The sequence below is a fragment of the Mustela putorius genome, unplaced genomic scaffold (assembly GCF_011764305.1).
Source record: "Mustela putorius furo isolate JIRA1106 unplaced genomic scaffold, ASM1176430v1.1 tig00000174_pilon_pilon_pilon, whole genome shotgun sequence".
Classification (NCBI taxonomy): Eukaryota; Metazoa; Chordata; class Mammalia; order Carnivora; family Mustelidae; genus Mustela; species Mustela putorius.
Window position 1 is genome coordinate 40806488 of NW_025421304.1, and position 555020 is coordinate 41361507.

The 555020-nt window shown below is 60.0% G+C and overlaps 5 protein-coding genes and 6 long non-coding RNA genes across 15 annotated transcripts; 4 read left to right on the plus strand and 7 right to left on the minus strand.

Annotated features, from left to right (window-relative positions):
* Positions 1-906: 906 nt before the first annotated feature.
* On the minus strand, positions 907-6798 carry LOC123391004. The gene is made up of 5 exons (XR_006605637.1): positions 6127-6798; positions 4265-5294; positions 3307-3429; positions 2895-3001; positions 907-1324 (listed from the first exon to the last, which is right to left on the minus strand). It is a non-coding gene; the product is annotated as an uncharacterized LOC123391004 (long non-coding RNA).
* Positions 6799-46288: 39490 nt separating this feature from the next.
* Positions 46289-433771, plus strand: GSE1 (Gse1 coiled-coil protein). 5 transcript variants are annotated; one of them, XM_004753868.3, is made up of 17 exons: positions 46289-48460; positions 186968-187148; positions 399656-399874; positions 410246-410445; positions 415068-415243; positions 415576-415776; positions 416239-416430; positions 416757-417061; positions 417386-417710; positions 419950-420563; positions 421621-421733; positions 422025-422295; positions 423659-423772; positions 424626-424997; positions 426529-426801; positions 429458-429561; positions 430222-433771. In XM_004753868.3, the coding sequence occupies exons 1-17, from the start codon at positions 46592-46594 to the stop codon at positions 430354-430356; spliced, it is 5664 nt and encodes a 1887-aa protein (XP_004753925.1). In that variant the 5' UTR covers positions 46289-46591; the 3' UTR covers positions 430357-433771. The 5 variants fall into 5 exon arrangements, with proteins under 5 accessions (XP_004753925.1, XP_012912407.1, XP_004753926.1 ...); XM_013056953.2 differs by having other exon boundaries at positions 422067-422295; XM_004753869.3 differs by having other exon boundaries at positions 415071-415243.
* LOC123391037 lies at positions 48467-62263 on the plus strand. Its single transcript, XR_006605680.1, has 2 exons — positions 48467-58525; positions 58730-62263. It is a non-coding gene; the product is annotated as an uncharacterized LOC123391037 (long non-coding RNA).
* LOC123391036 lies at positions 103532-108983 on the minus strand. Its single transcript, XR_006605679.1, has 3 exons — positions 108641-108983; positions 107918-108075; positions 103532-103720 (listed from the first exon to the last, which is right to left on the minus strand). It is a non-coding gene; the product is annotated as an uncharacterized LOC123391036 (long non-coding RNA).
* On the plus strand, positions 164590-172525 carry LOC123391035. Its single transcript, XR_006605678.1, has 3 exons — positions 164590-169255; positions 169373-171981; positions 172482-172525. It is a non-coding gene; the product is annotated as an uncharacterized LOC123391035 (long non-coding RNA).
* On the minus strand, positions 249141-256799 carry LOC123391038. The gene is made up of 2 exons (XR_006605681.1): positions 249905-256799; positions 249141-249498 (listed from the first exon to the last, which is right to left on the minus strand). It is a non-coding gene; the product is annotated as an uncharacterized LOC123391038 (long non-coding RNA).
* LOC123391034 lies at positions 330182-334469 on the minus strand. Its single transcript, XR_006605676.1, has 3 exons — positions 333596-334469; positions 333217-333353; positions 330182-332499 (listed from the first exon to the last, which is right to left on the minus strand). It is a non-coding gene; the product is annotated as an uncharacterized LOC123391034 (long non-coding RNA).
* Positions 433772-435564: 1793 nt separating the features above from the next.
* GINS2 (GINS complex subunit 2) lies at positions 435565-447762 on the minus strand. Its single transcript, XM_045076576.1, has 5 exons — positions 447566-447762; positions 446975-447089; positions 439365-439464; positions 436342-436468; positions 435565-435879 (listed from the first exon to the last, which is right to left on the minus strand). The coding sequence occupies exons 1-5, from the start codon at positions 447653-447655 to the stop codon at positions 435754-435756; spliced, it is 558 nt and encodes a 185-aa protein (XP_044932511.1). The 5' UTR covers positions 447656-447762; the 3' UTR covers positions 435565-435753.
* A 12519-nt stretch (positions 447763-460281) lies between these two features.
* CUNH16orf74 (chromosome unknown C16orf74 homolog) lies at positions 460282-489888 on the minus strand. The gene is made up of 4 exons (XM_045076579.1): positions 489683-489888; positions 481731-481776; positions 462937-463080; positions 460282-460805 (listed from the first exon to the last, which is right to left on the minus strand). The coding sequence occupies exons 2-4, from the start codon at positions 481756-481758 to the stop codon at positions 460747-460749; spliced, it is 231 nt and encodes a 76-aa protein (XP_044932514.1). The 5' UTR covers positions 481759-481776; positions 489683-489888; the 3' UTR covers positions 460282-460746.
* Positions 489889-513576: 23688 nt separating this feature from the next.
* On the minus strand, positions 513577-530917 carry EMC8 (ER membrane protein complex subunit 8). Its single transcript, XM_004753864.3, has 5 exons — positions 530480-530917; positions 523149-523225; positions 515292-515361; positions 514513-514607; positions 513577-514033 (listed from the first exon to the last, which is right to left on the minus strand). The coding sequence occupies exons 1-5, from the start codon at positions 530708-530710 to the stop codon at positions 513874-513876; spliced, it is 633 nt and encodes a 210-aa protein (XP_004753921.1). The 5' UTR covers positions 530711-530917; the 3' UTR covers positions 513577-513873.
* A 116-nt stretch (positions 530918-531033) lies between these two features.
* On the plus strand, positions 531034-538580 carry LOC101680163. Its single transcript, XM_045076577.1, has 5 exons — positions 531034-531179; positions 532322-532395; positions 536649-536816; positions 537375-537506; positions 538326-538580. The coding sequence occupies exons 2-5, from the start codon at positions 532323-532325 to the stop codon at positions 538460-538462; spliced, it is 510 nt and encodes a 169-aa protein (XP_044932512.1). The 5' UTR covers positions 531034-531179; position 532322; the 3' UTR covers positions 538463-538580.
* The last annotated feature ends 16440 nt before the right edge of the window (positions 538581-555020 follow it).

The following is a 555020-nucleotide window of genomic DNA, read 5'->3' on the forward strand; positions in this document are numbered from 1 at the left end:
TCGTCCCTCTGGAGACCCCAGCTCTTGTAGGGTGAAGAGAAGCTACAGAGGTCTGCAGGCTTCTGCCCTCCTGGAAGGGCGTCTGTGTAGTCGGTGATGGCCACAGGAGGGCAGCAGAGACCCCCTTATGAGGGCCTCTGGGGCACAGGACAGTGTGGTGGGGGACCTGGAAACCCAGCACGGGGAGCACCGCCTTAACACCGATGGCAGAAAGAGCAGTTTGTGGGGGTGGTTGTCAGCGAGAAAGGGCGACGTTTTAGTTCACGTCTTAGAAACTTAAAGGAACTTCGAAAAATGAAAACCACCTTCCCATAGGGCCACATAGGGACCTCTTGCGGCCGGAGAGGGAATAGCTGGAGGACCGGGAGCTGCAGGGCTGCAGGTGCCCCCTCCCGCCGCCTCCCGCTGCTTCTCCACCCCACCCCCCTTCTCAGGGTCAGGCTGCTCTGAATCCTCGAGAAAAATTGAACACAGCCGCTGGAACGGGGCGGGGGGTGTGTAGAGCCCGTGGGCTCGGTCTCTCTTTCGTATAAACAAACACGTTTCTGCCGAACCCTACAAGGGAGGCAGACCTCCTGACCCTCTGCCCAGACCCCAGCGTCTGCAGGCTTCTGTCCTGACCCTACAAAGAGCAAGGACATTCTCCTATGAGCCCTCATGGGGCTGTCACACCCAAGAAATTAACCAGAACGCAATACCCACTCTGGAAATTCCCGTGTCCCCCACCATCCCATGCGTGTCCCTGAGTGCTGGCTTTCCTGCTAATTCAAGAGGAGTTGCAATTCCTGCCTGAGTCTATCCGGTCTCCTTAAATTGGGAACTGCTCCTCAACCTTGTAGATACTGACTTTTCTATTTTGTAACTTTTCATTTTGAAATCACTTCAGTTGTACAGAAATCATGCAAAACGCTTTCACCCGAATTCCCCAGTTGGGAACATTTTACTGATTTTATTTTGTCTTACCATTCTCTTTCTCTTTCTGTGTGTGGGTGGCGTTCTCTGATCTACTCGAGAGCCAGCTGCAGACCCGATGGCCCTTTACCCAGACACTTCACGGGTGTTTCCTAAGAGCAGGATGGACCTCGTGCAGCCACAGTACAAATGGCGAAATCAGGAAACTAACATGTTTTTTTTTCCTATTATCTCATGGCCTGACTTTGTTCAGAATTCACATTTGTTGTCCCAATAATGTCATTTTGGTCAAGAAGCAAACATCGTTTTTGGGCTCACCTGCTGTCTCTAGCTGGCCTGATCCTGGCGTGTGTGTATACTCTGGGCCAGTTGTTTTAGAGAACATTGCTCCATTCGGGGTCACTGATGTTTCCTGAAACATTGCGTTGTACACTTGGGAGGAGTGCTCAGAGCTGGTCCTTGGTCTGGGCTCAGTCGCTCCTCTTGTCTGGGATCAGGTGCTGCTGATGGTCCCCTCCACTCCGGCTCTGGGCTCCTGGTAGGGACACAGCCCTACACGAGCACACAGGTCCTTGCCTCATGGAACTTGCTGTCTAGGGGGCCAAGTCTGGGTTCCTGGCTGGGACCCAGGACAGGCCAGGACTCCTCCCTGAGCCTCGGTGAAGTAGGGATAATAATCATCCGCTCTCATCGTGTCACTTCGGGGTGATACTGGGAAGGATCCTCGGTGTCTGGTTATAGTAACCCAGGGCAGGACGGAAGTGGCAGGTCCAGGTGGGCAGAGGGCCTACCAGGGCCCGCGGAGGCCCCGTCCCCACATGGAGTCCGACCTCACTGGCTCAGGGAGCTCTTCCCTCCCAGGATCCAAGCCTCAGACATTGTCAGTGCAGCCAAAGATTGAATTAGTTGTTTTTTTTCCAGCAGCCACATTACACTGTGCTGACATTTCACAGACTGTGCAAAGCCAGCAGGCTAATGCACAGACTCAGGGTGGGGGCTCAGTTTGGGGCCTCTGCAGACCTCACAATGGGCAGTGGTTTTGTGATCCTGCCAAGCCCCAGCATTTCTTCCGATTCTGAGTCTGGTTTGGGGGATGTGTGCATGGATCTTGGGGGTCGTGCTAAGAGGCAGGGGGGATGGAGTTGGGTGAGGCCCCTCTCCGGGTCCTGGTTGGTGAAGGCAGTGGGATAGACCAGATCCCCTGGGAAATGGCTCCATCCCAAATGGGGAGGCACTGGGGGACATGAGGTCCGCCCAGGAGGGGTATGGCCGAAAGGGGCATTAGAGAAGCCGATGCCAGAGTATTGTTCCCTGGGTGCCGGGCCTTGAATTGGCAGAGGGCAATAAGGAATGGGGCAGAGTGTCTCAGTTCCATGTGCTGGGCAGTCTCTGGAAGGGGTGGGGGTGGGGCTCTCATCCAGACTCTGCCTCCTGCTCTGCCTCCTGACCTCCAGGACATGAGAAAATAAATATGTGTTGTATTAAGCCCCAAGTTTGTGGCCATTTGCTACCACAGCCACAGGAAACCCCCTCTAAATTCCAAGCTTGGTCATCTATCCCTTCTCTGGGTCTGGCCACAGAGAACACAGAGAAACCCTGAAGGGCTGGAGAACTAGTGGGGGCACCTGTCCAGCAGGCACTGATTGTGGCGCCCCCATTGCCCTCATGGGCTTTAACAAGCTCCCCACTCCTGGATGTGAGCCCTAAGCTCCAGACCAGACCCCTGGCACTTTGCTCCTGTTCTTCCTGTTGCCTGAGCCCTGATCCTCAGCCTGCAGAGCCACAGGAGGAGGACTGTGGAGCCAGAGTGCCCAAGTCCAAATCCAGCCCTGCTGAGTGCTGTGGGGTAATACTCACTCCCTCTGAGCCGCAGTTCCCTGCCCAGTATAATAAGGACGCGTCTGTTCTGCTGGGTTCCCAGGGCATCATGTGACATAATATCCATGAAGCTCTTTGTCACCATGCCTGAGTATGTCACTTACTCTTCCCATCTTTAAGGCCATGTTCAAATGCCTCCTGCTCCTGGGCTCTTCCCTCTGACTGCAGACAGCCCTTTGCATCCCATGTACCAGGATATAGGTTTAGTCACCTGTAATGACAATACAGTTGCTAAAATTTGAGGGGCTCTTACCCTGAGCCAGGCACTAAGCTAAATAGTTTACATTTGCATATTGATACATGCCACAATTACTATTATGCATAATAATTATCAGTTTCATCTCAGAGTGTGCCCCAGCCTCTCACACAGAGTAGGTCCCCTTCAGCCCCTGTGCACTTGACTGCAGTTCCACCCCCCAACCAAAATATGGTACGTCATTTAGAAATAGCATTGCCACAAGTAAAAGGAAACCCCAAATAATCATAGCTTTAGGAACATGGACATTTATTTCTCACTTGTGTGATGTCAGGATGTCAGAATTTAGATTTCTTGCATCTAATTCTTCTGTTGGATTCTATTCCTAGAGTTGCCTCATGGTCCAAAGTGGCTGCTGGAACTCCAGCCATCACATCCACCATCTATCTAGTAAGAAAGAAGAGAGGGTCAAAGAAGACCATGCTGCTTTCTTTACTTAAGTTGTACATATCACTTTGTGTTCATATCTCATTGGCCAGAACCACACCACAAGTCATAACCACACCTAGCTGCAAAGGAGGCTAGGGAATGCAGTCTAGGCTGTAGGTCCCCACTTTTGGCAGGGCCCACATCTACCAACTCCCCATGGATTCCATTGGCACGCACATCCACAAAAGCCCCAGCTTCAGGAAGCTTGATGGAGACTCCTTCGGTCTTTCTGAATGGGAACCCAAAGTCAGGGATCTGGGGAAGTTGGCTGACACCCTGTACTCTCTAGAACTCAGAGCTCATGTGCTGACCAAGCACCAGTGACAGGCCTGATGTCCTGTCTTTCTCCAGGCCAGTGGGTTCCCTGGGCTCAAGATCATATTTGTGGCTTGCCTCACTGACTGTCTGCAGTCTTGACCAAACAATTAGAAGGGACTCTCAGATTTCTTCAAATGAGCAGAAGAAAAGAAAGAAAACCCAAAATATGTTTCCCTTGGAAAACCTGGGGATGATTCCAAAACCTGATGATGCTCAAGTCGGGAAAGGGTTGGAGTTGCTGCTATCTGGGTCCACCAGATAGAAAAGTGCGGAATGCTGTAGGGGAAGGGCCCTGGAGGGGAGGGCTCAGGAGTGGTCAACTTGCCCTGGGGAGACCATGCTGTGTGACCTGGACAGGTCACTTTCCCTCTCTGAATCTCATGTTCTGGTCTGTATGAGGGACCACGTGTCCTCCCATCTTTGCCACCCTGGAGATCTGTCCCACATCCCACAGCCCCCCCCCACTCTGACCCCCAAACAGCTTGCTGATGGGCAGAAAGCCCTCGTCTCCTCGCTCAGCACCATCCTGGAACGCGAGGCTCCTGAAGCTGGGCTCCATTTCCTCTCCTTCCTTCCTTCTGCTGGACTTCTGGACGCACAGACATTTCTGTAGAGCAGGACAGCCTTACCCTCCCAGGCAAAGGGAGCATGTAGGAGCAGTTAGCTCCCTGCCAGGGAAGAGAGGGAAGGGTGACGCAGAGCAGGAAACCCCAAGACACAGCTTACTCATATTTTTTTTACAAAGCACTTCCCCCTAATTATAGAAGATCCAGAAATATAGGTAGAGAGAGAACAATCATACTCCCCCATCCAGAGGTATCCATCAGAACCATGTGGAAACATTTCTTTACCATCTCTTCGGTGAATACAGTCTCCTACTCTTTGCATATCGTAGGCATTTCTGGGTTCTGCACAAACTCTGCATTGGCGTGATTTTTGTTATTTTCCACCTTTTTGTTAAGAAAGATTTCGAGTATATAGATCAATGGGAAACAGGATGCCGCAATCTGTCAACCCACCATAGAGGTTTGGGAAAGGTCAGGTTTCTAACAGTGCAAAAGCCAGCCCAACAGCCTTGCTGGGCGCTCTGGGCCCCTAAGGATGGGGGAAGGTCTCCAGGAGCCTGTGTCCCATGAGTTCGGGACCCTTTCCCTCAGTAGGAGGGAATCACCAGGGCGTCCCCCTGCCCCCCACCAGTGGGGATCCAGTGCCAAGCGCTCCCAAGTTTTCTCCAGCCACATCTCCACAACAGCTACTGGTGGGATACCACCACCGACTGGGGGGGGGGGGGCACCTGTAGCCCCCATGGCTGGCCACATGCCCAAGCTGGCCTGGTTGACATTTCCATAGTCCAAAGCAAACAAATGGGGAAGATCATGGGAAATGCTACAATACACTCACCAAGTGCGGCTGATCCCAGTTAAAAAAAATTCCCGAACTGCTGATCTCCTTTGCCTTGGCCAGGGTCATGTGTCTCCTCTAGGGTGCAAAGTGGCAGTGGCTGAAAGTGGTATTTTGAAAAATGTCCTCGTTTGGCAAAACACAAAGTTGGCAACCCTATGTTGGTCCCCCAAACTGAAGGAAAGAACGAATCACTAACGTGCGGCGTTCAGAGCCGTACTGGGGACTGCCATCTGGTGTATCTCCTTGGTCTCTCGCTTACCGCCTGGCCTGTCCCAGGGCCCACCGGTCCAGGGCCTCCAGAAGGTGGGGGGACAGGACCACCTGGGACGCAGGTCAGCCTCGGAGGTCTGTAAGGGGGAGGGGGAAACCCCACCCGGTGGCAGGGATCCGGCTGTGTGGGATGACGATGTGGCACATTGATGCCTGTTTTCCAAATGAGGAAACTGAGTGGGAAATGGTCTGTCCTGTGCCTGAGAAGACCGGAGCCAGCGCCAAAGCCCAAGCCTCACCTCCCCACTATGTCTTGATCCCACCAGTCAGGAAAATGCAAAATAATAATCCAGGGGAAGCCCATGCAGACTCGACAGCTCACTCTTGGGCCAAGTCAGGATATTTTTTTAAAAGTTCCCCAAATGGAGGTCTTCCTACCACAGCATTTTATTCAAAAAAGGATTCTGTAACACACACACACACACACAGCTATGAGCTCAAAAGACAGCTGTCCCTTCCAGCTGATGTGTTCTAAGCATGTGGGGTCCTTCGTGCCTCTGTTTTGAGCTCCTGGTAACTTCAACCTGTTCCTCACCGACCCCCAGCCCACCTTTTGGGGACCGCCACAGCCAAAGTGCTTGTTTCGAATCCTAGCTCTTCTGCCTCCCAGTCAGGCGACTGGACCAGTTCTGACCTGCTCCAGGCCTCAGTGTCCTCACCTGTAGAATGGGAATAGGAAGACAACCTTCTTCCTTGTCGAGGGTCAAAACCACCACCGCAGTCTGACAGCGTCTGGCGCAGATTAAAGGCTCCTAAGTGTCCCTGAGCAGGGGGATGAGCAGGGCCTTGGGTAGAAGCTTCCTGGTGGAGCTGGGAGCGCAGTGGATGTGAGCCAGTAAAGTGGGAAGGCACCCAAGAGCAACTCTGCTGACTTCAGGTTCCACTGAAGCCCGCGGCCACCGTCCAAGCGGCCTCTGTCAGAGGGAACGAGAGTGACCTTCCTGCCTGCTCCCCGATCCCATGGGGACGACTCCGCGCTGCTGGACAGAACTTCTTTCTTGAAACAGTAAGTGCTGAGCGCTTGCGTTTCCTCTCTCACAGGGCGGCCTCAGCACATCCGCCTCGATGAATTGATGTCCCGCCACATTTGGCTGAGATGACCGCCTCCGAGGCCAAGTCGCAGGGGCTGGGCCCCAGCCAGGCCAGGGCACCATCCAGGAGCAAAACTGCAGCGCTGGGGCCTGGCCATCACCCCCACCCCGAAACCAAGGCCCTCCCTGGGCGGTCACTGTGAGGATGGGGTCCGCCTGGGCCAGGCTGAAGCCGCAAGTTGTCAGAGCAGAGCTCTCAAGGACTTGGAAATTTCCACATGATGCCAACGTCGCTGTGGCTTTCAGACATCTCACTGATAAAAAAAAAATCTTTAGATCAAAGCAGCACGCAGTCAGGATTCATTCGACACTATTTTTGTCAGGAGCAGCAGCTGCTCCGGGCTGGGCCCCTGGGACCGCGGGGGACAGGACAGGTGCGCTCCCCGACTTGCTGGAATCTCAGGCTGCGGGAGCTCCCCTAGCTGGAGCACCACAGAAGGACTACATTCTACGTTCATAAGAGCAGGGAGGGAGGGAGCTCAGAGCCAAGAGGAGTCACCCCAACTGCCATGGTTGGAATCAGACAGACAGTAACCTGGGGGGTGGGTTTGCAGGGAGACCAGAACCCAAGTGCACTGCCCGCGGGCGTAGAAATGGGGGCAGCCGCCCTGGCCCTTCCTCCAGAGGCTAAACACACGCTAGCCGCGTGACCCTCCTAGCTATCTGTCCAAGACCGGTGACAGCGGCCACAGAAATGCGTTTGTGAACATTCACAGCAGAACTGTCCACAATAGCCAGAAAGTGCCAACAGCCCACGTGTCCACCCGCGGGTGAACGGATAAGCGAGTGTGACCTGACCTCGCCATGGGATGTTGTCCAGCTCTCGCGAGGAGCGGAGCTCTGACACAGATGGCCGGGCCCGAAAAACACCCGACTAAGTGAAAGAAGCCAGTTTTGAAAGACCTACGTATGGTGTGATTCCATTTATGTGAAATGTCAAGACTAAGGACATCAGACAGAGTCAACTAATGCTTGCCAGGGCCGGGGGAGGGAGAGAGGGGTGACCCTGAAGGACACGAGGTTTCTTTAGGAGGGTGAAGAAAATGCTCTCGGCTGCACAGCAGTGACGGGTGCGCACCCCTGTGAATACATGGCGGACTGCTGGGGGCACTCGGTGGGTCAGGCATCTGACTCTAGATTCCAGCTCAGGTTATGATCTCAGAGTCGGGCCAGGCGCTCGGTGTAGAGCCCACTTGAAAGAGTCTCTCTCCCCCTCGCCCCTCCCCGCCACATGTGCACACATTCTCTAGCAAATAAAATCTTTTTTAAAAACTGCTGAATGCTACCCTTTAAAATGGAGAATTTTCTCATATGTGAATGATACCTTAATACTAAAAACAAGGCGGAGGAAAGAGCTGGGAAATGGGGCTTTCAACCTCTCACGGCTTTCTCGGCTCATGAGTCCTGGAAAGTACACACAGTATTCGTGCCTTTGAAACTTCCCAGGCCTTCAAAGCCAGAGACTCCAACGTCTTCTTCAAGGTCTTTTTGCTAGAGGTTATATCTATGGCCTGGACTGTCCAGAGAAGGGGCCGGTACATTTTGAGCACAGTTAAGTGGCCCACAAAGACATGTGAGGAACAGCAGGGAAATCTGAGATGGCCACCTCTTTGTTTCTCTCTGGAAGTCTGAACGCCAGCCAAAGCCTTTTGCCCTTCAAAGCCAGCCCTTGCTGGCTCCTCTCAGTTTCAATGTGTAGCCTTTTCATGAAAAAGAATAGAGAGACTACTGCCAGGTACTGTTGGGCAGGTTGTCTACTGCGTAACATTTATTGAACATTGGTATATATGAGAAACTGTACCGAGCACTTTACCTAGGATGAACTTTGCTTAATCCTCCCGTTCACCCTTCAGTGAGAGTTATCCTCAGTTTATGAAGACAGGAATCTTGGGAAGGTTCATCAGTCCCCAGATTCATCCTCCTCTCACAGTGGCTTTGGGAGGGATGCAACTCTGGCAGGAGCCTGACCTTCCTGCAGAGCAGGTCCTGCCTGACCCCCTAGGTCACCCAAGGAGCCTGCGGCCTGCCTGTAGCTGGAAAGGGCAGTGGTGAAGCACGCAGGCCAGGCATCAACAGAACAGCAGGACTTGGTCCAGTCTTGCTGGCTCTGTTCTTATGGAAGCTCTTTAATCTCTCTGGACCTTGATTTCCTCATCTGTACAGTAGGCAGTGATAATATCTTTCTAGAGCTGGTGTAAGGATTGAACAATTTAACACAGGCAGAGAAACCCCAGTCCACAGTAGTGTTCAGAGTCATGTCTTGGCTGCTTTTTCCCATCAGTCCCGGAGGACAGGAGGCTCAGCTGTCCCGTTCATAGGGATACCCAGTGTCCTATGCAGTTCCCGGCACATAGGAAGCCTGGAATTAATAGTGTTTGAACAAATGAATGAGTGAGTTCTCCTTAGTGCAGAGTCAGGGCTGAGATCTCAGGATGGGCCTCTGGAAGTCACCAGACCCTGGTCGAAGAGGCCACAGCCCCCAGATGCCCCCGCCTGGGCAGAGGTCGGGCTCTTCGTGGGTGGTCCTGCCCTGGAGTTTGATCAGCACAAAGCATAGAGAATGTGGCTGGAGGGGCCACCGCGCAGTGGGGGAGCTGGAGGGGGAGCCCTGGCCTCTCCCGTTCCGGCCTTGCCAGCGCCATGACCTTCCCCACCTGGCCCTGTCTGTCTCACTGGCTGCCCTGGCCACCAGGGACTCCGCGGGGCAGCCGGCTTGCCTTTCACATGGAAGGGGCACCTTCCCCATCTGTACCACCTCTCTGGGACGTGCCTCTCTGGCTCTCAAATTACATTCCATTCACAAAAAACAATCTTGATCTTAAAACGGGTGAGCACATTATGGGGGAAAAAAGTGAGGTGGAAAAACGTGGTCAGAGAGCGAGCAAGCTGGGGTTGGGGCGCAGGAAATCGCTACGCCCTCCCCCTTCCACCCACCCACACACATGCCAGCTGGGGAGTCTTTCCATCTGCTGCGTAGGCTTCTGGTCTCTGAGCTGCCCGCTGTTTGGAGGGGGTTGTGGGGGCTGAGCCAGGGAGGCCAAGAAATTCAGAGGTGGAGCCCCTAATCAACCATCACCCTGTCCTTTCTTCTTGGCCAGGGTTGCCAAGTACAGTTGAGCAGGTTGTTCACTCTGTGAGAGTACCTGGCTCGCTCCAACAAGTCATGTGCCCTGGTATGGAGCTCTGTTACTCCACTGGAGCATCTTTCCCTCCCATACAAAGGTAGTGCATGGACTAGTGATCCTGGCTCCTGTTTCTTTCCTTCTAATATGCCTAAAACAGAACTTGACTAAGGGTGACCCCTCACTCTAATACTCCCCATGGTTCTCACTGACCTACAGGATGATAATAAATAATACATTTCCTGACCGCTCACTATGTGCCAGACTGTGCTAAGGGAGTTTGCATGCAGTGTTCCTTCCTTACCATCACATACAGTCTTCACATTACAAAGCATAATACGTATAGAGAAAACAATATAAAATATGTACATCATGTTTAACAAACTATAAACACTTTAAAACCTCACACAGCCCTGTGATGTCACCATTGCTACCATCCTATTTTCCAGATGTGGAGACTGAGACCTAGAGAGGGTAAATTGCAGGCCTGAGATCATCTAGTTGGTGGTAGGGGCAGGATTAGAACCCAGGCATCTGGCTGCATAATGCTATAGGAATCTCGTGCTGCTTTTTCTCAGGGAGGCCTCGCAACAACCCACCAGGGACTTCTCTCATTGTGTTCATTTTCCAGATGGGACCCTGAGGTCAGAGGCATCAAGCGTTTGTCCAGAGCTCCAGGCCCAGTGTGGAGGAGGCCATACTTATGCTGTTGTACTGTCCCCATGCATGTAGTAGGTGCCGAATAAATGTCTACTTGAGGGTGGCAGGTGTAGGAAAGCACACCAGCAGTCAGGCACCTCTCCAGACAGAACTGAGCCTGCTGGGGGCCCTTCCTCTCCTCTCGGCTCCTCCCAGTGCTCCTTGTGCCCAGGGGAGGCTTGTTCCAGGGCAGAGTCCCCCTGGGTGGCCATGCGTAGGAGTGGGGACTTTGCTTTCTAGTTCCTTTCCCCCACTGAGCCCCGCACATAGTAGGACCTAGATGCACACAGTAGGACCTAAATGGAGTGGAATCCGGGTAGCTTCAAGAGCCAGTGTTCCAGTTCCCACTGCCTGGTCATGCCACCTTGGGGAGGGTACTTCTCTGCCTGAGATCTTGGTCCCTTCACCTGCACGATGGGGTGAACAGCTTGCCCTCTGCTCTGTTGTGTGACTTCCACGGCCTATGCCCTGTCCTGAGCCTGGGAATGGGCCAGCGCACAGTAGGCATGCAATCACTGCTTTCTTTCCTGGGCTGAGACTCCAGCAGTGGCAGAACTGGGGTGCAGACAGATCCGGCGGCCTGCACAGAACCGGAGACTGCTTTTCACATTGAATCCTTATCCACGTGGCCCCACAGGCTTATTCCTGCTCTGGGATTTTTTTTCCCCTGTTGCATCTGTCAGTATCATAAATACTTGCAAGGGGAAGAAAAAATTCCCCCAGACTTTACGTCAACACAAACAGCCGTAATTGGTCCTGGAGCCTCATAATTCTCCGATTGTCTTGACCGTGTGTATCTGGGAAATTCACAGCAGTAAAGGTGAAGGGTGTTTTCATTCGTAAATTGAAGTGGAGGCTTTGTCTTCAACTGAAATTTGGCTCCAGCCCCTCGCCTTGGGGCACTTTTTCTATGTGTGTGCAGAAATCTGACTTATCACTTTCTTAGGGGAAGGAGAAAATGCATGAATATTTAATTATTCTGCTGCCAAGAGGGGAGGGTTAGAAGCTAAATGAATAAAGAACTGGATTTTTCATTTCAAAGGCCAAGGCAGGATCCAATCGAGCTCTTTGCATTTTCCCTCGTCCTCCCCCCGCTTCGTCATGTTGGGGGCCACAAGCTGTCATGTTTCTGCTACCCCGGCGTCTCTAGTTTTGGAAAGGACCAGCTGTGGGCGAGTTTGGGTAATTTCCGGTTGGTTCTTCTGGGCTCCTTGGCATATTTTGTTTTGGTTGCAACAAACATAGGAGAAGGGGTGGCGGAGGCGGGCGGGGGTGGAAGAGGGGAGGTAAGGGCCAAGCATGTCTTTGGCCAAAGAATTGCCAGCCCAGAGGGAAGAGGTGGAGGGGGGGTGCCTGTGGCTGACCTGTGGCTGACAAGGCTAGAACATTCTGCAACGTGGAAGCCAAAAAATTCCGAAAGAAACATTCTGTAGCTTCCAGCCTGTAAGAGGAGGAAGAGGATTTCCTCTTTGGGCAGCTTCTGGGGGATCCAGGGGAGGGCCCCCATCAATGGCGGCCCCTCTGGCGTCCAGCACTAGAGGGGCGGGGAGTGGGGGCGGGGGACAGGAAACCGGGTCAAGAGTCTGGGCAGGACCAAATTTGGAGATACTCAGGGGCAAGAATTTCAGCCCAGGCAAAACAGGATTGTGTAGGAGCAGGCCATCCTCCAGCAACCGTGATCCTGGGAGGAGCTGTGTCTGCCTCTTGGGACGGTAAACTGAGGCACAAAGAAGCTCCATGTTGCAGAGTACATTTCCAGCAGAGATGCGTATCCAAGGAGCCTAAACACCAATACCACTTGCTGAGCACCAACTGTGCACCATAGACTTCCAGTACATTCCCTGAATCTTTAGCATGCCCTGGAAGGGATAGGCCCTGAGGCATATAAGACAGACAGGGAAACTGAGGCTCAGAGAGGTGAACAGTGTGGCCTAGACTCCTTGGAAAGAGTTTAAAGTGTACTATTATAGTCTCAACAACAGCAGTATACCAAACATAAAGGCATGCAGTATAAACTGTTGAACATAAAATAATGGGGCATTCAAAATTTCCATAACAACCATTAGGAATAATTAAGACAACTGCATTACTTGGATTTTGTTAGGTCATGTCCCTCTGTTGCCATATGACAGAAAACTGACATGCTTGATGTGCAGTCAGCCTAAATGTCACATCAATCAAGCTATAATAAAAACACAAAAAGATTTTTTTTAATGAATAAAGATGTCCACAATGCCAACAGCATCCCCTTAGACATAGCACCTTGTGCAGTGAACAACCTAAAGAACTGTCCACAGCGCCCCTGATGCATAAACAGATTTGAACTTGGGGCGGCCTTCCAGAGCCTCGGTACCACCCAGGCTCATTCCATGATTTAACTGGCTTAGGATGTGGCCGCACCCCAGCTCCTAACCACGAAGACAAAAAGCACTGATGGGTCAGAAAGGAACAGAAGGAACAGAGGGTGCCAGGATTATACAGCTGGTCATTGAACAACACATGGGTCCACTTACTTGTGGATTTTTTTTCGGCAAGTACAGTACGGCACCATAAGCATCTTATGATTTTCTTCTCTCTAGCTGACTTTATTGTAAGAAAACAGTGCATGAAGCATATAATATCCAAAATATGTGTTAATTGACTGTTCCTGATATCAGTGAGGCTTCTGGTCAACAATAGGCTATTAGGGGTAAAGTTACACATGGATTTTCTGCTGTGGGGAGAGTGGTTGGCGCCCTTGACCCACCGTCCCCCACGTATACAGCTGGTATCCCTCTCTCCCCGGGCGAAGACAGGGCTTGTCACACAGTGGGTACTCATGAGTGCGGTCGGAATGAACAACTGTACCTGGGAACGGAAGCTAAGTCCACGTGCCCTCCCCCGCCTTCATCCGCAGCCCCTGAAGCACTGAGCCTGGGCGTGGTGGCAGATGGAGGGCTGCAGTCTGAGACCCCACTGAGTCGGGGGAACGGGAGCCAGTGCCCACAGGCCCCGGGACACAGTGAACCGTGTGAAAGCCACCAGCCAGAACCTCTTGTAACCAGGGACAATGCTTGGCCCTCGGTCCCGAAGGACATCCCGGGGTCTCCGGAGACGAGAGCCGTCCTGCCAAGCGCCCTGGCCTTCTGCCCGCCCGGCACTGCTTTCCGAGGGTGGGACCCACCTGGCGACTCCTTCCTTCCAGCTGCTGGCTCCGGGGGTTCCGGCCACACCTTTCCTGTGGCCGCCCCTTCTCTTCCCGGCCCCCACCCTGCTGGCCAGGCAGCTCCATTTTCTGCCCGCCACCACCCTCAGCCCTTCGGGGCTGCTCCCCTGAAAGGAGGTGAGAGCAGGGGTGGTGCTGGCTGGGACCTGTGTGCCTGACTGGCTTGTCACGCTCTGGGGGGCACGGCGAGGGGGGTTCTGAGTTGGGGCACCCGTCTGTGTGATGACCAGCACATGGGCACCCTCCACACAGACTCCCTGGGGCTTCGCTCACTGGTCCATAGGCAGGTGTCACCCTCCCTTGAGAGATGGGGAAACTGAAGCTTCAGGGCTTGAGTGACCTGACGAGGCAACATCAGCTGAGGCTCCCAGCAGTGGGCAAGCCTTAAGCTCAGGCCCATCTACCTCCAAACTGGGAGTGACTGACCGCTGCACTGTCCTGCCCTCCAGAGGTGAACCCAGGACTCAGCCGCACACTCAGGCTGTATCTGTGCTTCTCATGCCTGGTAGAGATGCCGGGGCCATGTTAGAGTCAGAGAGAATGCCCCAGACCCACCCTGCCAACTTCTGGCTCTGGTAACATTCAACAAAACCCCGAATGGGCCAGAAAGTCAAGTGGCCTTTGCCCAAAGAGCAGTTCTTAGGGGGAGGCCAGAGGGATGGAATATTCTGGAAGACAGGCCCTGGGTGTGGGTGTGTTACCACATACACCTGATGGGCAGATGTCTCCCAGGAGCCGGGCTGTCCGGGAGAAGAGGGAAAAGAGGGCAGGGCGGGCGAAAGCAGCAAAGGGAAGGGAGGCAAGGACCCAAGTCAGCCTCAAGACCAGGCAGCTGTATGTTCCCCGAGGGAAGGGCAAGGAAGAGAAGAATGGGCAGCTCCTGGGGGAGTGGACCCCCGGGGCCTGGAGGTGTGTCTGCCCTTCAACCCCCCAGCAAAGCCTTACCAGTAGGAACCACCCTGCTGCCGGGGAAAGAGCCCTGGTCTGGGGGTCAGGAGAGCTGCATCCTGACCCAGTCCCATCACTTCGTAGCAGCTGTTTTCCAGGGCGGCTACATCGCCACTCTGACCCTCAGTATCTTCATCTGGAAAGTGAGCAAAGCATAGTGCCTCCCTCACTGGTGGGGAGGTCTGGTGGTTGTGAAGAACAGACAAACCATCATGATGAAAGCCAAGTGTTTCTTGGTGTTCCCACAAGTTGGAAAGAGAGGAAGAAGGTTTAGGCCATCCCAGGAGGTCAGTTTGAGGGTTGAGGGAAAGAATCCTCCATTTCCTCCGGGGCTTGGCCTTCGTTTGGCCCACTTCCTGCTTGGAAATGCCGCTCCTTTAACTCCTCCATTGTTCCGCGGCTTCCCCAGGGCCCAGTCTGGCCAGGGTAGTTTAACTGTCCTCAGCCTGAGTCTTAAGGCAAAAAGAGGCCACCCCTTGCAAGACCCTACAGAAACGGTCCCCATCCTCACCCCAGCATGGGCTACAGCCGCCTGTGCACCCCCTGCCGGTTGCTCTAACACTCAGGGTCAGTGGGTCACGCAGTGTGGTTCCTGTGCCCATGAGCCCGGCTAAGGAACCAGCACGGTGGCCGCCAGCACCAGGGCCACAAGCAACCCTGGCCAGGCCCGTTGGGGCTCGGCCTGGCTGGCCAGCACGCTCTCCCGCCCTCTCGCCGTGTGGGCTCTGGACCCCAGTCTCCTGGCGCACGGGGCGACTAAGGGGATTGGGAGCGTTCTGCCAGCTGCGCAGTCCCCAAGGTGTGAGCTCTCCGGGGGACTTTCCTTCACCTCCCTCCGCCTAGAAAAGTCTCAGGGAAGAGCTTCTGATTGGCTCTGTTTGACTCACAAACCCATCCGTGCACCAATCGCAGTGGCTGGAAGAATGGCAAATTGTGATTGGCCAGCACTGGGTCACACGCTCTTCCCTGTTGTCTAGGGGCAAGGGCCAACCACTATGATTGGCACCTGCCCCCAGAACCTCAGGGTAGGGCCAGGAGAGCCCCATTCCCCAAGGGCAGGGCACAGTGCCATGGGCAAGGAGTAGGGGTTCAGGGCAGACCCAACCAGATGTCCACCACCAGCTAAGTTCACAGTGATGTGACTTGTGGGTTCAGGCAGTGGGACCCCACCCCTTCTGCCGTGTGTCCAAAGAGAAGGAGCATGGCGACACCTCTTGTGCGGATCCTGACCGGTGGCCAGGCTGTCCTGGTGCCCTGGGCCTCCCCTCCCTGCCGCTAGAGCACATGTTGCAAACATCTGCCCGGCAGGGCGGCTGCTGGGGGTCGCCTCCTGGAGTTCCCCGCTGCTGACAGGAACCAGCTCGCCTTTTTATTACCCGCAGCGCACATCTGGGAACACTCTGGATCAGTCTGGTCGAGCCAGTGGGCTGAAGAGCTGACTCCTGGCCAAGCTAACGGGGCGGGGAGGGGGGCGGGGGCGGCGGCAGTGGCGACAGCCTGGGTCTGGGAAGCGCCACCCCCCCCACCCCTCCCGCAAAGCTGCCCTGTGTGACCGCTGCTGGCCGGCTGCCACCGGGGCGGTTGTGTAACCAGCCTTGTCCAGGAGGGAGGGGATGGCTTGGGCCCAGGGCGGGGTCCCACCAGCCAGCCTGGCCTGCCAAGTCTAGAGAGGGGCCTGTAGGGGTGGTTTCGGGGTAGGGGCGTGATGGGGGCCGGTGCTGGGGCTTCTCGGATTAGGGCTCAGGAGTGCTCACCCCTCCTTTCCTTCCCTTCTTCCTGACCCTCGTTCCCCCTCTCTCCTTGTCTCCCCTGTCCCCCCGAAAACTTTGCAGCTTCTCATTGGAAGAGCACATCCTTAAAGATTTGCCTTTAAAACCGAGTAGGAGGCAAGATCCCGAACAAATATTTTTTGTCTTAATTTTTATTTTATTTACGTATTTTTAAAAGTAGGCTCCACACCAGCGCGGAGCCCAACGTGGGGCTTGAACCCACCACCCTGAGATCAAGACCTGAGCTGGGATCAAGCGTGCGTTGCCCAGCTGACTGGGCCACCCAGGAGCCCCTGAACAAACATTATTTTTAGATAAACCTAGTCTTTCCGCTTCGAAGGATGACTGGATGGTCATCTCTTCTGCAAATGCAGAACCCCCACCCCCCCAGAGAAGCTGGGTCGGACCCCAGGGAGGCAGGGCAGGGGTGCTAATCCCTGGTCTCCTCAAAGCCAGAACAGCAGGGAAGCCCTCAGGTGCTGCTGAGGCCCTCTGCACCTCCCGCCACAGCCAGAATCTCCCCCTGAGGTCTCTTCACCGCTTTCTTGGGAGAGTGACCCCACCGTCTGGGCTTAAGGCACATGCTGGTGACCTGGGTGGTAACAGCATGAAAGACAGAATGTTAGGAATAAGACAAATCCAGTAAGTCGATGCGGGTGCTTAAAATGAGAGCGGGTCTGTAAGTGGAGTAAACCCATGAGGCCAAGGTCAACCTGTTTCAGAAGGGCGAGGCTCCTTCAGCCTGGGCGGGGCAGGGGGAGGTCCCGTCTGGTGAGGCGTGGAAAGGATCCCCCAGGCAGTCAGAAGACAAGGTGCAAAGGCCCTGAGGTGGGAAGAGCTTGGTGGGTTCCAGGATCTGAACAGAAGCCGGGGGCTTTTATGGACGGAGCAAGGAAAGAGGAAGGAGAGGTGGTTGGGGGCAGGAGAGGGCCTGATTACAGGGGTCCCAGGGGCCTTGGCTTGAACTTTGTTCTAAGAACAATGGGGAAATCACTCCCTGAGCTTAAGCAAGGGAGCATCGTGACATGGCTTACATTTTAGGAAGACTACTCACCAGATGGCAGGAGAACATAAGGGGAGACAGATCAGAGAGGTGGGGAGGAGTCAATTATAATCATTTCAGCAGAAGTGATGGTGGCCTGGGCAGGTAGGGCACTGGAAGTAGGACAGCAGGTTAAATCAGAATTAGTGTCTCCCCCCTCACTAGGGCCTAGTTAGCAAGGGGAACAGTGAAAGAGGTATTTAAATACCAAAGACAGGGGCAACTCTGGGGGCTGCTGGAGTCCTTAATGAGGGGAAACTAACCCACTCTTGGAATGATCAGGAGGACTTCCTGGAAGAGGAGACATCTAAACTGAAAATGGGAAGATATGGAAGAGTCAGGAGAAAGGGGATTGGTGCAGCAAGAGAATGGGTTTCCAGACAGTGGGAACAACCCATGCCGGGCTGAGACGAGAAGCAGCATACACGCCTGAGGGCTACAGAAAGTCAGCATGCCCAGGGCATGAGGAAGAGGAGAGGAAGTGAGGCCAGGGACACGAGTCTAGTCAGGTTTTGTCTTGGCAGCTTCTTGCTGATCCATGGGTCATTAGCCACCAGGCAGCTGGGCCTCGCCTGAGGGGCGGCAGGCGATGTAGGGCAGTGGGCTCCTGGGTTAGGAAGCCAGGCGTTCCCGTGCCAGCACTGCCCCGGTCTGTGGCTCTGAGACAGACAGGCACGGGGGAGAGAGGCAAGGCTTCAGGCCACGTGTTTCCATCTTGTGGGGGCCTGGAGCCCTAGGCCTCGCTGTCTCCTCCTGGATCTGGGGCTTCCTGCTGGCCTGGGGCCGGTCCCTGCATCTAACTGGCAGACCCTGCTCAGACCTCAGGAGGTCCCTGAGGTCCCTGAGATCAGGTGCTGGCACCTTTTTCTGTTTGGGCTGTATAGGACTTCTGTGAATTAAGAGAAGAAAATGTGTAATGTATTTGACTATGGAAGCTATTGCACGGGGATGCCTGGGTGGCTCCATCAGGGAAGCGACTGCCTTTGGCTCAGGTCATGATCTCGGGGTCCTGAGCTATAAAATTTTTTTAAAAAATTAGAAAAAGAAATAAATGAAGCTACTGCATGAATAGCCTAGCTTTCAAAATACTTCAGAATATTTTCGGCAATCCGGAACCTCCCTTCAAGGTGCTCTTGGGCGGCTGCAGAGGCTGGTGGTGACGTGGCTGCTCAGCCACAAGAAGGGGTATTTGGAGAAGTGACCAAATGGAGGGAGAAACACAGAATACGGGAATGAAGTCCACAGATATTTATGGACTCGTCGCTGATACCCCATAACTGTAACTTAAGCATTACTGAGCCCATTTAACTCAGCCTTGGCTTGTTGTCCGCTGTGGGCCTTGCCCGGGGAAAGCGAGATCTATGGAGGTTCTACAGAGACTCTCCATTCGGGGAACCGAGACTACACACCACTCACCTCCCTCTTAGCCCTGCCCCCCACCACTGTCCCAACCCCAGGGTTGGTTTGAACCAGGATCCAAATAAGGGCCACACTTGTAAAGGTTGATTTCCTATCTGAGCTCAGTACGGAGACCCTTTAATAGGTAGGCATCGCCTTCATGCTTTTCTGTCTCTTCCTCTGGTCCTCTCTCCCAGTCCGTCCCGTCTGTTTCTCTCTCCATCTCCCTCTTCCTCTGTCTCTGTCTCCCCCTCCCTCTGTCCTTACAATGTATTTATTGATGGAACGGGGTTGTTTGTCTTGGAGAGATTCCCACAGTCCTGGGAATCTATTTTAACATGGTCCCTAAGTAGTAATTCATAGATGTGCGTGTGCATGCATGTGAGTGTGTACATGTGTGTGTTTGTGTGTGTTTGAAAACCAGTGCACTATGTCACAGCTCTCAAGCTCGGTGCCACGGACATGGAGACCGTGTCATCCCTTGTGCTGGGGCCGTCCTGTGCCCTGCGGGACACTGAGCAGCGCCCCTGACCTCCCTCCTCACCAGATGCCTGTGGCACTCAGAAGCTGACTCTGGGGGGAGCAGATGTGCAGTCATTTGTTGGGGTGCCTGGGATCAGCGCCGTGGGGGGAAGGGGAACTGGTGGGGCAGGGGACCTAGAACTGCTGACTGGCCTTGGCCAGCGCCCTGGGAGCTGAGAGGTCGGGGTGGCCCCGGGAGTTGTCCCCAGCTGGGCCGAGGCAGCCAGACCTTTAGGCACCAGAGTCCACGGGTCACCGAGCGCGGGCTGTGTGGGAAGGGCCTGACCTTGGGTGCGGCTGACCTTCAGGGGTAACAGCTGAGCGCCATCTACAGACAGCTCCACCAGTGGTTGGGACAACACGTTCCCATGGAGGGGGTTGGGGCAGCCCACTGTGTCACCAGTGTGTGAATGGGGGTGTCTGAAGCACAGGGGGGGCAGACTGCTGGGCCCTGAGCTCTGCCTGCAGGAGGAGCATGTGGAGAGAATTCCAGGTCCCTTTCTCTGAGCACCTCCCACGGCCAGTGTCGAGAAGTTCCTGATGATGGAGCCAGCTGGAAGTCGGTCTGTGTAACGGTGTCACTGAGACAATTCAAAGGCCGCACTCCATCCCAGTATACAGTTCAGTGTTTTCTAGAATTTTCACAGAACGTGCAACGACGGAATCCACCACCTGATTCCAGAACATTTTCGTCAACCTGAAAAGAAACTCTAGATTCCGTTCTTGCACTGTTCTCCCATGTCACTCCAGCTCCTAGCCCTGAGCCACCAGGAAGCTGCTTTCCATCCCTAGGGACCTAGCTTGGATATTTCGCACAGACAGAGTCATACCCCGTGTGGTCTTTCGTGACTAGATCCTTTAACACTGCGTGCTGTTGTCAAGGGTCACTGTGTTGGGCTTTACTCCTTTTTGGGGGCTGAATTATATTCCAGTGCAGGGCGGGACAATACATTTGTGTGGCTTCCACTTGGGGCAGTGATGGACACTACCGCGGGGCCATTTGTGTACAGGACTTTCCATGGAAGCATGCTCCCAGCTCTCTTGGGCATAGACCTTAAAGCAGAATGGCAGGGTCCTATGGCACTTATGTTTAACCTTTGAGGAACTGCCTGAATCATCTCCAGAGCAGCTGCCCATGTTACATTCTTCTCAGCCACGGGTGAGGGCTCTGCTGTCCTACGTCCTCACCAGCCCTTGCTCCTGTCTGTCTTTTTGACAATAGCCGTCCTAGGGGATGGGAAGTGTATCTCACTGTGGTTTTGATTTGCATTCCCCTAATGACTCACGACACCAAACTGCTTTTCATGTTCTTATTGGCCATTTGGGTGTCTTCTCTGGAGAGCTGTCCATTTATGCTGTTTGCTCTAGATCAATTAGGTTATTCGTCTCTTCGCTGTTGAGTTGTGAGTATTCTGTGTTCTGAATAGAGGCCCCTTATCAGATACATGATTTGCACATATTTTCTTCCATTCTGTGGGTTGTCTTTTCACTCTCTTGACAGTCTCCTTTGGTTATTAATTTTGATGAAGTTCTGATATCCCCGTTTTTTCTTTTGTAGTTGGTCCTTTCGGTGTCACTTCTAAATGCCATCGGCTAACCAAGGTTATGAAGATTTCCCCCTAAGTTTTCTTCTAAGGGTTTTATCATTTTAGCTCTTGCATGTACGTCTTCGGTACATTTCTAAGTTTAAGTATATGGTGTGCGGAAGGGGTCCATCTTCATTCATTTGCCTGTGCCTGTCTAGTTGTCCCAGCCCCACTTATTGAAAAGACTGTTCATGGGGCACCTGGGTGGTACAGTCCGTTGAACATCCAACTCTTCATTTCCGCTCATGTTTTGATCTCAGGGTTGTGAGAGCGAGCCCTGTGCTTCTGTGCTTAGCATGGAGTCTGCTTGAGATTCTCTCTCCCTCCTCCCCCCTCCTGCTTGTGCTCTCTCCCTCTCCCTCTCTCTCAAATAAATAAATAAATCTTTAAAAAAAAAAAAAGGAGAAGACTATTTTTTCTCCACTAAGTGGTCCTGGAACCCTTGTTCAAATCAGCAGACTATAAAGGTGAGGATTTATTTCTGGGCTCTCCGTTCTCTTCCATTGATCTACCTGTCTGCCTTCATGCTGGAAGCACACAGTCTTAATGACTATTAAGTTTTGAAATCAGGAAAACTGTTCCTCTTTCAGTTCTATTCTTCTTTTTCAGATTGTTGTAGAATTTTCCAGATGGAGAGTTTTGTATGTCCATATGAGTTTTAGGATCAGCTTTTTCAGGCTGTTTTTTTTTTTTTAAGATTTTATGTATTTATTTGACAGACAGAGATCACAAGCAGGCAGAGGCAGGCAGAGAGAGAGAGGAGGAAGCAGACTCCCCGCTGAACAGAGAGCCCGATGCGGGGCTCGATCCCAGGACCCTGAGACCATGACCTGAGCCGAAGGCAGAGGCTTAACCCACTGAGCCACCCAGGTGCCCCTTCAGGCTGTATTTTATTCTAAATAATATCAGGGTGACTGAGTGGCTCATTTGGTTAAGCATCTGTCTCTTGATGTTGATTCAGGTGTTGGTATCAGGGTCGTGAGTTTGAGCCCTGTGTTGGGCTCCATGTTGGGTGTGGAATCTACTTTAAAAGAAAAAAAAATGTGGGACTGAGGACCCTAAGTCTCAGAGTTTGCTGTCCTTGGTCCTACTACTTACTAGCTGTGTGACCTTGAGCAAGTTAATGGGCCTCTCTGAGTCTCATCCATCTCAGGTGTGGAATGGGAATAATGAGCATATCTACTTCGCGGGGTTGTCCTGAAGATGAAATAAGCCAGTATGGGGGGAGGACTTCATTGCCCAGAACTCCCTGCAAGAACGCAAGATGTCCCTTCGGGAGCTTAAAATGTACACTCTCCAGGGGCCTGTCCCCCAAAGTGCTGATTTGATAGGTTCAGGTTGCAGCCTGGGAAAAGCGTTGTTTTTTGGATTTTGTTCTTTTTTAAAATTTTTATTTTTTTGTGAGCGAGAGTCAGAGACAGAGAGAGCATGAGCAGGGGGAGGGACAGAGGGAGAGGGAGAAGCAGACTCCCCGCTGAGTAGGGAGCCCCATGCAGGAATCGATCCCGGGATGGTGGGATCGTGACCTGAGCCGAAGGCAGTTGCTTCTCTGACTGAGCCCCCCAGCTGCCTCTTGGTTTTCGTTCTTTAACTCCTGGGTGGCCTCACAGGAAAGCACGCTCAGGATGTTACTATATTCTCCACATGATGAGGCACCGGGGCACCCACACCATGGCCACGGCCATGGATCTGGGAGGGGGGGCACGTCCCCGGACCTCAAAGAGCTGACAGCTCAGCGGGCGGGCAAAGAGGCCAGCAAAGAAGTCAGGCGTGCTTAAATGGCAAGTTACTGGCACAATACAAAGCATAACGATGTGAGAGGAGATGCAGTCTCCTTTAGGAAATGTTCGGGAGCACGGTGAGCCCCCAGGGGCTGGACAGCGCGCTGAGGCCCCCAGATCTGGAGTCCAGCCTGGCGGGCTGGTGTCATGTGGCCACCCCCGCACCTCTCTCACAGATCGCCGAGGGCGATGCAGGGACATCAGTGTGGGTGCGGTTGCCATCACGGATGGCCACAAATGTTATGGCCTGTAACCACGCCAACTGGTTACAGCCAGTTCTGGATGTCAGAGGCCCTAACACAGAGGTGTTGGCAGGACTGTGTTCCTCCTGGAGGCTCTAGGGGAGACTGTTTTTCTGCCTTTCTGACTTTCTCTGGGCCGCCTGTGTTCCTTGGCACGCAGCCTCTTCCCCCTTCCTCGAAGCCGGCACCGAGGCTCCTGCCTGTCTTCCTCTCTGACTCTGCTCCCGCCACGCACCCGCTCTGACTCAGGCTCTCCCGCCTCCCTCTTAACAAGGACCTTTCGGATGACTTTGCCCCCGCCCCAGCCCAGGCCAGGACGACCTCTCCATCTCGAGATCCTGACTGGGCTCCCATCTGCCGAGTCCCCTTGCCACATAAGGTCCCATATTCACAGGTTCCAGGGATGAGGGTGTGGGTATCTTGGAGCCGGAATTCTGCCAACCACAGCGATCACGGTGAACGGTTCCCGGTCCCTTCTGACCTCCCAGGCGCTGCGCCCTGTGGACCAACCTGCAAGGCCCTTCTGGGGGAGCTGGAGTTCCCATCTGATCAGTGGGGCCCCGAGGCCCTGGGTCATAACACCAGGGCAGGACCCGGACCAAGGCAGGCCTGGCTCTCTTGACCGAGTCGTACACGTCGTCCTTGTGGGAACAGCAAGGGCAGGAACTCAACTTTTGAGCTGTCAGAATCGATCATGATTAGCATGAAATGAGTTAGGCCGCTCCTCGGGGCTGAGATAGCCAGAGGGATCATGGCCTTCCAGGTAGGCGAGACGGTGGGGGTGGGGGCAAGGCCTCAGTCAGGCCTGGGACATTTCGAGTCAGAGAGGGGCCTGGCTGGAGAGATGACCCCCACTGGTGGGGAGGCTTGAGAAAGCTTGAATGCCAAGCCTCGCTGTCTAGACTTGATCCCACAGGCAATGTGGAGCTACGGAAAGTGTGAGCAGAGGAGTAGCATGAGAAAGGGGGATGTTAGGAAGGTTCCCCCTCCCGGGCTCAACTGCCCATCCCCTTCCCCAGTGCAGCCCTCTGTCCCTGTGGTCAGGGCCCTTGGCGTTCCTGGGGGCCACCTGCCTAGACCCTTTAGAAAACACCAGGGCCACTGGCACCTCGTGGGCCTGGGGACCACTCAGCCACCGGAAGCAATGCATTGTAATGCTGGCCTCCAGGATTTCCTGCAACAGCCCAGCGGCTGGACGGGTCTTTGTGGACACCCTTCCCAGAGAGCCCTGTGCTGCCTGGCCAGGGTCAGGCCCAGGAGGCGACAGGAGGGGGATTTGCTTAAAGCCAAGGGGACCTTGAGGAGAGGGGCCTTGCGGGAAGTGGCTGCTCTCTGCTCATCGGGCCCAGGACCTCCGGCCTCCAAGCTCTGGGTGTGGGTCACCTCCCAGCATCCTTTGCAGTGGATGCTGTTGGCTCTGACCCCAAGGCAGCCCAGCGTCTCCTGATCCCAGCTAGCTGTTGGCTCCTCTGCTCTTCGCATCCAGCAGGAATGACATCTGGGACACCAGGGAGCTTAGGATATGTTCCTTTCCTCATCAAGAGGGCCCTTTGGACTTCTTCCCCCTTCCTGCCTCACACAGGCTGGAGGAATGACCCCCCCACCCCCGCACTGAGAATGTGCGCGGCTTGTCGCTCCTGGCCTCCAGCCACTCTCGGCCAAGGGCAGGAACACACATGGCCCAAACAGAGTTGTATTTATTCAGACATCGTCCACCCAGCGCCTGGCAGCCAGAAGGGGCTTGACACATGGGTGTCAGAGGACCCCGGGAGGACAGTGGGGGCGGGAAGACATCTGCGCTGCCCTCCCATGCCAGGGAGGAGGGGGCTTCTACACACCCCGGCCACGACCTGCCACCACCCCGACAGGCTCTGGGGCTCAAGGCTACGATTCCCAGGGGCACAGCCTGCCTCACTGCCGTCTCCAGAAACCAGCCAAGGCCACAGAACATTTCCTGTCACCAAACCGCTGAGGTCTGTGCGTTCCTGTGGCCTGGACCCAGGTCATTGTTGCAGGTAGAAGCTCACCAAGGAGTTAGGGCAAGGTCAGGAGCTGAGGTGGGTGTCGGCAGCCTGAATTTTGCCCCAGAGTGACTGGAGGAAACACCTTCTCAGCCCCCAAACCCCCCGCCACCGGGGACGTCTTGTCCCCCATCCTGCCCACACACACCCCGGTAGCCTGGGAAACTCTGACATGAGCTGCTCACCCCCTTCCCTTTCCTCCGGAGCCGAGGACAGACTGGGGTGATTCCATCCACCTACAAAGGGCTTCTGAGTCTTGCTTGCCTCCCCCGTGACCCACAGTGAAATGCCCTAGGGGAAATCAGAGCAGGTTGGAAAGCGGGCTGTGTGACCTTGAACAAGGCCCTTCCCTGCTCGGGAGCTCCCTCGCCTCTCCTGGAGAGAGCCCCCCTCCCCAGGGGTGGGGTCAGATCGCTCCGGGTCTCCCTTCACCTATGGCCCGGCTGGAGGGATGATAGGACGCCCGCAGGCCGTGTTCTCCGTGGCTGGGGACGGCAGCCACCCGCTGGCCCCTGGGCCAGGGGTCATCCTGCTGGAAGCAAGAGCAGCTGCTGACTGAGCACTATGCAGGACTATGCCAGCCAGCAGCCTGGGCATCCTGTTTGGCCCTCACCATCCTGGCAGAAATGTCACAAATGAAACATCTGGACTCAGGGAGGGATCACCGCTCTCAACTCCATGTCCCCCAAAGGTCAGCCCTGAGAGGGGTCTGTGGATTTCCCCTCCCTGGCATAGGCACAATGCTGCCCTCAGGAAGATTCTAGAAAATAAAGCTAAGCTGTACATGGAATGATTTCCAGTGGTGAGTACGCCACGTGGGGCGTCTCCAATAGACAATTAGAGAGTCCCCCTCGGAAGAGGTGACGTTCTCACATGTGCTGTGTTGAGCTTGGAGAGTAAGAGCTTTGCGTCCAGAGGGGACGAGTGCTGCAGGAGCTGTGTGGGCAGAGGCTCTGCCCGGAGGCCGATCCAGGCTGATCCTGCCTGCTCCCCCCTGGAGCCAGTGAGGCCAGGCTGACCCCCAGGACTGAGGGGGTGGGAAGGCCGCCTGTGCTTCCGGAAGCCCACACTGCTCTGGGTGCTGTGGGAGAGCCCTAAATCAGGCTTCCTGCCTTTAAGGAAATTCCAATTAAATGTGAGATGAGATGCAGGGACGTGATAAGTGGCTAACAATGGCAGGCCGGGAAGAAGGTGAGCAGGACAGGAGCCCAGAGGCAGCCGTCAGAGGCCTTGCAGGGGCGGTGAGGGCCTGAACCTCCTCAGGTCTCAGGTCTGGGCAGGATGGGGTGGGGAAGGGAAGGAAGGCGTGGCCGAGACCCCAGCAATAGGACAGCATGTCCACGCAGTATACGGGCGTCCTGTGGCTGCCGTGACAAACGACCACAGCCATGGCTGAGAACATCACCGATCGTGTCCCTTACAGTGCTACAGGCCGGGCACCAGACACGGGTCTCACTGGCCAGATCATGCTGTCCACAGAGCTGGCTCCTGCTGGGGCCTCGGGGGAAAATCTGGTTCCCTACTTCTTCCAGCTTCTAGAGGCAGCTGCCTTCTTTGGCTTGTGACCCCTCCCTCCGTCCTTAAAGCCAGCATCTCAGCACCCTCCTTCTCTCTGTCTGGGTCTGACTCTGCAGCCTCGCTCTTCCAAGCAGCTTGTGATTATGTGGTGGCCACCCAGAGAACCAGGCTAGATCATGTCACACTCAGGGTGAGATGTTCCATCTCAGGACCGTCTCAAAAGGTGAGCAAATGAAGGATGTCCCAAGAACACCTGTGATAACAGCAGAGACCAGAGACCTCACTCTGGCACACAGTAGGTGCTTAATGGGTGTATGGAGAATGAATGAACAAGTTGGGGAAGGGGTGTGGCTGGGAGAGCAGAAGGCTCTGGGTCTTGCATAAGGGAGAAGTAGGGACAGCCGAGCCGTGCCCAGGGACAGAGCTGCTGGCCAGGGTTGGGGGTGGAGAGAGGCCTCCCCTTTCCCAGAGGTGCCCCTTCCTCTGTAAAGGTGCTTTAATCTGGCCAGTGACCTCTGAGCTGGCTATGCACCAGCCTGGGTCTGTTCTGAGGAGGGCTGGCCGCGGAGCCCACTGGCCAGGAGAGTGTCTCCTTCTCAGAGGCCACTATCCGAGAGATGGCTCAGGGTGGCTGGCCACCGGCCCAGGGCCACAGAGGCCCCAAAGCCCCAGGAGATGTGTGACTGAGTGCAGAGGCTGTGGATGCTGCGAGGGAGGCATGCTGAGGGGGCCTGCCCTTCTGCTTGGGGCCTCTGGAGCCCCCGGCCCCCAGACAAAGCCCCCTCCCCCACAGGGAGGCTCAGCAGCCATCTAGAGCGGCCCCAGGACCGGCTCTCGCCACGTGCAGCGTGGGCCTGGATAAACCAGGACATGCAGCTGAGCGGGACCCTGCTGGCTCTTCACCCACGGGAGAGGTCGTGCCCTCAGCGGCAGAGGCAAGGGTTCGCTGAGCCTGTCCTCCCCCTGCCTCCCGGTCTGCTGACTTGGCGCCTGCCATCGGACCTGTGCCTCTTTGGTCGGGACGCCCAGAACTGGGTGACGGGAGGGATGCAGAGGCCATAAGACATGACCTTGGCCTCAGAGTGTGTTCGGAGAGGATGGACTGCCGCACAATCTCAGGCCACCCTGCGCCCCCACCCCAGCCCACTGAGTCAGAAGCTGAGTTTGAACAAGGTTTCCAAGGGATCCGTGTGCAGGTGCCCGTCTGGGAAGGAGGTCTAGACCGTGGAAGCAGGAGGTGAAGCGGGGTGACCCAGCGGGCCAGGGGTGTGGGCACTGAGCTGCAGAAGGCAGTGCGTCTCTGCAGGAGCAGAAGGCGGGGAGGCAGACATCACAGTGATGGGGCAGCAGCAGGGACAGCCTGGATGGACCCAGGACACCATGGCCTGGGCCAGAACAAGATGGGCTGCTTCTGTCCGCAACATGTGTAATACTTAGAGCGATCAGCTGCTCTGTTCTTAACACTTGGCACGTATCAGCTCATTTGGGACAATAACATGGTGTCGGAGGGGCAATCATTAGTCCCTTTTACAGATAGATAAAGTGAGGGGCAGGAAGGCAGAGAGACTTGCCTGATGTCTCTTAACTTATACATGGTTTAGCCAGGATTCAAATGCAGAAATCTTGGTGGAAGCCCTTTGAGCCCATCTCTAGACGCTCCTCTGCAGCACTAGGGAGCCATGGAATGTTGGAGGGTGGGGGAGCAATGTGAGCAAAATGGAGTTTTGGAAGGCTGGGTGCGGGTTGGCAGGGGGAAGCCTGTGTCTGTGAGGGCAGCGAAGCGAGAGACCGGGTCTTGAGGGAGCGGAGGTGGGGGCCTCTACTGGACAGCGTCCTCCGTCCTCAGTTCCAAGCAGCACGTGGTGGACCACATGGGGGAGGGGACCGCAAGGCTGAGACACAGCCAAGAGCAAGGTTTCTGGAGAACGGCAAGGAGGAGATTTGTGTCCAGCCTCGGGCAGGGCGCAAGCCGATGGCTGAGTCCGTGGGAGAGGTTTGGCCAGTGGGCTATAGAGGCCCACCCCGGCGGCTTCGAGCGGCCTACCTTCTTTTTTGCTGTTTTCCATACCTCCTCTTTCCCTATGGCCCAGAACAGACTCCGAGTCCCTGGGAACTCCCTGCTAGCCAGGCCTCTTCCAGGCCCTTCCTCCTGGCTCAGCTGGGGGGGTTCCCAGTCAGGCCATATCCTGCCACCCGCTGGGGGCCGAGGCTTTCAGGGCAAGCTCAGGGGGACACAGCTTGGTGTTCCCTCCTCTCAGATCTATTAAATTCCCGAGGGAGAGGACATTGCCCCGCAAAGATGGCCCAGGGCATATCTGCCATTGCAGGGAGCCCCGCCATGTGTATCCTGGGGGGGCACAGGGCTGGCTGACCTCGCGGGGGACCGGGGCCAGCTCGCCTCGCCCGACAGGCTCAGCAGTCTGCCAGCCTGGGCTGGTGGCTGACCTTGGGCGGGTTCCTTCACCTCTCTTGGTTTCCTTCTCAGTAAACACGGGGAGATTAGTAATAATCAATGTTATAAGAGCCCCATCTGATGGGACTGTTTTGAAGATTTCTTGGAGATAATAAACGTGAAGTCAGAACAGCATCGCAGATAAGCTCGGCACCGGTTTTCCTGGCAGGGTTTGGCCTCAGGGTCTGGGGAGATCGCAGTCATAAAGCTAGCTATTCGGGCTTAACAAGCATTTGTTGAGCACCTACTATGTGCCCGCCGGTGCCCAGGCATGGGGAAGGAGCAGACAAAACCCCTGAACGTCTCAAACCTTCATTGTGGGGACTTGTTGCCCTTCCCCAGCGGTGCTTCGAAGAAGGCATAATTCCCACCAGATTACCCCCCTTCAAAATTGGGGCAAAATTCACATCACATAAAACTCACCATTTGAGGGGCGCCTGGGTGGCTCAGTGGGTTAAGCCTCTGCCTTCGGCTCAGGTCATGATCTCAGGGTCCTGGGATCGAGCCCCACATCGTGCTCTCTGCTCAGCAGGGAGCCTGCTTCCTCCTCTCTCTCTCTCTCTCTCTCCCTGCCTCTCTGCCTACTTGTGATCTCTGTCAAATAAATAAAACCTTAAAAAAAAAAAAAACCTCACCATTTGAACCATTTTAACGTGCATCATTCTACGGCGTGTCATTCATTTAAAGGGTTGTGCGACCACCTGCTCCTAATTCCAGAACATTTCGTCACCGGGAAGGGGGACCCTGTGCCGACAAGCGCTCCCTCCGCATGCCCTCCCCTGTTCCTAGCTACCAGGCATCTGCTGTCTGTCTCCAAGGATTTGCCTGTTCTGGACCCTTCATGGCAGCGGCATCCCTCACTATGGGCCCTTTGTGTCTGGCTCCTGTCACTTAGCATGGTGTGTTCGTGGTTCATGATCTCGGGGTCAAGAGACAGAGCCCTGTGTGGGCTCCGTGCAGAGTGGGGTGTCCACTTGAAGGTTCTCTCTCTCTCCCTCTCCCTCCGCCCCTCCTGCCTTCCCCTGCTGCTTGCGCCTGTGCTCTCGCTTTCTCAAAAAAAAAAAAAAAAAAAAAGGACTCCACGTCTTTCTGCAGGCAAGTAATGTGCTGTTGTGTGGGTAGGCCCCATTTCGCGTATCCATTCATCTGTTGATGGACGTCTGAGTTATTTCCACTTTGCTGTCCCCATTTTAAAAAGACAGGAACACCAGAGCCCAATCAGCTACCAGCTCAAGGTCAGCACCTGCCTACGACCCAGAAATTCCACTTGGAGGCATTTACCCAAGAGAATGAGAACCCCCGACCCCACCTGGGGCTGCGCGGGAATGCCCACAGCGGCTTTATTTACAGTAACTCGCCTCGGGAACAGCCCAGATAGCCCCCAGCAGCGGGGGATAGGCACGCTGCGGTCCCCATGTCCTGAACACTGAGCTCTGTGGGCTCCCTCTGGTTGTGCCCTGGATGGAGGGCAGAGCCCAGGTCGGGAAGACTCTCTCTATTTTTTTAAGATTATTTGTTTATTTATTGGACACAGAGAGAAAGCATGCATAAGCAGGGGGAGCAGCAGGCAGAGGGAGAGGGAGAAGCAGGCTCCTGGCTCAGCCCCCACGCAGGGTTCCATCCCAGGATGCTGGGATCATGACCTGAGCCAAAGGCAGATGCTTAACCGACTGAGCCCCCCAGGTGCCCCTGGAAGGACTTCCCCTTGGAACCCAGGCCCAAGGCCACACTGCTCAGTCCCAGGGAGGACTGGAGCCCAGGCCTCCATCCGGACCCTGGGCTTCTGACCACTGGCATTCTTCACCCGGGGGGTGTGGACACGTGGATGCGGCGGGGCAGTCAGCCTGGTGGGACGTGCTGGGGTTCATCCCTCCCCTCTGGCCACCCCCTCTCTCCCTGGGAGATGAGGAAACAGACGCAGGGAGGGGCCGACCCTTGCCCCATGTGGGCGCCGGGTGACAGATCCAGGATTCCAACGCAGGCCACGGGCAGCCGCCCTGAGTGTGTGTCTACCCCACGGGCTCCCACCGGGCACAAAGCGCCAGTGCCGGGGAGTCTAGGGTGGGAGACACAAGGCATCGGGGGGCGGAAGCAGCAGCGGCTCGGAGCCGCCGTCCTCGGGCCGGCCCAGGGTCGGCTCCAGCTGCTCCCTCGAGAGGCCGCTGTTTGGGGTTGATGAGGGCGGCAGGCGTGGAAGGGTCTTGTGTCTAGAGGGTCTCTGTGTGGGTGACACTCTACACCAGGCAAGTCTGTGTGTGTGTCTCTCTGTCTCTGACTCTGTGTGTCTGTGTTTATGCATAGTGTATGTCTGTACATACGTACCCATGTCTCTCTCGGGGTGTTTCTGTATTTCTATCCATCTCTGTCTCTCTGTCTCTCTTGTCTCTGCGTCTCCTACTGTCTCTTATCTCTGCTTCTGTTCTTTCTCTGCCTCTGTCTTTCTGAGTATCTGTATTTCCCTGACTCTCTCTCTCTCTGGTGTCTACCTCTGTCTCTCTGTATCTGTAGTATTCTCTGACTCTCATGTCTCTCTGTCTCTCTCTGGTGTCTCTGTCACTCTGTATTTCTGTCTCTCTCCATTTGTCTCTCTGTATCTCTGTCCCTATATCTCTGTCTCTCTCAGGATCTCTCTGTCCCTGTCTCTGGTGTCTCTGTCTCTCTGTATCTCTGTCGTTGTCTCTCTGTCTCTGTCTCTCTTAGGATATCTCATCCTTGTCTCTCTCTGGTGTCTCTGGCACTCCGTATCTCTGGGTCTGTCTCTTACGTCTCTGTCTGCTTCCAGTGCTGGTGGGAAGAAAACCCTTCTCAGGGCGGGGACCCAAGGAGGGGACAGGCCTGCTCTGACCTGGCGCGACTCCTTCCCAGGCCAGCTCTGGCGCCTCTGGGCCGGTGGGAAGAGGCAGTCAGCCCGGGGAGGCCAGGGCCTGGCAGGCAGGCCTTTCCTGGGACAGGCTCTCCCGCTCCCGCCCCCTGCAGCTGGCTGGCTTTCTGCCTTAGGCCTTTAGGATAAACTCCCTCTCCCTGGCTCTCCAGGGCCCTGAGTACTGGGGGGAAGGCCCTGCCCCCTCTCAAGGGCCCCCACTCCGCACATCCTGGGATCCTATGGGGAGAGTGTCGTGGACTGGGCCCCACCCCTTGGTGCTGCCTCTGGCCTCGGTGGCCCCTCCTGGGGCCCTCCCGGTCACTCTCCTCCCCCACTGTGATCTGCACTTTTTGGCCCCCATTTGGATGAGTTGCTGGGGAGCCCCCCCACAGCTTTGAGTGTTGAAGCCATTGGCAGGACCCCAGAGATCAGAGGCCCCCTGAAGTTTGGCCGAGCCGGACTCCAGAGCCCCCAGCCTGCCCATAATAGCTATCTGTTCAAAAAGACAGAGCCCAGTGGGGTGTGCGTGGCTTTGGAATTGACCAATCTGAGTTCACGGCCCGGCTCCCCTGTGTCAGTGACTGCCGTGTCTCCAGGTTCAAGGCCATCACCTCCCAGGAAGGCTGAGACCACAGGCCGGGGCCATGGCCCCACTGACGTCTGCAGTAAACATCAGCCCTCTGTCACCCAGTGACCACCCTGCCTGGCCCAGGCCGTGCTGCCCGGAGCATTTGCCCTTTGGGGACAGGACAAGCACGTGCTGAAGGCTTTTAGTGGTTCTTCACGGTGTGTTCTTCCAACGGATGCCTGGGAGAGCCCACATGTCCTGATGAGGGGCTGGGCATTCTGGGTTCCTGAGATGCCCTCGGGGTGGGCTGTTCCCATCCCAGAGCCCCCATCCCCAGAAAGGCCTCTCCACCAGCGCCTTAGGCCGGTATGGGCGTGGGGGGCAGGTGTGCGAGGTCCCTGGCCCGGAAGGAAGAAAGGGGTCGGGCAGGGCTGGCTGCCTGGAGGAAGGGGCCTGTTAGGGGCCAGAAGGAAGCACAGGGTAGAACACACTTGAACTGCAGCCCCTGCCCAGCCCCCCTCCTGGCCCCTGATGGCTCAGAAGCTGTACGTAGCTCCCGGCCGCAGTGGGCCGGCTGGCACCGGATGCCACACACCCGGGTCCCGGCAGCTGGGAGGGTGACAGCTGAGCTCTGCCCCAGGAACAGGCTCCAACATGTCCCCTTTGAGAGTGGACACAGATTCAGAGAGGAGGGAGGAGGGCAGCCATGGCAGGGACGGGCAGCCGGGGTCCTAGTGACTTGGGTCCGCGTCTGGGCTTGCCCCGTGTGTGCCTGCCAAACCCTTACATGTCCCTCCCCTCATCTGCCGAGGGCCGGATTGACCGCATGACGTGGTTCTAAGAATAAAATAAAAGTATGCGACGCGAGGCTGAAGAAAAGGATCAGCCCGTAGCATGTTGTGCTGTGACCTTTGACACCGCAGCTCCAAGAGGCTTGGACAGATGACACGGGGCGCAGAGACTTGGACAGATGACACGGGGGCGCAGAGAGCGTCCTTTTCTGAGGCGGGCAGCAACAGGGTTAAGAAGCTCTCGCACTATTGGATTTCGGTGTCTATATGGCGTCTCCTCCCTGGATGTACAGGCTCCCTAAGGCCTTGTATCTGCAGCTGGCAGAGAGCCCGGTGATAAACAGGGAATTCGGGCCTGAGTCAGTGCATGTTAAGCTGTGTGACCCCACGCAGGCCCCTTCACCTCTCTGGGCCGGCCTTTCAAAATCCATCAGGTAAAAGGGTGGGTGCTCCCAGCTCGGAAAAGCTTTTAGGCCAAACTCCAGGAACGCAGCAGAAAGAACCGCAGATCAAGGCCGGAGCATGGGGACTTTCCAAGGTCCCTGGTCATTTTTAGCCTCACTCCTAGGGGACAAGCGACCCGCGATCTGTCCTCGGCCCGGCCCGCTCTCAGCGAGTTCTTTTTCTGGCTGTATGAACTCAGGCCGCGTGCACAGCCAAAGTTAAACTCAAGAGGGCTGGACACGTGGCTTGGGTGGGGAGCCGGAGCAGATGGCAGGCCACCTGTTGAAGGGGGACTCGCGGATCAGCAGCTCCCACCCAGCCACCCCGCTGCCCGCTGCCCGCTTCCCCCCGCCCGCCTTTGACTCTGCCTCCCGCCTCCTCTGCCAGCCAGTGTGGCCCTGATCGCGGTGGGGATTCCAGGCCCAGGACTCTCATAGTGAGGGGGACCCGCCGAGGCTGAGGGGGGCGGGTGTTTCCTTAGAGCCCATTCCTCCTCAGAGCTGGGGGAAAGGCAAGAACCTGAGTGGACAAAGGCAACAGGGCTTTGTTCTGCCCTTAAAGGTGCATAGATCTGCCCCCCGTGTCTCCCCATTACTGCCCACTGCCCAGAGGGGTCATCAAACCAAGTCTTTGGGCATTTACAGATTCGAAGCACCTATTAATAATAAAAAAAAATCACAAAGCAATATGTATGCACGGTGCTCAGGCAGAACGTTTGAAAATACGGAACACCAATAAACAGAAAGGAGGAAATCACAGGCAGTCCTGCCTGGCCGCAAGACCCAGGGTCATTGTTCTTGTCCGCGGACATGGAGCGAAGGTTCTCTGACCTCCTGCTTTCACGATGTAGGACTGATGTCCTCCCTCAACGCTGGTGTGATCTTTTCTGTAGCATCATTAGGGATGCCCGCATCCTTGTGCAGAGCTCAGTCCTTTATCTGAAAATCCAAAATTGCAGAAGCTCAAAAATCCAAGTTTGTGTGCGACTCCTGTGGTCCCAGAAATCTGTCCTGGGCTGACACAATGAGGCTACTTATAGCCTCCATTCCCCCGCCTCAATGTGAAGATTCGTTTGTTTTGCTGTAGGAATATCAACAAATGTGGCTAGAGGTGCTGCGTCAGACCCCACGGAGGGGTACGGTAGTACTGTGCCCAGAACGTCCTCAATGTTTCTCAGAGTCTCAGAATTCTGAATTCCGGAACTCCTCTGGTGTCGCGGGGTTGTGCTAGATTTTAAAGGAGTGGATGCCTCAGGAGCTTACGTTTGCTGGTTGTGCAATCTCTGTTGGTCTTTCCTATTTCGTACTCAACGCCAACACTGGGGGTGTGGGGGTGGGCCTTGCATCCCGTTCACAGGTGGAAACTTGGAGACTCAGGGGGCCCGGATGGACCCCAGATCCTTGGCTGCTGAGTTCAAGAGCCTACTGCTGCCTGCACCCCTCCCTGCTCTTCCCTGATATGACTTGAGACACCATCAAGATCAGTGTTTTTCAAACTGTGGTCCGTGTCCCCTGGATCTTTGTAAGAACAGTACAGATCTCCAGGTCCTGCTCCTGCTCCAGACCCAGGCGTCAGCTTGCCAAGTGGGCTCTTGGCAGTTCTGGGGCCCACTGAGTTTGCAACCGCCCGGCCCGGGCCCTGGAGACTTGGGGTTGAAGGAAACGCTGCCCAAATCCCATTATTTAGACGATTGTAACATGGGCTTTGGAGTTCCAGGGTCTCCGTTTTGTCTCAGGTTTTGCCTCTGCACCCTGCTGCCAGAGGGTCAGCTCTGCCAGTTCGGGAGCCCTGCGTCTCTGGAACAGCCCGGGGACAACCGGTCACACCCTGTTGGCCTCCAAGCCACGGGCCCGGAATGGGCTCTCCAAACCCAAGCGGTTAATTTTGGTTAACGCAGGGAACGGCAGCTCGGTTCACAAACTACCTGCCCTACCCGCTCCCTTCTCAGAGCCTGACCTTCTTGCGTGTCTCAGGGACCCAGAGCCAAGTGCCCATGTGAGCACTGTCCTGCCTCCTCCCTGTGCTTCTCCTCAAAATAATAGCTGTCTTTTATCTTAATGCAGCCGCCTATCTCCACCACCAACTCGTCTCTCCATCACCCCTCCTCTGCCCTCTCATCCGTCCACTGCCCGTTCTTCCTCTCCGTTCGTCTAGCCCCCCGTCCGCCAGCCAGCCCTCCACTCACCCATCCATCATGCCTCCTCTCTCCTTCCTTCCTTCCATCCGTCCATCCACCCACGCACCCATCCGTTCATTCATCCTGACACCCAGTAGGGGCTCAGTAAATTGCAGTTGAATGAATGATGAGTTTCTCCAAGCAATCTATCTAGAACCTTCTGAGAAAGGAGGGAAGAAAGATCTACCTAGAATAGGTAATTGGGACTGGAATGAGTGGCTCACATCTCTCCTGTTTATCCATTCTTCAGCGGATGCTTACTGAGTGGCCCCTGAGTGCCGGACGTTAGGCTAGGCTCTCGAGCTGGGACACAGTGTTGAACACAGACAGATGTCTGTCTGGCCCTTACCTTCATGGACCTTGCAAATTTGGGGGGGACACAGATGTTACTCAAATAACCACGCTCACAAATTCATAATTGCAAACAGCAGTTAAGTGCCCAGAAGGAAAAGAAATCACCCAGCATATCCCTGAGGTTCCTGAGCCAGGCCTGGGGACCAGCAAGGGCACCAGTGAGGTCTGGACCCTCCCTTAGGAGCCCAAAGATGAACCATGTGCCAACGAGGAACTCTGCCTCGGGTGGCTCAAGAGAGGGAATTAAATAAAGGGACCTGGTTACAGGAGTGATAACACAGTTCCCAGAACTGTGTAAAGCTACTGTCACCAACCCCCCCGCCCCACCCCAGGCCAGAGGGATCAAGAAGAGTGTTACTAGAGCTGTTGCTGCGGCCGTGAAGGAGTCAGGGCCCTTTCTGGGCCAACAGACATGGCCTGAAGCAGAAAGGAGAGACAGGGGAGAGAGAAGAGAAGAGGAGAAAGGAAGAAATACCCCGGCTTCTCCCTCTGCCTGCCCTTCCGACTCCCTTCAGTCTTCTAGTGGCTGAACTTAGGGGTGGTCACAATGCAAGGGAGGCTGGGACATGGAGTGTGTAGGGCCTGCCTACAGAGTGGAAGGGGGAGGAATAGCTTATGGCTGGCACAGGCAGAAATTCATGGGCACAGCGGGGAGGGAGGCAAGTTCCAGGCTGTTGAGAAGCACGTGCAAAGGCCCTGGGAAGCAAACACAGTGCCTGGTGCCTCTTAGGCCAAAGCACCTGGAGGGCTCAACAGACCAAGCGGAGTTCTGAGGGCTCCCACAGATGTGGGCAGTTCCCCGCCAACAGTGGGGTTTGATCTTTTCCCCCTGAGAGTTACAAAACTCGAGGAGGATTTCAAATAGGAGGGAGGCCGCAACCAGATTCGCACTTTTGAAAAGACCACGTGAGCTCCTGCGTGGAGAGCAGCTGGGCGGCGTCCCAGGGAGGAAGCAGCAGGAGGCCCCTGCCGCCCTGCCGCACCCAGGCCCCTGCCATGGCTTGCGCCCCAAACCACGGGCCCGCACCCAAGCCCCTGCCATGGCTTGCGCCCCAAACCACGGGCCCTCAGACCCGCCCCCACCCTCCGGCCTCACACACCCACGGCAGCAGGAAAGCTCCAGGTTCCTAGAATGATGTGTCCGCTTCCTTGATCATGCGCCTGCCGTCCTTTGAGATCTTGGCCCCCGGAAAGGGCCTCCTGCTCAGCCGGCCTCGTCCGCCCCCTCACCCTCCATGAAGCACCCCCCAGCTGCCCACAGCCCTGGCTGGGTTGCCAGCCACCACGGCACCTGTTTACGGCTGCTCTCCCTTCTCCAGGGGATCGGCTTTCAGCTCTGATAAATATTAATGGTCGTGTAGGGTCGCGGGGGGGCCCTGCCGGGAGATAGTCTTTCTGGAAGGCGCCTCAGGGCGCCTAGCTGGAGTTGCAGTGGGACACCCCGGCCTGACTCCCAGTCTCTCGCCGGCTCCACCCCACGGCCCTTGGGGGCGAGCCCGGAGCCCCGGGAGAGCACCCAGAGACCAGCTCTGTCTGCTTCTCTCTAACGGCAGAGCTGGTCACCCTGGAAGCCAAGCCTCGGGGTCCTGTAGAAGACACACAGTCAGGAAGGCGTACTTGAATGACAGGACGAGGGCACCTGGGCCCCAAAGCCAGGAGCCCCCATCTCCCGAGGGAGCAGGAGCACCATCGGCGGGGAGTTGCCCTCACAACTGTGCATGCCCAGGACCTGGGACTAGCTGAGCTGGGGCTTCCCTGGGGCCTTGGCCCCTCCACCTGTTAAGTAAAAGGGATGGGCTGGAGAAGGTCCAAAGTCTCAACTTTCCAAAAACGCACTTTAGAAGGCATCCACTTCTTCAAGGCGGAAGCCATTTCAGGGAGTGCGGGGGAGGCACAGACGCTGGTGTAATGGCTACCACGGGGCGGAGGGCACTCTTGTCATCAGTGGGGTCCGCATTGCTCCATGGCAATGCAGGGAGGCAGGCTCGGTTATTCCCTACATGCAGATGTGCTCAGGAAATGCGGCTCGGGAGTTCAGCCACCTACCCCGGGCCACATGGAAAGTATGTGGCAGGGCCGCGCTTTCCATCCAGATGTTGAAATCCCCTGGCAATGTCACGCCATGCTTGAGAGGGCGGGCTCTGGAGCCAGCCAGCCTGGCTTCGAATTTGGGAGCTGTGTGATCTTGGGTAAGTTGCTTAGCCTCTCTGTGCACTACGCTCCTCATCTACGAAGTGGAAATGGCACTTGTGTCCCTACCTCATGGAGTCCATTGAAAGGATTTAATGGGATTACGGCCACAGATTTGGAACGGAGGGTGGCTGGTTTAGGATCTGAGAGCTCCTCACCCCAAGTGCCTGCGGGTCCTGCGTGTACCGTCCCACAGTCTGTAGGCTTGGACCCCTCACAGTGTTGGACCCGGCCCCCACACCCCCCAGAAATATGCTTTGAATCCAGGAGGGAGTGGAGTCAGAACTCAAAGTAGGAACCGGGGACTGTAAGTCACTGTTCCTGGTGAGCGCCGTCCTTTCGACAGCTGGAATGTTCTAAATCATTCTAAGACCTGGGCAGATTGGAATTTTAAAATGTGTTTCCCCTTTTAGAGCAAGCCATGCCTAAGTATTTCTGGCCCGTGAAAGGAATACAGTTTCAGACCCGGCGCAGAGAAACCACGCGTGCTCGCACAACCCAAGGAAAACACCCACCACTGGGCTCTTTTCCTCTGCGGCTCCTGTGGGCTTCATGGGAACTGCTGGGCAGGGAGGCAGGCCCTGCAGGGAGACGGCACCCAGGGCCAGGCTGGAGAGCTGGCAGCCGAGAGCAGGGGTCGGGAACCAGCGAGTCCTGGGTATTCCACAAGCCCCCACAAATGTGGTTTCTGACATCTCACTACATAGGGACGTCAACCCTACGCCTACCCTGGGACCAGCAATTCCACTCCTCATATTTGCCCAACAGAAACTCATTATGTGTTTCTAACAAAAGACGTGGACTAGAATGTTCAGAGAAATGCCGTTCGTGTCAGCCTGAAATATGGCCTACCCCAAACTCATCAACAGTGGACGGGATGAATAAGTTATAGCATAGTCACTGGCGGTATACTATATAGCAAAAAAAAAAAAAAAAAAAAGAAGAAGAAGAATGGAGTATTCCTATGGGGGAGAAGCACGGAAGAACTTTACAGACATAATATAGAACCAAAAGCCAGACTCAAAGAAGACATATGACATACTTCTATTTATATAAAGTACAAAGACAGCGTGTACTGACACACGCCACCACCTGGGTGAACCCTGAAAACCTGAGGCCAAGGGAAAGAAACCAGGCACAAAGGGCCCATAGTCTCTCAGTCCATTTCCACAGAACGCTCAGAACCGGCCAATCCCCAGAGACCTAATAGACAAGGGGTTGTCGGGGGCTGGGGGCTGGGGGCAGGGGGTGGGCGGTGACAGATAAAGGGTCCAGAGTTTCTTTTAGGGGTGGAGATGTACAGCTGCCCCTGAATGTCCACCACGAATCGGGCGATGATGTGGCACATAAATGACCTCTCGACAGAGTTGCTGAAAAATAAACTACCAGTCTGGTCTTCAAAGCTGGGAAGCCCAGAGCTCTGGCTATTAGGCATTACCATTGGTGGGAGGCAGTGCCTGGAAGGGACCCCAGAAGGGAGGCTTCTGGGAGGCTGGACATGCTTATTTCTGATGTGCTCAATTTGTAAAAGTCCCGCAGACTGTCCCCCCATGGGGAGGCCCACTTTCCAGCATGGGGATCACCCTCCAAGGAGAGGTTCTGAAAAACAACACCCCAGTTTAGTCCTAGACACACGTTTCGGCCCCCATTTTTTGGTCCCCGTCATGAGTCCGGCAGCAAGCAACTGCAGAAGTGAAAGACCAGGGCAGGCCGGCTGGTGGGCTGGCACGCAGGCTTGGACTATCCTTCTATGACCCAGAGGAACAGCAGGAAAGAATCCGTTGCTGCTGGCTGCCAGCCCCCGCCCCCTGTTAGCCAGCGCCGGGGACCTGCCGCAGCCCCCTGAGTGTTCCAGGGCCTGAGGCTGAGGGAGCTGGGGCTGGGGTGGGGCCACTGGCAGAGCCATAGGCAGGACTCGAAGGCGTCCAGCAAGCCCTGGCCAGTAGCCTCCCTGGCAGGACCCCGTGAGGGACAAGGGTGCCTTTATTGTAGAGGCTGGGGGAGGCTGGCGGACGGGCCAGGCGCTGAGCACACAGCAGGCTGGATTAGAGCGGGACTCTCAGGACAGACGGCCTGATTTTGAATCCAGCTTTGCCACTCCCAGCTCCGTGTGACCTGGGGGACGTGCAGTCCCCGTTCCTGAGTGTCCGCAAAATTGGGTAACAGTGGCGCCTGTTTTCTAGGCAGTCACGAAATCTAAACTCGAGCATGCCGTCAGCTCAGCACAGAGCACCTGGCACCTCGTCAGCCTCCAGCCAACCCTAGCTTCCTACCACTGCGTGCCAGAGGACGCGAGCTGGGTCATCTATTGAGCGCCTGCTGCATGCCAGGCACCATTAAGGCAGCTACTATCTACCTTGGTTTCCAACCTCCCGCTCCCACCTCCTCCCCCCCCCCCCCCCACTGCCCTGCCTTCTCAGGAAACCTCCCTGGCTCGGAAGCCTGGCGGCTCACCACGTAAATGATTGCTGTGATTCCATGCCGCAGATCAGGCTCTGTCGAGAAACCAGCAGCCTGGGAGCCTTTGAGTTCACTCAAGATTTATGTGGAGTGTTTGTCCCCTCATCCCCAGTGGCAGGTCCGCCCTGGCGATCGTTCATCAAAGGGGTTTTACGAGGCCCCTGAAGTTGCTGGCAGTAGCCTCGGGTCTCCAGGCAGGGGAGGTCGGGGGGAATGGCGTCACCCGAGGGGAGGCTGGGCTGTTCGCTTCTGGAGTCTTTTCCCAGGTTCCTGGGAGCCAGGCTGAGGGGCACCTGACCCTGCTCTTAGGACCTGTACCCCGCTGTCTGATCCTTAAATGTGTGATGCAAGCACTGTTTCGTTTTTAACGAAGCCCTTTGCCGCTCACAGAATGCTTCTGCATCAGGGTCTCAGGACCCCCAAGATGGAAGGTGTGCCCTCCTCCCGTGTCCACTCTCTGAAGCTCCTATATTAAAAAAAGAAGGGGTGCTAAGATAAGGTCAGCCAACACGCTATTCATTTTTCATATTTACACTGAACAGATTAGCCTGGTTCACAGCAAGAAAATGCAAGGAAATTTCAGCAACCTTGGCAGCCGGGAGCTTTTCCCAGTCTCGGGAGCTGTGCCTCGGTTTCCCTGTCTCTCAAATGGAGCCGATGATTCCTGCTTTGCCCCCCTGGACTGCTCTGTCGTGCAGGCTAACGGGTGTGAAACAGCTCATAAGCCCGAGGCCCCCATAAATCCCAAGTGTTAGGGATTTTTTTGTTTTTTTTTTTTAATTGTTAACGATTGCACTCCTTCCCTCTGAGAAGGAGGACATATTTTTGCCGGTGGCCTGCCATGGTTAAAGCTCTTTCTGAGGATGGCAGAGAAGTGCTTGCTTCATTCTTAGGGGGGAAAAAAAAAAAAGGAAAGAAAGTAAGAAAAAAAAAATAGGGCAGTCAGATGATAAATTTTGTTTTCCTGGTCCTCAGTGAGCCAGAGGCCAAATACACAGCACACCCAGCCTCTGCAAGGGGAAGGACAGACCAGCCTGCAGAGGGAACCCTCCTGGAAGGGACGCTCCAACCCACGTGCCGTTTCGAGGGAGGAGGGACAGAGCAAAGACCCGCTGGGAAGGGAGGAGGCTGGGGGCACCAGGATGGACTTGGCCTCCATCGCCGGCCGTCGGCGGGGAGCGGGAGACTGGAAGCCGGCCGGAGTAGCTGGGCAGTTGTGGAACTTGGAAGGCCTGGTACGGTGTTGGCATCCCAAGTTCAAACACAGACTGAGCCCCATCCATGTCCCTGGCCTTGTGACACCGTGGGACAGCACAGGGGACGCCAGTCAGGCTCTGTCCCAAGGGGAGAGGCAGGCCCAGGGGCAGATGCACAAAATAACGTGTGATAAGTGCTCGGAGCCTGGAAACCAGCCTCCGTAGCAGGGTAAGGGCAGATTCCTGCGGTTTCTGGGCCAAGGCAGCCCCACAGGAAGCCGCGAATCTGAGATGTGCCCAGATGTTCCAGGCTGACGGGCCTTCTGGTCTCCTGCAGAATGGAGGTGGGGCACTTTCTCTCCATCCGTCCATTCGCCCTCAGCGCCGGGTCTGCCCCTGAGCACCTGTTGCTCCTTGGGAGGCCCCCCACTCCCAATCTGAGGAAGGAAGATGGGGTGAGCAGGCAGGGGCCCTGAGGGGAAACTAGTACCCTCTCTCCAGCAGCAAGGGGGGCCCTGCTCTCAAAGGGACATGGGGAGCCAGCTCTGGGAGGTATGGGGGGGGCGCACTTCCCAAGTGAAGTTAATACAATCCAACCTCACCGTCTGGAGTGTGCACCGTCTGTTCTCTGTCCCCCAGGACCCCCGCAGGGGCTCAGAGCACATGTGAGAGGCAGGAAGTGGAGGCACTGGAGGCCATCCCTGCCCTAACGCATGGGCATCTCAGGCCCCAGGGCCAACCAGGGAGGGTATCACAGGACACACTGCCCCAGTTCCGGCTCAGATTCACCTAGCTGCACCACCTGGGGCCTTTATTTACGCCCCCGCCCCGTGCCTCTGCCTCCTCCGTTGCAGGCTGGGGGTATATGAGAACCTCCCTCGCAGGCTTGTGGCAGAAACCGGGTCCGTTGCCATCTGTAAGGCACAGGTCCTTGCGTGTAATTAACATTCAACCAATGTACGCAAACGCTCCTGTTATTTCTGGGTCCAGAGCGTGCAGCTCTTGGAGACCGTCTCAGCTCACCCTCCTCCTAGCCCTCTGGGATGGGTCGTTGCGTTATCCCTGCTTTGTAGGTGGGGAGACCGAGGCTCAGAGAGGTGAAGGACAGACCGGGACCACGCAGCTCCTAACTGTCACACGTTTACAATGCCAAGAGCCCCAGCCCCGTGGGCCCACCCACAGAGGACAACCAGCATCCCCTGCCTTCTTCCTGCTCTTAGCAGTGATCCCTTGCTGCCTGGTTCCTGAGATGTGTGCGGGGGGACTTTCTGGAGCCCTGGTCGTGGAGGGAAACAAAAACATCCAGGTGGATGCTTCTCTTCTCCCACCCTGGGTCCACTTTATACACACATGCAAACACACACACACACACACACACAGGCGAGCTCATGAACACACACATCCATGTGCTCCTGTATGCACGCACGCATGTACACATCAGGACACAGATACACCTGCTAACAGGTGCAGACACACATGCCCACACGAACATAAACATATGCACACACCCACACGGGCACATCCACACATCCACACCCACAGCACATGCTCAGGAAGCTCTGCTCCAAGATCAGCTTAGTCTAGAAAATCCCACCTCCCTCATCTTGTCCCACTGACCCTGGGGCCCTCCTCTGTCACACAATGCCCCCCACCCCCACATTGAAGTACAAACAGGCAGGAGCAGAACCTCATCAACCACCAGGTAGAGTCAGAAATACACACTGTCACCTACGATGTGCCAGGCCTCTCTACCCAGGGCCTCAGGTGACACAGAAAAATCTGGTGAGGATCACCACCCCATTGGGCAGAGCAGGAAACTGAGGCCTGAGGAGCTAAGAGGTTTGCCCAAGACTTCCACAGATAGACAGGGATGGGGTAAGATGGGGCCCCAAGTGCACAGGACCCAGGCCCTGAGATGGGCTCTGGATATCCACAGTGAGCAAGACAGACCTGGTTCTTGTTGGGGGCAGGAGTCCCCAGGCTTCTGGTCAGCCAGACAAGGAACAGCTGAAGAAAAACAAATAAAATCAACAGCAAATTCCTAAGCCAACGAGCTGAGACAGAATGGCAGGGGGGACCTACCTGAGGCAGAGAAGTCAGAGAAGCCTTTCTGGGAGGGCGCTGTAGCCAAGACCCTAGAGAGGGACTGGAGTCCGTTTGCAAAGAAAGCCCACATTAGAGGTGGGAGGAAGCACATGCCAGGCCTCCAGGGGTTCAAGAGGAACCCCCCTACCCCCCAGGAACCTGCATTTCTTAAGCCAGCATTGTTCTGTGTGGGGTTTGAGGATTATGCTAGGGCACCATGAACAGGACCCCAGCCCTTTAAGTTGCCTGATCAGGCCCCTCCTGCCACCAGATACGAAAAATGCCAGAAGCAGGGGAGCCACAATAACCCGCCCCCCCCCCCAGCATTCCTCCCGGACAGTTTTGCTGACCTAGCTTTTTTCCTGGGCCTGGATAAGAACCTGCAGTACTGAATTCCTGGTGGTAGTGGTAATGATGATGGTGACTTTTTTTAAGTCCTAGACTGTGACGCCCAGATTATGCACCAAAGGTTCCCAAGAGGTGGTCCTTTCCTCTTGTTGCATTTATTAATAATGCATGGCCCTCCTCTGTGCCCAGGGGAAGCTGAGTACTATTTACATGTCAGTGCCCCAGAGGGCAGAGGGGCCCACCTGGCACCTTTGTCTCCAGGCTCACTCTGGGTTCCAGCTGACAGGCTGGGGGTAGCTAGCTGTCAACTTCTTAGGAGTCAGAGACTCATAGACTTTCGAAGCTGGAAGAGGTGTCCTTTCACAGATGGGAAATGGAGGCTCAGGAAGGCCCGAATTTGCACAAGGCCTCCCAGCCTGAGCCAGAGCAGGGGGGAGGACTGAGGGGTCCTGGCCATGTCCCCTGCCATGGACAGTTTCCATCAGCAGATGGGTGACATGGACCGGATATCTGCCTAGTCAGGGGCTTGAGGGCAGGGTCTTTTGGAGTCCACTGTCTGGGTGCCTGGAGCTGAATCCCAGCCCACTGTGCCTGAAAAGTAAGTTGACCCTCATGACCCTCGTGAACACATTCTCAGTGGGTCTTCTTTCTCATCTGTAAAATGGTCTGATGACAGCACTCAACCCAGAGTCACTGGGAGCAGGAACCGAGCTGATGTACATAAAGTGCTTAGACTAGCGCCTGGCACAGTTCATCTCCTGCCAGAGCTCCTGTTTATTAAGAGGAGGAAAGGGCCCAGAGTTGTCGAGTCACTTGCTCCGGAACACACAGCCCAGAGACACACGGGACCCTTCCTGTGCTGCTGGTGAGGGCGCGTTGGCAGCTGGCCAGCGGTGGGGAAGGCGTGGCAGGTTGGGGACCCCTGTCCTCCTGATGGTGCCTTCACTAATGTGTTCCAGGAGGCAGGAGACATCTCCTCTCCCGTCTGTCTCCAAAATTAGCACACTGGGCCCTGAAAGGTGCCTCAACCCGGGGCTGCTCAGGGCCGTAAATGACCCTCACGTGGTCCCTCCTTTCAAAGGAGGAGGGGGTCGGGGAGCCCGGGGTCGAATCGGCGGGGCGCTGCCCCTCCCGAGGGTCCCTCTGGGGCTCCTCGGTCTCTCTCTCTCTCTCTCTCTCTCTCTCTCTCTCTCGGGCGCCGGCCGCGTCCTGCTTGCCCTTTACTTAAAGAGCAGCTCCTGCGGCTGATGGGTCTCCGCGGGTCCCCGAGGAGACCCTTCAGACGGCCCGAGCCGGGCGCGCTGGAGAGAGCCCCTAATTGGGGCCATGAATCACGGCGCGCGGCTCCCGGCCGGACACAAAATAGATAGGAGCCGGCGAGCCATTGTGCGCAGTTGGGGCCGCGGGGGAGGGAGGGCCGAGGGGGCGGGGCGCCGGGCGCCGGGCGGGAGCGCGAGGGAGGGATTCCCCGCCCGCCGCGCGCCCGCCCTCCGCCCCCTCCCCCGCCTCCCTCCGCGCCGCCCGCCGCCCCGCCCCCCTCCTCCCCAATTAAATGACCCCACGCTTTGGCAGGCGCCGGAGCTCGCACATGCGGCCGCCGCTCCAGCCGCCCGGGGCCCGCCGCCGCCGCCGCCGCCGCCGCCGCCGCTGCGTTCCGGGCGCGCTCGCCGCGGCGCCGCCGGGGGCTCGGCAGGCCCGGGGGGCGCCCCTGCGAGCGGCCGTGCGCCCGCGCCCGCGCCGGCCGCCCGCCGCCAAACTTCGCGGCGCGCTCATGCCCCAAGTTGGGCGCGGCGGCGGCGGCGGCGGGCGCTGAGGGCGGCCCGGGGGGCCCGGGGCGCGGGGCCGGGCGGACGCGGCGCGGCCATGAGCGGGCGGCCGGCGCCGCTCTCCCGCAAGCAGCGGCTCATGGCAGCCGTGGGCGAGCGGGCGGCGGCGGGCGGCGGCGGCGGCGGCGGGGGCGGCGGGGGCGGCGGGGGCGGCGGGGGCGGCGCGCCGCTCTCCTGCTTCATCTGCGGCGGCGGCATCCGACGCGGCAAGGAGCTGAAGCTGCAGGTGAAGCAGCCGGCGGCGGCGGCGGGCGCGGGGGCCGCGGCGCAGCCCTTCTTCCCGTTCCTGCAGCAGCAGGAGCCGGCGCCCGGCGCGCGCGAGCTGTGCCCGGCCGACGGCTGCGTGCTGGTGTGCGCCGTGTGCCGCTGCTTCCTGGGCGAGCAGTGGGCCGCGTTCGAGCGCGCCCGCACGCCGGTGGACAAGCGCATGTACTGGCTCAAGCGGCCGCACCAGTGCGACGCGGGCGCGGGCGGGCGCCGCGGGGCTGCCGGGGCCCCCCGGGAGTGGAACGTCGCCTACGCGCTGGGCGGCGCGGCGGGCGACGAGACGCGGGACTCCGAGCTGTCGGAGCTGTCGGACACCGACCCCCTCTCCGAGACCGAGCCGGCCGTGCGCGACGCCGCCAGCCCCCGCCCGGGGCCCGGGCCTCGCGGGGGCCGCTGCCAGGAGTGGAGGCCGACGCCGGGACCCCCTCCGGGACAGGGCGACGTGGAGGAGGAGGAGGGGGGGGCCCCCTCGAAGCAGCGCGGGGACGGCGAGCCCAAGACCGGCGGGAGGCGCAGGCGGAAGGCCGCCGGGAGGCACTGGGCGCCCGAGGCCCGGGCCAGCGTCCTGAGGGGCATTCAGGATCCTTGGCAAGGCCCTCCAGTCCAGGTGGCCCCCGCGGACGGCATGAAGGGAGTCCCTTCGGGCAGGGCCGCTAAGACCCCCGAGAGCAGGCCGCGGGGGGAGACCCGCGGGAGCTATTGCATGTCCGAGGACAGTGACATCAACATCACCAGCGAGGAAGAGGACCGCAAGGAGCAGCCTCCGCCTGGCCTGCCGGAGAAGGAGAGCGCAGGCCGTGTCCCCTGGGCTTCCCTGGAGAGCAGGGCTGCGCCACCAGAGGGCCTTTGCTGCTACATTTGTGGGTCGGCACTGGCGCCAGCCTCGCAGCACCAGATCCACGTGCAGAAGCAGGAAAAGCTGGCCCAGGCGCCCTTCTTCCCTTTCTTGTGGCTGCACAGCCCCCCTCCAGGGGCACAGCCCATCAGCGAGGGGGGCAGCACCCTGGTGTGCCCCTGCTGCTTCTCCTCGCTCATGCAGCAGTGGCAGAGCTTTGAGCTGGCCAGCGTGCCTGTCCTGCAGCGGCTCTACGTGGTGCCCCTGAACAGCCATGCCCCCGGCATGGCCTCCAAGGGCAGGAGGCTCCCCAGGGAAGATGGCCCGCCAGCTGGGACCCTGCCGGAGGCCTGCTACCTCTGCGGGGAAGACTGTACCCAGGATGCCCGGGCAGTGGCCTCCCGGCTCCTCAATGGCAGTGCCAGGGGCTCCATGCATTTCCCCTTCCTCAGCCTCCTGCCCTGTCCGCCCAATGCCCGGGGCCCCAACAAGCGCTGCGAGGTCCGAAGCTGCCCCAAGTGCTTCAGTGTCCTGGAGGACGTCTGGGCCCTGTACCGGGCCTGCCAGAACGAGGAGCTTATCACTTCTGTGCAGGGTTTCCTGGGCAGGTACCACCAGGCTTTCTCAGCCTCAGACCCTGCTGTCTCCGAACCACCTGCTCCGGCCCGCGGCAGCCCCGCGTCCATCTGCTACACCTGCGGGGCCGAGCTGGGCCCTGGGAGGGAGTTCCAGCTCAACGTGAACCCCTCCGGCCGCCTGGGCGAGAAGGAGCCGTTCTTTCCGTGCCTCGCTGTTTACCCGCCTGCCCCGCGCGCCCGGCCTGCTGACTCCACAGGCCTGGTGGCCACCTGCGTCCTCTGCTACCACGACCTCCTGGGCCAGTGGCTGCAGCACGAGGCCCGCAGCGCCCACCACACCGTCAGCCCCTGGTCACGGCAGTACCAAGTGGACACGTTCGTGTGCTTCTTTTGCCAGCAGGAGAAAAAGCGGTGTCTCGGGCTCAAGGCTGTGCGGGTGGCCCGGCTGCCCTTGTTTCTCTACACCCTCCGAGCCGGCCACAGCTTGCTGGTGGACGACGGGCGGCAGTTGATCATTGGCGCCTGCGTGGAGTGCGGGACCCTGGTGTGTGCAGGCCCGGGGCTCACCCGCCAGGGGCCTGCAGGTTGGAGCTCCCCAGTGACAGCAGGGATGAAGGTAAGCGGTGGTTTTCTTTTTCAGCCTCTGGGGTTCCAGCAGGGAAGAAAGACCTGTTATTTTCTGTTCCTCTGCAGGGGAGGAGGTCATGTTGACTCTGTGTGATATGTTTCAGCAGGAGGTGCCCTCCCGGGGGTCCCCCCGGGCTGGCGCGTGGGGACTGTGTGGGCCTGGCTGAGCCAGAGACACATGGAGTTGGTGGGGGGACCAGGGCAGGAGTGGTCTTGTGGAAGAATAGGTCAGTGCTGCAAACAGCAGGCTCAGGCCTGAACTTGAGTGTGTTTGCAGTGGAGTCCATCAAACAGAGGAAGTTCGGGGCACGTCTGTCATCCGCCTGATAACATTGGTAATTAGTCCGGCCGTGCAGGTCACCCGGAGGTCCCTGCGCTTACCCACCGAGCTGGAAAGGCAGCAGAGGTGGCGGCTCCTCTCCACTCTAGAGCGCCTGCCCCTCTTAGCTCCTGCAGCTTTTCCCCCAAGTTCACACTTGTTCTTTGAGACTCTCAGGTTGCTTCACAGCAGATGGAAACAGATTTTCAGACGTGGGGGTTTGGGACCTGGGGGACAGTGGCCTAAACAGACGTGCCCCCCCCCCCGGTGGAAAGAGAGTCTTTCTTCTCTGCAAGCGAGCTGTGTAGGAGGAGGAGGGAGGGGTCGTGGGGGGCTTCGTTCACCCCGTTTATAAGGTGCCTGCCTTCATGCTGCCTGCCTGGGAGGAGCCAGATTGGGGCTCAGTTCACTGTGGATCTGGCTTTCCAAAGGCCAAAGCAGGGCCTGCCCCCAGCGGGTCAGGGGGAGTAGGTGATGGTGTGTTGTGATCACTGTGATGGCCGTGGGGGGCCCTGAATGGGCATCTCTGCTAGAGATGGTGGAACTGGTTTGTTTTCATGAGATGCCTGTAGTGGGAGCCACTGGCGAGGGGCCAGCCAAGGGCCCTGTGCACAGGGAAGGGTGTCTCTGACTTGTTCAGGAATGATCGTTTCATGCATTCGAGAGGCTTCTGGTCTTGCCTGCCCCTTGTCTGTGTGTGTGCCCACGTGCGGAGATTCCTGGGTCATGGGTTCGTTCACGGTGGTTGCGTCTATAAAGTGGATGCATTCTCCTGCTTCTCTCCAGTGCTTGCCCTGGGCCTTTGTGCTCTGCCCAGGCTTCCTTCTCTGCCAGTGTTCCTTTTGGACCGCAGAAATGTACCTAGGGGCTTTGGTGGGCTCGTCACTCCAAATGGATGCGCTGATTGCTCCCCACTGCAGATGCTGAACTTGTCATTGGCAGCCTGTGGCCGTCTGTCCTGTGGGTCTCTTCCTGGGTATCTGAAGTGTGCACTTTCCGGCAGGGCCAGAACTGGGAGGTGAACCTGGCTTTGCAGCAGGATAGACCCGGCTTCCAGGCCTGCCCTCTCTCTTGGTCGCTGAGCGCCTGAGTGATCCTGTCTTCCCCTCCCTGGGCTGGTCTCCTTGGCTGGGGAGTGGGGGTCGGGATGGCCTGCCCCTGGAGGGCCAAGTATGTGAACAGACTGGACATCTAGCTGCCTCCAGAAAGCCAAGTCTCTGGCACACGGTGGGACCCTCCCGTCCACCCCATGTGTTGGGCAGGGTGTTCTGGGATACGGGTCAGTCCTCTGTACAGCTCTGGGTGTGCAGAATGGCTGGGTTCTCTGGCCTGGTGATGGGGGCGTCCGGGGTCGTCAGAGCACTTCCTCTGAGGTTTGCCAGAGTGCTTTTCTGCTGAACATCCCCTCTGGGGTGAGTTTTCCTGTGTTGATTCGCTCAGTCATCAGGACTTGATGAGCTGCCAGGTGTGGGCTTCACGGGTAGGAGGAGCTGGAGGGAAGCGTCCAGCTGGGAAGGTGGCGGTGGACGGTAGCCCCCTGGGGGTGAAAATGCAAGCTGGTGTCTGCCCAGAAGAGGTCAGCATGCCGTTCGGGAAGGCTGACTGGCGTCCTCACTTGTGCACCGTTTCTAAAGCAAGTTACTTCCTTTGCTCCTATGAGGTCCTGTCATTCCCATCTTACGAACGAGTCTACTGAGACTCCGAGGAGTCTGATGGCATGGGCGACGGTCACAGACCCAGCAGAGGTGGCTGGGGTGGGCTTTCCACCCAGGCCTTCCACCCCCGAGCCCCATTCCATCCACCCCCTGAGAAGTGTAGCCTTGGGAGGTAAGTGGAGTGTGGCAGGGTGGGTAGAGTCCAGCAGAAGAGGCGCGGAGGCCGGGGGAGGCAGGAGAGCTCATGGGGATGAGGGGGAATGAGGTTGCAGTGACCTCGAGGCCTTGGAGTTAAAGGCACAGGGGAGAGAGAAAAAGTCCTTGAAAGAAGGGTTGGAACGCACTGGGAAGAGACCCACCCAGGGCTGGGCGGTGGCAGAGATCCAGGTGGGTGGTGAGGCCATCGGCCTGGGGTGGGGGTGGGGAGCAGGGAAGGCAGCAGCGCGGCTCCCAGCGCCGGCAGCCAGAGGAGGGAGAAGCGTCCACTCCTGCCTGGAGGAGAGCTGACGGACGATCGGTAGAAAGCCGGAAATGCAGCCTCCTGCCCTTCCTTCCTCCGCCCATTCATTTAACAAATGTTTATGGAGCGCCTGCTCTGAGCCAGGCACTGTTCCAGACGCTGGGGATCTGGTGGCAAGTGCTGTGCCTTCAGTGTCAGTGGGAGGGGCACAGCGGCAGCAGAGAACACGACTTCCCGCAGATCGGGCCGGGGGGGGCTGCCCCGCTCGCCCGCACCAGGGTGGGCACAAGGGGTGAGTGCTGGTGGGGGGACTCCCAGTCCCAGTGGGACTCCCAGCTCCGGGGTCCTGCCTGTCTCTTGTGTGTGGTTTGAGGATTTAGGGGGTGGGGGATGGGGAGTGGCTTAGGGGCCTTGGCAGGTGGCCACCGGGAAACCACCGAGCCAGAACGGCATGTTCCGGAACCTCCTCTCTGCCACCTCCTGGGATGCCTCAGTTGTTCCTGGTACACGTTCATTCATTAGTGAATCAGCCTCAAACAGTATGAAAGAACACGGGGAAAGAAGGAGAGAAAGGTGTCTCTGACACCCTCCATTGGGATCGTGTTTGCAGCTTTTCTCTGGAGCCGGACTCCATGCTTCCTGGGGCGGGGGGGGGGGTGTGTGTGTGTGCCCTGTCCCGTAGCCCCCACATCTCCGAGCTGGCACCTGGCACAGGGCTGTGTTGGTGCTGGGCAGGGCAGGCTGCAGCCCACACTCTCGGGGGCCTGGCACCCCTTCCCTGAGGAGGAATGCGAGGGCACGGCCTTCTGCTGGAGCTGGCCGGGTGACCTTGGCTCAGACTTGTCCTTCTCGCCGCACCTGAGAGGTAGAGGTGATCTTTCCTCGGGAAGGTTTGCAGCGGGAGCGGCTGGTGCAGTCGGAATGCGGGGCACGTTCATTCCTCTCTCTCTCCCTGAGGGGCAGGTAACTTGGGGTCGCCTCTCTGGTCGGCTCCCACCTGCTGTGCTGTTGCAGCCTCTGCCCCCCACCTTTCTGCTGGGGGAGGGGGCTGGGTTTCCCTCCCTTCAGAGCATGGGGGCACAGTGAGCCAGGCTGTCCGAGACAGCGTCTGGGGACATAGTGATGATGATGGCGTCACAGAGTCCGTGCCCCGTGCCTCCCTGGTATCGCTCTTCCTGGATCCTCCCAGCGGCCCTGTGCAGGGTGGTGACACCGTCTCCATTCCTTAGCAGAAAAGCAAGTCCAGAGAGGGCAAGCCATTTGCCCAAGTTCACATAGCTAGTAACAGCAGGACTGGCACTGGACCCAGGAATCCGGCTCTGGCGTCTGGTCTCCAACCTCTTCTCTCTCTTGCCTTTCTGTCCCCTCTGGGACTCCCACTGTAAAGGTGGCAGTGCCTTGGGGAGGGGATGGGGAATGGTCCTAATTTCCCCCATGTGCCTCTGCAACCCCCTCCCCTGCCTCCGGAGCAGCTGAGAGGCTGGAGTTAGCTTGAAAAGCTCCCCCGCACCCCACCCCCCACCCCCACAGCCGGCTCTGCTCTCCAGTCCCTGCCCCCCCCCCCCACGGCCGCTGCCCTGCTGCTAACTGGTGCTCTTTGTCTCTGCTCCCCGCAGCATTGCGTTCAGATTTCAGCCTGCACCTCCTGCTGCGGGTCGCCCCCGATGGGTCTGCGGCATGATCGATGGGCTTTCCTTGCGTGCGGGTTGGGCTGGCCGCCCGGTCCTCTTGCAGTGATCTGTCCGGGGAGCGCTCCGGGTAATGGAGCGTGCAGCTGTTTCCCTAGCCGCACCCGGCCCCTCGCTGCGGGGACACCCGGCCCAGCCCCTGGAGCGTGGCCTTGGAGCCCAGAACAGGTGTTGCTGCTGAGGCCCCTTTCTTTTCTCCACGCTGACATCTGAGGCCTGCCGAGAGCGTCTGTCATCACTCGCCTGTCAGGGCCGGCCCGCACATCTGTTTCCCGTGTTCCCCTGCTCTCTGCGCCCACACGGCTCCCTGCTCTTCCGGGCGGGCCTGGCAGCCCTCCTCCCCAGGGCCAGGCTCAGGGGACATCTAAGCGAGGTGAATGGAGGGGGGACACTTCCAGAAGGTGCTGGAGGGGGCCGCCTGGCTGGGCCGACACCAACATCCTCTCCCAGCCACCGGTGGGAAGTGACTGGGCCTTGGGACTTTCTCAAGCTCCCACCACCTCCTCCTCCAAGGGGAGGGCTGGGCTTTTCTTGGCCAATTGGGAGCCATCTGCTCAGAGGAGTAAGCTCTCCAGACGGGCCTTGTCCTAAACCTGCAGGCGATTGGGGACACCTGGGAGAGAGGAAGTGGAGGCAGCAGGTTTCCAGAACTCAAGCCTTCCCTGGAAGCAGGGAGGGGCAGGGCCTCAGGGAGGCCAAGGCCAGAACACTACAGGTCTACCCGCCCCGTCCCCGCTTAGGTCTCTGGGGATCTTACCCTTGGAAGGTTAACTCCCTGGGACTGTCTTTGGAGGGTTTGTAAGCCGTGGGCAGGCGTGCCAGTGTCGCTGGCACGTTTTCTGGGCCCGGGAAGCGCCTGCATCTGGAGTTCGGGTTCATCATTTCTGCCTCCATAGCCTGGTTGGGATGGTGGAAAGGGGTGACACTTGGGCCCTCCAGGAAGAGCACCTGGGAACTCGGCTTCCGGTGGGCACGTGGCCCCAGGTGGGACATCTCATGGGCTGTCGTGGAAGGAGCTTTTGCTCGCCACATGACCTTCGCACAGTTTCCCCGTCTGCCCAAGTGAAAAGTCTGGTCTTCGGGGGTCACAGGCGGCTTGCATCCCACCGGTGAGGTCTGGTGGGTGGCTGGAACCGACGAGAAGGATGCAGAGCGTGTCCAGACTTGGTGCTAAAACCTCCAGCCACGGGCTGGCGGTCTCTTCTGTGGGGTTGGGAAGGCGAGAGCGCCTTCCGGGGGTCTAGGTTTTCTTGATTTTCTTTTCTTTTCTTCTGGCTGCATTGAGATAACGGTGGACACATAACACTGTGGGAGTTTAAGACACAACATGTCGGTTTGATACATAAGTACGTCTGTTACCGTCTTACTGTGTCGCTCCTTTTCTTTTGTGGGGAGAACATTTAAGATCGCCTCCCTTAGCCCCAGTGAAGCGTGGATGCGGTGTCCGGAGTGGCCGCGGCCAGCTGTGGGGTCCTCCCCACACCCGTGAATCCTGTCCCTGGATGTTCGCAGATTTGTTCAGTATCTCCCCCTTTCATAGGGTCTAGGTTTTAAATTCAGGGTGAAATGCAGGGGGCCCCCCGAATACCATGATATTCCGCCCCATGTTAGGGTCAGAAAAATCTTCATGGGTCACCGTTCTGGGGGCAGCACTACACCTGGAGCACCAAGACCATAAGCTAATGCCGCCTTATGCCAGTTATTTTTTCAGTAATATGAGCTAATTAGATGTAGAGGTTTTGAAAGAAATTCTGGCAGTCCCGTGACGGGGGCACAGCTGTAGTTCTGCCTCTCCTCCCTGCTCATGGCTTCTGCCCTTGTCCAGAGCTGCCCTGGGGAAACACACCTGGAGAGCCACACATTCTACCCATGAGCTCAGCACATGTTTGCGTGCCAGTGGTGTGGCACTGAGAGGCCCCGCCCTTGGGTGCTCATGTAGGAGGGGGTGGTGAAAAGCTCCAGGCATGATTGTGCAGTGTGTTGGGTTCTGCGCTGGGGTCTGCAGGGAGCTCACAGGAGGTTGGGAAACTGGTACGTTCAGGGAAGGCTTCCTGGAGGAGGTCACATCTAAGCTATGTCCTGAAGGCTGAGAAGGGCTCTCAGCCAGGTCCACATAGGAGTCCTGTGCTCCTGGTGGGGAGAGTATGTGCAAAGGCCTGGATGTGGGGAGTGGGGTTTGCTGGAGACCCTTAAATAGGTTTTTGAAGTGGGAGGAGGCTGATGTTGTAGGAGTGGTCGGCAGTGACGGGATGTGAGTTTGAATCAATGTGGATGTCATAATACCAGTGACCAGACTTTTAAACCAGAATCTCTGAGGGGTGGCCCTGGTGGCCCTGGTATTTGAAAGCTTCTAGAAGACTCTTGCACTGGGGTAAGAGCTGCCGATAGAAGCCATTGTAAGCATAGCCCGGGAGTTCGGGACTTTTATCTTGGAAGCTGTGATGGTCACGAAAAGGATTCCATTCCTTCGCTCTGTCTATCTTTACTCAGCACTTGCTTTGTCCTAGGCACCGTTCTGGGCCTCGGGGTCCCACCCTTGAGTAAACCCGATGGTGTGCAGGGAGGGGCTGAAACAGGGGTCGGAGTGGCCAGGGGGAGGCGGGCGGCTGGGGGCGGTCCCCTGAGCCAGGAGGACGGTCTGGGCAGGGGCCTGAGGTGCAGCCCTTGGGATGAGGAAGCTGAGGTGTCGGGGCAGGGAGGGGCCCGTCAGGCAGGCCTCCTGCCCCAATCTTGACAAGACACTGTGTTTGTTTACCGTGGTTTTCAGTGCAGATGTCATTCACACACCATGGAATCCATCGTTCTCGAGTACCGATTCTGTGAGGTTTGGTGCGTTGACCGAGTTGTGCCGCCCTGAGCCCTGTCTGCTCCAGAGCGTCTCTGTCCCCACCGAAGGAAGCCTCATGCCTGGCGTGGTCACTGCCCGTCCCTCCCCACCAGCAACCACGAATTTCCTTTCTGTTTCTGTGCATTTCTCCCGAGTGGATACCCGGGAGCGGAATTGCGGGGTCATCCGGAAATTCTGTTTAACCCTTTGGGTTCTGTTTTCCCCTGGGGGTTTTAAGGACATGGCAGGGCTTAGGTGGTTTCGTCTGCTCACTGACCAAAGCCGCACCTCCCAGCCTGGGTCTCCAGATGTCGAATTGGTGTTGGAAGATGAGGGTCGGTCTTCTCTCTAGGAGAAAGGGGTGTCTTGTAAGGATCGGGAAGGGGGTGCCCTTGCTTCTGGGGCCTTAGACTCACTATGCCTCCAGCCCGGGAAAACAGAAGCCCCGATTCTGGTGCCTACACTCACAGTGGGCTCAGGCAAGACTCTCCCCTGTCTGGGTCTCAGTTTTCTGTTGTAAGATGGGAGCGGACTGTGGATGAGTGGCCAGGCCCCTTGCCTTCTACACACCTGCCAAGCTGTAGCCATCTCCTCTTTCTGGCCCGTCCCGCGTGGGCTGGAGCAGGATTAAGGAGCTGCACGGAGGAGGCCCCGATGGCGAGGTCTGGCTTGGCTGAGTCCAGGGGCTCTCAGGTTCCTTGCCCAGCACTGGCCGCCCCAGCCCTGGGTTGCCGCTCTCTGCCACCAGCCGGGTTGGTGTGGAACCCGGCCTGGAAACCTTTGTAGGGCTGGGTTTCCTTCAGGGGATGCTGGCAGCCTCAGATGGAAGGCGCAACGGTCCCCATCAGAACTGAGCTCAGGTCAACCAGGGCAGGCTTGCTGGGACCCTGGGTGGGAGCAGGAGCATCTGGGGGCACCTGTTCCCCCCTGGAGGTCTGTTTGGTGAGAGTCAAGAGAGGAGAGTTTAGCTGCTATGCTGCACCCTGCCAGGGTGCTGGGCGGGGGGGAGCATGAGATGCCCGGGTACCGCCCCGTGGGGTGGGGGAACCGTGGGTGGACGTGGTGCGTATGGTTCGGTACTGGGAGGGCTGAGGCTCAGCCAGGACCTGGCCTGGAGGGGAATGGGAGTCCGGGAAGGCTGTCGGGGGGCGGGGGCGGTCACTGATGGAGGTCCTACAAATGGGTAGGGTTTAAGTAAACATTGACTACAGAGAAATCTTCATCCTTGGGGATTTATATGGCGGTAATGCCATTTTCAAAATGTCCACATTTTCTCCTCCTCATGTGTTATATGGATGACCGTGAAGGGTAGGGTGAATGGCCCTGTGGGGAGGTGGCAGGAGCCCCATTCTTCAGATGAAGAGGCCTCGGCTTGTAAACCTGGGCGTTGGGATCAAATTACTAACGGCAAATGGTGGGACTGGGCCGACACGTGAGAACAGGGTGGTCTGGCTCTACGGGGCCTGTCCCTGTCCCCTGGCCCGGGGTGAAGCGGCCCTTCCTGGAGAGGGTGCAGGGCTGCCAGGGACCTGGCCTTTATCCAGCCCCGTCCTGCTTTAGCCACACAGGAGGCTGCCGTGGGTGTCCCAGACCAGCTTCCTTCAAGGGCCTTGGAGGACCGGGGAGCGATCAGACGCACGGCAGCGGCGTGTTATAGGCCGTCCTCGCCCTGTAAACCTCGGCTCTGGCTTCCCGACGAGGGCTCGCAGATGGGGATTAAGAGGCTTGTGTGGCTGCTGATGGGCTGGCCACAGGCAGGTGGGAGGCAGGCGTGGACCTAGCAGGACAGGGGCCCTGGGGACTGCAGCCCAGGGGTCACTGAGACCAGGGAGGCCGGGAGGCGCCTTCAGGCAGCAGAGGCTCTGAGGGCCTGAGAGCCTGGGTTGCCCCTGGCTGCAGCCCCGGCTCCTTTAATCTGACTCCTTTGAGTGGCTGCGGTTCTCCGGGATTGCAGTCCTCCTTCCAGAGGGCCTGTCTCACAGTCCTGTGCTGTTCTTTCTTTTGTGTGATTGTGCGACATCCAGGGGCCGCTGCACGAGGGAGGCCTGCAGGGTTCAGAGCCCAGCCTTCTGCTCCTTTCATAGAGCTGCTTGCCCCAGGGGCCGAGGGGCCGCCATCCCAGCCGAACGCAGCTCGGCCCTGGGGCCCCCCGGGGGGATGGGGTGAAGGGGGCTGGGTGTCCCCGGGCCATCGGCCCTGCAGATGCTCAGTCTGTTCCTCAGGCCGAGAAGGGCATGCATTTCCCCTCTTGTGCACGAGCTGAGGGTTTGCCCGCGGACCTGCCCATCCCCAGCCAGGTACAAAAGCTGGCCACTGTCCCCTCGGTCCTCGGTCCGGCCGTAGAAAAAACAGGCCCTGGGACGGGGGTGGCGGGGTGTCAGACTGTCCCCCAGCAGCCTCTTTCCCCACCTTCTTGCGCTCTGTGTGTGAGCAGGAGGCTTGGTTGGTAGCAGGACCCTCCTTCCCTTCTTGAGGCAGCAAGAGCTTTTCTTGTCTTTTCAAAACCGGGTAGGGCGGTCGCGAGCCTGGTGTCGTGCGCTCCCGCGCTGCATGATTGCTGACCGCCTCCGTTAACAGGCGACCCGGACCCTGGCTTGCCTGTTAACTTGTCACTTGTCAGATGACTGGACAAGCCCGACCTCTCTCCGGGGGTTTTAAAGACTGGCTTTAGGGTGGGCCCCCAGGATGGCAGGTGGAGGAGATGGGTGTGGCTGGAGGCCGGCTGAACCGGAAGGCAGCGGGTCCCCAAGGATGGCATGAGCGCCGGGGCGGTCAGGGGGGCGCCCTTCTTCCTCTGACATCCCCCAGCCCGCACCGGTGTTCGTGCTCCTGGCCGTGTGCGTGCTCGCCCCACCACGCTCTCTCGGGGGAGGGGGTTAGTAGCTACTATGGTTTGGATTTGTGCCTCCTCCCTCTTAACTTGGTCAGCTTTTATTACTTCGTGAATTTGGGGGGCTTCTGCATGTTTATGAAGGTCTTGCTGGCAGACTGGCCCTGTCGTCGCAGGGAGGTGCGCCCCTCTGTCTGTGGCGAACTCCGGAAGTCTGTCCTACCTGGGGTACCCCCCATCTGAAGATCAAGGCTCCTGAGGCTCACCGGCTGGAAGTGAGTTCCCCAGAGCCACACGCCTGGTGGGGTGGGGCTGGGCCAAGGGCAGGGGCAGGGGCAGGGGCTGCTCTTTCTGCCCCAGCAGCTGCTTTGGGGCACTGCGTCTGAGAGGAGCCCCTTCCCGGTAACTTTCTGGGTGCCTGCATTTTGATGTCATCCTTGTCGGAGGGCCAGAGCCGTGTCCCCGCCCGCCCTCCGCAGAGGACCCCCCAGGAGCCCGGCATCTGGCCTGCAGCCTACGGGAGCTCAGCTGAGCATGCTTGGAACACACTCTGGAAACTTCTCGCCAGACTCTGCTCCGGAGTTCCTAACCCTCCCCACCCTGTTTGGTGAGATTGTTCCGAGTGTGCTGGGCAGACTTTCTGAGTCCTCCCATGGAGAAAGCGTTTCTCTGGGTGGCAGGAGAAATGTTCCCTGCTCCCTGGCTTTCTTGGTCTATGGGGGCCTTTTGGAACTTGGGCCCAATCCACCTCCTGGTGGCTTGACCCCAGCCAGGCCCTTGGGGACTCTGCGCTGGGGGCCTGCCAGCTCCCCGGTTCCGGGGAAGAGCTGCCTTTGCCTTTGCGGGGCATTCTGGGAAACTCTGGGGCCCTGCAGGGAGCCTGGGGGGGGGCGTTGCCTAGGAGATGTGTGTATGGGGCATTGACACGGAAGGGGGCGCCTTTGCTGCGGGTGTATATGGGGGGCATCAGCCAGGGTGGTGGTGGGGGGGGTTCTACCCAGCAGGGTTTCCCGGAGCCCCTACTGTGTGCCAGACGCTGCAGAGCCAGGGAAGCAGAGCGCGCGGCGGGCAGGACCACAAGCAGCAAGCTTCCCGAGTGGAGCCGAGTCCGGGCCTTGGGTTCCGTGAGACGCAGAGACACGTGTGTGATGGTAATGGCAGTCAGTAGCAGCAGTGACAGTGGCCACACATTCAATGCTGGCAAGACGTTATCTTCCCGACCCTGTGAGTGAGGGAAGTCGGCACTTGTCTCTCCTGCTGGGTCCCTTGGTGACCTTGCAGGGACTCTACAAGGTTGGTCCCCTTGCATGGGGCTGGACCCTAGTTGGGTCCAGTGCAGCGACCCAGCCACACCCAGGGCCGGGAGGGAACCGTGCCCCTTGAGATAGATGGCTGTCACCTCTGTCCCCTCTGGGTCTGGGGCTGGGATGCAGGGAGCAGTCTCGCTGACACGCTGGCTCTGGGCCCCAGGGGGCATGACGGAATCGCGCGTGATTCTGGCTGCAGTGGCCCCAGGGCCGGAATCCGGCGGAACACGGTGTCAGCAGAAGCTGCCAGCCATGCAGCTCCGAGGCCCTGGCTGCGGGGAGGGCTGGGAGCAGGTCCAGGCTCCGCACCCCCGCCTTCCAGGGAGGGTCTGGGCACCCGCCCACCGGGCTGAGAGCCCTGCAGGCCTAGGGGCCTTTCTGCTCTGGAGAGAGAGACAAGGACATCGGACACCTGCCTCCCAGATTTCTCCCCTTCAGAAGGGCTGCTCCACTCTGCCCCGTGTGCCCCTCCCAGCCACCCATCCGAAAGCTGTAGTAAGCACTGTGCCACTCCTCTGAGACCGATGGGGAGACCAAGGCTGCAGCCGCTCTCTGTGAGCAGGTGGTGGGGTTCGGCTACCGGCGATCTGGAGTCACATCTTGTAGGCACCTCGCTCCCTGTGTGGTCCTCAGCACGTCACTCTGCCTCTCTGAGCCTCACGCCCCTCACCCATATACCAGGACAATCTCAGGACCTCCCTCCTGGGGATGTCACCGGGCAGAGTCCCTCGTGGAGGGCCTAGTGAGCTGGCAAGACTCCGGAAGTGGTGACCAGTCAGTGGGAGCAGAGGAAGGATGGGAGGGAGGAATCTACGGCCCCACTCACAGCCTCCAGGTCCCCTGGAATGAACATGCTGTGCGCCCTCGCCTGGACCTGTGAGCCTCAACTGGGGCTATGCATAGCCCATAGCAGAAGCCCCTGGTTAATCTCCCATGAGCCTTGGCGCCACTGCAGAGAATCCAGACCCCGTTCAAAATGACCATCACCACCCACTGTGGCCTCCGTTGTCTAAGAGGAGGCAGTGTGGGGGATGGGAAACCCGGAAGCAGAGCCCAGAGCACCTGGGACCCCAGCTCCCATCATTCCTTCTCTGGGCTCCCCGCGTTCATCTGAGAGGTGAGTGGTAGATGGTCCTTCCCGGGACTCCGGGCCCTGAGAACACCCATGTTGGCCTTTGGTGGCATTAGCAGACACATGCCACCTGACTGCTTGTCTGTCTGTCTGGGGTGTTACGCGAGAATCACAGTAGCGGATGTGTCCCAGGGCTTGGCCCAGAGCACCGGCTCCGTAAATGTTGACTCGTAACTGTTTTTGTGATTTGTCATTCACTTACCTCCCCAGTCCTCTGTGTTACAGAGAGCTGAGCCGTGGACCTCAAACACACAGGGGTCTGGACCCTGTTAGTGGAACGGGGTGAACCAGGAGGGGCCCTGGGGGAGACAGGTCCCAGGAAGGGGGACATTATAGAGTCGAGTTAGGAGAATTTACAAAGACCCACTATTCTCGGTACTATATCCCCATTCTCATGTGCACATTTCTTAACCCTCAAAACTCCATGCAAAGTCAGATGCATGGATGCATTTTTCTGGGGGAGAAGATCAGTAACTCTCACCGGGTTGTGTGTCCTCCCAAAAGTAAAAAGCCACTGTTACAGGTGCACTTACCTGTACACAGACTTGTAAACTGTGCGCGTGAGCCGGCCCCTCATTATTCCTTGAGAACGCCACACTTGTTCCCATCATTCTGTCTTGACACCTGTTCTTTCTTCCACTTTTCTGCCTGTTTCCTGCTCTAGGAGGCCTTCTCTGCTAACTGCTGCCAGCCGAAGGTTCACTTCACTCCTGGCTGCTCTAGGCACTTCTCTATATGCAGCTGTTTCACACTTGCTAGTAAATTATCACTCTCTTATATGTGGTCCCATGTGGTCTTTGGAGCGCCTCACATGGGTGTGCCCTGTCTCTCCCACTAGATAGAGAAAGTAGCTGAAATTGGAATTTGGAATCCTTTGACCCTCCCCTGGTTTTTCTTTTATGTATTGATTACTTGCCTGTCCATGGCTGTGGCATTCCTGAGGAGCACCACAGCTGGCGGAAGCACTGTTGGCAAGATCAGAGTCTCAGAGAAGATAAGAGCAGGGGGCTGGGGGGCAGTGAGAGAAACAACGAAGATGGCATTAAGTATAAGTTTTCAAAAACCACCATAAATAAAAGTTCTAGGAGACATCTCTGCCAACACAAACCAGCTTTGTCCACGTCTAAAAACCAGCTCCAGTCAGTAACCTTTCCCTGAATTACGCTCTTCGATGGATAAGAGACTTGGCCACTGTCTTGATGTGCCGAGGGAGAATTCTCCTGTGAGGTTTCTTCTAGAGTCGGTTCTGGTTATTAATGTTTTTCAAAGACCTTATCATTTTCATCCTGATAGTCAAGTTAATGGGCATCACTTCTTTATAATACTCTCTTAGTGTTTTTCTAATGTCTGTGAGGTCTGTAGTGATGTCCCCTCTTTGGTGCTACTGGTCGTTGGTGCCTTCCCGTTTTCTTCTGAGTCTACCTAGCTAGGGGTTTATCAGTTTGACTGATCTCCTAAAAGGTTTTATATTTAAGAGACTGTGCCTTTTACAAGTTTTTTAGCCAGCCCATTTGCCCTTGCAATGTAATGTCTTTTGCGCCTGAACCCTCTCTTGCTTTTTTTTTTTTTTTTTTGGTAAGACAAGATGAAATGTTCATGAGACCACTAGGCTTTTTCCAGCTTATTAATGCTTACAGGAACATTTTCCATGCCCGATCTCCTCTCTCTGTGTTGTCAGTGGAAATGAGAGCGATTTCTGTCTATCGCCTGCCCTGTGACCTCTGTGGTAGTCAAGGTGGTGTGTCCTTGCACCCGGGGAGGCTTTATCCAGCCTTGCATAAGTAAGACAGATACTAGACTTAAACGTTTGTTAATGCCGTTGAGAAAACTGCATTATGTTAGAACCACAGACTGTAGAGAATTGACAGCTCTCTCTATTATATTGGTGGCTCTCTTATTTGGAACATAAGCACCTAGGAATGTCATGTTTCATTTCTTATTACACAAAGTATTCACTGTTAAGAAGGTTTGTGTCCCTCCCAGGCTATGATGTATATTTTATCTGTCACACAGATAGAATTTGCGATGAAGTATACTTTATAACCATGATTGAAACTTCTGTTTCTTTTGTCTTTGCATTTAAGGCAAATCTCAAGAGTGTCCCTTCAGAATCCTAGAACTGGGAGGAAGCACAGAGATTCTTGAGCACAAAAGCCCTCACTTTGTCAAAGACTCTGAGGCCTGGGAGGGAAAGGGACTCACCCTTGAACTTGGGGCACTGTTCAGACACTGAGGCAGGATGCTGGTGTCCTGGGACCTCTCCGCTTCATCAGCCAAGGCTGTCCCTCTGGCTGCAGGTATCTTGATCTGTTTGCATTCACGATTTGAGGGGCCATGAGATCCCCAGACCCGGGTACAAAGAAGGCACTTAGGGGGGTGAGGCCAGATGGCAGACAGCATCCTTCTATGAGCCTACCGCCCCTCCACCTCTGGTGCTACCCCTCCGAGCCATGGGAGGTTTTTTCCTGTAGGAGTTGGCATTCTGTTTATTTATTTATCTGTCTTTGGGGATGGGTGCAGAGGAGGGGAGAGGAAGAGAGAGAATCTTAAGCAGACTACGTGCCCAGTACAGAGCCTGACGTGGGACTTGATCTCACCACCCTGAGATCGTGACCTGAGCCGAAATCAAGAGTTGGGCACTTACCCGACTGAGCCACCCAGGTGCCCCCTTCTTTAAAGGAATTGTTTTAACTGCAGTTTTATTGGGATATAATTTGCTCTAAAATGTGCCCTTCTGAAGAGTACAATTCAGAGGTCGTATTATACTCAGAGAATGGGACAGCCATCACCACCGTCTAATCTTAGTAGAACATTCTGCATCACCCCTGAAAGACACCCCGTCCTCCCCTCCCGGCAAGTCCCTGACGACTCTGTCTCTCTGGATGGGCCTGTTCTAGACACTTGTTGTAGATGGAACGTGCGACACGTAGGCTTCTCTAGCTTCGCCAACTGTCGTCCAGGTCCAGCCGCGGTATAGCGGGTGTGGGCGCCTCTGCCTCCGTTGCGACTGAGTGGTGTTCTGGCGTGTGGATTTGCTGCGTTTGGGCCCTGCATCTGCAAGTGGGCATTTGAACTGTCTCTGCCCCTTTTTGGCTTTTGCCATGAATGCCGCTGTGAACACCCACGCCCAGGTTTTTGCATCGAAGTATTTCTTTTCTCTCAGGTGTTTACCTAGGACCGGCATGGCTGGGTCCGGTCCTAACCCTGTTCAGCCATCCAGGGACCCGACAGGCTGTTTCCAGCACAGAGTCTCCGCCTCCCACCAGCCGCGCGGGGGGATTCTTACGTGTGACTTGCTTTTCAACGGGGAGCAGGGTGGGTGGGCACGTTTCTATATCTGGACACATTCAGTAAATATTAAAGTTCTTTTCCACTCTTGAGCCCCTGTATCAAAATAGGATTTTAACACACACACACATACACCGGTTTTTTTGTTGTTTTTTTGTTTTCAATTTGGAAGGGACGGATCCCGGCTCCAGCACTTACTGTGTGGTCTTGAGCAAGTATCTTTCCTTCTCGGTGCCTTAGTTTCTTCATCTGTAAAACACTTGTGATCGGATCAGCCTCCAAGATGGGTTGGGGGTGGTTCGTGCGTGTGAAGCATTTGGCATAGTCCCTGGCAGGAAGGGTTGTTAAGTTTACATTACGACTGTGTGACTGTTGGAGAGCTTGTGGACGTCCAGAGGAGGAACAAAGGAGACGTTTTTGCCCAGCGTCAGCTCAGAGACAGCTCCTGTCCCCACCGTCATAGTTTCCCCCCACGCATGGTCCGCGCCTTCTTTCTCCCAAGTCCAGGCGAAGCGCTCCGTACAGCTGTTCGTCTTGCTCTTGCTTCACGTCCCAGCATTAACATTTCCCAAAGTTGTTACGAGCACCGTTTTAATATCTTCCCAGGGTAAAGGGCCTTGCCTCCCCCCGTGGCCCCCGCGCCACTGGGCGCCGAGGAGACCTTGCAGCAGAACAGAGCTGTGAGTCCTGCCCTAGAACTACAGACACGTGTTAGCCAGAGAAGATGCCCTCGAGCTCTCGACGGGCTCCCGGCGTGGGTATGATAGGGTGGCCTGGAAGGCCTGAGCCCCTGAAGTTTCCAGAGTGTGTGTGGGTGTTGGGGGGAACATGCCTGGGGAGAGGGGGGAGGCGGCACCAAGGGTATCAGGGCGGCTTACCTGACGGTCCTTAGTCTTTGCTTGAAGTCTAACTTGTTCTGTGCTGGAAACTCTGAAGATAGAGCCAGAAAGGAAGTGAGAAAAGTCTCCCGCCGTTGCGAAAGCCGGAGCTTCCAGCCGTGGTCTCTGTGCCCGGGCGTGTGCGTGCACACACTACTGTGGGTGCGGCCACACCATGTACCGTTTCCAGGTGGGGTGTTGTGCCTGTCTCCTAGTGGGACTAAGACTGGGGACGGTGGAGCAAGATGCTTGGGTTCAAATCTGGGCTGTACCCCTCCCTAGCTGTGTGTTCTTGAGCTCGTCACATCACCTCTCTGTGCTGTAATTTCCCGATCTGGAAAGTGGCCTAGTAACGGCGTTCATCGGGAAGCGTGGGCAGGTCAGAGCACCAGCCGTTTGACCCAGACTCCTCCTGCACTCTCCATCCTTGGAGAAAAAGGAGTTTTATTGGCTACATAGCGACCCCTGGTCACCTGCTGCCCCACACCAAGGTTGTTTCTGGATTTTCTCAGGTAGGGACAGCTCTGCACTAAGCCTTCTTGAACCTCATTTGCCTCTGGGAAGCCTCCACCCTGGGCCTGTCCCCCGCCCCGGCTCCCATGCTTTGCTTCCTACCGAGTGACCTCCTGGACTGCTCTGGCCTTGCCTCGTGAGGCTGCGGGGAGCCCGGGGGGCGGGGGGGGGGCAGTGGATCTCCGAGCCTCCCTGCTCCCCGTGCAGTAAGTGGCCCAAGGGGTGTGAGACCAGGAGGGAGAAACTGTCTTTGGCAGTCTCTGAGCGGCTTGCCTGGACCGGCCGTCTGTCGCAAAGGACGGGGACAGGAGGCGGCAGGCAGGGGTGGGAGCAGCCCAGCTCGCACCTGGGCTGGGGCTGGAAGCCACCTCCGCCCTTCTGGGAAGGAGATGGGACCTGAATAAATGCTTTCCCAAACGAGAGTGCTTCTGCCTGCCTGCTGCCTGCTCGCCACCCGGCTCCAGCTGCTGTGGGGCCACGGGAGCCCCCCAGGGATGGTGTCCCCAGCAAACCAGCCTCAAGGAGTGCATTTCTCCGGGCTCTCAAGGCTTTATCCAAAGAATGGGGAAAACTCTTGAGCACCCACGACATGCTCTGTGTTCTCTTCCGCCCACTCCATTCTTCAAGGTTTGTTTGCTGAACACCCACTGGGCAGGGAGGCAGCCCAGAGGGAGTGATAAACGCACCCCCTTGTTGAGTATCTGTGCTGGCCCCATGCTGTAGGTGTGAGTCTGTTTCCTTTAAAAAAAAAAAACCTCATTTTGAGGTCGTCATAGATTTACGTACAGCTGTGAGAAAGAGCAGACAGAGAGCTTGTACAGCCTTTGCCTCCTTAGCCCGGTGGTGACATCTTGCGTAACCATAGGACAGTGTCCCCAGCAGCATACTGACCTTGACACAATCCCCGGTGTTATACGTACTTGTATGTGTGTGCCTGTGTGTGTCTCTGTGTAAGTATGTCTCTGAGTGTGTGTGTCTGGGTATCTTTGTGTGTCTCTGTGTGTGCTCTCTCTGTGAGTGTTTGTGTCTGTGTGGCCTGTTTCATTTTACAGGGAGGAAGTGAGGCTCAGGGTCAAGGCCTTGGCCAGGACCAGCCCGCCAGGGCGCAGCAGAGCTGGGCTTCATGTCCAGGCATTCTGACCCCACATCCCTGAATTACTCTGGGGAAAAAAAAGTCACGTTTACTCTTCGATGCTGTTCTTAGACTTGTAATCCCTCTGGTCTCTGCGGCAGCTGTGAGCTGAAAACCCGGACCGGCTAGAACCGGAACATGTTGGTGCTGGGCTGTGGGCTTCTGTTTCACAGACCAGAACACTGAGGCTCAGAAGTGAACAGTTTGCCTAACGTCCCCCAACTAGCTGGACTGGGGCTGGTCTGAGTCTCTCCCCTCATGGTCTACATGTGACAGGGACCACAATGAACTTCTTCTTCCAAGAGGTGAAAGGACAGAAGACACTTTTGATTACAAGTACCAGGCTCAGGATTACGAGGATTACGAGGAAGATAGCAGGGGGCATTTGGGAACATTTCTGGGTAGGAGGTGACCTCGGACACTTAGCATGCCCCAAATGTGTGCCAAGGAACACTAATGACTCAGGTTTTGAGGTGACTCTTCTTTCCTTGCTTACATACGTTTGGGAACTGTGGGTTAAAGAAATCAATACAGGGTTGGGTGCTGCAGGACTTATCAGTGCCTTTAAATATTTTTTTTAAAGATTTTATTTATTTATTTGAGAGAGAGAGCACGTGAGCATGAGAGGAGAGAGATCAGTGGGAGAAGCAGACTCCCTGCCGAGCAGGGAGTCCGATGTGGGACTCGATCCCAGGACTCCAGGATCATGACCTGAGCCAAAGGCAATCGCTTAACCAACTGAGCCACCTAGGCGCCCCTTATCAGTGCCTTTAATGCTCTGACGTACACTAATGGCCTTCTAAAGAGAGGACAGATTGCCATTCTGCACAGTATATTTCAGGAACTGCTTGGTAAGACGCATTGTGGTGTGAGAGTCTGAGGGCTGAGGACATCGATTGCTCTGATGTGTCTGGCCGTGGGGCCAGCAGCCCTCCGATGAATGTGGAGGCTCTTGCCCAGCATGGGAAAGGCTGCGGAGTGACATGACATGTGGGAAGTGGGATGCAGATCTGTCTACCCGCCGTGATCACAGCCATGTGCCTCTGCGTGTGTGCCTTGTGGACAAGGAGGGGAAGTCAGCTGTCTTAGGTTGACAACATTTCAGGTGATTTATTATTTTTAATATAAGATTTTTCTTTCTGAAACCAACAAAGGAGGTTGGGCTCCATTCACTGGGGCAATAAAAAGCCATTGTGTATTTGAAGCAAGGGCTGAAGGCAACCTAACAAAAGCGGTTTTAAGAGCATTTTTCTGTGTGGCGTTGGGGAGGCCAAGCTGGAAGGAGGAGGGGGCCCGGCAGAGAGCACTGGGAGCCGGCGGCGGTGGCCCTGGCCTCGGCCCGAGTGGTGGCTGAGAAGGGAGAGCTGGGCGTGACGACCTCACAGCTCTGTGCTTTCCTGGGGACCAGAGAGGTTATGTCACTTGCCTTGAGTCACACAGTGGACAGTCTGCAGACCTGGGACCTGGCTGTAGCTCCGAGTTCAGAGTCTTGGAACGTTGCGCTGTGGCACGTATCTGTCTTCGTCTGCATCACAGTTTTGCCAGCTTTCTGGGTATGTACTGCTTATCTACGCTCTAAGGAAGTAAGACTCATGTGTGTGTGTGGGGGGGGGTGTGCATGTGTGTATGAGTATGTGCATGTGAGAAGGGGAGCAGAGAATCCGGACGTCTGCTGCAGCGTGACCCCACGACTGTCTCCCCGACAGAGAACATTCAGGAAGCCCCAGGCCCCTGCAGCACCCCGACCACCGCGGGAAGGACGCAGACAATGAGAGCCTCTGCCCTGTTTTAATAAGCGTGAGCAGCTGCTTTTCAGTCACTTCTGGTCTGTAGGTCCTCGTTGGATGCTTTTGGGGCCAGGAGCGCTTCTGGATTTTTCAGCCCCATAGACAGGGGCTTCCGTGCAGAGGCTGTATTTTCTGGAACACCCAGTGGGGCCCCCTCTCGTCAGCCGCCGTGGTGCTTGTGTACGGAACATGTGAACGTTCACACCGGGCGGGGACGGAGCTGAGGTAGAGCAGCTGGCAGGCTAGGCGGGCCTCACTGCAGAAGGAGTGGGGGAGACTCCAGGTCTCCAGGACTTCTGGCCTTGGGGCCTGGGGAAGGGCTGGGCGTCTGTGTTGACGCACAGGCATTGCGGCGTCCTGAGTAGGGGCGACTCTCAGTTTCGGTGACCAGGAGAGAATGTCCCTGTCTTGGATTTTTCCACGATTGAGAAGCCTGGGGAGGGTGCAGGTCGGACTGTACACTTGGGTGGAAGGCGGGGTCAGGTAGCCCAGAGCAAGGGAAGCGCTGGACGTTACCCCCAGACCCCCGCCCTGGGGGACTGCAGTGCCTGTGTGTGCCAGGGGGCACTGGGGTGTCTTGGTTTGCTCCGCCCTGTCCCCCCCCACCCAAGCTGCTGGAAGCTAGGCCTGCCCGGACCTTGAGCAGCCACATCAGCTCTCCTAGCAGTGGGTCACCGTCCTGCACAAATGCTCCCCAGTGGCCCTGGGAGGGAGTCCTGGAGGCCGCATGTGCGTGTTTAGACGGGGTGGGACCTGCTGGAATTTGCATTCCCTCATTCAGAAGCTAAATGGATCTTTTATTAAGATCAGCAAGATCCATTTTTAACTGAATTTGAAGGTCACTCCGTGCTGCGGTTCCTTCCCAGAACGCTGAGGGCGACTATGTATCCACAGCGCTTGAGGACCGGCCATCAGCCTTATAGTGGGCCACCCTGTGTCAGGGGTCCCAGGACCCCAGTACAGGACCCTGGGCCAGCAGCTTCCTTCCTGTGGGGTCAGGTGAGGGACCAGATATGATTTGTTCATTGGTCTACCATCTACTGGCCACCTCCCATGTGCCAGACACGGGGGAGGACCAGTCCTGGTTCCCAAAGAGTACGGAGCCCGGTGGGAAAGCTGAACGGATGGACAGAGGATTCCAGGACAGGGGGATGAGGGCTGGGCTGGGGTCAGCATTCTGGGGAAGGATTGTAGGAACACACTGAGGCCCCCCGTTCACTTGCGGAGGGGCAGGCCAGGCTTTGTAGCTTTCAAAAACCACATCCATATCCTAGTTTAGGGCCGAAAACCCCAGAGAAGCCAGCACGTCAGACTGTGGTTCTAGAAGATGAGACCTACGGGAGCTAGCTGTGTTCTTTCCAGCTGCCGGTGGTCGTGAGAGCGCCAGCCCCTTGGCCGGGCTAAAGTAAACACCTCTGTATGCCGGGTTGTTTGGCACTTTTCTCTCTGGATCAAGGCCACATGTCACACGAGTCAGGAACCTGGTCCCAGTGTCCCTGTTTCGTGTCCTCTCGGAGCGAGCCCCTTAATCGAGTGCCTCCATCTCCTGGTTGGACAGCGGGAAAATTCTCAGGGCCCCTACCCCGTTCCGGCTGAGAGGCCAAGGCCCACAGGACGGCGGTGTGTGCGCTCTGCGGCCATGTAAGCCAAGTCGGTCTGAGCAGAGCACAAGGCAGGCATGATTGTCTTCAAGTGTGTCTCTACTGTGCCTTTGACGTGTGGTGAGCGGATAGGGTACTTTCCAGATGCAGTCAGTGATCTACGGAACGTGCTTTCTCCAAGCCTCCTGCCAACAGCGCCTGTGTGATTGGGGAACCCTCCCGTCCTGGGACGCTGAGCCAGGGCCCACCGGTTCCCCACTCCCGGGGCGTGGGTCTTCCTGTGGAGAGGTCCCACCTCCCGGGAAGGCAGCCCTGATGGTCTGGGCCTGTAGCCTCCCGCCCGCTCCGTCCCTCCTCTCTGCTGTAACCCTCAGGCCCACAGAATGTCCGGGAAAGGAGCCCGCATGTCCCTTGATGGGAAAGAAAAGCGGGCTTTCCTTCTGTGGCCGCGTGAGTGGGTGGGTGCGTGGCGGTCGAAGGGCACACAGTCCGCTCTCAGCCAACTGTTCCCAGGTGCCGCCTGGGGGCAGGCGCTGCCGCGGGGCTGGGTGAGGGGGCCCTTGGCTGTGGACAGCATAGACAGGAGCCTCCGCCGGCTAGGAGCTGACCTCGCAGCCAAGGAAAGAGACAAAAAAGAAGTGAATGAACAGAGCCTAGGGCAGGCGTGTCTGCTGGTGGCCTGGGGAAGAGGTGGTGGCCAATGGGGGGGTTGGGAAGGAGGTGGCCGTGAGTCCCCCTGGCCAAAAGCTTGGCCTGAGGAGGAGCGCCAACTCCTCCCCCTGTACTGTAGGAGGACCCGGTGGCTTTAGAGGTGCTGTGCGCTTACCCCCAGATGACCCTGGATGCCACTGTTTGATTCTGAAGAGCCCTGCAGAGGACCCCCCCACACACATACACCACCTCTTGGCACCCCCATGCCCAGCTCCCTGCTCTCTGGGCTTGGGTCCTGGCACTGGCCTTCTGGCCAGGCTGCCTCTGAGTGGGCAAAGTATGAGCTGGGGTATGGGGTTCCTTCTGTCCCCTGGTGGGGCACGGAGAGTACATAACAGAGGGGCCTGCTGTGTGTTCTGTCAAGGCATCCTGGCTTAACCTGCCAAAGAGGCAAGTTTGTTCACCAAGACTCCACTCCTTCATTTCTATGTAAATAGACACTTGGTTTCCTTGTCTGTCAAAAAGCATTTCAGGTGGGAACTTGGAGTTTGCGCCTCTTTACTTTTTCTCTCTGCCATCTAAGTTTGGGAGCTCAGGATCCAAAAAGGATGAAACAGGGCATTCCGTCCAGACGGCAGACTTTGCTCTCTTAGCCACGGGCAGCAGGGAGGGGGTTTTGAGCAGGAGCACAGTGTAACAAGAGGAGAGGCTGAGCCCCTTGTGACGGTCCAGGCAGTATCTGGAGGGTGGTAGCTGGGCAAGCGGGCCAGAGGCTACTGCACTGGTCCGAGCACAGATGTGGGGGCAGCACGGACAGCCACCATGGGATGGAACAAGCTGGGCTTGGAGACAGGCTCCTGGGCCGGGAGCCCTAAGCACCTGCTCTGACTCTGCCGTGCTCTCTTTTCTCCTAAACAAAAATAGCTAGGACTGTCACCCTTCCTTCTGCCGCTTGAGGACAATCCCACGTGCTCCCTGCCTGCTCCCTGACACCTTGTCACTCTCTTCCTCCCCTTTCCTTCCACCTGCAGATATACTTGGGTCTCATTTTTGTCACTAGCAGGTGCTTGTCCTTGTGGGCCAATTTTATCTTCCCCTGTGAGGCTCCAGGTCCCTCAGGGCAGGGACCTCTTGAAAGAACCCTCGGGTGTCCTCCCTTGCCCAGCATCAGGCAGCCAGGCCAAGGCGACAGTGATTTACTCTCATCCTGCTGTAATGGGAGTAATTGTCTGTGGCGCGTTCTCCCGAGGGCTTCCGTCCCATTGTCCCGAGGCTGCCCGTCCTCTCCGTATCAGGAGCAGGGAAACAAGGAAACTGCTCAGAGGGGTCACTGGACTGGCCCCACGTCACACAGCTGTCCGTGGTGGAAGCTAGACGTGAACGCCGAGCCCTGGTCTCTGGGCCCCGGGTGGGTGTTTCCCAGCTGTGGGCTGGCGCTGTCACACGGGGTGACTTCCTTTCAGGGACCTGCAGATGCGGCCCTAACTGACAGTGAAATCACACAGAGAGAAATTTGTGGTTTTTTTGACCCTTTCTTTAGCCCTACTGCAAGGAGATGGCTCAGGGCTGGTTTCTCATCCAACGTCAGAATTTTTTTTTTAATTGTGCTAAAATGGATGTAATATAGAATTTGCCATAAGCCCATGGCATTGCTTTTTAGTTTTCAGACCCTTTTGGATTTCAGAATTGAGGATAAAGAAGGTAGTGCTTTAGTGTGAAATCCCTGTAGATAGGTTTAGTTAACGTCTGTGGCTGGTGACCGATACTGGCTTTTTAAAAAATCTTTAAAAGGTTGTTTTGTTTTGTTTTTTAAGATTTTATTTATTTATTTGACAGAGAGAGATCACAGTAGGCAGAGAGGCAGGCAGAGAGAGAGAGAAGGAAGCAGGCTCCCTGCCGAGCAGAGAGTCTGACGCGGGGCTCCATCCCAGGACCCTGGGATCATGACCTGAGCCGAAGGCAGCAGCTTAACCCACTGAGCCACCCAGGCGCCCCTAAAAAGTTTTTAAAAAGCAAGTTGATGAGGGAATGCTTGGCTGGTTCAGTCGGTAGCGTATGCAACTCTTGATCTCTGGGTTGTGAGTTCAAGCCCCACATTGGGCTTAGCCATTACTTAAAAATAAAATCTTTTTTTTTTTTAAATATGAGTTGATGGGAAGGAATGTTTCAGGGAAATGGTGGTCCCGGTGGGTGTTAGGGGAGCTGCCCTCCAGGGCTCCCTCCCGGGCCCTGGTGACCGTCAGCTCCCCTATATGTGATGTGTGGAAAGCTGGATTCCAGAACCGACCCGCCTACCCACGCAGGTGTCAGGGCCTGGACAGGAAAGGGCCCGGCAGCTGCCCGCCCCAGTCCCCACCGCCTTCCAGAATCTGGAATCTGGAGAAAGGGGCCTGAGTGCTGGGGTCCCCAGGATCATGGGACTTCCCGTCAAGGGCCTGGAAGTGCTGCAGGATGCTGAGGCCCAAGTGGCTATGAGGGGCCTGCTGAGGCCTTGGCCTAGCTTGTGGGGTCAGGGAGCCGCTGCTAGGCTGTGGGAAGCTGGAGGCCCCCAGAGCAGAGCGCGGCACAGGTGAGCGGGAGTTGCTGCTGCGGGGAAGGAGGCAGGTGCTTCCCCCGAGGCTCCCGGCCAGGTCGAGCGTCCCCACCCCGCTGTAAATATGTGGGGCCCTTTTAGGTGCCCCGTGTCACATGCTGTGTGGGGGTGCCCACATCCCCGGGTCCCTGCCGTCCTCAGAAGGACCCACGAGAAGGGATTGCCACCCTCCCCCCACCACCCCGAGAACCCAGAGCGCCCTCTCCAGAGAAGCTGTGTGTCCCTTGGAAGGTACCCGTGGTCCTGGAGGGGACTCGGGACCACACCAGGAACCCCTCTGTGGAGCCTCACAGAAATCACACCAGTTCCCTTGTCTGTTTTCACCTGGGTGCCCTCCTTGGGAGCCCACATGTGGTCTACCCAGGCCCAGAGTGGAGCCAGGCCCGGCCGGGGGTGGGGTGGGGGGCAGAGGCCTGGGGTGAGGCCTCGTCCCGCTGTCACCCTGGTGACAAGCTGCAGGCTCCTGGCTGTGCCCCAGCTCCTGGGGAGGCAGCCCTGGGCTCCCTCTCACACCAGCTCCTCCCCCCCACCCTCGGCCAGAACATCTGTGTGCCGCTGGGGAATGTGGCTCCCAGCCCTGGTCCACCCCAGAGAGGATTTCTTTGGCCTCCGGCCTTTCTTCTAGGAGCAGGTCCTGAGGAGCATCTGAGCTCTGAATTCACATCTGGCTCTGCGATCTCTCCCGGGGCCCCCACCTCTTACCCTGACACCCCCCGAGCCTCTCCCCCCCCGCCCCGCTGTCCCTCCCAGTGCTCCATTCAAGACGGCCACCCAGACAGAGCCTCTTGCAGGCCAGGCCTTGACCTGTGGGCCTTCTGGGCCTAGAGCGGGGCAAGGAGGAACATCCCGTCTGCCCAGATGGGGGTCCTGACCGCAGCAGGGGCATGCGTGTGTGCAGAGCCCGGGGAGTTGAGTGAAGGGCCACTGTGGCTGGGCAGGGGCAGGGCCAGGAGAGCGCAGGGGGAGGTGAGGGCAGCAAGCTGGCAGCGTGGGAGGCCTGGGATGGGAGGGGGGAGATGCCCGAGATCTGGGAAGTCGGGGGGGGGGCTGTGGGCCTGATCTGGGGCCGGGGGGGGCGCAGCTGACCCACGTGGCAGGGTGATGATCTGCTGCGTGCCCCCAGGAGGGCTGGCGGTCGCTGTGCCCGGCACCCCGATTTGCCTTGCGGGACACCGTGGGGAGAGAGGAGGGTGGACCGCAAGTCTGTTTCCCTGGAAGGAAACGGAGGCCAGGGAGTGGGCTTGTCTCTTCTGTAAGAGCTTTGTCGGGCTCGGATTCCCATACCGTGCCACTTACTCACCTGACCCGTGTAATTCGGTGGCTTTTGGGACGCATGGCCACCACCGCGGTCTGTTTTAGGACCTTGCTGCCCCCCGGAGGGAAGCCCCGTCAGCCGTCACTCTGTAACCCCGCCCCCAGCCCTGAAGGGACCACTGGGCTCCTCTCCGTCGCTCTGGGTGTTTCCCTTCTGGACATTTGACGTGGACAAAGGCCCCTCACCTGTCGTTTGAGCCCAGCGTCTTTCACTGCCAGGCGCATCCGTGTTGGGGCCCGCGTCGGTCTTCGTCCTGTTTCGTGGCTGAGTGATGTTTTGTCGTGCGGCTCTGTTGCCATCCGTTTCCACGTTGGTCCCGCGACAGGCATCCGCTGGCCGTGCACGGTGCGTGTGTAGACCCGTGTTTTCCTGCTCTCGGGCCGGTCGTGGGAGCGGACCTGCGGGGCCCCGCGAGGCCTGCCACACCGTCTTTCCCCGGCGCTGCCCCATCTCGCGTTCCCACCCACAGCGTACGAAGGTTCCAGTCGCTCCGGGTCCTCCCTGGCTCTGGTGGCTGCCTGTCTTCGTGCTTCTTGCCAAACTAGTGGGTGTGACATGGTCTCTCCCTGTGTTAAGAGGTGAGGTTTGAACTGTGGTCTTTCTGCCTCTAGAGGCCATGCCCTTCTACCCCAAGGGCTTAGCTGGATGTGGCTGTCCTTCCTGAGACTCCATTGCCCTCGGCAGCAGGCCAGCCCCTGGAGGGCAGGGTTGCTCAGCCTGTGAGCCCCCACGACGCCAGGCCGGACCTCTTGCACCCCACCCCCAGCCAGCCGGGGCTGCTCTGCTCTTACAGCTCCTTTCTGGGTCTTCAGTCGAGGACCTAGGTGGGTGGTAGACCACAGGCCCAAAGTTCTGGAGTCCAGACTGTCAAAACCTCAGCTGGGGTGTTCTGGAGAAAAGCCCCTGAACACCCCAGAATGTTCTGGACAGATAGCTTGCCCAAATCATGAGTCATGAGAGTTCTCATCTGTTGGACATGTGCACGTGTCTTCGCTCACTTGATCCTTCCCACGGCCCTTGAAGAGATGAGTGCAGCAAATGCCCAGAGAGGTCAGACCACTGGCCCAAGGCTGCACAGCAGAGCCAAGATTCAAACCCAAGATTCGACTGTCCACGATCAGTCCACACTCAGGCCTCATAGTCTTACCTTTTTTTTTTTTTTTTTCCATTTTCTTCGGTTTCCTCTAGCCTGCTGGTCCCCACAGTCCTGACATTGTGTGGTGGGGGTGGATGGCCACCATGAAGGTCCCCGCCCACTGCCCCCCTGCTTGGGCAGCCCATCGTGTCCTCTTGTTAGCACTGGGGGTGTCCCTGTGAGCCAGGAGCCGTGGGGAGCTCTATGGAGTGGAACACAGGGACCCGCCTACAGAGGCCTCGCAGCCCGTGAAGGGTTTGGAACTGAACTCCAGGTGACCGTTCTAGGTCATTCTTTCATCCACCAATTTGTCCATTCTGCAAGGATCTGTCGAGTGCAGGACGTCTGGGAACGAAGACACAGGGTTTCACCTCATGGGTTTCACCTCACCCCAACCCCTCCCTCATGGGGCTTCTAGTCTGGAGGTAGAGAGACAGTGCGAGTCACCAAGTCCCACACACAAGTGCGCCTTTGTAGTTGCGGGGTGGGCTCAGAAAGAGGGGGTCATAGTACGAGTGATGTAGGTGATGGGGGCCTTTAACTTCGTGGAGACATCTGGGAGGCTTCCTGGGGGAAGTGACTGCTGATTCAAGGTCTGAACAATAAGGGGGAGTGGACCAGGAATAAGAAAGGAGGGAAGAACTCCACGTGCAACGGCCCTGAGGCAGGAGAAAGGCCCAAGGTGGGGAGGCTGTGTCTGGAGAGGAGGCAGAGGAGGCAGGCAGGGCTGGGAGCACCGCCACGTGAAGGACCGGGGGCGGGAGGGTTCTCATTGAAGGCTTTCAGCTGGGAGTGACATGGCGAGATTTGCCATGTGAGGAGCCTCGTGGTTCTGGAAGGTACAAGCAAAATGAAGGCCACAGGTTTTCAGCCTGATTTGTGGCAGCGGCGGAGGCTGTCCCCGGGGCAGAGACAGTGGCTGTTCCCTAGGGCTTGTGTGACCTGCTGGAAGCCGCAGGGGGACTCTGGGCAAGCTGTGGAAAGCATCTACCTCCCTTGGCCAAGGCCAGGGACCCTGGAGAAAAAAAGAGTCGCCCCTCCCCCGCGCCTCCGCCTGCCTTTCCTGCTGCTGCCGCACCTCTGCCTCAGCTGGGCCTCCGCGTCCTTACCATGCTCATTCATTCACAATCTCCAACTGCCTCCTCCAGAAAGGGGGAAGCTTCCAGGCCTCGAGGATGGAGGTGCTGGCCCTGAGCCAGCCCAGCTTGCCTGCCCACCACCCCCTCCCCAAACGCCTCCACCCTGGCCTGCCCTTTCTCTATGGCAGGCAAAGTGCTAATTCCCAGCGCAGAGAGGTGGGCCAGGGGCTGCGGCCAAGAGAGGAGAGACTGTTTACAGCCTCTGGCGGCTCTTGGCTCCAGCGGTCCGGCGGGCTGGCCTCGCGGTGACATGTTTATTCTCCAGGCCCCGCTGCTGGCCCCGGCTCCTGGCAGGGCCCGGCACAGGGTTCTTGGTGCTGGGGACGGGCTGGCGGCTGGGGGCTGTTTGCGTCTCTAGGCTGCTCCTTTCCTCCCGTTTCCTTCATGTTGAGGCGAAATGTGGGGCTGAGGCCAGGGGGCCGCTCCTCTTTCTGCAGGCACCGGCCCACCACAGCCCCTCCCGGCCCCTTTAGCCACAAGCCACACCCGGGCCGCTCACAGGACACCCCCAGCTGGCACGGCTCGGGAGTCCCACCAGACAGGTCTCCGGGGCCCAGGGTTCGGGTCAGGCCTTCAGGGCATCCGGTACCCGCGGGCCAGGCCAGCCCCAGTCACTCATGCCCTTGGCCGACTCCTGCTGAGCACCGCGCATGGGCCAGGCCCGGGGAAATGGCAGCGAGCAAGACCGATGAGGCCCTGTCCTCTGGGACGGGCAGCCCAGCGGGGAGGGGCCGGTGTCCCTGGCAGCAGGACCGGAGGACCTGAGGATCGTTCACAGGTTCCCCTCCCTGCCGCCGAGCTGGGAAGCACCGTCCCGTTCACGGCTTCTGGCCGGCAGGAACCGAGGAGCCAGCCAGCCGTGGAGCCAGACTGGGCCGGGTGGGATCCCAGCCCTGCCGCTGACGGGGGGAGGGGACCGCAGCTGCCTCCCTGTCCCGCTCCCAGCCTCTGCTTTCTCATCTGTAGAATGGGAGGCGTGGGCCATGTGACAGCCGCCCTAATGGAGCGAGCGTGCCCCCACACAGGATCGCCGCAGGCCCTGCTCTGCTGGGTACACAGCGATGAACCAAGATGGAGGCCTTTCTGGGCAGCGTGGGAAGTAGGGGCGGCTCTCCAGAGCGGGAGCACAGGCGTGATTCTGCTGTGTGTAACAGGGACAGGGCTAGGATCCCTGGGGCCTCATTCTGGGGCCTCGCTGAAGGAACACCCTGTCCAGGCTGGAGTGTCCCCATGAGAAGGGGTCTGACGAGGGTTGTTGGGGACACAGAATGTTCAGGAAGCTTCCGGCTCGCCACCACCGCAAGGACCCACCCCAGAGTCCATGTGCGGCATAGGGTGTCAGCTGGGGAGTCAGGACCCCGGGTTCTCATCCTTGACTGGCCAGACACTTCAGGTGAATTGTGCTGCCTTGCCTCAGTTTCCCTGGGGTCCAGCCTCACCGCATGTCCGTGTTCCCGCAGATCTGGGTTCCTGAGCTCCAGTGGCAAGGAGCCACGCCCTGTGGCTGGGGCCTCATCCGCGGCCTCTCGGCCTCTCGGCAGAGGCTCCTTTGCACACAGCAGGGGGCCAGCAGCACCTTCCTCTAGCCGCTTCCGCCCCGCCGTGCAGACCCAAGCAGGTGCCTGCTCCTGGGCCCGTCCCCTCCTCTGAGCACACAGTCCCTTAAAGGCTGTCCTTCACGTGCACGCTGGCTTCTTGCTGTGTTTTCTACTCACTCCTTTGAGTCCGTGCCCCCACACACCACCTGTCGCCTTCCAAGCGATTCCACGTGCAACTTTAGGGCCTCCAGACCGGAAGTTGGCAAGCAACTTCTTAAAAGACCAGATGGTACACACTTCCGGCTCTGTGGGCCAGTCTCTGGGTTTCTGCCCCTTATTCCTCTTCCCTTCTTTCTTTCCTCACTCACCTGTATAACAAACACTCCTCTAAAGATGTTGAGACGGATCCCGGCTCAGCTTGGGGCTGGGTCCCCGTTGACCATAGCCGGCTGAGGACCGGCCGGGTCGGCGGTGAGCACGGACCGTGGCCCCGGGCCTGCTGGGCTGCACCCCGATTGGCCCCATGACTTCCAACGACCACCCTGCATGATGGGCACTGTGATCCATTTACAGAGAAGGGAACTCCTACCCGAGGGGATGAGGGCATCGGCTGTCAGTATTGGAGCCAGGCAGGGCAGCGTCAGGTTTTGAGCCGAGACCACCGGTGTCCTTGTTTTGAACTGCCCATGGCTTGCCGCGTGGCTGCTGCTGCCTGGGCCTGGCTTTTCTGCCTTCTGCCCCCTCCCAGTGACTCGGAGTGTAACAGAAGTCCGGGTTCTATATGCCGTTCCTGGCTGTCTGCCTTTCTCCTGCGCTCCAGCTCGCCGGCATGCCCCTTGGACTTGGCCCCTCCCATCCGCTCCCCCAGCACTGTCACCTGCCCCCAGTTCAGAAGACGGCCTTCAGAGCAGCCCAGAGACCCAGAAACAGCTTTGGCTACACCTGCTCCTCTATGGCCAGCCCATGGGTCACACAAGGAAAAGCTCTGTCCCTTTGGCTGCTTGGCCCACATTCTGCAACCCTATATCTGAGCCACATGGGTGCGGCCAGAGCACGTGACCTGAGGCGGGGACGAGGAGCCCCAGGCAGGCGGCCCAGACGTGGCCCATGGGGCCTGCCCCAGTGGCAGAGGCAGCATAGGCTGGGAATTCCCCAGGGAGAGAGCCTATCCCTTGAGGTGGGTCGGGCACCAGGCACAAAAAGTGACCCCTTGGTGTGCTGAACCAGTCGGACACTGGAGACTCGTTCAGAACTTTGTCACTTCCAGTTGGCAGGGGCCAGAGTGGGGGGTAGTTCAGACAAGTAGTTCAGATAAGAACACGAGTGAAAAAAAAAGAGCATGAGTAATACGTATATATGGGAATAGGTACACGAGAACGATTAAAACCCCAGGAGAGCGATAAGGCCCCGTGCTGATGTCGTCGTTCAACGAAGGCTCATTCCTGTCCCTGGCGGCAGCGCAAATCTGATTCATACCTCCGTCCCCCAAACCGCTGGTCAGTATGTATCAAGGACCTCACACACATGCCTCCATGGGACACCCCCCATCCTGTTTCTGAAAATGCGTCCTAAGGAGGTAACTTATACGGATGGAGGCACAAGGACACTCTTTGCACTGTTGATCATCGTGGCAAAAATTCTAAACGTTCAACAGCCCAGGAGGGTGAAGAAGACTGCTGTGTGTCCCTCGAGTGGACGGTGATGTGGCCCGGACTGACCGCCGTGGAGCTCACTTGAGGACAGGGCAGCGGATCACAAAGCCACACACGTATCTCGGTACCTCCACGAGGAAGCGTGTGCGCGTACCGGGGCTCAATCTCACGACCCTGAGATCACGACCTGAGCCGGAACCAAGAGTCAGACGCTCCGCTGACTGAGACCCCCAGGCGGCCCCCAGCTTGTGTTACTAGATATGAGGGATGCACTTCTCCCTTTTCTGAGCTGCATGACCTTCAAGCTGCAGGCTGCGTCTTGCTGCATCATCTGGGAAATGGGGTTGCACCCCTGCAGCCTCTGGGGGGGGGCTGTTTTGCACGCCCTCTCTGGGTGACCCTTTGTGACCCCGCATGGAGCTGGTGTTACCATCGAGCTTGGTGAGGCCAGCGGTGGTGTAGGGCAGCAAGGATGAAAGGGTCTGGAGTAGGGGCCCGGCTTCTGGTGTCGGGGACCCACAAGGCAGCCGTGGGATGGGCTGGCCAAGGCCTCACTGCTCTCGCGAATTGGAAGCTGGGTGCTGGCCCAGGCCCTTCATCTAGCGTCCATGCTGTCCCTTGGGGCAGAGCTTCTCAGGCTGGGCCCCTTCCCAGCAGCTAATGAGACCTTCCAACTCTCAGGTCCCACGGCAACAGGGAGCCAAAGGCTTTTGTGCCCCCTCGATGCCAGGGTCGCTTGAAACACGACCCGTTGCGTGGCTTCCATCAGCCTGACGTGGGCTGAACTATATCCCCCACATTTCCCTGGTGACTTTCTAACCCTCAGCACCTCCAGATGAGACCCTATTTGGAAATAGGGCCTTTGAAGAGGCAATGGAGTTAAAATGAGGCCATCGGGGTGGGCCCTGATCATCATGACCGGTGTCCCTCTAAGTGGTTGGGACATATACAGAGGGAGGGCCGTGTGAGGACACGGCGAGAAGGTGGCGCCTGCCGGCCCAGGAGAAAGGCCTCAGGGGACAGCAGCCGGACCCACAGTGAGGGCGCGGACTTCCAGCCCCCCAGCAGGGCAAGAAAGACGCATGTCGGCTGTTGAAGCCCCGGCCTGGGGCGCAGTGCTGGCCGCCCCAGCGAGCTAGGCAGCTGCCCCACGGACGGCCAGGAGGGGACGGCCCTCGTCACGGGTGACAGCTGGTGGTTCTCAGTGGCACATGAACAGGGTGTGTCTGGATGTTGATACCTTACTGTTGCACATTTAGAATCACCCCCCCCCAATTATAAAAGTGCAGGGGGGGTGCCTGTGTGGCCCCGTCGGTTCGGCATCCGACTCTGGGTTTCGGCTCAGAGTATGATCTCGGGGTGGTGACCCTGAGCCCCGTGCTGGGCTCCACGCTCAGAGCAAAGTGTGCTCACCATTCTTTCCCCTGCTCGCTCCTACCGTCCCGCCCCTGCGCGCGCTCTCTGAAATGGATCGCGGTGTGCAGAACGTCTTTGTGTGCTCACCCATTTCGTCCTTGAACAGCTGCTTTTTGGAAGCGTCCAGGTGGCTCCCGAGTGCCCCAGGCTGCCAGGCCGGCCCTGCCGCATGCAGGGTGAGGACCCTGCCCCCCCCCCACCGTCCCCCCTGCCCGGGAGAGCCCACAGGCTGAGCTCCCAGCCGCAGCAGCACCCTTCGGGGGACTCTGTGACCTCGAAGGCCGTCCCCTGGGCTCAGGCTCAGCCCCGGCGTTCTCACGGGAGCTGGGAGTGTCGGAGGGGCCCCTCTGCCTGGGGTGGGGGGTGGGGGGCCGGTGCCTGCAGGCAGCCCAGGCTCACAGGCCCCGAGGGCGGAGGTCAGAGGGCTGCTGACAGCTGCGCTGAGTCAGTTGTGTGGGAACAGAGGCCTTGGTCGTCCCCACAAAGATTTTCTGTGACTGGTTCCATGAGAGAGAGAGAGAGAGCGAGTGAGGGAGCAGTGCTGAGCGAGGCGGAGGCCATCCCAGGGCGTCTCTTGCCAGGCTGGGAGCTGGCACCGGCGCCCTTCCTCCGGGTACATAATATCCCATAATAGGGGCTGGCTGTTTGGAGCCCAGAGACAGAAAAAAAAGATTGACATCATGCGAGTATTGGGTTCAGTGAGAGGAATGCCTGCTGGCCCCGTGTCCTCAGAGACGGCGTCTCTCCTTCCGGAGAGGTGTGCTCAGGGGGCTGCCCCATGGGGAAGCAGACTGTCCTGGGGGGAAGGGTCCCTCCACAGTCACGGCCACTGAACCCAGGAGCATGGCCTTATTTAGGCAGGTCTTTGCGGACGCGGTCAAGTAGACATGAAGCCACACTGGCTTAGGGTGACCGAGTCCCCCAGCCGCTGTCCCTGCAGGACACGTGTGTGAGCGCACACACACCCAGGGCCACGTGAGGACGCCTCAGGGCCGGTGCTGAGACCGCTGCCAGCCAGGGAGTGCCAGGAGCTGGGAGAGGCCAGGAGGATCCTCCCTTGGAGCCCGTGGGAGGAGTGTGGCCCCGCAGGCAGCATGATTTCAGACCTCTCCAAACCGAGGGAACGGACTTCTGTCCCTGTATGCCGCCCAGCGTGTGGGGCAGCAGTGCACACTCCCACTGGACCTCGCCGGTGCCCTCCGTCCATGGCGCGGGCACGCTGCCTCTTCCCGCGTCTGCTGCGGGAGACGAGAGCGCCTTTCCCGCGGCCGTGGGCCCTCGGTGGGGCTGCCAGTCGGGCGGCACACAGTAGGAGCACAGCTTTATTGAGTGGATGAGTGGGGACCACAGGAAGGGCAGGAGTGCGGCGGAGGAGGAGGTGACTCTGGCAGCAGCCCTCGTGGGCCCTTCCCTCCCCGCAGGCACGCTCCCCTCCTGGCCCAGTCCTGGCTTCTGGGGGCAGGGGGCGGGGACAGGTGCTGCGCCAGGCCCAGCTCAGGCCGGAGTGCCCACTGCTCACGTCCCTGCCCTGCCTCTCGCTGCCCGTCTTGCTCTGGGCCACGTACAGGACTCTAGTGGTCCCAGCTGTGAAGTGGGTTTGCAGCAGCCCTTCCTTGCGTGTTCTTGGGGTGTGAGCGGGGTGGCCTGTGGGACGCCGGACCTTTGTGTGCATCTCAACAAAGGCTGCTGGGGTTGATGAGCCGTTGGGGCCGGCCTGGGGGGTGGGGCAGGGACAGGACCACCCACCCTGGGAGAAGGTGGGGCGAGCACGATGGCTGACAGCATGTCATTGGGGGGCTGGGTCTGCACCGTTGTTATCCTGGGGTACCCTTGAGCAATTGACTCAACCCCTCTTTGCCTCACTTTTCCCATTTGGAAAATGGGGAAGAAGAGGCCCTGACCTCACAGGTGGCCAGGAGGGTGTGAAGTGTGGCAGGACCCTTGCACAGGCTGTCCACAGAGCCTGTGCCTGGAGGTGATGGGGTGGGAGAGGTGGGAAGCCGGGAGTGTGGCTGGGAAGGGGAGATGTGCTGTGCCTGTTGGAACCCACTTGTCTTCATTTCGGGGCTGCCCTGGGGGATGAGGAGTAGGCGCATTGGCAAGACAATCTAGACGAAGCTTCCAGCTGCAAAAGCCTGGTCATACCTCGGAAGGGCTGTGGTCCCCAAGCCATCCGCGCCGGCGCCCCTTGTACTGGATTGGAGGCGAGGGGACGGGGGAGTCCTGGGCTCAGGAGGAGTGTGACTTGCCCAAAGCCCCAAGCTGTGGGAGAGGTGGCCCTGGGTCTAGACCCGAGGACTCTGCCCCCTGGCCTGCCATGGTTCATGTCTTGAGGAGCAAGATCGGGGTCCCTTGTCATCCACACAAGGGAGTGGATGCACCCGGGGGCCTCTGGCACGATCAGAGAGCAGTCTGCGCTGTGGAACGGGGGCATCTGGCTGCCTCCAACCCCACCCCACTTAGCTCGTAGCCAGGGCCCCGTGCACCATCTCGGATCCCGTCCTTCCAAGTAGGGTGGGGGACCCCCAGGGAGCCTCTTTTCCTGTGGTCATTTCTTTCCTTCCTGTTTCCTAAAATCGTGTATGAAGGCCCCGTGTGCCAGCTGCAGCCCCAGGATCGTGGGCCCCCATCTTTGCTCCCCCGAGACCACCAAGAGGGCTGCTTTATGCCCGTCACATGCATGGGGATCACTGAAGCCTGCTGGGCCGCTGTTGTCCTCGGTTTCCAGCCCGGGCCAGGGAAGGCAGGCTCCTCTGGTCTCCCGGCCCTGCAGCTCACAGGAACGGACTTCGGGACAGGTGGGCCACGCTTCTCAGGGTGACCCCAGCCTGATTGGGGGGGGGGGATCCCTGCTGCTATTTTTGGCTGCTCCGGGGGGGCCCCGGGGCAAGCCGCAGCTGCCCGGACCCGGTGACCCGCATGTTCTCCCATGACACGGGAGCATGATCGTACCCCTGGGTGGGCGGGGGAGCCCCCTGTGGGCTGCAGCCGCGCGGCAGAGCCCCGTGCCCGGGAGTCGAGAGCGCTCTCGGTGCCCCTCTGCGGGGAGTGGCTGTAGAAATAGCACTTGGTTTCGGTTAGGCCTGGGCGGGCGGGGGTCCGGTTTCCCCTGCTCCTGGAGGAATTACCGGCCCACATGTTGCCAGGAGGCTTGGCTGGGAGAGGCAAGCGCGGCTCCAAGCCGGCGAGCGGGCGGCGGCACAGATGGAAACTCGATCGCCGGCTCAGCCGACTGTTTGATTTATTTTAAAATCAAGCAGATGGCTGCTCCAGGGGTTTGTTTAAGTTCAGCGCGGAGCCGGGCCCGTGGCCAGGAGCCTCGGGGCAGCTGTGCCAAAAATTTTTCAATGACTTTGGTCGTCAAACCACCTCTTCCCTCCTTTTTGAACTTCAGCCTCACCACACACATGTCGGCCTTCTAGCGCCTTCTCCTGCGGCCGCGCCGAGCGCCTGCCCCTCCCCTCTGTCTCTGCCTCCCGGACTGAGGCTCGGTCTTTCTGTTTCTCTCTCCCTTCTGTTTCTCTCGCCATGTGTGTCTCTGTCTCCGTCTCTCCGCGCTTCCGTATCTCTGTATGTCTCTCCCTGCTCCCCGGCTCCCTCCAGCTTCCTCCCACCGCGCCCCCACGCCGCCTGTGCCCCCACAGTACCCCCCCCCCGTCCCTCCTTCCCAGCCCAGTGAGGCACATGGGAGAACAGCCAAGCCTTTGTGGCCACCCCGCGTCCTCTGGGCTGTCCTCTCTCTGAGACACCATGGCTGGGAAAACCAGGCCCCCAACCGTAAAATCCTAGAGTAGACCAGCCCTCCAAGGTCAAGTGGCTCAGCCCCCGCTCGAGGCAGGGAGACCAAGGGCGGCCTGCAGCTGTCCCTGTGGGGGGGAGGGGAGGAACCCACCGTGGGGCTAGTTTGCTGGGGAGGTCAGCGGCAGGCTGCTGGTGTGGCTTCCGCTCCCCCTAAGACACACACACACACACACACACACGCACGCACACGCACACACACTCTGCTTCTGTCCAGGGCAAGCCACATCCCCCATGCCCCCACAGGGATTGACTGGTCCCCTGTTGGAATGGCAGCAGCCCCAGACCCCCAGCCGGGGCTGCCCCCTAGCCCACATCCCCTCCGGGGCTCAGCTCACTGAACCCCCCTGCCAAAGCTTTCTCAATAAGCCAAGGATTTAAAATAGCAGCCAGCTCTGTAAATAGCCCCAGTCCAGGGAAGAGCACTCTGCAGGCGGCTGGGGCGCGGCCCCCAGCCTCCCCGGCACCGCGGAGGGGGGCGCTGGTGGCACTCTGGCTCCTTGCCTGGGCTGGGCAGGTCCTGGTTGGAGACGGGCGTTTTCCCGCCTCTGGGTGGAGAGGTCAGCTCTCTGGTTGACCTGGTGGATTCAACTGCTAGCCCAGCCCTTCTCCCCCAGGGTCACCCCTCTCCAGCTGAGCCAGCCTTGGGGAGGGCGGGGGAGGCCCACACCCACCTGGCCACGGGGCAGCCAATGGTCTGCTGGGGGTGCTGGGAGAGAGGGACAGGACAAGAAGCTGGTTCTGCATCTCCCTTCCTCAAGGCTTTGCCGCTGCTGACAGGTACCTGCCCTGCCCTCCCGTGCCTTTCTCTGAGCTCCCACCCCTGGGGGAGGGCAGCAGCCTCACATGCTTCGGAGTGGAGGCCCCAGCCTCTTCCTCCATCAGATGCTCTCCTGAGCCGGCCAAGCAAGACCTCAGGACCAGACTGGTCCACAGTGTCCATCGGCCATGCCCAGTCCCTGTGGGGGCCCAAACAGGAGCCCGGTCCCGTCTTCCATCTTCCAGGATCCCATGTGAGGCTGGGGGTGGTGGCCTTGGTCACACAGTAGCTCCTCCTTCCTGGACGTGCTCATGTCCCAACTAGGTGGGGCTCGAGGCTCTCCAAGACACCCTCAGTGGTTGAAACCGGCCGCCACCGGCAGCTTTAGGTCTAGGAAACACACTGCTGGGGACGGGGGTGAATTAGACCTGTTTTTCCAAATAGCCAGATCCCCCTTCCAGTAGCCGCGAGCCAGAGGCTCTGTTGGGTCAGGCAGCTTGGAGACTGCGACCAAGTCGAGCACCTCTTCGAACACCTCTTCAAACACACGTGTCCCCCGGGAATCTGGAAACTGTGGCTCAATGCAGAATACATCTGAGGCTCGCCACGTGGCCTGCCGACACAGAAGACCATCGGCGCACAAACCCTCTGTCCGAGGCTTGGAAGCTTCTGTTTATTTATTTTCTGTCTCACTGGTCTCCATCGTGGGGGCGGCCCCCACGGCTCAGTGAGCCTTCCCCGCCCGGGGTCTAGACTCACTGGGTTCACTGCCGGGCCCCGTGCCCACAGTGACGTTTCTTCTCCTATATTTTAATTTTGCATCCGAAAGAGAACAATAAAAAATGTTAAGCCGTCTACTGTCCACCCCAGAAGCACGCCTTTGAGATGTTTCCGTGGGCCGTGCTACCAGGTTGATTTTGGTTGTTTTCTGAGTCACTGTAGGAAGGCGAAGCCGGTGTGCTGCCCAGGCAGGAACCAGAGCGGTCTGTTCTAGCTCAGAGAAATGCGGAAAAATGTCTTCCAACCCAGTATCACTGTCCGTTTGAAGTTCTTTGGACGCCTCACCTTGGTGATGTGGAATGCAGCCAGCATCAACTTTTTTTTAACACTTTTTCATTGTGTAAAAATGGAGGTTCAACAAATGCAATGTAAAATTGATCACTGTCGCCATTTTCAGGGGTGCAGCCTAGTGGTGTTAAGTACCCCCACCCCCCACCGTTGGGCCACCCTCAGGGCCAGGCCCATCTCACTCTAAAACCTTCTCTTCATCCCTGGTGGACTTCCTGTATCTATTCTCAGGACCCTCGTTAAGAGTTTCTGGAGCAGAGACACTTACTCCATCAGCTGCCCGGGGCAGCGCTTGGCCCCTCTCATAGGCCGGCGGTGGAGGGACCCCACCGAGGAGGTTCCTACGTCGGGGTGGGGAGGCCCCCCTCCAATGCTACGGGGAGAACCAAGGAGCAGAGAGCCCCGGGAGGAATCGCCGCGCTGTGACAGCGGCGAGCATGGAGCCCCGGGAGAAGGGGAGAAGCAAGGGAAGATGCAGTTTAGGAACACAGAGGAGAGATTCCCGGAGCCAAACTCATTAAAAAAAAAAAAAAATCCTCGGTCTGGTTGGCAACCGGGAAGCATTTTTATATTTGGGTTTCGCTCGAGGCTCTACAAATTAGCGTGGTCTGTTCCAGTCGAGTTATAAACTCGTTCAGTTCACGTCTGACTCCTCGGTTTCCTGGATGCCACGCTCTAGGCAGGACGGGGAGACTTTAACATTCATTCCGCAGGGGCTCACTGAGCACCTACTGTGTGCGGGCAGGGGAGGGCTCGGCGTCGGGGAGGGGGAACCGCAAGCCGCACGGACCCCGCCTGGGCCCAGTCGAGACTCCCTCCTGCGGGGCAGCAGACAGGGACAAGGCAGTAAGTGTGCACCGTGGTATCCCGTGGAGGTCAGTGCCGTGCGCATCAGCGAAGCCAGTGAGGGTCGGAAGCAGTCAGGGAAGGGGCTCGTGGGGACTGACCAGGAGATCCTGTGCTCCGGGGCTTCCGAGCAAAGTGCCGAACGGAGCAAGGGCAGACCAGGGAGGAATGGTCCTGGCAGAGGGACCAGACAAGCAGTCGGGACAGAAGCCCAGAAGCGGGAACGAGCCTGGTTTTGTGGGGAAAGTGGGCTGCTGGTGTGGCTGGAATGGATGAGCAGGGAAGAGAGAGAGAGCGGGGCGCAGCTGGTGGGATCTGAGCGGTCAGCAGCAGCAGCCGGAGGACGCGGAGCGCCGGGAGTTCACTCTGAGCGGGAAGGGTGTCTGTTGGGGTTGTTCCCCAGGAAGACGGGAGCTGAGTCATGCAGCCCTCTCCATCCGGCTGCTCGGTGGGGGCAGACGGGAGCTGCCCCATAACTAGTGACATTCACAATCATGAAGAGTACATGGAGTCCCATCGGGGTCCACGTCTCCCCTCCAGGTGCTCGCTGATCCTCCCGACTACTCGGAAGAAAGCCTCGGTTTGGACTTGCCTGTCTCGAATGCCTCCCTCACACGGGCTGTGTGACTTATCTGTCGAGCTGGGAACAAACATCCCGAGAAGCTTAAAACAACGACGTATTATCTCACAGTCTATGGGAGCAGCTCAGCCAGCGGGAACCCAGTCCCAGGTGTCCAGTGACTGTGTACTCAGTAAAGTACCCGGGGCTGTGGTCTCAGCCGAAGGCTCCCCCGTGGCTGGAGGCCTCAGTCCGGTGCTCGCTGGCGGCAGGAGGGCTCGGTCCCTTGCCATGTGGGGCTCTCTGCAGAGCAGCTGGCCCTGCAGAGCGAGTGATCTAGGACAGAACCAGGAGGAAGCTCTTTGCCCATCATGATGTAGTCCCAGAAGCCAAACGCTGTGACTTCCGCCCTCTTCTCCTGGTTGGTAGTGAGTCACTGAGTCTGGCCCATACTCAGGGGCTCCACCTCTTCATGGGAAGCGTGTCGAAGCATCTGGGGATGTATTTTTAAAACTACCACACTCGCGGATCTCTCTCTCTCTCTCTCTTTTTTTTTTTTTTTTTTAATAAGAATAGGCCTCGGGCCCAGAGCTTTCCTTGGGATTAGTTTCTGGCTAAAATTGAACACTATTGCTTCATTTTCATGGTATGGGTTTTTAAGGTTATCTTCGATTTCTGTTGCTTAACACCAATTTTCCTTTTGTGGTAGTCATATACATTCCAAGTTTATTTGAGCTGAGAAAGTGAGTTGATTTAAGGGAAATCATGAGGTAAGAAATCCTATGTAGGATTAAGATGAGGAACGAGGAGAGTGGAAATGCCAGGGAGTGGGCAGGTGGAACATGGCGATCAAGCCTGGGGCCTGCTGGCGGCTGAGGGGCCTTGGAGTACGGGCCCTGGAGCCATACTGCCTGGGTTCGAATCCTGGCCCAACCTCCTCCTCCTGGTCGCCCACTAGCCTCTTTGGGCCTCAGTTTCCCTTTTGATAGAGTGAGGGCACGGTCTGCTGCCTGGCACTGTCTTTTTGGAGCTCAGGCTGTGTGGAGTCTCCATGGAGGGGTCTCTGTATGTTAGCAAGGACTCCGTGAGTGTCCCCCGCTAGGAGATGACTCAGTACTCAGCCTCACCACAGTGTCCGTGGGGCTATTCCTGATGACCACAATGGGTGGGACGTGTGTGTTTGTGTAGATGGAGTGCTAAGGAGATGCCACCCCTGCCCTCTGCTTAGAGCAGAGGCAGCCCTTGCCAGTGAGGTGGGGGAGACTCCTCTGGGGGGCTCTTCATCTGATTGGAAAGCTGAGGACGGGGGGAACCCGTGAAGGAGTAAGGAACACAGGCAGTGCTCATTCTCTGTACCCATTTGCCTGCCTGCCTGCTCGTCTACCCTTCCCTCCTCCCTTCCTCCCTCCCTCCATTCTTCACCCACCCATCCATCCATCCATTTCTTCCTCCATTATCCGTCACCCACGCTTGCCTGCATCTGTCATCCATCTGTCTGCCTGTCCTTCCTTCCAGCCATTCTTAGATCTGTCTTACCTGAATCCTTGTTCCCATGCATCCGTCCATTCATCTCTTCTTTTTTATTTCTGGGTGTCCATCCACCAGTTCATCCATCCATCCATCCATCCATCCATCTGTCTGTCCATCCATCCATCCAACCATCCATCCGTCTATCCAACCATCCATCCATCCATCCAACCATCCATCCATCTGTCTATCCATCCATCCATCCGTCCGTCCATCCATCCAACCATTCATTCATCCATCCAACCATCCATCCAACCATCCATCCATCCGTCCGTCCGTCCATCCATCCATCCATCCATCCATCCGTCTGTCCGTCCATCCAGCCAGCCATCCATCCATCCATCTATCTAACCATCCATCCATCCATCCATCCATCCATCCATCTGTCCGTCTATCCAACCATTCATCCATCCATCCATATTCCCTCCCTTTTTATTCATCCACCTACCTGCGCATCCAGCTGTCTGTTGGTCCATCCATCCAGCCAGCAGGCATTAGAGCTGCCCCCCTGAGGACTAACCTGTGAATGACATCAGCACTCTGGTCTGGGAGGGGAGACCCACGCACCAGGAAGGAACGCAGAGGAGGTGGCTCTCCTGTAGCGATATGGAGAGCACCTGCTGGAGGCAGGCCCCACAGTCGGTGAAGATAAGCCCATTGGGCCTCACAGCAGGTGTGTCTGCGCCATGAGGTGTCAGACGGGGAGTGATCGGCTCTGCCTGGTAAAGGAGGCAATACTCGCAGGGGTACTTGAGAGATGTGCAGGAGTTGGCCAGGCAGGCAGGGGCATGGGGGCGATTCCAGCAGCACGAGTGTGCAGGCACAGCGGGTCTGGGAGGGTAGTGGGCAGGATCTGAGAGCTTGGGGCCAGGGGAGGTTCCTTTTCGGCCAGCCAGGGCTCAGGATCTATGCTGGTCCCGCGTGAACCCCGGGAGATGGGGACATGTTCATGCATAGACGCTCATTCACTTCACTCAGCGGTCCCCAAACTCCGGCCACGAGCTGGCATGGGGGGGTGCAGCTGTAAACAGGACAGGCGTGGCCCTGCCCTCGCAGGCGCACTGGTGGGTCAGCGCCTCAAACATTCCACAGAACTTGGTGCCAAGAAAGGGTCACGCGGGACAGTGAGGCACGAGGGAGAAGTCCATGTGCGAGAGGGTGCGGTGGGGGTGCTGCCGTGGGGGAGGGGTGCGGGAGAGGAGGTGGCAGGTAGGCAGAGGGGCCATGGAGAGAGGGGGGCACTGCACGATGGCCCCGCATCAGGTTGGGACTGGCCTGCTGCAGGAGACAGTGTGCCGGCCAGGCTCTCCGGAGCCCTCCAGTTGGCCCTAGTGAAGGGTCAGTGGGTACCGGGGCTGATTTCAGGAATCAGGGATGGGGAGGGCTCTGGAAAGGGTTTTCCTATGGGTGCTGGGGAGCCATGCAAAGCTGCTGAGCAGGGGAGGGTTGTCAACACTGTTCTTATGCAGCAGTGTGCCGGTGGGGAGGGCAAAGCCCTGAGGCCCGGAAGCTGCGGGGAGTGCTGAGTCAGGGCAGTGAGTGCCCTGGCTTTGAGGTCAGCCAAGCCTCAGTCTGAATTCCTGCCCTTCCACGAACTTGCTGTGTGACTTGGGGGAGGCGCTCACGCGCTCAGCCTCCGTGCGCTTGCCTGTAAGATGAGGATAGTGACGGTGCCCGCGTCTGGGGTTGTCGTGGAGAGGCCAGGAGGCATCACGTGTGAACAGCCAAGTCCCTACCTGCGGGCTGTGCCTGGCATCGAGCCTCACGGCGCCCCGGCCCTGAGAGAACCCAGGCCGAGCCAGGGGCGGGCGGGAAGCTCAGTCATGTCTGATCCACTCTGGGGAGGCGAGGGCGGTCGGCAGCGACACGTTCTCGGGCCCAGCAGACCAGAAGGCAAGAGAGGAGACAGTGCAGAAAGGTGTGAGCCTTCTTCTCTCTCAGTTTACCCTGCTGCAAAGCACCCTGGTGTCGTCCCCCCACCGCACACACACACACACACCCTGAGCCTGGGGCGTTCAGCCCTCACTGGAGAGAACATGCCCGAGAGAGTTCCATGGCCCCCAGCCCAGCAGCCTGCTCTGAGCCGTGCAGGGCCCAGGCATCCAACAAGCCAGACAACTGTTTTTGACTCACTGTTGCGAGGCTGCCAAGTGGAATTGCTTTCACACTCGGCTCTGGCGGGAGGGGCAGAGAGACACCGCTTCCCCCGCCGAAGGTGAAATGCACTGGCAGAGAGTCAGGGAGAGCTGCCTGCGGGGAGCTGGGGGGCCCCCTCTGGAGCAGGGGCCGGGGTCCCCCTGGGCTGAGAGGACGCCCACCGTGCGGGCCGCCAGCCCGGCTCTCCATGGGCAAGGGCGGCCCAGCCAGTGGGTGGAGGGCGAGGCGGACGGGCTGCGTCATCGGCAGCCTGGAGCCAGCTGCTCCGGCCTTGGCAGGGGGAACACAGAGCAAGTCAGTGCAGCCTCGGCAGTGCCAAGGCCGGGAGCAGACTCACGGCTCCTGTTCAGCTCCCGCGGGCCGGGCCTCTGTGCCTGCCCGGCTTCCCCCGGTCCCAGCCAGGCCCCCGCCAACCCCCATGTTTCCTGCCTGTGAGGGCTCATTCCACCTAATGTCTGTGGGGCGCTCTCTGTGCACCGAGCACCGTGCTGGACGGTTTCAAGCTGTCCTCAATTACCGAGCACTCCTTGGTACCATTCCCATTTTGTAGGGAAGAAAATGGAAGCACAGAGAAGTTAGGTAACTTGCCTGAAGTAACACAGCCAGCAAGTAGTGGAGCTTGGATTTGAACCCAAAAAGATGGCTTCCAGAGATCACTGCTTTCACCAGCGTCATGAGAGCACTTCCCACAGCCAGTTCTGAGAGTGTAAACCCCGGCTCCCGCTGCCAGTGTACAGGAGATGAGCTTTTCCTCCAAGCAAAGGTTCTCTTGACCCTTTCCTCATGGTTGCATGCTGGCTGCTGTGGCTCCAGGCATCATGTTCTCACACAGTAATCTCCAGAAGCGGGAACAGGGAGAGGGCTCTCTTGCCCTTTTCTCCTTTGGGGAAGAGTGTTTCCCGGGAGATTTCAGCAAACTCGAGTCCACTTCTCCGGGGCTGGCCATCTCCCCAGTTGTAATCACAGAGGGGCTGGGAATACCAGTCTCTGACCTTTTCGGACTTTATGGAGGGCAGGCTGTCCCATCGAAGAAGAAGGGGGTAGGAATGGCTGGTGGGTGGGCAGCTGAGATAGCTTAGTCCATCAGTGATCTTCCAGCAGCCCTGCACGATAAGGGTGCTGGCTCCATTTAATAGACAGGGAAACTGAGGCTTAGTGATAGGGGCCTTCTCTGTCCCCTTTTGATCCCATGCTGGCCTCGAGTGTCTGAGCCGTGTGGCTTTCCTCATTGTTGTAGAACTACCTGTCCAGCTTGCGGGGTCAGCCTCTGGCAGGCAAGGACAAGACCTGTTTGTCTTTAGGGTATGTTTTGCTGACTCAGGGATGAACATCTAGAAGATTCTAAGTCACCAGATATGGTATTAGAAGGGCTTGTGTGACTCACGCCGCTTTCTGTCCATAAGTGACACAAGCCCAACTCCAGGGCACGCTAGCAAGAAGGGGCGTGACTGAACAGACCGAGGGTGACCCTGGCTTCAGGCACCGTGGGTCCCAGGCTCGACGGGTGCCTCCAGGCTTCTGCCTTTCTCCTGGGTGGGATTCAGTCGTTGGCAGGTTCTCTCCACGTGCTGTCAGAGACCAGCCCAGAGCGAGGCAGGGAGCAGTTTTCCAGCCGGTGTCCCAGGGAAGATCCTGATTGGACCAGCCGGGGGCTCCTGCCCCGCCCCCAGGGAGGGAAAAGAGGTGTGCTGATGGACAGCGAGCCCGGCAGGGGAGGGACAGATGCTGGTGAGGCGAAGTGGAAAAGGTGCTCACTACAGATGGGTGGGTGGAAGGACAGAAAGACGGAAAGAGAACGGACAGACGGATGGATACGTCGGACGGATGGCAGTTTAGATGGATGGACGGGCCGGTAGCCGGATGCACGGGTGGCACAGAGGGGCTCCCGGCTGGATGTCGCCCCTTTTTCTGCCTTCCTCAGCAGCCGTCCCTGCAGAGCTGTGTTTGTGAGCCGCGCGATGGCTATGTGGGGTGCCACAGCCCAACCAAACCTTGACAGTTCAGCTTCTGTATCAGGGCCACTTCTCTTCCTTCCTCCTGGGTCGTTTGCAACACTCACTGCTCCCCCAGCACAAAATGCTGCCTGAAAACTTAGAAGAGCTAGAAAAACTTGGCAAAAGCAAATGGAGAGTCCCCGTGGTCCTGGCCTCCATGGACCGCCGGGGCCGCAGCAGCTGGTGGGTGTCGCTCCACGCCTCTTCCCGGACTGCTGCCGGAGCCCGCGCTCGGCAGCCCCCCACCCTGGTTTCAGGGGTGTCAGGCTCCTGGGGCCCAGGGCCTTGGCCAGATTTTCTTCCCTGCAGTTGGGCCTGGGAGACGGAACGCAGCGAGGCTTTCTGGCAGATGGGCCACACACGCTTGTCACCAGAAGGCCACACTGAGCCAAGCACTTTCCCGACTTCTTCCCTAGGAGCTGCCTTCAGGTGGCTGAAGAACAGGCAACACCGAGTGAGGGGCCCCAGCCACCAGGTGCTCCCCGGGGGCACGCTTTGAGAAAGCCAGGCCTCCTGTCTGAGTAGAAATGTTGTACATGTTCTGCTCCCCTTGGGCCTTCAGCTTCAGCGTGGGATGCGAGGGGGAAGGACTCAGGCCACCCCAGCGGACGCCCTCAGGTGGATGACTGGATGGGGCTCAGGGGGTGGCCAGAACCGGGAGCCACGAGGGACAGGACACCAGCTGCTGCGGGCAGTGGGTCAATGAATGAGCGCCTCCGGGGTTCCCATGTGTAAGATGCATGAACCCAGGCCGGGATCACACAGCTGGGCTTCTGGGTCCAAGAGGCCCGTGGGCGGACAGGGGCGGGGATCCCTGCACTGTGGTCCTGGGTCTCTGGGGGCAGCTGGCTCTGGATGTGTCCCCTACCCCGCCCTTATTCTCATTAGCAAAATGCATGGGGAAGGACGGTCCCACCCAGCCTTCCTGCCCCAAAGAAGTCCCATTGTGACAGCCCTCCCTGCTGCCAAAGGCAAGGTGTCTGCCTACCCGTGTTTATCAACCCATCAGTAATTCATTTCCTCATTTTTTATTAATCTCTCCGTCCACCAGCCGAAGCTTCGGATGGGGATGGGAAGCCGGAGAGGTACCAGGCAGACAGCCTGGCCACCACCCTGAGCAAAGGACCGGGCTGCTGGGAACCCGGCAGGGGCCCCAGAGTGGAGGCTGCCTGCGGTGGTTTGGCCTTTGGGGGATATTTGTGGCACCTCCAGGTCCCTGTTTGTCTCCCCTGACAGCTCAGGAACAGCCCTGACCGCCCCGTGCATATGAGCATGTGTGCATGTGCTCATTTGGGTGTGAACACACCTCATGGCGTGTGGGATCGGTATGTGGGGTCTGAAATCTGTGCTGATGCGTGTGTGCGTACATGCGGAGTCTGCGCGCCCTGGGTGTGTGACTCATACGTGCACAGCCCGGGGCCGTGTGTGCCGAGCTCTGCCGTGCGTAGTGGAGGCCAGCAGGGCTGCAGTGCACATCTGCTGCACGAGGGGCGTGTGTGCACGTGTGTGCACGTGTGCATGTTCTGTGTATCTGCGCGTGGGGGGTGTGCAGGGGCAGAAGCAGCAGGAACGGAGGGACTGACGGGGATTTGCTCCGGATGATTAATGGCCTCTGGAAGGAGGCGCCGCTTCCATCAGACCCTCCTGGCAGGTTCTGAGCTTGGCCTCCTGCCCACCTTCTGGCTGGACCAGCCCAGGTGAGGCGGTGCTCCCAGCAGGGGTGGCCTGGGGCTGTAGGGTGGGCCCGGGAGGGGACAGAGAGCGCCCTTCAGAGTTGCCTGTGGCTCAGCCTGCCCCTGGCTTCTTACCCCCAGCCCCCCACTCACGGAGGACGCAGACCACCTGGGCAGCAGCATCGCAGTTGCTGAGTGACTGGGACCGTCTCTCTACTTTCCCGATAATCCTGTCTCTTACTAGCTTTGGGAACTCTCCGGGCCTCAGCTTCTTTCTCTGGGCGGTAGGATCTGTACTAGCCCCAACCTCCTTGGGTTCCCTGGTTCTTGGAAGGAATGAGGCGCCCGCAGAGTTCTGTAGGCGTTTCCATGTCTGTCACCGCTGCTCTGTGTCCCCGAGATGGGGTGTGTGGTGAGGTGGGGCACTGTGGCTCTTAGCAGGGGGTCAGGGAGGTGAACACCGTTCCAGGTCCTCATGAAAGTAGCTGAGCGCTAGGACCTGTGGGTTTGGTCCTCCTCGGTCCCAGCTTACAGACCGAGTCACGGGATTCCCCCAAGGTCATTGGGCCTCAGGAGGACAGGATCCCAGAGTCAGGACCCTCGTCCTGTCCTTGGCCCTCAGGTGGGAGAAGAGTGAGGTTGAGGTGGCCAGCATCCCCAAATCCCAGCCCCAGCAGCCCTGAAAGCGCCAGCCGGGCAGGCGGGGCTGGAGGGCTTGGGAGGCTCTAGAGCCAAAGCCGCCAGCAAATCCAGCCCAGCTGGGGGATTAGACCGCATCTGGCTCGGTTTACACCCGAGAAACAAAGGCGGCTGCCGGGCGCCTTTATCTAGGGAGGAGGGGGCAGGAGGGGGGCTGCCCTTGGCCCTGTGGGGGACCTGGATGGAAGGGAGGAGTGGAATCTGGGCTCCCTTTCTCCCCTGCCCCCCACGACCCCAGGCTGTGACCTCACATCTCCCAGTGGAGGACAGGGTGTTCCCCGGGTGGGGCGAGATGGGGCGGCGAGGCTGCCCGGGAGAGGGGGTGTGTTCCCCCGGGGCCAGAGCAGGGAATCCTAGGAGCCCCGGTTCCCCATAGCTGTGCTTTCCACAGCAGCAGGCCCAGCCCACGCTGGGGATCCCAACCTAGGGGCCCCTGCAGTGCCTGTGCTTTCCCTCAGGCCAGGACCCCAAATGCAGCGCAGGGTCTCTGGTCAGTACCTGAAGGGAAACAGCCAGCACAAGGAAAGTTAGGGCAAGCCCGGCCCCCATGCCCATCCCCACAGGTCCTCCAGCAGCAAGGGCCTGGGCTTCCGACCTCTCCCACCTCGGGGTCCCAGGCCTTGCAGGGAGGGGTTGGCTTGGCGGGGGAGAGTGCTGGGTGTTTTTGCTCCCCGCGAAGCGGTGGGTCGGCTCCTTCCCCTGGGGTGGGAGGGGGTGCCGACCTCTCCTGGCCTAGCCTTGCGGCCCATCCCAGTCCCCAGGGAGGGCTCAGGCCCTCCCCAGTGGCTGAGGGGCCTCCCTCCCACCCCAGGAAGCGCGGGGGCGGGTGCCGGCCAGGCGGAGGCGGCCCGTGTGTGCGCGGCTCGCTGGAGCCAGGAGCTGACCTTATTAGCCGGGGGCAGCTGTGCGCCGTGCACATCTGGCGGCGGGCTGAGCCCCCGCCCCTCCCTCCGGCTTGGCGTTACCTTCCAGGAATGCTGGCAGCGCAGCGCGCATCTGGAGCGTGTTTCTGGGGGCAGCCGGCGCCCCCTCCGGCGCCTGGCCCCGGGGCTGGGGGTGGGCCCCGCCCTGCCCGGATTTCCTGGCTCCTCCCTCTGCTTGCTGCCTGGGTTGCCCCGGGGCAGGCCTGGGGCAGCACCACGACTGGAAAGGGTGACAAGACCTGGCCTTCTCCTGGTGGTGCCCGGTGGTGCCCGGAGACCTCAGGGGCCATCTGCCCAACCGCCGTCCCCCACCGCAAAGATGAGGGAAGGGGCCTGGAGTGCTCAGGCACCTTGTCCAGGGTCATGCGGCTGTCCCCTGTGGTGTGGCAAAGGCCGCCGCAGATACTGATTTCAGTGTTCTACTTCCAAAGGTCTGTGTCTGCTAAAGCCCAGAGAGGTTCACGGTCGATGGCATCCCACGTGTGGTATCGTCCGGGCTGGGGCTTCATCTCCAGTCTGCCGGGCTAGAAGCTCTGGGGTCACCGGCGCCGCTAGGGCCTGATAGGGGATGCAGGGCTCCCACTGAAGGATATCGTGACCGGTCCAGGCTGTGTAAGGTGCTCCAGAGTGCGGCCCTGTCCCCAGCCCAGCCGCTCCCTTCAGAGCTCTGTGGCCTGGGCGTGGGACCTAACCGTTCTGTGCACCAGCCTCATCTGTAAAATGGGCAGGGTGCCTACCTCAAGGGAGGAATACCGAGGTGACACACATGTCCCCAGGCCTGGAAGACTGCAGAGGGACAGGGTCCAGGCTGCTTGGGGTGGTGGGGCGATGCCCCCGAGAGGACAAGGAGGCTGAGAGTCGGGGTCAGGTAGAGGAGAGACGGAGGGCGTTTGGGAGCGAGCCAGAAGGGCAGGCACCTTCGGGCGACGGAGGGAGCATCAGGACTGAGGAAGGAGGTGGGTGGGCCAGCATGAGGCCCGTGCGGGGCCCACTCGGGGGGCCCGGCATCTCTTAGACTCTGCGGCTGGGCCCTGGGGAGCTCTTGAAGGTTCATGGGCCGGAGAATGGCCCGTGGACCCCGGGCAACAGTTCTCTCTCCAGCTGTGAGCGGGGAGCCCCACCGTTGTCAGCGCACGGTTCCTGCCACCTGCAGAGCCTCCAGACTGTGACCTTCCTGCCGCCTTCAGGCAGGCCACCGCCCCAGGACCTCTCCCTGCTCCCCTGCCACCCCTCCCTCAGCCCCACACCCTTCTCCCTCCTGCAAGATCTCCTGTGACTCCCATACACCCACGTCTCACACCAGGGGTCTTCAGTTCAAAGCTTACATCTGGGGGAGGGGAGGAGGGAGGCGTCCCAAAAGGGCAGCGAGAACGGGTCAGGCGCCGAGGGGGACAGGGATGCACCTGTCCCTGGTGGAGGGACCGGTGTGGGCAAAGGGTTGGAGGGAGTCATGAAGGTGGCACCGTGCACCCCGTGGGGGGCCTGTCCAGATGACTGGAGGGCTGGGGCGGGGGGCGGGGCCCGTGAAGGGGAGGCTGGACTCCAGAAGGTGGGCTCCCCTGTTGTTAGCTTTGAATGTGCGTGGGGGGAGTTGCCCCATCATGAAGGTAGTAGGAGCCATTGAAGGTAAGTGAACAGAAGCTCCACCAGGCAAGACAGGTCTGTCCCCGGCCGTAACCCCAGTGCCTTGAGTGCGGTCTCGGAGTTCCGGAAAGGCTAGTTGAGTGCACAGATGAGGGGTGCTGGGGGAGGACGGCCGAGGGCTTGCTCACAGGCAGGAGCCGTGGAGAGCAGTGAGCCGGAAGGGACTGAGGCCCAGGGTCCCGGGCTGGGCCACCCAGCCACTAGTGCTGTCAGACCCAAGACGGCCGGGAATGTTGGCCGTGGGTGCAGGAGGACCCCTGGGTGGTGGCTTCCTGCCAGAGACACTTTCTATGCCCAAGCTCCCCGCCGGGCCCACCCGGATGAGCCTGGGGGCCCGACCCTGGCCTGGCGCCACAGGGCACCTGGGGGGCCACCCTCGAGCCCTGCCGCCCGCCAGCCCGCCCTGACCTCCTCCAGACACTGTGTCTCGCCTGCCAGCATCTGCCGCCTGCTTCCTCCCTCCCCCCAAGTGCGTGTTTGTTTTTCTTCCTGAACCATGCCTCCCATGGAGGCACTCGTCCAAAGGAGGTGGTGTTCTGGAGACATCCCTCTGCCCTCTGCAGCCCGACCGTGCCTTGCAGCCCTGGAGGGGAGGCCGTGGGAGGCCGTGGGAGGCCGGGGCCCTGGGCAGGCGTGCGGGCAGGCAGGCGGCATCCTCCGATAGGTGGGATTTCGTCAGCCGCTGGCTCCTGGTTCTGCTGGTGGGATCCAGACCATGTGGGAGAGCGTCCCCTTGCCTCCGCGCGTCCTGGGAAGGGGCTCTGGAAGGCTCTCTGCTCGTCTTCGCCCTTCTTGCTCCTGTCTCATACCCCCTTGGAGGAATCAGGCAGGGTTTGTGTCAGAGCTCCATCAGGGGAGGGCCCCAACCTCTGGCTGCCGGCTCTCCCTGATGGCCCCAGGACCCTGGGTGCGGTAGGGGCCAGCCCTTGGCCCAGACCTGGTCAGGGCAGGGGCGTCTGCGGGGTGCTGACGCCTGTTCCTCGCCCCCCACTCTGGCTGCCCGCGTCCTTCCCAGTTTCTACTCTCCCTCAGTCAGTTCATCCAGCAGACACCTAACACGGGCCCGGCAGGCGAGACCCTTCCTGCAGGGCACGCCCGGGCAAGGCAGGGTGGCCCTTGTGTCTCCATCAGGGGAAGCCACTGGAGGGCAGCCACGAGGGTGTCACGGCCAGAGCTGTAAAAGACCACCGTGATGCCTACGGAGAAAGGGAACAAGGCGGCTGCCTCCATGGGGACAGGTGGACACCGAGCAAGGCAAGGGGTGTGAGCAAAGCAGGTAGGCATGCCCGCTCGGACAGCTTGGACGAGGAGGGGTGCAGGACGGGCAGGTAAGGGGATGCTGGAGTTGCTGCGGGAAGGGACATGTGTGCACGCTGAGATGTCCCACCAGCCCTTCCCCCTCCCTTGAGCCTCTCTGAGCTGGGGCTCAGCTTCCCAGCAGCCCCTGTTTCTTCAGGGCCAGACACTTGGCCCTTGAACCCTGCCTGCAGCTCTCAGGGAGGTTGTGACCTCTGTGCAAGAGAAGCAGGAGGGAAAGAGCCAGGAGGGCTCCTTCTGGATAGCTCCATTCCCCTCCAGACACTGTTGGGGCTGGAGGGTCAGCCGGGGTCTGTGATTTTTCCATTTGTTGTGGACCAGCAGATAGCTATTCTTCCCTGTGGGTACCCTGTGCCAGGTCCTGAAATCCCACATCAGAATCCTGAGGATCCCACGTCCCAAAGTGAGGGGCCTCCAGGCTGGAAAGCAGTGGGGTCAAGAGTGCGTGCACTGGAATGTGTCCCATGGGCTGCCAGGACAAGCAGCCCCGCCACTTGGACCAGCCGTGAGACCTGGTGATTGGGAAGGGACACAAGGAGCCCCGGAAGGCTGGAAGTGGTCCGCGTCTCCCACTGCTGGTGACCGCGTGCCTCCCCCGGCACCGAAGCACCCGGCAGGGCGTTGAGCTATGTGCAGGAGGCTGTGATAGGGGGCGGGGGGTACAGGCTGGAGGGCCCAGGAAGATTAGTTCTGCGTGCCCGCCGCATCTCTAGTCAGTTAGCCACGTGGCTTTTTGCAAACCATCGAATCTCTCCGAGCCTCAACAGTCTCATCTGTAAAGTGGGGACGCCGGTGTTGCCCTCACAGGGTCCTGGGAAGATGGGTATATCATCAGACGCGCAGGGCTCGGCGGTGGTCACTGTCCTGCCACAATGCGGCCTCCGAGGTGTTTCCTGCACTCCCCCACCCCTGCCCTGCTGCAGCAGAAACAGGTCCGGTGGTGAGAGAGAGAGAGAGGACAAAGCAGGCTTCCTGCTGAGCAGAGAGCCCAATGCGGGGCTTGATCCCAGGACCCTGGGATCATGACCTGAGCTGAAGGCAGAGGCTTTAACCCACTGAGCCACCCAGGCACCCCTGAAAACTGCTTTTTAAAAAAAATTCTTATTTAAATTTTTCGAGAGAGAGAGAACGCGTGCACATGCGCATGTGAGCCGGGGGGAGAGGCAGAGAGGGACAGAATCGCAAGCCGCCTCCGTGCTGAGTTTGGAGCCTGGCCTCAGGCTCCATCCCACAACCCTGGGATCATGACCTGAGCCGAAAGCGAGTCAGACGCGACGAGGGAGCCACCCCCCAGGTGCCCAGGCCAGTGCCTGCGGGATAGAAAGCATCACCTGTCGGCCCTCCGTCCAGCCCTGGACGCATGAGGAGGCAGGTTCCCGTCCTCCCCTGGCGCCTGTCATCGGCCTCGCTCTCTGCTTTGGAGGCAGACCAGGCCAGGAACTTGGCGCTGATACTGTCCAGCCGTGGCCCTGGGGCTCGTGGCCTCCCCCTCTCTGAGCCTGGTCTGCATCAGTCAGGCGGGGCTCACGGCCTCCCGGTCAGGGGCCCCAGGCCGGCTGCCGGTCTGCCTGCACAGATGGCATCTGGCTTGTGGGCCCCCGAGCTTTCCCTGGGGCACTCCTGTTGTGCTGGGGAGCAAGCGTGCACACCTTTTCCTGACTCCACACTGAGGGACGTCCCGTCGGGAGCCTGAAACCAGCCGCCCTGGGAGTATTTCTACCGTGGAAAGAAGCAGATGCTACACATCACAGTTGTTTTGGGGTTTTGCCTTGGTGGCTTCAGGAAGCTGGTTGCTCGGCACTTGCCACATTCCACTAGGGAGGGCTTGTCAGTTGGTCTCGGAAAGAAGCGTGTCTCTGACCTGATGGGTGCCCGTGCACCCTGCTCCTCCCCCCCCACCCCCCCGCCCAGTGCCCCCATTGAGGAATATGCCAGAACAAGGGTTCAAGCTGAGGTCCGCAAGAATCCAGAACTCTTTAAGTGTGGAGCCCTGGGAAGATAGGCAGGGAGGGCTTCCTGGCGGTGGTGGGGCTCACAGCCAGGTCCCCAAAGATTCTCTCCGTGAGGTCTAGCCCCCACCTTTGCTTTAGGAGTCAGGATGGCCCAGACCCTCCTTATGGTGTCCTCCCCAGGCGCCTCCTGGCCTGGCCCGGGCAGCCTGCCCATCCTTTGCGGCAGCTGCCGGGGAGGGAGCCAGCCCCTGGAAGGCCGCTCGCCTCTCCCAGCTGCTTTCTGCAGCCCCAGGTCAGGCAGGTCCCCTTCCGCCGCCCACACCCTTCCCCCCCAGCATAGCCCTCACCCTGGCCGGCCTAGCATGCCCCCAGCCCGCCGCTCCTGAGGCCACCCTGCCGCCTGCCTCTCAGAGCTGCATGCTGCTAAGTGCCCACAGATTTCCTGGCACCAAGGACGAGTTGAGTGCCTTCTCTTGCCCAGATGCGCTCGCCCTCCTCTCCCTGGCTGCCCTCCAGGCCCTCCCCTCCCTCCAGGATCCTGCAGCTCTCAGTGGTGCCCCCTGCTGGATGTGGCTCTGCATACAGGCCTTGGCCGCCTGTCCGGCTACCAGCATCCGAAGGAACCGGCGGGGCAGGGCAGCCAGACCTTCTGTGGTCACAGCCCACACGTGTTGTGTTCAGCATTCAGCACCGGTGGCAGCTGGGCTGGGGGGCATTCACGGGGCGGGAGCAGGTGGTGCCTTGGGCCGAGCAGGGACCAGGGCTGTGCTGGTCTGACTGCGCTCCGCAGTGTGGTACCATGTCCTCTCTGGGGCGAAGGTGACAGCAGGCTGACCTCAGCACCACCATCGGGACGGCAAGCCCTGTGCCAACCTCTACACAGACTCCTTGTTCGAAGCCTACAGCAGCCTCGGAAGGAGGTTGCCATCCCCGGCGTTTCACAGATGGCGAAATAGGCCCGGAGAGGTCCACGGGGGCCTGCCGGTCGGGGGAGTGGGGCTGTGGCCGTGGGGTGTCAAGTGTGGGGAGACCTGCGCCCAGAGCCCCAGCCAGTGCTCTGGGAGGAGGCTCCGGGAGTGGGAGGTCTCAGGCAGTGTCCCCCACCGTGGCTGCTCCCTAAAAAACTTTCTGGGCTTCTGACTTGACTGGTCTGGGGTGAAACCTGGGGCCAGCTTGTGACTTGGAACATTCCCCAGGCGACGGTGACATGCAGCCCACCAGGGGCCGCACCCACGAATCAGTCTCTTGCCGCTGCTGTAACAAATGCAGACAAACTTAAAGGGCTTAAAAACCACACGTTTATGATCTTAGTCAGCATCGTGCCTGGGTAGCATCTGAAGAGGAGTATCGGGAAGCCGGGAAGTGCCCCGTCAGTCTCATGGGAGTCAGGTCACGGCGCTGGCCCGGCTGGTGCCTTCTGGGGGCTCCGGGAAGAAGCTGGCCCTCCCTTCTACCAGCTTGCAGAAGCTGCCTGCCCTGAAGGAGGGAGACATGGGAAGTGAGCAAGGATCCCACCCAGTGGGGATGTGCAGGCCTTGGACCTAACGGTTCTGCTGCTAGGGCTCTGTCCCCCGCTGTTGCTTTCCCCGGCGGGGCCCCAGAACAGCCTGACAGGTGGCCGGAGGGGGGCACCCAGCCTCCTGCCCAGCAGCGCACCCAGCAGGACTCCAGCCGAGAGGTAAAGCGAGCACCTGCGTGCGGCTGGCAGGCGGGGCCGGAAGAGACCCAGAGGGATTGCGGGTCCGCGCGTCTGCCATGCTTGGACTTGTGTTTCGACAAACGAGAATACGTCCATGCCTGTGCACGCACACACACACACACACACACGCACGCATGCACGCACGTATACGCGTGTGCCTGGTGGATTTCAGGGAGATGCACAGCAAGGTGTGGACAGTGGCCACTCCCGCAAGTCCGAGAGACCCTCCCTTTCGCTGTGCAACACGCTGCTCTGTCGGACCGTTTGAAATCCTGCATCTCCGTGTTTAACGCAGAAACGTTCCCAGGGGCTAAGGGACTGTTTGTGATTGGCTCAAAGACCAGAAACGCAAAGGATGGCTCTCTCTGGCTTGGTTTCCCCTTGAGGCGGCACATCTGTGCGACCCTGGTTGGCGGAGGAGGGAGGAAGTCTCTGGGGGCACGCACATGGGGGCTGTTTGCTGCCCTGGGTCCTGTTGCTACCGGGTCACCTGTGCCCACTGTCTGCTGGATAGAGCTTGTGAGGGGCCGAGGGCAGCTCAGCCTGGAGAGGGGAGGGCTAAGGGGTCAGGGGTGAAAGGGGCTACAGTGCACGTGAAAACTAAACTGAGGCAGGGGGCACACGGAGGGCGTGGATCACCTGACGACGGTCAGCCGAGAGGAGGGGGCACCTCTCAGACCCCAGTGCTCCGCCGAAGCAAGAGGGGAAAGTAGGACTGAGGTGGGGGGGACAATTTTGTGTCAAAGTGCATGGACTTTGGGGGCCCCCTGGGTGGCTCAGTCAGTTAAGAGTCTGCCTTCAGCCCAGGTCATCATCTCAGAGTCCTGGGATCGAGCCCCGCGCCGGGCTCCCTGCTCAGCGGGAATGTGACTTCTCCCTCTGCCCTTCCCCACACCGCTCATGCTCACTGGTACGCGCGCGCGCTCTCTCTCTCTCTCATAAATAAATAAAAATCTTTTTTAGAAGTGCATTTTTAGAGCGGAAACTTCCCATCAGAGCCGTGATGGGCAGCCCACCCTGTTACTGTTGGGAAAGGGGCTTCAAAACTGATCCCCTTTTGGATGCTCTTGGCGGGATTTATTGAGATAAAGTTACATGTCTTAATCTTGATTTTAAACCAGTTCATGTTACATTTTTTAAATATTTAATTCTTAAAACACCCCTTACCACTCCCTCCCACTGCCGGTGACTTTGCTTTTTATATGGGTGTGTGCCAGACCTGGTACGGATTGGGGTCTTTAGTAGGGAAAAGTTCCTTCCTCTGGTTAGGGTGGGAGGTGGGGGCATGGCGGGGAGCCTGTGGGCCTTGGGGGTCAGCCTGGTCCCCTCTGGCAGTTCCAGGAGATGGACCCTAGGTGGCGCCAAACCCCCAACCTGCAGTTTCCCAGTCCTCACCCAGGGGGATGGGTGTGGGGATGTGTGTGTCTGGGGTGGATGTGAGTGCCTGTGTGTCGGGGGAGGGGGGCAGGGGGGCCTTGGAGCCCACCCCCACTGGGAGCATGATGGCCCTGGGGAGCGTGGCCCCCCTTGCAGGGTGCCCCCCCCCACCCATCCTCAGATGTGATTAGCAGATGTACAGGCCAGGCTGTGATTTATGTTCCTGGTCACCTAATTATTCCCAGCCCCAGAGGAGGAAAAATAAAATGCTTTGCAGGGCCAGGGAGCTTGAAATCCTGGCGGGGGCTCTGGGGCGCCAGGCCCACCCCGCCAGACCTCCCCAGGCCTGGAGGGGAAGTGGGGGCGGAGGGGGGGCAGCCAGGAAGTGATGAAAAAGCCCTCTCTGTGGAGCAGACCTGGGGTGGCCGGCATCCACTTGGGAATGCTGAAGGGGGTCAGCCCTCCTTCCCAGGGCTGTGACTGCTGTGCCCGCACATGCACACGCAGCCCCGGGCAGCTTTGTAGAAGGGCCCGGTTGGGTTGCCCCCTGAGAGGGCCCTGGGGGGCCCTGAGGCAGTTTCTCGGTGCCCTGGGAAGGAAGGAAATTCCAGAGCGTCCCCTCACAGCCCTGGGGCTGTCCCCAGAGATGAGGAGCACCTTCCCGGCAGCCCCAGGCACCACCAGCTTCCCCCCCCCCACCTCTGTCTGCGCGCTTTCCCTCCCCCCTGCCAGAATGCTGTTCCTTCCCAAGGCCTGCCTCATCACGCGGTTTCTGGCACTCCTCTCTGACCACAGGTGTCCTTGGCTCTGGGTGGGCGGGTCTGTGTCTGCCGTTCACACTGTCCCCAGAGCCCCGGAGAGCACATGGTGGGTAGCTCATGCTCAGGAAATATTTGCAGTTTGGTTGAATGTACAGACAGATGGACGTTGGAGGGTGAGCTCGCAGCCGTTCTGAGAGGCCCGGGTTTGGGGCAGATGGGACCTCACCTCAGAAGCAGTGGGATTCCCCCCGGGGTTGACATGTCCTCGTCCCCAGAGGGCTCCCGGTCTTGGCTGACCACACGGGGGCTTCTCTGCCCTCCTCCTCCTCTGGGAACCTGGCTCAGGCCCTCACCCCCAGGGGACTGTGTCCCTGCCCCTCCAGCAGAGGACTTCCTGCTCCTAGAGGCCATCTACCCCGGTTCAGGAGCGGGCCCGACCTTGGGTCCCTGCCTTGAGCCCCAGTGTGGGAATCCCTGGCCGGGTGGTCTCCGGCGGGCTGGTCACTCAGCCTCTGCTTGGAGCCCATCATTGCTGCCCCGTGAGGCTGTCCATAGGACTCAGAGATGGGAGGCGGGGAGGGGCTGGGCCGTACCTGCCCTGGAGATAGCGGCCCCCCACCCCTCAGCTTTCGATTCTGAGTCGTGCTGGGCACGCACCGTGTGCCTGGACGCCATTCGGCAGAAAGGTCCTGGGCTCCTCTGGGTGGCAGTGCTCGTATTGCTACTGTGGGAATCCCCGGGGGACAGGTCACTCCGTGCTGCAGGGGTGCAGTCTGGTGGGAGCAGCTCCACTCCTAGATGGGCTTTCCCGTGGCCCGCCTGGTGCCCTCCCATCCTGCCCTGCCTGCCTGCCTGCCTCCGGGGGGAGGGCATGACGGGCTGAGCACAGCTGCGGGGGCAGGGGGACCCAGGGGGGGCTCTGGCCGCCTGACCAAGGGGGACCAGCCTCGGAGCAGATGGGCCAACCTGCATGGTGCCTCACAGAGCTCACAGCTGCCTCCTTCTCTCTCTCTCCCCTCCCTCCATTTTCACCCGCCCCCTCCCCCCCCCCCCCCCCCCCCCCCCTCCCCCCCTCCCCCTCCCCCCCCTTCCCCCCTCCCTCCCCCTCCCCCCCCCCCCTTCCCTCCCCCTCCCCCCCCCCCCCCCCCCCCCCCCCCCCCCTCCCCCCCTCCCCCCCCCCCCCCCCCTCCCCCTCCCCCCCCCCTCCCCCCCCCCCCCCTCCCTCCCCTCCCCCCCCCCTTTTCCGTCCCTCCCCCCCCTTCCTCTTTCTCTCCCCTTTCTTCCCCTTCCTCCTTCTCGCTCTCGCTCTCTCTCTCTCTCTCACTCTCCAAGCAGCTGTTACCTAATAGGCTGTTAATGATGATACAGTAAGTAGAAGGCAGAGTCCTGGGGAAACCACCATGATCTGTGTAACTGGTCTCGAAGGAGACAGAAGTATCTAATATTTACACACCAGCAGTAGTCCTTTGGGAGCCTTATCTCAGCTGGAACCAAGCAGGGAGACGCAGCTCTGGCTGGTTCCGTCTCCCTCATCGAGCCTGCTCTGAAGGTGTCTGGTCCATGGGAACCTCTCCCGTGGGGAGAGTAAGCCAGGCTCTGGATCGAGGTTCTAGAAGGCACAGGCTAAATGCTGGGGGTGGTTGGATTGGACCAGCCTGGTGGGCACTGGGCATTTAGCATGCCTTCTGGTTAGTGCTTAAGGGGGTATTGCATGGCCAGGAGCAAGGGCAATGCTCAGGGCTGTGGGGGTGGGGAGAAACAGACAAAGACGCAGGGGATGCATTTGAGCCCCTGGATCCAGCCATGCCTGAAGTCCTTCATGCCCCAGACTCTTACCTTTCCAAATCAACAAAATCCCTGTGTGGCCCAGCCAGCTGGGGACCCAGTGAGCAGTCCTCTCTTCACCAGGTGTGATGGCTTCAGAAGCGATAGTGATGCTTGTTTAGAGTCGTTGTACCCAGCAGCCCAGTATCCAACGGAAAGGAGCAAAGCTGCTGCAGAGGGAAGATAGGGGCCTGAGCCCACCCTCACAGGCCCCTCCTGTAGGCCCCACAGGGCATCAGGGAATCCCTCTCTTTAGAGCCTTTCTGGGGCCCAGTGACATGAGGTCACCGGGGGTCTGACATAGCTCCTGCCAGGTGCTGTGCCCAGCTCAGGGTCCAGCCGTGATGGGCCTTACAGGTGGAACAGCCCCCAGCGGAGGACAGCATTGGCCTGCTCTTGGGACCAGGAGACTGGGACACAGAGCTGGGAGCAAACAGCGGAAGCCACTCAGCTGGGCTCTCTGCCACCGTGTGGGACAGGCGGGCGTCCAGGCCGGCTCTCAGGGCCCAGGGCTGAGCGGGGCTCCCGCTTGCCCAGCTGTCTGCCCAGCAGGACTCTGAGTCTTCCGTGTGGCCGTCCCTGAGTTGTACTCCAGACAAGAAACCAATACCAGTAAGTCTTGTTCCCCGGGTTCCGTGAGCCACGTTAGCAAAGTGGCGAATCCGAGGTGGGGCCGTGGGAACCCCCAGTTTCCAGTGTCCGGTCAGTCAGAGGCACAGGGGACCAGACACTCACCTGGGCGTCTGAAGTGGAGGGGCTCACGTGGGACTGAGCCGCCCCTTGGAGGCTCTGGGCGGACTCTGGGCATCGCCGTCAGCGCTGAGTGGAACCACAGGGCACCCCAGTCCATGTCCTGTTTGCACCGTGGGTGGTTGGTATGGAAAAGCCACACGTTTGGTGTCAGAAGTGTTGTCCTGGAGATAGAAGCGATCATAGCTGTGGGGACAGTATTTTTCTGAAAGCCTGATGGCCTGGCTTTGAATGAGGTCGGCTTCCCACAGCTCTGTGCCCAGAGGCGGGTGCCGGGTAGCCTATGAGGCTCCCCCGGGCAGGAGGGCAGACAGAAGGCCCCCCACAGCCCAGCACCCTGACCGCCTCCGTGCGGATGGCCGGGGTCATGGGTACCGCAGCCGCTGAGGCCTGGACCGCTGAGGCCCCTGGACCTGTATCTCTTGCCCTGCCTGTTTCTTCATCTGCGCAGTGGGGATAGTACCAATCCTCTCCGAAGGAGCTCAGAGCCCTCGCTGTAGGTCCCTGCCCAGGGGTGCCACACAGTCCTTGGCAGAAGTCCCTGGGGAGTCCCGCCCACCTCCAGACGTGTGCCCCCGTCTCGGTGCGGCCCCCGAAGGACCCACTGATGGTTTATAGATGAGCAGCCTTGGAGCATCTCTGTGTGGTCTTGTTCCGCACCAGCTGACTGTCTCCAGGACTTTTAATAACGGTTTACCCCCTTAAAGCGTGGAGTTCAGTGGGTGTTAGCATAGGCGCAGGTACGTGCAGTGTCTGAATCAAGAATGTTCTGTCACCCCCCTCAAAATCCCTGGCCCTGAGCAGTTACTCCCCACGTCTCCTTGGCCACGGCCACGGCATCCCCGAATCGGCTTTCGGTCCCTGTGGGTTTGCCTGTTCCGGATGTCACGGATAAAGGGGGCCACACAGCGCGTGTCCTTTCATCCCGGCTTCTGTGACTGGGGAGGCTAGCTTCACGGCTTACGCACGCCACGACCTGTCAGTTCTTCCTGCCTCGTTGGGCTGAATAGCACCTCACGGATGGATTTGCTGCCGTGGTTTGTCTGCTTGCCGTCGACGGCATCCAGGCTGCGTCTGCTTTGGGTTGTTATGAATTAGAGCTGCTGGGACCCAGGTGTGTGCGGGTCTCGCGTGGACATGGGTCCACGTCTCTCTCGGATGCCCTGCCGGGAGCAGAGTTGCCAGGTAGCGTGATGACTCTAGGCCTCAGGGCTCCTTCGGGACAGAATCTCCTCCAGCTCTTCCTGGCCCTGCCCCTGGGCTCTGTCTCATTCTCTGCTGGAGGCCCCTGAGGGTCACGTGGCCTGTTCCTACAGTCCCAGTCCTGTCTGCAGTGGCAGGTGCTCCTGAGAGGCTGGTGGGTGACTGCGCCCGCGACCTGGCCCTCCGCCAGCCAGCCTTGGGGCCCCTCTGCACAGGGGATCAGCTTCCCTCTGGTGCCTGGCTCCAGACCCAGCCCACGTCAGCGGTCAGGCAGACCCTGCCTTTCTCCCTGTTTTGCTGGGCTCAGCCCGTGTCAGGGGCCGAGATCACCAATCCCTGGTCTGCCTGACTCAGAAGCCAGACAGGGCTAGCGGAGAAGTGGGGTAACCTTGAAGGAGGTCTGGTGACCTTCCTGGGGACCATGGAGATGCCCACTGGGCTTTGCTGAGGTATCTGAACTGTAGGCGGGACCTCAGCTTCCTGCAGGGCATACGAAACAGTTTCTAAACCTGAAAACCCTTTCCTCTCACCTGGAAAATTCTCCATCCAGAGGCCAGAGGGATGCAGGGGCTGCCCCGCGGCCTGGCACCCCGCTCCTTCCTCAGCCACATCAGAGGTAGCTGGTCCCCTGCCTCCTGTCTGCATTAGAGCCTTGTTCTCATTCTGCTCTGTCCTCGGGGTAACCAGGCCCTGCCGCATGCCAACCTCAGAGATAGTCTCTGTTCCCCCCTGCACCTCCCTGGCAGGCCCGGCTAGGCACGGGCCAGAAATGGCCTGACTGGGGGCCTCACCTTGTCTGGGGACACCTTCCCCTGTCTGGCGCAGAGGGGGTCACTGCTTGTTAGATAGGTGGGAACACCGCAGTCAGGTTGAGCTCCCTGCCCCTTGCTCCAGCAGTGGACACGGGGATAACCCCGCTGTGTTCCTTGTAGCTAGTGAAGGCAGAAATGCGCAGCTCCTGGGGCGGCACCCTCCGTGAGGCCACGCCCTCCCTCCAGGCCACGCCCCCTCCATGACACCTGTCTCAGGTGTTGCGTGAGGATCAGCACCCCCATGTTCACGGGAGCCCTTCTGCGTGCCAAGCTGTCCCTGAGGATGTCTGCAGGGGCTGGAGAGGGTCCCCCCCAGAGGCACGTTCACCCGGAACCTGAGAGAATGTGACCTTCCTGGGGAGGAGGGTCTTTGCAGATGTAACTCGTTAGAACGAGGTCCCGCTGGTCTGGGGTGGCGGTCAGTGCAGTGGCTGGTGTCCTTGTAAGAAGAGGGGAGTTTGGACACGGAGCGGCGCCTGAAGAGCCGCACACGGGAGGAGGCCACGTGCAGACGGGGGCAGAGACGGGAACATGTGGCCACAAGCCACGGAGGGCCGGCCCCGTCAGAAGCAGGAGGAGCTGGGGCAGGGTCCTCCCCTCGAAACCCCAAAGGGAGCGTGGCCCCCGCGCCCACCTGCACTTCAGACCTCTGTCCTCGGGCTGTGTGGGAATCCACGCTGTTGCTCTAAGCCCGTCTGGGCTGTGGAAGTTCGTCGTAAACCCTGGAAGAGTTACCACGGTCTGTTCACTCGTTGACCCCTCATCGCCGTTCCCAGAGAGGCGCTGTCCTCGGCTCCACTTAGAGATGAGGAAACGGAGCCACAGGCAGGGGGATCCCTCACCTGGGCCCCAGGAGCTGACAGGCGGCAGAGGCCAGATCGCTACCCAGGGATTCTGATTCCGGGTCCCTGACTTAACCCCGTGCCGTGTTGATCGGCGACCGCGCCCAGGACCTTGTAGATCCTCGGGGAACGTCTGTGGCCTATGACTGATCCCCGTGAAGTTGCCTCAGCCCAGCTCCTGCAGGGGCTAAGCCTGCTTTTCCTCAGTCTTCCCTCCTGTGTGGTGCAAAGCTCTGGAAACTTCCGCCCCTCCCCCCATCACGTAGGACTTATGTCCCCATGTGCTTACTAAGGAAGTCAGCTCTAGACACTGTGTGGCTTAAGGGGACAAGCCGCCGCCCCCCTTCCCGAGGCTCCTCCCCACCCCCAGCTCCGCATACAGACGCCAGGCCTGTCTGCAGAGCACCAGAGCTCTGGGGAACCCAGTTTGAGAAGCAGAGTCACTTTGAGGCTTCAGGCCAGGAAGATTTCCCTGCTGGGGCTGGGACAGGAGGAGACCAGCAGGACATGGTCTCGGAGGAGGAAGCGGAGTGTCTCTTCCAGAGGGGACTCAGGCCTTGAATACGCCGAGTGTCCAGCAGGGGCCATTGTCCCCCCACAGCCCCGCTTCCAGACGCCTATCTGCCCTGCAGGCTGCGTGGCCTCGAGCAAGTTGCTCAGCCGCTCGGACCCTCTTGGCTTGTGCGACGGGAGGTCGTGGGCCTGCCTCCCCCCCGCCTCCCAGGGGTGCTGGCGTGCCTCCTGGCAGCTCCCTGAGCGGCTTGCTTGCTGTAGCAGTTGGGGCGAGCTCCAGCTCACAGGCACCCCACCCCCGCCAGCAGGCTGCTTGCGGCCCGCTGAGGATGCTGTGACAGGGAGAGCATATGGCGGGCATATGCCCTGCAGGAACACGGCTGCCCACGGAAGAGGCAGGAGGAGTTCGAGGAGGGAGGGAGCCGAGCCCTGTCGGTCGGTGCCTGCGATGCGCTGCGCCTGCCTGGCCTTCGTGGTGCCCCCTCTGCCCTGGGTCTGCCCTGGAGGGTGAGCCTCTGCTCCCTTGGGCACTTGGGGTGCTCTGTGGGTGGGGGGCCTCCTGGGGAGATAGGGCGATGTGTCCTCTGCCCACTAGATGTCGCTCTGCTCTGCAAGATCCTGCGGAACCACAGCCTCACAAGTGCTGGAAGGGGTGGGGTCTCCCTCGGGGGGCTGGTCCCCCTGGGACACCCACACGGCCCCTTTGCAGACCTGGAGGAAGAGTGTGAGTCAGCCACACGGCAAAGGAGGGCAGGCCGGGGTGTGTCCAGGAGAGGGCCCAGCGTGTACAAAGGCCAGAAGGTGGGGCGGGGCCGGATCCCCGTGGGCTGGGTGGAGGGGGACCGCGACGGAGCTTCGGAGGCTGGAGCTGGACCTAGTCATTGTCCCCCTGCCTGGCCAAGGTTGAGCTGGGCATTACTGGCGAACTTTGCAATCCCCCCAGAAGGGGGCACTGTTCTTGTCCCGGGGGACTTGGCGCCCAGAAAGGCCGGGTCACTAGCCTGTTGTCTCACTGCCAGGAAGTGGTGGAGCCAGCACAGAGCCCTGTCACGGGGCACTGTCAGAGGTGGGGGGCAGGGGCTGGCCCTGGGTGCTGTTGAGCCCTCTGCAGCGCTCAGAACCCATCTTTTGTCCCTGTGGAGCCTTGCCTGCCATCTCCCGTGCAGCCCTCGGCCCAGGTGCCCCACAGCCTTGTCCTCTTGCCTGTCCAGGCTAGGACATGAGCAGACCCTTCGAGATGACCCCCGCCTCTTCCACAGTGCCCTGCACACAGCAGGCATCCGCCATGTGCTCTGCTATCTCTCAGGTAGCCCCTCAGCATGGCTGCACCACAGGGAGGGGCCCCCTGAACTCCCAGGAGGTTGGGCAGTGGGTGTCACAATTGAGACAGCTGATCCTAGGCCCTCCGTGTTTAAGGGACCTCTGCCACCAACCAGAAGACCTCTCCCAAGTGCCTCCCCGCCCCGCCCCCGCCTTGCTTGCTGTGAGTCCAGATCAGGCCACATGACAGGTGACAAGGCGAACTTTCTGGAACAGCAGGAAACATTTGCAGTGGGAGGCTCACAGAAGCCCAGGTCCTGTGGTCAGAAAACCCCAGGGCAGGAGGACATGGGAAGGGGGCTCTGGCTGTGGGCAGGAGCTGGTTCAGGGACTCCAACCACATCCATGGCTGCTGCTGCTTCTGTTACACACGCAACACGGAGGGGAGGGGACATCGGACCTGCTGCCCACACTACCGTGCCCCCTGGGGACGCCCGGCTGGGGGGAAGGGGCCAGGCGGGCACAGCCCCCACAGAGGCAGCAGCAGGCGGGCTAGGCTGGGGCCTGACGCCCACCCCGATCCCGGCACAGGAGCAGATGGGCAGGGAGAGGGGAGGCGGCGGCAACCGTTGGTGCTGCCAGCTTCCGGCTCCCCCGAGGCGGCGGGCGTGAGAGGCGGGGACGGGGGCGGGTGGCAGAAGCCCAGCCTGCTGCGGTGCCTCCCTTCCCACCCTGCCTCCTTGGCCCTTCCAGAGGCTTCTCCTCCAAGCCCTTTGCCTACAGCCTCACTGGGAGGCCCAAGAGTCCCGGAGGCAGCGGTTGGGCTCCGATGCCAGCCCAGCTCAGCCTTGTCCTGACTGTGTCCCTGGGACCACGAAGGACCCCCTCTTAACCCAGCTCACCTCAGTTTCCCTGTCTGTAGAATGGGGTGATGTCAGGGACGATTGAATCCTGGCTCTACCGTGTGGAACTGTGTGGCCTTTGATGGGTCCTTACCCTCTCTGTGTTCCCCGTCTGTGTCTTCTCATCTGTTAAACGGGGGGGTCCTCGTTATCTCTGGTCGTGTAGTGGGTTGAAAGGAGTCGATTCTGGTAGATGCCTGGAGCGGGAGCGGAGGCCAGGAGGCCTGGGCCGTGGGCTCCGGGACAGCACGTGCAGTTACGGTCATAGCCAACATTCCAGCGTGTTCTGTGTAGCCCGCAATGTGCCAGGTGCTCTGCACGGGTGAACTCGCCCCAGCTTACAGCGGCTAGAGGTGTGGTACCTCTGGGGTTGCGGTCTTACAGATGGGGAAACCGAGGCACGGGGCCATAGAGACGCTTGCTTGGGGCTCATGCTCTGTGAGTCTTCGCAAGGCCTTTCTCCGCTCCAGCCTGACATTCACTCCCACGGGGCTTCTATCCTGGGTCCTGGACCTCGCCGCCTCTCTTCCCTCCACCTGATGACCCCCAGCAGCCCAGACCACCCCGCCTCACCACACTCTCAGCCCTGGGGGCCCGCCCCTCGCTTGTTTACCCTCTGACCTCAGGACTGACTGGTACTGAACAGCGAATGACATTTGCCGGCCTGGTCTGCGGGGCAGGTGAGAACGTGCTGCGTCCACTCTGCAAACTCAGCCTGTGTGTTTGATCAAACCTCACACCGGAGCACATGGTCTGAGAAGGGGGTGCTCCTGTACATCCGTGCCATGATTTGTGGAAGTCTTAGATAGGAGAAAACAAATCCTATTTGGTTGAATGTTTTGAGGACTGCTTTACGAAGAAGACAAAAGAAACTAAAGTCACAAGTCTCTCTGAACATCTAGGATATTCGTTTTCGTTCCTCCAGGCCTCAGTGTACACAGCTGCGTGAGTGCGATCTCCCAGGCCCCCAGCTCAGAGATTCCGGGAGGCCAGGCTTAGCTGTGGGGAGCACAGGGTGTGGAATGTTCCTTGCTTTGCCCAGTGGCCTTGGGCAACTTGGTTGGCTTCTGGGCCTCAGTTTCTTCATCCCTACAATGGGTAGAATAACCATTGCAGAGCATCCAATCAGGGAGTGGTTGTGCAGCACCTGGGGGAGCCCAGCAGGAGCCAAGGCCTTTGACTGCCACAGAGGTGCCACCTGAGTTAGGCTCCTTCCCTGTAGGTCCATCACGGAGCCTGGAAGAGCCTGGGACACCTTCTCTGCCGTGGGATAGAGGGAGGGAAGAGGACCCGGGGCTCCCTGACACAGTTTCCTGGCATTCTGTCTGCAGCGCGGGACTCCAGGTTCTTCCAGGGGTGTCAGTCAGAGCAAGAAGTGTCCAGAAGGCCGTGGGTGCTTCCTCCCGCATCCACAGGACTGACTGATCTCAGAGGATCCTTGTCCCAGCCCTGGCCCTGGCCGCCTGCCCAAGCCTTGGTCGCAGATGGTTAGGGAGCTGCCCATGTCTTCTTTCTGCCATTTGGCCCATTTTCCCCAAGTGCCTACTACGCGCCACAGAGACGGGACGCACGGCCAGTGCAGCTCAGCCGCCGGGAGCCTGCAGCCTTGCCGCCCGTCCTGGCTAGGCTCCAGGGCTCCGAAGGCAGCAGAGAATTCCAGCAAGAGCCCTCCGCCCCCACCTGCTGTGTGAGAGGCAGGAGGCAGGCTTCCCCAGGGCCCAGCCCCACTCACTGACTGACCTGCAGGGTCGCCACACCCTCCTCCGAAAAGGACAGAGCCCGGCAGTGTGGGCGCTACTCAGCCCCCCCGCACCCCCCATGTGGCCCCTGCGCCCCAGCCCACTCCCTGGTGGGAAGCCAGCCCCACCGCTCTGCTCTGCCGGGCTCTGCCAGACTCCGCTCCTGCCAGCTGGCCTGGCCCCCCACGGTTACCATGGCAACCCTTCAGCAAGTCCGTGGGGCCTGCTGCTCCCCCTTTATCTCTCTCTGGGGCCAGAGCCACTTCTGGGAGGCCCTGGGGGCCTCCGGGCTGCAGAGAGGTTCTCAGAGGCCCCGTGGGGTCCTGGATCCAGGCCAGGCCCTGACTCCAGTGGAGGGATGGGGGTGCTCCAGATTGAGGGTTCTGCCGGGTGGCCAGGGAGAATGTGGGAAGAGGGGGACAGAGGGAAGCAGAGTAAAATAAGCCCAGGCAGGCACTGCGCCCCTGGGTCTGCACCTTCAGCGCGTCATCTAGTGCACCCAGAGCTGTTTACAAAGTGCCCGTGACCTTGTGCGCCCTGCCCTACCGCGTGCCTTTCCCACTGTGTGCCCCACCCCCGCTGCCCTCCACTCTCACCCTGTGCCTCAGCGCAGCCCTACTGTGTGCTCCACCCCCCCACTCTGTGCCGCACCCCGCCCTACTGTGCGCTCATCCCCTGCCCCCCGCCGTGTGCTCCATGCTGCACTGTGCATTTCACTCCCACGGTGCCCTCCAATCCCCTCTGCGTGCTCCCCCCCCCCCCCGCCTCCGCACTCCATCCCCCACTGCGCACCAGACGCCAGAAGACTCCTTTGTGAGGATCCTGAAGGTCTAAAAGCAGCCCCACAGGGATGTCAAAATAGAGACCCAGTCACACTGTCTCGGAAAGTTGGGGACCCCCCTGGACGCCTAGCGGGGCGAAGCAGTGAGCCAGAGCCGCACGGGGCTGTAGCCGGACCGCCGTGGGGTGGGGGGGGTTGCCGTCACTATGGAAACATCAAGGCCAGAGGTGGAGAGCCCGGGAGAAGGGAGAACAGGAGGGGGGTGTGGACGCGGGATCAGGCCAGTCCAGTGGAGCGCTTTGCGGTGGGGGGGGCACTGGAACAGCTCAGAGGCAGTGGGGCCCCAGATGCTGGTTTCCTGAAGGGAGACCCCCCAACACACGCACAGTGTGGAGCTGAGAGGAGCAGAGCGGGGGGGGGCAAAGGGAGGCGGCTCTAGTAGGGCATGGGACAGGCCACACTCCTCCCAGCACAGCTCCTGGAAGGACCCTGGGGGGAGGTCCCAGGCCTGGGAGGCAGCCCCCCTCCCCTTCTAGCAACATGGGAGTAGGGGATATGGAGGGGTCGAGGCGGGGGCTCTGGCCCCTCCCCTTCTAGCAGGTCCTCCTAGCCACCTGGCTTCACCCCCCACTCTAATCTGGGAGGTCACACCAAGGCTTTAATTCCAGTGACCTTGACGCTTGTCAGGTCAAATATTTCAATTCCTGGACTCGTCTCGCAGGGAGCGGGTTTCCACAGCAACCGATGACCCCCAGGAGCCTCCCGGGTCTACTGAAGCCCCCCCCACACACACACCACCACCATCACCAGGACGCTGCCTCTCTGCTCCTGCCTGTGCGCCCACGGTCCTAGCACTTTCCACAGCAAGTGATTCCTGCTCTGTGCCTACCCGTCCCCCGCGGACAGTGCTGTGCAGAGACCAGGAGACCAGGACTGTGTCTGAGGGGTCCCGTGCCCCTGGCACTGAGCACGTGTCGTGTGGTCCTGGGGTGGGGTGGGGTTTGCTGTAGTCCGGGGAATCCATCTGTGGCTGCAGAGATGGGGAGAAGCAGCCTGTGGCCCGGTTCTGCATTTGGGATGGATTCGCCCAGGACAACCTATGGCTCTTGTCCGCCGAGGAGCCCGGGTGCCCTAGGAGGAGGCCTGCCCTGTGACAGTTGGGTGTTCAGACAGTATTTTAAGCTACCGGCCCTCACGTCCTCCGTGTAGAGCCTGGAGTACCAAGGCCACCCCCATCATCCAGGCGCAGGCCTTCTGCCCCAGCACGGCCTGTCTGCTCGCGAGGAGGAAGCCACGATGTGCGTGACCTGATCCTCCAAGCACCCCGCCCCCGGGGGCCCGGGAGTCCTGGGGCCACCACTCACTGGGGCGTGACTCTCGGGAAGTGAGGGAAGTGCTACAGGGGGCCTCAGCCTTCCCGTCTGCAGTGGGCTGCTGCGGGGCCTCCACAAGTGAATTTATGTACTGTTTAGAATCGTGGCTGACTTTGTGGAGGGCCCAGCAGGAACCAGCAGCCCTGCGGGCGGAGAAGGAGGGGCCCAGAAAAGGCTCTCACATCTGCGCGGAGGCACAGCAGGTTCTGACCACCAGGCGGCACGTCCAGCCGGTTCCGTGGGGGGCCCCTTGGGAGAAGTAAGAACGAACCAGGGGCAAGAGATTGGCCCCATGGCAGGAAGGATATGACGGCCGGCAGGGGAGGGCTTAGCATTTATCGGGTCCCTTATCCTGAAGCTGTCCCCCTTCCGCTGTGTTCGCTGGACCCAGCAAACATCCATCCAGGTGGGCGCTAAGCAGCTTACGCCTCATCCCTTCGTGGAGTTGTGGTATCGCCGAGGTTATTGTCATCCCCGCTCTGCGCACAGGAGGCTGAGGCCCGCTCCAGGTTGGGCCACGTGCGCACGGACCAGCAGCAGCGTGGGTGAGACGCACCTGGGACTTCCTGCGTGCTCGGGATGTGCTGGTGAAGCCGAGCACCTCCAGCACGTTCCCATAGGGTGTCCCCCCAGAGCTTATGATCACCCCCACTCTACAGATGGGCAGACCGAGGCCCAGGAGCCACCCGCCCTGGGTCACATGGGTAGCGAGAGGCAGAACCCCTTCTGAACCCGGAGCCCAGGCCCTCCACCCCTGTACTGCCTCCTCCCAGATGACGCTCGGAACGCCCTGCCCTTCTAGAATAACTTCTCTCTGGAAAGTGACGATGACAAATTATTTTTTTAATGGTTTTAATTTATCCCCCTTTCCTTGGAGAGTGTCAGAGGCAATCTGCTTCTCTCTGCCTCTGCGAGCTTCTCTGTCTCTTGTTAGTGGTTCGGCTTTGAACATGCTTCCTTTTATCATGTGGTGACACACGGTGGCAGAGGGCGATTCCGGGAGAGATTGTCGGGGAGGGGCCGGGCTAGAGTTTGCTTCGCTCCTGACAGCTAATTAGCTGTGTGTCTTTGCACCGGGGGGCCTCGCGTATGGCAGGCATCATCGGCTCGGTCCCGACGCTGCACGCCAGGGCCACCCTCCTGCATGCCCCGGAGATTTTCCAGGCTCACGGTTTCCATTTCAGTAATGCCGCTGGACTTTGGGGGGCCTGGGTGTCGGCAGGGGTGGGAGGGCAGGGCCGCAGAGGCTCATGATCCCTGGGGACCGGATTGGCCAACAGTTAGCAGGGCTCCCTGGCTCAGGACCCCGAGCAGAGGGGGAGTCCAAGGCTCTGTGTGACCTCTGGTGGCTCTGCTGTCCCCAAGGCTCACATCTGCAAGTCGGTTCCAAGAGTGACACTTTTTCTGGCTCCCTGAGCCTTTGAGACCATCCCGTAGGGAAATGGGCCACAGCTGACGGAACAACCGGTTCCTTCTCACATCTATTTATTGAGCGCCTGCTGTATGCCCGGGTAGAGCAGGGCACCGAATGGCTGCTGACCTTCCAGGAGCGAAGGAGACTGGGGAGAAGGCTCACCAGCATCATGGGTGCTGGGCTGTCTGGGAGGGGCCGGCCTCGCCTCCTGACAGCCGGTTAGAGGTGATTAGTGGCCTGCAGAGAAGGGCGGGTGGGGGACCCCAGAGTTGCAGGCTGGGCAGGGGTTACGCTCTCCAGCAGCATGGCCAGGAAAGGTCTCATTGACGTCATCATCGTAATCGATCAGAGTCACGGTCGTGTTTACTTACAGGATCGAATACAAAGATCGTTGTTCCCCCTTTCATAAAAAAATTAACTACCCCCCTTTTTTTGGCCGGTTAGAGAAACAGTCTATTACTTCATATCTCTTAAGGAGCAGCCTGAGGGACCCATGGAGACCTTGCCAGACACAGATAGCTGGGCCACCCCTACAGTTCCCTTCTCCTCCCCAGTCTGCATTTCTGACAAGCTCTTGGGGCTGTGGGTGCCGCTGGCCCCGGGGACCGCAGTTTGAGAATCCCTCGTCCAGGCCAGGAATAGACTTGGCTCCTGCATTAAAGCTTGAATTTCTGCTACCTACAGGATGTGGCCAAGAGCCACTGATTGCCGCGACAGACACTTCACAGGCACCTAAGATCAGATCAAACAGTGTGAAATCACCACTTTTTCCATTTCCTATGGTCTAGCTTCATTTCTGTTGGGGCTGAACAGGCTTCTTGACCTCATAGAGCTGCTGGCCAGCAGGAAGGAGAGATAGCCAGATGCTGGTGTGTTGGAACGAAGCTCCACCCAGGGCCCCCAGGCAGCCTGGCCATCAAGGAGGGCTTCCAGGAGGAGGGGACACCTGAATGACATTCCCATAGACTATCAGTCCCTCCAGGTGGGGAAGGTGGGATGGCTGTCAGACTGGCCCAGGACAGCCGAGTGAGTCCTCATGTCTGGGAGCAGCAGGAGGCCCTGGGCTCCTCTGGGCTTTATAAACCTCCTCTCTGGGGAGTGGGGGGAGCACATAGGCAGCCTTGGCCTTGGGGGCTGGAGACCGGGGTGCTGGGGCTAAGCCATTGCATCTTGAGATCAGACATCCTGGGTCCTTACTTGGGTTGCTCTGGGATGCCCGGCTGGTGGCTTGGTCACTCTGTGCCTGTACGTTTGCCTCTGAGAAGTGGGCAGGACCCGCGTGACAGCAAGGGGAGCTGTGGTTTGAGAGGGAGCAGGATGCCTCGTGAGCTGGTCCGAGTGTTGTTGCTGGCTTGGAACGTGCAGGAAGCATTCTCTGTCTTCACCGTGGAACTGCTGGGGGGGCGGGAGCTGCCTCCCTCAGTGCAGACTGGGAGAGGTTTGAAGGGGATCGCTATCACCTTGGTACCCTCTAGCCGGCCCCGGCACCGGAAACACATGAACAAGGGCCTTTGCGTGGATGCAGGGAGTATCACCGGGGGCTGGAACCCAATTCTTGGGGTCTTCTCCTGGGTATGCCCAGCCTGTCTCCTGTCACTGGGACCCCTCCCACCCTCCTCCTTTGTCCTTGGGCGAACTCCTCATCTCAGGCATCACCTCCTCTGGGAAGTCTCCCCTGATTGCCCTCTCCATGTTGGCTTTCTGGTACCTGGTTTCACATCTGTCTCCCCCACCACTAGCCCCTCTCCATAGCTCGCCTTCCCTTGCCCCCTGCCTGGGTCACCTTCTCTCTTTACCACTTATCTCATTCCAAGGCGGTCTCATTTCTCCTCCTCCAAGAAGCCCTCCCTGAGTTCCCTAGTCTGTGGGATGCCTTTATTTCTCCGCCTTGAGGTTGCAACCAGGGCCCTGTGCCTTTCCTGGTGGCTGCCCCAGAGGGTCAAGGCCCTTGGTCCTGAAGCACAGATCCCCAGCGGCCCATGTGGGGAGTCACAGTCCACCAGGGGCCACAGACCCCACCCCTGAGGCCCTGTGCCTTCCACATGCAGGAAGCTGCCGAGGAACCTGCAGTGAAGGGACCGGCCGCCTGCTGTCCTGGGGCACACAGCGGCGATGGGGCAGACACTGGGCCACGGTCTGGCTCCCTTGCCACAGCCAGGGCAGCCCCCAAAAGGCTCCAGAAACGTTCATGTTTTCCCCAGAGAGGAGTGTTCCGATCAGGCCGTGGGGGCTCTTTGCTCTTCACAGGACGTGGCGCACCCGACTCCTACCCACCCCCTGCAGGCTCGAGGCTTGTGTGGCCCACGAGAGCATTTTTCCAATGAGCATCCCAGGGTTGGGAGGTGAGGTTCCAAGTCCATGGTCATGGGGCAGTCGTGGGTCCAGGTCGAGGGCCCCACTCAGCCTTGATGTTCTCTGGGCACCATGTTCCCTGTACTGCCCGAGCATATTTGCCACACACACACACACACACACGCCCCCCGTGAGACTGGCTTGGTGGCCCGCAGAGCCCTACACAGATGACATGGAATGATGGATTCCAGGCCTTGGCGCCAGGCTCCAGAGGGAGGAAGGGAATCATTCATGCTGTCAGGGGAAGGCCATTCCAAGGAGGCTGTGGCTCCCTGGGGAGGTGGAGGGGCACCCCACCCCACTTGGCCCAAAAGGGGCCTCCTCCTCGGGCGACAGGGCACCTTGGGGGCCGTGGTGACCCGTTTCTGCTCCAGGGCCGGGGGCTGGTTCGTGCATCTTTTCTCTCTAGGGTGCCTCCAGCCAGGACAGAGTGACTTGGATGACAGGGCAGGGATGATCTTCTCACTGCTCAGTTAGCTAACCCGAGGCCTACGGAGCAAGTTAGGAAATCTCAGGGCCCATCAGGACCCTGGCCCCTTCACTCTTGCTTCTGTTTAGCCAAACCAAGGGCTGCCGATGGCGCGTCTCCGAGCCGCCCCGGGGCTACCCTCTTAAGTGGGCGGGGATGGCCATGTCTCCCAGGAAAGGAGCCCAGCGGTGGGAGCTGAGCCTGCCCTTCCAATGCTTAGCACTGGCCCCTGCAGCAGCTCTGTATCTGTCGCAGGGGTGGGCCGGCCTGTGGTGAGAGCCTCCTGCAGGTGGACTAGTTTTTTCCCAACATGGAGGTCGTGTCTGTTGTCATGCCCACTTTACAGATGGCAACACTGAGGCCCGCGCGTCTGTGTTGCTGTCACACAGCAGGCAGGAGTTGGAGCCGGTGCCCAGCCCCCCTCCCACCCCAGGATGGGAAGGGCACGTTCGAGGGCCTGGGAGAAGGAGGGGGAGCAGCAGGGCGGCGTGCTCATGGGCTGTGTGCCGGGAGTATGCATGGCCTCGGAGGGCTGGAGGCAGAGACGGGGTTCTCGTGGACACGGATTCCATCTGGGAAAACCGCACTCGAACCTCACCTTTAGAGTCTGAGAACCTACCATGTGACCCGAAGTCGCAGAGTCCGCAGCTGGGGAGCCGAGCCTGGAACCCAGCTCGGCGTGACCGCAGGCACGCTCCCCCCACCATCCTGCGCCTTCCCACCTTACCCCCTAGCAGCCCCCCCACCGCGGTGCCCACAGACTCGGGCAGGAGGGGAGGGAGCGGGTGGCGGCTCTGCCCTCAGCCACGGGCCCGCAGGCCCTGGAGCAGCCCGCTCCTTCCTGCCGCAGAGCAGGAGCCGTGGCTCCCGCTCAGCTAATTATGTGGAAAATTGGAAGAAATTGCACGAGCCGTGGTGGGAAATGAGGTCAGGGCTGAAGGTTATCGGAGCAGCGGTGTGGCTGCCTGGCCGGCCTCCCCCGAGGCTCCCGGCCCCCTCGCCTGAGGCGGAGCGCGGCCCAGGCCCCCTCCCCACCCCAGAGCCAAGGTTCCCAGGAAATGGGGGTGCCGGAGGCAGCCCTCCTCCCCCAACCCCAGAGGATCACCCAGTCCTTGGAAATCCAGAAGCAAAGTAGACCAGCCTCCCCTCCCCTTACGCTCCCCCACCGAGTCCCCTCAGTGCTCCTCAGGGATGCCCGCCACTGTGGAGGGGGCGCTGGGGCACTGGGCCGCAGAGGGCTTGCCCTGGGTGATCAGGGACACTGCTGGGGCAGGCAGAGGGGATGGGGAGGTGCACGTGTGTGGGCAGGTGTGCGCACAGGATCAAGCCAGACTCCTCGGCCCTGTCCTCCAGGCTTGTGTCTTCTGCTCTCCTGCCCCCAGCACCCAGGTCAGCGGATGTTTACTGAGCACCCCCCACGGGCCAGGCAGAGACTTGCCTTCCTCCGCGGTGACGTTTCTTCCGCTTCTTCCGTTCGCCCGCACACATCCACGCTTTCCTGGATCCCAGAGTCATTCCCACTGTTGACCCTTAAGAACCATCTGGGAGGGGCCACCCCTCCGCTCTAGGGCACAAGAGGCCACCCCTACGCTCTAGGGCACAAGAGGCAGCCCCGTGGGCTGGTTACCCCAGGCCGGTGGAGCCAGATGCCTGGGTCCAACCCTGCTCTGCCACAGACTAGCCGGGGACCTTGGCTGAATTGCCTGTCCGAGCCTCGGTTTCTCCCTCTGTGTAATGGGGATGCTGGAGGTGCCCACCTCAAGGTTAAATGAGCAATTCATAGATGGAGCTTGCTTCGCTGCCAGGCCTGTTCAGGGTCTGGTTGTGTTGTCTGCTTTCTGTTGCTGGTGAGGAGGGGATGGTCTTTCTTTGCCGCCCCAGCCCCCGGCCCCCAAACAACCCTGCCTCCAGCTGTGGTGCTGGCCCAGCGCTGGTGGGTTGTCCACGCCGGGGCCCAGGACCAGCTGTTCTCTGGGGACGGATGAGTCATCCCTCCTCTTGTCCCTGAGCCTCTGGTGCCAGCACAGACATGGCCGGGAGGGGCATGGAAGCCATAGGTGCGGAACGTTCCACTAACTGTGCCCCAGGCCCCCCTGACGGTCAGGATGGTAATAACAAGCATCCTGGCATGACCACCATACAGAACCGCAGAGTCCTGCCCTACCCACGCGTGGGGCCGTGTTGGGGAGCAGGTGTGGGCAGGGGGGCTCACTGTTCCAGGGGGAGTCATTTCGGGAGCTTCAAACCTCTTCGAACAAAGGACAGGCTTTATAGGCATCCAGGGTCCAGGATCAGAGTGAGTCCCTGGCGCTGGCTGAGGCCCTGCTGCCATTAGGGTCTTGGGGTGCAGCTGTCGCCGGAGCCCCCCAGGTCATGGACAGTTCACCCACCCATGCAGCTTCCGCGGGGGGGGGGGGGGTCCCAGCGGTCCCAGTCTGTGTCCGTCTTGGGGGACCAGGGCGTTTCCCCTTCCAGAAGGACCGCGACTGCCCCTGTGTCCGCATTCCTGGGTGAGGACCCATGAGCCACCGCTCTTTGGGGTACGCTCTGGGCCCCCCTACTCTGACTGCACACTCAGAGCCGCCCAGACTCAGGGTCTAAGAGACAGGACCCACGTGTACCCCGGGTGGGTGAGAAGGGTCTGATGTTATTTTATTTTATGTGTTCTTTTGAGCGAGCGAGCGAGGGCGGGCGGGAGCTGGCATTGAGGGGGACATGGGGAGCGACTCGCAGACTGCGCTAGCTCGGAGTTCCGCCTGGGGCTCGAGCTCCCCACCCTGAGAGCAGGACCCGAGGTGAAACTCAGAGTCAGACGCTTAACCCGCTGTGCCACGCAGACGCCCCAACGGGAGGGATCTGATTTTAACAGCCCAGGCACAGGAGGGTCAGGAGAAGAGCGGGTGGCAGGAAGTACAACAAGAGGGAAAAGCAGACCTTGATGTCCTCTGCACCAAGGGCTTCCTGTATGGTGACCCCGGGGGTGGGGCACGAGCCCCATTTTGCGGGTTGCAAAACCGAGGGCGAGGGGGTTCCGAAACTTGCCCCAGGCCATTCACCACCTTGCTATTTAATGTGGAGGTTGAGGGCTGAACACCAATGAGCTGCCCCCACCTCCAGTTTCCTCCTGTTTGAGAGGTGGAGGCCTCCCAAGCGGCGGCGGTTCCCCGCCCCCCCCCCCCGCTCCCCGACCTTTCCCCCAGGAGCATCCCACGTCGTTCCTCCGTGTCCCGACACGGTGAGACGCTTGCCCCCAGCGGCGTCAGAGGCTGGCTGGGAGGTGGGCGTAATTGACTTGTAACATGCAGACCGTGACAGGCTGTCATCTGTGTCGGGCTCCGGGTGGGCGTGCACCTGCTGGTGTGTGTGCGTGTGTGTGCGTGCGCACCGGTGTGTGTTCTCTCGCTCATGTTTTATGGAGAGATCCGTCTTCCCTGATGAGGGAGGGCCTCACAGACTCCATACAGGTGGCAGGCGGGGCGGGGGAGCCTGGACAGAGCAAGGCATTGCTGACGCCCCAGCTCCTCCCGGCCCCTCCCCTGCTCACCTGCTCACCCCAGCCCTGAGGAAAGGCTCCCGGTGCCCCCCGAGAAGCAGCCAGAGTGCCCTGTGCTGTGCTCTCAGCAGCAGGTTTTTCCCCTGGGGTCTTAGGGCAGGAAGTGGCACTGTGGTCCGGCCGGGGACCCATGCTTCGGTCACACACACTGCGCCCCTGACCAAGCAGCGCCTGGGGCAGCGCCACCCAGAGCTGCATTTCAAGGACCCAGCTGAGGGCTTTTGGAATTGCCAGCCCCTTTTGCAGGTGTGAAGACCGAGGCCCAGAGAAGGCAAGTGACTTGCCCCAGGCTGCACAACTCCAGCCCTGCGTCCAGGGGACCCCAGCCCCACGCTCTCCTGTGATGCTGCCTGCGGCCTTCTACTCAGGGTGGGGCTTCCTTCTCTGGAGCCACGGTGGCCACCATGGACCGGACAGGAGCTTGGGAGTGACCTTCCTGGGCCACCAGCACCCGAGCAGACTCCGGGGACTCCAGACCCTTGCCCTGCCTGTGGCCGCATAGTTGCATGGTGTGTGCAGGTGACAGAGTCTGACCCAGGGCCTCCTCCCTCCGGGGCTGTCCCAGCCAGGGCAGCGACCAGCTGCTCCCCGACAGGCGTCATTCAGAAACCCCGGGCCGATGGATCCTTTCCTCCCGGTGCTTCCCAGAGCACCCTGCCCGGTGAGCAGAGCTGGGGGCGGGGGGCCCTTCTCAACCTGGCTCTCTCTCCTTTCCCTCCTGGGCTGTTGGTCTCGGCGACATCAGGGTTTTGCCCCCTCGGCACAGGTGACGCTCTGAGGACACAGCTCACGTGGACGCCGAGCACAGCGAGCTCCAGACGCGATGGTAGCCAGAGGTGGATTTTTCCATTTGCATCTTCTTTTCAGATATTTTCAGAATCTGGAAACAATTAAAGCAGCCCAGTGGGGGCCGATTTTATTAAATCAAAGCTCGCAGGCTGTTGTGTTTGTTGGATTGAGGCTGCCCTGGGCCAGCTGCTTTGTTAATGCTCCGTCCTGGGTGAGGCCTCGAAGGGAACTCCAGCCAGAGGGAGGAAAAATCCATTTAATAATCCTCGGAAGCCCGGCTCCCGCGAGCTGCGGGGAACGTCGCCCTGGGTGTTTCTGGGTGAGGTCCCGTCACCAGCTTCAGAAGGAGCAGTTTCTAAACGGGCCTGTCCGCAGCCCATGACAGCCCATCCGTCCAGGCTCTCCGGGCAGGAGGGGACGAATCAGGCAGCGCGCTGTGCCGGCAGACATGCCTGGCCTCGGGGTCCCCCCCACCTTGTGGCCACCCTCCCGGCTTCCGATTCTTTGTTTCTTAGCCGGAGCCCTTCCTGGGTCCCATCCCCCGTACCAGTGCTTCCCGCAGGCCCCCCCTTCCCACAGCCTGTCCCTGAACGGATGTCTCTTCTCCGTGCCTCTGGGGTCTCCCAGGAGCACACGGGGTCTGTCACAGGGGCAGGACAGCTGGAATTGGTGTAGAGAACCGTTGAGCCTGTCTTCACGGTGCTTCCCAGAGCACCCTGCCCGGTGAGCAGAGCTGGGGGTGGGGGACCCTTCTCAACCTGGCTCTCTCTATGGCTGTCCTCTCTCTGCCTCCTTCCCGCCATCCGTGTGACAGCTCTGTCACAAAGGGTTTGCCGGGGTCCTGGTTTCTGGGTGCTCCTGGAGTCCAGTGGGATGCAGAGCCTGCCCTGGGGACCCAGGGTCGTAGGAGCTGGTGGCCGAGTAGCGCTGTCATTACTGGCATTGGTGATCTCTAGGAGTGAAAAGGAGAGGCATCCACCCCTAAAGCCTGGGAACTCTGCCCGGGGAAGGGAGTAGCCGTCATGACGAGCCCTTTACAGTGTAGAGATGGCTAACCTGTCGCCGTGGGTCTCGGGACCCCATCTTTGCACCTGCCCCAAGAGGCAGGTGGGGCTGGGAGAACCAGGCCGAGCCTGAAGCTGGAAACAGGAGCTCAGAGAGGCTGGAGGTCCTGCAGGGTCTTCTGACCCCGGACCCCCCCTTCCCACTGTCTTGGCTGCCTGGGACAGAGACCATGTGGGGAAGCAGCCTTGCCTGGAGGGAGAGGAGCGGGGCCTGGGGGCTGAGGGGCCATTTCTGGGTCACATTCTGGTGAAGATGGACCTCAGTCTAGGGAAGCAGGTGGAGGCCTCCAGGGCTGGGGAGGGGGACCTCGGGAATCCCTGTGGTGCCCTGGTGGCCGTGTCTGCAGGATGCCTTCTTGTAAGGACACCCCCCACCTCACCCCTCCCCTCTGAAGGCGGCTGCTCCCGGAGCTCTGTTGGAGGCTGGCCTGTGGGGTGGGCCGCCACCAGCCCGCACGGGTGTCCAGGTGGCTGGGGAGTAGCCAGGCTCTCCTTTCCTGCGTGGCTGGGCCGCCGGGTGGGAGGGTGGGCTCTGGGAGCTCCAGGGGAACACTTGGCACTGGCTTCCAGCAGGGGCCCATCTGTGGGGTTCACCTGTGACAGCTTCTGTTTCTTCCCGGGTTGAGCTCTACTGTTCCTGCTGCGTCTTGGATGGGCTTGGCCACTTTCCTCTTGCCTAGAAAACTGTCCATTTTCAGTGAGGTCTTGCTCCAGGCCGCCGCTGTGTGGTGCGTGGTGTTCGGTAAACCCTCTGGGCACTTGCCAGGTCGGGGCCTGCCACCCCCTTTCCTGTCCCCCGACCCCGTGGCCCCGGGCACCTGGCACCTTCCTTGAGAAGCCGCGCAGGCTGAGAGCGGGCGTTGGGGGAGGGCCTCGCAGAGGAGCGGGAAGAGAACCTGGCGCCATCCGTGCTGCGGGGTCCCCACTCCCATTCGGGCTGGAATGCAAGCCAGGCTTGGCCGGGGGTTGGCACTAGGACAGCCCAGACATGAAAGGTGCCTGCTGCAGGGCCCTGCGGTCCTCAGAGCCGGGGAGGGCCACAGGCTGGGCCCCAGTGTCATTGTTTCCAACGTAGGGTGACCACCGCCCTGGGCCCTTCTCTCTAACCTTGCGTGATGGTCACCAGCTGCACAGAGCGGATGAAGGGAAAGGGGCCATCACAGCTCAGTGAGGTGGGAAGGGTGACTTTTCCTCTGTGTAATTGACCGGTATACACACGTTCACAGCAGCAGGCATCCCAGTAGCCAAAAGGTAGCCTCAGCCCCAGTGTCCGCCCTCGAGCATTAGAATGTGGCCAGGCCATCCTTTGGAGTAGTCCTCAGCCATAAAAACAAAGTGGAGTGTTGGCACAGGCTCCGGTATGGATGGACACTGGAAACATGGTGTGAGTGATGGAAGCCAGTCCTCAAAGGCCACATGTGTGAGACCCCATGCATAGAAACGTCCAGGATAGGCAACTCCATGGAGACAGAGCAGGTTAGCGGTTTCTGGGGGCCGAGGGGAGGACAGGGAGCGAGTGCTGATGGGAACGAGGCCTCTGTTTGGGGTGGCAGAGATCACAACCCGCAGGATGTAGTAAATCCTACCGAGTCGTTTAAACTGCGTACCATGTTCAGATTGGTCTCGTGCGTGTGTGGAGTGGTGACTTCAGTGACATATGTCTGTGATGACCGCGGGGGCGCTCCGTGGCTCAGCCCTGTAAGTTTGCGACCCGGGGTCCCAGTACTGTGTACTTGGCCCTGTACGGGGCTTCAGAAGTGCCCCACAGGTGCTCACAGCATCTCTGTCCTCTGCGCACCCGGGGATGGTAGGTGGCTGAGGGTCAGCCGTGCCAACAGGACTCGGTACCCACACCCTCTCTTGCCCGCAGAGGGTACTGAACCTGGAGCTGGTCCGGACTGATCCCGTGCCTGGCACCTGCCCCCAGGAGCACGTCACCTGCCTCTTCTGGAGTTCACGGGGGAGATGAGGCTTTCCCCCCAGCTTCCCCATCAGCGGCCTCCAGATGCAAGTGTCCCTAATGATAGCCTGTTGGCACCATGTTGGGAGGCTGTCAGGAGCAAGAGGCCACACGTGGTCCTGCCGGGCTGGCCACAGACCCCGGCGTGGACATACCAGCCAGCCGCCGATGCTGATCCGGGCCTGGTCTGGTTCCGCCTACAGGCACAGGAAGATTCCAGAGGGCACCACCTCGGGAATGGGGAGGAGCGTAGGCAGCTCCGTGGCAGCGCAGCCGGCCGGAGCCACGCCGTCCGGCTCTTCAGCCCTGAAGGAGAGCCAGACGGGAAAGCCGTGTGGAAGGCGGGCAGGGGGAAGGCCCGGGGCCCACGGCCTAGAGAGAGCGAAGGCCTGGAACAGGGAGTGTGACCTCTGGGTGCTTAGGGGCATGTCCCCCCCCACCCCCAGGCACTGGCAGGGGCCATCTGGAGGGAAGGACATTGGCGTGAGTCCAGGCCTGGCTCACCAGACTCACAGTAAACATCTCATGAGTGTGAGACCCACCAACGAAAGGAAAGAAGGTTCCGGAGCCACACCTAGCGTTCTACCCTCAGAGCCACAGGGGACAAGGGTGGATCCTTCGGGTCTGTCCTGGGGTCGGAGCCAATCAGCCACAGGGACCCCAGAAGTCCAGCGTGGGTACCTTAATTAAGGTCATGCCCCCGGCCCAGGCCCCAGACCCAGGTGGCCACCAAGCCCAGGTCACGCCGCGGTGCCTGGCCACACGCCCCCAGCAGATGGCGCCCTTGGCCAGGGCAGGGAAGGGCCTCGCAGGGACCAGATGCATGCTGAGCTGCCCTGCCTGCCTGCCAGCCGCCCTCTGGTCCCAGTTTGTACCTGCACTGATGTGGGCAAGGCCTCTCAAAGGCCCTCCCCCGGCTCCTGCACGGCTGTGGGCAAAGCCAGACGGGGCACTTCCTAAGTCCCTGGCCCTCAGGGACCGCGTTCCCATCACGGGCATATTTCCTGCCTCAGAGGGTGGGGAGCTGGTGGGTGATGGAGCCATCCACCAGCACAGCCCCCGACGGGTAGCCTGGGCCACAGAGGAGGTAGTCCTCACTACTGGACTGCGTGGGGACGGTTCCCCGCCTTTCAGATGAGGAAACTGAAGCCCAGAGAGGTTGAGTCACTTGCCCGAGGTCACACAGCAGGGAGGACTAAGGCAGGCCAGTTGTCTTACCTCCTACGGCAGCCGGCAGAGCCGCTGGCGTTGCGCTTGCCGTCTGAACACCTCACACGACTCTGCTCAGTTCAAAGGGAGAAACTGAGGCAGGATGAGCTAAGAAAGGTGGCTCGGGAGACTCGGAACTGCTCTGTGGTCAGGAAGTCGGAGTCAGAGCGAGGCTGGGCAGAGTCTTCATTCAGCGGACGGTCTTCTGAGCACCTGCGGGGCCGGCCCGCATGGCAGGCCTTGCAGGAGACGGTCCAGCGCCTGAAGCGCTGCTGAGCAGGCCTGGTTCAGAGAGGGTCGTAGGGCCAAGGAGGCCCCGGGGCCTGGCAGGGAGGGCTGACCAGAGGCAACTGGCCAGGAAGACGGTGGGACATGCAGGGGTGGGGTGGGGTGTGCAGCTGGGGGAGACCTCAGGTGACCCCAGGACTGCCTGCTGCTGAGCCGTGGGCTGGGGATGGCCAGTGGTTCCCTCTGGGCCTCCTCCTCCCCGTGGGACAGCAGGTCCCCAGTAGCCAGGTTCTGCACACAAGAGGGGACATTGGGTCCCGGGGGTCGTCCCTGCGTGCAGAGGGGACACGGGAAGTAAAACAGGCAGCTTGGGGGCTTGCCAGCTTGGTTGGTGGGGAGGCATGATACTGGCCCCGGTTGCTCTAATACCCCGTTTAAGCCCTCCAGCAACCCTTTGAGAAAGGTTTGCTCATCGCCCTGTCTTACAGATGACAGAACTGAGCAGAGAGGGGTCCAGGTCTCTGGGCCAAAGTGCAGGATCTGATTCCAAGCAAGTGAGGGGCCCTCCTGAGCTCGCCCTCCACAGGCAGCCGGGGAGCCCTCCCCCACCCCCAGGCTCTGCGGGTCTTGGCCCGAGACCCGCTCTTCTTGCTGGGGAGCTGAGGAAGGATGGCGGGGGCCTTGGTGGTCTTCGTCTGCCTCGCGGGCAGGGGGCCTTGCTGGCTGCTACGGAGCTGTGGTTTGGGTTTCATCTCCTTGTTCTCCAATCATTTTCTTAGATAGACGTGATACTGCCCGGAATAACACAGACTTTTTTTTAAATCCATTCATCTTGGACTGACTGATGCTTCTCCTAGGAGCGTGATGATACTGTTAGTTTATCTGTTTATATATTTTCGAATGTCTTGGGGGTGTTTTTACCCCCAGATTTTTAGAGGGCAAATGATGTGTTACATCATGGTAAACGAGAGGTGTCCAGGGCCTGGCTCACCCCTCCAGCTTGGGTGTTGAGTGCTGTGAGTAAGGGGGTGAGAAAACTGTGGGGCGGGAAGCAGGAAGCCTGCGGTCTGAGCCCCCGCGGAGGGGACCGTGCATCCCTGTTCTCAGGAATGAAACCCCTTCTGCCAGTCCGCCTGCAGACAGCCCCACAGCCTTACTTACTTTCTCATGGTCACAGGGGTCATACCATCCCTGCCACTTCCCGGGTTGTTGGGGAGCAACGGAACCCCACATCTAGATGCCTGTGAGTCTGCCAAGAACTGCGCTGGCCTTGGAGGTGGGTGTTTTCTGAGCCGCAACTTGCCTTGTGCTCACTCATGTCCCTGAGACTCTGTCCCTCGCCTGCCCACGTTAGGGAAATTTCAAGAAAAGCCCCTTTCCTGAACACCGTGTCAGTGCTAATGTCGGGGGGGGGGGTGTTCACTGGCTGGGGGATGCCTGGTGTTAAGCTCAGGTGTGGCTCTGGGAGCCATTGGATTTCTGCACCTGCAGAGTTGCGGCGGCAGCTGAGCCCACGTGGGTCCCGCGAGTCCTCTTCCCCCCAAAGGTTTGCTGAAGTCAGCGCGTCCGTTGGCAGTTTCCCCAGAGCTAGGTCCTCGCCGCTTGTCCCCAGGCCCGTGTTATTTCAGAGGCGATGGAGCCGGCCCTGGGAGGCTGGGCTTCCCTGCGGGTAGACCGTGAGGCTCAGGGCCAGGCGTCCGGGGGCTTTGGGGTGCGGACACCCAGGTCCTGCTTTGGCCTGCCTGGTGCCCTTGAGAAATCGCTCACTGGGCCAGGAGGCCTGTGTGCTCAAGATGCCCCCAGCACACGGAAACTCTCCACCAGCGAGGGGTCACCTTGCAGGCCAAGGACTCCCTTGATCTCTTTTATGTGGGGGTTTTCCCCGTGTTGTTCCGGCAAACTCTTATCATTCGTTTAGAAAACGTCCCCATGGCTTCCTTTTCCCAGTCTCAGAGCACTCCGAGGATACTGGTGTCACTCTTTCCGGCTTCTCAGAAAACCAGTGCAGGAGAAGCAGAGGGAGCCGGGGACAAGGCGAAAGGTCCCGGGGGCCACGCTGGGGCGGCCCAGTTTGGCTCCCCAGGCCCGGGTCTCCATCAAGTCCTGGGGTTGCCACAGCTCATCCCACCTGAGCCGGCACCGGCAGCCAGGCCAGGTGAGGGCTCACGTGGGGGAGGCCGGAACCAGGTGGGAAAGCCGGACCAGATGCCCTTGCTGCGCCCTTGTGGGGGATGATGCGGGGAAGTTCGGGAGGAATGACTGTCCCCGCCCTGAAATTACGTAAGTAAAGACCTAGAAAGGTGAAGAAACAGATGAGCCCACGATGCTTTCAGCACAAGCACCATTAAGCCTTCGAGACGCAGAGTATCTTAACGGGCCAGCGGTCCTGAGCCTCGTGGGGCCGGGGGGGGACCCGGAGCAGCCAGGGGACTTCTCCGAGGTCGTGAATTCCTGACAGCAGGCAGGCAAAGCTGCTGCTTCCTGGAGCAGCCCTGGGTGGCATGTTCCCGCCCCCCCCCGAGCTGGGCCACCGAGCCTCTCAAAGCCGTTCAGTTAATTAACCCTCCCAGCACCTCTCCAGAGGAGATAATTATTACTCATATCCCCTCCGTAGGTGGTTAAACCGAGGCCCACAGGGTTGAGCGAGTGGATTAAATGCCCGATGGAGAAGTTACTCTGCATCAGGGCTCCGTCTAACCTGCCTCTTAATTAGTCCGGCCTCCGGGCCTCCACACCCATTTCCCAGAGTCTGATGTTGTCCCGTTTCAAAAGCCACGCTCCCGAAAAAGAAAATCCCAGAAGAGCGTGAACCTCACGCCCCGTCCAGCCTGCGGTGAGGGTCCCGTGGGCGTGGCTGTCGGGGAGACGGTTACATCCCAAGGGCCCCCCCGACTCTGGGGGACGTCCTGGGACAGGAGGATGGAGAAGGGGGTGCATGAGGCTGACGTGCCGATGCTCTTGGGCTCTGTCTTGCTTTCAGGAGGCCTAGGAGCAGCCCTGCCCGGATTCACCCTGCCTCAGTCGGCCCCGATCACCATGACGTCCACAGGACTCTTTAGCCAAGAATCACGGGATCCCTGGGGTCAGCCACCCCACGTTCAGAGGGCCTACGTCCCTCGGGGCCTCGGGGACCGAACCAGCCCCGTAGAGGACCTTGGGCAACACAGGCATCAGGGCTCTTGGCCACGGTTTGTTTTCACTACCTCTGTATAGCCCACCTGCCTCTGTATTGCACACTTTCTCACTCCACGTTTGTGGAAGTCGCTTTTGCCAAAAGCCTGCCCCAGAGTCTTTGTGTCTTGTGGGGACCCACAGTGTGTACAGACCCGGGTTATGGCTGCAAATCCAAGACCATCGTATGTCTGAGTCAGAAAGGACTAGAGAAGTGACCAGGTAGCGAGTTGGTTTGATGACAAGGACACCAAGCCCCCAGAGGAACACGGCTTGCACAGTGCACATTGCTGGCAACTGGGCAGGAAGGGGAGGACCCTCAAGGCTCTTGTTTCCCTGAGAGAATCTTTATCATGAGTTGTGACTTCTCTTTTTCTGTTCGTAATTTTGTATGTTTTCTCTATTATTACTTCCCAGATAAGGTCTAGTTTCGTGATTAATTTGGATAACTCAACGCTATATTAATACCTAATGCCACGTAACTAATCACCCCGCCCCCAAGCTTAGTGGCTTAAAACCATGTTGACTATCTCCCATGGTTTCTGTGGGCTGGGACCAAAGAAGTGGCTCCACAGGGCCATTCAGACCCAGGGCTCTTGGGTCTGGCATCGTCTGCACGCTGGCCCGGGCGGGAGGTTGAGCTTTGGAAGTGGTACCCTCACATGGCGAGCAGGTGGGGTCCTGTCTACGTGGCAGGTCCCTCCACCGGGCTGCTTGAGTGACCTGAACATGGCCAGCAGCTCAGGAGAGCATGGCAGAAGGGGTAACACCTCTGAGAACCTAGTCTTAGATGTCACTGCTATCCCTTTGGTCCGGTTCACCGGCCACGCAGGCCCCCGCCCTTGCCTCGCTAGGCCTCCAGCGCCCCGTCCTTGCTCTGTCCCTAACCAAGTGCTGAGCTGGCAGAAGCGGAAAACCCTTCTGAGGGTGGGGAGGGCCTGAGAAGCCAGAGCTGAGTGAGTGACAGCCCCTCGATCCCGGTCCCACATGGATCCCACATAAGCCCAGACTTACAGAGCTAGAGCTGAGGATGAGGGCACACGCTCTTACTCAACGCTTGCTCCACCATGGGTAAAGGGGCCACCGAGGGCCCCAGTGAGCACCCCAGCAAGCGGGCTGGTGTCGAGTCCTGGGATGCCCTCCTTGGGGCTGAACAGCCGATCCCCGGCCAGCAGACCTTCCTGGCACTGTGCCACCTTGCCGGGCCTGGGGATCGAAGCAAGTGCAGCCTGGCGGGGGTGGTGGAAAGCCTGGGTCCTGTGTCTGCCGCACCCCCCAAGCTTATTAGCTCCTTTAATCCTCAGATGACCCCTGGGGAGTGGGTGGAGAAACTGATGCTCAGAGAAGTCAAGTCACTTGCCTGAGACCACACAGCTAGGAGAGGTGGACCTGGGATTTCGGTGCAGGCACCGTGGCTGGCTCGAGTTCCTCCTCTCACCCCCTGGGCCTTATGCCCCTGCTGCTGGGTGGCCCATCTCTGCCCCTCTGGGCCTCGGTTTCCTGTAGGAGTCAAGTGGGTCGAGGCTGGGGAGGGGGTTTGGGTAAGCCCGCAACGTCTCCGGGCCCCTCCCGGCAGCTCTGGGCTTGCTCTCGGCGGTGGCCTTCTTCCCCAGACAGCTGCCCGCCAGCCCTCAGAAGCACGCCGTTCTGCTTTGGAGATGCCCCGGCTCCGAACGCCCTGCGGGTCAGGAGGCCGGGAGCCCTGAGAGTCTGCCTGACGGGTCTTGCTTTAGCTGTAGCTGCGGGACGACTCCTGGCATGTAATCACAGCGTGCGGCACGGGGACAAAGAACATGACAGCAGAGAACGATCAGACAGGGAGGAGGCGGGAGAGGGCAGAGTGGGCGGGAGCCGGGCCAGAGCCTTCGCTCACATCCACTCGGCGCACGCAGGGAGGGTGGCGGGGAGGCCTGCCCTGTGCCCTCCCCTGTGCTCCTGCCCAGATGCCTGAGCTCCGGGCGGCACCACCTTCCAGGGCCCCAGGACTCTGTGCTGCCAGCGGCCGGCCGTGGTTGTCATGTCCACCAATTAAGGGATTTGCTGGGTTGACGATTCTCGGGAACTCGGGGCGGATAGAGCGTCGGCGCCAGCGAGGGGGAGGCGGGGGTCTGCTAAAGGGGTGTGAATGCCACCGGTCCACGGCCTGTTGGGCTCCTTCAGGTGGGAGGGACAGTTGGGAAAACTGGGGCCCACAGAACCCAGAAGAGACCCAATGCCGGCGGGGGGCTGGCACCCACAGCCACCAGGCCACCCGCCGGGCTGCGTTCCCCATGGCTGCTCACAGACCTCAGCCCGCAGGTGGGACAGGCATGACGGAGGGGCTCGCTCTGTGGGACCCGGGCTGTCTCTCTGCGTTCGCTCTGGAGTAACAGACCGGAATTGGATTGAAAACCTTCGTGAACATGGAGGGAATGGTAAAAACAGAGAGCTCTCGTGGGCAGGCAGCTCCGTAACCCCCTGATTGGGGCAGGACTCATCTGTGGGTGCCCCACTGGGTGGGCAGAAGACTGGTGGAAACGGGGTGTTCGCATCATCACAGAGCCTGTCCACAAGAGCCTTGTGGATGCCGGTGGGGGGCGGTGGTCCCTTTGGACCAGGCAGACGTCCTCTATGCCCAGTGATCAAAGTCACATCAGGCAGGTGCGACAAATGACATCACCGGCCCCCGATATTGTGTACCGAAGGACCCACTGGCCCGACATGGCCTGTTTGGTTAAACTAAGGAAGGTCGGTGCTTCTGGACATCACTGAGTCTACACCGGGAGGGGGTTTGGGCCCACCTTTTGCTGCTCAGTGCCTCTGTGCACCAGCAGGGACCGGCTCCTGACCTAGAATGGAACCCGCACTCGGAGAAGACCCCTCCTGCCCCCCACACATGAGCAGGGCTGCAGTACCCTGCCCAGAGAGCTCTAGAGCACCTTTCTGGTTCGGGTGGGCTGTGGTTTTAATCCCGCTTAGACGTCACAGGGAACCGTGCAGGGATATGGAACGGTAGGGCGTGATCCCCGGGGCAGACCAGAGGGACCAAACCAGGGAGCCAGGGCCGGTTATCTGGGAGACGGGGTGGTTCTCTGGACTGTGGGTGCAGAAAAGCTGAGTGTCTTGACTCAACCCAGAACCTCGCCCTGGGTGCCCAGGAACCGGTCAGCAGGCCCCGCCGTGAGAAACCAGCCCAGGCGGGGGGTTCCCCCACCGCCCCTGAGCTCGAGAGCAGGAGAGCACAACAGCCCCTCAATATTTTCCAGGGAAAGCGCTCAGGAGGGTCAGCCCGCGTGTTGGCATCCGTGCCTCGTCTCCTTGCCAAGTGACTCACTCGAAATGGGAACATTTATTTGAGGGAATAGTGCAACAACACAGCTCTGGAAAGTAAAACGAGGGAGTCTGTGTCCGCCTTCCTGGCCAGGACGTCATCTCCCCCGGAGTCACTGCTGGCATCCCTCCTCACGGAGCTGGGGCATCCGTGGGGGCGAGGCGGGCTTCCGAAGGGTGGTCCCGCCCCTGGACAGAGCCCCACCCCTCGCCCCCTGCCCCGTCTTGACTGTAGATCACTGTGCAGCGCCTGGCCCCCAAGGCTGAGTCCTGTTATCATAAATGAGGAGCAGGCACGTCGGAACTAGGAGACCCGTCACGAGGAGTTCTCGGGCTTGCCAGAAATTATTTGGCGCCGCGGCTCACTCGCCTATTAGTCCAAGCTCCCGACAGCGTCAGACCGCATTGTGCATGTGTCTGTGTGTGTGTGGTTTTGGAGAGATGAGAGATGGAGGGGCTATTTGAACATCTGTTCTGGTATCACTTGGGAAGTTTCAAGTCAGGCGAGTTTGTATGATCAACCGGAGTGGGATGTTTTAGTCCCTGTGTAGGGAGTTAAAAAAAAAAAAAAATAGCGTGTTTCCTTTGTCCCGTGTGTGGGGCTTGGGGTCTCTGGGGGTCGGGGGCACTGGAGCAACCAGATCCCCCAGAAGAGAAGCGACTGCAAATGTCCTTCTCCCCAGACTGGAAGGGGCAGGGGCTGTAGGCTCGGGGGGGGGAGGCCCTCCCCCTCACCTCATCTGAGCACTCGGCTCTCGACGCCTCTGGTCTCCCCCTGCATCTCAGAGGACATGGGGACAGCAGATGAGGGTTCTGCAGTGTCACTGAGAACTCTGGCTCGTGCGAGGGACCAGCTGGAGGCAAGCACTGGGGTCTGTTCGAGACAGATGGCTCTGTCAGATTTGGCTCCCGGAAACTGTGCAAGACAGGTGACACTTGGTGGGGCGGCAGAGGCCTGGGCTCCCAGGGTGGCCTTGGGGGCCGACTCAGTGGGGCCCAGAGCAAACAAGAGAGTGGGGGGCCTGCTGGCTGCCTGCACTTTACACCACCCACTCCAGGATTTTACAGGAGGACTTTGAAGCTCTGTGACCACCCAGGACATCACAGTGGCCCAGGAGACCTTTTACGATGGGCCCAGAGCTTTGGCCTACCTAATTTCCTCCTCTTACTCGCCCTATCCTAGTTCATCTGGTCTCCTTGCTGTTCCTCCAACATGTCAGCCATGCTTCTACCCCAGGGCCTTTGCACGTACATTTCTCTCTGCCTGAAATGCTCTTCCTCCTAGTGTCTTCATGGCTTGTTCCCTCACTTCCTCCGTGTCTTTCCTGTTGTTACTTTCTCTGTAGGGCCTTTCTTAACCACCCTACGTAAAGTGCCAGTCCCCTGCCCCACACGTTATTTTCTCCCTCACATGTGTTGCTGACATGCAGTTCTTACTTGTTTGGTGTCTGTCTCCCCAATTCCACCAAGACCTAAGTCGACTCCGTAAGCCCCGGGTTGGCCTGTTCTGTTCATGCATCCTGCCTGGAACAGTGCCTGGCACCCAGTAGGCAATTACTAAATATTTGTGGAAGGAAAAAATGCAGATCAGGGAGAAGTAAGTGCTACCACTCCCCCCCCCTTTGGCATTTAAAAAATGATGGAAGAGGCACTGACTCTGAATTCTCTCCAGAATGTGGTCCGCGGGCAAGGGGAGCAAGAGTGACCTCACAGATGTCAGGTGAACCGGCAGAGTGCAGGACTGACCCTCCTCGCAGCCTGTGGGGACTGTGGTAAAACCCTGAGGTGTTACACAGGGGCCCCGAGAACGTTCAGAGAGGTTTCTGATCTTAATCCTAACCCGGCCTGGGGGGAGACACCCCAGCACCACTTGGAACAGCCAAGGTCAGAATGCAGTCTGCTCCTTTGAGGAGGGATTCTAGCTGGCTTCCTGGAGGAGGTGTCCATTTGTGCTTGGGTCATTGCAGTCTGGGGCGGGAGGCATTTCAGTCCCAGCCCAGCTTGGACACTGGGAGACCAGGCAGTCAGCATCCACGCAAAGCTCCCGCCTTCGGGAAGTGGTGAGTGGGAGCCGCCGTCCCACTCCCCTCTGCCAATGAGTGTGAGCCCTGACCTGGCCAGACCAGCGGTGACTGTGGGGGTGAGGCCTGAGACTCTGCATTCCCCATCTGCCCCCGGGAAGGCTGATGAGGCCCACCCTGCTGGCCTCCATTCACCCTTGGCTGCCCTTTGGAGCTGCCTCCCCAAAACCTGATGCCCAGCCCCCTGTTTTTAACTGGTGTAGGCGCTGGAGTGGACTTCCATGAGCTCCCTGGCCATTTCCTACTGCCCAAGCATGCCTGGGCAGACAGCGGTGAAGTTGAGGGTCCCAAGGAGAGGAGCTGGGGAGGGCCTGGGGTGCTGGAGAAAGGAACACGCAGGCCTGGTGGTGCGGATCCCGCTGGGCTCAGGGAGGCAGGGAGCTGCCCCTCAGCCTGTGGAGGACGTGCCGGTGGAGGTCCTGGGGAGGAGACTCGCTTCTGGCCATTAGCCTCTTACGGGTAATACTTGGAGATCCCGGTTTCATCTCCAGCTTCATCCCAGGTGGTGTTGGGGAAACAGGATTGTGTGTGGGCACTGGGAACAGCACGGCTGATGGGAAGCAAGCTGTCTGAGTCGGGAGTCGGGAGGAGGCGGCTGCGTCCCACCACAGAATCCCTCGTTCCTGCCCCAGGGCGGACCCTCACTTTGCGCTGAACCCCATCCCTGAGATTGGCCTCGGAAGGGAGCCCTGCCCTCCCGTCTCATGGGTCAGGCCAGGGCGTTCTGGGAAGGAAGGAAACGCGCTGGGCGATTGACATAATCCCTCGGCGCTTAGAGCACCAACACTGTGGTCCCCTTCTGAGAGGGACCCTGGTCTGGTGTCCCAGCCGACCCCACAGGCCTCCTCTCCTTCCATGACCACGAGTCCTCGGAGCCCAGAAGGTGCCCCTCTCTCAGCAGGTTGGGGGATTGGATTCTAGAAACAACCAGCAGCGGTTGCCAGTGAGCTGGGAATAGACCAGGTCGTTGGTGCCACGTGCAGGAAAGCCGAGTGAGGCTCCTTCTCTGGGGTGGTCCCCAAACCAGCCCCCAAGGCAGAACCCAAAGATGAAATGCCGAAAGTGGTGGGAGAGGCCCTGGCGGGGCAGACGGTCCATGAGCCTCAAGTGGAGGGAGCTTAGCCAAGACGTGGCTGTCTGGGGCTGGGGCTGGGCCACGCGCCCAGCAGATCTTCCTCACCCTCCGGACTCCGGATCCCGAGAAGGGCTTTCTCATCCCAGGGTTGGCCTGATGAGGACCTAGGCCCAGAGAGGCTGAAAACTTGCCTGAGGTCACATAGCCAGGAGGCCCTGTACCCCAAGTCCCGCTACTGCCCCAGAGCAAGAGGTGCCCATGGATGCCGGGGACAGCAACTCTGCTGCCTTTGTCCCAGTGGTGTAGGAAAGCCTCTGTCCTCATTCTCCCTCTCAGGTTAGCTTTTGTCTGATCATAGCCACGGGGGAATTCAGGAGAGACTGTGGGTGCCTTGTGCTCTCTGAGCAGTGGCCACGGGGAAGGCAGCGTGGCTCCCAAATCTTCAGTCCCCCGGAGAGGAGAGACTAGTATGGCCCCAGGGTGTGGAAGGGGAGGTCAGAGCCTAGAGAGGTCAGGTAACTTGCCCAAGGTCACACAGCTCAGAGTTAAAAAAAGCAAATTTCAAACCTGGGTAGGCCGACCCCCCCACGGGCACATCCAACCACTGGGGCTGTAAGGTCCCCACGAGGCCTCCTGGCATCTGTTACTGTCTCTGGAACAGTGGCAGGCAGGGCGGGCTGCCCACTGTTCGGGCACACGACCTTGCCTGAACCCTGCTCCTGGTGTCTGCTTCTGACCCTCTGGAACCTCTCGGGCTCTCTGAAACCCCCATGCCCAACAAAGAGGGGTGGGAAGAAGTGCCCTGGGAGGGAGCTCAGGCCCCCACCGCTGCTTAGTCCACTCCCTGTGACAGCTCGAGGGCTCTGCGTGGGCAAGGACTGGAGAGGTTTAGGTGCCGAGAGCAGGTTCCCTTGGGGTCCCCACCCATCAGAGCCCCCCGCCACACACACACGTGCAGGAAGGCTCAGGGCCGCTCATTCCCATTTCCTAAGGGACACTTTGCAGAAAGGGCCCCGAGGCCATCCCCTGTCCATTTCTCTTCCAGCTCCAGCCCCAGCATCTCTGAACAGTCCAAACCAAAGCCTGCCTGGGCATCGGGGTCTCCCGCCAGGCGGGCCACAGACCCCCTCCCCCCACAATGGCCTCTCATGGGGGTCCAGGAGAAAGGTATAGGCAGGCTCTGGCTGAGACCCAGAGCTATGGGGAGGACGTGTCTGCCCTCCCTCTGGTGGGGCCCCAGGCCTGGAGCATAGTGGTGCCAGTGCTGGCCAAACTGGGAAGTGGGCTTCCTCAGCCTGGCCGCAACTGGCAGGTGGACTCAGGTTCAGGCTGGCCCTGGGGAGGAGAGAGACTGTTCCTCTCTCCTCCCAAAAGTGCTGTCTGGGTCTTCCTTGATAAGAAGGGGAAGTGGTTTGGATACAATGAAGCCCTTTCCCTGAAGGGGGGTAGGTCATGTTCCTCGTGCCACACCAGAGAGCATCCTTCCCGCTCCTGGCCCCAGGCCCAGCCCCCTTAGCTGGACCCGATCGTCCTGGCCCCAGCCCGTCTCCTATACTCCCCTCGTCGACCTTTGCGCGCACTGCCTTGCCCACTTCACCCCTGTGACCTAACCTGCCTTTGCCTGGCTATGCACCCAGGAGCACACTGGCCTCTGGGATCCTTCTCCGCCAAGCACCACCTCAGTGTTTGCCTTTCCATTTGGTGCTGATCACATCCTGCCTTCCACTGTTCACTGAAACCCACATGGGTCTCTTCCCTGCCCCTGAACGCTACCCCTCTAGAAAATAAGAAACATACCTTCTGCCTTCTGTCACTCAGTGGGCACTCTGTTCATGATTTCAGGGCTCCCATGTACAGTTGTGCAGGGTCCGTACTGCTCAAGGCTATCAACTGAAATCTAGCCTAAACCTTACACACCAAGCCTGGAGCAGGAGGGCACTTTTTTCTAACTTAACTTTGCTCCCCTTTCTTGTTATAATCTGTAATGTTAAGCAACTCTGCATAAAAGCTTGGTGGGGGCCAAAACAGATACAGAGAGGTGAGGATGTGGTCCATTGCAAGCTGCCCTATAGTCTGGGAGGTACTTTTTCTTTTGTCCTGCTGACCAGATGGCCAGGAAGGACCACATCCTGGACTTCTTTGCCCAGCACCAGCTTGCACTGAGGAGTGAGCGGGCCCGTGTGGGAGCCTCCGCCCAGCCTCCATGCACGCGGGCAGGCCAAGCAGTTCATGCTCAGAACTCCGGGGAGGGGAGAGCAGGGAAGCATTTCTTCGCCAGGAGAGCCAACGCTATTAAACTCAGAGCAGGGGCTGCCGGCCCTGAAGAACCATCAGGGCAAGCCCCTACTTGCCATGTGCCGTCCACACACAAGGCATCTGGGGTCTCCCTGAACCATCACGACAGCCCGGTGGGGTGGTAGTTGTCTCTGTTTTACAGAAGGACAAAGGTTCCATGTGGGTCTGTCCCGTGGCAGAGCCAGGGTCCAGACCAGGCCAGCTGGCTGCACCGTCGACACCGCTGTGACCTCGTAAACCACCCCCCACCACCCCAGCCACTTGGCAGGAGGGTGCCTTTGTGCCTGTCTGGCTTCTGCTGTATTTTCTCTCCTTCCTGAAGCAGTCAAGCGGCATTTTCTGGATTTTTCCATTCTGGAGGACCGGCTTCCAGCCCTGCGGAGGCTGCCGTGCCTCCCTGCCTCCTAGCTGGCCCATGGGCCTGCTCTACCATCGCGGGGTGCGAATAGAGGGCTGTCTGCCCTTGGAGGGCAGCTGTGCCCGCAGGGCTTGGGGCCTTGGCTTTGGCGCAGTGTGTGGCCTCTGCCCAGCAGGGAGGCCGGGCCTCCTCCCAGCCCTTCTTCCCTGAGCCGGCCCCAGCTGCTGCCGGAGCCTCTGACCCCCGGGAGACCCTCTGCATGCCGTCCTCACCCTGCAGAAGGCCGGGGGTGGAGGTCAGGGCCGGCACAGCCATCCGTTGGCAAGACCTGACGGGCCTCTCTGTGGGGTCATTAAGCTCCTGGCCGGGCTCTGCTCTCCTCCTTCCCAGCCACAGAGCACTTCCTTGTGACTCTTACCACAAAAGGCTCTTATTTTCCTCCATCTTTCATTAGTGCTGGCTTTTGCGTTGACTGGGTCGGGCTGCAGGGACTGAGACAGAAATAGGACGGGCCCACTCTCGACCCTCGGAGCCTGGTAAAGAGTCCGGGAGGCCACAGAATCACCCTCCTCGGCCTGGGGGGCGCCGTCGGCCCACCTCGGTGGCTCCCTGCTGTGGGTCTTTGGGAAAACGACTTCACGTCTCTGGGCTTTGATTTCTCGTCCGTGAAACGAGAGGAAAAGTTGGGAAGAATCACTGTGTTTGCATAGAGAAAAAATTATTTTATGTTTTGTTTTTCGATCAGCTTGATGGAGGTACGAGTCGCAACAGCAAAACCCGTGAGTTTTAACTGTCTCGTTCAGTGAGTTTGGACTCGCCAGTGTGTGCTGCTGACCCAGCGGCAACGCGGTCTTGACACGGAACATCTTCATTCCAGAACGTTCCGCCGTGCCCTCGCTCGTCCATCCCCTTTCGGCCTGAGCCCCTGTCGGTGCCAGGTTTGTCCCTTTCAGTAGGCTGTGCCTTTCCTGGTAGCTGTGGGGCCGCTTCTGGACCTGCATCGTGTCCTGGGGCGGCCATTTCGAGCGACCGCACGCTTGGCGGCTTCAAACAACAGAAACGTAGTCTCTCAAGTTCCAAAGGCCAGAAGTCTGCCACCAAGGTGTGGACAGGGTCGGCTCCTGGGGGTGGCTCAGAGGGAGAATGTGTCCACGCCTTTCTGCCGGCCCCTGGTGTAGCCTGTGTCTCCGCCCTCGGCCCGGAGACACGTCCCTCCGGTCACTCCGGCTTCCCCTCTCCCAGCACGGTAGGAAAGAGTCCAGACTCCATGGCCTAGCCAGTGTGCACCCTCCATGGCCTAGCCAGTGTGCACCCTCAGAATTGAGAACAGGACGGAAATCCAAAGGAGAGAGGATGGATGGTGAGACACGGGGAGCGGAGGGGGTCCCGGTCCTGCCTAGGACAGCAGCAGGCCACACCAGCACGGCCACGGACTGCCCTCCTGCCGGCAGCTCGGGTCACACCTGCTGGAGGCCACTCTGTTCTCCCTACGGCCCCTGCAGCGGGCACCCCCTGGGTCGTCCCCATTTCGCAGACTGGAAAACGAAGGCACAGAGAGGTTAAGGAACTAGTCCAGACGTCTGGCCAGCGACAAAGCCAGGGTGTGAGCCCGGGGGCTGTTCTCCAGGAGTGCATGGTGGCTCCACGTCCATGCCCACCCTGCTCAGCCCCGTTGGTCCCCTCAAGAGGGCAGCACCTCCCGCCCGGCCTGCCTGCCACGGACCTCTCACGGCACACACCCGGCAGACCCCAGCAGAGGCCCCGAGCCTGCTGATTGTCTTGCCTTGGTTGACTGCAGCCTGGGCTGTTTCTTGTGGGGGCAGGAATGTTTCCTTGAGGGCAGCTTCTGGTCACCGACGGGGCTCTTCCCATGGACGTCTGTGAGTTGCCTGCCAAGGGCCAGCTTGGGCATCTAAGGGCCTGGCCTCCGTGTGCTTGTCACTCTACCTGCAGACTGTACCCAGAGTGTGGATGGCGCAGCTGAGTTCCCGCTGCCCGAGAAACTGGGATAGAGCCCAGACCCAATCCCGGGGCCCTGCCTATCTCTTCCGGGACCCAGTCCCGAGCTCAGCCAATCGGCTGAGAAGAAGCCAGAGCCCAGGGACCGGTTGGTCTCTCCTACCCTGAGAAGGGGACCTGGCCTGGGGGCGAGTGAACAGCATGAGGCAAGCAACGTAAGCCAGCGACGGCCTGGGGTGGTGACACAGGAGGGCCGACCCTAGGTGAGGGTCTTTCCATAGCTCAAGGTCGGTTGGCCTAAGGAGAGTCTCTGCCCGGCTCTGCCGCCAGCCTGGGCAGTGGGACCTCTCTGTGGATGGGAGACCCGGAAATCCCAGGAAGGTGTGTCATGAAGGGGTTTCTCTCCAGGGATGCCCTTGGGGTCTGGAGCGCCCTCTTCGTTTGGTAGATGTCCTTGGTCTGTGAGAAGGGACCCCTGGGAGGAACATTCCTTTGGCCCTGATAAAAGAGACCTTGTCCTATTGTAAGACAGTTAAACAGGTTCAGGCCCCGTGGGTGGGAAGGCTGGGTCCTGGACCCTGCAAATGGTATAGAATTGGCAGGCGTGGGCTCAGAGGGACTCTGAGTATTTATGTACATGGCACCGGACAGTTTCCTGCCTGGCTGGCAAAGCCCGTCCCCCACCACCAGCCCCTATGGCTACAGGCACCCCCGCATCTCTGTCTTCCTGACATTCTACGCCACGTTTCCCCGTGCCCTGCCCACCGCTATGCCATGGGGCTTTGCCTTCTGGTCGGTGAGCTCGTTCAGCGAACCCATACTGTTGGGGTAGAGCAAGCGGATGTCACGTGATTTTATATATGCTCGTCTTTAGGGAGGAAATGCCTTTGGGGTTAGCCTACAAACTCTAGGAAATATGCTGGCTCCACAGTACCTCTTTTGTGACCAGGCTTGGTCCTGAATGTCCCAGTGACTGAGTCTGGCGGGGCTGAGTCCGTGTCCATTTGGGAATTGGCTGGTCTTCGGGGCGGAAAGCTGTGAGTGGCAGAGCTGGGGACAGAACCCGGACTCCTGGGTCCTTGGCGGCTGTCTTTGTCCCACCTGGCCTTCCTGTGTCCTGTCGTGTGTCCAGCCCTCGCCTGGCTACAGGGAAGGCCTGTGCTGTCTCCACGCCCACCTCTGCCTCAGAGAGGGCCACGTCCTAGAAGCAGGCGGCCTTGGGGCCTCCAGCAACCGTGGAGTCCAAGTGCAGCACATTCCATCCGAGAACTCTGGCCGGCCCCGTCCTCCACGGAAATGGAAGTGGCTTTCAGGGTCCTTAACCATTTTTGTTGCATTAAAATAGATACAGTATACAATTTGCCATTTTAACGGCCAGGCGTGAAGTTGGGCGGTGTCCCGTCCGCTCACAGCGTTGTACACCTGTGCCCGCGATTTCCAAGACCTTCTCCTCTTTGCGGATAAACTCTAGCGCCGGTCAGCGATAGCTCCCCGCTCCCCCGCACCCGCCACCCGTAACCTCTGCTTTCGGTCTCTGTGAAGTTGACTGTTCTCGAGATTTTGTGGGACTTGTCCTTTTGTGTCTGGCCTCTGTGTCACTGAGCGTCCCGTGTCTCAGGCTCATCCTCACGCAGCGTGGTCAGTGGCCCCTTCCTTTTCGTGGCTGAGTACTAGTCCGTTGTGCGGCTACACCCCATTTTGTTTCTCCATCATCTGTCTGCTAAGGATGGCACCTGTGAGCAGCCCCCACACGCGCGCCTAACTGACTCCGCACGGCGGCCCTGGTCGAGGTCCCAGCCTCGCCCCCCGACGGTTCCCCTGGAGGCTGGAGGGTCTGCTCGGTAAAGCATCTCGGCCTCCGGCCCCTCGGATGCTGCAGGGCTGGGACACATCTCGGGGTTTGCACTCCGCACCCTGTGCCTCGAGCCCCCAGCCAGCCTGTCCCCTGGTGTTTGGGGGCACGGTGGGCTGGCAGAGGAGGAGACGGGCTGTTGCAGGCACTGGTCGCCGTGGGGCGATGCCGCCAGCCAAGGGCTCTCCGCATCGCCATGAAACCTCCCCAGAGCCGGAGGGCTTGGCCGGGGCTGGCCTCGTCTTTCCTCTGCCTCACTCCTGGGGCGTCTTGACGCTTGGCGTCAGGAAGGTTGCCAAGTCCGTTTCAGGAATGTTTATGGTCGAACCTCCCAAGTTGAGTCCGGGCTGCATTTTACAAGCCATGTGGGCCTAGCAGAGCGGTGCCCTCGGCAAATGTTTGCTAATAAGCCAGGCAGTTGGCAGAAGCTGGCGGGGTGGGGGCGGGGGGGTAGGAATTACTGGGGGTGGCGGAAGGAGCCCCCTGAATGGGGCAGTCCCTGGGAGATGGGCTCTAGGGCTCACGAATGCTTTCCAGAAAATAGACTCATCCTAAAAATGTGCCACTGAACACAGACTTTTTCTGCCCTCATTTGTACAAGCCGCGGTTTAGCGAAAACAAGCCCAGTGGCGGTTGGGGAGGAGGGTTGCGGGGGAGGGCAGGGATAAATCCCAAGCCACCCGAAACGGGCAACAGACAGGAAATCCCACTGACGTGACCTGGTGGGGTCTTGCCCAGGACTTGTCTCCATTCTGTGATTTCTAGGTGGGAACGGTCTCCAGCCCTGTGGCTGGGTGTGTCTTATCTCTCCATGGCCTCGCAGTGGGGTCCTGTCCCCCACGCCCCGGGGTCCTCTCCCAGGGCTGAGCAGAAGGATCTCCCTGTAGGCAGGGAGGCCTCCCCGGAGGCCTGGCTGTTCTGCCACCAAAAGAGCACAGCCAGGAGCCCCCTGCTCCTGCCCCTGGCCCTCCACCTCGCCCCACACACCCCTGGGCTCTGATAGGCCCTGCCCGGGAGCCGGATGCGGCCAGAGCAGCTCCCAGGGGTGCAAGACGGAGCAAGGCTACCCGGGCCCCGTGACCCGCGCAGATGGCTCTGCCCGCCTCAGCGGATCGAAGACTCGAGAACCCACAGAGCACTCCAGGCGGGGGCCCTTCCAGACTTGCCCGCCCAGCTCAGCTGCGCGGCCGCCTCTGAACAGCTGTTAATGGCCGCCCCGGCTCCTCAAACCTTCCATTCCAATTTCCCGTCTCCGAATGTCACCTGGAGGAGGAGACGCAGCCGGGGAAGGGAGAGAGGAAATAAAAGGGAGAGAGAGTGAGCTCGAGCGCACACTCTAATCTTCGTGCAGTGGCTCAGCTTTCAGGAGCCCCAATTAATCATTATTAATTTAATCCGGGATGACTCAGAGTCGTCCTGACAAGACTCAGCCAGGATTTATCCCACCTGCTCAGGGACGACCTTATCAGAATTCAATGAATTCGTCATTGCGTTAAGCGAGGGCCCTAATGAATCTCTTGTCTGCCCAGTTTACGGAATGACCATCAGCCACAAATGGCTCGCAGCCTCCCTGCCCCCACGGTGCTGCGGGGGACCGGGGTAAGGGGGCCATTCGTGGACAGCGGGAGGGTGGCCTGCGCCCAGGCAGAGGGACCAAGCCTGGCCCCTTCTGCACCACCAAATGGTTTTCTGCACAATGGCCAGCACTTCTCCCACGCGGTCCTGCATTCGAAGGACTGGGGTGCTGATTCAAAAATGGGGTTACAGGGCCTTGCCCCTAAAGCTCGGGATTCAAGAGGCAGGGGTCGGGGCCTGGGAATCTGCATGTTTTCCAGGCACCCCTGGTAATTCGGAGGCAGGGCCCATACCTCTCAACCGTGAGCGCCGTGAGCCTCTTGAGCTCGGGGCCTCCGCCGATGTCGGGGCTCGGTGTATTAGGCGGGACAGGCGACGCTAGCCGCTCTAACAAGTGGCCCCACACCCCCAGTGGGTGACACAGTGAGTGCAGATTCTCATTTGGGCCTTGTGGTTCAACAGGATGCTGAGTGGGCCTTCTGTGAGATGGCTTCGGGGCCCCAGGCACGGCCGTCTCCTGGGGCCCCGGAGCCACCGACTGCTGGTCCAACTGGCAGATGGTGGAAGGAGGTGGTGACATCACTCCCACATCCCACTGGCTGAGTTAGTCCAACAGAAGGTGAGAGCGTGGAAAAACGTTGCTTTTAGCTGTGCGTCCAGAGAAGGGGGGCAGAATTCATGAGCAGGCTGCCAATCTCTACCCCGTCCAGGCCTGGTGGAGCGCCCAGCCTGTGCCTGGCACCCAGGAGAGGTGGCCCAGGGACTGAAGGCTGCCACATGACCCATGCATGGCGTTGCCCTTGGAGGTCATTCTGATTTGGCTTCTCTGGGGGGGCCTCCAGGACACATTCCAGTCATGGTGATGCAAAGGTTCAGGGGCCCCCTAAGAAGTAGAGGCCTGTCTGTGGGGTTCAGACCCACACTTGAAGGGCGGATCACTCCCCAGATAGTGTCAGAACAGAAGCCCGTCCTGACATCAGTGCTCACCTGCCGTCGGCGGCTGCCGGCTACTGTCATTCCCCGCCCGTCCGTCTAGTGATGCCGGACATCTCCTCCCCCTGCACGGAGACCTCCCTGTCACCAGGGGGCACTGAGAGACCCCATCGTCCACACGTCTGTCTTGCACGTGGGCAGCAGAGCCAAATCCTAGGAGCTGGGACGCTCACTGAGCGTGTGCCGTACGCCAAGGGTTCTACCCGGGTCCATTCATCTGACCTGAACGGTAGCCCTGCGTCACAGTTACTTCCATTTTACAGGCAAAGAAACTGAGCCCCAGAGAAGTGAAGTGGCCTGCCCAAGGCCACATGGGGCACCGGCTGCAGACCAGGCTACACACAGGAGAGCCCAGAGGAGGGCTGTGGGGCTGGACAGTGAGTTTGTAGCCGGCCCCACCTCTCATGCTCTGGGAGACCCAGGGAGAGGGACTTAAACCTGGCCTGCCTCAGTTTCCCTGTGAATAAAACTGGCACAGGGCAAGTGCCCAGTGAATGCAGCCACTGGCAGATCGCAGTTCCTGCTCTTACGTGGGGAGGGGGCTTGAACCCGGACTCCCTTGCAAGCTCTGAGCACAAGGGCTGTGCCCTGTGCTCTTCCAGGCACTCCCCAGAGCCAGCCAGGGCATCCTAACTGCCCGGCGACAGCTGAGTCTGCCTCCTGGCTACAGGCAGACACAGTGATGCAGACGAGGAGAACAGGACCGGGAGTCGTCCTGGGTGGGGGGGCTGGGGAAGATTCCAGAAGTGAGGAGTTGGTAGGAGGAGACAGCAGAAAGTGCTTCCGGAGGCCATGAGGGGCAACCCTCCAAGCACACGGGAAGGGTGGCTGCCGGGCGTCCTTTCTGCACCAAATGCCCCGTACCCTGCCGTGTGGGACGGAGGGACCTCAGAGACGGCCTTCCTGGTTCATGATGGGGAAACTGAGTCCCAGAGGGAGGAACGGATCGGTCACGCCATTGTTGCGTGCGGCGGGAGACGATGACCGTTGTTCCAGCCCACTCTGGGTGGGCGCACACACCAGCCCCGGGAGCAGCACGTGCTGGGATGTGCCTGCATCCAGGTGGCCTGCCCCTGCTTCTTGCAGAAGGAACACACACCCCACAGCACATACCCATCCCATCAGGGAATGGGGCTGGGCCACAAGTGGAGCGGCACCTCTCACGGGGCTTGGGCTGGGTGGCGCGGCCCTCAGGGGCCCCGAAGGAAGTGGGCACAGAAGGAAAGCCGCACATTGAGACCCCCCTGAGGGCATTTAGCAGAACGCGGACGCCCTGGTCCCACGCAGACCAGCTACCCCAGAACCCCTCACCGTGGACCTTACGCATCAGTGAAGTTCCCTGGTGATTCTGGTGGGCAGCCCTGGTTAGGACTTGCTGCTCTGGGAAAAGAGCAAAAACCTTCCTCCGACAATGCATTGGCTCTTGGTGTCCCTAAAACGCCCTGTGGTTTGGGCTTCCTTCCTGCCCAGCTCCATTTCCCAATCCTCCCCCACTGGGGCTAGGACTGGGGCTAGGGCCAGTGTCACTGCTCTGGAGTGCTGGCCTGGCCAGCAGGGCTGGAGGAGGGCGGGCGGCCCGGACGTCCAGTGCCGGAGGCCAGGTCGCTCGGAGGCCAGGTCGCTCGAGAACGGGGCGGAAGGGTTGAAGAGGCCTCATCACAGGTGGTGTGGGTGGTTCCTGCAGACGGGGGCGTGGGGGGTTGTCCAGGAGAAGATGTTGAGTCAGTAGGAAAAGCAAGTCCTGGCAGCCTGGGGCCGTCCAGACAGCCAGCTGCCTCCATCCCTGGGCAAGGCTATAGCTTTGAGGCCAGGCATTTTGGGGAGGGGAGGGTGGCCTGTCAGAGAACCGGTTCACAAGGAGAGAGAGATGGACGCAGACCTGAGCGTTGGGGTTCCCAGGGCGCCTTCCCGGGAGGCACCAGGGCACGGGCTCTGCATTGGCATAGGAGGAGGCCTAAGCCTCTCATCCCAGCTCCCAACATCAAGTATTCCAGCCCCGAGTGCTGGCGTGGGGGCCCTGGCACCCAACAGGGGAAGGGGCTCTGCGGGCTTGGGCCCCAAGCTCTGTGCTTGGGCAGACCAGCCTCCCGGCCTGGGGAGGGCTCAGGCATGGCCCACTGCTGACACAGGGCCTCTAAGGGACTTCAGGAGGAGGCAGGCGCCCCCCCCATCAGGTTCAGCCCTCTGCAAACCTGAGAGGTGGCCCATAGGACGGCCCTCCCCCACCCCCACCAGAGGTCACACTGATGCTTATTCTAGGACGGCCCTCCCCCCATCCCCACCAGAGGTCACAGTGATGCCTATGCTATGCCATGTGGCCCACGCCCCAGGTAAACAAAGACACCCTTGTTCAGGGCATCCCAAGGGCCTAGATGCCCCCCACCCACCCCCACGCCCCGGAACCCCAGGCAGGGGCCTGACCTCTCTGGGCACAGTTCATTCTCCACTACCCACCGCTACTTGGGTCTTTAGGAAGTTTGGGCCGGGCTCCGTGGAAACCGATAGCGGGTTCTGGAAACATAGGGAAGGATGTGGTGATTTCCTCCCTAGGAGCGTGCTAGCCATGCCAAGGCGTCCTCCAGCGGCAGGGGTGGGGGTGGGGGACAGAGGAGTGATTTTGCCGAGAACTTCGGGGAGACCTGAAATAAGTGTCTGAGCATCCCTGTCCTCCTGTTTGAACTAGAACTCAGAACTGCTGCCTGTCTAAATTCAGAGGAGGCATCAGCTCTAGGACCTTGTGGCCATGGCTGGTATCTCAGTGGTGAGAGCCTGCGGCGTGGCTGGTCCCCACGGTGCCATGGACCCCAAGCCCAGCCTCCAGGAGAACCCAGAAGGGACCTTTTGGGGCAGCTGGGCCAGAGGACAGCATTCACTTTTTCAGATGTTGGGGTGAGTGTCAAAACAGCAGCCTCTTGACGGCCTTGAAAGCCGTCCTCAAACGCTGGCATGCATGTGATGTCCCCAAGTTCAGTGCTGACCACAGACATGAGGATAGGGACTTAGTTTAAACTGCTCAAGAAAGGCTCCCAGGACTGTCCACAGACCTACGGCAGCCAGTCCTCAAGAGGGAATCCTTTTTTTCTGTTTTTTAGCACCTCACCGCCCCCCACAGAGGGCTCCAGGAGGGCAGCCTGGCTTTACATTGCTGTGTCCCCCCATCCCCGAAAAGAATGAAATACGTATGCTTGGCTGCCTGGCCTGTGGAAGGCTCTTGAGCAAACCATTCTCGAATTCTGCAGGCCAGAACGCCTCCTTCCGCGTAGTCTAAATCAGAGAGCTTTGGTCCAGAAACCTTTCTGGGGGAGATCAGGGCAAATTCAGCATTCTGAGATCCTATGTCATGACCCACAGGAGACATTCTGCTTCCCCTGCACCCCCCACACCCCGCTGGGGATGGCGCCGCCTCAGCTGGGTGCTGGGCATTTCTGTGGACCCGGGGCGTTGGCGTGTGCTCAGACAGATGCACGGCAGTGATTCGGTTTGGTGGCAGGTCACAGGTGAGGTGGTCAGGGGGCTCCCCCATTGGCCTGGGAATTAGGATTTGACTCTGCAGGCCCAGATGGGACCCGGGAGTCTGCGTGTCTGACCAGCCCCCAGGGGTGCTGCAGCCATGGGGCCCGGATCCCTGTGATCGGTGGGGTTCTGCACACAGGCTGCCAGATGGCAGTAGGACCCCAGCCCTGTCTGTCGTGGGCAGTTCCCGCATAGCCCCATTTTAGGTGCGCACGGGAAAACGGGAGACGGGTTTTCAGAAGACGTTTTATTTCATCTGGAATATCTGTAGTCCCGGGCGGGAGGCCGCACCCCTCCAGGGACGGGGTCGGGGGATGGGGAGCGTGTCCTCAGCTGCTGGCCGCCCGCCCACGCCGCCTTCTGCAGGCCCCATTCAGGCCCGTGATCTGCTCTCAGCTGCCGCTCGGGAGGGTCACCGTGCACGGGGCCGAGGCGTGGACGCGGCCCTCGGAGCATCCATTGTGCCCACCGCAGCTGATGGCCTTCCAGCTGGTGGAGAGGCGGGCGCCCCCTCCCCCGCCCCGGCTCGGGAACAAACATCTCTTCTTACAAAAAAATAAAAAAGGAGAAGTGACAGGGGCCGTGGCCGTGCTTTCCGCATGACCTGCCGGGGAACAGAGCGCGTCTTTGTTAATCCAGCCGTCTGTCAGTTGGCCTCCGCGCGGAGGCATAAGCCACTTAGCGCCGCCTCACCCCTGACCCCGGGGCCGGGGTGGGGGCCGCCCGCCCGCGCCTCCTGCCAGCGCCCCTGCCAGCTGCCCCCGGCGGGGCTGTCCTGACGGCGACACGAGAGGTCCCGGGGAGGGGTGCCCTTGGGGGGCCCCGAGCATCTCCCTCAGATTGGGGCCTGCAGCTTTTGCGGGCCTCAGTTTCCTTGTCCGCGAGATGGGCGTAAGCGCCGCGGGCCCCCACCGGCCGGCTGTGGCTGTGTTGATCCCCACATCGTTCCGTGAACGTTCCCCTGCTCCTGTCCTCCGTTTGCGGAGCCCCGCCCTCCTTCCTCAGGGCTCCCCTCACCCCCCTCTCAGACCCTCTCCCCTGCCCGCCCCGACCCCTCCCTTGGTCACCCTTCCCGCCTCCTCCAGGCATGGGTAATCAGCCTTCCCCGGCTGAAGCCCGCGGGGGTGGGATGGGGGCAGCTGGAGGACACCTGGCTGGGGAGGGCATTTCCAGTCGGGACACCCAGGGAGGGCCACCCCATCGGGGACATGAGGGGACCCTGCCAGGTGGGCTGTATCCGCCTGGCCCTGTCACCGTAAAGCCCTTCCCAGCCGCAGCCCCGATCCGGGGAGGCCGCCAGCAGGACCTCGCTCCTCCCACCCCCCGCTGGAACCCCCTCAGCACCTTCTCCGTCCGAATCCCCCGGGCAGGAGAATTTGGAGCTAAATAGAGCCCGGCCGGCCCCTCCGCCACGGCTGTCAGAAACGGCAGTGGCTCCGTCAAGGAGGATTAGCGCGTCTTCCTGCGGGCGGTGGGTCCGAGAGGGGCCGAGACAGCCCAGGAGGGCAGGGACCAGCCTGCTCCTGGGGGCCAGTCGCAAATCCCGAAGGCCCCCTCGGACGCATTTCTGGGGCTCTCCCCGCAGCAGATGGGTGGAAACCCGAAAGCCCCCGGACAATGAGGCAAGAAGGGGAGGGCAAAGCCCCCCCGGAGGAGGTGCCCTTTCCTCCCGCGAGGCGGCGGTCTCGCTGCCCAGCGGTCTGCGGACCCCAGGCCTTCCGGGGTTCGTGGCCACATCCCTCCAGTCTGCCTCCACTGTCACATGGCTTGTCCTCTGTGTCCCCAAATCCTCCTGTGCCTTTTTCTTGCAAAGACCTCTGTCATTGGGTTTAGGGCCCACCCCCAGTGCAGCATGCCTTGGTCTTAACTTAGTCCCCCTCCCAAGACCGTCTTTCTGATCAGGTTCCATCCGTAGGTTCCAGGAGGACGTTCGTGGGGGCGGGGGCACCGTTTACCCCCAGCACAGGCAGGAAGAGGTCTTGTCCACCCCAATGGAGGAAGGGCGATCCTGGGTCCCTCTCCCCGCGTCGTCCTGGCCTGGCGGGGCTGGAGTGGGCAAGGCCGCCCAGCAAGCAATGAGAGCCATCAGGGACAGTGAGTCCTTGGAGCGAGCAGCCTCCCTGGAACGGGCTCTGGGCAGGGAAGAGTTGCTCCTTCCAGGGAGGCTGCAGAAGCCCCGAGGACTGATACCCCTGGGCCCTTAGCCCCTAAACCCCAACAGAGACATTACCACCCCCCAGACAGGAGGGAAGCCAGTGGGGCTTCCCAGGGCTCTTTCTCAGGACAGAGCAAGCCCCGCAGCGGGCTCTTGCCCCTGAGAACACAGCTAGGAGTCCACAGAGCCAGGTGGGCCCTGGGTTCCAGTCCCATCTCTGCCCCTTCCCGGCTGAGCCCCATCTTCCCACCCAGGGAGAAGCCCCGCCAGTAACAGCTGCATGAAGGAGTGCGTTAGTCTGCAACCTTCTCCCGGGAGCGCGTGCCGTGCTGAGTCTGGGTCAGAGCACCTCGCCCTGCCTACCATCCGCTTCTCCTCTGGCTGAGCCCCTCCCCCCCCCCTGCCATGCATCTCCCCTTCCAGGCCCTCAGACACCTTGCTCAACCCTTGTCCTGGGTGGTCCCACGTTTGGGAGGCTCCCGCGACCCAGAGCCCACGCTGGTGGGTGTCCCTAAAAGTCCTGCCTGGTTGGGCCAGGGCCAGGCCATCTTGGCGCTCTCTCTGCCATGGACAACAGTGCCTTTCACATCAGCTCTGAGGAAGCCAAGCAGAATAATCCCACCCCTGCTTCAGTGCCCCCTCCCTGCCCTGTGCCCTGAGAGGATTTCCTGTCCTGTTGGTCACCACGGGACAGCTGTTGGGGCATCATATCCGGGGGGCGGGGGGATAAGGTCTCAGCCTGAAATAGGACTCCAGGGTCAGCACAGTCAGGCAACTGAGAGCTGAGGCCAGGTGGCCCCAGGCCTGGGCAGTGGATAGCTGTAGAGAAGGGAAGTGTAGCTGCTGGGGCTGTTCTCGTGTCCAGGCCTGGCCTCTGCCACCCTCCAGCCGGGGCTCAGCGGACAGTATCCACCCTGGGCCTGCTGGCCCCCGACACCTCGTTTCGGGAGGCTGGAAGGCCAGGGGACCTAAGAGAGATGTGAGCAGGTCCTAGGGTGATATGATACTGCATAGGTCCCAGCCAGGGTGCAAGGGTGCATACGTATGTGTCTGTGTGTGTACGCACGTGTGAAAGAGAGAACTGGCTCCGAGAGCTCCCCCTCCCCCCCCCTCCCCCCGTTAGTGCAGCTGGAGGGTGGAAGAGAAAGGAGACGTCCCTGTGCTTGCTGCTGTCACGGAAACAGCCCAGCCCCCGCCCCCCCCCCCGCCCCCAAGGCAAATACCTCACCAAAGCAGGGGGACACGAACCCTCTGGGGGTTCCTCCCAGGAACCCTCTGGAAAGTTCTTTAGGTTGCTCTGGGTGTTTGTTTTAAGCTCACAGCTCTGGGGTGAAAAGGGGAGGGGAAGAATACTCAGCATGCGGTGACCTGGCCAGCACGGGACAGAGGACAGCTGGGGGCCAGATGGAGGGCCGGCAGGCACAGCAGGTCGCGGGTGAAGCCGCAGGCCTCGGATACGGCCAGGCTGCTGGCCCGCTGGCCCCTCTCTGTGCACACACACGCACGCACCCACCTGGACTCCCTTCGTGCACCCCCTCTTCTGCTTCTGAGGCCTCTCCCCTCCTGCACGCTCACAGGTGCTGCCTGTGTGCCAGAGAGGGGTCCCTTCTCTGGCACAGCCAGCAGCCTGGAGCCCCTTATCCCACCCCTGGCACTAACCTTCCTCCTGCTAGCGGTTTCCTCCTGCAGTTTCCAGAGCCTTATCTCCCCAGAAGGGGTCCCCAGAGGCCAGGTGGCAGTCCCCGGAGGGCTCTGTTTCCCACCTATCTTGCAGGGCGTCTGGTAGGGGAGGCTGAGCCGTCCCGGGGACCATCCTTCCTCGCTAAGAGATGTGGGGCCTTTGCCTCTTGATGGAGATGCAAACCGGCGCTGTCCGTGCATTTGCCCTGATGGGTCAGAACACCCAGGACATTTGGATGGTTCGGGGGGGACATCTGATCACGTTTCCGGTCAGAGCCAGCTCAGAAAATGTGCCCTGACTGCGTGTCCTGGGACTGTGCAGATCCCTGCCTGGTGTCTGTGGCTTGGTTCAGAAACATCGAGAGCTCCCAGCTCTGCCCCCTCTAGACATAAGCAGCAGAGGTGTCCAGTGACCTCTGGCGTTTTCTGTTTTCCTCCAAGATTTGCAAGGACAGCTCACGCAGTTAGATCGGACTGAGGAGGAGAAGGAAGGATCAGTGGAGGGAGAGGACAGGAGGCCGGCGGCCACGTTTATCCCTAACCAGCCCCCAGAGCTGGGCATCCTCAGACCAGACCCAGACCAGCGGCTGGCGGGGCCTGCTCCCTGGAGGGCAGGCCAGGTGTGGGGCCCCAAGTGGGAGGGGAGAGGTGGAAGGCGGGGTTGGAGGGGAGGGACCACAAGCTACGGTCCATAGCCCCCACAGGGCTGTGTTCTGGCTATCTCCAGGCCACTGCTCAGGGCCGGAGAGGATCCCAGCCGGACCGACGCCAGAGGCCATCTGGTGTGTCTGCTGGTTTCCAAAGGGTCCAGTGATGTACCAGAAACTTCATGGCAGCCAGTTAGCTGCCCCAGCAGCACCCCTGCCCAGTAGAAACACCACTCCAGCCACATAGGTAATTGGACACTTCCTCATAGCCACATTAGAAATAAGTAAAAACATTCTCATCACAGGAAAGAAAACCTTGTAACCAGGCAATAGGCGTTAACGAAACTTACCGTGGTGATCGGTTTGCCGTAAATGCACCTATCTGGTGGTTGTGTTGTCCGTCTGAGGCTTATGTCCTACGTGTGCGTACGTGTCCTCGTATATGCTCCATATACAAATCCTGTGTCAATTATATCTGCATGAATCTGGACAGGAAAGTAAAAAGAGGGGGATACGCCCAAATATTATCATCCTCTGGCTCCCCAGCACGTTGGTGAAGGGTCCTGCTCGCGGCCAGGAGGGGGCAGTGGTAGGTGAGGGCCCCCGGGGCTTTCCATGGGCCAGGCCGCCGACTAGGGCCACAGAAATCACCCGTGGTCTTTGCAGCAGATTGAGAGGCTGGGAACCCCTGCTGTCCCCCTCCCCCATCCCAATCCCGTGGGGTTTGCAGGTGTCGTGGTCCATAATGGCCTGGTGGCTTGTTTCCCCAGTGTGTCTGGGGAGCTGGGAGGTGGCGTCCTCTTGGCTGGAGGACGTGTTCCCCCAACAGGGGCGTGCAGAGCAGAACCTGGGCCGGCATGAATGCCCGTCCTGCTCAGGTAACCCAGTCTGGCTTGGCTGCCACCCAGCACGGTATATGGCGAAGGCCTCGCAGAGCCTAAATATTGAATGAGCTGCCGCTTGAGTCAACAGTAATCACAGTGGGAGCCCAGAAGCGGACCCCCAACGTTTGGGGCTACCCCCCGCGGGAGAGCATCCAGACCCCTGCCCACTGGCGGCCTTCGGTTCTTCCACTGGGGCTTAAGGCAGAGGCACATTTCTCCCCTAAGGGCGTGGGAAAGTCTCCCACCCCACTTTGCGATATGTCCGTTAAACCACGAGCATTTATTGAGCACCTACTATGTGCGGCCCAGGTGCTATGCTCTGAGGATAGCAGGGGAGCAAGACCAGGCCTTTGTCAGGGAGCCTCTGAAGTTGGGACTGAGCCACAGCGTCACCAGGGCCCTTCTGGGGCTGGCAGCAGCTGTCTGCTCTGATGGGTCAGGACCTGGAGGCACCCCCCTCTCCGGGAGCCTGGCCCACCCCTAGGGCTTCTCTGCATTCTGTGGCCAGCGGGGCTGGGTCCCAGTGTACCCAGGAGCACCAGCAGCTGGCAGGAGGGGAGGGCAAACCCTCCAACCTCCTTCCACTCCAGTGTCTCAGCCCTGGTCTACACAGTTCCCCAGGTCCCCAGAGGGATTGAGTGAGTCCCCCCCCTCCCGCAGTATAGCCTGATGAGCCAGAATGCTCCCTACTAACCCATCTGATTCTTGCCTCACTTCCCACGCCTAACCCGGGCATCCAGGTTCCCTCTCCACTCCAGTCCCAGTCTCAGGCTCGGCTTCTGGGGGACCCAGACGAAGACAAGACCTCTCTCTTACCAATTACCAAGTGTCCGAATATCAGCTCAGCGCTGGGGTTCCCAGGAGATCCGGGCCTGAGTCGAACCCTCGAAAGCACTCAGAAGGTTCTAGAAAGCAGAGAAAGAGAGGGGTTGGCATGCCAGGCAGGGAGAATAGCACCTGCCAAGGTCTGACAGCGGGGCAGGACACAGTGTGTGAACAGGGCAGGGGAACAGTCCCAGAGAAATGTGGCGGGGACCTACATCCGGGTAGGCAAGAGGCCATCGCCAGGCCCCTCAGGAGAGCCAGCCCTTTGTAAGCAGTGACCACTGAGGTTCAGTGAAGGCTAAAGGGGCTCTTCTTAGACGGGGCATCTCTCTCTGAGCTTTGGCTGCCCTGGGAATATGAGTCATTAATCTGTCCTGGGCCTCAGTTTTCCCATCTGTTGAATGGAAATGACAACAGTGTGTACTCATGGGGACTGAGGGTGTGGGTGTGGACGCATGCGGAGCAGGGGCGGGCACACGAGACACGCGGGCCATCCTCGGGGTCATGGGTGGCCGGGGAGCTAGTATGGCCATCCCAAGCCTGTCAGGCAGGCTCTGGAGCCAGTGGCCGAGGAGGTTGCAGGTTCTCAGCTTCTCTCCCGCCAGAGCTGGGGCCAGGAGACACAGGGGTCCCCGACTGTCAGATCTCGGGCCGCCTGAGCTGTCGGCTCACCCCGTGATGTCGGACTGGCATGATGTGACCTTGGGCCTTGATGTTCTCACCTCTGGAATAATTTCAGCAACCGCAAATTCCCGCAGCAACGTGGCTCCTGAGCAGTGTATAAATCAGGCGTGTTCTTAAGGCACGAGCAGGGACGAGTGGGCCCCGGAGCTCACGTGGCGTGTGGCCCAGTGGCTGGTGAAAGCCGCAGTGGCAGAGCGGGTATCCCCCTGGCGGGAGACTGTGGGGCCTAGCGCTCCCCCCACATTCCTCCTCTTCCGTCCTGACTTGCGGACAGATGCCCCGGGCCTGGGCTGGGATGTCAGAGCTATCCTCCGTCAGTTGACGGAAATTTGTGAGGGAAGTGCTGGAAAAGTATGGGCGTAGGACCTGAGGCGGACGGTCAGCGCAGGCATCCGGGTGGAGCAGCGCAGCGAGAATCCCTACGGAAGCTTCCAGATCGAGTGACATCATAACCAGGCTGCAGCAGACGGGAAGTCAGCCTTGGGCCTCGTGCTTGTCCACTCGACAGCTGGGCCTCCCAGTGTGTTCCCCCTTCCCCGGGCCCGGCTGGGCTGGGCTGGGCTGGGCTGGGCTGGGGGGGTGGCGAGTGTCAGCCGGACAGAGTCACTGTGGGGAGGGCTCCTCAGGCCCCTCCCGTCTGAGCTCAGTGGCTCAGGTGCAGGGCCCTGCTGGCAGCCGTTAGCACAGTCGTCCACCCCCCAGCAGACTGAGGCTGTGCCACAAGCACAGCCTCCCAGGGCCCTCCGGTCCCAGCCCCTGTGTGACTTCACTCCGCTTTCTCCTTCTTTCCCTCTTAAAGGCCAGCCTGGGGCTTCCTGGCATGTTCAGCCCTGTCCCTGGTTATTTCCAGCTGACCTTGGGTTTTACCTGCTTTGCCCTTTCTTTGGAGGCTTTTTCACCCATTGCGCACGTGCGGTAAAATAGTGCCAAACCGACCAATGCTGCGTTTGTGGGGACCCCAGCTTGGTGCCCGGCAAACACCAGGTGCTTAATAAATGCTTGTTGGCGTCAGCAGGTGACCTTTCCGTCCATCCCTGATGCGGCTCGGCTCACCTCGTCCCCCGGCTCACGGCGGGCAGAGCACGGCTGACGCTACCCAGCCGACTCATTTCTCCTTCCGGGCTGTGTCCTTTTAAAAAAAAAATTACAGGTTCTGGGGTGGATAATGAGAGGCTCCGAGTTTTCAGAGGAGCAAATCTGTCTGGGAAACTTTAAATAAGGCAACAGGGAGAACCAGTCTGGGCCGGCAGATCCGTTCTGCAGTCGTGCCCGGGGCCCGGGGCCTCCAGAGGGGCCCGCGTGGAAAGCCAGGTGGGCGGCTGTGGCCTGCGGCGGGCAGGGCCCCGATCGGCCTCCTGCCGAGAACGTAGAGGATGGCCCGGCAGGCATGTGAGCCCCGAGGGCTCCTGAGGGAGCAGAGGCCGTGGGTGGCTTTTCCCTCTCCGCCAGGATGCCGCGTCCGTCCGTCTCCCCTCTCTGAGGCCAGGGGCCTGGCGTCATGGATGCTTGTGTTCGAGAATCGGTGGAGTGGGGGTGGACGGGGTGGGCCGTGGGATGGCACCTGGCCCGTGAGGATGCCCGTCAGATCACGCGCTCCTTTCGCGCAGCCTGCGTTGACCTCATCTCTCCCCAGTCGGGAGCAAGGTCCTTCCCTGGGTGTAGGGGTGTCCAGGGGTGGCCGTGACAGATGACCACAGACCTTGATTCTCCCTGAGCTCTGGAGAGCAGAAGTACAAAACCGTGCTCCTTCTGGAGGCCCCCGGGGAGGGACCTTCCTGCCTCTTCCAGGCCTGGAGGCAGGGGGGCGGAATCCAGGCGGGGTGGAATCCAGGCGTCCCTTGGCCTGTGGCCATGGCCCTTTGGTCTCTGCCTCCGCTTCCGCCTGGCTTCTCCTTGGTATCCTCTGCCCTTCTTATGAAGACACTGCCATTGGAGTGGGGCCTGCCCTAGCCAGGGGGGGCTCCCATCAGCTCGTCACATGCAGAGCGCCTGCTTCCAAATAAGGTCACATCCTGAAGTCCCAGGGGGGCATGACTTTTGGGGTGATGCCGTGGAGCTGCTGACGCTCAGCCCGCTGTGGTGAGAGCCGACCCCTTTGCTGGCTTCCTCGTCTCCCTTCTGCCCACTCCTCTTGGCTGCCTCAGCCACAGAGGCCTTCGTGCTGTGTCTCCTGAGCACCGAGGGGGCTTGCGCCTCAGGGCCTTTCATTCCCAGCTCCTGGAACAGTTCTGGCACTCAGTATGTGCTCAGCTAGTCTGTGGCCTGAATGAGTGCTTGTAGTTCACGATGGGGTACCGCAGGGCTCCCGACATGGTGTATTCAGCAGAGGGGACTCAGGGGGCCTCAGATCGGGGGGGGGGGGGGGGAATGGGAGGAGAAGCCAAGAGGTCAGCTCCAGCCCCACCCCCATGCTAGTCTGCTTTTATCTATTTTATGTATTTATTTGAAACAAAGTCAGAGGGGGAGGGGAGAATTCTACTGCCCACAGCTGATCAAATTCCAATCTTGATAAATAGCTCCAATTTACAGAAGAGGGTCGGGGTGGGGTGGGGGGTGTTGGGAACATGCCCAAAGTCCCTGAGCTTGTGGGGTAGAGCCAGACCCGGAATCTGGCTCCGTGACACCAGGGTGGCGTCCTTCACCAAGCCTGACTGCCGCTCCTCCCTCCTCGGGCAGGGACGAGATGCCTGTTGCTCAGGGCCCTGGGCGCGCGTGGGAAGGCACCCCGGGCTCTGCACCCAGCACCATGCCGGTCAGAAGGGCTAGGATGCGTGGACCCTCCCAGCCACGCAGAGCACAGCGTCCGTTTCCAAGTTCAACACTGCTGGCCGCCGGAGGCCAGCTCCGCGTCACGTGGGCACGCCGTTCAGGAAACACAGCATCCTCTGCTGTCCCTGGTGGCCAGTCGTGGTCTGATAGGGACCGATGGGGTCAGTCTTCTCAAAGCCAGGGGCGTGGGGCTGGATGTGGGGTTTGGGGGGCAGGGGGATCAGCCCACCCAGAGTGGCCCAGAACTCCCTGAGCTTTCTGGAAACACCACAACCGGCCACACTGTTTGCACTTCCAAACCCTGTTGCAAAGAAAAATAAATACGTGAACCTAATCAAAGGGGAATTCGCCACATTCGGTGACCAGTGGGCTGTCTGTGCTGCTGTTGTGCCAACAGCTAACCTTTATGGGGGGCGGCTGGGTCCAAGCCCTGAGGTCTGTGCTGCTCCAGGGACATCGTGCGGGGCCCCTCGAGGGCTCTGTCGGGCGAGGCCTGTTACCTGCGCCGCACATTTGGGAAACCAAGTTTCTGCCAACTCTGGGGTCACCGCTGGTGAGAGACCCCACAGAGACTGGGCCCTGGGTCGGTCAGAGGGCAGAGTTGATTCTTCTTTGACTTTGTCTCCTGCCTCCCAAAATAGCCGTTGCAAGGGAAAACAGACCAGGGCGCCGTGGGTTGTTGCCTCTAAGCATTTGTGGTTCACGGCGGAGACAGAACCTCGGGGAACAGGGGGGAGAGCCAGCTTCAGGTAGGCCAGCGCGCTGAGGGCCACGGTCTCCAAACCAAAAATGAGGTCCGACGAGGCGATTTGGTGCCTCAGACCTCCGAGGGGGGGACGCGGTCTGAGAGTCCGCGCTCTGTGCCAGACTCAGCATGCCTGGAACCTTCTGAGGGCTGCTGGAGACCAGGGGATCACGGGGTCGGATCCCCTGTCTGCTTCCACAGCCCTTAGAAGAGGTGGGAGGTCGGAGGCCCCCGAAGACCAGAGCCTCTAAGTTAGATTCTGAGAAGGCTGTCAAGTCGAGCCAGATTCTGGACACTTTAAAATGGTGCGTTTTATGAAATGTAAATTATAATCTCCGCTTAAAGAAAAGAAAAAAGCCTTTGTGGTGAGGGCATGCTTTGGGCCTGGCCTACACACTTTATGTCTTGATATCCCACGTCGCTTTGACCTCTCGGGGCTCATGGCTGTCCCTTCCAGTTCTCTCTCCATCGTGATCGTGGTTTTCAGATCAAACACTGGGTCCTGTGATTCAATAAAAGGTATTTTTTTAAAGCTGATTTTTAAAATACGCTCACGTGAAAAATTCGACAGGTGCAGAAAACTATCCGTTGGCTCCCAACACGTTTTCTACGTTTTTCTGGAAGCAGGGCCCTCCTGGCCTCTTTGGGGCCGTGGGAACGTCGCAACTCCTGGGAGGGGCAGGGGAGCCTCCTGGTTAAGGGTGAAGACTCTGGAACCCGTGGCCCAGTCGGAACCCCATCACCCCTCTTCTTGGCTGTGTGACCTCAGGCTCCTCGCTGAGCCTCTCTGGTCTCCCTTTTTCTCATCTGTGAAATTGATGAGGGAGCAGGAGGCTGGCTGAGGACAAAGCAAGAGCTGGCGCCTTGCACCCGTCTTTCTTTCTTTAGTCGTCAGCTCCGAACCTCCTCACCCCACCGAACCTGACTTAGGTTCTGGGACTTCATCAAAATGAGAACGAACATTGGTAGGATGAAATGAGTTTAAGGCTGCCAGCGATGCCTGGCACTTCACTTAGGGAGTCCTTGCCGTCCGAGTTTCAGCTCCTGCTGCGGGGCCGGCCACCAGCAAGTGTTTGTGGGGGCCTGCTGTGTGCGGAACTCTTGTGGGGTCTCAATCAGCCTGAGAGCCTGGAAACATCTCTCCCGGTCTCTGCTGCTGGGTGACCTACCACCCCCAACTCCGCTGCGTTTGCTTGCAGACCTACAATCTGGGGGAGGCTTGGCACAGAGGGCCTGTGTCTGGCCACATGGCTCCGTGTCAGCTGGGCGGCGGCAAAAGGGGCACGTCCACACAGGCCACCCCGCAGGGCCGGCCCCGCGATGCGCGTGCACGCACGCACTCACGCATGCTCGGCCCACAGCTGGCAGGTTGGAGCAGCCCGTCAGGGGAGAGCCCAGCCCCTGCTGCATCTCCACGTGGCCTGGGCTCCCGGGAAGCTCGGCCCCGAGCTCAGATGTCCTGAGACAGAGAGATGGACAGAAGCAGTCATCTGGCCACTTTGGCCACTTCCCCATCAGAGTTGGGGGGGGGGCGGAAGTGTCACAAAGCCCTCTGTCCCTTCCCAGGTTCAAGGGCAGGAGACAAAACTGAAGGTTCCGGAGTAGCATGGGGGGGTGGGAAATACCATCGTGGCCGTTTTAGGAAATATAATCTGTTCTTGCATCATGAAGGCTCCGGGCTGGATGGGTTCCGGTCACCTGGCCCTCGCCACACACCCCATTTTAAAGACGGGGAACACAGAAGTCCCCCGAGGAAGGAACTCTCAAGGTCACGGGTTTTTCCCTCGCCGCGTATTAGGTCATTGGAAGGACGGCATCTTTCCTGCTCCATTCCACATTCCTGGAGAGGAGGGCTGAGTCGTCTTTACTGGTGGCCCCGACTCTGCCCCCCCCAAATGTCTGGCACAGGTTCTGGCCACGCCTGAATCCCGCTGACTCCCCACCTCCCCCCCAGGTCATGTCCCAGAAGACCACTCAGTGCCCCATACTGCATACCATAAGTGCCTAATAAATGCTTGACAAATGCTAGAGAGCTCCGGGCCTGCCAGGCCAGGGATGTAGGACAGCAGACACCCCCTCCTCTCTCAAACCAAGCCCCCAGGGAGCAGAGGTCCCAGAGGTGCTGGCCTGGCTGGGGTCCTGCACCCCAGGAGGGACGGGAGGCCTGGAGGGCTGGGCTGGCTTCCTCTTCCCCCTCTGGGGGTGTCTCGGAGGCTGTAGGAGGCTGCAGGAAGAACCCGCGGAGCTAGATAAAGGCCCAGCGGGGGCCCTTTCCCAACAAAGGAAGCCAGTGGAGGCCTTTTCTCTCCCGCCTAAACTCTCCAAACGCCTTTCAGGCTCCCCAGCAGACTGGCGGGCTATTCAGAGGCGAGGTGGGGGGAGGTGACTACAGCACAAATGGCGTGGGAGGCGCCTCTGCCTTTCTCCAGCAACCCAGAGGCAGATCCATTTATTTTAAAAGAAAACAAACAAAAAACCCCATGATCTCGAATATTCTTTTCAGTGTGCAGGCTCCTTTCTGGGTCCTGCAGGATGTGCACCAGGGAGGGAATTGGAGGGAGAAGGTGGGCCTCTGTGCCCCCCCCACTACCCCCTCAGGCCTGTCTCCCCTCCTCCGAGTCCCTGCGCGCCTCTCCTGTGAGCGCCTCTCCTGTGATTTACGAGGCCTGCCACTGGCCGTGCAGCGACTGTTCTTTCCCGGGCCAGTCTCCTGCCTTGATTGGATGCATAGGGACCGAGGCGACTGCCCAGAGCAGCCGGCCCCTGTCTGCCCGCAGCCTTGCAGGAGAAGCTGGATCTGCAGGAGGTCACTGAAGGCCTCTAGGATTGGAACCGTCCACGGGGCCTGCATTCAGTGGTGGGCTAAGGGAGGGTCTTGGCCCCGACCCCTCTTGGGGCCAAAGGCTGGGGAGGGAGGGACCTCTGTTTTGCATCTGAACTCTGCCCTCTGCCCCTGTGCCTCCCACAACTCCCGGGCTCCCTGGACAGAGCTGCAGGCCTTGGAACCAGTGCAGCCCTCCATGGAGCCCTCCCAGTCCCAAGGGCAGGAGTCCCCACTCTGACTCCCCAGCAGTCTTCAGCTTTTCTGCGTCTTGCCCTTCCCATCTGTAGAATGGGGGCTAACGCTGCCTGTCTCCCAGCACGCATCCCTTTGTGCGATCAGTCCAGAAAATGCTTGCATATACCATACGGTCCCTGCTCCCTTGGGGGCCCTCTGGGAACAGCAGTAAGTGGGGGAGGGGGCGAGGGTGTGGACCACTTGGAGAGGTAAAGCCTCAGAACAGCCTGGGCTCCTGAGGGTGCTGGTAATTGTGAGCCCCCCCCCCCGGCCGAGGGGACACACAGTGGCCTGCAGGACGCCACCCAGTCCGGGCACCCACTGCCTGCCCCCACCCCCCCAGGCCCCAGGCCTCAGACTCTGCTGGGCTGTGGGGCGCCTCCTGGCAGGGCTGAAGCCAGCTCAGTAACGAGCCCCCAGGGCGCTGCAGGGCGCCTGGGAGAGGGCAGGAGAAGGTTCGCTGGTGCCAAGGCTCATTAAGCTCTGCCGCTCAAATGGGGATTAGGCGGGAGCCAGCCGGCCGAGTCCTTGGGTTTGGTTATTAAAGGCTCCGTGCAAGGTAAACACGAGGCGCTTCCTTTCAAAGCCACACCTGCTAATTAGAGGGCAGAGAACTCATTAAAACTGTAACTCCGGGGACTGCCTGGGAAGGAGGGCTGGAGGGGCGGGGGCAGAGAGTCCCTCCCTGGTGCAGCCCGCAGAAACCCCCCCCGCCCCCCCCCACTTGGTGGGCAGGGCCAGGCTCTAGAGGCAGGTGCAAAAGACTCCTTTCCCCTTGGAGCCTGGCGTGCTTCCTGGTTGTTGCCTTGGTGGGCTCTTGGGGTCCATGAGTTCTTCTGCAACAGGGGGTGGCGGGAAATGACAGGGGCAGAGCCGCAGTTATGAAAGCGTGGTCCCCGAGGTGTCCTTGTTCTAACCCACAGAACCTGGGCATCTGTGACCTCAGTGCTGCAGGTGTGACTCTGTTAAGGAGGGGGAGACGGAGAGGATCCTGGACCGTCCACGTGGGACCCGTGTCATCCCAGGGTCCTTATGACGGGGAGGCGGAGGGGATGCCTCAGGTTACCTAGTGTTAGGTAACTAGATGCCTAGTGTCACCATTAGGACAGGGGCTAACAAAGGGCTTGGACACAGGTCGAGGGTGGGGCATGAGCCTTAGACTCCAGAGAAAGGAGGAAGAAACTTCTGGAGCCTCTGGAAGGAACCGGCCCTGTGCCTGAGTCCGTGAGATCTGCGTGGGGCTTCAGCCCTCCTGACTGGGGGGGAGTGAACTGTGCTGTTTGAAGGCACAAACTGTGTTTTGTAATATGAAAAATATTTCATAATTTAAAATGTTTTCAGTAACATCAACCTCGTCCCAAATTCTGCACCCTCTTTCTGGCTCCTCCCATAGATCTTTGGCTAATGCCAGTGGCCACGGCGGAGGGGCATGGTGGGGGGTGTCTGTGGCCAGACCTTCCTTGGGTTCGGACCAGGCCATCGGGAGGTCCGAGGGGTTGCTTGGTGCAGGGAGACAAGGTCTCCCTGATCCAGGCACACTGTTAAGGCCTGGCTGGGGCAGGAATCAATCTAACCAACCAGACTAAGAACCCGAGAGACCGTCAGACTCCGCTGTGTGACCTTGGGCAAGACACCTAACCTTTCTGAGCTCAAGCTTCTGTGGAGAACAGGAAAGTGCTTCTGATCTTGCGGCGAGATTCAGGCTGTAGAGCCCATACGGGGCCCGGTGCGGGAAGAATGGCCATCAGGCCTCCTCCTCGGGGGGCCGCCTGAGACATTTAATGAGCCTGGGTGCCAGGCCCTGGGACCTCCGGATGAAAGGGTTGTGGACACCTGAGTCCCCTTTCTTGGAATTCTGTGCCTGCCGGGCGCTTCCTGCTTTGTCGTGGAGTAGCTGGGCGTAGGTCCCTCAGGCTGCCTCTGGGCCGGGCTCTGGCTCTCCGGCACTAATGGCCCCGAGGCAGCAGGATGCAGGATGCAGTCGGATGCAGGGTGGGGTCCCGGGTTGGGGGCCAGACTCTCAGTCGCAGGAGGCTCTGGGCAGGGACCGCCCAGCGCTGTCTTCCAGGGGCTGCCCCTGGGTCACCCCCCCCACCCCCGTCTCTCACTTCCCCAACCAGGTGCACGCTCCCCCCCACCCCCACTTCCAGCTGGGCTGTATGGAGAGCCTCCTCCGTCTGCTCTGTACCTCTTCAGTCCAGCACCCCTGCCAAATGAGGACCCCAGTGACCCCACTTTCCAGATGGGGCAGCAGCCCCCAGAGGTGAAGTGACTTCCTTGAGGTCCCGCCGTGGGATTCAGCGCCGGCTCTGCTGGGTTCGAAAGCTGGAAGTCTGGGTGAATAGGATGAAACCTCCTTTCCTGTTTGTACCTGCCCTCCGCTGCCCTCTCCTCTCTCCCCTGCCCTCCGCTGCCCTCCCCTTCTCTGCCCTCTCCTCCCCTGCCCTCCCGACCTCTGCTTCTCCAAACCAGCCACAAGGAGACCGGAGCTTTGGTGTGTCCTGACTTGGTAAGCGCAGCCCTCAGCAGGGAGGGGAGGGAGCGTTTGTTCCCACACTGTGTATTTAGTTGTTTTCCTTACACGGAAACCCCTGACCCTGCTTCCTCCTGCCTGTGCCTCTCTCAGAAACTCTCTCCCCTTCGAGAGGCCATTCGTGACTGCTAGTCACCGAGGATCCAGAGGCAAGTCTCCGTGCTGGGGCTCCCCATCTAGGCCCTTTGCAGGCTGGTCTCAGGCCTGTCAGCCTGGGGTAGGCCTCTGAGTCCCCCAGAGGGCCCGCTAAAGTTCAGGCTCTGACACAGGGCCTGGCGACCTGGGAGTCTGCATTTCTAGCTCTCTGTCGTCTCTCCCTGCAGGAGGTTTCGGCCGGCTCCCTGGCTATATTTGCTCCCAGAGGCGACTGGCCGCCTCTGGTGGCTGCTTGGGACCATGACAGCTCGTGACCAATGCCTGGTGCGTGTCCTCCCCGCCCCCATTACGTCCCAGCCGCCTTGGGCGCTTCTGTGAGTCCCCGAACCCATCAGTTCCTGCTAGAGAAGCGGAACCAGAGGGAGAGGGCTGTGACGATGCACTGCCAGGGGCTGGCTAGTGATGGCGGGGCCGGCCGGGCGAGTCCAGCACCCACGGGCCCCCCGGCCAGACCTCTCGGCACAGGCTGGAGCCCCCGTGCACAGGCAGGACTGCTCCTTCTCCGGGGAAGCCTCAGCTCTGCTCTCCCGGCCTGCGGCTGAATGAGCCAGTGCTGCGGAGAAAATCTAGAGAAGCCATCTCCTTGCTGGAAGTCACCTGCTGACATGTGCACGCCGTCCGTGCAGGACGCTGTGCCCGCGGCACCGATCCCGTGTAGGTCACGGGACATAAAACCCGCTCCCGGGCTGGTGGGCTAGAGGGAGTGCAGGCATTCAGAGAGCCGTGGGCTTCTGGGTGCCCAGGGAGGGTCTCCTCTCCCCTGCGAGCCACACCTCCAGCTGCCCTCTGCATACCTGTTCGGGGCTGTCCCGCGGGTGGGTACCACGTCCCTCGAGGGCAGGGGGGCCTTAGGCTTCTCCCCACTGCACCCTTACCTGCCTCCGCCTCTCCCTTCCTCTCCTCTTGTCCCGTTTCTCAGCCTAGACACTGCGGGCATCTGGGGTCAGATCATTCTTGGGAGGGGCGTCATCCGGGCTTGTAAGGACACTGAGCACCGTGCCAGCCCCTACCGTCTTGATGCCAGGTGCACTCCCAGAGTGACAACCGAAACGTCACGGGACATGGCTGGGGGTTGTCCCCCCTGGGAACCCCCTGCCGCGGCCTGCGCCCATCCACACGATGGGGCTCTCCTTGGGGTTCAGCACTGTCCTCCATCCTCCAGGCTCGTCCGTGGGGACAGGGCCTTGGTGGGCGGAGGGGCTGCGGAGGGGTGGCTGGTGGGACCCCACATGGCCCATGGCCCAGCTGAAGGGCCCGTTCTGCCTTCATCCTGTCGCCATCCTCCCAGGCCTGGGCTGGCGGCTCGGTGCCTGATCTCACCTGGCATCCCGACCAGAGGGTGAGGTTTGAGGCTCAGGGGTGGTAGGACCCCTTCCTGGAGCCCCCTACCCTCCCCTGAGCCCAGCCAGTCCCCCAACACTGTCCAGACACGGGGTGTGGGGGAGCCTCCCTGAGCTGGCCCAGTGCTGGCCTGCTGGCCCAGACCGCCATGGCCACAGGCCCACCAGGAAGCTGGGCAGGAGGAGGGCAGGGCCCAGAGGCAGAGGGTCTATGGTCTTAGTGCTGTTTCCAGGGAGGCAAGCAGGCAAGTTCAATCCGCTTCTTAATCAATGAGGCCTTTGATCTGGCAAAATGAGTAATCAGCAAGGACCCAGCGCTCTGGCACTTTGGCAGGTTCCCAGCTGGGCTGAGCACATGCCCACCCAGGGCCTCTGAGCTTCGGGAGGTGCAGGCCGGGCTGGGCCCCCCAAGTTACCAAAGAGACTGGACTGCCTGTCTCTCGGGGTATGGGTGGCGTCGCCAGGGACAGGGAGCTATATGCCCCAGCTTTCGTGTCTGGCTCCTGTCCCCCAACCCAGGGCTGCAGAGCCCCAGGGACTGCCTTCCCCCTGAGCCTCAGCTTTCTGTCCTGTAAAGTGGGGCTGTGAGCCCTTCGCTCTGGGGACCAGCCTGAGATGCCAGCGTGACAAGAACAGAGCGGTAAGGACACCCGGTCCCCGCGGGTGCTCTGACTCCTTCAGGACGTCCGGCAGTGCCTCCACAGGTCCATAGTGTGGCTCTGTGGCCATAGGATAAGGCCTCCGTGTGTGCATGCGCGTTCGCCAACCAGAAACTGGACTCTCTCCTGGCCTGAAGCCCCTGCTGCGGTCCCCACCCCGAGACCGCCTGCAGGCCTCCTCCTGGGGGCCTTGCCTTATTTCTGTGCACGGTCCCATCCTCAGGGCACCCCCTCTTGGTGAACCTCCGTGCCCAGGGAAGGCTCTGGGGGCTTCAGTTCCCCTTCATCTCAGCCAGCCCCACCAGGTGTCGTGAATAATCCACGTGGGAATTTAAAACACGTGCGCCTCGGGCGCGTCTCTCTGATGCCCAGGCTCCCCCACTCAGGCGTGGAGCCCCCCGCCATCCCGTGCTCTGCTCCAGCAACGGTGCCAGTCATCATAACGCCTGCTCCGGAAAGCCAGGAGAGGCCCAGGAGGAGGCACCATGCTTGCTTCAGAGCTGGAGATCCTGAGGCCCAAAGCAAGGAAGCCACGGCCCAGGAACAGGTTAGCTTTCTGCTCGCCTCCAGCCTCACAAAAACCCCTAGCATACTCTGGGCTGGGCTGGGGGGATTCTGGCAGTGGGGGGCCAGGGGCGGGAATCCCTACTTCCCGGGGCTATGAGAGAACAGCCAGGCAGTGCTCGGGGCACTGGATGAGGGGGACCCAGCATTCTGGGACCCCAGCATCTCAGAGCTGGGACAGAACAGGGCAGGGGGCCTAGCTGTGGTGTTGGTACCAGCCGGGGTCCTTCTGGAAGTCTCTGGGCTGCGCCTTGGGCTTTGGTGGTCGCCAGGGGCTCTTTGGCTACAACCACTAACCCTTCTTGTGGGACTCCATGGTTCTGGGGGGCTCATCTACTGGGTTTGGAGCTTTTTTCCCTTCCCCCCGTTATTCATTCAACAAACATTTATGAAGCCTGGCTCTGAGCCAGTGGGTTAGCAAGGGTTTGTTCTGAGCATCAGACTTTTTTTTTTTTTTTAAGATTTTATTCATTTATTTGACAGAAATCACAAGTAGGCGGAGAGGCAGGCAGAGAGAGAGGAGGAAGCAGGCTCCCCGCTGAGCAGAGAGCCGGACGGGACGCGGGGCTTGATCCCAGAACCCTGGGATCATGACCTGAGCCGAAGGCAGAGGCTTTAACCCACTGAGCCACCCAGGCGCCCCTGAGCATCAGACTTTGAAGAGTTTCTCAGATGCTAACACTAAGGGGTGATCCTTGGGCGAGGGGCAGAGCTGCCACAGGAGCTCCAGCCACCCACCCTGGTGAATGAGTCGGACAGGACGACCCTCCCTAACCCTCTAGACTGAGCTACTGGACAGGACCGAGCACCGCAGCCCAGTACGCACGAAGTGTGTGCGTGCTTGTTTGTACCTGCACACACAACTCCCGCGGAGGGCCAGCCGGCTCCCTGGGTGACTCTGGGTCTCGGGGTTGTAGATTTGGGCCCATGTTTGGTGCAGGGATTACTTAAAAATAAAATCTTTAAAAGAAAACAGTACCACGTGTGCGCATCTACGTGTGCTCCCAGGGTGCACACACACATGTCCAAACACATGTGCACACCCACAGACATGCACACTCACACAGACACTCATGTGGGCACACTCACAGACACACGTGTGTGTGCACCCACAGACATGCACGCGTGTGCACTGACACAGACACGTGCGTGCACAGCCACAGACACACACAGCCCAGGGCTGCCCTAGCATCTGAGGGGCAGGAGACAGGACAGAGACTTGGGCCTGCTGCCTTCTCTTCTTGTCTGGCCACTGTAGGGTCCCAGGGGCCCTGGCTCATGTGAACACCCAGGCTGCTTCACCCAGCCTGCCCTTTGCCCACCGCCCCCCGACCCCAGGACGGACGGGCTCTCGGGCACGACAGACCCCTCGGAGGACGGACAGGAGGGACACCTGCCCAGCTCTGGACGTGGAGTTGGGCGTACATGCAGAGAGATCTGGGGTCCTGGTGCTGAGGGCATGGCCATGGGGTGTGGCCTCCAGGCCCACAGGCTCCTCATCCTTGTCCTTGGGGACACGTGGAGAGGGGTGGAGCTGGGAGGGGGGCGACGCTTATCCAGGGCCCAGGCAGGGAGTCTGGGAGCCCCGAACTCATGCTGTGCATCAGTACTTAAAACGGTTTCAAGACCTTTCCTCCCTGCTGTGCACGCCAGTGCTTTTATCCCGTGCTGATTCCTTTTTAAAAATCGTTCTCATGTGGGACGCATCCCAGAGTTTGAGAAGCATGGGGCAGACCACCGATCAGGTTCTTCCCACCGCGGAGCTCTGGGGGCGCCGGAAGCGTCTGTGCTCTCGCTGCTCTCTGCCGGGAGACAGAGAATGCACAAAGCCCGCTCCTGGCCCCTGCCCGGCCACTGGCGCTGTCCCGGGTCACTCGGCCCTGCGGTCACTCGGCCCTCCGCCTGCACCTTTCCAGTGTTCCGTGGTGGTTTTCCTTTTTCCACGTGGTCTAAAGAAACGTATCAGAATAGAGATCTGGAAAATGGACGCAGGACCGAGGGCTCCTTCCTGCTCCTGAAGCCTCCTGCTTCCAGGCTCACGCCTCGTGCACCAGCCCCGGTCACTGGTCCCTGGGCCCTGGGAGAGCACCCACCTGCCTTATCGCCCCTCCCGCTGGATTCTCACCCACCCTCCTTCCCAGGGACTGAAACATCCGGGCTTTACCTGTCCAAGGCTCCAGACTCCCCTCCTTCTGCGTCTCTGTTCGCTTCAAAGGGGTCTGTATTAAGTCCTTCAGCCTCTTTTGTGGGATGGGGGCTGCCCAAGGCCCCTCTGGACTTTCAGGCTGTTCTGGGGGACAGTTTCGTGTGGAGGTCAGACAGTCAGACCAAGGATGACAGCATGACAACATCTGGGGGCAGAGCGTGCTGTGTGATCTGGGGTGGCTGACTCACCCCCCTCTGGGCCTCAGTCCCCTCATCCACAAAATAGGTGTGTAATGGCGGAAGCTACCCAGTGGGCGTGTGACGATCAAGCAAGTTAAGATGCATAAAGCGTTTGAACTGTGCTTGGCTCGTTTGTCAGATGATGCTGGATGCTTGTCTTAGGGGTTGCTGTAAGGAGATGTAAGATCATCTCAACTTTAGTATTTCTTTTTTTTTTTTAAGATTTTATTATTTATTTGGCAGAGAGAGACACGGTAAGAGAGGAAACACAAGCAGTGGGGGGTTGGAAAAGGGAGAAGCAGGCTCCCCTCGAGCAGGGAACCCAACGCGGGGCTCCATCCCAGGACCCTGGGATCATGACCCGAGCCAAAGGCACACGGCTAAACTGAGCCCCCCAGGCGCTCCTCATCGGGGCTTCATTGCTCAGGTCCTGAGGACCAGCCTGTGTGTCTGAGGCCGTTTGTTTTTTCCCCATGATGTGGCTACTGTCAGGACCATTTTACAAGGCAGGATGCAGGCACCTGGAGAGGCTTAGGACCTTCCCCCGGGCCGCACAGCCCATGGTGAAGGAGTCCGTGGCTGAAGCTAGGTGAGCCTGAACGGAGAGCAATGCCATTGCTGGAGAACCGGATGGGGTCGTGCCGAGCGCAGCCTGGCCCCCAGCGGCCGGAGCCAACCAGCTCATCCCGGGAGCCCGCTGGTTTGGGCAGTCGGGCAGGTGTTCGCACGGGTCGCAGCTGTGCACCTGGGTCCCGAGGTGTCCCTGGGGCCGTCATGAGCAGAACCAGCCCCTTGTGAGACCACGAGGCCCCCTCGGGCGCGCTCGCTCTCCTGGAGTCCCTCCTGTGCCCTCCCGCCTCAGGCAGGACACCTAGGGCCACCTGCGTCCCTCGGGTCTTTTCAGGGGGGACAGTGGTGAAATCATCCAGTATCGCTGGCTTCTCAGTGCCCCTTCCCGCCTCCTCCCCCGGACCTGGGTGTGTGCACCTGCCTGTGGAGAGAAAGCGACAGAATGGGAGCTTCCTCTAATCTTTCCCTTTATTCTTCCTTTTGAAGGAATAAACTTAAAAGTCCTTCGCCGGTCGGAACCTTAGAGTCCCAGATGGTGTCTTTACACCACGAGACTGTGTGTTCAGATTCATTTGCGAGGCCTGGCTTTCTTGTTTGCCTGTGGACCCCGAGCGAGCGGCTGTGCTACTGTCTGTCTTTCCGGAACCTTCCGTCTGGCTCGCCGCCCACCCCCCAGCGCCTGGAGCCATGCCTGGCACAGAGCCGGGGCTGAGAAAGAGTCTACCGTGAGTGACCGGGTCCGTCCTGGTCTTCTCCCCCTCCCCCGGCCGCGTGCATACTGGGCACGACTCAGGGCGCAGACTGGGAGCTCAGACGAACTTTCCAGTCCCGACAGGTGAGGGCGAAGCCAAAATGGAAATAAATTGTGCGAGTCCGTGTAAGCTTGCGGGCCCAGCTCTGGGCGCCGCCGTCCACACCGCCACCCGTGTTTGGACTCCGCCTCGAGCAGGGCGTGCCGTGTGGCTGCTGGCGGGTGATGGGCCTCACCCCATGTGGAGTGCAGGGGCAGGTGGGGCAGCTCTGGAGGCCCCTGAGCCCCGTTATCCCTCCACGCTGGCTCCCCAGCCCCTCTGGGCGTCCAGACTCGTCTCCTCGTCTGGAAAATGATCGTGATAATGACAATGTCTACCTCACGGGTTGTTGCAAGGATTAAGTGAATTAAAATACGTGGAAAGTACTTAAAAACAGTGCAGAGCTCCAAGCAGATGCTCCCCGTGTTTATTATTACTTTATTGCCGTTGCCTTTACAATTCGCTCGGTCGCTTCATTCAAACCTTTCTGGCCACGGAGAGGCCGGCGGCTGCCCGGTCCCGGGACCTGCAGCAGCTCCCACATTACCCGGGACCTGTCGGGATCGCGTGGGAACTGGGTTGGCCTCTGGCTTTAGCGTGCAGGGCCTCCTCTTGGAGGCTAGGCCTCTGGGTCTGCCGGCCTGTCCCAGGGCCTGCGGGGTGTCCCCTGGCTGCCTCTGTGCCTCGATGCGGGGACCAGGGCGGGGGGCAGGCGCCGTGGCATCCGCAGGCCGGCGGGCACCAGCCTCCTGCTCTTTCTGCCCCCTCCCGGGCACCGTGGGCGGGACCCGGCTGAGCTGCCGCCAAGCGGATGCGGTGTCCTGCGAGGCTGTTTGCGGCGGCTGTCACCATGTTTCCACGATCCTGTGACAGAAACCCTGCCCCGGCGTTCATTTACATTGTAGCCGGTGCACCCCGACGTGTGTTTTTAAAGGGTATAATTTCTATCAACTTCAATTAGAGCTATTTTTATTTTTGTCACCCTGAAGAATTTCCCTGCAGTTAAGCTGCCATTTTTCACTGTAATACCCCTGGCAAGGGCCGGGGAAAAAATTAATAGTCCGGTGATCACTTAGCTAATGCACTGTCAGCACTTGATAAACCAACTGCCCGGGGTGAGACGGCCCGGCTCCCTCCACGGTAATTATGCCCTGTTCACCTGCTGCGGGCAGGGCGCTCGTGGGGGCGGCACGGGGAGGAGATGAGCCCCCCCAGAGCCCAGGGCACACACACACCCCCCACCTCACTCTGTCCTCCACATCTGTCTTCGTGGTCATTTAGATGCCCCAGGGTGGGCGTCTGCCCGTCTTCTGGCTGTGTGGCGTTGGCCAGGTTGCTCACCATCTCTGATCCACATTGGAACAGGGAGCACAGCGTGGCTGATGAACCCACAGAGCGCCCCGGCTCAGGGCAAGAAAGGAGGGGGGCATGCATGGGAGCATCGCCGGGCTGGTAGATGGGGGCATGGCGGCCTTGTTCACGGATGGGGGGGTGTTTGGGAACCTGAAGGGAGTAGCAGTGAGGGCAGGCACACACGCTGAACACAGCAGGTGGGGGCCCAGGATAGGGCCGTGCTGGGCTGCCAGCCTGGTGTGGGACCACAGGGAGCGGCTGGACCTTCGGGGATTGGCCTCTCGCCTCCTGAGTCCGGCACCGTGAGAGGGAAGGACCTTGGACTCTCTAAAATGTGCCCCCTCTGCTTCCCTTGATCCTCTCTGGCCACACAGGGCCCCTGGCTGTTTGGTCCTCAGACACACTAGGCACACCTGCCTCAGGGCCCTTGCATCCCTCCCTCAGGGGTGTTCCGTGTGCCTGGAACCCTGGCCTTAGTCTCCCGCACGGCTCCTTCCATAACTCGGATGTCTCCTCCAGCTGCCGGGATGGGGACCTCGTGCCAGGGCCTGGGGTGACCGAGTGCCATCTGCAGAGAGGGCGACAGTCTGGGGCGGATGTGTGAGGCCTGTGTCTGGGCAGTAGGATGAGGACACAAATGGAAGTGGGCTGTCAGCAGGTCCCGCTCTGCCCTGGGAGGGGAGCTGGGGGCAGAGACCACAGAAGGGGGCACTCCCTTGGCCAAGGAGGAGGCAGAGGATCTGGGGGGGGCGACCTTTCAAGCCAGAGAGAGGCACAGAGCATCATAGGGTTGGAAGGGGCCTCCTGGACACCAACAGGGGCTCTTAAGCCAACCCCTATATTGCTTCCTCCTAGAACCTTGAACTGAGGGTTCTGCCCTGGGGAACCTTCACCATTTACAGATGGGGAAACCAAGGCTCAAAAAAGTAGAGTCACTTGCTTGAGGACTCGTGGCTCTTAGGCAGTGAGCTGGGATGTGAAGCGGATGAGATGGTTTCCGCAGCTGTGCTGAGCCCCTGTGGGCTGCCTGGAGGAGAGAACGGGAGGGGGTGCGGGGGGAGGGGGCTCCGTGGTGCGGGTGCACCTGGTCCGCGATGTGTGCGGAGGACGTGTTGAGTGAGAGAGCCCGCGTGTGTGCCCCGCAGCCCCACCGTCCCCGACCCTCTCTCCTCACCCCGCCTCTGCTCTGAGTCGGGGCTCAGCTCTCCTCTTCCTACAGCCCCTTCTCCTCCTCCTTTTAGAAGGAGCAGCAAATGGTACAGCCCCTTCCCCACCGATTCCAGCCCCGCAGGCCGCCTTACTGCTCCTGGAACGGAGGTCAGCGCACTCCGGCCCACGGGCCGCGTCCATCAGGCAGCCTGTTGGTTTAGGTGTAACTCGTGAAACAGAAATGCATTTTACCTTCTTTAAACTGCAAAAAACAAAAACAAAGGAAGAAAAATAGTTCATGATGTGATATGCAATTCAAATTTCAGTGTCCATAAATAGAATTTTAGTGAAACAGCCACACCCTGTTTTCACGTCGTCCAAGGCTGCTTTAGGGCCTCAATGTCAACCTCGAGTAGGTTCAACAGAGACTGTGTGGTCCTTAAAGCTGGAAATAGTCATTATCTGACCTTTTAAGAAGAGGTTTGCATACATGCTCCCTCCTCAGGGCCGTCGTGTTTACTGTTCCCTCTACCTGCAACAGCCTTCCCCCGCATATCTATCTCCATGGCTAGCTCCCTTGTTCCTTCAAGACTTTGCATTACTGTCCCCTGCCTGTAGGGCCGGCCTACAGAAAACTCTGTCTCTCGACTCACCAGCCTTCTTCCTTATTCTCTTCTCCCTTTTGCCTTCCCGGCATCTCCCACCAGCTGACATGGGAGTGTGTCCCCAACCAGAATGTCCGTCTGCTCCTTAAAGGCAGGAGTTGTTTAACTGATCGGTTTGCTGCTGTATCCCAGGCATCGTGCAGGAAGCAGGTACATAATAAATGTTTGTTGGACAGATGGATGGAGGGATGTGTGGGTGACTGATGGATGGATGGACAGATAGACAAGTGATGGAGGCATGGCTTGTTGGGTAGGCAGATGGGGTGGGTGGATAAGAGATTGGACAGATATGTGAAAAGCTAGGTTGGGCCAAATCACACAGCTCTTGGATGCCTTGTGCCGGGTCAGATCTTCGGTAAAGGGATCATACAAGCGGGATGGGTGTTTTGCAAAGATCACGCAGACCGCGGTGTGGCTGGGAATGGAGCGGACGGGGCTGTGTCCAGTGCCTGGCGGGAGGCTCGCTCCCTGGGAGGTGGGAGGAAATGCGTGAGCACAGTGGGCCTCAGCGGGCAGGGGTGACCCCCGGAGAGCTGGGGTGTCCGGCCGCAGATGGTCAGAGACAGGCGAGCTCCCCAGGCTGGCCTCTAGGGAGGGGGCCCTCCAGGTTGATACCAAGGACTCAGGGGCCTCCATGTCCCTGAGGGCTCTTGCCTGGGCCTGGGCAGGATTCACCAACAGCTCCCCCTGCTGCCTGCAAGCCGTGGGGAGGGCTCTCGGCCCCTGGAAGCAGTAAACTCTGTGCCACTTTCTGCCCTGTCCCAGGCCATGAGAGGGAGTCACCTGCCTCAGAGGCCTGCCTGAGGGAAGAGCCAGGGACGTGCCTTCTAGAATGTTCCTTTCAGCCCTAAGCGCTGCAAAAGCTGGACATGTCTGCCTCTGGCCGGGTCCCACTGCCTGCCTGCTGCCCACATATCCTGCCGCCTCGCCTATGACCCCACCCTTCCTGGCCGTACCTGCCTCACCCAGGTGGGTCTCCTGGGGCTCTGGATGCTGTTCACGGCAGACTCTGGCTTTCCAGCAAGGCTCTCAGAGACGTCTCACTCCACCTGCCATCCCACACAGTGTGGCCCAGCACCACAAGTGAGTCATCCTTTCTATGCCTTGATTTCTTCATCTGTGTCATGGGACCTCACCGCTCCTGCCCTCTCTACGCCCAGGGCTGTCTAAGGTCGACGGACTGACACCTGCAAAGCCAGCAAGAGGCCCGGCCTCCGTAGGTGCCGGGCACGTGTGGCGGCAGCCAGACCCGGCGGGCAAGCACACGCCGCCCCCCCCCCCCGCCTCCGCCCTCCCCCCCGCTCTGGGGTCACGGCCCAGGAGCTTCCACTCAGCCCTTCAGAGACACGGCCTTCCTGGCTTGGAAACCCACCCAGCCTCATCCGAACCGGGAGACTCGGCCCCAGCAGATCCGGGACTTTCTCGTTTCCATGAGAATTTGTCTTCGCGGCAGGTGGGGTTAGGATCCCTCGTCCCCCCTTCTTTCCTGCTTTAACAAGCGCATTCTTGGGCTTTCTGTGTGTCAGGACTGTGCTAGGCTGAGGGGATCTCGTGACCACTCCGGCTGTGGGGGAGTCTTGGCACTGCCCCCCCCCCCCCCTTTGCCGATGGGGAAGCTGAGCCCCTGGGATGTCCACAAGGGTGTCCAAAAAATGGCCAGGCTCCAGGCAGTGGCCCGTGCAGACTGCCCCGATCGTCCAGGTGGAGAGTCTGGACCCTTTCTCTGACCTCCTGTGGTCGCAGGAACTTGTCACCCGGCCAGACGTGAAGCCGGGGATAAAGCCTTGATTTCACTTTTCTGGGCCCTGGATCACAGGCCCCCTCGGGCTTCGGCAGTGCTCAGGGCTGGGTGAGCCCGGCGCCTCCTCCCCGCCCCTCCAGCCCCCTACGGGTTGGGAGCACCTGGGAAGACTCAGGTGGGGAAGAGTCAGATGGAGACCCCCGGCCGAGCCAGCGACCCACCCCCGGAGCCGCAGCCGAGGGCCCCTAATTGCTGTCACAGATGCGGCAGCCACCAGCCAGCCTCTCCAGTGCGATCTGCTGTGTCGCGTGAGCTTAATTAGTCCCTGATTACTCATTTACTGGGTGCTGTGTGTATTCCACATCTAATAACTTTCCAATTATGCCTGGTCTGCGCCGCACATTTAATAGCCCCCGAGCTGTCTGCTTATCGGGGACTCTGCCTTCAGCAGCCCGGTCTCCCCCTGACCCAGAGCCTTATCATTCCCTTTACTGCAGTGTTTGGAGTTCCCTGCTTTGCCATTATGGAGCTATTACCCGGAATTAAGGGGCGTAAAATACTGGGTTTTTTGGCCTCTGATGCACCAGCTTGCAGTGCGGAACAGGGAATCCCACGGTAGCTCTGTGGGTGGGCTCCGGAGGGGGCTGCAGCAGGCCAGGAAAGGGGGACCGGGCGCCCCCGTGGCAGGGCTGGGCGTGTCCCCTTATTTCCCTCCCCGGCGGTCCCGTGACCTCCACGTCCCCCAGCCGTTGGCAGACGGAGGTCTCGGGCTGGCTCAGAAGGCGCCCATGGCCCTGCTCACCGAGCCTCCTGGCCAAGGCATTTCCGGTCATCAGCGTTTGGGAAGGAAGTGACTTTTCTCCCCAGACTTGGCTTCTGGCCTGTGCCCGATCTTTCCTTGGGGGCGCAGGGAAGGCAGAGCTGCATTCTTTGGTCTCATCGGGATGCTGGAGTCTCTTCCTCTCCTGCAGCTCTGTGCCCTATGTCATCTTCCCGGCCTCGTTCCTGAAACAAATCCATCACAACCCCACGGCAGCCCTGATGGTGTTTACCCACAGCATGGACTTGCATGCTGGAGGTCGCAGCCCGGCACGGCTGCGTGGCTGCTGGGCTGCTCAGGCAGCGAGCGTAGGCATCAGGCCCTGCTAGTCCCCTGTGACCAGCTCTGTGGGGTCCAGGTGCCAGACAGAGGACTCGGCCGCTGGCCTTATTCTCCACTGGGACTATGACTGCTGGGTGACCTTGGACAGCTGTCTTGACTCCTCTGTGCCTCCGTGTTCTCCTCTACCCGGTGGGAGTTAAGGTAGGGTTGCTGGAAGGATTAAATGGTCTACCGACGTCAGGAGCTTGGTGGGTACCTGACACATAGCCGGTGCTCAGTAAATCTAGGGTAGGTGTTACTAGCCCATTTCCCAGAAGCAGCAACATATGCTTTATTCAATGCCGGCACAGCTGGCTTCTGGAAGTGCATCCTGAGCTGACGTGGAACTAAAATAAGATTCAGGGTGGTGAGGGAAAGTGGGTGTCCTGTGCCCTAGGCCCTGCCACAGTTCCTGCAGGGACCCCCTTGATTGACTCTGGGCTCCAAGCCAGCAACAGGTGAGGGGACCTGGAAGGTGGTTCTACTGGCTGCGGCCAAGACCCCCCAGAGGCCAGATGAGCCCCTCACCGAGGCCAAAGCAGTGAAACCTTCCTCGACACGTACCCCTCCAGGCTTGGCACCCCTTTGGCTCTTGCTCCTGATGCTTACGCCTCGGGGCACAAGACTAGCTACTGTTTCTTGAGCACTTACTATGTGCCGGCTACATTTAGTGTCTAATTCTCTCCACTGTCTCTTTGGGCAGTAGACATTCATTGTCATCCTGCCCCTTTTTGTGGAAGAGGGAACAGAAGCCCTGCGAGGTCCCTTTACCAAGATCTCCCAGCCGGGGAGAGTGGCCAGTACATGTGCGCACCCAACCACCGTAGGGAGGCTAAGAGCTGGGGTCTGACTAGGTCCTGGGAGGGAGGCGGCCACCGGCTCTGCCGCAGAGGGTACCTGGGGAGGAAATCCTGGTGCTGCATCTGGCCTCTGGGCCCTCCGACTGGAACATCCCTGGTTTTCAAAAATCCATGCTTGGCACCCACGACATGGATAAGACCGAGAAACGTGCTGAGTGAAAGAAGGCAGCCACCCACCCTAGGGACCGCGTGTGTGAATCACCAGGACAGGCAGATCTAGAGAGACAGCAAGGGGGTCATGGCGGCCAGGGCCGGGGAGGGACGAGGAGTGGCTGCCAGCAGGTCGGGCTCCCTTTGGGGGCAACAGAAATGTACTGAAATGGATTCTAGTGATGGTTGAATGCTTTTGTGCATGTATTCAAAGCCGTATTGTACACTTTAGATGGGTGAGCTGGAGAGGTGTGTGAATTCTATCTCAGGAAGACTGTTTTTAAAAAAAAAATTGAGCGGGGGTCCCCAGGCTTGGGGGGGAGGGTCTCATGAACCCGTAAGATTAATAAAACAAACCTGGATGCTGACAACGCCACGGCATGGCTTTCCCCTTTGGAGCAGGGAGGTGTCATCCGCTCCTCCACGGCCCCCTGAATTTGCCTGGAGTCAGTTTTCTCCAGCAATCCCTCTTTTCCCTGGAGAAAGTGTAACAATACCAGATCCCATTAGGAAATTCAGGGGTGGGCTGCAAACCCCCTTTTATTTGAAAGATCCCTGGGAATTGGCCCCCTTTTGCCTCACCCCACTAACCGCCTACCGCTTTAATCCTAGCGGCCCCGGTCCAGGGAAAGAAAGGAACGAGAACCATGGCCCCACTCCGTCTGCAGGGGGCCCCGTGGGCTGCTCTGAGACACTGCCGGCTGCCAGGCTCCGTGGGGCCGGGAACGACGTATGTCCCAGGCCTGCTCCTAAGAGTACCTTCCTTGGGGAGCTTGGAACACTCGGCGGTGGGAGAGAGGGCATGATGAATGTGTCTGCTCAGGGCCTGCTTTCTGTTAGGCAGGAGCTGTCACGTGTGGCTTTGAAGCTAGAGGAAAGGCGACTCCTAACCTCCCTGCGATGATCTGTCTGGCCGAGACGAGCTGGGTGTGAGATCCGTATTCACAGTGCCACCCGTGCTGGCAGACGGCCTTGCCCATCATGAATCCCCTGGAACCTCCCCCCCACCGCAGGATCCTGAGCAGCTGTGGGTGAACACCAGAGGAAAGGGGGCGAAATCCTTTCACTTCCAGGGATAGTCACCAGCGGAGGGAAGAGCTGGCACAGGGGAGGGACTGGCATCCAGTTCCTGTCGTGTTCCGGGTGCACAACAGTGTGCCAAGGAACGTTTATATCCGGGCCGGGCACTCTTCTAGACTTCACAGGCTGTAGTAGCTATCCACGGCTGCATAACAAACAATGACAAATTTAGCAGCTCATAGCGACCCGTTTATCGTCATGCAACTCAGGCGGGTCCTCCAATCAGGGCCTTGCAGGCGGTTCTTCAAGGCGCTGGCTGGCTGCACACGCATCTGGAGGCCCGACCGGGGAAGGACCCACCTCCAGGATCATGCGGGCTGCTGGCGCAGTTCATTTCCCTTGGGACCGAGGGCTGCTACAAACATGCACATACGGGCATTTCTGCAGACGTGGGTTTGCGGTCCCCTGGGATGTCGACCTGGGAGTGGAATTGCTGGGTCACTGGGTGACATTGCGTTTGACCTTCTGAGAAGCCGCCAGTCACTCTCCAAAGCCAGTGCCCCATGTGACGGTCCTACCAGCTGTGGGTGTGTTCGCACAGTGTTTTAACAGGTTGTGACTAGATAGTGATATTTAATAATCACGAGAGTGCAGTTTTGAAAAGTGGATTCCCAGAGCGACTGGGTTGCTCCGGCGGGAAGCGTCCAACTCTTGCTTTTGGCTTAGGTCATGATCTCACGGTTGTGAGATTGATCAGCACCAGGCTCCACACTCAGTGAGGACTCTGCTTGAGGTTCTCTCTCTCCCTCTCTTTCTGCCCTTCCTACCACATGCTCACTTCCCCCTTCCAAATAAATAATAATCTTTAAAGTTTTTTTTTTAAAGGTTTTATTTATTTATTTGACAGAGATCACAAGTAGGCAGAGAGGCAGGCAGAGAGAGAGAGAGGAGGAAGCAGGCTCCCCGCTGAGCAGAGAGCCCGATGCAGGGCTCGATCCCAGGACCCTGGGATCAACCTGAGCTGAAGGCAGAGGCTTTAACCCACTGAGCCACCCAGGCGCCCCATAAGTAATAATCTTTAAAAAATAAATAAAAATAAATGAATGAAAATAGATTCGCAGGCTGCTTTTGAAAGATCTGATCTGGCAAGGTGGAGCTCTGTTCCCTCCGTGTGACATCGGTGGCACTGAGACCGTGCCATCCCCCTATATTCTGTCCTTCCTGGTGCCTTGTTCATGGTTTACTCTTCTGGCCCCTCAGGAATGAGGGTTCAAATCTCTCTTCCCTCCCTGTCCTCCCTCCCTTTCAAAACCTGCTCCCTTCGAAGGCCTACTTCAAATTCTACCTCTTCCAGCAAGACTGCCTGGATTTCTCCAGGCCCGGAGAGATCTTCTAACTTCTACAGTGCTTTTCATCTGCACCTCTCTTGCCTAGTCCAATTCCCTTTTGCTCTCTGCTCTTCTCTACTTAATAGCCATGTCCTCCATTTGCTTTCTAACAGCTGAGTCTGCTCCCAACCGCTTGGGTTCAAATCCCAATGCCTCCAATCATAGCTGAGAGCTCAGGCCACTTTATCTCCTCTTGTCTCTGTGTTCTGGTGCGTGACATGGTGGGTGAGAGGGTCAAGCATGGCACATCGTAAGTGGGGTCCTCCTGCCCACCGTTCCCCATCCTGGAAGCCATCCCTACCTCCCAGAGGTGGCCCCCCACCACCTTCCTCCAGCAGGGCCTGGGTACCCCAGCTCCAGGAGGAGAAGCGGGAAGGGGGCCCTCCCCTCTCTCCCTTCCACCAGCCTGTGGGCAGGGGTCAGAGCCAGTCTCTCCCTCCACTGCTCTCCTCCACTCCCCCTACCCATAGCCCACCCCAGGGGGGTTACAAGAACGCTTCCTGGTTGGACCAAGTACCACCCCTCAGAGCGTCCCAGGCTGGCTGGACAAGCCGACCTGTGACCGATGGTGGACACAGCAGCCTGCGCCTGGCAGTTTCCCCAGGACGAGATTGCAAGGGCAGCTCGAGCCCGACAAGACGAGATACACGTGGGGCTCCTGGGTCCCTGCCACGCCGACGGGCCCCTGCCCCTGAGCCAGCGAGCGAGGGAATCAAGTGTGCCGGGCTGAGGTGCCGCCTCCTCCTGGCTCCAGTCTAAGCCGCCAGCACGCCTGTGGGATTTGCGGGGGCTGTGGTCTGGGCAGTGTCACCATATGGATCCCATAAATTAAAGCATTCCCGGAAACAAATGGTAAACGTATCTGCCTCTCGCAGGGAGGGCTGGCGGAGCCCCTGCTCACCGGGGAATTCTGGGCCATCCATCTCTCTTAGGGCACTTGGGTTTTATGGCACTAATCCCTAAAACAACTGGATCAACATGAAGCTGCTTTCCGACGGCCCTGGAGCTCGTCGTCAGGAGGTGGGGGTCGCCGGTCGGTGGGACTGGCCCACGGCCTCCCCCGCCGGCAGGGCAGGGCCTCTGAGGTTGGAGGTGCGAGCCCAGGAGCCGAGGCCCTGTTGACTGGTGGGGGGACTCAGCCCAGGAGTCGCGCAGTTCTGCGACCTCAGGTTCCTCCGGCGCCTCTCTGAGCCTCAGTTTGCCTATATGTGGGAAGAGGATGGGGCCTCCGGGGTAGTCCGAGTCCTAGACATAGGAAGTAGGGCAGTGAGTGTCAGGGGGTCTGGAGAAAGTTCTGGAAATGGGTTGAGGTGATGGTTGCTCCTTGTGAATGTACTTCATGCCACCCGTTGTACCCCCGTCTCACCACAGTGAAGGAACTGGAACAGGGGCTGGGGTTGGGGGGATGGGGAGGCCACCCGGTGGCGTGAACGAAAGTCCCGCTGGGCTAATCGTCGGCGTCGCGATTAACCAGCCAGAGGTTATGCCCGCTTCCGTGCAGGGCTGAGGGGCTTGGGGAGCAACAGGGCCGGCGGGTGGAGCCCCACGGCCCAGCGGCCAGCCTGGTGTCCTCGGGCAGGGGTCACCGGGCAAAGAAGACACTCACCCTGGGGTTCCTGGAGACCAGCCCTGCGCTGCCCCAAGCCAGCTCAGCCGAGTCCCTGATGGCAAAGCCAGGCCGTCGTGGGGGAGGCGTGGCACCCAGCGGCTCGGGGCGAATGGCCAAGACTCACCCTGTCCCCTCTTGTCCTTCCAGGTCACGTCTGCATCTCTCGAGGCATCGACAGCCATCCACGTCCCCGCCAGGGAGCCTGAGCCCCGGCCAGGCGCCCCAGCAGAAAGCACGCCCAGAGGCCCCCGGACGGCCCAGGAGCCGGGACCCACCCGGTGTCCGCAGAGCAGCGTGGCCGGGACCGGAGCAGACCTGCCTGGCACAGGTTAGAATCGCGCGCGCTCTGCCGTCTCTGGGTGCTGGTGCGGCTCGTGCCGTCCCCAGCAGGGAGGGGGGGCTCCCAGCACTGAGTTTGGGCATGGACCTCCACCCCATGGTCAGCACATTCTCGGGGAGAGCCTGGAGGCCGCGTCTCCCTTCCTTGAGTTTGGCTCTTACACTCCATAGGGATTAAGTCAGTTTGTGGTTCCATCAGAACCCCTGCTTCCCGGCGCCCTGTCGGCCCCTACTCGCGGACGGCCTCTGTGTGTTGTGTCTGTGAGCTGTGATTCCACCGTGTTCCCGCGTTCGCTTTAGAGCAGGTGTAAGGGACCTCTAGAACCCGCTGAGACGGGCCCTCCACCTGCTCCCGTGTGCCCCCATCCCGGAACCCGTCCGCTCACACGCCGCTCTCTCCGGCACACCTGTGTTTGCCCAAACCATGATTGTGTACTATTCCTGGGGGTCTGAGCTGCGTCTCGGCTGGCGGCCCTCCCCAGCACCCCGGGTCCGTCTATGTGGTCACCGCCCTGCGCCGTCCTGACGCCCCGCGCAATGCCGTGGGCAGCCCCTCTCCACCCGTGCTGCGGGCACCACTCTTGGGCTTCTGCATCGTGAACGCACTGGGGCCTGACCCTCAGCGCTCTCCGGGGCCAGCCTCTGCGCGCCAGAGGGAGCCCGGGCATGTGGCTGGAAGAAGATGCGGCCACCGAAGCCACTGTGTGCCTTTTGCTGCTGCCGCACCAGCCTCGGAGGCCCTGTCTGCCCATCTTGGCACTTTCCCTGATGACAGAGGGGCTGTCCCTGCCTGGGTGACATCCTGAGTCTTTCACGGCGGGGTCTGTGGAACCGGGGCGGGGGGCCGTGAGTGGGTCCTTGGCAGGCCATTTGGCCGGATGTCAGTGTGAGTGGGCACCTGCGTTCTTATCTGGGGAGGGTCCTAGAGCAACCCCTTAGGCCATATTTCTGTTCTCAAACCCCCTCCGAGGGGTCCCTGTAGATGCCCCGCGTGTTGCTGCCCAGAGGGGACTGAGTCCTAAGACCCGCGCCAGCCCCGGTTGTGAGCCCCACGGAAAGTGCTGCTTGTGAGCCTATGTGGCCCAGGAGGAGCCAGGCTGGCTGATGGGGTGGGGGGGTGGGGGGTATGGGGGGGTGAGGGAAGCTGGCCTGCCCCACCCTCAGGGCCTGGGCTGCCCTCTGGAGCATCCATGAAGTGTTCTCGGCAGGGGACTCATCCAGCTTTCTGGGGGGCCCCCCGGGCCATGCAGCCCTCCAAGGGGTTCCCAGACCCTGACAGGTGGATGTGCAGGTGGTGGGCGGGGATGCTGTTCCGGGAGCCGTCTCCCACCCCCCCAGCACACCAGAGCCCCGGACGAGTGCCTTCTTCCAGGCCATGCCTCTTCCTCCTCATCTGAGAAACGGGCGTGAAGGCTGAGAGGGCCTGGCTTACAGGGCAGGCGTGGGAATCCGTGTAACTGGGACGGAAGAGGGTCCAGTGTGGGGCTGGCCCTGACCGCTCGCAGGTGGGGGCTGCAGTAAGCGCCACTGTGACTTGTGATTCTCAGGCACCTGGTGGAGTGTCCTCGAGGATGCTGTCCTGCCCCCCCATCCCAATCATGCCTCCGTGCTGGGTAGTAGCCTGCAAATCTGACCCTGGGGGACTGCTGCCTCCCCACCCCCGACTGGCACCCACAAGGCCCAGCCTCCCAGCCCTGGGGCTGCCCGGGGCAGGGCAGGAGCCCAAGGCCCACGTCTGCCAGCTGCTCCCGTCAGGCTGCAGCCCTGCCTGGAGGGGGGTGGGCGGCTTCCCAGCCGGAGACCTGCCTGGAGAGCCATCCTGGAGTCAGGCTCCTCCCCGGGAGGCCACTGATGCTGCTCAGAAACGTGACAGAGACTAATGGTTTATTACACACCTGCCACCTCTCATCGGGCGGGCGGCCCGGGAGGCAAGCACATGCGGACACACGGCTGCAAGAGCCGGGCCACAGGGGCGCACACACAGAGCCAGCAAAGGCACCGCGCACGGAGGTGCTCATGCAGGCACACACATACAGACCCATGCGCACATACGGGTCCCAGGACTCTCTTACACATACATTTACGCACACTCGCGGGCACACATATACGGGACCTGTATCCATGTGCACACACTGCCCCCCTCAACACACACACCCGCAGTTCTGCCACTTCCTCTCTCCAGAGCTCTGAACCCCCATTTCTCCACTGACTCTCCCCACCCCTGCAATGGTGGCTCCCTCCCCAGTGCTCGCTGGGGCAGAGGCCTCTCTCAGAAGGCCCAGGGGGCTGTGAGCATTTGCTGCCTTGCAGGGTAACTACCCAGCACCGTCCATTTCTGTCCCTCAATGCCCTGCAGACATCCTGCATGTAGACACAGCAGTATTTGCTAGGGGCGGAAGCTGTCCCAGCAGGAGCCCTCGTTCCAGACCAGGGGGCTGGACGGGGTGCTCTCGGGGACACGGGGGGCCACTCTGCTGTGTTCTCTCCCAGAGGTGGTTGTTGCATGGTTCAGAGCGCCCGCCTAGGATGTGGTCACGTGCTGATTGGAGGGAGCTTGGCTCCGGGGCTGTAGGGACAGCCGAGGCTTAGACAAGCACAGACCTTAGACTGACCAGAAGTCTCTGGTTGGGGGAGAGAAGGGTGCAGCCCAAACCTGGTCGTCGGACAGCCTCCTCTTGTAGGGTGACAAGCCCCCAGGCTCAGCCCTGTCTGATATTCTTAAACCTTTAATCAAAGCAAGATCCCTTTCTCATGGGCACACTCACAGGGGGTGTCAAATCCAGCAGGAGGAAACTCCCAACTCATCACAGATGGATGGGAACAAGCATTCCAGAACAATTACTTTGTGCAGCCACAGCCTCCTTGGGAGAGAAGCAGCACCATCTGGTGATAAGCAAGGGTGTGGCTTGGTGTCCAAGACCCAGGTCCAAGTTTCCAAATCAGCACAGCACTTCCCAGACATGGAGACTTGGCAAGGTTCAGAATAATCTTCCCGAAGCTTAGCTGCTCCAGTGGCGAGTAGGTGTGGTGGCATGATGTCAGTGGGATGGACATCAAGGAGGTACTCAAGGTTGCTGTGCAAGGTTGTGCACGTTGCACACTGCACAACTCCAGGGTATGCCATTCGCCTTGTGGTTCCTGAAGGCGAATGTGCTTCTTGTGTGATCATCAGGGTTGCCATACTAACCCTAACCCCAAGTTGCGCCCCATGGGCCCTAGATGTCCTTTCTGAGCTGGAAGTAGCAAATAATGTCTCCATTAATGGCTCAGTCGGTGAAGCAACTGCCTTCAGCTCAGGTCATGATCCTGGGGTCCTGGGATCCAGTCCTGTGTTGGGCTTCCTGCTCAGTGGGGAGTCTGCTTCCCCTCTGCCCCTCCCCCTGCGCTCGCTCACTCACACTCTCTTTTCCTTTGAAATAAATCAATAAAATATTTTAATAAAAGAGAGATCCAGTGGTAGTCACAGACCCTCTAATGGGGTTGCAGTGGGGTCGCAGGAGACCAGGCCAAAATCGACTCTGCAGTCACAGCAGTGCTCCTGGGGCCCCTCCCTTTCTCAGCTGTCATGTTGGGGCACTGGGGTCGGCCACCCCATTGGGTGCCCCCCAGAGCTGGTGCTTTCCTCCCACCCAGAAAGCCACCACTCTCCTGGCTTTGGAGTGACCACAGCTCATGGGGCAGCAGAGAGGAGGAACTGGGCTAGTGGCGGTGGGGGAGGAGGCGGCCCCTCTGCACCCCATCTGCACCCCGCTGGCCTGGCCCAGCCCAGAAGCTGCCCCCGTCACTGCTCTTGTCCACCCCCGTGGCAGGGGCTTATCTCGGAAGAGGCCTGTCCTCTGGAGTTCATGCTGCTACAGGTAACAGGTGACCACTGACTCGGCAGCTTCAAACCACCCAGTTACTGTCCTACAGTTCTGGGGTCCGGGAGTCCAGCGTGGTGTCAGTGGGTTGAACGCAGCGGGGCGGGCAGGGCTGCTCCGTGTCCCGGCCTTCCCCGGCTTCTGGATGCCGCGTGTAGTCCCCGGCCGGTGGCCCCGTCCACAGAGCCCGCGGCGCCCCAGCTCTGCCCTGCTTCTCCAGTGCTTCCTCTTCTCCTTCCACGTGTATGAACTCTGTGGTGGCATGAGTGCCCCTGGGTCACCCGGGACTCTCTGTGCTCTCTGTGCCCGGTCGGCCGTCCCCTTTGCCATGGGAGGGGTGGTGTGGTCACAGCTTCCACGAAATAGGACACAGACATCTTTCAGGACCCTTGGTCTGCCCATCCCAAAGTCACTTCTGAAATCAGTTGCGGCCTGACAGGTGCTGGGACAGATAATCCTGAGGCTATCATGGTTCCTGTTGGGTGACAGGGGGTCCCAGGGTCCCCTTAGCCTGTGGCTTTGCCATCTCTTGGCTTCCAGAGTGCCCTGGTTCCATCACTAGCAGACACGGGTAGTGAACACAGGAGAGCCCCTGGATACTCACCCATCTTGGCCTTGAGGCCCGTGTCCCTTGCGCTGGCTGGAGCCAGTTCCCGCCCCACCCAGATACAGGGGGCCTGGGCAGTCCAGTGTAGGAGGGGCTGGCCACTGCGGAGGTGGGCGTTGGCTGGCCATCTCTGCCTCAGCCACACATCCCGGCGGCCAGTTCGCCCAGTGCTCTGTGAGCTCTGAGAACTGGGTCTGAGCCTGGGGCGCTCCACCTGGACACACTCCCCTGGTCCCCGTGTCCTGTAGGGGAAGGGCGGGCAGCTCTCAGCGCGGGAATGTGAAACCCGGCCCCTTGGTTTCCAGCAAAGGATGGAGCTTTCCCTCCTGGGCTCCCGCAGGGCTGAGGCTTTACCTGGAACCTGCTCTTGCTTCCCTGCTCCCTGCTCCTGTCCTCTCCCCAGGACTCCCCCCCACCCCCCACCCCGGCTGCTCAGCCTCAGACACCTCTGCATCTCCTCGTCTGCCGAGAAACCACCTGGGACAGCACATTTCCAGGGACGTTCTGCTCAGAGTTGTTGTGCCAAGAGCAGGAAAATGCGTGCACCCCTCGGCTCCCCCCAGACACAGGGTAGATTTGCAAGTAGTGCAAGTAGGTGCTGGGGCTCCCCACCCACCCACACACACACACACACACACACATACACCACCACTTCCCAGAGGAAAGGCGCCCTTCAGGGGTCAAGCCAAGGATGCAAAAGAAGGAAGCCAGTGTTGAATCAGGCAGGCTCCCCGGAGCCCAGCCCCTCAGGCCCCGGGGCTGAGATCCTGGAGGAGGGGGTCCAGGGGAACGAGGCAACATGGACTTGTCCTGGAGGTGAATGTTCGTGGGCGCCCATCCTGCGACCCCTTCCTTGTTCCGAACCCTGTTCCCTACATACGGTTCTGCCTTGGCTCTTCCCAGCTCGGTGTGAGCACGCAGTCCCTGCAGCCCAGTTCCCGCACAGTCTGTGAGGATCCAAGGGGGCTCCCCGTCCAGGGCTTAGCGGCGGGCTGGGCCCTCAGAGCCACAGAGGCCCGGCCCTGGCCTGGGCAGAGAGAACGTACCAGTGGCCACCTGAAGGCCGGGCCCCATAAAGGCTTTTGTCTCTTTTGTTGGGCAAATGGGCTCCTGGCCTTGGGCCTCCACTTGTGTCCTGGGCTCTGACCCCAAGAAGCACTTGGCAGGCCTCACTTGGAGCGGGTGCTGGTGCTGGTGCTTTGACAGAGAAACTCGGAGGGCGCCTACCCAGCTGCTCGGAGGACGTGGGGGGGGGGTCCAGGCTCGGCCTCTCCAGCCCTGCATGCCCCCTCTCCCTGGCTCTGTGGGCAGGGCTCGTCTGGCCTCCGGGGCGCCTCCCCACTCTCCACCCGCTCTCCCTTCCTGCGTGTGGCCGCATTCGCGCCGGGATCCAAAGCCTCCTTCCTCCACAACACGCTGCGGGTTCTTCTTCTTGGGAGCTCGGGTCATGCTGGGGAGCCCGGGGCCTGCAGGTCGGGGCCGCCTGGAGAGGCCCTTTGCTTGTGGGTCCTTGTCGCCCCAGGAGCGTCTCAGATGTTTAGCCGGGACTCGCTCACCCCCGCGGGCCTGAACGCCCTTCTCTCTGTCGTGCGGCTGGCCCAGGGCCCGCTCGCTCTCAGCTGGCCCCTTGGCTGGCATGTGACTCTCGGTGTCTGACTGGTATCGGTTTCATGAAATTAGGAGAAGAGAATTTCACACATACAGTTTCATAAAATGGTACATCGAGCGTTGGCTGGAATGCAGTCCATGAGGGCACGAGCTCAGAGACGCGCCTCGCCCACAGAGCTGCTGCCAACAGGGTCTGAGTGCCTGAGCCCCCATTTCTTTCCAGGATTGGGCTTTCGGGTGGGGATGAAGAGGTGACTGGGACTCGGGGGGGGGCCCGCAGGAGCGGGAGCTGGAGCCGGGCACTGATGCCCCCGTGAGGCCGCCTGTCCCCCTCCTGCCCCAGCCTCCGCTCACCCACTGCCCTGCCTTCCCCGGTTCAAGCCGGTGCTCCGGGACCTCAGCTACCCCCGTGGGGTGCCCCATGAATTCAGTTAGCTCCAAGAGCCGCATTTCCAAACCCTGCTGTGCCGCACACTGACTTCCACCTGTGACAGGACGGAGAGCAGGAACCATCTGGAAGCTGGGTACTCTCCCAGCAGACCTTTGCTTGCGTCTTTGCCGCAACTGCCTGTTCGCACATCGACACCGTCATTTATGTGTGTGCATTTTTTCATAAATATTTTTTGAGCACCTACTACTGCGTGCCAAAGACGTGTTAGGCAAAATGCATGATACCAGGTGGTGTGAAGTGCCGTGAAGAGAAATAGGGTAGGGGGACACAGAGGGGTGAGAGCTGTGACTTTAGGCAGGGTGGTCACAGAAGGCCTTGTTGAGGAGGTAGTTTTAGAGAGCTCTAGGCTATGGGAAGAGCAGTGCAAAGGCCCTGGGGTGACCTGTGCTCAGCTCACTTGCCCTCCTCATGGAGGCTGGGACCATCTCTCACTGTCCTCTTTCTCTCTCTGAACCTGACACGGTGCACGTAACAGGTAACCCATGAACAACTGTGGAGCAAACACAAGTTTTTCAGTCATCTAGTGCTGGGGAACCAGTTGGGATGGTAAAGAGAAAAAGATTCTTCTATGCACAGGGGGCAGAGATCTCCTCAGGCTTCCTGGGCCTGGGGCTGACATTCAAGGCAGGTTCCTACTGCATTCTGGAACTTTTCTTCCCTCTGAGGGTGTTGCTCCAAACTATAAAATTCTAGGGACCCCTTACTGCTTGCTTCTCCAGATGTTTGACATACTGGAGTCAAGGACACTTGAAGGTCACCTGTGAATGATTGGTTCTTTCTCTCCCTTGAACGTGGATGACTCTGAGGAGGGGCTATGAGCTCCCTGAATCAAACACATAGAGGAGAGGTGTTTTTTTTTTTAAAGATTTTGTTTATTTATTTGACAGAGAGAGACCCAGCAAGAGAGGGGATATAAGCAGGGGGACTGGGAGAGGGAGAAGCAGGCTTCCTGCCACAGGGAGCCTGATGCTGGGCTCCATCCCAGGACCCTGCGATCATGACCTGAGCTGAAGGCAGGTGCTTAATGACTGAGCCCCCCAGGCGACCCGAGGACAGCATTTATGGAGCGCCTGCTGTATGTAGGAGCGGGGAGGCGGCCCAGCTTTCTTCCTGGTTGTACTCCTTTCCTGCGACTGCTGGAAGAAATCACCGCGCACTCAGCACAGCTATATGACCTCACAGCCCAGAAATCAGAGGCGGCCGCCGGGCTGGCTCCTCCCGGAGGCTCCAGGGGAGAACCAGTTCCTTGCTTTGCCAGCTTCGAAGGCTCCCGAGGCTCGTGGCTCACGGCTCCTCGCCCCACCTCTCCAGCCTCTCCTTTCTGGCTCACGCTGGCGACCACGCAGCCCTGCCTCCCTCTTAGGAAGGTCCTTGTGATCACATTGGGCCCCTGTTTCATCCAGGGTCATCTCTGTCTCTCGAGGCTCTGAGCTTAATCACGTGTGCCGAGTCCCTTTTACCAGGTGACATGACATACTCACAGGCTCCAGGGATGAAAAGATGCCCATCTTTGCGGGACTGTTATCTGCCCCGCCGCGCTGGCCACCGTGGCTGCGCCGAGCTCGCCGTGTGCAGCCGGAGGGGCACGGGGTCCAAGCTCTCGACTAAAGCATGGGCAGCCCGGTGAGGACCCCGGGGGCATAAGGGACGCGAGTGAGTGCTGACGCGAAACTGGGCACCCTGCGGACGCTTTGCCAGGGCTAGCCCCTCAGGCTTCGTGGCCGAGTTCCTAGGGGAACCTGAGATAGCCCAGTTCACCCCTAGCAGGTGCAGTCTGGGTCATCCTGGGCCAGTCTCCACCGCTGGAACACGAGGAAGATGACAGGACCTTTGTCTCGGGACTGTTGCTGTGGAGGTGACCCAAGTTGCCAAGCCCTTGGGGGTCCCCACACCACCCTGGCCGGAAACGGAGCAGGGGCGTCCCAGAGGGGCTGATTCCTTGCCCACGCTAGGACGGTCTCGGTGCAGTTTGGTGTTTTCCCAGGAGGTGGCGCAACATAGCACTAGAAATGGGGCTTGAGTCACAGCCCTGGACCGCCCCCAGCCCCTGCTCCTACCCCTGCTGCCCATCCCAGGTTCAGGACGGGCTTCACCCCAGAGCCTTAGACAAGGCTCTGCCTCTCCCGTAGCCTCCCAGCACCTCACCCAGGAAGCAGCCTGTGGGCCCACCTTCGGGCGGGCATCCCTCCGCCTGCCCCCTACAAGCCAAGGTCTCCACCCCCAGCAAATGCCCAACCGTCCTGTCCCCGCACAGGCCGAGACAGGTTCTCACAAGGGGCAGAATGGCTGAGAGAGTGTAGTGCACCCAGGAGGGGAGCAGGGGAGGAGGGAACACCAGAACAGGGCCTGTCGATTTTTGTAGGGCAGAGAGGAGACCCTCCGGGAAGGAGACCCCGAGAGCTAAGACCCCAGTGACAGCAGGTTTCCTTCCCCCTTATGAAACCTCCTCCGTCTCCCAGGGGAGCTTCTGACCCAGGTGGCAGAGACCACAGCCCTGCAGCAGGATGGCTTCCTGCCCTGGAATTCCCCCAGAGCCTCAGGACCCCTGCCTCTGCTTCTGCACACCCCTGCCTCCCCATCAGGCCTGAGCCCTCCTCCTCCCCCATCATAGCCTTCCAGCGGGGCACCCGCCGAGGCCTCACGTCCTCGGTCTAGGGCAACGGGCCCACACCCTTTCCCTGTGCCAGAGCCGAGCCGCCCTTGGCCCATGCCTCCCCGACGTCCGCCCTTGGGGCTCCTGACCTCTGGGAAGGCGGCCAGGTGGACGGTTCCTTCGGCCTGGAGCGTGTACAAGCCCACGGCGGGGACTTGGTGCAGAGTGGGTGCTCGGAACAGACTGCCCAGTGACTCCGTGAACGGAGAAGGGGGGCTCGGATGGGTGTGGCGCCCCTGCGGGACCCGGGGTCCTCTCTGCTCCCCAGGCCAGCAGTCAATACCTCGGCCCACTGGGTCTGGCGGGGGAAGTAGGGAGCCGGCTTTGCAGGGAAAGCAGGAAGTGGCCACCGCAGTGCCTGCCGCCTGCCGCCCTCCAGCGCTCCCCGTGCAGCCCGCGGGGGTGTGCGCCCGGCTGGAGGCCGGGAGGGCAGGAGGAGGGCCTGCCGCCCGCGTGGTTGTGCCTCGGCCTGCTGGCTGGCCCCCTGCCTCTCTCCACCGTCTTCTCGGGAGTCTGCTCCTGGACCCCCACTGCAGAGCTGGGAGAACCCAGCTCGGCTCCTCCCGGCCCTGCTGCTCCGCCCCCCTCAACCCTCCCCCAGGCCTAAGGGAGCTGCTCCGTGCCCTCCAGGCCAGGCCCGGGGTGGGCGGGCCAGGGCCTGGGACTGTCTGTTCTCATGGACCAGAAGAGCCCTAAGTGGAAAGTGCTCCTGCCGGGTGAGTCCCCAGGATGGCCCTCTGTGGGGCCATGGTGGTGGTGGTGGGGGGGGGCATGGGTCCTGCAACGCTGGCCAGACTTCCAAAGACAGACGTGCGGGGGCGGTAGAGTGCTGGCCTGTGACTTGGGGAGGGGTGTGTGTCCTGGCTGCAGGGGCACCTCGGAGCATGTGTGGAGCTTGAGCGTGGCCCCGGGGGAAAGATGTGATGTCCCCGGTGGCCAGCATAGTGGCCCCAGTCGGAGCCCAGGAGGGAGCACCCCTGCCGGGGTGGGGGGGCTGCCCAGCTGCCCAGGACAGGGCAGAGTCTAGAACCCAAAGAACCTGCTCTGTAAGAAGTGAGAGGGAAAGGGCAGGAAGGGTCAGATGCGAGCCAGGGAGGTCCAGGAGCTCGGGCAGGTCAGGAGGGCTGAGACACATGGCTGGAGAACCTGAGAACCTGGGAGTGGCAGGTGTGCCTGGCCCAGGGGACGCCAAAGCCCCGGGGCTCCCGCTCCCACTCCAGATGGGGTACAAGGGCTTCCCGCCTCACCTTACCCCCCCACGGCCAGCTTTGGGGGCAGCAGAAACCACATGCAGGATGCCCAGCTGGGGAGTGGGAGGCATGGACTCTGGTCCTGACCCTGCACTCAGCAGCTGGGTTTTAATCTGATGAAGGAGGAACACACAGACCAGGGGAGCGAAGTCCACTGCCTATCTCTGGACAGGCCGGCCGGCCGTGAGGTAGTGAGCTCCCTGAGCCCGAGAGTATTCAAGCAGAGTCCACCAAACTGGTTGGACCGTCACAGAAGAGCCAAGACCAGACAGGACAGTCTTCCTTCCGCGTCTCAGATTCCAGGACCCTTCTCCTCTGTGCACCTCCTTGGTACAATAAAAAGGGCCATAGCGGCTGGCGTTTAGCTAACACCTACTGTATACCAAGGCTGTTGGCCGCACTTGTGGGCGTTAGTTCATGGATGGTCACAACACTGTGAGCACCCGTGGGGACGGGCAGTGGGACACCTCGTCCATCCCAGGGGCACTGGGCAGCACCGTCATGACACAACTGGGTGCTGGGAAGGCAGCCAGGGGCTGTGGGGGGCTGTCATCACATGGCACAGCCCCAGTGTGGCCCCTTCTTCACGCTCTGTACTTTCTGGGGCCTCCCCAGAGTACGCGGTCCTCAAACAGAGCTATAAAGCTGAGCACCGGCCTGGGTCCTGGATCCTAGATGGAGGACCTTGGTAGGTGGTGTCTCCCTACCTCCAGGCACGGCTCAAGCCCACCTCTTCCAGGAAGCCTTCCGTGATTGTGCTGTCCTGGGACCATCCCTTTTTCTCCCTGATTACATCTTTCCCTCAGCGCCAGAGTGGGAAGGGAGCTTCACTGGCTTTATCTGGGTCTAAACCAGGGCACGCTGAGAGCACAGGAGGTGCTCTCATTTATTAGATTGGGTGTTAGGTGAGAATCAGGGCTGTCCCGGACAAACCCGACAGTGGCCCAGCAGGTATCCTAAGTGCGGGTGTTGCCTTTTCTGGTTCTTTTTCTTTTGTTATTTCAGACAAAATAGAGGGACCTGGGAAGGGGAATGAGGCAAGGCGCAGGCTCTTAGGTCTTCTGTTTTCTAGTGGCGTCTCTGTTTCTTGATCTGCGATGTGGGGGCGTTGGCAGCAGCCATTGAGAGGGTCTCAGGGAGGACTCAGCAAGGCAATGCACATAGCAAAGGGTCAGTCACCACGTCCTGTGTCCACCTCCATCCCTCCAGCACCAAGCGCGTGTCTGATGTGGTTACTGACACCTAGAAGGGGGTCTGCACACAGTCGGTGCTCAGCAAACCATTCGAGGATGGGTGTGTGGCTGCTTAACTGAGGAATGGATGCGTCCTCTCTCCTCCCTCCCAGCGTAGGGTAGTGTGACTGTGCTTTTGTCCCCGCGGCCCCCGTGGTCACGCAGTTCCAAGGCTGGGCTGGACTTTCTGGCATCTCCTCGTCAGCTGTGGGCCCGGCTGCTCCCCAGGCCTCCCTCCCCTGCCTCTAGGTCCCATCAGGACAGATGAGTCAAGTGGGTGTGCAGGCCGGCAGCTCATTGTTCCGGCTGGTGTGCACGTGTGACTCTGAGTTGGGGGGGGCGGTTCTGAGTGTGTGTATGCGTGTATGCTCACCCAGCAGGCCCGGCAGGTCCTCCGTGGCTTCGGGCCAAGGGAGTGAGTGAGCAGACAGCGGCTTTGGCGGCCAGCCACACCTGCCGTCCGCGGAGGGTGTGAGGGACACGGACGTGACACGTCTGACCTGCTGGTTTGGTGGGGGCTGTGCAGGGGAGGGCCCACGAGGCCAGCTTTTGGGACCACAGACCCTCTCCTGCTGGGCAGCCCTCTGCCAGAAGAAGGCCTCTGGCCTCTGTAGGGCAGGGATGGACACACGGACAGGGCCAGCCTCTCTACCCCTTCACCTCGGTGAGGGGGGCACCATGCCCTCCCTTCCAGGGGCCGAGAGACCATCCCAGGCATCCCTCGCTCCCCAGATGTGGTTTGAAGAGGAGGGCTCTGGACCCGGCTGGCCTGAGTTTGAATCCTGGCACTCCTCCCTAGAGCTGTGTACCCCTGCACAGGCTGCCGAACCTCTCTGGGCCGTGTGAACTGTCAGCACCACTGCCATCCTTGTCTGGAAGTGTGGGGATCCCCGGACCCCAGCTGGGCCAGGCAGGACCCCACGGGACCCCCATGGGCCTGGCGTGGGAGGCAGCCATCAAGGGGAAGACACGGCCCCCTTACCTGGCGCAGAGCAGCTGCTCCAAAATTGCCGGAACACACGTCTGAGGGGCGGCTCTGGCTGCCTTTCCCCACCCCCAACATCCTGGTCCTGCCCCTCTCTCCCCCTCACCTCACCCAGCAAGGTATAGGAAGGGAAGAGCATGTATTAAGCGCCAGCTGCATGCCAGGGCTCAATTAAGCCATTCAGTTGTGCTTCATACATCAGGGAGTCGTCTCATGAGGTGGGAGCTCTGCCCCAGGCCTGTGCAAGGCCCAAGACCAGCCCAGCAGTGCCGAAGCAGGACTTTCCACCAGGAACCAACCTCCACGCTCTGGGGCGGCCTCCCTTCCTGCTCCTGGGGCCCAAGCCACTGCTCCCTGAGCCTTCGGGCTCTCCAAGGGCTGCCCCAGCCCCTGCCCAGGGATAGAGCTACAAACCTATAACCTCCCCCACGGCCCCCAGCATGGTGTCAGGGACCAGACCACGCAGGCAGACCTGTGCGCCCTGTCCAAGCCTCAGTCCTCCTATCCATCAAATGGGGATAACCCAGGATCTCCATCCTCCCTGGTGTTGGGAGGGCCGCCGGGGGCATGGTTCTTGGCACAGAATAGGCCCCGGTAACCCTGGGCCGTCGTGAGTGCTGCTGCTGTCGCCCTCCCCTTCGGCCACCGCCCTGGGCCCCCAGGGGCCAGTCTGGGCTGAGTTTGGTGACTGGGTGGGCTGGTCTGGCCGCCTCGAGTCTCTCTAATGGCAGGTTTGGGCACAGACAGAGCCTGTGGCCTGGCAGTGTGGGCTGGTGGCTTTACTCCCCCCTCTCCCCCCTCCCCGCCTGCCCGCCCGCCGTGTGGTCCCAGCGGGGACACGTGAACACAGCCTGGCTCTGTTCTCAGAGCTGTGGGAGGAGGGCTGTCACCGCGGGAGCCAGCAGCTGGACGTGAGCCCAGAAGTGGGGGACGGGCGGCGGATGTCTGCACCTTCTCCCCTCAGCACCAGGCCCTGCCAAGCCACAGGTGCCCCCACAGCACAGAGTGTGAGAGGGAGTCGCACTGGGTGCAGGACAGGGGCTGCGCAAGGGAGGAGGGCACCGTGAAGGGGCACATAGTTGAGCAAAGAGGGGGTCTTCTGTGGGAGAGCTGCTCCACGGTTCTGGGGAAAGACATGTTCAAGGCAATCTGCAAGGGATCTGCAAATCCCCCTTCACAGCCACCATCCTGGGGACGTGGGCCCTGCTGGGTTTCTGGACTGCTCCTACCGTTGGGCAGGTTGTGCACTATACAATCTCGGGGTGTGTGTGGGGGGGTGATTTGCAATGCACAGTGGCCCAGGTTCTCCTTCCCATCTTCCCCATCAGCCACATTCTGATTTTCGGTTCTGAAGTTCTGGTCGCCTTTGGTTGTAAGCCTGAAATGTTGGTGGGGGTGGCATGTGTCGGCGATCCTGTGTGACAGGCCCCCACAGCGGGCCACACGTGGCGGGCTTGGGGTGGGGGACTTACAGGAAGCCCTAACCATCTCTTGGAGCATCCCACGCACCCCGTTCTCCACCAGCCTCCGTGTAGCATCAGAATGTGGCGGATACCGGGCCTCCGTGCCCCTGCTCCGTTGCCTGGTTTGCCCCCTGGCGCTCCTTGCCGGCATATAACATCTTCACTCGAGGGCTCACGTATGGTCTGCTGGCCAAACAGAACCGAGGAAGAGAGACACCTGCTGAAATCGAACCTCTCTGTGCCTTACTTTTCTCAACTGAAACGTAATAGACGAGGTCATAGGGCAGATTAGATGAGAGCTATGGGAAGCACCTTGCGCAGAGACAGTGGGTAGAAAGCGCCCGTTGCTTCTCACTCCATGTGTCCTGGCAGAGCTTCTGGCTCTTTTTCTCTGGTACGTGGAGGTCCTGGCAAGCGGGGGGCTAGCGCAGGCTCGGCATGGGGTAAGCCCTGGATTCATAAACACCTGCGGAGTAGTGGCAGGAAGGTTTCCCCTCTCACTCTCTGGGCCCGAGTGCACAGTGTGCTAGAATGTTCCTGCTGGTGCTCTGGAAGACACGGGCTCTGTGGTAGCTGCTCAGCCCTATCTCAGGCCTTCTGCAGACACCCCAGTCGCCAGGAAAGGGGTTTATCAGCTGCTCACCTGCGCCCCAGCCATCTTGGGAACACGTGCGGTTGAGTGGATTTCCCGAGGGACAGCAACCCATCTCCTCCTTGGCAGGGTCCAGGGCATGGCCACAGAGAGGGGCTGGCCCATTGGCCTTCCTGCCCAGTCTGCAGGTGGTGCTATGACCATGCCAGATGTGCTGGGGGAAGGGGCTCCTTTCTCAAGTCCAAAGACAGGACATCAGGCATTTGGCCTTGGGAAGTCAAAGCATTATCATTTCCAGAATGTTCTGGTGGATTATAAGGACAGGTCAATAAATTCTTTTTTTTTTTTTTAAAGATTTTATTTATTTATCAGAGAGAGACAGGGGGAGAGAGCGAGCACAGGCAGACAGAATGGCAGGCAGAGGCAGAGGGAGAAGCAGGCTCCCCACTGAGCAAGGAGCCCGATGTGGGACTCGATCCCAGAACGCTGGGATCATGACCTGAGCCGAAGGCAGCTGCTTAACCAACTGAGCCACCCAGGCGTCCCAGGTCAATAAATTCTAACATAGATGGTCACCATAACTCTCAATGACAGCAGGAGGTCAGAGGTAGGGGATCTTGTCCTCAGGGATCTTAATGTCCAACTGGGCACTCCAAAGGTTAAAGGCATATAGCTGCGGCAGTCTGGGAGGGCTTCCTGGAGGAAGAGAGACAGACTTGTGAGTTGAAAGATTCCAAGATGCAGAGGTGGTTGGTGGAGTCTTAGAGGCAGAGGGAGACAATTCTGTGGATGGGGAAGGGGTAGTACCCTCGGACTTCATGCAAATTTTGGAGAAGCTGGAACCCCCCCCCCATCTCCCACTTTTGCCTCTGGATCAGCCCCACTGTTTTGCAAATGAGGAGACTGAAGCTTAGGGAGGGTCAGGGTCATAAGCAAGATAGAGGTTGGGCAAGGCGAGGTGAGGGATGCCCCTCCCCACCTCCCAGGTGCCCCCACGTCCAGCCCCTCCACTCTGGGGGCAACTGGCCGTCTCTGCGGGCCTCCGTCATGATCCGGTTAAGTGCCGTATCTTGGACACTAGGTCTTTGCTCTGTGTTACTTGGTAGCGATTTGAAATCCTGACATAAACCCAGTTAACAAATTGACTCCATTTGGTGTGGCCCCAAATCTAATTAGATCCAATTAATACTCATGAAGGGGTCTGTGTCATCGGCCCTGATCCGTCATCCAGCTCTGAAACCAGCCCTCTCCGGTTCCTCCAGCCGGGCTGCGCCGTTCGCAGGTGGGGAAGACCCCTTCTCCTTGTTCTTTGCACTTTATTGGGGACGTGGATGTTTCCGGGGGCCTGGGAACCCGCCAGTTGTCTGTTAAAGTCTTTGCAGTACATGTTCATTTAAACTTTTTGTACTGAAATACAATTTACATAACATAAAAGAAACATTTTATAGTAAACGATTCAGTAGCTTCTAGAATGTGCACAGTGTCGTGCCTGCCACCTCTGTCCAGTGCAAGAACATCTTCCTCCCCCCAGGAGGAAGCCCCCTTCCCCATCAGCTGGCACCCCCCACCCCCGCAGCCCCAGCAACCACTAACCTGCTTTCTGTCTCTGTGGCTTTGCACTTTCTGGACATCTCATGGAAATGGCATCTCTGGTGGGTGATCTGTGATGGGCCTTCTGCCCCTCGCACGTTTCCCAGGTTCATCCATGGTAACATGGACAGTAGGCCATCCTTTTTCGTGACCAAATAATGTTCCATACATGGACCGCCTCCATACTGTGTTCATTCTGCCGCTAAGGGGCACTTGGGCTATCTCTACCTTCTGGCTACTGTGAACCTCTGCGTGCAAGTTTGCCTTCTGACATCTGTTTTCAGTGCTTTGGGGTACATCCCGAGAGGAGAACCTGCAGCTCATGTCATTAACTTCGTTTTATTTCAAAAACATGTACAGAGGGACACCTGGATGCCAGTTCAATAGTCACAACATCCCTGAGCGGTAGCTACTGTTAGCCCCATTTTACAGATGAGAAAACTGAGGCTCGGCGGTTAGACGCTCAGTATGTGAATGAGGCAGCCACCCCGTGGCAGCTGCCACTGATGCGGAATGGAGGCCAGCAGCTCGGGACGGTGACCCAGTTCTCAGGGCCGAGAACACAGCCCCAGGGGGACCCGCTTGTGCCAACCACCCTTCTAGAGGCTGTTGGGTAAACCCGAGGCCAGCGTTTCTGTGTGGACTCTCCACACAGAGACATGTCTCCTCAGAACATGCTGGGGAGGGGTCCCTCTCCAGGCACCTTGCTGGCCTGGGGGCCATGCTCCGTGCAGGGCCAGCTGGGGTGCCCAGAAGTGTCCTCCGAGGCCCAGGAGTAGGTGACAACGGCATGGGCTGTCCGCCAGCTCCACTCCTGGGCTCCTGGACTTCCTCAGAGCCCCTGCTTTCTGCCGGGTGGGTGGGCGGCTTATCCCCTGGGCATCAGTTGCACAGCCTCGGCTCCGGCTGGGGCCCCCAGAATGTGGTTATCTCCTAGCCACACGCTGCCATGGGGTCGGGGGGCCCAGGCAGCTCCCTTGGCTTATCTGCCCGCTTGTTTCTCTCTCCCCGGTCACCCTGAGTCCAGCCTTATCTCTGCATCCCGGGCCCTTCCTTTACCCAGAAGCCCTGGCAGGAGTGGGACGGAGGCCAGGCCCTTGCAGTCCTGGACCTGGTGGGGCAGGGTTTACTCCTCACATGAGGCCAGTCGGCCGTGAGGCCTCGGCTGTGTGCCCTTGTGTTTGAGAGGACGCACAGTGACCCCGCAGGCTTCCGGACATTCAGATCCCGTGGGCCTTGACCACTGGCTCAGGGTGAGCAGGAAGGACAGTGGCGGCCTGGGGGTGTGTCCTGTTTGTGAGCACGGACGCAGAGCAGGTCGGAATCCCTCTGGATAAGGCCAGACATCCCCCAGGCAAGCCCTCTTTCCCCCATCCAGCCGGGGGCCGTCACTAGGTGCCTTACTGTGGGCCCGGCGCGGGCGCCCAGGGCTCCCTGCCCGAGTGCACGTCCTCCTTCGCGCGCGCACGCACAGCCCTCCGTGCACAAGCACACGCCCACATGCACACTCACAGACGTGCACCCAGTCGACCTCACATTCAGGCACGCGCGCAGGCTCCCGTGCGCGCACACGCACACACACTCACGGGCATCGCTCTCTGACACACACAGTCCTCTCCGAGGCTAGCCTGGGTGACTGCGGGTTTGCTCAGAAGCTGCCCACAATGGACTATTCATGCTTCGTGGGTGTCTGTCTGCTTGGGGAGGGGAGCAGGAGCCGAGAGGAGACAGCAGCAGGGTTTCGAGGGTTTGGCTGGACTAAGTGTCTTCCATTAAAGGGACCACACACCCCCCACCACCGCCCAGGGTAGAAAGTTGTCCTGCTGGGGATGGGAAGAGCCTGGGGCCAGAGTGGGCAGTTGGTCTCTGGGCCGCAGAACAACAGAACGTGTTGCTCTCATCAGTCCTTGGCCATTCCCTGTGGGCCTCGGCAGCCACCCTCAACTTGGGCTCAGAGTCTAATGGGTTTTCCCTTCAGAATCCAGTTAACACCGACAGTCCCTCTGGATCCGGGAGCCTGCCTTTTCCAAAGCAGCTTCACCCTCCCTAGACAGTCTCTGCTGCCTCCCCTCTGGGTGGGGTGGGGGGGCAGGCTCAGAGAGGCGTGGCCCAGTGAGGGCTGCTCCGCCCAGGCCCCCCGAACCCAGAGCCCCAGAGACCTCCTCTGAGAAGAAAGGAGTATGCCTCTCACTGGCTGAACACCCCCACCCCCTCATGAGGATGTGCTGGCGGGGCCAGGATGGCCTTGATCTCAAGAGGGCCGGGCTCAGCTCGGAGAACCTCTCTCCGGCCTCGTAATGTAGCTGAGACCCAGGGGCGCGGGCTTCTCTCCCAGCCTTGCTGTTCACTCGCTGTGGGACCTCAGACCGCTCCCTCGACCTCTCTCAACTTTCATGTCCGCACCTACAAAACAGAACCGACACTGTAGCACGCGTCCTACAGCCCGGCCAGGAAGATCACGTGAGCTCCTGTGGGTTCAGCAGTGAGCCTGCGTGGAGTAGACGTGGGACAGCCGTCTCGAACGTTACCACGAGAGGGGATTTCAGGTGCCTGTCCCTCATCCCTGGGTTTCCCTTATGCTTCTTGTACAAGCTGGGACCTGTGCAGCCCCTGACTCAGCCCACAGAAGGGCCAAGAGCTCACAGCCAGCCAGGCATGTGGGTGGAATGTTCTGGATGCATAACAGGCTTCATCTTCAGCTCTGGCTAGCGAAGCCGGGGGCCTCCCGAGGGGACCCAAGAGGGAGGAGGAGAGGGGCTTGAAACGGGTCCTGCAGGGGGAGGACCAGGGAGGGGCATAGAGCAGGCCTGTCCAGGTTTTGTTTTTCTGTGCCTGGGGGGCTCTTTGGCAAGTGACCTGGGGAGGGAGGGGGATCTGCTTTCGGAGCAGGCCTGCTGTCCTCCTGATGGCTCCAAGTGTCTGTCCAGCTAGTGTAGCCTGCTAGGCACCTGTCCCCAGCCCCGCCGGACATGCACAGCTGCCTCCAGAGCTTCTGCTTCTTGTTGAAGTCTCTCTGGCTCCCTGTCCCCTGCTCCGAGCCCTGGGGGCCTCCGCCAAATGGGAGACAAGCCCCTTCTCATCCAGGAGGCCCTCTGGCCCACACTGAACCCGGCAGGGCAGGGGTTTCAGGCGGGGGCTGTTGGCCAGTAGCGCTTGTTTGTACAGGAGGCAGCGAGCAGGGCGGGACGCACAGCAACCGTGGCTCATGGCATGGTCCCCACTGTCAAGAGTCCATGGCCCCAGTGCTCGGACAGGGACTCAGAGACATACAGAGTCAGGGCCCCGTGGGAGATGCCTGCCTGCTGTCCCCAGCCCTGGCCATGGGGTCCTTTTTGGAGGTTCTGGGGGGGCAGGAGGCAAAGCTGAGAGCTAGAGCTTACATGGGGCTCTGGCAGCGGAAGGAGGCGGGGGGGGGTTTGCAGCCCCCACGCCTGGCAAGTGGCCGCCCCCACGCCTGGCAAGTGGCCGCCCCCACCGCAGGGTCGGGCTGCCTGCTGATGGATGGTAATGAGACCCAGGGAGTCTGATGAAGTTCATTTTTCACCTGTGTGTGATTTTGCCTCCCCGCTCTCTCGAGGCAGCCGGTAATCCATCCTGGAGCCCTTCAGAGGCCTCGGCGGTAATGGGGTCATAGATCACTCCCTTGCGGAGACAGAGCCGGACAGGACAGCCGAGCCATTAAGAATGACCGCTGGTGACCCCCTGGGCCAGAATGGCTCCGGCTCCAGTCGGGGCCTGCCGTGGTCCTGAACTTGGGGGCGGGTGGGAGAGGACCAGGGGACCCTTTCAGGGTTGGTGTGCCCCCCACGAGGGCGGCCGCAGGGGAGGTTACGTCTTCCTACCCGAGGGGGGTGAACTGCGGGGCCCAGAGCGAAGCCCACCTGGGGTTCCCTGGGGCTGGGCCACAGCTACCCCTTGGTCAAGGCGTCTGTGTCAGGTCAGGGTTGACAGGTGCCTGCTCAGAGCCACCCCCACCTCTCACCTCCCCCACTGTTTGGCACAGGCGACCGCTGGCTGCGGGTGAAATTCTTCATGCGCCGCTCGCTCCCAGAGCTCAGCAGTGCGGCCCGCAGAGCAGGGCGAGGCAGGAGGTGCCCCAGGACACCCACATTTACAGCTGGTTCTGTCTCCGGCCCCAAATCCAAGAGGGGCAGCTGATGGGGGGGAGGCAGAAGCCCCGTCCTGCCTAGTTGGAATCCTGCCCCATTATCTCACTAGGTGTGCAAATGGGCAAGTCTCTTGCCTCAGTTACCCCCATGTAAAGTGGGACAGGAACTCAGGGTTTTGTGATGATAAAATAAGTTTCGCGGGGCGTGCTCCCAGCAGCGCCAGGTCCGCAGCTCTCTGGAAATGAGCTTGGTATTACTGTCATCAGAGGAAGGATCACGGGTTCACAACACAGGCTTGGATCCCTGCTGTGTGACTTTCCAGGAGATTCCTACCCTCTCTGGGCCTCAGTTTTTCAACCTGTAAAATGGTCATGAGGGGATTGAACATGATGATTCATGAAAAGCCTTAGAAGGAGACCTGATGGAGCTCGGTGCTCAGGAAGGACCACCCCATGCTACCCTCCTAGGCTGTTCCTTCCAGAATCTTCTTTTGGGGTTCTCATTAACAGATGGCACCCCAATGGTGTGTTGGGCAAGAAGAGGGGGCCAGAGCAACCACGGCTCCCCCCCCCCCCGTCGCTCCTACCCAGCTTGGTTTCCAGAAACGTGCACCCAAGAGCTGAAATGATGGCCTCTCCATCTGACTTCCTTCCAAGGCCCTCCAGCTGGGCACCACTTTGCTCCCCTCGCTGTGGGAGCCCAGAGGGCCAGCCCAGGTAGGATGACCCTGAGGGACCTCCTGCACCCACCCCGTCCTCTGGCCTCTACAGTGGGCGGGCAGTGCCCTTGACCTCCTCCAGGACCAGTTAGAGCCTGGGGTGGGTGTGCTAGGGTGAGCCAGCACAATGGGCATTTGTATCGAGCAGAAGCCCCTGGGGTGGAGGGGAGGCTCCTGGTCAGCAGGCCTAGAAGGTGGGACTTTTGGCCGGGCCTCTTTATGAGAGCCCAACACTCCTCGAGGCAGCCCTACAGTGAGAGGACATCTATGTGGGGAAACCGAGGCACAGAAGTTTCTGGAACCCACCAGGGCTGCACAGCATCACACACCAGGTACTCTTGTGCCAGTTCCTCTGTGTTCTTGCCAGTTTGAGTATAGGGCAGTCTGGAACCACCTGAAGGCCACGGAGAACAGTGCTGGGTGACAGCACTCTAACAGTCGTCTCTAGGGTCAGCGGCCTGGTCGAGGCCTGGGGAGGGCGTGAGCTCCGCCTGGCACCTGAGGGTCCGACCTTCCGGTCCCATCTGTTTCCTGTAGCAGCCAGTTTCCCAGAATTGCTCCTTCACTGTACCCTGCCTCCTCCCCCGACCCCATCCTCCACACGCTGCCCCACCCCGCCAGCACTGACCTCCCGTGGGCCACGGTCTCCTGGTCCTGCTTAGGGGCCTTTGCATGTGGAAATGGCCTGGAATTCCCTTTCCCTGGATGTTTGCCTGACTGGTTCCTTCTGCCCTTCAGGCTTTAGCTCAAATGTCCCCTCCTCCACGAGGCCCTCCTGGATTGCCTTCCTCACAGACTCATTTGCTCTCTTAGCACTTTGATTTGCTTTCTTCCTCGTGCTGTGCACTAGCATCCCCAAACGCTCATTCATTAATTTCCTTTAAAAAAAAAAAAATTTCTCCTAGCTAGAAGGTAGGTGTTGTGAGAGCTTGTCTGTCCCTTCTGTTCACTGGTGCGCCCCGGCACATGGGGCGGCACCTGGTGTGTAATAGGTACACCCGAACGCTGACTGGCTGCACACGTGGGCGACGGGAAGGAAGGGCGTTTTAAGGCCGGGGGGTGGGGTGGGGGGGGTGGAAGGCGGAGGAGAGGGGAAGGCGGGCGCCATCTGGGCTTCTTTCCTCCCCCCGACCTGGTCCTAACCATTGATGAGGGGCAGTGGGAGGTGGTTGGATCCCTGGCGGACCGTGGGTTAGACGAAACACCTCCAGGCAAGGTCACGGGTGCGTCATGAGCCCTCGGGGGTGGAGGAAAGCTGGGTCCCCTGGGGACCCTCTGAACCTCGAAGTCGCTGTTGCTGACGGGCTGGGGGAACTCAGCCCCCGAGGCCTCCCAGCCAGGTGCTGGGGAGAGGAGCCGTGGCCCCATGCCAGCCGCCAGTTGGGGCTTGTGTGATGGAGCGGAGCCTCCCTAGGAAGCGGCCAGGGTCCCCCCGGGGCGTGTGGGGGTGGGGGTCACATGTATTTGCGTGGGCCGTGCATCCCGGTGGCGTGAAACCGGGCCGGTGCATGTCCCTTCCGCGGGGCCGTGTGTCTGCTTTTGTCCCTGTACCCCACCCACTGTGAGTCACTCCCTCTCAGACCCTAAAATGGGGATGAGGCTGCCCTCTTCTGCTGGCTGAGCCTCTAGGCGCTCCTCCTCTGTAAATGAGAATAATCCTGAGCAGTCCTGGAGCTGAGGGCCCCCCACCCATGCGAACCGCTGAGTCCTCACAGCCCTCCGAGAGGTGCTCCTGCCCCCATGTCACAGAGGAGCAAACTGAGGTCCAGAGAGGGGCATTGTTTGCAAACATTCACATGGTGGGGAGGCCTGAGCTTAGCGCCCAGTGTGGACTGGGGCCTGAAGTCTCCCAAAGGCCCCACAGGGTCAGTCCCTTTGCCCATTCTACACGGGAGTAAACAGGGAGCTGAAAAGGACAGGGGACAGGGGAGAGGCACCAGCAGCTGGGCCTGGGGGTGTGCCATCCACGTCTGGGCACGGATTTCTACGTCCCTAGAAGCCAGGACCGTCACTGGCACATAGTAGGTGCTCAGGAAACACTTAGCGCCTATCGTTGGGGTGAGGCCACGGACGCGGCTCTGCTGGTCATTGAGGCCAGCGACCGGAGGTGCAGGGCAGGAGGTGGAGACAGGCTCTTCGTCTTCAGGCCGGAAGGTCAGGGTCAGCTCTGCACAAACTGGAGGCAAGCACGCCCCGGGCGGGTGGGGGCTGTAGCCTGGCCGGGGCCGCGAGCCCCCTTGGAGCCCGAATTCCAAGAGCCAGCTCTGTGTCCTGCCATATAACAAGATGATAGGTTAGGGTCAAGCTGTGGTCCCATAACTTGTTGGAAGACATTTCAGAACAATAAAGGTGTCTGGCTTTATATCTGCCCATATTTTATCCCGGCTTTAGCCTCTCCCACTTACTCGCCATGGATTTACTGTGCGTATATTTGCAACGGGTGGTGGTGGACGTGCTGCCGCCGCCCTCCCCCGCGCCCGCCCGCCACAGCGCCCACACCGGCCTCCGCCCGCTCGAGCACTGGCCTCCGGGCTCCTCTGACAGCCAGAGCCGTCTCCAGAAGCAAAGGTTATGGGCCTGGGAATGTTAGGACATTACGGTTCGTGTCTGCACTGGAGATGCGCGGCTGGCAGCAAGCCGGGCTCCAGGCGGGGCCGTGGGGGGATCGATAGCGGGGGGCGGGGGGGCGCGCGGCGGGGGGCCCTCAGTGACAGCGCCTCCCAGCCCCGCCGCCAGCACCCCGGGAGCTGACAGAACAAGGGCGCCAGCCTCCCCGGCTGTGGCTGCTGCCACGGCTTGATGCTGTCAGCGCTCGGAGGGGAGGGGGGCCCCCGGCTGTCAGGCCAGCAAGCTCCAGTGGCGGCTGCAACCCGACAAGACAGACGCGGGCAGGGCAGCCCACGGCGCGGGACCCGGCCACCTGGGCGTCGCGCCACCTGCCCGAGGTCTTGGGATGTGGTTCACCCCAGCGACCCCGTGAGACGGGCGGTAGCAGCCCTTGTCAGGGGACAATAGCAACTTGCCGTGTGGACATCCTGGGGCAGCTGCAGCTGAAGGCCACGTGCTGGGGGGCTTCAAACGCAGTCCCGGACGTGGGGGTCCGAGATTGAGGTGTGGGCAGGGCCGCGCCCCTGTGGAAGGCTCTCGGGGTGGATCATTCCTTTCCTCTTCTGGCTTTTGGTACGTCCGGCCATCCTGGCTTGTGGCCACATCCCGCTAGTGGCTGCCCCTGCCTTCACACGATATCCTCCCTGTGTGTGTCTGCGTCCAAATGCCTGTAGTGGCTCCTGGGTCCAGTATGACCAGCTCTTAATGTGCAAAGACCTTATTTCCATCCGAGGTCACACTCACAGTCTCCAGGTGGACATGAGTTTGGGGGGACACTATTCACCTTAGTACACTTGCCCCCAGTGCCTATAGCAGGTGCTTCTGGGCCCTGCCAGCATCTGCTCAGCCCGGCCCAGAGCTCCCCCTGCAGAGAGGTCTGTAGAGCCCCACGGTTTCTGGATCTCTCTGCTCCATGCTGTTAGCTAGCTATGCTCCCACTCCCGGGAGCCACTCCCACCCGAGAAGGAAAGGTGTTGGGGGATGTCATTCCCAGGGTCCCCTGCGGGCCTGCTCATGGTAGCCCTCAGGGGCTCTCCCCCCTTCCCCGTCTCACTGCTTCCTTCCCTCACTTCCTGGAGTGTCCCCTAAGACAAACTCCTAGCATCTGAATCCTTGTCTCAGGCTCTGCTTCTGGGGGAATCTAAAATATGACAATACAAGGAATAAACATAACCAAACAGCCCCCGCAGGGTAACTGAGGTTGTTAACTATTAAATGTCCACAGCAGGCCTGAGGACAGGGTTGCCAGATTTAGAAAGAAAAATCCAGAGCCCAGTTACATCTGGACCGCAGATAAATAATGGGTATATTTTTGTATAAGTATGTCCCATGTAATATTTGGGATATGCTCATACTAAAAATTTTTCTTTGCCTGGGGATGAGGAGGGGCGATGGAGAGTGATAGCTGATGGGTGTGGGGTTTCTTTCTGGGGGGACCAGTGTATCCTAGAATGGACTGCAGTGATAGTTGCCTAGCACTGTGAGTAGACCAGAACCCACGGAATGGCACAGTTTGAAGGGGTGAATTGTATGGTATGGGAATTATATCTTTCTTTTTTTTTTTTTTTTTTTAAGGTTTATTCATTTGAGAGAGAGTTAGAGAGAACACAAGCTGGAAGGGGAGGGGGCCGGAGAGGGAGAGGGAGGAAGCAGACTCCCCGCTGACCAGGGAGCCCGATGTGGGACTCGATCCCAAGACCCTGAAATCGTGACCTGAGCCGAAGGCAGACGCTTCACCAACTGAGCCCCCCAGGCACCCTGGGAATTATATTTTAATAAAATTGTCATTTTTTAAAGTGTTCATCGTTCATCTGAAACTTAAATTTCCCTGGGTACTCTGTATTTTATCTGCCAACCCTGTTAGGGTCCCCAGTTCACAGATGAGAAGACTGAGGTCCAACCAGATAGCATAGCCAGGAAGCAGTAGAAGGGACTGGGCCTCACCCAGGGGATCGGCCTCCTTAACCTTCAGGGAGCATTGCTTCTGGAAGCAGGCAGAACTCCTGGGGACAGAGCCTGAGACTGGCAGGGGCAATGGGGCCCCGGCTGGCTGAATCTGCTCTGGCTGGGGCCCTTCACAAGGATGCCTTTGCCTCCACCCAGACAAAAGCAGCTGGATCCTGGCATGGCTGGGCCAGAGCCTTAGCCTCCTCTCTTTGACAAGACTGAAGACTGGTCAGAGGGAGGAGGATCAGATACAGTCCAGCCAGACGGTGCTGCTGCAGGCTGTGCGTGGGGCTTGTGGTCACTGCTTCTGACAGGCCCAGCCGCCTCCCAGAGAGTGGGAGGTGCTTGTCCCCAAAGGGGAAGGATGCCTTTACTTCCGTTGCATCTGGGGGCCCCTGGCTGCAGAGGCCCAGAGGGGAGGCTGCGGTCTGCACCCTCCCTGGGCTCTGGGCTGAATGACCTGAGGTCTGTGAGTGACGCACCACCCCCTTGAGTCTTGCTGGCCACTACCTCTGGTGTAGCCTCAGCTCTGGCCTGCCCGGGGCCTGGCACACAGTAGGTGCTTAGTGTATGCTGCTGGAGCCGAAGGGCTGCCGAGGCTGCTGGAGGGCGTTTTGTTTACCTCACTGGGCAGAGATGCCCCCAGACGACCACCTGTGGCTGACGGAGGCAGGTCTGGAACCTTCTGGGACAGCCTGTCTTCGGGCTGTGGGTGATTTGCAGTCCCACAAAGGCTCCAGGGAAGCCACACCCATGAGATAGCCACTGACACCGGGCTCCAGTCTCTTTAGGGGCTCTCATCCAGAATAAGGCAGCCCCCCAGCCTGGTGGCCAAACCTGAGTTGGGGGGTTGCAGCCCCCCAGCCCTGCCTCCCACCCTCCCAGAGCAGGTGGACCTCATGGCCGCCAGGGGGCAGCAGGGGCTTGGCCACTTGCTCTGGGCCCCTTCACCCTGGTCCAGGCACCCCCCCACACCCCACACCCCCGTCTTGGTCTGAGTGGGGGAGGCTTGGGGGTCACAATGCAGGCAGCAGTGGAATGCGCCCCCGGCGACCTTCTTGACGCTTCTGCTTACCTACCTGGAAGCAAAGGAATTAATGAAATGCAGCCCTCCCTTGCTTCAGGCTGACGTCCTGCCTGCGGGCTGCTGACTGGGGGGTTTTGATGTTGAGTTTTGCTTCTTTCCCCGGGAGAATGACTCGTCTCCTGGCACGGGGAGCTGGCTGTCAGGTGGTCCAGAACGGACCCAGCCCCGCCCGGGGCCAGGCTCCTGCCCTGCCTGCTACCCACAGACTTCTCCGAGGGTGGGAGCCGGCCAGGGGGAGGCAGGAGAGGGAAGGAAGGAGGTCAAGGCCTGAGAAATTAAATGTGCATAAATGTAGGCGCAGCACTCACAAAGTAGGGCAAAGCCATTAGCGCTCATTAAAGTTTAATACCTGTCGGAGCCCCGGCGGCCCGGTGGGCACCGCTCTAATTTGATGGGTGTAGCGGGGAATTCCCAAATCATCATGGGGGCTGGGGCCTTGCTCATGTGAGCATGAAGGGGACATTGGGCTTTGAGCTTCACCTTCAGGCCACCCAGGGGTCCTTGGGTTCACAGGTTTGGCGGGGGGGAGGGGCCTGTCTGCCCTTGAGACTGTCGCCGGTGCCAGTCCCTCGTGGGTTCGCCGGTTTTCCGCCCCCTCCCCTCTGCGAGTTCACCTCAAAGTTCCAGGCCCGGCCAGCAGCCAGGTGCACTCTTCCCCACCCCCCGAAAGTCTTGGGGATTCGCTCTTAGCTCATCTGTCTTAGCTGGACTAGAAGCCTCCTCATCCCCGCCCTCCCCGCACCCCCCAGCCCGGCCCCAAGCATCTGTTTTCCTTCCGCAAAGTAAACTTTTCCATCTTATTTCCCATTGCCTCCAGAAAGCCAGCCTTCCCCAGGGTACCAGGAAGACCCACCAGTATATGGTTTCTGGGCTCAGTGTGGGCCCGGGGGGAATACTCCAGAAACTCAACAAAGAACAGGCTGGAAGCATCCCTGGAGGGCTTCCTGGAAGAGGTGGCACTCAAATTGGGCCTCAAAGGACTTAGCGGGGAATTAGCTGGGAGTTCTCAGTTGGAGAAGATGACATGAAGGGAAGACAGAGGCTCGGGCGCGTCAAGAAGGGGAGGCTGAAGGTTTGGGGCACGGCAGTGGCAACCAGGTGGGAAATGAGCAGGAAGGAGGGTCTGGGGCCAGCTGGGACAGGCCCTGCACGGGCTAAGAGTCTGGACATTGCCCTGGACCCCTGTTCAGAATCGAGGGCTTCAGGGCAGTGTTGGCTACAGAACATGTTAAAAAGGAAGAGAGGAAGAAGCCAAGATCGGGACATCCCCACTGTGAGCCGGGCCTTTCTGTGTGAGAAAGGCGGCAGGAGTTTCCCCCATTTCACAGATGGACAGACTGAGGCCAACCCGTGGGCCCAGTCTGCCCAGGGGTGGAGCAGGAATGCAAAGGGGTGTCTCCAAGCTGGCGGGCCCAGCCAGGCCGGACACAGGCTGGCATATGTGTCCGCCGGAGGCACCCTCCTCGTGGCCTGTGCCCAGGTCTGCGGCTCCAGCTCCTGGCCGGGCGCCATGCCCAGCCCTCACCGCAGCGGCTCCAAGCCTCCGTTCTCACCAGGGCTCCCAAGAAAACCCTTTGCATCTTTCGGCTCACCCTTAATAAATGCTCCTTCCATCTGTCACCTCCGCCCTCCCCTGCCCACACTCTCCAGGGGCCTGCCCAGAACAGCTCCTAAATCATCCACGGCCTGCCTGCTCCCGGCTGCCTCCTGGCTGCCCGCCGCCCTCCCCACCGCCCTCCCCAGGCTGCAGCCCCTTTCCCAGGCTGGCCTGGAGCAGAGCGAGCCCAGAATAGATCAGGAGAGAGAGGAGAACCGCAAACCCACGGGCCTGTCGAGGGATGTCTTGGGGAGTCCCACAGGACTTGGGGTTGCCCCAGACTAGACCCAAGACCCCTGCCTGGCGCCTGGAGCTGCTTGTGTCCACTGAGCTCTGAGGTACCCCGGGGTGTTTCCTCCTCCTTCCTCCAGAACATTCTCTACGACATGAATAGGGCCGTTGAGAGCCTCCTCTGAGAGCCTCAGCCTGTCCTGCTCACTCACAGCTCACATGCCACGTGGAAGCCCCCTGCAATCCTCTAAGAAGAGGGGGGGTGTAAACAGCCCCATCCCTTCTGCTTCCCAGGCCCCCCTCCCCGCCTCTTCTGCGCAGGCTCAGGCTGGTGGGGGGTGGGGGGAGTGGGCGGGTGTATCCTGTTTTAAGAGGCAGGAACTATTCAGCCTCAGGCCCTAGCGCAGACAGGCCCAGGCCTGAGCTCCAGACCGGAGCTGACTGCTGCCGCCGTGGTGCCCGCTCCCGTCCTGTGGCCCGCGACCCCCACTTCTAGCTGCATGCAGGAGCCGCACCCTTGCGCCCACCGCCAGGCACCAGCTGAGGACACCAGTGGGCCCAGGGTGCTAGTGGCTCCCTCTGCACCCCCCACTGGGAAACAGGGAGGCTGTGTGCAGTCCAGGGCATCCAGGCCATTTCCAGCTTCCCCTGAGAGGTCCAGAAGTCCGTCTAGGGGCTGCCCGAGGGGCACGGGGCCCTGTGGGGGGTCACAGGCCCAGTGGGGACGGGTGGTGGTGGTGGCGTCCCAGGAGGCCACACGTGGAATGCTTTAGCACTGGGGAGCCTGGCCTCGGGCTGCCGCCTGTGACCCCAGGACAGTGAACCTCAGATGATGGGGGAGGGGGGCCCCCTGGCTCAGGGGTGGAGAGAGGAATGAGCAGGTGGAGAAGGCCAGGAGCCAGCACCCCGGGACCCTCCCCTGCTCCCTGTCCCCGGAAGTCCTGTAGGGGGGAGGGAGGCGGGGGGGCTTGCTTTGACCACGCACTCAGGGGCTCCTAGTACGTTCTCTGGTCCCAAAGCAGAGGGCTTCCTGCCCTTTCTGGGATGAAGAAATAGAAGCTCAGAGAGGCAGAATGCGGGACCCAGAGCCACACAGCAAGACTTGCCAGCCCACGAGCCCCACCGCCCCGATACAGACAGACACACACACACACACACCCTCTCCTCTTTGTGCTTGTCCCCCTGCCCCGTGGAGTGTTGTGCTGTCCACACCCCACAGTCACGTGTCTGGTGTCGGTGTCCCCTTACTTCGTCCTGGCCCAGGGCACGCGGCCCGGCTGGTGGAGGGACTAATTCTGGAGACAGAGCCTTCCTCCCCGCTCCTGGAGCTGTCACGTCCAAATTCACGAGGTTCCAAAGTCACCTTCTGGGCAGGGAGCCTGGGTTTCTGACTCAGCCCCGGGACCTCCCCAGAGTTCCTGGCGGCGCGGGCGGCACCACCTGCCGGCCGCGCCGCCATCTGGCCCCGCTCAAGGACGCCCATCAGCCTCACACCCTGGGCGTCTGCGCCCCAGCTTCTCGGGGGGACCCGCCGGCCTTGTGCCACGGGGTTGAAATGACAAGGGAAGGGAGCCCTTCCCATAGGGAGGCTGTACGGTCCAGCGTTGCTCCCAGGACGCTCCCCTGAAGCCCCTATAGGTCGAGGTGTGAGGCTTCCAACGCCGAAGGAGCCCCGAGACCTGGGGCCACCCTGACAATGTCCCTTCACAGAACCCTGAGGCCCGGGCTCTGCCCCACGAACCGTCCAGCTCGGAAGCTCAGGGTGGGAGATTCCAGGCCTTGCTGTATTTTCAAAACTTACGGGGGACCCTGGGTCCTACCCACGCGAGCACCTTGCACAGATGCTCCTTGCCATTGCGGAACGAGCTGGAGCCAGGTTTCTGAGGTTTGAACCCCGATCCTGGATGTTGACTCTCCGCACCTCAGTGTCTCCCTCTGCAAAATGGGCATGACTAAGTGCTGACTCCTGTGGGGCGTGATGAGGATCACGTCGGTTCACAGCCATGGAACAAGCATGTGCCTGCGGGGAAGGGGGGAGGCGTGTTAGTAATGTCATTCCAGGTCGGGAGGCACAGGCTTGGAGGTGGCCGTCCTGGGCTCGGTCTCAGCTCCACGCTGGCTGTCTCTGGGAAAACGGTGGCTTCCCCATTCACATGTGTGCAGTGGGGATATGCCTGCCCCCTAACGCTGTGGCAAGCATCAATCAAGGTGACACGGACCTCAGCGTCCCCCGCTATAAAGTGGGAGAGTAGGCTGGGCTTGAGGGACCTAGTTCCGATTCCTGCAACTCCGGGGTCGTAGCCACAGGGCAGAACCCAATCACTGAGCCTGGTGCCCGGTTCCTCCCTTGTCACCTGGTCCTGCTCAGAGGCACGTATGTGCACACGTGTGTGGGGTTGTGTAGAAGTGTGTGGACAATGTGTGTGATGAGTGTTGTGTGTATGTGCACCTGTGGTGTGTAACGGCTCAGGGTGGTGCACGTGTGTGTGGTTTGTGTGTGATGTCTATGTAAAGACGTGGGTGTGTACACATGTGTGGCATGAGTGTGGTGCACGGGTGTGCGAGGACGTGCGTGTGTAGTGTGAGAGGGGAGCCCTCTGGAGCGGCGTCAGCCTTTTCTCTGGGCCCTCACGCTCACAGGGATCTGCCCCGTTCGCAGGCCCTGCGGGGGTCCCCCCGACCCCTGGCTCCGAGCCTGCCACCCCAGTAGGGGTCCCTGCCCCCCAGGGGTTCCGTCCCCAGAGGCTGCAGAACCTTCCCCATGGCTCCCCATGAAAGAGTGATGCATTCAGGAAGGACGTAGAATGATACCGCCACTCCCGCACCCCCACCTGGCCTCGGAGGAGGCATTGCCGCTCAGTTGGACCCACTCAGGGTTTCCTCTCCACCCCCCAGTCCCTGTAGGCCCCTGACTAAGCCTTACCAGTTTTCCCAGCTCTCCTGCCTCAGTTTCCTTACCTATAAAGTGGCCATAATTGCAGTACCAAGTCCCCTGAGCACCTTCTAGGGGCCAAGCCCTGCCCTGGGCACACGGGATACAGCCATCGGTGAGGCAGACCATGCCTCGGCCTGTGTGGGGTGTGCACATTCTAGTAAGTCTGGGGGAGGAGCGAGTAAGGAGTATGCACAAAGCTCCTAGAGGGGCCTGTGCAGGTAGCAAGTGCTCTTCCCTCCCGACCCTCCCCTTGCCGACAGCTGAGAGGTCCCTGCTGGCCAGGGGCAGACCCTGGACCCGAGGGCCCAGCTTGCAGCCAGGCTCCAAGGGCCTGGCCTGGCCCTGGAAGGCAGGAGGTCAAGCCACTGCAGGCCGGGGTCCCTCCCTGAGCAGGCCTAGAGCGACCCCAGGCGGCTTCCTGCAGGGCCTGGGGTTATGGCCATATGAGCCACTGGCAGTTAACAACAGCGTCACCAAGCCTGCACCTTGAATAATTAATGCTAATTCTTCGAAAGTCAGGAAAAAATATGGAATTATCCACCAGACATTGCTCCAACCCTCCCCCCTCTGCTGAGGTTTCAAGAACATCAAAGATATGGGAAAACATATTGTGTGCACGCGTGTGTGTGCGTGTGTGTGTGCATATCTGTCTGTGTGTCTAGGGGTCTGAGTGTGTCTGTGTGTGTCGTTATGTTTATCTGTGTGTGTGGATTACGTGATTGTATATACTTGTGCGTCTGGGTATTGACAGGGTTTTATGTCTTGTATGATCGTGGTTTGTGTTTTGTGTGTGACTTTGTTATGTATCTGTGTGTGTGATCATGTGTCTGTGTACCTGTATGATTGCATTGTATGGTTTCATATCTTATGTGGTTGGGTGTGCGTGCCCGCTTGGAAGGAGGCTCAGCCAACTCAGTTCACACCATGCAGATATCTGTTTGCAAGAGGAGGTGGCTGGGCCTGAGGCCCGGTTTGAGTCTCTGAATTAACAGGGGTGCAAATCCCAAGACCCTGTGCCCCGCCCCTCCCGGTGGCCCCAGAGACACTTTCCTCCCAAGGTCTCCACATAGATTGCAAACTGTGAAAGCATGAATGGGGAGCAGAGGGTGCTCAGGACCCAAGGAGCTGGCTTTCTGACCCCTGCCACGTGGGCCCCAGTGACGGGCAGGGGCCGGGGGGGGGGTGGGCACGGGCACCAGGGGGGCTCTGCCGGGGCAGGAGAGGGAGTGAGCCGGCTGTTGTGCATTATTCAGCAGCTCCTGATTTCTCATTATTCTTCCTGATACTTTTACAACCTGTCAGTAAATAAAAAGATTCTACATTATTTATAGAAATGGAGCAGAATTGGCCACGAGGATTTAGTATTGCTATTATTAGAGAGTCCTTGGGAACGTCCAGACGGGGTGGGGAAGGTGAGGCACTGGCCAAGGGGTGGCGGGGTGGGGTTCAGAGATTCCGCTACCCCAGCTGGCAGGGAGTGCCGTTTGGTTTGCTGACCTCAGGGGGTATATGGTGACCTTCTCCCCAAATTCAGGCCCCGGGGAAGGCCAGCTTGCCCGGAGGCAGGTGGCTATCTACCTGGCTGGCGCACAGGTCCTCCTGGGGAAGACCACAGCCCTCCCACCACCTCCGCCTCTTCCAGGGGCAGACGGCCAAGGTGCTGGTGGCCGCGGCCTCGGCCACAGGGTGCTGGGAGGGAACTCCCGCCACGGGGGCACGCGGAGGCCGCATGCTGAGTGAGCCGTTGCCGAGCGCGCCGGAGGCCCTGCTCACCAGCTGTTTATGAAGAGCCTTCTGTGTACAAGGACACACATGGGGTCGAGGGCAAGGCCCGCCTCCCGGAGCTCGATTGCATTTACAGTCCCTTTGTCCTCACACCGGCAGACCCCGGGTCCATTCGGGGTTTAGGAACAGCATCTGCAGACAGGTCAGGGGACGGGGTCCCCAGTGTGGGGTGCCCCGCTCTTCACCTTCCCAGACACCGAATCCAGCCAAGGGGCCTCCCCTGGCGCGTCCCTAACACCTCCCCAAGATGGCTGGGGTGGACCGGTGGCCGTCCTGCTGTTAGAGCTGTGTTTCTCAATCTGGGTTCCACCTGCGCTCTCCTGGAACTTTTAAATTCTGTGCTCTCCGTTCTGATGGCGGTCTACGTGGAATTAACTGGAGCATATACTGGTATTTCTGGGGCCCTCAGGGCCCGGGTCTGCAGGCAGTCCCATCCACACGGAGCTCACCTTGCGACAATGGGGAATCCCACACCCCGGGGTTCTCAGACTGGAGCCTGGACACGTCATGGGGCAACCGTATCCCCCAACCCTGCCGCCGAGTCCTCCAGTCCCCAAGCTAAGGAGCCCTGTTAGCAAGAGCTATATGCCATTGACCTGTTAAGCCCGGTGTCCAGCACGTAGGAGGTGCCTATAGGGTCTGGTGTTGAGTTGGTTATGAAGTTAGCCATCCTGGGAAGTAGGCACAGCCAGGACCGTGGTGGTTCTGAGCCCAGAGGTGCTGAGGGATCCTGGGGGGCAGGAGTTGGTTGGAGACGCTGGCCGTGGAGGGGGAGGCTGGGGTGGACCCAGAAGGAGCGAGTCTAGTTCGCAGAGCAAAAGGACGGTCTCGCAGGTGAGAAGGAGCCCATGGGGCAGCCGTGCTCGGAGCAGAGGCTGGAGACGGGAGCGGGAACCGCAAAATCCCAGGACAGCACTTTCCAGAGGAGGCGCCGCTGGGAGCGTCTGGGTGCAGCGTCTGGGAGTTGCTGCGTAACACATGAGCCCCACACTGAGTGCTCTGAGCCAGTTCGTGATGCCCTAGTCTCTGTAGGTCAGGGGTCTGGCAGCAGCTCAGCGCCGTCTCCTGCTGCCGGACCCTCCCGAGCTCGAGGCAGTGGCGGGGCTGTGGGCTCGTCTGGAGGACCCCTCTCCAGCTCACTCCTGCCCCCACTGGCAGGACCCAGTTCCTCGATGGCTGTTGGACCGAGGGGCTCAGCCCCTTGCGGGCTGTTGGCCAGAGGCCTCCCTTGGTTCCTGGCCACGTGGTCCTCTCCCATGTGGCAGCACACGACATGGCAACCTGCTTCCTGGAAGCGAGCCGGCCAGGAAGGCGGGAGAGCCGGTGCTGGTGGGAGAGGGAGTTGCGGCCTCCGTAAGCTGACCTCGGCAGCGAGGTCCCGGCTCGTTTTCTGTGCCCCGTGCGCGAGAAGTCGGACCCCTCCGTCCAGCCCCCGCTGAACCCGGCCTGAACCTGGCCTGAACCCAGGCGGGGGAGCTACCCCAACGATGGGCATTAGGAGAACAGAGGTGTGTACCTTGTGAGTGTTCAGGGAAGGGATGAACTTAGCCGTGTTCCCCCGGAGGCACCTGCCGGGGGATCCCCAGGGATCCCGGAGATGGTTCTGTGAGGCCCAGGGAGCACAGAGCGAGGTGGAAGGCCTTACCCTCGGCCTCTGCAGGCAGGGGCGGTCAGGAGCTGGCTGCGCTCGGGCTGTGTGGGGCTGGGGCTCATCCCAGTTCTCTAAGGCACCGCCCCCCTGACCCTGGGGTCTGGCCGCCATGAGACCAGAGCCCCACTAGGCAGACCCCCGTGTCCCTGCAGGTCCAGGAGGTTTCTGGGGGCTGGTCCAGGGCCACCCCACCGGCCTGCCTGGCACGCTGGTCCGCAGGGCTGGCTCGGTGCAAGATGGAGGCCCACCCTGCCTTCCCGTGGCCCTGGCCCCCAAACCACAGCAGGGGGCCACCCCCCAAGCCATCAGTCACAGTCCCAGCATATGTCCCGTGCCGGGTGGGGGTGGGCGAGAGGGACCAGCGGCGGAGGTGAGGACAGCCAGCCCACTCCCCACCCACCCGTTCTGTGCAGCCTGGCTGCTGTGCTGGGGGCCGGGCAGCCGTGAGAGGGGCCCCCGCTGGGCCAAGGCTTCAGGGCCCCTCCTGCGCAGACCATTATCCCATCCACAGGGACACTCACAAGACACCGGCTCACGAACAGGGATTAGGGTGTAAGTGAGTAGGAGGCCCCATTCGTGCTCGAGTCCGGCAGTGGCCGGCGCAAACCAGCACCAAGTCCATGGCCACATGCTGGGTGGCTGGCCTGAGACCAAAGTGTGGGCTGGCCCTGCCCCTCCGGGGCTCTGGGGCATCCGTCCCTGGCCTCTTGCAGCCTCGCGTGGGGCCGACCTCACGTGGCTCGGCTCGGGGGCGGGGGGGGGGGGGGGGCAGCCCCTGGCCTCCAAGGCCGGCATCCACTAGCCCCTGCTCCGTGCCTGCGTGGCTGTTTGCTGTGTGTGTCAAAGCTCCCCCTACCTCCCTCTTAAAAGGGGGCACACGATTGCATTTTGGACGATCCAGGCTAAGCTCCTAATTCAGAGCCTCAACTTCATCATACCTGCAGACTTATTTATTTATTTATTTATTTATTTATTTATTTTGCTATATAGGATAACATATTTACATGTCCCAGGGCGTAGGACAGGGACATCGGGGCCATGATTCAGCCCCGTGTGACTGCTCTGGCCACACACTCATGAAGCCAGTCCTGGCATTTGTTCAAGTACAGGTTACAAGGCTAAACATTTGGGGTGCCCGGGTGGCAGTGGGTTAAGGCCTCTGCCTTCGGCTCAGGGCAAGGTCGCAGGGTCCTGGGATCCAGCCCCTCATCGGGCCCTCGCTCAGCGGGGAACCTGCTTCCTCCTCTCTCTCTGCCTGCCTCTCTGCCTACTTGTGATCTCTGTCTGTCAAATAAATAAAATCTTAAAAGAAAAAAAGAAAGAAACAAAGAAACAAAGCTGAACATTTGCCCTCCTTAAGTCAGGTTTCTGCTCACAGAAGTCCCGGCTTCTGGAAGGTTCCCTGCTGATGCTGATGCTGAGAATCCACAGGGAGCACCCCTTCAAGCCCCAGTCGTTCTGCTTGCTTCCTGGCTGACCCGTGGGGTCAGAGTGCTCGTTCCTATTTGAAAGCCTTTGTGTTTCCACTCACGCTACGGACCCAGTGTGACACTTAGTGGCCATCACGCTTCCATGGGCAGCTGGATCCCTGGCCCCGAACCCAGGAGTGCAGAGCCAGGCCTGGGATCTGCATGGCAGCAAACGCCACAGGGACGCCGGCTGCTCCGGCCCAGGTGGGAGCCCCTGTTCTCCCAGCTCCCCATGGAGCGAGGTTGAAGCCCAGAGACCATGGGACTCCAGTGTCCTGAAACAGAACACAGTCCAGATGGCCGGGGTGTGGGAAACGAGGCGTCCGATGAGCACCTTCAAGGATGTCTTCCGGGGAGGAGCAGGGGCGTCCCTGCGCCTTCAGACCGGACGTTGCTGAAGACACAAAGATTCACGTCGCCACTTCCCCCGGCTGTCACTCCCAAGGACAGCAGCCCACTCTTCCAGTGGAGTTTGGAGCGCCGTCTTGAATCGTCAGCATCCGTGACATGTGACGCCAGGGCATTGGAGCGCATTGGGTCCCTGTGGTCCCCAAACTTCCTTGAGCCCATGTCCCTCCAATTGGTTTTCACACACACTTCCGGAAGCTGTGAATTTACATGCGGGGTGTAGGCCGCGGGTCTTATGAGACAGACCCCAGAAGACCCCAGAAGAGCAGTTCATAAACGATGCAGAAATTAGTTCAAAGAATGGTCCCTTCCAGACGCCACGGAAGGTGTGCGTGCTCTCTGCCTGCCCTCACCTTGGAGACTGCTGCTCCGTGGAGTGAGACATGCGGCCAGACATGGGGCAGGGAGGGGCCCATTTATGGGACTGACACAGGAAGGACACATTCTTTATTGCCGAACAACTGTGACAATCAAATGTCTCTCAAACTTTTTCTTTTTTAAGATTTTATTTATTTTATTTTAGAGAGAGAGAGTACACGTGCGTGAGCAGGGGGAAGGGCAGAGGGAGAGAGAGAGGGGGCATCTCAATGAGCAGACTCCGTGCTGAGCTCAGATCCCAACCACGGGCTCGATCCCACAACCCCAAGAGCACGACCTGAGCTGAAACCAAGAGTGGGATGCTTAAGGGGCGGAGAGCTCCCCAGGGACCCCTGTTTCTCAGACTGTCCGGTCTGTAACCCACGATGTGAGTTTTATGTTCTATATCACGACCCAGGCCTCACATGCATAGATGCTTCCTTGAAACAAGGCTTCCCGGACTCCAGTGCTTTCCACCGTGTTTTGTACCGTTCACAGAGTGGCTTCACAAACCCCACGGGCCTCAGCTTGCCGTGTGAACAGCAGAGGGGTGGGTGTGAGGGTTGGTGCCATGGGGCTCTGGCGAAGGCAGAAGTTGCTGCGAATTAGAGAGGCATAGACCCTAGCATCACTGTTACACGTGGAAATCTCGTCTCCCCAGCCATCGGGCTTCCCCACGACCCTGAGCATGGAAACTGCCGCATAGGGTAGCATCGAGGCATGAGGGTGCGGACCAGCAAATGGCTGAGTGACCCAGCCAGGATGGACGCAGCAGGTGCCCAGCATGCCTGGGGATGAGCCGGCGAGGTAGGGTCGAGAGTGACCGCGTCCCCAGCTCCAGCTCCCCAGCCCTGCCCCCACCCCACCCTGAGCCCAGGGCGACAGCCACCTCGGTCTCCCCAGCAGCCCCATCCCGAGCCAGCCTGCCCCCGCCAGGCGGCTTCCTTCCGTTGACCCCCGTAATTGGGATCTGCTGTTTGAAAGAAGATTCATTCCCTTTGCAGCTGACGACCCCGCGGAAGAGCCGGGGAGAGTGGGAGGCGAGGCCCCCCGTGGCCTCGGGAACTTAACGGCTTGTTCCCCCCTGTCCTGAAGGTGCTTGCTGCCAGCCTGGCTGTGACAGTTTTATTAGCAGCGGGCCCGCGAGAAGGATTGTGGGCTATTTACAGTGTGGAGGCCTTGGCTTTGCGAGGAGACAGTTAACATAAATTCACATGATGGATCCGTTATCACTTCATTGAACTTGTGGCAGACCCATCGAAGGCCGGGCAATAACACACTGTTTCCTGGGTTTGCACAGCCCTGGGATACATTAAATACACTTTATTTATGGCTTCGCCACCGCTAGGCTGTGGGCAGGAGAATGCAGCTTTTGCAACTACCGTCTAATTTTATGATGAGCATTAAAGCCGGGCCCATAATTTGCACCTTTTTATTCATTAGACAGTGGTGCGGCCATAAGTCAGAAAGGCCCAGGGATTTAGATGCAGATCCAGAAGATAAAGTATTGACAAGCCAGATGTATTTTTACATTAGAGCGCCTTTACAATAGTTTATGTTGAGAGTAGAATATAAATTGCGTTATTAAATATGAACCACTCCTGCAGCCGGGGCTTGCTGGCAAGGAGACGGGGGGGGGGGCCGCAGCCCCACACTGGGAGGGGCCGCCTAATTTCTCAAGGTTGAATGTGTAATTCTGCGCCGCCGGGGGTTTTCTCCTTTTCGGACCCCACGTGGGAGCCGATGGTGTGATGGCGTGGCGGGGAGCAAGGGCAGGCCGGCTCTCCGTGGAGCAGAGGGAGGGCTGGGCCCCGCTTTCTGCCCATCTCCTTCCGGGGATGCGGGTCCACCCCGATGGCTGTGCAGAGGCCTTACGGACCGACAGCGGTGATGCATGTTGCTTCGTTGGCCTGCGGGACGCTCCTCAGAATCTTACTGGACATTCCAGCAGCCGGTGGGTTTCCCTGCTGGGAGTCTGGCGGGAATGCTGGAGCTCCTGGCGCCTGCAATCTGATGGGTCCCCTGGTTTCCCGGTCGTGCGACCGGCTCGGAGCCCTGCTTCTGAGCCCTGCTGCTGTGAACCTTTGGGGCTGGGTCTCCCTCCGTGGGGGCGGCCCTGTGCGTTGGAGGATGTCACACGGCACCCCCCATCTCCACCCGCTGGGTGCTCCAAGCACTGACACCCCCAGCTGTGATAACCGGATTCTGTCTTCAGACAGTGCCGCTGTCTCCTGGGAGCAAAGCCACCCCAGTCCCAGCCACCCATCTGTCCTGTCAGGTGGTTGAGTTTAAGCTGCATCTCAACTGCGTGGCACCTCCATGCCTTCGACTTTCCCGGCCTCTGGCTGCTCTCCTTTTGTAGGGTTGGAGGCCAGGGTTTCTCCCTTGCTTGGCCCTAAGCTCCCATGGTCCTGGGAGGGCTGGCACAGGCGTGTGGGGACGGCTGCGGGGTCCCCATCTTCACTGCTGGCTCAGAGCATCTCCTCGAGTGGGTTCGCCGGCCCAGCCTGGGGAGGCCCAGCCCCACCCGTGGGGGTACATGCCGGTGGCGTTCCTAGAAGGCTGGATCCGAGTCCAGCGGGAGCAGACAGGGCCCCAGGGCCCCCATGTTCGCAGGGTTCCACAAGGCTAGATTGGCTTCTCCAACTCTGGCATCATCAGCGTCCTCTGGAGGGTGCATGAAAGTCCACAGAGCCGGGCCCCACCCCAGCCTTCCTGACTCAGTGGGTCTGGGTGGGGCAGGGTGGCTGCAACTGGCTGAGCGGGAGTCTGTTGGGCTGTGGGAAATAGGTCAGCTACTGAGACATTGAGGGGCTCTGACAGGATGGAAGCTGCAGGCTCGGGACCCCGGGGCAAGGCCAGGCCACCCCTGACCCCCGTCTCCTTCAAAAGCAGACTACACAGCTTGTGCATTGCCTCTCCTGGCACAATGGTCCCCCCACCCCCACTTCTTTGCCCACCGTGCACCGCCAGTCTCCCCCAGCAGCCCGTCCGGGTCAGCCCTTAGCACGAGCTCCACCTCCTCCAGGAAGTCCATTTGGACTGCTCGCACCTGCCAGGCAGACAAGCCACCGCCCTCTGTGGGATGTTGGGGACAGGCACTGCCAAGAGGACGTGGGGCAGAGCTGAAAGGATGGACAGCCCAGCGTCATCCCTGCCAGGGCTGACCCGGGGTCCCCTGACACTGTAGGCAGAACAGACCACGTGGGCAAGGACAGCAGCAGGGTTCTGCTGTGATAAGCAAAGGGAGACGCAGTGGTTTGGAGGACGAGGGCGGTCGCTTTGCAGAGAGGGATGCGATTTGCTCTCCATTTGGGATAGAGAGCTGTCAGAATTTGCTGGCAGGTCGCACGAGGACATGAGCGGGGGGGGGGAAGAGAAGATCTTGGAGGGTTTGACTTGAGCCACGGGAAGGACAACATTGCCAGAAGGAATGGTTTGGGGAAGAGAGTAACCCCTCTCTGGCCTCGTTCTGAGATGCTGCTAGACACCCAAGTGGGGATCCGATTGGCAGTTGGTATGTGAGTCTGGAGCTCTGCATGTGGGTGTCCTTAGCGCACAGATGGTGCGTGACGCCGGGAGCCTGGCGGAGGCACCTGGGAGCGAGTGGGAATCGGGGAGCCCTGAGCCCTGGGGTGCGCTGACACTGGGGGTGCTGGCCTGGTCACTGCAGGGACAGCAGCGAGGGTGCATGGGCCCTGCCCTGGGGATGGCTTTCACCATGGTGGGTGCCGTGGACCACATCAGGAGACCCCTCTAGAGTGCGGGTCAAGGGTTTAGGAAGGGACCATTTTTCCCTTGCCTGCAGTGCCATGCTCCTCAGCCTTGAATGCCCGTTGAAATCACCTGGGGGACACTAACCGCCCTGCCCCCGATGCCCGGGCCCCACCCCAGTAACTCTGGAAGAATCTGCATAGGGGTTGTGCAGGGGGGCTTTTGAGAGCCCCCAAGTGATGGAGGTACACAGCCAGCATGAAGAACCTCTGCTCTGGGACGGCCTGAGTCATGGGGTGGCGGCCTCAGGGAGGACAGAGGACAGAAAGGAGTGGGGTCTTCCCCAGGAAGGCACCTGAGAGCCCCAGCTGGGGCCGTTTGGTCATTCCTCCCGCGGGCAGTTGTCACAGGCCTATGAACGCTGACGTTCTGGGACTGGAACTCAGAGCTCTATGTGGAAACCGCGTCCCGGCAGACATAGTTAAGGTGTGGTTATACTGTATCACGGTGGGCCGGAAAGCCAGCACTGGGGTCCCTATAGGAAGGCCACATGAAGTGGCCAAGGTTGATGGCAGTCCTCAAAGCTGGAAGACGCAGGAAGGATCCTTCTAGAGCCTCAAGAGGGAGTAGCCCTGCCAATGCTTTGATCTTGGACCTCTGTCCCCCAGCCCGTGGGACAACACACCCCTGGTTGTGTAAGTTCACCGGGCTAATGGCGCTTGTTTAAACGACAGCTGCAGAAAACTCCTCCAGGGCCGGCAGCTTCTGGTCCCCCTTCCTTTCATCCTCCCCCTCACGTCGCCTCAAAGGAAGGCAGGGAAAGTGCACCCCCACTCCTGTGTCCCACCGCCAGGCTGCCGATGGCTGGCCCATGGGACCCACGGTGATGGGGTGCCTGCCGATGGCTCGGCCCCGCCCAGCTGGGGAGCTGCCGCTGCTTGCCCGTGTGCTGTCTGCGGCTCAGGGCAGGTGTCGTCCAGTGGCTTTGAGTGGGAGACTATGGGCCACCTCCAGGGCCCCCCAGAGAGGTTGGAGGGCACCCTAGAGCGGCAGTGCTGCGAGCCTCCACAAGGGGGAGCCACTCAGGTCCAGGGGCTGCCCCTGTGCTCCAGCTGGCTGAGCCCTGCACTGCCAGTCTCCTCTCCCAAACCTCTGGGCCTCAGTTTCCTCTTCTGTCAAGCAGGAAGAGTAACAGTCCTTACCGGAGGGTCGTCGGGAGGCGTGCACATAAGTCGTGCAGTGTTTAGAACAGCACCCAGCCGGCAGTGAGCACGCGGGACATCTGTGAAATGGAGCTGGAAGGAGAGCTGGGCGGCCTGGGGTGCAGGCAGGGCCATGGTGTCTCACGGACCACGTCTCCCCGGCGACTGGGCCCAGCACGGGCCGCGGGAGGGCTCTCTCTGGCTTTGGCCCAGACCATGGCAGGCCATGGGAGGAACGGGGCCCAGCTGCTGGCTGCCTGGTGACGGCTCCCCACAGCTCCCTCCGATTCCCTGGTCTCACCCAGCCCTGCGTGTTGCAGCCCACAAAGCAGCGCGCTGATGCCCCATCATTCAAGGAGGAGTAAGCAAGCTGAGGCCGAGAGGGGCAGAGCCTGCCTGAGGGTGCACAGCCTCCTGAGGTCCCAACTCTACCAGCCGGGCAAGGCTCCCTCTGTCACATCCCATTTAATCCTGGCCTGTAGCAGCCTGTGACCTGCGGTGACCCCGAGGTCCAAGGAGGCACCCAGGCCCAGGGCTCAGAGGTCGTGATGCAGAGCTGGGTCCCACGGTGGCCCCCTCGGCTGGCTTCTCCCGGACTCCCTCCAGGCAGCTGGGCTAGTCTGAGAAGGCGGGTTTCCTCAATTATCTGCGGGCGCAGGCTGCTACAATGTATCACTCTCTCCACCAGGGGCTGGGCTTCTGGAGAGGTTAGCTGTATCTCTGTGCTTAATAGTTCCTTTGAGAACCCCCTGCGAAGGGGGGTTACTGACTCAAGGGCTTTCTTCGTAAAAGAACCAACTGTGGTTAACGTTCACGAAGGCCTCCCTGGGCCAGGCCCTGCTCTATTCCTTCCACACTCAGGCCCCACCGCGCCCCCAAGGGGCTGGCATTCCTGTCATCCCTGCTGAGCACCTCCAGGGGCTGCCCTTCCTGGTGTGGTCCTGGTGAACACGCAGAACTGACCGCGTCTGTTTATGGGAATGCCCCCGCATGGGAAGCCGGGTCTGGACCCATCTGGGGCCCCAGGCACCCCACAGTTCGCCCCCTCGCCCCAGGCTCACCCCCCGCCACCCCCGCTGCCCCCACCCGGAGCTCTAAAGCGGCAGCAGCAGCTTCTTCTAATGGGTTAAGTGACTTTGCTCCAGACACAATCCCGTTTACATTATGGGCATGAATAAAAGATGAAATCCGCGGGGTGACTGTCAGGCCCCCCCGGCAGCACCGACAGGAAGCGACTCTGTGGGGAAGGGGCTGGGCGCCCCCACCAAGCCACTAAATGAGGGGTGTCAGCTTGCTCCTGGGGAGGCCCAGCAGGTGGGGGAGGCCTGGGGGAGCACTGACGAAGGAGAGGCAGGAGGAGCACTGTGCTGGGAGTCCACGGCACACATGTTCACGGAACATGCACTCTGTGCCCGGTGCTGCTCTGGCAAAAAAAAAACTTAAAGAAAAGGGGGCACTGATAAGGGACATTGCCCTCACAGAGAGGGGCATGAATGGGAAATAAGCATGTGTACGCAGTCACACATGATACAGGCAGGGCATGATAAGATCTTTGGAAACAGCGAAGCCAGGGGAGGGGAGGAGAGAGCCAGGGGGGGCTGATGGTGCAGGCGGTAACGTTCCAGCCTGAAGCTGCTGAGCAGGCAGAGGGCACTGTAGGTGCAACGGCCTTGAGGTGGGCAGGCTCTTGGGCGCATCCGAGGCTGGAGCCCGGCTGTGAGGGTAGGGGAGGCCGTGGAGGAGCTGGGGCAGGTCCTCCGGGGCTTTGATGGGTCATTCTGCCGCTCAGGACTTGGGACTCTTTACTGAGCAGAGCGGGAGGGGCCTCTCGGGATCCCCCGGGGATGGAGCCCGGCTGCTCCGGGGTTGGACTTGGTGGACCCTGGCAAGCCGGCCTCAGAGGAGCAGCTGCTAGAGCCCGCTGGCTGCTCATTAACCAGGCCTGGCCACTCCGGGCTCCAGCAGGAGCTGGAGGGGCAGGGCAGGGCACCCCGCTCTCCCACCCCGCTGCTTTATCTTGGCAACAGATTGCACAAACCCCAGAGCTAATATTGAACTTGCCTGGATTTTAAATAGCAGCTGTAAACACTGCTGCTCCCCGCCCCTGGCCCTCTGCTCCCTGCCTGAGGAGGGCACTCAGGTGCCGCTGGCCCCAGGCACTGGCCGGGCAAGCAGCCCAGGGGGCAAGGAGGGCAGAGTCAGTTCCCCAGGAACCAGACTCGGGATCATCCGGCCTGCCTCTGAGACGCGAAGATGTTCCCTTGGCCTGGAAAGGGCTTGAGGGTCCCTGCAGAGAGGCCAGGCGCTGAAGTCAAGCCCCCCAGGGGATGCCCAGCCAGCCCCCACCCCCGCCTGGGGTTCCAGGCCTGGGCCACTGTTCCTGGAGGATGAGCACCTCCTGTGGCTCCTTGGAACCCCAGGAAAACTTCTGAAATTCCCCCCAGGCAAAGTGCCACCTAGAGTGGCTCCCATCCCATCAGTGAGGTGGGCCAGGCCTCGCACACGCTCCTGGGGCACACCACTGCGCCCCGAACCAGCCAGGGGTTGAGAGGGCTTGTGGACAAAGGAGCAAGTAAATCAGGGCAGGGCACAGGGTGCTGGGAGGGGAGAGCAGGCTCCAGTCCGCCTGCCAAGCTCTCCCCCGGGCGCCTGCTTCCTGGCGCAGCTCACAGGGAGAAGGGATGCGCTTTGAGCCCCCCCAGGCCATGTCAGTCCTGGCCTCTGCTGCCCTTCCTGGGAGAGCTGGCCTGAGGGCACCCCAGAGATGGAGTGCCCTGCTCTAATCTTTAACCCCAGGCCGATCCCCCTATGAGGCTGGAGCCCCTCCTCCCCAGAGCTCTGCAGGCCAGACACCAGCACGCTGTTGGGAGCGGTTGCTTCTTCAGATGGAGAACATTCTGGGATCTCTCGAAGGAGCCAGAGAGGTAGCATCTCCCCGGTAACAACAATCATTTGTTCACTTAATCCGTCATTCATTCAGGGAAGACTTATGCTGCCCTGTGGGTCCCCTGTGTGTTCTCAGCACTGGGACGGGGAAAGGACCCAAGCCCCCCTCCACCCCCAGCCCCCAGCCGCGGACGGAGGCAGGGGCCAGGTGTGCCCGTCAGAAGTCGGGGTTTGGGATGCGACGTCAGGCTTGATGTTCCAGAGAGTTCACCTTTGCTACCCCTGGGCCCGCCTTCCACCGGGGAGCCAGGGTTTTCCTGGAGAGAGGCCAGGCCTCCTCAGAGCAGCTTGCTTAGGCCTGGGCCACAGGATGGGAGTGTGTCAATATTTTAACAACCAGCACAGCTGGACCGGTTCGTACAAGGCACACATCGAACCGCCGGCCGGAGGGGGGGTCCTCCGGTGTCAGGCAGTCTGGTCCTCGCCCTCCTCGGCTAACTCCAGGGGCGCTGGCCTCCGGGGTTTGTGGGGGGCCCCACCCCCCAGCCCCCATCCAACCTTCTCTCCCAGCCCTCCAGGATCTTGCTTAAATACTTTAAAACAATCTAAAAGTAATTATCACGAACAGGCTGCCTGGGAGCACCTGCTCCATCCGTCCCCCGGAATCACTAATGCGCCCGTGCTGAGCGCTGACAAGCGCTGGGCTCCCCGCGCGTCCTGAGTCGCCAGATGCTCCCGCGCCATGGCGCCCCCCTCGCCCCCCGCCACGTGCCACGGCGAGGGCCGCCCGAGCCCGTGTTCCTAGCACAGCTGTCACTTCCAGCGATCAGTAGGAAAATCATCACCCCACGAAGTCATACATATGGAACATCATATTTGCAGAATATTTATTTTAACACGTGTCAGGGCCTCCGCGGGCTGCAGGCAGAGCCTCGGCCTCCCGTGCAGGCAGCTGCCGTGGGGCTTTCATCCCAGAAGATGGCGGGGCGGGCAGGGGGCCGGGCGAGCTGCCGCTCCTGGGGGTTGGGGGGGCCGGGCTGGCGCTCCGGGCAGCCCTCTTGTGGCGCTCAGGGGCGGGGGCCTGGCAGTGCCCGTGTCCCCAGCTGCCCCCGCGCAGGAACAGCTGCTGAACAGCTGCCTGCTCTGTGCCGTCCCAGCCAGGGGCCGGAGAGGGGGACCCACGTGAGGTATTTCAACAGGGAGAACTTAATGCAGGGCATTGGGGGAACAGGTGCAGGGTTGGGGGGTACTGGAAAAGCAAAGGGAGCACACACACATAACAGACACACGCCCAGGGCCAGGAGAAGGCTGGGCTTGCTGGAAGCCGTTAGTTTGGGGGCGCCTGGGTGGCTCAGTCAGTGAAGCATCTGCCTTGGGTTCAGGTCATGATCCCGGGGCCCCGGGATCAGGTTCTTCCTTGGGCTCCCTGCTTGGTGGGGAGTCTGCTTCTCTCTCTGCCTCTGCCACTCCCCCTGCTTGTGCGCTCGCTCGCTCTCTCTCTCTCCAATAAATAAAATCTGAAAAATAAAAGTATAGAAGCCATCAGCTTGGCAGAGGAGGGACCCATGGAGCCGGGAGCCAGACCTCAGAGGAAGTGTGTTGCTGGGCTGGTGCTGGGGGCGTGGGGAGAAGACAGGCTGGCTCCCGGAACTGGTGGGGTGAGCTCAGGAGCAGATCTCCTGGTGGCAAAGGGACACAGTGTCTGCCTGGAAACCCGGGGCTGAGCTGCACACCACACAACCAGGAGACACTGCTTCCCCGTTCTGCCCTCCAAGGCTCCCCAGACCAGCCTGCCCTTCCCACTGTCCTAAACTCACAGTATTTAGCAGGGGGTGCTGCAGGGTTTTCACTCCCTGTCCTCTTATTGTTGGGTCGGAGCAGTTTTATTGCTGGACTACAGATGGAGAGATTGAGGCTGAGAGGTGACGTGGCTTCCCTCGGCCAAGACTCCATAGCAAGAGACGAGGAGGCGGTACACTGCTACCGCCTCACGCTAATATGGGTAATATCTTACAGAAACTTCTTTCTGCTCAGTAGGGAGACTAAGGCATGGAGAGACGAGGTTGCCTCCCCATAATTGCTCAGATAAGGTGGAAGGACAGCTGGGAGGGCCAGGACTCAGACTTCAGACAGTCCCCCTCTAGAATCAACACTCAGTTACGGCTCTCCAAGAATCTGTGGGAGATGGATGGATGGACGGATGGATGGATGGTTGGAAGGACGGATGGACAGATGGACAAATGGATGGGTGGATGGCTGATGGATGGATGGTTGGAAGGACGGATGGACAGATGGACGAATGGATGGGTGGATGGCTGATGGATGGATGGTTGGAAGGGCAGATGGACAGATGGACGGATGGATGGGTGGATGGCTGATGGATGGATGGTTGGAAGGGCAGATGGACAGATGGACGGATGGATGGATGGACGAACAGATGGAAGGATGAGTGGATGGATGGACTGATGGATGGTTGGATGGTTGGAAGGACAGATGGATGGATGGACAGACAGATGGTTGGAAGGACAGGTGATGGGTGGACAGCTGGGTGGATGGTTGCAAGAAGAGATGGATGGATGGATGGTTGGAAGAACAGATGGATGGATGGATGGACAGATGGATGGATGAATTATGGACAGAAGGGTGGTTGGAAGGACAGGTAATGGATGGACAGATGGCTGGATGGACGGCTGGGCGGATGGTAGATAGATGGTTGGAAGGACAGATGGATGGACAGATGGACACAGATAGATGATGGATAGATGGTTGAAGGACAGATGGATGATGGATGGGTGGGTAGAAGGACAGATGGATGATGGATGGATAGATGAATGGTTGGAAGGATAATTGGATGGATGGTTGGAAGGGTGAATGAACAACAAGAAAATATTCCCTTGGCCTGAGGCATGTGTAGTCACTGGAAGTGTACTGGATTAACCCTGCTTGGCCCACTTCTAGTGACTCAAAGACCCTCGTCTTTTAGTGAGAAGTGCTTGAAGTAGAGGCTGGGGGTGGGCAGGGCAGGACATAGGCTGTGTCCCACACATCTTGATTTGAATCCTGCCTGGACCCTCAGTCTGCTCACCTGGGAAATGGAGCCAGGAGGCGGTCTACGCCATCTCCTCCGTGCCTGCGAGCCAGGACCTCACAGGAAGAATGGGTGCAGCCATGCTGGTTCTGTGCCCCTACCTTGCACACCCACAGCCCTGAGCCCACATTCACACACAAGACACATGAAGACCCATGGACACACATACCCCTGACATACCGCCTAACTTCCGAAGGCACACAAGGGAGCGGTAGACACCTGTGGGCACCCCCTCCCTGCAACATATGCCTGCAAACAGAACACACAGAGCCATACATGTGGAGACACAGCCACAGACACACACACCTTCCCACAGTGTGCAACTCTGGCCCAGAATGTGCATCTGGGGCTCCTTCAGAGAAAGCCCCTTAGTGCCTGACGCCCACGGTCACATTCTCACACAGGTGTGTGCACAGCTCATGTGCTGGTACGTGACCCAGAGCACAGAGGACTCCCCAGATGGACCGGCAGTGCTTGGTCAGGAAAGCGCCAGACTACTGCCCAGAACTGTCTGTCCTGGAAGCTGGGACGCGTGGACACAGAGACCCTTACTTATCCCTGTGGGGCTCTGGTAGCGATGGGCCGACAGGGGGCAGCTTGTTACATATAACTAGTGTGAATCTGCTGATGAGGGACAACCTGCCCCTCCTTGCCCAGAACCTTCCCATGGCTCCCATGTCACTGTGGCAAAGCCAGGGTCCTGACTGGCCTCTAGGCCTAGTGTGATTGTCCCACATCCTCAACCCGATTGTCTCCCTGTTCTCATCTCCTCCTATACTCTGCCTTGCTGTGCCGCCAGCCACGGTGGCCTCCTTCCTGCTCCTCAGACATGCCACAGGGCCTTTGCACTTGCTGCGTCTGCTGCCCTGAACACCCTTCCCACTCACATTCGTGATCCCTAGCCTCCCTTCCTTTTACAGCGCAGCCTTGGCAAGACCTCCTCCCTCATTTGGGCTCTCTGTCGACCCTACCTCCTCTGTGTTTCTCCAGAACTCTGCATCGTAGCAGACATGTGCACAGATATATGTATTTACTTATCATCTATCTCCCCACTGGACTGTCAGCCCCGCCAGGGCAGGGGCCCGGTATGGGCTGTGGGGTGAGTGAATGTTGGCGGATCTCATTTACTGTTCTGTCTTCTCCACGACTAGATCAGGGGCTCAGCCTGAGCCCAGCTCTGTGGCGGCTGTGCGGCGGGATCCTGACAACATCGAGCACTTTCTAAGTGTTCACGAGGTACTGGTCTAAGAGCTGTACGTGTTCACTGGCTGAATCTTTAGAGCCTGGTAGAGCAGGAGGCCTATTTTGCAGATGAGAAGACAAGCAGCACAGACGTACGGTGAAGGATAAAATCTAGCCCCTTGTGGTCCTTCACGGCAGGAAGACCATGCAGATGCCAGTACAGGTCTCAACACAGGCAGTGGCTCCTGTGTGGCTGTCATCCCAGTTCAGATGAGGGGAGAAGCCCACATAGAGGGCTGTGGAACTGGGAAATCAGCAGCCAGAGGAGAAAGACACACACATATGTACACACACACACGGCAAGGACACACACACATTCCCCAGTCAGCAAGTTGACCAAGTCCACCCAGGATGCAGGCTGCCCCCTGAAGGTTCTACCTGGGCCACCCAGTAATGTGCAGCAGCAGAGCTGGAACTGGATGCTCTGGTCCAGCAATCAGGTGTCACGCCTCAGTCTAGGACAGATGAGACACAGAGAGGCCAAGCAACCCGCCTGAGGTCACCCAGCTTGGCAGGACCAAGCTCAGTGGACTCCCAGAGGGACTTGGGCGGGAGGGCGGCTGAGGCAGCCTGTGGCCTGGTGATTTGATGACGGAGTCTACCGTCGTAGACTTCTGCTGTCCCCGGAAGGCCAGGCCAGGAAGGAGGTGGGTGAGCATGGCCGGTGAGCGTGGTCCACACAGTGGATCTCAGCCTGGGCTCTAGGCAGCAGTCCCCTGGGGAGCTTTCCAGAATGCAGACGCCAGGCTGCTGCCTCTCCCTGGAGATTCTGGTGTGATCGGCCCAGGGTGCACTCGGGGCCTGGAGGTGCGGTGGCGCGGGGCCTTCCTCTGAAGGGTACGTTTGAGGAGTCTGGATGAGGGCACCTGCGGGACCGCCCCCAGGGCGAGATCCAGAACAGCGGCTCTCAAACTTGAGCACCCATCAGATCGCCCCTGGGGTGGCCTTCAGGCACGGACCGCTGTCTGTAACTCAGCCGGGCAGCCGTAGGGCCCGTTTCCCACAAGTTACCAGGGGTTGCCACCGCCACTGCCTCGAGGTCCCCCTTTGAGGTCCACTGACTGATGCAAAACTTGCCCAGAAGCCCCGAGGGCATTGGGCATGAGGATTTTTAAAAGGCCCCAAAGAGATTCCCCTGTGCAGCTGAGGCTGAAACCCACCGCCCCCACCAAGGGACAGATTCCTGATGGCCAGTGCGTGTTCAAACCCGTGAGCTTCGCTCAGAAATGCAGGGACCCCCGGGGGCTGTAATGCGCTGAGCGGAACAGGGCAGCCAAGTGAGGCAGGCACAGGAACCACCTGGGGCGGACGTGGAGGGGACAGGGGCAAGATGCAGCACTGCCCGCACCCCCCCCCCGCCTCCCGCGGCTGACTGTGGCTGCAGGGTGGCGTATGGCAAAATCGTGGTGTTTTTCAAGAGAAGCCAGAAGTCCAGATTTTTCTGTCAAATCTGATTTTTAAATGTTGGCAACTAACGTGAATATACAATTTGTATGTTACCACGGGGCAAAGCACACACGAAACCCCAGCCGCGTTTGCAGGCCGTGTTTGCAGAGCCTGCTTCTTGGATCCAAGCACCTGCTGGACCCCGATCTGGTCCTTTGGGGAATCGGAACTGGAAATTGGCCTCCGGGGACAGGTGTGGCGGCTTCCTCCTGGCATCCCCCCTGACACCTGGCCCCGACCCAGAACCCGCCTCTCGCCCTCCCTCCCCACCCTGAGCCCAGGCCACGAGCAGGTCGCCTGGCACCCTACACGCCCAGATCCCGGAGGGTGTCGAGAGCCCCCCAGTCCCCCAGCCGCCCACGCACCCTCTCCTGACAGCTTTATCAAGCCTGCAGCCTTCCCAGTCCCATTGTTCCTGACATCTGTTTCGGTAAGTGATTAATTGCAATTAGCGAACGGTTTGAAAACCCTGGAAGAACACTCAGCAGAAAACTCATGAAGATTAATGAGTGGCGGGCTCGTCAGGAGGGGCACCGCAGACACACGGCCACAGTGGAAGCCGGTGGAGTCGCTGTCGCCGGGGCAGGTGCTGGGAAGCAAATTGGAGGTGCCACCCCCCCTCCACGCCCCCTACTTGCCCCGCAACCCTCCTCCCCCATAAACTACCACTAGATGATTTCTCATCAAAATGCATGAATTACCCACTAATAGGCTATTAATAAAGCCCTTAGAGTGTCATAAGATTAGGTTCTAAGCACGCAGAATGGATTGCAGTGCTTCCAGAACCGTCTGCCATTGGCCGGCACGGGCGTGCCCAGATAGGGGAGGCAGGAGCGGGGTCGGGGGATGGCCGACGCACAGCCCTACCCGTCCCCCAACGCCGGAAGTCAGGTCTGAGTGCAGGGCAGCCTCTCCTGTGCAGGGATTTCCCGCAGCGCTCACCTCCCAGGCAGGCGGAGACCAGGTGGGAGGCAGGCAGCAACCCCTAACGGCGCCCGTCTGCCCAGGGCCCCCCACACCCACGGCTCAGAGCCCAGCAGCTCCACGCGCTCTCAGGTGTGTGCGACCCCTTTCAGGCCACGTGTGACCCGCCGTGTAATCATCGTCCACACGTGATCTTTGTCGTGGATCTTTTTGGACCACGGTGGGCACCCCTGGGGCCGTGTGGCCCGCCACCTTTGGTATTACACCTTTTTGTGGAGGTCCCTGGCCCCGCGGCCCTTCTCTGTCTGTTTCTAATGATCAGGGCTATTCATCAAGGGACACGTCTGTGGCCGGAGTTCTGAAGGCCTGCTATAGAGGGAAACTGAGGTTGGGACCTGTTAAGCAGCATGCCCCGGACACACGGTGCGGAAGCAGGGTCTGTCCGAAGTGCAGACTGAGCCTGGAGTTTCAGAGCAGTCCCACCCCGCATGGAAGGGCGTCTTTTTTTCTTTAAGCTGGCTCCATGCCCATCATGGGGTTCGAACTCATGACCCTGAGATTGAGAGTCACGTGCTGACTGGCTGAGCCAGCCAGACGCCCCTGAAGGTCCTCCTGGTTGACCTTGTGCTTTTTCAGGCCTGCTTCGGGACCCAGGCAGTGATCAATTCCTCCCCTCCCGAGACTCTTCTGGGAGAATTGGAAGGGGGCCTGGAGCTTCAGGGGGCCTCAGAGCCCAGGGAGACTCAGGCCCCGCCCTGCCCGATTCTGGTACTGGCCCTGCGCTGCAAGATGTGAGCAACCGGTCTGCCCTGCGTGGTTAAGTACATGCCCGGGCTTCGGTTCTGGGTGCCATTTTGTTTTCATTTCGTCTGCACAAACTCGAATGAGGCAGCTCGTACACATTGTGAGGGACAAAGAAAACGAGACTGTCGGGGTTAAGCTACTTGGGTCAGAACTATGATCTGATTGAGCTCAGGTGGGCCTGACCTCAGTCCTGGGGTCCCTTTTTTGTTCCTACCCCCGAGTCAGTGCCTTGCCCTCTGCCAGGCTTAGAGAAGTGAAGTGTATGCCGTTGAGTATGATAAGCTCTGGGGCTCTTCTGCTTGGCACTGATTTCTATCTCTCTGACCAGATGCAAGTTGGGTAGGTGGGCGAGTGGATGATTGGATGGATGTTGGATGGGTGGATGGAGAGACAGATGGGGGGTAGATGAACAGATGCGTGGACGGACGGACGGACGGAGGGATGGATATTGAGTGGATGGATGGATGATGGATGGATGGATATTGGGTGGATGGATACTTGCATGGAACTGGGTGGGTGGATGGATGGACAGACAGATGGGGGATGGATGGATGGATGGATATTGGTGGATAGATGGATGATGGATGGATGGACAGGCAGTTGGATGGACAGATGTACAACAGGTGGATGGGTAGGGGGATGGATAGACGGTTGGACCGGACACTGAGTGGATGGATGGCTGCATGGAAGGATCAGTGGGTACTGGGTGGATATTGGGTGATGCACGGACGGATGCGGAGATGGATGATGGTGCTTAGGTGACTAAATGGAAGGAAAGAAACCTCTGGTTCTATTTGGGAGAGGAAGAGCCCTAATTCTGCCGCATCTCCCTGACGAGAAGCGATGAGGCTGAGCAGAAAGTCTGCAGGGTCCGTTGGAAGGACTGCTGCCCAAGCCCTCCCCGTCCCAGGGAAGAAACAGACTTGCCACCGTCCTGGGTTTGTGAACAGCAGAGCTGGGAACCCCAGCCTCAACCCTGCACATAACGTGACCCTCAGTTCCCCCCACCACAGTCTTCTCCTTGGGCATCGTGTAGCAGGCAATCTAGCACTCTCTAGGAGAGAGCCAATAAGAACTACGACAAAGGTTATAATAATAAAAACGAGGGACGTGCCATCATGCCATCATGATGACTCTGTGCCAACTCTCTCCATAGGCATCTAACTCCTTGCATTCCCCCAACAGCCCCGTGAGAAAGGGCTCTGGCGATTTACAGATGAGGAAACGGCCCAGAGAGGTGGAGGCCCAGAGCCAGGACGTGAGCCTGGTGTGGGGGCTGTGCTGGCTGCCCTCTGCCCCTGGGCCCATGGGGTCACGGCACCTCCCTGCTTACCACCCCCCACCCCCACAGCAAGAAGCTTCACGGGCGCGCGACCTGTCCAGTCACCTGACGTCCCACGCTTTGTGTCATACCCTGGTGTTGTCATCCTGACATTCAGTCCTCTGAACAAGGGGCCCTGCCTTTTCATTCTGCACTAGGGCCCCACAAATGACATGGCTGCTGCTGACTCACAGCCCCTGTGCCTTGTTCAGGTCGAGGCAGGGGGTCCCCAGTTGGCTGGGAGGCTGGGATGGTGGGGATCTTGGGCCACGCCCACAGGTGGGGGGTGCGCTCTCCCCAGCAGCCCCCCGGGGGTGGATCTACTCTGGGGCCTCCCTCTGGTCATCCCTGGAGATCCTGCTCCCTGCCCCGCACCCCATCCCCCACCCCCACCCCCAAGCTGCAGTGGAAGATCTTGGAGCACTGTGTGTGCCCGGTGTGTGCCCTAGATCTGTCAAAACCCCACAGCAGGCGCTTGCTTGGCACACAGGAAGTCAGAGATGGGCACTGGGGGGAGGGGCTGGGGCTAACGAGGGGGTGAGGCCTGCTTGCTTTCCCACGGCCCCAACCCTGTGTCTCCGGCTGCAGGAGGTCTTCGGGGCAATCTGGGCGTGATGGCATAGCTCAGGGAGAGGAGAGACACGGACTGTGTAGTGTGGTCTGATAATGGGGGAACCCTAAAATTTCCCTCCTGCATGTCCCCTCGGCTCTGTGTCTTCCTGTGGGCCTCCAGGTTTCTTCTTCTGAGCAATGGGGCCATGCAACAGGTCAGCCTCCTCACTGTCAAGTGCATGCTGTGGGGCCCGGTTCCCCCACGCAGGAAGCAGAGGGCAGCGGGGTCACGGATGTGTGTGTGCTCAAACATCAGCCAGTGGGACCAGGCCACGTTCCACCCTCAGGTTGTGGGCTCCCAGGCCCAAGGCCTTGGTGTCCCCCGGCTGCCCCCAAAAGAGGCAGTGTCTGGGGCTCCTGGTCCCTGAATCTCAAAGATGTGTTTTGGGAATGTATTGAGGCTCTGTGGGCTCCCCCAGCCTCTGCAGCCTTGCCAGGAGGGGCAGGGAGCCTGGGTCAGGGTTAGCTCTGGGTTGCTGGGGGCTGTTGGATTGGCCATGTCCTTTCTACCCTCAAACTCCCTTCCCCTCCCTGCTCTGACCTTCAGAAAGCAGCCCTGGACGGTATCAGCCTAGATCGGTTCTGTAGGGTTTCCCTTATCCCGGCTTTGCAGGTAAGGGAGACTGCCCAGAGAGCTCAAGACACTTTCCCCAAGCCACACAGCTGGTAACTGGCTCCACCTGATGCCAGCCGCAAGTTCTGGCGGGTGCGTCAGCTCGTCAGGTCGGGTCATTGACACTCCAGTGCGATTGGGTCAGCCGGGCCTCACCCTGCGGCCTTCCCAGCCCCGGCCGGCTGTAGAAGGGCAGCGTCCAAGCCGGCGCTGGCGGGAGGGGTCACGGTCCGCATCACTGGGGCCATTCCTCGTCTAGGGGCAGCCGCTGGGCCTCACGCAGGAGCCCCGGGGAGATCCCAGCCCCTCTCGGACAGGGGCGAGACGAGACTCTGCACCCACAGGGTTAAGGCGCAGGCCCGGGCCGCGGGGAGCGGGAAGGCTCTGACCTCCCGGGGCGTCCCGGGCAGCCAGCTCCAGCCCCAGCCGGGCCAGCTGGGCGCGGCCCAAGCCCCGGAGGGCTCGTGGGCGCCGGCCTCCCCGCCCCGGGGGCGGGACGGCGGCCTGGAGGGAGCCCCGCTGGCCGAGCGCCCGGTTCCCGGGCTGGGACCCCACGCCGCGGCCTTCCCGGGTCGGAGCCCCCGCCCCCGCCCTCCGCGGCGGGCGGCCCGGGCCGGTGGGGGCCGGGTTGGCGGCCCCGGAGCCCATCAATAGGGGACATCTGCTTTAAGACTTGGGGACGGGGAAGGTGAGGTTAACGCCGGGGTCGGCGCCGCCAGTGGCAGCGCCCCCCTCCCCCCTCCTCTCTCCCCGGCGACTTTTGGCCTCGGAGCAGATGGCGGGGGCGGGGGGCGCGGGCGCAGACGGCCGGCCTCACGTGTTACCACACCCACGAAGTCCCAGGGGGGAGGGGAGCGAGGAAGCCGCCGCCTCCCCTCCCCCTCCCCGGCCATCTGATCTTCCTCCCGGCGGACGCCTCCGCCGGGCTCCCGGAGGAGGCGCCTGGGGTCACAGAGGCCCCCTACAAGCCCTCCAAACAATCCCCCGCCCCCAGAGGAAGTGGGGGAGGGGCAGCGAGCGCAGAGGAGACCTTTTTACATGTAAATACGAGAACCGGCCTCCTGGAAAGGCTTTTTCCCCTCGTTTTTATTTCGAGAAAGCCTGATGTTCCCAAGACCGAGGCCTCCTGCTGGACCAGGAGGCTGCCGTATGGTGCCCGGAGGGAGAAGTGAGGAAATCTTGCCATCCAGGGAGCCGGCACCCACGCCGCCCCCGGGGAGGGGGGAAGCTCTGTGTTTGCACAACCGGGTAGGCTCCACCCAGGAAGGCGGCCGGAAGAGGGCGGCCCCTGAGTCTGGCGGGAATCCTGGGGCAGCTGCGAACTGCCTGTCCCTCGGGACTGCCCCCTGCCCCCTCCGGGCCTCGGTTTTCCCACCTGTGAAGTCCCTGCGCTCTCGGCGCGCCTTCCTTCTGGCTTGGGGGGGGGGCGGGGGACACTCACAGAGTTGGGCGAGGTGTCCCTGAAGCTGGGTGCCTGCCCGAGAGCCAGCGGGATGTGTGTCTAGTGGCTGGCCTGTCTCTGGGTTGGAATCCTCCCCCAGCCCGTTAGCTGTGTGGTCTCGTGCAAGTCTCTGGACCTCCCCGACCCCCTCTTGGTAGGATTGTGTGGGTCGGAGTCAGTCGTGGGGGTACAACTGCAGTGCGCACGCAATAAATAGTCACTCTACTTCTATCACCGCCCAGTGTCTGCTTCCCCAAAGTTGTCCCAGGCTTGCGGGAGGGAGGTCTTTCTGCTGCACCTCCGCCATCAGACTGGGCCTGCGCTCGCAGTCTGTACTCCCTACAAGGCGTCTAACACCTAGTGGGCACTCTGCGGAATTTGTGGAATGAGTGAGGGAAGAAATGAATGCGTGAATCGAGACACCTGACGGGGCGGGGGTGGGGGGGCTTTGAGCCCAACCTGAGGGACCCCGCGGGGCCTCATGTTTGGGTTCTTTCTGGACCTTCGCTCCTCTTGCGCAAAGTGGTGAGGGGGTGGTCTCCGGGGTGGCAGAGCAAAGAGGAAGGACTGTGCCCTTGCCTGGTCCTGTGGGAAGCCCCAGGGCCTGCCCCCCACAACCTGAGGGAATAAGGAATGGCAGGTGATCTGGGAGGGGTACAGGGCGGGGGGGGGGCGGGGAGGACCCAGGACGGTCCTGTTCCAGGCACTGCCTCATGTCACGTTCATGGGACGCGAGGAGGTGGGTGCTAGCATCCCCTTCTCTGGATGGGGAAACAGAGGCCCCAAGAAGCCACGTCACTCCCAAGCCTCACAGCTCGAAAGCGAGACGAGCAAATGGACACTGAGCGCTTCCATAGCTTCCCCGCCCTCCGGCCTCTGCAGCCTCTGCTGGTTGAATGGTGACCCGTGTACGCTTGGTGCAAAGACTCAGAGGGCTGAGGTCACTCAGCCACACGCCGGTCCCTGGGCATGGATGTTGTGTGCAGAGATGAAGACCAGGAATTGGCTGGTGCAGGCGGCGGTGGCTTGGGGCCACCTGGTGTGGTCTCCTGCCTGCCTTCCACGTGGGCCACCTGGACACATGTCGGCCTGTTCCCCTGAGCCAGGCCCTCCCCATGCGGTGGGGCCAGTCGAGATCCCTGTGAAGCCCAGACAACATTGTACCTTGCCGACCTCCTAGCTGGCCCTGGAGGCCCCTGGCCTCCGCCGTCAGGGGTCACTGGCAGCCACTCTGTCTGCGGGCCCCGGGGGCCGTGCCCTCCCTGGCTCAGCTCCCTCACCCTGTCCTGACCTGGACGGTGATTTATGTGGTGGCTGCAAAAGGCCATGTGAGGTGGGGCCTGAGGACAGGGGTCAGGACAGCCTGGAGGCACCAAGGCTGAGGGTGGAGGCCTGTCCTGGGGACGCCCCCCCCTCCGGGCACCAGGAGGCCTAGACTCCCGCCATCTGGCTCTCTCAGTGCCCCTCACCCCCGGCTCAAATGGCCCAGTGGCAGGAGGGGAAAGACAGATGGTGGTGGGCCTGGAGAGGTGGAGGGGGGGGACTTGCCAGGGGGAGAGCGTCCCCCCAGCACGTACACACACACAGAGACACACGCACCCCATGCGCCAAGCTGAGGCACTTGGTAATTCTGGGTCTGTGTCGTGGTGGCGGAGCTTCTGATGAGCCTTTGGGTCCCGAGATGCCCGCTGCTCCACACACCAACACGGACATGCGTGGGCACACACACGTGCGTGCACAGCCATGTACACGTAGCTCTCTGCAGCGGCTCAGACCCACATTTGTATGTGCACACTCACACGTGTAGACCCACAGACACACACATGACACACATGTGCTCACGCCCAGATGGCACTGGCCCTCGGGGCTCCCCAGCCTGTGTGGAGCAGATCACCCCCTCTCTGGACTTCAGAGCTAATTCCCCCCACCCCCTCTCCCACCTGCCACCACCTCCCTTCCCACCCCGTAACCCTTTCTCCTCCCAGCACAGAGGTTTACTTTTAGAACATCAGGAGCCTATTTCACTCAGACAAAACCAGCTAGCTCCCCATGCAGGTGAAATAAAATCCCAGCTCCTTAGGCCACTCTAAATGCCTCCTGTACTCTGAACGCTCTGTCCCATGCCCCACACTGCCCCCAAGGGGGAACCTCTGCTGCAACCCCACTCTCTGCCTTCCCCCACCCCCAAACGCTAGATCTTGTTTCTGCCGCTGGGCCTTTGCACTTGCTCTTCTACTAGCCTGGTATTCTGTTCTGCCTGATACTGGCAGGACTTGGTACCGCCCTTGTTTAAGGCCTCAGTTCAAATATAACCTCCCCACAGAGGCCTTTTGCTAACCACCCTCCCTAAAACACCCCTTCCAGCTTCGTTTCCCCTAGAGCCTTTGGTTGCCAAAATGGTATTCCTTGATGGTCTGATGTTCACCATCTGGCTTCCCCATCTCAGCATCAATGCCGTATGGGCCGAACTTTTATGATATTTCCTGGGGGTTCCCCGGCACCTGGCAGAGGGCAGGTGTTTTGTAGCTGGTCAGTAGGCGTTTGTTGCATGAATGCATGACGGACATTGTGATGGACTCATTAGTCAGTTCAGAGTGGCTCGTGAGTCAGGAAGCAGGAAGCTGAACCCAACTGCAGAGGTAAACTGAGGCTGGTGGTGTGCAGCCTCTGGTGCCAAGGATTCGTCTAGGATTTCCTAGTCAGGAGAGGGGTGTGACGTATCTGTTCTCCAGATTTCATACCTGCCTTGAACCCAGAGGGCACCCCGGGGAGGGGGGTACCCGTCTGGAGGCCTGTCCGGTAGGGTGTGGACCCTGCAGTGCTCTGCCCCCACTTTGGGCAGTGGCCACCCTGACAGCCCCCCAGCGGAGTGTCCCCGGGCTGCTGTAACATGTTATCACAAACGTGCTGCTTAACATAAGAAATCTCTTCTCTGTGTCGTTATTTGGCTCTGGAGGCCTGAAGTCCAAAACCAAGGGGTCGGCAGGGTTGGCTTCTTCTCAGCATTCTAGGGAAGGGTCCTTCCTGTCTCCCAGCTTCTGGTGGCTCCAGGTGTCCCCCGGTTGTGGCTGCACCAACTCTGCCTTTGTTCTCACGAGGCCACTCCCGGCAGGTGTCTGTGTCTTTCTGTCCTCTCCTGTCCTGAGGATACCAGTCATTGGATTCAGGGCTCATCCTAAAACCAGGGTGATCGCATCTCAACATCCTGAACGGATACATGTGTAAAGACCCTGTTTCTAAGCAAAGTCCCGTTCTGGGCTTCCATGTGGATGGAACTGGGGGGGACACTCTTCAGTCCTGTGTACCCCCATTCTCTTCTCAGTGTGCTGCTGCCTACCACAGGGTGGGGGGCGGCCCTCAGGGTGGCCACCCTGCCCGCTGAGAAGACGGGACGTCTGTTTTGGGGGTGGGGGGAGAAGGTGCAGCTTCCATCGCTGGGGACCAAGGCCAAGTCACCTTGAACTCTGAGGGGACAAGTGGCTTGATATTACCTGTTCCCCCTCCACCCTGGGAAGGTTGCAGGGGGCGGGTAGCCGTGGCCTAGGGCACTTGATTCCCAGTTCCAGTCCTGATTCCAGCTGTGTGACCTGGGGCCAGTGTCCTCACCTCTCTCTGCTGCTTCCTCGTCTGTGAAATAAAGATAGCCATTCCTTCCTTCCTCCTGGTCTTGTTGGGAGGACTGACCAAGGAAATATTAGGTAAAGTACTTAGATCTGCATCTGGCCCCAGGGAACCTTTCTGTGTGCTACGCATTATTATGGGCAGAAACTTAAGTGTAATGACAAAGAGAAAAACCTAGAAGCGAAGGCACTGAGTGATGATGAGGTTGGGGTTTGTAGTCTAGCCGGGCACACAGGAGTTGGACCAGGCTACCCTCGAGGCCCCACAGCTTTCCTCACCACAGGAGAGGCTGGGGCAGGGGGAGCCCTTGTGTCTGGAAGACTGAAGAGCCAGGGGGAAAGGGAAAGCATCATGCTGGGTGACCTTGCCCCGGTTCCCCTACCTCTCTGAGCTTTGGCTTCCTCTCCTGCTGAGGAGGTGATCATGCTGGCATACAATGTAGCAACCAGAAATAACCCTTAGGAGGCTCAGAGCTCCTCCCCCGAAAAGGGACAGGCAGGGTCTGGGGGACTGGGAGGGGTTCTCCAGGCAAGGGGAGGGGCATACATCCACGGAGCTGAAAAGGACTTGGTCTGGGATTGCCTGAGCCCTGGAGGGGAGACCAGAGAAACATCTGGAAGGTTGCTCGCTGCCTTTTTCAGATCAGCAGCCCCTCGGCCAGCTGGATCCCTTAGGCCCATGATGCAGAAGGCTATTCGTTTTTACAGCTGCTGGGTCTGGCTTATTTGGAGAGCAAACACCCGGAACAGCCAGCAAACCTGGGCTGGGGGAGTCCGGGGATGTTCTGGTGGGGGTTCTCTTTCCTGGGCTCTAACCCAAAGGGCAAAGGTCATGGCTCACAGGACCCCGGTCCCCCATGTCTCCTGGATGTCTGCAGGCTGGTGGGTTGGGGTTGGGGAGCTAATCCTCCAACCCGTGTAAGTACATGCAGACAGGTGTGCACAGGCACATGCACACACAGAGACGTGTGTGCATTCACACATGCACACACGCTACGGCTAGGGCTCTGTGTTGATGGAAGAGCTGCCTTCTCTGGACGTCCCTGTGTGGCAGCTGGGAGGGAGGGGAAGGGGACCTGGCACCAGGCCTGAGCTCCTGTCCAGCCAGGTGGGGGAGGCCTCCCCCCTCCCGCCCCCCCCACCCCAGGTCCCCCCTACTCTGGTGTAGGAATGGAGGCTCAGATGGATTCAAGGCTACCCCCCCCACCACCCAGGTCCCACCTGTGCCCCTCCTGTCTGCTTTCTTTCTAGAACCTACGCTCAGGAGGCCCGGCCAGTGGTCAGTATGGTGAGGTCGGAACAGCTTGTGATTCCGTGGGCTCCCCCCCCACCCCGCTACGTGCGTGCCCCGGGGGGCTGCTCGCTGGGTGGCTTTACTGCATACCTGGCCCTCGATCTGCCCAGGCTTCCTCTCCCCTCCACCCCCATCGCCGGTGGTGCCCCACAGGGCCCCCGCCTTATTCTGAGCTGCCTAGCACCAGGCATGGGGTGCCGAGTGTTCACCCATGGTCCTCAGCCACCCCTTCTGCTCCCCGCGGGGGCTCCTTGCTGCTTTCTCTTCGGGGAGCACCTGCCTCCTCCACATTGTTAGGGGGTCCACACCAGGCAGGGCCAGCCTGGCTGCTAGCGTGGCGCAGGGGGCTCCCACTACCTGCGGACGTGGTGGGGGGGTGGCTGGTGCAGAGCACGGGTCCTGGGCAGGAGGGGGACGGAGGACCCCACGTGCCCGGGTGGCCGAGGCTCACGGCCCGGCACAGGTGCAGGCCCAGATTCTGTTGAGCTAAGCTTTGCGTGGCGGGCGGCTGGCAGCGAGCGGCTGAGCCTTCCGAAGGTAGCAGCCATCTGCACCGCGATAAAAAGCCCCGAGGATGATAAATAGACAAGTCTCGCTTTTATTGGATTGCCGTTTGGGAGCAGCCACTTTGGGTTTGGCACCGTGTTAACGACAGATTTCTGCTTCCCTTGCAAGGCCTGGCCTCGCGGGGAGCGCGCCAGCAGCGGTCCCCTCCTGGCAGGAGGGACCGCTCCCCCCACCCCACCCCGCCCCCGCCCTGGAGGCCTGGACAGCTACCCCCGCCACGCTACCCCCACCCTGTGGGGTTTCTCCGGGGCTGGGGGGCCCCTCTCCCAGCTTCCCCGGGGTCAGGCCCGCGGGTTCCCCTCCTAGCGCTGACCTCCGATGGCTGTGTGTCTCCGGCGGGCCCGCGAACCTCTCTGTGCTGCGAGAGCCCCATCTGTGAAATGGGCAAATACTGGTGCTCAGCGGGCGGGCTTGGGAGGTTCTGCGAGGAATGGCTGTGTGCGTAGCGTTTGGAAGAGCGCCTGGCGTGCATACGGTGCGCGTTATGTAAATATCAGCTGCTGGCGTCTGTGCCACCGTCACAGCACTATCGCGAGGGGCGCCGCTTCCAGAGAGCCTCGCCTGGCCCTGGCATCCTGCCGCAGGGAGCTGCTTGGGGTCAGCTCAGGGAAGAGGAGGCTCCCCCCCAGAAGGACCCCGACTCTCCCAGGAAGCCAGCACCCCGTCTTCAACCCACCACTCCCGGGGTAGAGGCTCTGGCCAACTGTGAGACCCTGGGCAGCGGTTGCCATGCTCTGTGCCTCAGTTTCCCCAGCTGTCAAAAGGGGATGATATCAGACCTTCCCTCGAGGCGCTGTTGAGAGGTTCCAGGGACACGGGCTGCTTTAAGCTCTGGGGCTGACAGCCGGCGCCCAGCAGGCACACGTACATGGTGGCTGGTGGCCTTGGCGGTGGTTCTTCATTTCGACGCTCAGGTGCTAGGGCCACGGGGACAGGAGTGAGAAGAGCAGCGGTGCTTGGGGGGGGGCTAGGCCCAGGGCAAGGTGCCTCCACAGACGGCCCACCACCTATGGCGTGCCCCGCCTTGGTGGCCTGAAGTTCAGCCTGGGAGACATGTGGACAGGACAGAGGGGAGGGGTGACGGGGACGCTGTGCGCGGCAGCTCACCTCTCCGAGCCTGGGTGTCCTCGCCTGTGCCCCCTGGAGGGCTGCCAGGCCCGTCCTGCTTCTCCCCCTCCTGGGCCTCTGCTGGGCCCACCTGACCTTTTCTCTCTGCTGACAGCCAGCTTGCTCTAGCGCACCCTCTTCCCTCCGCCAGCAGCCCCTCCCAGAGCCTCCCCGAAGCATCAGGTGCTCCGTGTGCCCCAGACTGGGCCTCTGTCTCCAGCCCGACATGAGTTGTCCACTCCCAGGGCCTGGCCCTGCGTGGGCTGCTCACCCTGGGTCCTCAACTCTGCCTCTCTCTGGGACCCCACGTCCTTGGCCTCTCTCTGTCCTCACAAAAGCAAGGCAGGCTCATCTTGCCTGCTCTGAGCCCAGACGTCGGTGGAGCACACCGGTGGCCATGTGCAGTTCCCTCCATCCCCTCGGTGGCCCAGGGTCCCGGGAGTGCCCTGTTCCCCAGAGGACTCTTCCTTCACCCTCTGCAGCCTGGCCACACCAGGGTCTGTGGCAGGAGAGTGTGGGGTGAGAGAAGCCACCGGAACGAGGCCCCCAGGAGCGTGTAGTGGCCAAGAGCGCGGGCTCACGAGTTCAGAGTTCAGGTCACTCCTTGACCTTGGGCAAGCAGCTTCTACAGACCTTGGCTTTCCAATCCAGAAAATGGGTTGCTGCGGGAACCAGCTGCACAGGTGTGCAAAACTCAGGACAGCACGCGGGGGTGCTTGGGGTCCACCGGCTGCCCCCAGTGCCTGTTTCCCCATTTCAGCTTCACGGTGAGCCCAGGGCCTTGGCTGTCCTCCTGCTTCCCCGAGGAGGCAGCTGAAGCTCTGTGGGGCTTCGAGCTTTTACAGCGTCTTGTAGATAGTGCAAACGGCAGAGTGGCTTGCCATGCCGTCCCCCCCCGTCCCGACCCTAAGGAGCTCGCCAGTACACATGAGATGCAGTGAGACAGGACTTTAGGTGTGAGGCCCGACCGTGGAGGAGGGGGAGGGGACGCAGCTTCCCCGGTACAGCTCAGAAACGGTCTGCACTCAGCATGGTCAGCAAAGTTCCAGAGAAGGGACTTGCGTGCTGTCACACCTCTTCTCACGGCCAGGCTGACGTGCTCTCTCCCGCTGGGGCACACTTGGGGAGCAGAGCCCAGTACCCTGAGGCCGGCACGTCCCAGCGCTGGGGACCTGAGTGCAAGTCCTCGAGGCAGAGGGAGGAGCACAGCTGGGAGGCAAGGCCAGGGCCGCTCCACGGTTGGAGAGGTTGGCTCCGAAGCCCGGCGCTCCTTCCGCAGCCGGCTCTGGGCTCCTTTGCCCCTGCCTTGGCCGCGGCCTTCTTTAGAAAGGGATGTTCAGACGTCAAAATTCAGGTCAGAATGATTCAAGTCTGAGCGTCTCAGCCCCACCGTGCTTTCGGGAGTTTTGGAAACGTACCTGGGCTCGACCTCAGGGGTCCTGCAGCAAGCTTCTGGGTCTTTCCGCAAGCTCCACAGATGGGATTCTCATGTGCAGCCGGAGTAGAGAGCCCCTGGTCCTCTGGAGCCTGTGCCCTTTCCGTGACTGTCAGATGCTGCACGGTGGCATCTCAGAAGCACAGAGAGGCCAGCAGCACGGGAGGAAGGAAGAGAGCACTTACTGAGCACTTACTGTATACCCAGAGATGCTCTAGGTGCCCGCCGTGCTCATGTTCGCCCAGCGATGCGTGCAAGAGACCGGAGAAATGAGGTGGGACCCCAGAGGGAACATGCACCCCTTGCCTTCTGGTGCCTTCTAAAGAGCGTGAGACCCAGACCTGCGGCCATTTCTTCCCCCTCCTACTCGCTGATCTGGTGCCTCTTTCTCCCTCCACCGCGGCGTTCATGCAAACTGGAGGGGGAGGGGGGCTTTGGGGGCACCGCTGGCAGCCTGCCCCGTGCTGCCCAGGGCAGGAAACCACCAACGTGCTCGTGCGAGAGGCAGGCACAGCTGCTGCTAACAGGTGAGCCCTTCCCGAGCCGCATCTCTCCCAGGGCCGCCTGGAGGAGTCCGTAATGAAGTGCAGCTGTGAACTCCGGTTTTAGGTCAGAAAGGCAATTTCTCATCTCTCCTCGCAGCAATTGAGTCGAAAATCTGGGAGCTGTTCGCGTCTCCCGGTGCCCTTCCCCCGCTCCCTGCCCCCCCCAAAGCGGGCGCCTGGCGGGGGGCGGGGGGGCATCAATATTGACGCTGTCAGGGGCAGGTGGCCCGGGTGCGGAGGGAGCAGGCTGGAAACCACGCCCGGAGCAGCCTCGTGGGGCCGGCGAGGTAGGAGTGGGAGCAGCTGGCCCGGTGCTCTGGGAGATGGGGAGGCTGTTTTCCCTCTCGTTTTAATTGGTCTTTGTGACTCTAATGGCAGGCCCGATTCACCTAGTGGCAGCATGTTGGCTCGGGGCTCCCGCCGCGGACCACATCTGAGGCATTCAGGGGGCGCCAGGCAGCTGTTGTGGCGTAACCGTAACCGACGTTTCTGGATGCTGCTGGGCCTAGAAGGGCCTGGAACAACAAAGCCGGGGTGGCTGGGAGAGCTTGGGCCCAGGGCCGGAAGAGGCCTGGCTTCCAGATCTAGGCCCTGCCACGCCACCCTTGGCACAGGGTCCCCTGAGAAGTCGGTTTCTGTAAAGCCCACACAGTAAGCGTTGACAGCAGTGGGAGTGAGCGCGACACCTCCCAGCTCCTCCGGAGCAAAGCTCAGAACACCCAACTGCCCTGTGTTCTGCCCAGCGGAGAGTTGCTCAGCAAACACAGCTCCTCTGCGGACATGGCCCCAGGGTGCTTGCGGATGGGAGCTCTGGGCCTGGCTCTGCCTCCCTGTGTGACCTGAGCACCACGGCTTGACCCCGCTGATCCTGCTTCCCGTGAAATGCAGGGCTTGGGTGAGAAGAGTCCCTTGCCAGATCTGATGATGACAGTTCTGTCCTGTTCCCTTGCTGCCACTCCCCTGTCCCCACTCTCCCCCGTTCCTGGAAGCACAGATCTGTTTTCGGTCCCCATAGCTTTACCAGTATGTCATGGAGTATGTCATGTAGTCAGAAGCACCGGGTAGAAGGACTTCCGCAGCTGCTTCCCTTGTTGCTGAGACTGCCACACACACACACCCCCAGCTGCTGGGAGTGTCCCGCGGGCTGAGGGGTGGTCTGTGGTGGCCCGTGGTGTGGGCGCACAGCTGCGGACTAGTCCCTTTGCTGCCCATCGGCGGACATCAGGGCATTTTCTTTCGGCCCCTTCACCACTCGGGCTGATGTGACGGAAGGCCACAAACCAGGCAGGCCCGGGCACAGTTGCTTGCAGAGGTGGGGAGGCCCGGATCAAGGCCCCGGGCAGGGATCAAGGGCAGGATCAAGGCCCCGGGCAGACGCAGCCCCCGGTGATGGTCCAGTTCGTGCCTGCAGGCAGGGGGTCTGCCTGTGACTTGTGTCTCCCTCCCTCTGTCCATAAGGACCCCGAACCCTAGGGGGCCCCACCCCCATGACCTCATCCAGCCGACTCCCCTCCCCAAGGCCCCACCTCCACACAGTGTGGCACCAGGGGCCACCGAGAGTTCAGCAGGGAGATGTGCGGGCTCACAAGTGTTCCGTCCACAGCAGCAGCCCACAGGCCTCCTAGAACGTCTGTGGCATTCGTTCCTCCCGTCCCGCCGACAGACGGTGCCCAGGTTCACAGCGCCAGCCTCCTCCCCGCGTGCCGCGCCGCGGGAGAGGCCGTGGAATGGGCCCTTTCCTGCCAGCCCCCTCCCCGCATCTGGTTCCCGGAGATCCCGGGGCCCCGCATGCCCTGAGCCAGGGGTGTCTGTCCCCCACGACCCAGCCTCTCCCGGCACTGGGTCTGACCCTGGCTGAAGCTGCCTCTTTGTCCCTGCTGGATACTCGCGGCCAGCGCATGTCATTGGAACTTAATAAAACGGATGGGAGTGCGGGAGCAGTTCGCCACCCCGGCCCGCGCCAAGGCCTCGCAATTAAACTGATGATGTCTTGAGAGTCAAGCTGTCTGACTCGACATCCCTAATTTGGTGGAGCTTGACGGCCCTGCCCGTGTGGCGGTTGCTTTATTTCCCCAACTTTCACGAGCGGGGACATGCGAGAAGGGCCGGGGTGGTGAGCCTGGCCGGGCCCTGCGTGTTCCTGCTCCGGCCACCCACCTCTCCCCTGCCTCCAGAGCTCCCAGCCCTGGCCTCAAGGCTCAGGAGGGCATCACCACAAGATGGTGAGGAGGCTGCCGCCAGGCCCTCTCGTGTGAGGCTTCAGAGCAGCCAATCTGGGACTGTTGCCAGGCCCCTGGGATCTTTCACAGCTCCCCCAGGTGAGTGTGACTGACAGCCCCTGGCCTAGAGCACAGGGATCCTTCTAGAATCCCAGATCTGGGGCTGCCATCCTCTTTGGACTCCCCCGGCTCCTATGGGCACAGTCTGTTCCCACGCGAGAGCTTGTGGTTGTCTCAGTTGTCTCCCCCTTACAGCTCCCAGAATCCTGGAGAAGGATCCAAGCCCAGGGACCCTCAGTGGAGACATTGCCAGAGAAAACATCTGGTTGGGCGGGACTCTGGGTGTCTTTTCTAGGCAGGCTGTTGGCGTTTTCTCTCCCCGTTTACTGTGTTAACAAACATTGATTGAGCACCTCTTTTCTGCCAGACGTCCTGCTCAGAGGGGGGCCCCTGCCTAGGGGCTTGGGGACTGCTCTTTCCTCCACCCCCTCCCTGGGAGCACCAAGAGTCTGGGCCGGGGAGCTTGCCTGCCCTGGGAGTGTGTTTTGGCAGGAGTGACCCCCTCCCCCCGGCCTATGTGCTCCCCACCCAAGAGGTGCCCGGTCCCTGGCGGCTCCGTCCTGGGCAGACCGGCACAGACACAGACCCCAGCGCAGGCCCTTGGATGAGGCACAGATCTCCTCTGTTAAACAGGGGATAGTGGGTTACCAACCCCAAAGCACACTTCCTGTTCCCACGCTGGGTAAGGCGTCTAGATTTTTGTGTCAGCACAGCTGATGGGGTTGTGAAGGGAGCCGCTCTGGGGAGCTCTACGGTGAAGATACCAGGGGCCAGGGGATCCCAGGCCAGCTGGCCAAGCCCCCGGCGCCCCCTTTCCCACCACGCCTTATTGGAGGCTGTGCAGGGCTCCATGTGATCGGGTACACTCTAGAAGGCTGGACACTGGGTGCGACAGGTGTTTGAGAAGTGTGGTTCATCGGGAACAGAGAGGCCACAGGGCAGCCCAGCATCAGCCATGCATGCGATGGTAGGGGCCCTGGGGCTGCTTGCTGAGGGCTGGACCCCCTTAATAAGGGGGAAATCCGTGGGTGGGGGTGGGGCAGGTCCCATCAGGTGGTGACCCAGGGGTGACATCAGATGCTGCTGAGGGCTGGGGTGGTCCTGTGTCCCTCAGCCCAGGAGGCAGCCCCCAAGGCCGGGCTCAGTGCCTAGTCTGAGGTCCAGAGCCCAGGAGGCTGGGTAAGGGGCGGCCCTCCCCTTTCCTGGGAGTGGCCCCGCCCATGCGCTTTGCCCTCCCAGCCTCAGTTTCCCCATCTTCAGGGGAAGGTTGCATTCCACCCCAGTCTGGAAAGCCCTCCCAGATGCACGTGTGACCAAGGAAGGCCAGTGCCAGCCCCACCTGCTCAGTGCCCCTCTCCAAAGCTGTCTTGCCCCGCAGAACACTCAAGGCAGCCCCAGGAACCCCCATCTGAAGCCTGGACACCTTCCTGGGCAGCTCACCGCTGAGTCCTGTCCCCCGTCCCCACCCTGGGCTGCAACGCCCTTCCCTCCCAAGGCCCCCCTAGAGTCAGGCCTTGACTCTTTGAGAGTCATTCCCAAACACACATGAACGTGGCTCACCCCCACCGTAATCCTGGGAGAAGGTGCTGGTGGTGGTCCCGTCTTCCAGAGGAGGAACCCAATGCCGAGAGGAGCTAATGATTCACCTGGGCTGGATTTGAACCTGGGTGCCTGCTTGCCCTCCTGCCATGGCCCCTCCCCCTGGCCTGGTCCAGAGGAGCTGGGCATCTCCCTGAATGAACACAGTGGTGGCCTAGAGGAGGGTCCCCAGAGGGCAGGTGGTGTGCTGCGGGGCACTGTGTGCCCGTTCCGTGGTATTACGGGCAGTACACGGGGCCAGCACACTCGCAGTCCGGCTGGGGGAGCAGGCCCAGGGGAGGTGGGGTCAGGAGGGAGGGATTCCGAGACAGAGGGCTCGGAGGTGGGGCCCAGCCATCCGTGCCACTCTCTGCTTCCCACTGGGCTCTAGAATTTCCACATTCCTGGTGGCCACACTCTCAGCCGCGTATAGCCACCCACTTCACAGTGCCATGGAGGAAAGGCTGGTCTTCTCCTGCCTCACTGTGTGTGTACGCGTGTGCGTAAGGACTCATGGCAGCCAAGTGGTGTTTAAGAAGACTAGTCCAGCATCCACAGGTAGGGAATGGTGCAGCTGGTGAGCACGGGGGCCCTGGATAGGAGAAGCAGGCCTGGATCCCCCTTTAGGAGAGACCATGGGCAAGCTGTGCTTTCAAAAGATTTTGCTGGGGCGCCTGGGTGGCTCAGTGGGTTAAAGCCTCTGCCTTCGGCTCTGGTCATGATCCCAGGGTCCTGGGATCGAGCCCCACATCGGGCTCTTTGCTCGGCAGGGAGCCTGCTTCCCTTCTTCTCTCTGCCTACTTGTGATCTTTGACTGTCAAATAAATAAATAAAATCTTTAAAAAAAATACTCTTAAAAAAAAAGATCTTGCTGGGGGGGTGGTGTTTGTGGGGGCTCAGTTGTTAGCAGCCCACTCTTGATTTCAGCTCTGGTCAAGATCTCAGGGTCCTGGGGTTGAGAGCCCCTCATTGGGCTCAGCTCAGAGTCCCCTCCAGGATTCTCTCTCTCCCTCTGCCCCTCCCTTAGCTTGTGCTCTCTCTCTTCCATTCAAAAATAAATAAATCTTAAAAGAAAAAAAAAAAAAAAAGGGAGGGGCCTGGGTGGCTCAGTGGGTTGAAGCCTCTGCCTTTGGCTCATGATCCAGCTCCGTATCAGGCTCTCTGCTCAGTGGGGAGCCTGCTTCCCTTCCTCTCTCTCTGCCTGCCTCTCTGCCTACTTGTGATCTCTGTCTGACAAATAAATAAATTAAAAAAAAAAAAAGAAAAAGGGAGACTGCCACTCCACCATATACCACATGAGGACAGAAACAGGCCTGTTCCTGCTGAATCACAAGGAGCCCCTCCCAGAGGTGACGTGGCACCCAGAAAAGCTGACCGGGGCTTCTGCAGTTGGAGCAACTGCCGGTTGGGCCCTAAGACATCTTCCGGTAAACGAGCCTCAGAAGTTGGTGTCCTAGGCTTGCTGCCAGCCCGGGATGGCTGAGGAGATGAGCCAGCAGGCGCCTATGTCCCCTACTCTTTGCCGTCCCTCAGAAAGCGCCGCTGGTCGGCCCCAGGGCTGCTGGGATCCGAGGGCCAGCAGGCAGATAGGGTGGGGAGAGGAGAAAGCGGTGAGAGGCCCTGTGGGGCTTATCTGGAAAAGGTCAGGCCCCCAGAGTGGGCCTGACAAGGGCACAGGAGGAGGAGAGTGTGAATCTCCATCCTGAACCCAGAAGCAGGGGCCCAGGCCAGCCCGCCCCAAGCGGTCTCTTCCCACGTGAAAGCCTGTGGCTGCCTCCTCTTTCTGGGCTCATGGAATCCTGGGGAAGGATCTGAGCCCAAGGCCCTCCCCTGTGGGCCTGGCCACCCATCCCAGGAATCTGACAGCCCCAGGGGGAGGCCAGCTCTGACTTGGGAAGAAGAAACAGGTCATCATGGCTTCTCCTCTGTCTGATCTGTCTCTGACGCCTATGAAATGTGTCAACAGCCAGGACCTCAGAGTCCTAAGCGCTTGGCATGTGGCAGCAGGATCAAGGCACGGGCAGGCGCTGTACTAGGAGCTCCCCGCCAGTGGAGCAGCGGGGGCCACACGCCCCAGGAATGAGACTGAGGGTGAGTCCACCTCAGCCCCAGGTGTCTGGCTTCAGCAAGGCCTGGCAGAGAGACAGACAGGGCAGAGGGAACTGACGTGAGCGCAGAGACTATGACCTCAGACCGCCCAAGAACAACAGAAGAGCGACTGACATTTCTGCGTGCCTGGCCCGGTTCTGGAGGCCAAGTGGACACAGCCTCGTGCTCTCCCAGGACAGAGGATATCCCTGCACCGTGTTGTGTCTCCAAGCCGGGCGGTGCTCCGGTTTGCCTGGGTCGTTTTAGTCCTCAGGCCTGGGGGGTTCCAGAGGCTTCCGGGGTTCTGCTGTGAGTGACCTCACCCCGTCTCCTCGATTGGTGCTTTCTTTCTTTCTTTTTTTAAAAAGATTTTATTTATTTGACAGAGAGAGAGACAGTGAGGGAGAGGGAGGCGGAGAAGGAGAAACAGGCTTACAGCTGAGCAGGGAGCCCGATGCGGGGCCTGATCCCAGAATCCTGGGATCAGAACCTGAACCCAAGGCAGACGCTTAATGACTGAGCCATCGAGGCGCCTCCGGTTGGTGGTTTCTGGTGAGGCCTGCACTCGTTCACCCTGAACATGGCATGGGGGCCAAGGCAGGAGGCAGGCAGAGTGTATGCAGGGTGTTAGCCATGCCCACCCTGAACACTGCCTTGTGCCCTCTGTTGTTCTGATTCTACCTGTACCCAGAACAGGTGGATGTCCCATCATTTACCTCTTCGCATGGTTTTCAGAGCCTGTGTCCTTCCTGGGTGGCCGTCTTTCCAGTCTGTGCTCTCAGAGAGGGAGGGAAGACTGTTCCTAGGAAAGGGATTTGGAAAAAGGCGGTCAGGATTTGGGAAGCAGCAGGCCTTTCCAGCAGCACCGTGACCAGCCCATACAGGTACATGTCTCCTCTAAGCAGACATAACACGCACTAAGGTGAATGTTGATGAGCAGGGTAAGGGCTGAGTTTCAGCTCCCATGTGCCGTTTCATCTAAGGGCTCTTATGCAGTGAACAACATGGACAACTGTGCTTGGCCACACTACTCCCTGGGCTCCCACTGAGTTCCATCATCACCACCCCCATTTGGCTGCTAGGGGCTCAGAGCACAAATCTAGTACCACGCAGGAGTCCTTTCCCCCAGGGAGAGCAGCATACTCATTTCCACTGCCTGGGTTGGTCCCTTTGCCCATGTGTTATATACTTGGCCATATGCACAGCTGAGGAAATGTTTACCGTCCTCTACAGAGGAGGGCACTTTGCCCAAGCTCACACAGTGAGCTAATGGTGCAGTTGGAGCCTACACTCCTGTCTCCTCCCAGGAGCTTCTTGAAGAGTTCCCACCAGGCACCAGCCCCCACAGTTCCCATGATCTCTTCCCAGTGGGATGAAGGAAAGGGGCTTCCAGGACCTCCCACAGGATGTACCTTCTCCCAGTTCCTGGCCAGCTTTCCCCATGGATGCTCTGGGGATAAGCCAGGGCGCCTCTCTTGCCAGCAACAAGGCGAGGGTGGCCTTGGTGGTGGTGGGTGCTGTCCTGGCTGCCGGGAGTTCTGCCTGACCTTTAGGGAGACACAGGCTGCACCCAGCCCATGTCCCAGCACCAGATAAGAAAGATACTTCCCTACAGCCAGTGTCACCTGAAAACCCAAGTGTGTTCAAGGTCAGCCGGGCTGGTGGGGGACAATGTGTGTCCCTAATGTTTACAGCGGCTCCTCTCAGGCTTGGCTGCACATTAGAACCACCTGAAATCCAGAAACACAGCGTGGTAGAAACACTGACGGTTGGGCCCCGTCCCCAGAGACTCCGATGTCTCTGTTGGCAGTGGGGCCCCGCCCGGTACTTCTCAAACTCTCCAGCTGATTGGCATGTCTGGCAGAGAGGGGAACCACCATCCCACAGACACCCACACACAAGGGAGGGACACCAGACTACACCGGAAAGCGAGTTGTTGGCTAATTTGCTGAACAACTGTTGTTTGATCAAAAGCAGTGCAGGTAGCTAAAGGCCAGCGTTTAGTTGCAAAAAGCAAGCAAGCAGAGGATGGGTAACCTGACTTGTGAAGAGTCAGGGATGTCCCCTGTGGAGCCCTGAGAGGTGGGAGCCATGCACAGTCGTGGTCCTGCAGCCCTGAACTTTCAGAAGATGGCCACAAGCCAAGGAACATTCCAGAACCTGGGACTGTGATGGGAAATGAGCTGAGGAAATAGCGGTGGTGGGGAGAGTCCGCTGGAGGGTGGGTTCCAGTGGGCGGCAAGCAGGTAAGGGGTCGGGTCTGCTGGCAGATGGGCGGGGCTTGCCCAGGGCCGGCCCTTAGGAGATTTCCAGCCCAGCTTGATGCCAGCCTCCTGGGGAGGAGGGGCTCCAGGGTGGGAGGGAGAGCCAGGGACCCACTGGGAGCCTGCTTGAGGGCCCTGCTGCGCGGGGCTTTCTTGGGCGAGCGCTTCCAAGGGCCTTTTTCCTGCTCTTGGGACTGGCGTGGCCCAGGTTCCTACATCTGGGCCCCGCAGATTTTGGGGGCTGACGATTCCTTCCGTGGGCTGCCCCCCCAGTTGTGACAACCACTGAAGTCAGTAGACCTTGCCAAATGTACCCTGGCAGGGACCCCCCCCCCACCCCGCGCCCCCAACTGAGAACCGCTCACTAGAACAATGGCTCTTTACCCCGGCTGCATTCGGGATCCCCTGGGCACTTTAATGATGCCTGGGTCCGCGCCCAGAGGTTGATGTCATTGGTCTGGGTGAGGCCCAGACAAAAGGGGGGTTTGGGGGGGTAAAATTGCCCCAGGTGGTTCTAATATGCAGCAGCGTTTGAGACCCCCTGGGGTAGACTGTTTCTCAAACTTGAGTCATGGTAAGAATCACCTGGGTGCCGGCTCCAAGTAATGCCTCCCAGTTTAATTAGAATCACCTGGAATGGTGAGGCTCAGGCAAGTGTGGGAACCGCCGAGCGCGTTTCCGGGAGCCCCTTGGGGCGGGAGGCCCCCGCTAGCCAGCCTCGCCAGGACCTCCAGTGCCTCCCGCGGGGTTCCCTCCCCGCTGTCCTCCCCTCTCTCTTCTCCGATCCTGGGGTCTGGGCCTGCTGCCGGCCTCCCCCACCTTCTCCCCGGTGACTTTATCCCAGCCCCCCACCCCCACCCCGCTGCCGCTGCCAGCCCCGGAGAGCCTGCCGGCAGCGCGCTCCTCCTCCCTCCTCCCAGCCGGTGGCTCTCAGCGCCGGCTTGATTTAGTAGGCGTTGGAGGAGAAAGGCAGCTTGAAGAGTCACTAAGAGCTCCGAGGCTCGCCAGCACTTATGGAAAGGAAAGGCCGGCAGCCCCCGGGAGGGAGCTGGGCGCGAAGGAACACACCTCTCCGTCGGGGAGGGGGCGTGGCAAGGCCGCCTTCCGCCCAGCGCTCCGCCGGGTCGCGGGCACCTAGGGCTCCTGGCACCCCCACCCCAGCGCGCAGGGGCCGCCTCTCCCGGCCACACCCCGCGCTGGAGCGGGGAGAGGGGGGCAGGGGCTGCCCCTGCAGTCGCCTCCTGCGGGTAGATCTGGGACTCCTCGCAGCCCTAAGTCGGGGAGCTCAGAGACCCTGGGTCAGGAGAGGTGTCGCGCGGGTCCAGAGGGGGGTGTCCTGCGGCGGCCGGCTGACGAGTGGAGGGCGGAGGAGGGCCCCCCAGCCCTAGCCTTGTGGTTGTTTGCCTGCCCTCCTCCCCGGTGCCCGCCCCCCCACCCCCTCCTCCTCACTGATGAAAAATACAAAAGGAAAATGCGCCAGTGCCCAGGTCTGGGGAGCCCCAGCCCGCGGGATGGAGAAATGAAAAGCGGCCCCAATTAGAGGCTTTGGTTCTGCAAACTTGATGCTCGGCACTTGAACTGTCACGGCGGAGCCTTAATTAGCAGCGGCGGGGGAGAGGTCAGGAACAACTCAGCAGTCTTGACAAGCGCGTTATCAAGTGCAGGGGAGCGGGGGCTGCCCGGGGAGCGGGCGGGGCCGCCGGGAGGGGGAGGACGACGGGGGCGCCGCGGCGCGCGGGAGGTGGCGGGGAGGAGGCGCGCGGCCCCGGCCGAGCGGGAAGGGAATAAAATGGTGGCTGCGAGGCGGCCGCGCAGCCACGGCTGGTGGTGCGTGAAGCCTCCGGCGGGGGCGCGGGCGAGAGGGCGCGGGGCGCTCCCGGGGGCCGCGTGACCAGCTGTTCTGGCCCCCCGGGCGCCACGGCACCTCCCCCGGGTCCCTGCAGCAGGCAGACGAGGGCGCACGGGGCGCGCGAGGCTGACGGACGCCCCCCGCTGCTTCTGACCCCCCCCCAGGAGTCCCGGGGCTCCACCCGCCCCCCCCTCCAGTTCCCTGCTCCCTTCTGGGGACATCCCGGGCTGTCCTGTGACCCGCTGATCTCCTTGGCACCTCCCGGGTTTGGAGCCCCCGGCGCGCAGCGGGCAGGAGGAGCGCACGGCGCGCTCGGGCTCCCCCCGCAGCTCGGTGACACCCCCCCCCCGCGCCCACGCCGGCCGCTATGCCGGGAAGCCCCTCCTAGAGTCCCCCGACACCATGCTCGGCATGAAGACCTGGTCGAACCTGCTTCAGAACCTCAGTAAGTGCTGGGCTTGCCGCCCGCGGGGAGGGACAGGGGGAGGGTCCGGGGTGGAACTTTCTGGGGCGCACCGCCCACCCCGCCTGGCCCTGCGACCCCGGATTACCTCCAGGTTCATGCACGTGCTCCCCAGGGATGCCTCCCGCCGCCTCCTCATCCTGTCAACTCGGAGAAGAAGCCAATCGATTTATTTTTTTAAAGTAGAAAAGCCCCATCTGCCTGCCGATCTGGCGGGTCCGGGGTCTGGGGCATGAGAAGCGTGGAGAATCCCCAGATTTTGTCCAGGCGAGATCCGCAGGCCTGCACCAGCCTTAGGGCTGTCCAAGGGCCTGCCTTATCACGCTAGTTAGCAAGCTGGGCTGCCGCCGTCAGCCCTGGCTGGGCCCCTTTGTGCCTAGGGGAATCCAGATCCAGAAGCACAATGTGGGGGGGGTCTCCCCCTCTTTACTTGCACACAGGTGGGGACCAAGAGAGGGCTGTGTGGCTTCAGTTCTGTTTTGGCACAACTTGCCCCCTTCCCAAGCTGCAGTAGGGTCACCCTGTGCCCTCTCGGCCCATCCCAGTGGGTAGGGCTGTGACCCCTGATGGCTGGTGTGCTAGTGAGGCCGCAGGAGGGTCACAAATGTCGGGGAGTCCTCCAAGCACGACTCGGAGGCCCAGGGGGCACCCCTACAGGCCCACGGTGGGAAGGTGGCATTGGACAGGCAGCCCCAGCCCCCAGTTTGGTGGCTGGAGAGGCAGGTGGAGCAGGGTGATGTGGCTGTGGACAGGAACTCGGGTTACTGAGGTTGCTTCGGGTACGGTGACAGCGGGTGGGATGATGGCATCGCTCAGCTCTCCGCGCCTGTGACAGGTGGGGCATCTCGACCTCCAGGTGCCTCCCCTGATGGGCCAGTGGGAGGGGAGGGCGGTGGCCAGTGGAAACTACCTGGCCCCAGGGTGCCCCTCCTCTCACCCCAGCCCCTGGCCACACAGCGGGGGTGGGGGTCTCCCCGCCCCTCCTCCTTCCAGCCCTGTATCTCCTCCAGTGGGCCTCTTCGCCTGTTTGAACTGCAGCTTTTAAAGCTTTTTTGCCTTTTGAAAACTCGGAGGGGGGCAGGAATCGCTTGTGGAGAGGTCGTGAACAGTTGGTGATTATAGTCCAGTGGGTAGAAAGAGCTTAAAACAAATCCCCGTCCATCAGATGTCGGCTTAGGTGGTTTCCAGTGCTCCCCTGGGGGGGAGGCGGGGCGGGGCAGCAGCTCCCACCAAGGTGGACAAGGCCCCTTTTCCTCTCCGCGAAATGAGGCTACCAGACTCCCTCTTAGTGTCTGAACAGCTCTCCACTCTGCTGGCCCTTCCTCCCGGGGCCGTGGGACCTCAGGAGACCCGGCAGGCCCCTGACCAGCTCTGTGCCCTTGGCCAGGTCAAAGGCGCCCAGTGTCCCTAGGGCCAGCTGCCTGGCGCGTTGGCCTCCAGGGGGCAGTGGGCAGATCCCAGGCTTCCCCACCCGCCAGTGTCAAGCCAGCCTCTTGGGAGTTGCAACGGCCCCCTTGCCCCACCCCCGCCCTGTTCTCGAGAACCCCAGCTATGGAGCAGCGAGGACAGGGCTGGCGGAAGGAGCCTGTGTGGGGAAGGGCTGGGTCAGCCCCCCCGGGATCTCAGAACAGCCCCTCACGGACCTCAGGCTGGGCATGCGCAGAAACCACCCTTTCCTGGCGCCTGGCCACACGGTGGCTTCAGGAAACATGCACTGCCTTTGTGTCTTCTTGCTTTTGCAGCTGAGGGAAAGGAGGCTCAGAGAGGTTCACCTCACTACTCAGGGTCACACAGCTTGTGAGGTGGTAAGGGGAGAGACGATGGAGGCCAGGCCGTCCCACCGCAGGACCACGCCCCTGGCCGGACAGGTCAGTCTCCTGGTCTGTAGCAAGTGGGCAGCCTCTGTTGGGGGCCGAGTGAGGGCGGCTCTGTGGCCTGCCCCCTGCCTGCCTTCAGAGTCTGTCCCCAGCCAGCTGAGCTCTGTGTCTGTCCTTGCTACGGCTTGGCCACCGCGGAGGCACATAGCAGAAGGGCTGCGTGCCAGACCCTGGAGGGCCTTGCTGTTTGACTTCGGGCAGGTGACCTAACCTCTCTGTGTTGTAATCTCCCCTATAGAGGGGCATGGTTTGCCCTCCCAGAACCAAACCTGCCAGGCCAGTTAATAACAGCAGCTGCGGGCTGTCCGGTTAATAAAGGTCAGCTGGTATTCCTTTGTCTTCTGCCTGGAACGCCCTTCTCCCCTCCTCCCATAGTCTCCTGTACCTTAAGGCCACCTTGAATGCCACCTCCTCTGAGAAGCCTTCCGGTGTCCGCCTCGCCTTAAGCCATCCCTCCTGCTGCCTTCTGTGCTCACGGCCCCGTACTTTTCCCTCTGGGGACTGCAGAGCTTTGTGCCCAGTTTTCTTTCTTCTCTCAGACAGTGGCTTCCTAAGGAAAGATCCTTTCCGTTCTGTCCTCAGAGCCCCCCCACCCCCAAGGTGTGGAGTGTGCATGGTTGTCCCATAAAGGCTTATTGAGTGAACAGAGGGCGACCGTTTTGTAGCAGGCCTGTCACTCCCTCTGTGTTCATGCCATGTGCTTGGCCTTGACAAATGCTGGAGTGATGTCCGACGTCCATGCGGGTTCTCTGGGGACACCTCCTCAGAGCCCGGAGGGAAGGCTCGCATCCGGACAGCTCTGGGGAATGCCATGTAGGTCCCGTGGTCGATTGTTGAGAGAGTGTGGGGTGGATCGCCCCCAAAGCCAGCTTGGGGTCCCCCAGCTCCCTGCCAGTCTGCAAGGGGCTGGGCCCTTGGGGGCTCTGTCCTTGCGTGTTGGAGTGAGAGCTGGGGAAGCCAGGATGTGGCCTTGGTTTTGGGGTTGTTCCTAAAGCAGAGTCCTGGGGCACCCCCGTGGGGCTGGCCGGGGCTGTCTGAACCCCGTGCTTCTCCCGTCGGTCCAGGGCTCAGCTGAGGTTGCAGCCACCACCTGGGAAGGTCAGACCCTTGGTCATTAGCCTGTGGCCCCTGAGGCTCTGCCTCACCTGGCCTACCGGGCAGGAGGGCCAGTCTGGAGCCCAACGACTAAGATTGGGTTCCTGGATCTGCCTTATTGGCTGTGTGCCTTTGAGTAAGACTCAGACTCTGTATCTGATTCTTCCATCAACGACAGGAGATCGTAAAGCAGCATCATGTCACCGGTAGCCGTGGGTAAGCCAGAGACTATCCCAACCCCTTGCTTGAAGCGACAACCAGCACGGAGTTCGCCTGTGAACCTGGGCGCGGCGTGCTGTTGCAGACGCGGGGAAGCTGCTGGGATTCCCCGCCTTTGCTCACGCAGCCTCAGAGCTACATGGTAGCTTCTGCTACCTTCTCTTCTGGGGGCCGCCACCAGAGTCCACCCAGGGTCAAGGGGAGGGGACAGATTCCAGCTCCAGATGGAAAGAGGGTCACAGAATTTGCAGACATGTCTCAGAACCCCCTCGTAGCTCCTAGGGCTGTTGGGCTACGCGGTTGACGGGTGGAAACGGTACTCGGGACTTGGAGAGAACCTGGTAAATGTTAGTGCTCCTCGAACGTGGGTCCCAGAGAAATTCTTAGCACCTTAAGGGACACGGGGGCCTGGGAGATGGGCGTGGAAGGGGCTGGGGTTGGATGCTCCCACCGGCTCCGTGTTGGGATTCTCTCTTGGCCCATCCCCTTGTTTGTAGTGATTCTGAGCCTTTCAAATGCACTCTCGCCATTTTTGCCCAAGTCCCCGGCCTTCTGGGTGCCACCGCTCCACCCCCGCCCGGAAACCAGTGACAGGCTCTCCTCGTGGGCTGTCTCTCACCTGGGGGGTCTCTGATGTGTATGCACAAGGGATCCTTGTGCCACAAGCATGGGGAGATGGACCTGGTGCAGCAGGGAAGAATCTGGAAGCGAATGTGTGCCCTCGGGCAAGCACTTGGCTTCTTGGGCGTCTGTCTCACTGACTGTGGGCAAGGAAGGGCAGGCCCTGCCTCTTGGGTCCTTGCTTCCTGGGGCTCAGTGACTGACTCCGATTGGGAGGGCAGGTGAGGACCCCGGCCTCAGGGGTCCTCTCACCTCGGAGAGCCCTGGGACAAGGAGGGCTGCTGTGTGTCCCCCCGCCAGGGGTCACTGGCAACAGAAGTTGGCAAGGCTGGCCGTCTTTTCTCTTGATGTCTGAGAGTCTGAGCTCTGGAAGGAAATGCAGTAATGCCAGCATGGGGGGGGGGCGGTGACCTTGTTGGTGATCATTACTGGGGGAATCGTGTCCCCCGAAAGTCACGTCTACCCAGAACCCCAGGATGGCACCTTATTTGGAAATACGCAGTGAAGATCAAGATGGGATCATTCTGGGTCAGGGTGGCCTGAAGTCCCGTGACCGGTGTCCTTATAAGAAAGCGGACAGGGAGGAGGCCAGGTGGGGCCGGGGCTCCGGACAAGGGCCTGGAGCCCCAGGGGCTACCAGGGGTGGGAAGGATCTCCCCTCCCCAGAGCCTCTGGCGGGAGCTCCGTCCTGCCCACACCTGGATCTCAGACTTCTGGCCTCCAGAAGTGGGAGAGTAAATTCTGTTGTTTTAAGCCGCCAAGTTTGTGGTGATTTTTACTGCAGCCCCAGGACACACATATATTCTCATTCCCTTCCTTTTCTATATTTTAAAAATACGAAATGGTTGGGAATACCTTCCAGTACTCGTCACAGACTGAGCCCCCCAGGATTGTGGGGTGGCTGAGTGTACAGACGGCCCTGGCTTCAGGGACCCAGGAGGCTGCGACGTCCCTGTCTCGGGTCCCCATCTCAGGCGGGAGACACAAGCTGCTGTGACAGGAAGGCCTCCCCAGTCTGACTCGAGTGCTCCAAGGCCAGCCCTGGCCCCACTAGACCCCTTTCGCCGTCACTTGTCACTGTGGGAGGTGAGGGACCCCAGAGGCTGGAGACGCGGTGGAGACGGGCACCTGGGCCTTTCCTGTCGGAGACTCTGGCCAGGTCGTGGGGTGCCCTGGGACCCTGTCCTCACCGTCGTCTCTGATGGGGGGGCACGGTGCAGAGGATTGTGTCTCTCAGTCATCCCCGGCCTGAGACGCTGCCGCTCCCTCTGTCCCCGGGTCATCGTCCCCCGTCCCTGCCCTGCCGCCCCCCGTGTTGGCCTCCCTCTCGGGTGAGGCACGTGGCTTTTGGGAGCCGAGGTCCACCCAGCAGGAGCCCCGTCCATATTGTGTGGTTATTTATCTGTTTCCCCCCTCCTGGGAGGCCGGCAACCTGAGCCAGCTGGTCTGCTCGCCGCTGTGTTCCCAGCTCCCAGAACGTGCTGGAACGAGTCCAGCGGGCTTGCAGGGGCCTGTGAGGCCAGCGGGGCAGCTGCCTCCCCTGCCTTTCCTGACAGCCCTGCATCTTCAGCCCCGCAGGCTGGGGTGCTCGGCGGCCATCCGACGAACCTCATCCGCCACTGGGCAGACAGGGAAACTGAGGCCCAGCTGAGGCCCAGAGCAGGTCAGGGCCTGTCTGAGGCCCCGGGCGAGCAGGGGCAGGGCTGGAATCCGAGTCTTTGCCAGGTGACGTGGCCATGTGGGATGTGACCAAACCTGGCCACTGTGTCCTGGGATCTTCCAGACACTGCGTTTGACCTCTTTGTCTCTGGATTTTTCCTTGGTGCCTCTAGTTGGGATGGGAAACTCAGCACTCGTGCGGTGACGCACAGCCTGTGTCGCTGAAGCCCCTTGGGGCAGAAAAGCAATTATGCCGGGTCTGTCGGGAGGGGAGCGGTGGGGGGACAGGGTGGGGGAACGGGGTCGGGGAGGACCAGGTACTGCCCTGGGGAGGTGCTGCGGGGCCTCACTCTGCTCCTGGTGGTGGCTAAGCTGCCAGGGGGCCCCAGCCGTGGAGCTGCCCTGGGGGGAGCAGCCCTGCCCCCTCCAGCCACCCAAGTGGAGAAAACCCCAGTGACCCAGTCAATGTTTCTTTTAATTAGAGACAATTAAAGTGGTGTAATGGGTAGCGGTGTGGAAGCTTCTGCAGGAGGGAGCAGAGAGCCCAAACGGAACCTTAAAAAAAAAAAAAAGATAAAATAAAACCCAGTGAATTTTTAATAGCGATTATCTCCTGACACACAGCGCGTGGCCATCTGGCAGACACACAAGCCCAGTGAAGCTTGATGCTGGGGGGAGCAGGGGCAGCGGGAGGGAGGGGGCTGCACGGGGCTCCTGCTGGTGGCCTGCAGCGGGGGGGGGGGCCCTCCCTCCCTGGGCCACGCCGGCTGGTCCTCACCCGCCCTCCTGGGCTTTCTTCGCCGGGTCCCCTCACTTCATAGACCCTCTTGCAGGGACACCCCCCCTCACCAGCTGATCTGAACAGAGAGGGTGGGTTCCCGATGTTTCTGGCCAGGAGCAAGGCCCCCATCAGAGCCTGCTGGGGGCACGGGTCTGCGCAGTGGAGGCGGCATTCCTGGCCCATACCGCGTGCCAGTCCCTCGGGCATTCCCCGGAGAGGTCTTGGATATGCAGCTCCAGGATGGAAAGTTTGTTCCCTCCATCACTTAACGTTGAAAGGAGTGGTTACTTTTTTTTTTTTTTTTAACCTAGGCTCCACGCTCAACGTGGAGCCCAGTGTGGGGCTTGAACTCAGGAGCCGGAGATGGAGACCTGAGCTGAGGTCCAGGGTCGGACGCCGAGCGCACTGAGCCACCCAGCGCCTGGGGCTGGTTACCTGTTAAAGCAGCTGGGCTCTGCTGGTGTTTTGGGCTGGGTGCTTTCTTGTTACCGGCTTTCTGTGAGTCCCAGGACATCGGCAGCTTCTTTGGCCTCGACCCACTGTACGCCTGTCACAGCCCGCCGTTGTGACTTCCAGATATGTTTCTAGACGTTACCCGGGGTCCCCCGGCGGTAGCTTGAGGCGGGGATGAGTTCCCTGGAGCTGCCGTAAAAAATCATCTCAAACTGAGGACTTAAAACCACAGAAAATTGTTGTCTCCCAGCTCCAGAGGCCAGAGTTCCGAATCAAGGTGTCCCCCACGGCCACCCGCCCCCTGGAGGCTCCGGGGAACTCCAGGCGTCCCTTGGCTTGTGGCCGCGTCCTTCTGGCTCTGCCTCTGGCCTCCTCCCTGTGTGTATGTGTGTGTGCGTGAGTCCTCCTCTGCTCCTGTGTTCAAAGTCCCTCACCCTGGAAGGACACATCCTTGTGCGTGGGGCCACTCTAAGCCCGTATGACCTCATCGTATCGCGGTCACACCCGCCAAGACTCGCATGGGTGAATGAGGCCCCCTTCGGAGGTTGCAGGAGGACGTCGTGCACTTTGGGGGACACCGTTGAACCCACACAGCAACACAGCAGTGCTTCGGTGAAGGGAACCGTAGGGGATGGGCTCCAGGCAGCCTGCGGGTGGGCGGGTAGGTTCTGTCCAGGGAATGGCTTTGACCTGCAATCGAAGACCCTGGTTCACCCCCGAGAGAAGGCGCCGGCGGACGCCCTCTGTTGCTGGTGCTCCCCGTGCCCGTCTAAAGAGGTGGGATTTCAGCAAACCCATTTTATGGAGCCGGAACATGAGTCACGGTTGGGGGCCTCCCTAAGGCTGTGCCTCCTGCTTCTGTGTTTACAGAACTTGGTGGTGGGGCCATGGGTCCAGACACTTCCTCCCCCTGGGACGGGCTCAGCCACCAGGATTCAGTCCCAGGCAGCTGCCAAGGGCCGGGCCTCTCACCTGGTGTTTAGTCCCCACCCCTTGGGGGTTGAATTTTGTCCCCCCAAAAGACCCATTCACGTCCAAACGCCTGCTACCTGTTCATGTGCCTTTACAGATGTCATAGGGTTAAGATGAGGTCCCATTGGGTAATGACAGGCCATAACCCAAGGACTGGTGTCACACAGACAGTGATGTTCAGGTGGGATGTGACCACGGGCAGAGACCGCAGGGGTGCGTCCACGAGCGAGGAAGGCCAGCGGTGGCGGCTCCAGCAGGAGCTGGAAGAGGCTGGAAAGATCCTCTCCCGGAGCCTTCAGAGGGAGCGTGGACCTTGATGGCGGGCTTCTGGCTCCCAGAACTTGGGGGAGCCTCGGTGGCTGTGTGTTGAGTTCCCTGCGTGGGGAAATTCGCCGTGTCAGCCCCAGGAGCCTGACCCCCCACCTTCCAAGGGGAACAGAGGATGTCGGTCTCCCTCGCCCACTCGAGCAGTGTTGTGTTTCCCCGGGATTCTTTGGGGAGAGGCCAAACCGGGGAAGAGAAGGGAAGGTCACCCTCTCGGGATGCCTGCCTCCCCAGGGGGCCACCCACACTGGGTGGGGAGGGGTGAGGCACAGGACAGGCAGTCCTGTAGTGTAGTTCGGGGGATGGCCAGGGGGCCACACTGGGCTGGAAAGGGAGAGAGAAGCTTCTGAGAATATATCCGGCCAGGAAATGTGTGGGCTCCTCTCCGGAGCAGGGTCTGACCGCGAAGGGTGACGTTTCCGAAGCCAGGGGCCGTTGCACAGGCCAGGCGAGGCGACTTTGGGGAGCATCTGGCCAGGAACTGAGGCAGAGGCAGCTCTGCCTGCCTCCCGGGGGCTCTGAGCTGTCTGCTACCCCCTGCCCCGGGCCTCACCCCGCCCCACCACTTTGCAGGAGAGCGGGCTGGAGTACTTCGAAGCCACAGACGTTAGTATGAAGGCGCGGCCCTGCCAAAATGAGAGCTGCCTCAGGGTGCAGAGCTATGGGGACCACGGTAGGCCGGGGTGAGAAACGGGAGGTGATGAGCGTCCCGGGGCTGCTATAGCAGGATCACAAACGCCGGGCTTCAGTGACATTGATTCTCTGGCCATTCTGGAGACCAGAAGTCCCAGAACCAGAAGGGCTGTGCTCCCTTTCAGGGGCTCCTGGGAAGAAGCCTCCCCTCTCCCTTACAGCCCTGGCAGCTGCTGGCCTGCCTTGGCTTGGGACCCCTCTCTCTGCCCCATCTTCACGTGGCCTTTTCCTCCCCTGATTGAGGACAGCTCGGTGCTGGATTTGAGACCCGCCTGGCGCATCCACATGGTCATATTTAGGGATCCTCAGTTACATCTGCAGAGGCCCCGTGACCCAAGAAAGTCCCATTCCGGGTTCCAGGGCTTAGGATGTGGGCTGTTGAGTGCCCCGCAGTGGGGTGCGTGGGGACCCCTCCGAGTGACTGTGCCAGAGCTAGTCCCACAGATGCCCGAGCAGAGAGCCCTGAGTGGGGAACACCCCTGAAATGTTTAAGACATGGCGAAGATGGGGTGCCTGGGTGACTCAGTGGGTTAAGCCTCTGCCTTTGTCTCAGGTCATGATCCCAGGGTCCTGGGATCGAGTCCCGTCTCGGGCTCTCTGCTCGGCGGGGAGCCTGCTTCCTCTCCCGCCCCACAGCCTACCTCTCTGCCAATTTGTGATCTCTGTCAAATAAGTAAATAAAATCTTTCAAAAAAAACCACAATGAAATGGCAAGGATACCAATGGGCAGTGCTGCAGGATAGGAGGAGAAGAATGAGGGTGTGTGGGCTGTGGTTCCGAGGACATAGCCCTCATCGGGATCCAGTTGGGAGGCCTGGGAGGTTTGGGGCAGAGGGCAGGACGCGAGTCAACCTCCCTTCCCGTAGGGTCCTCTGGCGGGCATCACATGGAGGGTGGAGCTCAGGGCCAGGGCAGAAGCAGCGGGACCGGTGAGTTGGCTACTGCACCAGTCCAGGCGACAGATGCAGGGAGGTCTGGGTGGGGAAGGAAAGGAGAGGCATCAGTTGGGGCTCTCATCTGGGGAAGAGAGCATCTCCGTGCGGCCGCTGATGGGGCTGGAGGGGTGGTGGGCACAGCCTGTTCTCTGATGGGTTAAGGATTTCTGACGGTCTCATTTTCCCAAACATCCAGCCCCACCACAGCCGCCTCCCTCCGTGTCCTGCTCCCCACCCCGCTGTGACGGCAGCTGTTGTCAGCGGGAGCAGGGAGAACAGCTGGAGATGCAGGGAGAGAGGTGGGGCGGGGAGCCGGGCAGCAGGGACCCTGAAGAGGCTGTGCCAGCCTGGGCAGGGGGTCACATTGCATTTCTCTCGCTGCAGCAACTCCCACAATTAAACCTGAGCGCCTCGTGCTGATGGCCTCTTAGGGCTCCAGGGAAAGCGCTTCCTTCCCCCAGGAACCCCATCCCCGTCTCCCCCTGCCTGCGTCCCCCTCCTCCAAGCTGCCCTCTGCCTGGAAGCTAGGCCCCCAGCGCCGGGAGAGAGGGAGGCTGTGATGTCCTCATGCCAGTTTCCAAAACAAATGTTGCTTTTAATGCCACATCCTTTAGTCCTTAGGCTCTCGAGTTTATCGGACGAACTCTATGGTACTGACGGACTCGAGGCTTGGGCCTCAGTGTCTGAATTCTGCTGGTTCTGTTCTCCAGATGGCTCTAGTCCATCTCCTGAATCAGCGGGGGCGGCCCCACACTCTCCAGGCCACAGCTCTTGTGGCCCAGGGACCATATAGTGTGGCCTGCGGGAGCATCGCCCATGGATTAATCCATTCATTCTGGGGGGCCCCCTGAACCCTGTCCTGCGTGGCCCCCCCCCCATAGAATCCCAACTTTTCTTTCTGTCTCCTTCCCCGTATCTCCGCCCTTGCAGCCAGATCCCCACCCCGGGGGCAGCCCAGGCAGTGGATTTGCAGGGAGCTGTGACTGGAGCCTTGTCTTGCTAAATCTTTAATCCTTGGCTGGGAGCTGCCTTCCCTCTGGCGGCCAGCGGGTTGGGGGGTCATGAGACCACGCACAGGCAGAGCTCTTCCTGCAAGTTGGTGGGCTGTGTCTGGCCACATCCAAACCCCTGGAAGGCTGGGCCTCCAGCTGCCCCCCCTGGGATGCTGGAAGGTGTCCCGTAGGAGGTAAGCGCTGGAGCATGGGATGCATGTCCGCTCAGCGTGGTCAGACTGAGGCAGAGACAGACCTTTGTCTCTGTGTCCATTGTTATGCTTGGGGAGGGTGACTTGTAGTAATACCATCTCCGACCTGCAGAGGCAGCGTTATTTCCAGGGTGCTGTGGCTCTGTGCCCGGGTGCCGGGTGGGTTCTTGCCTTACAGATCTCGTTGGTCAGTGGCTGCTGGAGCCTGTGACTTTCCGGGCAGGAAGCTCGCTCCGGAGGAAGTGGGGCATCTTGCTGAGAAAGAAGAGGAGGAGCCCAGTGGGAAGTGTTCTTGAGGCCTGTGAGGGCTCCTGTCTAAGAACACAACAGGCCCCCTGAGGGCCTGGGCCTCCTGGAGGGGGTTCCCTGGTATTTCAGAGAACGCCACCTGAGTTGGGTTGGGAGCAGCTAGGGGATGGCGGGACGCCCTCACGCCTTCTAATCGCTCTCCCACACACGTCAGAATGTTCCAAATCAGGCAGGCCAGTACATCCTGGGACAGCATGTTGCGTTTGAGGACCCACTTTGTCACAGCCTAGTGGGGACATCTTAAGCATTTGGGGTACGGAATGGAGCAGGGAGATTTCTGTCATCCCGGACAGAAGTCCTCGCCACCGGCATTCCTGCCTTTTGCTCTTGGGCCTAGCCTCACCAGCCGTTTTTAGTTCCTTATGCTCCTTTCTGTCTCATGGCCTTTGCACCTGCTGTTCCCACATTCTTCATGCTGTTCCTTGCTGACCCCAGCTTCTCCCCCACGCAGCACATCTTCTTGGCATGCTCCATGCAGATGTACTTGCATGCCTTCCTGAGGCTGTGTGTCAGCCTGCTAAGCTGGGCTGCACCAGGACAAGGGCAGGGTCAGCTTTTAGGCTCAAGAGACTGGCCCCAGGGCCTGGCCCATGTATGCAGGAGGTGCCCAATAATAATTGTGGCTAAATGTTTTATGTGTTTCCTGACTCTATAGCCAGAGCTGAAACTGAGAGACATCCTGCATGTGCCATCTGTTTGTGAGTGATGCAGCCAGGGCCGACTTCCACCTGGTCAGGCCACTCCCCACATGGACGCTCAGCCTCCGTCCTCGGGTGCGCCCCAGGCCTCCTGCTGGACCCGGAACAAGCTTCAAGGGTTTTACTTGATTTAGCTGTTTTATTGAGATGTGGTTCACATACGATTCCTCTCCCCTTAAAGCGTACAAGTCAGTGGGCTTTATATATTTGCAGATGGTGCCGGTATGACCACTGTGTCCTTCTAGAATGTTCTCCGCACCCCACAGAGAAACCCTGTACTCCTTGGCTGCCCCTCCCTAGCTCTCCCTCCCCCAGCCCCCAACAACCATGGATCTGCTCCGTCTCTGTGGATTTACCTGTTCTGGACATTTCGCATCCGTGGAATCGCCCAGTGGGGCCTTGCATGTCTGGTGCCTCTCACTGAGCTGTCCCGCAGGACGGCCTTCCGCTTCGTGGCTGAGTAATGTTCCAGAGTGTGGATGGACCACGTTTGGTGGCCACTTTCATCCGCTGATGCACGTCTGGGTGGTTTCCCCATCTCAGCTGTTGGGAACGGCACTGCCCTGAACCTGTCTGTGTGAGTTTCCATGCGGACGTGTTTTCAGTTCTCTGGGCTCCCGCCCCTCCCCGTGCTGTGGACTTCCTGTGGAATTTGGGGACGGCTGGGGTGTCACTGTCGCGGTGAAGTGACCATTTCTCGTGTGTCATGCAGTGCCTGTGCACTGGCCCCAGGCATGCACAGAGGCCTCAGCCTCCATACACAGTGGTACACAGTGGGGAAACTGAGGCTCGGGTGCACCTGCGTCTGGCTGCAGTGTCAGGGTTTGTCTCCTCCAGGGAGCTCTCCAGGTTGTTTCCAGACCAGCTGACCCAGAGCTCAAGGGTGGCAGGGTGCTGGAGATGGCCTGGCGGGGAGCGGTGTGGCAGTGGGGCTGTACCTCCAGCGGCTCCTGGGTCCTGGCTGCGCCTGAGCGCCTGTCTGAAACCTTCAGATTCTCACAGCACACCTCCCCTGTGAAGTGTGGACTGGTACCGTTCCCACCTGACAGATGGGGAAACTGAGGCACAAGATTCCAAGTCCACACAGCCTTGGTCATTGGCCTTAGATGTCAGGGCCAGAGGGGGACTCGGGCAGTTCGGCCTCAGATTCTACTGCCTCAACCCCAACACTGTGCCGTCTGGGTAAGAGGCAGACGTCCACATGGGAACGAAGGCACATTCTGGGCATCCCTGGATGAGGTGAGATGGTTGTTCAGAGGCTTCTGTGTCTCAGCTTCTTACTGGTCATGTGACTGGGGCAGTTTGGGACCTCTGAGCCTCCGTCCCCTCCCCTGTGTCTGCTCCCAGGTCCCTGGGGAGCCCTCCTACCCACCCCCCCATTCCTGAGCTCTCCTCCTCAGGCCTTGCCACTCCCGCGAGGCCCAGCAGAGCCCCTGCCCGGCTGCCCAGCCACCCCCAGTGGCCTGTCCCTGCTCTGCTCCAGGTGTCTCATTGCCCTCCCAGGGGACAGAGCAGCCACCATCCGCCGAGGGGTGTCACTTTCACAGCAGGTGTGGCGAGCAGTGGGGCCAGACGAGGCTCCCCGGAAAAGCTGGGGGGTCAGACTGGGTGGCCGGCAATGCCAGGGAGGGGGTCCCGGTCCCCAGTCTGACTCCTCCGCTTGGCACCCCAGCACCTGCTCCCTGATATTCCAGCCTGTGGCCCCGAGCCCTCCGCCCCGCCCCCCCCCCAATGCCTAAAACAGTACTCGTCCCCAAGCAGCTGGGTTTCACATGGAGTGTGGCGGGCAGGCCCCCCAGGGAGCAGCGTGTGCAGGAACCCCAGGTCTCGCCACCCCTCCCGGGACAGCGTGTGTTGCCTTTGCTCGAGTTTCAGTTTGGTTTTTAAGCGGCGCCTGGCTCCCTCCCTCCCTGGGCTGGATGCCCTCCTGCCTGGAGCTTTGGCCATGTCCCCTTGCCGGCCACCAGTCTCCGCCAATCCCGACACCTGCGCTTCCCGCCACAGCCAAGCCTCGCCGAGGTGGGGGCCAGGCCTCCCAGGGTCCAGTCCGGGCTCTGCTGCTGACCACCTGTGCGGCCTCAGTGTGTGGCCTGGCTGCTCCGGGCCTCAGTCTCCTGATCTGTGACCAGAAACAACGGTCCCCCCCTTTTTGAAGGAGAACGCACACTCAAGCACATGGGGTGTTCAGTGCATGTCCAGCTCACCACGGTCTCGGTGGGGGGAGAGGCGTCCTCTTGGCTTGCAGACGACGGGGGTAGGAGGGAGGCAGTGGTTAGCTCTGGGGTGCAGAGGGCAGGTTGCTTGAGAAGGCTTCTTTTTTTAAAATATTTTATTTATTTATTTGACAGAGAGAGAGATCACAAGCAGGCAGAGAGGCAGAGAGAGGGGGGGAGGCAGGCTTCCCGCTGAGCAGAGAGCCTGATGCCGGGCTCGATCCCAGGACTCTGGGATCATGACCTGAGCCGAAGGCAGAGGCTTTAACCCACTGAGCCACCCAGGCGCCCCTTGAGAAGGCTTCTGAAGGCGAGGAGCAGGCAGGAGGGCGCTCCAGGTAAAGGGGGCGCCCAGACAAGCTGTTGAAGTCCGTCCCCTTTGTAGATGCACCCCTCCTCCTTCCAAGCGGGGCATTACCGGGGTGGTTTGATTTGAGCCGACATCCCCTGTCCCGTGCACGTGCCAGGGTTTGGACAGTCTGTTTGCTGAGGATGCCCAGTGTGCTCGGTTTCCCGGAGCGGAGACGCTGGGCCAGAGCAGACCGGGGCCAGCAACGTTACCCCGATGCCCCCCGTTCCTCTGTGGGAGCAGGTGGTGTACTCTGGAGGACCCGCTCTGTGCCCGCCACAGGGGGAGTTGGGACAACGGACACTTTGCCTTAACTTCTCGCGGCTAGAACGAGGAGGTGCTTCTGTTTCCATCACCACTTTACAGACCAGGACGCTAAGACCCGGAGCCATTGCTTGGTGAACGGCTGGGCAGGGACAGCAGAACACAGCCCTGCCTTCTGCCCCGGCACGGACCCCTCCGCCATCGTGCTCTACACTTGTGTGGAACAGGCTGGCCCTGGCCAGCGAGGCCCACTGGCTGGCTGGCTGGAGAGCTGGCCTACGTAGTCTCACCTCGAATTCACGTCCTCACCCAGGAGGTGTTTGTGAAGGGTTTTTCCAAGCCAAGTGCCCTCCTCGGGCTGGCTCTTGTCATTATCCGGGGAAGAGCAACAGATAGTCGGGACGGGGACTGGGCCAGTGCCACAAACCACCGGAACATTCCAGAACGTCCGCCAGCGGGCAGGCTGCACATCACCTGGGGCGCCCTGGGTGGTGCCCGCTCTGCCAGGTGCAAGAGACCGAGAACGGGCACCCATGTGCCTCTGGCAGAGGGGATGGACCGTGAGCGGGGCCTGGCAAGGTGGCGAGGCTGAGGCTCGGCTCTGGGGGCAGGGATCAGGGCCCCGACGGCCTGGGCTCAAGTCTCCCACACTTTTCCTTACAATGTGTGTGAATTTGAGGGAGTCAGTCCCCCTCTCTGTGCCTCCGTTTCCCCTCCATAAAATACGGGTCCTGTGGTCCTCACCTGCGGGGTCCACGTGAAGCCGGGCACGAGTGACAAGGCTAGGAGGCGTGCGGTAGGTGCCGGACGCCGCTGGAAATGCTGTGGAGTAGCTGCTCTGGCTTCCTGGCTCGGGGGAGGGGGCGGGCAAGGGGGAACAGAAGCGTGTGGGTGCCGGGCCGTGTCTGGACTTAAATCCCCTCTCTGTGCCTCAGTTTCCCTGTCTGTAGCTGGGGTGAGAAGGGGCTGGCCCCGGCCGCCCGCCATAGGCGCCCTGCTCTTGCACCGGCCACGCCCAGCCCGGGGTCACCCTCCCGGCCCACCCGGCCGTTCCGCGGGATCAAGTGTCCCGGAGGCGGCGGGCTGAGACCGGCGGATCTCCCCGCGCACACCTGAGAACCCGCTGGCAGGAGTGTTTGCTTAATTAATTGACTTTGCGAGGGGAGCCCGTCCCCGTGTAAATCTAGCAGCAGCTCCGGAGCCTGCTGCCGGATGCCGCGGGTGCAAGACTAGACTTTAAATAAGGGTACGGCTCTGGTCTGAATAATTGAAGAGCATCAGGGAAACAGCCACTCTCGGCACCATGTCTGTCCCTGCCCGTAGCCCCGTGCTGCCCACGACCCCTCCGCCCACAGCACCAGGGGCCTTTCAGACCTGAGTGCCGGCTAGACCCCCCTCTGGTGACCATCAGGGCTCTTGATCGAGTGCCCCCATTTTCCAGATTGGGAAACCGAGGCCGTGGTGGCAGGGGCAGAGGGAGTGGCTAGAGGCCGCATTCTGAGTCTGGCGGAGCGGGCTCTGGCTTCCCGCGGCTCCGGGGGGCACTCCGGGCCATGTTCCATCACATGGGGGTATCATCGAGAGGAAGGCTGAGCCGTGCTTCTCCTGGTCTGGGCTTTCTGATCTGCAGTGCCAGGGCCCCCCAAGCCCCTGCATCCATGAATCCCGTTGGAACAAGGGGAGCAGGTGTCAGACTCCAGCCCGCAGGCACCTCCGTTCCTGCTTGTGATTGACGGCTTCTTTCTGGATATAAATTGGTTTTCTAAAAACTTAGCTGATGTGAATGGCCCCTCCAGAAACTTAAACACCCGGCCGATTCAAAGATAGTGAATAACACGGGAGCAGGCGCGTTGGCAATCCCGAGTGGCCCTCGAGTGACACGCCGCAGAGAAGCTGTAACGCGGAGGTCTCACGCGTGGCTCTGTGCGCCCCTTCCTCCTAACCCTTGAGAGAGGCCTGCTACTTCCCCTCATCTTGCAGATGGGGAAGCAGAGGCACAGAGAGGCCGAGTGACCTCCTATATTACATAGTGGAGGCGGGACTCACACCCGGGCAGCCCGTCCCCGAGCCCCCACTCTCTTTGCAGCCAGCTCTCCTGCCCTCCTGTCCGTCTGGGCAGCCCCTCCAGCTCAGGGCCTTTACTGTCCCCAGACAACGTGGCAGGGGAGGGGCTCCTCCCCTGTGCCCGCCCCTTAGGTCTAGGACACCTACAGCTGCCCTGGGCACAGCTGAGCCCGAGGTGCCTGTATTCAACCTTGACCGCCTGCACCTGTCCTTGGCGCCGGGCCATGTCACCCACTGCCCCCGGATGGTGTGGTAGGGTCCCTTCCGCCACCACAGACAAAGGCAGGATTTATAGTCGTCAGAAAACCACATGGAAGATTCCAGGCCCCGTCCACACCAACTGCAGCTCCCCAGACAAGGGATGGGGCAGCCTGAGCCGAGAAGGAGGCCTCTCAGGCCCAGCCACCCCTGGTTTCCTGCGCCCAGAGGCACCCATTCCAGCCGCTGCCTTTTCCCAGAGGATGGCATAGGCCCAGAGACGGAGAGTGTCTTGGCCGCAGTCACACAGCAGGGTGGGGCCCGGCCCCGGGTCCAGCCTTGGCACAGCCTGTTCTCCAAGCAGTGGGGAGTGGAGAGCTGCGTCTGCCCCTCCTCTGTGCCTTCCCCCTGCCTTTATTTCATTTTTCGGAGCAGAGGAGGAGGGAGGGAGTGCCGCGCCGCCCGCCCGCCCGCCGTCCCCGGGAGGGCATCCTTCATCCCCCAGACCTGCGCCGCCGCCGCCGCATTAAGGACAGATGGATTACAGCTAATGAGGCTGCTTGCACCATTAACACTCGAGAGCCTTCCCGGGATTAAAGCCGGCGCGCAGCCCGCCGGGGCCGGCTTGTCACTCTCGCGGTGGTGCCGCGGCGCCTGGCTGGGCATCACTGTGCCCTAATTGTTCCTGTAATTGGGAGCCTGATGCCAGCCTCCCCGGGGGCGGCCGGCCGGTGGGAGCTGCTCTGGGCACCCCCCAGCCCTGCCCCCCTCCGGGCCCTCCTGCCCCTCAAAGACCAGCGCCCCCTGACCCAAGGCTGGGCTGCAGGTGCCTCCCCGCCACAGAGCCCCCATTCTTGTCCTGGCCTTTAGTACAGATGGGACCGTACGGGTGCCTCAGGGCAGTGAGGGGAGCCGGCCCGGCCTGGGCTGCCCTCGCGGGGGTCCTCCCGCACCCAGCCCCCACACGCAGCTCTAGTTGTCACACGCATGTGTGCACACGCAGGGTCAGGCCGCCCGCCATCTCGAGCCCCTGGGTGCCCATGTTTGTGGTGCCTGCCGTCTCACAGGTTCACGCATGTGTGCTTGCCTGCAGCCCGCACACCCCCGCACACGCTGCCCTCCACGACCCCCACGCGGTAATCCGCTCCTCAGAAGCCCGTGCCCACGTGCGCCCCACACCAGCTCTCACGCGTGCTTGTGCCCGAGAGCCTTCCAGGGACACGACCCTCCCCCTCGGCACCGGCACCGCTGTGCACACGCAGCCAGCGTGCACTCCATGTCGGCGCGTGGGCCCGGGGAAGACCCTGCGGTGCTGCCCGTGCTGGAGGCAGTGCCACGCGGCTCCGGTGGGGAAGGTGAGCTGGTTCTCACCCGGCATGGCCTGGCCTCTGTGCCATGTCCTCCCCACGGCCGGTGGCCCTCTCCCGACCCGCGCACGGGGCCCGCCCCTCCGCAGCCCTCCCTCCCCTCACCCCCTGCCCCCCACCCCCACCCCATCCCCACCTTCACCACGCGGCCTGCCATTCTCCATGCCCGACGAGAGAGAAGACCCGGACACTCCCCGTCTGCATTTGGGTTCCAAGGGCCGGCGTCCCAGTGTGCGTTTGTAGGAATGACTTTGGGCACGGCTGGATGGAGGCCACCGAGTTAAACCTGGAACAGAATGTGTTTTGCCAGTTTCTCACACGCCTAGCGCCATGTCCTCCCCAGGGGGAGGAGCAGCGGACCCCCGTTTTCACTTGGCGTAGGCGTCCGAGGGACCCAGGGGGTCCACTCGGTGTTGATAAGCGCTCAGGGATTTCAACACGGATACTTGAGCTGTGCAGGCAGGAACACGTTCCGAACATTCCAGAGGGTTCCTGATGCTGCTTCGGCCCCCTGGTCCACTTGGGAAGAGACAGGGGAGCCGCTGGGGCGGGGTCATGTCTGAGAGGCCTGTCTGTGTTTGCGCCCCGGGCAAGCCGACCTAACCAACACCCACGTTAGGCTCCTTGTGAGTGCAGTAGACGGAAAGAAACGCATTTACCTCTCCTGGCCGCCTTGGGAGTCTGTTTTTATCTCCATATTACCTGTGGGGAAACTGAGGCAGAGAGAAGCTAGGTGACTGGTGCAGGTCACCCAGCTAGGAGTGACGGGTCAGGATTTGAACACAGGGTTGATGTGGGACTCCTCTGCCTTGGAGGAGAAGGAAGTGGGGAACTGGGTGCTTCTGGGCCAGGGCTGTGCTCTTGGGCGAGGAGAGAGGACGGAGGAGGGGTGACAGGACAAGGAGTGCATATTCGGTCTCTGCCCCGGTTCCTGACATGTAATTCCTCACGCCCTCGGACTGTCCTGGGAGGTAGGGGTGTGTTTTGTTCTGACGAGGTGACCCCGGTGGGCTTCAGCATGGGGCTGGTCACCAGAAGGGCCAAGCCACGGTTAGAAGAGGATCTCTCGTTTCCCTGGGAGGGAAGAGGGGCCGGGGACCGAGTTCCTGTCCCGTGCAGCCTCCCCAAACATCGCTCAAGCCCGGGGGTCGCAGAGCTGTCAGGCTGCCAGGAGGGCAGGGGCTAGGAAGGTGGCGTGCCCCGGGGGGGAGGGCCGGGGAACACCGCGCCACCCCCGTCCCTCGCTCTAGGCCTCTCTTCCATCCGGCTGCTCCTCAGTGGGAGCCTTTATAATAAACCAGCAAACCAAAGCCCAGCGTTTGCCCGAGTTCGGTGAGCTGTTTGAGGAAATCGTGGAACCCAGGAAGGATCCCAACAGCCTTGGCGGGGCCTGTGGCTGGTGTCTGAGGTCAGGGCTGTGGCCACGGGGGAGGGAGTGGGCTCCAGGCAGTTCCTGTCGCACAGCGGAGGACCCTATGCTGCAGAAAGCCCCCTGCATGGTGTCTGAAGGGTTGTGGGCAGAGGAACCGTTTCCGTTTAGTTGGTGAGCACGACAGCCCCGGAGTGGGGACAGGAGCACGGCCTGCGGGAGACAGGCAGGGTCTTTGAGACCCTGGACAGTTAAACGCCCTTTGGGGCTCCATTAGGCCAGTCCCAGCCTTGGGAAGGTCTGATCGGGCTGCAGTGACATATCATTGGGGCCCTCCATGTCACTGGTCCCTCGGCTCAGTGCTCTTCGGGGCTGCGCGAGACGGGCAACAGGTAGCGGCAGTGCCCTCTCAGCCATGGGAACTTCTAGCACGAGCAAGTGAGTCGGGGGCCTGGGAGAGTGGCCTAAAATGGTGCAGGGAGCCAGGCCCACCCCCACAGACCCCAGGGAGGGCTCCCCGCGAGGCAAATCTAAGCAGAGGGGCCGGCTTCTCGAGGGCGGAGTCTGTCTTCCCAGGGGGACTCCCGGCTGCCCACCTCCCTGGAGGGTATCGCGTCCACACCAGGTATCCTCGTGCTCTTGCTGTTCTTCCATGTAATTCAGCTCATCTACCCCCCCCCATTTAAGCTCCTATTGTGTGCTTGCATGTGTGCTCAGAGTATGGGAGGGAAGGTCTAAGACCTGACCCCTGGTCTGTGTCTCTCACTCGTGTGTTCCTGATGCCAGCACCTGTCAGAGCCTCCAGCACTCCAGGCACAGTGTTCTTCTCTAGGAAACTCAAGGTCAAGTTGAGAGACAATTCTGGCTTCTCTCTTCCACAGCGTATCCAGATTCCCTGTCCCCTGCCAAGTCTTCAACTGACCAATTTGGTTACAGCATGCTCATAGCCAAGGAGGGGAAGACATGCGTTAGCAATTCAGTTCCTGGCAGGAAATGCCACAAGAGAGGGAAACACGAGATGCTGTAGGAGAGGAGTCCCAGGGGTCAGGAAGTTGGACTGGGGTTTTGAAGGATGCCTAGGAGTTTGTGAGGTCAGGAAGAGAGGATGGAGTCTTTGTAACCCTTGTGGGGCCTCTGGGAAAAGCTGGAGCACACCAGAGGATCAGACCAGGCCAATTATTAGTCAAGAGTGAGGAGAGGTGGTGGACAATCTCTTGGAGCCGAGACAGGGCTGGACTCTGGAGGGACGTACACGGTTTGGTCAGGCAGACTCCAAGCCCCGCCCCCAGGGGGTCTGATTGGGTGTGACCAGAAATCAATGTCCTATATGCTTTTCATATTTTTTATTTTACTTTTAACCTTAGCATCGGTCTCTTTTGCCCATGGTGCCAAAGACACAAGAAAAAACGGTGTAGAGAGGCTGTCCAGTAGAAGGGCTCCCAGCTGCATGGTCCCACCCTCGTGGCAGCCATGAGGCACATGTGGCTCCCATGCCCGAGAAATGGAATTGTAAATTGTATTTAATTCCAATTAGTTTGACTTTGAATTTCAATTATCGCCTGTGGCTAGTGGCTACTGTACTGGGCAGCAGGGCTCCAGGGTGCAAAGAAAGCCCCCTCCCTGGCCCCAGTGCCCCATCCCGTGTCTTGGTGGGCTTTCAGCGGGGCTGGGGTGATGATTCTGGAGCAGGGACCACGCAGCCACGGACCTGGCGTGGCACATGGTCTAGCACACCCCGCCCCCGCTGTGAGCCTTGCTTCTCTAATCAGTGACTGAATGGCCCAAAGTTTTCTTTAGAACGGGATGGATCCTTCATGGCCGTGTTCCTGGTGCGGTGGCTCAGGGTCCCTCTGTGGCGGTCGCATGGCATACCTCTACCCGCAACCTCAGAGTGGGACCTTACTTGGAAATAGGATGTTTACAGATGGGTTGGGATTAAGATGCTGGATCCAGGTGGGCCTGAATGTGGTGACTGCCTCGGAGCAGAGGAGAGACGTCCGAGGAAGGCCGCGTGAGGAGGGAGGCGGAGGTGGAGGGACGCAGCCACAGCCCAGCGACCCCCAGAGCCCCTAGGAGCGGCCAGAGGCAGGTGCGATCTTCCCCTGGAGCCTCTGGAGGGAGTCCGGCCCTGCAGGCACGTCTGCTTCAGACGTCTGGTTTCCAGAATGTGAGAGAATGAACTTGTGTTGTTTGAAGTTCCTGGTGGGTGGCCCCAGACAGCACGTGTCAGGCCTGGTGGCACTGGTGTCCCCTTGCCGGGCATCCTGTGTGCTGAGCTGAGCCCACAGCTCCATGCGGAACACTCCCCACCTATCTTGGACTCCCCGCATACCTGGACGAGACGCGCGACGCAGAACCACCAGACCCACTCCACGCTCTCCGACTGGTGTCTCTGAGACTTTGCTTTGCCGCCTGCTGCCCGTTGGCCTCAGTCTTCTCATCTGGGCAAAGGGACCCTAGGGCAGGGCGGGTGACGCCTGTGGGAGCGGCCATCCCAGTGCTGTCCTTGGAGGCCTAGGTTATGAAGCTGACCTCCCGGGCTCCGGGTCAGCCCTGGAGATGAACATCCCAGACCAGAGGCCAACGGGTGGGGAGGTGGCCCTGGAGGCCGTTGCTGTGGTGACAGTGGCCTTCTCCCAGCCCCACCCGCCCCTCGCGCCGCTGAGGGTCACCCTGCATGGAGTCCGGCCTGCGACCCTCTGGCCGGCCGCCCCAGCTCTGGTCACGGGGCCGGACAGGAGAGCTGCCGACACCCCTGCTCTCGCTCCGAGCCACGGATCCATCAATGTGAGAGGAGGCTCTGTGCAGTAATAGCGTGGGGCCTGCCGGGCAATTGATTTAAATCATTTTATAGAGAACCTATGTAAAATAAAAAGCCTTTAATCACATTTGTATCCATTTCCAGGCTCAGTAAATCAATTTGAATTGAGCTGGGTGCCACGGTCACAGCTGATTAGCGTGTGTATATATGGTCAAATTAATGCCGGCCAAGTCTGCTGGATGCGGGCGCAGCCATTAGCTCCTGCCTCGGCCGCTGCTGGTGGGGGGCGCGCCCTGGACCCCGACCACAGGGTGGACGTCTCTGCTTCTCATGCCAGCCTCCTGGGAACCCCTCAGCTGTGCTCCCGGTGGTTCCTGTGGCTGCCCGGAGGAGGAGATGTAGCTGGGCTCCACATGCACCCATCACCCCAGGGGCAGCGTCTGTGCAGCTGGAAAGCGCTTTTCCAGCAGCTTCTCCCGCGGCTCTGCCTGGTGCCTCCCGGCCCACGCCCTCACCACCGGCAGTCTTGGGCGGGCTGGTCCAGCCTCATCTGCACCATCAGCCTTGACTGAGGCCTTTCCTGGCTGTGTCCCAGGGGCCAGGAGAAGGGACGCGGGATCCATGTCCTTCTGCCTGTGGAGCACTGGGGACAGACAGGAACCACACAGGTAGATCCGTGACCGCAGAGCCGTCCGCGAACCCAGCGTGTCCGTAGAAGTGGGGGTTGGAAGTGGGGGTGCTCTGGGGCAGGGGGCAGGTAGCAGAATGCAGAAGCAGTTGGGTATCTGCGCTGGCATTTGAGTGAGGCCTTGCAGGCCACAGGGAGTTACCCAGATGTCCGAGAGAAGGGGCTGCAGGTGGAGGGACCAGTGGGACCTGTGTGTGATGTGGAGAGAGCAAAGGTGCAGACCCGGGGGCGAGTGCACTGAGGGGCCACAGGGCATTCTTGGAGGGCATGAATGGGCCAGGCAGAGCCCCTCTGGCTGTTGTGAGGGGGCAGAAGCCGGGACACGTGGCAAGGGGGCAGGTAGGACTCCGTCAGAGGGGGCGGAGTGGTGCCCTGGGCCACGAGGGGGCCCCTGAAAGCATGGGTGGGCCGAGCAGGGACACAGCATCTGGACGGGAGGTGGGGGCGTGCAGCCCGGACAGTGTCCCTAACATGGGGGACGCCGTCCCTGCCTGCGTGTGATTGTGATGGTGGCGATGGTGGCCTCTGGCCCGCGTGGACAAGAGGTGCTTTCTGCCCTCCCTCCTGTGCCCAGTTGGGTCTCAAGACTTGCTCTGGGTGCCCTAGCCCCCTCAGTGCCACTGAGGGGTCGGGGAGGTGACCCTGGGCGGGCAGCCAGGCCCAGAGAGCTGGCCACCGCTGGCCACCCCTCAGGGGCCCATGCCAGATGGGCTTGGCCAGGGTCCCAGGGTGCCTTGCTCCTGCTCATCAGACCTGGGGTCTTAAAGCAGCAGAAGAGGGCTCTCTCCCAGTCTGAAGGCCAGAAGTTTGGAATCAGGGCAGGGGGCCGTGCTGTCCCAGGGTCTGTCCCAAGACCCTGAGGAGGACGCTGCCTGGTGTCGTTGGCACTCTGGGTGTCCCTCAGCCTGCATCACTCTGATGCTGTTTCTGTCCCCTCTGTCTTCTTGGAGGGACCCAGACACGTCAGATTTGCAGCCCATCCTAAGCTGACTCCATCTACAGAAATCCCATTTCCAGATGAGGTCACCTGAGGTTCTGGGTAGACGTGCTTGGCGGACACTCTTCACCCCACGACAGACCCCCTTTGGCGGAGGAGCATTAGGGCTCAGCAAGGAGACCCTCTCCTCTGAGGGCGAGGAGACCAGGTCGGCGGAGGGCTTCTGTGCGGCCGTGTGCGCAGCGAGGAGGCCCAGGGCCCGGCCTGGCTCAGCCTGGCCCCGGAGCATCTCGGTCAGGCCAGGGGCCTTCCTCCGGGCTGTGCTCGTGCAGGACTCCTTCCCACACCGCAGTATTTCCAACATGGCCATTCCAGTGTTCTGCGGCCCTCCTGGGAGGAGGAGAGAAAGGAAGGGAAAGGTCCTGGATGGCATCCTCAGGCGCATTTGGGGGGTGCTTCCCCACCTGTCCTGAGTCAGGGTGTGCCATCGGGGGAGGAGAGAGCCCCGGGGCTGGCGTCCAGGCCCCTGTCTTGTCCTGGCATGTAGCTCAAGCCCTCAGGGCCTCTGGACCCTTTGCTCTCAGGCGGCTGATAAAAGGTAGCCGTGTCCCACTGGGTTTTGAGGCTCAAATGAGAATGTGCTTTGAAATCTTTAAACTGGGGAACAGGGAGTTCAGGCCTAATGAAGGCCTCCGGGAGGCTGGGGGAGGGGTTGAGTCTGAGACCCAGTGAGGGGCTGGGAGGTGGGCTTTATCCTGCTGGGAAGGATGCTGGTGCCCGGGGACCAGGGACAGTTCGCCCAACATCCTGCAATGTCCGATTTCTCATTGTCACAAGCCGCAAGCAGCTCTGCCTCGGTGCGCCGTCGGGGGTCCCGGGAATCGATCGTTCTGGGCCTGGAGTTGGATCCCACGTGGATCCGGGCAAACGCTTGCATCTGGCGGGGAGTGGGGGCACGACCCAGAGCAGGGGTCTCCTGCTTCATTTCCCCAGGGTCTGGGCCCACGGTGACAGCGACTTGACCCCGCTCCTCGGAGGTGAAAGGCCCCCACTCGGCAGCCAGCGCTAATCCCCAGAACCATCCATCTCCCGCAGCTCTGCCCCTCCCTGTGCGGGCGTCGGGGCCGAGTGAGCCGTGCCTCTCGCGGGGCCCGGCCGGGAATTGCTACAACAGGTTTATGCCGCGTGAGTGATGGTGTTTGCACCGCTGACGCTGGGCGCCACCGGCACCGGCAGCCCCACAGACAGGCTCACGGAGACCAGAGCCATAAATACTGTGGGAGGCTTCCAGCCAGGCCACAGAGGCCGCAGGCGAGACCACCCCGGGGCGCTGGGAGGCTCGCAGCGTGCGTGCACCCGTGGGTCTGGAGGCGGCCCAAGTGCTGGGCAGCTTTGACAGGTTGAGGGCAGAAATGGAATTGGGGAGAAATTGGCTTCTTTGGAGGAGAGCCGGGCCCCTGCTGTCAGTGGCAAAGAGCAGAGTGGGAGTGTTGGGAGGATTCCGAACGCGTCCTCCAAGGCCAGCTTCCCTGGAGGGCGTGTGAGCGGCTGGCTGCAGGAGAGGGAGGGAGGGAACTGTCACCAAGACTCAGGACAGCGTTGCTGGGAAATGTCCCCCACCGGCTGGCTGCCTGTCTCCCAGGCTGGCTGGGGGTTCCGGAGAGCCTTGCGCTGGGGTGTTTTCATGGCCCCCTTGTGTCTGCACCGGCCTAGTGCCGCTGAAGCTGTCATTTAGCGTGGCCCCATGGGCAGCCGGCACGGTTCTGGCCTCCAAGGCCCTTCCTCCCCAGCCCACTATGGCTGACATCAGGGATCCCAGAATCACTGTAGCTGTGTCATCGGAGTCAGAGGCTTCAGCCCTGGGCCTCAGTTTCCCCATCTGTAAAATGGGGCCATGGAGCTATCCCATAGGGGCATGGATATTAAATGAAGAGATCAGGTGTGTGAATTCCTGGGACCACTGCCTGGCACAGGGTCAGCAGGACATCCCTGGAAGGCATCTTGCAGGAGTTTTCAAGTCTATATTTCTAGTTCAAGCATGCACACACGTGCTGACAGTGCCCAGTCTCGTGTGCTAGGGAACTCAGCTTCTTAACTCATGTCTACACCACGGCTACGCAGCCCCAGTCCCCAGATAAAGGTCCCCGTTGCTGATGCCAGGGGCTAGCACATCCACACAGCTGGCTGGCACCTGGCTCAGGTCACAGGGCGGGGAGCCTCGGGAAGCATGCTGGGTCCCTGGAGGGCCTGCTGGGGCTGCATGGTTTGGCCCCCGCCGTGGTAATGGTTTGCCCCCTGTGACCTCCCCGTGAGGGCGATGCTCTGGTTATCCCTGTTTGCAGATGGGGGAACTGAGGCCCGGGGATCTGCCGTGGCTCTTTCCTGAAGTCTCGGGGCTGGGAGTGGCCGTCGTCACCGGGCAGGGGGGAGACCGCACCAGCTCCAGCACTGGGAACCTTGGCATCAGCACCCAACCTTGGCGAATGGGTCTGGGGAGCCACTGACAGGTTGAGGGCAGAAATGGAATTGGGGAGGAAATGGCTTCTTTGGGGGGGCGCGGGGCCCCTGCTGTCAGGGCTGCAGGGAGAACAGAGATTTTCGAGAAAGAGCTGAGGCCTGATGGGGTGGTCGGTGGACCCTGCAGGGCTTTCAGCGGAGAAGGACCCCCCCTTTCCAGGCACCGTGTGCAGGTGGGGCTGGGACATGCCAGCCGCTGACTCCTCAGAGGTAGGCCCGGGCAGGTGCGGCGGGCCCGGGCAGGTGCAGCGAGCCTGGCGAGGGAAGGATAGGCCAAGTGCAGGCCAGGTCAGCTCGGCACCAGGGAGAGAACGCCAGCCGCCGTCCCTGAGTGAGGGTCACAAAAGTGAGAAAAAAATTTTTAATGCTCCGTAACGTGGGTACACTTCCTACTACTGAACTCTGTACAGTTAAGAACGGTGAAGGTGGTCGGTTTTATGCGTTTTACCATGATTAAAAATAATGCTTCTAATTCACCTAAACATGCGTCTTCAGTCCTCTCCCAGGGACACCTGATACCTGCCGCATCCGCTCCCGGAGGGAACGCAGCACCACGTGCGTGGCTGGCCCAGGGGACGAGCCCCCTTTGGAAAAGTGAAAGGCTGGGCTGTGTCCAGACCCACGGGCGTGCGCCTACACGCGGACGCCCCAGGCCCCACACAGGGGCTCGTTCTCAGGAAGCGAGGCAACAGCACAGTCGGAGGGCAGGTGTGGGTTGCTGCGGCGGAAACCCGGGACCGCCCCGAGCACCCCAGCCCCGGGCACCGACCCTTGCACGCTGGGAGTCGAGGCGGCCTCCCCGGGGTCCTTCCAGCCCCTGCGGGCGCCAGCAAAGGGCAGGCGGCCCAGTGCACCGAGGGGCCCCATGCAGCCTGGAGAAAGGTCTGTGCCTTTTTCTCCTCCTGTCCTTCCGGGGAAGGGAAAGACAAGCGGGAGTGGGTTTCGCAGTTCACGTGGGTTCCCCGCAGACCTCTGGAGGAGCGGTAAACAGATCTGCATCCTGGTGGTGGCTAATTTGTTTTCAATAGGTTTCAATCAATTACGTGGGGTCCTTGGAAGGGGAAGCGAACCCGTAATTGGCTAAAATAAATCACTCAGCACTTCAAAAGCGGCTCTCCACTGAGATGTGAGCAGCCCAGCCTTCGATTAATAAACAGGCGTGCTCGTCCCCCACCCCCCGGGTCCCCGAGCTCCATGGGAACCGCGAGGCCAGCGTCCGGGAGGAGGGGCATGGCCTGGCCGTGATGGACTGGGTCACCCTGCAGAGGTCACCAGTGTCTGGTGTGTCAGGGAGTCAGCCACGCCATTCGGCCTGTCCTCTCCTGTGACTGCCATGGCCTGTCCTGGGGCTACATTACACAGTCCCCAAACAGAGGGTGTGGACAACAGCTCTGTTCTTCATCCGGAGGCAGAAGACGGAGGGCCGTGCACCCTCCAAAGGCTCCAGGGAGGACCCTCGCCTCTCCTAGCTTCCGGGGGTGGCCAGGGCCTCCTCCGTGTCCCTCGGCTTGTGGCCACATCCCTCCCGCCTCTGTCTCTGTGGCCACATGGCCTTCTCTTGCTGTGGAATAACAGAATGCCACGTTGGAATGACCCCCACTCTAGCACAAGCCCGTCTTAGCTTATATATTAACGACGTAATCACGTGTTCGTGATGTGTTAATGACATCTCCAAATAAGGCCGCGTCAGGGGGTCCTGGAGGACGGGGCTCCGGTATGTCTTTCTGGGGGTATGTAGTTCCGTCCACCACACCCCCTTCTGGGGGAGCACCTCGAAGGGCAGGCTGCCTGCTGACAGATGCGGCCCCTCTGCCTGTGGATTTGGAATGGGAGCCCTTCCCCAACGTGGGGCACCGGGAGCCCGGTGACCTTGTCTCTTCCCCTCCTGTTTGGGGACGAGGTCCCCTCCCGATGAGTCACGTCATTCCTGGATTCCCATCGGGTCCTGGCAAAGCTCTCCTGCCATCACTGTGGGGGTGGCAGAGAGTAGAGACGGTGAGGTTAGCGATGAGAGAGCTCCTGGTGCAGGCCCCATTCAATGTGCGTAAAAGTCATCCTGAGCCAAGTGCCAGCTCTGTGCTCATTTTGGGAGGTCCAGCGGGGGAGCTGGGGGCCAAAGGGAATCTCTGGCAGGTGTGCGATGGGGGAGGCTCCGTGGGGGACCGTGGGATGGAGTGTATACCCTGCAGGCACTGAACTTTAGGGACGTCCGCCCGCAGTAGGGTAGACTGAGGCCCCCAGTGCCGGGTTCAGGGCCCAGCCAGAAGGGCAGGTAAGCGTGTGGGTGTGGCAACCAGGGGCTGAGGTTCCAAAATGTTGCTGAAGGCTCAAGCCCTTTGTTTCGAGACCATGGACGTGCGCCTTCAGCGCGGACCCCGGCCGCCGTCTTGGGGGTGGAGGTGGTCAGCCTGACCCCTCCCAACTTCCCGCGTGACATGACCTGGAGCATCTCGGAGTCTGCCCTGCACCCCCCTTGCTAAGCGTCTCCCATGTTTCAGCTCATCCGCTCCTCAGACCTGCTCCCCTGCCCCCCGTGTGAGAGGAAGTGGGACCGCCTGCCCATTTTACAGATGAGGAAAACTGGGGTTGGGCCGAGTCACAGCACTTGACATCCCGGCAAGAGAGCGGTCTGCCTCGAGAGTCCCTGCCGTTCACGGTTGTGCCCGGGGACGTGGACACAGAGTCCCAGGGGAACTGCGTTCCCTACACGGGTCAGCACTGGGGCCAGGCCCCAGCCCAGGTCTCAAGAGCCGTGGTCCAGCTTCTCGGCCTGTCTGGTGTCCTGAGTGTGATTCCTTTGTCCTCCAGGCCATGTGTGTGCCACAAACACTACAGATGGGGACAGGATGCAGAGTGATGGAGCCGAGGCCGCTCCTGACCCACAGACCAGACTGTCCGGAAGCAGGAGCCGCGCAGGTGTTCTTGGAGGGGGAAGGGCTGCATCCAGCCTGACCTATCGGTGTTGGTGGGAGGGACCCTCCTCGAAGCTTAAATAAGATGAGCCTTGAACAGGGACAAGCAGTGGCCCCAGGGGACTGGGTGGCAAGTGGGGCGGCAAAGAGCACTCATTCTGAGACACAGGCCGGAACGTCCAGCAAAAACATGGTCTCCGATGGTGGGGAAGGTTATCAGAGGGAAGAGGCAGGAGGCAGGGAGGGGGAACCACCCCCCCCCCGGTCCCCCACTGCCAAGGAGACTGAGCTGGCATCTGAACAAAGAGAGGGGAGCAAACCAAGTTGGCATCTAGGGAAGGTCGTCAGGGCAGAGGGAGGAGCATGGGCAAAGGCCCTGTGGTCTGACCTGGTCTGGCCTGTTTGCAGAACAGCGAGGCATGGATACCGCCGATGCAGGAGCCTGATTCTCTCTTCCTGGTGCTTTCTCTGGCATCCGGGGATCACCGGTCTTTGTCATGAATGACGAGAGGCGTGGGAGGGGGCAGCCTGCAGCTGAGAAGGGCAGGAGCAGGTGCGGACCCTCCTGCCTCGCCTCCCCAGCCTCTGCGGGCTCGCTCCTCTCTCCCGCTCACAAATCACAGCCGCCTAACGAAGTGCTGCGCGCCTTGAGAGAGCTCCAGGGCCCCTTGCTCTGAGCCAGGTCAGAGCCCCCGCGAAATTACAGCTGTAAGACACGGCGAGGGGGGCACGGGGCCCTCTCACCCCGCCTGTAATTACGGCCCACGGAGTGCTGATTGCCACAGTCCAATTAATTAAACACGGCAGCGACCCAAATTATGATCCCTTGCCTCTTCCCGAGCAGTATTTTTAACCTTAACTGTCACGGCCGAGCTTAAATTTCCTATCTGGACAGAAGTGTCACCTGCGGGAGAAGGAGTGGTGCTGAACTGAACATCGCCGGTGACAGACCCTGTAATTAGAAACTGTAGTGTCCCCGAGACTGGTCTTTAAAACTGTCAGAAGCCAAACGGCCGTCATTTGATACAAGACTATCATTACCCGTGAACCTATTAGCTGCAGGTAAATAACATATTATGCCGGGGACGGAAAGCAGGCAGGTCGGGGATTTCGCTGACGCTTAATTAGGACCCGCAGTGCAAAAGATGGATGGTCGGTCACCTTCTCCCTTCCTTCATTAGGAGCGAGGGTCCGGCGTGGCCGTGGTCATGGAGGGGACCCGGGCTGCTGACCGGGCAGAAAGCTCTGCCTCCCCCACCCGTGCGTCACTCTGCCCTCGTCAGGCTGCCCAGATGTCGCTTCCAGGCCACCAAGACCGATCCCGACACGGCAGCAAGGTTCCGGGAGACCCCATGTGGGCGCACCTCTGGGCAGAGGGCTGGGGGGGGCAGACACCCCATCTGGCAGAGGGTGTCTCCTGGGAGGGGGCCTGGGTCCTCCCTGTGGAAGGAGTGCGCTCCCAGCCCAGGCTCTGGGGGCATAGACGGGAAGCATGGCCCTGGACAGTTTGGAAAGCCTGTCTCGCGCAAGTGTTCTCCAGCTTCCCGATGCTCTGTTCCTCCCCTTGTCCTCAGAACTGGGACACCCGGTCAGGACAGGCCTTCTGAGGCCCTAGCAGCTGGTCCCCCGCTTGGCAGCCTGAAGGCCGGCCCTCACCCCTGAGCGGTCACGGATGGCGCACAGATGTGTGCCTGCAAACTCGTGGGGGGTCCGCCTTCTGTTTGGACGTGTGTCCAGAGAACGTACGGTGAGCCTAGGAAGCCTGTGGGGTCTGGGTGTCGGGGCCCAGGATGACGGTCCAGTAGTGAGTGAGGCCCCTTAGACAAACACGAAGTCAGTCCAGCTGCCAGGATGCCTGGGTCCTCGAGTACCAGAAAGCCTGACCTGAACCAGCTCAAACAGTCAGGGATTCTGATGTCTCAGAGCAAGGGCTGGAGAGGGAGGTCAGGTGGGCTCGGGGCCCGGAGCCCCAGCCTGGCTCTGCCCTCGGTGGGTAACGTCCTTGGGCTCGGTCGTCACATAAATGAAGAATCTAAGAAGTTGAAGTTCTGGCGAGAAGTCACAGCGGTTGACCCCCTGGAGAGAGGATTCCCCCTGTCCCCAGCTGTCCACACAGCCCGCACACTGAGCACACACCACGCCGTCGCCCGCACGCCTACTGGCACGCGTGCTCGTGCTCCTACGCACACACCCGCACACGCACACCTTCTCCAGTTTGGATTCTGGTGTTTGCTAAATGCGTGGTCCGCACCCCCCTCTGTCCTGCAGGGCAGGCCTGAGCGAGCCCCGTGAGCTGTGTGCGACACCAGGAGAAGCACCCAGGACAGGAGAGTGAAGCCCTGGGTCTGGGGAGTCAGGGAGCAGTGTGACGTGGGGGCAGGAGCACGGGCTTCTGCGGCCTGGATGACCCACGGCCACGTCTAGCCCAACCCCCCATGAGTCTTGGAACCCGGCCTAGGTCTCCCCCGTCTTTGAGGCTGTCACCCTGCCACATCTGTCACATACAGCAAATGCCCCTGAGGCCTGTGAGTGCCCAGGACTCTGCCTGGGGGGCCCTGTCCTCACTGTGTCCCCTCCTATGGAGGAGGGACCTGCTGAATTGAGCCCAAGCTCGAGACCAGGCAGTTCACGGGTGCCACTCTGGAGTCAGGCAGAACCATCTGTTCCAAAGTCAGCTCTGCTACCCAGTGTGCCCTCAACCTTGGTCACCAAACAGGGGGCAATGTTCTTGGCAGAGTGTGAACGAGGTGACCCGTGAGAAGCCCCTGCTTGGAGTCTGGCACACAGATGCACATCATATATTGCCATGGTGGTTATTCCCCAGAACCTTGCAGAAACTGTGCTTTCTGAGAATCAGACAACAGAAGGTAAACAAAGGTGGTGTCCAGGATATCCCTAGATGTCTCCAATCCAGGGTACAAGTTTGGACCCCTTCTTGTCTGCCAGGCTCTGAGAGGGGCTCACTGATGAACCAGACCGGGGCCGGGGGGTGCCCGCTGTCCCCAAGGAGGGACCCGCTTCCGGCCATCCCGTAGCAGGACATGCGACACCAGCCCCATCTGGCAGCACTTCCTGCAGGGAGGGACGGATGTCCCCGCTGTTAAGACTGTCGCCGCCAAACACTTGCGGCTCTTGAACCCTTGAAATGGAGCCAGGGAGACCCAGAAACATGTTCCCTTTTCCTTCCACGTTAATACTTGGCCGTAAACAGCCACATGCGGCTGCCCCGCAGGACACAGTTCTGCGGGGACACTTGGGAGGAAGCAGGCCTGGAGGGAAGCCTTTCATAGGTGGCTGGGGTCACTGCTCAGCCCTGCAGGAGGAGGGCCCTACCGGAGGAAGGAGGGAGGCTTGCTCCCGGAGAAGGGGACGGGGCTGGCCAGGGAGGAGCCCGAAGGGACAGGGCCTGCCGGGCCTCACGGAGACTTCCAGAGTGGCAGGTGTAGAGCCAGCAGAAAAGCCGGGAATAGCGAAGTGGCCCAGACGGGGCAGAGCTGGGAGCGCCATCCCTGGGGGCTGTGCCTTGGCTGGTAGCAGAGACCATCCACGTCAGGGCGGTTCCGAGCCCGGGAGGCGGTGCTGGCGCGGGAAGGTCAGGAGAGCTGGCTCACGTCGAGTCGGGCTCCCAGCGCTGTGGAGAGCACCTCAGTCATGGTGCCTGCCGTCCGTCTGTCTGTCCATGCACGCGTGTATCAGCTGTTCTGAGAGTCCCTGCAGCTTGCTGGGAGAGCCAGCCCCCGACACGCTGAGCCCCGTGGCCCCGGGAGGAGACCGAGCAGCGGAAGCCGGGTCCCCACGGCCCGCGTTCTCCCAACGACACCTCCTCTCCCCCAGAGTCACGGGCTGGCTGTGCCTGGTGCACCGTCTCCTGCCCTGGGGGTCCACGGCCCCGTGGGCCTGCCGGCCGCAGACACAGCCGCCTCCTCCCCTCCCTCAGGGGTCCGTGTGGGGGTACCGTTTCTCGAAAGCGTGTCGTGGTGACATACGTGGTGGGCCGGGCCGTCTGGGGGGGGAGATCCGTCAGCCAGCGTCCTCCGCTTCCAGCCCGACCCACGTTTTAATTCTCTGGTCTGCGGGTTTCCGGTGCACGTATCCGTCTACATCAGCGTCAGGCCGGATTGCTTTTGTCTTCCTCGGCCTGCTGACAGATCCTCCGGCGGATCTGTGGCCCAGCCTCCAGCTTCGTCGCTCTGCGGTTTGGAATTGGAGTTGGGGGCTGCGATAACTCAGAGGGACAGCAGCCCCAGCCGCCGAGGAAGGCTCTCTCTTCCCCCACCCCCTGCAGGGGGCCGGCCTTCCCGCTCCCAACCGGGGTTACCCCTGCTCCCCAGTGGGCTTTGTCACCACGGGGCATCACCAGGCCCCAGAGGCCCGGTGACTTGAGTGGCAGAGATCTATTTTCTCATGCTGCTGGAGGCTAGAAATCTAGGTGGAGGTGGAGGTGTAGGCAGGGCTGCTGTCCCCTGAGGTCCCTGTCCTGGGCCTCTAGATGGCCACCTTCTCCCCACGTCCTCAGCCAGTCCTCCTTCCGTGAGCGTCTGCGTCCTGATCTCGTCTTCGAGGGACTCTGGTCATGTTGGACCAGAGCCCGCCCCGATGGCCCCACGTTATGAAAGATCTCTCTGAAGACCGTGGTGCAAACACAGTCACCATCGGAGCTGCTGGCCTGAGGGCTTCAACACAGGAGTTCCAGGGTCTGCGATTCAGCCTGTGTTTCCCTTGATCGCCTCCGTGAGGAGGACATTCGTCAGAAAAGTGTGTGTCGATGTCCCCATCGTGCAGGCGTCCAAGCTGAACTCACCATGTAACCAGCACCCAGAAACGAAACAGACGGAGCCCAGCCAGCTCCCAGAAGCCCCCTCGTGGGGCTCGTGGTTAGCCACTGTCCCCTGGGGAGGCCGCCGCCCCGACAACCAAGCCCATGAGATAATTTTTCAGAATGGGTGCTGTTCCCAGGGGACGTATGTTGGGTCACTTGGATCTAGCTGCCTCGTACCACGGCGGGAAGGGGGTGGTGGTGATGCGACAGGGGAGAGGCGGGGGGGGGGCCAGGCAGTGGGAGGAGACGCGATGCAGCTGTCCCCATGACCGTGCCCCAGGCATGTCTCCGGGTGGGCCTGGCCAGCGCCCAGGGTCCCGCAGCTGTTTCATGGGCTTGTGAAACACGGGCCGGGGGAGGTAGACGCCCGGTGAAGTCGGTGTGCCGGGGGGACGTTGGTTTCTTGGCTTGTTCTTATCACACAGAGGAGCTCTCGAGAACTTGATGGTGCTTTTTGTCCGTTACCTGCGTCCTGGCGCCCGTGAGCCTGACATTCAGAAATCCGTGTGCGCCCGGCACCACGTGTTCCTCTGGGAAGGACACACGCTTGTTGGTGGTGTGTCCTTGAGGAGCTGACCCTCGGAGTGTGGCGGCAGGATTGGGGGTCCCCACGGTGGGGACGGAGTTTGAGGAGGTGGCGAGGGCAGGGACCCACCGGAAGGGGAGGTGGGTGGGGCTGATCTCAGGACTGGACAGAAGGCTCACCTAGGGGAGGGCATGGCACAGACAAGGACTGCAAACCGGGACCAGGCAGGCTGCTCGTGCCGAGTCGGGAGGGTGCCGCCCGCGTGGCCAGAGCGCTGGTTTGTGTGGGCACACGCAGAGACCAAGCAGGCCAGAAGGGTTGTATCTGTGATGGGGACAACTTTGAGAACCAGAATTTTGAAAGACAGGAGTGACATTCTGGTTGGGGGGCAGTCATCCTTGTGGGGGCTCCCCCCGGGCTGCTGGGGCCTCACCCAGAGCAGCTGGGCCGTGCCTGGTTTCTCCTGGGAGCCTGGAGCTCCAGACATGAAGTCTGCTGCCCACAACCTGAACCCTGTGCCCAGGGCGCAGCCCGTGTCCCCCACAGAGGAGCCTCTCAAGCCAGCTGCTGGGGGGAGGGGGCGTCTTCCTCGCTGCTCTCCCCTCGGGACACGTGCACCCCAGCCAGCTGCTCTCTGGACCACGGAGTGCCCTAGCCCCGTCCGAGTTCTGTCCGCTTGGCTGGCCTGGCCCTGGCCTCCTGCCATTAGCGTACTTGGCAATGAGTAAGCACCTTGTGATTCCAGATCTTTCTCGAACTAAGCCACGAGAAGTCTCCGTGGAAGGTAGTACAGTGGCAGACTGCAGGGAGGGGCTGCTGCTAACGGACGACCCCCCCCAAGCCCGCCTGTCCTCCAGGAGCCTCGCTCACAACAGTGACAGCGACGGCAGCCCCCCACCAGAGGCTGTGGGAGGCTTTGAGGTGCTGAGACTCATACCCCCAGCCCCCACATTGCGAGGGCCCTCCTGATCTCTCTGTCCCCCTGCAGACTGTCTCTCTGACAGAACCTGACAAGAGCCATTTCCAAGATGGATTGATTCAATTTAGCACAAATTTTTGCTGGATTTGGTGACGTATGGCTCCCTGTTGGAACCGCATCAGATGTGACTCCGAAGAGAAAGGGTTTATTAGGGGCCGGCGGCGCCGAGCAGGTGGGGCCCTGGGGGCCGAGAGCCTCCAGCACGACCGCCATCTCGCATGCTTGCTGGGGGGGGGTGCCTGCCCCCCCAGTCCTCCCATCGTCATTAGGGGGCCCCTCGGCCCAGCTCAAAGGGAAATGTTTTGTGAGCCAGCTTTTCATTGTCCTCCGGGGACTGAATTTCCATTCTATTCCCAGAAGCAAAGTTTTGCTGCTGCGCCGGACCCCACCGTGGGAGACCCAGAGCTAAAGACGCTTCCCTCTGGGCTGATAAATTCTTAATGGAGGCTGCAGCTTCAGCAAGCACGATGCCACCCACGGCTCACCCCCAGCACGGGACTGGCACTCCAATGCGTGTGTGTGTGTGCACGCATGTGTGTGTGGCCCGCACCTCCTGCCTCGGCCAGGACACACGCCACAGCTGGAGCCTCGCACGGTGCCTGCTGCTGGGTACATGCGTGAGCAGAGGCTTCTGGACTGCATACTTAGTAAAGCTTCGGGGCTGCTTCTGATGGTCACCACCGAAAGAAAGTACTAGAAAGGAGCAGAGAACACATCCAACTCTGACTCCCTCGTCATCCACATCACTCCAGCCACACCTACCCCCCTGCTATTGCATGAACGTGCCAGGCACGCTGCAGCCACAGGACCTTTGCCCCTCCTGTTGCCTCTGCCTGGAAAGTTCTCCTGAGATCGCCACGCTGCTCGTGCTCTTGACCCCTTCAAAAGTCAGCTGCTCAGCCCCGACCACCGTGTTGAAACGTAACCCTGAATTCCCCTCCTGGCCCGGTTTCCCTTTGTATCAGTCCCCCTTAAGCTGTGTGCACACGTAAGCTCCACGAAGACGAGGGATTGCTCTCGGTTTTCCTCGCTGCCATATCCCCAACACTGAGAACAGAGCCTGGCTCTTGGGAAGTTGCCAGACGAGGTCGTTTCTGTGTGAGTGGACGGGCTTCCGTGGCCGTCTGAGTGGGAGGTAAGGAAGCAGGAACCTGGCTTGATTTTTGCTTTCTGTGTATGGGAGGCTGAAAAGTGCCCCCCCCACCACCACCACCAAAGCGCGTGTCTTCATTCCTGGAACCCATGGTAACTGACTTAGAAGAGTCGTTTGCAGATGTGACGGAGTGAGGGGTGGTGAGGCCGTAGGATCCCGGGTCATTCGGGGTGTTCCTGAATGCGACCAGGAGTGTCCTTCCAAGGGGCGCCGACAGAGAGCAGGGACGCAGAGGCGGAGGAGGCATGTGAGCCGGGAGTGCCGAGCCCCAGAGTGCGGGCCGCCATCAGAAGCTGGGGAGAGATTCCGAATGGAGCCCGGCCCCACCGACACCGTGACTGCAGCCCCGTGACACCCCCCTTCTGGCCTCCAGAACTGTGACAAACAACTGGCTATTTGAACCCCCCAAGTGCAGGGATGGTGTCGTGGCCGCCGCGGGACACGAGGGCAGCACCTAGTACTGCTCCACACAACACAGAAGTCCGCTCCAGCGGCACAGTGAGGGCTGCACATGCGTCTGGGGGCTCATGCTCTCCCCGAAAGCAGGCCTCCCCGAGCTGCTCCAAGTCTGGATCTCTGGGTGTGCCGGAAGCTGCTGGATTGAGCTGCTTTGGGGTGGGAGTAATGGAGAGGGTAGATGTGATGTGCGGGTGGGGATCGTTAAACCTTAGCTGGGAGCCTGGGGCCTCGGGGGGTCTCGCTCAGCCTTGGGGTCACCCTCAGGCTCATTGGGGCCCCCTCCAAACTGCGCTGGGGCCTCCAGCCACATTCCTTAGAGCTGGGGCCCACAGGGAGCAGAACAGGTGACTAGGGAGGAGTCCGATCAGGCACGAGGGTCAGGCAGCAGCACCCAGCACCCCGCAGCCTGGGTTCTTCAGCGGGACCCCAGGCGCGCCTGGTTCTGAGCATGGCAGGCAGCCTGCCGCTGACTCTCCCTGTCTTGTCTGTGGTTGGAACCCCAAGCTTCGAGCCACTGACATGCAGATCCAACCCCTGCCCAGTAATTTTGGGGGGAGGGGTGCTTTCGATAGGTGTGGTGTTTTTCTCTCTCTTTTGAGGCGGATGGCTGATTGATTGCTTTTCATCTCGTACTTTGAGTAGCTGTGAGAGCTACTTTATATAAACATCAATTACCGGCACGTAATAAATTCAGGGTCCCTCGCACCGCGCGGACTCCAGTCCGGCCTTGTATCAGAGCCCCCCCCAGCCCCCCGGCCCCAAAGGGCAGGGCTCCTTAGCTTTTTGTGTGAGTGCAGGAGACAAAACGCTCTTCAATTGCGAATCCGCAAGAGGGCCAAGAACCCCAGTTTCACCTGCTCGTCCCCCGCCTGAGCGTGGGGACAGCTGGGCAGGTCACTGGCCTGGCCTTCGAAGGTCCTTCCCATACTTCTGACCCCCAACCCCAGCATTTGGCATTCAGGTCACCTTGGGGGCCTTGGAAGCCTTTGAAACACTCTTCTTCCCCGACCTCTGCTTGCTTGGGACGTGGCTGCCCCGTGGTTCTGCGCTGTGGTCCGTGGGCCCTCGTGGGGGCTGCTCCTGGGCATCATGTAGCCGGGACTCCCTGCTGCTCCCCGACTCCTGTCACCTTTGGGTCTGCCCCTCCCTCCTCCCGTCTGCAGGGGGAGCAGTTGAGATGCTGGTCTTCTTCCCTCCGGTCCAGCCCTTTGCAGCAGGGTGACCTCTGGCCACGTATTCAGCCTCTCCTGCCCCCATGTTGGGGCACCTCCTGAGGTCCCCAACCTCACCCCACTGATGAGAAACTTTCTCTTCTCCCCTGTCTCCTGCTCCTCTGACTGAACAGGGAGAGGACCACGGGCGACCACGGGCCTGCCCGTTGCTGCCCTCCCTGTCCCCCGTCTGCCCAACTTCCAGAAGGACTGGGGACACCTGCTGCCTCTGGCCTCAGCCCCTCCCTCCTCTGGGAAACAGAAGGGCCCTCCCCAGCTCCCCAGGCCTGGCACTTTTCCTGAAAGCAGCTGGCTCTTGGAGGCCCCCTGAGTACACACCCCAGGCAGGGACGGCGGCTGGCCCACCCCCCACCAAGCCCCAGAATCCCCCGGATGCCCTAGCTGGGTGGAAATCGGCATGTCTGGCCCCAGGTGATGCTGCTGATGTGTGGGAACCCCGCTTGGAGAACCAGGGACCCCTGGGCAAACAGAAGACCCTCCGCTCCCCCAGGGGAATCCAGGCTTTGGTGAGGGCCTCTGGAAGCGCTGAGAGGGAGGCAGCAGGGGTTCGCTTCCGGAGGAGCCCTCTGCCTCTGCAGCCCCTCTCCTGGGCTCTCCCCTCTCCTCTCTCTTCTTCCCCCTTCTCCTCTGTTATCCCTCCTGGCTCCGCCCCTGCCCCCTCCTCCCAGCAGGGCAGTGTCAGAGGAGGACCAGGGACCCAGGCTCCCACTGTGTCCTGTAGCCTACTAGCCTAGGGCTTCCCTGGAAACAGACCAGATCTCTGTGCCCGGCCCCCTCCCCTCCCTTGTACCTGTGAGTCCCGCCTACCTACCCCCCCCCCCCCCCCCCCCCCCCCCCCCCCCGACCCAGGACAGCTTTCCCGGAGGAGTGGAGAAGGCAGGGAGACCCACCCAGGCAGGGGTGGGCCGTCCTGGCTTTGCGGCCCCCTGGCCCAGCCCTGCTGGGGAGCACAGACCCGCTGGAGGTTTGGCGCAGGCCCCTGAAAGGCTGCCAAGCCCCGTTTCTCACACACAGGCGCCTGCCCAGCTCAGAGACTCTGCAGCCCATTGTTCTGGGGAAGGCCCTGTTGCCAGATGGAGATTTCTCAAGTCCAGACCACAAGGCCCGGCCATGAGTGCCCCCTCCGCCCCGTCCCTCGGGTTCCGGAGCCCCCGGCTGCTGCCAGGCAGCTGCTCCTCGCCCCCTCCCTGGCCTGTGTCTGCCCCGAGGCCTGCAGAGGTCCTGGGAGCCGAGGTCAGTCGGAGGCTCAGCTGGGATGTGTGCGTGCACGTGCACACACGTGTTTATGCGTGTGTGCACCAGTGTGCGTACACACGTGTGTCTGTGTGCACACGTATACACGTATGGGTGTGGCGCGAGTGTACACACGCGTGCGCCTGCCTGTGTGTGTGTGTGCACGTGAGCACAAGTTAGCTTGCACGGGTGTGCGTGTGTACGTGCACACCCCATCTTGGGGGGAGCCCGGGGGCCACCCTCCTGCTCCCAGTGTGCCTCCCGTTGATGAACGAGCGCTGCTGTTTCCCAAGAAGCATTCCAGCTCTCTGAAGTCAGTTTCCATCTGCAGGCGCCGCCCCACCTCTGCTCTGGCTTGTCCCTGTCCCCAGGGGCCTGCGCTCCACCCCGGGTAGGGGGGCGTTGCCCTGGGGGCAAGGGCAGCCTGGTCTCAAGGAACACGTGGGCTCCTGCTGGATGGGGTCACCCTGGAGTCCACCGGTGAGCTCTGGCAGCCCCGGGGTAGGGACAGAGAGGAGGCAGCAGCCTCAGAAAGAGGGGCCACGGGCCTCCGGCCCACTCCTGAGTTTTCCTGGGGCCCAGAGGCAGTATTTTCTGTGAATGGGGAGACCCCTGAGCACATAGGGGGTGTGGGGGGTTGGAGATACCCCCACGTTCATCGAGGCGCCCCCATGGCCGGCTGTGCAGGGCTGGGTGGGAGAACACGGCGGCATGAGGCCGGGGACGCCGGGAGCCGCAGCAGGCCCTCTCCAGCATACTGCAGAGCGCGGGGGAGCGGGTTCCTGTCCGCCGGCTGGGGCTGCTGCTCCTGGGCACCCCACTCCGCCCCCGGACGCCGCTCCTGGCCCAGCTTTCTCACCCTCGGGCACCCGGGGCAGCGGAACAGGACCTGGATGTGGACAAGAGTGCAGGAGGGGGGCCGTGCGCGGCCCCTGGCCCCAGGCAAGGCAGGAAGGGGAGCCCCCACGGGCCGCCGTCCCTGTGGGCTCACGTGTCTTCACTTAGGCGCCTCCCTGCGTCCCGCACGTCGTGGTCCTTGCCTGTGGACAGACTGCTGTGCTGGAGCCTGGTAGGGCACCAGGCCCATGACATGCTCAGTCCTGGGGGCCTGGAGGAAGCGGAGGGCCTTGAGGCAGGGGACAGAACCGGGCTGCACGTCCTTGGTCCGGCCCCTGAAGCTCCATGTGCCACGGTGGCCTCATCTGTGAAATGGGGCCATCAGGGTGTCCGTGGCCAAACCAGGCCTTGCCCATAAGTTCTCCAGAAGGTCCCTGGTGCACAGTGACAGCCCAGTCCCCCAGCAGCATCTGAGTAATTTCTCTCGGAAGCAGGTACAGGCAGGTGGGGCTGCCTCCCCGCTCCCTGGTCTCCCACCAGAGACCCTCGCCCAGGGAGAGGCCGCGGCAGGCGAGGCTGACCCCCGGTGCCACGCTCCCGCGGGCCCTCCTTGCCCACGCCGGTCGCCCGAGCCCTGAGCGGCTTTCTCTCCCTTTCTTCTTCTTTTTTTTTTTTTTTTTCTCTCGCCCGCAGCGCGCCTTCCAGCCGGTCGTCCCATTTCATTTCTGGGCCGCGGAGAGTGACATTTACATATTAATATTTTCCGAGGGAGCCCCGTGCGCGCCAGAGCAAGTGTCTGCCTCGTGGGCTCACATAATGTGAGGGAGATAAAGCGCGGCTCCCGCTTGAATAACGGCAGATGAAAGCCGCGTGGCCGTGAAAGGCCTCACACTTGCCCTGTCAGCATGTGGGACATCGGGCGACAACTGATTTAGCGCCCCTTCCTCCTGCCCGAGCTTTATCTCCACTTACAGAGGACGCACTCTTTGTGAGGGGCCGTCCCCTGGCTCTGCCTCTCTGTCACTTCCTGCTGCCTCCCGCCCAGCGCGGGGGTGGAGGGGGGGACCCCTCGCGGGGAGGAGGGTGGGGGGACTGGGGCGCGGGCTGCTTATCTCACCCCTGCAGGGCCTCTGGGCGGCCTGGGCCGGAGCGCCCCGTGGCGGCGGCCCTGGGCAGGTGCAGGCCAGTTCTCCCGTGATCTGGGGCCAGAGAGAGCCTGGAGATGCTCCCTGTGGAAGGGACAGGCCAGCCGCAGGCGTGGGTCAGGGAGGGGGCCGCTGCGTCTGAGGCGGGGACTGCTGCTCAGCTCCTTAACTGGGAGGCAGGTGGGGTGGTGATGGTCAGCATTTGCCTGTGGGGTGGGGGCAGGGGGGCAGAACGAAGGTCCAGAGAGCGACGTGGGCTGCCCAGGAAAGCTCCAGGTGGCCGCACTCGGGTTCCAGTCGCAGATCTGCCCCAGGCCTCTGCTGCCTCGCTAAGACCCCGTGTCCTCCCCGGTGAAGGGATGAGACCCCGTGCGGGCTGAGGTTCAGAATCCATCGTGACGCTCATCCTCGGAGGACACGTTCTCCGTCCCCTGGTGTGCAGGGGACACTTTGCGTGCGGACACCGTTTGGTGCATGGTTAGGGCCCACATGGTGTAAAAGGGACCTGTTGTCATCAACTCCAGACTCGCCGGGGTCTGTGTGAGAAGCCCCGCGGGGGGACCTCCGTCTTGTCTCCCCGCTCTCTGTTGGTCTTGCCTCAGTCTTGGGGCACTCCGCGGGTCGTAACGAAGGGCACACGTGACACCGAACCATGGGTCCGCCTGGCCCAGCCCGGCGGTGCTGACAAGAGAGGACCCAGGCTGCAGCGCGAGGATGAGTCATGCAGGCCCTGAGGAAACGCTGGTTTCGGTTCCCAACTGGAGGCCGAGATGGGGTCTGGAAACTCACGTGAGAGCCCCCCATACAGCTCTGTTCCCCCTGCCTGAGCTCCCTCGAGAGAGCCCTTAGACCAGCTCCGTCCAGCTGTCCTTTCTGCCACTATGGAATGTTCCAGATCTGTACCGGGCAGTAGGACAGCTCCCAGCCACCTGTGGTTATTGATCACTTGAAACGTGGCTCAGACAATCCAGGGCCTGAACCGGTGATGTCACTTGTGCTAACTGCTGGAAAAGGGAGGGTCCACGTGTGGCTGGTGGCTCCAGGGTAAGAGCCGGGTCCAGGCCGGGTCTCCCCTTGGGACAACTCGCTGCCTGGGTGGAGATCCCGGCCCCTCCCCCACTGTGTGTGACCACAGACCCTCTCCCTTTGTGGGTTTCCCCTCTGGGCATTTGGGACCATGAAGCCGCTGCCACGCGGGGTTGTCGGGAAGCTCGCGGAGCTCCCCGAGTCCCAGCGTCGCCGGTCAAGGCAGGTTCCGGGCGTTCTGTCCCTACTTTCAGCTTTGACCTTCATCCACGTCGGTCTCCCCACTCACAACTGCAGAGCCCTGGAGAATGCTGTCCTCCCTGAGGCCGGTGGGGCTCCGGAAGCCTGGGTGTGGATAGTTGTGGGGAAGGGCCGTTCCCTGGACTCGGGGAAGGGTCCCTGGTGACCCAGAACGCTTTGTCCTCTGACCTCTCTAGCTGAGCAGAGAGACTAGGAACCCCCCCCCTCCCCTGCCAAGAGAAGACAATGCGGGGGGGCAGTCTCCAGGAGAACTCTTCCTCTCAAGAATCTTCTGGACCACATTCCTGTGTCACTTCCAACCTTTGGGAGGCCAAGAGCCCCTCCCCTGCTCCGTTCTTCTCATTTCATGCCGGGAAGCTAAGACTCTGCGGTCACGATGTCTGGGACCTTGGTGGGAGAGGGAGCAGGGTGCCGTCTGCTGCAGGACCCCCGCTCCTCTCACCAGCCACGTAGCCGGGAGGAGGGTCGACAGGTCTTCTTTGCTCCAGGGTTGGGAGGCTTGAGACGTGAGTCTGGGGTCTCCCGGAAGATCCCGGGATTCACACAGTTGCTGCGGAAGCTCTGAGCCTGGGGCTGCCCCTCTACCCTGCCCAGCGCCGGGAGGTGTCTGATCCCCCGACTTCTGGCTGCAGGTCAGTGATGCTAACTGGGGTACCAGGTTAGGGTGCAGAGGGCCCAGGGCCCAGGTCTGGACGCTGGTCTTCTTTCCAGACTTGGACATGTAAACTGAAGAATGAGTCTCACCTATGCCTCACCTCGAACTTGCCCTCTTGGATGAGGAGCTGGAGCCCCGAGGGAGTTTGTGATGTGGCTGGGAGTGGGTCCCAGGCCTCCTGCTTCTGGGGCCGGCACTGCCCTCCCAGCCCCGCCTGCCCGGGCAGCCTCCCTGGGCAGCCTGGGCCCTCTGTGCTGCCCGGTGCAGAGTCCTGTCCAGGGCTGGGCCTGTGGGCCTCAGGAGGGTCAGCGTCGCCTTCTGTAGACCGGCTCTGGGCATGTGTGTGTCTTCCGTGGACCTCAGTTTCTTCTACGTAGTCCTGTCCCCAGATCTGCTTCCTGCCTGGGCAGCCTTCCTTGCGCTCAAGACCGCGCCCGTGCAGCCTCTCCGTTCTTCTGCATCCAAGGGGGCGGGAAGGGGTGTCCAGCCGCACCCCTGCAAAAGTGGGGGAGGCTGTGTGGTGGGAGCGGGGGCCTGGTTATGGGCTAGAGCTGCCCCCAGAGCAGCCAGCCTCTCTGTCTCAGTGTTCTTACCCCGTAAAACCCGGAGCGTGCTGGCGCTCAGCCCAGGGGGTCTTGAAGGGTTTCCACATACTGTTTTAAGATCCTCTGCTAATGAGGGCCCTGGCAATGCCAAGTGTTCCCGTGGCTGTGCGTGCCAACAAGAAACTGGGCACCACTCACAGAAGCCAGTGGCATCTCCTAGCTCGCGACGGCGGAGGAGCAGGCCCCTTGGCCGCCTTCCTATGGACCCTCTCCAGGGACTCCTCGAAATCCCAGGAGCCCTCCCCAGAAGAGGGCATTTGGAGCCAGGCCGGGCACTGCCGGCCAGGCAGCCACGCCTTCTCCGAGCTTGCTTCTCTTTTTGCAGCAGGGGCCTCCTGAACCCGGATGGGGAGGGGCACTGCTGGAAGGACCTCACCAGGCAGCTGCCAGTCCCCCACGCCCCACTTTATGAAGGAGCATCTGCCCGCCGCCTCCTGTAGGCGCCCGATGAACTGTGGGATTTGCCAGGAGGTGGCTCCTGTGTTACCCGTCTTGTCTCTCTCCCCCATTGTTGAGGTCAGTGTGGTAGGGGTGCCCTCCCCCACGCCTGCCCGGGGTCTGTGGTCAGGACAGGCTCAGGGCTGTGTAAAAGATGAGCCCGGGCCCCAGGCCCACCCGAATCCCAGTGCCCCCGAGGGTGCAGCCCTGCCTCCCCTCTCCGCCTGGCCAGGCCCTGCCCCCTTGGCATCCCCGGTCAGGGACGCCCTCCCCCTCAGCTTCCTCCGCCCATGTCACTGTGTGTCCAGCATGGCCGCGCAGGCCCCTGGGGCCCTGGGCAGCTGCTGTCCTGAGTGTGCGAACTCATTTACTGGTCACAGTGGGGTGGGCAAGTGCTCTCATCCTGCAGATGGGGAAACTGAGGCACCAGGCAAACTGACTTGCCCTGGGATGCTCAGCTGGGAATGGAGAAGGAGCCGTGCCCGCCCCCCATCACGGGCCACACGTTTGCGTGCGCCCGTGTTCGAGCCCGCCCCAGCTCTCGGCCACTTCTCTGTCTTCTGCTTTTGTTGAAATCTTGTCCCTGACCTCTGCACACTCGGAAGGTTGCAGGTAAATATTTGTTGACCGACTGATGAAACAGGCTCTGGGGCAGGGGAGCTGGTGGTGGAGGTCTCTAGGGACTGAAGGAGGTGGGGCTGGGGGACCCTGGGAGCCGCCTCTCCCCCACCCCTGCCGTGGCCCCCAGCTCGGGGGGCTGGAGCAGACGCATCTGCAAAGGGAGGAAACAGGCCAGGGGATGGGGCCCCTCCCTCTTAGCCATTTGCACCTGAGAACCTTCCACAGGTCCCAGGGGTCACCCCACAAAGGCTCCCTGGGCACTAGGAGAATAGAGAAATCCCAAAGTCCCATCTCTGTGTCCTCCAATCCCCAGGGAAGCGCTCGTCCCCTCTCCAGCCAGCTGTTGACGGCTGGGGAGACAAGCACACTGGTCTTCAGGACCTGGGGAGGGGCGTAAACAGCCCTGGACAGAGCCCGGGCGGTTGGGGGGGACCCAGGCCACTGACTCCCATTCCTTGCTCAGTTTCTCCTGAGGATGGAGGCTGGAACTTTTGGGAAGTGGCATTGTAGGGGTGACCCCACGGTGGGGACCCCGCCAGAACTCCCCCGGCCTCCAGATTTCCTGCCAGTCTGGGCCCTGTTCTGGGGAGGGTGTGGTGCCCACATTTCTGAGCCTCTCGCTCTCTGATGCCAGCGCAGCCTGGAGACGGCCTGCCCTCTCTGGTTGGCAGGAGTGTGGGCCCGTAGGTTTTGTTCCTTGGACATCAGTTCAGGTGATGGGAGAAGGGAGCCTGGTTAGAGCTCCGGCCTCGACACCCGATTCAGCTGGGATCCCACTGTGCTTGTGTCTCTGGAGGGCTGTGTGGCTTTGGGAAAGGAACTCAGCCTCTCTGGGCTTCTGTTTCCTCATCCAGTCATGGGAGCAGCTTGTGAAACCCGGGACGACTGGTGTGGAGGTATAGATGCTTCCGGCAGACTGGAGGCTCTCGTAAACACTAGCATGGCCATGGGTATCGTGGGGGCTGGCAGATGAGACCAGGTTCCCGGGAGGAGGCCCTAGGGGTGCTGAGGCCGCCTGGGGCACCTGTTGGAGACAGCCCCATGGCCTGGGCAGGAGAACTGGAGGGAGGTGTGTCTGGCCGTGGTTTGAGCAGCCATGGCTGAGGCCAAGAGACCAGGGTGGTGCGTCCCTGCGCTGGCTCCCCGTATCCAGGAAGCTGGGTATTTTCCAGCCTCTTCATATCCCCAGGCTGGGAAGCTGGGGCCAGGCCTGTGATCACCAGGAGAAGAGGGCAGAGGGACCAGTCCGCTTCCGACGGCCTCCTGGCATCCTGGGTGCACAGGAGGCAGGACAGGATGGGACATTTACGCACTGGGGAAACAGAGGCAGCCAGCTCACGGGGCTTGCCCAGGGCAGCTGAAGCCTCCTGTGTGCATTTCTGGGCTTGGGCTTGTCCACCAGCCCCCTGAGGCCGCCGAGGCAGCCCTTAGTGAATTCACAGCAGGATGAAAGCTAATGAGTGCTCCCCCATCACCAGCTCCCCCCTCCCGACAAAGAACTGTCTCCCCAGGGTGACCGGTTCTTGTGCTGCAAACGGCCCCAGGGCTTGCGTCACCAAGACCCACCGGCCCACGGGGCTTCACTGCTTCCAGGCCTCCGTGTGGAGCCCCGTGGGCCAGCGTTGCCTTTGGGCAACGTGGTGGCCTTACTTGGCCTGCGGGAACCAGGCTTCCCTGCCCACAGCGGGACCCCTCAATCCCCCAGGCTGGTGGGATGCTGCTTTGGGGGCACAGATAGCCCCTCCACTGGGGTCAGCTCCCCTGTCCTACTCACAAGTGTCCTACTCACAAGTGTTGGTTGGCAGAGGCCCGAAAGAACCGGGGAGGAGTGGCAGGCAGCTCAGCTAGAAGGCAGGATGGCTTTGTAGGAAGGCCTGCTGCTGTCCCTGTTGTGTCCTCAGCAGTGTCCTGGGGCCTGAGAAGGAGGGAGGTGGCCACACTTCTTTGTTTCGTGGTTTGGCCTCCTCCTGCCCCGTGCACGGTGCCCACGTCAGGTCAGCCTGGGGGCCAGCTCCTTGTGTGGGGCCCACGTACCTGAGAGTCAGGGTTCCGGACGGAGCCCGCACACAGTAACGCCCCTCCGGAGGTTCCATTAGTTCTGTGAGAGGCAGAGTCCTCTGGGGACGGAGGAAGGAGCCCACCCACCCGTCCCTGAGACGGAAGACCCAGGGAGCCTTGGGGTGGGGGGCCGTCGCCCCCGGTTGCCCCCAGCTGGAGAAGAGGGAACCTGGTGGCCCCTCAGCTCTCTTCCGATGATGGATAAAGACATGCGCTCTTTCTCACACAGGCGACCAGAGCCGATAATTAGCTTTTAACCTGTCCCTGCCGTTAACTCGGAAAGGCCACCATTTGTTCCAGAGAGCTGCTGGAGTAGAAAGAACTAAGCATGGCCAATTTTGTTCAGGATGAATTAAGACTTGTAAATGTAGAATGAGTTCATCTATTTAATTAAGTAGCAGCAATGTGGATGTTAAATTACCTTTGCAGCAGACGTGCCAAAACAGTGTTATAAAAATACCGTCGGTGGCGCGGGGATTTGGGGAGGAGTGCGGCTGGTCCCCTCCCGCCTCCGAGCGGCTCGCGCCCTGGTGCCCTGACCCGCGCCTCACCTGCCTGCCCAGAGCCGCCGGAGTCCCTTCCAGCGGGCACACTGTAGCCAGGACAGATGCAACAGATGCGCTTCTTGGGAGGAGCTGTCTGCCTCCCCCTGCCCGGCCCCCGGCGTCTGCGCCACGCGTGTGCTGCGGCACGTGGACGGCCGTGGCGAAGGCCAGCCCCTCCGGCGGATGGTCTCGGAGAAGTGCTGCCCTGTCACGGGGAGGACAGCAGAAGGGAGCCCTGCCGGAGAGTCAGGACCCCCCATGGGGGACAGAGGGAGGAGCTGGCTCCGGGCGCTTAGGTGGCTAGCAGGAGGACCAGGGCCACAGCGTCTCAGCAGCACTGGCTGTCAGAGACGGGGGTCGCTCTAGGCTGGGGAGCTCAGACGTACTCCGGGAGGTGGTTCTTGCATCCCCAAATCGAGCTGCCCTGTGGAGGGATCATGGCAACAGTGCACCGGCCCCGGGTGGGGAGGGGTGGAGAGCTTTGAGTGACCAGGTGTGGGCACAGAGAATCTGGAGGACAACAGCCGGCCCTGCCCTCCGGGATGGCCACAGACGGCTGCACACACGCCCCTGAGCGCACGTGGGAGGGACAGTGGAAGGAGAGATTAACGGAGATGGGGAGCAGGGACAGTTAGGGGCGTTTCTTAAAGTAGGGGATTTCCTGCCTGGGTTTTGAAGGATGACTAGGAGTTCAGCTGCTAGATGGGGAGAAGAAGGGCGTTCTGAGAAACAGAGAGAAGAGCTGGTGCTGAGCAGATGGTAGGCAGGGAGGGAGATGATTGGGGGTGTGGCTGGAGAGACAGGGAGCTGAGGGGCCTTGAACATGGTGCTAAGCAGCTCGCAGGGCCCCTGAAGGCTGTGGGGAGACGTTTGTCCATTTATTGCTGTGCTAACCTGGGCACACAGCCACTGGGGAGCCACCCACAAACCCCCTGCCCTCAAGAGAGCGTAGAATCAGACCGAGGCCATAGGTAAGAAACCAGAAAACAGATAAGTAAGCACTAGGTTTGATGGTGCAAAGTGGTGTGGAGACAGCACGCTGGGCTGGGGGGATCGAAGCAGCAGGGCAGAGACTGCCGGCTTTTTATGGGGTGCTCAGGGAGGCCTTTCCGACACTTCAGCAGAGCCCAGGAGGAGCGAAGAGTGATGGAGATGCTTGTTTGCTGCAGGCAGCCCCAACGTGTGCCTGGTCTTCCAGAGAGATCGTTAACAGAGCCCCTTCTTGGTGCTGTGGATGTCTAGGAGAGATGAGACGGGTTACATGGAGAGAGGGCCAAGGGCCAAGGCCCTGAAGCAGGAGTGAGAGCCAGGAGGCCATTGAGGGGTAGAGAGATGAGCAGAGGATAGCACAAGGCCCCAGAGAGTGTTGTGATGGCTTGTCTCTCACTCAAAGGGAGACGGGAGCCACGGATGATTCTGTGCAGTGGAATCCAACTTTGGTGTAACAGGCCTCCTCCGGCTGCTGTACCAAGGATAGACTGCAGGGGGCGCAGGGGGCAGCGGCCGCCGGGAGGAAGGTACTGCACTAGTCCAGGCAGAGTGAGGTCTCTTGGTGAGAGGGAGTCCTACTCCACGTTTGAAAGAGGCTGAGGGGCGCTGGATCGTGTTGGGGGTGTGAGAGCGAAGGGGATAGGGCTGTTGGAAGATTTTCAGCGGAGAAGCAGCGGGAGCCAGTGTACGTGGGCGGCTCAGTGGCAGGTGGGTAGGGAGTCCTGGAGGAGAAGCCGATCCTCCTGGTTGGGGCTGGTGGAAGACCTAGGATGGCCCGATATCTGGCCTGCAGCTATGTTTTACTTGCTTCCCACGCAGTGTCTTATTTATTTTTGAAAATGTATTGCCAATACTTAAAAAAAAAAAAAAAACAGGAAATTTTTTTAACCCCAGATTTTTAGCTTCACTTTAAAAAGCCTGAAGCTCTCTTTACACTGGGTCTGCATTCCAGCTTGGGCACCTGTTGGTGGGAGCTACCCCTGCTTGTGCTGGGAGGGGCATGTGTCCTTCTGTTTCCTCCAGACACCAGTGTCCTGAATGCAGGATACTATAGGCTTCAGCCTACGGGTCCTCCTCTTGGCCCAACCTCTTGTGCAGTGCACAACCTGCCCACATGTATCTGGCCCGTCTGCCCCAACTGGAACCTGCTCTTCAAGTCTAGTAGGAAATGAGAGGCTTGTCAGGAAATCTCTGTGAGTTGTGCCTGCCCTCCTGTCACCCCTGGCCCCCCAGTTTCCAGCTCCGCCGTCTGCTTGGGCTCCTTGAAGCCTCGGGAACCATTAAAAGGCTCCGAACGATATTGATCAATCTCTCTAAAATGGATTATCCCGTTTGCCTCCCAGCCTGACTGGATGCCCTGGGTAAGATCAGAAAGGAATTATGTTAGCCGGAGGCAGAGGGAGCAGGGGTGAGAATGTATCTTTTCCCCGGTGATGCAATCTTATCAGAGCTGAACTTTACTCTCCATCTTGGGATATAGGATACTTTGGGGATGTCGGAAAGAAATAATCATCTTACGATTTGCAGCCTGCCCTACACTGAGCCAGCTGGGAGGGATGGTGGGGGCCGGGGAGGCTGCTGCGAGGACCATTTTTCGTTGGAACTATTCCCTGGAGAAATCAAGCCCTCTTAGAAATTCCTCTGGGGCCTCAGCCTTGGGTGGTGCGCCCGAGACCCGCTCTGCGAGGTTTATAGCCCCGTGTTGTGGGCCCAGGGGACAGGCACGTTCATTAAAATTTGAAACACAAATGGAAAATTGCTACCTGAAGCCTCAGCAAGCAGCCAGCCCACGGATCTGAGTTCCCGCTAATGGATCGAACACGGAAGAAACAATTACAGCCACCAGCACGGCCATTCCTTGGGAGATAGTGGGGTCTAACTAGGGAGGGAAAATCCAGCCTCGTCAGAGGCAGGGAGAAGCTTTGAGGTCCAAGCAGGGATGATTATTTTCCTGTCCTCTGTCCCAGGCTGAGACCCCAGCCCAGCGTACTGTCTGTGGGGCATAAACCATCGCTGGGCACTGTGGTCTTTGTCACCCTGCCAGACCCCCCCCCCCACAGCCATACTCCTGGAACACTCTGGCCTCTGGCTAGAGGGTTTGGTTGCCTGGAGCAAGGACTTGGGTTCCAGGGGTTTTATTTGGGAGGTGATTCTGGGAGACGTGGTTGAGGAGAGAGAGTGGGAGGAGCTGAGGAACAGACGAACAGGCGTCCCTGAGCCTGCTGTGGGCGGCTGGAGCTTGGCCTTGCTGGGAACCCCTGACAGGTGGTAGGGACACTTCTCCATTGTCCTCAGGGTCCCGGGGGCAGAGAGCGTCAGGTGCGCCATACACTGCGTCGCTGCAGGGGTGAGTCGTCCAGGGGCTGCTGGTGGGGAGCTCTGATGCTTCAACAACCGTGTCTGTCTCTTGCCTGCTCCTGAGGCGGGTGGGAGGCGCCTGCCTGGACACACAGGTGAGCACAGACTGTCGGATCCCAGCCGGCCCGAGATCAGAGCGCTCAGGGCAGAACAGGATGGCTGAGGCCTTTGCAAGGGTCAGGTGGGCGAGAGGGGGGACCTCTGCTAAAAGACCCCTTCTGGACGGGCTCCAACTCCCCCAGGACCCGAGGGCTGCTGGGCGGGAGACACCGCTGAACGTGAGGACAAGGCTTCTGCCATCTTCAGCAGAAGACCCTGGGAGCTGTGTCCCCACCTGCCCCAGCCGCCCTCCCGCTGCCCCTCACAGCCCTGCTGGGATTTCTTTTGTGTGCACTTGTGTTTATTCGGCCAAGGGCTGGGTCAGGGACTTGGAGTCCAAACTGTTGTAAGGAAATGGGGGTGGGGGGCTCCCTTGCCCCCCCCTAGGATGGACCGGATGGCCCTGGGTCTTGAGACAATGGGCCAGGGAGGGGGCAGGTGCTAGGCCCAGGGCAGGAAAAGGACGACTTAAGGATAAACACAGACCCGCCCGTGGACATGAACTTGGGCTGCAGAGAGGTTGGCAGACTCCTCCGTGGAACCCAGGGGAGACGTGGCCAGAGTAGGGGTGGTCAGGGGCCGGAGGTGGTGTCCAGAGAAAGGGACAGCCAGTGGAGAGCCCCCGGTTTGCTCTGAAGGCCGCCTGTGTCACTCTTCTTCCTGCGGCTACCCCACAGGGTGTGCCGCCCTCACTTTATGTATGGGGATACTGAGGCACGGAGGAATGTGCCCAAGGCCGCACAGCTAAACAGTGGTGGAGCAGGATTTGAACCTGGTGCTCTTGCTCTAACCCTTCATTAATAACCGCTGCCCCCCCACTTGGAAGCTAGGCTCCCCCCCACCCCCGCATTCACTGCCTGGGACTGCCCCTTCCCCAGCTCTGCTTCCAGCCGCGACCTTGGGTAGAGGCTGAGGCCCCTTGGATGGGGCGGGGGGTAGGATACAACCGTCCCTCTGGTCTGGGACTCGGCACTCCCTTGAGAATTCTGCTGCATCTGCCCCCGCCGTTAATATTTGGCTGGAGGAGGGGGAGGGTCACATCTGTTCTTTTATGTGTGACAGGGAGAGGGAGATGTGTGGCACAGGGCTGCTCTCCCCTGCAAGTCGTGAACCCGTGGCCTTGAGGTTTGTGGTTATCATCAACAGACTTCAGGGGCTGGCGATTTCCCCCGGAACGTCCCCATGTGCCCCGAAACAGGCCCTCACCCAGCCCACCTTGACCCCTGTCCTCCAAAAGCAGGGGACACAGCAATGCAAGAATATACCAGAACTCTTTTTCTCATTTTTTTAATAAGATTTTACTTCTTTATGGAGAGAGAGAGCACGCGCACACACAAAGGGAGTGAGAGGATGAAGCAGACGCTCTGCTGAGCAGGGAGCCCGATGCGGGACTCGATCCCAGGACCCGGGATCACAACTGGAGCCAAAGGCAGATGCTTAACAACTGAGTCGCCCAGGCGCCCCACAGTCCAGCCATTGGAAGAGCTCTGCTTACTGGCTTCTGACACAGGTGTCCATCTGCGGACCCACCACCCCAGCCCTCAGGCAGCACATTGCTATCATTCTGGAAGGTTCCTTCCCTGTCTTCACCCGAGGGTGGTTTTCCTTCTCTCTGCATTAGGCGTCAAATGGTGGTAAATTACACAAAGCAAAAGTTTGCATCTTAACCATTTCTAAGTGTTCAGTTCAAGGCCATGGAGTACATTTTCGGTGTGGCACTGCTGTGGTCACCTTCCCCGGTCCAGAGTGTTTCCATGATCCCACACCAGGACTCTGTCCACAGCGGTTCCCCTGCCCAGCTGCTCCGTCTCTGTGCGTCCGGTTGCTGTAGGATGTCCTGCGAGTGGATCCTACAGGGCTTGTCCTTTTGTGATCGGCCTCCTCTGCGGAGCATAACGTCAGTTGGGTGGGGTGGTCACCCGTGTCCCTCATCCCTGCCTCCATGCCGCACAGCTGGCTGGCGTCTACACTCCGGACACTGTGGGTCATGCTGTGGCAAGTCTGCACAGATTATATTTCTCCTGGGTGTCTCTGCGGTTGGGGGTGGGGGATCCCACGGGATCCGGGAGCTTGTGTACACGTTGCTGTGGGCCCTTCTGTCTGGCCGCCTCCGTTCCGCCTGCCCTCTGAGATGCCTGTCCAGGTCGCCCTGTTTGTCTGTCTGTTGCTCTCTTGGTTGCCGCTCGATGTTCCTCTGTGGCATTCAGCATGGGGGTGGGCGGTTCTCTGGCTGAGGGACAGCCACTGGGGCTGTCTGGGAGTGAGGAGTCAGGGTGCCGCATCTGTGTCTCAGAGCTGGCCTGTGCACGGCCTGCCCCTCTGCGCCCCTTGGCTCAGGGCTGGGGGCTGATGGACGTGAGATGCTGCCTGGCCCCAGCGGCTCCAGCACTGAGACCACCCACTGAGGACCCTGGGGGGGGGCCCACACTCCCGTCTTCATCCCCTCCAGCAAGGTCACCTGGGGGACCTCTGTCCTGCCCTGGGGGCTTCCTTCTCCTTCTGCTGAGGCTGCGGTCAGGTCCGTGGGGGGGGGGGGGTGGAACAATCTTGTGGAAGCCCCAGACCCATCCTTCCTGTAATGGGGACGCTTTCCCGGCCCAGCAGGGGAAGTGGCAGAGGGTAAAGGTTGGCTGCCTTATCTGGCCTCCCTGGAGGGAAGAATAAAAAAAACAAAGCCGCCCACAGCCCTCTGGGCCTGACGGTTTGCTGATAAGAGGAAGGCTGGCTGGTGGTTTGGGATGAGGCCCTCAAAGCAGAAGTGGGTGGGCCCCTTGCTAATCTGGAGATGCACGTGGCCCAGACCCCAGCTCCGGTGTCAGGGGCCACACCAGATCAGCCCCTCACCCAGATTCCCCTGAGATCAGTATGTTCTCCCCTAGCCCAGATCCACGTGGAGGTTGTGCCTGAAGGATCAGCTTTCCAGATGCCCTCAGATGTGGCCTCTGGGCCCAGCCCTGCCTCCCCTTCATGTGGTCTTCAGATGTGCATGCGCTGAGCACCTGCTGTATACAGGCCCCAGGCCTGGGCTTTGGGATTCCCAATCAGGAGCTGCCATGTGACAGTGTAGACCCCAAGGTTCCATGAAAGGAAGGTCCGGGGAGGACATGGAGAGGACATCTACGGGAGAAGTGTCCCAAGAAGGGAGGCCTGGCAAGGTCCTGAGGCGTAGCAGGGTGGGTCAGCTCCACAGCCAAGCTTCTGTGGGTTTGACTAAAGGCCAGAAGTTCTGGGAAGTGACCTGACGCTCAGGTTTGGATCAGGGCTTCTTTGGAAAAGGAGAAATAGAGCCACTCTTGGTTGTATACAGAGTGTGGAAGAGGCAGGGGCCCTTCGGAAGCCATGGCCAGACAGGGAGGGTCTCCAAGGCATCTGCCTTTCGGTAATGACTACAGCTGCAGGCAGGGACCCGTCTGTGACACGGGGACATTAGCCAAACTTCTCAGGTAGTGGAATGTGCGAGCCTCCCTGAGGGCCCAGAAGGTTCTGCACTTTCCAGGTCATAGGTCTTTGATCCACACTCACTGCTAGGAGGAATCTGAGGTACAGAAAGGTCACAGGCCAGGGGTGGCAGGTGGGTTGGAACACAGCCTGTCCAGGCCCTGGGCTCTCACCCCCAGGGTGGCGAGAGTTGGGGGGGTGCTGCCTGGGCAGGAATAGCTGCCTGTTCCCTGCATCCAGGACATGACCCGCTGGGAAAAGCAGGGCAGGAGTGCAAGGGTGGGGGAGGGGAGGGCCTTCAAGGAGAGGCAGACCTAGACGGGATCGCTCATTTGCCCCCAAAGGGGAAGGCTCTAGAAACTTGACTCCTGGCATGGCCCTGGGGCTGGCAAGGGACAAGGGACGCGCTGCAGGGGTGTCCCTGCAGGGTGGAGGAGGGAGAGGCAGAAGGTCTGAGGCAGCGAGCTGGACAGGTAGGGCCAGGCACCCGCCCGGGAAGTCCCCAGGTCGGTGGAGAGGAAGGGAGGCCATGAAACGCAGGCTGTCCCTTTGGGGGTTCATCAGGTGCTCTAGACCACGTTTGACCAGGAGGCCGATGGCCATCGCAGGGCCTGAAACTCGGGCTTGGGGTTATCTGTGTGCTGCAGGATTTCACGCTCCTGCTGCCCCAAAGACAGCAGAAAATCCAGGTCTGGCCGCTGTAAAGAGGAGTCGATCTTGACTTTGATTTTCACAGGCGTCTGCTTGGGCAGGGGGTGCAGGAAGAGGGTCAGACGGAGGAGCGAGGCTCCACTCCCGGGAGCTCAGTGATTCTTGGCACCAAGTCAAGCTTTTAAAAATTCAAAGGCTAAAGGAGGAGACACAGGGCTGCGCAGCCAGAATGACTTGGTGGTCACCCTTGCGGCCCGCGGCTGCCCAGGGACCGAGTACTTGGGCAGGACTGCAGCCTCCCAGCTCCAGCTCCTTCGGAGCAGGGCCCCACACTCCTCGGAAGCTTCCGGAACCCCAGTCCTAATCCAGGTTAGAGGCAAGCCCCCGTTCTGAGGCTGTGCCCTCTGTCACTTTGTATCTGCTTGCTTATTCAGGACCGAGACCCCACTATGTGCCGGGCACCTTGCTCGGTGCCGTTGACCTGGGGGTGAAGAAGCCTGGTCAAGTCCCAGAGAGAGACAAGATGACAAAGACCATTAGGTGTGAATTCAGGGATGACATGCCGCTGAAACCCCACAGAAGAGTGAGGGGATGGGGCAACACGGGTGAGGCTATGAAGCTCCTTTTGAGAGGGCAGAGCCCCAGAGCAGACCTGAACAGAGGGAGGGAGGAAGGGAGCCTTGTGGATAGCTGGGGGAAAGCGTCCCAGGCAGACGGCACAGCCGGTGCAAAGGTCCTGAGGCCGGAAGAGGGTTGGGAGACTGGTGCTGCCAGAGTAGAGGTAAGGCACGGCCAAGGTTGTATCTTCTAAGTCTTACAGGGACCATGGAACCAGCATCCCAGGCTTGAGGCTGATTCCTGTCTGGGCAGAATTTCCCAGTGGTCACCTGTCTGCCTCCCTCAGTCGTGGCTGGAGGGGGAGGAAAAAAGGCACGGTGGCCATTCCGACCCATCGCTCATCCACCCTGAAGCCACCCGTGGTCCCCCGGCTGGCCCATCAGCAATGGGTTTTTAATTATCTAAATATTGCCTCTGCCCTTTGCTTCCAGCCGGGACTGCTGTGCTCTGCAAAAGGCAAATCGCTTTCAGCGGCTCTACTTGGGGGCGCGGGAAGCGTCTCTCCCTTGTCTGATTACAGCACGTATAATCTGCTCGGTGTTATTGTTCGGAAACAATACGGCGACATGGCAGGGAGTTCAGAAAGTGGATGTGGCAGGAAAGGGGCAGAGCTGCCCGCCATCGCTAATAGCCACGCGTCGCCTGGCATCCCCGGCCCCGTCCCGGGCCACACGTGTCCTTTGTTGTTGAGCCGTGCGTGCGCCTTGTGTGGGGAGCAGCGGACAGCTGGGAGGCTCGGCAGGGGCCGAGGGTCTCTGCTAAAGGCATCTTGAGGGAGCCGACCCAGGAAGCAGGCAGGTGGTTTGATCTGGGGCTTTGCCACCCTTCTGAGGCCCCGGCGAGGCGGAGGCGGAGGCGGAAAGAACAGATGAGGAGGTTTTCAGGGAAGAGGTCCTCCGCCAGGCAGAGCCAGCTTCGGGGAAAGGGCAGGGGAGCCAGGCTCTCCTCTGACGCTGCTGCCCACCTGACGCGGGATTCAGGCCACCTTTTCCTCCCTCCTGCGCCCAGCCTCCCCCCTGCCTGCTCCCACCTGTCTTCCTCCAGCCCTGGCCAACCCCCGCCCCCCCAGCCCTGCCCCAGGCAGCCGACGACGCGATGCCGGGGGTCCGAGCCTCTGTGAGCCGGATGCCCCTGATGCCACGCTGCCCGCGGGGCCGCCGCCCTCCTTCCGCTTCCCCGTGCAGCCTTGCCCACTCCCGTAAGTGGCTTAATTAAGGAGCTGTGCAGTTTATTTATGTATGGACCTAGTCTAATTGGCCTGTTTGTCTTTCCTCATTATTCCCAGCTGGACAGAGCCGTTTGAACAACAAATGCGAAAAGCCTGGGTTTCTCCAACACAGTGTCTATTTTTGAAAGCCCGCTCGGTGCCCCCGCTATTAGCCGCGTGCACATGTTTGCCGGCTTCAGCCGCATGCCCGTAAGCACTTAATTGTGGGTGCAGTTAGTCAAGGCGGGCGGCTCTCTGCAGATTTCAGGGGTGAGGGGACCTAATTACACCTGCAATTGAGTGCTGCAGCGGGCACAAAAGATGCCTGTTCAGCTTAATTGCAGGCACCAAAATTGCCCCCACAGAAAGAATCCCCGGTCGATGCTTTGGGAGCCAAGGCCGGGAGTTGTAATAAAGAACGGATAACTCAGAATTATAGCGGTAGGGGGTGCTGGGTCGGGCCTGAAGGATTCGGCTGTGTGCAGCAGCCATTACACCTCTGGGCTGCCTTTTCCACCGTTGAGGCTGCTCTGTGGCTGAGTTTGTTTTATCATTGGCACCTGCCTTCACACACAGAAATGTCACCCAGAAGGGAAGCGGGGGTTAATCACCTCCTCCGCAGGTCGGCCTGCGGAACCTGTCAGCAGGCTCACATGGAACGGGCGGGTGTGGCTGCCTCAAGCCCCGAGGGTCTCCCGTCCAGGGTGGGTGCCTGATGAGTCCGCAGCTGCCCTCTGAGCTCCCGCTGTGAGCCGGGCGTGGGTCTCGGCGAGGTGTGGGTGAGGCGGTGGAGCCTTGGTGGGGAGGACTCCGCCATCTGCGGTGACCTCAGACCGTGGTGCTTCTCTTGTTCCGGACTCTCCTCCGCCGATACCGTGAGGCTCGTCTGTTATTTCTCTGTCCCAGCTGCAGACCCACAGGTTTCTGCAGCTGCAGCCTCTGGGGGACAGTGGACCTGCTTGTCTCGGCTGTTCTTGCTGCTGACTTGCAACCCGGAAGTGCGGATTTCTGGTGTGCCTCGTTGTCTTGGCCTGCTGTGTGCTGGCCGTCGCAGTTGAGAAAAAAAAGAAAGAAAGAAACGCAGGTCTAATTTGAAGCCTGAGATGAAAGTGCTTTCCTTTAAGAGAAATGGTGTTTGTCTCCAGCCAATACCTAGAGACCCTACTGCGTCGCCACTTCCTTAGTCAAGTTCAGGGTTTGAGGACTGCAGGACGGCACAAGTCGCTGCAGTCCGACGGCACTTCTGCACGGGGCCTCCCTGGCCAGCTTCCCCTTGGCTCTCACCCTGAGCAGGTCGTTCCCGGGGGTCCTGCCTTGTTAGGGGGAGGGTCTTCTATTAGCGCTCCAACTTGTGCAGAGGCCCCAGGCTTTGCTTTCTGACCCCTTGTTCTTTAAGGCCGTAAGACCAGACCTTCCGACTTTGCAGGATTTCAGATGCCCTTGGGGCCAGCATGGCCTCTGGAGCAGGTCAGCCCCAGGTTCCAATTTCCCTGTCCCTCTGACCTGGTAATTCCTTACCGTCTTGCCAGCTGTTGGGTGCTTTTAAGAAACTGCGGGACTATTTCTATGCAGCTTTTAGGGTTGATTTTGTGGGTCATTATGAGAAACGGGAAGTCCAGGGCACTTCTCTAAGTCCGGTGGTTTGGGGGTGCTGTGGGGAGGGGGTGGGGACAGTTGCCAGAGCCCCAGAGGGGTGTTGAGGGCTATGCTCAGTGTGGAGCATGGCAGGGAGGGGCAGATGTCCACACTGGTCAGGGGAGGAGCAGGCAGCCAAATCCGGTGTTTAAGAGAAGAGCAGCAGAGAGTCTGAAGACCAGAGAACCCCCAGGGAACTCCTTGAGGACCAAGAGCAGCAAAGGGGCAGCTCAGATTGGGGACTGCCGAGATTCAGCCGATGGGGAATCCTAGATCCCCAGCCAGAAGTGGCCCCAGGGCTTTCCTCTGTGGGGCCCAGCCAGGGCAAGAACCTGGGTCATTGGCAGAAGCCGCAGAGCAGGCGCATCTGGACACCGGGCTGCCACACAGGTGCCACATCCAACCACGCTCCTGCTGCCCTTGCTCAGCTCTTCGGCTAAGTTAAAACCACTTCTGGAGTTTGGCTGGTGGGGAAGGGTCTCACCCGTCCCGAATGTGTCCCCTTTGCCCTGCCACTGCTTTCTCTTGTCTTCCCGGCCTGCAGTCAGATGCCATGGCAGGGCCACGGCAGGGCCACGGGCATGGCACAGAGTGGGCCCGAGACCCTGTTTCTTATCCCTTTGGATCAGGACACTGTCGTGCCTTGCAGCCTGTCATTTGTGTGACCTTGGGCCTGACCCTTCACTTTTCAAGCTCGGTTTTCCCTCCGTAAAGGGGGCAGCCTGTCTCCCTCCCTGACAGCGAGGAGGAGCCGAACACGTGGGCTAGATGAGTCAGTGGTAACAGTTGTGAAGTTTGGGGACACGGTGGCGAGACGTAAGCCTGGCTCTGGGGCCGGCAAAGGCCTTGTCGAGGGGTGCAGTCCCCAGAAGGGGGCTGGCTCAGAGTGTTGCCAGGCCAGGCCTGTGTCACCAGCCGACTCCTCCGTGTCTGACCTCAGGGGAGGGATGGGGGAGACAGCTCTGTGTGTGCTTGGGTGTGCGCGTGTCGGGATTTTCCAAGTCGGTGCTGGGACGTGGGGAGGGTGTGAACCCACACGCGATCAGCAGGCGAAGGAGGAGAAGCAAGTTGCAAGCAAGTCGCACCGGGCGGCCTTCTCTTTGGAAACCCGTTCCGTTTCTTAAATGTCAGAGTGAGCAGATGGTGTGTCTGAGTTTTATTAATCATGGGCTCATGGAGCTGGAAGGCCTGGGGGATCATTTAGTCCGTGCGTCCTACCGAGGAGGAGACTGAAGGCCAGAGAAGGCCAGAGCCACCCTGCACCTGTGATGGGGACTGAGCTGTGCTGACCCCCAGGCCGCCCCCCCCACAATGCTCCCACATGCCTCCCACTTTGTAGAACCAAACAGGTGTATGCTCCCGCCTGCTTCAGGAACAGCCATCCTACCTCCCAATTAAAAGCTGAAGCCAAGCTGATTCTGGGATAATCCACCCCCACAAACAACCGGAAATCCTGCCTTTGGGACACATGGGTCAGGATGGCGCTTGCCAACCGAGAATGTTCCGGCCTTGGCGCACCGTGCGACGCCGCATGAGCTCATGTTGGCCGGGTGCGGGCAGGAGACACGGTCGCGAAGCCCAGAGGACCTGATTTGTGTGTGGGGGGGGGTCCCTCCTGGGCCCACCTCTTTATCGCAATTCCTCTGAGCCACAGAGCTCCTCCCAAGCTGAGCACTTGGCTGAGACTGTTCCCTTCCCCCCAGTGGCAGCTGTTGAAACAGACTCTAACACGGGGCACCCGGAAGTTCATCTCATCACATGATGTTATGAAATTGAAACCACCATTTTGACCCAAGTGGGCAGAATAGCTCTTTGTCCTGCCTTTTTCCCAACACATGCTACAGCTGTTCTAGTTAGTCATGAGGTGGCTCTAACCAGGCCCACAGCTTGGTTCTGTGAAGAGAGTAGAGGTGGGGCTAAATCATACTAGAGTGTAAATGACTGATAGCAGATACTTTCTTTTTTTTCTCCCCCAAGCAGATGTTCCTTAGGTTGGAGAGAAGGAGGTCTGTGGAGGAAAGGGAGAAACATGGAAAGGCCCAAGGCACCGGGGTTGCCCACATAACCCATGGGTCCATTCACCCCCTTGTTTCTGTATGAGCCCTCAATCACTGGACTCCTTCCCATCTGATCCTGTTTCCTGAGTCACAAGCTTGTCCCCACTTTGGAACCATTGCTTCTAAGCAGCACCAGAGAATCAGAAATAGCTAGAAGACCCCATTTAGACCCTCGAATTTTTTATGCAGCAAAATTAGGGCCAAGAGAGGACCATTGTTTGTCCAAGGCTGACAGCAGAACTAAAAAGCTCAGGTTGCTCATTATACTGGCTGGACCCCTTAGGCTACAGTGATGGCTGTCAGTTGGGATAATTTTGTGCCCCTGTCCATCCCCCATGGGAGAAACGTGTCCATTCTGGAGAGATTTTCGCTGTCATAACTAGAGTGTGCTCCTAGCATCTGGTAGGTGGGGCTAGGGGTGCTGCCAAACATCCCAGAGGGCACACCGCCGCCCCCAGCCAAGAATTCTCCAGCCCCCTCAGTGTGGCGGAGGTGGGGAGCCCCGTGCCACATCCATGCTTTGTGAACCCTCTGGCCAGAGGAGCTAGTCACGGGGAGGGTGTCTCATGCGGGACACGGCAGAACCCCGCGGGCTCAGGCATGACCCACAGAGGGTGAATAAAGAACAGTCAGGCCACTGGGGACAACAGGACAGGTGCAGAGGAGGGGGGTGGCTGGGCTGAGTCAGGATTTCTTCACGGGAGAAAGGCAGAGGGGGATGACAGGGCTCTGGGGTGTCCCCCTCCAATGGCGCCATCGTGTTGAAAGCCAGCGCCCAGCGTGAGGGGGACAGCAGGCACGAAGCCGCCTTTTAAGACTCCCATCTTGTTGGCCAGAGGGCTGTGTAGACTGGAAGCAGTCAGGCCCAGGGGTGCACGGAGAGAGCTGCATGTTCTCCCCAGACGTGCAGTTACGTCACCCCCTGCCCTTCTTCCCCAGCAGGAGGTAGTGGGACTGCTGCTCACGGATGCCTCTCCGCCTTGAACAGGCGAGCCCTGATCCCTGGGTGCAGGCTCGGGTTCAGAGAAGAAAGCCTTATTGCCTGGGGGCAGGCCGCCCACGGGCTGTTGTGGGGTCCCCAGAAGGTGACCACTGGGATTCGCGCCGGCAGGCTCCCTCTCCCAGAGACCTCCCTCGGTGGCCAGGCCCCTGTTGGCTCTGAGTGAGGCAGAACATTCACGACCAAAAGCTGTCTTGGATTATGAATGGACTGCTTCCAGAAGTGGCCGGCCTGTCGCAGGCGCATGAGGACAGGCGGGCGGGGGCGGAGGGGGGGGGGGGGGGCCCTGTCAGGGATGAGCTGTGTGGCCCCAGCAGCCCCAGACACGGGCTCTGGCTGATTTCTCTGGCATCCACGCAGCCCCGAGAAGGGTGGGCTTTGGCCCAGTCGCTGTGTATGGCTCCTCAAGCCAGGATCTTAAAGAGTCCTCCAGTCCCGAGCTCCACCCACAGGCCCGAGCTGGAGGTCGGGCGCCCAGTTCCGGGGGCAGACCACAGCGCGCACTGTCCTTGCCCTTCTGGCTTTTTGTTTGGTTTGCTTTTCATTCAACAAATGGGTATCTGGGCTCCAGCCTCTTTACCGGGTCCTACCAGAGGCTGACGCAGAGGATTCCTTAGAGCACGGTTTTTTATGTATGTATGTATGTATGTATGTATTTATGTATTTATTTAAAGATTTTATTTATTTATTTGACAGACAGAGAGAGACCACAAGTAGGCGGAGAGGCAGGCAGAGAGAGAGAGAGAGGGAAGCAGGCTCCCCGCCGAGCAGAGAGCCCGATACGGGACTCGATCCCAGGACCCTGAGATCGTGACCTGAGCCGAAGGCAGCGGCTTAACCCACTGAGCCCCCCAGGTGCCCCAGAGCACGGTTTTTAAAAACGAGGTCACTTTATATCTCTGGGCCTTAGTCTTCCTCACCTGCAAAATGGAGGCGACGCGACAGACTTATTTTTGCCGCAGGGACAAAACGCGGTCACGCCCTTAAAGCGTCTGGCTTCGGGCGAGGTATTGAGTAAATGTCTGTGCGGGGGGGGGGGGGGGGGGGGCGTCTACTGGTCACGTGCTGAGCTAACCGGAGCTGCGGTGATGAAGGGTCCGGGCATCCCCGGGGCTCCTCACACTGGCCGTGACATGTTGGAACCCTCAAAGCAGAAGGCACACAGGAGATCATTCTCAAACATGTGCCCACGTTAACGTACAGTTGGTGGGAGGCCACCTGCTCTTAACAACCTTTTGGGGGGCGGGGGGTCACTGCGCCTCCCATCGGTGGGTTCAGGCTCATCCTGCGAGCGCACGTCTGGTGGGCAGACGCAGAAAGGGAACCTGGAGGCTCGGGTGGGAGGTTTCGCAGGGCCGGGCCTGAGACTGGTGCGATGTTCCCGCACCACGTTCTGTCCGCCGCCTCTGGGTCATCCAGCCCCCTGCTCCTGCCCTGGAGCCTGAGCGGTCTAGCCTGGGGTGTGAGCCCGGGGCCGGGAAGGGAAGCAGATTGGGTGGAAAGCTGGCCACCAGGGCTCCTGGTTGGTTACCGCTCTCCCAGGCCCCATGGGCTGCTAGCAAGCAGAAGGCCAGCTGAGCCCTCCTTCCTAGGTTCCTCTGGCAAGGCTGGTTGGCGGTCCCCCGCCCCTTTCCGGGCAGATGGCCACACCCGCTGATCTCTTACAGGCTGGCTGCCATCCAAACCTCAGGCAGGGAATGTGGGTTCCCAGAGAGGAGAGCAGGGGGTGCATGGGCCGCTCAAGAGCCTCCCCATCCCGGTGGGGTGTTGACTGCGGCCTCACAGAGGACAGGCGACTGTGCACACACTGCCTGCTGCCAGGGGCCCTGGACCCTTCATCCAGGCCCTTGCTGCAGACCTGTGGGAGACATGGACTCTGCTGGCCTGAGGTCCATGGAGTCTGGCCTCGGACAACACCCAGGGCCTCCCTGGGATGACAGCACAGAGGGAGCATTTGTTCCTGCAGAAACAACAGGACGTATTAGTTTCCCGTGGCTGCTGTAACAGATTATTACAGACTGGGTGGCTTGAAACATCAGATACCTTCCTTTCTCCCAGTTCTGGAGGCCAGAAAGGTCACCACAATCCCACGAAAGCCTCAAGGGGAGGCTCCTCCCTGCCTCCTCCGGCTCCTGGGGGCTCCAGGTGTTCCTGGGAGCCGTGGTCCCATCTTCTGTCTGGTGTCTGCCTCTGTCCTCACATGGCCTTCTCCCTGTGTCTTCTCTGGTCTGCTCTTTTTATAAGGACACTTGTCGTCAGATTTAGGGCCCACTCTGATAATCCAGGATGACCTCATCTCAAGATCCTTAATTACATCTGCACAGACTCCTTTCCCAAATAAGGTCACCATCACAGCTTCTGGGTGGACATGTATTTCGGTGGGACCCATTCAAACCACGACACGGCGGCAGGGGGAGGAGGCCCCAGGAGACCCGTCTAGACACCCCCCATCCCCCAAGACAGTATGGCACAGTCTGGATGGGGGGCTTGCTGGAGCTGCCCCAGGTAGCAGGCAAGCAGAGGCGAGCACACAAAGCACGCAAAGATGGAAACCAGACCTGGGTTTGCAAATATCACCACGAGGGGGGCCTGGACAGAGGTTCCCCTTTTCTCTTCTGACCTCTCAGACTTGCTTGTTGTCTTGAGACTTGGAACCGGGCACCTAAGGGCAGGAGCTGGACTGAAGGAGAAAGCAGGTGTCTGCTCCCTGCGTGCCCTTGGGCAAGTGACTTCACCTCTTCCGGCCTCAGGGTCCTCAGGTATGAAATGGGTCCATCTCTGTAGGTCTGCAGGTCGGCCTCCTAGGGCGGGGGCAGGTTCCGGATAAGATAGCGCTCTTAGCCAAGCACGCCCCCGGGAGGACTGGGTGTGCTGAGCCCCGGTTGGTGGCCGTCCTATCACACGGGAGTCACTACAGGTCTGTTTACGGAGTCCTTCCCCTGTGCCAGGCTCCAGGCTGGTTCCACACCCGCCTCTTGCTGGAATGCGGGAGCGATTTCATCCCATTTTCCTGGTGGAGATGCCAGGTCTCCAGATGGTGATGTCATGGCCTTGAGGGCCTGCGGTGGGTGGGGGCCCAGCTGAGACGTGAACTCTGGTAAGTCCTGCTCCAACATGGACTCTGGAACAAGTTTGGGTTCAGATCTCAGCCCTGCCACTTCCCCGACTGTGTGTCCCTGGGCGAGGTCCTTGACCTCTCTGTGCCTCATCTAGAAAATGAAACTCATGGTGACCTTGAACAGCATGTTAGGAGGATCCAGTCAGTTCCCTGTGAAAAGTGCTGAGAACAGCAGCTGGCACAGACGGAGCGCTCAGGAAACATCAGCTGGCATGATTATCCCAAAGAGGGAAGTGGAGGGGCAGACCCAGAGGGCCATTTCGGGCTAGCTACACTCCCAGCATGGCCTCTGCCCCCTCCCCTCAGATCCCCCGGGGGCACGCCTTGGTGGCCTGGTGGCAGCTGGGCCTGGCCTGGACGGCCAGCAGGGTGCAGTGGGCATGCAGAGCTGGCGGGCCCACGGCTGCAAGTGTCGCCACCCCCCCCACCCCGTCCCCCCTCCTCCGGCTGCGCTCTCCAGACCCTGGCTGCAGCCCGGGTCCTCAGCACGTGCAGGGAGCCTATTTTTACTGCGTTCAGCTGACGCTCTTGGCCGGCTGGGCTGTCTCCGTGCTTTGGCAACGGCAGTCCCGCTAGGGGGAGTCTCGGGCCCCTCCATTTTGAAGGAGCATTGGGGGGACCCCTTTGCTTCAGTGTGGGATTCTGGGGGGCTCCACGCAGCTTCCAGAGAGGCAGCCGGCCCCCAGCCTGCTTTCCCCATTGAGAGACGACGAAGCGCTTTTCTTCTCTTTCCACCCTGCCCAGGACATGGCCCCGAGCTGCCCTCTGACCCTGGGTCGGCTTGCAGGGTGGACAGGGGTCTTTCAGGGAGGTGGCGGGGTGGGTGGTGCGGGAGGGGGCGACTTTGCCCTGTGGTGGCCCCGACGGAAGGAGGGGCACTGGAGGCTCAGCCTATCCCATTTCCTGCCTCTTTTCTAGAAATGCCCTCCTCTCTCCTCCCTCCTCCCCCCAGAGGTGATCTGACCGAGACGGTGGGAGGGTTATGGCCGTGACCTGCGTCTGAGAGAGAAGAGGGGTTGGAGAGAGACATCTTGTGCTTGCACAGAATCCCATCGAAGGGACACTCCCAGGAGAGTGCTGCCCTTCTCACCTGGGCCAGGTGTGGCTCAGGCTGGCTGTCCCTCTCGCCCCCCCCCCCCACTTCCACCCCCCGCCCCCCGGGCCAGCCAGGCCATCGCCACCCTCCGGGCTGGGATGGCTCCCCTGGGAATGAATGGCCACAGTGAGGCGTTCCAAAGACGCCAGCCAAGCCACAAGGGCCAGTGGGAAAGGGAAAATCCTTCCAGCTCCTCGTTCAGCCACATTATGGCAAACAACCGAGCCATTCAGTGGAGAGGCGGCCCACTAAGCAGGCTGCTTGGCACGGCGGGGGTGGCTTTCTATTTTTCTGCTGTTTTGGCTTCAGGTCAGGAGCCGTGGTGCAGCCGTGCTCTCACAGTGGGTCTCCTCCTTTCCTTCCTTCCAAACGTCCCTGTCACCAGGAAATGTCACCAACCTACTCCGAGCCGCCCCAACGCAGGCCCGAAGGAGGCTTGGGTTTCGCTTAGAACCTCGGTGCTCACCTTCTTCCCCGAGGGAGTGGCCGAAAGCCATTAGGGGTTGGCGGGAGCGTCTAGAGATAATTCAATGCAGGCATTCAAATGCTTATAGGGAGAGATGTTTGCCTCTGACTGGGGAGATGGGAGGCCGGGGCTGGCCCTCCGGAGGGGGGCTTCCCACCCTCTTACTGCTCAGTCCCCCACCTGCCCGCTCGGCGGGGATCTCTTGGCCTCGCCTTTCCGCCTTATATCTGTCCTGATGGGTTGGGGAGTGGCTGTCTCCAGGGGGTCCTGCACTGAAGCCGGGCGTTTTGGAGCTCGAGGCAGGAGACCCTTTTGCCAGCCCCCGGAGCTGGGAGCGTTGTCCACAGGTGGCTCTTCGAAGACCAGCTCCTTGCTGGCATCATCTTCCCCATTTTAGCAGGGGAGGGGGGGCACCCAACAGATTGGGGGACCATCTCTCCCTCTGTACCCTGCCTGTGATTGGCCCGTAATTACAGGTTTATTGCCTGTATAGCTATTGTGTAATGACATGTTTGCAAATTAATTTTTATGGCTCCTGCCATTAGCATATACAGTAGAGGAAGGTTTAGTATTAATTACTACTGTTGTTCATGTAATCCTGGAGAATTAAAAACCAATAAAAGAATGACAACAGAAACTGGTAGTTTAGGGTCTCTTAAAAATAGTTTAATTCCACGCCCCCCCCCCAGTAGGATCAGAGATCTTCAAAGCCTATGAGGGACCTGGAGGGGCGCGTGGGCGGCAGCTCCCACGACCCCCCCCCGCGCGCCCTGTTACCCCAACTCCCAGAGGGACGCAGGTTATCAAGCGTGCGGGTGATAAGTGGGTGATAAATGGGCAGGAGGCGAAAGCTGGGGTCCAAGTCGAGGCCGAGCCGAGCCGAGCCGGGGAGGGGGGTGGGGGCGGGCAGGTGCTGGACCCCGACCCCGACCCCGCCGCGCCGGGAACGTTGTCTCCCTCGCCAGGCCGCCAGCGGCGGCGAGCGCAGGGGGAGGCGCGGGGAGCGCCGAGCGCGCCGCCACGCAGCCCCGGAAACAAAGGGCCGCCGCCGCCGAGGGCCGGGAGCGACCTCCGGGGTCAGCGCGGGGCGGAGCGGCCAGATGCCGGCGGCGGGCGCCGGCGGCCCCGCGTGGCCGGTTTCCTCCAGGTCAGCGGCCCCGGCGCTGCCCCGGGTGACCGCGCGCGCCCGGCCGCCCGTGGGGAGAGGCGCCGGGCGGGGCGCGGCCGGGGCCGGGGGACTAAAAGACGCGCCTCGCACCCCCGGCCGAGCAGGCGGCCGCCGGCGTGCGGCACCCACCCAGCCGTTGGTGGCGGCGGGGAGGAGCGCCACCTCGCTCCCGCGGCTCCGAGCGCTCCGCCCAGCCCATCTGAGTCTTCTGGCGGGGTGGGGGCGCGCGTGAGTGGCCTAGAGGGTCCGGAGGCACGCCTGGTGCCCCCACCTCCTCCAGTTTGCCCTCCGGAGCGCGCCTCTAGCGTATCGTATTCCGGGAGTTCAGTTGTCATCTGAAGCCCCGGCGTTTAGCAGGGACCCCGGGGCTGCCGCGGGGGTCCCCTGATGTACGCAGGGGCTGGGGAGCGTTGGCAGGAACCCAAGTTTGGCGAGCTCGCGGGGCCCCGCCCTGCGTACCTGCGGGCTCAGATCTGCTCCTCAAAGCAGGCTGGTTGTCTGTGGGGTCAAAAGGTGACCCCTTAGTGTCACCCGGCCGCGATTCCGGCTGGTTGGGCCACCGAGAGGCCCTCAGAAGGGAAAAGGGCTTGAAAATAAGCCGTCACGTCAAGAGGCGGCGTTGCAGCGCGCGTTCCAGAGTGTGTGGGGGCGTGGGGAGAGGGAGTCTGTCTCTTTAAAATCGCTGGGCTGGACAATGAGCGCACAGGATGTGGTTTGGCGGCAGGGTTTTTTCCCCTTCGATTTGGGGAATTATCACATGGGGCCTTCTTGAGCTGGTGTGAAAGAGAGGCGGCGTGGGGAGGAGAGATACAGACTCCACACTCACACTGGGTGCAGTTGATCGTTCTCTTAAACCAAATTAGCCAGGGCGCTCGTTACTATGGTGCAGCCGCGGCTTGCAGAATCCCAGTAATAGCATTTATTAGGTCTATTTGCCTGGAAGCATGCCTTCCCGGATCTGATAATGCACCGGTGCAGGGAGAGTGTGGAAGATGGTATCAAGCATTTGATTACACTTACAACACGGATTTTTAAGGGTGGGGTGCGGGGCGCGAGGGAGAGAAAGGAGAGAAAGGAGCTGCTCGCCTTTGGAGCTCCCCGGAGCTGGGCGGCGTGTGCGTTTCCGCAGTCCCGCGTGGGTTCACCAAAGGCTGGCCAGAGCCTCCCGGGGCACGGTTTGGGGATTCTCCTCCTAGGCCCCGGCAGCGGGTGAACTCCGGCTCCCGCAGCTGTCAGCCGTGGGAGGGGAGGGCGGGCGGGCGGCCAGAGCGCGGAGTTGGGCAGCCGAGGGGGGCCCGGCGGCGCCCGCGGCCGCCCACTGTTTGCAAACGGCCCGGCTTTGGGGCAGAGCGGAGCGCCCCGCCGCCAGCCGCGGCACCCTGCCCGCGTCCGGAGAAGGGGAGCCCGGCTGTCTTGCGCCCGGATCCCAGTCCGCACGGATCTGCGGCCCGGATCGGCCGCCGCGCGGGGAGAAGCTCGCAAGTGAAACTATTATTATCGCTCTGCAAAGCATGCAGCTCTTGGAAGATGCCGCGTAGAGACGGAAGGAGCCGCCGCCGCCGCCGCCTGCAGCCGCCCGCCGCTGCGCCCCTACCCTTTCGCTTTCATTAGGGGAGACAAATCTGCTGTCAGGCAGCCAGCTTTCCAATTTACCGATAATGATTCTTGCATGAAAATTGATCGAGGGGCTCTCCACCGCCGCGCGCGCTCGCCTCCCCGCTCTCCTCCGGCTCCTTCTGCCCGGGCGCCTGAGCCCCCGCGAGTTCTTTCTCTTCCTTCCCCCACCCCTGCTCTCTGAGTCAGTGGTGGGACGCCGGCCCGGGGAGATAACAAAAAAAAAAAAAAAAAAAAAAAAAAAAAAGAAAGAGAGAGAGAGAGAGAGAAAAGAAAGAAAAAGGTGGGGGGTTGTTGGTGGCGAGGGGGGAGGGGAGCCGTCTCTCCGGCCTGCTTTCTCCTGCCGGAGACTTGTTTGCAATCGCTGCCTCTTTTATTTACGAGAAGAAATCTCCCCCTCGGTACTTCTTGGCTGTTTGGGTATTAATTTTCTCCTCTCCCCTCTCCGGCTCGCCCCCTCCTCCTCTCCCCCACCCCGCCCCTCCTCACCCAGTAGCTAAGGGGAAACGAAAACAAAGCCGATTTCTCCTTGGCAACAAGAGATACCCCCTCCCGCCGCCCCCCCCCTTCCTTTTTCCTTCTGGTTCTGAACGTGAAACCCTGTTGGAAACAGGTCCCTTGACCCTCGCCCTTGACATTCAAATGGCTGAATGGAGGAGAGATTGCTACTCACACGTCTTGGGGCTGCTCCCCCCCCTCCCTCTCTGTCTCTCTCGCTCCTTTTTTTCTTTCAAATGAGTAATCCCTGAAGATCTCAACCCCCCAATTTCATCACCCTCACCTCCCCCCTTTATTTTTCTCGCGCTCCTCTCCGCGCTCCCGCCTGCTTCCCTCCGCCGTGCGCCCCCCTCCGCCGTTTTATTTGCATCTCAAGTCCAAAAGGCAGAAAATACACACGCGGCGGCGGAGACACCGGGCAGCCGTGGAGGCTCCGGCCCGTCCTCGGTCGTCAGTCACCTCCTTGTGGATCTGCCCCGGGGCCGAGGTGGCCGAAACTGCCCGGGCGCTGGCCCAGGAGAGAGCCCTTCCATCGTCTTAGGGAGGGAAAAAAAAAAAAAAGAAAGAAAAAAAGACATTTTTCTCCGTTGCTCTCGGAATCGCTCTTCTGTCTTTATTTTATTGTTTTGGACATTTTTGAGCGCCTTGGCTCGGACGGTTCTTTTTGTTTCATTGCTGGGTTAAAAAAATTTTTTTCCCCCTAATTCATCCCTCTCTGGCCACTATGGAATTCTAATTTGAATCATGTTTGGATTGAAGCCGCCTCTGTATTACTTACCAGGTAAGCAAGCGGTGCGCGCCTCCCCGGGTCCCGCGCGGCGCCGGCGCGTCCCGGACCCCCCCACCCCCCAGACCCGCAGCCTGGGTCGGGGCAGCGGGTCGGCCGAGCCCCCCAGCCCCCTCCCCATGTCGCGGGCGGGTGGGCGCGCGCGGCCCGGCGGCTCCCGCTGCGGTCCAGCGGGCGGTGTGTGCGCGACGTGCGGCGGGGAGCGCCCACCCTGCCCGCCGCCCCCACCGCGCCGCCGCCGGGGGTTGCGCGTCTCGCTCCTTTTGTCTGCCCGGAGCCGGCTCCGCCGCCGCGGCGCGGCGAGCGTCCGGGGCACGCCGCCTTCCGAGGTGAATTAAGCCCCGGGTGTGAAGTTACTTTGCCGCACGCCGCCCCGATCGGTGCCTTGCGCCCCCCTCCCGCCCCCAGCCTCCAGCCAGCCCCCCTCCCGCCCCTCTGCCTCCAGCCAGCCCCCTGCGCCGTCTCCGCGCGAGCGCCGCGCGCCTGCCCCCCGCCCCCCTTCCTGCCCGGGTTTCCCTGGAAGGTTTTGTTCCTGCCGAGGTCGGAGGAGGGGGCCGGGGAAGCTCCGGAGGGTGGTTGTGGCGTGGCTTCCTGTTTCCCTAACCTTCCTGCGCGCTGACAGCCGCCTGCCGTGTAACTTTCTGTTTCGGGGCAAGTCGTGCTTGCAAGCCAGAGTGGAGGGGCGGGGAGGGGGTGACAGCCGGAGGTTTGGGGAGCCCCTCGTGAGTTCCCCTTGTTTGGACTTTGAAACCTGAAAAATAAGGACATGTGGGTTGAGGGGAGGCTGGGAAGCCAGGGGTTCCTGGCGAAGGAGGTGGGGACCTCGGTGACCCTTGGGGCCCTTCCGGCTGCCTCCTGGTCACCCCCTTCTAGTGTCCCTGGGGTGGGGAGTAACTGACTAGGCCTGCCCTCTGTGGGCCGCCGACCCGCCGGTCAGGAGCACATGGCAGCCTGCGACTGCTGGTTTTCTCCTCCCTTCTCGCCTCTGAGAGTTTGATCTGCCCTGGCAGGGCACACAGTTCCTGTGGAAGTTGGGGGGGGGCGGTCCATGGATCTGGGGGAGGGGAGATGTGGGGAGGAGAGGAAGTTCTGGGCTCACACTGGGGCTTCTAAAATGCTGCATAAGAGGCTGCCTGTGGAGGGTAATTTCTGCCCTGTTCTGCTGGGGGAAGGTGCAGGTGGCTGGGTGTGGGGATTGGGTTTTTTTTTTTTTTTTACTGTAGGTTCAGAAGAAGCTCCTGTCACTTTGGCTGAGGCTCCCACAGAAGCCCCACGCTCCATGGGAGGAATGTGGGAGCCACAAATGGCCTGGACGGGACCCAGCTTTGCTGGATCTGGCACTTGCCAGGGTGAACCTGGACAAGGGGAGGAGGTCGTCCAAGAGGCCAACAGACTTAAAAAAAAAAAAAAGAAAAGAAAAGTAGGAAAGACTAATGGGTTCTGGATGAAATCTGTACAGTTACTCTTTCTGAGTGTCTGTGGCTGTTTTAGGTCCCCAGCCCTTCCCAGGAACTGACATGGTCTGCATTTAATGCTTGGTGTCTACACCGCTTTTGTAGCAAGTGTGTTTCTCAGGGTCTGCTCTTGTATTGGTCTCTTTGCCCTTCACGGCCTGAAATGCAAATCCAGCGCTTCCCTCCCTCCACACTGCCCTTGAAGGATCTGATCCAAATTAGAATCAGGAACCCCCAATTTGCAAAAGGGTTGCGTTTTAGCACAGGGCTGCTGGGGGGTGGGTGGGGAGCCATCTCCCCCATAGGTAGCCGAGAGCTGGCGAGATGCATGGGGGCTCTTGGAACCCCAGCTGCTCTTCCTGTGGGCCTCCCCCCTGCACCCGGAGCTGCAGGAAAGCAGGGGGAGTTCTTTCCTGTTTGGAGCCCCCCTTCCCTCATAGACACTCAGTGCATGTTTGTGGCAAGAATGAATCTTCTTAAGTACAGGGTGTCTTAAAAGCACAGGTGTTTGTAATCGACACCCCACTTCACCTGCCATTGGGTGGCTGCTGGTACTTACTATTTATCAGGTGACCGGTTTTCTGTTTACACTTGGAGCATTCAGAAAGAAAAGGAGGAAGTGTCAGGCTAGGAAATTCAGAGCAATTAAGGAAAATCAGTCCTGGCTGGTGTTAAGCCCCAGGGGCAGGAGGGCGGGGTGGGGGGGGGGCGGGTGCCCGGTGGGGAAGGTCTGCCCGCCTGGCCCCCGGGGGAGGTCAGGGCACAAGTCATTTCTCAGCCTGTGGAGAGAGGTTTGTCACCTTGCTCTCTTCTAGCTTTCTCTTTTTTAACTCCCTCACTAGGGTTTTGTACTTTATAATTTTGCTGTTACAGTTTACAGGCTTCATGGGGGAGAACCATGGTCAAGTGGCTTTGCTTCCCTGCTTCTATGAGCTCAGAGTAGGCAGTGGCCTAGTTCTCTTGACCACTGTCAGACCCCCTTGGGAGTGCTTTGCAGGAGTTTCTCCCATCTCCCAGGTCCGTGCATGTGGCTGCCCATTTCACAGACGAGGAAAGGGGGGCTCAAAGGGGCTAGTGATTTGGCCAGAGCTGGGATGTGGAACCGGCTGCTGCCCGCCACACTGCTCCAGAAAGGAGAGGCCTAGAGGCACCTCTTAGAGAAGAGGCACAGCCTTCCTGGTCTCTGGAGGCCTGACACCAATGCTCTGGAGCCTTGGGACCTGGTTCTGGCCCCACAGCTAGATCCCCAGGCTGCATCTGTAAGTGTGGGGAGCCAGGGCCCAGAACCTGCCTGTCCAGCCCTCACCCCGAGGCAGTTCACAGTCCTCAACTGCTGCTCCTCCTTGACCGGTGACAGGACTCAGGCCAAGCAGCAACGTGTCCTGCTCTACCTCGTACAAGTTGGGACCTTGGGCGGGTGACTTGAGCTCTCTGGGCCTCGATTTTTCCCATTTTTGAACTGGGATCGGTAATGGTATCTCCTTCAGTATGGTATGAGGCAGGGGCTGGCGATCCCTGGCCCATCTCCTGTGTTTGTAAATAAAGTTTTATTGGCACATGGCCACGCCTGCTCTGCGGTCTGTGGCAAGCTTTGGGGCTACAATAGCAGTGCCGACCAGTTGTAACAAGGCAGATATTTCAGCTGTGTCCTGTGTTTGCTACATCTGGTGAGGACAGGCCTACGAGCCTGCAACAAAGTTAACAATTAGCAAGCTATAGCAAGCTATAGCTAGCATAAAAATGATTTTTTTCCAGTAAGCTCTGCACCCAAAATAGGGCTTAAAGTCACGACCCTGAGATCAAGAGTCACATGCTCTACTGACTCAGCCAGCCAGCCCCCCCCCCACCCCGTGCACACACATTGTTATTATTAAGGTGGAATTATTTGCAGAAAATCACTGGGCTGCTTAGTAGTTGAACTGGGACTTGAACTCAGGTCTTTGGGCCAGACCTCCTGGACCCCATGACCGTGTAGCTGGCTTCTGCATGCTCCTTCACTGGCGGGGTGCAGGGGGAGGGTTGGTACCCAGCAGGGGGGGCGCGCTCGTCATGCCAAGAGGGAGAGGTGTGGGCATGTGGTATGGAAGCTGGGGACTGGCGGACGGGTGGGCTCTCTAATGCTCCTTGGAAGACTTCCTTTCCCTGTGCGCCTGCGCCCAGCTACCGTCTTTCCTGAACTCCACCAGCCCGCAAGCTCCAGACTGGAAGGGACCATGCGTTTACCTCGTGCCCAGCTCAGTGCCAGACCCTAGCAGCCATAATAGAACACCGAGGACGAGGCGGTGGCGGCCACTTCTTATGGGGCACCCGCTCAGTGCCCATTGTGGTGTATACTGAATCCCACTGGCCAGCGAAAGAAACTGAGGCACGGCAAGGCCGCGGTCACACAGGACGCAAGCGGCCCGGCCGGGCTCTGACCGCAGGCAGCGCGGCTCCAGAGTCCCAGCTTAATAAATATTTGTTGAAGGAGAGTGAGGGAGGGAGCTGGCGGTTGGTGTCGGCGGTGGCGCCCTGCCCTGCCGGCCCCCTTATCTTGTTCCTGGAGTTCACGGAGGGAGGACTCGGCAGCTGTCAGCTCACCCCACCCTGGCCCCATGCTGAACTCTGGGTGACCCCGGCTGCCCCTCAGGATTTACTGGCCACTGCTGGGAAGGACACTCCAGACTCCGGGGAAGAAACTGAGGTCCAGAGACGGCTGGGGCTTGGCCCCAAGCCACACAGCGTGCTGGCGGTTGCTGTCAGGCCGTCTGACATCTCCTTGCCCCCAGCTGCCACCACCCCCCCCTTTCCAAGGTCGGCCTCCGACAGGCTGGCCGGCGACGTGGGCGTCCCCCTGCCTTGGGGGAGCTGAGGGTGCCCGGGCCGCCTGTGGCCGGCTGCCTGGATTTCTCTTTCTTCCCTCGCCTGCCGCCAGAAGGCCCCAGTGTGGGAGGCTGGGTGCGGGTCTCCGCCCAGGCCCACCTTTGTTGAGGGAGGGGGCTGGTGGGGAGGGCAGGCCCCCAGCTCCCCGTCCTCAGGTGCCCGCTCAGATGCCTCCCATGGAGGGGTGATGGGAGCTCAGACGGGGCTTCTGGCTGGGTCCTAAGCAAAGCCGCGGCTTTGGGGCGGGCTCAGGAACCACCCAAGGCCTGCTCCGAGGGATCTGAGTCAGATAAAAGGACAGCATTGCTATTTCAGTGGCGATTGAGAAAGCTGCTTATTTACAGCTCCGAAACTCAGCGGGGACAGGCATTTCGGCTCCCATCTAGCACTTTCCAGGCAGTCACTAATTAATCTTCTGATACCCCTGAGAACTGGGGAGGGGCTGCCACATTTCCATCTGTCGGGGCGGGGAAAGCCAGGGGCCCTTTTGTCCCAGCTGCGGTCCAGCCCTTCTCAGAGGGGCCTGGGTTGGTTCCCACCCCCCTGCTCAATTTGGTTCTCATTAAGATTTTTTTTTCTTGCTTAAATGTGTTGTTCTTACTCCCTGGGTGGGAATCTGATCGAGCCCCACTGGAAACACTCCTGCTTCTTATCTCTTGACTCTGAGAGTCAGGAAAAGTTTTCTTTTATGCTCTTGGAGCAGTCATTATCATACCTGGATTCCTGGCCTAGACCGGGTCTAGAGGATTCTCTTCCTTCGGTTCAGGAGGAGGAAGGCTAGAGGGGCAGCTGGCCAGGGCCACCCAGCTCCCAGGGACAGCCAGCCGTGGGACGAAGTGTCTGGAGTTGGGTTTCTGTCCCCGGTCTAGTGCTCCCTGTCCCTTGTCCCTCTTCCCCCTGGATGTGGACGTGTGTGTGTGTCTGTGTGTGTGTCCCCGTGTCCCCGTGCTTCCTCCCTCCAGGGGCAAGTGCGGATGGGCCCTGCAGTCATCCGGTCCACCCTGGCATTTTGCGGTTGAGACGACGAGCGGTCAGGAGCCTTTGCAGGACCTGCAGACTTGTAGCTCTCCTGAGACTTTATGTTGAAACTGGGTTGGGAGATGGGGCGTCTTCATTTGCAAGGGGACACCCTATGATAGTCTATTTTGCAGGGGGGGAAATCAAGCTTTTGGAACCCCTAAAGTAGCCTTTCCCAAAGGGCAGTGGAACCCCTGTGTTTGGGGTTCTCAGCAAAGCAGGTCCTCTGCCATATTCGGAATTGTCTGTCCTTGGTGGTCTGGCTGCAGGATTAGCTGGAATTTCGCAGCCACTGGGCGGGGGGCGGGGGGAGTGCATTAGAAGGGAAGAGGGAATTTGGGGGTGAGGGAATAAAAATAGATGGCGTGCTTTTTTGTGTGTTTTTAAGAGCTCCATATAGATTTAAAGTCCTTTTGTTAATTTAGGAACATAAAACCGTGTGATGTATAGCTTGGTTTGCTCGTAAAATTACAAAGTGTGGCATATTTAGAGCTGTGAAGGCTTGGGGTAAAAGGGAAAAAAAATCAGTGAGACTTTTTTTTACAAGTCTTTAGGGGAAAATGCGTTTTTCCGGCTTTTTTCCCACTGATGCCAGGCCCTCCGCAGCTCTCGCTTGGGGTTGGTGGTTACCCTTCAGCCCAGATCACAGGCATGCTGGAAGCTGAGGGGCGCTGAGGCGGGGCGGGGTGGGGGGCGGCTGGGTTTGCGGGAAGACAGGCCCACGTCTCGCCCCCAGAGCCAGAGCCCACCCCGTACCAGAAGCCCCCGGCCTTGGCCTCGAAGGATCCACGGCTGCCTGGTCTTCCTCCTGCAGAGACAGGAAGCACCCTCTGACCAGACCTGGACCGCCGCCCAGTGGGCATTTGGCCACTTGCTTAATGGCCTGTGGGGTTGGGAAGTCACGGAACATTGGACTTGGAAGGGACCTCAGAGGTCAGATGGCCCAAACCCTCCCTTTTCTCCTTTTAGTGGTCTCGTAGGGGTCCTGTTCCTGATAGAGAGAATGCGTCGCCACTGAGGGTTGTTAGAATGTTGCTTTTCACACAGAACACACAGTGTGTGTGTGCATTTGACCCAGTTCTGCCCTCGGGGGGCAAGGAACAGGTCTGTCTCCTTTTAGAATGTGCCCCTACCCCTGCTGAACAAGGCCTGCCCACCCCTTCTCTAACCCCTTGCCATGGTGCCAGGCCCTGTGCTGTGTCGAGGTGTGGAGGCAGGAGCAGGGAGAAAAGAAGTCTGTGTCTTTTCTCCCAATTGCTTCAGGAACAAGGCCAGAATCTCCTGGGATCACCCTGAGGGAGGAAATCCATGAAGGCTCCCTGGAAGAAGCGGCACTGAAGGCCGGCCTTGGAAGTGAGGAACACGGAGTGAGGCCGAGTGGAAGGAGGCTTGTACAGTGAGGAAGGATGAACAAGAATAAGGAAGCTGTTCTTAAAATACTCAGCATGTTCAGTGCACTTTGGGAAGGCTGAGGACACACGCTGGGCCGTTCCTGCTGCGGTGGTGGTGGCAGACAGGCGGGTTCAGAAATCCAGGGGGACGAATGCTGGTGTGTGCAGAATTTTCTGGGAGTGCAGGGGAGGCACCTACTGGGATTAAGGTGGGGGTGGAGGCACTTTCTAAGAGGCCACAGGGAGGAGGTGATGGGAGCTGGCCCTTCTCCTCACGGGTAAACCCAGCCCCCACACCTGTCCACCACGGGTTGAGAGGGAAGCCCTATCTCCTACCCTGCTTCTCAGCAGTGCCATCTAGTGGTGGGGCTCTGAAGCCTGTGCAGCCTTCCGAGAACAGTGGGGACCCCGCCCCCGGTGGTGTCCCGTGCAGCACCTTCCAGAATGAGGGTCCTGGACCCAAGGCGTGGGGGGAGAGAGTGAGCAGGCAGGAGGGCCTCTTTGGCCGCCGGTAGCCGTGGGCTCTGCTCCCGCAGGTGCCAGACCCTGGAAGCCAAACAGATGCATTAGGACCCGCTCTTGCCCTCAGAGTGGGGGCAGGGCAGACAGGCCCAGCTGGTGGAGGCGGAGCTGACCCTGGCAGGGGGCTGGGCTGCTCCCCTCCCCCACTGTGGGCCTCCCAGGAAGGATAGTTTTGGAGAGAAGGGAGAGAGCTTGGTGAGGGATAAAGCTGGGTGGTGGAAGGGACCCCTGGGGCGAGTTGGAAGCACCTTCTGGAAGGCCTTGATGTCAGCAGGCCAGCAACGTGTGAGCTCAGTTGATTCTGTTATACGTGGGGCTGGGGGTGGTGATTTCAGGCCTTAAAAGCAGCGGAGTTTTTTCTGTTCATTCAGTACATGTTTCCAACACGCCAGGCCCTGGTCCAGGCACAGGGCTATGCGGCCAAGGAGCCCCGAAGGGCGCGCCCGCCTGGAGTGCCCGTTCCAGCCATGAGCACATTGCATGGTGCCCCATGATGCAAGGGAGCAGGGGAAGGGCGGGGGGTAGCTCGAGTGTAGGTGCAGGCTGCTTTATCCGGGCGGCCAGAAAGGGAGGTGTTAGCCCTGGCGAAACGTAAGGGGCAGGGGCCCAGGCAAAGGGTCATGCCTGTGCAGAGGTCATGCCTGGGGCCCCAGGGATGTGTGTGAGGCCACAGGGCGCTTGCCCTTGGCCAGCGGGGTCAGGGTGAGAGGAGGGGTCACAGGACTTGGCCTTCAGCTCCCCGCTGGCTGCAGGCCTCCGGGAGACTCCAGGCGGCCACGGGGCAGCGGGGAGACCAGCATGGAGGGACTGCCATGGCCCCAGGCGAGAGACAGGTGGCAGGCTAGACTGTGTTGGCAGTGTGGAGGCGCTGAGAGGTGGGGAGAGTCTGGAGGTGGAGACAGATTGGATGGCGGCACGCCTTGGGCCCATCTGTTTTGGGAAGACAGCTCCAGCAGTCAGCAGAGGCTTTCCTTACAGTGCTGGGGTCCTGTGGGAGGCGGGGCGGGCTGGGGCCCTCTGGCTGTAGGGCCTGCACGGGGAGGCCACAGTACAGAGAGGGGAGGCTGAGCCGGGCGAAGATCTTGGCAGTTCTCAAAGTGAGGTTCCCGGGCCGGCAGCTCCGGCCCCCACCTGGGAGCCGTGAGAGGTACGGGTTCTCCTGAGGGGAGACACCCCCTCCTCCCTCCTCGAGGCCTCCTGAGGCAGAAGCGCTGGTGGGGTTTGGCAGTCTGTGTGCTCACCAGCCCTCCAGGGGATTCTCCTGCTCGCTCAAGTGTGCGCACGGGCCTGACGCTGCCCCGATTACGGAAGCTGAGCTGGGTGACGGAGTCCCCCGGAAGTTTGAGAATGGGGCTGTAGCTCCCTTGGAGGGGAGTCCTGCCTGAGTGAAAGCCCCAAGGGCCGGGGGAGAGGGGGTGTGGAGGAATCCAGAGGGAGGGGTATCCTGTTGTTCAGGGTGGCCTTCCAGAGGGGGTGGGTGTTGACTGACGGAGAGCTGAGGCTGTTGGCAGGAGAGCTGAGGCTGTTGGCAGGCTCTGCGGGGCAGGGCAGGGGCGTGGCAGGACCCGAGCGGCTCAGGGCCAGCAGCTTTTCTGATGCCGCAGCACTGGGTAAGGTGAGCACGCCGGGCGGAGAGCCCTGGGTTCCATCCTGTCTTCACGCCCATCTGGCTGTGTGGCTCTGGGCAGGTTCCTTACCTTCTCTGGGCCTCACTTGCTCCGTTTGTTTAAATGGCACCAGCACGGTGGGTCTGAGCGTTCTAGGAGGTCATCGTGCCCCAAGCTCTGGAGCTGTCACCTGCGGCCGCCCGCGTAGGCCTCGTGCTGCCCGTGCCTCGGGCTCTGAGCTGGTGTCAGAGAAGCCGGCCCTTCCCCCAGAGACCTGGCTGAGGCGTTCACGACAGGGCCGCTGGCCGGGGCAGGGGTGGCATCGCCGGTCGGCCCCCACGGGGATGGGCGGACCAGAGAGGAGTTCGGGGCGCCTGACCGTGCTCAGGCTCCCGAAATGGCTGTCGGCCAGCCAGGGCGTGCTCAGCGCTGTGGTCACAGGAGGGCAAGTTCTGAATAAGTAAAGGAAACAGAATCGCCTTGATCAGACCATCCCTGCTCTTTTCCCACTACGCCCCCCGCAAATCAGAAGAGCTGTACTGGGGGCGCCCCAGACCCTGCGTCTTCCCGGTTGAAGGATGCCGGTGCCGTCCCATGTTGAGTGGAGAATTTCCCGTTAATGAATTCCTTCCTCGACCTCCCCACCCCGAAGGACCCCCGCGTCACCCTCAAGAGGATGGTGGAGCCCACCCGGCCAGGGGCGCGAGGCCGACGGCACCTTGTCTCCTGCTCTGGGCCCTCTTTGAAGCTGGCCCACCCTGGTCCCCACCCCCTTGTCACTCTTGCCCTATAATTCATTTAGGATTAGCTTTCAGACCTCCTCGCCAGTCCTAACTTCTGTTGTCTTGGTAACTGTGTCAACCGTTTGCTCGTTTCCCGTGATTATCTGACAAGAGGAAGGGGGGCCGGCGGGGAACATAAAGGAAGGGGGGAGGAGACAATGCCTGGGTCTTAATTGAGCTCACAGGAGGGGCCCAGCAGGCGAGCTGCGTGCTGGGGAGCAGTTGGAGTAACGCGTGGGGTGGGCAGGGCAGGGCGGCAGCTGCATGGGGGGGCGGTTCACACCGGCGCCGGCTCCCCCCCCTTCTGGGAATGTGTGTCAGAAGCACCGGCAGCCTTCATCTTAGGTCTTCTGGGCCCAGGGACAAAGGTGTCTCTCCCCCTTCCTCTCCCCTCCCTTCCCCGTTCCCCTTTTGGGAAGTTTCCCTCCCAGACAGATTTCAGGCTGTCTCTACCCCAGCGCCACGCATGGGACGCCAGGCCCAGGGTGGGCAGGCCAGCCCCGCAGCTGGGGGAGCGGCGGGGGGGGGGGGGGGGGGGGGGGGGAGTCGTCTGCAGGGCGCCGGGATGCCCTGGGACGGAGGACGTCTTTCTGAGTCCAGGTGGGGTTCTGAAACCCCTCGTTTTATTGTGCTCGTGGGTGGGGTCACTCAGGAGTTCTCAGAAGGGACATGGTGGGGTACGCTGGTCTCTGGCCTGCAGCTCCTGGGGCCTCATCAGGGAACCCTGGGTGCTGGCGGGGTTTCGGAGGGGTTTGGGCGGCCGGGCCCTGGAATCATCCTCGGAAGGCCCGTCTCCCTCACATCTGCCTGGTCGACGCTGGCTGTGACCTGGGCCTCTGTGGGGAAGGGGCTGCCCCTCTGAGCAACTCCACGCGGCCCATAAGTGTGGCCGGGGCTCCCTCGCAGCCTGGCGGCTTCAGGGAAGCTCTGCTTTGTACATGGCTGCTCGGGGCTCCGGAGGCTCACATCCCAGCTCACCAGGGTGAACTGCCTGGCTTTTTGGGCTCCAGTCCCCGGGGGGGAAGGGGTCACACCATGTCCCTTAGGAGGGACAGGCATCCCGGCTTCGTTTGGAGGGGGCAAGGCTTTGGCTCTTGAGGGGGCGTGCGGGACGCGGGTGCGAACCCTGTCTCCTTGGGAAACTGTTCCATACACGCCGCCCACCTGCGGTCCCCACGACTAGGCAGGTGGTGGCTCTCCCTTCTCCCTCCACCAGGGGAGAAGAGGTCGCTCTCTTCTGCAGTCGGCTGCTAATGTGTCCTGAAGATGCTTGGAGCAGAGGCCTTGGTGCGCCGACAGGATCCCCCTCACGGCAGAGGGGGTCCCTCACTCCCTCACTGCAGGTTCACCAGCCCCATACAGAGAAGGGCTGTCTCCTGAGACCGGGGGGGGGGGGGGGGGATGACCAGCCCCTCACCCCGTCACCGGTGTCTGTGCGACGGCTGCGGAGCCTTGTGGGGGGCTGCTAATGAGCTCTGCCTGGTTTTTATGAAACGCCGTGGTAAATTATTAATTTGGGCCAGAAATGAAAGTGTAGAACCGGATAGGCTCATGAATATTCATCCTTGACGTCAGCACGCCGGGGTGGATCTGTGGCGAGGGCAGCCAGCCGGACTCCTGACCCAGATACAGGGCAGGTTCTGTGGGGAGGAGGCCCGTGGGAGACCGTGTGCCCTTGTTCCTCAGTTTCTCGGCCTGTCGATGGGGCTGGTAACTCCCAGCTCATCGGCACGGTTGCAGCTAGACCAGCCGCGACCAGCTCGACAGAAAGAAGCTTGAGTCAGAGGGTTCCTGACACCCCCCACCCCCGCCGCCGCCGCCAAGTTGCACAACAGCCCGCTGGTGCTGAGGGTGACCCTGAGAGACTGTCTCCTGCCTCGGCCCATCTTAGGGTCTCCCGGGGCTCTGTGCTGCCGAGCCCATAAAAATGACAGTCCCCTCTGACGGGCACCCTCTGGTCCTGGGGTATAAGTGCGGTTTGTGCTGCCAAGTACATCTCCAAGTTGGAAGAGGCCCTCCCCTGTCCGTATTCCAACCTCATGGTACGTCACCTCTCCAGGATCATCACCTCTCCAGATTGGTTCTGTGGGACCAATTCTCCGGGGTCTGCGTGCCCTTGGCAGCCCGACTTCCCAGCGCGGAGGCAAGGCCTCGCCGGGGCTCCCCTGCCTGCCTGTCCCGCCCGCCCTTCCCCGTCTGCTGCCTGGAGTCTGGGAGCCCGTCCGGGCTCACCCCTGAGGACGGGCTCCTCCTCATTCTGTGCTCCCAGCGTGTCACCAGCAGGAGTGGCCTCCGAGGTAGCTCCTTATTCATAAGGCAGCCTTGAGGGCTAGTGGAGCTCTGGAGCTCAGGGACGAGGAAGCGAGGCGGCCAGCGTCCGAATCTGCGCTCTGCCGTTTGCTCCTTACAAGGCCCGGGACAGGGGGCTCGGGGGTTCCGTGCCGCGGTGTGCACGTGCAGCGGATGTGCGGGAGGATCCTTCCCAAGCTGGCCGTGAGAATTGAAAGGGTCTGTACGTTTCAAGTGCTTCTCGGGGCGGGCCGCGTGGTCCTTGGGGTACTTCCCGGCCGTCGGGATGGTCGTGAGTGCCACCGGCACCGTCGTCTTGTTTCGGGCTGGGGCTGGGAGCTCCGGGGCTCGGTGCTCCAGGCCTCCCTGGCTTGGTGCAGGGGCACAGAGCGCATCGGCCTGCGACTGGGGTCTCGTGGTAATGTGTGTTTTCCCTGCTTCTTGGGAACCGGTGTGGCGTGCCTCTGGGGAGGCCTCGGGGCTGCAAAGATGTGTGTGGGTTTTGGTGGCCCTCCCTGGGGCCCCTGCGCCTGCCGCCAGCCTGGACAGGCCCATCCGTATGGTCACCCCTGGGGACCGCCTCTGCATGGGGCTGAGGCCACTTCCTGCTGAGCTCTGGGCGTGGGGGAGCGGTGAGGGTGGGGGTTTCGATCCTCTGCCTGGCACAGGAGGACACGGAAAAGTGAGGTTTCTGGCAGCTTCCGGGGTTAGAGCCAAGATGTGAAGCGCGCCTCCGGGTTCCCAGGCTGAGACAGACGCTCCTGCAGTAAGTTTCCAGAGCAGTGGCTCAGGGGCGGTGGAGGGGGCCGGGGTGGGGGAGGGTGGGGAGGCGGAGTGCAGGCTGAGCAGTGTAGATGGGATTAAATGTCGCCTGTCTGAACCCCAGGCTCCCAAGCAGCTTCTGGGGGCTTCTGCCAGGACAGGGGAGCTGTGGGCAACCTTGGCCCTGGGTCAGCGGGAGCCTCCGCGGCCCTGGCATCGGGGGAGATGCTCAGAGCCCAGAGTGTGTGGGAGGCTGCCAAGTGTGTGGTTGTAAGAGGGAACGTTGTGGGGAGCCGGGGGGAGTGAAGACTTCGCCCTTTCCTCCCCCCCAGCCTCTGGCAGTGTTTCTTGGGGCGAGCGGGTGGGGGGCTGGGAAGCCCTTGGGGTCTGCAGGTGGGCTGCTGGCGGACAGACACCTGCTGGGTGACAAAGCCTGCCACTCGATCACGGCCTGCAGAGAGGTTCATGAAAAGCGTGTGAGGTTTTATTTGGCTTATTGAAACCAATAACTCCACCTGCCTGCTTTTCATCCTGGTTTTGATGCCTTTGACTCAGGGCTCTGTCCCCTCCCAGGTGCTCTGCTCAGAGAGGCCGTCGGCGGGTCAGACCGGTGGGGCGAGCTGAGTGGAAGGAGTAATAAAGCAAATAGCCCGCAACCAACTTTGTTCTGCCTGCCCTGCTTTGGAAAGAGCTGCCGGTCTCTTGCAGCTGCAGCTGCTGGGGCAGTTCCCGAGCACCTGCTGGGTGCCAGGCCTGAGAGGGGCGGAGGGCAGGATCGAAAGTGAGTCACAGGTCGTGCCTGCAAGGCCCTCCTGGCCACCTGAGGAGGGGAGGGACTTGGCTGGGACTGGGCTGCAAGCTTTTGCGCTTGGAGGGATGCGGACCGCTGGAGGGGCCTGGAGGATGGAAAGTTCCCTCGGGGCTGGAGTGATCTGGGAGGGCTTCCTGCAGGAGGCGGTGTTGGAAGCAGATTTTGAAGAAGCAGTGGGTGTTGCAGAGGAAACCGCCCCCACGGTCACTGGCTCGAAAATTCATTAAAATGAAACAAAATCAAAACTGTCACACCAGCCCCGTTTCAAGTACTTGATAGCCCGTGTGGGGCTGGTGGCCACCATGTGGGATGGCGGAGGAAGAGAACATCTCTGTTGTCACAGGAAGTTCCCATGGACGACGCTGGGCTCGTGACCTGGGGAGATGCTTGGGGCGGGGAGCAGGAGGGCCCTGGGAGCCCGGATTGGGGCCTTTGTTGTGTTTGGGGGCCATAGGGAACTCGGGGAGCAGGGAGGTGACCTACCTGGGACATTAAACACTGGAGAGACAGAAGTCTGGGGACGGTTCTGAGCTAATCGGAGCCCACATGAGGGAGGCGGGGGCCAGGGCCATGACGGACATCAGGCTGGCTAGGTCGCGTGTCGGGGACAAGAGCATGGAGGTGGGAGGGAGAGCCATGACACGGGGAAGTGAGTTGGACGGGGGTGGGGACAGAAACCACCAAGTGACCGTGGTGATGAAAGGGGTAGTTTCCGTTGTCAGGTGGTGCTGGACCTGCAGGCTGGCGGGGGCCTTGGGGAACAAGCCTGGAGATTTGGGGGTCGGGTGTACACGTGTCTACGTGTCTGCGTGCACGTGTACATGGTCCCAGGGAAGGGAGATCTTGAATCAGCCGTGAGGGCTTCCTGGAAGCGGTGGGGGGGGGGGGTCTCCATCTGCTGTATCAGGACATCCCACGTGAGTGGGCAAAGGCCTGGGTGTCAGGTGAATTCGGACTGGTGGGGTTCTGGGGCACGGACGGACTTGTTTACAGGGGTGCCTGAAACCATGGGCAGGGGTTCGAGGGGCGACCCCCAGACTGGTCCATGCAGCTGTCCCCTTTCCTGTCAGGCAGGTACTGTTCTCACCAGCCCCACTGGCAGAGGCAGAAGGACCTTGAGGCACAGAGAGGTTAAGTGACTTGCCCAAAGTCACACAGCCAGAAAGCGGTGGAGCCAAGGTTTGAACCTCAGCGTTCCACCTCCAGAAGCGGTACCGACCCCCATTCTCCAGCCTCTGTTATAAAGTGTGCCATTCCGTGGTTTTTAACCCATTCCCAAAGTTGGCCAGCCACCACTCCCGTTGGGGCCCGGAACAGTTTTCACCTCACGGAAACCCCTGCCCCCGATGGCAGTCCCCCCAATTCACTCCGTCCTCTGCACCCCAGGAAGCTGCTCATCAGCTGTGTGTCTCCCGGGACCTGCCCGTCCACGTGGAGTCCCGCGCCATGTGGTCTTCTGTGACCGGCTTCTTCCATGCGCACCGTGCCCGCGAGGTTCATCAGCCGCGGCGTGTGCGTCACGGCTCCACGACCACCTCAAGCCCCGTCGTGCGGCGAACCGCGTCCGCTGTGTCTGCTCCTCTGCGGACAGATGTCTGGGCCCTTCCCGTTTCCCGGCTGTTCAACTCACGCTGCCGTGAACGTCCGTGGACGTGGGTTTGCGCGGCCCCGGGTGTTCCTGTGTCCTGCGGAGCGGGGGTGCTCCGTCCTGTGCTGGCTCCCCGGAGGCTCGTCAGGAGCGGCACGCTTTTCCCTGGGCCTCCGTTTTCCCAGCTGGAAAGGGGAGCAGTGTCCTGGGACCTGCTGCTTTGCTGGGCCAGTGATGCGCGTTACTTGGAGACTCTCCAGAGCCGAATGGTGGCCTTTGCTGCTGTTCCCTCGCCCCAGCGGTGAGGGCAGAGCCGGGAGGCCCTCGGCCCTCGGAACCGACCCATGGCACATGAGTGGCTGTCAAGTGTTTCTGGGAAACTTACTGGGAATTTGGGAGAGATTTCTCCAAAGCCCAGTTCCATAGAAAAGGGATGAAATGCTGGCACATGTGGGTGACCTCCACCTCCCTCCTCTGGGGGTTTCTGGAGAATTGGAGCAGGCACTGCTTCCTTGGCCGGGGCCGAAGCGGGACAGCCCATGCTGGGTTCTGGAGGCTGGATTTGGGAAAGGCCCAGTCCCCCTGCTTGGGGGGAGGGGCCCCTCGGCCTCCCGTCTGGTTCTGACAGGCAGCCCCTGGAGCCTGAGTTTTTCTTGGAGGGCGTCCAACTGGTGCAGAGCTGGCTTGGCCCTGGTGCTCTTGTGGGACAGAAAGGAAGCTATTGAGGGCCAGCCGTGGGAGTTGTAAACTGCTTAACTGGCCCTCCAGGATGCTTTTCCTTAGCTCTGTAGTGAGGATCTGGCCTGGGAAAATCCCCGTGTTCCTTCGGCAGCTGCCGCTCAGAGAGGGAGCGTGGCTGGCCTGGGTCACACAGCAAGGTCAAGCTGAGCTGGGAAGGTGCCTTTCAGCAGCCCTGAAATCCTCTGTTGGCCTCTGACATAGCCTTTTCTATCCCATTAAAACCCGAGGCTTAGCCCCCGAGGGTCAGCAGGAGCGAGACTCCACAGCGCTGCCGCCTCCCCTGCTTGACAAGGCCCCGGGGTCAGGAGGCCACTGGAGTGACCTTACAGAAGCGTGCCTTCTGGGCACCTCCACCCCGCCTCTGAAGGGCTCCCCAGCCACCAGGCCAGGAGCCGCAGGGGAGCCGTTTTGGGAAATGTGGCAGGTGTTCTTCCCAGAAAGCACAGAGCCGGGCTGCCCTCCTTCCAGCTCTGCCAAGATTTGGGTGGGATTCTCTAGCGCTTCTAGAGGCTGGGTCTCCTCACTCGTCTGCAGCCTGGCCCTGCTGTCTTGGACACTTGGCCGGCTTGGGGGGGGTGGCCTTTAAGGAAGCCCTTAAGGATTATCGGAGTCTGCTGTCCCGGGTTGGGGGTGATGGGATGTAACGGCTGGGACCCGGCTTTATCAGGCTTGCTTCTGTGCCCTGCGCTTGCCCGGCCAGCGGTGTGCTGAAGAGGCTCATCCCCCCCCCCCCTTCAGTGGCTGCTACTCTCTGCGTCCTCTCCCCTTCCTCCCCCCCCTTTTTTTTAACACTCCAGTTAATTAAATGTGGCTGCCTGTTGTCGGGTGACGAAGCTGGATGTTTATTACACCTTGGCACTGCTGAATGTCAAAGGCGCACCCAGTTGGAAGAAACCCTGGCAGGGGGGACAGGCCCCCGCAGATGTCTGCAGGGTCCACGCACCGGGGGCGGGCCGGCCGGCCGCTGCCACCTCGGCTGACCTGCGAGCACTTCCTCCCGGTCTGGCCACCGCGCAGTGCTTTCCCCGCCACGAGTCTGACAACGTGTGTTTACCAGGCTCGCTCTGGCAGGATCGCCGGGAGCTCTATTATCTGGCATAAACATCCTGGTTCCGGAGATTATTTCATTGGAAGGAATTAAAGATGCCTTAAAATATATACAGATCCTCATTGCATTTTCTTTTGGGGTGGTCAGTCCACCCCAAAACGTGGCTGCATTCCCTCCACCCCGCCCAACGCCAGAGCACAGGCCCCGGAGAGGTTGGGGTTACCCCCCCCCGCCCCCACCCCGGCTCCCCACTTCCGATCTCCCACTCGGGCTGTGGCATTCTGTTTTCACTTTTTTCGCTTGGGCGCAACGTGGCTAATGGTGAATTTTTTTTCCCACGTTGGGGGCGGGGAGCGAAATATGGATGTGTTCATTTTATAGGGTTTTTTTTTCCCCCTTTAATAATAATGCTTTAAAGATGTCTGACATCTGTAACTAACAGCTGGCATCCTGTTATGGAAGAATGTCCTTTTATTTCAAAGCAGGTTGAACTGTCATTAATAGTATAATTAGGTGATTATCACTATATAGCAGAAAACTGCTTAATTGCAGAGATCGCTTTTCTAGAATTCCAGTCTTTTTATGGTTATATTTGTTTTAGCTGCTTGAATTTTCATGATATTTTGGCATTTGGTACGCTGTCTCATTTTTTGTGTGTGTGTATTTTTTTTTCTTCCTGTTTTTTAATGTGTCTGACAGCTGTCTTCGGGAGCATTTGGTCCCGAGGAATCTTCTGGTATTAAAGCAGCTCTAGGGAGCGTTACCTGGAAGAGGTCCCCCGCCCCCCCCAGTTTAACCCACTCTGCACCAGGCCGAGTCCTTACAGGAGCAGGCCTGGGAATTTATCTGATCCCACTGTGGATAATAGTGTGAAATTAGGCATTTAACCCTAGAGCCAAGGTTGTCTGTTAAGAGGCCCCTTTTACAATGCAATTTATTTTTATGGTGCGTCCTTAATACACAGGATTACCAAATGCTTCGGAGTTGCGTGGATTCTGAAGAGAAAGGCACACGTCAAGGGACGTGATCTCGGATGTCACCGGACGTTGGAAATAGAAGGTCTTGCAGAATCCGAGAGGGGAGAGTTTATCTTTCCCAACAGGACTTGGAATGAATGCAGAGGTTTCGGGGTTACCCTTGAAAAGCCAGCGGGAGCCAGGCGCTGCCCCTCCGTGAGCCCCCCACCTCTTCCCAGGCCTCGGGGCTGTGCGGTGTCCCAAAGCAGAGCCCTGTTTTCCTAGAAACTCAGCCCTCCTGGGGACAGGGGTGTGTGCCGGGTGTGGTGACAGTTTTATGCCCGATGTAGAGTTTTTACCCTGTGTCCTTCCTACCAGGTCCAGGAGAGACTGCCCCGGGGCTGGGCAGGTGCTCCCCTGGCCAGGCGTGGGGTGACCTTGGGTACCTCATATGTCTGCCTGGCCTCTGCCAACCCCGGGGGATCTTCCGCAGGCCCCTGGGTTGTCCTGCCCAGGGGGCAGGGCGGGGTCCTCCCGGATGGCAGAACTTGAAGGCTGCCTTTATATCCCCCTCCCCATGTCCTCCTGGAGGTGGGATGACCTGCCCCTGGCAGCTTCCGAGAGCTGAGCGAGGCTGCGCCAGGTGTGGAGGCAGCGCCAGGTGTGGAGGCAGCCACGGGGTGGGTGACCTTCTGGAAGGAGGGAGCAGGGATGCAGGCCCCCCCACCCCAGTACGAGTGCTCAGGGGACCCTGGGGAAGTTCTTGCTGAGAAGTGGACTGTGCGTTCCATGTACTTTGTTTTCAGCTGCTGTGTCCAGGGGCCCACCGGCCCTGCTGAGGGTGATGGAGGGAGTGATTCGGATCCAGCCAGAGTGGGCAAGGGGGCTCTGCCCGACAGGGACCCCACTGTCCTGCAGCAGGGACCTCTGAGTTCCTGCCCTGCACCCCAGCCCAGCTGTGCCTGCCTTAGTCCTCTGAGTCCTCCTACCCTCCCATTGCTCAGAGGAGGCAGCGGAGCCTGGAGAGGGAGTCCCCCATCCAGGGTGTGACAGTGGCACGGAGGTCTGGGGTGGCTGGGTGGGTTCGATCCGTGGCTCCAGAGAGTTGCAGTGGTAGGCACAACCTGTCCCTTGTGCCTAAGGATTCTTTCCACCTTTGCAAGAGTTTCCGGGACAAGGCAAGGTGACCTGGCAGCAGTAGAGATAGAGGCCCTGAATCGAGGTGGTCCCTGGCCGGTCCCACAGCTCCCCAGGTCTCCAGGATTTTGTGATTCTCAGATGGGCCTTCCAAGCTGGTCAGACGCCGGTGGGCTGGCTCCTAAGGACAGGAAGGTGGGGGGTTGCCTTCCTTGGCTTGGTTCCCTTCTGCAGAGCAGAAGAGAGACTGGGCTTGGCTGCCGCAGCTGAGCATGGATGGCAGAGCAGTGGCTGGTGCTGTGTGGCTCTAGGCAGGTACCGTCCCTGTCTGAACCTTGTGGCTGCCAGCCACCTGGTGCTGGGAGGCTGTGGGAGCGCCTTGGGCATCTTCAGGGCCGGCTCCTCCCACACCCTCCTGCTGGCCTACTGGGCTTTGGTGATTGGCAGCAGCCCTCCCCCCATTCTGGGACTGCCAGAGCAGCCCCAGATGCTGTGTGGGGGCCCCTGGGGTGGCGGTGCTGGACAGCTGCCACTGCATGGCCGGCCCTGGGTTTTATGGGCAGAGGATAAGTAACCCCTTGTCAGCGTTTCCACCTGAATGCCCCTAATAACACTGATAGCCATAGCATGGCGGCTGGGACCCAGTGTGGGCCGGGGTGGGGTTAGGGGCCTCACTCAGGGCTGGTGCGGTGACCTGCAGTGGGTGTGGCCACAGCCTGATGCACTTGGGCTCGCAGTTGATGAAAGCATGGGTGCCTCAGCCTCTCTGTGCCCCTGGTCCAGGGCTGTACCCCTTTTACAGGTGGGCCAGCGAAGGCTTGGAGAACTTTTTCCCACCACTCACCAGCTTGTGTGCCTGGCCCTTTGCTTATATTATCTCTTGTTCTTCTGCAGCAAGAATGGGGTAGCTGTTCCTGGTTTTGTGCTGCCGAGGAGAAAGCGTAAGAGGGCGATTGGAACCTGGACCTGCTCTTCCCTACGCAGTGGGCTGAGTGGTCCCTTCAGGTGGATCCCCTGGAAGTAATCTTAGCAGCACTGTTGGTTGTGCTGTGCATGGTGCTCCCTTACTGCACATGGTCCCACCCCAGGGCCTTTGCATACCCACTGCTTGTGGCCCTGCCAGTGCTTTTCGTGCACCTGACATGCATTTCCTGTGTATTTTACTGTTTATCACCCCAGCTGGACTGTCAGCTCTGCCAGAACAGGGGGAGAGAGAGAGAGCGAGCTGGTTTGTCTCGTTCACAGTCGTATCTTGTGCTGACAGAGTGCCTGGCATGCAGGAGACGAACGCCTGGTAGTTGGAAGCTCCATCTCCGTGCAGGTCACAGCCAGTCTGTGGCTCAGGATCTGTGGTTCTCTGTCCTTAGGAAGCCTCAGCAGAGAGGACCCTAGTGATGCTAACTCTTGGGGTGGGGGGCGGGGAACCCGAGTGGGCTTCGGGGCAGGGGTGGTGGGACAGAGCGGGGCCCTCCCCTGGGCAGGACTTCTGCCTTGGGGTGCACCAGGGCTTTCTGCACCATCCAACCCACCCACTTCTTTTGAAATTCTGGCTGGGGCCAGCTGGGGGGGGGGGTCAGTCACACACACAGCCTGCTTTGTATCCTTGGAATCCTTCTATTGCCAACTTGTTGGGGAGGGCGCTTTGTATTGTAAATTTCCACCGAGTAATTATGTCGTAATGTATGATAATCCAGCCTGGCCCCGTTGCTGGGCAGCCTGTGTCAGCTGGGAGCCTGGGCCTGCTGTGGGCAGGGTGGCTGGGGTCAGAGCGACATGTCCTGGGGATCTGGGGGCAGCAGGATTGGCTGCGTCACTCCTGAGGGACTTGGGTCGGGGCTTGGGGGATTTCCCTCTACCCGAGTGTGGGGGGAGCTCCCACTCACGGTTTCTTTGCGGTGTGGTTCCCTAACCTGCCCTCGTCTGAGTAGAGTGGCCCCTCCAAGGAGCCACGGGTCCTGTGGCAGAGCTCTCTGTGGTCCAGGCTAGGAGGAAGATCGTTACCTATCGAGTCTTAGGTGAGAACCAGCCCTAAAAGATCATCCAGGCCTGGTTTGAATTCACAAATGTGACACTTACTCCATTCAGCCAACATTTTTGGAGCATTTACTCTGTGTTGGGCACCGGGGTTCCAGGACTAAACTAAGCTGACAGAAATTCCTGAACTCCTGGACCAGACGTAGAAGTTGGGGCAGCAGACGGCGGACGGGGTAAGTTAGGTGTACCTCAGACTGTTACGAAGGAAAGGGGATGGCGGTGCGGAGGTGAGGGCAAGGTGGGGTTTTCAGGTGGACAGGCCAGGGTGAGCCTTATTGAGTAATAGCCTCGATGGGAGTGAGGGAGCCAGTCCAGGAGATTTCTAGGGGAAGAGACTCTAAACCAAGGGAATGGCATGTGCAAAGGCCCTGTGGCTAGAACTTTGCTAAGCTCCTCGGTCCCTCAGCTCTTAATGTCTGCTCTGTCAGCGTTCACGGAGCTCCTGCAAACCGTGGGGAAGGTGTACAAGATCAAGAGAGGACTCTGGGTTGGACAGGTATTCTTGCCCCGCAGTGGGAAAGTCGGTGGTGATAGGGGAAAAGCGATGGCTCGGAGAGAGGGTGAGTGGGGGAGAAGTGAGCGTGGGTGTGCTCTTCCTGGAGAAGCCATAGGCCTAGGACAGCAGGTGGTGAGCTCGAGAGCTGAGCAGAGGCTGAACCCCAGGACAGGAGGGCACGGCTGGTGTCTTTCCTTTGTGGGGACACAGAGAAGCCTGGCAAGCCTCATCTGGCCCCTTCCTCCCTCAGCTGAGGGGACACATTCAGCTCCATTCAATCCAGGCCCCAACTGACCCCCAGGAGGTCACGTGTCTTGCTGGCCCAAGAAAGCCTGGCCACGGTGGCTGACCCATGTAGGGGGGGAGCAGGGATCGCTGTTAGGAATGGAATGCCTGTGCCGTGCCCCCCAAAGCCCTAAGTTAAAGCGCTAGTTCCCCCACCCCCCACCCCCCGTGTGGCTGTGTTCTGACAAAGGACCTCTGAGGACGTAATTAAAGTTCAGCGAGGCCACGGGAGGAGCCGCGTTCTGGTAGGATTGGGGTTTTAGCGAGAACAGACCGGTGAGCTCTTTGTCTCGGTCATGTGAGGTCGTAGGTCACGTGCACCCTGCCAAGAAAGTTCTCACCCAACACTCACCCTGGCAGTGCCTTGGTCTTGGACCTCAGCGTCCAGACCTGTAAACGAGGAAGTAAAGAACCTGTTGTTGGAGCCGCTCGGTCCGTGCTGTTTTGCTCCATGGCCCAAGCGGAGACCATGACAGTGACCGAGGCCATGATCTAACCCCAGGCATGGTGTCCCTGGCCTGCCAGGCGCTATGTGAGCCTGGCAGCTTGGCCGACCTCCCTGCGTGCAGAGCCACGCCCTGGGCCTGACCTGGTGAATGGCTTTAATAAGGGTTTGGGGTAGAATCTAGGAACGGGGCTCCCTGAGCGGGGGCATGGGGGGGTGGGGGGTGGCAGTGCTCTGCAGGGACAGAGACCACTTTCCCTCTCCCTTCCATGCTGGGAGTGAGGCAAGTGGCAGTTCTGAAGAGGGAATGGGGAGGCAGGGGCCAGGGAGACAGACTTTGAGGTCAGGCCGTGGGGAGCAGGTTGCTGGGGTCCAGGATGCTCAGTGTGTCCCGGGACAAGGCCTGACAAGGCCAGTGCCGTGCAGAACTTACATCCTGGGAGCTCTGGTGCCACGATAAGCCCTGGGGGCATGCTCCTGGGCTTAGGATTTGGGGGAGCTGGGGAGCTGAGAGTCGGTGGACCTGTCCTGTTTCTGTGCCACTGTTGAGCAGTAGGACCCTGAGGCAGGCCCCTGGGGAATCTGGTCCTCCTGGGTCCTGGCTCCCTGACTCCAGAGGCGTGTGTGAAGACACGCAGGGGACAGGGACAGGCTTGGTCCGGTGACTTGGCTGGCCAGTGGGCGCTGAGCCTTGCTTTACCGCCCGTCTCTGATCCTAGGGATCGAATGGGAGTCTGCGTGGCACTGCTGGCAGCTGCCCGGAACTTCCCACGCGTGACTCGGCGCACCAGGCTGACCTCCAGCCTGCGTTCAGCATGCCCCATGGCTGTAGCTTCCCAGACCCGGCCAGCGACTCTGGTTCAGGGGATCTGGGCTAGAGCCCGGGGGTCTGCACTCCTCAGAGTACCCTCACCCCACCCGCATGGCCCGTCAGATTCAGGAAGCAGGTACCCACAGTGCGAGCGTGTGTGGGGGGGGTCTGAACCCCCAGAGTAGGGCGGGCTTCGTGGAGACTGGGCGCCCAGCCTGCCGTGAGGGGCGCAGACGCGGGGGGAGGGCGTGGGGGGCACACGCAGCCGCTTCTGCGCGAACCCTGGTGTCATCTCACTTAGAACTCTAAACCTGGCAGATGTAAAAGGATGCACTTAGCACCCCAAACAGGGCTCTGCAAACATTGCCCTCCTCCCTGGAGGCGTCAGCACCCGCGGATTAATGTGTCCCGGGAAGAAGGGAGCGTGCCAAGATTCCGCGTGACCTCGGATCTTCAGTGCGTCCGGGGTGGGAGGCGGCGACAGTCGTTGGCTGGGGTTCAGGGGGCTCGGGAGGCCCCCGTGTGCTGGTGATGCCAAGCGCGGGAAAGGAGAGGGTGTTCTCGGGGCCTTTCTGGGAGCCAGCCAGAGCCCAGTCACTTGGAGGAGGACAGAGCCTCCTTGGCCCCAGATCAACAAGAGAGCCCCTCGCCAAGGGGAGGGGTCCCTCCTGGCTTGCTCCTGCCCCTGGGTGCCCTCTGGAGCCTCGTGGCCTCCCCCCCAGCCCTCCGGCCGGTACCCTGCCCAGGGGCACCCCGAGCTGGGGCCTCCCTGTGTTGGTAAATTGAGCTGCTTTTCTCCCCGGTTCCGGGCGTCAGGGGTGGGGCTGGGCCGTCCCGTGCACCCCCCTCGCCTCTTAATGCCTTTTCACTCCCAGCGCCCGTCTGTGGGGCCCGCGGTTGGTCGGCAGCCTTGTCATTTAGCTGTTCCAAGCCAGCGATCGGGAAGCAGCACAAACTGTGGCATTTGCTGAGCATAAAAATTCAATTAATTCCAGAAGACAGATTAAATATAAGTGAGTTTTAATAATTTGCTGTAAAGTCGGAGGATTACTGGGGGCACGAGAAGGGAAGCCACACAGGCACGCGTGAGCAGGTTGGCACGGCCCCGGGGATGCCAGCCGGGATGCTTCCCCCCCGCCCGCCCCCCCCCCCCCCCCCCGCGCCTTTCTTCCCAACGGGACGTGGCCCTGAGGCCCAGTGGCCACCTGCCGCAGGGGGGCGTTGTCCTGGGGGTCTCTGGGTGGGATTCTAGAAGCCAGTGGTGAGTGAGGCCGGCCCAGGCTTCCGGCACCCTCACGCGCCTCTCCGCCAGCGGAGGGACAGGTGGCTGGACTCGAGTGAGTGTGTGTGCCCCACGCTCTGTTCTGCTGGTGTCTCCTTTGCCCCCTGAGTCTCGCCTTTCTTTGCCTGATCTGGGGCCCCCCAGAGTCGACGGCTTCCGGGCCTGGGCGCAGGGCTGGTTTTGTCGTCCTAACTTTTGAGGAGGTGAAGTGAGGTGGAGGAAAGGCCTGTGGACCCCTCCGATGCCCAGGCTCTGGGGTCCCGCCCCCCCCCAACGACCCACACGTTCGCACACCCGCCCACGTTCTCATGCCAGCGTGTGGGTGCACGCGCAGTCACGTGCCACCCGGTCCTGCCCCAGAGAGCCGGCAAGTTCGTCACCTTCCCAAGTTCCCCGTGATTCAGACGCATCTGGGAGGCAGTCTGCTCTCCGCGCCTGTCTTTTGTCTTCTCCCACTGCCAAAACACACACACACAAAAACCCCAAAATGAGGCCTGACCCAGAAAAGGCAGTGGGTGGAGGGGGCTGTCTGGAGCCTGCCTCCCCGGCCGCCCCTGCCCCGGGGGGAGGGAGCGAGAGAAAGGAAGCAGGCCGCTTTTCTGTCAAGACAGTGATGGTCCAGTGAGTACAAAATGCTGTTTCAAAGCCAGGGCTCGTCACCACCGCTTCCCACTGTGATCTCCGTAGATTTCTTTGTCTCCTTCAATTGGCCCTAATTATGGAACTGGAGGCTGCCTGATCAGTTTCATTCTTGTCATGAAATCCTGAGGGCACGCATGGGGACGGGGACACAGGCTCGCCAGCTGCACGGCCCCGAACGCTGGCCTTGGCTCTTTGTGTGTGTGTCTGCGTGTGTGTGTGTGTGTGTGTGTGTGTGTGCGCGCGCGCGCGCACATGCGCTTGTGCGCGTGCTCAGCTGTGTGTGCGCGCGCGCGAGCACGTGCTTGGAGACCTGTCTCGTCTCCTCTGCTCGCTCCCCAAGATGCCTGGCTGGTTGTGGGGGGGCCCTCTTTTTGGGCAGGAGGGAGTTCCCAGCGGACCTCCCAGCTGAGAACTGGCTAGCCGGGATGTGCATATGGTAAGCAGGCTGCGATGCTGGCTGCCACCGAGATGAACACCTGCAAAGATGAAAGCCACAGCCAAGCGCGGCTCGCCCTGCCCTCCCTCCACGCTCCCTCTAATGCCCTAATTATGCCGTGTTTGTTTCAGTAATTTACACTCTCCGGGTACTGATCCATCAATAATGAATGTATTACCTGTCTCCGGGTAAGGTTTGGGGGGATCCGGGAGGCTGCTCTGAAACCGTCTGCAGAGCAGCAGGTCGGGGAGGCAGAGGGAGCCCCCTCCCCGCTCACCCCCCCCAGCCTTCCTCTCTCCCCGCCCTCCTTACTCAGATGGCAGCCTGTTTGGCAAAAGCCGTCTGAGGCTGGGACTTGGTTCGGCTTTTCCGTTCCCCCTCCGTTTTATGCCTTTTTAATATTTAAAGCCATCATTGGGATGAGCGATAAAATTCTTTCAAATCAAATTTTATCCTCCAATCTCGTGCTCTGCTTCCCTCTGGCCGGAAAAGTTGGCGGGGCCCGCGGGGGCCGAGCAGGGGCTCACGGGGGCCGGTTCCGGTGGAGCGGAGCGCCGGAGCGGAGCGCCTGTGCCCACGCAGAGGTTGCCCGAGGCCACCCCACCTCCACTGCCCGCACAGCCTCCCTCCCAAACCCCTGCGGAAGAACTAGTGGGGTCTGCACGGTCTGGACCGTGACCAGTGGCGGGCCCACCTGGGATGCACCGGGGGCACCGGTCCAGGGCCAGATCCCGTGGTATGGGGCTGCAAGTCCTCCTCCTCCCTTTTGCTGATGGGAAGGCGCTGCCAGGGCAATTTTTAAAAGGTTCGGGGGGAAGAGAAAAAATCACCAAAAGGCGTGATGAGCTGTGGGCAGTTTGCAGGGAGAGGGGAGAGAGAGGGCAGCCATGGCGTCCACCTGCTGTTGTCTCAGGAGCGGGCCGAGAGGATGGGCCCAGAGAACGCGCTTGGCCTCCAGGCACCAGCCTCTGCAGCTTTGCAGCCGAGCCTGCGTGACGCTGGCCTCCGGGAGCCCCGAGGTCTCTCCCTGCGTGGCCGCAGGGGCCTGTCTGGATGCTCTGGCCGGTGGCTCTGCCTGGGCTGGCTGGCTTCTTTCACCCCTTCCGGCCGCCTGCACAGCCTCGGGGACGCCGACCCCAGCGGGCGTCTCCAGTGTTGCTCGCCGTTTCTCGGACCTCTTGCTTTGGCGCGTTGGTGTTGGGGGCTGTCTTTCTGCCTGGCTGTACCTCCATTTGGGCTGGGGCGCAGAGAGGGCTTCCTGCTCCGTCCCAGCTGGAGTCTGGAACCCTCCCCTGAGTTGCAGCCCGGCACCGGGACATGGTCCTGGGCAGATCCCCTCCTTTCTCTGTGCTTCAGTTACCAACCTTGTCAGCCTGCTGGCGACGGCGCTAGCAAGGGTCCTTCGAGATTTCAGGCGGGACACTGAGCCAGGTCTCCTGCCCCCACACCCACCCGCCCCCAGGCTCAGCTCTAAGGCCCGCAGGTGCAACATGGTGCCCCGTGAGGAGCGTGTACTCAGAGCTGGCCCGCCTGCCTTCGCTTCCTGACTCTGCTACTCACCAGCTGTGTGACCTTGGGCAAAACACTTAACCTCTCTGGGCCTCCGTTCCCTCCCTCGTAAAATGGTAACAGAAGAATCTACCTCATGGTAAGACGTGGGGCTTTGCCGGGATTCCACGTTAAGTACCCAGAATGGCCGACTGCCGTTATTACACTGATAAATTTTCTGTCCGTTACCTAGGAGGTAGGACAGTAATGATGTCGTCTGAGGCTTACCAAGGTAGTGACTTGTTTCATATCAGAGGTCCAGGAAAGGGCTCATGAGCTATGAGTGTCCCAGGGCCGCCGTGGCCGAGGACCCCCAGCTTCGTGGCTGAGATGGCACGCGGGTATCCTCACCCAGCTCTGGGGTCCTGAAGTCCGAAATCAAGGTGGCTGTCGGCAGGGCTGGTCCTTCTGAGGTCCTTGCAATCTGTCCCAGGCCCCCCTCCCCCAGCCTGTAGACAGCCACCTTTTCCCCCAAAAGTCTCCTCACAGCATCTGCCCATGTGCGTCTGTCTCTGGGTCCACACTTCAAAATGACGCCAGCCCCATGGCATCAGGGGCTCCCTCTGCTCCTGTGACCTCATGGGAGCTAATTAAAGGACATCTGCAATGGCCCTGTTTCCACATGAGGTCCCAGTCTCAGGTCCTGGGATCAGAGCTACCAACCTGAGACTCTGGGGCGGGGCGGGCGCCGAGCTCAGCGGAGCATGGCCTCAGACCCAGGGATCCTTCCAGCTCCCAAGCGTGAGCTGGGCCCAAAAGGTGTCCCAGCCCACATCACACCTCCTGCCCTCGGAGCGGGTTGTCGGGGGAGCACGCGTGCGGAACCCAATGCTGGCTGACGTTTAAATTCTCAATAACTGCAGCAAGTCATGAGGGAGAGAGAGGTGCCCACGGTTGCCAGGGGTCTTCCCTGTAGTTGGTTTTTACGGAGCAACCTCAGTTGGGAGTGTGGGCTGGTTGATGTCTGTCTGTCTCACGGGGAGTGCCGTCGCCCCTCCGAGGCATGGAATGTAGGCAGGGGCACCTCATTCCTTCAGCAGCCCGGAGAAGCACAAACGGGGTGGCCCTTGGCCCCGGGCCGCCGGGTGCCGCCTGGACACTCCGGCGGGAGGATTGAAACCCCCCACTCCCACGGGCGGGAGTCTGGAGGGCCGACTGCGGAAAATGAAAATAAATAAATAAGAGCGGGCCGGAGAAAAGGGGGAAAACAGCGATGTGGAGCCCCAATTGCTAGCAGATGGTGCTGGTATTAGGAAAATGAAAATACATGCAGTAAATTTGCTATTTGCCAGTGTTAATTTCTTATCCCAAGGTAAAACCTTCCCCCTGGCCCTAGCCATGCCATCTGCACGTTCATAAAATACATCACAGCAGAACCAACGGAGCGGCAGTGTGCATGTGGGGCTCCGGGTGGTCGGGCGCCAAGGCGGGGCCGCGGGGGACGCAGACGCACCTGCTGGGGTCCTGGGGACGTGCCCTCGGCTTCCCACCTTCAGCGCGGGGCCCTGGAGGTGTGCGCCCGGGTCCCGTGGGGGCTTCACAGAGTAGAGCCCTGGGTTGAGGGGGTTGGGGGAACCTGTTAGGATCCCCCGGGAAGTTCTCCCCCACGAGAACCCACTGCTGTCCCCAGTTGTCCCCAGGGAGTTGGTGCTAGCTGGGCTGGTGGTCCCTGTCTCCTCATCCCAACCACAGCCTCAGAGCCTCTCACGTCTGGGCAAGAAGAGTGTTCAGTCTTTGCAGGACAGGCAGCCCCGGACGGAGCCCTGCTTAAGCCTCTAGTCTTGCTGGGGTCCTACCCCTATAACCTCCCTGTGGTGGTCCTCCTGGTTCTCTCCAGCCCTTCCCAGTTGCCAGGAGCTTAACTGGTGAGGCCACCCTTCTGGGGGTGGGAACAGCATCCTCAGCAGCTTCGGTTCCCCCCACCCGCCCCCGACTTCCGGCATCCCACTCGGTCCACCCTGCAGGAGAGCAGAACTGGGCCGACCCCCCGGATGCATCCACCGTGCCTGCTGGGGAGAGGGAGCCTTGTGCGCACCTGCTTTTCCGATGTGATGTCCCCTACGTGGTCTCAGTCCAGCTGTGGAGGGTGGACCTTCGAGCCCCTCAGGCCGCCCCTAAACCTGGAGCAGGCACTGCCTGTGCCCAGGGATGACTGGTGCTGCCCCCTCCTTCCCACAGCGTGCCCTGGGGGGCCCGGGCCCAGCCGGGCCGCTCTGTCTGCTAATTACCAGTGTGGGAACGGCTTTATGGTCCTCTGGGGCCCTGAGAGAGCCCCCCACATCTGGTCAATTGATGCTGAATCTGTAATTCGGATGACATACAGCCCCAGACAGCTCTCCAAATGAGGCGATTAAAAGGCTCTTCTCCTCCTCCTCTGAAGAACAAGCAAAACCAGGACCTTCTTTTTTATTTCGCGGGATTGATGGGCCCTGCCCGTGCCCTTTGCTAGGACAAGTATTATCAGGAATACCTCTGTATTTCCCGACTTTGCAGGCTGCATAAATCTCCTATCAACTCAGGCAGGCAGCAGAGTGCTTTCCTGGAGGGAGGCCGGCCTCTGTCGAGCGGGGGCGTAGGCTGCCGGGGGTGGGGGCCTGCGGCCTGTCTGCCCCCAGCCCGGCTCTGCGCCTGGCTGTCCTGACTTCAGCCCCCGCCTGCCCCCCACAACCTGCCCTTCCCCTGCCCCCACCCTCCTAGCCAGAGCAAGAAGAGCGCTTGGCCCGGTTTCATCTCTGGAGTGGGTGTTTGCACGGGAGGCATCACGCCCAGAGATGCCATCCGGGGCCTGCACGGTGGCTGGGGGTCTGGCGGGTCCATTGCTTGGCGGCAGGGGTGGGAGAGTGGGTGCACGCTGGTGCCCCCTGAGCTGCCGACCCGCCGCCCATCGGAGGCTGAGCTGGGTGCGGTTGGTCAGGCCCAGGCCCTGGTTGGAGTTTCCCTGGTGTCTCTGGGAAGGGGTGGATCCCGCCTTTTTTATATCACCAGTTAATTCCTCAAAGGAATGGCGTTTAGGAAGCGTTTCGTGTGAGCGTGTGAGCAGCGGTGTGAGTGAGCCCGCACGCGCACGCGTGAGACCGGGAGCGGGGGGGCGGTGAGACAGCGTGTCGGGGGCGGGGGGAACACAGCAGGCGTGGAGGGGTCTCTGGCCGCTCCTCGGTGGAAGGAGGCCGGCCTTTGCGGTCAGGCCCGGGTCCTACTCTTGGGACCTGCTGGCGGCCCGCAGAACGTCCCCAAGGTTCAGCAGGGGGATCCGTGGGACAGTGCTGTGTGTACAGAGTGGCCCGGCGGTCTGTGGGATTAAGCACAGCGTTCTTGGGGGACAGGACAGGCTCTAGCACTGGACTGGGGATGGCGTGCGGCCGGGTGCCTGTGGGACAGACCCAGAGGCCACCTGAGACCCGGCTGGAGGAGGGCCCAGGCCACCTGCCCTTTCCCGCCCATCTCCGGGGAGGCCAGACGTGGGTGTTGACTTAGGCCTTGTTCTCCCCAGCGTGTGAAGACGCGGTAGGGCGTCCCCCCCACCCCGGCGATGTGGCATGAGGGGTTCTCCTGACAGACTTTGAGGGGAGCGTCCATTGACCTCATCAGAGAGAACACCTGACCCCAGGGCATGGGGTCCCCTCCAGGCCGCACCTGCTTTATCTCAGGGCTCCTGAAGAGACCCCGGGCACCGATTGTTAAGGCGGAGTTTTCTGTGACCTTGCTCCCCCAGGCCCCGACCCTGGAGCTGAGACCCCCAACCCCGGGAGGGCGGAGGCAAGCACGGCCGTTGAGACTATGGGACAGGAGGCCTGGGCGCCCAGGCGTCCTCTCTCCACTCCCCCTTTTCCTGGGGACTCTGCGCTGGCAGGGAATGGGCTTCTTTTTTTTTTTTTTTAAAGATTTTATTTATTTATTTGACACAGAGAGATCACAAGTAGGCAGAGAGGCAGGTAGAGAGAGAGAGGAGGAAGCAGGCTCCCCGCTGAGCAGAGAGCCCGATGCGGGACTCGATCCCAGGACCCCTGAGATCATGATCTGAGCCGAAGGCAGCGGCTTAACCCACTGAGCCACCCAGGCGCCCCAGGGAATGGGCTTCTAGAGAGCCGCCCCCTCTTCCTGTGGCCTGGCTTGGGGCAGCAGAGAGGCTCCTGGAGAGAGTCACCAGGTGTCGGCAGCAGTGCGGGGGGTGTCTCCCGAGCTGGTGGGGGCTTTGTGCCCCAAACCTCGCCCCGGACCTCGGCAGGCTCCGGCTGGTGGCGCGGGCTGTCTTCCTGGTCAGCAGGCCCTGCAGTCAGGGCTCCGGCCTCACCAGGACTCTCATCCTGCTCCTTTTCCACGCCGACACCGCGTTCCAAGGAGACGCTCGTCACTCGTTGGTTCTCGGCAGAAGCGAACAGCCAGGCTGCTCTGTCCAGGTCCTGGGATTTGTCCACGAACAAAACGGAAATTCCTGGCCTCCCACAGCTGATCTTCCAGGCCAGCGCTGTCCGGCGGCACATTGGACGGTGGTGGAATGTTCTAGGGATTCGATGCACAGTTGGAGGGCACCACCGACGTGGGGCTGTGGAGGACTTGAAATGTGCCTCCCTCGACGAGGAGTGGAGCTTTCCTTCTATTTACTTTTTGATTTATTTCGATGTGCCACCTGTGGCCCAAGGCCACCCGGCCGCTGGACGGGGCGCTGATCGAATGCGAGAAAACTCACAGCAGGAACAGGTTTCTACTGGGTCTTCCTTTCCAGACCCCCTTCCCGTGTCTCAGAACCTTCCAGGAGCGTCTGGAGGGGGAGGGTTGCCTTAATCGCAGCAGACGGGCTCCAGCAGAACCCCGCTTCCTGAGGTGGGGGACCATCTCTTAGGTTGGTTTCTGTGTTTCACTTCTCATCCCGAGCTTGGCGTTTCGGGGCTGCTGATAGCTGTGTGAGGAGTGCCGGCGGGAACGAATGCACGACAGCCCCAGAGCGGCCATCTGCCGGCTGTGTGACCCTGAGCCAGTTGCTTAACCTCTCTGTGCTTCTGTTTGTGACAGTAACAATAAACTACTTCACAGGGTTGTTAGGAGGCTTATGGAGGGGGAGACGCCCCAGCCTGTGGAGCGGGTGTGGCAGGGCCCCGTGTAGGTGCTTTTAGATGCTGCTTCTATCAGTAATAGAGGAAGCCAGCCCCGAGCATGGTCCCCAGGCCTTCCCAGCAGCTGCTCATTTCTCTCTGGGTCCCTCCTTCCTCTGCTCAGCCATCCTGAGGAGACCTGGGTCTTGTTTGGGTATCCACAGCCCCTCCAGCTGTAAGGAACAGAGGACTCATTTCTCATTTCTTGTCCCTTGGTTCGGAAACTGAGCCCAGAGAGGACAGTGACCTGGCTGGGGTCAGACGGCTGTTTGGCCAGTCCCAGAGTTGGGGCCCATCCTGGGAGTCCCACGTTCTGGACAAGCAGGTCACTGTTGCTGGGTGTCACTTACTTGAACAGGTCTGTTGGCAGCTCCTGCTAGCAGCCGCTCCCCGTGGGGCAGTCGCTCCAAGGACAGGCCCCAGAGAAGAGAGCGAATGGCCTGCCCTCCAGGAAGGGAGCTGGCCCCGCGGCCTCTCTGGAAGACCACTCGGGCAAGTACTTGAACCTCACTGAGCCTCAGTTTCCTACTCTGTGAAATGGGGCCACGGGTGCCGCGCCCCCGGGATGGGGAAGAACAGGTGAACTGATTCATACCACAGTGCCGAGCCGGGGTGGGGCTGCGGCTTCAGGGGACCCTGGGGAGTCACGGGTATTCTAGGGCCTTGGACGGAGGCGCCCAGGTCCCCTCCTGTCCCTGCACCCCTCCAGAGCCCCCAGCCGCCTTCACAGGCCCTGGTGCCTGGCTGCCGGTGGCCTTGGTCCTTGGAGTCAGCATGTCTGGTCCAGCCTGGCCTGCAGGTCAACCTGGGGTGCCTCCCCATAGGGCCCAGCCATGCCTGGCGGCCCAGCTGCCCTGACTCTCCTCTCCCAGGGCCTGATGTCATCCCTCAGGGCAGCCTGCCCCCCCCCCCCCAGCAGGGAGCCGTTCCCACAGCCAGATCCTCCCCCCTCCCCTGCTCGCCCAGCCCCTTCCCCTCCATTCTCTCCCTCTCTCCCTCCTGCTCCCCCCCATAGCCCGGCCCCTTGGCCTCCCTCCCCACAGGCCCCTCTGCTCCCCGCACCCCCACCCCGGGGGCTGCCCTGTGCCAGCTCCTGCCTGTGTGAATGTCTAATCTCCAGTTTTATTCGCTGGGCTCCAGCCATTTGCATAATCCACACAGTCACCCTGGTTTTAATTGCCCACGACTCTGCGGAAAGATCATGTGGTTAAGTGGTAAATCATAATTACATAAATAATTGCTTTGGCCACAGCAAGCTGCTTTTGTTACACCTGCCATCTGCTGGACCCGTTTTTTCTTCTGGCCAGAACAATGCGGTTCTGATGACAGAAGCATGCTGCTTCTCTCTTACGGGGGGCGGGGGGCTGGGGAGGGCGGGCGGTTGGGGGGGGGAGTGGGTTGAGTGGAGGGGCTCGGAAGCACAGCCTGGAAAATTGCCCGGTTGCTGGGGTCCGCGCCTGGCCTGCGTCTCTCTCGTTCGCCATTCATTACCCGGCTTGGTTAATGCATCAGAGTGGCAAATTTGACTTCTTTGCAGAAAAGGGAGGGAGGAGTGAGGCCTGGGGGAGGGAGGGACCCGTGGGGGCCGCCCAAGGCCTGGCCTGCCTGCGGTCTGCGCCCGGCTCTGACAGCCAGGGCAGGAGGCCCGCTGGGGAGGGCCGGGGCCCCGGATCCTGGGGCGCCAGCAGGGCCAGGTGGGCAGAGGTCAGAGCCCTCAGATCTCTGCCCACCGCAGGCAGCTTCTCCATCTGCTCTTTGCTGGAGGCGTGTTTTTATTTTCCGTGCTGCAGGTCCCATCTGTGAGCCCGGGAGTCTCCGGGGGAGTCGGGGAGCCTGGGCTGGCCAGGTCGTCTGGCCAGGGCCTTCTGTAAGGGCTGCCTGCCTTGCACACATCTCTTCCCCCGAGCCTCGGTCCCCCGGACCGTTGGGAGCTGCTTCCAACAGTCCTTTGTTGGCTCCTTCATCCGGGCGCACTTTCATCCAGCAGACATGGGGTGAGCGTTTCCCTGTGTTCTGAGTCTGGGTTCTAGATGTACCCACGGGGTCCCCCTTGCTGTGGGATGTGAGCACGTTTCGTGGCTGTTGCTTCCTCTGTGGAATGAGGCCGTCTGTGTTGCTGCCTGCTGGCTTGCCGGGAGCATCCGCGGACACGAGAGGGATGAAGTCCAGCTGCCCTAAGTACTTGTGGCCGCCAAGGGGCATGACGCGACGCCTTGCCATGGAAGGGGACAGCATGGGTGCTGCCCTCTGCTAGCGATCCCGGGGCAGGAGGCCGTGCAGATTATGCCCATGCAGAGGTATCCCAGGCGGTAGGAAGGGCCCAGGACGGGAGGGGGCCTGGGGAAGGAACCCCGGGGGTCTTACAGGGAGGAAAGGCAAGGGTGGGCGGGCTGGCCAGGCCTGCTGTCCCTGCGTCCAGGACATCTGTGGGGTCAAACCAGTGCAGGAGCCGCCTCACCCCCTCCCAGGCCCCTGCGGTCCCCCTCTGGGGACAGCACTGTCCCTGGAAGGCCTTTCCCCGGCCTCGCCAGCTGGCCCTGCCGGGCTTACGCACGCACCCTGCACCAGACAGACCCCGGAAGCATCCTTTCTCTGGGGGGCTTGGCTTCCGGTTGTCAGCCTGACAGAAGGCATCCTGAGAGCTCGAGGCCCCTTTCCCCAGACAGAGGCCTAGCCCAGGGGAGAGCGATATGCTTCCTGGCCACCAGGAGCCCCAGGGCGAATTTCCGCACTCGGTTTCTCCTTTTCAAGTGTTGCGACCTTATGGACTAGAAGCCATCGGTGTCTTGCTTCCGAAAAGCCACCGAGGCCTGTTGGGAGAGTGCTGGGCGCGGTCCGTGTGGCCGGGACTTGGGACGTCAGATGTTTCCTGGTTTCTGTCCGTCCGCACATCCATTAACCCCTTCCTTCTTCCCTCCTTCCATCCACCTGCCTCTTGATCCAGAATGCTCCTTCTCCGCCCCTAAGTGGGCTCTCCTCTCTGGCGGCCTGGGCTGCCCCTCCCGCTGCTGTGTCCCACAGGAAGCCTGAATCCGCTCCTCTGACTCCATCCTGATGTGTCCCCCCGTACAGGGAGGGGGGAAGCCTCAGCCACAGACCCCTCGCGCACTCAGGAAATGAGGCCTCAAGGCAGTTTCCCAGAGAGGAGCGTTCTTGGTCTCCTGTGATGTCTCTGTAGTGTGGCTTTTCCGGAGACCCCCTCGAGGCCAGACAGGGGACGGGGGTTCTGAACCCAACGTAGCTCCATGTCCCACTCTCTGCAGAGAGACTGGCAGGGAGATCGGGGGAAGCAGGCTCCTTGAGGAGCAGAGAGCCCCATGCAGGGCTCGATCCCAGGACCCTGAGATCATGACCCGAGCCAAAGGCAGAAGCTTGACCCACTGAGCCACCCAGGCGCCCCTCCATGTCCCGTTCTTCTGGAAGCCCCGAGTTCAGATATTCGGATAATTTTCTCCATGAGCTCCCGTGTACCTCGGACTGAGTATCAGTCTGTGACTCAGAAAAAGGGATATTGTTAATATTCTCTGCTGTCTAGTATAGTAGCCACTAGTCACGCATGGCTAGTTACATTTAAATTTCCCCTTTTAAATTAGTTAAAATCAGGGCGCCTGGGGTGGTTCTGTTGGTTAAGCCTCTGACTCGTGATCTCAGCTCAGGTCTTGATCTTAGGGTGAGGAGTTGGGCTCACAGGGCGTTGGGCTCTGCACCGGGTGTAGAGCCTACTTTAAAAATAAATAAATAAATTAGTTAAAATTAAAACTTCAGATCCTGGGGCTTACTGGCCACATTTCAAGTGCTCAGCAGCCGCCCGTGGCTGGTGACGACCAGACGGGACAGCTCAGAGGACATTTCAGTCTTCCAGAAAGTGTGGGGGTCGGGGGGGTGCGGGGGAGCAGCCCTGTTCTAAGCATTCACATATGCAGAGACTTTTTTTTTTTTTAAAGATTTTATTTATTTATTTGACAGACAGAGATCACAAGTAGGCAGAGAGGCAGGCAGAGAGAGAGGAGGAAGCAGGCTCCCTGCTGAGCAGAGAGCCCGATGCGGGACTCGATCCCAGAACCCTGAGATTATGACCTGAGCCGAAGGCAGCGGCTTAACCCACTGAGCCACCCAGGCGCCCCACATATGCAGAGTCTTAACCAAAAGATAGGCCGTCCTCGGCCGTTAACTGGTTTTGGGTTAGAACTTTCTGGATTCTCCCACGAGGAGGGGAGGTCTGAGCTGGGAATCAGATACGAATCTTTGTTCTCTGGGGCTGTGTCCCTTGGATCTGATCACCGAACCTCTCTGGCCTTTAGAGGTCAGATTTGGGAGGCATTTGGAGGAGGGGGTGTCCCTGCTGTCTTTTGGAATGGTAGAGAGGAAAGCCAGACATGGGCCGGCTCGGATGTGGAGCAGGCCTGGGGCTCGGAGAGGATGGGCTTGTTACGAGCATAAAAACATATAAAAGTGGGGAGATGTGGCTCCTCTCTCTCGCCTGAACTCTGGATGGTTTCAGGAAGAGCGTTTACCTCTTCCGCAGGGACCTGTTTGCAAAGAAAGATGTTTTCCTTTTTCTTCCGGGCCCGTGTCCTGTCTCCTGTGTGCTCACGGTGTCCGCTCTCCTGCCTTCTGGGTGCCACCCGGTGCCACGTCCGTCCGCAGCGTGGGCTGCCGACCCCACCCCTCCTGGCCTGGTCACATGGGGTGGGGTGAGCGTGCCCCCTGCCTGGTTTTCTCCCCTCCAGTCACTGGTCTCAGCAGCAGTGCCCACACCCCTCCCAGAGAACCTGACTTGGTAGCTCTGTGTGCCACCTCCAAAGGTGCACAATGAAAAACAACTTCAATCTTTCAGGAATTGCCGGGATAATTTACACGTGCTAATGAAAGCACCCGCCCTCCAAAGAGCTGAGTGGGGACACCTAAGCCCCCCTGGGCTCCCTCGGCCACCTCTGAGGGTCCAAGCCAAGGCCAGGGGAGCTGGGTAGCCAGCTAGCAGGCAGGGAAGGGGCTCCTGGGGCCGGGCCCCCCAAGTAGACGCTCTGGGCTGGGGCTGCTTCCCCAACAGCTGAGCGCTGGGGATGGGTGGTTTGGCTGGTCTGAGCTTGGAAATCCGTGCTCCCAAAGGTCCTGTGCAGCCAGGGCCCCCTGGTCTGTATGTGGAGTCCTTGAGTGGGTGGAACCGCGGCCACAGAGTGACAGAGCCCCTGGGCGGATGGGGGGGGGGGGGACAGGGCCTTGGCGCTCCTCACGCCCTCCTCTCTCCCACTCCCCCTAATTATTTTTCTTGGATGTTGTGAATTAAATCTCACAGCAGCCACAGGAGACGGCTCTGGGTACGGCCCCGCGCACATCTCCACGCGTCGATAGAAGTTGTTAAATGAATAATGTTTACTTACGCTGGGGACCCAATTCTCTCTGAATATAATTCCCCTTCGAGTTCCGGGGAGCTTCCTGGAGAAACGTAAAAATAATAAACACGTCTCCGTATCAGAGGCTGGCATTGCTGCTTTGAATTCTTTGGGGGGAAGAGAGGCGGGGAAGAAATAAATTAAAATTAATTTTTAAAAGAGGATCACGCCACGAGTCAGATGACAAAGCAAGCTGGAAAGACAGACAGGGAGGTTCTGGAAGGGTGAGCCCCAGGGCTCCCCTCCCCCAGAGTGGGGGCGGGCTTACCTGCTGAGAATGTAGGTTCCTGGGCCCCAGTCCAGACCCACCCCCAATCAGAACATAGGGGAGGGGCATGGGGTGTGGAGTTCGGAGGTCACAGGTTATGGTGCCGTCCCCGGGTCTCTCCTTTGCAGGCAGGCCAACTGGGACAACAGGTGTTTCCACTTCACCTGTCTGGCCGCTCTGCATCCCCAGAAGAGATGCCGGGGCTGGGAGAAAGCTCTGGATGGCCCCTCCCTCTTCCCCTCCTCATTCCTTTCGATGCCAGCTAGCCTTGGTCAGAGCCCCGAGACGCTCCTGTCCGTAGCAGGAAGGTGGCAGTTGTCCCGCTCTGACAGAGGTCGGGGCAGCATCTGAGGCCGTGCCCCCGGAGGCCCTCTAGGTGTGGTGCAGAAGGCCCTCCTCCCCCAGCTCTGTGCAGCTGGCCAGTGACACCGGGGTCACCTCCAACAGCGCGACCTCCAGCCGGGCCTGCTTGTAACGCGCCACCCCGGTCAGTAGCAAGCAGTGAAGGCGGTGCTCCCAGATGGGGTCAGGCGGCGTGGGGACTTTCCCAGGGTCACGGAGCAATTTGCCGGCTGAGCCAGGAATAGACCTCCTGCGCTGGGCCGTGCCAACCCCGGCTCAAATTGCTAGCCAGGCAGGTCCGTGCGGGGAGCCGCGGGGAGCCGCCCGCCACGAGCCCTGTATGTGGGCCACGGGGAGGGGCCGGGAGCCGCCATCCCCCGTGGACGGGGAAGGCCAGAGCCTTCTCCAGTGTCGCCGTCATTCCTGCAAGAGGAGGCTGGTTGGAACTCTGGCCCAGAGGTTGGTGTGGAGCGGGGCTGGCAGGGAGTTGGGAAGGCCGCCGTGTGTGCCTGTTTGCGCATTTCTTTTAAGATCATCAGGGAGTGTTTAAAAAAAACAAAAACCCAAAACCCCAAACCCAGTAATCCAGCATTTGTTTCCTGGGGACTCTGCAGAATGTCCTAGCTCCTCTTAGGGGGAGGGATTGGTGTGGCATCGAAGACGGGGACTCTGTAGGCGCCGATGGAAAAAACCCCATGCTCATCAGCTCTGGGAAGGCACTCAGCATTCTGGAAAGAGAGGGCTCCGTGCATGTGTTCCAGGAGGTTCCCGTGTTCTGTTTTTGGCTGGGTTTATTTTTGGGGCAGGAGGGATGCGGGCAGCGTTTGTGGCTGATAAGGGTTTCTGTCCTCCCAAGGGGCTTCCTAATTTCTTCTACATCCATACAGCAAGTGTTTATTTAAGAGCTTGTGAAGGCCCAGAAATGAGTAAGGCCCCTTTCCTCTCCAGTGGCTGGTCCTGTCCTGAGCGCAGGGCAGAGCACAGAACACTCAAGTCACCCTGGGTAGGGGAAGGCCAGCTTCCATAGGGAGTTAGAGTCCCATCCTGGAAGGCTACTGGAGGAGGCGGGTCTAAGCCAGGGCCTTCGGGAAGAGGGAAGCAGCTGGGGAAGGCTGGGGAGGGCAGGCAGATGGGGGGGCAGGTGTGTCTGAAGAGGCTCCTGACGGGGGCGGGGGGGGGGGTCGGAAAGGTGGGGTGGCTGGGGTGTGGCTCTGCAAGTTGCCACCACCAAGCTGGAAGCCTGGGGTCTTGAGGGTGAAGGTGAAAATGGAGACCCAAAGCCGGAGAGGCAGGGCCCGATGGGGTGGGGGGAGCCCGGGAGGGGCTGCTGGAGGAGGTGGTGGGGAGGGTGCTGGGTCACAGTGGGATGCCCGGGTTGAGGGGGAGGCAGCAGAGGCTGGGGGGCGGGTGCAGAGCCGCCGTGGCTGGCAGGTGGAGGCCCAGGTGGGAGCCTGGAGCTTGGGAACAGGGTGTTCCAGGCTGGGAGCATTGCAGACCCGGGCTGGATGGGCCCCCTGCGCAGGAGGGAACATGAAGGCCCTTCTTGGTGCCCGCAGGTAGTTCAGAGGGGAGGACAGTGCGGCGGCACCTCCTACCTTTTGCGGGGGCAGGTGGCCTTTGAACACCCAGAGGCGTCTGAGACTGGCCACAGCCAAGGCCTGTGCCCTGGGGCTCGGCTCCAGCAGCTTCCCGCTGTGAAAGTGGCGAGTAAAGTGTAACCCTTTTTCTTTTTTTTTTTTTTTTTTTTTTTTTTTTTTTTTTTTTTTAAAGATTTTATTTATTTATTTGACAGAGAGAGATCACAGTAGGAGAGAGGAAGGGAAGAGATCACAGAGAGAGGAAGGGAAGCAGGCCCCCTGCCGAGCAGAGAGCCCGACGTGGGACTCGATCCCAGGACCCTGAGATCATGACCTGAGCCGAAGGCAGCGGCTTAACCCACTGAGCCACCCAGGCGCCCCTGTAACCCTTTTTCTTTTGGTTATTTCCGTTTGGAAGACCGAATTATAAAGACATCAGTGCAGCAAGGATTGAATCCAGCAGGCCCACCGCCCACCCCCGCAGTGGCCTCCAGCGGGGGCCGAGGCCCGGGGAGCGTGCCCCCTCTGTTCACATCAGGTCTCGGTGTCTGTGCGTGTTGCTTGTCCAGTTGGCGATGGTAAGGGTAACTGGGATCTTACTGTCCTGGTGACAGCTTGGGATTTTAATGACAGGCGGCAGATTAATTAATCCAGAAATTTGTCAGGCACTGACATCCCAAAAGGTTGGCGGGGGGGGGGGGTGCAGAGCATTCCAAGGGGAGGCTGCAGGGTTCACCCCCCCGCTCGGCCTCCTGCCCCAAGAGCAGCACGCTTGGCACGCGGGAGGCACTCGGGGAACCCTCGACTGGGCGGGTAGCAGACCCCCCCGACCCCCCACCCCACACCGAGGGGGAGGGTTCAAGGCCCCCGGAGATGGGGCAGGAGCGCTGCCCACCTATGTGCAAATGTCGCTTCTTCATGGCGATTTGATCCTTAAAAAACTTCGAAGGCTTTCGGACATGCAGAGAAAATTGGGGAATGGATCCCCTGAAGTTTCTGAAGATCCCTTAGAAGTAGGTGTGGGTTTTACTGGAAATCCTGCGGAACTGGGTCCTAGGACATCTCCCGGTCTGTTGCTGAGCAAGGTCAAGTGGCTGGGCCTACCCAGATCTGTCTGGGACTCAGGGTGACTCGAGGTCTCCCAGTGCTCCCCTGGGCCTGTGGCCTGCCTGCATGGGGGGGGAGTGCTGGCGGGGGGTCCAGGTGTGTTGTCCAGTGAGCCGACTGCCCAGGGAGAGGAAAACCCCCTCAGCCAGCACAAGGGTGGCTGGTTAATTTTTACAAAGAAGGGCTGTTCCTGAGAAGCTGTTGAGGAAACCACCCAGATTTCTGTGTCCACTGGGCTTCCGGGCCTAGGAGGTGACACTGGGCCAGTGTATGTGTGGGTTTATGGGAGAGCTCTTGCGCCCCCCACCTCACCCTCGTCCCCACGGGAAGGGCCCACGTTGGCCTCAGATCAGGGCTCCAGGACTAGAGGGCGTCCCAGCCGGCAGCGACCCACAGCGGGTCTAGCTTCCCTGGTCCCGAAGGCCATGCCCAGATCACAGCTGGCAGCTCTCCAGCCGGGTGGGGCCTGGTGGCCGGAGCCTGCTCTCAGGTGTGTGCCCTTCCCTGTCCTGACCTCCAGCTGCTCAGCACAGGCAAGGCCTGGCCTCCCCCTGGGGCCCAGAACTATTGATAAGGCCAAACAGAGCCCTGTGCACTGTGTACCCGCACGGCTCGGAGGTCGGGTCTGCGGAGACCTCACTGAACGCGTCTGTGTGTGTGAGGGGCCGGCTGGGGCCGGGAAAATGCCGCGGAAGGAAATAAGCTTGAATAGTCTTGGTTTCTCTGGAATCACTGCGGGGAAGGGATTTTCATAGGGAGGCCTGTCTCCACGCGGCATCTGCTTGGGGGCTCTCGGCAGACGGAGGTCCTGCCCTGTGGACTCCCTGCCCCCAATCCAAGCCCCCCCCCCCCGGGGACAAGCGAGGGGCTTCAGCTCGGATCTTTATTTATTTATTTATTTAGATTGAGGTGGAATTAACCATTTTATTTTATTTTTAAGATTTTATGTATTTATTTGACAGACGGAGATCACAAGTAGGCAGAGAGGCAGGCAGAGAGAGAGGAGGAAGCAGGCTCCCCGCTGAGCAGAGAGCCCGATGTGGGGCATGATCCCAGGACCCTGACACCATGACCTGAGCCAAAACCAGAGGCCTTAACCCCCTGAGCCACCCAGGAGTCCCAGAATTAACCATTTTAAAGTGAACCTTCAGAGGCATTGACTACATTCCCAAGTTGGGGTAAACCGCCTTCTCCGTCTTGGTCCAAAACTTGTTTTTTTCCCTCCATAAAAGGAAACCCTGTCCCCGGGAGCCCACACTCCCTGTTCCTTCTGTCGCAGCCCCTGGCGATGAGCATTGGACTTTGTGTCCCTCTGTCTTTACCTCTTCTGGATTTCCTGGGGCTGGAGTCCTAGGAGATGGGGCCCTTTGGGACCGGCTTCTGTCCCTCAGCATGCTGCCTTCAAGGCACACCCTCTCAGCCTGCGTGTCCCTCTGTCTTCCCTCGCATGACCAGGGAATATTCCAGGCTGCAGACAGCCCATGGGCTTTAATACCCACTTGTCTTTTGATGGATGTTTTCGATCGTTTGCACTTTCAGGCCACTGATGAACCACGCTGCCTGCGATATTCTTGTCCAGCGTGGGGTCTATTCGTGTCCAGCGTGGGGCAGACCCGTGTTTGCCCCCTTCCCAGGAGACACCCTGCTGTGGCCTGCGTCTGGACTCCGCTCCTTTTTGTGGCTGGATAATACCCCTCTGTGTGGCTAGAGACCATGTTTGTTCAGCCACTCATCTGTGGGGTGGTGGGGGACATTGGGGTGGGTCAGGTGTTTTTTTTTTTAATCTGTTAAAGATTTTGTTTGCGAGTGAGCAAGCAAGAGTGAGGGCAGAGGGAGAGGGGGAAGCAGACTCCCTGCCGAGTAGGGAGCCCGATGCAGGGCTCCATCCCAGGACCCCGAGATCACGACCTGAGCCAAAGGCAATGCATAACCCATGGAGCCACCCAGGCGCCTAGTTGGGGTGGGGGGGTTAAAAGATGCATGTCTCTGGAAAGGAAGTGCCGATAGCGGGGCAGGGGGCCGTGGTGGTCTCCCGAAGGCCTTTTCCTGCATGTGGGCAAAGGGAGGGCTGTTTCTGCTGGGACCTGTAAGAGAGAGCCAGTGCCGCTTCCCAGCTGGGCCGGCCAGCCTGCCCCCCGCCCCCGGCTGAGAAGCGGTTCCTCCTAAGACTTCCCATTTGCAGCTGCCTTTCCTCCTCACAGCCAATGCAAGCAGTTCTGTTGCGCTGCAGCTGTGTGTCCCAGGCACTGTGCAAGGCCCCTTCTAGTTGATTATCCTGTTGAGGCCTCACTGAAGCGGTGGGAAATGCTCGCTGGTGGATCGCAGGCTCTGTGAGTGCAGGCGGCGGTGGCCTGCGGCCCTGCAGGCTTACTGAGGCCCATGCCTCTAGCCTCAGGGTCTCGGCCCCTCAGCATTTTGCTCTTGGGGTGGTCATTGACCGAGGTTAACACGCAAAAGATACCCAGGAGCTTATGTGTAGGAGGAGAGAGTGGAAAAACCTGCTGGGGGTGTGGAAGCAGGTAGGGGCTCAAGAGGAAGGGGATGCTGGAAAGACCCATGATCTGGGGCCTGGAATGCCCAGCCTGGACACTGATGGCCCAGGAGTCCAGATGGCGCCGCTCCTGGTGGGGACAGAGGTCGAGAGGAGCACACTCCTCTCTGCACCGCTGTCATCGGGTCAGGGGGCATGGGGTTTTGGCTTCGCTGACCTCATTGGCCACCGTTCTGGGGCCGTCCCCACCCCGGAAGCTTCCGTGGCTGCCCTGGAAGGAGAGCCTGGTACTCGGGCCTGCCAGGGAGCGGCACTTTGGAGCTGGGGATCCTGAGTGCTCTGTGATTCCCTAAAAGCCTCCTAAATAAAGGAAGACCACTCAGGGACGTTGTCTCTCCTGCTTTACATCGCGAATGTTGACAGTAGGAAAATGTGGCCAGGTTTCTCTCAAATATGAAAAATGGGAAGTAGGCGAGTCAGAAAATGAAGCCCTGCTCCCCGCGCCCCCCCCCCAGCAGTGTGGAGGACGAGATGCCCGGGGCACCCTCGGAAAGCGGGGTGATGTCTCTGCGCCTCCATTTCCTCATCCGGGCGGTAGGGTGGCGCCAGCCCAGAGGGCTCTGAATGCGGAAGGGGTCAAGTGCCCTCACGCAGCTGTGCCCCTCGGGGCCCCTTGCTGCCAAGTGTCTTCTTGCCGGAAGCTCAGCTGTGGGGACTGCTTCCCTCCCTCCTCCAGCGGCCGGGGGGAGGGACAGGTTGTGGAGTGAGGCCTGATGCTCTGCCCAGGTGGCTGGGGGGGATGGGCAGCAGTTCAGGCCCCACCCGAAGGTGGGGGACCCTGGCCCCCAGAGCTCAGCTGGGAAGGGAATGCCAAGCTCCCCCAGGGGGTATCAGGGCAATCGAGGAGGGCCCGTGCTTCACCCCGCGGCTCGGCCACCCTGGTGACTGGCATCTTGCAGGCTGTGGGCTCAGGGTGGGCGTGGGGCGTCAGCAATGGCAGAAAAGCCTCTTTGGACCCCCAAGAGTCGCTGCCCCCCCCCCAACCACCTCCTCCCCCTCCCACCTTGGCCTGGCCCCGCCGTCTAAAGTTTAAAGGTTTTAAATGCAAATATTTCTCTGTTATAGATGCCAGCTGTCTCCAGAGAGCGCGTTTGCTTGCAGCTCAACTTTATTGTCCAATTAGCTTCCCATATCTGGGTACCGGGGAGCCTGGAGGCTGGGGGAGGGGGGCGGCTCCTGCCGCGGGGCGGGGCCGGCCGCCGCCCCCAGGAGACCCGGGCTGGGGCTGGGGGGCCCTTTCAGACTCCCGGGCTGGGGCGGGGGAGGCAGGGGCCGGGGCGGGGCGGGGGGGGGGCCGTCCGTGGCAGGGGTGTGCTTTTCTTATTTAAAAGAAATAAAGGCCGCCCGCCCCGCGCACACTGGCTTCCTTTTAGTCCCCGTCGAGTGTCCCCTCCCCGCCCGCTGCCTCGCCGCGCGGCGGCTTCCCCATTCACCGGGGCTCGGCGGCGCTCACAAAGCGAGGCAATTAGAATTGAAAATCTATGCAAAACAGCTGTTAACTGATTGTGAGGGAGCGCAGCTGTGTGCCGGGTGCAGCTCGAGGCTGGCGGAGGGGCAGGAAGTGCTGGGGCAGCCCGGGGTTAAGAGGCAAACTCCTGTCACCTCGGCCAAGGGTGGCCAAGGGTGGCCAAGGGAGCCGACCCGGCCTTAACCCTTGCTGCTCCCCGGCAGGTGACCTTGGCCCTCGGGAGCCGGCGGAGAGGGCGTGGGGGCTGGGTCACCGCCCCCAGCACCCCCGGAGGGGGGGTCTCAGTTGTGCTTCCTCCCCCCACCACCCTCTGTGCAGTTCTTTGCCTGCAGCTTATCTGCGTGAAGTCTGCGGGCAGGAGTGTGCCTGGCTGCTGGGGCCGTGTCACCGCTACATGGAGTGCCTCTGCCCACTGGGCTTGCCTTGCCAGGGGAGGAGGGGGCGGCCGGGAGGAGAGCTTGGGGCGCCAACCACCACCCCCTCTCCCAGCCTGTTAGGGATGCTCCCTCCTGGCCCAGACGGGAGCTCTGTAGGGTGGCCTGGGGACTCTGTCTCACACATAGACACCCCCCCCCTTTATCTAAGGCCCACTGCACTGTGGGACCCAGTGCCTGGAGGGAGGAATTCCAGAGGCGGGGATGGGAAAAGCCTTGGAAGAGATAAGATTTGAGCCCGGCTTTGAAGAAGGGAGAGGCTCCTGGGCAGTGGTGGCTGCAAAGAGAAAGAGGACTGTGGTGTCTGAGTTGGGGAGGGGGTAAGTGTGGCCACAGGGCAGGCTGTAGGTGGAGGGGCGCCAGGGCAGACCCCCTGCCCAGCAGCCCTTGGTGCTGGGGGTCTGGGGCCTGTGCATGTGACATTCGTGCCCTGGTGGCCTTGGGGATCGTGGACCACTCCTGTTGAAGGGCTTGCCCAAATCCCCAGGTGTCGGGCTCTGGGTGATGGGTACCCCTGCCCCCAGGTGCGTCTGCACGCGGGCTGCCCGGGAGAGGCAGATGGCCGGGCTCTGGATCAGGCTTGGATGGGATTTGTGTATCGTAGGCAAGTTAGTTAACCTCTAGACCAGAGGCTTTGCAGTGGGGTTCACGCGGCTCACGTTGCAAGACCCCGGCTGGGCTGTCCTGGCACATATTGGGGGTTTGGTGAACGGCAAAAGCCATACTCCCTTCCACCCACAGCGCCGTCCAGGTCCCTGCTGCTTGGGCGCCAATTCAGATGCCGCATGAGGGGTCTGCGGGTGGGTGATGGCGGTGGTGTCCCTGTGGACTGGGAGCCCCGATGAGGGCCAAAGGCACTGGTAAACTACTTGTACCTCCCGCTGACCCCAGAAGGACACGGGGCTCCCTCCACGGCCTCAAGGGGCTATCACAGACCAGGTGCTCCCCCTGTGTTGGGACACCAACCTCCCCTCAAGTAGGTCCACATGGTGGTGGTGAGCTAAGTGGCCAGCCCTCCCTGGTGGCTTCCCAGATCCTTGGCGTCCCGAAGCCCCCTCTGTCCACACCTTGCGCTGGTGTCTGCTGCCTGGGCTCTGAATCCACGGGGGGAGAGCCGTGGGACTGGCATTTTCTGCTCTGTATCTGGGAAGGCCAGTGCCGCAGGGCTGGGGCTCAGTGCGTTTGCTGACTGAATGCCCCACCTTCGTGGTTAGAGGCCTCCCTTTCTTTCCAGCAGATCCCTTCGGGGTCCATCATGAACCCCCTTCTCAGTTGCTAGCCTGGGGGGGGGGGTTGGTTTAAGGGAGCCCCTCAAGCTTATCCTCGACTGTCGGCTCTTTGATCTTGGCTCTGGAGGTGGAGGCTGGGCTGGATTTGCAGGGATCCGTGTGAGTAGGTGTTCAGAGCCAGGTGAGGGCCGCCGGCTTGGCAGGGGTGCGAGGGTGCAGGCAAGCAGGTATCTGCCTCCTGTTCCCCATGGCACACGGGGTCCGGGCGGATGTCCCAGCTCCTGGAGGCGTCCCCACATCGCCCCTGTAGGACTGGCTCTGGCATCGTGCCCTTTTACCCGGAACCTTTTGTCTCTGCCTTCTGTTGCCGGGCAAATGGGCACGAGGGAGCGGAGGTCCAGGAGGGCTGTGCGGTGGGAGCTGCTGACGAGGAAAGAGAAAGAAGGCGCCTGGAGGGAAATGGAGGCCCGCCAGCCCGAGCCCCCAGTGGCGGGAAATTAGGAGTCAAGCTACAAACCTCGTTAGCGAGGAGCGCGGGCTGCAGGAGAGCAATTCCCACCCTTAAACTCGGAGGCCGTGCTCCCGGATTACTAATTTCCTCGAGCTGGGCGCACCGACAGGGAGTGTCATCCATCTCCCCCGGGCCAGCCCGCCTGGCGGCCGCCAGCACCGCCGCTCCGCCGGCTCGCTGCTGCCCCCCGGTGGCCGCTGTGGTTTCCTGCAGCGCGCCCGCTGGCCTCCCCGCGGCGGGGCCAGGCAGGCACGACCGCAGGTGTGAGCCGCTCCAGGCGCGGCTCCCCGGGCAGCAGTGCCCACGTGACCTTGAGCGGCTCTGGCCTCAGCTGCCTCATCAGTGAAATGGGAGCAGACCACCCGTCTGGCAATCCGATGGCGCCCCACGTCCACCAGGGATGGATCGGCCCGCTCTAAAAATCAGCCAAATTTGCATGGTGGTCGTGGCCATCGCAGCAGTTTCTGTGTAGCTGTACGGTCCTCTGCACAGAGGTGGAAGAACGTGACCCCCCTCCCTTACCAGGGTCTCCCAGGGTTGGAGGGAAAGAAGTGGGAGCTTGGGGTCAGTCCTGGTGGGAGGTTTCTTGGCCGGCGGCCGGCCTTGGAGGACCAGACGTCCACGCTGGGAGGAGACTCCGGGCCAGGTGCGAGTTGCTCATTTGCATACTGTGCCCCTCCCCTCCCCGCCTCCCCCGCCGCCTGAGATTCAGGTGGGAAAAGGTTGGAACCGCCCCAGAGGTTTTTAATTTTGTTTTTGAGGCCTTAGGCCTGTTGCTGAGTTTCCTCCTGACTCCTCCTTCCCCTGCCCCCGCCAGGGTGTCCTGGCGGCGATGGAGGCTTCCCCTCCCCTGCGTCCTGGCCGCCCGGGCCGCGTGAATCTGCCGGTCGCTGCTGGGTGTCGCTGAGGGGAGGTCTCGCTGCGGAGGCTCCGTGCGGTGCCTGAAGGGTCGCGCCCGCGCTGAGGCCCGCAGGAGGGAGGCACAGCCCCGCGGAGGCGGGTCGGAAGGGGAAGCGCCCCTCCCGCCCGGTGTCAGGGCCGGCCGGCGCCCGCAGGTAGGAGCCAGTAACGGCCCCTGGCCGGGCCTCGCGGGTCCGTTTCCCTTTTCGTTTGTGGTCGGCCAGGAGCCTTGTGCAAGGCGGGGGCGGCGACCCGCGTGCGCCCCCACTCCGTGTGCCCCAGCTGGCGGTAGGGCGGTGGAGCAGGGGAGAGGGTGGCTTGGGGGCGCCCTCGGGGCCCTGCCCCTCGCCCCGCAGCGGGCACATAGGCGCGTTCGGCTCCCTGCTGGCGCGGGCCCCGAATGCTCCAGGCCCGCCAGCGTCATCTGGAACAGATGGATGGGGGGTGGCAGGCGCCCAGCTCCCTCCCATCGCAATCCGGGCTGGCGCGGGGAGGGAGGGAGCGGGAGGGAGGAAGGCGGGGGAGGCTGGGCCCGCGGGGACGGCAGCGTGCGCGCCTGCCAAGCGCGGCGCGGGCATGTCCCGGGGCAGGTTTGGGGCTGGCAGGAGCGCGGGCTGGCACCTGGGTCCGAAAGTTGAAACCCGCAGCGTGGCGCTGGGGCGGCCGCCCTGGGGGTGGGGGTACTGGTTTGCCTCCAGGCTCAAAAGTAGGAACGCGGTGGATTAGAGCGTTTTCAAAAGAGAATGTACAGGGAGAGACCCTGGGGCATCGCAACACTGCCGGCAGCTTGGGACGCGCGCGGGGTCAGACCCCGGGGCGCCGGAATGCTTCGAGGCCAGGGGCGTCGGGCGAGGCGTGCCCCATTAACCCGGCGCTTCCTGGAGACGCAGGCGGCGCTGGGGGTGGGCTCCGGGCTGGTAGTCGGCGCCCGCCGCCGGTGGGGGCGGGGCGGGGCGGAGCGGGGGTGGTGGGGGGAGGAGGGCTGGGGCGCGCAGTCCTTCGCCTTGCCGCCTGTGGGTGCCCAGGAATTTCAGGACGCTCCCTGAGTCATTCCAGTCTGTCAAGTGCCTGGGTGAGGTAGGGTGGGGGGGGTGCCAGGAATGGGGAGGCGCTGCGCTGGGGCCGGAGGCCCAGTGGGTCGTGCCAGTTTCTGGAGGCGGGCGGCCTCGCCTCTGACCGCAACCCCAGCTACTTAATGACCCCCCTGGTGGAGCGGCGCCTCCGTGGACTCTGCCGCCTCTGAGACGTGGGTTCTTTAGAGAGCTACCCCTCTGCCCCTCGCATGTGGCCTTCCCAAAAGTTGCTTAGAACAACGGGAGGGGGTAGTTCCTAGAATTTTAGCAGGAAGACGCGGAGGCTTGACTTGTTCACGTTCGGCCCTTTCAAGTTGGGTCGGTAAGGTCACGAATCTTGTGCGGCGGGGTCGGGGGGATAAATGGACACAGCCAGTCTTGAGTTGCCCCCCCCCCACGCCCCCCGCGCCCCGCTGACACGCACACCAGCCCCCCCCCTCAAAAAAGTTATCTTCTCGAAGGCCTCTAGGACATGTGAGTTTATCCGCTCTTTACGGGGTCGTCTTTGGGCCAGACACTGTTGTAGGCACCTGGGACGCGGCGGTCACGAGACCTTATAGGGCTCCGCTTGCCTGGCGGTTGTGTTGGAAGTCACTGCCCCCTACTTTAGGAATTGAGTGGCCGGTCGCGGGCGCCATTGTACCTGGGACCCCCGAGCAGTCCAGCCAGGGGCCCCCAGGAACGTGAGGGTGACATTTCCCCTACCTGCTGGTGTCCTCGGCTCACCTGGCCGACCGGGCTGGGGAGGGGCGTGTGCCCGCGCGGGTGTACCCGGGCGCCCGTCCGTGCGCGCGCGCGTGTGTGTTTGCGGCTGAAACCCGACACCTCCCGCTGGCTGAGGTCAGGGAGCCGGGAGCGAGCCAGTGGCCCGGGAGTGGGCGGCGTTGCGCTTGGGTGTGTCCTCGGCGGCGGCGACAGCAGCAGGTGTTTCTTGGCCGGGGCCCCGGAAGCTCCACCTCCCCAGCGGCCCGAGCCGCCGCCGCCGCCGCCGCGCAGCCCCGGGTGAGATAAGCAGTTTGGACAAACACGGGGCGACGGTGGCAGCAGCATGTGTCAGCCGAGGCGGAGCTGCGGGGCCCTGGCATGAAAGGTGAGCGCGCCGCGCCGGGCGGGGGCTGGGGGGTGGTCTTCGTAACCCCCCCCCCCTACGCCCACCGCGCCGCGACCTCGTCCAAGTTCGCGGGTTCCGCGGGGGCGGTCGCCCACGGCTCCCGGGCAACTTCCCCCCGAGTGCGAGCGGCGATAAGAGCCGAGCGGGCGGGTAACCAAAGCCCCCCCTCCCGCCCGCACGGGTCGCGGCCGGGGCGGCCTGGCCCGGGGTGGGGACACAGGCCGCCGCGGGACTCGGGCTCGGTGGCCGCGTCCAGCGAGGGGCGTGTAAGTGCGTGCGGCCGTGGGGGGGGGGCAGTGGGAAGCTGGGGGGGGGCTCTGGGCGAGCGGTCGGCATTCCGGAGCCGGGGCAAAAACTTTGCGGCGGCAGCGGGAGCGAGGGGGCGGCCGTGCACCCCGGCGGCAGGTGCTGGCGGCGGCTGGGGCAGGCGGGGGAGGGGGCGCCCGCGGCGGAGCTCGCCGGCGGGGGCCGCGCGGTTCGGTTTTTTGTCTTGCTCCCCTCCCCCTCCCCTCGAAGCGGGGTAGACCGCGGGGAGGGCGGGGCTGCAGGCTCCCGGGTCTCCGACCCCCACGCCCTGCTTCCCAAGGGCGCGCCCGGGGCTCCGCTGCTTCTCTCCCGCCTCTCCCCCAGCCCCTCCCCCCGCTGGATTGGTGCCCCTGCCCCTCCTCCTGCCGAAGATGGCTGCCCCAGCCTCGGAGGTGGGAGGGGGATTGCATCCGCCGCCCCCCACTCGCGCTGCCCTTTTCCCTCCCCAGCCCTTCCTGCTCCGCCTGGATGCGCCTCCCCGCCCCCAGCCCTCCCGGGCCCGCGGCCGCGCTGATGGGCGGCGAGTGGCCCGACCGAGTGGAGCCGATTCAATTACATTGCAGCACCAGAGACACCTCGTCGGCCGGCCGCCTCTCCGGCAGGCTAATTAAATTCCCTCCGTGGAGGCGGAGCGGGAGTTGGGCTGGCCCTCCGCAGCTCCGGGTGGGGACAAGGGGGCCACTTAGAAGTGTGCAGCGGAGGCTGCCGGCGCAGGACCTGGGAAGAAGGGGGTTCTTCGGGTTGGGGAGGGAAGAGATGCCTGGAGGCCCCCCTCCCCCGACTTGGTGGGTGTGGGGGGCCCCTGGCTAGAGCGCCTGCCCCAAGTTTGGAGGGCCCTGTGCTGGGTGGGGAAGCACCTGCTGCCCCCAGCTGGGCTGGTGGCTACCAGCCCCGAGTGGAGTCGATTTGGCTGTTGTTTTGTAAACTAGCCTTTGTCTGCAAAGTGCACCTAAAATACATTAAAACCTTGTTAACCCCTGCGGTGCCTTATCTGGGGCCCACACAGGTTGGGGTTTGGAAACAAAAAGCCAGACCACCAGATGAAAAAAAAAGGGACTCCTTTTTGTGAAGGCGCCGGAACAAAGGGCCCGGCTACTCTGGGTGGGAACCTCCCGGCCTAAGCGGATTTCTAGGAGGCGGGACAGTGGGCCTGCAGGTCCTGGTGGGGTGCTTGGCCTGCTTGGCCCACCGGCTCCTCTCCGCCTGGGCTTCTGGGCCCTCCTGGCCAAGGATGGGGGAGAGCAGGGTGTGGGAAACCTTTGGTGATGAGCCCGTGTCTGGATCTCCTATGGGGTTACTTAAGCTCCGGCATGTAAAAGTTGCTCACCCCGTGTTTACAGCCCCCCCCACCCACCCACGGGGATGGCGGAACCGAAGCCCAGGCTGCCGCCTGACTCAGCCGGGCCACGCCACAGGTGAGGGGCCCCTGGGCGCAGGCTCCGACTGGCAGGCTGCGAGTGTGTCATCCCGGCGGCCGCCTGCCGCCCCGAGGAGTCTCCACCCCGCCGGGCGGACCAGGAAGCCAGAGCAGCTGCACTGCTAGATCTGAGCGCCTGAATCAGCTCAGGCCTGACCCCTGGGTGAAGGGGGTGGGGAGGCGCCTGATGGCCGGTTCTGCGTTGGTCTTTGTCACTTGGTCACCACGGCGCAGCAAGGAAAGGGGAAGGTGGGGGCAGCTAGGGCCGGCCAGGTTTTGACACTTGGAGGGTTTCTTTTCGTAAACCTTGGGAGCCTGTGAGTCTGGAGCCGGTGAGGGGCTGGGGCTACGAGCAGGGTCAGCCCCACTTTGGGAGGGGAAGCTGGGAGGCCCATCCTGCTTCCAGGCAGCGGCCTATCTGTGGGGCCAGGCTCCAGACAAGGCCACAGGCTGGCCTCTGGTGCAGGCCCTGACCTGTTGGGGACAGCTTTCAGAATCCTGGCTTGTCAAAGTTGAAAAGGGTTTGTAGATTCCCAAGGTTGGTTTTCTAACATGGCTAGTGGCCTGGTCTCCCCAGACCCAGTGAAGCCATAGCGTCTGGGTTCCTGGCCCTAGACTAGAGGTTGCTTGAAGCACCCCCCCCCCACACACCCCAGATCTAATATCCAGACCAGGGCTGAGAATCAGTCCCCTAATGTGTGGGCAAAGAGACTCAGAGGGACATGGGGGGCGACACCAGAGCTGACATCCAGAAGGGGATCCCTCTGGAGGCTCCAGGGGGCTTCGTAAAACCGTCCCCTCGGGCGGTTGTCTGGCTGCCAGTAACTTCCTTGTCCCTGGGAAGCCACCCAGAGAGCCTTGTATTTTCAAAGCAGAAGGCTCCTGCCCCTGGGTCAGCATCTCCCACCTGGGGCACCGGAGCGGCACCTACACAGCGCCACTCGGTGGCTGATCTGAGTCCTGCAACTCCAAACTTGAGCCCTCCCCAGCTCCAGTAGCTCCTAACTGCCCTTGACCCTTGGGCAGGTGGTGAGGCCCTCCCCTCCCTGCCCTGAGAAGGAGGGGCCGCTGTGCTCTGCGCCCCTACCCGACGGGTGGGTGCTGGTGGCTCCTACTTTTCCAGAAGAATGCAGGCGAGTGAGACCTGGCTGCTACCTCTCTCCTTGCCCCAGGGACTCGCAGGGGCTTGTGGAGTCAGCCAGCAAGGCCGGTTTTTCCTGGCCCCATCTGAAGGCTTGGAATTCCCAGCTTGGGTTACTCGAAGTCCACGCCGGGCTGGGGCTGGGTGGTAGCACGTTAATTATCGCTGTTACAGCAACACAGGGAGGCTCCAAACCACAGGGCTGCGTCCAGCTGCCTGCCGCCCTTCCCCGGTGTGCCGGGGCAGCTGGTTGGGAACCTGCAGGGAGCTGTGGGGCGGGCGACATTTCAGCCAGGCCGCTGCGTCCGAGACCGTCCGTCTTGCTTTCATTTCTCCCTCTCTGGGAGTGCAGTGCAGGGGGGGGGGGGGGGGGCATGCTGCCGGCCGCACTTCCCCACGCTGGCCCTTCTCCCAGCCGAGGCCACAGGCGGGAGGTGACGTTGCAGAGTGTTCCTGTCAATGAGAATTTATTGAACGTCTCCTGTGAACCCAGCCGGGGCTGGCTGCTGGGAGGTGTGGGGACAGATAACACGGGAGCGCGTCCAGAGCCGCCCTTTGCACGCCTGCCAAAACGCGCACTCGGGGCCTTTTAATCTGCTCTCTGCAGCTTCTCCCCTCCACCAGCCGCTCCGCCTCTGCGCCGCGGGACCACACCACGCGGCCTCCGCGCTCGGCCCCTGTGTCTGCGCAGGCTGCGCCCTGCCTGGGATTCTCCAGGCAGCGCCAAACCACCCTGGGATCCCTGAGGGCCAGGCCCCTGCCGTGCTCTTCTTCATGCCTTAAGCCTGTTCCCAAGTGCAGAGGGGAAGCAGCTGTGGGGCCAGGGGAAGTGAAAGCAGCTCCGGGGAGGGTGAGGTGAGGTGAGGTGGCCGGGGGGAGGGATCTGCGGGCTTGTGAGCATCTATGCAAGAGAGAAGATCTGGTTGAACTTGAGACTCTGGGGGCTCCCGTGGGATTTGGGAATTTGGGAATTTGGGGGAGTGACTTAGTTGAAGGAGGTTGGGGGAGGCAGGAAGCCTTCAGGTGTCGCGGCTCACTTTTGGCCGCACTTTGGAGTCGCCTAGGAAACTTTAAAACACCTGTGGCCAACAGAGCCCAGTCGCTAGAAGTGGGACCCGGACATCTGTATTTTATAAGCGCCCGCCCCCTCCCGCAGCCCAGGTGACCGCAGACCTAGCACGGAGCCAGGAGTGCTTTCCGCTGCCGGGGGAGCGGGAAAGGGACTTCTCCCCTTGGGGCGGGTGGACTGATGCTCTTTAGGGAGAGCGGGGGTCTTCCCGGGGAAACCAGAGTCTGTCCCTTTTGCCCCAGAGTTGGATGAGGCAACCCCGGGAGCCGGAAGCCCTCGCCTGAGGGGGGGCGGGGGTACCCCGTCCCGGGGTTGTTGGATGGCTCTGGGCGCTGTGCTCACCTGGGATGAGGTCCTGAAGGTGACTGTCCTTACCTGGCCCCCCGGGCGAGCATCAAGCTGCTCCTGAGGGGCCTCGCATGCAGAGTTGCATGTGGATGGACCGCCAAGCCTTCCAGTCCTGGAACCGGTTCCTCCAGCGGGAGAACTTGACATGTGTGAGGAGTTGCACGTTGTAGGGGCGGGGGGTGGGGGCTGCCAGAGTCCGCCAGGTGTGGGGCATCCCTCCGGCTGTGTCCCGTATGTACCGTGGGCTGCAGAGACCTCCCTCAGGCTGAGGGTTTAGGGGACACGGATGCCCCACATCCGGAGTGGCCAACAGCCCAGAGGAGCTGGCTACCTTGTAGGCGTGCAGGGAGCGCCCCGCGGGCATCTGCCAAGGGCACCAGCATCGTGTGATTCTGTGCACTTGACCTCTGGGTCTGTTTTCTCATCGGTAAAATGGGACGAACGGGGGCACCTGTGCCTTCAGACTGTTGGGAGGTCAAACGCTTTCTCATGAAAAGCTCAGGGCCGTGCCTGGTGCAGAGGGTTCTTGGGTGCAGGTTTGTCCAAGAAAACACAGCACATCGCCGCCTTTTTGGGTGACCCCAGTATGCCTGGGGTTTTAGTTTGTGAAAACCTGAAAGCTCTGTTCGGCCTGGGCCTTGCCCGCCACATGTTGGAGGGGCTGCGGCCACTCCTCCCCACCCCACACCCCCTAGATGCTGACCCTCCGGTGCCCTCCTGGAGTCTCACCTACTGGCTTCCACTCCCTCCCCCTCTTGAAACCACGGGCATCCCTCTTCTCCCTCTTCTCAGCCGACTTAGGACCCCTCCCCCAGTGGCCTTTCCTGGGCTCAGATGGTGGGGTGTGGCCACAGGCAGCAATAAAAGGAATGGGTGAGCTTTTGGTCAGGGCGGTATCAAGGTCGGATAGGTGAAGCCGACCCGGAGGAAAGTCTGTGTGTCAGACTGAGCGGGACCAGGCGTCCAAGCGAGGTGGGCAGGGGCCTCCCTCATGCTGACCCCCCGTGTTCTCCACTGGGCTGAGCCAGAGCTGGGGGCATCCACTGCTGTGCCACCCAGCCCGTGGTGGGAGGGGGGCATGCGGATGCCTTCGTGGGACAGGGGCCGTGTTGTCCTTGCGGAGGGCCTGGACTGTGAGGTAGGGGTCATCCTCGTTGGACCATCGTCCGGGAGAAATGGGGGCCCTCCACGGGGGGCCTGTGCCTGCCTGCCCGCTGGGAAGCAGGTTCTTGGTAGAGAAATTGCCAAGTGCATTATCTTTGCGTCTTTGTTACCATCTTACACGTGCTGAGGGCCGGACTGTTCATTCACTGGACAGGAAGATACAAAGTAGAATAAGTAAAGCTCTAGTTCTCAGCGGGACTCCTGCATCCCTGGAGCTGGGGGAGGGTGGGGGCTGTGTGATCGCTCCCTGCCACCTCCGGAGTGCAGGGGAGGTCCTGTGTCGCCTCCCCAGTAACTTGGGAGAAAACTAAGCTTAGACGGAACCAGTCCCCATGGAACGCTTGGCCCCTCCTTGGCCTCTGGTTCCCATTTGGGTAGATGGTCCCTTCCAGAGGCCACCTGATCACCACTGCTCGAGCTCCCTGGGGGATTAGGGGCATGGGCTGAGATCCTGTGGTTGAGATCAGGTGGATGTTTGGGACTTTCCCTTCTGGGCACGTAAACTTTGTGCATCGTGCAGTTTTTGCCTGTAAGGTCTTACAGGATTTTGCCTAACTGGAGGGCTCCCTTACTGGGGATGCCGGCCCCTGGGAGCCTGTTCCCTGGGCACAGGTGGTGCATTTTTAACCTGATAGTTGGTTTCCAGTGCCGGGACTGGCGGGGGTGGGGTGGGGGATGGTTGCGGGGAAGGGAAAGGTGAAGTGTAAAGATCTGACGTCTAGGCGTGGGGGCAGATTGCTGCTTCCGTCCACCACAGCACCCCAGACCTCTGTTGACCCGCTTCTGGCTCAGCCAGCTCCCCTCTGCACCCCTCAGCCCTTGGCCCCCGAGGGGGCAAGAAACCCCTTCGTGTAGCCGACACCTGTCCCTCAGAGCCTTGTCGCCCCCCACCCCGGTGGGTCTCCAGGGCAGACTGGGCTGCTTCTCACCGTGTGACCCGGAAGAGCTGGAAAACCCCGAGGGTGAAGCCTGGTGCCTGTGAGAGCCGGTTCTGGGCCTCCGCATCCTGCTTGGGTTTGCAGGAACCTTCCAGGTTCGCAGTTGCAGGCTTGGAGGGATTCATATTTAGGAGGTGAAGGATGCCTCAGGCCTGGACAGTTCGCTTCCCAGCACTTGCTGGAGGACAGCTGTGGACAGAAGGGGACTGGCCTGGCCTGTGGCAGGGTTCACCCTGGGGGCTCATGGCTCTTGGGGAACCTTTCCCCTGGGGCCCTGTTCAAGGTCCCATTCTGGCCACAAGGTAGTTGGATTTCTTGGGGGTGGGAAGGGGAGCATTTGCTGGTGTCTGGGCACGGCACGTGGGGCTGTGCAGATGGTCGATGAGCCCCGTAGGAAGTACCCTCGGAACTTTCCTTTGATGCCTCCTATTTTTTTGGCCCCTGGTGTGTAACATTGGGAACAGGTGTTAATTCTCGGGGCTCCCGTATGTCATAAAGCGTGCTGTGCCCTGGGGGTCTATGACCCTTGTTCGTGGATGCTGTACATACAGGGGGGCTTTGAACTTGGCACATCCCGTTACGGAATTCAGTAGGTATGTTTTCAGTAGGAGAGGGTCTGGTCTTCTCTTTTGACCGTGATGATAGTAGACCTTTTTACACACAAGCAAAGATCTTTTTTATAATTTGCGGCAGATGCTGGCTTTGAGCTAAGCAAGGCTCGCTTGGTGGTGACCCATGCCAGGATCACGGCCTCCTGTCTGATGGGCCCTCACCCCCACATCTGAGCGTGTGGAGGGGTCAGCCTCTACCTGCCGAGTCGGGATGGAGTTAAGGTGTTGGTGACATCTGGGCTGAGGGTCCCGGCCACGTGCACAGCGAGCTCTAAGCTCCCACAGATACTATCCGCTGCCTGAGCCCAGGTAGTTTCGGACCTGGTGAGACACAGCCCTGTATCCAGCAGGCAAACCCGCCTGAGACAGTAGGGAGGGGTGGGGACTTGGGACAACTGCCCTTCCCAGGTTGATGGCTTTGGGTGGTTTTGACTTTATTTGAGAAACTGGAATCTTCCTTTTGACTTGAAGTCTCCCATTTTCAACGTGGATTCATTCACTTTTAAGCAACATGGCTTGATATCAAGCCAAGTAAAGGCAGGTGGAGGGTCGGAGGAGGCCTGCTTCGCCTCTGCCCCCGCGCATCTCGTTCCCCCACCCCGTCCATCACTGATGGGGTAACTGAGGTTTGGATATGGCAGGGTCCTCCTGAGAAGTGGGATCGGAGCTAGACCTGGAACTGGTCCTCAGGCTAGTTCTCCAACAGTCCAGTCCCCTGCCTGAGCAAGGATGCGAGGCATCACTGTTTTCCCCATCAGGTCTGGTGGGCTGAGCCCCTGGGAGGGCGTGGCTGGTGTTCTTCCATCCCTGTTCTGTTGGGAGGACCTAACCAGTGTCCTTTGGGGTGAGACTGCAGCGGGAACCAAGCCTGCCTCCACGGGCACCTTTTGTCAACACCCACTCTGTTGGAGGGACAGCGCTCTGACATTCTCTGTCCCTCCCTCACCGGAGGGGTAAGGCAGGAGCCATTGAAATACCCGGACTTCCAGGCCCAAGGCCAACGGCAGTGAGGGAGCAGGCGGTGGGGTCTAGGCTGGCCAGGAAGTGGCCCCTGCTTCCTCTTCCCACTGCTTCTCAATGTCTGTCTCCCCCTGCCCTCCTGGTCTGTTTCCTCACCTGCTGCTCCATGGAAAGGTGGGGAGTTTCAGTGACCACTTCCTGGCGGGGTTGCATTTCTTGCCTTGGAGACCTCTCCTCTCCATCGGACCCCTTGGACCCCCACCCGCTTCCTGCACCCCGTGCCTCTGGGAGTCCACTGAAAGGGTCCCAGACCTGGCTTGTCACCTGGACCCTGAGGCGGCCCCAGGGTGGATGCCCTCCGGCCAGGAGCTGTGGGGAGGTGGGGGTCCCACAGTCAGATCCTCCTTCTCGCTCCCGGCTTGTATGTCAAGTGGAAACCGGGTCTGGTGGGTGCTGTCCTAGGACTGGGGTCTGCCGAAAACGAGGTGACCCCAGGGGGTGGCCCTCCTGGAATCTTTCCACCTTGATTCCCAGCATAGCAGCAAGGGAGAGGGTTCCAGCTGCTCTGCATGCAGCCCTGGACGAGGGCGCACTCTCTTCCCCGCCTCCATTTGCCCCTGTGTACAGTGAGCGGAAGAGGCAAGGCCTCTGGGGATCATTTGCGGTGGGAGAGTCTCTGGCCCTGAGACTCCCGATAGCCATCCACCTCCAGGAGGCAGCGATGTGCAGAAACCGCTGGCGTGGGGTGGGCCGAATCAGCCTGGCTGGGGGCATCCCTAGCTGTCGCTCCGGCTCTGCCCTGCGGTGTGACTCTGGGGGGCCTCCCTGCCAGCTGGGGTCTGTTCACAGAGTTACTCTGATGTTCCGGGCAAAGCGGTCCGTGCGTCCACGGCGGCCCTGAGGACCGTCCGCGTCGTTGGGGAACGCCTCCCCGGGTCCCAGACTCGGGGCTGCAGCCTGACCCTGTCTCTTGGCCTTCTCTTGCTTCTCCCCGTGCTGTGGTTGCTGCCTCTCCCGCGCCCTCAGGACGGCTGCCTCCCACCCCCCGCCCCTGCTGTTCATCTGTCCTCCTCTGTCTGTCCAGCTTCTGTAGACGCAGCCGCCGCTCAGTGATGACGCTGTCGAATGTCCCCGCCGCCTGCTGCCTTCCTGCTGTCCTTTCCCTCCACCCGTGGCCTCGGCCGGTCCCCATCGTCGGCAGCCTTCCGTCTCAACCCCTAGACTGTCCTTGGCCAGCTCTGGCATTGGGGGGGCTCCCCGGGATGCCACCCCACACCTGCTCTGCGTTCCACCCGTCGCTCCCGCTGGGAGAGGGCATCCCTCCCGGGAACCTCTCGGCCCCCCGGCCCCCGTGGCCCACACCTGTTAAGCTGTTACCGGGTGCGTGGGCCTGTCGTGATGGGCGTAGGGGTCTCTCCGGAACGTTCCTCTCTCTCGTTTTCCTTGGAGCTTGGATTTGGTCTCCCCGAGGGCCTCCCACTGTCGAGCACCGCTCGCGCTGTGAGCATTGCGTGGCCTGGGTTGGACCCCGCTCCGGGTTCACAGCGGCTGTCAGCTGACCCTGGAGATTGGCTTTGGATAGGGGTGGCCTCCACGCTCGTTGACTGTTTCTGGGGGACCCTCTCCGCGGCTCTGAGGCTCCTGTCTTGGGCTCCCTGGTGCCTTGATGCTGCTGAGTGACAGGTCCGCGCGGGGGAGGGTGGCCGCCGCCTGGGAGAGGGAGCTGCCTGGCCGGGGTCGCCCATGGACACGCAGGCCGGCCTCACTCTGCCCCTGCCCCTCCTCGCTCCCTCCCTCCGTTCCCTGCCCTTCTCCCTGATTCCAGGTCAGGACCCAGGCCGTCTGCTGGGGCCTTTCCCTGCTCCAGCGGCCAGGTCTTGGGGAGCAGGTCCTCTTCTGGGACTCGGCACAAGCAAGCGGCCCCGGTCCCTTAGCAGCCTACGACCTGAGGGGCTGTCCTCAGTCGAGAAAGGACATGAGGCCTAAGCAGGCCACCCTGGGCACCGGGAGCAGGAAGGCCTTCCCGACTCTCCCGCCCCCCACCCCCAAGAAAAATTGCTTCATGCGAGTGAGCTAGGAACACGCCAACGGCAAATATAATAATGAATTTATTATGAAGCTTCTCGGGCTCCCAGGATCACGTGGCACCCCACACCGCCGCCACCCGCCCGGTCTCCGCGGCGGGGTCACCCTGGCCTTGTCAGGGCAGCAGGGACACCGCCTTTGAGGGGCACGGGGGTCACCGAGTGGAAGGCGCGCGGGGGGAGGGTCCTGAGCCCAGGGACGTGCTGTATTTGCTCATAAACATCTCTCTCCGTGGTAATGAAGATTCACCAGGGGGGTGAGGGCGAGAATCCCAGTCCAGACTGCGCACGCTGGGCTGCCCAGGGAGGCCCCCGCCGGGCCGGCCCCGCGGGGTGTAATTACTCCGGGGTAGGGGGGCCCGCTGTGGGGGAAGGGGCGGACGGGTGCTTGAACCGGGAGCCAGCAGAAAATTCATCTCAGCCATTAGCTTGTAATTAGAGAGCATGGAGGGAGCAGGCCCGAGGTCTGGTGCCGGGCAGAACCCATGAAAGGAAGCGGTAATTACAGGGTCTGCAGGAGGCCGGTGGGAGGCCCGTGTGCTGATGAATACGACAGGAGGGAGGGGGCCGGGACCACAGTTCACGGCGTGTTGGTCCCCCCCCCCCATTTAAATCCTGCTGATCAGAGCATGGGGTTCGTTCTGGAGAACCAGGACAAGGTGGGTTTCTGGAGAGCAGGGAACTGCAGTGGCCCTGACCGCGGGGCCTTTTGCCTTTTTTTTTTTTTTTTTAAAGCTTTGTGCTGCTTCTGGCCACATTAGAAGCAGAGGCAGAAGAGGAAAAGTATTGATTAAAGACGCCACCTTGGGGAGGAGGAGCCGCGGGAGTGGCAAGCCCCGGGAAGGGGGCAGGGCAGTGGGCTCTGGGCTCCCGCGCCGGCCCCGGGGGGGGCGGGGGGGGACGGGGGGACATCCTGGCCTCTCCACAAGGGGGCTCAGGAGTGGTGGGATCTCACCTCCAGGCTTCTGTCCATGGTGGCTTTTTGCCCTGGGGAGGCTGCGTGGGTGGGCGGCCAGTGGTGGCAGGAGTCCCGGCCCGAGGAGCTGACCGTGATGTAGATGAGCAGCCAGGAGGCCACCCGCCCCGAGTCGCACTGAGTCGCACGTGGCGGGAGAGCTGGAGGGCGCGGTGCGGAGGGAGCCCGCGCTGCCCCCGGCCCCCCGGCTCTCATCCATCACCGGCCTCCACGCCGCGGAGCTTATTCCCAGCTGTTAGGATAATGAATTTACATGAGCTGATAATGTAGACAAGAATTCAGTCAACGGCCAGGAGCACAGAAGTTAATAAATACCTTCTCTAATGAGGGCACGGGGAGCAGGTGCCCCCTGTTCCCCTGGGGCCTCCTGAGGGTGCGGGGGCCACCCCAAGGTCCCGTCTCCCCTCAGCCCACCCCTGTGGGCTCCGCGGTCGTGGCAGCACCCGCCGCGGACTCGGCCAGAGGGCACATGCGTGGGGGAGACCCAGGCCCGCCTCTGCTCCCCGGGGCAGAGCTTGGGGGAGCAAGGGGGACCCCACCCGAGGCTGCGTCGTGTCATAGTGGGTCCGGGGTGACCCTTTGCCAGGCGTCGGGGTCCTGTGAACTTGGCCTGTGGCGCTCCATCGTGGGTGCCGGGAACTGCCATCCGGGCGGCTGGTGGCCCCCAGCCCGCCCTCCGGGTTTGCAGGCTGCGGGAGTGCTGCTAATTTTAGCTCCGTAATGAAGTGGCTGGGTGCAGATTCTATTTTAAGTGACCTGACAGCCGCAGCAGCTTTCCTGGCGTGCAGCGCCCCTGGAGCCCACAGCCGACACCGCGGCAGAGACGGCGGCTTTGGGGGACCCCCAGGAACCCAGAGGGCTCTGGCCAGAGCCCAGGGAGCTGGTGCTGGGCTTCGTTTGAGGGGAGACTTAGGCGGGAGGGGAGGTTACTTGGGGCCAGCAGGAGTGTGACCGTGACGTTCACAGCATAGCTGATCCGTAAAGACCCTCGTCACCAGGCCAGGTTGGGGAGCAGTAGGTAAGGCTTTGGGTTTGAGTTCCAGCAGGGGAGGCCCTGGCCCGAGGGGCGTCCCTGGGGCCTCTGTCGGCGGCCAGCTTCACGCTGCTGAGTGTCCGTCTCTTTGACCCCGCCCCCCTTGCCCATTTACTTACTAAGATGTCACGTGTTACAGAACGCACACACACGAGCAGGGGGAGAGGGAGAAGCAGACTCCCCGCTGAGCAGGGAGCCCACATGGGGCTCTATCCCAGGACCCCAAGACCATGACCTGAGCCGAAGGCAAACTCTTGAACCAGCTGAGCCACACAGGTGCCCCCGTGGTCCCCCCTGCTCTGTGAAAGCCTGGTTGAGTGCAGGGAAGTTACGGCATAGACACAAGGACAGAAGTGAGACCTTTGTTCCTTTTGCTGCCACTCGGGGAAGACACCCGCCCACACCGTAAGGGGTCTGTGATCCTTGGGGTCTGGCCTGGGACTTGCCCTTTGCTACCCTGGCCAGCACTGTCAGCTGGCAGCCACAGCAGGTCTGCCCAGGTCACCAGCTGGCCGGCCTGTCACATGGCCACTAGGCAGTGGCTTCCCACCAGCTCCTGGGCCTTGGGGACTGGTCGCTGTGAGGTGCGGTGACCGCATCGCCTCCCTCCCTTCTCAGCTCCGTGTGCGCTGTGGGCAGGAGGGGTCTGCGTCAGGGCCCTGGCCACTTTCGCATAAACAGGGTTTTTGTTGTGGTAACCTCAGCCCTGCTGTTGGCCTTCTGGCGGGCCCGGCATCCGAGGCTTTCCTGCCCCATCTGTAAAACGGGCACACTGGCACCTGTCTCACAGAATTGGGGATTACAGAGAGGTGGCTGGCTCTCTAAGGAATGAGGAGACAGGGAGCGTGTGGTTGATGGTCCCCGATGGCGTCGAGGGGGCCCATTTTGGAGACCGTGGGTAAAGGCAATAGAGTATTTGGAGATGATTGAACTTGTCGGGCTCCAGGAAGGCTGTGGTCCAGCTGGCAGCGGGGGCAGTGGTCTCATCCGAAGGCTCGGCCGGGCCAGGGTTGGGACAAGGCTTTGTCTGGAGATGGCAGGAAAGTTGGGACTGTCCCCGGCCTCTTGAGGAGCTCCGCTGAGGTGAGGCGAGACAGCGGCCACCGTGCCTCTGACGGCCTCTTCTTGGAAGTCACGCTGTTGCTTCTGCCCTGCTCTGTTCATCAGAAGTGAGTCCGTAAGCCTGGCCCCTGTCGGGGCAAGAGAGCTCCTCTCCGTCCCTTGAGGAACGAAGATTTGGTGGGTGTGTTTTTAAGACCCTATGGTGACCCATATCTCAGCCGTGCATGTGCGTGCTCGTCCGTCTGTTCCTGGTCGAGCGTCCTGTTGAGGCCTTGGAGCGGGCAGTGGTGAGGGTGCGCAGGGATGCCGTGTGGGGCCCGGAGATGGGGTGCAAGTGCTGGGCGTGGAGCCAGCCTGTGTGGCCTTGCGCCGTGCGTGTGACCAGGACTGGACTGTGGACAGCTCCTGGCCTGTGTGTCTCCCCCTCCCCTCCGCAGTGCTCTGCTGGCCTCCCCCAGGCCTGTGCTGAGGCATCTGGGGAGGTGACCCAGCCACGCCTAACTGATGTCCCCTGTGGGAGAGAGCCCAGGGTCTCTCCTGAGGCAGCTTGGCTCCCAGCTGCCCTTTGTAGCCACGCCTTCCCCTGAGCGTTTGGCCTGGACCGGTGGGCCTCAACCCCGTGTCCGTTTCACCACGTGGTGTCCCCGAGCACTGTCTGCCTCCCCCACACCCCACCCCACCCCAGAACAACCGTCGCTGCCCTGGCTGTGGGTGCTCAGCGCGCCCTGGAGGACTTCTGGGCCACCCGCGTCAGCTCCTGCGGCTTGCCGGGCCGCGGGGGGCCGTGGGGGCCGTGGGGGCCGCCCCCAGCAGCTCGTGGGCTTGTGACCCCACATCGCCCGGGGCGGGCAGCCCAGTTCCAGAAGCGTGTGTCCTGGTTTGCGGAGGCCGGCCGGGGTGGCCGCCCTCCGGACCCGTGTTTCTGCCCCTCCGGGGGCTGGTGGTTCCATCAGCGGCCCCTGGTGTGCGCCGGGCACAGGCCAAAGCCCTTTGTGTGAATTAGTTCCTTGAAGCCTGTCTAGGTGAACACGCAAGGTAGACTTTGTCCTTAACTGCATTTCCCAGACGAGGAGACAGGCCCAGAGAGGCTGTGACTTGCCTGAGGTCACATGGCTTTGAGGCTGCAGAGTGGGATTCGCGGCTCAGGTACCTGGTCACCAAGGGATGCTAAGCTTGACCTTCGGACCCCCACTTCCTCACTCTGTGACCTTGGCCACCGCGGGAGGAGGAGAGGGTGCTGGTTGTGGCCTGGGGCCGCACTCCCGGAGCGCCAGCTTCCGTCCTGCTCAGAAGCAAGGGCCTCTAGGGCCTGGCCCAGTGCTGATTTGACCAGGAATGACCCGGGCCTGAGACCTGCGTTTTCTGGCCATCAGCCTGCTGGGGAAGGGACCCCCTCCCACACCCCCTGGATTCTCGGGTTTCTCTCCTGGGGTTCACCCCCTGCCCCCGCTGTTCCAGAAGGAGGACGTATGGGTGTATGGGTCAGCCGGGGGTTGGTGCAGTCTCAGCCGCTCAGTGGAGCTGCCCAGTGTGGCGGCCTGGTGGGGTCCTTTGTTTCCCAGCACAAGCCCTCACCCTCAGCCTAAACCCCCGCCCCCGAGGATGGCTCTTTCTGCCTCGCCTGGTGCTCTGGGACTCAGGCTTAAGAACGTGTGCATGCGGACCCACTGCCTCTCCTGGCTAGTTTGGGGAGGGGGGCAGCAGGTCGGCACCTGACCCCCTGCCTGACCTCCTGGGGGGCTCCCCCTTCTCGCCTGCTGGCCCACGGAGCTGGATGTGGAAGCCGCTTCCAGTTAGACTCTTTGAGGCTCAGCGCAGAACCCAGGGGGGCTGGGCTGCTGCCCGGGGGCGCTCCTTGCTGCCACCCTGCGAGTAGAGAGTGTTCGTTGCCCTGTCGTGTTGCGTGCTCCATCACCCGCGACTCCCGGGACCCTTCCCGGATGCCCGCCCCTCCTGGGTGTCCGTCTGGGGGTTTGGAAGTCGATTTGCTTCTCCCTTCACATGACCCGTGGCCCCTGCCCGCCGCAAGGCCATCGGGCTTGATTTATGCCCCTGGAACGCGCCCGCGGCCAGGGCGGGGAGCGGGGCCGGGCCCCGCAGGTGGCCCCGAGAGGGCAGGGATGTTAATGTTATTTATGGCGCGACGCCCTCGGCTGCCTGACGGCGCTGGGCCTTTATTGATCGGGCTCTCGGGAGGCTGGTCAGCCGCCTCGTTGGCACTTGGACAGGACAGGGAAGGCCTGTAGGAAGATGGCTATGTGTGTCCCCCGCCCATGGCACCTGGTGTCCCCCTGGCGGGCAGCAGCTCCTCCGTCAGTGAGGCCTGAACCCGGCCCCCGCAGGCAGGGTGTACGGGGCGGCCGCGTTCTCCCCCACCATGGCTGGCACAGCTGCCCGTGGGGCCGTTCCCTGAGGCACCTGCGTCCGTAGGGACTTGCCAGCATCCCTGGCTGGCCTCCCCGGGGCAGAACCCAAGTCTGTTTTCTCTAGAACGGGGGCAGGAGCAGGGCCGGCCTCCCCTGTGGGGGTGGGAGGCAGGGGGTGGGGTGGGCCGGTGCAGAAACCTTAGTGGGGAGTAGCTCTGTGGCTGTCTTCCTTCCCGCTGCTGGGGCCTCTGCCTCCCGCCCGGTCCTTGTCGCCGTGAGGACACCAGCCCACACCTTGTCGCCCCTCCCGCATGTGGCCGGAGATGCCGTCTGGCGTCCGTGGTCACGGGGTGCTGTGTGCACTTGAGGCTCTGGCTGTGGGTCGGCGGGGCAGGGGGTCCCTGCTCTCTCTGCGCCGCTGCCTGTCCTCTGTCTCGCCTGTCCTGCCGGGGCCACCCGCGTCTGCCCCCGTCCCTGTCCCTGCATGCTGCTTGCTGGTGCCCCGCGGACCCCCCGCTCTGGTGCTGGGCCCTCCTGCTCTCTGGGTGACCTCTGGTTCTTCTTTTCCTGTTTCAGGCATGAGCCATGAGCCCAAGTCCCCTTCACTAGGGATGCTTTCCACCGCGACCAGGACCACCGCCACCGTCAGCCCCCTCACCCCCTCGCCGCTCAATGGCGCCCTGGTGCCCAGCGGCAGCCCCGCCAGCAGCAGCACGCTGTCGGCCCAGGCCGCGCCGTCCTCCAGCTTTGCCGCCGCGCTGCGCAAGCTCGCCAAACAGGCGGAGGAGCCCAGAGGTAAGAGGCGCGCCCGCCGGGCTGCAGCCCGAGGGGGGGGACAGCGAGCGCAGCCCCCTCCTCCCGGGCCTCGTGGGCTCCTGGAGAGCCGGCCGTACCCCGCCACCGGGAGCCGCGCTCACAGGACCCCCGCGCCCGCCCCCCCGCCGCTCTCGGGTCTGCCATGCTGCTTGGTTCCGGTCAGACCCTCCGGGACCCCCGCCCGGCCCTGGTTCCTGTGCTTTGCTTCTGCCCTCTCTGCCGCCTTTGTCTGGCCTCGGCCCCGGGAGCCGCCGCGGGGGCGGCCACGGTCTCCAGAAACCTGTTGGTCTCAGAGTTGGGGGGGGAGTCTTTGGGACAGCGCCCCCCCCATGACTACCTACCTCCCCAAGGCAGGGATCACGTGCTGGCGTGGATGGGTGTCCCCCCGAGGTTCGGAGCCCTGGCTTCTGGGGTCACTCGGGCAGTGACGTGCTGTGTGGCTTTAGGCGAATACTGACCCTCTCTGTGGTTTGGTCTTGATTTGGGGTCTCTCGGGGTCCCCAGCTTCAGGTGCTCGTGGGGACCACTACCCAGGTGCCCATGTTAGTCCGGGTCATGGGCCGCTGGTTGGACATTGGGGGTAGGAGGCAGTTTGTGCCTGGGGCCGCCGGGACACCCCGGCCGATCTCCGGACTTGCTGCTTGGACTTGGGCAGAGGAAGCAGGGACCTGGGGATCCGTCTTGCCCCAGAGGTTCAGGGCTTGGCAGAGGGGACATTGGCCCTGATGGGGACTGGCTGGGGGTTCTTCTAAGTTCCGAATCTCCCCTCTTTCTGGTCATTGGGCTGAGGGGCATGTGTAAGGGGACCAGCAGACCGTGGCCCGCGAGACCAGACCACTGGGGCCTGTTGAGCGTCCGCCTGCCGTGGGGCCATTGGGTCTGCCTGGGCAGAGCATGGCTCCTGGTGCACACCCACACCCCTCCTCGCCTTCCACGCCCCCCGGAGCCTTCCACACCTCCGGAGCGCACTCCCTGGCCACGCACAGTAGGGCCTACTGCACACAGCAACGGCGTGCCACACGCTTGGGGCTCACACGGCCCGCAGGAGGCTGCGAGCTCCCTGCCCGGGCCCGTGGAGGCCCCCAGACCAGGCGACCTGGAGGGGGACGCATGGCGGGGATGGAGGGGTTGTGACTCCATCGTCCCCTGGGAGGGGACAGGCCACCCCCGTGGCTGATTTACCTGCTCTGGTCTTGTCCTTTCCCAGCATTCAGAAGGCAAGTGTTGGCACAGGGGAGAATGCTGACTGTGCCTGTGCGGAGTCCTCCTGGACCATCCTCTGGCTCACCGGCCTTGTCCTGAGGTCACGCGTCACCGCGGCCGAGGACACAGCCGTGGAAGGGCCGTTTCCCTCCTCACAGAGGCAGGCAGGGGAGGTCTGAGGCTGGGGGCTCACGCGAGGGCCGTGGGCACGGGGCAGGAAGGAGCCTGCCTCCATGGCCCTGTCTGCTCTCTGCAGCCCTAGGCTGCTCTCGGTGTCTGGCTGGGCAGACGGGCCAGAGGCTTCTGGGTGGGAAGGGCCGGAAACCGTGTGCTGCCGCAGGGGCTGGTCCTGTGGCCGCGGGCCCAGTTCACAGCTGTGACAGGGCGATCGCCTTTCCTGCCCCGAGAAGTGTGACTTGGCGGGGAGGGGCCGGGAGAGGGAAGGTGGCACCGGCCCGCCGCTGGGGCTCTTACTGGCACGGGAGCGCGGCCTCGGCGGCGGCTGGTGTGCCCTCGCCCCGTCCTTCCGATGTGGGTGGGGCTGGGGCTTGGGGGCCTCCGCGTCCGTGGAGCGTGTTGGAATCCGGCCGCCCCTCGTGCGGGTCCCACCGTGGGCGCTTCTCGGCCCTCGTCACGCTGCATCTCGCGAGCTGAGGGGTTTCTGGCAGCCAAAGGCCGAGTTGGGAGAGTTCGAAGCCTTGGAGCCGGGACCGTGGCCCTGTTTGCCCCGTCAGGCCTCGGTTTGAGACACCAGGAGGCGGTGCCCCTCTCGGGGAGCATCTCCGGGCTGCAGCTGTGCCTGGTCTCCTACATATCACTCAGTCGCCCCCAGGGTGACCTGGCCGTCTCCTCCGCCCGTCAGTAGAAGGGATCACAGCCCAGAGCGGCCCGGTGTACAGATGGCCAGGCCGAGGCGCAGAGAGGTCCAGCCGTGAGCCCGAGGTGCCCACCCTGTGCGGGCGTGCCTCTGCCCCTCGCTGGTGCGGAGACCTGTCGAAGCAGGCTCGCAAAGCCGGGGTTAGGACGGCAGCCCCTCGCCCCTGGACCTATCTTGGTGGTGCAGGGTGGGGGGTCGCGGGTGATGGGGCTGTCGGCTTCCGGAAGCCTGGGGGCAGTGGCGGCAAGAGGAGGGAGCCAGCAGGTCCCAGGGCTTCTGCCCTGCCTTTCCCCCTGGAACCAGAGCCCTGCCAGGGGATGGGGGGGGTGGGAGGGGGCTTTGGTGGGCTTTGGTGGTCCAGGAAGGAGCCGGATACTTGTGAAATTCTGCAGATGCGTTCAGGGCCATGAGAGCCCCCTTCTGAAGCAGTAAGATGCCGTCGTGTATGGTGTCCAGAGTCGTGCAGGCGTGACCCAAGCTCCCAGGCCGTGTCCTTGCCCCTGCGGAAGGGCTGTGCCTGTCTGCGTCTTCTCCTCCACCCCTGTCCCGGGAGCCCCGATAGGCTGGCGGGGGTGGGGGGACACTGAGCTCTTGTGTCTGGCTTCCCGCGCTCAACCTGATGTTCCAGGGCCGGCTGGCACCCCGCATCTGTCACGGGTGTGTGTGACCCCCCCCTCCGCCGTCACAGGGCTGGAGGACACTAGTCCCTCGTCGGCGGCAGCAGAGGGGAGTTTGGAAGCCACAGACTCGGATCCCTCCCTGGCCTGTTCGCTGACCTGCCCTCCCCAGGGCTCCTTGTCTCTGTGGGCATCCGTGATGCGGTGGGGTGAGGACCGCAGGGCCCGTCTTGCCGGCCACATGCATCCTGGTGTGTCTCCGGTCGCCTGGGACCCTCTCCCCCGCCACCCCTACCTTGCTGTGAAGCGCCCGTGTAGGCCGAGCTCTGGCCCGCACTCTCGCCTCCGCTTCTCGGGCTAATGTCTTCGCTCGCGTTGTCGTGCCCCAAGGGTACAGTCGAAACCTTCTGTTCAGAGGAAGTCCTCTCCGCCGCGTGCTTTGCTCTACCGTGAGAGAAGGAATGAGAACGGAGAAATCGGCCCCTTGATGGGGGGGTTCTCTCCGCACCGGGGCTCGGAGACGCCTAGTGTGCAGCCAGACTGCCGGGGGGCGGGGGGCGTGTGGAGTGGGGGTGCCCGCTGCTCCGGGTGGGACTGTGGGTGCCATGAGGGCCTGGACCTGCCTTGTGCCCTAGCTCACGTCCTTGCTGTGTGTCCCGGGCACCTCGCTTGACCTCTCTGGGCTTCTCTCTTCTTAGCGATCTTGTCCTGGATTTTGATTCAGAGAGAACACGCTCGGGCCAGGCATATAGCAGCTGCGTGCCGCTGGTGGCCGCTCGTGCCCTCCTCCCCTACCTCTGACCACTGCGCAGGGAGGGGTGGAGCCTCGTCCCTGGGAGGGTCCTGGAAAGGAGAGGGTCTCCGTGGGAAGAGAGTGGGCTTGGACCCGCAGGCCCCACCCGTCCACGCTGGGGGTCAGCTGCTACCGCCGCGGCTGCGGTCTGTCTCCAGGTTCCTCCTCTTCCCCCTGGGGATAAAGGGTGCCCAGGGAGTGAGCGCACCCACACAGCACATCGTTCTGGAAGAGGCTCGGGGTCTGAGCCCCCACTGGTCCCGGTCAAACCCGGGAGATTCCTTCTCCGTGATGGGCTGGGGCGCCCTGTTGAGACAGCTCGCGTGGGGCTCCTCCGTGTCTCTGGCCGCAGAAAGGATGTCCTCCCGGGCCACTCGGCCCTCCGCCCCCTCACTGCTCGTCCAGCTCCAGCACCGGCCTGGCCGCTTCATCCAGCCTGTCCCCACGCAGGAGCCTCTTCCGTGCAGAGACTGTACCCCCCCCCACACACACACACCCCTCCATTGGCATTGGAAGCCCCAGTTTTAGCCTTGGAATGAGCCCCAGTCTAGGGAACCCCAAGACTGCACTGACCCTCAGAGTGTCCCAGCCTCCGAGGCCTGCCCTGCAGGGCTTGTTGGGACCCCGGCTTTCTGTGGGCGGGGAGGTGCCTGTGAATGACTAAGTGAGGGTGTGAGTCAGGAGGGGCCTCGCCTGGAGTGTGACCGCAGCTCCCCAGCGGCCCTGACCCTTCCCCTGAGCTCCCTGCAGAGGGCGAGCCTGGGCACCCGCATCCCTGCCGGCCGGGGCATGACGCGGCAGGGGCCGCTGCCAGGCACTGGCTGTGACTGGCCATGGGGCGATCTCACCTCCCGCAGGGCTGCAGGGCCCATCTGCCCAGGACCGGGCAGGGGCAGTGGTGTGGGGAGCCTTCCAGGTCCCTGGGGCTGTGCGTCTCCCCTGACCCCACCCCGTGAGCCCACCTGGAGGGTCCTAACTCAGGTGCTTGGCCGGCCCACCTTCTGTGCCTTGCACAGTGCATACTCCGTGCCCCTGTCCAGGGCAAGTGTCTCTGGGCTGTCCCTGTGTGGCCTGGGGGCCCCGGCTAGGCAGAGGAAGCATGGTGGGCCCCGAAGCCTCTGGGACCTATTCCTCTCTCTACACAGTGTGTCAGGTGCATAGCGTTGCCACCCTGGACCCCATGGGGTGGTGGAGTGGCCTTCCGGAGGGGGCATCTGCCGAGAGCACTGGCTGCAGGGGCGGGGGCTGTGGGGTGTGAATTTCTAACACTCCAGGTCCAGGGCCCCAAACACCATGGGCGCCCCTGCCTGGCTTCCTTCCCCGGCACTTCTTGGCTTTCTGCCTCGTCTTGTCGCCGGCTTGGCAGGCGGGTCTGGTTACTGCCAGGCCTGGGGAGCTGCCGGAGCCCGGGTCTTGTCCCCAAGCCCCAGGGAGGCGGGGCGGATCCCTCCCTTGGCAGAGCGTGTGGGTGGGACTCTGCCCCCCAGTGTTGCCGCCACACAGCTGGCCCGGTGGAGCAGGGCGGGGTCTTCCGTGCTGCCCCCAAAATCTCTTTGTTTCAAAGAAAACAGCCAAGCCAGGGAAGGCAGGATCTGGCCTGGCGCGCTTGCTCCCCGCAGCAGGTCACCCGAGCGCTGGCATTTCCCCATGGGTGTCTGTGGCCCCATCTGACTCCAAATACAGGTGTGAGCTTGCGGTGGGGGGACCTTCTCCGCTGACCCTGGGCCCTCGGGGTTCTGGAGGCAAGAGCTGGAGGGCCCGGGAGGCTGGAGCTGGAGAAGCCACGTGTGCCCCCGATGCAGGGATATGGGGGGAAGGGGGAAGGCTTGGGTGGGCAAGATGGGTCTGACCAGAGCAATGGACCAGGGGCAATGCCCGGCCCAGGGGCATTTCGCACAGCAGGCTTCCCCTGGCTGTGGTGACACGGCACCAACTTGGCCCTGTCGCCTTCCCAGGGCTCCCCCTGCCTTGGTGCTCCTCGGCCCCCACCGCGTTGTCCCCAGCGTCCGAGCCCGCCGTTCTGGCCAGCCCCAGTTCAGCCCGCCGGCCAGTAATGGGCCCCTGGAAACGTGGCTCATAAGAAAGACCAACGCCTTGTCTTTGCGGATTTGGGTTTACGGACCGTCGTGTGTTCAAGATTGGGCCCAGGACCGTGCTGGTGGCTGGCGGCCGTGAGGCGGGGTGAGGACTCCGGCTGGTGGGCAGGTAGGGAGACCCCCGGCCTGGAAGCAGGTGTGCAGGGCCTCTTTCCCAGCCCTTCTGCCCAGGCCCACGGGTCATCGGAACGAACCAGGGCCCTCAGCTGGGCAAGGACTGCCTGTGCCCCCCGCCCCCACTGTCCCCACTGTGCCGGGCTGCAAATGCCCCTGCCTTCGATGGCGTTTGGCCTCTGTCACCTGCACACTTAGCTTCCCAAAAGGCACACGCTGTGGCTGTTCCATTGGGCGCGTCCCAGGGAGGCCGACTTCGCGGCTGTCCGGGGAGCGGCGTGTGGGTGACCGCCAGCCGGGTGGCTTCCTGCAGGCCCCACGGCCCCTCGGCTTCAGTGAGCAGAGCACGCCGCGCCGCCGGCCAGCCTGCTTTCTGGGGGCAGATGGTGTTCGCCCGCCAGGCCTAGGGGAGGTCAGAGGAGGGGGAGGGCAGGGCCCCCCAGGGCTGTGGGGCGCTGGAGGCTGGCTGTCCTCTGGAGTCCAGCAGCCTGCGCAGGGACCTTCCGAGATGGACCTAGGACGGAACAGACCGCAGGGGTGAGCAGAGGGCCCTGGCTAGCAGGTGCACATGGGGTCCTCGGGGGGCCGCTGCCCCACCCTGGTTGTGCTGTGGGGCCCGGGTGGATGCCTGCCCTGGTGGAAGCCAGAGAAACCCTTGCTGGCACGGGGCCTGGGCCCCTCATACCCTCCTACACGAGTCTGTCCCTGGGGTACTGCCCCTTCCAACCCCGCCAGGCTTGGGTGGCCCAGCCCCGTAAGCGGACCTCCCAGGAAGACGTGCCGATGGTCCCTTTCTGGGGAGACTGTCCCCTCATGTCCTCCCTGTCATCAGTGCCGAGAACCCTAACCCGGTGCAGGGTGAGGCCCAGAGACCGCGGCCGGTGTGGTGGGCTGGAGGAGTGGGTAGGGGTCCTGCAGCTGGGCACGGAGGTACCTGCGGCAGCGTCCACTGGATGGCGGGTCCTTGTGTTGGTGGCCAACGGCATGTGTGTCAGGGAGAGCAGACGGCGTGGAAGGTTTGCAGTTTGGTTTCCAGGCTCCCCCGCTCCGGTCTCCCGAGTCTGGGGTCTCAGCTGTTAATTACATGTGCCCGGCGGCCTCGGCGCTAATCCTCCGAGGCAGACGGCAGAGGTGACGGCGTGCAGGGCCTCCCGTCGTGCCGGCTGCCCGCGCCCGCGGACAGGCTCCTGCCGTGTGCCTCTGGTTAATTAGGGCGGTCACAGGAGCGGGGTCGCGGTGGCCGCATGCTAACTGTGGGTGCGTGGTCAGGGATGGATTACGGGCTCTGGCCGGCCAGTGATGCTGCCCCCCCCCCCGCCCCAGTGCTGGGGGGAGGAGGTTGCTAATTGCCGGTGGCCTCCCAGTCCGAGTGCACCTGGGCCCCCAAGCTCCCCCTGCCACCTGGCCTGGAGATTAGAAACGAGGTTAATCTAGAGAGGCGAGTTAATGGCGTGAGGCGGAGCCCCTCGTGGGGGGGCTGGTGCTGTCAGCTGCTCCGGCTTGCGAGGCCCCCCAGGGCTGTTGCACTGCAGGGCTCCGAGCTGTGTGGGCTGCCCGGTCCATCTGCCCAGTGTCTAGAGGCCGCGAGCCTGCTTGGCCTTTGACCCCAGCTTTTCCTCCAGGCTCTTGGTGGCCTCTGCTTTGACCCCGGGCGCTCTTGGCCTGTGTGTGCTTTCCTTCCTTCCTGTTCTGGCTCCAAAACACACATACAGTCCCCTCCGCCCCCGTGGACAGTGGGGCCTCCCAGGGTGTGGGCCTGGCAGCCGAGTGTGGGGCTTAAGTGGGAGACAAGCTGTGAGTGCAGGAGACACAGCAGCCCTCGCAGAGCTGGGTGAGGGGGTGGGGATCACACGAAACAAAACACGTTTCTGCCTACAAGGAAGCGTTGCCGGCCGTAGAAAGAAGGGGAGTCCCGACGCCCGGGACCAGACGGACGCGCCATAAACACCAACTGAGTGAGCAGCTGCCGGTGCTCATGGTCACGTCCGGTGAGATCGTTTAGGGCAACCTCCTGGAATGGGCACATGCATGTACTGAGGGCTGGGGTACCGGCCTCCTTTTCGGGGTGACGGCCACCCCTCCATGAATTCGCCGGGGCCAGTGAGTTATCGCCTCGCAGCGGGGCGTTTTGTCATGCAGGGACCGCCCCCACGGAGCCCCTGCCACCCAGAAAGGAGGGCCACGGGGTTTCTGTGGAAATGCTCTTTTAGGGAAAAGATCCCTTATCTGGTGTGTTGTTGCGTTTTGTGTGTGTTTGTTTTTTTTAAAAAAGGCAAAGTGGAACTTTTATCAAAATCCAGATAATCTCCAGGAAGGCGCAGGGGCAGGCTCTCAGTGATCAGGAGGATCAGGAGACGCGCCCGCCTTCGATGGGACGGCTGCATCATCCTGTCTTTGCCCTGGGTGCTGGTGTGACCCAGCCTCCCCTGCAGGGGGCGCTGCGGGCTGGCAACCGGCCCTAGGTGGTCTCTGCTGCCCGCAGCGCCCTTGCTGGCTGCCCTTTCTCTGGTGGGCGCCGGCCCCGTGTTGCTGGGTGCGTTCCCTGGAAGGTGCCGCCAGTTTGCAGAGTTGCACAGACCTGGGCGAGGGTACAGGACTCCACACCCAGTGCTCTCTGTGTCAGCTGGTCAGTACGGGCACGGGCCCCCAGCCCCCAAGGGCCATGCTGGAACCTCAGGGAGGTCACTTTCCAGGAGAGGTCAGGTCTGCTCACGGACTGGCTGGATCCGCCTGTGACCGCCCCCCACCCCTGCCCCGGCCGAAGGGGACCTGAAACCGGCTTTGGGTGCAGAACAGCGTGGTCACCAGCTTGGCCAGATGTAGCTTGTCTCAGGGCCATTGGCCCTCCCCTGCAGTAATGATCTCTGACCAGGAGCTTCAGACCGCACCCAAGCTAGCGGGCAGCTAGCCACCGACGTGGGGTGGCGGCCGTTCTTGCTGTCTAACCTGGGGACTCGGGGGTCACAGCAGCCCTTGAGCAGCTCCCTGAGGGACACCCGTTCCTCCTTGATATTGCGGATACGAAGAGCAGAACGTGCTGCTCCGGGGTTGCTCCGGGGTTTCCCCGTGGGGTTGGGACTGGGTGTCTCCGTGGGGCTGCCTTGTACAGTTGTACATGCCGTGGACAAGACTAGGGAGTCCTGTTGAAGAGTCCTGGACAAGAGGGCCTCGTCCAGGTCAAGGCTCTGTCCACGTTGCTGGGCCTCCGCGTGCAGCCGCTTTGCTTCCTGGCGATGCTGGGGAGCCCTGCTTGGCTGGTCAGGTCCCTGGGGCAGGAAGGAGGGGGACCCGCACTGACGACGCCGTGGCCGCCAGGGCAAGGGGCTGTCGGCGCCCCTTTCCACACACAGGATCCCCACCCTGTAGCGTGAGTGTGGCCCCTGGAGGTGGTGCGGAGGCCCAGTGAGGGTCCCTCGGCCCTCGAGAGCAAAATCCGGGGCCACGCCTGCACGTCGGTGGCTTCTCCTCCTGTGGGGGTTGTCTTTGCGGACTCTGCTTCCTTTGCCCCCGCCCACGGGGGGCTCTTGCTGACAGAAGGTGCCCGTAGGGACCTTTCAGAAGGGGCAGCCTTTGCCCTTTGACGGGGCGTCTCCAAGCCACTGCTTGTGGTCCAGCTCGGCCGAAGCCCCTGGACCTCCCCGTCCCCCCACCGTGACTGTAGCCAAGCGTGTGTTCCTCGCCCGCGACCGTGGCTGCTCTCACGCTTCCAGATGAAGTGGGGTCCCCCGGGGTCCACGCCAGTCTGGGATGGGGGATTGGGCTGCATGAGCCGATGTCTGTGGACCCACCACGGTGTGGTCACGTGAGGGGGCTCCACCCCCCCCCCCACCTGGAGTGCGGGGTGGGCCGGGTGGGTGTGTGCACGCACTTAGCCAGGCCCAGGCAGGGCTCTGGAGGACCTGGACAGTGCTGGATGCCCTCTGGGGGCCCGGACCTGGGGAGCCCAGTGTGCCTGCCTTGCTCACGCCATGCCCATCGCAGGGGCAGCAGCCACTGACCGGAGCAGCTGGCCGGCTTGGCTGCGCTCGGGAGCCCCAGAGCGCTTTGCGCCCCGCCCCAGGCCCTGCGCACCCGCCTCCCGGGGGGCAGACAGCAGGTGGGAGTGAGGCTGGGCTCCCGGTCTTTATGGGGCCACGGAGGTGAGCCAGTAGTGGTGATGGTTATGACTCAGAATGTGCTGGAAACCAGCGACCTTTATGGTTTCAGTGGTGAATTAAAGCTCAGTTTTTAAAACTGAAGTCAACACAGTTGATACCTAAGGAAAAAGATGAGTCTCCTATGGCCACTGCTCCTGGTCCCCGCCCTGCCAGGCCCTCCCGTGGCCCTCCCGTGACCCCTCCGTCCGCAAGCACACAGGGGTCAGGGCCCTGTTCGGGGCCCGGGGCTCAGGTCCCCATCAGCGTGGGGAGGGGTCGCCCTTCCTGCCCCCCCTGCTCACGCTCCCGGCTCCTCTCCCCCTCGGGCCGGGGTTCAGGGCTCGGGTGAGCGGCGCTGGGACCCTGCACTTGTGCCCCTGCTGGTCCCAGGAGGCCAAGGGGCCAGGGAAGCCAGAGACGGGGTGCGGCCGGCGCCGGGTTGGCTGGGCTCAGCCAGAGCCCTCGGTGGGTGTGACCCCCCGTTCACGCTGCTCTGCCCTTCCTTCTCCCGCAGGGTCTTCACTGAGCAGCGAGTCGTCCCCCGTGTCCTCGCCGGCCACCAACCACAGCTCCCCGGCCAGCACGCCGAAGCGCGTGCCCATGGGCCCCATCATCGTCCCCCCTGGGGGCCACAGTGTGCCCAGCACGCCCCCCGTGGTGACGATCGCCCCCACCAAGACTGTCAACGGCGTGTGGAGGAGCGAGAGCCGGCAGGTGAGCGCGGGCGCGCGGGCGGGCGCGGGAAGCGCGACGCTGGCCTGGAGGGTCCGTCCGTGTGTTGGAAGAAAACGCGACGGTGTCGGGCGGGCGGCCGCAGCCAAGCACTGGGCCAGGGCTCGCTCCCACGACACGCTTATTCTTTGGGGGTCTGAGGCCTCTCCTGGGCGTGCAGACCGCCTTCTCCCTCTGTCCCCACCGGGCCCCCCTCTGTGCCCGTCTGTGTTCTCATTTTTCTTGATGCCACGGGTCGTGTTGGGTCACGGCCCACCTCCGTGACCCTTTGGAAGCTCTCCCAGCATGCTCCCGCTCCGAGGCCCTGGGGGTCCGCACCCCGACATGAGAACTGGCGGGCGGGGGTCGCGGTTCCATGCGTAGCTGCACTCCGGCTTCCGTGGTAGCCTCCAGAGCCGCCCCCGGTACTTGGGGCTCCCCGTGCGGCTGCTGCCCAGCCGCTTGCCCAGCAGAAGGCCCTGGGAGCGGTTCTTCAGCCCTGTCCCGGCTGCGCGCCCCCCTCCCACCTCCACCCCTCCAGCAGCTCCCCCGAGAGTCCCAGTAGCGGGGTCGGGGGCTGGGAACACTGGGTTTCCCTCCTAAGCTCTGGGCGGGGGTGGGGGTGCAGTCCTGGGAAATACCAATGAAACCACAAGAAAGATGGAAGCAGAGAGGCAGGTGGGCACAGAGGCCGTCCCCAGCCCCACCATGCACTGGGTGGGTGCATCCTCTTGGTGGGTCTGTCTCTTCTTTCTCTGCCCTGGGGGACGGGGGTAGCCTGCCTGTGTCCACAGAGGGGGCGGTCGTCAGGCAGGCCCTGGCCCCAGTGAGGATCCACAAGGAACCCACCCAGGATCCCTGGATCCCTAGAAACAGCTGTGGGCTGGGGCTCTCCTGGGTGGCCGTGTGCACATCTCAAGCTGCCGTCTGGGCCCTTGGCTTTGTGCGTTGTGCTCTGTGTGCAGCTTGAGGCCGCGAGAGCCCAGGTGGGGCCTGGTGGCCAGACTCCAGCCACAGCGGGGTTTGCAGGCCCCAGGGCTGGCCCTGGTTTGAGGGAGGACGAAGGGTCTTCCCCGGGGATTTTTGCTGTGGGAGGGGTGCGCTGCGTCTTGCTGTCCGCCTCCTGGCCATCCTTCTTGACCTTAGGGCTCCGGGGGAGGGGGGTGGTTCCTGGGTCCTGCCTGCCGTGTCCCAGGCTCAGCACTGGCTGCTGACAGCTGCAGGGGCCCGGCCTGTCCCCTTCGCCCTGCCCCAGAGCGGCTTCCTTCCCCCTTGATCGGCCCCGACCAGGGTGCCTGCCACGTATGCCCTCCTCGCTCGCCTGCGCCGCGTGACTCCTCCCAGGGTCTCCTCCGAGGGTCCTGCCTGCCTCAGAAGCATTTAGTCACCCCCGAGGACGGGCTGTGATCGATCTGCTCCCGCCGCGTACCACCGCAGCGGTGACTGAAACGCTGGCGCCGCTGGGAGGGGGGGCGGCGGGCAGGGAACTGGATGAGCAGATGATGTGTGGCTCAGAGGCTCAGTGGAGAACGTAATCCTTCTGGGCAGCGGAGCCGGCAGGAGGCGTGAAGGCGGGGAGGGGGTGGGTCCCTCACTCCCCCCCCAGGTGGGGACTCGTGGGGGTGGGGCTCTGGGCCTGGCCGTCCCCAGTCGCCAGGGTCCTGTCTCCCAGGTAGGGGGGCCACAGCCCACAGCAGAGATGAAAAATGGTTTATTTTCAAGCTAGCAGGGCTTGTCCTGCCCGCCTGACCGGACTCTCTCCAGGCACCGGAGAAGGAAGGATTCTCCTGCCCCTCGTCCTGCCTTGGTCTGTACCGCTGGGCCTGCAGCGGCCACGCTCAGGAGGGGAAGCTGCCCCCAGATGCTCCTTGAGGCACGGCTCTCTGCCAGGACATCGGGAGCCTCTCGCACTCTCGGGGGGCCCCGGGGTGGCTGGGCCAGTCCGGGCAGCCTCTGTGCGCCCCCAGAGGGTGATCTCGTGCCCAGGGACCTGCCACAAGCCTGCAGGCCTCCAGCCAGACGGAAGGCGCGTGGGTCCGGCCCACTGAACCCCCACCCCACCCCTCGGCCCCCGCCGGTCCACCTGCCCCTCCCCCAGGTCCTGCCGCGCCGTGTTTTTCCTCTGCCGGTGGCAAAGTGCCATCTGGCCCAGCCGCCTTCAAGCTGGGCTTTGTCCCACTGAGGGGAGAAGGGGCCTCTCAGGACGGTGCCCTTGGGGGCCTCCTACGTGCCAGTGGCTGCCCCGGGGTCTTGGCCTTGCACAGGGATTGTGTACCTGGAGTGCATGCGACCAGGCCGGGACCCGGTGTGCCAAGGGCTGCCTGGATGGAGCCACTCCCCAGATGGGGTCCTCAGGGCAAGGACCCCGACCGGGGGTTCGGCTCCCTGGGTTGATGGTCTCCTTGGCTACTGTCCTTGTCCAGTGGTGCACCCCAGGCCACAGCCATGGGGCCTTCTCCGTCCCACGGTGGCCCCCGCGGGGAGCAGGGTGCTGCCGCAGCCCGCGTGCCAGCTGACGGGCCCGTGGGAAGACCCAGCAAGCCCCGGCCTGCGCACAGCCCCTAAGATGCTCGCATGGGCGGGCCATGTGCTGCTTCTCCGCCTGCTTCCCCTTGCTGTGCGCGTCTGTCCCTGTCGCACCAGGAGCTGGGGCTCTGACTGGCCCCCTTGACAGATGGAGAAACTGAGGCACGAGGCAGCAGTGGGTCTCCTCTAGGGTCTCCAGGACCAGATAGGGAGCTCGCCCTGCTGTCCACACAGGCATCTGCAGGACCCGAAGTCAGGCATGGGCCCTAGAACTCTCTGGAACAGTAGGATGTGGGGGTCCTGGACGGCTTGCTCTGACCCAGGCAGGCTATTGGTGCACGTACGTGTGCCCCCTGATGCCTGCCCTGCGAACGCCCCTACAGGGAAGGGCAAGCCAGAGCTCGTGAACCTGCGAGGACCCCGCCGTGAGCAATGGGGCCGTGCCAGCCTGCAGGCGGGAGCAGATGTGGCCGCTCATTAAAAATTCCCATCAGCGGCCTGTCTCCTTCGGTTAATTGTCACCGATGTGTCTCCTGGAAGGCTGGGGAGGGCGCGGCGGCGGCACCGGCCAGGCCCTCCGGCTGCCCCCACGGCCCACCCTGCCTGGTCCACTGGCCTGTGGCTGCTGCTGGGGTAGTGGGGGGGTCGGGTGTGGCCGCAGCAGCTCTGCTGTCCCCCCTCCTCCCAGCCTTGCCGGGCGGCCTTGGACCCGGCAGAGCCTGGAACGTGGGGTGACGAGTAGGGAGCAGGGCATCTCCTCCGGGGACCGGGCTCAGCCGCCACATGTCCGGTGTTCCTCAGCCTGGGCCGCCCGGAGTAGACCGTCCAAGAGTCGTAGTCCCCCCTTGTCTTCAAGGGGTGCTTGGTGTTCTGTGACCTGGTGGGAACACCGTGGATTCGGGGTGGACAAGCCGGGTTTGACCCCCCGAGTGCCCCATGCTTTCCTGTGGCCCTGGTTTGCTCTCCACTCATTGTGGGCAGCCGGACCTGGGGGCAGGGGCGGGGTGGGGGGCGGTCCAGCCAGGAGAAGGAAGGGCCTGGTCGAGAAGCTGCTGGGGCCTGGGGACGCCCGTAGCCATGGCCTCAGAACCCCCATGGCTGAGGTCAGGCCTGGGCTGGCAGTGACCTCGCTTGGGCTGGGAAGGGCTGTTGTGATGGTGGAGGTTCCTCCCCTGCCTCCAGCTGCTCCAGAATCCAGAAGATTCTGAACCAGCGTCAGGAGCCCCCGACTGCCGTGGATGTCCTAAGGCTGGCTGCTCGGCTCCCTTCAGCCGCGGGCATGACAAGAGCAGTCACGACTGTGGGTGGTGTGCGTCCCCGGGGCTGGACCCTCCAGTGGCCACACATGGCAGGCTCTGCCCTTGGCCTTGGTCGGGGCTCTTCTTCCCCCTCCCGCCTTGAGCAAGCCCCTCCTCCGGTTTCCCAGGGTCTCCCTCCCCGCTGGGCCCCAGCCCACCAACCGTGTGTGCAAAGGTGGCCCCAGACGGGTCCGGCCAGTCAGGGTCCCACAGCTGCCTGCTGTGGCCGGTGCCAGGACCACCCCTGGGGGTTGGCAGCAGGCTGAGACCAGCGCATTCTGCCCGGGGGCCGTGCCAGCTTCTCGGCTGCGACTCCGCGGGTGCCAGGGGGCCGAGGTGTCTGTGATGCGCGCAGGCAGCTGTCAGCACAGCTGCCGCTCCGGCCCCTGGGGGTCGCCTGTGCCTGCTCCGTGATCCGTGGATGGTGGGGGGCCCGACTGGCTTCGCTGCTCCCTGCTGCAGAGCGGAGCTCACTTCCTGCGCCTGCTGCCACAACACCAACCTCCCCGCGCTGGGGACCCCGTGGGAAGGGCGAGGGGGGGCTCCACTCCGGGCCGCGTCTGCTCACGGGCACTTGCATTCATGGCCCCTGCAACGAGATGGGTTTCCACGCAGCCCTCCTGCCACGAGAACCCGTGTCCTCCCGGAAGTGGGGGGACTGCCTCCCACGTGCCCCCGGGGATGGGGTGGAAACCCGTTAGGAAAGCGCATCTTAGAAGCCCCAAAGCACAAGCCTCCCTGGGTCTGGAGGAGGCCCCTGCCCTGCACCCTGGGCCTGACCCGGTGCTCTCTGTCCCCCAGCAGGACACCGGCTCTCGGGGCAGCAGCAGTGGGCGGGAGCGCCTCATCGTGGAGCCCCCGCTGCCCCAGGAGAAGGCGGGGGGCCCAGCCATCCCCTCACACCTGCTCAGCACCCCTTACCCTTTCGGCATCTCCCCCAGCTCTGTGGTGCAGGACTCACGCTTCCCACCGCTCAAGTAAGTCTGCAGGTCGGGAGTGGGGGCACGTGTGCCGGGGCGTCCGGTGGGGAGTGGGGGCGCCTGTGCCAGGGGGTCCGGTGCTGGGTGGCTCTTCCCACTGCCTAAGCCGCCGGTCGGGGCTCTTGGAGCCAGGGGTGCCTCCGGGCTGCGGGGGGCCTGAGGAGCCGTCGTGGCCCACCTCTTGTTTCTGCAAGTCCCCTGTCCCCAGAGCCCCTCCATGCTGGGGGTGGGGGGCACTTGGGGGGGGTGGGGGAGACTGGCCCGTTGCCGGCCCATGCGGGAGTTCTGCTCACCGCAGTCCTTCCCACGTCCGTCCGTGCCCACCGCAGCCTGCAGCGGCCTGTGCACCACGTGGTGCCCCCGAGCACCGTGACCGAAGACTACCTGAGGAGCTTCCGGCCCTACCACACCACCGAGGACCTGCGCATGTCCTCGCTGCCTCCGCTCGGCCTGGACCCCGCCGCCGCCGCCGCCGCCTACTACCACCCCAGCTACCTGGCCCCGCACCCATTCCCCCACCCGGCCTTCAGGTGAGGCCCCCCCCCGAGTCAGCGTGACGTTCTGGGGCCAGGCTCCGTGCCTCGAGCAGCCCCCGGCCTTCCAAGTTAGCCGTTGGGGGTTCACCCCTGGCGGAGCCCCGTCCCCCACCCCCGCCGGCGTCCGTACTGCCGCTCCCGCAGCGGCCATCTATTGGGCTGCGTCACTGGGAAGCCCCGGGGGAAGCATGTCCCCGCCTCTGCCCTGTGCGGGGGCCCTGCCGGTCCTGGCCTGACGCGTCTGTGGACCGTGTGGGCTGCTGCTCCCAGGGCGCCTGCGGTCAAGCCTGAAAGCGTCCTGGCTGGGTTTGGGGGCTGGCTGTGGGGTGGCCTCTGTCCGCAGGCCCTTGGTGGCAGCTCCCCGCCTTTCTGCCCTGGTTGCGCGGCACCTTTGGAGGGGCCTGGCCATGGTGTCTTCCCCTTTGGGTCTCACTGGGCCCAATCTTCTCCACACAGGATGGATGACTCGTACTGCTTGTCAGCCCTGCGGTCCCCCTTCTACCCCATCCCCACCCCCGGCTCCCTGCCGCCCCTGCACCCGTCGGCCATGCACCTCCACCTCTCCGGGGTCCGCTACCCCCCTGAGCTCTCCCACTCGTCCTTGGCTGCGCTGCACTCGGAGCGGATGTCCAGCCTCAGCGCCGAGAGGTAAGCCGCGTCCTGGGCTGGGGTGTCCCTGCTCACGGGGTGCGGCGCGGGGCCAGGGTGGCCCCCGTGGCCTCAGTCTGCTCACTTGGGAGGGGGGGCACGGCCGGTGCCCGGGAGCCCCGTGTCCCGTCGCCGGCCTCCTGGCGCGAGCGTGCGGGAGAGGCTCGGGGAGCAGGTGTGCGGCTTTCGGTCGGGGGGACTCGGAGTTTCTCGGTGACTTAGTCCACGCGGAGGCCTGCGTGTCTGCTGTCGCGGTGCCAGTGACGGTGCTGGTCCCCCCGGCAGCAGCGCAGCGGCCGTCAGCACCTCCTTCCCCTCGCCCGCAGGCTCCAGCTGGACGAGGAGCTGAGGCGCGAGCGGGAGCGGGAAGCGGATCGCGAGCGGGAGAAGGAGCGCGAGCGGGAGCGGGAGAAGGAGCGGGAGCGGGAGAAGGAACTGGAGCGGGAGCGGGAGAAGGAGCGCGAGCGGGAGCTGGAGCGCCAGCGGGAGCAGCGGGCCCGCGAGAAGGAGCTGCTGGCCGCCAAGGCGCTGGAGCCGGCCTTCCTGCCCGTGGCCGAGCTGCACGGGCTGCGGGGCCACGCCGGCGAGGAGCGCGGCAAGCCCTCGGAGCAGCTGACCCCGACGCGCCCAGGTACCGCGGGGCCCGGCGGCCGTGGCCGGGAGTGGGGACAGTGGGTCCACCAAGGCCGCGGCGCACGATGGCCAAGGACAGCGAGTGCTTTAGGAAGGGAGGGAAGAGTTTTGAGTGTTTTTTTCCCTTTGCCTTAAACATCCCTCGTTTCACCGGGAGCGCGTTGCGGTCAGACTTCGCGCCGGCTTGTTGACCGGCTGGCGGGACCACGGGGAACCCCGTGTGCTCCCTGGGGCCCCTGGGGGCAGGCGGCCGCGGGGGAGGAGGGGGCGCGTGGGCCGGGCTGGGGCGCTGAGGTCCGGCGGCGGCGGTCTGTCCCCACAGAGAAGCTGAAGGAGGCCGGCCTGCAGGCCCCGAAGCCCGTGCAGCACCCCCTGCACCCCGCGCCCGCCGCGCATCACGCCGTGCCCGGCCTCCTGTCCAACCACAGCATCTTCTCGCTGCCGGGCAGCAGCGCCGCCACGGCCCTGCTCATCCAGCGCACCAACGAGGAGGAGAAGTGGCTGGCGCGGCAGCGGCGGCTGCGGCAGGAGAAGGAGGACCGGCAGTCGCAGGTGTCGGAGTTCCGGCAGCAGGTGCTGGAGCAGCACCTGGACATGGGCCGGCCCCCGGTGCCCACGGAGGCGGAGCACAGGCCGGACAGTGCCAGGTGGGGCTCGGCGGGGCGGGGGGCGGCCTGGGAGGGAGGGGGGCTTCACACTGGGATTGGCTCCGAGCCAGCCAGCATTGCTGGGGCGCCTGCGGTTTGCACCGCCTCCTGAGTGCTTTCACTTGCTACCACGGGCTCTGCCTCTGACCAGTGAGGCCCACAGAGGTGCTGGTCCCTCGGTGACGGCGCCGGCAGAGCCAGGGCCTTCCCGCACAGCCTGGCTGCGTCCGCACAGGGACAGTCGAGGCGCCTGGACGGGGTGGGAGATCCTTACACCGGCTCTCGCTGTGGGCCTCTGCTTTCAAGCCGAAACGCTTCTTTAATAAGAGAGGGGACTACGTTTAATTTTCGTTCAAATAGAAAATTAAGTTTATTGCTGCTGCAATAATACCCGTTTCCCAGCCCCGTCCTGGGATCCCCCGGGAGGCCTTTGTGCCTGTCCTTGGGCCCCGGCCTCCACTTAGAGCTGTGCCCGAGCCTCCCCACTGCCACCTGGTGGTCGGGCTGTCACCTAGAGCGTCCCTACCCCACCGTCCATCCCTCTCTGCCTGGCCATGTCTCAGGGACAGGGGATGCTGGCCTCAGTTTCCCCAGTTGTGCACAAGGGGAGCCAGGCAGGAAGGTCTCAGTGTCTGGGATGCTGCCTGGTGGAGGCTTTTCCAATGTCCACGTGCTCGTCGCCTCTTTGCTTTAGCCTTTGGCCAACTGCCCCGGGCGCTGCTGGCCTGGTCCGCAGCCCTGAGCGGCATCCGCTGAGTAGGGCAACAGCAGGGATTCGCTTGGCTGATGTGCTGTGAGCTGGTGTCCCCACGCGGGCAGGCGGCACTGCCCACCGTGGCCGCAGCGAGGGCGTCTCTGCTGCTGGCCGTTCCTCTGCTTCTCGGAGGCCTCTCGGAGGCGAGGTCGTGTCTGCCTGTGAGCTCCTCCCATCTCACGCCCGGGGCCTGGGAGAGCAGCCGGCACAGCCCGCTGGCCTGATGAAGTCTGGGTATTCTGGCTCTGCCGGAGTCTTCTCTGCCCAAGGCCTAAGGAGCCCTGGTACCACTGTCACCAGTAGGGGCAGCCTCTGCCTCGGGATGTAGCAGCCTCAGGTGGGCCGGGGCACTGGGGTGGGGGGCGGAATCTGGCCCCCAGCCGCCCTCTCCCGGCCTCCGTGGTCCCCACAGCAGCCGGCTGCGCGCTTGGCCACACAGCAGCGTGAACCTGACCTCTGACGGGCCCGCGTGTTCCAAGCTAGAAAACCACTCCGTGCTCGGCTGCGGTGCAGGACGTACTTACTCTGCTGACTGCTTTCGCTTTTTGGCCATTTACTTAAGGACCTGTGGCTTCTTGATACAGTGGCCTTTTGTCTCTGCTGCTCAGCAGTGCAAGAGCCTTCGGGGGCGTTCTCCCAACCTGCCTTTGGGAGTAATTTCGTGGCTGTGGTTCAGTGCCTGCCCCCCGGCCAGGCAGGGGGGGACTCTGGAAGCTGTGATAGAGGCGAAGCGACTTACCCAGTGGGCGGCTCCCACTGCAGCGCTGCAGCCCACCAAGTGGCTTGGCTCCGTGGGGACTCTTTGGTGTAGCTGCTGCCTTGGGGCCACGTGGGGTTGTTGGCCTTCTCCCCCTCCCAAAACTGTTTCTTTGGGAGGAGAGGGGGGAGGGGAGGGAGAAGCAGACTCCGCAGAGCAGGGAGCCCAGCGTGGGGCTCATCCTGGTACCCAAGCCAAAGGCGCCCACTGAGCCCAGGATCAGGGACCTGCTGTTCCGATGGGAACCACTGGGGTTCGGCAAGAGCACAGAGCCACCCTAGCTGTGACTGCCACCAGAAGCAGGTGTCCCCAGCCCACTGGCTGGGCAGACCCTGGGAGAGAGGTGAGCGGCCCTGGAAAGGCTGTCCACTGCTTGGCACACGCGGAGGTGCCAGTGACAAGGACACACTTCTGCCGTCAGAGCCTTGTCCTCTCCGTCGGGGAGCAAAGGTCTGTCCTCGTACAGAGCTCGCTGTGTGCGAGGTTGTGGGGGAGGGGTCAGAGCAGAAGCGGGTCCGGCCGAGACCGTCTCTGTCCGCAAGCAGCGGTCACCTCCGAGCTTCCGTGTTCTCTCAGAAGTCGACGCCTCCAGCTGTGGCAGGCGAGCTGGGGTCCCCGGGCAGCAGCCTGTGAAGGGGTCTCAGAGGCGGCGGCCTGGGCGCCCCTCCAGCTCCGCGTGCCCGGGCGGCTGCTGTCGTGACCAACGGCCTGCTCTGCTCCTTCCCCAGGCCGGGACCAAACCGCCCAGAGCCGGGCAGCCGAGACCCCCCGCAGCACTTTGGCGGGCCCCCGCCGCTCATCTCGCCCAAGCCCCAGCACCACTCTGTGCCCGCGGGCCTCTGGAACCCGGTGTCGCTGATGGACAGCAGCCTGGAGCCGCGGCGGGCCCCGGAGAGCCACTCTCTGCACGGCCACCCCGCCCCGTTCGAGCCCAGCCGCCAGGCCGCCGTCCCGCTGGTGAAGGTGGAGCGCGTCTACTGCCAGGAGAAGGCGGAGGAGGGGCCCCGGAAGCGCGAGGCCGCCCCCCTGGACAAGTACCAGCCACCCCCGAGGGAGGCAGGGGGCCTGGAGCACCAGGCCTTTCCTCACGGGCCCGGGCCCTTCCTGGCCGAGCTCGAGAAGTCCACCCAGACCCTCCTGGGCCAGCAGCGGGCCGCCCTCCCTCAGCCCGCCCCCTTTGCCGAGCTGGCCGGGCCGCTGAAGCCGGGCTCGCCCTACCGGCCGCCCGCGCCACGGGGCCCCGACCCGGCCTACATCTACGACGAGCTCCTGCAGCAGCGGCGGCGGCTGGTCAGCAAGCTGGACCTGGAGGAGCGCCGGCGGCGAGAGGCCCAGGAGAAAGGTGCGGCTCCCCGGCTCTCGAACTTCCTGGGGCGGGGGTGGGGGACAGTGGTGCCAGAGCCCCCCCCGGGCCGGGCTGCCAGCCGCTCAGGGAGCAGGTTCGCTGGCTCCTATGTCGCTCTCTGACTCTGCTGGGGAGACGGACCTGGGGTCCCTGCCGGTCTTGCTACAGCGCAGATCGGCCAAAAAGCCAAACCGAGCTCTCTGGAAGGAAGGATCCACAGACAGGCACGACGGATAAGTGACGACCAGAGCTAATAAGGTGGTTTTACATACTAATAGTGTAGCATGACAGGGCAGGAGGCTGTTGAGAGAACAGGCCTGGGCCCCGTGGGGGCTCCTCGTGGGGGCTGTCATCCTTTGGGAGGGTTGGGCGTGGGGCAAGGCCCCGGGGGCTGCCCCAGCACAAAGCTTTTCTCCTGTTGAACTCAGTCTCTCAGCCGGGAGCTGCGGCCAAGGCCAGGTCTTCCCAGGTTGCTCTAGGCCAGATTCAGGGCCGACAAGTATTGTTCATCTCCACTTGCCTCGTGAGGAAGGAAGAGGGGCTACTCTGGTGCCCTTGGTGCAGGGGTTCTGTGGTCCTCTGCATCGGAGTTTTTGTGCGTGCTCCATGCCTTAGGGACCTGAGTGCGCCTGTCCCCTCCTGGGTAAGGGACCCAGATGGCCACAGAGGGAGGGGGTGGGTGTGCACACACAGCCTTGTGTTGCCATGGACACAGCCCAGGCCTGTGGGACGAAGGACTCCCTGCAGAGAGAGCACTGTCCTTTCGGGCTGTCTCAGCCTGGTCACTTGGGGTCCAGAGGAAACCCAGCATCTGCCTCCTGCGGCCTCCATGGCCCAGCCCAGCCACTGTCCCTGTCCAGCACGAAAACCCTAGGACTGGGAGTTAGTGCACATCTCCACCGGGGCTGACAGGAGTCTGGGCTTCAGGGTGCTTAGAGAGGCTGGCCGGGCCTGGTCTGACAGAAGCATCTGTACGCAACTCAGGGGGCCCCATGTGTGCCCCACTGGAGGATGAGGCCCCTTGCCCAGCCAAATAAATCATTCTCGCCCCCAGGGTACTACTACGACCTAGATGACTCCTATGACGAGAGCGACGAGGAGGAGGTCAGGGCCCACCTCCGCTGTGTGGCTGAGCAGCCACCGCTCAAGCTGGACACATCCTCCGAGGTACTGGAACCTGGTCCCTGCTGCCTGGGGCTGTAGGTTGGGCTCTCGGTGCCCCCATCAGCGCCTGCGTCCTGGCTTCCGTCCCGCTGTCCCGGGCAGCCCCGCCCTTGCTGGGACTCCCTGCGCGCCTCTCTTCTGCTGGTGGCCGCTGTCTGGATGTGCTCGCCGTCGGGGTCCTGCTCTGTGGGCCACGGCACACGGGCTGCACGGACCTGAGGAGGGGCCCCTGGGACCGTGGAAGCATGCCACTGCCCGAGGTTTCAAACTCATTTGTTCTCTTTCCCAATCTAGAAGCTAGAGTTTTTGCAACTTTTTGGCTTGACCACCCAACAGCAGAAGGAGGAACTGCTGACCCAGAAGCGGAGGAAGCGGCGGCGGATGCTGAGGGAGAGAAGCCCGTCGCCCCCGATGATGCAGAACAAGCGGCAGACGCCCTCCCCGAGGCTGGCGCTGTCCACCCGCTACAGCCCCGACGAGATGAACAACAGCCCCAACTTCGAAGAGAAGAAGCAGTTCCTGACTATCTTCAACCTGACCCACATCAGCGCTGAGAAGAGGAAAGGTACGGCCCAGTGCGGGTCTCGCGGGCTGGGGTCGCTCCACGGCCACGGGCTTCTGGAGAGGCAGGGCCGTGGGCTCCCGGTGGGATCGGAAGGCGCTTCATCCGGGGCTCTCTTCGCTCCGTCGGCCCCCCGCGAGGCAGCCGCTTTGCTGTCACAGGCCTGCCTCTGTGTCTCTCTGGCATCAACTTTCTCTCCGTTCCAAATGCAAGTCCCCCTCCTTGGAGCGCATTTCTCTCGTCGCTTCGGTGGCCTCTGTTTCTGCTACTCTTGTCGCTTGTCAGACCTCTCGGCACCTGCGCAGCAAGCGGAGCGACCCCTGGGTACAGGGGCGTGTCACACCTTTCTGCCGTGGCCACTTTCCTCTTGGGGCCGGCGTGGCCCAGGGCGCTTTGTGTTGCCACGGCAGGAGGCCCCGGGGTGGCTGAGCTTGCCCTGGCAGGTGCTTCTGGGGCCGTGAGGCCACTGGGGCCGCGCCCGGGGCGCGTCTTGGGGCAGGAGCCGTGGGGCAGGAGTGGCGCGGGACTGGCGCGCTCCTAGTGTGTCTGGCGTCCCGCTCTTCCGTGCGCTCCGCACGCTCATGTAGTATCTGCGTTCGGGTGCGGACTCGGCCGGTCTGGGTGCTCCGTGCACACTTCCACATGCAGCTTGCAGACACCGAGGCGGTCGCTTCTCTCTGAAAGGAATTCGGATGAAGGCAGGAGCGCTGACCGGTCCCGGGCTTGCTCCACTGGCGGCCTTCACGGGCTAATTCGTTCGCCTTCGGCCTAAAGCCGGTCTAGTGGGACCCGTGCGCCCATGAGGCAGGGACGTGTTGGTCGCCCGCGCCGGGGCCCAGGAAGAGTCATGGTCGGTCTGTAACCAGCGTCTTTGTGCCTGACTTAAGCCCTAGAGGAAGCCACAGTGACGCAGGCACTCAGGGTCAGGAACGAGGGCCACCGCCAGGGGAACTCGCCACACCGGGCGTCATGGCAGGTCCGGCCCGTTTCGGTCAACGGCAGCCACCCGGGGACATATGCTCACAGGCCGGGCACGGGGGGTAGAGGATGCGCCTGGAGCCTGTACTTCCCAGGCCGCCGCTCGTGCGCGGGAGCCTTAAACACGAACGCCGCGTGGGGCGTCGTTCCTTTGCTGTGCACACGTCGTCGTCTCCGCGGCGGGTCCGGAAGGCTCTGCAGGAAGAGCTGAGCGGAATCTGGGCTCGCTCTGAAAGACAGGCTTCCTCCTTCCAACACAGCCTGTCCCTCGGTGCTCGCTTCTTGCTCCTGCTTTGAAGGGCTCGCGCCTGCCAGCCAGGGCCCGGGCGAGCAGCCTGCTCCCCAGCGACCCACCTGTGGTGTTAATCTCAGGCTGCTTTTCTCATAGACAAAGAGAAACTTGTTGAAATGCTCCGTGCCATGAAGCAGAAGGCACTGTCCGCAGCAGTGGCAGACCCACTCAGGAGCTCTCCGAGGGACAGTCCTGCTGTCTCCCTGAGCGGTAAGGCCCAGGGCGGGCAGGACAGCCCCTTCCTCCGCGGCCGCCTGGGACTGTCCCGAGGGCTGCCCAAGGTCAGGCGACCCCTCAAGGTCTTCTTCGTCAGGAATCTTTCCTCCCGGAAGCAGGTGTTTCTCTCCATCTCGCTCTTTCACAAGCTGCCCGCACAGCTGGGCAGGCTGTCCTCGGGACAGAGCAGGACAGCAGGACGGCAGGGCCGGGGGCTGACGGGGAGGGTCCCGGCTTCCGAGGGGCCGTCCGCGGTCGCTTGGTGCCGTCCCAGACACCACCCGGCTGGGCCTCAGAAGCCCCGAGCCCCAGATCCCGGTACAGCTGCCCCTGCCCCGCGGCTCCTGCCGGCCCCGAGCTGGTGCGCTCTCTGGCATCTCCGTCTTGCTTGTTCTGCCCTGCAGGCCTCTCCGATACTTGCTTTCACGCCTCTTCTGTCTGTCTGTCTCTCTCTCTCTCGGCTTCCATCAAATCTCGCTGCGCTGCTCCGTGGAACCGGAAATCTCTGTGGTCCGGCCCTGTTCCCAAATCCTAACATGGTCTCTCTTACCGGGTTGGGGCACGTTAACATCTCCCTTGTGGGTGACTTGAAGCGACCTGCTGCTTCCTTCAGATTCTCTTTCTTCCCGGCTGCCTTCCCGGGGCACCATTCAAGGAGGGACTTGCTGCGGCACGCAGCCCCCCCCCCGCCCCCGCCCCGACCACGCGCACTCACGGACGCCGAGCTGAACGGCCCCCCGGGTCGTGGTTCTCTGCGCTGGGTCTTGATTACACTCAGCTCTGGAGGTCAGCGCCTGGCCGGTCACTCCCCGCTCTCACCGTTGTCCTCGCTTTCTCTCTCCAAAAGAACCAGCCACGCAGCAAGCCTCTCTCGAGACGGAGAAGCCTGTGGGTGTCGCTGCTTCCTTGTCTGACGTCGCCAAGGCCACGGAGCCCGGGAGACTGGAGCAGCTCCGGCCCCAGGAGCTGTCGCGGGTCCAGGAGCCAGTGGCGCCCAGCGGCGAGAAGGCCAGGCTGAGCGAGGCCTCCGGGGGCAAGAAGAGCCTGAGCCTGCTTCATCACATCCGCGGCCCCGCGCCCAAGGACGTCCCCGTGCCGCTGTCCCACAGCATCAACGGGAAGAGCAAGCCGTGGGAGCCCTTCATGGCGGAGGAGTTCGCGCACCAGTTCCACGAGTCTGTGCTGCAGTCCACCCAGAAGGCCCTGCAGAAGCATAAAGGTACTGAGGCTGCCTGGTCTGTCCCTGTCCCTGTCCCGCTCCCGCTCCCGTGTCACCAGAGCGGCCGGCGGGATTTCCTGGAGCACCGGGCTGCATCGGGGGTCGCCCTCAAACTTCAGTGTGCACGAGGTGCCGGGAGCGCTCCGTGGCTGGCAGGTGCCACTGCTGCCACTGGCCTGCCGACCCCAGCTCAGGAAGAGTCAGCAAGGGCCGTCCTCTGAGTTGTAGAAGCCCTTGCTTTTCGCAAGGCCGGTCTCAGGCACAGGGAGGCTCTGTTCCTCCTGTAGCGCGAGCTTTCCCAGCGTTCCCGCGCACCCGGGCTGGCGGCTGTTCCTTCCAGCAGCCTCCGAGGGTACTCTGTGGGACACTCGGGCACTCCTCTTGGATAGCTTCGTGGAAGTCCCCAAAGGGGGGAGAACAGGGGTCGCTACAGCTTGTTCTCGCTGAATCAAAGGTCGAAACTGCCCAGAGGGAGAACGCCCGGGGCTTCGGTAACGAGGGTGGCGTTCCGTGTGCGCCAGCAGCCAGGAGAAGTAACGGGCTAAAGGGCGGTGGTGGTCACGGTCAGAGTCAGGAGGAGTTTTCTCGACTGGGTGTTTGTTGTGGATGTACTTGAACGAGTCCCGTTTCCAGGGAGAAAATATTTTGACTAGGTGACCAGGTTAAATACCCTTGTCCTCTTCGACACACGACGTCACGGGCTTTCCTGTGGACCCGGGACTCGTTTTTCCCGCCTTGTTTTACACCAACCCTTTCCTGACAGTACACTGGACCGTTTTTTCGGGGTTGTTGTTTTTTTTTTTTTTTAAAGATTTATTTTTTTTTAAAAAGAGAGAGGTAGAGGGAGAGGCAGGCTTTCTGCTGAGCAGGACCCCGGATCACCACCTGAGCCTGTGGCAGACCCTAACAACAGAGCCTCCCAGGCGCCCGCATTCGTTTACTTCAGAGAGTGACACGGAAGGGTCAGGGGAGAGGGAGAGCGAGAAGCCCAGCCCCGCACAGCCCTGCACAGAGCCCCACACGGGGCCCCATCCCAGAAGCCCAGCGTCTGCAACCTGAACTGAATCCAAGAGTTGGACGTTCCAACAGCTGTGCCCCCCGGGCACCCCCTCCTGAGGACTTAAAGCCTTCCGCGTCCTGCCAGTCCGGGCCGTGCAGGGCCATGCCACGGGGCAGTGCCGGCCTCATCGAACCCGGTCCCGGCAGCAGCCAGCAGGGGGTATGCCCGCAGCCTACAGGACCACACTCCCCGAGAGGGCGCTGACTAGTGTCCACAAGGGCCAGCTGCAGACCAAGTTCAAGCCCCGTTTCCTAAGACAGGACACGGGGTGCAGTGTCGCTCAGGGATCGGCGTGGCTGAGACCACACGCCCGTTAGGACTGAGTGGAGGAGACACACGGCTGTTGGGGTCGTCGTGGCTCTCCGACCTTGCCCTTGGTCGCCACGTTCGACCTCTGGAGGGCACGGGCCTCTCCGTACCGCCGTCGCGCAGAGTCCCGGCGGCCCGTGACGAGCTGCTCTCTCCCCGCAGGGAGCGCGGCCGTGCTGTCTGCCGAGCAGAGCCACAAAGTCGACGCGTCCGTCCACTACAACATTCCGGAGCTGCAGTCCTCCAGCCGGCTCGCTCCGCCCCAGCACAACGGGCAGGAGGCCCCCCCCGGGAGGAAGGGCCCCCTCCCGCAGGAGATGGACCAGGACTCGGGGGAGGACGAAGACGACGGAGAGGAGGAGGAGGACGAACCCCCCAGGCGCAAGTGGCAAGGGATCGAGGCAATCTTCGAGGCTTACCAGGAACACATAGAAGGTACGTGGGGGAGGGGCCAGGGCCGTGGGAAAGAAGGTAAAAGGCAGCGGACTGGACCCATCTGTGTGGCTCTCCCTGCCAACCGGGGACTCTGCGTGGTGGCACGGACACTGCATTCCTGGGGCACAACTACGTAATTCTCGTCCGCTGCCCCGCCTGTTTCCCAAACCGTTCCTTGGGCTTCTGCGGGTGCCCCAGTTTATAGACTGGAGGCCACGGTCCCTGGAGGAACTTAAGTACCAGTGGCTGCCACCACTCAGTGGGACAGCACGGACCTGGGCCACGCCCTCCGTGCTCGCGGTCTCCCACCGCGCTTCTAAATGCCCTGGCGGTCCGGACTGTGGCTACACGCCAGCGTCCTGAAAATGGAAGGTTTGTGAATTTAGCGGAGCCCTAAATAGTGAGGCCTGGTCACTGCCCGGGCCTGCATGCTGGGCTGGTGCTTCGTGCAGGGGGCGAGCCCTCGGCCTTAGCAGCACCCCTCTCCTCCTGGGGCCTAGTGCTTCGGGGTGAGGGGCTCTGGGTAGGGGTCCCAGGGTCTACGTCCTGTCCTTGTGCTTCTAGCACGCTGGTTCCTTTCTCTGGTCCTCTGTTTCGAGAGGCGTCTGGCTCGGAGGCAGCAGTGCTGTGACTTTGGTGGAAGGGCCGGGGTGAGCGGGACGCAGGGTCAGAGCCTCCCGGACGCGGGCCTTAACCAGCCACAGAGGGGTTTTCGTTTTGAGCAGGGAGGGAAGCCCTCTTGTGCACTTGATTATGGAATGTCCTGATCGTTACAAATCCTTTGAAAAGCCGCTTTAAAGCACTGAGGAAAGGAATGCCTGCTTGTGTGGCCCCAAACAGCCTGTCTGCCCCTGTGCCCGCTTCCTCCTCCGGGAGGAACCCCGTTTTGAACTGAACTGCTCGCTCGGTCCATGGTGTTACCCAGTGAACCTGTGTGTCCAGAACCAGTTACGGGGCATTTTGTCAGAGTGAAGCGTGTCTGTCCGGTCGGGTTAGGTTCTTGGTGCCTCGCGGGGAATCCTTCCCTGCCCTGAGGACATGATTCTGGCCATAGTCTTTTGAAGTTCTTCAGGCTCTGATTTTGTTAGGCCTAGAATTCATTTCCATGCTGGACAGGCAGAAATTCAGCCTGGTCTTTCCCCCTGAGTAGCCCATTACCCTGGTGGTTTATGGGGTACAGTTTTCCACCCCCCACCTGTGCCCAGGGCAAGCCGTGGCACCCCGCTCTGTATGGCCATCCCTGGGCTGCCCTGTGGGGTCACTAGCTCTGCCGCTGGCTGCGGAGAACGCTGGGACCTCCACTTCTCTGGCAGCTCTGCTGCTCTCAGCCCTTGGGGTCCCCCTGTGTATTTTAGGGTCACCTTGTTTGTTGCAGAAAATTCTTGTTAGAATTTGCAGTTGCACTGAATTTACAGATTTGGGGAGAGTTAGTATTTTTGATAGCAATGCTATTTCCTCTAGGATTATTGTATTAAATTGCATTAAACCATTTCCCACCCCTTTTTTTGCCGTGAACAACATCCTTTTCTTAGATTGAGTTGTAGACGTCAGTGGGATTATCATGGACTTTCAGTTTCTGTTTTTTCTTATTCCTTACATGGTCACAGCCGGTCAGATCTTCCATAAATCAAATTTAGTTTCTTTTTTGACTTCTTACTCTGTCCCACTGCCCTGCCTAGGACTGGCCTCTGAGCTACCAAACAGCACGGCACTAACGGGGCTCTTCTCTGGTTTATGAGCTGGGAAGAAATAAAGGTTCTTCTTGGAGACCGTCAGAGTTCATGGGGTACCTAGGCCTGCGGAGGGGACAGCCTTGGTTTTTTTCCCTTTTGGTGTTTTCTGACGTGGCCTGCTCCTTGCTGAATTCGTTAGTGCTTTTAATATTTTGCATCGCTCTCCTTAAGTGGCAGGAGTGCATCTCCCTGCTCTGCATTTGTTGTCGGTTGTTCCTGCTTCTGTAACTCAGTCAGCCTCTCCTGGCCTTTCACTGCCCTTACTAAGCTTCCACCAAAAAAAAAAAAAAAAGTCACTTCTCGTTCCCATCAAGCCCACCACAGGACCGCGGGACTCACCAGGACAGCTGCCCTCCGGGTAGGGGGCTCAGCCTTCCACACTGCTTGGAGCCCCTGACCCCCTCTGGTGTTCAGGGGTCAGGGACTGTGCAGGGAGAGCTGTTGTGTTGCACCAACAGGAAAGGCTTCAGCGCAGAAACACTTCATAGAAGGCGTAGATTGGTCCCCGCAAGTCTGAAGTCGCTCCTGTTCAAACCAGGCCCAGGATCTTTGGGAAAGGCAGCGACCACCCTAATTAAAACCACTTGCAAAAAAAAAAAAATCACTTGCATTGTCTAGGTTTACTCTGGCCTTTTTTTTTTTAAGCACCTTATTAAAAGCTTTCATATCTAAGCTTTCTTTTGAAAACTGCATTTTAAGACCGTGAATTTACCCTTCATGACTTCTAACCTGTGCGTCTTAATATAAGCCTTTTGACACTAGGACCTTTGTGTCCTCCCCCCACGGGGTTGGATTTCCTGTGCGGTGGAGAGGGCCAGGGGCCACTGTGGTCCGGAGGACAAGTCTGGCCACCTGGAGAGAAGGGCAGCCCTGCCCGGGGCCCCTGAGTCCGGAAAACATCCTGACGCGTCTTCTCTTTTCAGAGCAAAACCTGGAGCGGCAGGTGCTGCAGACGCAGTGCCGCCGGCTGGAGGCCCAGCACTACAGCCTCAGCCTCACGGCCGAGCAGCTCTCCCACAGCATGGCGGTGAGTCCCGGCCCCCACGCGCCGGGGAGGGGACTGGAAAGCAGCCGGGGAGCGGGGTGGTCTTCACACACCCCGTGCTGTTTCACCTTCCAAGCCTGTGTTCAGCGCGCACCGGAGTGGTGAAGGGGATGCTGCTCTGTAGGCTGCAGCTCAGAACCGTCGGCGGTGGGGGGAGGGGGGCGGGGGGGTGTCAGCCTGTCGGTGCTCCAAGCTGTAGCTGCGGGGGGGGGGGGGGCTGTGCGCACCCCTCGGGGCAGCTCAGACCCATGTGCGTCTCCGCTGCGGCGCTTGCTGAGGACGGGAGCGGAGCCGGCCCTGCTGCCTGCCCTGTCCACGCCCGCGGCACTAGCACGAGCTGCTCCCTGCCGTCCTGGCCCGTGGGGCCGGGCTGCAGATCTGGGCCGCTGCAGAGCAGCAAAAGTCCCATCGTGTCGGGGCGGAGTTCTGAACTCGCAGGGGTGAGCGTGAGCGGGGCCCTTGCAAGGAGCCAAGGCTGGGGCAGAGCTTGACCCGGCTCTTCCGGAGACCGGGGCCAGAGCTCTGGCTGCGGTGGTTTCTGGAGCCGGGAAGGTGCTCCTTCCCCCATGGCCCCCAGAGCACGCCTGCTGCACCCCCACCCCTGCCCCGGAGGGAACGTCTGACCCGGATCTCCCTGTGCAGGAGCTGAGGAGCCAGAAGCAGAAGGTCGTGTCGGAGAGGGAGCGGCTCCAGGCCGAACTGGACCACTTGAGGAAGTGCCTTGCGTTGCCTGCCATGCACTGGCCTAGAGGCTACTTCAAGGGATATCCTAGGTGACGGTTTCCCTTGCACTAGGCCGAACCTATAGTATAGAAATATTATCTATTTTATTACCTTGAATATTTAATATTTTTCACTGGGAGGTTTGAAGCTTAAAAAAAAAAAAAAACCACGAGAATGTGCCATGCATGAAGCAAAGGGTTCCAGGCTCCAGAAGAACGGACTCGCCTTGACTTCGATGCAGCTGAGTCACCTTTGTCCGCCAGCGAGCCACCAACTAGGACGCCCCTAGTTCTTTCTCCTGAAGGTGGTTTCACCCTTCCCCCGGCATTCTTTCTGGATCTGAAAGCGAAGGCTCCCGTACCAACACTAAGCTCCAGCGCCAGCGGCCCCGGGCGCCCGACTGGGTCAGACGGAGCGCGTCCGTCCCTGGTGTGGCCAGGCCGCGTGCCCCGAGACCCCGCTCGGCCTCACGCCTCCCCAGGACCGGGACCCGCTTCAGCGGGAAGAAGGTGGGCCGCGTCGCCGGTAAAGGGCTTATCTGTGTTACTTTTCTGCAAAATTTCCGAAGCAGCGGGTCCTGGGAGCGCACAGAGCAGCAGTCCTGAAGCCTCACGCACAGGCTTCTCCCCGGAACAGCTCGTCTCCAGCGCACGTCGGCGAACGGGGACGCGCAGAGCCCCGTGCACACGCGCTCGCGCCCGCTGGCCGCTCCTGCACGGGGCTGTGTTTTCATACAGACGTAAATTTTGAGAGAAAAGTCAAAGGTGCTTCAGCCTTGTACTGTGTATATATATTAAAAAACAAAGTTTTGTATGTTTTTATTACTTTGTTTATTGTTATAAAAAGCCTGCCATTTTTAATATGTGGTCTGGGGGGATTTTTGTTTGTTTTCCTGTTTGGGGGTTTTGTTTTTTTGCTTTCATTTTTCTGGGCAAAAAAACTTGCTTTTAGTGTTTGTACTGCTGCTGGTCAGGACATTAAAATATTGAAGTGTTTTTAAAAATTAAAGAAGAAGAAAAGTAAAAGAGCTTACCACTGGCGCCTACCGCTCACTTCATTTTGAGTCGCACGGGAAGGTGAGGTAGAAAGCCACGTGCTGCTCCTGCTCCTGTCCCCGCCTGGCTCCGGGCCGCAAGAAGCACCTGGTGCTGCTGAGGAGGGGCTTGGCCCCAGGCGGGGGCACGCAGGGCCCTGCGTGCGCGTGCGGCTCCGTTGAAAGGCCCGGTCAGGGAGGGAGCCTACAGCTCCCTGTAGGGTGTCCTACAGCAGTCTGAGAACAGGTGCAAAGTAGAAACTTTAGAAGCTTTATCTAGATGCAAAGCTTTGTAAAAGCCTAAAAGTAGGGTAAGCCACGTCTGAGCTGAACTTCTCTTGAGCTGTCAGGAGCACAGGAGCAGCCAGGAAGCGGCACCGCCATCTCCATGCAGAGCAGCGTGTCCCCCGCAACCCCACCACGGCTCACTCAGGCAGCGTCTAGTCTCCGACAGGGAATCCAGCCCAAGCCAGAGGCCAGCGCAGCCAGCAGTTGGTCTGTCGGGGGGTGGGGGCGGTGGCAAGAATCCTCATGGCCCCTGTCCCCTTCACCCTGGGTCAGGGGACAGGCTGGCCGACCTTCAGGAAGGCTCCGTGCCGTGATCAGCGGCCGCGCCCCCAGCCCCAGACCTCAGCTGTGCGGAACAGCTTGCTGGCAGATGGCACTGTGTTGCTCTATCTGTCCCCACACCGTTTGCTTTGTGCGTCTGCCAAGAATCTTCCAGTTATTAGCAAACTCAGACAAGAAGTGCCGCCAGTATTATCAGCAGTCAACAAGCGCCTTCCTCACCACAAAAACGACTTGAAGAGAACGAAGGTCTGTTCCGGGGGCCTCCTCCCCGGCAAGGACAGGGAGCGCAGCAGTGGCACAGGTGGGGACAGGCGTGTGCAGGGAGCGCTGCTGCCAGCAGGCAGGGGAAGCAAGTACGGAGTCTCGAGTCGGCGCGCTACTGCCAGTCCGCCGCTGGCGAGTCCGATCTCAGCAGAAAGGCCCGCTCCTCAGCGGGGCAACAGCCAGAGCGAACAGGGAGCCCAGTCCAGCCCAGCCCAGCCCTTCACCAGCCGGGGGGCGCGGTGGTTCTCCACACTGGGCAAGGTCCCGGGGTAAAGGGAGGCAGCACCCGAGAGGCCCGGGTGCGCAGGCACACACTGTGTCCCTGAGCCGGCACTGCCCCTGTCCCTTCCGGGGGAAACCGCCACCTTGCCCTCCTGTCCTCCTGCCTCCCGCTCTTGATCTGTAATAAGACAATCAGAATAGGACCCGTCAGGTAGCGTGAAGACTCAGAATCGTCTTTAGAAAACAGTGTCCCACAAGACCTGGCGCCCAGCCAGTGTCCGCGTGGTCGTTCGACGACACGGGCCGCACAGCGGCACCCGAGCCTCTGTGGTTCAGGTGTGCAATCTGACACGCACACGATCTCTGGAGCTTTCTGTGAGGCCGGGTCACATGGGGCTTAGGAGCAGCACAGCACACTCGCTCCAGAGTGGCTGCGCCGCCCGTCCCTGTTCCGTGAGCTCCCGCCTCGCGGCCCCTGCCGTCTGTTGGGAAGGGCACCCCGCGAAGTCCCAGTGTGGGGCTCCACGTGCAGTCAGGTCACTAGAAGCAGACCAGAGCCCCCCCCACTCGGCGCTACAGAACCTCCCTTGGAAATGTTCTGTTTCGCATAATTAGAGCCAAATGGACCTAAAACAGGGTCCCGGTCCACTGTCCCAGACAAGTGGCGAGATGGGACCTGCCCGGTCTCGCCTGCAGAAAGCACAGGCTCAGCACCTACGTGGCGTTGAGCGTCCAACAGCGAACGCCCCTGAGGAAGTTCTAGGAATAGGAAACGGCGCGCACATGGGCGGCGGCCGAGAACTACAACACAAATCTCAAGTTTGTATGAGGAACGGTATTTGCCTCAAGTAGCTCAGTCACGCTGCCAAATCTCAAAAACCCTACATACACCCCCCAGATCCTCCGAGCTGTTTTTAAGTAGGAAATTCCAAGGATCTCCCACAAGAGGGAGGGGTCAGCACAAGCCCATCCTGTCCCCGTAGGTGCGCCTTAGCCGCTTAGCAGCCATCCCCTCTCTCCCCGAGGAAGCCAGCTCTGGCTTCCTCCCCGCCCGCCGTGGTCTGTCTGTCTGTCCCAGCTGTCTGATCCAGCGAGACTCTGATCTCCGCCTTGACCCGAGGAAGACCGCGCTAACTGGTTGTCACTTGGCGTGTGCCCTGTGCTTCAGGGACAGCAGCAGAACCAGCACACGGGAGGGAAGAGGAAAGCCTCGGTCACCCTGGGGGCGGTTTAGATGCTGTGAAATTAAACCTGTTCTAAGTGTACTTGTTTGAATTAACTGTATTGTAATATTATTTGTTGAATGTAGTAATTAGATATTTATGAATATATTCCTGTAATTTCTGACAACATCCAAAAAAATAAAATCTTCCTACATCACGTTAAGAGGAAAATCTTTGTTCTGACAGGGCCACAGTGGCGGGTGGGGGAGAAGAGCTCAGCCACGGAGCCTCCCCCGTCAGACATGAGGTCCGCTGGCCAGCGGCTTCGCCCAGTTTCAGGAGCACAAGGGTTTCAGGTGGGGGGAGCCCGAGGTTCCCCGGACCCTCCTCCATGCCATGTGGTTTCATTCTGGCAGAGTCCCCAGGTGGAAAGGCAAGTCCCACCATCGGAAAGCGACCCTCTAGAACCATCCTCTTACATGACAGGGACTGTGTGCTTGAGTCTGGCCCTTCGGTGTTCAAAGAACGACCCGAGCCGTTTCCAGAGGGACAGCGGCCCGGCCATCTGGGACGGAGAAACCGTGTCTGCAGAACAGGGTAGCTGGGCTTTGAACACTGAAGGGCAAAACCCGGAAGCTGTCCCGAGGCTCAGGCGACCGTGCGCTCACTCCAGAGGGAGAACGTGCTTGGCGGTGCCTCTGACACACCCAGCGGGCCGCCAGCGCTTCCGTCCCTCTAGGACTCTATAATAGACAATCGTTCCCGCTGTCAAGGTCAGGTCACTTCCAGGGCAATTCCAACCACTACGACTGAGAAGAGCTTCTCCTGGGAACAGACCCTCGGTTGAGACGCTGCTGCCTCCAGTCAGGTCTCCCTGTCCATCCCTCAAGAGCCGCGCTACGGGCCCGACATCCCCCCCACCCCCCCGCAGCTGGACTCCAGCCTCACACAACCCGGACCACTGGTCCCAGGCCTTTCTCTAGCTGATACGAACCGGAGAGCTCTGCGGTCCTACAGGTCAGGGCCCTGCGGGGTCTTCGCCCCCATCTCCCAGTCCCGAGCGGTTCGCCAGCACCAGCCTTGGCTCCTGCAGTCCCCGTGACTCCTTCATTCCCTGGGGTTCCTTGTGCTGCTCTCCTAGGGTCTCCCCTCACAGAGGCAGTTCGCGTGTCAGTGTTTGGGTCGGTTTTCCCTTTGCGTAACCCAAGGAGCCCGGAGCCAGTTGTCCTGCCACCAGCAAATGGGTTCTGAATCCAAATACAAAGGTGACATCTGGTGTGGTCTTGTCCGTTGCGGCTAGTTTCCCCAGCATCTCTCTCAGAGAAGGCAGCGTCGCCTTCCCAGGGTGAGGAACATCAGTGACCATCTGTTTCCACTGAAGGAGGCCAGTTGGTCGTGAACTTCCCCGTCTGGCCAGTTATGGTGCTGCTCGTGCTGGCGGCTGTGCGTGAAGTAGCCAGGGAGTTCCCGCCTTTCCTCCTGACAAAAATCCGCTACACCCTGACCCGCAGTAGCCCAGGGACGAGAGGCGCCCCCAGTGTCAGTCTAAAGGGCACCCCTTCCTGCCACATATCCCCATGTGGTCAGTCAGACCCTTCCGGCAACAGGACTCGCTCCCTGCCCTCGGCAGCAGTGCAGGAGAGAAAACCCCATGCCGGGTCTGGGGGGGGTCCGTCTCTGGGGGCTCCTATGGCAAACCCAGTCAACGTCTGCCGCTCATCTGCCGTCCTTCTGTGCGTGAACGAACTCTGGGGTGTCCAAATTTAGCCCAAGAGATCGGGATCAGAAAAGGGGAAAAAGCCCCGGGCCACCTCGCCACTCCCATGGTCTCTCAGAAAACACCCCTCGAGGTCACTGACTGTTCCCCCACAAGACACCTTGCCGGAGACCGCAGGCTCTGCCGGGAAAGTAACTCGTTTTGCCCAAGCTGCGTTCCTTGCCCCGCAAACGAACGCGGCTCCCACAGACGGAGCTGGGACGGGACCGTCTCAAGGACCAAGCACAAACCTGTTGCTTCCCAGCAACGTTATGAACCACTCCTTGTTTCATGACAGCTTCTCGTACATTCAGAAAGGATTCTAGAACTCCGAGATCACAGTACCTCAGTCGGGTCTCGCGCTCACACGGCGCCTGGTAAGCCTCCGGCCGGCAGGCGCACAGGCGCAAGCGACCAGCCTTCGCCACGGGCCGGGCCCTTCTCTAGAAGTCCTGGGACGGCGCGCCCTGAGCAGGCTGCAGGTTCGTGCGCAGCTTGTACATGTGATCGAGCGCTCGCGTGAGGAAAGCCCCACTCGTGTTGATCTCCATCAAGGTCAGGTTGTCCAGCTGAAACACAAGACAAGACCAACCAGGATGAGGGTCTGATTTGACAAAATGTACGATCTACGGGGACGCCTGGGTGGCCCAGTTAATTGGACAACTGCCTTCGGCTCAGGTCATGATCCCAGAGTCCCGGGATCGAGTCCCGCATCGGGATCCCAGCTCCACAGGAAGTCTGCTTCTCCTTCTGACCCTCTCCTTGTTCATGTTCTCTCTGTCTCTCTCTCTCAAATAAATAAATAAATAATCTTAAAAAAAAAAAAGTACGATCTACGGAATAAAAGTGAGTAGCCGATGAATAATGGGGTTTTGGTTTAGTCACGTAGGCCGGGCACAGCTGGGAATCCCTCTGGCAGTGGTCCGAGCAGATGGGGTGCGGGGACCACTTGCTGGCTCCCACCGGCGGCCCCGGGCTTTGGGGGCACGCGGAAAGAGCCAGCGGCCACGGGAGGCCCTGCACACGCCTACCTTGGCATGTGCCTCCTGCTGCCTCACGAAGCTGTCGGCGGACACCCGCAGTTTGGCCATACGAGTGTCCCACACGTCCTTCACCAGGGTCCGGATCTCGTCTGCTTTGGGGATATTGTCCGAAGCGCTACAGAAGCAAGAGCAGGGCGACAGATCACTGGGGGGGCACTTGGTAAAGTAATGCGACAACCAGGGGGAAGTGGCCTGTGTGCTGGTGTCGGCAGGTCCCGCAGCAAAGGTGGAGCCCAGACTCGCAGCCCCAAGGTCAGGGGTCGTGGCCGCCTCCGGCTGAGCCAGCCAGGAGCCCTCCAAGTGGACAGGACTTTTGAAAACACAAGCAAAATGTGTGTTCCTTTGTTTTCAATTTTAAAATGTAAAAATTTTAGCAGTTAAGCTTGGTGCCAAGAAAACTCAGCCATGGGGACACCTGCGTGTCTCAATCGGTTGGACAGCTGTCTTCGGCGGGGGGGCATGACCGAGCCCGGCGGTCCCAAGACCAAGCCCTGCACAGGGCTCCCTGCTCAGCAGGGAGTCGGCATCTCCCTCTCCCCCACACTTGTGCTCTCTTGCTAGGTCTGTAGCTATCTCGCTCTCTCAAATGAATAAAATCCTAAAAAAAAAAACCAACTTCACCACGATCCACACTGCCGTCTGCGCTCACGTTAAGCGGCTCACGGCGGCTGCGACACCAACTTCAGAGGACAAGCACGGAGTCGGACGTCCTCCTCCCGGGGTGACCGAGTGTTCTGTGCTGCAGAAAATCCATCTTGAAGGAACCTGCTCCAAGGGCTGGCTCAGAGGTCACGACTGCCACTGCTCCCACGTCATTGACCCAAGGGCTTACACCCCCCGGGGAAAGACAACAGCTCCATGCCAGGCTCTGTGCTCCGCATTCAGGGCATTTCTATCCTCCAGCACACTCTGAAGGAAGCACCACATCACTCCGCAGAGGAAACACAAGTCCACTTACAGAAACCACAGGATAAACTGCAAATTAGTATAACCGAGCATCCCACCACCCAGTGAATTCTGGGTAAAAGTCTGAACAGGAGTCAGCGAAGGTCAGTGTGACAGCCGTCCTGTGGTGAGCTGCGTTTTGGATCCTTCTAGGCCATTCTTGTTTTTTGTTTTGTTCTGAAGGAGGCTCACACCCAGCGTGGAACCCAGTGTGGGGCTTGAACTCACAACCCGGAGGTCAAGACCGGAGCTGAAACCAAGAGTCAGACGCGCAGCGGACTGAGCCGTTCAGCGCCCCTTGTTGTGAGCCGTATTTTCAACTAAGCTTTGAAGGAAAAGACAAAACACAAGCTGAAAGCAGAAGCTAACACGGCCCATTGCCGGGCACGCTGGGAGAGCGGAAACGGCCTCTCTCCCTGCTGAAAACAGCTCGTGCTGAGCAGCAGCGAGTCCAGGGCTGCGAGCTACAGGACGGGTTAGACTTAGGAGCTATGTAGCGGGTTATACTTAGGATCCAAACATTTGGGTCTGATACTCTGAACAGCATGTTCAGGAATAAAGGACGGTCGATTTGTTAACGGAAGTGCAGGACAAAGGCGAAAGTGGGTCCCTTGGCCAAACGAGCAAAAAGATCACAAAACCGAAGTTCCGACAGGAACTACACACGTAAGATCCTGAACCCCCAAAACTGAAAGTGAAGAGGCCCCTCACCTCTGCCGCCATGTCTTCCCTTCCAAGTCCCGCTGCCACAGAAGGCTCTCCACTTTGTCAAACGACACGCCCCAGCCAGCCACCGTCCCCAGAACATGCAGCCTCAGAGCAACGGCCTCAGCTCCCCAACGCCCTACCTGGCCTACATCAACCCCAACCGCTCCGCTCGCCCGAACGTGTGAGCCCGTCCACGCGTCCCCGCTTCTCCCCACAGCGTCTTCTTCTGCGGTGAATCTTCCCTCCTCCGGCCTGGGAGCCCTTCAATGACACCGTCAGGCACTAGGGCCGCATCCCAGCATGGTCTAACAGCGGGGACTCACGGACTCTCACGCAGGCTTTGTGCCCAGCGTGGATGCTGACACGGGCTCAACTGCACAAGCCCGAGACCATGACTTGAGCCAAAAATCAAGAATCAGACACTTCACCGACTGAGCCGCCCAGGCGTGCCGGTCCATGCCCTTTAGAACTTGGGGGCGGGGGGGGGGGCGACTAGCGATTAGAAGATTACTGGTGACAAAAGGCGCGGGGACTACAGAGCTCCCAGGAGAACAGGCACCCTTAACCTGTGAAAGAGCCCCAGTCAGGGGGAGCCAAAGGACGAACAGACAACAGACGGGCAAACTGGACAGAGGACACGGTGTATGAAAGCCTGGAGGACCCTGGTATGTGAAGGGGAAGAGGCCGATGTGGGCCCAGAACCCAGAGCAGCAGGGGGAAGCCCACCGGAGCCACAGAGGAAGGCAGAGGGAGTCCGGCTAGGCAAAGCCCACATGCCGCCAAGAGGACCGTGGCCATGACCCTGCACAGGCTCCGAGGAACAGATTAGCCACGTGGCAGCCCCATCTTTAAAAGTCCACTCTGGCTGCAACGTGGAGAAGGAATCAAAGCCAGTGGGGAGGCCGAACTGAACACGGGGAAGCAGGACGCTGCTGCCCTGCACCTGCTGCCACCGTGGGCTGTCATCACGGCCAGGGCTTGAAGCAAGTGGGAGCCTCTGGCCTTTCCTGTGAAACACGTGCCAGAACTCACATGTGCATAGTGAAGACCGGAGGGTAAAGCCTCGCCCGTGAAACAGAGCTGCGGTTAAGGTTAGAGAGGAGAACAGAGACTCGCTAGTGTCCAAGGTCAAGCGACTGAGCGGCGAGGAATCCCCTCGGAGCAGGAGGGCTGAGAAGGGAAGGACAGATGGGAGAGCCCCGGCAAAAGGGTGCGAGCGCGCGAGCGCCTCCCGCGTTACCGACCCAGGAGCTGGGGGCCGGGACAGCCCTCACCTTGGATCAGCATGGAATAGGAAGGAGAGGCAGGGTCAGGGCTGAGTGTCAGCAGCTCTGCCTCGCACGCGGCTCTGCACTTACTGATTCAGCAGGAGCTTGGTCAGTTCCATGTAGTATGGGCTGGGCATGGGGGTGAAGGTTTCTTCCTGTCGTTCATGCTCCCTGACCTTCTCCAACTTCTCTGAAATGGAGAAATGTACACATGTTACTATCACCATACCCAAATATTCGTTGAAGCTTTCCAGTTTACCAAGTGTCTATTACCTGTTGGATCAACTAACAAAAACAGAGAAAACACTTTTTTTTTACTTTTTTCTTTTTTAAGATTTTATTTATTGGACAGACAGAGACCACAAGTAGGCAGAGAGGCAGGCAGAGAGAGAGGAGGAAGCAGGCTCCCCGCTGAGCAGAGAGCCCGATGTGGAGCTTGATCCCAGGACCCTGGGATCATGACCTGAGCTGAAGCCAGAGGCTTAACCCACTGAGCCACCCAGGCGCCCCCAGGAGAAAACACTTTTTTGGAATAACTTATCACTCGATGATTCAGGGCCCATTTCCTCAAAAGTTTCTCTTATTGGGAGGGCGCCTGGGTGGCTCAGCTGGTGAGCCGTTTGCCTTCGGCTTGGGTCATGATCTCAGGGTCGTGGGATCGAATCCTGCATCGGGCTCCCTGCTCAGTGGGGGGCCTGGTTCTCCCTCTCTGCCTGCCGCTCTGCCTGCTTGTGCTCTCTCTGTCCAATAAATAAATAAAATCTTTAAAAAAAAAAAAAAAAGTTTTTCTTATAGAAGTTGGTAATTTCTTGTTGGCATTGGTGTGCCTGGGTGGCTCAGTGGGTTAAGCCTCTGCCTTCAGTTCAGATCATGATCTCGGGGTCCTGGGATCGAGCCCCACCATCGGGCTCTCTTCTCGGCAGGGAGCCTGCTTCCTCCTCTCTCTCTGCCTGCCTCTCTGCCTACTTGTGATCTCTGTCTGTCCAATAAATAAATAAAATCTTAAAAAAAAAAATTCTAGTTATGTTGCTGCTCTGGCCTGCAGGATATATTACTGGAGAAACTGTGTCGGAGTCAGAAGTTCTTTTCTAGGGGAAAGAGCATTCTATCTTTGATACAAAAGGTGATGAAAGTAACCAGTGACTGGAGAAATTTACTTATACACAGGGGTGAACCCTTGTTCAGAGGGAAGCAAGAGGACATAAACCGCAGCCCCTCTAAGCCTGGGGGTGAGATGTGGATCACAGAGGGCCTGAGCCCAGCATCTAGAATCCTGCAGTGGAGTCCCAATTCCACCCAGCAGCAGGTCCCCTCTCTCCTTGTCTCACAGGGCTGAGAAAGTCCTGGATCTGGACTGGCCACTGAAGCTGAGGGACACACTCACTACTGTGCTGGGGGTGATGGGAGCAGGCTTTCAGCACTGGGCCCCTCCTCAGGGGCCCTTGGTGCCATGCCGAACCCAATCTACTGCCCTGCTCCATTCACACTCCCGCTCTTACCTGATGCCCTTCTGAGAGCCTGCACACTCCTGCCAGCTGCCAGCACACCGCCCCTCCACACTTGTCCCCGTGCACAATGGACATCCCTCCGGGTGTGTTCTGGAACTCCTCTCCGACCAGCACAGAACACCACCCCAGTCTCTCACTCAAGCTGGTTGTGCCTCACTACTTAACCATCCCATCAGCTCCCTGCAACATCTTCCACCTGAAGAAAATCCTAGGGGCGCCTGGCTCAGTCGGTTGAGCCCCTGACTCTTGATTTCAGCTCAGGTCATGAGCTCAGGGGCCTAGAATCCAGCCCCGAGTCAGGATCCCCAATAAGCAGCGAATCGTCTTCTCTCCCTCTGCCCCTGCTTCATGTGCTCTCTCCTTTGCTCACTCAGTCTCTCAAATAAATAAAATCTTTAAAAAAATAAAAATAAATAAATATGGGCTCCTGGGTGAGTCAGTTGGCTAAGCACCTGTCTTCAGCTCAGGTCATGATCCCAGGGTCCTGCGATCCAGCCCCGCATCAGGCTCTCTGCTCAGTGGGCAGCCTCTCCCACTGCCCCTCCCCGCCAGCTCATGCTCACTCTGCTGTCTCCTTCTCAATAAACAAAAATTTTTTTTAAGATTTTATTCACTTATTTGACAGAGAGAGACCACAAGAGAGGGAACACAAGCAGGGAAAGTGGGAGAGGGAGACGCAGGCCTCGCGCTGAGCAGGGAGCTCAATGCAGGGCTCGATCCCAGGACCCCAGGACCATGACCCGAGCCGAAGGCAGATGCTCAACGACGGGAGCCACCCAGGCGCCCCCAAACCATTTTTTTAAAAGTTAACTTCCTTTCGTCAACCACTCGCGTGGGTGCCTGTCCTCCCCCCGACCCACGCCGGTCAACGCCAGGGCCCACAACCTCTGCTCAGCCACGCCCAGTGGTTCCATCTCTCCTCAACCGTAACCATTCCTCCTTGACCTCAAAAAGATGACTCCTTCTCGGAGGATATCTATCACTTGATTTCTGGAACGCCACCCTGAGTCCTCACCTGGGATACCTCTGGGCAGTCCTGACCGCGTTCGGCACTGCGGTATAGAGCTCAGACCCTGCCCGCTTTACCGCCGAAACCTACACCCCACCCCATGTCCTCCCGCTTCAATTCAATACCATCAACGCACTCGTGAGGACTTCACACTTGCATATCCCCAAGTAAGCCCCTTCACCGACTTCCTGACCAAACACTCCGGCCCACGACCCTTCCACCCAGGTATTGGCTAGGCACCTCCGGGGTGACAGGGCCAAACCCCAGCTTCTGGTCCCTCCCGAGCCCTCATGCTCCTACAGCCTCCCCCGCCCAGGAGGCAGCAACTCTGTGTCTTTCTGCAGTTCGGGCCAGCGACCCTGCCTGTCCCTCTTCAGTCTCCTCTCAGATCCCATGGTCCATCCTTCAGCAAATCCTGCGGATTCTCCCTTCAAAACACACCGAGACGGGGCAGCTGGGTGGCTCAGTGGGTTAAAGCCTCTGCCTTCGGCTCAGATCATGATCCCAGGGTCCTTGGACCAAGCCCCGCATCCGGCTCTCTGCTCAGCGGGGAGCCTGCTTCCTCCTCTCTCTCTGCCTGCCGCTCTGCCTACCTGTGATCTCTGTCAAATAAATAAATAAAATCTTTAAAAAAAAATTAAAAAAACAAAAAACAAAACCACACCGAGACTCCAACCATGGGAGCTCTCCTCCAGCAGCCGCCACACTACTCGCCGCCTGGAAACTGCCCGCTGCCCTCTCCCCACACACACCTTCTCACGCGGCTGGCAGGTTCCTTCCTAGCACCTAAGTCAGAGCATGAAACAGCGCCTGCGATGAATCCAGCAGACTGAGGTCACCCGCGCTGGCCAGATGTGCAACCGGGAGCTCTCCCCAGTCTCAGCGGGGTCAGAACAGCTCAAGCGCTCTGGAGGGCTGGGAGGCAGCCCTTACACAGCCAAGCACGGTCTGCCCTATGACCCTGCGTATTTATCCAAAAGAAGCAACAAGTGTCCACAAGCTGACCTAGCCGGGAATGTTCCCAACAGCCTCACTAGCCACAGCCAGAAATGGGAAGCCGTCAAATAGCCGGCGGCCGAAGAACGGGTGACCCGGCGGGGGGGAAGGGGGGGCCGCAAGTGACACGGCGCTGGGCAGCAGAAGATTGTGTAGCGCTACCTGTAGCCACAGGAATGATCCCAAAGCCAGTGCCAGCGCCGCTTCTGGGGGGCTCAGTGTTGAGCACCCGATTCTGCTCCCTGGGTCATGGGGTGGGGGGGGCTCCGTGCTCAGTGGGAGTCTGCCTGGAGATGCTCTCCATCTGCCCTTCCCCCACTCACAAGGGCGCACTCTCCCAAATCCACAAATCTCAAAAAAACAAATACAAAAACAAACCAGGGACGCCTGGGTGGTTCAGTCGGTTAAGTGTCTGCCTTCAGCTCCAGTCATGACCCCAGGGTCCTGGGGTACCAAGGTACCCAAGTTGGGCTCCCTTGCGCAGCGGGGTCTGCTCTCCCTCTCTGTGTCGCTCCCCCTGCTTGTGCTGTCAAATAAGTAAGATCCTTAAAACAAAACTGCCCCTGGCTCAGGTCATGAGCCCAGGGTCCTGGGATCGAGCCCCGCATCGGGCTCTCTGCTCAGCGGGGAGCCTGCTTCCCCCTCTCTCTCCCTGCCTCCCTGCCTCCTTGTGATCGGTCTCTGACAAATAAATAAATAAATCTTGAAACAAACAGACAAAAGAAAACCAGAGAAGTCAAGAGACAAAAACAGACTTACTAGGGGACTCCATTCACAGGACCAGAGCAGGCAGAGCCACCCCCTCTCCCGGCATAGCAGAGGGCGGCAGGCTCTCGGCCACGCTCTACAGACCAGCCAGTGAGGCTTCAGCACTGCCCACGCAGTGTGACCCCGGCCGTGAGAAAGCTCGGGCTCGCTCTCCCCACTTTTCTGACTGGCCTGCGAGGAGACAGGCTCTCACCCCCATCACCTTCAGCGTGGACGGGCCAAAACGGCCAGAAGGAGATGTCGTGCTAAAAGCCAGACCTGGCGGGGCGCCCTGCCAGAGCCCCTCAGCAAAAGGATCGGGAGCTTCCCTTTGCCACAGACGCGCCAGGGCCACCGCCCATCCCTTTTCGGACCAGAAGGTGAAAATGTCCGGCGGTCCTTCTGAAACTGTATTTCAGGGCCTAGCTCATAGTGTCCCTGCTTTTTTTTTTCTTAGAGATTTCATTTATTTAATAGAGAGCAAGAGAGAGAGATAAAAAGAGAGAAAGGGAGAGAAAGCACAGGTAGAGGGATCTGCAGGCAGGGGGAGAAGCAGGCTGCCCGCTGAGCAGGGAGCCCGATATAGGACTCGATCACAGGACCCCGAGATGATGACCTGGGTGAAGGCAGACGTTTAACCAACTCAGCCACCCAGGGGTCCCAAAATGACATTGCTTCCAGGGAAGAGGTACCCCCAGCAGATTCCCAGTTGGGAGTGGATAATCAAAATCACTCAGAGGCTTTTCAAATGCTACATTCCCCCCGCCCCTTCCAAGTAAAATCAATGTTCCTTTGCTATAATGAGCCACTTTCGTCTCCGAGATAGGAAGATTGTGAAGGCTCAGGATAAAGTCTGTCTGCACTGCTGATACATTATTTTCTATTTTAAAGATCTAAGAGAGTCCTTGTGCACAGGAGTGGCGGGGAGAGGCAGAGTTAGAGGGAGCGGCAGACTCCCCGGTCAGCACTGAGTCTACCTTAGGGCTCGATCCCAGGACCGAGATCATGACCTAAGCCAAAGACAGACACTTAACCAACTGAGCTACCCAGGTACCCAGGTGCCCCCATCATTTTATTATTGATGCCTAATTAATACACCATACCATTCACTCATTTAAGAATGTACAATTCAGGGGTGCCTGGGGGGCTCAGTCCTTAAGCATCCACCTTCCGCTGGGGTCATGATCCCCAGGTCCTGGGATCCAGCCCATCAGGCTCCCTGCTCAGCCAGAAGCCTGCTTCTCCCTCTCCCACTCCCCGCTTGTGTTCCCTCTCTCGCTGTGTCTCTGACAAATAAATAAAATATTTTTTAAGAATAAATAAGATGTACAATTCAGGGGTGCCTCAGAGGCACGGTCCATGAAGCATCCAACACATCCTGGTGTCGACTCAGGTCATGATCTCAAGGTCACGGGACAGAGCCCTGCATCAGGCTCATTGCTGAGTCTCTGCTTTAGGTTCTCTGTCCCCCCAGCTCTTGCTCCCTCTAAAATAAATCAATCTTTAAAAAAAAGTACAATTCAATAGTTCTTAGTATATTCAGGGTTGTAAGTGATCTTCATGCCTTTTCTTTTTTTCCACTTAGCATGTGTCCTAAGTTCCTTCAACTGCAGCCCGAGCAGGACGTCATTTCTTCACATGGCTGAATACTATTCCCTTGTTTGGACGATGCCTTGCTTTCATGTGTTCTGTCCACTGTGAGAGACTCTGCTCCTTCACATGCTACACATGGGGCTCAAACTTACAACCCCGAGGTCACTCACGACCCTAAGGACCAGGGTTGTGTGCTGTCCTGAGGCAGACAGGCAGCCCAATATAATTATTTTTGAATGTTAAAAAAAATATATGCTTCTTCAAAGTCCTACACTATTTTTAATTTTACTTTTATTTTAATTTTTAAGATGTTATTTATTTATTTGACCGAGAGAGAGAAAGCAAGACCAGGAGGCGGAGGGGGAGGGAGAAGCAGGCTCCCTACTGAGCAAGGACCCCCCCCCAACCTTGTGGGTTCAAACCCAGGACCCTGGGGTCATGACCTGAGCCAAAGGCAGATACTTAACCCACTGGGCCAGCCAGGTGCCCCACATGCACTTAATTTTATTTATTTATTTATTTATTTTAATTTTTATTTGGGGCACCTGGGTGGCTCAGCGGGTTAGGCGGCTGCCTTCAGCTCAGGTCATGATCCCAGGGTCCTAGGATCGAACCCCGCATGGGGCTCCCTGTCCTCCTGCCCCTCCTCCAGCTTGTGCTCTCTTGCTTGCTCCGTCTTTCAACTAAAATCTTAAAAAAAAAAAAAAAAAGTTTTTATCGAGCACGCAAGAGCAGGGAGAAGGAAAGGCCGGCTCTCCGCAGCGCAGAGAGCCCAACGTGGGACTCCTCCCCCGCCCCGACCGTGACCCCAGAGGGCAGACGCTTAACCCACCGAGCCACCTAGGCGCCCCAATATTCCTGATTTTAAAGCAAGCTGGAATATCTTAAAACCAACATCTGCGCGACATTTGGTGTGGACGCCTCAAGCCGACACGACATTCGTCACCGCAGTGCGCAGACTAAGAGGCGACGCTCCAGCCGCCCCTGACCCCCAGCGGACCAGCGGCTGACCCCCAGCGGACCAGCCGCTGACCCCCGGCCCACCAGCCGCTGACCCCCGGCCCACCAGCCGCTGACCTCCCAGCCCACCAGCGGCTGACCCCCGGCCCACCAGCGGCTGACCCCCGGCCCACCAGCCGCTGACCCCCGGCCCACCAGCCGCTGACCCCCGGCCCACCAGCGCTGACCCCCCGGCCCACCAGCGGCTGACCCCCGGCCCACCAGCCGCTGACCCCCGGCCCACCAGCCGCTGACCCCCGGCCCACCAGCCGCTGACCCCCGGCCCACCAGCCGCTGACCCCCGGCCCACCAGCCGCTGACCTCCCAGCCCACCAGCGGCTGACCTCCCAGCCCACCAGCGGCTGACCCCCGGCCCACCAGCGGCTGACCCCCGGCCCACCAGCCGCTGACCCCCGGCCCACCAGCCGCTGACCCCCGGCCCACCAGCCGCTGACCCCCGGCCCACCAGCGGCTGACCTCCCCAGCCCACCAGCGGCTGACCTCCCAGCCCACCAGCGGCTGACCCCCGGCCCACCAGCCGCTGACCCCTGCCCACCAGCGGCTGACCCCCGGCCCACCAGCCGCTGACCCCCGGCCCACCAGCGGCTGACCTCCCAGCCCACCAGCGGCTGACCTCCCAGCCCACCAGCGGCTGACCCCCGGCCCACCAGCCGCTGACCCCTGGCCCACCAGCGGCTGACCCCCGGCCCACCAGCCGCTGACCCCCGGCCCACCAGCCGCTGACCCCGGCCCACCAGCGGCTGACCCCCGGCCCACCAGCCGCTGACCCCCGGCCCACCAGCCGCTGACCCCCGGCCCACCAGCGCCTGCCCCAGCCCGGTCCTCACCCACGTCCATCCACTCGGGCGGCAGCAGCCGACACTTCTGCCTCTGCTTCAGGGTCATGGCCAGCCACAGCGGCACTCGCACCGGTAAGCCCGGGTGGAAGGGCCCCAGCTCCCCCTGCGGGACGGAAACCCAGGCCGGTGAGCCCGCACGCGACCACACGCCCACCGGGGGCCGGCGCCGCGCCAGCTGGACCCGACGGAAAACACAGTCCGGCGGCGGGCGCAGGCCCAGGGAGGCCGCCGCGAGCCCGCGCTCCCGACCCGAGCCGCCTCCCCGCACACCCGGCCGGCCCACCGGAGCCCGGTTTCCCGCCCCGAGAACCCGGGGACGCGGCCACCGGGTCCGCCCCGCGTCCGGCCCCGGCTCGCGCCCCGCCCCCACCCCGTGCTCCGCGGCCGCTCTGACCCCCCGGAGCCCCCCCCGGGGTCGCCCCCAGCCCCCCCGCGCCCGCTCTGCCCCCCCCCTCAGGGACTCCCCCGGGTCAGAGGTCGGCGGGTCAGAGGCCGGGCGGGGGTCCGCGGACGCCCCGCACCCCACGACCGCCTCCCCGCGCGCGGCGGCCGGAGGCAAACGGCCGGGCCTGCCCTCACCCCGATGAGGTAGATCTTGTCTAGGCTGAAGTTGGGGATGACGGTGACCAGCTCCTTCTCGGCCAGAAACTCCACCTCCGCCGCGTCCATGCCGGCCACAGCGACCCGCCCGGGACCCGTCGCCGCCGGCCGCCCCCCACTAGCCGCGGCGTGAGGGCCGGCACCGCCGCCGCCGCTTTCCCGCCAACGTGCCGGCCCGCCCCCCGCCCGGCGGAAGAAGCCTATAGCAACAGGCCGGCGCCTAGGCCAGCCAATAGCAACGCGACGCTCTCCCCGTGGCGGCGAGAGGCGGGGACCATGGCCTCTTCTAGCGCACGGATTGGCGAACGTCAACGAGGCCGAGCAGACCACGCCCCACAGCGTCGGCGCTCCGTCCTCCTCAGGACAGGCCCGGCCCCGCCCCTCCCGCGGACCGGCCCCGCCCCTCCCGCGGCCCGGCCCCGCCCCCGCCGCGCTCCTCTCGTGGGCGGGGCACCGCGCGGTGCACCTGGCGCTGTCCGCGGGGCTGGCCCTGTCTCCACCCTTGCGTGCCCCCTCGCCCGTCCCGGGCGCCTCCACCGAGTCAGGCTGGGGGTGCAGTCCGGGGCACGTGGGCACTGGGTCCCGCACCGGGCCACGAGTCAATGCATTCATGCTTAGGTCAGGGCCGCGAGGCCTTGCTTGCCTTCACCTGGCCATCTTCTGCGCCTCCCTACACCCGGCTGGAGTCTGTAAAGGGGCCCCCCGCCCCACGCACACCGTCCGATTCAAACCCCGAGAGTGTGGTTTGGTCGGCCCCGCAGCTGGCTCGGGAAGGGGCAGGTTCGCTGGGCTGCCGCGCCAGCTGATGGGTTCTCTGTCTGCCCCGCCACTCGGGGGGCTCACGCCCTCTCCTGGGTCGGAGCCCCCAGCGGGCTGTGAGCGTTGACATGCACACGGCCGGATGGCTCAGGGGGTTAAGCCTCTACCTTTGAGTCAGGTCATCATCTCAGGGTCCTGGGATCGATTCCCACAGCATCAGGCCCCTGCTCAGCGCCGAGCCTGCTTCTCCCTCTGCCCCGGCACCCGCTTGTGCTCGCTCTCTCTTTCTCTCTCTCAAATAAATAAAAATTTTAAAAAAGAGGAGAAAGAAAGGTGCACACTTCTGGAGAATTCTAAGTCAGGGGTCTGGCGCGAGGACAGAAAACGGAATTTTAACCGGGGCCAGAACCGGTTTCCTGGGCATGAATCTGCTAGGACAGGCTGTTAGGGACAGGCAGTGGCTGAATTTGAACACTTCATCATTGTGCCCTGTGAAAAAAACACAAGAGACGGAGGATTCCAGGGTTCTGAATCCCCACAGGAGAGCTGCCCCCCCAGATCACCCCATGCAGTCCTCCCTAAGCCCCCAGAAACCTGCCCCCTGTAAGGCTGTTGGAGAGATGAAATAAAGCCATAATTAAGTTCTGCCCACTCACATGGCCTAGAACGGCGATGTCTGCTATTTATCTGGACTGGGAATCACCTTCATTGTGTGCCATTTATGAAGACTAATACAAAGCCTCCCCAGCCCCATGCGTGGAGCCGGTGGCTGTTTTAAGTCCTCTCTCCACCCAACATGGGTCCCGAACTCATGGCCCTGTGACCAGGACTCACATGTTCTCCCAACGGAGCCAGCCGGGCGCCCTGGAGGGAACCGCTCTTGCTTTTGGGATCCTGAGTTCAAGCCCTTCATTGAGTGTGGAGATCACGTGAGGAAAACGGAAAAGGAAAAGAAAGAAAAGGTCCGTCCTGATGCGGTGTGACAGAGGGCCAGTGATGACTTTGAACGTCAGTCTCCTCATCAGCAGACGAGGTAGGAATGAGAAGGAGCCTGGGTTGTCTGGGGAGGGGGAGACGCTGCAAGCCTGGTGTCCCCTAAAATAGAAGCTCCCTCCGGCATCTGTAGACCACGTGTGCCAGCTCGTCTGGGTTTTGACTGATAGCGGAATGTTTTCTTGACTGGCAAATATTTGTGTTCCCGAATTGGCGAGGCTTGCCTCCCTGCTTTCCATAGCGCAGAAGAGAGCAAAGGAAAAGAGCTGGTAGGAAAGCCCGGGTTCCGAGAGGCCGTGCGTGGCGGGATGAGTAGGAGAACGAGCCGAGCCCAGTGTCCACATCCCCCGAGTGTCCTTGTCCCTGTCTGTGAAGTGGGGGCAGCATGGCTGCTTGCCTCACGAGGCTATTGAGAGAGCAAGACGTGTGCAGTGTTGCACACAGCAACAAGACGGCGCCTTGGAGCCCCAAACGAGAGCAAACGTCGGGGGGACCTGGAGGCTCGTTAAATGTCTTTCCATTCCCCGAGGTGTCATTCACAATAGCTGAGGGGCGCAAACCACTCAAATGTCCCTCCGTTGAGGGACGGATAAACAAAACACTGTCTCCACACAGTGCAGAGTATACCCACCACAAATGGGACGAAGCGCTGATTGATGTTACAGTGTGGATGGGCCAGAAAACATGACGCTACGTGGAAGAAGCCGGTCACAGAAGGCCACATATGTTGAGTCCATTTATATGAACAATCTAGCAATTAGATGAGATGTAGAGATAGAAACCAGATTCCTGGGGCGCCTGAGTGGCTCAGTGGGTTAAGCCTCTGTCTTTGGCTCGGGTCATGATCTCAGGGTCCTGGGATCGAGCCCCGCATCGGGCTCTCTGCTCAGCGGGGAGCCTGCTTCCTCCTATCTCTCTGCCTGCCTCTCTGCCTCCTTGTGATCTCTCTCTCTCACTCTCAAATAATAAATAAAATCTTAAAAAAAGAAAGAAAGAAAGAAAGAAAGAAATTAGATTCCTGGTTTCCCGGGCCGGGGAGAGGGGTAGCTATTCAGGGGTATGGAGTTTCTTTTAGGGGTGATGGAAATGTTTTGGAACTAGAGAATGCTGGTGTTGCACAGCTCTGTACATATACTAAAAAACACTGACTTGTAGACCTTAAAAGGGTGAATTTGTGAATTATTCCCCAATAAAGCTATTATGTGAAATGCCCTTCCCTAAGCTCCAGATTTAGATTTTCTGATTCAGCGACCACACACATGTAACTGGCTCCCAGGAGGATTTTATAATTGGGAAAATTGGGGATTGAAGGGATTTGCCCCAATCCGGTCCAGCAGTGAGCCACACTTGAGATCCAGAGAAGACTTCCACATGCCCATCCTCACGCCTGGTCTCCGGAGGTCGGGGAGGCAGGACACAGGTGAGGGCACATGAAGGGCACAGGACCAGCCCGGAGGGGTGTGGTGGAGGCGAGCTGTTGTTTCAGACGCGGTGGTCAGAGCGCTCACACCACCGTCCCCCGTTGTAAGAAACGCCTCCCCGAGAAGATGGGAATGGCCCACGCGGTGATGAATCAAGAGCTGGAGACAAAGTAAGTGGGATGAAGGGACAGCCTCACTGTGCAGGAGATTTACAAACGACGGACGTAGAGACGCTGTCCTCAAAAGGTGACCCAGTCAGAGGCACGTGCAGCTCTTGATGTTGGGGTCCTGAGTTTGAGCCCCATGTTGGGGGTAGAGTTTACTTAAAAAAAAATATAGTGACTCTGGGGCTGCCTGGATGGATCAGTGGATAAGTGTCTGCCTGGGGCTCAGGTCATGATCCCGGGGTCCTGGGATTGAGCCCTATGTCAGGCTCCGCACTCTGCGGGGAGTCTGACTCTCCCTCTGCCTGCTGCTCCCCTGCTCAATCTCTCTCTCTCTCTCTCTCTGTCAAATAAATAAAATCTTTGTTTTAAGATATCTAATTTTTTTTAATATTTAAAGATTATTTGTTTATTTATTTGACAGACAGGGATCACAAGTAGGCAGAGGCAGGTAGAGAGAAGAGGAAACAGGCTCCCCGCTGAGCAGAGAGCCCGATGCAGGGCTCGATCCCAGGACCCTGGAATCATGACCTGAGCCGAAGGCAGAGGCTTTAACCCACTGAGCCACCCAGGCGCCCAATAAATAAAATCTTTAGAATAAATAAATGAAAATGAAGAAGAGTGTGGCATGTAACTACTTCTGAAGGATGGGCTGTCCATAGCCACTTCCTTCCAAAGAGGTCAGGTCGGGAATAGAGAAAAACAGAGTAATTTGACAGTGGAGAGACCTGACCAACACGACCTTGGGCAGGGGGGCAAGGTTACCACGGGCAGCAACAAGTCAAGGTGAGGGCATGCACCCCCGACAAAATGGAGGAGAAGGGCTCTTGACCTCCCGCGCCTTCCTCGCAGAATCCACAGTCCCAGTCCGGTCCTGAGATGCACATTGGACAGTACCAGCAGAAGGACATTCTGCCAAGCTCCTGGCCAGCATGTCTCAAAACTGTCAAAGTCGTCAAAAAGAGAGTCTAGGGGCGCCTGGGTGGCTCAGTGGGTTAAACTGCTACCTTCGGCTCGGGTCGTGGTCTCAGGGTCCTGGGATCGAGTCCCGCATCGGGCTCTCTGCTCAGTGGGGAGCCTGCTTCCCTCTCTCTCTCTCTGCCTACTTGTGATCTTTCTCTGTCAAATAAATGAATTAAATCTTTAAAAAAAAAAAAAAAAAAAAGAGAGAGAGTCTAAAACACTACCAAAGCCAGGAGAAGCCCGAGACATGAGGCCTGAGTGTATGTGCGATCTGGGAACAGAAAAAGGACATGAGGGAAAACCTGAGGAAGCGTGAATGAGAAGGGACTTTAGGTAATCACGGTACACAAGGGGCGCCGGGGGACGCCGTCATTAGACGTCTGCCTCGCTTTAGCTCATAATCCTGGGGTCCTGGGACCGACCCCTGTGTTGGACTCCCTGCTCAGTGGAGAGCCTGCTTCTCCCTCTCCCCCTCGCCCCTCACTGGGTCATGTTCTCTCACTCTGTCAAATAAATAAAATTATAAATAAAAAGGATTTTCTCTGCCTCTCCCTCTGCCCCTCCCCCAGTTGGACACATGCTGATGCTCTCCCTCTCTTGCTTTCTCAAATAAGTAAGTAAATAAATAAAATCCTTATTAAAAAATTAAAAATAGAAGCGCCTGGGTGGCTCAGTCGGTTAAACATCTGCCTTCAGCTCAGGTCATGATCCCGGAGTCCCGGGATCAAGCCCTGCATCGGGCTCCCCGCTCAGCGGGGAGTGGGCCTCTCCCTTTCCTGCTGCCTGCCTCTCTGCCTACTTGTGCTTGTGCTCTCTCTCTGTCAAATAAATAAATAAAATCTTTTAAAAAAATAAAAAAAAAATAGAGGGGTGCCTGGCTGGTCCATTTGGGAGAACGAGTGACTCTTGATCTCGGGGCTGTGAGCTCAAGTCCTGCACTGGGTGTAGAGATTACTTAAATAAATCAATTAATTAAAAAAAATTTTAAATAGAACTACCATATGATCTAGCAATGACACTACAATTTACCCAAAGAATACAAAAACACCAATTGGAAGGGATGTATTTATAACAGCATCGTGCTCAATAAAGCCAAGCTGTGGAAGCCAACCACGTGTCCACGAGACTAATGAGCGGATGAGGAGGCGGTGGCGTGTACACACAACGGAACACTACTCGGCTGTGCAAAGAATGACATCTTGCCATTTGCGGCGACACGGATGGAGCTAGAGAGTATACCGCGAAGTGAAGTAAGTCAGAGAAAAGCGAATACAGATGATTTCACTTGTACGTGGACTCTAAGGAACAGAACAAATGAGCAAAGGGGTAAAAGGGAGAAAAAAAACCAAGAAACAGACTCTTAACTCTGGAGAACACACGGCCGGGGTGGAGGGTGGGGGATGGGTAGCATGGGGGAGGGGGACGATGGGGCGCCCTTGCTAGAGGACGGAGTGACGTGTGGAAGTGTTGAATCGCCGTGTTGTGCACCTGAAACTAACACCGCACTGCCTGTTAACTGGACAGGAAAGGGTCCTGCACCTGGGGCACCCGGGGGGTCAGCTGGCTGGGCACCTGCCTTCGGCTCGGGTCATGATCCTGGGGTCCTGGGATGGAGACCCACGTGGGGCTCGCTGCTCTGCGGGGAGCCTGCCTCTCTCTCTCTCTCTACCATTCTCCTCCTTGTGCTCTCTGTAGCTCTGTCAAATAAATATATAAAATCTTTAAAAAAGAGAGAGAGAGAGAGTCTTGTACCTAAAAAAATAATAGTGTATAAAAATCGGTTCATTGGGCGCCTGGGTGGCTCAGTGGGTTAAGCCACTGCCTTCGGCTCAGGTCATGATCTCAGGGTCCTGGGATCGAGTCCCGCATTGGACTCTCTGTTCGGCGGGGAGCCTGCTTCCCTCTCTCTCTCTCTCTGCCTGCCTCTCCGTCTACTTGTGATCTCTCTCTGTCAAATAAATAAATAAAATCTTAAAAAATAAAAATTGGTTCATTAATTTTGACAAATAGACCAGAGGAAGGTAAGGTTAAGGGCAGGGGAACCTGGGTGGGCACTGTATGGGAACCCTCTGTATTATTTTTTTTATTATAAGATTCTTTTTTATTTTTAAGATTTTATTTATTTATTTGATAGAGACACACCAAGAGAGAGAGCACAAGGAGGGGGAGTAGGAGAGGGGGAAGCAGACTTCCCGCTGAGCAGGGAGCCTGATGCGGGGCTCCATCCCAGGACCCTGGGATCATGACCTGAGCTGGAGGCAGACGCCTAATGAGTGAGCCACCCAGGCGCCCCTCTCTGTACTATTTTTGCAACTTTTCTATAAACCTAAAGCTATTCTTTTTAACATTTTTTTAAATTTTATTTTTTTGAGAGCGAGCGAGCATGCACATGAGTGGGGGAGGGGCAAAGGGAAAGGGACCAGCAGACTCGGCGCTGACGGGAGCCCGACTCGGTGTTCCGTCCCAGCACCCCGAGATCGTGACCTGAGCTGAAGTCAGATGCGTAACTGACTGAGCCACACAGGCACCTCAAATCTAAAGCTGTTCTGGGGAAAGGGACTTTCTGGGGAAAGCTCGGGTCATGGTCTCAGGGTCCTGGGATCCAGCCTCGTGTCGGGCTCTCTGCTCGGCCGGCAGGGAGCCTGCTTCCTCCTCTCTCTCTGCCTGCCTCTCTGCCTACTTCTGATCTCCACCTGACAAGTAAATTAATTAAAAAAAAATTATTCTGGGGGCAAAAAAAAAGGTCTGTTAAAAAAAAGTCTTGGGGGTGCCTGGCCGGCTCTGTTGGTGGAACATGTGACTCTTGATCTCGGGATCCTGAGTTCGAGCCCCACGTTGGGTGTAGAGATTACTTAAAAGAAAAATCTCTCCTCCAGGTTCCCCCGGCCCCTATGCACTCCCACGGTGGAACCTAGCGCCCCCTTCAGGGTAGTCGGCACCGTGGTACTTTTGCTCACAGCAGCATTTCTGCGGGGGTGGAAGGGGCACCTTGGCCTTCAGACCTTAAAGCCGCAATGACAGAGGTCAATGACAGAGGATCATGAGCTCCACGGGAGCTTTCTGCGATGACTGAAGTGTCCTACCGCCGTCCCGTCCAGTGGGGGGGCCACTTAGCCCCGCGTGGAAACGGCATTTGAGGTGTCAGCCACCGCGTTGCGTCTGGGGTCGTGCGGCTTGGGCTGAGCACGCTGGGGCAGTACCTGGGGTCCAATCCACAGAGTGTGTTCATTCCGCCGTTGATTAGTTGACCTCGCAGTCTGCATCCCGGCCACGGGGAGCCAGCCGTGTCCTCGTGCGCCAGCGGTCACTCCGGCCCACTGGGCCCCGCTGCTTGGGACTGCGGACGCAGGGGCGGCTCCTCTCTGGCGGCGGCCCACCACGAGGTGTGGTTCTCCCTGGGCAGCAAGGCGGGGGTCAGCTCTCCGGGGCCTTCGAACAGGATCCTGAGCTCCACGGGAGGTCCTCTGGGGGATGCCGGTCAGGTCAGGTCAGGGAGTGACCAGAATAGACTCACGTTCTAGGTACAAGAACTCTGGTGGCCGCGGTGGGTGTGGGCCTGTGGTCCAGCAGCATGAGGCTGTGAGCAGAAGCCCAGGTGAGCCTTGGCCATGTCCTGGCCTCGGGCAGCCCCAGGGGTCCCGGAGTAGAGACTGTGTGAAACCAGAGCCCATAAACGTCCACCAGGGCCCATAAAAGCCCGGCAGCCCCCAGGTGGCCAAGGGAGTTCCCCATCCACCTGTGGCTCCTGGCGGCCGCCCCTCCTGCGGGGGCCTGTGCGACCCTCCCCGCAGCTCCCAGGGCTCCGGGGTTGGGTGGGGGGGAGCCGTCCTGCCAGCCACCCACGCACATCTCCACGGAGCCGGGCGAGCGATCTCAAATGGGTCTGACATGGTGCGAATACACTCTTGTGTCTTTTTGCCATCTGCTGCTGTCATTAAAACACTACATTTCCATCTGCTTTCACACTTTTCTCCCCTCCCCGCTCCCCTGCTGGAGGCGCACAGCACGAATCCCTCGCGGTGGGCCGGAACGCTCCCGTGCCTCCTGGAACCTGGGAGCTTCTCCGGGACGCGCCAGGTCGGGGGCAAACCGGCCTTCTCAGGGGTCAGATGGGCTAAGGTCGGTCTAGTTCTGTGTCGCCAGTGACCAGCAGCTCCGAGCCACACCTCATGACCCACACTTGGCGGGGGGGGGGGTCACTCACAACATGCTTTGTGATTGGCTTTAATTGTATGCACGACTTCGGCATTAGGAGTAAATGAAAAATATAGTGCCGACCTCGGTGTCCGTTTCTTCCAGGGTGTCTTCCAGGAAGAGCGGACTGAAGAAGGGGGAGTCAGGGAGCCGTGCCTTGGGCTCCTAAGTCATCATTCCAGACCAGCCCTCAATAGGCACCCACCTTGCCCCCACCCCCTATATAAGCACCCCACCCCCCAGACCTTTTATTGAAAAAGGAATTCGGCGGCCTCCACCCTGGCCGCAGACTTTTATTTTTTAAGTTTTTATTTTTAAGTAATGTCCACACTGAACGTGGGGCTTGAACTCATAGCTCCAAGGTCGGGAACTGCTGCTCCAGCGACTGAGTCAGCCGGGGGCCCCCGGACCTCCAATGTGGTAGTTTGGGTTCTACTTTCCCGCTTGTCTCTGGGATCCCAAGGATGACCCTGCCAGCACAGCGTCCCGTGATGGGAGCAGACGCTACCCCCTCAAGCGATAAGGCCCGCCCTCCGCCGGCGAGGTCTCTCGTGATTGACCCAAGACCGCAGTGCATTTGACCTTCACTGCCGGCTGGCACGCACCCACCAACCTTTGCCCCACGTTCTCCTTAGATAAACTGGAAGTATTTTCGGCACTTTGGAGACAGCCTTCAAGCTGCTAGTCCCCTGTCTTCTGGGTGTTGGCCTCACCGAAATAAATTCCTTTCTTGTTTTCCTACCGCGGCGGGTTTTGTCAGCAGCGAGTGGGCGGTGAGGTCTGCCCGGGAGCTGGGACCAGACGCTCTTGCTTCCCTGCGCCCCGGGCTAGGTCGTGAAGGGTCAAGCCCACGCAGGTGGTTGTGACCACACGGGTGGGCCTGGTGGGTCTTCTCTGACGCGGCTGTGCTAACGTCAGCATCCCCGCGAACATTCTGGAGGACTCTTTGGGTCCCATGCCACATGTTAGTCTGGGTTCTGCGTGTTCACTCGTTTAATCTTCCCCCAAAGCCTAGTTATCATCCGCACTCGGAGATCGAGGAAACGAAGACTCAGGGACGCAGAGCACCTGTTCGAGGCCCCCCGCTGATAAACGGGGCACAGGAACTGACCTCAGGGTTCAGGCTGGGAAGCAGGAATCCACCGTCAGTCCCAGACTCCGCCCCAGACTTCCGAAAACATAATCTGCATGTGAACCAGATGTCTACCGGGGAGCAGCTTCAGGCCTGAGAAGCACTGGTGTAGTCCAGAACATTCCTCAGAGTGCACGGCACTAGGGGGAGGTAGGGGGTGCTCATCCATCCAAAGGGGGGGACCCTGGTAGGACCAGCTGGCCTTGAGAGTCCTTTGCCTGCCTGCTCCCACTCCCAAGAAAGCCCCAGGTGCTTGTTCTGGAATGCTGGGCTCCCCTAGGCCCCCAGCACATACCCCTGGTGGACGGCTCTGGATACCCCCCTCTCACCGCCCACCCCACGTTCATACCTTCAGTGTCAATGTAATCCTTAGGTCCCCGGGCACTGTCTCCACTCCCCAGCTGAGAACAGAGGCCCAGAGGGGTTGGCGACCAGCCCGACTGGAATGAATACCGCGGATCGGCAGTCTGATCCCTGCCAGGCACCAAGGAGGGATTTTACGGAGACTGTTTCACTGAATCCTCATCTCCCCATCTTATCCGCACTTTCTAGGCGAAAAGAAGCTTCAGAGAGGTTGAGTGACTTTCCGAAGTCACACAGTACAACGTGGGTCTTGCTGACCCCAAAGTCCTTGCTCGTACCTACACCCCCCTTCTTTCCGACAGCTCCTATGTGGGATGCTACAGCTGCAGTGGGGGGCCCTGCTGCTCCTTGAAAGCCCTCCCAGGGCAAGAGCATGCACTGAGCAAGCCCCCTCCGCCTCGGCCCTCCCTTGTGGGGACACAGAGCATGCTTGAAGGCAAAGGCTTAGGGACAGGTGCTGGGCCGCGTCACGGTGTTTGCTGCAGCTCGGGGATGCAGATGTCCCCAGGAAAGGTCTCTCTCCTGTTACTAAGGATCTGGCTTCATCGAGGATGGAGGTCCTAGCTACAAGAAGCACAAAGCCAGGGACTGGCACAAACACCTTGGGCGCCATGAGAGCAAGGAACCCCTGCAAGAAAGCCGGAGCCAGCATCCTGGGACCGAGCAGCCTCTGACCAAGCCCCTCCTGCCTGGGCTGCAGCTCGTAGCCCTCTTGCTGTTGCCATGGGCACTAAAAGCCTGGGATGAAGCCGGGATTAGCCACAGCAGGTTGCTGAGTGGGCTGAAGGCCTCTGAGCTGTGCTGGGGGGAGCTGTGGGGCTCCTGCCGCGCCCAGGCTTGTGGACCTAGTTGGTCTTCAGAGCTCCTGCCCAGCACCCCCTGGGGCCCAAAGCAGGGGATTAGGGCCCCACGTGATAAGCAGGAGCTGTGAATACACTCGTGTGGATGGCACCCTCATGGACAGCACCCTGGGGAGTGGCTGGCCACAACAGGAGACACACGAAGCCGCTGTGAACCCGGCTCCTCGCGGCCACCCACCCAAACACCAGGGAGCGAGACATCGATGTTCGCTAACCTAAGCCGAGTTTGGGGAGCCTGTGTCGCCGAGTCTCTCTGGGTTGCTACAAATGTTCTTTCTCACGTTTCCGGAGGTTGGGAAGTCTGAGATCGAGGCACGAGTACTCCGGCATCTGATGACAGCCTTCTTCCCGGGACGCATTTGGCCATGACCTCTCATGGTGCGATGTCTCGGAGGTCTCTCTTGTAAGGGCACCACTCCACTCCCGAAGGCGGCAGCCGCATGGCCTGGTTACCTCCCTGCTCCCCCCGCCCATCACATGGGGCACTAGGTCTCAACATGCCAGTGGGGGGGGGGGGTCCACATTCAGCCTCGAGTGGGGCTTGTTCGTTATATAGCAATGTCAAAGCAAAAAAGAACGCTGACTAATACTTCTAGGAGTTTCCTCTAAGAGACTCCTATGAGTTCGATGTGCTCAGAACAGCGCAAAGTCACGGAAACCTCGTGCACCTGCCGTGGGTGAGCTCAGGGAACACGCGGCCAATGCGACGGTGTCATTGCCTTCTGGAATCTTGTCTTCGCTTTTTAAAAAGATTTTATGTATTTATTTATTTAGAGGGAGTAAGCCCTGGGGGAGGGGCGAGAGGGGGGAGGCACTGGGGGAGAGGGAGCGAGCAGACCCCCCAGAGAGTTTTGGCCTTTGCTCTGGGCTCCTGCTAGGTGACCTCAAGGCTCTAGGAATGTCCTGCCTGATAAGACTATCTTTGTTTACCTGGAGCCTCCGCCTCACAGAACAGGCTGATGGTGTGATTTACAGAGGGGCTGGGGACTGAGGTCACCGTGTGGGCAGCCAGCTGTGTCTACGTGGCCAACCCCCAGGGAAAACCACGGACCCATCCCCACCCCCCCACCCCCCCACTCCCCACCCCCGCCCCAGCTCGAAGGCGCTGCCCTGGCTGGCGAGGCCCGAGCGTGCGTCATCCCGGAGGCTGGAAAGTCAAACGCTGCCTGCGAGACGTCCCTGTGTGCTCTCTCCTGGGCCCTACCCTTGTCGTCTCTGCCCTTTGAGGATTGTCATCTACATTCTTTTGCTGTAGGAAACCATAAATACAGCAGCCCGAGTGGCTTTTCTGAGTCCTGAGTCCTGAGTCCCTCTGGTGAATTCCTCAACCCAGGAGTGGACTTGGGGTCCCTCCTGAACCGCAGGTCCCTCCCCGCTCCCTGTGTGGCCCCGGATCACCTTCCAGATCAAGTCTTTCCCCACAAGCCTTTGCTCTAGGATCTGCTGCTTCAGGAAAGGGACAACTCAGCGGGGGCCACACAACCTCTGAGGGAAGCCAGACACAGGGGCCACTGTCAGAACAGTCTCGAAGGGGAACGGGGCACCAACGATTTCATGTTCTTGACAAAACCGAACCCAGACCCCCTGCCTCCCCGTCCTAGAGATGTGTCATGACCAGGATCCCACAGCTGGCGAGGACGGAGCTGGGACTCCGTCCTCGCCATGCCTTGGCCCACAGGCTCCTGTGGCCATGTGTGAATCAGGAGCAGGGGTTGGGGGGGCACGACTCTCGGAAGCCCCCCCCCCACGGCCAGCCCCACCCCTCCCTCTGCAGGAAGCAACTCTCTTCACCTCTGTACCTGTGTGCACTCCATCGCCGCTGCCAGGCCCAAGAAGTGGGGTTCACTGATGGTGACAGATGACCTTTATTTGTAACGCAAAAAAGGAATTACAAATCACCTTCTGTACTGCTTGGAAGTCTGTGAAACAACGTGTAAAAAACGGAGCGGCCGCTCTGCAAGTTCTTGTGTGTGTTGGCCTTGTGCGCACCGGTCGGGGTGGCCCAGGGCTCAGGGAGGGGACTCTGTCCAGAAGAAAGCCTCTCCCCACGCCCCCGGCAGCTGCTGCCATGACCGCACGGCGTGAGGGGTCTGGTCCGCTCAGCGGGGCCTGGGAAACATGGCCCTGGGGCCAGCGGATCCTCTGCTCTATTTGCCACCTCGCAACCGGTCGGGCTCCTGAATCCCTCGTTCTCCCGTCCAGTGTCCGGCGGGCTCGGCGCATCTGTCCCAGGCAGCCACGGCCCCAGGGACATGTGGATTGGGGCAGCTGGAACGGGGCGTGGGGACACTCTCCGACCTGTGCCTCCTCCTCAGGCCTCGGGGTCTATCTCTCCATCCTCTGGGCACGACCCCGTCTCCTCCAGCCACACTAGGAGGAAAAGGAGGAATCAGCATCTGGGTGGGCACCCACCGCCTCCGGTTCCCTTCCCGGCAGAGCTCTAGGGCCAGAGCCTCTGGGCTCCCCACTTTGTCCACCACCTCGCGCTCCCCCCACATACAGGCAGGTAAGGGTGCCGACCCCGTGACTCCCTCAGCCCGCACCCAACGCAGAGCTCGCTCGCGGCGCTGACCGAGGTTCCTCGGCTTGTACCCCTGGGCCCCATCCTTGGCTCAGCATCTCCTGGGAAGGAGGCGCCTTCAAGGCCGGGGCTGCACCCGGGGTCCGCACCTCCAGGCCCCTGTCCTAGAGATGGGAAGTTGAGGCCCGGCAGTGGGTGGGGAGACCTGCTCCAAGCCTGGGAGGAAGGCCCAAACCCTCAGCCTGGGGAGGCCCAGGTCTCTGACAACCCCTTGGAGCCAGGAGTGCTGGATAAGGTGTCACCCAGGTCTGGTGGTCTCTGCCCGCCCTAAATGCCACGGGTGACAACATGAACAGCACAGCCTCTGTGCAGGGCATGATGTCAGACCCTACCTGTCCCGTCCCCGGTCCTCCCAACCTGTCAGAGGCACCATTTTACAGATGGGAAAATCGAGCCTCAGGGATGTAGTACCTCTTGCTCAGTGTCACTAGGTGCTAAGTCACAGAGCAGGGATCGAAGCGAGGGCTTCTGACGCCGAGGTCTGCGCCCTTTATCCCATGCCTCCGCTCTCTGAAAGGGGAAAGGCGGAGGGACGGGGCCCGGCCAGGTAGGACTGGAGGGTACGGCCCTGCAGGCTCTCTGCGCTGACCCAGCCCGGAAGCTACTTGCACTCACAGGGGCCTCCTGGGGTTTCGGAATTCCTCTGAGCTCAGGGACTCTGACCTAGTAAAGTAGCCCTAAGTCTCCCCACAATCACCTTGGCCCTGGAGGCAAGGAAGGTAGTTATGACCCCATTTCACCAAGGCTGGCAGGACAGGGAGCCTGATGGCAGAGCAAAGGGCCTGAGTCTCTGCTGTCTGCACGGAGCTCTCTCGCTGACACAGGAACAAGAGACCAGCTCTCTCCCACCTTGCTGTGTGCCCCTGGGTGAGTCACTGTCCCTCTCTGGACCTCAGGGTTCCCATCTGAGGGCATTACTCACAGCCCTCAGTGTTGGCAGGAGAACAAACATTGTGAGAAGCCTTCAGCCTGGTACCTGGCTCTTGGGAAGGTGACACAGGAAGGTGACCCACGGTGAGAATGGCCCAGCCCCGAGGGGGTCCAGTGGCTTTCCCCCGATCACCTGCCCTGGTAGGGCAGCTCTGGACTTAGGAAGAGTCTACCCCACCCCTGGCTGGTGGTGGAGGACGCTATCCACCTGGAGGGCACCAGGAGGATGCCACAGATCACACGGCCGGCCCTAACTCCCAACCCTGCCACTGACCAGCTCTCTAGAGCGAGTGTCTTGACGTCTCTGAACCTCACTTGGCCCGCCTGTAAAACAGGTACCTGGCCTGGAGTTACCCTGAGAACTCAATGAGAAATCACCCAGGGCTAACATCAGTACTTTTCACTCCTCCCAGCGGCAGCCCCGGCACCGAGCACAGGCATGGCCCCATCAATCTCTCTAATGAACAAACAAGTCACCCCATTGGCTCCAACAGCGTCCACAGTGTCCCCAGGTCGGGGCCCCGGGGCTGCACCCCTCTCTGGGAACCGGTCTGTCTCCTGCCTACTCCCCGCAGCCAGCAGCATCTCGAAGCCTGGGGAGCAGCTGGGCCCGGACGTGGTGTGTTTCCGAGCCTGCCCTGTCCAGCTGAGCTGCTGTGGCTGGCAAGACGAAGCCCCCGTCCCCCGCTGGCCAGGGAAGGCACCTCCATCCATTACCCTGCTGGGCCCCCCTGGCCCCATCCAACAGGCGCCCCAGCTGCTGTCCGGGGCTGTCGCGTGAATTACTTGATAGGCCGCGTCTCGCCGGGGCTGGCGCACGCGAGGGGCCCTTGGGGCAGCGGATGCAGATCCGAGCATAAATTTTTAACCGACCCCAGCAGGTGGGGACGTGAGCTCAGACGCCCCCGGCACGAAGAGGGGGGGTCCCCGCGAGCTGTCCCCGGCCAGGCCCCCCAGACACGCTGGGCAGCGGCGGCCCGGCGGCCTCACCTGTCTGCCCGGAGTCCCGCGGCAGCATCATGCCCGTGGGGGTCGGGGGCGTGATGATGATGTTGGGTACGTCCAGGTGCTTGTCGCTCAGGACGGGGGCCTCGTCATGGCTGCTCCCGCCGCTGCTGCCACACATTTTAAAGCCTGAGGGGGCGGGCCGTGGGACACACACGTACACACACACGACAGGGAGACAAGCGTCAGCGGGCGCTGGGGACTGGCGGGGCGGGCGGCCTGCCTCCCTCCCTCAGTGCCGCTCCTCGCGAAGGACCGGGCGGTCTGCCGGCCCCCGCTTTGCATACACGGGGTCGCCGAGGCGCGGGGCCACAGGATGACCTGTCCGCGCCGGCCTCGTTCGGGCAGGGCACTGAGTTTCACCTGCTTTGTTCACTAACGTGGCCCCAGAGTGGCGGGCGCCCAGAACAGGGCTCTCAACCCGAGCCTGCCCCCCAGGACCCCTCCCCCACGTCTCGGACCGCAATGGGGGGGGCAGGTCAGGTGTTCTGTGTCCTCCTGTGTCAGTCTGGGCCAGCTGTGCTTTCCTGGGAATCTGCCCATTTCCACCCCGTTGGTGACTCTGTGGTCCAGGGGCTGCCGGGGAGAGGTTCAGGGGGCCCGGCCACGCCCCGTTGCAGACCTCCCGCTGACAGAAAGGCACCCGCTGACCCGCAGCACACGCCTCGCTCCATTCCTCCCTGAGTCGGGGGAACACGGCACGCTAGAGAGCAGAGTGTCCGCCTAGAGAGCAGAGTGTCCGCCGCAAGGCCTGCCTTCTCCACGCCCCCTCCCACCCCCGAGCCATCCGAGCCCGGGACAAGCCCGCCATGCCGTCCCTCAGCATCTCTGCTCTCCTTCTGTCCCCCTTCCCAGGCCCCTAACCAGTCTCTCCGCAGGAAACCGCAAACCTGACCCTCCCACATACCTGTGGGACCCTCACGTCCTCCTGACCACCCAGCTATAAGCGGTGGCTCCCAAAGTGTGTTTCCCGGAACGCTGGCCTCTGAGACTCCCTTGGGAAGGGGGTTCCACGATCACACAAGTTTGGGAATACCACATACCTGAGTGTTGACTGGATCCCATCTAGTCTATCCTTGTCTTAGAGATTCTCATGCAGGTTAGAGAATTAAAGGCTCTGAGAAGTCCTGCAACAGGGAAGCTGCTTTCATAGAGCTTAACCCTGGGCTTCCTGAACTTAAGTCACCTCGGGGTCTGTTTTGGAAGGAATGCCTGTTACCACCTCACAGAACCATGAGTTATGACGTACATTTTGGGAAAGGCTGATCATGAATCACGCCAGCCTTCACAATCTGGCCCAAACTACCTGCAGTTTCATTCCTTGCCATTTCATGCACTCCCCAAACTGCTCAGTTTCCCAAAACCCTGGGTTCCCCCACGCCTTCAGGCCTTTGCCCGTGCTACTCTCTCTGCCTGGAATGCTCTTTCTTCCTTTGCCAGGGCAACGGGCTCCTACTTACCCTGCAAAGCCCAGCAACATGGGCTCTCCCTCGGGGAAGCTGTCCCGGCAAATGCCATCCCTCCCTCCTTTGTCCGTCCACCCTGATTCACTCATCCGCCTCCCTCCAGCTCTGATCACACTGTACCAAAGCATCAGTTCTTAGTTCTGCTTCCCTTTGCAGAGGGCGGCCAGTGCCTCACTCCTCGGTCTCCCTTGGGCCCGCACAGTGCCTGGGAGAGGGCAAGCGGTGGGCTGTCAACCGGGAATGAGAGACACCTTCGGGCACTGCCGAGCTGGGTGTTAAATCCTTGCCTCCAGCCCCCACACCTCTTTGTTCTTCACCCCAAAGAGCCCTGGACTGGGATGACATTCGCTCAGGTATCTGGGTCCCTGTCCCAGCAGGAGCTGGGGAATGGGGTGACTCATTCCTGCTGTTCCTTGATGGCCCCTGGGGGAGGGGTCGTGGTTCTCCAGCTTGTCTCCTAGAGGTGGAGTCTGATTTGCCTCCCCTCCCGTGTAGATGGTTTCAGCACGGATTCCTGCGCACAGCATCTGACGGAAAGCATGGCGTGGGACTTCCAAGACAAGGTCACAAAAGATTGATGCTTCCTCCTTGCCCTCTGGCTCTGGGGGAAGCCGGCCACCATGCTGCAGGGCCAGCTGGGCATGGGGGTGTGTGATGAGGGACCGAGGCTTTCTGCCAGCAGCCCTGTGAGGGAGCCACCAGGACACGGGGTCCTCCAGCCCTGCCACGCATTCGGACGACACAGCAGCTCTGGCTGACCGCTTAAATGTCGCCCCACAAGAGGCCCTGTGCCAGAGGCCCCCGGTGCAGTCGCTCCTGAATTCCCAAGCCACAGACACAGAGATAATCCATGTTCAAGCCACTGAGTTTGAGGGTAATTTGTCACACGGAATTGGAAGCTGATGCAGGCCACAGAGTTCGCCCCGACCACAGGAGGAGGAAGAGACAGCAGGTGCACAGTGGGAAGGCCGGACCCGCGATGCTGTGGGAAAATCACGGGGTGCTTCTCAGGGTGACCCTGGTCCCCTAAGGGGTGCTCCTTTGATGGGCACCTCATGCCTGGACTGTCAAAGACGGCCTGTTCGAAGCTACAAAAGCATGACCATCAGGTGACCTAAAGCAATGGAATCAGGCCAATTTCTTGGCCCATCTGCAGCGTGACCCGGGCTGTGCGCTCGGAAAAGCCGCCAGCAGCAGCAGCAGGCACAGTGGTGAGCCCACTGGCTCTAATTCAGGCCAGCTGCTCGCTGCGGGTGCCACGTCCCCTCCCCGGGCCTCTGTGTGATTAGGAGCCTCGTGCTCACCTTCTAGGAGGCCACCGCCAAGCCCCTGGTCTGGGCCCTCGTCACACTGGACAGTCCAGGCACGCGGACTCGGAGTGACACCCAGAGGGACTGGAGACAGACATGTCTCATGGGCAGTCAACCGTGCCTTTGTAATCAAGTCCCAATGTGTTTGTGCCTTTGGGCTGCCGGGACAGAGGACCACAGATTGTGGGGATCCAACCACAGGACTCACTCTCCCCCAGTCTGGAGGCCAGACATCAAGAGCACGGGGCCTCCAGAGCTGGCTCCTGAGGTCGTGAGCGAGATCGGGCCCCATGACTCTCCCCCTGCTCTTGGTGGTTCTTGCCAAAGTTTGGTGTCCTTTGGCTTACAGACATATCTCCCGAATTCTGCCTTCGTCTTCACACGGCTTCTCCCTGCGTGTGAGTCTGTCCAAATGTCCCCTTTTCCTAAGGACACCGGCATATTGGGTCATGGATTATAATCCATAATAATCCATGCCAGATTATTACCTCACCTAGGATGTCCTCTTGTTAACCCGTCACGTCTGCAGGAACCCCATTTCCAAATAAGGTCACATGCTAGGGTCCTGGGGGCTAGGACTTTGACATATGAATTTGGGGGGGCACAGTTCAGCCCAGAACCCCCAGTAAAAACTCTGAACACTGAGGCTCAGGCGATCTTCCCTGGTTGGCACACTGTGTGTGTGTGTGTGTGTGTGTGTGTGTGGCACGTCTACACCAAGAGCGTCACACATCCGGGGCTCTGTGGAGAGCACAAGAGCTCTGTCTGGAGCTTGGCTGGACTCTGCCCTACACACTTCCTCGGTCTGGCCGATTGGAATCTGTGTCCCTTCCCTGTAATAAATCATCACCACGAGTACAAGAACTTCCAGTGAGTTCTATGCGTCTTTCTAGGGAATCATGGAAGCCCTGAGCCCGCAGCTGCTGTCAGGAGTGAGGCTGTTCTCCGAACTGTGTTCCCTCTGACTTCCTGTTTTCACTGAGAAAACGGGGCAGCCGGACCCACGTCTGTGGGCCGGGAGAGGACGCGGCGGCGCCTGGCGGGCGCCTGCTCCCTTCCAGGGAACTCAGCCTCCGTCTCCCTGCAAGGCTTCTTCATCATCACACCAAAGTCAAGCCTGGACCGGCTCAACCGGGCAACGCCCCAGCCTCCGCCCCAGCCTCCTCCCCATCCTGAACCCCGATCCTACTTCCTCCCTGGGGTGGTGCTACCCTGAAACAGCCAGGCTGGTCAGTTCTGCAAGAAGAGGCCGTGTCTTCCCCACCAGATTCCAAGCCCCTCGGGAGCACCCACGGACGCAGTCGCCAACCTGATGGAAAGAAGGACCGGCCAGAATGTGAGGCCCAGGAAAACCAGCTGCAGGAGGCCGTCTGGTTATCACCTGTCAGGGCCGCACTTACGGACCACTCGCCGCAGGCCAGGCGCGTGACGGGGGCTTTCTCCGTCGGTCTTCATGGCTCCCACTGAGCTGAGAAGTCTAACCAGACCCATCTCATGGATGTGGACACTGAGGACCAGAGGGAAGAAGAACCTGCCCTCAGTGGAACAGCTGGGCAGACCCTGAACAGTCTGTCTGACCCTGACGACTGGCGCTCCTCATAACCACAGTGCTGCACAACGGAGCCAGCGAACTGCCTGGAAAGAGCCAGGCGGGAAGAATTTTCCATTTTGGGGGCTCTGCAGTCTCCTGCCGCTTCACGCGGCCATTGTCACAGGACATCTGCTACTGACAGTAGGCCAACGAACGAGGGGCCGGGCTCCAATAAAACCTTTTCTTTTCCTTCCTTTCTTCCTTTCTCTTTTTAAAGTAGACTCCAGGGACCCAACATGGGGCTGGAAACTCACCGCCCTGAGATCAAGACCGGAGCTGATACCAAGAGGGCGATGCTGAAACCAACGGAGCCACCCGGGTCCCCCACCCAGTAAAACTTTATTGACAAAAACGAGCAGCGGGCCCAAGGGCTGTGGGCCGCCAGTGGTCCCTCGGAAGTCAGGAGTGTGGATCTGGAACAGCCATGCCCGAGGCTCTAACAGGCAGTAACAGAACGCGAAAAGCCTGAGCCTGCTTAACGCCAAAGACAAGAACAAAATCTGAGCCCCGGCTGCTGTTGTCAGTGACAGTCCCTGCCTCAGATGGGGGTGCTGGGCTTGAGGAAATGAATGAGTTCACGTCAAGCACTTGCCTGGCGAGCCAGGGGCCTAGAGGGTGCTCAATCCCTATTAGCTTTCTCTATAATCATCCATAAAGAGCGTCTCATGGAGTGCTGGCCACAAAAGGAGGCTCTGATTATTGTTATCTTGAACGGGAGGGAGCCTCCCTGCTCCCTCTCCAAGGCCACTTCCTCTTCGAATATTCCCAAATTCTAAAATAAAATGCTAATGGGGAAGAGCCACACTCCTCCCCGGGCCCCACATTTGCATTTTAACAGGTTCTGGGAGCTCGGCGACAAAGCCCACATTCTTAATCATGAAGCATCGGGTCACTCAGTGGGCCCTGGAGAGATGCTCAAGGCAGAGAGGAGAGGAAGGGGGGGGTTGGGAGGAGCAGGACTCCAGCGAGTCTTAAACCCACCCCCACTCCGGGGTGGGGGCTGCCCCGCCTCTAGCAAGAGGGAAAAAGCTCTCAGGAGATAAAGCCTACTTTGGGGATTAAAACCAAATGCCAACCCTGCCCCAGACAAGGAGCTCATTTGTGCTAAGGCCAGAATTGTTACTTGTTAATTATGGGCCCGCCTCACGCCATTAAAAACCCATTTCCTGAAGGGGTGGGCTTGGCTGGGATTCCAGGGGGCCGGGCCCTAAGGAAGCAGGGGATGGGGAGCAGAGTCCAGTGCCCCAGAAGTACTGAAACATTTCGGGATGCCACAGGGAGGCTTTCTAGCAGGTGGAGGTCACCTGACTTGGACAGGGCCCTGCTCTGGGGCACGCTCTGCTCTTGGTCCCCGGTCGAGAGCAGGCCCATCTGCCAACACCCTGGCCTCCAGGACCGGCCTTCCCTGCGGGTGAACTGGGGAGATGCTGGGGGCGCCTGGGGGGGCTCCGTGGGTTAAAGCCTCTGCCTTTGGCTCAGGTTATGATCTCGGGGTTCTGGGATCGGGCTGCGTCGGGCTCTCTGCTCAGGGAGGAGCCTATTTCTCCCTCTCCCTCTGCCTGCCTCTCCGCCTACTTGTGATCTCTCTCTCTCTCTCTGTCAAATAAATAAGTAAATAAATATCTTTAAAAAAAGAAAGAAAGAAGTGGGGAGATGCTGTGCAGCAAGGCCAGACAGACTTCCTCGGAGACCTGGCTCTGCCCCTTTCCCCGCTCGAGGGGAGGGGCTTTCCAGCTTGGCTGCCCACTGGGAATCACGTGGGAAGTATGAAAATGACCAGGGGAGGACCCACCCCCAGAGCGCCTGGGTTCACTTTTTTTTTTTTTTTTTTTAAAGGGTTCCAGGTCCCACTTGGGGATTGAACTCATGACCCTGAGCTCAAGACAGGAGCTGAGATTAAGGGTCGGATGCCTAACTGACTGAGCCACCCGGGCCCCCCCTGGGGCTGCCGTGGATTTTTATAAAAGTACCCAAGTGACTGTACCAGCAGGGGCAGGGGACCCGCGAGCTAGGGTGACTGTGGGAACACAGGGCACGACTCTGAGCCTGTCTTCTGGCTGCAAAAGGGGTTACACCAGTTTTGCAGGCAGGAAGTACCAGGCGTGGGGCATGTGGCTGCCGAGCGTGGGAGACACGGCCAAGGGTGAGCCGCTGGCCGGCGCCTGGGGGAGCCCGGGGTTGGGGACCGCGCCGCTTCCTCACACCACCCCGTGGGGTGGGTCCGGGGCTCTGGACCCTCGAGAAAACCGAGGCTCAGAGAAAGAAGGTGCTGGGAGGGTGGGGCCCGGTGGCTCCAGGCCTGAGCGCTCGCCCTGCCCCTCCTGGCATCCGCCACCCCTTCTCATCCTTCAGAAGCCCAGAGCCAGGCCTGTGCCCAGGATGCCTCGGTTCCCCCTTGCGGCTCCCAGCTGCCCCCAGGCCGCTCCCGGACCACCACCGACACCTGTGGCCCTGGGCAGGCTGCGTGGCTCACGGGCGCCCCCTGCTGCTTCTTTGGAGAATGGCATGCTGACTGGTGCCCGGCTTGGAGATGGCCTGGGACCATGTCCCCGGGGCTGTGCCCATCTCCCCAAAGGCGCCCTCACACACACACAGTGGCTCTGTTGGGCTCACGGTGTGGTGGACACCGGAACATACACCGAGGCTTCAACACAGCCGGCAGGGAACCCCCTTTGGACCTTGTTTCTTCCCTGGCCAAACAAGGTAAGTCATGGTCCCCACCTCCAGGGCCGCTGAGGGGGACTAAGACGCGCTGAAGTCCACACCCTCGCTGGGGGTTGGGGGTGTGTGGGGGGGTGTGGGGGGTTGGGGGGGTGCAAGTCCTATGGGCGTGTGCTGGCCCTGCGGAGCGTGCTCTGAAAGCGGATGTGGTTCTTAATAGCGCGAGATTCTGGCCTTAGCACCTCCTCAGATTGAGCCAATATTGAGCACCTACTGGGTGCCGCCCAGCGGCTCTTACTCCCAGCCCCCTGAGCACAGGTCAGAATCCTGGTCCCACCCTTGCTGTGGGACAGCTGGGGGGAGGGCAGCTCCCCCAAAATGTTCCCGGTCCCAACTTAACCCTCGGAGACCCATTTTCCTGGTTGGATCAGACCAGCCCCAGGCTCCGGGGACTCTGGACCCTGACTTTCAGCACTGCCAGTGGGCTGGGACCCCGCCTCGCTTGGCCCCGGCCTTCTCACCCGACTCTCCCTTCCCTTGTGGCACAGAGCCGGGCCCGCGGAGGTGCTCAGTCGGCAGGGGGTGAGCGAGTGCCCGCTATGTGCCCGGCGTCGCTGCAGGTTCTGGGGACACGGCAGAGGAGGAAAGTCTCAGCATGTTTCTCCGCTCCTCCCCCCCCCAAACCGTGCCTTCCTCCACCCTCCAGGGCCCCCAGTGTGGAAGCGAGGACCCAAAGATCTCAGCATCGGCTGGAAAAAAAGAGAGAGGGCCCTGGTGTTTCAACCCGCTGTCGGGAGTGTGTGAGGCTCATCGAGGGGAGTCACCAGGTGCTCCTCCCAGTGAGGCCGACAGCACAAGAAGCCCATCTTCCAGAGAGGCACACTGAGGCGCAGAGGAGTCAGGCCGTGCCCAGGGTCACGTGGGAATGGACATGGAGCCTGCCTTCCCAGGGACAGCCAGCAAACACTTTCCAGAGTCTGGGTCAGCAGTAAGAAGCAGATGATGGGAAGGAGCAGCAGGGTAGGGTCAGGAGTCCGCAAAGGACTCCCAGCGGGGCCAGTCGGAGGGCGGCAGGAGACAGAGGGAAGGCCAGGGCACTTGGGTCAGCTGCAGCAGGCACAAAGGCCCTGGGGTGGGAACAGGGTGCGCTGGGGCCAGCACTAACTCCTCGAGATGACCAGATGTCGGATTCAGTGTAGGTCTTTCAAAAAACACGCCGACAACTGCCTCCAAGGGTTTCAGATGCACTTAATCTTTTTTTTTTTTTTTTTCATTCCAATTAAGCAGAAAGCCTTGCATTATTATGGACCAGGCCAGGGCGGTGAGGACGGTTTTACCTTTTGGAGGCAGCCTGGGCCCAGTGGAGCCAGCAGTGGATATTTTAAATCTCTTTTTAATTAAGGAAAAAGCCCCAGCTTACGTCAGGGATGAGCTGCTGGAGCAAGAGCCCGGGAGGAGGAGCCGGAGAGAGGGAGGGGCGAAGGCTGGGGCGCCTGGGTGGCTCAGCGGGTTGAGCCTCTGCCTTTGGCTCAGGTCATGATCTCAGGGTCCTGGGATCGAGCCCCACATCGGGCTCTCTGCTCAGCGGGGAGCCTGCTTCCCCCTCTCTCTCTCTGCCTGCCTCTCTGCCTACCTGTGATTTCTGTCAAATAAATAAATAAAATCTTAAAAAGAAAAAAGGAGGGGTGAAGCCCCCCCCTTCTGTGCCCCCTGCAGCCCACCTGCCCAGCCGTGCTGCCGAGCACCAGGGAGGACCCTGGTGCGCTCCTGGCCCCGGCTCCGGACCCCAGCCTCTCTGGGAGGCCTTGTGGGACTCGGCCAGGGGGCTGAGCGTGCAGCGGCGCCTGGCCTGGGGCAGATGCCGCTGAGTGCAGCTCCGAGGTCCCCACGCCTGGTCCTGACCACTAGAGGGTGTAGCGCCCTCTGGCGGTGACACCGAAGAATGGCTCCAGAGGCGGCCAGGGCTCCTGGGGGTTGGAGTTACCAGATGAAATACAAATTAAAGAACCAAAAAAAAAAAAAAAAAAAAAAAAAAACCCCAAAAAACCAAGTAATTTTTTAGTAGAAGTTCCGTGCAACATCTGGGACATACTTACACTACACAGTTACTCCTTGTTTACTTTAAGTTCAAATGTAACTAGGCATCCAGTCCCCCCACCCCGAAATCTGACAACTCTAGGTAATGGGGTGGGGGTGGGGAGCAAAACACCCTTTCCCCCCGTTAAGAAGTCGAGAACCACGGTCATAGCTGTTACAAATCACCCCGATACCTCGGCCTTTCTGAGCAGGCCCCGGAGAGCTGCTGGTTTCGTTTGTCCCTTGCAGCAGGGAAGGAGTCACGGGACCGGCCGAGGACGGCCAAGAGTCACAGGGCCCTAGTGGCCCTACTCTGCCTTCCGCCAGCTGTGTGGGCTGAGCAACTTTCTTACCCTCTCTGAGCCTCTGTTTGCAAACTCACAGACAGGGTGACTGATCCCTTATTAGGATCAAGAACTTTCACCCTGGAGAGTGACCTGTAACCCGCAGGGCCCTGCTAAGGTTGTGTGAGCTTAAGTGGAAGGTGTCTGGGGAAGCCTGGCCCAGAGCAGCACTCAGCGGGCCTGGGACTGTTACCACTGCCACCAGGGGCCCCGGGAAGGAGTTTTCAGCTGGTGCCAGAGGCAGCAGGTGGGCAGGGCCATCCTGAGCAACGCTGTGAGCCCCGGGGACCGGGATGTGCCCAGCTGCGGGAAGCTGACGCAGGGCAGGGCCCACGGATGGGCGGCCACACAGCAGAGCAGATCAAAAGCTCTGGGCCAAGTGGCGTTTGGCATTGGGGACGCAAGAGCCACCAAGGACAGCTGAGGCTGTGGTTTCCCCCAGGGAATCCTCCAGGGAGGCCTGGCTGCCTCCTTCCGTGGGCTCCTGGGCCAGCTCCCTGGTCACACGCCCTGTCACCCCAGAGGCAGCACCATGCCGGCTATAAAAATCTGGTGACAAATGACGTGCGAGGGTGACAGACAGGAAGTGCACTCAGCTCTGTCCCAGGGTGTCCCAGCCCTCACTGTGCAGAAACGGAGGCTCGGGACAAGTTCCTGCCTCCACCCTGGGTCTCCCCAGTGACTTCAGAGGAGGGTCGGGGGCTCGGGCACCTGCTCAACAAAAGAGGTGACACACCCAGAGGTCAGGGGCAGGGAAAGGACAGAGGCAGGAGAAAGCCACCAGTGCTGGTGGGGGTGGGGGTCTGTTTCTCCGCGAGGACACTGGCGGGTGTGTGCAAGGGCACGGGGAGCGGCTCCCCGACAGCCTGTGACCCTGCTCTGCCCGAGCACCGCACGTCAATAAGAAGGCAAACCTCTCCTGCGGAAACGAAACGCAACTTCTCCGAGATAGCACCTTTCACCCGTGAGATCAGCAAGAATGAAGAAAAAAAAAAAGGCTGTTACCACTGTTAGCTTAGTCACTCCCCACGTGGGAATGCAGAGGCTTCGGGCGCGACTCCTAAGGTCACGTGGTAAGACTCTCAGGAAGACAAGGGTGCCCGTGTTCTGACCCAGCAGAGCTACTCCGGGGAATGTCCCACGGCCAGGCTCCCTGGCAGGTGAAAGATGGGCTGGGAAAGGTGACACCAGGACACCGGGCCACATGAGGGACTACTTGCCACTGTGTAAAAGAGCACACAGCAGGTCCGCAAGGGAGCCTGTTCCCACGCCTGCAGACACCTGCCCGGGGAACGGCAGCTCTAATGCCACCATGCACGTTGCATAAAGGAAAGGGATACGCCCAGGATCATGTCTGGGCATGCAGACGTAGAACATTCTGGAAGGAGACCCACAGAAGCAGTTAACTAGGGCTGCCTCCCATCGGGTGGCTAGGAGAGCAGCAGGGGCAGACGGAGTCTTCACTACGTCTTCTTTTCTACATTTTACGTCCTGTACCACGGAATTTACGTTCTGTACCACTGAATATATAATATACATATTTCTGAATATATGTTTGATATATTCAGAAAATAAAGTGACGAGAAGGAGCAATAAAACATTTCCTGAGAGGGGCCGACACAGACAGACGGGCTGGGGGGAGGAAGGAGGAAGGTGGGCTGTGCTGCTGCAGGAGAGGTCTGATCAAGGTGAAGGAGTGAGAGAGTGAAGAGGCAGAGAGAGGCAGGGGCAGGGCTGGGAATCCTGCTTCTCAGGAGAGGGGCCCAGTGTGTGGTCACGGGGCCCGGGGACGTCTCCAGAGTCCCAGAGGGTGGGGACACTGGGCCCAGCTGGTCCCTCCAGGCCAGAGACATCGGCTGCGTAAGACTCCAGCCTGTTGGGCCCTGCTCTTGGCTGACCCCCAGCCACCTTGTTTTTCATGCTTCTCCTCTGGGAGGCAGGCATGGCTGCTGTTCCTGTGTCTCCTTCCAGAACACTCTCTGTCTCCACGTACAAACACCCTCCTCGGCGTATTTGTTTCCTTTCTCCAACACACGTGGCAGTGCTAGACCTGCCGTTCTGCCCCGGTCCCTTTCGCGGAGCCGTGTGCGTGGGACACGGCTCCCCAGCTGTTGGGACAGAGCTGCCTGTCCTTTCTCATGCCTTCATGGTCTCCCCAGCATGGTCCCGCCTTCTGACCGACACATGGGAAGCGCGTGCCTAGGACGCCAGGGTGGGCTGTCAGGAGCTGAGGCTGGCTGTGGGGGGGAGCTAGAACTCAAAGGACAGGCGTCCTCGGAGCCTGTGCCTTTTTGGCCCATAGCCCCTGGCCCCACAGCCCCCCACTGGAACCTGTGGCCCGAGTGGACATTGTGCGTTATGCCCCAGGCTAGTCCCCAGTGGGCCTGAGCACTGCCCGCCGATGGCCCCCAGGACCTCTCTGCCCCCAACCTGGGAGGGACTGAGTGGGGCACTCAAGGAGCTTAGGGTACACAATTTGAGGGGGCCAGCACACCCTCACTCTCCTCATCTCAGCCCTGCCCAAGGTCATGCCCCTCCTGGCCCACTTCTCCAGCATGTCCCGTAGACGGGCAGGTTAAAGGCCTGTGCCCCTGGATCTGGAACAACTGTCCAGGGCCATCTCTGCTCCAGAGCCCCCATGCATGGAAGCCCAAGCCTACCCTGGGTACAGGTCCTCAGGCACGCCCCAGGCCAGTCAACCTGACCGTGACCCTCTTGGCTGTCCTTCCCTCCTTCCTCAGGACAGCAGGCACGGGTCAGGGTGGGGGGGGGGGGGGGTGGTCCGCCTAAGCAGGACACGGGGCTAAATCCAGGCCAGGAGCCATGCTGGTTCTCCCAGGGAGACAGGGCAGGGCCACGTTAAGTACCATCTGCTTTGGCATTTAAGATAGTCTCTGATTATCTACCCCTCCTTGGAGCAGGTGGGGGTCTCCCTGTCCTCTGAGCCCCTGCCTCCTGGGTTTCCAGCCAAGCCAACCTTGTCCCCTGGGGCGGTCAGCTCCCAGCCCAGGTTCCATGTGAAAAGCAAGGATGCCGGCCTCCGAGAGTGGTTCTCACCCTGGGATGGGCGGGACAATCAGCCGGGAAGCCTCAGAAACACACCGGTCCCCAGGACCCCCGCCACAGTAACTGAATCCCAGACCTCTGGGGAGTGGGCCAGGGCTGCGCGGGTCTTAAAAGCCTCCCCTGTGGGAGGCTTAGACCCCTGGTCTGCCCTGATTCCGCGCTCCCTACTACTCACACAAGAAACTCCCAGGAGCACACCTCAGCAGCCACAGCCCTGCCAGCCCCAGGGACCTCGGCTCCCCCGGCTTGGCCCCGCGGCCCTCGTCCCTGTCACACTCTCGTCCTCACTGCTCCTCTGATCAACAAACTTGTTCCCGTCTCAGGGCCTTGGTGTCCGCTGTTCCCTCGGCCTGGAGCACTGTTCCCTGCCTCCGTGCGGCTGGCTCTGATACTAGGGCTGCAGGAGGCCCGTGCCAGTCTCACGCCCACTGGGGCACCACTTCAATTCCCTTTCCCGCTGTCGCCACACCATCCGCTGGTCTGGGTCTCACGTTCACACCCCGTTTCTGCCTCTCCTGCGTGGGGACAGGGCTCTGAGCCGTCCGCGGCCCTTGCCTGGGGCCTGGGGCAGACGCCCAACAGCGGGCCGCCCGCCGGTCAGCTGGGAGGTCACGTGGGAACACGGAGGGTCTGGGCTCTGTACCCCGCGGGGAGGGGGAGCAGGGCAGACAGCGAGGACCCCCACAGGCAGGAAGCTGCCGCTCAGGAAGCTGGGGTTCCCCTGAGGGCAGCTGGAAGCTGTCCAGTTGGGGACACGGAAGCTCAGTACACAAAGACGCTGACCTTGGCCACATTCTACCTCAATGCGGGGCCCCACCATGTCACCGTCCTTTCAAACGCATGAAGCCCCGATGCAATCCGAAAATGGCTCAGAGCGTATTAGCCCAATGGGTGCCTTTGATCCCTCCCTTTCCACGGAGCTCCCAGCCCCTACTGGAGTAACCCCTAAATTCCCTGCCCCCCCAAATCAGGCTGCTTTTCTCCTTGACCACCTGCTGTTCTCCTCCCCGTCTCCCAGACCGGCTCCCCCAGGCCGGGTGGCTTCCCTGGTGCCACCCCTGCCTACAGACCCGGCCACGGGTTTCCGTCCCTCAGCTGGCACTCGGGGGGCTGTTCCGCGTAACGTTCCCCTCTCCCTCCCTCTCCCAGCTCCCCGCGGTCAAGACACACGGCTGCCTTGCTCCCCTCGCTCCCCTCGGAAGCCCCGGAGCCGGCCCTGGATCCGCGCACAGTAGGGATACAATCGATAATTGTGCAACGAGCTGTCTCTCGACCAGCTCTGCCCGCAGCATCGGACGGCTCACACCCGGACTTGGCCCTAGGAGGAGTGCTGCATCGTGACTCTCATCTCCGCTGTGACCCGTGGCTAGTCTCAGGCTCCCTGACACCCGTGAGAAACGGGCACTGCGACGGCCCGCCCCCAAGCGCCCCATGCCTGGGTACAGGCCGGATGGAGGGAGGGGCTCTGAGCCCCCTGCGAGGGAAGGGGGAGAAATGCCTGAGCAGTCAGGGGTGCCGGGGAGGGCGGGCCCGTGTCCCGGGCCCCACCGTCACCATCGTCACGTGCTCGGCACAAGAGACTGGAGACCCCACCGGCGTCGGGCAGATCCCAACAGCGGGCTGTCCTCCCAAACAGACGGCCAGTGCTCCTCCAGACAGTCAAGGTCGCAGACAGGAGCGTCTCAGAAACTGACATGGTCCGAGGAGCCTGAGGGGGCGTGACGAGGAACTGTAAGGTGGGGTCCTGGGACAGCAAAGGGGCTGGCAGGGAGAACAGGAAAGCTGAACCGAGCCAGGACTTGTCTAGGCGCGTTCAGGGCCCTCGAGGAAGGGACCCGGCCGAGGCAAGCTTTAACTAAAGGGGAAACTGTGAACCTGAAACTACTTTCTGGAAATCTAAAACTGTCCTAACAAATAGTCCTTAGAACACATGAGCGAGGCACCAACCCCAGAGCCAGTCTCCATCTCCTGGTGCCTTCCCACCTGGTCCCGGGCACCCCAGAAGGACGGTCCTCTGGGACCAGCCCGGCCCAGGAGCCTGTCTCCACAGCGATGCGGTCATTGGCCGGGGCTGGCACTGGTGCCCTCAGGGGAACCCCAGAGACCACACCGGCCCCCGAGGTAGCCCCACGGGAAAGCCCGCACCTCCAGATTGAGTTCCCCTGCACCTGCGGCTGCCACCAGAACGGGAAGGCACAAAGAACCGGGCACAGGAAATCCCGTCCATCGACAGCGCTGGTCTCAGATAACTCTCGAAGCCTGGCCCGGGAGATGTCCCCACTCGTCACTCCATTTTGCAGATGGGGAAGTTGAGGCTTTGACACATGAACTGATTTGTACGACGTTGTGGATTGCCAGGACACACCTGGGATCTGAACTCAGATCCTTCTGACCCTGGAGCCTGGGCACCAGTGTTCTCAGACTTGAACAGGCACTGGAATCCCCCCCAGGGTTTGTTAAAAACCCCCAGAGCTTCTGACTCAGTAGGTCTGGGAGGGGCCCACGCATCTGACCAGTTCCCAGGGGAAGTGGAGGCCGCAGGTCTGGGGGCCCGACCCTGCTGCTCCCTGGGGCAGTGCAGCCTGCTGCTGGCCTGGAGAGAGCCTGCTCCTGAGCACAAACTGGGAAACCACCCGCCCCTCTCCTGCCCGCTGAGCCAAGCCCCTCCTGGCCGGCCAGGGGATGCAGGGCTGGTGAGAGCGGCCCTGTGCCTCGGTCCCCCCACTGTGAAGTCACCTACGCTGTCCAGCTGTAACGAGGCACATCGAGGGAGCAGCGCCTGGCTCCCAGCCACGCCCGGCCCATACCAGCCCTTCCGCCAGAGGGCACGGGAGAGGCGCTCTTTGGACAGCAGAGCGCTCTCACATGTCACAGCTGCCACGGCCAGGCCCTTGGGCAGCAGGACCCACTCCCAGTGCTCTGCTGTGCCCGCTCCCCTTTGGGACCAGAAACAAAGATTTTGGCACAAGTGTGTTCCTCTGTTCCATGCCACACTCACGTGTCCCCACCTCAGGCTGTCTCTGCTGTCAGGCCAGAGAAGCACCTTCCTGCCCTGCCTGTGCGGGGCTCAGGGCTGAAAGGATTCGTGGTGAGCTGACGAGTATCCCCCCAAATCCACATCCACACGGACCCTTAGAATGTGGCCTTATTGGGAAATAAGTTCTTTGCAGATGTGATTCGTTAAGAATCTGGGGATGAGGGCGCCTGGGTGGCTCAGTGGGTTAAGCCTCTGCCTTCGGCTCGGGTCATGATCTCAGGGTCCTGGGATCGAGTCCCGCATCGGGCTCTCTGCTCCGCAGGGAGCCTGCTTCCTCCTCTCTGTCTGCCTCTCTGCCTGCTTGTGATCTCTGTCTGTCAAATAAATAAATAAAATCTAAAAAAAAAAAAGAAAAGAAAGAAAGGAAAAAAAGGCTGGCTGTAAATCCAAGACTGGTGTCTTCTTAAGAGAAAGGACACAGAGCGACACAGGGAGGAGGCCGTGTGAGGACGGAGGCAGACCCAGGAGGACGTGGCCACATGCCTGGGAGCGCCTGGAGTCCCCAGGAGCTGGAAGAGACAGGGAGGACCCTCGCTCAGAGCCTTCAGAGGCAGCGTGGTTAGAACGCATAACCTCCGGCCATGGGGGAATACATTTCTGTTGCTCGAAGCCCCTCAGTTTGGGGTAATACGTTACAGCAGCTCCAGGAAACTCCGACACCATCTTACAGACTGTGAAGCTGAATGAGAACGTGTTGATGACGTTTCTGGCTACAGCGACTGTTTCAAATGTCAACTTAAAATGTTACCTTCTGCAGAGGCCAAACCAACCGTGGTTGGAGCAAGGCCTCTGGAACGAGCCTCCCCGCGGTTCAGATCGCACCGGGTCCCAGCTGTGTGGCCTCAGGCCAATGGCACTGCCTCTCTGTGCCTCAGTGTCCTCATCTAGAAACTGGGGATCTTGGGGGGGACTCACTTGGGTGTCGCGGAGACAGGGGAGCGGATCCACACAGAATAGGCGCAGAACAGGGTCCTGTCCCGGCTGGGCCCCCAGGAAGAACTCACCATATATTGTAACGAATTGACTGGGTCCTTCTGATTTCTGGGATTTATCCCAAAGAAATACTAATTTAACAAATCAGAAATCAAAGATGTTCAAAACGGCACAATTTACAAAAGCAACAAGCTGGAAACCGCCCAGAGGCCCACTCATGGCGGGCTGGGGCACAGGCCTTAGAGAGCATGGAAAGACACAGACCAGGGACACCCGGACACGTCGCAGTCCCACCGTGGGGGAACACCACGCCTGCGGGCGTGAGGGCCGAGACGTAATGTGGACAGCAGTGCACAGGGAACGGGCCGTGGGGCACTGTGCCCTTTGTAGCTGGCCTGTCCCTTCCGGGAGGAGGAGGAGGGTCTGGGGCCTCTGGGCTGGTGGGCCTGGGTCGTTTTGGTGAAGCACAGAGAGAAGGTCCAGTGCTCGGTTCCCTGGGCTCCCCCACTCCCTCCCCCTGCCTGTCACACCCCAGAGATCTGCCGCCTCCGGAGGCCAGGGCTGGGTGAGGCTGGTGTGGGCAGAGGGCTGGCAGCCCCGGGCCGGGGACAGGCCCTGACGAGCTGTGGTGCAAACGCGCGAGCAAACCTCGCTGCCCCCGCGACATTCCAACCCTTCGCTCCTCCAGGGCCTTGGCTGACTCGTCAAAGACGTCCTGTCCCCGCAGCCGAAAGTGGAGGCAGCCCCGTGTCCACGGGAATGATCGATCAACCCCCGGTGGTCCATACACGTGGGGAACAGAAGTCAGCCTTGGAGAGGAAGGCTGTTCTGACACCTGCTACGGCAGGGGCGGACCCTGAGGACGTTACGCCGAGTGAATCAGCCCGTCACGAAAGGGCAGTTACTGTGTCATTGCACGCGCGGGAGCCCCCCCGGAGTAGGCAAATCCGCAGAGAGACAGGAAGGTAGGACGAGGAGGCGGGGCTGGCGGGGGGCGGGGGGGCGGGGGAGTGGGACGGGGACAGTGGAGAAGGTCTGGAGGTGGTCGCTGGGGACCTCTGCGCGATACCATAAACGCACGTAATGTCTGGGGGCTGTACACTTAAAAATGGTAAAGACAGCACATTTTACGTGACACGTATCTCACACGATTAAAAACCAAAACAAAAGCTTGTATCAAATGCCTACTCTGTGCCCAGCACGACCCGGCCGCGAAGTCCAAGGGTTGAGGGTCCTGGGGCACCAGGGGCTCCATCCAGAGGCAACTACGGGCTCTCCACCCCCACAGATGCTGGCCCAACAAATGCCCCCCACTCCCTCAGGGGCTCAGCCTGCGGCCTCAGAGGGGCCAGGCCCTGGAGGGGCGTGGGCTGCCTCGGGCTCTCCAGCATCTCATCCCCACCTTGCCCTCCACACCCGGATTTTCTCCAGGGGAGCCGCTGCCCTGCACGCCCGCTGCCCTGCACTCCCGCGTAGTCTTGGAGGAACTGTCCATCAAGATGCCTTGCCCCCTGGCCAAGGGGGTGGGGCATAATCCGTAAGCTGGGCCCATGGGGCCTCTGCTGAGCTCACCCATCCCAGCAGCGGGACACAACGTGGTCCTTCACTCTGGCCTGCACCTTCCCGCGCCCCTGACCTCCTGCAGCGAAGGGCCAGGGCCAGGGCACCTTTGAAACATCCAGGAGGTGAGTCAGCGCTGCCGGGCATGCCACACATGGGCGAGGGGCCACCAGAACGACTCCCGGATTTCCAGCTAGGGAGCATGTGTCCCTGAATGACGGGCATCAAGGGGAGAGGTCTCTGTAGGGGCCATGTTGGTCTGCAGTGCCCCTGGGTCATCTAGACGCGGGCCAGGAGGGTCTAGGACACAGGACAGGTGTCTGGGGTCCCTCTGCCAACACCTACCACATTCCACAGTGACCTGGTGTCCTTCCAGACCCTCTCCCTGTTGGCCTTGCCCAGCCCCCAGCAGGCCGGACCTGCTATGTCAGTGGTAACAGGCCTGCAGGGTCGGGGCTCTTCCTCCCTTACTCTCCAGGGTTGGGATTAATCCCCCTGAGGGACAAGCCAAGGCCCAGGGGCACCGCGACTTTCTCTGTCAGTGACAGGGAAGGCCTGCAGGGGCGCTCAGAGTCAGAGCAAGCCTTTATAAGGCACCTGCTGTATACAGATGCTGCCTTAAGCAGTGGTCCCCCTCCCACTCCAGGGTGGATCCTCCTACTCTCCAGCCTCACGCCTCCCCCCGCCACCCCTCTCCCAGGCCCAGAGATGCTGGTGGGGAAGCTCTCCCCTTACCTTTCAGGCAGGACAGCTTGAGCCCCATGGCGGCGCCTCGGTGGGCCTGTGGAGAGAGAGGGGGCTTGTTGGTCTTGGCCATGTGCAGCTGGCCCCCGCCCCGCCCCCGCCCCACGGGTACACAACAGGAAATAGCGGGGAGAGAAGCCGCCAGAGCCTGGTGAGGTCAGGGTGCGTGCTGACATCTGCGCTGAGTTTGCTCAAAGATGAGTCTGTGCTGGTGGAAAAAACTTTCCGGCGCCTCAGAACTGCATAGACGGGAGATCTGGAGGGTGGGGTGCGGTCGAGGTGAAGGCGTGGTCGGGGCTGACCTGGCCTTTTCTTTTGGGGCCAACAGTGGTGGCTGGCTTCAGAAGCAGGAGCAGGAGGACGTGGTGAGCTCACCTGCTGTCAGGGCGCCGCCCCTCATCTAAAACGCACGTGGGCATCTAACCGATTAAGAGCACTAAGGCCTCAGTCCATGGGAGTTAAACTGTCCCCGCAGTCGGCCAGCAAGGGGATTCCCCCTGAGCATTCGGAGCGATGGATAAAACAGGACGCGGCTGACAGTGTTCGGCACCTGTGTGCTCCAGCCCCGGGGTGTGCTACTCACTCACAGACGGGAAATCAAGGCTCAGAGAGCGGGGGTTCCAACCCTGGGGCTGCCCCAACCCCGGTCTGGGGCCTGTGAGGCTCTGCACACCCTTCTGGGGAAGAGGAGGGGGCTGCCTCCATGCCAGGCTGCCTGGGGGGAGAGGCGAGGAGGGTGGCCATGAGGGAAGCCCCTTGGATCTCCACCACGGGTGTGTGAGCGAGGCCCCACGTTGTGCTCTCCTTGTCCCGCCCAGAGGCCGGCGTCTGTGGCTAGGAAATGCTGGGGTTCCCCCAGGAACTCACTACACGGGCGGTGCTGCTGGACCAGCAGCCTCGGGCCCCCGGGAGCTTGTTAGCAATGCCGCATCTCAGGCACACCCAGAAGCCTTGAGCCACAGTCGGTATTCTAACAAGGCCTCCCGGGAGTCGTGTGTCTGTTGAGGTTGGAGAAGCGCGTTCTGGGCCTTAAGATGGAAGATGGGGTGTGTGGGGTGGGGGAGCGGTGCGGGCGGTGGGGGACAGGGAGGGTGTGGAGAAGCAGGAGTCTGGGAGGCACGCAGGCTCGGGAGCTGGAGGGACCAGGAGGGGCTGGCCTGGAGAAACCCCGGGTGAGGGCTTCCATTTTATCCAGGCTGGGTCTGTGGGACAGGTAGGAAGGCAGGGGCCCGGATGCATTTCTTAGATGGGCTGGGGGCCTGGGGACAAGGCAGAGAGCACAAATAAGTGTGTGTGGGGGGGAGAGACAGGGCAGGAGAGGGGCAGATGGTGGTGCGGTGTCTCTTGACTTGCCTTCAGGCTGTGGAGCTGTGCCCTCCTGGCTGGACCAGAGCCTGGCTTAGCCGGGTAACCATGGATGGGCTGTTCTACCAACCCAGGCTTCATTTGCCTCATCTTTAAAATGGGGATGATGCCGGGGGATCTGGGTGGCTCAGATGATTAAGCCTCTGCCTTTGGCTTAGGTCATGATCCCAGGGTCCTGGACTGGAGCCCCACACTGGGCTCCCTGCTCAGCGGGGTCTGCTTCTCCCTCTCCCACTCTCCCTGCTTGTGTTCTCTCTCTGTGTCAAATGAATACATTTTTTAAAAATCTTAAAAAAATAAAATGAAATGGGGATGATGGTCTTGGAAGTCTCACTCAGCAGCAGGACGACGGAACCATCCGGAGGGCGCAGAGCTCCCGTCCGAGAAGTGTCCGATGCTATTATTTACACCAGCCACAGAGGGAAGACGGGCAGTGGTTTCCAGCTGGGGCCTTTCTCCAGGGCATACTCCTTGCAGTGCGGTCCTGGGACCGGAGCACGGGCCCACCAGGAGCTTGTGAGAGACGCCAGGGTTGCAGGCCCCGCCCCACCTGCAGGCTCGGCACCTTCATCTCAAAACGGGACCCAGGGGATGTCCATGACCACTGCAGCGACCCTGAGCACTGTCTCCTATGACCCTGTGAATTCGCCTGGGCCCTTAAAAAGATACAGACGCCTGGGTCCCACCCCAGAGACTCTAGGCTAATGGGCCTAGGGTGTGGGCCTAGCACTGGGATTTTTTAAAAGCTCCCCAAGGGATTCTAATCATGGGCGGGATTTGATACCAAGGAGGGGGTGTCTTCAGGGGGAGAGGAAGGGCCAGGCTGGAGGAAAAGAGAGCCCAAGGCCAGTCCGGTAGGACTAACGGTCCTTGAGCATTCACTGTGTGCCCGTCACAGCCCGGGACGGAGATGGCTGGTCGGTCAATGCTCACAACAGCCCCTAGAGGCTGGGACGTTCCCCATCCCCACTCCACAGAGGGGGAAACAGAGGCACAGGGAGGATAGTTCATCCACACTCTCAAATAAATAAGTAAAATCTTAAAAAAAAAAAAAAAAAGACCAATACTGAAATAGTCAAAAGAAAGACAACTGTCTATGAGGTGACCGGATGCGGTCACCTTTCAGGGCTCAGATCTCAGTCATCGGCCTGCGTTTGTGAGAGGCCTTCGTGGCTCCTGCGACACACACGCCCAGCCGTCTGGGCTCGAGGCCACTGTGCCTGCAGCGTGACTCCGACAGGTCAGCTAAATCAGCATATGCGTGTGCAGACGCAGAGACCCTAAGGCAAATGTGGCTTCATCTCTGGGAAAGGACTCGGAGGGCTCCTCCGTGTTCCTGCGGCTTTTCTGGAAGCCTGAAACTACTTCAAGAGAAGTCACGCAAGGAAAGAAGAGCGGACACAAGCAGCAACGGGGGTCCGCAGCCTCTGTGCCCGACCCCAAGAAAATGAAGACGGATCAAGGAAGCAAGAGGAGGAGGAGGAAGCAGCACTGGCCGCAGCCTGGGTTCAGGGGACACAGGGACAAGAAGCTGCGCGGCGTCAGGCCAGGTCACGTCCAGGGGTCATGTGGTGTGCAGCGACTCTGTGTCTGCTTCCTAAAATTCCCAGATGGAGAAATGTCACAAACCGGCGTTCCTCATCCCAGCACACAGGCCGTGACCCTGCCTCTCCCTCCCCACAGGACAGGACAGAGGCAGCAGGCGGGGAGTGGCCCGGAGGAATAAGGAAGAACCAGGGTCCAAGAGCTGTGTGACCTCAGGCAAGTCACTGCCATCTCTGAGCCAGAGGTGCTGACGTTCGGCCCCCCAGGTTCCCGTGTGTCCTCGCCTGTCAAATATTAGGCACCCTGCCTGGGGGACGGTCCTGTCCCCAAGCACTCCTGTGAAGGCACTGCCTTAGGGGTGTCCCGCATCATGGGCCCCGGCTCTGGGCTGCTGGGTCAGGAGGAGACACTCCCACAGGTGATCCACTCCACCCCCGCCCCGCTGCTGGGGCTGCTGGGGCTGCTGGGGCTGCTGGGGCTGCTGGCAGGCGGCCAGCCCGGGCAGCGACTGCGGGGAGAGCCCCGTGAATGGGCGAGCCCTTCGGAAGGGGAGTCGCCGAAGCCTGATTCTACAGCTGGGTGAATGGAGGCCTGACTGGGGGGAGTGAGGCCGCTCCCACTCCCAGCCGTGAGAGCCCATAGATATCCATCTCCCTGAGGATTTTAAGAGGTCAGGTCCTGGGCCAAGATTATTATAAAAATCACTCCCCTCCACCCTGAAAATGTCCCGAGAGAGACATCACTGCTGCCCCCCCCATTTTACAGATGGGGGTGGGGGGACAGAGCTCTGAGGGGTCCCCGGGGCCAGGAAGCCCGACCCGGGGCTGCGTTTGGTACAAATGCACAGGTTTCTGCGACGAGGAAAAAGAGAGTCAATGGGAGGGAAGCGATCTCGGGGGAGGGTCCACCCCCTTCGCGTGGCTAGAGGGGCAAGCGCCGCCAGGCCCAGGGAACCGCTAGCTCAGGTATAAACATTCCGTCTTTCACACTTGGGCAGGAGCGTGAAACACCTCCCTTTCCTCCATGTTCCCTTTGAAATCTCAGATTGTTGATTATTTGCACAACAGCTTGAAGTTGAACAGGTTCTTTCTTGCACCCCTACTGCCAAGGGGCCACCGCGGGGTCCTACCGAGGCAGGCAGGGCAATGACACACACCTCCTGCCGCGGGGTCTGCCTCCCCGCAGAGCCTCAGAGAGAGATGCGGGAGCCGCGCGTCAGCTGCTTTGCACACCACACGCCTTCTCTAAAAGCCTGAGCATCTCCAGGGGAGGGACACACTCAGCTGAGCTGTCCGCGACTGTTTTCAGAGCACTGGGGAAGGAATGACCAGCCCACAGCGGTGGGAGTGCCCCGGCTTGCCTCCCACACGTTTGCCGTGCAGAGAAAGGGAAGCCGAGCTATTCTCTGCACTAAGTACACAGTCACACGAAGTACCGAGCCCACGGCATAGAGCCACCGAGGGACGGGGGGAGACCCAACTTCTTGAAGGCTGACCCCGGGGTGGGGCAGGCTGACTCCCTTCAGGCACTACTTTTGTGGACCAGAGAGGCTGGGCTCTGGAGTGTGAGGGCACGTCTCTCTTGGAGGCAGTCCTAGGCATCTAGAGCTGGAGGGGGCCGGAGTTAAAAGGCTCCAGATAAAATATCCAGTGCCAGTTTCTGCATGGGACATACTCAGACCCCAAATCCTTCATGAACTCACAATTCAAACTTAATTGGGTGTCCAGTTTCCTGTTTTGTCTGTTTTTTAAGATTTTATTTTTGGGGCACCTGGGTGGTTCAGCGGGTTAAACCTCTCCCCTCAGCTTGATCGTGATCTCGGGGTCCTGGGATCGAGCCCCACATCGGGCTCTCTGCTCAGCAGGGAGCCTGCTTCCCCCTCTCTCTCTGTCTGCCTCTCTGCCTACCTGTGATCTGTCAAATAAATAAAATCTTTAAAAAAATATTTTATTTTTAAGTAATCTCCGCGCCCAAAGTAGGGCTTGAACTTGCGACCTCAAGTGAGCGTCCCGTGCCAGGTATATCCTATATTTTACTTGCCAAATCCGGCAGCTCTCCACAGCAGTGGTCTGGGTGCTCACGTGGGCTTCCCAGATGAGGACAGAGAGGCCCAGAGAGGGACCGTGAGTGCAAGGCCAGGTCCAGCTGGAAGCCGGGTCTCGGTCTCTGCAGAGTACTGTCCTAGAGGGAATCGGAAAGATCCCCTGGAGGTCATGAGTCACTGAACTGAACAAAGACCTCACTTGAGCCCAAGCAGAGGGCCGGGGTGAAGAATCAGAGCTGAGGAATGTGACAGTTGGCCTAGGTGGGCGGGCCGGCCGAGGGAGGATGGGACCAGGTGCCACTCGCAGCCGGGGGACGGGGGCCAGCTCTCCACGCCTGTTTCCTCACTGCATTCAGGGGAAGACGGTTCGGACGGGCTGGCCACCCTGGGCTCCTAGTCAGGCACACGGAACATCTTGGTTTTCTTCCTTCTTTAGAAAAGGCACTTGCTTTTTGTAACAGGATTAGAATTCCTGCAATTCCAGCCAAAGGGTCTGTGCCGGGAACAGATGCTACAAGTGTGAACACGCCTCCCATCCGGGTACACGGAGTGCAAACACGAGCATCTCCCTGACCTTAGCCCGCGGACCTGCAGGAGGCTGCGAGCTCCTCAGCTCCTCGGGAGGGGAGGGGAGGCGGGGACAGCTGCTTCCCCCACCGCGGCTCACCAACAGGAAGTCACAGCGCATGGGGGCGGGGGGGCAAGGCGCCCCGTGAGATCCCCACCTATTTTTGGGTCCTGGAGAAGGGGCCTGGGCCACCTGAGGTCCAGCCTTGGCCTCCCTGTGACTGACCCTGTAACTCTGAGCAATATACTTGCTCACTGCCTGCTCTGAACCTCTGCGTAATAACCAAGCTCCATGCTTACAGTTTGTGTAGCTTTTCGTGTTCTATGTCCATACTAATGTTTATTTAAAAATATGGGGTATGCTCTTAGAGGTCAAGTTAACGATTAATTCACCACAGGGTTAATTTAAAAGTATGCAATTAGGGGCACCTGCGTGGCTCAGTCAGTTAAGCGTTTGCCTTCAGCTTCGGTCACGATCCCGGGGTCCCGGGATCGAGTTCCCGTATCAGGCTCCCTGCTCATCGGGGAACCTGCTTCTCCCTCTCCCTGCTGCTCCCCCTGCTCATTCTCAATCTCTCTCTCTCTCTCAAATAAATAAAATCTTCAAGAAAAATTTTTTGAAGTAGGCTCCACACCCAATGTGGGTCTCGAACTCACCACCCTGAGCTCAAGAGTCACATGCTTTTCTGACTGAGCCAGCCAGGTGCCCCCCAAAACATGCAGCTGTTTTTCACAGCAGCCTTGACGATAGGACCCACAGACGACCAGCCCACGTCAGAGAGAGCCCGCCAGCTCACCCCCTGAGGGTTTCTGGATGTGGCACGTCTGTGGGAGACGTGGGGCCCACCGCTGGCACCTGAGGGAGAGTGCCGCTGGGAGGGGCAGGAGGACATTCCTGGGGACTTCCTAGTTCCGGATCTGGCGTACACTCTTCATGTGCACATAGTCCTATGTGTATATGCTACATGCATAAAGCTTTAATGGGGGGAGGTGTTGCGCTTGCTGGTCCCAGAGGCCTGGCCTGACCCCTGCCATATTCCAGAGCAATTCACTGTCAGGCTCAGGGTTCAAGGCCCGGCCTTGCCACTTACCCGCCCCATGAATTTTACAAGCCTCTGTGTCCTCATCTGTAAAATGGGGACACCACCACTCCTTGGTCAGAGGATGAAAAGGGGCCAGGCAGGTGATAGGGACCGCAGGTGCTGGGGATACCTTAGAGAGCATCACTCCATTCCCACGGCCACCGAGGGCAGGTTCCCAGCTCCAGGCCTCCGAGGTGACCTAAACTCCGGCTCAGTGCCCACTGAGTGGCACCCCACAAGCAAGGGAAGGGCTTCCAGGGAGAGGAGATTAGGTGGCGAAGCTTTCAGCCTCCTTGGGGCTTGCGAAGGGATTAAGTCTTTCCATAAATACACCGCAGGCCACCCTCCCGCCCTCCCTCCCAACCAATCATCCATCCATCCATCCATCCATCCGGAACCGGTACCCAGGGTGGGACAAAGAACCCAAGGTGGGTGTGGCCTGGACAGGCAAGGGCATTCCCGACGGTGGGGCAGGAAACCCCAGGGCCTGCCAGTCTAGCTCAGCTTCTCGCAGACTCAGTTTCCCCATCTGTAAGATGGGGTGTTGTGCCACAAAGGCTCCACTCTCTCAGAAGTGCCTCCACCTGCCCTTCCTCCGTGACCCTCCGGCTGCGAAGGCGGTGGGGACTGACTCGCCTCGCGGCTCCACCGCTGCCCAACAGAGGCGCCGAGTCGGCCCGCCCTTGACCCCGCCCCTCACGCGGCCGGGCCGGCGGGTCGCGGGTCTCCAGAGCCTCCCCCGGTTCCGCTGAGCTCAGCCGGCCGGAGAAGTCGCGCGTGCGTTCACACTGGTCGCCCTTTGCGGTTGCAAACCTGCTTTGATGCCCTGGGAGGCCAGGGGGCCCCTAAGTGAGGCGGCTCATGAATAATATAGTTTGAAAGCCTCCGTAGAGGGGAAATGGTTCCTCTCGAGGCCTCCTGCCCCCACCCCGGCCCGGCTCCTTTCCAGCTCTCAGGAATGGCGGTCTGGCCCGTTCCCGAGGAGCTCGTGACAGCGCGGGGCGCCGGGCGGAGAGTGGGGGGCCAGAGGCGTCCACGCGCGGACACACCCCCACCGGCCGGGTAAGGCGCACACAGCCGGGGCTCTGGGCCCAACTTTCCCCAAATCCGCCTCTCGGCGGAAAAGTCCGCGAGAAGTTGGGGGGACGCCCGGGCCCGCGAGGGTGTCCCGCCGCCCCCCGGAACGCCCTGGCCTCCCCGGGCGCGCCCTTCCCGCCGCCGGAACCGGCGGGCCGTGCACGCCGCCGGCTCGGACTCTCGGGGAGCGCGGCGTCCTCTGGAGGGGGTGGGCGGGCCGCGCCGGGCCGGGCGGCGGGGCGCGCGCGGCGCGGGGCACTCACCGCTGGCTGGGGGCTCACTGCGGAGCCGCGCCCGGGGCGCACGGGACCCGCCCGGGCGCAGGCGGCGGCGGCGGCGGCGGCGGCCGGGCTCCGGGGGCCGGGGCGACGAGCCTGCAAGAGAGAGCAGCGGGGGTCATGGCCCGGGCCGGGCAGTGCACGGGGGCCCCCCGCTACGCCCCGGCCGGCGCTCCGGGCCGCCGCCGCGCGCACGCCTCCCGCCGCCCCCGCCCGGCCCCCTCGGGGCGGGGCTGCCAGCGGCCCCGCCCCGCCCGCGGGCGCGGGATTGCTCGGGCCGGGCGCGGGGGCGGAGCAGGCCCGCCCGCCGCCTCCCGGGGACCGTGCCAGGGGCGCGCCCGGCGCCCGCGCCTCCGGCCTCCCGCCTCAGTTTCCTCTCGCCCGGCCTGGCCGGGAGGTGGAGGGTGTGGCCCGGGGAAAGTTCGGGCCCCTCCCCGGGGCTGCCTGCCAGGCTCCCTGAGGCCGTGCACCCCAGCCCTGGTGGGGTGGGAAGGGGCGCCGGGGTTCTCCCATGGTGAGAGGGCCCCATCGCTCGGCTGCGGGGAGGGGAGGCCAGAAGTGGGAGGCCCCACCATCCCGCCATCCGCAGCTCCCTAGCCCTGCCCATGGGGGGGCCCTGGGAACAAGTAAGCAACATGCCCCCACCCCACCCCTCAGTCTTCGGAGAGCGGCGAGGTTTCAGATGGCCTTCGTGATCCGAAGGCAGCCTCCTTGGTGTTAGGGTCTGGCCCTCAGCTTCACTTCTGGAGGTCAACCCCGGGTGCACCAAGAGGGGCGTGTGAAGGGACCTCCTGGCCAATGGCCCCGGCTTCAGGTTTTCCTGATGTCCAGTTAGGAGTAACTCTCCAGTTCCTCTCCAGGTGGGTGTGAAGACCTTCTACCCAAACAGGTTTCTTAGGAGGCTTCATGATGAGAGGGTCTCTGACGGTATACCCAGCTAACTAGGAGGAACAAAACCCCCACTACCGTGGGTTCTTCGTGTCATTGTGAGAAGCCCCTCATGCCCACAAGGTCTCCACACCCTGTGCTGTGTGTAATTCTGGAGGCTTGGAAGGGGAAACTGAGTCACAGAGCAGGACAGTGGCGCTCCCTTGGCAAAGCAGGAGCGGACTGAGTTACAGGAAATAGAGTGAGCACCCTATGTGTGCGCTCTCCCTCTGAGTCATTCCTAAAAATGTTGCAATCTTTTGTATCAAGTCAGGAGTGACAGGTGGAAAATGTGTCATGTCCCCCTTCCCTCCCAAAAGAAGGACAAAAGGGGGCAGGGTTAGGGACAGGATGCTCCTTCCAAGGGTCCCCACTCCCCACCCTCAGAGGGATGGTGGACTGCCCAGGGTCTTGTGTCCTGGCTGTGAGCTGTGGGGCAGGGTTGCTCCTCTAATGGTGGTGATAGAGGGGGTGGGGAAGGCCCTGGGACAGCAGGCACAGCCCCCAGGTTCTGGTTCTGGCATTGTGGAGGCAGAGAAGCCCTCAGCAGGCAGAACGAATGCTCGGTGCTGGTTGTGAGATCAGCCTGTTTCTGGGCTTCCGCTTCCGCCACGACAAGTGGGGATTTGTTGTTTCTGCACATGCTTTTTGAGCACCTACTCTGTGCTAGACACCCGGGTACCGTGGCGAAAGGGCTGTCACTGACAGTGCCCCCTAGGCACGGGACCCCCATGTCACCACCTGCTCAGGACGGCCCTGCAAGGAGGAGACACTTATTTTGTCCACTTCCCGGAGCCTGGGGGACAGGGATGTCAGAGGTCACCGAGGCAGCGGGCTCGGCAGCCCCAAGCCGGCGGAGGATGGCGGAGGATGGTGGAGCCGCCGTCTCAGGAGCTGGCGGGGAAGGGGGGGGGACTGCCAATGGGAGGCAGCCAGGTGACGACTCTATGGGTTGAGAGGATGAATGGAGGGATGGAAAGAATCCTGTCTAACTCGCTTCCTTCCCCAGGTGTCCTCGGTCCCCTGAGAACAGTGGGGGTTGTGTTTCAAGGTCAGGATTTCTCAGTGTCTGTGCTTGCTGTCCGGGGCTGGCTCATTTGTTGTCGTGGAGGCTGTCCTGGGCACTGTAGGCTACCACAGCCTCCCTGGCCTTCGCCCACTAGAGGCCACTAGTATCCCCTCCCCTCTCCAAGCTGCGACAACTGGACACTGCCACCTGCCCACTGGGGGGTGCAAGTATTCCAGTGGCTCCCAGTCCTGGCAGCTGGCCCGGATGGGATCACGGGGAGGGGTGGGGTGAAGCTTAACAAGTAAATGAATGAAAATGCAGAGCAAACGCTCAGACCCAGGCTCTCCCCAGGATCCCAACCTAGCCGGAACCAGGGAGAGCCCTGGAATGGGTGTTTTGTAAATGCTCCCAGGTGACTCTGGGGTGCCTGGGTGACTCCGTCAGTGCAGCACCCCACTTGATGTTGGCTCAGGTCATGATCTCAGGGTCATGAGATCGAGTCCTCCATCAGCTCTGTGCTGGGTACGGAGCCTGCTTGAGATTCTCTCCCTCCTCCTCGGCACCTCCCCCTGGCACTCACCTGCTCTCAAATTAATTCATTAATTAAAAACTCCCAGGTGGCCTTAATTGGCCGTTCCCACGGAGAACCTCGAATCTAGTGTTCAGAGCCCACATGGCGGACTGGAGACGTGGGGGACACATCAGCCGAGTACAGGGGATGAAACGTGTACAGGTCCTGGTTGGAACAAACGCACTGTGAAAAGGTACGTGTGCGGTAATGTCGGAAAAGGGGCCGCCGTCTGGGTATTAGATAATATTCATAAATTATTACTAATTTGAGCGGATGTGACAGTGGTATCGTCATGCTCTTAAAAGCCTTTCTCTGGGGGGCGCCTGGGGGGCTCAGCCGGCGAAGCGTCTGCCTTCGGCTCAGGTCATGACCCGGTCCGGGATTGCCCAAGGTGGGCTCCCTGCTCAGCGGGGAGCCTGCTTCTCCCTCTGCCCCCTCCCAGCTCGTGCGCTCACTCTCTTTCTTTGTCTCACATACATAAGTAAAATCTTCAAGAAAACAAAAGTGTCCAGGAAAGTTTACCGATGGAAGAGGGCGGGAGGGGAGAGACAGCAATGACGGGAGATGTGGGTGACCGTCGACGTCACGCGGACACTCTCCACCTGGGTGTGTTTGCTTTCCCAATGGAGGGCGCCTGGCTGGCTCAGTTGGTGGATCTTGGGGTCATGAGCCCCAATCCCATGTTGAGTGTAGAGATTACTTAAATAAATAAATCTTGGAAAAAAGACATTTTTCCAAACAAACAAAAACCCCTTTTTGTTTTAAAAAAAGAGAGAGAGAGCCCCCTTGGACATGGTGTTCCTGGGAGCCAAGTGAGGTGACCGCCTCTCTAGGAACTTGGTTTGGGGGTCGGGGTGGGTAATGGGAAGCGGGTGGGTGGGGCCGAGGGGGCTCTGGGAGGAGAGACGGGCTCCGAGGGCTCACCTTGCACCCCCACCTGGCAGCCGGTGAAGACGGGGGTTGGCGGCCGAGACCCTGCAGAGACCAAGCCAGGGCGGCGCAGCATCACCCAGAGCCTTGGGAAGAGGCAGGTGCTGTGGGCCATGTGTGGATTCCTTAGGTGTGGGCCCGGCGGGTCTGTGGGGAACTCAGGCCCCCAACACCTGTCCCCCAAAGCCCTCCCTTCTCGGTGCAGAACCCACTGGTCCGCAGGGGACGTAGAACAGCCACAGGAGCAGAAAAGAGACCCGAGTTGTAAGACAACGTCCTTCTCCTGAAACGTCTCCTTCCCCCCCTGCCCTTGCCCCAAGAGACCCGTCCTGACTTTCAGAGCCCTGAGCAAGTGTCTCTTTGGCTCCTGGACCGGTGTCCTGTCCTGGGCTCCCTGGTGTGCTCGCCGAAGGTCTGTCTGTCTCTGGGAAGTAAGGCCCCAGAGGGCCGGAACCGGGTCTGCTTTGCGGACTGTCCTATCCCCGGCCCAGTGCAGTGCTCCGCACTTCAGAACTGACAGGGTTCGAATGAGTGACTGAGGAACCCAAGTCCTCAGTGAAGAGCAGATGCTGGAGCTCCCCCCGTCCCCCAAGGAAGTCCTCTGCCACAATGCCAAAGAAGGACAGTGGCCTGGGGGAGCGGCAGGGGACAAGATCTCTCTGAGGATGCTGTGCCCAACCCTGTCTCTGTGGCCCGGCTAGCTTGTGTTCCTCCTCTGCTGTCATAAAATGGCAGCTCGAGTGAGAACGGTGGCAGTGGGGACATTGGGCCGCATCAGGAGACAGGGCCAGAGGCAGCAAAGAGGAGAGAGACGTGACGGTCGTCCTGGACACATTCTGGTCCAGGAGAGACACCAGGGCAGGCCCGAGGCTCAGCAGGGGTGAGGAGGGAGCGATGGACATCATTCCCATTCTGGACAGCCTGTGATGGGGCAGCAGGGTGGGCCGGCGGGGCTTCCTGCAGACTGGCCTCCTAGGAGACCCCACGCATGGTCTATGAAGTGTGGGCCTTCCCGTCACTATGGTCCAACTGTCCTGCTTGCTGGGAGTACCAGCCAGTCCCAGGTGGCTTTGCAGGGATCTGGTCACCTCCAAACAGAGGCGGATCCCCATCAGGTGACAGCCGTCCCAGCCGGTGTCACGAGGTGCCCGAGAGCCAACTGGCCGAGCCCACGCATCCCACAGAACTGGGAGGAGATACAAAGTGGTTTTGTCTTAAGCCAGTTGGTCTTGGGACATTTTGTTATGCGGCAACAGAGAGCAGAGACAAGCTTCTACCGAGTGACAGACGTGACCTGGACTCCTGCTTTCTGTAAGCTTGGCCTCTGCCTGCTGCAGTTAGATTGATAGATTATCCCAAAGGCCCCAAACAAGGGTTCGGCCTGAGAAAACGTACACCTACAACTCGCTTTATCTGCTTGAGTTTCTGGTGCTGGTGCTACCGATATTCGGGGCTGGTGCCCCTCTCCCCACCCTCGTTCTCGCCCCTGCCTGCCGGAGGCGGCCCTCCCTGCTGTGTGTCCTGCCTGCTGTTCCCCTCTGCCTCCGCAGGCAGTCTGGGGTCGTCTGGGGGGCTTGCCTCTGAAGGCACCTTCCCAGACATCGGGCCCTGACGTCCCCCTTTACAGATGCAGAAATGGGGTTCGGAGAGGTGGGCTGGGGAAGCCCGGCTGGAGAGCGGGAGGCCAGGCTCCCTGCACCAGGACCCTCCAGGACAGAGGGGGCGGCGGGTGGTTCTTTCCGTCTGGAGGAGTTTTGTGTGTGTGTGTGTGTGTGTGTGTGCTCGCACGGTGCAGCGGGAAGCTGGACGTGGGGGCCGCGGGAAGGACGGACGGGGCCCCTGGAATTCACCCAGTGGATGGGGGAGTGGATGAGAGTCTCCCTGATGAGGCCATGGCCAGCTGTCAAGCACAGGAGCTAAGCAGCGGGTCTGCAGGAGATGGGTGGGGTGGGCAGCGCTGGCCCCCAGGCCTGCAGGAGGGTCAAACGTGAGGGTGCACGTAAGCCCGCTGTAAACCTGAGAGAACCAGACAAATCCGAGCTAATGCGTGCTTTGTGCTGGCTGCGTGCTGGGCACCATGGTAAGCTGAGTGGCCGTCTGACACAGACACTGTAATCACCCCCACCTCGTCCAGGACAGGGGCTGAGGGTACCAGTACCTCATTCCCCCCAGGTCTTGGGTTGGGGGTGGCAGAGCCTGGGTTTGTGTGTGGCAGTCAGGTGTCCCTCTTTTGCTCTCCACACACTTTGTGGGTGACAGTCACCACGAGGGCACCATCCCCTTCCAACCAGGGACAATCGGGGCTGCCTGTCGGGGACAGGGCAGAAAGCTGGCCTGCGAGAGCTCAGGCGGCCATAGTCCGCAGGCAAAGTAGCACCTGCCAACAGACAGAAAGTCACGAGAAACCATGGCCACATCCCCAAAATCAGAACCTTCGAGAGACACCATTATAAAGAGTGGACGAGCTACAGACAGGAAGGACGTATCTGCAAATCGCGTACCTGAGAAAGGACTGAGCATACAAAGAAGTGTTTGGTCTCAGGAACATGGAGCCAAGGAACTCAAGAGCTTATGTTGAAGTTAAAAAATCAAATTCAAAAAAGATTTGAAAAGACAGTCCACCAAAGACACACATACGGATGGGAAGCCCTGGAAAAAAAGTTCAGGGTCATGAGTCGTTAGGGAAAGGCCAGTCAAACCCACGAGGAGGTTTGCCAGGCGTGCCGTGACGATGACACAGGGAGACGGCAGATGTCGGATGTTGGTGAGGACGTGCAGGCGATCTGGCCGGACTGCTGGGGACGGGACACGAGCGGCCACGCTGGAAAACATCTGGGAAGATTCTTAAAAACTGAAACGTTCATCTACCGTAGACCCCACCGACTCCCCCAGAGACCCCAGAGAGGTGGGACGAAAGCCTGCGTCCACGCAAAGACCCGTGCACGCAGGTTCCCAGAGGCTGTGTCCACAGCAGGCACAGGTGGCAACCGCCCAGGCGGCCTCCCAGGGTGGGGGCGGGGGGCGCTCGGCGCAGACAGTGGGGGAGGAGGCTCCCGCTCCCACCACAAGGCACGTGAACTTCAGAACCGCGATGCCCGGTGCGAGGGGCCAGACAGGAAAGGGCTCCGGTTGCCCGTGTCCCTTCACCTGAGCGTGCGGAACAGGCAGGTGTGCAGACAGGACCCAGACTGGGCTGGGCTGAGAATGGGGAGGGGGGCCGGGCCGGTAGGGCTGGGCGCTGACTGACGGTTATGGGACCGCATGCGGGGACAGGTGACTTCTCTGGCATGTAAGTGACGCCTCGTTACCTGTAATGCCACAAGGACACGGAAGCACCTCGGAAGAGGCAGCACCCCGCTCCCCTGGGAACGTGGGGCCTGGAATGACCAGGCGGCCAGCAGGTTCGAGAACGGGGTTGGGCTCTGAGGCTTTTGAAAGAGCCCCCCCGCAGGGTGGAGAGGGGAGGCCGGGGCCCTCACACCAGCGGGCAGGAGGCAAGGGGACAGAGAGTGGGCCCTAGGAGGACAGGCAGGAGGGTCGGGAGGGAGGAAGGGGGGTGCTGCAGGCCGGAGGCCGGAGCGCTGCCCGGCACCCTGGGGAGTCTGCGGAGGACAGTCCCTCTGACGAGGACTCGGGCGCCAGGGACACTTGTGGGATTGGCCTCGAGTCTGCTGTTGCCCACACTCTAGCCACGCTCATTCTCTCATTCCTTACTGCGCGTCGCGCAAGTGGCCGTCCTCTGACAGGTACCGGCGGCCTGGGGAACAGGGAAGCCCCTCCCTCACGGAGACCGCGGGCCAGTGGGGAGAGCTCGGCCGTGACGGTGGCTCGCGTGATGGGGGGCACAGGAGCCACGTTCACGGGAGGAGGGGCGGATGGCAGGGTCCAGGGACAAGGCAAGAAGGTGTTCTGAGGGAAGGTGGCAGGGGCAGGGCGCCAGCCCCGCCTCGAAGGCCGTCAGGAGCCCCAGGGAGGCGCTGAGGGGCTGAGGGCAGCAGAGCTGTGGCCAGAGGTCGGAGAGGCCAGACCCCGTGGGGGCCTGGGCGTGTGTCCTGGAGGATGGCGTTCCTGACAATGGAGGGTGCGGCTGGGGACTGGACGGGTCAGGGAGGCGTGCGGGAGGGCGGGCTGCGCCGGGCTGCGGGGAGGCCCGGGACTGAGGAGCGGGTGCGGGGAGGAAGGGCCCAGGAAGCACGACCAGTACAGTCCCTCTGCCGCCACAGCAGAGACCCACTCTTCACGTCTGTCCGGTGCCGAGGACTGGGGTGCCCCGCCCTTTCACTGGCGGGGGACGTGGCTCTGCCTGTGTCTGGCCGAGCTCCAGGCGCCTGGAGGGACTTTAAAGGGACTTTCTTTAAAGGCCGGGGACCCTCTCTCCACGTCACACCCTTAGTCCCTTTTGAAACCGAAAGTGGAGAACGGATGACTCCGTCCAAAGGTTCAATGTAAAAAAGAAACCAAACCCCATAGGTTCTAACACACAGAAAAAGCTGTGAAATAGAGGGTCAGAAAAGTTCACTTGTGGCTCTGTCGGTTAAGCTTTTGCCTTCCATTCTGGTCCTGGTTCCGGGGTCCCGGGATCGAGCCCTGTGGTGGGTTCCCTGCTTGGTGGGGAACCTGCTTCTCCCTCTGCCCCTCGCCCCACTCCTGTGCGCCCTCACTCTCTCTCTCTCCAGTAAGTAAATAAAATCTTAAAAAAACAGAACCAAACCCAACCTCCGGGGCCAATGGTGTTCGATGGTGGGTGTGTGGGAGATTTTCATCAGTACGCTGGGCTCTGGGGTGAAACCTCATCAAGCGGGAGATTTGGAGGCCCCAACCCGGGCTGGGGTTGAGGTCCTGAGTGTGGAGAGACAGACGGGGGCGTCCCTGGATGGGGGGGCAGGGACAGGATCGGTGGCCAGTGGATGGGGAGACAGAGGGGGCGTCCCCGGGTGCGGGACGGGCGTGGGATCGGTGGCCGGTGGCCGGGTGAGGACAGAAGCGTCAAGGACAGCTCCCTGTCTTGGGCCTCCTCCAGCCCATAGGTGAGTTTGCTTTGTTGAACTGATTTTGATTTTGCCAGATTCAGGCAAACAGCAGGTCTGGGAACCATCTGGAAGACAGCAGGACGGCGCGTTGCCAGCTGCAGAGAACTGTTGCTCCTGACCGACACCGGCGTTCGTGCACCAGTGTGCGCTGGTGAGGACAGTAAGGCCGCACGTTTGCGGGCACATCTGGGGCCCTCGCCCGCCCGCACCCCAAAGCCCTGTGCCGAAGACCACGCAGGGGCCAGAGGTGAGGTCCAGGCCCTAGTTTACACGCACGTGAGTAAGTTCGGCTTTTCCAGCTCAGCGGGGTCAGGGTCACATCAACGGGGATCTAGACGGGCTGGGGGACAGAGTGAGGTCAGGGAAGGACGTGGCCGGCGGCCGGCCCGATACAGCAGGAGCTGATGGAGACTCTGGCAGCAGAGGAGGAGAGCGGAGAACTCTGGAAAGCAGACTGGGGCCCAGAAAATGTGGCCACTGGGGACAGCAGAAGGACAGACTTCCATGCTCATGGGGCCTGAGGGTGTCGCCATTCAGCTTTCCAGCCTTGGACCTAATGGTCACCATTTGTCATAGAGAAAAGGATCAATGTCCTTGGTAAATATCTCCCACGTAAAACCATTAAAATATGTGTGAGCACTGTGTCCACCGGGGTAGCAGGCAGTCCCCTGAAAGTTCAAGGGACATAGATTTCTTCCCAAAGATTCCAGATAGGTGAGGTTTCTGCACATCTTTGGAAGGAGGGGGAATCCCTGACAATTCAGAGCAGGCCCCGTGTCGCTCGGGGGTAACTGCAGGGAACCCAGAGCTGGAAGCCGTGGGGCTCTTTGTTCAAGACCCCCTGGCTCTGTCCCTCCACCGGCAGCTTCAAAGTTAACCTTTTCAGGGCATCAAAGTGGCCCCATGGAGGGCAGGGCCTGGGCACCGGGCCTAGGGGCATTCTTCTTCCGTGAGGTCTTGGGCAGGCAGAGCAGCTGGCTTGCAACCCTCCACAGTGTGGTCCTGGCCTCCTGTGGGCTTGGGAACAGTGCCAGCAGGGTAGGGCTGTCACATGGCCCGGCTGCTTGGGGGAGACTGGCCCAGCGGAGCCCAGGCTGCTCACCCAGGCAGTGGGGTCTCCTGGGGCCCGCTCCGCTCTTCCCGGGGGCAGGAGGGGCAGGGGGTAAGGGAGCGCTCTCAGGGAAGGACCCAGCCTCTGCACCGTGTGAGCACCTGGGGGCTTGGCTACAGACAGTATCTGATTCGGTGCACTCATTCCTCAGCCTCGCCTGGGCGCCCGCAGGAGGGCTGGCCGGCAGCGCGGAGGGCTGGCCCCTCTCTCGGACACCCCGACAGCTCATTTACAGCAGAGCTGCCATCTGCAGGTCTCCCAGCGCCTTCTCAGGAGCAGTAAAAGAGACACAGGCGACATCTGTCTGAAGGACCCATTTCACTTAAGCCGGTTTATCAGAAAACGACCCTCTCACCGCGCCAGCGATCCACAAACTACTAATCAGGGGCTTTACTCTCTTTCTGTACTCGGTCTTCCAAAGCTGGAATGTATTTAACACTTAGAGTGCGTCTCCGTTCAGAGCAGTCACATTTCGGGGACACCTGGGTGGCTCAGTCGCTTAAGCATCCGACCCTTGATCTCAGCTCAGGTCTTGATCTCGGGGCCATGAGTTCAAGCCCCGTGCTGGGATCCATGCCAAGCGTGGAGTCTACTTAAAAAAAAAAAAAAAAAAAAAGAACAGCCACATTTTAAGTCCTCGGGAGCCACACGTGGCTGCCAGTTGCTGTGTCGGACAGCACAGATCTAGAGCTACAACAAATCGTGACACCGGTGAGGGGCTCACGGCCCAGTGGCATTGTGGCAGGGGTGGGGGGCGGAGGGATATAAAGATCCCATTACGTAGATCAGAGCTGGGAGGTGATACAGGTTGCCAGGGTAGAGATGGTCAGTCTAGAGTGTCCTATGTGGGCTCAGGAGACAGGGTTTCTGGTCCTTGCTCTGTCCATTGGTAATGATGCCTGGCCCCTGGCAAGCCGCAGGTGCTGGCCAGCATTTAACCACTGGACCACAGGGGGATGCCACTGCGTGCCCGCCCGGCAGACAACTGGGAAGAGCTGGTTCTGGCTGGAGCGCTGAGAACGCTTCCTTACTCATATCTGGGGGGCTCGTCCCCTGCCGCCCAGCCACTGCCCTGGGGGACCTGTGTCCTGGGAGACCCACACGAGCCGGCAGGAGCAGGCAGGCGTGAAGGTGTTCACTTAGCACCGCGGGTGAAACTGTGACCCTGGAGTTGCTGTCTGTCAGAAGAATGAATAGACAGTCTACGGCACATTATGGTCGTTCACGAACGACCTGTTCATCTGATGGACGGTTGCACGGCGGCTGGGGGGAAGGACCAGACCTGGGGGTGTCTGCGCGGGAAATACTCGAAGGCTTACTGAGCGGGGAGACGCCAACTGGGATGGTGGGGTGTTGACCGGGCCACTTTGGCAAGACAAGCTCACACGGCGACGCGAGCGGGCTCGGGGAAGGACGCCCCCCAGCCTCAGAGGAGCGGGTGAGTCCCACAGGGGAGAGGAGGTCAGAGGAGACTTAGCTCGACGTTTTAACTCTTAACAAATTCAGCAGCGACAGATGGCAAGAGGCTCCTATGTGCTGAGTACAAGAGTGCACGAGAGCGTGCTCCCCGTAGCTCAGGTATTTCATAATAAAGAACTGAAGCCCTCTGAACTAGAGAGGGAATTGAAGAGCGGCCTTGCGAAGGTCACCCGTCCTCCCTGTGCTTTCGTCTCCACACCTCCAAGAGGCTGCGAGTCCCCGTGTCCCCGAGCTCCGGTGGCATAAACCTGTGGCCGCGTCTCCGCGACCAGAACGTGAATCAACAGGCCGCGAATGTCCGTCGAATGCTTGCTGTGTGCCCGGCACTAAGGAACCGGGCTAGGGCCCCCTGGGTGGCTCAGCCGGGTGAGCGGCCGACTCCTGGTTTCGGCTCAGGTCCGGATCTCAGGGTGCCGGCATCGGGCCCCGCGCCGGGGCCGTGTGCTTGAGGATTCTCTCCCTCTGCTCCTCCCCGTGCCCTCGCTCACCTGCACGCTGTCCCTCTAATAAATAAATCAATCTTTAAAAAAACGACCTGGCCGAAGGACGAGAACACTTTACAGAGGAGGACACCAGGCGGGCCCGCGGTATTGGCTGGTCCCCGCCGACCGGGATTCGAGCTCAGCCTGCCACTGTCAGGCTGGGCTTTGTCCCCCTCCCCCGCCCCATATGCTGCCTCTCATCAGCACTGATTTACTTTCCTTTTCCAGAGACTGAAACCATTTTTCAGGTTTGCGGGTGCCCAGGTGTGCCCCAGGCTGGGGTCCCCGGCTAAGCCCTGGAGCAGCAGGTGGTGCTGGCTCTGGCTGCGGATGACTCTCCCCGGAACGGACGAACCCGCCTAGAGACCGGAGAGCCACCCACGGACTTTAGGGGCCCTCCAAGCACACTGAGTTGAAAGGTGTGCACCAAGTTAACACCAGGTTAAACGCTGCTGAGGACGTGGCCACCAGCAACCTCACCTGTATGTCCCCAGCCATAAGAATACTCAGCGGGATGAGGGTGTGCACAGAAGGTCCTGGGTCCGCCTGCAAGGTGCCCTGGGACCCCGGAGAGCTGCTCACGCCCTTGGAAGTTCTGGCTGTCTTCACTGGGGTGGGCAGGGAATCACCGTTCCCTGCAGCCTTTTTTTTAAAAAGATTTTATTTATTTGACAGAGAGACACAGCGAGAGAGGGAACACCAGCAGGGAGAGAGGGAGAGGGAGAAGCAGGCTTCCCGCTGAGCAGAGAGCCCAATGTGGGGCTCGAACCCAGGACCCCGGGATCATGACCTGAGCTGAAGGCAGACACTTAACGACTGAGCCACCCAGGTGCCCCTCCCTGCCACCTCAAGACGAAACTTGGAAGGCTTGGAGGTCCCCTCCTGGGCAGCGGGCTCTCCTCTACCCACCAAGCCTCCATGCAAACAGGGAGCATCGTCTTCCTTCCGGGGCACAGTCAGCTGACAGAGAGAGGAAAATAAACTTTCTTTTCTGCCTGCCACTAAACTGCGGATTGCTGGGGAGAGAGGAGAGGCACCCCGCTTCCTTCTCGGGCACAACTCTCTGTAATCTTTTCTTTAAAAAAAAAACAAAAAACGCAAAACCCAGGGGTGTATATATATGGCTTCTGCTATGAGAAAATAAAAACACAGGTTTAAAAATTCATGAGAAGAGCTCCAGGAAAGTGCCTGGCACACTGCTCAGCACCAGAAGGTGGTGTTAAATACTGATGGGAAGTTGCAGAGTGAGGAAGAGGGGCCCTCTCCAAAACCTGGAGAGGTCTGGAGATGGGGCAAGGGGGCGAGGCTGTGTTTCCCTCCAGGCCCCTTGCAAGGCCCCCAGCAGCAGCTCCCTTACCTCTAGGAGAAAAGATCAGTGGCCGTATTGCATCTCAGGCTGGGGACAGCAGCTTGCTCTTCCGGGATGGCCATCTGGGCTGTGGCTGCTCCCTGTCCCCTGCTGGCCTGGCCCTCTCCTGACTCTGCCCATTTGGACTAAATGCCTGGACTTTGCAGAGAAGGGAAATTATTTTTAAGCTCAGACCTTCCAGTGGCCCCCGTGACTTTCGGAAGCTTACTCTGTGCAATTAATCCCTGGCTCATATCCCCAGTTCCTGGCTTTGAGGATAGAGGGATGGACCGACTGGAGATAGAACCCATGTGGCGAAGGGAATCAAAACCATGGTGGGGGAAGGGTGGGGGGGTGGCGGATGTCACCATTTCTGAAAGGCTCTCCTGGGAAGGTGGCTTTGGGACTCTTGTGGGGCCCTGGGGGCTGACACGGGGGTTAGCAGGGGACTGGTTTATGTATAACAGAGGGGGAAATTTCTGGCAGTCAGAAGTGGGGTGAGTTGCCTCAAGGCCCAGGGAGTGCCCGAGTCTGGGTATATCAACCACACTGGTTCACGAAGGTTGACCCCATGACGTGCCAGCCCAGAAGGGAGGGTTTCTCCTCGTGAGCAGCCTGCCTGTGGGCCTGCACTTGGAAACGGGCCACACAGAGCTCAGGGAGGAAGCGCAGAACACAGCCGGCAGCGGGAGGGGGACCTGGATGTGGGGTGGGAGATGGTGGCGGGCTCCAAGGGTGGCCACCGGAGATGCTGGGTAGGCAGTGCCAGGGCGAGAGAGCAATCTGATTCTGGCCTGGGGGCTTTGACCCGAAACAGGCCAGGGTAGAGAGCAGATGAGTGCGTGGAAACACAGAGCTCCAAGGACATCACACATGGCCCCCAGCTGTGGCCAGTGGTGGTGAAGACCAGCCTGGCTGAGCGCAGGGATGTCCAGGAAGCCGTGGCCCAGGACAAGCCGAGGTCGCTTGCTCAGGCCTGCGGGACGCCGAACCCACCTGCCATGCCAGTTCTGGGAAGGCAGTGAGTAGTCGTGTCTTTTCCCAGTGCGCTTCCCAGGCTGCCACTTAGCTGAGCCGTTTGGAGTGTGAATGGAAGCATCCCACAAGCTCTGAGCCCCTAGGAGGAGAGCGTTCCTGGAATGCTATGAGCCCGGGAGCCGGACGCAGTGGAGTGGCTGGCGGGGGGCGGGGGGGCTGTTGCGGGGAGGCCGGGTGCTCCCGTTCGGCAGCCCAGGGCCCAGACCCCAGCCCTACGCTGAGAAACACAGAGGCAGATCGGTCTGGAGAGGGGCCAGCCGGAGGGTCTTCTGGTCCCCATGGGAAGCCTCAGTGTTCGAGGAGCCGTGACTCGGTCCAGGCAGGCCCCGAGGGGGCTGTGGACGCCTTGGTGACGTTCCCTTCCTAGAGCTCCTTTAGCGGCCCCGCAATCCTTTTATTTTCTTTAAAGATTTTATTTATGGGGCGCCTGGGTGGCTCACTCGGCTAAGCAACGGCCTTCAGCTCAGGTCATGATCCAGGCGTCCTGGGAACGAGCCCCCTGCTCAGCGGGGCGCCGCTTCTCCCCTCCCTCTGCCGCTCTCCCCGCTGTACTCTCCCTCTCAGTCAAAAAAATAAGTAAAATCTTAACAAAAGATTTTACGTATGTATGTATGTATGTACGTATTTATGAGAGAAAGAGTGACCCTGGGGTCAGGACCCGAGCCGAAGGGAGCCACTTAGCTGACGGAGCCCCTCAGGCACCCCGGGGTGGTGGGGGGCCCTGCGGTGCCGGTGCCTCCGCAAACGGCGAGCTGGGTTGGGCCTCCTCGGGTGGAGACGCCACCGGTGGCCGAGCTTGGGCTCTGCTCCTTCTCCGCGCTCCCCGCCGCGCTTCAGGCCACATCAGGCATAACAGAGCTGACCTGGGGGACAGGAGCTGACGCAGAGTCGGACCCCAGGCCTCGGGGGTAAGTGAGGGAGCCCCGAGGCGCCTCTGGAGCGGGAGGGACACGGCCTTGGGGCAGTGCTCCAGACTGGTCCCGACTTCCGGGATTCTGTCTTCTCCAGGACGCCGCCACCACCGGCCGGGGGCCCACAGGATGCAGGGGGGGGTGGCTACCGCCCAGACTCGGTCGGGCCTGGAGGGTCATCCAACCCAGCCTCGGCCTCCTCGGCCCTCGTGACCTCGGCTGGGGTGGAAGTCCCTGTCCTAGGAGCTGCGGATGGCGGCCCAGCGAGCTAACCGGCGACCGGATACTCCTGCACGGGCGCGCGGCCGGAAGGAGGCCCTGTGTTTGGGGCTCCTGTGTCCTGTCAGCGGCTGGGTGGCTGGGTGGCCAGGCCCCCAGGAAAGGCCCTGTGGCTGCACCTCCTCTTTTTAGCTGACGGGGAGGTTTTGCCTGCCCTGGGGCACTGGAATTTTCTTTCTTTTTTTTTTAAATTTTTAAAAAATTTTATTTATTTATTTGACAGACAGAGATCACAAGCAGGCAGAGAGGCAGGCAGAGAGAGAGGGGGAAGCAGGCTCCCTGCTGAGCAGAGAGCCCAATGCGGGGCTCGATCCCAGGACGCTGGGATCATGACCTGAGCAGAAGGCACAGGCTTTAACCCACTGAGCCACCCAGGCGCCCCAGCTCTAGAAGTTTCTGCCTAAAGAAAGCTAAATGTGCCACCTCTCAAACACTTCTCCTGGTCCTGGGAGGGCACGGGGTGGGGGTGGTGGAGGTGAGCCACAATGTGGCTGTCAGCCTGGGGTGCTCCTTCCCCGGTGACTCAGCAAACCAAGAGGTTGGGCTGAGCTGTGTGGGGTGCTGCAGAGGTCTTGCCCCAGCTGATGGCTCTGGGGGATCGGGGACAATAAATGACAAGATTGATTCAGCTCAGGCTTAGCTGGTGTCCCTCCCTCTCCTCTTCAAATTAACCCAAGGACATTGAGACAGAAAGCCAGGCTCTGCTGGGGGTGGGGGGGGGCTTGTCTGAGATGCATTTTTTCCAGGCTTCTTCCCTGCAGCATTTCGGGGGGTCTGGAGTGGGTCTGGGTGCCCCAGGGTTCAGCAAGCTGGAGCGGTTGCTGGCAGCTTCTTGGGAGATAAAAGGCCAGGTGGGAGGGGGCAGGAAGAGATCCCACATTTTCTCTCACCACAAGGAGCTTCTTGGTCACCAGCAGAGGGAAACTGCACAAAAGAATGCTTCCTTTTCCTGACTCACCAATGCCTGCCCTGCTTCTCTGGGCCCAAACTCTTGGGGCTGCCCCCTCCTTGCTCCCTGCTCAGGGGGGTATCCCCCAGGGACATGTCTCTCTGCCCGTGGCTTCCACCTTCCCCAGAGGGTTGGCTCTGGAAGGGAGGGGTCCGGAGAAGGGAACCCGAGGCCCTGCCTGCGTGGGGCCTGTCTGAACGGTGGGCTGCTTGGGAGACGCATTGGCAGGGAAGCCATGGGATCCCTTGCTGAGAGGGAGAAAATACGCAGCTGAGTCCTAACTTACTTTTGGGGTCCTGGGCTTCTCCCCATCTGCTTCACTCTCCCGGTCCCCAACTGAAACACACTCGCCTCTTCTCTGCATCCAGCCTCCCTGAATTCACCTGGGACCAGCCCTGCCTCAGTTTCCCCCTGCCCAGGCGTGAGCAGTGAGCAGATGCGTGGGCTGGGTCTGCACGTGCGGCAGCCCACGTGGATCGCCACGCTCCCGTGATTGTGGAGATCGTTATCCCTCCTGGATAACCCCGCAGAGCGTGGACGAACAGTGCCTTCCTCCTGGGGCTCCAGCCAGCACAGAGCCTGCTCATAAAGGCGCCCCAGGTCTCTGGGACTGTCGAGGAGCTGCAGTGAAAACTGCCTCTTAGCACAGAAGTAATTTAGCAGAGAGCCTGACCACGGGGCAGCCGTTTTACCAGCAGGATCTGCAAATGACTTTGAGCTCCTCAGAAGGCAGGCGCTGGGTAAATCCCAGGCATTCTAGGTGATTAAAAGAACAATCCCACTCTGGGAAGACCAGCTCGGAGCTGCGGGGCAGGACGAGGTGGGAGGCCGCACAAGCAGTCTTCCTTGAAGATCTGCAGAGGCAGACGTCCTAGGTCGGGAGGAGAAACCCAGCCGAGGCCCCACACTCTGTCATTGCCGCTCCCCGTTTGCCTGGGTGACGTGTTAAAGCCGAGTCTTGAGTGTATGTAACCCCAGGACCGAAGAAGCGGGAGGTGGCTGTGTCTTTGGAGGGCTTCTGACCTCTAGCTTGCCCTGGGACAGCCAGGGGAACTGACCTGCGCACTGCTAGAGGGTTCTGCTTCCTGATGTTTCTTCCCATTAAGAGACGGGCTCTCGTGCTTTCAATTTGCTTCTTGGTGACAATGGTTGAGCACATTTTCACAGGCTTACTGGCCCCCTCGGGATCTTCTTTTGGGAAGTGCCTGATCAGTCTGGGTTGTCAAACTATTTTAAAAAACTGATCTGTAATTTTTAGCGTATATGGACGCATATATTAACTTTTTTTGTGTGGCGACTGTATTATATATATCTTCTCCTGGGGCTTCCCTTTTCACTGCCCTGATGATGATTTTGAAAGAGAAATTCTTGACTTCAATGTAGCACAACTGACTTATATGTCCTGTTTAAACAGGTTTGCCAAGCCCAGGTCAGAAGTTATTTTTCTGTGACCTCCTGGGAGCTGTTTTATTTTGCTTTTCATATTTAGACCAATAATCTGGGAGACACCGGTCTACACCACAGAAATGTCTAAAATGAAGTTGTGACAACAGCTCGTGTTGGTGAAACGGGACTGCTTCCACACTGCGGACAGGCTGCTTGACAGGCAGAACATTCTAGAAGGCAGCAGGCACGCACCGATGCCAGGTTCGCCGCTATGCGTGATCTGAGAGACACGTGCACCCACATGTGTGAAAGGCCCACACGGGAGTGTCAGCAGCCATGTCTGTATCAGGAAGTGTGGAAGGACCCAAATGTCCCTCAACAGGGAAATGCATCTACAATGCATCTACAGTTCCTTGATACTGTTATTTACACAGAAATGGGTGAAAACTGCCGCACACGACGATGTGAGCGGATCTCAGACACAATCAGAATATGTGCAGTCAACTTGCATTTCTGCCAAGCTCAAAATCCAGGCAGTCCTCATCCCCGGCGCGGGCATGAGGGACGGACTCCTGGGTGTCCGTAAGGTTCTAAAGAGTCTCTCTCTCTGTGTGTATCTATATATATATATTTAAAGATTTTATTTATTTATTTGACAGAGACACAAGCAGGCAGAGTGATGCAGGACTCGATCCCACGACGCTGAGATCGTGACCTGACTTGAGCTGAAGGCAGGCACTTAACTGACTGAGCCCCCAGGCGTCCTCTATAGATCTCTCTTTCTATATATTTTTAAGATTTTATTTATCTGATAAAGGGTGGGAGCAGGGGAAGGAGCAGAGGGAGAGGGACAAGCGGACTCTGTGTAGACTGCAGAGCCCGATGTGGGGTTCAAACCCACCACGCTGAGATCATGAACTGGACTTGACCTGAAATCAAGAGTCAGACGCTCAACTGACTGAGCCATGGCTGCCCCCAAGAGACTACGTTTTGAGGGGTGCCTGGGTGGCTCGGTTGGTTGAGCATCTGCTTTCGCCTCAGGTCCTGATCCCAGGGCCGTGGGATGGAGGCCCCCATCAGTCTCCCTGATCGGTGGGGAGCCTGCTTCTCCCTCTGCCTTTCCCACTCTCTCTCTCTCTGTCAAATGAAAAAAAAATCTGAAAAGAAAAAAAAAAAAGAGAGAGACTATGTTTTGAGCTTGGTGGTGGTTACAGGAGCCTGTCTACTTCTTTCACTTAGTGAAAATACGCCGAGCCCCACGTTTGTGAGCTGTACTCTTTTCTGTATACGCTGTACTTCAATAGACGTCACGTTGAAACAAAAAACTCTTGCCAAGGATGTCTGAGGTAGGGATAGAGAAAATTTAGCACACGAATGTAAGTGGGCAATGGACGGGTTCCGGAAGGGAAGTGTTTAAGTAGTCCGGAAAGTCTGAATTACAATCTTGTAAAGGTGTTTCACGGCATATCTCTTTCAATAAGTTTATATCTAGGGCTTCAGAATTCCAAACTACAGAGCTCTGACATCAAGGGAGAGGTGATTAGAAGGCTATACTCAGAAAATGATGAGACTTCAGAGGCGTTTGCTTTCTCGGCTTGTCCCTTTTTCGTTTGAGTTGTTGTACAGCAGGTCTCTGTGGGCGTGTCATGATCCGCGGGGACCAGGACAGGGTTCCTGGGGCACAGGCTATGCAGCTGCCTCCTGAAGCGGGAAGCGCAGGCCCGATTCAAGACCAAACTTGGAAAATTAAACACGTGTAAGACACCTCAGAGGGCAGAAGTGGAAGACACTGACCTTGCTCTACCATGCTGGGTCTCAGGCTCTGAGCTTGTTCAAACGCTGGGAGTCTGGCATCAATCTGTTTTGTAGTGCTCAAAGGGGACGTGCACATTTTGTGTGTTCTGTGTGCAGCACATTTTAAAAGAGAAAAAAATCAAAGCACCTCCTGCTGCGACGGAGTTCACTCAGGAGCCCTGCTCAGCCAGCCTGAGCCCCGTGGAGCGGTGACGCTCTCAGCGGCTGTCCTCTCCATTGAGCAGTTTCAGAGGTCAGCCACATGGTCCTGTGCCTCAGGCCCTGGCTGTCTGGGTACCGATGCATGAACCGCTGCATTCCTGGGGATCTGAAATTCTTCTCTATAAAGCACATGTTTTGGTCAGAGACTAGGGTTTTAAAACCGTGGCCTGAATCTACTGGCTAAAAATGTCAGCTTCTGGGCTCAGAATCGCAATGAATTAGGATGCTTGCGGTTGGGGCGCCTGGTGGCTCAGTGGGTGAAGTGTCTGCCTTCAGCTCAGGTCATGATCCTGGGGTCCTGGGATCGGGGGACCCCACATCATCAGGCTCCCTGCTCAGCGGGGAGTCTACTTCTCCCTCTGCCCCTCCCCTCTGCTTATGCTAGCTCTCTCAAATAAATAAAATCCTTAAAAAAAAAAAGAAAAAAAGAATGCTTGGGGCCTGGGGCCGGGGATCTGCACACATTTCCTAATATTTTACACGTTCTACCTCTTAAAAGCTCCTTTAAGATTCTTTTCATCTCAATATCCAGAACATTACAGACGCCCAGGTGATCTCTGCAGATCGGACTTTCTACCCAGCCTTTGCGGAGGGGAGGGGGCGGGAGGATGGTGGAAGGGAGTGATTACATTTCTTCCTGATTTTCTGCTGGGAGCAAACGCTGACATCACAGCCAGGAGGAAAATGTTAACCCCGGGGCTGGGGCAGGAAGTGGAGGGGAACTGGGAAAGGGCTCTCCCAGCGGAGCGGCCGCACCTGAAGCTCTTGCCTCCCCTCCCCTTCCGGGTTGCAGAGATGGAAGCTGTGGTTGTCTTTTGAGAAGATGCTTTGATTCCTTCACTCCGTCATTCAGGACCGTGCACTGGATGTCTACTAGAAGCAAGCACTTCCTTCCTTCTCGGTCTGGCCTGGAATGGTTACAAAATTAGCCGCGAAGAACTCCCTCCAGCCGAGCCCTAGCGCCTCCCGCCCGAGCGCGAGTGCGGGCGTTCTTCCCTGGGCTCTTCAGGCCGTTCCTGCAGACAAGCATTATCGCCTCCTGTTTCAGACCAGACACGAGAGACAACGCGCTCACGGCCGCAGAGCTGAGGCGGTGACGCCAGCGTTCACACCAGGCCCCGGCACACCGCACAGCTCCTCCCATCAGGGACCCGCCGGTCGCTGCATTTTGGAGTTACCGGAGAAGCGGGGAGGAGGCACCGCTGCAGGCTACAGGAAGAATCCCCTTTTTGAGAAAACCCAGTGCTGAGAAATGGGCAACTCTTCTTCAGGAATGAGGCCTCTATGGAGCGGGGGACCCAGAGGGCACTGAATCCTGTCCACCTTGGGCTTCCCTGGACCCCCAGTGCCAGAGGTGCACCCAGGGCCCTTGGCAAACTGGCCAGTGTCCTGCCTTGGGACAGACTCCCCGGCGACTGTGGGCCGGGCCAGGCCAGGAGCCTTGCCACGGAACTTCACCAGCATTCTGAAATGCTGCTACTTACGGGCTTATTAGTGGTGTCTGGAACGTTGTTTGGACAGCACTGAGCAGAGGACATTATTCTGCTTTGCAAGGCAACACAAGTTCGGGCCAAAGGTGTCCTCCAGTCCCATTCAAGTGAATGGTCTGATGGCTCCTGTGACACTGCTTTGAAAGCAGAAGACCAAGCACACAATTCTGCACCGTTCTGAAGCTGACGAGGTCTTGTATTCTACGGAAGAATCCTCGGATCGCACGGCAAGGAAACGTCGACCCCACGATGTTCATCCTTAAGGAAAAAAAGCATCCTTGGAAGATAGCTATTTATTCTAAGAAATGGCAAAGCCGATCACATTTTGCATCCCATTCAAAAGATCTCTTACGCATTTTAAGAAGAAACAAGTCAGAATCATGAAGATAAAAATACTCGCGTTAGCCCCCGGGTTCTGAAGCACACGGAAGTGAAGTCAGATTACTGCGCTGTCTATCTCAGAGCTGGCAGGGGGGCACAGCCATTTTCTGCCAGGCCTTCTCCTGAATTGGGAGAAAACAATCCTATGTTTAAGAGGCACTGAGTTGATGGAAAGCCTCAGGAAAGCCAGATGAGTAAAACAGAAGTCTACCTTTAGCCTCAACTCTCTTGACTGAAATGGCTAAAACGTCCACAAGGTACAGAGACTGATGCTGGTGACGACTTTTCTGGCGTCTTATCTACCACGATGTTATGAAAGAGCAACTGGGGTGAGACGGATACAGCACCGAGGAGGGGCAGTTTTATAAGCCAGTATTTTTCTTTTGTACCTAGGAGTCACCATATGCGGGAATAATGGGCTTCCCAGGTATATCCGAGAAATACGCTGTTCAACCAAGGCTAATTACACGAGAACTTTCTACACCAAGGTGGCTTGAAAATACCAGATCCCCAGAATTCGGACTTGGAAATTTAAATTGCTCAAGAGATCTTCAAGTTGTTTTCCATTCTAAATCAACCTAATTTAATTGGAAGGAGCCAGGCTGACTTCCCCCTAGCAAGCAAGCTGCTTTTGTCCTGCGGGAAGTTCTCGGAGACTTTCCACTTTCAGTGTCCTTCCTTCTTAAAGGCCACGGTGATTAGAAATGGAAATGACATTTACATCCGTTAATAATTCATCTGTTCCTCTCATTTCTTACTGGGTGGGGGTCGTGGAAGAGACCAGGCCCACCTAAATGATGTGAAGCATGTGGCTAGCTCTGAGGGGTAGTTCTACACCCCCACCCCGCCCCATCCCTTCGAGTCAAGTGCGAAAGAACTACTTAGGAATACACGTTGTGCCAGTTCTTTAAGTCTTTTCTATCAAAAGGCAGAGGATGACTATGCATGTGCAGCTACGTGGCAGATTCTCACGTTCATCCCTGGGAGGGATGAACAAGAAGCTGGTTCTCAAGGCCAGGGAGCCTGAGGGCCCCGAGACCCCAGAGCGAGGCCCTGGAGGTGAGCGGGAGGGAGCCCCGGCTGGCTTCCTCTGTTTTCACAAGGATATAGGAGGTGGCATCTGCGCTTTGGAAATCTGGTTGTTTTTTTTTTAAGGATACATTCTTCCTTTTGGAATATTTAACACACGTTCTTCTGAAAACATACGCCTGACTCAGCCACAGAAAGGGGGGCCTGGGTCTAGGCCGAAATCCGAACCGGAGGGCAGCACAACGCTCCTGGAAAGCGTGTGGGAAAAGCAAGCACAAGCGTTGCGGGGAGAGGTGAAAATGCGGGAAAAGCAGTAGGTCTTCAAAACGCAACGCCTGCAAACTGGCCTTAGCCATACCTTCATTCGGGATGGCTCTGCCAGTTCCTGACCTGGGGCTGCAGGGAGCACAGACTCTGTTTAATCCAGGAAAAGAGCATTTAATCCAGGTAAAGGCCGGAGGCCATCCTTCTCCCTTTCTGAAACACACTTGAGCCCAGGGGGAGCGAGACCGCTCACCACGCTCCATCTGTAACGGGACAGGCCTCCAAGGCGGGGAGTGAGGGAGAGAGCGTGCCCACCCGTCACCCCTCCATCGGTGTCCGCACACAAAGTAACACCAGCTTCAAAAATTAAGGGGATGTATCTGAAGAAAGGGTGGAGGAAATGACTCATCTAGGAAAGAAAAAATGCAGCAGAACCACCAAGTCTCCCCATGATCTCCCAGGAGGGTGTTTAAAAGCCTCACCCAGGGTTCCGACCATACACACTACAGAGTGCTCTGCAAAACTCGGGGGGTCCAAGTTTTATTTGGCTTCTGTTGCTTCAAATACAGAAGAAAAAATTATTCTGAGAACAGATTAGAATCACTTACGATAAGCACGGAAGTGAGTTAGGAGCTGGAACTGATTTTTGCCTTTTAAAGACCATCTTAAAAAAAAAAAAAAGATTTTATTTATTTATTTGACAGAGATCACAAGTAGGCAGAGAGGCAGGCAGAGAGAGAGAGAAGAAGGGAAGCAGGCTCCCTGCTGAGCAGAGAGCCCGACTTGGGGCTTCATCCCAGGACCCCGGGATCATGACCTGAGCCGAAGGCAGAGCCTTAACCCACTGAGCCACCCAGGCGCCCCTTTAAAGACCATCTTAACACAATTCCATTTTCCCTGTTTTGATTCCACCGGTTTACAAGCTTTCTGTCTGACTGAGAAGCATTACACTCTGCTCCCATCCATGTTCCCGTTACCCGCGGCGCTGTTTTTACCCTTAACGATGAAGGTTTCTCAGGCAACAGTGGCATTATTCCCACTGTGTGGTCGCGACGGCTTGGAGCGGCTCTGTTCACAGCCACGCGCACTCAGCAGCCGCGCGCACTCAGGCCCGGGCCTGGACGACACGAACCCGATGGGATGAAAACTCACAAACACTCACACAAGTATAAGATCTGGGCTTTTTTCTTTTTTTCTTTAAAAGGTAGTTCATAAGCCTTAAAAAGTATTCTCTCCAGATTGTAAAAGGTTAGTTAAAACTGTTTAATAGGAACAATCTCGGACGAGCAGAAACAGCTTTGATTTGGAGGTCAGAGCAACATACAAGTGGGAAGGACCCCACAGGGAGGTCAGAGGGGACAGTCTGCCCCTCTCTAGACTCTGCATTAAAAAGACGGCTGATGGACAGTTGGCCTCTGTCCGGGCATGTGCCACCTCTGAAAACGGTCAGCTTTCCACACAGGCTAGGAGAGATCTTATTTACATTTAAAAATAGCTTTCTTCCCCAGTGTAGTGGAAATGCAGAGAGCAGTCACCAAACCCCTCCCTAGCACAGATGCAGAACAGCTTTATTGATCTCTGGGTTGGTCCAGTCATTCCGAATGTCGTCCAGGTGGTTATCGAAATCCACAAGAGCTTCATAGGATCGGCTGTCCAGGAGCGCCGCGGAGATCCTCTGCGCCTCCGGCCAGTCTTCGCAGTAATCACTACGAGGTGAAACCGGAGAGATCAGCCTCTCGGTGAGAAACAGGCGGCTTTCTGACAGAGGATCAGAAAACCGGCGGCACACCCAGTGGCACGAAGGGGGACAATGGCGAATGGCAGCGAACACGCATGTTTCAAACACACAGATGTGCATACAGACTACGCAGCACGGTGACCACATGAAAGAGACCCCCTCCAGAGGAAAATCTGAAGATGCTGGAGGGCGGTGTGATTATAAATGACCAAAGCAAATGCCGAGAGTGGCGCCCCTGGGCGGGGAGCAGAAGCCCGGGAGGAACACTCAGGCTCTCTCAGGAGCCGGGGAGCATGCAGGATTTCTGTTGTTTGTACACTGCCCCGGAGAACGTGCCAACTTAAAAGCAGAAGGCCAGGGCCAACCTCCTGGGGGCACTGGGTACCCGGGAGCAGCACCCCCCCGCCCCCCGCCGCGCACGGGTCATCGCGAGAGCGCGGCACTCACTAGTGTGGGTCCCTGCACCGCCATCTGTTTTCGTGGTGTTCGTACACGTGGATCGTAGGCACCACGCAGTCCATCGTGAACTTAGTGTTGTCCACCTGTGCACAAGACAGAGGACGCACTCGTGAACACGGCTAACAAAGAGCCGGCGGCCGGCCCGGCTCCGCAGGGCTGCTCGCACTGCGGCGCAGACACTGCAAATCCAATGCGTGCGGTCCCGCCGCGCACGTGGTCCGAGGCTAACCGTGCGCTATGCAGAACACACGCAGGGCTACAGGGTGTCCACGACAGCGGAGCTTCTGAGTACTACTTCTCTCCCTGCTCGAATCCTGTCTGAACGGAGCCCGTTTAACAAGGCTTTTGATGTTCGCTACTGTCTACCTGACTTCTTCTTTCCCTGTGGGCGGTCGGCTAATTCAGTGGCCCTTGCGCTTGAGCGTGAGTCAGAATCATCTGGAAGCTTATTGAAGCAGCCACCTGGGACCCGAGGATCTGCACTTCTGACAAGTTCCCAAGCGGCGCTGATGCGGCTGGCACAGAACCCCACTTTGAGAGCCACTGAGCAGGAATGCCCCCCCCACCGCCCCAGCTGTGGAGACATGGAGCGAGCCTGGGATTCAGCAGGCCCGGCTCTGCAGCGGGAGGAGACCACAGAGGGCAGCACTGGGCTGCCGGAACGCCTGCACAGAAGACGGCTCAGGGCTCCATCTCCATGTTAGCGAGAGGACGCTCAGCAGTCGTCCTGGCAATTGAGAACACCGCCGCACCCAAGAGGGACTCACCATGATGAGAGCCGTATCGCTGAAGCCCTCGGCGATTCTGGAGGCCACCTTTTCTGCGACCTGGTTCGGACTGCAAAAGACGTGGCAGTGAGTCGACTGCGAGCCAGCTTCCGCTGCCATGCACAGCCTCCCCAAGGCGGGGCTCACAGGCACGGCCACTAAGGGCGGCGCCCCTCACTTGTGCGCTCCTCATGACCCTCAGAGGTGACCTTGTGCCAAGGAAAGGGCGATGGGAAGCATGGTGCAAAGCACGTCAGTGCGTTCCGGAAGAGGCATCTTTATTTGTTTATTTATTTTTTAAAATTTTAAAAAAGATTTTACTTATTTATTTAACAGAGATCACAAGCAGGCAGAGAGCCAGGCAGAAGGAGAGGAGGAAGCAGGCTCCCTGCCGAGCAGAGATCCCAGGACCCTGGGATCATGATCTGAGCCGAAGGCAGAGGCTTTAACCCACTGAGCCACCCAGCTGCCCCTCAACCATATTTCTGATTAAACTTTAATATATTAATATTATTAATATATTTTATTGAAATACTTTAATGAACTGACAGTCTTGTCCCTTGGTGCCACTTGGTCACCGCACTGTGCAATCTGGCGCCTGCCCCTTACCTTCAAGGGGCAGTACCCTGGAGGCCTGCCAAGCACCCCCACCCTCCCTGGTCACCCAGCTAGAGTCCCCTGCATCTGGGCTGCCAGCCTGCTCTAGGTTCTGGGATCTGCTACTCGTCTTTGGCCCCTCACCAGGGCTGGACACCGGCGGGGCTGCAGACCCGCTCCTTGCCTCCGCCTCCTCTGGTCACCCTGCCATCTGCTGTGTTCAGGTGTTCGCTCCGTATCTGGGTTTCCAAAATTGCTTCCTAACTGGTCTCAATTTCTAGGCTCTTCTTAGTTCATGTATCCTGAAAACTCTCTTTAGATCCATTTTCCTGAAGTGAAACTTCTATCCTGTTCCCTGCTGGCCTCCACTGCTTGTGATGTCCTCAGCCTGGGAGAGCCAGGTCTTTCTCCCCGCGGACCTAGCCGCCGCTCCTGCTCACAGACGCAGTCTTGTGCGTCTTTAATTTCGGGGGAGCGGTCTACAGACGGTCTCCCCCACACGCCCCTCCCCTCACTCCCACTGCTCCCTGCTGGGATGCCCTTCCACATCGGTCTCTGCTGACTGCATCGCTTCCCATCTTTCACGCCCAGAAAACACCGTCCTCTGTGGGAGCTCTTGCCACACTGTCCTGTCTCTAAACCGTTCATTTGTAAAGTGCTTTAACACCTACTCCTCAGCACACAGTCGACTTTTCGTGCATCTTATCTTCCCAGCACAATGAGAGCCGCTGCTTTTGAAGCAAGGGCTGAGCCGAGTATATTTTAACGGCCATAAAAACACATTGATAATTGCCGGTTTACTTAAGGAAACATACTATACAATTATGTAGTGACTGAGCTGGAAAAAAAAAAAAGGCAGATTAATAGTCCTTTTTTTTTTTAAAAAAAAGATTTAATTTATTTATTTCACAGACAGAGATCACACAAGTAGGCAGAGAGGCAGGCAGAAACAGGGAGAGGGAAAGCAGGCTCCCTGCCGAGCAGAGAGACCGATGTGGGGCTCGATCCCAGGACCCTGGGATCATGAACTGAGCTGAAGGCAGAGGCTTTAACCCACTGAGCCACCCAGGTGCCCCAGATTAATAGTGTTTTAGGTTCAAAACTGAGAATCTGTAGTGATGTGCTGACTGTAAGTCTACAGAATTAGGAAAAATAAAACAACAAGGCAGCTTCAAAGAGAAAGGGCCCCAGGGGTTCCTGTCCCCCAGGCCACCACGGAAAGGTGTGCAAAGGACAGCAGAGCTACACTGTGTTTCCCAGGAGCTGGGAGGCGCACAGTTCCCGCGGCTCAGACGGCAAAGGCAACAATCAGGACTGGAGCCACGGAGGCCCGCCTGTTCTTCCACAAAATGTGGACAACACACACTCCTGTCCCTGGCTCGTTCACACCTCAGGTGCAAAGGGAAAAGAAGTGAGCATTTGCATAAAGCATCTGCCATAAAGAAACTTACAAAACTATCATCTTAACACTTATGATGATCATGGTGGCCAGTGACTTTTATCAGGAAAGGTGTCAAGAAACATTCATCAAAAACAAGAACTACCACTTCAGATGCCCAAGAACTCAAATTTAAAATTTTTAAAAAAGATTTTATTTATTTGAGAGAAAAAGAGAACACAAGCAGGGGTGGGGAGGGACAGAAGGAGAGGGAGAAGCAGGATCCCTGCTGAGCAGGGAGCCCAATGTGGGGCTCTATCCCAGGACCCTGGGATCATGACCTGAGCTGAAGATAGATGCTCAACTGACTGAGCCACACTGGTACCTCTAAGATGTATTCCTTTTTTTTTTTTTTTTTCCTTTTTAAAGATTTTATTTATTTATTTGACAGAGAGAGACAAAGTGAGAGAGGGAACACAGGCAGAGGGTGTGGGAGAGGGAGAAACAGGCTTCCCGCAGAGCAGGGAGCCTGATTGGGGCTCTATCCCAGGACCCTGGGATCATGACTGAGCCAAAGGCAGACGCTTAACCAACTAAGCCACCCAGGTACCCCTGAAATGTACTCTTTTGAAAAGAGTTTATAAGATTATAGTTAATAAACTGAAAAAGTATTTGAAAGAACTGCCAATTTTGTCTACATTTTTTGGTATTAATGCACTTTGTCTCAAATACTGACCTCCCCCAATCCTAACTGCATTCCTAATGTAGGACTGTCACGCTATGACAGTAAGGTCACTACTTTGCTTACTAGGCTGTATCAACTCTGCTCCCCAGAAGCCTCAGCCGTCAAATAAAACTAAGGGCACCACGAGGCAGAGACTGCTTTGTCCATTTCCCCCTCCCAACTAGCACGAAGCTAGGCATTTGCCTGACCAATCCCGACCTGAAAGCTTTTTACTGAGCATCTAATTTCAGACCAGTGTGCTGTGCCTGGTACTGACATTTATCCACATGATATGTAAATCACAAAGCAAACCCCAGCAATTAGGAAGTGCTACAATAAAACTCGACACAATGACCTAGAGTTTAGTAATCAAGCGAAACTGTTACAAGCACCTTACATTTCTTTTTATAACATAAAAAGCTCACTGACCTTTTTTTTAAAAACAAAAAACAAACAACAAAAAACAAACAATGTTTCTAATGCTGTACTTTTCATCTCTGTGACGCATCTGTAGCGGGTTTGTACCTCTTAATCCCCTTTACCTATTTTCCCCAATCCCCCATTCACCTCCCCTCTGGCGACCACTAGGTTGTTCTCTGCAATTAAGAGCCTTTTTAATTTAATTAATTTCTCATATCTATTTCAAAGATTTTTATTTTTTATTTATTTTCTAATAAGATTTTATTTACTTATTTATTTGACAGGCGGAGATCACAAGCAGGCAAAGAGGCAGGCAAAGAGAGCAGGGGAAGAAGGCTCCCCGCCGAGCAGAGAGCCTTATGTGAGGCTCCATCCCAGCACCCTGGGATCATGACCTGAGCTGAGGCAGAGGCTTAACCCACTGAGCCACGCAGGCGCCCCTCAAAGGTTTTTATTTATTTATTTTCTTTTTCTTTTTTTTAAAAAGATTTTATTTATTTATTTGACAGAGAGAAATCACAAGTAGGCAGAGAGGCAGGCAGAGAGAGAGGGAAGCAGGCTCCCTGCTGAGCAGAGAGCCCGATGCGGGGCTAGATCCCAGGACCCTGAGATCATGACCTGAGCTGAAGGCAGCGGCTTAACCCACTGAGCCACCCAGGTGCCCCTATTTATTTATTTTCTAAAAGATCTATCTATCTATCTATCTATCTATCTATTTATTTATTTGACAGACAGAGAGAGAGAGGAGGAAGGCTCCCTGCTGAGCAGAGAGCTCCATGCGGGGCTCGATCCCAAGACCCTGGGATCATGACCCGAGCTGAAGGCAGAGGCTCTAACCCGCTGAGCCACCCAGGTGCCCCTCAAAGGTTTTTATTTTTAAGTAATCTCTACACTCCAGGCGCCTGGATGGCTCAGTGGGTTAAGCCTCTGACTTCGGCCCAGGTCATGATCTCAGGGTCCTGGGATCGAGCCCCGCATTGGGCTCTCTGCTGGGCGAGGAGCCTGCCTGCCCCCCCCCCCCGCCTACTTGTGATCTCTCTCTCTCTCAAATAAATTAAAAAAAAAAAAAGTAATCTCTACACTCAACATGGGGCCCAACTCACGACTGTGCATTCCACCGACTGAGCCAGCCAGGCACTCCAAGAACTGTTCTGTTTTTTAGATCCCACACGTAAGGGAAATCACAAGGTATTGTCTTTCTCTTGTCTGATTTATTTCACTTAGCTTAATGCCCTGTAAGTCCATCCGTGTTTCGGAAAACTACAGCTAGATCTCCTACAGTTTCAGGCTGAGTCTATGTAAATACACGCCGTGTCTTCCAGGTCCATTCATTCACGGACGGACACAGGAGCTGCTTCCATGCCTGTTAGGAACAGTGCTATGACAAACACCGTGGTGTACATATTTTTCTTAATTAGTGTTTTCATTCTCATCTTCTTTGGTTAATTATCTATTAGTGGAATTAGTGGATCATAGGGTATTTCTATTTTTAACTTTTTGGGACCCTCCACACTGTTTCCCACAGAGGCTGCATTGCCACCATCAGTGCAGGGGATTTTTCTCTACGCCCTCGCCCACGCTTGGTATTTGTGCATTTGATCCCAGCCATTCTGATGGGCGGGAGGTGACATCTCGTTGTGGTTTTGATAGGCACTTCCCTGACCATCAGTGGTGCTGACCAATCTCTCTCGAGTCTCTTGTGCTATCTGCATGTCTTCTTTGGAAAAACATCTATTCAGATCCTCTGTCCATTTTTGTTTGTTTGGGTGTTGTTTGTTTATATATTTTGGATACTGACCCCTTATAGGATAATCATTTCCATAAATCTTCTCCCACTTACTAGCCTGCCTTTTTGTTCTGATGATGGTTCCCTTTGCCAGGCAAAACCTTTTTATTTTGGTGTAGTCCCAACAGTTTGTTTGAATGACCCTTTTTAGAAAAAAGTATACACAGGACTAGTAATAGTACAAACCTGTACTTTGAACCAAGCACGAAGCTAAAGACGGTTTATGTTGCTTCACTTTGTCCTCAAGACCAATTTCGGAGGCATGAGCTTTTACTACCATTTCACAGGTAGGACCACTGAGGCCCAAGAGGTAAACTAGTAAGTCACCTATGATTTGAATCCAAGTCTACCTGGTTTTAAGGCTCATGCTATGAGACACTGTTAATCAGCTGATCTACATATATATGTGTGTGTGTGTGTCTCACTTGTAAAGATGTATGTATATGTATTTAAAGATTTTATTTATTTGACAGAGCGCGTGCACACACACACACAAGCAGGGGGAGTAGCGGGGAGAGGGAGAAGCAGGTTCCCTGCTGAGTAGGGAGCCCAATGCGAGGCTTGATTCCAGAACTCTGGGATCATGACCTGAGCCGAAAGCAGACACTTAACCGACTGAGCCACCCAGGCGATCCAATCAACTGATATTTCTAAAAAAAGAGGAAATTTTTAGCCAAGTCTGGTTGAAGAGAGAAGTGGCGGTTTTCTAGGCAGAGGCAGATAGTACTAGCGGAGGAAATTAGTGTGATCTCAGCTCCTGAGCTTCCAAGCCGTGTGGCCTTTGTGCAGTGACCATCTCTGGCTACTTTCTTCACCTGAGTGTCCTTGGGAGGGTTAGACAGGACAGCGCCAGTAAATCCTAACACAGCACCGGCCCACACATCCTGAGGACTGAACCCCTACATCCAGCAGGGACTCACCAGAGGGACTCAAGGGTGATCGGGCACTCTTGTCCCCCGGCTCATGTTTAATCCCCTACAGACCTGGCAATGGGCTGTTAGTAGGTAGATAAACATAGTGATGGGGGAATGCAAAAGCTCCTAAGCAGAGCAGCTGAAGGTACCAGAAAAGTCTAGAAGCTCCGAGCAGCACGAAAATGCTGTCTGGGTAGGAGACTTCTGGGCGGGGCTAGAATGAGGTCTGAACAGAGGCAGGAAGATGGGAGTAGCGTGAGCCAAATGAGGCACCCAGGTGAGAGCCATGCACATCCGTCTGGGGCAACCATGTGAGGTGGGGATTTGGGGAGAAGTGGGTGGAAAGGGAGGCCTCACCCTTGACAAACTGGTGCCATCACCTCCTGCCTGGTCCCCTGGTCTTTCTGCAAGAGCGGCTAAGAACCGCTCGGTTCAGGGAACCCTCCTTCCAAGGACAGCTCCCCGCTGCTTACGAAGTGACGCTCCCAAGTCCACCTGGTGTCCACCGCACGAAGCCCCTCTCCGGACACTCTTCCCTCCTGCTCCTCACATGGGCACTTGACAAGACTCTCCCGGGCATTCAGACGACAGCTCTCCCCGAGGGCTTCTCTGGTGACCCCAGGGGAGGACTTCCTCACTGAGCTTGCTGTCACAGCCTCTGCACCCGCCTCAGGGCTCGTGGCCCCGCCGGGCAGCAGAGCGCTGGGCCGGCAGCATCTCTCACGGTCCCTCCAGCAACCTGAGGGCAAAGGCCAACTGTGTTTAGCTTTTGCCCTGCAGAGCCTGGCCTGGGGTCCGTCTTCCGTGTAACAAAGACCAGTACCGACAAGGGCCCTTGGGCATAGGCTCCGGGTCAGAGACAGAGTCGTCCATGCCTGGGAGGCGGATAGCAGCAGATGGAGAAGGGGTCCTGGGGGAGCGGTGGGTCCTGGGACCACAGAGGCCCCGTGTGTGGTTGTCCAAGCAGGGGCTTTAACGGGGCTGTGTAGAGCCCAGCACCTCGCTGGCTACCCCGCCTCCCTCCAAGTCCTGCCCGGGGCACTGGCGCCTCATCCTTACCAGCACTTAGGCACCAGCTCACCGTGTATTTCCAAACACACTGCCGAGTCCGCCCTCTCGCCTTCGCTAAGCTGCTGCGCAGAACTCCAGGTGGGGCTTTGGTCTGGGACCCTCTACTGCAGCCCCTGGACGCCTGGACTCAGAAGTCAGCCGGCACTCTCTGACAATGTGAGGAGAGCAGGAGAGCGCCATGCGGGGGACCTCCTATCTGCTCCTGGCTTCCGGCTGGTGGAAATCCCAGGGAGGTCAGGGTAGTGACTCTTCTGGGGCTTTCCCTAACAGGTCACACACAGCAGGCTGGCTGCTGGCCGTGGCCCTAAACCAAGAGGCACTGCTTCCTTTGATGTGGACTTCTTTGCCACACTCCCCCTTCCCTGTCCCTCCGGGCCCGGGGATGGTACCGCCTTCCGTCACACCACTACCCTCCGTGTGCGCACACGGCCAGACCTTAGGTTACAATCAATGATGAGCCCTTCCCAAATCATCCGAACTCCAGTGTGTCATCGGTTTTTCCAGTGAGACAGCACACCAAGTCCTCAGCCTTGCTCAGTGAGAACCAGAGGCCCATGTGAAGGAAGCTGCTAGCCTCACATCTTCCTCCCAGTACCAGATCCCAAGAGCACCGAGTCCAAAAGTTCTTCTCTGTCCCCAGGAGAGCAGTATTCTTTCCTGATGTTCTGCCCCACACCATTCCTAGCTGGGACAGAAATCACAGGCCCCTGGCTGTTGCTTTCATTGCATGAACTCCCTCCAAGCAAAAATAAAGAAGATACAAACACAATCCCAAATTAATGTAACTGTTAGGATTTCTGTTGTTTGGAATTACCCACATCACAGTTCCTCTCAAATACTAGAAACAAGCACAGAACGCAGGGAGGGGTTTTGTTCTCACAGAGCCTACAGAAGGTCAAAAGGCACATCAGAGACTATCTGTCCCACGATCATTCCCTCAGACCACAGGGTTTTTGCACAGACATACCTGGCATCCTTGACTCTTTCGTTAGCTTGATAATAACCGGCAATCACGTAGCTATTATCTTTGCACCATGAGTCAATCTGAATGGGAAACAGAAATTGGGAGGAAAAGATGAGTGACTTTCCCTTAAATGTCACCTCTTAATAAACACAGGAGACCTTGGCCCCACCCCCATAACTCCAATGTTGGGACAAGAGACAGTTTAATCTCTGAGTCCTCTTTCCCAGGAGAAAGGTCACACCAGCTTGTTGTCTATGGTCTGTGGGAGGCCACAGAAAACAGGAGAGCGTGGCCTCACCCTCACTGGGGATACAGTGCCCACACACACAGTGCAGGTGTGGCGCCGTGGGGAGGTGGGGCCATTTTTACCCACCAGCTCTTAAGACAGAAAGAATGGAGGCATTCTGGGGCTTGAGCAGCCCTTGTGCTCCTGGGGTCAAGCCTCCACAGATAAGCAAACTAAAGCTAGAGGTGCCCTAAGTTTGCACAGCCACGGAGCAGGACCAGAATGGGGACCTTGGTCTCTTGAAGCTAAGTCTTTTTATGTCGTATTTAAATCTCTGTCTTCCTAGCAACAAACCACAGAAACACTTCATGTTAGTGTATGGGGTACACGGGTACATGGGTGTGTACACAGGCATGCACAAACACACTCTCTTCCACTCAACTCCCTGTAAAAGCGTTTGTCTGTTTTATAATGCCACTCTTCCCGCATCAGATTTAACTTCCTGCAGGTCTAATGTCATTACTAAAAACAACAAAATGTCATCCTGTTTTTGCCATAATGGAATTTTAATAATATACTGCGATAAATTCTATTCTCAGTCTGCAGAAGAGAAAATAAAATTAATCGTTTTTCAGAGCAAATTAACTAGTTAACAATACTCTTCTTTTTCAAAAAACATGGCTGTATTACTTTTTTTCTTGGGATTCTAGTTTGGGGCTCAGGCAAAGTGTTCCTTATGACTAAAAGCAGACTTCACAAGAGGGTTACAGTCCAAGGTTCCCTGGCTCACACAAGGATTAGAATAATAATTCTGGCCTCCTAAGAGCTCACAAATTACCATATTGGGTCAAAACCAAGGCTCACTGAACCAATTATATGTTTTGGTCACCCACCCAAAAGATTAGGGCTATGTCTTCAAAATATTTACAATGGCTCTTTAACTGTAACTTTGTTACCAATTACTTCCAAATCACTTACATTTTGCTTCCATCACCTCTTAAAGGAACGGGTTCCAGAAACTTTCTCTTGCTGCTTACCGTGGCAATTTCTTTCCTTTTCCTCTAAACCGGTCTCTTTGCAGCACCAAAGGGCATAGCCTGGCTCTAAAATCTGGCATCCGCCGCATTCCCTGACCTCAAACCCCAAAGACCAGCCTCCCCTTCAGTGGAGCCCTCTCAGCCTTTGCGTCTACTCGAAGACCAGCCTCTTGAGTGTGTCCTCGCTGACCACTTGGGCCTCCCTCTCCTGACTCTCTGATGACGCCTGTACCTTTATCCAGAGTCAGAACTAAAGATAAGTCTAAAATGGGTCAGCATAAGGGCATCTGGTGGCTCAGTCAGTTAAGCGTGCCTGCCTTCGGTTCAGTTCCTGATCTCAGGGTGTTGGGATCAAGCCCAGCATGGGGCTCTCTGCTCAGCAGGGAGTCTACTTTTTCCTCTGTGCTCCCTCCCTCTCTCAAAGAAACAAAATCTTTAAAATAAATAAATAAATAAATAAATAGAGCCAGAGGGACTGATTCCTTCTAGAAGCTCTAGGGGAGAATCCACTCCTTGTGTCGTCCTCCCTCTAGAGGTCACTCACATTCCTTGCAGGTGACCACATCACTCTGGCCTCTGCTTCCTAGTCACATCTCCTTCCTCTGATCCTGCCTTTCCTATTTCCTTCTAAGAAGGAAGGGGCCCAGAATATAATCCAGGTCCACCTCCCTGCCTCAGGGTCCTTATCTTAAATTCATCTGCAAAGTCCCTTTCCCAAGGAAGGTCACAGAGCCACAGGCTCCGAGCATTAGGATGCAGACGTGTTGGGGACCACTTCTGGCGGACTGCAGCTACATTTACTCTGCGGATTATTACTCGCTGCTGCGGCTGTTCTGACCACTCCAGGAGTTGTCTTTAGTGAGCACTCCAAGCTGCTTCTAGAACCCTTCCCGGGAGGGAGGTACAGTGGGGACTTGTCCCCCAGCAGAGGCACACGGTATCACCCTGCATCTGTCCTCAGGGAGCACACAAAGTACCTGACGTGAAGGTGATTCTTGTGACCAACATAAGGACCTAACCAAGTCCAGCAGGAAAATGGCGTAATGACCTTGAACTTCCAGGAGAACTCTCTGAAGAGACTGCCCCAAAGCAAACCAGGTCATAAAAGCTCTGGTTTGGTTTCAAAACTTTTGAATGATTCAAGCAAGGACAACCAAGTTAACTGTAAAGGTGCTTATTTTAGTTTTTTTTTTTTTTTTTTTTTTTAAAGACTTATTTATTTGAGAGACAGTGAGGGAGCGCGCATGAGCAGTGGGAGGGGCAGAGGGAGAGACCCCCCCAAGCAGACTCCCCGCTGAGTGTGGAACTGTGGGGCTCGATCCCCTAACCCATGAGATCATGACCTGGGCCCAAACCAAGAGTCAGAGGCTCAATGACTGAGGCACCCAGGTGCCCCTGAGGATGCTTATGATGGGCATGTATGGCCTGTCCACAGCTGTCCAGGTAGACACACAAATGAAAAATGGAAAACACCAAAGGGTGCATGTAGAACCGAGGGCTCCCATCAGGTACCAGAGCCTGCAGAGAGGCTGCGTGGACAAGTTTTTAATTAGATGGAAGCATTTTCTTTGGCGCTTTCAGAAATGGCGCCAGACCTTATTGGGTGAGCGTGACCTGGAGTGTGGTACAAGTCGGTGGCCAGAAGGCGAGCAGAGTGAGCGGGGGGAGGCAAGGATGGGGTGGGCAGGGCTCGAGGGGCTCCGGAATCCTGGAGAAAGCCCAAATGGCTCATTAATGAAAAGCTTTAGTGGATCTGAGAGGCAGCTGGCTCAGTCAAGCCAGTTCATGCCCAAGCGGGACAGGTCACGGCAAAGGAACTGAGCAGCTGTCCCTTTGTTCTCTGTGAATCCATTTTCCATTTTCCCTGCTCTCCTGCCACACATCGTGTGAACAATCCAAACGAAGACCACAGTTCAGGACGGCACCCTGAAACCTGATGTCAACTTACTACAACTGACTGCTACAGGGACTAACTTCACACTGGCTCTGTAGTTTCCTTCACCTTCCAGAGGGGGAGAAGGACACTTCTACCGTGCATAAGCCTGCCACCCTCTGCCCAGTGCCTTTCTGGTTTGTTCCATCTCGGGTGCACAGGAGAGCTGCGCAAGGCACCGGACCCTACTCGTTCATTCCCAGCTCAGCTCCGCACAAGGAGAGCGGCTCCTCTCTGCACACCTGCCTGTATTTGCATGCGTGACACTGTAATCCGCACCGTTACCTCACACGACTGTGCCATCGCCACGAAGCAGGTAAGAGAGAACTGGTAAGAGCCACTCTGAGGAGGGCGCCACTCCCACACTTGCCACTTAAAAGCTGAGGGAGTCTGGGAGCCTCACTGCAGCAACAAGCAGGTCTTGGGAGCCCAAGGAAAGGGCTGGCTAGATTCACTGAGAAGAAAAGCTCCTTCTCAAGTGGGAGGCTGGTTTTTCTATGGCCTGGGACGGAGCTGAAACCATGAAAGAGCTCTGAAGGCAAAGGGGAGAGGGTGACGTCAGAGGGCAGAACGGAAAAGAGGACCCGCGCAGCCGTCTCCCTCTCCCTGGCTAGCAGGTCAATGTCACTGTTCTGGAGAGAAAACAGGGCTGGGGAAGAGCTAGAGGACAGCGCCCCACGCAAATGAGCACAGAGCAGGCACACAGGAGGCGGCAGAAAGAATTCTGGGCCGAAATCAAGGGGATCAGACCAAATGGCAAATAAGAAAGTCACCTGGAAGAAGGCAATCAAACACGGCTCCGCAGAACTAGGAAATCAACGAGGGAAAAGGACAAAAAGGGATTACAGAAACAGCAGCTCTATGCTAATTTTCCCGCTAACATTTTATGGATTTTTGCTATTAGAAATAATTCCATCACTACCTACGTCAAAGGGTTATAAGGATAAATAACAGGCGTAAGTACTTAAAACGAAAAGCACCCAGAAATGCAAGGATTTTAAGTGGAAAATTATAATGCAAAGCTTTTCAAAGGAATCTGATGCCGCCCTCTGACGGCCGCGCATCAAGTGCGTCTTTCCCCCTTACTAAAAATAACGACATGAAACTCCCTGAGTAGAAAAAAGCCTGGGCATAAAGCCTCAGTTGTATAGTTTCATGGATTTAGACCTTAGTAAAATCACATCTACCGCGGCTGATACACTGATCAAGAATGGCTCCCCATGCCGAGAGTTTTCATCGCCTTCAGGTTGTAACGTTGCTAAGTCACACGCTGAACAGCACAAACCTAAATACCTTCACCCAGTAAAAATTTTTCAGAGGGGGAGCCTGGGCTCAGTCGGTTACGTGTCTGACCCCTCGTCTCAGCTCAGGTCTTGATCTCAGGGTTGTGAATTCATGCACCGAGTTGGGCTTCACTTTAAAAAAAAAAAAAAAAAAATGCTGTTGCAGAGAATCTAGTTTAGACTTAACTTTGCCGGACGGGAGCCTTAAACTCTGATGGGCATGTCTGGGGGAAGTGCTGCAAACTGAGGGTCAGGGCGGAGTGGAGTGACACGGGACCAAGGCCGAAACAGGGCCTCACGCGGTGCCCCTCTCCCTCTTAACAGCCTGATGGCAGCGGGCTATTTTAAGAGTCGAGGTCTCCTCTGGGCATCTTCCCTCCCTGGTAAGTGGTTTGGGAGGCAGCTCTGCTCCTCGGGGAAAATTCACATAAAGCGACTCCAAGGCAGTTGCTTGTAGTTTGTGCGTCTAATTCCCTCCAGTGCTGCGTTTACATCTTCTAACAGTAACTCGACGCTTTCACCCCGTGAAGGTTGCGTAAGGATGAAAAGCACTAGTAATACTTTCACGATCCCACCAGAGGCTCAAGTTTGTCTTTAAGATGCTTAGGTATTTCTGATAGGATTTTGAATGGATTTAAGGCAATACACCTGGCCCCTCGGGCTACTCCTGGGTCAGCTGGCTGGCTCTTCCGTGCGCCCCACAGAAGCAACAGCTCCCCGTGCGTCTGCGCACAGCTCCCTCCTCATTCCACACGCTGCCCTGTACAGCCTGCTCTCCCAGCTTCAACAGTCACCGAGAAGATACTGATTCTCAACCTACGTCTCCAGCCCCTCACCTTCTAAACTCCAGACCCATTTTCAACGTTCAACACTGGATCATCTTCACTTTCCCTCAATATATGGCACCACTGTCTTCCCATGCGTAAACCAGACACCAAGGTGTCTCCCTTGTTCCTTCTCCCTCTGTTCACACGTGACTAGTCACCGAGTCCTGTGGATTCTCCCTCCTGGTCTCTCGATGTCTCGTCTGCAGGCACACTGCACTCAGTGTGGGCAGCCACTGCCTCCGGTCTCCTGGCTGCAGCCATCACTGCGGGACGCAAATCCAGCTGTGCCACTCTCCTCCAGTGGCTTCCCGGCCCTCACGATGGCGCCCAGCTTCTCCGCGTGATCTGCAAGCTGCTGCACAATGCAATCTGTCTGCTGCTCACCCCTCTCTGCCCCTGGTCCCTTAACACTCCAGCGCCCCTCCCCACCCCATTTTTTCTGGTCTTTGCACACACTGGTCCCTCTGCCTTGAATGCTCTCTCTTCACCTCCCCCTACCTGCGCACCCACTCCCCTGCCCCTGCCGTTACCATGGCTGGCCCACTGTGTCACTCCTTGCATGTGCATTTCTCCGGCAGCCTAGCCTGCCTTCCCGGGTTAGCTGGGGACCTCTCACCACTTTCTGCTTGAACCCACGCACCACTTACTCTCGGTATGTACTCTCTGCTTCCTGCGAGCTCGCGTGCTTGGCAGGTTTTGACCCAGAGCCCAGCACAGGCTTGGCACGCGGCTGGAAAACGGAACAATCTCGCATTCATGCTCCTGGTTAAGTCCAGCTCCCTGCAAGTGACTGCACCTCACACCTCCAGCCACCCTGCGCGTCCGGAGTAATGGAGGCAGGTGGGTGAAGATGGGCGTTATACCCACGCACACCTCAGCCATGATCTGTACTGACAGCACGTTTCTTCAAGGGCTAAATACCTACGTCTTACCCATGTCCTCCCCGGAGATCCTATGAAGAAATTCACACCACGGCTCCGGTTAACAGGCACTCAAAGATGTGCCCGGTAACCTCGGGGCAGGACCGTTGGCCCCGGGTACTTCCTGCTTCCATGGGTGTCATTAACTCTGGGAATCATGAGACGGGTTCATTTCGCTTGGTGCTAAGTACAGACAAAGGAGCTCTGCCTACACCTCAAACGTAGCTTACCTTGAAGTGAAAGGTAAACAGTATCAACTCAGGTGCTGAGGCCGCTCTGAGGTTACGGGAGGTGGAGGGTGTGACCACTGGGGGGAACTCGCAAGTGCTCGTTCCTCCGCCGCTCATCAGCCCCCGATCAGCCCCCGGAGCCTACAACCCCGCTACCAGCCGCCGATCTGCACGCTCGAGCCCCCCGCTCCGCACCGCAGTAAGGCCGTCCTTGGAGCAGACACCCCAGAGCGCTGGCCAAAAAGGTCTTTCTAATGTCACAAAGAGCCCTTGGCCTTTGAAACTCCGGGTGGCTTCCAGAGGGCGCCCGGCTCCCGACCCCGAGGTGCGGAGTTCAAGCCCCGCGCTGGGGGCAGAGCTAGCTTAAAGCAAGCAAACTGAACCCAAGGGCGCAGCGTGGCTAAGGCACCAGCGGGGACCGCGACGTCCTCCGTGAGCGGAGGACGAGCGCCCGCCCCAGCAAGGCTACCCTCGTCTAGGGACGTGTCTCGCGTCGGGGGGTGCGGTGTACTGAGGTCCCCAGAACCACGGCGTCTACACCCGCGGCAGACAAGGCAGGCGTTCCGGGGCGGAGCGCGGGAACCAAGCTCCAGCGTCTACGTCCCGACCGCCACGCTGCGGGGCCGCGGCCCCCGTGGGCGGCGGCTTGTTTCTAAACAGGCCGCGGGCTCGAAGAAGTGGCCACGACCCGCGCCCTGACCCGTGCCCGCGCCCCCAAGAGCACCCGCCCCGGCTCCTGCTCCACCAGCGGCCCCGCGCCGAGCCCTCCCCGCACGCCCGCGCCGCACCCCGACCCTCGCCCCGCGGCCGCAGCCCGGAAGCCGCGCTCTTCGGCCGCAGACCCCGAGCGGAGGGGAGGCCGCCCGGCCCGCGCTTACCAGGGTCAGGGCCACCTCCAGCATGGGGGCGAGGGCCAGGGTGCCGTGGAAGAGGGGGATACAGTCCACGAAGAGGGTGTGGTGGGCGCCCGGGCCGCCCAGCGGCAGGTGCTCCTTGCGCGGCTTCTGCTTCTCGGCCACCAGCAGTCCGTTGACGGCGCAGTGCGGGTACTTGGCGCCGTGCAGCACCATCTTGCAGTAAGCCTGGGTGGTCAGCTTCACCCCGGGCATGCTGAGCCCGGCCGGGCCCCGGAGGCCCCGCAGCCGGCGGAGGCCTGGGTCCCTGCCCGGCCGCGCGGCGCCTCCGCGGAGAAGCGGGACGAGGCGGCGGCCGCCCGGCGCGGCCCCGCGGCCGGCGGAGGCGCCCACAGGCCGGGCCCGGCTGCCGGCCGGGCTCCTCACGCACCGGCTCCCGGCCGCCGGGACAAGCCGACGCGCCCGCCTCACCCGCCGCTCGCGCTGCGGGCCGGGCGCCGCCGTAAAGCCGTCCCTCGGCGCCGCCGTAAAGCGGCTCGGCCCGGCCTTTTACGACGCTCGCGGCGCCTCTCCGCTTCCGTTCCGGTGACCTCCGGCGCGGCCGAGTCCTCCTCGATCCCGTGGTGCTCCGCGCGCGCGCCCTCGCTCTCTTCCGGTCGCGGGCAGCGGGGGCACAGAGGGCGGTCGCGGCGGTCGCGGCGGGCAGCGGCGGGGGCAGCGGCAGGTGAGCGGCGGCGGGTGAGCGGCGGCGGGCTGCAGGCGGCCCTCGCCGCGGGGTCGGGGGGCGCCAGGGCCCGGAGCCAGCGGGCGACTGTGCCGGCGTCCCGGCGCCAGGCGGGAGCGGGCTTGGGCCTCGCAGTCCGGTGACATTGAGGCCGCCGGGCCGGGGCTGGGGCTCGGGGGGCCGCCGCCTCGCGGCCTGTGGGGCGCCCGGCAGCATCGGGCCCGGCCGCGTTGGCGCCGCCTGCCGCGGGCTGCGGCCGGGCTCTGACCTTGGAGCGCCCGCGGACCGAGGGCGGGCGCGGGGTCCGTGCAGCCGCCTGGGCCCGCAGCGCTCCGGCGACGGCTGCGCCACCGCCCGCGTTTAACGGGCCCGCGGGAGGGGCGCCCCGCCTCGCCGCCCCGCCGCCCCGCCGCCCCGCCGCCCCGCAGCCCCGCAGCCGCCCACGCGCGGGCCGGGCCCGGAGAGCAGACGAGGGCGCGCGAGCCCGGGCCCGCCGGCGCCCTTCAGTGTGTTCTGCCCCCGAGGGGCCGCTCTGCAGAGGCGCCCGGAGCCCCTTCCGTGGCGTCAGCGAGTCCGTGTGCACGCAGGGGGAGCGAGGGGGAGAGCGGAGCAGGGCCCGAAGCTCGGAGGGCCCAGGGCAGAGGCGGGTCCCCCGGGTCGTGCGTGGTCCGCAGGGGCTGGAAGCGGACCAGGCCGTGTTGGCAGCCGGCCGGCGCGATGTCCCTTTCGGAGCTGCGCGCGTTGCGGGTTTTCCGCGACCCCTCAGCGCGGGCCTTGCGTGCCGGTCCCTTCCAGCTGTGTCTCCTCCGCCGGACAGTGGACCCCATTTGGGTCACCCAGCGCTGGCGAGTTCCCACCTCTTCAGTCTTAGGAAAACACTCCTCCCTGTCTTTCAAGCAAGACGGTTTCCTAGTGTCCCGGAGCGTGTGCATGTTAGGGCGTCCGGTTTGTAAGGCGGCCCCGTAAAAGCGGGTTGACTGCTAAGAAAAACCTCGTGTTCGGTTATTTCTGGGTTCATCAAGGTCACTAAGGAAGAATGGGTCGTCTGTGCTGTGGGGAAGAAAGCAAAAACGAAATGCCGTGGAATCCCTAATAGGTGTTTGCCCGCGTTCACGGAGAAGGGGCACGTTTTTATCTTGCAGAATGTTGGCTACCAGAGTGTTCAGCCTCCTCGGCAAGCGGGCGATTTCCACCTCTGTGTGTGTCCGAGCCCATGGTAAGTCTCATTTCTCTTCTCCGCCGGCCGAGCTCATTCCATTTTGCTCCCACTGTGTGTAAGCCCTCGGGCTGCAGTCTCAAACACAGGCGACCCAAGGGGTCTGAGAGCCTGATTCCGCTGCTGTGGGACTTCAGGGGGAGGTAGAAATATTACAGAATATTTATAAATCATACTGAGTACTAGTCTCGATCTCAGTTTATGTTGCTGTTTCTTTCCCGGCTTTCCCTTTTCCCTTTTTTTCAGGTTCAAGTTCCACCCCTTTCAAGAGATGTCCACCATACTTGATTTTAACGATCTCCTCCCCGCCCCCCAAAAAAACCGCAACCAGTTTTCTTCAGTATCGTTTACATTATTGGGGCATGGAAGGGGCAGACCCTGGACATCCTAGCCTGAGCCGAGTTTAATCTCATTTCTGTCTTGGACGAGCAGCTTATGTGCAGGGATCTCTTTTCTCACCTGGAATATTAGTAAAGAGCTTAGCTTGGAGCCTGGCACGTAGCAAGTTTAGTTTTGTGTTCATCGAGCATCTTTGTACCAGATGTTGTTAGGCATTGAGAACAAAAAGAACACGAGAGGAATCATTGCACAGGGTGTGGGCAGTCGGGAGAGGGACAGATCCGTGAAGGCGGTGTTTGATTAAGTGACAGCCCTTGAGAACCATTTAGCCTGGCCTGGGGTTCAGGAATGTTTTTTCTTGAGGGGAAGCTTCACTGTGCTCAAGGATTAGTAGTTTTAATCTCCTCGGTTTTTGTTTTTTGTTTTTAAGATTTTATTTATTTATTTGCAAGAGGGAGGGTATGCACAAATGGGCCAGGAGGCAGAGGGAGAAGCCGACTCCCTGCTGAGCAGGGAGCAGACATGGGTCTCAGTCCCAATCATGACCTGAGCTGAAGGCAGGTGCCCCACTGACTGAGCCCCCCAGATGCCCCTAACCTCCGTAGGTTTAAGTTCATATTCCCATAGCCACAGCATTCCAGGGACAGGGAGAGCAAACAAAAGGAGAGATGCAAATTCACGGGGAAGGATGTGTCAGTGAGGGGTCAGGTGCAAGGCTTGAATAGTGATGATTTGGAGAGCAAGGCTTATGTATCTTGGGGTCAATAATCAGTAACTGCTTTATGTGTGAAATTTTCCCTGAAGTTGTGTCCTCGAATTGCCAATACTGTTGTCTTGCATTTTCCTCTGTTCCTTAAACTGCCTAGGATAATGCTGTGGACACAGATAATTTTAATTATTTTGTTTCTTAGGATTTTCCTTATTTTATTTTGATTTTTAAAAAGAATTTATTTATTTATTCGACAGACAGAGATCACAAGTAGGCAGAGAGGCAGCAGAGAGAGGGGGGGAAGCAGGCTCCCTGCCGAGCAGAGAGCCCGATGTGGGGCTCGATCCCAGGACCCTGGGATCATGACCTGAGCTGAAGGCAGAGGCTTTAGCCCACTGAGCCACCCAGGCGCCCCAATTTTATTTATTTTTTTAAATCAAGTTTCTTCTTTTTTATTTATTTATTTGACAGAGATCACAAGTAGGCAGAGAGAGGAGGAAGCAGTCTTCCCACTGAGCAGGGAGCCTGATACGGGGCTTGATCCCGATACGGGGCTCGATCCCAGGACCTTGGGGTCATGACCTGAGCAGATGTTTAATGACCCAGGCGCCCCTAAAAAGTTCCTTTTTGAAATCCTTGAGTGGCTTCTTGTGCCTCAGTTACGGTCTGCAGCTAGCCTTTCTGATGTCGTCACACTGTCGAAAGAAGCGAGCAGCGTACCCACACGAGCCTTCCAGGATTGCTCTGTGTCCAGCCCCTCGTGGTATAGTCCTCGCAGGCGGCGAGCTGCTGCTCCTGCCGCAGCTCCAGAGCTATGGGTGGGAGCTTTTCTCTACCCGTCAGCCTCAATGCAAAGGTTATTTTAGAAGAGCCTTCCCTCGCCAGCCACTGTGAAGATGCCGCCTGTCCTACATCGCCCTGCTTTGTCTTTGCTCAAGGGAGTGACACACTGAGGTTTGTGTGTTTTGTCTGTCTCTGCTTCTGGAGTGCCAGCTCTGTGCGGCTGAGGACCTGCCTACACTTCGTTGTCGCGTGTTCGTGCAGTGGGCAGATGGCCCCGCAGTCTCTCAAGCGAGTCTTGTCCTTTTGTTTTTAACTGTTAGTCATGCAGGACACAGACCGGTTCTGCACAGGATAGTAACATGGTGACGCACCACCGGCGGCCACCACTGCACTCGGGTGCCGGTGCGGTGACCTGTCTGATTGGGGGGGCAGCTCCCATACCCTGGGCTTCCTCAGCAGAGCCTCAGTGAAAACCCCAGCTGAGGACAGACGGCGAGATGCTCTCTCAAATGCAGAAGTCTCTTCTCTCTCTCTCAAAGAATGCTTGGGATGCTAGTCTTCGCGGGGTGTGGGGGACTGAGCCCAAAATGCTGAGGAACCCCAGCAGCCATGAGATTACAGATTCCTGTCCTTGTTCTAGAAAATGCGGTTTTATGCTCAGGGTGCTCCACGGTTATGAGAATTTATTGAGATGTAATTCACACAGCAGACAGCTGCCCGTTGAAAGTGTGCCCGAGTGGTTTTCATCACAGTCCCCGAGGTGTGTCCTGACCACCACAGTGAGGTTTAGAATGTTCTCATCACCCAGTCCACCTCTGTTTGTAGTGGTTCACGTGCGAGCTGCGTGCTGGTGTACAGCCGTTCTTTTTAGTGCGCTCGTTTTAAGCGAACTTGGAATTTTAAAGTTGGAAAGTAGTTCTAGTCATTTCTACGTTAAATTTTTTGGGGATAAGCTCAGGTATGTAAGCATGCTGGCCGTTTGCATGGCAAAGATCAGCCTCAGAGAAATTCTACTTTGAGGTGAAATGATGTATTTTAACTGTTGTTAATGTGACTTGGGAGAATGTAGTCATTGGTACAAGCTGATGGAAATGAGTGTTTCTACAGGACTTCATATTTCCCGGCCAGTTTGGATCACAACGTTTTCTTGGCAGGTATAGGGTAGAACTGAAAAAGCAGATTTCAGCGGTTTTATTTAGGGAAACCTCTAAATAAAAGTAAAGTTATCCTTTCTTTTCTGCTTTCTGAACTGTTTTCCTCTTTCCTTGAGTACGACCCAAATACATGCTTGTCTAAAGGCACTGAGGTTTCTATCTGATCAGAAACCCCATTTTGTCCTCTGCCCACTGACAACCAGTGGGGTTTATCCTGCCAGGAGTTTTGTATGTACAGTCGTGTATGTGTAAGGAAACACACACGGTGTAGTCTTAGAAAAAGAGCAGATCCGTAGTCTGTGACTCACCGGGTGCACGGCTGTCCACGCCGAGCACAGGGGTCTCCCTCTCCTGAGTGTCGGGTCTTCTTTGCCACTGTATGCGCACCCGCCCCCGATTCCCTTTCTCCGCTGCGCCTTGCCTTTTTCCTGAGCCCTCGCTCCGTAACCCCTGATGACGTGTCCGTGTCCCTCGCGTCCCGCTTCTGGCGCGTGTGCTCCAGCCGTCTTCGTTCCCTGGTCTCAGACGACCAGAGGGCGCTCGGCGTGTGGTAGGTGCCTGGTAAACCCGAACCCGGGAGTGAGTGGCTCCCTGATGCCCTGTGGAGCCCTTTGCTTGCAGCCTCTAGTGGACACGGGTCTCATGTTTTGTTACATGTTTCGGTTTCTGACCTTTGAACACGTTTCTTTTATGGGTTTTCTGTTGGTTTTGTGCTTCCTCCTTCGTTGGAGTCTCCAAGAGAAGGGCCTTCCTCGGGGCACCTGGGTGGTTCAGTGGGTTATGCTTCTGCCTTTGGCTCAGGTCATGATCTCAGGGTCCTGTGATTGAGCCCCGAGTCGGGCTCTCTGCTTAGCAGGGAGCCTGCTTCCCCCTCTCTGCCTGGATCTCTGTCTACTTGTGATCTCTCAATCAAATAAATCTTTAAAAAAAAAAAAAAAAAGAAGGGCCTTGCTCGAGTCCAATAGGGTGTCCTGGGAGCCCTTGGGTGCCCTCTCTGTGGCCCCATCACACGTGGGCTGTGCTTCTCCCGTGGACAGCTGCCCCAGCAGGTGCGTGTCGGCTGTACGAAGGGCTGCTATTACCCCTTGTTCTGCCGTCTGGGCCACACGGGACGGGCCTGCTCACTCCCTCCTTCACACGACTGTCCCTGAGCCGCTTGAAACAGGCTGCAGGTCGCCAGGGTAATGAGGTCTTCAGGGCGTAAGTGCCTTGCTTTGTAACTCTGAACCTATGTGAACATTCACACGTTCGTCCGCTGCGTTTGGTAGGAGGCGTCGTGAAGAGTGAAGACTACGCTCTCCCGAGTTACGTCGACCGGCGTGACTACCCCCTGCCCGATGTGGCCCACGTGAGGAACCTCTCTGCCGGCCAGAAGGCCTTGAAAGAGAAGGAGAAGGCTTCCTGGAGCAGCCTCTCCATGGATGAGAAAGTCGAATGTGGGTATTGAAGCGGAAGTGTCCGCTGAGCGCGGGAGAGCATTTTGACTGGTTTCTGGGCTGCGAGCTGGGGGGTGCTGCCCGGAGACCAGCGTGCTCGGGGGCCCGCCGTGCTGTGTCCTGTGGGGCCCTGGCTCTGTGGCCGGCTGCGCCTCCGCCCAGGCCCCTCTGTGCTCGCGGGGCTCTGGTCCCCAGGGCGGGGCGGGCAGGTGGGGGTCTGGTGGCTGTGGCTTCTTGCCGCCTTGCCTAGCAGGACCGGGGCCTCTGAGGCTTACTGATGGGACATGAGCCCAGCAATATGCTGTCAGTTGGTGAAGGGGAGTGGAAGTTCTGGGATTACGCAGATCCTGTGCGTAGGAATGCGTGGAAGGAATTCACTGTGGGTTTTTTTTTGTGGAAAGCAGACTCTGCATTTTCTCCCCTCTGTCATGCCGTGTAGCCATGTATGAGCACAGGCATGCGCGCTTGGTCCCCCGGCTCTGCGGGGAGAAAGGGAGCGCCCTGCAGAGGAGGGCGCGGCTGCGCTCGCTCCCATGAGTGCGTGTGCTCTCCCCGCAGTGTACCGCATGAAGTTCAACGAGAGCTTCGCGGAGATGAACCGGAGCACCAACGAGTGGAAGACGGTCGTGGGCGCCTCCTTGTTTTTCGTCGGTTTCACCGCGCTCATCCTGATTTGGGAGAAGTACTACGGTGAGCGGGCAGCGGCGCAGGCCTGGCCTCTCGGGTCGCAGCCGCACGGGGCCGGATTGGGGTGGACTGAGGGCGTGTGCGTGGGGCAGGCACCTCCGTGCGGGGAGCCAGGTGTGAGCGGGCTCCGACGCGCCCAGGCTGTGCTCGGCAGCGAATGACTTCCCCGCTTTGTTCTGGCAACCACCTTCCGTAGCGCCGTGTTGGCTCACCAGACGGTTACCGTGGTGCCGTGGTGAGGGTTTGATCGAGCGGGAGGGCGCGCATGCTCACGGAAGGGCTGTTTCCGTTGCAGGATGAGCGCATCTCAGTAAGTGGAGTCCTGGGTCCTCAGGTCTCTGCGTTTCTGCTTTGACTGTGTCGGGCTTGTCTGCTCATTCCGTGCTGTCTCTCTCGGTTCTTTGTGTCCAGGCAGAATGGGCTTTTCTCATTCCCAGCAGCGGGAGTCCTGTCCTTCTGGTCTGCTGTGGACATGGGTTACTCATGCCTGTGGATTTGATCTCACTAGTCGAGTTGGTGGGGGCTCTGTCTGTACCCTGTGCTAGCCCGGGCGCCCCATGAGCTGCGTCTTGTGGAGAAATCTGGGTGCTCTCGGCTCTAACTTGATTACTCATCTTTTATCCTCAAAGGAGTAATACCGAGAGTTGTCCGTGCCCAGAATTCAGAGCCTGTGTGTGTGGGTGTGTGGGTGTTGTGTGGGAGATGACTTCGCAAGCCTGGTGGCTGGTGTGATGCGTTGGGGAGGACCTGACCCGCAGGAGCTGTGGGCTCAGAGATGCTTCATCAGGCACGGTGGTCTCATGACGTTGTTTTGGGCTTTAGTGTACAGCCCGGTCCCGCACACCTTCAAGGAGGACTGGGTGGCCAAGCAGACCAAGAGGATGCTCGACATGAAGGTCAGCCCGGTTCAGGGCTTCTCGGCCAAGTGGGATTACGACAAGAACGAGTGGAAGAAGTAGAGGAGTCTGCACCCCCCTCCGAGCCTCACCGCGCGGTCCCACCTTTGCATGGCTCAGCAGCGTCCCTGGAAACCATCGTGTCGCAGCACCAGTGCTAATAAACGAGCAGTCTACACGAGCTGTGTGGTCGCTTCTTTGATGCCTGCGTGACAGTACCTGTCGGAAACCGTTTCTCCCGAGTGCCTGACGTAAATATATTTTGGGTACGCGTGGCAAGGGATAAGTTGTTACGCGTGGCAAGGGATAAGTTGTTTAAGTTGTTTTAAACCTAGAAAAACTAAAAGTGTAGGGTCCTGTGATGGGAGGTGCTTGGTTCTTCAGGAGATCTTCAGGAGCGTAATATCCCGTTGCGGACGCTGGATCCCTGGAAGTCCTGGTGGCTACTTTTCTTCTGAGACCGGCCTCCCCCTCTTTGAAATGGTCAGTGTTGTTGGAAGTGGGTGGCCGCAGGCCTGGGAAGGTCAGCCGAGCCCTGAGCTCCGGCCTGAGGTCTGAGTGATGGACTTGGTTCCTTGGCCACTTTCAGCCTTTTAGTCTAGAAAGCAACAGTGAAGCCAGTGCTGGGGAAGGAGTGTCCTTCTGGCCCCGGCAGGCTCCTGGTGGGCTCACATCCCACGGCCCTGCTGCTCTCCCCCCTGCGCTGCATGTCAGGTCCCCTCGCTGATCCCTGGAGACCCTGCCTGGAACAGCAGGAGGAACCCTCGAGCAGCCTGTGTGATGAGCTGCGCAGAGGGCAGGCTGCGGGCTCTCCCAGCAGCCGTCGTGTCAGAGATGGCCTGGGAGCGGTCCAGCTGTCACTGGGAGGGGAAGTTGGGCTCTAGAGCTTGACCAGAGGTCAGCTGTCACAGGAAGAGGGCCTTAGGGAGTAAGAAGGCTTGCAAGAACCAACTTAAAATTCAGGGCAAGTTTAAGTAAAGTCCCTGATGGCAGTGTCTCTCTGCTTTAGGGCCTCGCTCCCTCTTTCTCGGGGCCCTGCCCACCTTGGGGGTTGGGGATGCTGGAGTCTGGCTGTGAGGGCTGGCGTGTGGGGCCAGCAGGGCCTCAGGATGGCGTCAGCTACAAAGTTCAGGTCTCCTGCCAAGGGTAACCATTTCCAGTTCCTTTCCAGGGTGGGCTCATGTGCGGCTGAGCTATCTGACCCGGCCCAAGGTCACTGCTGACCCATCAGCTGGCTCTTCTGACCGTAGTTGACCATTGATGGGCACCTACCTGGGCCAGGCAGTTCAGGATGACCCTGAGAGAAAGGGTCCCTTACCCTGGGTTAGATGATGGAGCTAAATGGGGCTAGACTTGGGCTCTGTCTGAGGGAACACGAGCATGTTGGAGACGGTGTTCGAAGGTCCCTCTGACCCCCAAACTCTTCTACCTTAGGATAGCTCCAAACAGAGTCTCGTTGAGATCGAGACTTTCCGTAGGGTAACCATGCTCTCCCTGGCCTTCCCTCGCCATGGAGGAACCTGTTCTCTTGAATTTGGTAAGATGATTGCCGCTTGTACGTCCGTGTCGGGTCCATTGTGACTCTGGAGACCTGTTCTCTGCGTCCCCGTATCTTCCTGCCACTGTGGCGGGAATTCAGGAGGCCGGCTTCATGCTAGATTAGCCTGCCATCGTTAGGCCGGAGGTCGTGACCATGGGCCGATCGTCTCCATCTAGTGGGGCGTAACAGGATGTGACCCTTGGAGCCCTTTCCCTTACTGGGCTCGCAGAAACACAGAGGACAAGTAAAGCAATGGGCAGAATGGGGAGATTTGATACAGCTCCTCGGGGCTGATGGAGGGGGGTGGGGACAAGTTGGGGTCGGTTGGGGCAGAGCACGCCGAGGATGTCATGTGAGCTGGGAGTAGGAGAGGCCAAAACGAGCAGAGGTGCTGGTGGCAGGTGGAGACGGTCCCAGACTCCAGAACCTGCAGACCAAGGCCCGGGGAGGAGGGCGCTGAAAGTCCGACCGTGGGCCGGAGCGCCCCGGGGAGGGGATGCAAGCTGGGGCTGGGGTCTGGGAGGACATTGGAACGGCACCCAGCTTGGCTTCTTGGAGGCCAGAGGGGTCCCCGTGCTTCCTGGGGCTCCTGACAGGCCTAGGCACTGGGTGTCCGTACGGGGCCATGTGCAGCGTCCGTGCCTCACTGCTGCCCTCACGCTGGGCGAGCGCCTTTGCCGTCGGAAACGCACCGCGTCCCTTTTGACTGTGACTTCGCCCCTCGGTGCTCCCCTGGTTACTAGCTGGCAGCGTTTCACCCTGCACGATTCAGAACTCGTTCCTGGCAACGGGACAGCCAGTAGCTGCCGTGTCAGGCAGTTCCGGAAGCCAGAAGGCAGTGGGACAACCGTTTCCCCTGAATGGGGTCGTCCGTGAAACTATGACAAGAGCAGGGAAACGGATCTTCGCAGGCGACGGTTACGGGCACGTGTCGCTAACTGGCCTTTGTTGAGGTCAGTGTTGACGGGCATCATCCGGGAAGGGGCTTGAACGCCAAAGGAAGGGGGTGCTGTAAGGGGCAAGGGCAAGGGCACCGGAAACCGTGAGGGCAGGTCTGCCCAGACCGGCCGGCCGAATGGGACAGTGACCACCGTGACGACCCGGTCTGGGGACAAGTGGTTGGCAGCAAGGGGAAGGGGTTCCAGGAAGATGAAGCCTGTGGCAACATATTTTTTGAGTTTCTGTGAATCCCCACATAAAAACAGTAACTAGAGAGCAAAGCCAGAAGCCATGCTGACAGTATCTATCAAAACACGGGGCGAGGAGGTCTTTCTACGGAGCTGGCCCTTCCCAGGGCCGGCAGGCGGGAGGCGGAAGTCACGGGCATCGGCTGTGGCTCTGTGAGCCGTTTCCCGACTGTTTTCCGTCTGCTTCCTGTGTCCTGTCGCTTCCTGTCACCTGCTGCTTCCTGTGTCCTGTCGCTTCCTGTCACCTGCTGCTTCCTGTGTCCTGTCGGCTTCCTGTCACCTGCTGCTTCCTGTGTCCTGTCGCTTCCTGTCTGTGTCCTGTCTGCTTCCGGTGTCCTATCTGCTTCCTGTGTCCTGTCGCTTCCTGTCACCTGCTGCTTCCTGTGTCCTGTCGGCTTCCTGTCACCTGCTGCTTCCTGTGTCCTGTCGCTTCCTTGTCTGTGTCCTGTCTGCTTCCGGTGTCCTATCTGCTTCCTGTGTCCTGTCTGCTTCCTGTCACCTGCCTGCTTCCTGTTTCCTGTCGCTTCCTTGTCTGTGTCCTGTCTGCTTCCTGTGTCCTGTCGCTTCCTTGTCTGTGTCCTGTCTGCTTCCGGTGTCCTATCTGCTTCCTGTGTCCTGTCTGCTTCCTGTCACCTGCCTGCTTCCTGTTTCCTGTTGCTTCTTTGTCTGTGTCCTGTCAGCTTCCGGTGTCCTATCTGCCTCCTACCTGCTTCCTGTGTCCTGTCACTTCCTGTCTGCTTCCTGTGTCCTGTCGCTTCCTGTCTGTGTCCTGTCTGCTTCCTGTGTCCTATCTGCCTCCCTCCTGCTTCCTGTGTCCTGTCTGCTTCCTGTGTCCTGTCGGCTTCCTGTCGGTGTCCTATCTGCTTCCGGTGTCCTATCTGCTTCCTGTCACCTGCCTGCTTCCTGTTTCCTGTCGCTTCCTTGTCTGTGTCCTGTCTGCTTCCTGTGTCCTGTCTGCTTCCTGTCTGTTTCCGGTGTCCTATCTGCTTCCTGTGTCCTGTCAGCTTCCTGTCACCTGCTGCTTCCTTGTCTGTGTCTTGTCTGCTTCCTGTGTCCTATCTGCTTCCTACCTGCTTCCAGTGTCCTGTCTGCTTCCTGTCACCTGCTGCTTCCTGTGTCCTGTCGCTTCCTTGTCTGTGTCCTGTCTGCTTCCCGTGTCCTGTGCTTCCTGTGTCCTATCTGCTTCCTTGTCTGTGTCCTGTCTGCTTCCCGTGTCCTGTCTGCTTCCTGTGCACTATCTGCTTCCTGTCTACTTCCTGTGTCCGATCTGCTTCCTGCTTCCTGTGCCCTGTTTCCCGTCTACTTCCTGTGTCCTATCTGCTTCCTGTCTGCTACTTGTCTACCTGCTTTCTGTCTGTTCCTATCAGCTGTCAGCTTCCTGTCCGCTTCCTGTGTCCTGTCGGTCCCTGTCCCCTGTCTGCTTCCTGTTTGTTTGTTTCCGGTTTCCTGTCCGCGACCTGTTTTCTATGTCCTGTCGGTTTCCGGCCAGCTTGGAGCTGACTTCTTTGTACTTCTCGTGGGTCACCCAACGTGCTTCTCTTCGAACCCAGCCTCGGTGGTTCCTTCTGTCCCAGCCGCGGAGTCTGGTTGGGAGCGGTGCCCACGCCCGCCGGGTCAGCCCGGAGCCGTGCCCACGCCCGCCGGGTCAGCCCGCCGGGTCAGCCCGGCATTTCTTCCAGAAGCCCTGGTCCAGGTGGACAGCGGCACGCTGCAGGGCCTGCGGCGTGCAGAGGTTTCCGTGTGCCCTCCCGTCTGCTCGGAGGCTGTCGTGTGGGCTTTGAGGAGCCTGAGACATCGCGGGTCCCACGGGGGGTCACCATGGGGACGCAAGGTCCCTATTTTCCTCTCTGGAAAGAGCGATTGGTGAGGATGAGTGTGTACCTTACAGTGTGTCCTTGATGCTGGTGTTGACGGGAGAAAGAGACTAGGTTCGGAGGAAGGACGTAGCGCTCTTTGGATAGCGACTCTTAGAAACTCTGAATTTCTGTGGCGTCTCCTGGGTGCTCTGAGATGCTTCTGAAGGGGGTGCCAGCGTCACCGTGTCTGTCTGCCCTTCGGAGCTTCGGGTCTCCCCGGGTGACTGCCCGGCACGCCCAGCGCACCCAGTCCTTCCTGCAGCCTTAGACTGTCCGGCGCTGAATCACGCCACAAACGGCAGAAGCCCCGGGCCCCACAAAGGCCGGTGAGGGGCTGAGTGTGCCGCCACCACCTCGGCCTGGCCCTGGCTCACCGCTCGTAGGCAGCATTTCCTCACAACAGCTGGGAGTATTTACCCCGTTCCACAAACCAAGGAAGGGGGCCCAGAGACGTTCGGTGGCTTGGCCAAGGTCGCACGGCCCGTGAAGGCCGTGCTGGGATTCAAGCCCCGGAGGGGCTGTGCCAGCGTCCAACCTGTGCCTGCCGTGTTGTCTCTGCTCGAGCGCCTTACACAGCCCGCGGCGCGCAGCAGGTGCCCATTAGTGCTCCCTGGGTAAACACGTCCAAGTCCGAGGACGAGGCCGCCTCGAAGGATCTTTTCAAAGGATTTCCTCGTGTTCCTGTAGCAGGCCACCACTCCCTGCCCCCAGACCAACCAGAGTCAGCACTCAGGTGGGCCACGTGTTCTCCAACGGACCGTGACGTCACAGCAGCCGGCCGCTGCCCTCCGTAGGCGCGGCTGTGTGGGGCGCTGCCGGCTTTCCCCCGGAGCTCCGGGAGCGCACGCCCCGCAGGGGAGGGTGGGCGGAAGGCGGCACAGGTCCCTGTAAGAATCCGCCCGACGCCCCAGCTGCTGCTCTTGAAAATGCTTCCATCGAGGTCCAGGCCCAGTCGGTGCCAGTCCGAGGCAGGTGAGGATGCGGGGGACCCCCTTGTCCCGGTTGGCCCGGGACCGTTGCAGTGTTCGCTCAAAAGCTCTACGTCCTTAGGGCTGTCAATGACAGTATGTGGTAGGACACGTGGGGTGTCCAGACAAAGCCCCGTCAGAGGCAGAGGAAATGTCCTTGCAGGCATCCTGCACATCCTGGGTGCCTGGAGGACCCCGAGGACTCGGAGGGCTGGCCGGCCGCAGTCGTGTTGAGAACAGGCTTCCCTCCCAAGGACGCTGAATTGTATGAAGAAGTTCATTAAGCTGCAGGGCTGCAGGGTAGGGTCACCTGGCAACCATTGGAAGGCCCTGAGGCGTGTCCCTCGCCCTCGGGGTTTCTGTAATCGGCCCCAGGTGCAGGTTTAAACCCCTGTACTCATTCCCAGGCGGCCTGGGAAACGGGCTGGACCCACAGACCGCTGCCCCAGCCCAGCGTTCCGAAACCAGGATCTCCAGGGGAAACAAGCGCACAGGCGCTCTCGTGGCACCACCTCACCCAAACGAGCCTGTTAACTAGGGGGGAGCCCAGGTGCTGAAACGGGAGGGTGGTCTTCAGTGCCAGGTTCCCGCCTTGTTAAAGGGCTGGATATCCCCAACCACACACCCTCTGGCGCGGCTCAGAGCTGGCTGTTATACCCCATGTGGACACCAGGTGGCAGCCAAGCCCCGTGCTTTTCCCGGAGCCCCCGAGTCTGGCTCTGCGTTTCCAGCAACCGTCCCCCCCTCCCCTCCTCTCGCTGGTCTCTGGAGAAGCTGGAGGCCAGTTGGTGCAATCCGAGTTACTGGACCGTGGCCCGAACGGTCCCGCGGGGCGCGATGTTCCCTTAAAAGCCTTGTGTCTGGTGAACATTCGTGCAGTTTGCAGCTTGCTCCCCCGCACCGCTGTGTTTGTTTGAAAATGGAAATAAGTATTTCCAGAAATCGGGAGTGACGCTGACCCCCTACGGGAGTGACTGGCTTTTGCAGGCTCCTCCGTGTCGCCCTCCCCAGGGGACCGCACCTGCCGCGGCTTGAGGAGCGGCTGATCTACCTGCGGCCCTGGGCAGGGGGGACACGAGCTTGATGGGTTCCCCCTTGGTTCTTTTTTTTATTTTTATTTTTTAAAGATTTTATTTATTTATCTGACAGAGAGATCGAGAGAGCACTAGGAGGGGGGACAACGGGGAGAGAGAGGGAGAAGCAGGCTCCACGCTGAGCAGGGAGCCTGATGCGGGGCTTGATCCCAGGACCCTCAGACCATGACCTGAGCCGAAGGCAGAGGCTTTCACCCACTGAGCCACCCAGGAGCCCCCCCGCCCCCCCCCGCACCCTTGGTTCTTTTCTCATCGATGCCAAACTCCCGTGGTGGGGGGATGGGGCCCTGTTCTCGGGGCTCAGGTGAGCCCGGTTCCACCTGCTCGGTGAATTCCAGTTTGCTTCTGAACGCGTGTCGTTACTGAATTATCCTCGAACCGCTTTCTCTTTCCACGCTCTGCGGGTGTCTGTTATGTAACAGAGCTGGAAAACATCACGTCAAACACACACTTTAGAAATGGGGAAACAGAAACTCAGGCAGCCGGGCCGTGCGAATTGGGGAGCCAGGCTCTAAGTCGAGTTCTGGTTGGCCTGGCGGCCTGGGAAGGGGCGCCCTGCTTCTTCCTGCTTGTTGTCACCCTCTGGAGGGGGAGTAGCAGGAGGACAGCAGCCGCTGGGCAGCGGGGAGGGTTCCGGAGCCAATCTGCAGACTCTGGCCACGCGTGGCAGCTCTCTAAATACAAGCTGACGGCATCCGCAGGGGCCCCTGGGACGGACACGACTGCTTCCCGGCCCAGAGTCTACTGAGGATGTTGGTGTGGCCCGTGTGCTGGGAACACCGGGGTTTTACGGGGAAAGTGAAGTTTCCAGAGACCTTGTCGGGACCTTCTTACTGTGACATCTTTTGGCTCTCTGCATAAAGTTGCTGAGTGCAGGCTCAACCTCCTTGCCATCTAGGGCATGGAGCAGGGTGCAAGCTGCCTTGAAGGGCCTTGCCTTTCTGGCTCCCCAGACTCCAGCAACACCAGGAGAAAGAGGCATTTCCTCCGGAGTATCTAACTGCTTGGGTCTATGCTGCTGGCCCTGGGCTCTGGACCTCCGGATGTATGTGGGGTGGCCTGAGGGGGTTGGTGTGTGTGTGTGGTTAGTATCTCAAAAGCCACAGGAATAAACAAGGTAGGTTTTCTTGGGGCATCATTTTCGTTCAAAGTTTTGGAAATAAGTTCTTGTTTATAAGTAAAACAAACATGGATAGACCATAGAATGGAATGAAAAGCTTAAGTGAATTTTAAAGATAAAACACATAACTTCAAAGAGATTTGCACGGGGGCCGGGTTTGAACTACCCTTGGAGGGGCTCTTTCCTCTGCTTAAAGCAACTTGAAGAATAAGTCCACGAACAACATACATCTCTGAAGTACATAGTATGGGCCAGATACTGTGCTAGGCCCTGAGGGAGCCAGGAAATGGGAGATGCTGCTCTAGCTTGTGACGGTCTCATGGTCTAGAGAGGATCTCAGCTTTACCATCACCACCATCACCACCACCATCATTGTCACCATCATCACCACCACCGTTACCACCATCACCACCAACATCATCACCACCGTTATCACCATCACCATCATAAACATCACCGTCATCACCACCATCATTGTCACCATCACCACCACCATCATCACCATCACCACCAGCATCATCATCACCATCATCACCATCATAAACATCACCGTCATCACCACCATCATTGTCACCAACACCATGATCACCATCACCTCATCACCATCACCTCATCATCACCACCACCTTTTTCTTCTTCTTCATAAACTCCCAAACGCTTGTCTATTTTGTTTCCTCCTATAACCCCAGTTTCTAGGATATCACCTGACACACATTCGGTATTCAGTAAGTATTTACTAAATGGGTGCTTGGGCATGATAGAATCAAGCTAACTTCTATGTTGTGTATTAGCTCAGTTACTGCTTACTGCAGTCCTACAAGAAGTCCTATAGGAAGTACATTTATCTGTCCCCAGTGAGGACACAGAGAGTGGCTGGGCAACTTTCAGAGGCTGTATGCCAAGTAGATGGTAGAGTCAGTATCGAAACCCAGGTCTGTCTGACTGTAGTGCTTCAGTGTTCTACCTTGAATCTTGGTGGCCTGAAGATCCTGGCGCAGTCATCAGATTGCACCTGAGGGGCATGAGCCCGTGAGGCTGCCTTAGTCAGGGATGCCTTTGAATGAGCTTTTCCACTGCTTAGGGACACAAGCCAGTGTGCAAGTATGGGAGAGCTCCAGCTGGAGTTGGCCACGTGTGTCCAGAAGGTGTGACAGCAGGGATTTAGGCAACAATTTCATATCTGGGGATTCTTGGCCAGTAGCTGTGTTGGCTCCTACACTGGACACAGTGTAGCCTTGCTGGGCTGGAAGGGGTTTTGTGGGGGGTTTCCCTTTGATCAGGAGTTGGCTGGGATCACCTGTAAGGCAGAATCACAAGGCTGCCTAGAGGACTTTCCCAGCCATTAGGGTCACCACTTCCTCAAACCTTCCCAGAGCCCCATCGGAAAACACCAGGTTGGGATCCTCACAAGTCTGGGAGAGCCACTGTTCCGGGGCTGTGGGGAGAGGGGCTAGGGGGACCGAGGACCGTGTCGGGATCCCGGATTCACTGGTGGGTCACAGCCTGATGTTGGGGTAAGACAGAGTAAAAGTGTCCTGTGGCTGTTAAGATAGTCCAGGCTGGGGGCTTAAAGCAACAGGAATTCACTATTTCCCCATTCCAGGGGGCAGAAGTCCAGAATCAAGATGTGGGCAGGGCCATGCTCCCTCCAGAGGATGTAGGGGAGGACCCTGCCTGCCTCTGGCTGCTCCTGGCGGCTCCTGGCCTCCTTGGGTTTGTGGCTGCGACACTCCGGTCTCACACCCCATCATCACATGACCTGTGTCTGTGCTATTTCCTTCTCCTTTCTCTTGTAAGAGCCCCTGGCATTGGGTTTCTGGCCCACCCAGTCCAGTGCGACATCTCCAAGGACCCTATTTCCAAATGAGGTCCCATGCACAGGTCCCGGGGTCAGGACTCCCAACAGCCTCAGTATACCTCTCTGGGGACACAGTCCAACCCCACAACAGGCTATCCCTGCAGACGGCAGCGGACTTGCCAGCTCTCACCCACTACTGGAGCACTTGAACCTGAGCTAACGTAGGGGTCAGCCTGTTTCAGAGTGCAGGGTACGGAGGATAATTGCCTCTGCCCTGTGCCATGACCCCTTCCTCGTGGCACCACTTGGATTTCTGCTGGTGACTCATCACCCCTCGAGCTGGGGCTGGGTGTGGGGCCTGGCCTGAGCCCCTCGAAGCATTCCTGTCCTCTGCCAGAGGGATCCATCCGAGGGTGGGCACGTGACCCGCCTTGGTTTCTAGCACTCCTGCCGGAGAGCCGGGAGGAAGTGCTGCCTGTGGAGCAGCAAGAGTGTGACTCTGGACCCGCCGTGGGGGTGGGGGGCGGGGGGAGCTGGGCGGAGTGACCCCACCCGACGACAGAGCCCGACAGAGCCTGCAGAGGAAAGTGAGCCTGAGATGGAGAGAGAGTGGGGCCTTCAGGCCTGGTCTGAGCCCTGGATTCAGCCTCACCTGAGCCCGGCTGCTCGTGGACCTTCTGGCTGCACGAGCCAATAAATCCCTTTTTTTGTTTTTGATTTTTCCAATAAATTCCTTCCCCCCTTTATTTGCTCCAGCCAGATTAAGTTGGACTCTTTTTTTTCTTTTTTTTTTTTTTTTGGTCGTTCATAACAGAAAGAATGCAACTAAAACACACAGGTTCAAAGACTTGGAGTCAACACCTGGTTGGAGAATCCAACAAAAGCTAAGACTCCTTTCCCCAGAAGCGGGGACGAGCACACAGAATGGGGTGTGCGATCACACTTGTAGGCTCCACGGGTCTCTTTCATGGACTGAAATACTGGGAATCTTAAGCTGAAACTCATCTGCCAAAAATGCTAGAACGTTCTCGGGTGCCACGCTGGAGTCCTTCCTGGTTCTGAGACCAGAGGAGACAGAGCCCTGTGGAGGGGTCTGTCTGCCTCCCAGACTGATGGAAGCCCGTGGCCGCGTGGGGTACCTGCACCTTCATCTCCTGTGTGGCCTGGGTCCTCCCTGTCCCTGCCTGGAGCCACCTTGGGGTTCCCTGCCTGCCTCCCGGCAGTGGGGGGAGATGGGCATGGCCGCATGGTGGGGTCCTCGGCCGTGGTGGGAGAGCTGGGCACGGGGGCTGGGCACGGAGACCTGCCCAGCTTCCGAGGTAGTGCACTGCGGCACTGTTTAAGAAAGAGAAAGAGACGGGAAGCAAGCCCATGTGTGTCAAGAGGGGAGAAATGCTTGTGGCCCATCCTGTAGCTGCTGTGGAAGCTGCCGGTCCCTAAGTGCCAGCAGGGAAGGTCTGGGAGCCCCACGGCTCAGGCACCGGGAGCAAGGTGCTAAGGTCCTTCTCCCCGGTGCACTGGTGCTGGACAAGGCAGTCACACCATCCTCGTGGTGCCTCCACCTGTGGGGAAGGGCATGACACGGGCATGTAGGCGCGGGCGGCCACAGGACGGGACTGCCCCTGGGGAGGGCTGCAGGACGGAGGGCTGTGCTCCCTCTGTGCGGAGTTCTGTCCAGAGTCTGACGCAGACCCAGGAAGGCCTCCCCCCGGGGTCTGCTCGGCGTGTCACCATGGATTCTCCGTGAAGCCTTGGCTCTGAGGCCCTTAGCAGGCTGCAGGCTTCACGCGTACCCTTGTACGCACAGAGTGTGCACACACGCTCAAGCACACGCATGCACACACACACAATACAAGGCACACACACGGGGACACAGGAGTGCGCACACACACACGTGCACACACAGGATACAGGGATATGTACACGCATGAACAAGGCACACATACGTACAACGCATGCACGTGTGCGCACACACACACACACACACACACACACACTGAATACCGACAGCTTTATGTAGGTCTCCCAACCCCTTCACCGTGGATCCAGCTTGGGGGTTTCCTGGTTCTGTGTTTGCACATTTGCTTTCCTCTGCTTAGTCGGGGCTGGGCACTGTTCCTTGCGGCCGAACCCCCAGTGTTAGGACCTTGCATGGCGTCGACTTGGGGACCTTGTACCTAGGGGAGTGTTCCAGCTGCGGGTCTGTCCACCCTCCCTGGCTGGTGGATGAAAGGCCGAGGTTTCACGAGGTGGGCTGTGCGGGTGTAGACCGCAGCCCTCCGCCTGTCAGAGTGTGTTGTGCTCGTGGAAACAGAGCGTTGGTCCCTGGCCACGAAACCCTCTATAGGGTTTTTGAAATAATAACGTATAAGTAGGGACTCGGCACTCGGAGGCCAAGCTGGTTACGTTGCGAGTGACTTATGTGTCTGGTCCACTTGCAGAGAACAGATTTTTCAGATATTTACCCAGTCGAGATGCCCGTGGGTCTCAGAATCGGATGCTTCAGATGTCCGGGCAGGCTGAAGTATTCTTCCCTCGGGCTTGGAAAACACATGGGCCTCCTCCCTCCCCCACGCCGTACGAGCACGGTCAGGGGTCTCCCTCGGGGTGGGCCAGGCGTGTTTGGGGGCGGCCTGGGATGGCCTGTCCGCAGGGCCCAGCTCAGCCTGAGGGACTGCGGTGTGCCCTTCCGCACGGCTCTGACCCCATGGTCGGGAAGGGGCTTGCTTTGTTTTCGTTGGCTGGAGGGCACTTAAATCCTGAGGCTGTGTCTTGGTGTAAGAAGTGGGGCCTGGGGTCTCAGAAGCAAAGGGCGCCCGCCGGGCCAGCGATCTTCCAGGTACGGACTGGGTGTGGGAGGAGAAAAGGTCTATGCAGTTGGGTGCTCTGTTTGTCTTGCTTAAAACAATCAAATGGATAAGACAGCGAACCCGGGGAACCTATCCGCTGGCGTAAGAAATGAAACATTACCTGGTCCCCTTCCTGGCCACCAGCTCTGTCCCCTGGAAGTGACACTCTCTTCGCACGGGTGTTTTTTCCCTGTGGGCACTATCCCCTTGCAATTTCCTTCCAGAAGGGGTGACTCAGGAAAGATTCTTTCCTTCCCCAAAGGACCAGTCCTTCGGCCTGGAGCCTTCCCCTGTGTAGTCTTGGAGGCGTCTGGGCCCCCGGGAGGCCAGGCAGGATGGACCCTCGCGGGTGAGGGGTCCTGGTTCTGGCTACTCCCCCGCCTGCCTGACCCGGGTCAACTCTGTCCCCTCCCTGAGCCGACGGCTGCTCCCTCATCCAGACACCCGGGGTCCCAGCTGGCCCGCTCCGAGGGCGGCCAGGAGGATGGCGCGGAGCCAGCTCCCCCCACACGCCCCCAGCAGCAGTAAATACCAGGGGTCGTCACTATGGTGCACACTGGGGCACTCTTCCTCAGGGAGACAGAGGAGAGGAGCTACTCCCACCTTGTCCTTGGGGCACACGGGGCTTGTCCCACCCCCTTGGCGGGACCGTCAGAGCCGTCTTCGCGAACAGACAGCTCTAGACTCCTTCCCCAAAATAAAAAAGCAAAAGAAAGGGGTTTCTTCACAAGCTGTTTAGCAACTCAGGGAGGGAAAAAACAATCAGAGACGTGGAAACAGCTCTGGGGGGGTCCGGCGAGCACGGAGCCGGCGCTTCCCTGCGGCGAGCCCACAGAGCCGCCTGGACCCCCGCTGCAGGAACTGCGCCTGCTGGTTTAAAGGGGAACAGGAAGAGCGTGGCGGGTTGAGCAACTCGGAGCCCAGATTGGGGCCGGGCAACCACAGCCCGAGGACGCCGCAGCTGCCTGGCGTTGGCACAGGAAGCGCCCCCAGCCCGGGGCGGGCAGGCCCCTCTGGGCACGGAGGGCACCTTGGGGTCCCACACGCTGCTGCAAGGGCCCGGCTCGTGGGCCAGGGGCTGTGGCCCATGCTCACTGGGCGCCGAGCTCTAAGCCAGAGGGTTAGACAGATGGGGGGGGGGTCCCCCTGGGTGCCCTCAGCCCACAGCTCAGCCTGCCTCTTCCAGGAAGCCCTCCGGGGACTCTTGGGAAGTTTATCACCTCATCACCGGCCTCTTTTTAATACCCTCTCCCCTGTGACTGCCTTTGGGCATATGCAGACCGGTTCCAAGCACTGAGTGGGTAGCTCTGCCCAGGACGGCTGAGAGAAGGAAGAACTCGCCCATTACCCCGCCACCCGAGCACCTTCGCTCATGTAATTGCCGTGAATTTCCTTCCAGACTTCTCCTCTAATGCATGCTCTTGCATATGGTTTAAACACCATACAGGCATCCGTAATCTCGCGGGCGTTTGTCCAAGGGCTTCTCATCCCCAGCCTCCTCAGCCCTGGGTACTCGGACTGTTGTTTTATTGGTACGTTGTTGTTTTGGTTTTTTTCTTTTTAAGATTTTATTGATTTATTTGACAGAGAGAGACCCAGCGAGAGAGGGAACACATGCAGGGGGAGCGGGAGAGGGAGAAGCAGGCTTCCCGCGGAGCAGGAGCCCAAAGTGGGGCTCGATCCCAGGACCCCGGGACCACGACCTGAGCTGAAGCCAGACGCCCGACGACTGAGTGTCCCGGGCGCCCCACTGGTAAGTTTCCATAAAAGCGTCTTTGTGTGGAAAACTTCCAAACGCGCACAGAAGCAGGGTGAGGCCCAAGAGAAATCTCGATGCCCGTCGAGCGGCTTCTAAGATTCTCAGTCTGTGGTTCAACCACGCGGATGTTTTTTTCTTATTGTGGTGTGGTAGATAAAAGATGAAAGTTACGTTTGAACCAGTTGTAAGTGTACAGGTGTGTGGCGTTAAGTGAGCTCACCGTGTTGTGCGAACATCGCCACCACTGGCTCTAGAAGTTTCCGTCTCCCCAAACAGAGACTCGGTGCCGTGAGAGAGGAGCTCCCCAGCGCTCCCTCCCCCAGCCCCTGGGAGCCCCTCTCCCACTTCCTGCCCTGATGAGCGTGAGGAACTCGGTGCCTCGTATAAGGGGGATGAGAATAATATTTGACTTTTCGTGAGCGGCTTCTTTCACTCACGGTGTTTTCGCGTGAGTCACGGGTTCTTTGTCGCGGCGAGCGACGCTCCATGTGTGTCCATCCGTCCGTTTTTTGTGTGTCCATCCGTCCGTCCTGTCCTTTTGTGTTCTGTGACCCTGGCATTTTCAAGCAAATCCAGACACCATCTTGTTCATCCACAAATACGTCTAAGCGCTTAGAGACGCGGGCTTTGAGAGTCACGGCAGTGCCGTTGTCCCGGCTGACGACAGGTCCCGGAGGTCCCCCAATATCCCGGCCGCGCTCAGACAGCTGAGAATCTCACGAGCGTCTTCCTAGAGCTGCTGCCGTTTATTTGTTAAAGAGACTGGGCTGTCGCCCCACGGAGTGTCTCACAGGCTCGAGTCGGATGGCGCGGGTCCCGTGGCTTCTGACGCATCCCTCTGTCCCCCGGGGCCGGACCTGACTCAGGGTCAGGCAGGAGCGCTCCCGAGCGGACCGCGTCCCTCCCACCGCGTGGAGCCATGGGCCTTCTGGTCCGCCCTGCAGCGTTGAATCTCCTTTGGCTTTCATTTTTTCTCCTCCGTGCTGATTGTTACAGCTTATCTCAAAACCATTGCAAGCTCACAGAGGTGTATTTCAAGGAGTATTTCAGTGAACTCGTGCGCACCCAGAAACCCCATTCACGTTTCCCAGTAGGTGGGACCCCTTGTTGCAGTCCTGACCTCCCGCCGGCGAGCCCAGGCAAGGGCCGCTCGCCGATCAGTCTTCAACATGGATATTCTCGGGCTTTTCCGTGGCATTCGCAGCCTCGACATGTTTGGTGTTCCAGGCTAGCCTTCTGTCAAGTGCTCTCAGTTTGGATTTTTCTGACATTTCCTCACGAGCGGATGAACGCTATGTATTCTGGAAGATCCCAGACTGCTCCGAGCCGCCCGCCGGGTGGGGGCACGCACGGCGGTCTGTCCAGGCCGGGGGCATTGGCGCTGAGCCCGGGGTTGTGACGGTGTCTGCTAGGTCTTGCCGTTGTGACGGCACTCCCCCACGTTTGTGTTTGGTAAGTCTTTTGGGGGGAAATACTTGGAGACTGGGTGAAATCCAGCTCCGTGCCCCGCTTTCACCAGTCTTAGTGTCCTCGAGCAGTTCTTGTTTTCATTAACCATTGCTGTTAGGATTGCCAAATGGTGACTTTTTAATTCCTGTGTCCTGCGCGGCTGTCGGCTTCTCCTGTTAGGAAGAGTCTGCTCTGCTCTTACGCTCATTCGCGCATCCCAGTCGGACCTGTGCGTTCCTTTCCTGCCTTCCTGCGTCCTTTCTTCTGTCTTTCCTTCCTTCGGGAGTCAGAGCCGGAGAGAAGGAGCAGGAGTGGGGCGGGGAGTCGGGGAGGTGGGGCAGAGGGGGAAGCAGACTCCTTTCTGAGCAGGGAGCCCAACGCAGGGCTCGATCCCAGGACCCCAGGACCCCGAGGTCGTGACCTGAGCAGACGGCAGACGCTCACCGTACTGAGCCACCCCGGTGCCCGCCGAACTCTGGGACTGTCACTGTTTTCGTCCTCGGCTACGTCTGCGTGAGCTGCTCTTGTCACCCAGCGTGCTGCGGCGGAGCTTGTCCACGCGCAGCCGCCACGGACGCCTCGCTCCTTGCTCTCTGTGACAGTTCTGTGGATGGCCCCTTCCCCCGCCTCCGAGTCCCCCAGCAACACTGCAGGGATGTCCTTTGTGTGGGGACCCGGGTCCCTCGGGGGAAGCATCGTATCCTGAAAGCTCACCTGGCCAGAAACTTCTTCCTTCTTTTTTTTTTTTTTAAAGATTTTATTTATTTATTCGACAGAGAGAGATCACAAGCAGGCAGAGAGGCAGGCAGAGAGAGAGAGGAGGAAGCAGGCTCCCTGCTGAGCAGAGAGCCCGATGCGGGGCTCGATCCCAGGACCCTGAGATCATGACCTGAGCCGAAGGCAGCGGCTTAACCCACTGAGCCACCCAGGCGCCCTTCTTCCTTCGTTTGAACCCAAACGTACCTTCTTGTGCTTCTGCTGCCCGTCCCCATCCCCTGCCC

Excerpts from the sequence above, each read along its gene's own strand:
- EMC8 (XM_004753864.3), bottom strand. The coding sequence starts at position 530,710 with ATGCCCGGGGTGAAGCTGACCACCCAGGCTTACTGCAAGATGGTGCTG. Across the intron at positions 515,362-523,148 it reads GAAAGAGTCAAGGATGCCAG|TCCGAACCAGGTCGCAGAAA; the intron begins GTATGTCTGTGC and ends CGTCTTTTGCAG. Across the intron at positions 514,608-515,291 it reads GCGATACGGCTCTCATCATG|GTGGACAACACTAAGTTCAC; the intron begins GTGAGTCCCTCT and ends TCTTGTGCACAG.
- GSE1 (XM_004753868.3), top strand. The coding sequence starts at position 46,592 with ATGTACTGGCTCAAGCGGCCGCACCAGTGCGACGCGGGCGCGGGCGGG. Across the intron at positions 399,875-410,245 it reads ACAGGCGGAGGAGCCCAGAG|GGTCTTCACTGAGCAGCGAG; the intron begins GTAAGAGGCGCG and ends CTTCTCCCGCAG. Across the intron at positions 420,564-421,620 it reads GCGAGAGGCCCAGGAGAAAG|GGTACTACTACGACCTAGAT; the intron begins GTGCGGCTCCCC and ends TCTCGCCCCCAG.
- LOC101680163 (XM_045076577.1), top strand. The coding sequence starts at position 532,323 with ATGTTGGCTACCAGAGTGTTCAGCCTCCTCGGCAAGCGGGCGATTTCC. Across the intron at positions 536,817-537,374 it reads CATGGATGAGAAAGTCGAAT|TGTACCGCATGAAGTTCAAC; the intron begins GTGGGTATTGAA and ends CTCTCCCCGCAG. Across the intron at positions 537,507-538,325 it reads GATTTGGGAGAAGTACTACG|TGTACAGCCCGGTCCCGCAC; the intron begins GTGAGCGGGCAG and ends TTTGGGCTTTAG.
- CUNH16orf74 (XM_045076579.1), bottom strand. The coding sequence starts at position 481,758 with ATGGGGCTCAAGCTGTCCTGCCTGAAAG. Across the intron at positions 463,081-481,730 it reads CAAGCTGTCCTGCCTGAAAG|GCTTTAAAATGTGTGGCAGC; the intron begins GTAAGGGGAGAG and ends CCGCCCCCTCAG. Across the intron at positions 460,806-462,936 it reads GCGGGACTCCGGGCAGACAG|TGTGGCTGGAGGAGACGGGG; the intron begins GTGAGGCCGCCG and ends TTTTCCTCCTAG.
- GINS2 (XM_045076576.1), bottom strand. The coding sequence starts at position 447,655 with ATGGACGCGGCGGAGGTGGAGTTTCTGGCCGAGAAGGAGCTGGTCACC. Across the intron at positions 447,090-447,565 it reads ACAAGATCTACCTCATCGGG|GGGGAGCTGGGGCCCTTCCA; the intron begins GTGAGGGCAGGC and ends TCCGTCCCGCAG. Across the intron at positions 439,465-446,974 it reads GCCCGAGTGGATGGACGTGG|AGAAGTTGGAGAAGGTCAGG; the intron begins GTGAGGACCGGG and ends TCTCCATTTCAG.